This window comes from Amblyomma americanum, chromosome 1 (assembly GCF_052857255.1).
Source record: "Amblyomma americanum isolate KBUSLIRL-KWMA chromosome 1, ASM5285725v1, whole genome shotgun sequence".
NCBI classification, from domain to species: Eukaryota; Metazoa; Arthropoda; class Arachnida; order Ixodida; family Ixodidae; genus Amblyomma; species Amblyomma americanum.
Genome location: NC_135497.1, coordinates 187,217,290 through 187,780,228, shown reverse-complemented (window position 1 = coordinate 187,780,228; position 562,939 = coordinate 187,217,290). Strand labels below are relative to the sequence as shown.

At 46.2% G+C, this 562,939-nt stretch overlaps 9 protein-coding genes, 1 long non-coding RNA gene and 5 pseudogenes across 26 annotated transcripts; 8 read left to right on the top strand and 7 right to left on the bottom strand.

The window, feature by feature from the left end:
• Positions 1-4,546: 4,546 nt before the first annotated feature.
• LOC144114381 (cytochrome P450 3A29-like) lies at positions 4,547-19,682 on the bottom strand. 2 transcript variants are annotated; one of them, XM_077648074.1, is made up of 6 exons: positions 19,586-19,682; positions 12,603-12,677; positions 10,874-11,056; positions 7,702-7,891; positions 5,725-5,933; positions 4,547-5,635 (listed from the first exon to the last, which is right to left on the bottom strand). In XM_077648074.1, exons 3-6 carry the CDS (start codon positions 11,048-11,050, stop codon positions 4,700-4,702), a joined length of 1,512 nt encoding a protein of 503 aa, XP_077504200.1. In that variant the 5' UTR covers positions 11,051-11,056; positions 12,603-12,677; positions 19,586-19,682; the 3' UTR covers positions 4,547-4,699. The 2 variants fall into 2 exon arrangements, with proteins under 2 accessions (XP_077504200.1, XP_077504199.1); XM_077648073.1 differs by having other exon boundaries at positions 12,629-12,677; positions 19,586-19,681.
• Positions 19,683-87,638: 67,956 nt separating this feature from the next.
• On the top strand, positions 87,639-87,789 carry LOC144116544 (U1 spliceosomal RNA; annotated as a pseudogene).
• Positions 87,790-122,380: 34,591 nt separating this feature from the next.
• On the bottom strand, positions 122,381-126,109 carry LOC144114380 (uncharacterized). Its single transcript, XM_077648072.1, has 6 exons — positions 125,941-126,109; positions 125,598-125,854; positions 122,890-123,063; positions 122,738-122,824; positions 122,626-122,675; positions 122,381-122,479 (listed from the first exon to the last, which is right to left on the bottom strand). Exons 1-6 carry the CDS (start codon positions 125,981-125,983, stop codon positions 122,395-122,397), a joined length of 696 nt encoding a protein of 231 aa, XP_077504198.1. The 5' UTR covers positions 125,984-126,109; the 3' UTR covers positions 122,381-122,394.
• Positions 126,110-126,387: 278 nt separating this feature from the next.
• drosha (ribonuclease 3 drosha) lies at positions 126,388-314,365 on the top strand. 5 transcript variants are annotated; one of them, XM_077648049.1, is made up of 29 exons: positions 126,388-126,766; positions 128,782-129,038; positions 132,531-132,623; positions 141,747-141,807; positions 144,007-144,108; positions 149,362-149,721; positions 155,102-155,237; positions 161,289-161,445; positions 163,979-164,115; positions 169,846-170,013; positions 181,934-182,240; positions 183,173-183,309; positions 191,205-191,362; positions 193,310-193,438; positions 198,093-198,171; positions 203,745-203,852; positions 205,179-205,317; positions 206,449-206,669; positions 210,527-210,629; positions 227,215-227,330; positions 229,620-229,673; positions 239,086-239,189; positions 239,785-239,890; positions 240,636-240,768; positions 249,256-249,338; positions 257,885-257,991; positions 260,609-260,701; positions 267,008-267,060; positions 310,374-314,365. In XM_077648049.1, exons 1-29 carry the CDS (start codon positions 126,720-126,722, stop codon positions 310,604-310,606), a joined length of 3,981 nt encoding a protein of 1,326 aa, XP_077504175.1. In that variant the 5' UTR covers positions 126,388-126,719; the 3' UTR covers positions 310,607-314,365. The 5 variants fall into 5 exon arrangements, with proteins under 5 accessions (XP_077504175.1, XP_077504174.1, XP_077504176.1 ...); XM_077648048.1 differs by having other exon boundaries at positions 141,744-141,807; XM_077648050.1 differs by lacking the exon at positions 310,374-314,365 and adding an exon at positions 267,376-268,177 and having other exon boundaries at positions 141,744-141,807.
• LOC144116400 (uncharacterized) lies at positions 170,628-172,908 on the bottom strand (annotated as a pseudogene).
• Positions 183,317-188,973, top strand: LOC144114376 (uncharacterized). Its single transcript, XM_077648070.1, has 2 exons — positions 183,317-186,305; positions 186,856-188,973. Exons 1-2 carry the CDS (start codon positions 185,959-185,961, stop codon positions 187,175-187,177), a joined length of 669 nt encoding a protein of 222 aa, XP_077504196.1. The 5' UTR covers positions 183,317-185,958; the 3' UTR covers positions 187,178-188,973.
• Positions 221,792-223,090, bottom strand: LOC144116399 (uncharacterized). Its single transcript, XM_077651163.1, has one exon. The coding sequence runs from the start codon at positions 223,088-223,090 to the stop codon at positions 221,792-221,794; it is 1,299 nt and encodes a 432-aa protein (XP_077507289.1).
• On the bottom strand, positions 232,118-292,378 carry LOC144114378 (uncharacterized). 3 transcript variants are annotated; one of them, XR_013311024.1, is made up of 3 exons: positions 292,285-292,378; positions 287,672-288,103; positions 232,118-232,393 (listed from the first exon to the last, which is right to left on the bottom strand). It is a non-coding gene; the product is annotated as an uncharacterized LOC144114378 (long non-coding RNA). The 3 variants fall into 3 exon arrangements; XR_013311022.1 differs by lacking the exon at positions 232,118-232,393 and adding an exon at positions 269,736-269,964; XR_013311023.1 differs by lacking the exon at positions 232,118-232,393 and adding an exon at positions 278,330-278,518.
• Positions 314,366-320,763: 6,398 nt separating the features above from the next.
• Positions 320,764-389,712, top strand: LOC144114374 (uncharacterized). Of its 4 annotated transcripts, none has more exons than XM_077648066.1 (7): positions 320,764-320,977; positions 335,713-335,982; positions 338,248-338,427; positions 345,603-345,669; positions 357,453-357,617; positions 369,761-369,941; positions 378,651-389,712. In XM_077648066.1, exons 1-7 carry the CDS (start codon positions 320,902-320,904, stop codon positions 378,765-378,767), a joined length of 1,056 nt encoding a protein of 351 aa, XP_077504192.1. In that variant the 5' UTR covers positions 320,764-320,901; the 3' UTR covers positions 378,768-389,712. The 4 variants fall into 4 exon arrangements, with proteins under 4 accessions (XP_077504192.1, XP_077504194.1, XP_077504191.1 ...); XM_077648068.1 differs by having other exon boundaries at positions 320,771-320,977; positions 369,839-369,941; XM_077648065.1 differs by having other exon boundaries at positions 320,771-320,977; positions 338,233-338,427.
• Positions 389,713-390,951: 1,239 nt separating this feature from the next.
• Positions 390,952-440,350, top strand: LOC144114372 (EEIG family member 2). 7 transcript variants are annotated; one of them, XM_077648063.1, is made up of 8 exons: positions 390,952-392,482; positions 393,799-394,019; positions 403,454-403,574; positions 407,806-407,996; positions 411,989-412,152; positions 414,799-414,976; positions 423,623-423,704; positions 432,756-440,350. In XM_077648063.1, exons 2-8 carry the CDS (start codon positions 393,874-393,876, stop codon positions 432,954-432,956), a joined length of 1,083 nt encoding a protein of 360 aa, XP_077504189.1. In that variant the 5' UTR covers positions 390,952-392,482; positions 393,799-393,873; the 3' UTR covers positions 432,957-440,350. The 7 variants fall into 7 exon arrangements, with proteins under 7 accessions (XP_077504189.1, XP_077504185.1, XP_077504187.1 ...); XM_077648059.1 differs by having other exon boundaries at positions 423,623-423,722; XM_077648061.1 differs by lacking the exon at positions 390,952-392,482 and adding an exon at positions 393,033-393,167 and having other exon boundaries at positions 423,623-423,722; positions 432,762-440,350.
• LOC144114377 (uncharacterized) lies at positions 416,719-417,093 on the bottom strand. Its single transcript, XM_077648071.1, has one exon. It carries the CDS (start codon positions 417,091-417,093, stop codon positions 416,719-416,721), a length of 375 nt encoding a protein of 124 aa, XP_077504197.1.
• A 32,514-nt stretch (positions 440,351-472,864) lies between the features above and the next one.
• On the top strand, positions 472,865-475,856 carry LOC144115164 (uncharacterized; annotated as a pseudogene).
• Positions 475,857-480,271: 4,415 nt separating this feature from the next.
• Positions 480,272-481,309, top strand: LOC144115161 (uncharacterized; annotated as a pseudogene).
• Positions 481,310-536,706: 55,397 nt separating this feature from the next.
• Positions 536,707-538,075, bottom strand: LOC144114375 (uncharacterized). The gene is made up of 2 exons (XM_077648069.1): positions 537,778-538,075; positions 536,707-537,257 (listed from the first exon to the last, which is right to left on the bottom strand). Exons 1-2 carry the CDS (start codon positions 538,073-538,075, stop codon positions 536,707-536,709), a joined length of 849 nt encoding a protein of 282 aa, XP_077504195.1.
• Positions 538,076-546,937: 8,862 nt separating this feature from the next.
• On the top strand, positions 546,938-549,477 carry LOC144115153 (uncharacterized; annotated as a pseudogene).
• The last annotated feature ends 13,462 nt before the right edge of the window (positions 549,478-562,939 follow it).

The window sequence follows — 562,939 nt, the reverse complement described above, 5'->3', positions numbered from 1 at the left end:
CTCGGCCTGTGCCAACTGGCACTTGGGAGTCTTGACCATCAAGCTTGCTTCGCGCAGGCGGGTTAGCACTGCCCGCAAATGGGCCGTGTGCTCAGACCAGGATGCGTCGTCTAAATACGGCAAAGCGAATCCTTCCTGTCTCCGCAACACTTTGTTTATGAGGCTTGAAAAGCAGTACGGCGCGTTCTTCAACTCAAAACTTTAGGATGAAATGTTCCCACTGGTGAAATGAACACCGCATACCAATATACTAGCCTGCTCTGTAAGTAGAACCTGCCAGTAACCTTTGACCAGATCTAGGGTGGAGATAAACTGAATGTTACTAACTTTCTCGATGCGCTCCTCGATGATCGGCATCGGATAAATTTGATCCTTAGTGATGGTAGTCGACGCAAGGATGAGGGTCCTTGTCTGTCGCCGTTGCCATGGGTATGCCCAGGGGGGTTGACCCCGCATCGCCTTCACTGACTCAACGGCAGCCCGTGAGAAGGTCCGCTGCATCCACGCCAGTTTTCCCACACCACAAAGGCGAAACGTAACAGCGCCGACCATGGACGCGCGTGGACCCCACCCGCAACGGTGTGCCACGCTGTAGCTTTCATAAACTCGTAGAAAAGAACTTTAATGCATGTACAAGCATTACGCGTAAACAATGCACCCAGGAACTGTAATGTTTTCACACTGCCACACGTAAGCAGTCGTAAGTGACTCTGCCGAATTTTTGAAAAGTTGGGACACCTGATCAAGTCAAGCAGAGCTTGACGTGTTTTTATTGTGTTTATCGTTCTAACGTGTTTTATCGTTTTTACGTGTTTTAAAGTTGTTGTTTTTTTTACCTGTCACGGCCCTTTACACCGTCGGTTCTTATCGCGGTTATTTTCAGCTTTGCGCCCTCTTTCGTAACCACTTTACTGTGACGTGAATACTCTGATTCCCGGCGATCGCACAGCGTTCCGCATTTTACCACGGTCTATTTAAACGCTTTGTTCCAAAATAAAACTTTGGTTGTTAGTCAGCGCTCGTGTGCGTCTCTTTTTCCGGTATCCTTGATCCACGCATTGTTTCCTTTCGGTTAAATTTTAGACCGAAAGTTCCCCGAAAAGTGAAAATTTCCCCTACTAGAACTTCGCAGCCCTCGGCTACACGCGGACGCGAAATGACCGCGAACACTAACAGGCCCCGTAGACCGCAGGGGTGTCCTAGTGGTTGAGCATCCGCCTCGCATGCGGGAGGTGCGGGGTTCGATCCCCAGTGCCGCCGGGTACTCACCGGTGACACAATAGGCACAAGCATTCCCCACCTGGTACACTTCGCTTATCTGGGGTGAAATGCTTGGACAATGGGCCTCTGACCCCGCCTTGTGTAACGAAAAATACCTTGTAACATGGCGCTCTTTGGCCAAAGCTGCCCTTGCGCCATAAGTAATAATGTCACAAACATGCCCTTCCCTGGAACCTTCGTCTGTTTGTTCTGGGAAAGCTGGCGCACGGCATAAGGCACAGGCTGCGGGCACGGATGAAGATATCGCGTTTAACTGACACAGAAAACACGGAACATGCAGAGGACGGCGTACAGACGAAGCGCGTTTTGTCTGGCAGTTCTGCGCATGTTACGTGTTTTCTTATGCGCGATACCTCCGCTATGAAGCACCAGGTACTAGCCCCGCTCTTGCCTTATCGCTACACGGGATGGTCATGCGACCCCGTGTGGGGTCCACTCTGCTCTTCCGGTCATGCATGATCGGCTGCACGGACGCTTTTTTACGACTTCGACGACAAACATGTTTTGCTCGGGAACATTCGCTCTGTAGAATTGCATAGTGAGTAGTCGTCAACAAGACGGGAATTTCCGCACGTTATCTTTTTCGCTATTGTGCAGGTCTACTGACGGCGTCCTGAATTAAATGAAAATTTTATTAAGCATGAAATGCTTTTAGCTCCTGTCGTCGGTGCGCCGCGGGTGACTTTGGCGCAACAACGAAGGGAGAACCGAAGGGAGAACTTAAACGAACTTTGGAGAAACTTGCCGTCTGCCCCATGGTGCTTATTTGCTACGCTGCCGCCGGAGCAGCGCAACAGCGCCTTCCAAGTCTCGTGATGGGCGAAGGCAGCGCGCGGCGTGTAGGAGACTTGCATGTCCTGCAGCCCAAGCGGCGCACGCGCAGTCCTCGGGACGTATAACCGAAGCGAGAGCGCCGCGCGTGTAGCGTAATCCTCGCGCCCGCCAGCAAGTATATTCTGATGACGATGATGTCCATGTTGGCAACTCTATGGAATGCGAAGTCACGTTGTAGTATCCAGCCATAAAAAAAAGGAGGGGGGGGGGCGACAAAGCGCGCACAGACGTGGTCACTATAGTCGAATACAACTCATGAAGACAACGGCGAATGCTCCTCAAAGGAGGCCCTCCGGTCAACGGCGGCGACCGGTTCTCATAACATCGCGGTTAATCTCCTAACTGTTAATCCCTCATAACGTCGTGGTTAAATTATGTTTGTGGTTTAGATGAAAGTGGGACATGATACCTATGCCGTCTCCGAAAGGGGGCCGTATTCCGAGTTTGTGCCATAATAAAAAGCGTCGTAATCTGCCACAGCAGCCACACCTGATTGGTCGAAACGCTGGAAGCGGATGTGGGGGTTCGGGTGCAGCGAAAAGGGTCGAAGAAACCGGTTTCGTGACGACAAACACCTAGCAACACATGTAGCAGCAGATGCTCAAGGGTAGCCAACATGGCGGCGCGCTTGGAAGCGGAGCCTGTCACTTCGAAGCGAACTCGTCGATGTTACTGTGTTTTTCTGCACGTGAACTGCCTATAAAATGGGTACGGGGTTTTCGCTTCTCTTATCTTGCCTACAACAAATTGGATGATCGATAAATTTGGCTTGTTTTTTTATTTCGTTTTTTATTTGGTAGCTGCTAGGCTTAACGAGCACCGGTTATCGTGGCCTCCGCGGCGCTGCAGCAGCTGATCGCGGAGGCCACGTTGCTGTAGAAACTGTTTCCCTCATTCAAACCGGACGGCTGCACTATATATCACCCGAGTTATCTCGTCTGCGTACGTTGAATGATGCGACACTAATAATAATGTCCTGAAAAATGCTTGCGTTTACTGTGCGCAAACGTGCATTTTCTTGTCTAGAACTCTCAATAGCTGTCGAAGCCCCTGCACCATGATCGTGTGTAATGCATGGTAGCGTGAAACCGCTAATGTGCACGGATGGTCAGTCGCCAGCGAAGCGCTACTACACCGACCCATTTGACATGGCAGAGGTGGTTTTTAGGCGTCCCTTACGATTCTCGATAGCCGCGGCGGTGGTGTGGCTCTGCATTGAGCTCGCGAGTTAGCTTGCAAGTTAATTTCAGGCGTCAGTGTGGGCATGCGCGCGCTTCGTACCATGGCGAACCTATATGAAAACTTCGTCTGCAAAGAGAAACACAGCAAGAAGATTTCTTTAATCCATCCCATTTATTTTATTTGCCGCGGAAAAATTAAAAACCTGACAGCGGCATCTCGCGGTTCTTGCAGTGCCTGCATAAAAGGAATGAAAAACGTCTGATCATAGCACCAACTTAAGTTCAGCGATGTTGCAGACGGTAAGTCGTCACGGCGTCTTGGCTCAGCACAACACGGAGCGCGCATTGTGCAGCAAGTGAGTGCATGCCACAAGTTTTCCTGTACGTTCCCTTTTAACATCAAGCTCAATGTAAAACGCCGTGTTTTGGGAACAAGCTATAGCTGCCATTTATTTACCATCGGCGATCGACCGCTGTAGCAGCCGCCTTCTGTCACTGCAAAGCCATGCGTAGTTGAGTTCGATATCATCTTTAAGTAGACCTCCGGCCTTTACGATATAGAAAATAGTGCCTGAACTATTCTTTTTATTTGTTGAAGTCCAGTGGATAAATAAAGCAGCTTCGATATTACCCCTTTACTGTGGAATGTGATGTGAAACTAAACTTGTGGCTGAAATTTTCCTCTGTTGCATTGGTAGCGTTCCATTTGTGGGCAAAGAGCAATAACGACGCTGGACGTTTCGCTGTGGCAACCAAAACGCTGAGACATCCTGCCGCCGCTCACAGTCGCAACCGAACAGACATCCGCTTCCGGCGTTTCGACCAATCACGTGTGGCCGCTGCAGCAGATCATGACGCTTTTTGTTATGACACAAACTCGGAATACGGCCCCTGGTCTCCTGCTTGCACAATGTTCGCTGGCGCACTGTAATGTGTTAGCACTTGCACGGTGTTGGACAGCTTATCCCCTAGTGAAGTAGATTTCATTCAAGGGAGCAATTTATCATTGATTATCCGTGTAAGTGCAGCCATACAGCTACGAAGGAAAGCTGTTCAACTGTCCCAGAAACTTCGCAGTTAAGGAAAATTCGTCCTGGTCTATAGAGCTCTAATATAAGACCACTGCCTGTACGAGGTAGCCGTTCTACCAAGCTAACCAGGACAGCTAAAGCTGTTGGCAGGGCGAGGTCGAATTGATCAGCAACTCGAAGCGGGAACGGTGAATGTCCAATGAATTAAAGACAGCTTAACCAGTTTTTATTTTTGTCTAATCGCCCAAACCAAAGGACTGTTTAAATACAACGTATTCAGCGGTGAATTCTTTGCGATAGTTTTTGTCGATTCGCGATTCACGACGACCGATGGCGGGTTCGTTCACAATAGTCACGGGCGATGCTCATGGATTACGCCTCCCTTGGCGTAAACCTTAGGTGTACTCCGATTTCTGGGTTAAGCACCAGGTTCGGCACAATGACGCGCATGGGCTCTTGGGTCTGCTCACATATATCGAGCTTGTAGGCTCGCAGCACTTTCATGAAGGTGGTCTTCAGCGACAGCAGTGCTACCCGCTTGCCGATGCAAGTCTTCTGGCCGAGGCCGAAAGGAAAATAAGTGGCTATGTGGCGCTGGTTCGACCCTTCACCCAAAAACCTGTCCGGCCTAAATTCGTCGGGCTCTGGCCACAGCTGCGGATCGTGATGGATGTGCCAGGGCGGCGCCACGACGGTCACTCCTGCCGGAATGAAGCGACCGAGCACGGTGGTGTCCTGCGCGCACTGGCGCATCACCATGATGGGCACGGACGGGTAGAGGCGCAGGCTCTCCTTGACCACTGCGTCCAGTCGCTCGAGCTGATGCAGCTGGTCGAAGGAGAGCTCGGCCTCGCCTGGGAAGCGTGCTTCCACCTCTTCGAGGATCCGGGCCTGTTCCTCGGGGTGCTTGGCCACAAGATACATAGTGAACGCGAGCGCCGCTGACGTAGTGTCAAAGCCTGCCATCAGGAGAATGATGCAGTTCGAGATAATATAGCGGTCTTCGATCACTTTTCTGCCGTAAGCGTGCTCGCCGTCTTTGTCGCCGGTCTGGGCGTCCAAGATCATCTGCAGTATGTCGTTCGAACGGGGCCTTTGGCCTGCGCGACGGAGCCGGGCGGTGGTGTCCACGTCGTCCATCATTTTCTTCACGCAGCGCGAAAAGGTCGTCAGCGGGTACAGGTAGCGGAGAATGGCACGCACACCGGGAAACGCGAACGCACTCTCGAAGGCCACCTTGTCTGCATCTTGGAAGAGTCTCTGCATCCCAGACAACACGGGGTCGTCCGACTGTCTCTGGCAGTCAACCTAAAGAGCATTTTAGGGCCCTTATATAGTGTCGGCTCACGCACAGTTCGCAGCAAATGATGGTACAACGTGGGTTTTTATATGCTTACCTCCCAGGCGAGGGCCGTTTTCGTGATGATGTCTAGCGAAAGTCTCTGCGCTCTGTGGTAGACTTCGGCCACATCTCCTTTCCGGCACTGATCGTGAAGCTCGTTGAGGAACACGTCCGAGCACTTGCTTACAGTGTCGAAGATGAGCTTCACTTTGTTGGCCGTGAACCCCTGGTTCAGCACCGAGCGTACCTTTTTCCACGTCTCGCCTGTTGGAAGGAACACACCAAGTAGCTAAGCCCCTTTCCGTGCCAAGGTCGACACTGCAGTCGTAGTGATGTGTAAAGCCACATATTCACTACAGACTGACGACCATAGCAGGTGTCCTAGCTATCTTTAGCCAATGCTTATACACTGCATCATAATAGGTGCAGGCAACTAATACCATGTTTTAAGTTGCAACTTAAACCATTTTTTAATCTTTGGCTAATTATAGCTGTGACATCTGGTAGGAGCGCAAGATACACTGCTTATCGGGTTTACCACACATATGGAACTTTCGTATTATGAAACTTTTTTATCTTTGGTAGTGATAAGTTGCTTATTGCGCGCAGGCACTTGCTGCTTGTAAGGGCGGCATAAACAATTACGCTTTTTCAGCTTGATCGAAACCTAATCATGTGACTAATTAACTATTAGCATCCACATGAGCGCACCCTTTACATCGTTCATCTTGCGGCGAGAATCACCACATTCGTAGACGTAGAGTGTTTGTTTTAGTCTCTGTCCCATTCCTTTTTTTTTCCTAATACCTTCACGGTGCGGCAGCATCCTTAACGCGTGCTCCTTGCGTTCAATCCACCGCATGTTTGGGCACTGGCACATCCCGTCTATACGTGTAGCGTCCAAGAGGCTTTTCGAAGTGTTTGGCGGCGTCTTACGAACGTGTCTCCCACACGGTCACGAAGAAGGTCGCAGGAAGCGCAAGGCTCAGGGCGCGGGCCGGGATTGGTCACGTGGTCACGGGCGAGCGCGGGCCCTATCCGAAGACGACGAAGGTAACACGAGACACCCTTCCTTGCACATCGTGCTTCCTCTCGCCGGCGGTGCAAGGAAGAGCTACGCGTGATCGGTGGTGCGAGGCTTATGTCAACAGCTCTCGCTTTAAAGGCTACGCAGCTTTCTCAGAATTTTGTTTGTGAAAGAAAATTAAGCTGGGAGCTTTCCTCTGGAGCTGTTTTGCTGCGCTTATGTGGATTGTAATGAGTAGTGCGCTGTGCAACCGTGAGACCTCCAGGTCAGTGCGGTAGAAAAGAATATATATATATATATATATATATATATATATATATATATATATATATATATATATATATATATATATATATATATATATATATATATATATATATATATATATATATATATATATAAACTTTGCTCAAATATGACCAGAAACCGTGGGTCCGAGTCAGTCTTAAATGGCGCTGTATGGTTTATCACTCTTAATATCGCATGTTTGGTAAAGTTAATTGGTGGTTATCAGTGGTGATACAGTTGAAAGAGAAAATCATTCTGATAACCTCAAACTGGGTAATGTCGTTTCGAAATTCTTTTGAAACATGCGCCGCCTGCTTTTGTGACTGACGCCAAGAGGTTACGGTGTGTCGTCTGCTGCGCTGGGCGAAATATGCGGGAGGCCTCTTAATTGCCGCATATATACAGCTCTCCAGTATACCTTGGTATACTGGAGAACTGTTTTGACTTTGTTGCGTTTTGACTTTTTTTTTCTCCGTGTTTGTACCATATATGTAGTACGCGTGAAGACAGGCACTTGCCAAACAAACAGGCAACAAATAAACTAAATAAAATAAGAGATGTGTGCCGCTGCTTCAGCGTATGCACACCTCGAGTGCACCCGCAGCGGATAGAAAAGCATTTGCAGAATGATTGTGAAAGACATGCCTGCCTCTAAACTTGTCGTCTTCTGATCTCTTGCTAGGTGCAAGACATTGCATGGTTCAAGCTGAAACTTGCCTTTTATGAAAAGCAGGGAGCTAGCGAAAGGTTCGATGTCAAGGGAGTACATGGGCCTGTCCTGGAATGCGTGGCTGTCCTTGACGAAGCACTCCCTGATCATCTCAGTGTCCGTAATCACCATGTAGGGCTCCTTAGCCAGGTAGAAGCCGAACACTTTGCCGTACTTGTCGATCCACTCCTGCATGACCTGCAAGCGTTGCGCAGAGCTGAGAGCGTTAAAGGTGCGCTCTGGAAAAGGGAGGGGGTGGGGAGGTCTTACAAAAAAAAGGAGTTAATAGCTGCCACATTTGCAGCCATGCAGGCTCTTAGAAATTCGTTGAGTAAAGGTACTGCGAAAAATAATACAAAACACGGACGAGAAGGGCACAAGGACGGACGCCCTTGTGCCCTTCTCAACGATGTACGATCGACTCTCCCAACAGCATGCACTCTTAGAAACTGTAGATGCAAGTATGTGGGAGGATTTATGAGGAAAGGGCTATACAAGCGAGAAATTTTATATAGGAAAGTCATGCTGAACCCAATTTTTCGATGAAAAGGGGCAAGAAATTACATGGTCGAAATGGGTATGTCGTTTCTACGTCGAAAGACGACTCGTCATACTGTTTTTAGCGAAGTCATTGACGATAACTTGACACTGGATCGTTTTAAAGGAGTCCGCCACCTGCTTGCAAAATTCTGCGCAGGTTCATTTTCTTCGAAACTGAGAAAGCAACCAGTGCCAGTACGCACGCGTGCAACCAGTCAGCCACGCGACGGCAACAGAAGCAGTGCTCAAGTGTCGGAAAATTATATGATCGCGTTGGGCATTTCATGTTGTGCATTGGGTGTGTTTTTTTTTATAATGTATAGTTCGCATATATATAGCCCGCAAAGCGCAAACTTTCAACTTATAAACATGCATAGCCCGCGGGATGTATACCGAAAATTACTGTACTCACATTAATTGAAAAAAAACATGCTCTGCACTAAGCATTTCCCCAATCATAACGCGCCCGCTAGATAGCGGCACCTTTCTATCGCGGCAGCGGTTGTGGAGGTGGTCGTTCGATGGGTGTACTTGTAGGATACCTAACGTTGTAAAATTTTGCTGATCTGCGTCGTCCAATCCCGTTACAAAGATGTCATCAAAGTACATGGTGACATGGCGCATGTCTTGTAGCAAATTTTCCATTTCTCTCTGGAATATGGCCGGCGCTGAAGCTACTCCGAAAGGTAGTCTGGTGTACTGGAAGAGGCCCTGAGGCGTATTGATGGTCACTAGCTTCTGTGAGCTCGTGTCAAGTTCTAACTGCTGGTAAGCGTCTTTCAGGTCCAGCCTCGTAAACTTTTTGCCACCTGAAAGTTTCGCCCATAGGTCCTCGACTCGCGGCACAGGATATTTTTCCAGCACTATGGCACCGTTAACTGTGACCTTGAAGTCGCCACATATGCGCACGCGGCCGTCTTGCTTGAGTACAGGAACAATTGGGGATGCCCACTCAGACGTTCTGACGGGTGTAAATATTCGTCTGATCGGGCAAACCTCGCTCAATTCTATGCGCCAATATTCTTATTAGAAGTTAAGGTGAAAGACCCAAATGCGCGATAACTGCCTGGCGGGCAGCTTCATGTACCGCGCCATGACGGAAACTATAAAGTTAGAGAAAATTGGGAGATAGCTAAAATAAGGGTAGGTAAATGTGCGGACCTAGATAAACGGAGCACGCTATTCTCTTCTCAACGATATCGCTCATTTCGCAACTGAAATGTTGGAACACTGTGTACCTACACTGGCCGTGTGGCCGTGGCGTTCGGCGGCCGATCCAAAGGCCTCGGGATCGAACCCCGACTGCTGCGGCCACATTTCGCTGCAGGCGAAATACAGAAACACCCACGTGCTTCGCGATGTTAGGGTACGTTAAAGAACCCCAGTCGGTCGCAATTTTTAAGGGGGGAGAGAGAGACAAAGTAATTTAATGAAAGGAAAGGTGGAGAGGTCTGCGGTAAGGTCACCCTGGCCTGCTACCCAACACTGGGAAAGGGAAAGTAAAAGGAGAGTGAGGATGTGAACAATTATTAAGGAACCGTCCATTATATATGTGGCGTCCCGCATAGCCCACGTGCAGCTCCATGATACAGTTTGGCACGTTTCGTGAGACGCTCGCAGGGGGTCTCTTACTTTTGCTCACGATAATTCAATACTGTCAGTTTTGGTAGCTTAGTGAAGCTTCTGTTTCTTTTGTGTATCTGTTTCTGTATTTGTTTTTGAAGTATTACAAAGTCCAGATCCTCTATTCGTGGTGCCTTGTATTGTGGAGAATGGTATTTTCTCGTATATTAGCAATTGGGAGGCCCGGTATAGTTGTACTATACGGTGGTACTGGGATGTCGCAGTGACCAGAGCGAACACGAATGCACCATACTTTGGATGTCCGAGCTCTTTTCGCACGTGTGCACAAAATTTGGTCATCTGTCGTGCGACGCCCTATGCACCTGTAATCAAACTCCGTCATGCGCACTTGCGTTCACTCTTGCTGTGGATGACCCAGTGTTTAGCACGGAGGTGCAGCCGCTATCTTATTGCGGCGGTCGAATTCCGATGGAGGCGAAATTCTAGAGGCCCGTGTACTGTGCGATGTCAGTGCACGTAAAAGAACCCCAGATGGTCGGAATTGCCGGAGCCCCTCACTACGGCGTCCCTCATAGCCCGAGTCGCTTCGGGACGTTAAACCCCCATAAACCAATCCAAGCCAGCCTTTGTCACTAGTAAAGCCAGCGGTCCCAAGTAACTCTTTTTATTCCCGCACAGCTTCCTCGTCTACAAGTCCAGCATCTTCAACATGTACACCTGCCTTGCTCTAATATTCCCCTGGGCACTTTAACCTGGGTTATACAACCTTGGTCAAAAGTCTTCAGGCCAGAAGCTTTTCGCTTGACCCGCATATAATGGCGCTATCATGGCACCATTAAAGACCAAATGACCTTGAAATGCGAGGCGAAGGTTCCTTCTCGCGGGAGAGAAGCTTGCTGCTTGGCGTATATAGCGTGAATGCTCCGTGAAGCGGAGCATTCAAGGGTGATTCATTCCACTACAAGTGAACGCTGTGGCCTGAAAGCTTTTGACGGGGGTTGTTCATGAAAGATGCCGCCAGGGTACAATCTGCAAGGAAGCAAGCGGCCTGCACACCTGTATGCGGTTCCTCTGCAGCTGCTTCCAGCTGCCCCAGATGAGGTCCGGCTTGGGCCCCGGGTAGCCGAGCCGCGTGAACAGGCCCTGCTGCCTCCGGCGCGTCAGCCACGCCAGGGCTACGGCCACCACTGCCACCAGCACGGCGGCGTTCCACAGCTCCCAGGCGCTCGCCATGTCAGCCTGCGCCAAAAATCGTGCGTGAGTGGCCCGGCTACCTCTCCTGCAGCCTTCCCCTTAATCTCCAATTAACCCAGTCCTGCGCCAGCTGTGACCACCCTGTTCCCGCAAACTGTCTAATCTCATCCGCCCACCTGACTCTTTGCCGCCCCTGCTGTGCTTGCCTTCTAATGGCGAGCCACAATTATAATTACAATGAGGCACCTAACTTGTTAAGAAACTTGTTAACGTGTCTGAACTTTTCTGGTGTCTGCCACAGTGTACGATAGCATGTGAAAGAAGACGCCCTTTTAACAAAAAAAAAATTATTTTAATATGTAAGTTAAAGCTACATCGTGTGCCGCCTTGGAACACTAGGTGATTAATGAACAAGTTCAGGGCATGCTAGATGAGGGAATGGTTCAGGAGTCGTCCAGTTCTTGGGCAGTTCCAGTAATTATGCTTTGGAAGAAAAAGACTTTTTACCAGGTGTTCCAGCGAACACTTTCAAAAATATGCTTTTTGGGGTTAAAATATGGGTTTTGCGGCATAGTATTGCCAGTGTTGGCGGACATGGGAAAACCGATGAATCGCCTTAAGTAATAAGCTGCTGAACTAATTTTTATGGATTAATTTTTTAACTAATACAATTAGTCGCCTAGTTGCAACTAGAGATGTGTAGCCGGTCGTTGGTAATAGCCATATCAGTTAATAGAATTTCGAAAACACGATTACCCTCGCCGCTGTGGCTCGACAAAATTTGGCTTTTTCGACTAGTTACGTGCACATGGAGGGGTTGCTTTGCTTGCATGCTATCAAAAGCGCACGTATTTTCGCACGATGCAGCCAAATTTTGTCGAGCCACAGCGGCGAGGTCGTGTTTTCGAAATTCTAAGAACTGATATGGCTATTGCTAACGACCGGCTACAAATCTCTAATTTCAACCAGCTTCCTATCTGTGTAGTTAAAAAGTAAGTTATCAGAAATTAGTTAACCTGCTTACTACGTAAGACAATTCACCCGCTTTCTGGTGTCCGCCGACACTGGTTATATTGAGCCGCAAAATCTACATCTTTACCCCAGAAAGCCTATTTTTGAAATTTTTTGAAGTCTTCGCTGAAACACCTGGTATATACGCGGCGGCTTACTGCCGCCGTCTGAGTGACAGTCATCAGAAAGGACGTACTATCAGGGACGAAACTGCCCAGGACGCGCCGCCACTGGATCAAATACATCGCTTAGAGTCACTGGATAAGTTCCTATACCATTTCACGCGCTAAGGGGCGCTCCTCTGGAAGCGTCTGCTCATTGGATTGGTGCGAGCAGAAGCTCACAGAATGAGACGACAAGCTGGCGCGCTTCCCGGCGTATGTCGCCACTCTGATGAGGCGTGTACGATGGCAAGCTGCATTTATTTTTGCTGGAGAGTTGATTGTTCCGGGGACATTCTCAGACAAGCGCCCCTCCTAGCAGGAATGGACACGGTGATAAAAAAAAATATGCCTCCGTCGGCGATACGTTTTTTGCGAGCGCTCGCGCGTCCTTGGCACTTCTGTCCCCGATAGCATACCTGTGCTTTCCTTCTGCTTTTCTTACTTCTCTGGATATCAGGTTCAGGACACTGGCAGATTCGTGTGCATCCAGCCTACAAGGAAAAAGAAAAAAACGACATTTATAACGCCTGACGGACTTTTTCAAATTTGATGTTTTACGCTCCAGTCTTCGCAAGCGCCTGTAACGTTATACTTCAAAAGATTTATGGAGGTAGCTTGAAATGGCAGATTAGTATTTGGGCTGCCTGGATGATGTCATATTCGCGAAGACATTCTATGAGCATAACGAACACGTAGCCCTTGCCGGGCTGCTCGCACAATGCCGGCCCAATTAATGTTCATTTCGAAGTGGTGGCACTTTGGTGAGCGTCAAACGTTGATGCTTTGTCGCATTCATTTGTTTGAGTGTCAAAAAACGCATTCTGTCGCATTCATTTGAATTCTACAGAATGCGTTTTGAGTCGATTTTTCGAGATAAAAAGCAGGTTTTGAGAAGGAAAGGCGTGACTCGTCCTCTACTTTCTTCCTCGACGTTTTTGCACGTACCCTCAAAAAGTGGACTGGAGTCGACTTCTGCCGCATTCATTTGAATTCGACAGAATGCGTTTTGAGTCGATTTTTCGAGCTAAAAAGCAGGTTTTGAGAAGGAAAAGTGTGACTCGTCCTCTACTTTCTTCCTCGAGGTTTTTGCACGTACCCTCAAAAAGTGGACTGGAGTCGACTTCTGCCGCATTCATTTGAATTCGACAGAATGCGTTTTGAGTCGATTTTTCGAGCTAAAAAGCAGGTTTTGAGAAGGAAAAGTGTGACTCGTCCTCTACTTTCTTCCTCGAGGTTTTTGCACGTACCCTCAAAAAGTGGACTGGAGTCGACTTCTGTCGCATTCGTGTAAACGTTAGACCAACAGGGCATGAAGGTTGATCCTAGAAAAACTGCTGACATTGAGTCATTAAGCAGCCAAAGACAGTCAAAGAGCTCCGCCGCTTATGGGGCTACGCTCTTATTTCCGCCGTTTCATTTGTCGTTTTGCTGACATCGCCTGCCCGTTGACGTGCCTTCTCTACATTGATTTACATGGGCAAATGATTTTCATGAAATCCATGATTTCCATGGGCATGCTCTAGTGCAACAGATCTGTAGAGGTGGTCCTTGTTGGTATTTGAGCCAAATTTGAAAGTTCTGCGTGGACCCTGTAATTTAGAATTATATTTGCTTTAAATTGATGCTCTAAATTGACCACAATCTACATAGAAAAATGAGAAAAAAATCCAGATATTAGCAGTAAGGTTCATATAGCGAAGGGACTCTCCGTCCGCCATGTTACATCAGGCAGCCCTTGAACCACTGGCTGGAAGAACAAAGGCTGCCCGGCTGCGTTTTTTTTTTTCACTTTTTGTATTTTCAAAAACTAGGGATTCAGCCACAGGGCTACTTCGAAAGGGACACAACCAGACCTTCACGACATAAACATAGTCATATCATCAAGCCAATATTTGCCCGCACGAATTTCTACAAATATTCATTTTTCCCGAAAACAATATCCGACTAGAATTCTCTTCGTCATGATCCTCCTCTCCTTTCTTCAACCTTTTGAGAGCCCATATATCTGACTGTATGGTTAGAAATGATGATTATTTATTAACAGTGCATAGTGTGCTTCTTTGTCTATATGCTTGTGTTTGGGGCATGTACTCTCACAAAGTTTATTTGCTTTGTAACCTTGTTTATCTTTGTTATTATGTTTTCTTGTAAGTTGTAACTTCACCATTGGTGCTGATCCTAAGGCATAGTGCCTACTAACAAATTTATGTACCCTCTCCTGCTTATACCAATTCGGTCTGCAGTATTCTGTAAATAAATAAAATAACTCGCAACCGATTGGGGCGACACCTTATGGCCGATTCACACGACGGACTGTTCGCCCGCGGCCCGCGCATCATGTGTTCGTGCGTCACCAAACTGAGAGGCGTGCTGTCGGCCCACGGACTGGACAACCAAGGAAGTTCCAGTGCCTCTGCCCTCGCCGGAATTAGCGGCGGCCCGCGAAGATGCGCGCTCCAGCTCTGGCAACCACCGCTCTTGCCAGTATTTCGGCTGCCGCATTTCGCTGAGTGGCGTTGAGCTGGCGCGCTGTTTTGACAAGCTGCACTGCGTTCGCTACTATGACGAAGTGATCGACTCGGCTAGCAAGACTGCCCAGGCCATTGAGGAATTGGACAAAGGGCCGCACCTGCACCATTCAATCGCAGTCATGGGTCGGGAGGAAAAACCAGATTGACCAGCGTTGCCAAACGCTTTAAAATAATCTGGCAACAGTCGTACACCCAGCGCGTCGTCTGCTCTTTTGGTCCGTCGCATCTGATTGACGTCATCGGATTGCAGGCCAGTTTTTAGTGACGCACGAACACGTGATGCGTGGGCCGCGGGCGAATGGACCGTCGTGTGAATCGGCCATTACCGCGCCACGTCCCCGGCCAGCTTGAAGGCTCGCCCAGACAGTAACGTTGGCCCAGACTGCCCACTGACGTCGTCTGGGAGGGGGGGGGGGGGATGAGGCGCGGTGAGCTGCCGCGAGCATCAATTTAAAACAAATATATTTCTAAATTATAGGCTCCACGCAGAGCTTTCAAACTTGACTCGAATATCCGCAAACGGCGCGCCTTTTCAGATCGGTTGCACTATAGAGCATGCCCATCGAAATCATTTCAGGATTCCTTTAAATATAGACCCCGAGTGAAACACCTCCATTCGCCAATTGAAGTTCCTCCTGACGTCGCATCCTATATTCCAGCATTTTGACCCTTCTGCACCAACAAAAGTTCACACGGATGCTGATGCTATTCGCGTCGGTGGTGCTCTATGGTTGGTAGCTGTGACGAGAAAGAGCTTAACTGTTATTGGGTATGTGAGCGCAGCTATACCCGGTCACCAAATAAGAATGCCCTGAAGCGATCTTCTCCGTGCAACGATTTCGCGTCTGCTTTTACCGACACCTATTCGCGGTCCATCGCTCTCGCTGCTGGCTTATCAACATTCGAGATCCGTGCGGTCGCCTTGCGCGCTGGGCTGTTCATCTCCAAGAGCATGATTTCGCAGTTGTGCATGCATACCGAGTGATCCTTTTTAATCTTTACAACTTTAGAGAAAAATGACGCTGATGGTTAAGTGCATCCTGCCTTCACTGAGTGTGTGTTGGGCTCGACGGACACAAGATTACTAGGTAGTTGTCACGGTTATGCGTTTTGCGACTGTACGGTACGCGACCAGGTGCACACTGCGTCAGCGTGACAAATTCCCTGTATCCGTACTCTACATTGTTTGCTGTGACGCCCCCAAGCGGTCCGTTTGAGCAAGACCTTCCTGAGTCCATTTCTAAAGTCTCCAACTCAATCGTTGGATCGTCGTTTGAGCCGACTGCCTCACCTGTTTATAATGAAAAATAAACAAAAACGACTCCTCTTCCATCGGTTACCGCCTATACCAAGTGCCCTTTTCATACTCTGCTCTTTCATTTCACGACATTGAACCCAACGGGTCATAATTACTGTCAGAGGCCGTCAGTTCGCTGCTGATGTCTTTGAGGAGCGCGCGTTTGTGCACATGAGCTTTCTGACACTCAACGCCCTATCGCCCACAGACGAGCCGTAAGACTGGGCGCACCATACCGGTCTCTAACCAACATGCGTTCCATGTGTGTGGACTCGTATCGTAAGAACTGCAGGGCACCATAATGTCTTCCATCACATACGCCTTCAACACCGCGACACGTAAGACGACATAGTATAGTCCATTTTTTCCTCCTGTCCTGTTGAATGCCAAGAGCGCGCCTAAACACGCTGTATACGATGACCGTCGTGGGCTTATCACCTGTACCCTTATGTGGTTGCTGACTGACTACGCGACGTGACTTACGAGGTCAAATGTCTCACCGCAACTGATCTTAGCTGAACAAGAAAAAAAGAACGCATGCCCATTTGAAGCCCTGCCGTTCTTGCGAAACTGCATAGCTCGTCCCGTGCCCCAGGCAGGGACAGCGAAGGCTGCTCTGCCGCCTCCAAAGCAGGGAGCGCCGGCCCACGTAAGGGTCGGCATCCCACAGGACTTCCCCCCGTTGGGGGAGGTCTGAAACGCACACACCCGCGGCTTCTACGCGGTCCTCCAGCACCTCTCAATCATGAGGTGATGGACACAACTCCTCCCTCGCCCCCGCTGCAGCGGTGGCAAAGCTCTCTCGAGCTCTGTACCCGCTGGTAATAAAGTTTCACCACCACACCCTTCCTTCCGTTCCCGCGAACAAACACTACATACTTTACTTGGCGCAGTATGTTCTAAGCATGCGTTCCTTCAGCAGAAATTACGAATTTCGCGCGCTTTCTTCCGCATCACTGGGGAATTCTCTCTTTTAAAGTTGTTTCTCCTGTATCGTGGCGCTCACATTAAACCTATCATGGCTCAACGGCCGCCTGTCGAACTCAAGAAGAACTGATGATGATGAACACTATGATCCATAGCGCAGCAACAAAACAGGGGACAAACACAAGCGCTAAGTTTTGTTGCTGCGCTATGGATCATAACGCTTACCCACTAGCCCGAACCTTCACCTTGTTAAATGAGGAACACAGTGGTCACTGATTTGATGGAGCTGCTCCAAATGTCATTGAGAATTTCAGAGGGAGTTGAGATGCCTCGTCAGCAGCTTCTTTCTGGCTAATTAAAACTTGTAATTCTATACTTACAACTTGTAGAAATTGGCGGAAGAAATGCATTACGCACGAGTACGCTTGCGCAGGCTGATCCGGTATTACGGGTCCGGTATTACGTTCCTCTGCGCGGTGACGGCCGGCTACAGGTCAAATCATAAAGCAGTTTCACCACTTATCCACACACGCCCTCCTTCGGAGAGAGAGGGGCGCATCTATTCCAGCGCAACCGGGCATGAAGAGGAAAATTTTGTTCCGAGAGAAGGCAGGTTACTGGACGACCTTCACCCGATCAGCAACCAGGAAAGAAAGCAGCGTCGCCCGAAGTCGCTCTGCGTTCCATTGCGATCTCTAACCTATGTCGAGCTATTAAGTGTACTTAATAATTCTTAATTCCTTTTAATAGACACAACCGAGTCAAAACACGCCTCTTTAGGTGCAACTTTGGGCGTAAGTTTTCAGGCTACCACTATTGTTGCTGGCTCACTGAGGCTGGTGCTGCACTCCTAACGCTCCAGAACTTCAGAGGATGCGGAGAGCCTAGGCCCCGCCCCTACCCCTGGGGTTGCACCAGTGGTGCACCTTCGATCGAAGCAAAGGCACGCAAAGAAAGCGCTTGTTGGTTCAAGCGCCTTGTTTTTGTCAACTGCCTTTATCTACTGAGCATAGCCTTGTTTGCCCTGTCGCGTGGGAACTTTTTATTTGAAAAAAAAATAGCAGTGACCCTGGGCCAGTCAATCCGACGAAGAAGATGACAGAGGCACGTGCAAAAATTGTGTTCATTACCTTGTCAGCGCGCGCATCCGCGTCACTTTCTTCATCCCGGCTGTTGTATTCGTTTATCGCTAATTCTCTCGCGTCCTTATCGGTTGGCTCTGAAATCGCCGAGGTGGCAGCACACCGCGCGTGGAGAGCCTTCGAAAATCCACTGGGTGCTAGCCACGAAGGGCTTTGGCGTTGCCACTGCGACGCTAGACGTTCTTTCAGTCGGCACCTAATAATAATAATTGGTTTTTGGGGAAAGGAAATGGCGCAGTATCTGTCTCATATATCTTTGGACACCTGAACCGCGCCGTAAGGGAAGGGATAAAGGAGGGAGTGAAAGAAGAAAGGAAGAATAGGTGCCGTAGTGGAGGGCTCCGGAATAATTTCGACCACACGGGGATCTTTAACGTGCACTGACATCGCACAGCACACGGGCGCCTTAGCGTTTTTCCTCCATAAAAACGCAGCCGCCGCGGTCGGGTTCGAACCCGGGAACTCCGGATCAGTAGTCGAGCGCCCTAACCACTGAGCCACCGCGGCGGGGAACAGTCGGCACCTACCATTCGAATTATTTGCAGTATCGTGTTATCAGCGCTCAAACGACGCGAAGCGAGCGTTCGGAGCGACCTGCGGCTATAGTTTGTTCGCCAGTAGTGCACGGGAAAGCGATGCATGTCACCCTACGCCACACGTAAGTGAGCAGAAGTTCGTGGGCATCGTTATGATGCTGTTATGAGCTTCTACTCTATTTGCAACAATTGCACAGGCTGCAACTTACAGGTTTGAAGAGAATCACCGTTGATCGCAAACATCAAGCATGGTTTCTTAAAAATAGATAAAACATTTTTGGAGCGGGGTGTTGCAGTATGTTTATGTAAAATGTTTTAATGCTGATAGTGCGAGTTTTTGAATCACATAGTCTATTGGTGTAGGCAGGCTATTGGTGTAGAGGATAGTCATAGTCAACTTTTTTCCATTCACCCACCTCCCTCCTCCTTCCTGCGAAGCCTATGCACACGCGCGTTTAGCTGAAAAGAACGGCACTAGCTAGCTAAACTTAGCATCCGTTTGCTCTCCACAACGGCCTGAAATAACTGCGCGTAGCGTTTGTTTCCTCGATGATGCCGAGGGGTGGACGCGCGGCATGGCTCTCGCGAGACTCCCCGATACATTCACAGAAGGTCAGAAACATCGTCAAAAAATAAATCGCAAGCGCCCTCCTATAGGTTCAGCAATTCGCAATGTATCAGGAGAAGAATGATGCGCGTCAGCGAGTGTCGATTTGTTGGTGCGATTAAAACTGTCGAGGTCGAAGACCGAATCTACCTGCGCATCGCGTACCCCGACAACCTCCGCCAGAAGTCGTGGTCGCTTCGCCTCACGTTCAGCAGCTGGTACGAAGCACGTTTCACGTCAGCACTGATGACAATTAAAGCTCGCGGTTTGCACGCAGTTTGTCGTTCGCGGCGAGAGATCATGCAAGAGCTGCACAGCGCCGTTCGTAGCTGCCGTCGCGTGTAACGAAATTCACCCACCGTGGTGCGTGCAGTCGGCGAAGCGTTCACCAGACCGGCGCAGACTGTGCTCGGATCACGGGCGGCTGCAGGGCGCCGTCGCCGCGGGTTCGGGGGATAACCGGTATGCGCGACTGCGTTCACGGTGGCTGTGGCGATGCGCCACACAGGCGACGGCGCTGAGAAGCAGGAAAACAAACGTCGCGGCCTCAAGCCGCCTTATATAGAGCAACAAGGGCGCCTCTTTCGAGCTACGTACGGTCGTTGTGCATTCGGAAAAGGGTGGACTCTGCCGCGTACGGGGCCCAAGAATGAAAGAAAGACAAAAGAAAAAAAAAGCTGGCCGAGGTTTCATTGGCTTTTGACCGTGCAACAACACCCTGCCAAAAGGGTGCGCTCTTTCTATTGGAAAGCGAGTAATTAAGCGAGCACCAGATGGTCAGACAATTTTACGGCTCTTTTTCGCGACTAAGAGTTTGCCACCCGACTCCGCGTTTTCGGTTAATGTGTCAAGCAAGGCATATACGCCTTAAAACTCAAAGGTCGGTTACGACTTTGTAAAGCGAGATTAAGCAACAGCTGTGGAGGAATTTAATAATAATAATAATTGGTTTTTTGGGGAAAGGAAATGGCGCAGTATCTGTCTCATATATCATTGGACACCTGAACCGCGCCATAAGGGAAGGGGAAGGAGGGAGTGAAAGAAGAAAGGAAGAAAGAGGTGCCGTAGTGGAGGGCTCCGGGATAATTTCGACCACCTGGGGATCTTTAACGTGCACTGACATCGCACAGCACACGGGCGCCTTAGCGTTTTGCCTCCATAAAAACGCAGCCGCCGCGGTGGGTGACATCCAAATCCTTTATTCAGCATTTTTTTCTCTTACAAGCGGAAGGAAAAAAGATATTAGGACAGTACCAAAAATGTGCTATCCTTGTAGCTCGACGAGGTTCCTGCCCCTGACCTAATTGGCATGGGTTAGACAAACAAGCACTTGTGTACAAAACTGAATAGAATTTACGATAACATCATATTACACGCGCACATATACAGGTGGTCCAAATTTCCGCATGCCTTCACTACGGCGTCCCTCATAGCCTGAGTCGCTTTGGGAGGTTAAACCCCCATAAACCACAATAAATACACTGCATAAGTATGCACAGGTCACCGGAATCTAATTAAGAACAACAATAAAAACAAAAATAAAACGGCACAGAACATTGGAATGCACATTTTGTATGCAGTAGATCGTTATTCATTGTATAAATCATAGTAAAGATGGCGTATTTGCATGCTGTGTAATATATGAGATATTCTTTCCATATTTTCTTTGAGAGGTTATTTATGTCAGTGTTCTGCTCTACTAAGAGATTCAAGTACTTCAGCATATGCCACTGCATACTCTGTGTATAATCTATGATTTGTGCAAGAAAAGGGGATTGGCCAGAATTCTCGTTTGCTGACGGAATACATGGCTTCTAGATTTCTCTCAACATTACACAGCTTTATGAAAGTCCATTGTTACTTATGATACTTCCTTTATATTTCATAGTGAGGTTGAATTTGCGGAAGTGCTGCAAGGGAAGCACATTATAAGAAGGGAATTACTTTGTATGGGCGTCATAGGGGGCATTAGCTACGTGACGAATGGCTTTCTTCTGTAATAAGCGCAACTTGTTTATGTTCCTTTAGGTTGTATCACTCCAGATAAAGCTGCAATGAATAAATAAGGAGTAAAGTATAAGTTTAATTTTTACAAGAAGCATATATTTGCCTCAACCCACAAAGCAAGCCACTATAGTAATAAAATAATTGGTTTACTGCGCGAAAACTTGAAGAAGCACATACAGCATTTGGAAGCGAAGTCTCGTCTCTGTTTCTTCCTGTTGCCTTATATTTCAGCGCCAACCAACCAGCCTGACAAACACCAGTAGCTCTTGCCAACTTTCCCGCCACATGGTCCACGTGCGCGTTCCAACTTAAGTGTTGATCAAAGATTACCCCTAAGCTTTTAGCTTCTTTTACCAGTTTTATTTTCCTGAATCAACCTGGGCATTCAAATTCCGGCTAATATTCTTTCGCGATAGCGCAAATAATAGAGTTTTGTTTTGGTAGCATTGGTTTCCAAGCCGTTTGTTGTAGTCCACTGCAGTAATTTCATTAGTGTAATACTCGCGGGAACGCCTGTGGGAATGCCATTCAGTAATTACAACGCAATGCTTACGATAATTAAGATATGGTTTAAGAAGTACACCAAAAACTGCAAAGAAACTGTAACGCTCTAATTTGGTAGATAAGATGGTATGGTCGATTAGGTGAAATGCTTTTGAGAGATCAATAAGGGTACCTAAAGTAAGTGTATTGTCTTCGAAGCCCTTAAGTAAAAAATTCTGAGGGCACTTAAGTCTGCTTACGTGGAGGAATGCAAAAGCTTGTTTTTTGAGGAAATTAAAGGTTTCTGAGGAAATAAAAGCGCGCAGTAGCTCGGCGAATCTCGACATCTTGGTGGACACCTCAACCTCGCCTTAAAGCATGCAACTGAAGGTGCATATGTCATCGGTCCGAACCCCCGTCGCAAGCTAACCTCCAACTTCACATCTCGACATCTCGATGGACACCACGACCACACCTTAAGGGAAATATAGTCTCTGAAAGCATGAAATTGAAGGCGCATATGTCATTGGTCCGAACCCCTGTCGCAAGCTAGCCTCCAACTTGGCTAAAACATAAAGCTATATGCAAATATAAATACTATGACATCATCCAGAATGCTGTACGACGAACGGTTGCTCAAAATTTTGGTGAATGTATTCGGGAATACTGCCACCACATTGAGGTCAACCGGTGATGACATCTCTGGGATTTCGTCTGCTCCTGCGTTCTGTTTCTCAAACCAGCGTCGCGGCTTCGGAGGTTTTGTTCCGCTCGTCTCGGGTGTGACGTCATCACTCTCTAAATTTTGCTTCATCCTGTTACGCCATCGGTGGCCTAGGTCCAATCCCACCTAGACCGCGATTTTCTTCCTTTTCATGTTTTATTCTAATATCTCATGAGTTACGTGACTCAAGACGTCATATGACCGATGACGTCACAGGGAACCAACTTTCTGCGACATATTTTGCGGACACATGCGGCGTTAAAATATCATCTAAAGCTTTCGCATTGAAATTCTTTCTGGGTTAAGAGAGCTAACTCTGTAGGCCGACATTGACGAAACCCAGACTACTATTCTGAGAGCATCATATTCTTTTCACAAAACGACGTTATTCGCTTACATATGACCTTTTCTAATTCTTTGTAAAAAATAGACAGCACATATATCGAGTGTTCCCATGCGGGGTGCTTTCCTGCCTCCCACTTGACCCCCTCTTTTAAATTTGTTCAAGCTCGGCTGCACAGACGGTTTTGGACCACTACTTCAACGACGACACGCTTTGCCCAGGAACCTTCGCATTAACAGCTAGCGCTGTAGTGTATAGTCTGTGAACATGTGTTTATTTAGGTGGGGCGGCTCTTAGGCCTAAAAGGAAAAGGAGGATGGGAAGCATAGGTTTACGGACAGTGCAAAAGGATGTAGAAAAAAAGAAAGAAGGCTACACGTACAGCCTTGCGTATATATACACGCTCGCCTGTTTTTAACCAGACCAGGACATTAACTTGGATCGAAGGCCAGTTTACGCAGGGAATGATGACTTAGAGAGACGTGGTCATCTGGCATACTTTCGCCAAAAAGACAGGTTTTTGTTGACAGCAGCCACGGGTCAGAAAATTCGGCGCACATTTATTAACCCGAGCGTCATGCGAACACAAGCACGTATCCTCGAGCAGGCACTTCGACGAGCTCCCGTGCTGGCAGTTGTACGGAACGCACTCAGTTAACAAACGCCAAGCCGCGTCTAGTTGCCCGATACACCACAGCTTTCGCTCTCTAACGAGGTTCAACATTACTTAAACCACAGTGAATTTTTTCTTGTGAAAAAAATATACGACGGTAGCGAGAGTCGATCGGACAACCTCTTCATTTGAGCGATGCAGCGTTAGACCACTCGGCTACTGCGCTTTTTTTTTTTCATTGCCTGATGCGTCAAGAGACGCGCCAACCTGCTTGCATTTACACGCCGACACAGACTTTTTCAGTGCTGCCAAACCATCAGGCAGTACTAGGGGGGCTCTGGTTGAGCTTCGTAAACCTCCCGCATCTACCCGACGCTCTCAATGAAGTTTTCGCGCGTAAAGCGAAAATTTGCATCAGCGTACAGGACTGCCGTTGTCTTCCATACGCTGTGGGGGCTCAGGATAATCATATCGTACGGATCACCTTCGTTTTTAACCGGAAGGTAGCAAATGCCACGAGGAGTTGCTGTTAGTTCTTTTGTAAAAGTTTTATGGAGGATATTCCAGTGGAAAATGGCGTCCAAGTATTCGATGAAAGCATGTTCTGTCGTCTAAGGCCTTCTGCATAGAATGAATTCGGTTGACCAGGGGGACAAAGATGCCTTTCGCACCGAGACAGAGTGTACTGGGAGGGTATTTGTGTGGAGCCTAAAGAAAAACAAAAAAATTATCGACGGTTTTGCGGGCAAACATGACACTGAATATTAAAAAGCCCAGCCCCGTTCCATTTGAAGCAGCTGGCAAAAGGCAAATGGAGCTGTAGATTCTTCAAAAATAGTGTTTTTGTTGACGAAAGGGGCTCCATATTTTCTTCGTTTCCATAGACGCCCAATATTTTACCTTTCAATGGTGTTGGAGCAAACGTTAGGCGAGGCATCGAGACGCCTCGGCCTTTGACCTGTGTGTGAATCACTTAGGACATTAATCCTGTGGACAAATCTAGTTTGTTATGTGTGCGATTAGTTATATACCATAAAACGCGATCCATGTCATCGAAATGGCACAGGCCATAAGGCTTATCGATGCTGTAGATATACATAACGCCCAGTCTGGGAAATATATAGTGCCTGAACCTAATTTCTATTTGAAAAGTTTCTGAGCACTTTAGTAAAGTTTCTAGCATACGAATGTAATCTTGGATAACATACAGTGGAGCCCTTTTCACGTGAGATTAATAAGAAAATTTTTCTGAAACGTTTTTCATTTCGCATTATATATCTGAAATTTTGCCTTAAACCTTATATCAATGCATGGTTCGATCAGGCAGCCTGTTCATTCGTGCGCTACAGTGTTACACATTTCGAAGGAAAAAACACAGCGAAGAACGCAGGACGAAGAATTAGTGCACAACACAGGCGCTGTTGAGCGCCACCCAGCTAGCCCAACTTGCCAGCCTATGTACTGCAGCGTTAGACCACTGGCTTTTTTCAGTGTGAAAGCACTTTTCGCCTCATTACCTGGAAAATGCGGGTGCGTGGTGAGGCCTCTGAGGTTAGTCACGTGGTGTGAGAAATGGCGGGAAATAACCGAGGCTTTGAATGAGGTTTACCTTGGCCAACCTCGAGAAATAAATATTGCCGCGACTGGGTTTCGAACCTGCGGCGGCGCGAACAGAGCAGCTTCGCTGGCCACTGCACGAGGGCACTATGCAATTTTTTTTTCAACGCGGTAGTTACTAAACGAGGTTATGTATGTACAGAAAGGGCTATTACAGATTATCTACAAAACACTCGGCTAGTGGCTGTGACTGCAGTAGCTTGACAGAAAACAACACAACTAAAATGGCGGCAACCATATAGTACCCTCGGCAACAGCGGAAACCAGTCTCTTTCATCATAAATGTCCCTTCCCTGCGTTAGAGCATCATTCCGATAAAATGGCCTGTGGGTGAAACGAGAGGTTCAGCGTTGCGGTCTTAACATGCTCGGGCTGTGAAGCCCGATGAGGAAAGAACATGTCATAGGTTTCGTAATCAGGTTGAGTGGCCGTAAGGTAACTTACACTACATGTATAGGAATTTAAAACAAATTCTTTTCTTTTGCATTTGCGGCACATCCAAAAACAAAATCGCGTCCTTGCAGTTAATAAAGCAGTGTTCAGTGGTTTCGGCTACACTGCACATGCAGTTAACAAAATGTAGAAAAATGTTTTTCCTACGGAGCCAGGCGTTAACAGGCAGAGATTCGGTTTGTAATTTATAGAAAATCATTTTGGTGCAACGAGGAATCGACATTTTGCACACTCGCTTTAACACATCATGACCCTTGAGGCCAAAGTAAACAGAACGATATAGAATGGCTGCGGAAAGAGCACCACTATCAAGTCTTTGTAAGTCTTACGCGAAATAGAATATAAATACTCGTTAGAAATTCGAACTGCCAGAACCCCACAGATGCACAAACTGTCTGTATAAAACCTAGTAAACAGGGGCGCTGAGTAAAATTTGAAGAAGTTATTACTACGTTTGGAGACAGGGTCCTGAAATTAACTGCAAAAATGCTCTAATAATCGAATGAGAACGATCACGAAAAAAGAAAAAAAACGGGCAACCAACTGTCTCACAGTGCTGTGAACTGAACCACAGGCGCACAGGCACGACCTTTTGGAGAGATTCGCCTGAGCGCCAGAGACGATGCCAAATTGATACAGCTCTGTTAATGCTTGTTTGTAATCATGCGTAATGCATTATTATACATGGATTACTACCTGGTAATCTCCTACGACCGCTAAATATTTTCTAATCACATTTCTTTCTCGAGCTGTTTCGATTTCGCTTTCATCAGTCAGTCAGTCGGGCTACCGGGCCGGGGACGGTGCCGTTGGTCGGTCTCAGCCTCGGCCGCCACGCTGATGAGTTTTTTCTGCGTAGCGGGATCCTCGCTTCACAGCAAATCGTCCCAGGCTGTTTCATGATTGAACTCCGCAGACTCTGGGGAGCTTAGCTGCTGTGTGCCAGAGCACCTTAGTTCCACAGTATGTATTTACATATCCTGTCCTCTACCTTGTGCTGACTGTATATACCTAAGATTTCTGACGAAGAGTAGGTGTTAGTTTGTATCTTCCACCAGGCCATTGCTTCCTTTCGGGATAGCGATTTGTCAGGGGGTGGTAATTTCCTTTTGTTTTTCTAAGCCTAACCGTATGTTGAGTCCTTCCGTGATTTCGCGGTATGTGCTTCTCTTAGGTTTTTGCATGCTGGTTGCTCCATCGCTGCCCGGAGGTAAGCGGCTCGGGCAAGGATGTGCACTGCTTCGTGCCCTCTCACGTTTTGATGGGCCGGTGCCCATATTAATGTCCTGTGACGTCAACGTGTGCTTAAAGGTCACGTGAGAGATGAAAAACTGCAACATAATCGCTGCTTCCACACTCGGTGTCGTTCCGGCTCATGAGGAAGACTGGCTTCAGCACTGTAGTGAATTAGAATTATGAAGCAGCTATTACATGGACGTTTTTCCATGCCTCACGTGACACGCAAGCACTCTTTGACGTCACAGCCATCGTTCGGCTGTTGAAACCGAAAACGAAACAGCATGAACATTCGATGGGGTGATGTGAGGCCACGTGATGACATCTGATGGGGGTGTAGTAAGACCATGTGATACCACGCCATAGCCATGTGGTCGTGTGGGTATATATAGAAAGGCGGTCGTTAGCGTGTAGCGGAGCTGCCATGGACGAGCCTCAGATGCTTAGCAAGCGTCTTTGCTGTTCGCCGAATTCCAGGATTAGCGAAGTTAAGCCACTGCTAATTTTTTTTCGTGGTTAGCAATGCTAAACCGCCAGCAACTTTTTTCTTTTATTCTCTGACGTGACGAGACAGAAAAATTTGTTTGCTACTGCATTCTTTTACTACTCACAAAATTGTTTAGTAGTAGTAGTAGTAGTAGTAGTAGTAGTAGTAGTAGTAGTAGTAGTAGTAGTAGTAATAATAATAATATGTGGGGTTTAATGTTTCAAAGCTGCAAATGGAGGCCATGAGAAACGCCGTCGTGGAGGGATCTAGATTAATTTCGACCGCCTTCAGTTCTTTAACGCGCACTATAGCATCGCACATTACACGGAAGTTTTCGCAGTTCGCCTGGACTGTTTGCTTTACGTTTGAACGACGCCTAGCATTTAAATTTACTGCAAACGATTCAGCAACGTTTGGTGCAACCTGCACTACACCCAAAACTGCACCACGTGACCACGGAAGCAAGGCTTTACGGTATATGCTGAGGGCTGCGGTATCCAGAGTGGTCCAGATATATATATATATATATATATATATATATATATATATATATATATATATATATATATATATATATATATATATATATTGGCATGCTGTTAAGAGACGAGAACCGTAGTATTAAGATACATTCGCTGTGTGGAAACCATCTTATAATGTACTGATGTCGATAATAAACTTGATTTGATACTTCCTCCTTAAACTGCTGCAATGTATGGTAACCAGTCATGTTAAACTGCGCGATTTTGCGCGGAAATGAGTAGGCATATCGACTCGCGTGGACATCGAATCGCGTGTCCCTGTCCTTGCAGTGCTCGGAAGTGGGAAGTGGAATCTCGTCCATGGCCGCTGGTGTAGGTTGTTGTATGCAGTGGCTCCAGCATGCAGGGGTACAGGACTTTCAACTACTTAAGCTACTTACGGTTATTCAACGTTTCTGCATCGAATATTATGTTCACTCGTGATAGTTATTATTTAAAAAAAAACCTATGCCACATTGGTTGAGATACGCCTTCACAAAGTCGCCGGTTCGATGCCTGCATGGTCGCGGCGGACACACTTAAAATGCGGGGCGTGCTACTGAAGCGCCCGTGTAACAGATTTCGGTGCACTTGAAAAGTTGAGCTTAGAAGGTGAGAAATCAATCTGGAGTCCCTGTCGTTCCTCTCAAGTTACAGCTCACAACACTGTTTTGGGCTGCAAAAAAAAAAAAGCATTTTTTCCCCCAACATAACTTTACCGCGTTGCGTTACTGAGTTTAGCGTGGAAAAAGAGATTACCTGGGAGCAGTATCGCCAGATGTTTTGCCGGTCGGTGGAGCCGAAAAAATGCCGCAGTTGGCGTCATCGCCTGCAAAGCATGTGGCACTATTGGCCGCCGGAAGTACGAAATTGCTGCCGGATGAACTATATCTGGGTTCACGCATGATGATTTTTTTTCTTTTTTTTTTACGGATGCAGATTTTCACCTTAGCGGTACGTTCACCGCATGGCAACCGTTAGTTTTCCACGTAACCTTAACCAAAGATTAGATAGATAGAGAGAGAGAGAGATAAATGTGAACGGAAAGGCAGGGAGGTTTACTAGGCGATGCCCAGTATGCTACCCATGCACATGGGAAGGGAAACGGGGGGAGAGATTGAAAGGGGAGAGAGGAAAGGGAGGTGACCTTTTCACGTGTCTGCATGTCATCACTAACACGGTGCATGCAGGGCATACACTGAAAGTTTACAGCCTTGAACTCAATCCTGAGTCGTTCAAAAACTTCAAAAGCGCCTTCACAGCTGTCTCCTGAGCTGAAGGTTTAGTCCAAGGGCCCAGAATCTTGGCCTCTGTAAAGGCACGAAGATCTAAGCGGCGGAGCGTTGCAGCCAGTAGGACACGCGCGCTCACGGTCGAACCGAGGGCAGTCACAAAGTAAATATATACCGAGCCACAGTAGGTGGAGGAAAACTTAACCATGTTGTTGAATAGTGTATATGGTATTACAGAATATATTTAGGCTTTGTTGAGTAGAACAATTAAATAGACTAAATTACCTATTCAGCTTTTGCGCTCCTCGCGAAAATTCCAGTGCCCAAATTGCAGAGCATGCCAAACAACGTTTAATTCATTAATTTTAATTTTAATGTGTACTATGGACCTCCTTCACCCCGCGACGTCACGAAGATGCGGTGGCGCTGATGTTAGCAGCGACTTTCGCATGGTAGGCAAAACAGGTTCCGCTTGCCCGTGCCTACCGCAGCTGCCGCAGTTACCGGCGGCTGCTTCAAGCCTGTGCACTGCAGAAGCAGCATATATTGACCAGCTGCGTCACTGCTGGATCCGCGTAGCAGCATAAAAAATATTAAATTAGCCTCGATAGGTTTCTCGCGCATAAATGCCGCTTTCGGAAACTGGCTAACAGGCATTGCGCCACGTATAGTAAAGCGCGAAGTCTGGGAGTCGATAGGCACTGCCACTCAATGCATTTAATAGCATGCAAGTTACTGCGTTCATTCACCTTAACTTCAGGATAGTAGGCTGATAATTGCTCAAGGAAAAAAAAGACATATGTAGCTGCACACGTACTTATCACCTTGAGCCGGAGTGCACGGGGCGCCGACAGGTTCACTCGCCCCCAAGGAATGCGTTTTTTTGTTAATAGCACACCATGTTTAAATGGCGCGTTTTGTGACATTTAATAGTTACTTGAAACTGTTTCTTGATATGACGACGTAATTAATTCATTCGAGTAGAAAGAAGTCTGGTAAGTTATGCCAATCTTGCGCGGTCGCGTTGGTGTGCTTAGAATAGCGTACCTTAAGTGTGCTAAACGCCATATGCTTTTTCATTGCATCATGCATGTGTCATGATTCATGAGGTAATACATGATCGCGAAGCTTGTTTGGAAAGAAGCAGCCGCAGGCGTGCTACTAACAGACACGTGGCGAGATTGAGAGGGGACGCGGCATGAAAAGTGTTTTCGTTATTCATGCGTGCGATATGTAACTAAACTTGGTGAAAGTATGAAATTCCTACGCTAGTTTCAGTCATTCCTTTTATTTATAGCTATACCTGGTGCAGTTCTGGGTAATTATAATTAACACCGTCGTCAAGTCCCCCCAAAGTCTCAAATAATTGAGTAGATAGTGCGCAGATTTTTTATGCCAGCATGTGCATAAAGCCCTGTTCTGTATGATGACGCGATTAGTTCTTTTTCTATATGATCAGTACTTATGCATACATAGTTACATGAAAAAGTTTCTTACAAAAAATAACTAACACAATACTGCACGTGTAGGGAAAAAAATCGAGATTTATTACGCTCCTCAACGTCTCAGGAATAGTTTGCGACAAATGGAATCATTTGATTTTCATGCGAATTACGAAGGTGAGTGATCCAGTCGCAGAAAATGTGAGAGGTCAGAAAACGAACCTTAAAGTTTATTCCCTCGTTTATGGCATCTTCGCTTTCTCTTTGGTCAAAGAAATGCGGCACTGAAATCAAAGAAATTACCTGACAATTTTTGACGACCACACTTCTAAAAAGCGTAATTTATAAATTTGTACTCAATATTTTGCTATAATTTTTCGTCACGAAGCTAGACTTCAGGGCTAGGAAAGAAAATAATTCTAGAAATCAAAATTTTCACCAAATTGACCAGCTTAACAAGAGGACAAGTCGTCCTGGCTGGTGCGTGGTCATGCGGCTAAAAACAGCGCTAAGCGAGACAGGAGATCGGGGACACGACGCTGTCCCCACATTTCGCGCAGCGCGACACGTACGTATGTCAGCTAGCAGACGATGAACGCATGTCTGCTCCGACGAAACAACGCCAGCACATCCCCTCACTGCTGTCCCGAAGTAAAATCATTCCGGCTAGTGCAGAGTGTCAAAACTTGTTTTATTCAATGCCTAGCGCATAAATAAACGGCAGGAACGCTTTCTAGATGTTTACTACTAACCATATATACAATACACAGTGGCAAACTATTTCTCTTTATAGGCCGCACGTGGACAACGCGAGCTCATGTACTTCGACAAATTACTAAGTTGGAAGCATCGACCATTGCTATGATTCGCAGAAACTGGAAACGCGCCTACAAGCCTTGAAAACCCGCGCACAACACCTATCCGCGACGCCACTCACCGACCTTTTGCCTACCACGAGCTCGCTAGCGACTGCAGCGCCACCTCGTTTGTTTACAAACATGCAGGAGGTCCATAGATGAGTAGCTTGCTCCACGTTGACAAGAGAGACCATGAAATATTAAAAAAAGAAACCACGTGATAATTCGCTCGCGCGCCGCGAGAGCGCTGCCCACAAACGTGGAACTCGTGAACGTAGCCGCGCTTGATGGTGCTGCTAATGCATGGAGTTATTTCCGTCCTCCGGGTGCGAATGTGACAGGACAAAATAAGCTACATGAGCGTTGGCGGGAAAACTGAAAGCAACACCTGCCACCTGGTCGCTATAAATTAGAAAGGATAACGCTTAGGACAGGAACGAAGAAATAAAGACAGTATGAAGGCTCGTCCTGTATTTTTAAATTTCTTCGTCCCAATCCTAAGCGCTATTCTTTTTAATTAATAACGAACCACCAACAAGCCCGGCTTTCTTCCTTGGCACCTGGTCGCGTTCTGTGCGAAAAGCAGCGGGTGCGGTGATTCGTTGCAACGATATGCAGGCCGAAATACTATGCAGCGTTCCCAGTCGTCGGTCGGACCGCAGGGAAATGAACCAAAAGAGTAGAGAAACGCGTCGGAACGCAAAGACGACAAATGCGAGAGGCCAGACGTGAGATGCCGGATGACGGCTGGAGACGCTGCTTACTGCTTCGGCCTGCATATCGACATCCGCAAGTTTCAGGGGCTATGCTCCACTAATAATCGAATATGGCTGTCCGAGAGATGATCAGGTAGCCGTCCTAGCTAGTCATGTGCTGTGTGCGCTTCGGTGTCTTGTGTATTAAAATTTGCTTGAAGTTTGCTCGCCCTTGGTTGCGGCATGTCGCAAACTGGGACAACAGAGAGTACACAGTGTGCTGCCTTGCTAAAGGCGAAGAACCTCTCAATGCGGTCCATGGTGTGTGATGCGGCGTGAAAACATGTTCCATATATCGTCTGTCAGCGCACGAACCCTCTGTGTAGAGTTCGTCGAAACCTCTCCAAAATGTCCCGAAAATAACCCATCGGGACATTTGGGATTTCCCCAGGAGGTGCTTATTTTTCCCGAATAGATCTCCAAAAAACGTTCCCACAACCAGCAGTGTCCAAAAAGTTGTGCATCCCAGGGAAGGCTCCAAAAGGTTTCTTCGTAATTTCTCGGCTGTGGTTTGGCGCACTGAGCTTTTTTTTTTTTTTTACAGCATGCGTTATCGTACCGGTCATGTCTGCAATATTTCGCGCTCCGCCCGCAACTGCACCGCTAGTTTTCTGTTCGTAATATATGTGGTGTTCTGAAAGACAAGCAACCCGCATGTATGCGCTGTTTAATACGCAGTGTACTCTACGACATCGGGATGTATAAGGTGGCGACTTTCTTTTTCCCCAGTTCTGAGAAATCTGAAAAATGAACCAACAAGAAAACATAAGGCAGGCTGAAGGTTGAGACACCTTGGACAAACGATCTAAGGACTGTAAAAGCACGAATACGGAAGAGAAAATACACGCAAAGAGCAATTTGGGAGACCAAAAGAATAGACAGGATGGGCGTACACTATGCGATTGTAGGACACGGATTTTCTGCAGGTTAAAGCCTCACAATACGACAGAATCTCGCACGAGTCTCGGAGCAAGCTTCAGCGATATGTTATCAAAACATAAAAGAAAGGAAACTGATTTTAGCTCTGCTAGCTAGGCGAAAAAAAATGGCTAAAGCAATATACCTTGACGACGTTGCGGACGGAAAACCTGGGCTGAAACAGATGACTATGCCACAGCTGCATCCGTGAATTCCACACAGCCTTTTGTCCTGCTTCTCGTACCACATGCGAACGCTCACACATTCGCTCGTGTGCAAACAAGTGACGTTGAATTCAAATTCAAATTCGAATTATTGATTTATGCATGAAAATGGAATAAAAGTGTATAGCACTGTTTGGACCCGTAGCCGTAGGCTAGTTATGGGTCCAAAAAATAAAATTCTATAATGCAGACACTTCGCCACATACCCAATAAAAACTTGGAAGAGTGAAGACAGGGGTATATAAATAACACAAATGAGAAAAAGAAAGCATAACAAGGAACAGTCGCTTCAATTAAAAAAAGACATCGTGCATGTTCAATTACAATAATAAATGGGATGCGAACAGCAGATAGCTGTCCTTTAACATATTTAATGCATGCGCTGAAAGAATTTTTTAGCTGTAAGTGCAAAATTTTGAGCGTGTTTTATTTCTTGTGGAAGAGCATTTCATATCTGAACACCAATGAAAGAGAGCCGTCGTTCTCCGTAAACGTTGTGCGTGGGCGGTAGATTAAAGTTACCCATGCTACATTTCGGGTGGTACGCGATGATGTATGGAAGAGGGACATATGGGAGGGGTGGTTGTTTCTTGCGATACTGTTTACGACAGTTGCTGTTTTTAGGAGGCGTAGTGAATCGAAGGGTAATATCCGTAGGTCGTGGAATAATGGGTTGCTGGATTGATCCTGCTTAGAATGCGTTATGATTCGTAATGATCGTTTCTGCAATTTTCTGATTGGCTGGAGATAACTACTGTTGGTCCATCCCTATGATTCCAGACAGTATGAGAGATGACTGTGGATAAAGGAGAAATATAAAATACGTAATGTACTTTTGTCAGAAAAGTCACGTGCTTCAAGCAGTTTATAGCCCCCTGATGCCACCTTCGCCCCCACTGCTAATAAATGGTTTTGCCAGTGCAGGTGTTTATCAAAGATTACGCCAAGATATTTAAAACAAGGAGTATATTCTAGTAGGGAGTTGTCAATACTAATGCTTACAGAGTTAGCATCTACTTGTTCTCTACGGGAGTGAAATATAGTATATTTTGTTTTCTTGACATTTACAGTAAACATGTTGGCTGAAAACCATTTAGAGACGTTTGCCAAATCTGCGTTTGCTTTGGACTGTATTTCCTCGATGCTATTGCCTGTAATTATTATAGCGGTGTCATCTGCATACATCAGCATTTCTCCGATTTGTAATACACCCGGAAGGTCGGAAACGTATATAGAAAAAAGCATTGGTCCCAAAACGGACCCTTGGGGCACGCCTGTATGAATACGTTGTGGTGACGATGAGACATTATTTATGACAACCAACTGATGACGTTCATTGAAGTAACTAGAAACCAAGTCGAAAATCCTTTCCCTAAAACCGTAGTGCTTTAGCTTGTAGTTAAGGTTCGTTTCTTCTTCGGGCTCCACAATCGGTGCCCCACCGTCCGAGACGGTAGAACAGACGAGAATCCGGAAACACTTGACTGAAAGAAGGAAACTGAAACTTTATACAGGAATTTACAGATTTACAACAGAATAAACAGCAAGCACGATTCGCCTTCATAGAAATTCCGCCGCCGCGGCCGGGATCGAAACCGCGTCTTCCGAGTCAGCAGTTGAGCGCCGTAACTACTGAGCCACCGCGGCGGGACGGATTGCAAAAGTGTAAAGCTTGGACTGAAATGTTGGTCCTCGTAAAAGAAGCGGATTCATTGCGCGAGTAAATGTGGTAAATAGTTTGCTATTTGCTTTTTTTTGTCATTTCTAGATGATTGCGGTTAACTTCACAGGAACGGTTTGTTGTAAACTTCAGAACACACACCGGCCGCCGCGGTGGCTCAGCGGTTATGGTGTTCGGCTGCTGGCACGAAAGACGCGTGTTCGATCCCGGCCGCGGCGGTCGAATTTCGGTGGAGGTGAAATTTTACAGACCCGTGTACTGTGTGATGTCAGTGCACGTTAAAGAACCGCAGGTGGTCGAAATTTCCGGAGCCCTTCACTACGGCGTCCCTCATAGCCTGAGTCGCTTTGGGACGTTAAACCCCCATAAACCATAAACCAAAACTTTTAAAATCCAATTATCAGCTTTCTCAAAACACACGCACTGAGCGAAATTTTGAGAAATACAATTGCCAAACCTTCCTCACTCTTATTTTTCTCGAAACGAAAAGTAGATAGCAAGTAAATGTATTGTATGACATACGACAGCACTAGACGTCGTCAGGCTCTTTCAATAGCCTCTATTCCCCTCCCTCTTGCAACCAGTCGCCCCCGCACCGCGTAACAAGTGCGCCATAGAGTACCCAACACTCCTTCCTTCCTTCCTCGGCCGTGTAACTAGGGAAACGTCAACTTTCAGTAGACCTCTCCCTGCATACGTCACCGGCGCACGTGTCTCTGGTCTGGCTCGCAACGCATACGCCTTGTGACCGGCATGGGCAGCAGGTGCTCGTCACGTGCAAAGCCAGTTTAGAAAAAAAAGTTGGCGACTTTGCCCATCGGGCCTTTCCCCTTGGACGTCACGCTATTTATTCCAGGGATAGGTCTCACTAGTTTTATTTAGTGACTCTAGGTCTCACCCTGTTGTAAAGAAAGTGACGAAAGCTTTGGTTTACACAACAACCTGTTTCGGCATGAGGTAAAGCACAATTCCAGAAATGCAATTCTGTCATGATGTTTAGTTTCCGACAGGCCTCGTGAGACATCAGGGGAAAAAAAACCTGAGCGTTGCACGTGATCACGGATCATTGACCCTGTCTTACCCTGGTGTAAGCAACCTGAGGAAAGCACAATTCCTGTATCGTCACAAGTGAAAGCACACCAAACCTGTATCGTCACAAGTTAAAGCACAATTCCAGAAATACAATTGTGTGCCGAAGGTTAGTTTCCGGCAGGCGTCTTGTGACAAAAGGGAAAGAACGTGAGCGTGCCACGTGGTCCCGGATCCTTGACGCTGTCTTTATGCCGGCTTGCTCGCTGGCTTGCTATCTGGCTGGCATGCTATAAATACAGCACCGTCGGGATGCTGAACCACATTCGTCCGTACCCTGCAACTACAGCTTTTCTTTTCTTTGCTGGTCGTTGCTTGATTTACCAAAGTATGCGATAGTATTGTTCAGTGAAGTATAATTAGTTTTTCACGCGACCACAGGAATAAAAGCTGTTACAGGCAGAGTAACGTGCGAACTGGGAAAAGCTACAATGAAATAATACAAATTCGTTCGAGCACGGGCTATGAGGAACAGTGCACTACGCCTCTTCGAACTAATTCGACCTCCTGTGGTAAATAGCCCGGGCGTTGTTGCATTTCGCGTCCGATCAAATGTGGGCATAGCGGCTGGGTTCTGAGCCGGAATTACATCACTCGGCGCCGTGTGCAAGACTTTGCCCCCCCCCCCCCCCCCCATGTCTCTCTCTTCGACTGTATTTGTGGGACAGTTTCTCTTTGATTTTTATTGCCCGTCCTAACGCATGCATTGGGGGGGGGGGGGGGGGGCACTTCTAGTTTTCATCATTTTAACATTTTCAATGTAGTATTAATACTGGCGTCGGCAGGACACTTTATTTATTTTACTTTTACTTTGCCCTTTAACTTATGTTCCTTGACATCCTTTGACCTTGCTTATCGCGAACAATTTTTTACACGTTTTCATAGCGATTTGAGGATGAAGATGAATCGTAAAAGCAAGCTGCAAGCAAATCATCTTTTATGCTGGTAAAATGGAATAATTTATTCCTTAAAATGAATACAGCACATCCTCAAAAGAGAATCTCAAGCCAGTGGCGTCAGCGGATAGATATGACATCACGGCTAATCCTGTTAATTCGAGGTTAATCCTCTTGAACCTGGCGGCCCCCTGTGATGTCACTCTGGGAGGTGCGGGCCAATTAACTGCAATATCATGACAGTCGGCCGACGCAGCAGCGTAGGAAAATGCTACAGCCACCATATTTGCCATTTATATCTAACATTGTGAGCTGCTTCCTTGATGAGGTCCACATAAAAGCGCTTTTTCGTAGGACAGAAGTGGACAAGATTAAAGTAACCAATTTATTCCCAAAAAGGGAAAAAGTTGGTAGCTTGTAGTATATCTAAAAGGGAAGTTTCGCACCTCAAAAGCGAAGCCTAATCTCTGCAGTCGTATCCCACAGATAAGATCCTGGAAATACATCATGCACGCATATTACAGAAGTCTGAATGAAAGAACACCGAAAAGAAGTCGCCAATAGCTGTTGTAATAAAAATACGAATAGTGATCATGCGTGAAATTGTTCATTCATACTAATATATTTTGTAGGCTTTGAAACGAGCACATTTATTAAAATCAGTACATAAAAACAAAATGTTCTGAACCCAGGTTAGAACCTTATGTGCAAACTCCAGTCACCATAAGCTTTAAAAGAATAATCTCAGACACTTATATCCGTGAATACTTTTTGATACCGGCTGTTTTAATGCCGCTACGCTCTTTCAAACTAACAAGAATAGCTAAAATTCAAAACAGGAGCTCTCAAGGCATATTATATCGTGATCACATGCGCAAATAAACTGGTTCTAATAATAACACAGGGCTGACAATTTGCAAAGTTGCTCCACGACAAGCGTATATGAACACCCGCTAGTACTTTAGCTAGCTGCGTTAATGTTCATCGTAATAACGTTCTTTATTTAAAACTCCGGTCGAGACACTGGGTTCGAGCTCTCACATGTGTTCTTTTATACAACGCATCAGTCACCCGATAAAAAGGTGAGCATCAAAATGGACGCAAATTCATCAGTCCGAACCATTCCTGCAGCGTAGCTCGCTACAGGGTGCCATCTTTCATATTTTAGGCAATATCAGGTTTAAGATTAAAAGGCCTCAGGTAGCCTCTTGATTAAAGCTATGCCAGATCGTCGCACACCATTTTAAGCAGCATATATCAGGGTACATAAAACCGGGAAGCATTTTCGATATCTGTCCGTGTTACGGCGCTGTACAGTTTCAAAGTCTGAAAAAACGAGCAAAATTTGGCCCCCTTCCGTAGGCAGCATCGTATAATATTCAAACGCGCTGGGAAGCTCGTGTATCAACAGCACAGAACTGAAATTTGGGCACATTTCTCAGCTAAGTGTTTGTTATACAAATCCCTGAAGAATTTTTTGTAGGTGTTTTTGTTCGCGTTTTACGATCTTTTTTTGGTACCCCTTCCCATTCAGTTCCACGCCCTGCCGCCGCCACTGCCGGCAGATGGCGCTAGTAGTTGATGTCCCGGAAAGCTGGGCATTTACCAAAGGTATGAGATTGAGTCTCTGCTTTATATTCCCACTCGCCCTCCAAATTATAAGGGAAATCTGATTTGCCATATTTAACCAACCTCCAATTGCCTTCATCAGCACTTGTTCTTGAGGTTAGTATCACTGATCACTTCCTCGCATTCCTTCGCTTCCACAACAATCCACTCATTAGCATTCGGTTCTTTGTTGAGAACATTTTTTATCGTTTTAAGTTTATCCAATTAATATGTAACTCAGGTTGGACAAGTGTCAATTCATTAAATTATGCTCAGTTGGCTTTTACTGAATTCCGTAACATTATCACTAAATGTCTAGGTCTTTTTCTTTTTTTTTTCACCCGCGCAAAATCCTTGGCTAACGCAGAGCTTGCTTATTAGCCTACGCAAAAAAACAGAACACATATAAAAAGTAAAAAAACAGCCATTAAAGTAGTAGTGGTAGTAGTAAAAGACTTATTCGACCATAATTTATAGGCCGAGCATGTCGACCGCCTGGGCGACCAGAAGCCGCTGTTCTTCTTCCCCTTCAGCGCCAAGCCAGTCGAGCCAGGTGGTGATGGATAGAAAGGGTGCGGGGAAGGAACCCGACTGCTGAGCAGCCGGGCAATAGAAGAGGCAATGGGCCAGGTCCGCATAGATACAGGGGCAGTTGGGACAGGAAGGGTCCGATCGATAGCGATAGAGGAAGAGGCGGGACGGGGTGATAACTGCATTCATCTGAATGTGCCGAAGAAGGCGAGACTCCGGCACCGTGAGTGATGGATGAGGGGGAGGGTAAAGGCGTTTGTCGAGGCGGAGCTCAAGGTAGACCTCTTTTATGGTGCGGCGAAGGGTGAGTCTCCCACCGTCCTCCGAGGGCTTGGGCCAGGGGATCAACGGTGCCCGGAAAAGTGTGTCGTGGGCGAGCTGATGGGCCAGCTCATTGCCGTCAATCCCTGAATGCCCAGGGAGGAGGAAAACGATGGAAGGCTGCAGTGCGGAGACCGCTCGTTCGACCTCCTGTTGGAGAGAAGGGGTCAGGGTGCGTTTCTGTATGTGGTGTATAGCGGCTTGTGAGTCTGAATAGACTGTGTACTCTTGGAGAGAGGGAAGGAGGGCAAATGACTGGAGGGCATGCGCAATGGCGAGGACCTCGAGGGACAATGCGTCTGGAGGGTGTAGATACGGCCCGCTGGTGTGGGTTTCAGGAGCAGGGAGGTGTGGATGGTACAGGGCGTAGCCGCAGGAACCTCGAGGAGCCACGAAGGAGGCATCCGTGTAAGCTACACCCTGGGTATCAAAGAGAGGGGAATGGTGCTGTGCGGCCGCATGACGACGTCCGGCGTGCAGGACGGGGGACATGTTGGTCGGGAGGGGAAGGATACGAAGATTGGGAGCGGGGGTGGGAATAGGAGAGGTAAACGGAGAGATTGGAATGGGCGAGATACCCGCTTGAGTCAATAACCACTGACCCTGACGGGTAAGGGAAAGCCGGGCAAGCTGCGAGTCACGATGGAGACTGAGAAGAGAACGAAGAGGATGGAAGAGGCCTGTGGCAAAGAGCTTAGTGGTAGAGGTAGTGATAGGGAGGTTGAGAGCTGCCTTGTAGAGGCCCACAAGGGCAGTCTCGAGAGCGTTGAGTCTGAGTGAAGGAAGCGTAGGGTGCAAAGTACAAGACCTTGTTGAGGGCCAGCGCGTGGGCAACGCGGCACGCGTGAGCCTCGTGGAGACCTGAGCGTCGAGTGACCACGCGCCGCAGGAGGTGAGTTACAGAGTGGCAGGTGGTGACAGCGCGGTGGAGGGCTTGCACATTCTTAGCCGCATGCAAAGGGAAGCCAAGAACTTTGCACTGTGTGACGACAGGAATGGGAGAGCCAGAAAGGTGGAGAGAGACGAAGTGGTTGTGTGAGCGCTGGTAGGAGGAATGGTTGAGAAGGAGAAGCTCGGATTTCTCAGGAGCAGGAGAGAGGCCAGCGGTGGTGAGAAAGGAGTCGATGAGATCTAGGCCACGTTGCAGGGTGTCCTGTACGTGACCGGGAGAGCCAGATGAACACCAGAGAGTGATGTCATCGGCGTAAAATATATGATGCAGGTCGGGAATTTCAGCTAGCTGGGAGGCGAGAGGGGCCATAGCGAGATTGAAAAGGGTAGGAGAGAGAACAGCACCTTGAGGAGTGCCACGGGTGAGGTGGTGTGGGTTAGACAAGTGGGTATCTACTCGAAAGCGAGCCACACGTTTAGAGAGGAATGAGCGGATATAGGAGTACATGCGGGAGCCACAATCCAAAGAGGCGCGTTGAGAAAGGATGTGATCGTGGCAAACACCGTCAAAGGCCTTGCGAACATCGACAGTCACAAGTGCGTAAATTTGAGTGGGTGTAGGGGACAGGAACGTTTGCTGGAGAATCAGAAACGTCCTGTGCACAGACGCGGCGTCGGAAGCCAATGAGAGAATGGGGGAAGAACTCCCGTGCCTCAAGAAAATCAGAGAGGCGAGTCAGAGCCATTCGCTCAAGGGTCTTACCAACGCACGACGTCAGGGAGATTGGGCGGAGGTTAGAGAGAGAGGGAGGTTTGCCCGGCTTTGGAATCATAGAAATAAGGGAGGATGTCCAGGAGCTCGGCAAGCAGCCGCTCTCCCAGGCCTCATTGTAGGTTTGAAGGAGGAATTCTTTGGCGCAGTCAGGAAGGTTACGAAGTGTGGTGTATGTAATGGCATCCTCACCGGGAGCCGAGCGTGTAGCATTAGCAGCCAGAGCAGATTCGAGCTCCCGGAGAGTGAAGCATTGGTCCAGATCGGGATTAGGTCCACCTGAGTACACCGGGTAGGAGGGTGCCAGAGGGGGCGGGAGGTAGAGAGAGGCGAGTTGATCAAAAACTTCGGAGGGAGTCCCCTGAGTGAGGGCTTTAGCTAGAGTGGGAGCAAGGGCAGGCTTAGTGCCAAGGAGGGATTTAAAGAGAGACCATGCGGATCGCGAGTGCAATGCAGAATCAAGGCCATCACAAAGAGCACTCCAACGAGAGTGCTCGAGGGAGGCGCAGTGGGCGACGATCTCAGCCCGCAGAGCAGTGATCCGGGAGGAAAGTTGGGCATTGTGTGGTTGGGAGCGAAAGGAGCGTTGAAGACGTTTACGGCGACGCCATAAACGGATAAGGTGAGGATCTGAATCTTGGATTGGGTAACGAGCGCGAACGCGACGGCTACTGGACGTGAGCGCTGCAGAGATGCGCGACGTCCAGGCGTCGTAGGATTGAAAGGAGTCGGAGGCGAGATTAGTGCGAAAAGCATGCCAGTCAGTGTGAATAACCGGATGACAGCGAGGGATGCGGGAAAGAGAGGTGGTGATATGGATGAGAAAGTGGTCACTTAGAAGAGTGTCTCGGCTGTCACCTGCCAGTGAAAGGAAAGTGAACCCCGAGAGAAAGTGAGGTCGGGTGTCGTGGGGCGTTGTGAGGCAATGCCCGCTTGAGTAGGAGAGCCAGGGGTATTAAGAAGGGTGAGGTGGCGTTCCTGGGCCAGACAATGCAGGAGGCGGCCGGGTTTGAGGGTTTGTGGGTAGCCCCAGAGTGTGTGAGGGGCATTAAAGTCACCACCAAAGAGGAGATGGGAGGTAGAAGGAAGATAGTGAAGGAATTTGCCCAGAGCAGAGAATAAAGAGGAAGTGACAGGGGGGGTTGTAAAAAGACAAAAGGACGAGTGAGATGCGGGAAGAAGGGTAATAATAAGCCACACAAACTAAATATTTAAGGAGGGTGGAGGGGATGTCAATTTGCTCTACGAGCACGTCACTGCGTACATAAATAGACGCAAGTGGTGTGGCCGTAGTGGCATGGTAGGCGCGGTAGCCTGGGACATTGCGGGCCGTCCGGGTCTCCTGGAGAAGGAGAAAATGAGGCAGAGAGGGGCGGGTGAGTAGATACTGGTGGAGGGGGGGTCTTATTGTGGCAAAGATTTCGGCAGTTCCACTGCACAATTTCGAGGTCCTCGCCAAACGCCATTATGAGAGTGGAGAGGAACGCGATGGTACGCGTTCCTTCTTTTTTGCCGGGGGCAGTGACTCATGGACGGAGTGGAGCATAGATGTGAAAGATTCCAATTGCTTTGATTGTGCTTGGAGGGTGGTAAGAATCTGGAGAACCGAAGTTTCCAGCTGAACCAAGCGAGTGTGATGTGCCTGTGTGGTGGTTTCGACAAGGTCAGCCAAAGGGGCGACCTGGGCGCTGGAGGAGGGAGTGGGGAACGTGGCAAGATGCTCATTTAGCTTGCTAAGCTGGGAGGTAAGAGAGGAGGTGGTTGTCTGGAGGGTTTGAGTCAAGGCATGTATCTGCTGTTGTAGATCGTGGTAAATGCGCTGCTGCTCTCGCTGCTGGCGTTCCAGCATTGCGAGCCGGAGGTCGAAGGAGCGGCTCGCGTCAGTCAAGGATGGAGAGGGTGGTGTAGTGGAAGAGAGGGACGCTGGCACCGAGGATCCTTTAACTATGGCGGCGAAGGAGCCTGGTGGTGACGTGATCGGAGCTGATGGATATTCATGATTAGAGGAGGAGGAGGAGGGGGTGGTGGGTTGAGTGGCCCGGCGCAAAGCTAGGCGTCGGAGGTATGCAGCTTTAGCACACTCGCGTTGTTTAGCAAGGAGGAAGGGGCAAGTGGGGTCGAGGGAGGGGTGGGTGTTCACCTGGCAATGAACGCACCAGGGCTGGGCACACACATGAGCGGAAGGGTCAGCGGGGAGAGGAGCAGCACAGCGACGGCACTTTGCTGGAACGCTGTGCTGGGGGCATTGGTGGGCGCGGTGGCCTAGAGTGAGACAACGGGTGCAGGTGGGAGTCTTAGGTTTATGAGGACGGCACCGGAAGGCAACGCGTTTGAAATATACAAAGTGGGGGATGACGGTACCAGCGAACGTTATGAGCACTGATTGAGTGGATCCCATCATGCGAGCAGCGAGAATATCTGTTTTGAAAGATTCTAGATCATGCATGAGCTCATCGGGAGTGAAGTGGCCACCGGCGTTATGGATGACGCCGAGGCATGACATGGGAGGATGGGGGGAATAAGTTTTGATGCTGACAGGCTTACCGTGAAGGTGAAGGTGCGTGATAGAAAGTAGGAGGTGGGCGGTGAGAGGAGAATGAGTTTTTAAAAACACAGGGCTTTGGGCTGGCTTGGCCTGAAGGGTGATGTCTGCACTGGTCTTGGAGGAAAGTTGTGCAGTGGAGGTGACTGCGGCGAGCACGTCGTAGAGAGGCAGCTTGGGATTGAGGGTACCAGGAGGGAGTTGTATGCCAACAGTGATGAGCTCGGAGCGGGGTCGGGTGGCGGAAGCAGGCTTACGGCTGGCACCGATGGTGCTCCAGCCGATTTCCGGGGATGGAGTGTCGTCTACCGGGGACGCCGTGAAGTCCATGTCTGCCGACGAATCGTCAGCCTGAGGCGCAATCTGCGACGCTGGTGCCGGGCTGCAGGTCTTGGTGTCAGCGGGTAATGTGGCTGGTGTAGGCGCGGCGGCACCGGCGGCGTCGACGAACGCAGGCGGCTGCGACGCGTCTATGGGCTCAAAGGTGTTGGCGTCCCTTAGAGCGTGGAGTTGGCTAGCAGTGGACGCTGCGGCGACGACGAACGCTGCCGGCTGCGCCGCGGCCGTCGATCCGGAGCTCCCAGCGTCGCTCACAGTGTTGGTTTCGACAGGATTTTGCACGGTGGCGTGGGCGGTTGGAGTAGGCCCCGCGGTGGCATCAGTGGGTCTGGGCTGCAGGGGCTTCGTCAGACGCTGCATTGCAGAGGTGCAGGCGCGGCGCGTTAGGGTTAGCGAGGCGCCGCGCCGCTTCAGACTTTTGGCGGCGCTTGGAGGGCCAGCCCGGCAGCGGGCCGTGATGCCGATGGTATCCACGTGCTTCGGAAGCCTTCCGGAAACGATGGAGAGGAAATCCAGGGGCGGGCGAAGCCCTGGACAAGGCCAGGGGCAGGTGAAAGCGGAGCACGATAGGCAGCCAGCTAAACAGGGCGGCGCCACCTAGCGGAGTCCGCCATTAAATACTCGTCCTAAAGAGCGCTATAAACAATATAATAACACGTTAAACAAGCCATTCAACACCTCTGGAAATTACTAGTACGAAAACTAAGTCATAATCAGTGATTCGGATAGCAAAAAGCAATGGTCCCTGATGATTTTTTTCCTTAACATGAATTCAAGTAATGCTATAACTAATCTATCTCATGAAGAGTATATATTATCTGATCGTATTTAAATAGCTAATACATTCAGTTCTTTTTTTCGTAGTCCCCGCTCCAACCATCCTTATCGTCTCCCGATTTGCTAAGCCATTGTTCTCAATCATTCTTTGTTTATCCAACTTCGCGCGATGAAATAAGAAACCCGGTTATGAGTCTGAAACTTTTAGACAATATCCATGGAAGTCACGTGATAGCAATAACTGATATGCAGATGTGTTAACCTACGTAATAAACCTTATTTTCAAGACATATGTCTTCCCACAAGAGTTAAAAAGTCAGTTATTAAAAAAAGGCAACAAATGTTGACTACCGACCTATTTCAGTCCTCTTTTTTTTTCAGTAAAGAAATTGAAAAACTAGTTCATCTAAGGTTGTCAGACTACTCATAAAAGTTCGATGTTTTGTATTTTGTATTCTGAACAATTTGGATTATAAGCTTGGTTCGCTACTAACCTTGCATTGATATATTTTACTGACTGGTGCAAACTAGAAATTGACAAAGGCAACTTTGTTGGTTGAGTATTTTTTTTTACTTCTCAAAAGCATTTGACACAATTAACCATGAAATTCTTTTCTCTAAGCGCAGTTCATGTTACGATATTCTGGGGACACCGCTAAATCTATTAGGCAGCCATATATCTATGCAGGAAGAAATGTAAGCATCTCTGGTTTCTTCGCTGATGAAAAATTATTAACATTGATGTCCCTCAGGATTCAATTCTTGGTCCTCTTATATTTTTGATATCCATTAATGATCTCCCAAGCTGCCTCACTACTTCTGACTACATTTTGCATGCGGGTGATGCCATTCCATCATCATTAAATAAGTGTTTGGCTTCCCTAACTTATACGCTCAAGCATGATCTCAATAACGTTTCTTCATGGTGTACTAATTAACCCTTTCAAATCAAAATTTATGGTATTTAGCTCTAAGGCCATAACTGTAGGCAACAGTTGTCCGCTGTATATTAACCACCATCCTAATCATCCAACTGTGTGTTTCTGGTATCGTTTTAGATTGCTGTCTGCAATTCGACCGGCATATGCAGGCATTAGAAAGCTGAAAGCTCGTCGTTTATTTAACTTGCGTACATTAATCACTATATAATATGCATTCATTCATAGCCAGTTAAGTATGTGGAAATATTGAGGGGGTGGAGGAGACAGCCTACCTACCCCCCCCCCCCCCCCCCCCCCCCCCATACCCCCCTGCACTCCCACACCGCGGATGCAGCGTTTCCGCTCGCTAACCGCGGCGAGGTTCGTGCTCGAGAGAACAAAGGGAAGGGACGACAAGCGTTAACACTCATATTTTATTTATTAGACTTGCAATTAATACACAGAGCGGGCCAGCTAGCTACAAAAACATCAACGAGGCATTCCTCGGAAATAGAAGGTTAGGTAAGGACTTCCGACTTATCGGCTGTTGCAGGGGCGCGACTTCGGAGGTGTCGGCGGCAAACGTTTGTATGCGCCGACAATGGCGGCCGGGTTTTCCCGTGCGCGCCGCATTCTTGGGGCAAAGCCATCACCGAGCATTTGCTGGAGAAGGTGCCGAGAGCGCGCGTTTGCTGCGCTTTCTTCGCTGCCTGTAATCAGAAGTCCAGCGACAAGGCACGACGGATCTCCGTGCGCCTGCCGCGGAGGATGACGACAGCATGCGGCTGCAACCGCTCGTGACGCTGGCCGGATCCCGAAGAGATGGTAGAGACCCTCTCCGGTTCCGCAGAATTCACGTAACCTACGAGGTGGCGCTCCCGTCGCTGCTTTCGCTTTCCTTATGAGGGAGACTGTCCTCGCCCAGTCGGTGCTGTCCTGACGCACGATGGTGAAGATGGGCCGCGTCGATATGGAAGGGGGAAACAGGTTCTCCACAAGTTATTGCATCATAGGAACTGGCATACCGTTCCCATTTATTGTCTCTCCAACTTGTTCAGAATCACGATGTCAGATTTTCACATGGAATAATCGGCACTTCCCTGGATCCCCTTTAAATCATGAGCTTAACATTCTCAATATTAATGACCTCATTAAATTTAGTGTTGGGGTATTTGTTTATAGGGCAGTTAATTTTCGTAATATTTTGCAATTCATACTCATGAAAGACACTACTAACCCAACTGTTACGCGTTTTTCACGTCAGAATAAGTTTTTCCTCCAAAAGTTCTCACCAACTTCGGAATCCAAACAGTTGGATTTTAATTCATCAAAGTTGGAATTCATTACCCCATGATATTAATACAGCGCTATGTCTATCGTCATTTAAACGCCAACTTCATATGTTGATTTCTAACTCCTAATATGTGATGTTTTTTGTTTACTTGTTGCGTTGTGTTTTCTCTATCGGTTGCATCACTTTATGTTTAATGTGTATCTTTATTCAAATAAGTAATAATGTTTTCCTCATATGCCTAAACTTATTACTGTCGCGGTTGTTCTTGCTAACAATTTACTAACAATTGTCATTAGTTTATTCATTTTATTTCAAAAGGTTCTATTAAAACTCATTGCTCTGAGACCTCTTTCTGTATAAACAATCAGCGCATGTGTGTTTTACGCACTTCAAGGAAATAAACTTCTACACACTCGTAACCATCCTATGAGTTTTTTTTTGTATGTGTGTGTGGCTAAGGGGAGTGGGAGGGGATAGTAAAACTTCGTCAATTCGATGTCATTGGGACGGCGAAAAATGTTCGAATCAACCGGGTTTTTGATTTACCCAACCGCAGAAAAAAAAACTGAACCCAGACAAAAAATTCTGTGGCGGGAACACGCTACCTTTACTGGACGAACTTTGCGGCTCTGCTTGGAACTAGAGGAAAGGGGGGGGGGGGGGGTGAAAAGCTGACGTCTCCAGGTAGCCGTGCCGTGCAGCAAAGTGGAAGGCGAGATCAAGGCACAACTAATCGTGGCCATTGGAGGTAATCCAGCAGGTTAATTCAAGGTACATGGGGAAAGGGCCGGGGCAGTCACAAGCGACTCGGGCGAAAGAAAATGGTAGGGCTTTTAAGGCACTTAAACCGAGCAGACGGGCGAAAGCATGTTTAGCATGGCTGGCGGATGGTTTTCCTTTGCTGGGCCGTCGGCACGTCTGACGACTCAGACTAAGCTCTGATCGAGGTTAAGCTTATCTGATCTGTTCGCGCCGCAGATGAAAGTTAATGAGGTCTACGACGTGCAATGCACAGCACGAGAGTGTGTTGCACATGTCCAGCATTATTGGACAAAATTTTTAATATTCGAATATTGTAAGGTACTGTTATGGTAGTATTGAAGGTAATGGTTCGTTCTTCCGATGGGTAGCAAAATAGTTCCTGTAAAGTTTTTCCATCGCTCGCATCGAGCAGTTAAGACTGTCATAGAAAACCAATGGGGAACGTTTTTGACGATAGCAAACGTAATAAAAATGCAAGCCTGCCGACGGGAGAGCTGCGGTAATATTGATTGTTATAGTGAAATCTTTCAATATATGAAAACATTCTGTTCATAAACTCTTTCCTGTTGAAAAATGCTTCTGTCCAGAATTGTTGGGTATGGTTTAACATGAGGCGTGGTCGGCTGCAGCATAGTATAGTGTTCTCGTACAGTTGCCAGCGAAGCTGATCTGTTCGCCCCACCGCGGGTTCGAAACCCGGTCGGGGCAATATTTATTTATTTATTTATTTCACTTGGCACAAACCCACAAACATCGTAAGATCTTGCTCGGAGTTTACCCATCGGAATAGTGAAAGAGAGAGATAAAGAGGAAGAGGGAAGGCAGGGATGTTAACCAGAAGGGTGTTGCGGTTGGCTTCCCTACACTGACGAAGAGGGATGATTGGACTGAGGTGCGAAAGAGAGAAGGAGCGAGGAGGCCACAGTCGCAAATGGTCCCTCAAGCCAGTCGCTCCCAGGAAGCAATTAACAGTGCATTGTAGGCCTGGAGGACAGCCGACTGCTGTGGCCACTGTCCCAGGATCTTATCCTCAGTTAAACTGCGAGGATCGAGACGCTCCAGGGCCCAACGCAGCGTACGTCTTTCGGTCGCCAAAGCAGAGCACTCACGCAGGAGATGTACAACTGTCTTTTCGCAGCCGCATCTTTCACAAGCAGGGTTGTCGGCCATCCCGACCCGGAGCGTGTATTGCTTTGTAAATTCAACACCGAGCCGAAGACAGCAAGCTTCACGACGCGGTATATTGTGGGGAAGACGAAGGCACATTTCAGGATGCAATGCCCTGAGGCGACGGTGCGACGGTTGAAAAACTAGTCAGTGTTGCGTGCAGAAAGTGTGAGCTCCAGTGTCAACCTGCGTAGCTCACGCACTGCGTCAACTCTTGATATAGGAATACAGACATGAAGTCCGTCATTGTGGGCAGATCGGCCAGCCTCGTCCCCGTGGTTGTTTCTTTTGATACCTTTGCGTCCTGGCAGCCATTGAAAAGATGTCATGAACATTCGATAAGGCAGAGGGGTACACCTCGCGAATCTCTGCAACTGGTTGTTCATGTTACCTGTGGCGCAGAGAAGTTTGCAGGCATTGAAGGCTTGCTTTGGAATCAGTAAAAACACCATTCATGTGGAGGCTGTTAGCTGATGAACTCAACTGCAGCCCGAAAGGCAGCTAGCTCCGCACAAGTCGAGGAAGTGTGGTAGGTCGTCTTCAGCCTAATCAAGATGGACTTCGCCGGGATCATCACAAACCCCGCGGAACTGGTTGAGTTTACTGACCCGTCTGAGCAGACATGGATGTGGTGACTGGTTAGAATGCAAATGTCTCAACGTGATCTGTTTGAGAGCAGCCAGTGGTGCACCAGCTTTCTTCGTAATTCCAGGAATAGAAAGGTGCACCCGAAGTTTATTTAGACTCCATAAGGGCGAGTACGGTCTTGAGGCAGAGGTGAATTGCGATGGAAGATAGGCGCGACGAGCATCAATGACTTCGACGAATGCAGTATGTGGCCTAACTACCGGAAGAGTCGTGAGATGATGACAGGGAACCCGTGTGAGGTGCCGAATATGTGCTCTCATGGTGTCAACAGCAACGTATGTAGTAATTGGGTGTCACCGGGCGATGACAACAGTTGCTGCTGTAGAGGCAAATTTAGGCAGATACGGAGAACTTGCGCTTTCACACTTTGAAGAGTCCGGACGTTTGTGTTTCCAATGTTACTGAATACTGGAAAGGTGTACCGCAGTAGTCCAGGAATAATGAACGGTACAATTGTAGCATCGAGCGTACTAGCCGATACGCCCCAGAACTTTCCCCTGAGGAAGGAGAGGACATGGACAATTGCCATCAGTCTCTTTCTCATGTTGTGCAGATGAGGGCTCACCAGCTACGACGCAACTCAGATTTGAACTTTTTCTGTCGATAGATGGCAGCACTTAAGTACCACAAAAAGGAGGGAACTTCTATTACCCCTCCAGGTGTTTAAATTCTACCGTGACATCTTCTCGACCGCGACATGAAAGTATTCGTTCTTCCGCGAACAAAAAGTAGGGCCGAGACCTTTCTATGCATATCCTGCCAAAGCAGGGAGACGGAAGCACAAAAGAATAAACAACCGTCTCAAGGGGTGGTGGTCACAGAACGGACCTTTTTCCAGTAACCCACCACTCAGCTGCCACAAGTGATACCCCTGTCACACGGCCAGTTTCAATCACCCTCGAGTCGAGGGTCTTCGAGATTCTCAATCGCCATCGAACTCGCCGCTGCTACACGGCAAATCTCAATGGCCATTGAAATGGTTCTCGTGTCTTACGCCACAGATGAGTGGCGCCACAATCGCTACTTTGGATTTTGCAAAAATAACAAAAATAGTTGATAAATGTATACTAAATGCTGAAATACAGGCATACGCGAAAGTTGTTAAAAACCCTTTTAATTGCACGTACGCGACGTACATATGCCTACACTGCTGTAGCCACTTTAATACAAGACGAGCCAAAACCAAGCCAGTCCAACTGCGTCGGGGCGCTGCTTCGACAGGCTTAAGACCGGGGAAATCGCAATGATATCTGAAAAACAAGAGCTATTTTTCTCTTGAAACTTTATGCGAGAGTAAGAACGGGCAAATCGAAGGCGAATACAACAGCTTAGAACACGATATTGCTTTGAGGGATTAGCGACGAAGCTGTTATCGCTGTGAAGCGGGCGGGCAGGGTGCCGCCATGTTGTCAACGTTAAGTACGCAAGCAACGCAAAGACTGCAACGCAAAATGAATGCGCTTAATGCGCTTAAAACCAGTCTAATATAATTTTAAAATAATTTTACAGGCTGCTTACATTAAATTTTATGCGAATAATGTTTGTTCATGTTTTTTCACCGTGAATGTGTCGTGTACGAAAGTGCGCTTGGCGCCGCTCGGAGCAACGCTAGCAACCTTGGGCAGCGCTCGAAGGCCCTCGAAATCTCGATGGAGTTCTGCGCTACTCCGTTGACTCGATAGGCTATTGACTCGATCGCCATTGAAACTGCCCGTGTGGCAGCGCTCGATCGCCTTTGAGTCGATAGACTATCGGTTCGAGGGCCCTCGAAATGCCCGTGTGACAGGGGTATAAAAGTACGTTTTCCGGTTTGGGTCCCCCTAAGCTCCCTCGCATCTTTTCTGCGAAAATACATTTACAGTGATAGGGTGGGGTATACAGCCTGTAGTTAGAAGCAGTGTTGGTTTAGCCTAGCCAGAACAGATGAGTGTGAGCCATCTTTTGACACTCCTTGGGAACACCTCCCCTTCCGCACTTTGCCCGGCTATTCCGTATCCCTCCGTCGCCACATGCAATACAAGCCTGGTGACCGTGTACCAGTGTGGACGCCGATTCGACGAAGCGGCCTCTATGAAAAGCTTTTTACGCTCTCATTGTTTACGCTGGCAGTGTTTATTTTGAATTGCCTTTGCTGCTGTTGACCTTACTTTTTGTTTAAGCATCCGGCCGATGCTTCTTTGACAAAGGGAGTACCGCGAAACTGTTGTACTACTTGTTTGTTCGAGTTCAAAACCGTTGGCGCGCGGGAATATCACTTTGTTATGCGAGATGCGATCACCGTTATCTAGAAGGAATGCAGCCAGGCGCAAATATTTCGACTTTGTTCTGGGTTGTTGTAGTTGTTCTTAGCGCCTTATCTTGAAGGTTCCTCTTCGATGACCACCGAGCACGTTTGTTGCTATCGGAGTCGCCGAATTCTTCAGTTTATTTATGGGCGATAGTCACTTCAGTTACTAAATTTCTGCTGAAATACTTCCTTTCATGTCTCCTTCACTGCTTATAATTTCACCATGGAACAAATCAGACTTGGGTAAAAGGGTGAGATGTGTGGTTTGCAAAAGCACTGAGGTCGTACTGACGCTATTCGTGGTGACTTTGAACGCGAATTTCGTCATTGCACAAGCGACTACCAACTGTTATGGACAAAGTTGCTAGTAGTGGTTTATTGTTAAAAATAAAAAAATTACACTTTAATAGAAGATGGCCACTGCAGCCACGCCAACCGCGTGTGCTCTTTCTGAACACACAAAAGGCAGCGCACCTGAATTGTCATGACGTCAGGGGTTTGAAAGCGAAAATTCCACACCTACTATGGTTTCTGAAAAAGTCTCATTATGAGCTCTGCTTTTTTATGTTCTTTTATATATTTCATATATTATATACTTTTATGTATTATATATTTTATATATGTATTTATATAGCGCCCCTTCCGAGCGTTTTTATGATTGAAATGTGCGACTTTTGGAAGCGTAGTGCAGTAGGTGTGGCGCATACCGAGGCGTATCTAATTGGGAAAATAAAGACGGTTGGGGAACGCTTGACACATGCGAAACCGGTTCAGGAGCAAAACTGGATGATTTTGCCAGCCAGGCCATGAACGTTTGACATCACGTTATTTACAGCACAGAGATGTCTATTCTGGAGTAGGGGGCTCGGAAATCCGCGAGCTTCTTTGTGTAGATAAGGTGCCACCATGCTTACCAGCGTCCAGTGGAAAGCACCTGCACTGATAACGCGAACATTCTGGCAGAGATATGCCTGGTCGCGAGGAGAATTGGGGAAAAAGAGCGACGCTCGGACAAAGATTCGTTATGGGAATGTCACACTAGGCCAACAGTCGGCCGAATTGGTCTGCGAAAACCATGTCGTCGTGGTGTCTGGCTCTATGTCACACTGCGCCGGCGAAAACAGTCGGCGTCGGCGCCATGTCTCCCACAAGACGGCAGTTGGCCGATGGTCCGCCAACTCCCATGTCACACTAGCGAGACAGCGTGCGAGACCTCCCGCCGACTTGGCCCTTTCTCGTTCCCACTCTTCTTTTGTCATTTCCTTCTATGCGAAATTCATGGGCCGGGGCGCTTCATTTTAACTCTTTTAAAGAAATCCCACCATAGTAGCACAAACTCATTAACAGTCGTGATTATGAACCTAGGTTGAGTGCAGCCCAGTACTGAGCGGCACTTATTGCTGGGTTAGAAAAGCATGGCTCGAAAATTAACTCCAGTCGTTCGCGGGTAAACAGGATGGGAGAGATTATTTAAGGCTAAAATAATAGAAAGAAAAAAACTCTCGACCACGCGGATTCGAACTAGGAACCTCTGGAATGCGAAGCTACTGCTATACCCACGACGCCATGGAGAATCGAGCAATCCGCTTCTTCAGAGGTGCTGATAAGAACTTCGCAGTGTGGCACTTGCGAAAGAAGTAAAGCAGGCGACCCATGTGCGAAAACTCTGCCGGCGCGCTGCACCGGTCGCTGCTTGCGAATTGCAGCCGCACTGCAAGCAGGGACACACGGAGCAGCAAGCATCGCTGCGCCGCTCGACTCAAGCACTCGAGCTCAAAGCGTACGCTTTACCACCCGCAGCGGTCTGATTACTGGTTGGCTTGGTGTTGTAGTTCGCACCAGAAAAGACAGAATAGCCATATCATCACAAACACCGCCTGCTATACACGAGCAGCGACAAAGCATGCTTGCGCTAGTAGCGAGCTTTCGGCAACGGCACCGCCCGCGGTCCCGCCAGGCAACGAACTGCGCTTCTGCCTGGCGCGGCGGACGCCGCCTTCGCAAGTAGCCTGCGCTATAATATCTCTTAATATCGCTTGCTGTTAACAGTATAATCGCGCCATAAACTAAAATTATGGTCAATTTCCGCGACACCTTCGGCTGTGGAGCTAGCGGACCGCTGCGGGCAACAGGCGAGCCGGACCGCAACGGCGGGCCAGCGGCAGCTTGGGAGGCTATTGTGGCGAGAAATTTTGCTCGTATCAAAGTTGTTGCTTTTACCAGCCACTCGGTGTTGATCAACGATGCTCAGAATTGATACATTTGTCACAATTTTCTGTCTGAGCGTTTATTGCTTACGTCAAAAACAATCTTAAGCTGATTTTTATTACGGCGGCGGACGGGATCCAGGCTGGCCTGCCGGCGAGCAGGCTCGGTTTACCGCACGTTCGCACCAAAAAGACAAAACAGCCATGTTATCAGAAAGGCCGCCTGCTATATTCGAGCAACGACAGCATGCCTGCGCAACAGCCGCGCTTTCCGCAACGACGCCGTCTGCGGGAGCGCCAGGGAGACGAACTGTGCTGCTTCCCGGCTGCCATACTCGTCGCTAAGCCTAGCTGGTTTCGCATCGATGCCGCAGCTCAGGGCGCTTTGGAACTAGCCAGCGCCGTAATAAAGGAACTTCTCTAGTCGCCCATTTACTGTCAACCTGTCCCATAATAAAATAAAGTTATGCTCGATTTCCGCGACGGCTTCAGCAGCGGATCTAGCAGACGTCAGGCGAGCCGCACGAAGCATGCAGCAGCAGCAGCAGGCGGCGATGAAATTTGCTTGTATCTCAGTTACCAATTCAACCAGCACCTTGGCATTGGCCACCGATCCTCAGTAATGATACCTTTTTGGACATTCACCTATCCCAGAGCTTGTTATGAACGTAAACAAACAGTACTATAGAGAAATCGTGTTCGTGTCTCGTGAATGTTTTTGCTCGGCGACCGATCTCGCGACGACACGGTTGGCAGACTGGTTTTGTCGGCGTCGCGGGCGTCAAAGCATGTCACACTACGAAGACATCTGGTCGTCGGACGCGTTGGTGTCATTGTCGGCCAAGTGTGACAACTTGGTCTGCCACAGACAAGGTCTGCCGACCGGGTTGGCCGATCTTTGGTGTCTTTGTCGGGTCGGCGACGCTCGACCAAAGATTTGTTAGAGAACCGATGTTTCGATGCCGATCCGACACATTATGGTTTCCCTAGCTTGGAGCCAAAGCCGAACGTTGGCTTCGACCGTTTCTCATGACGTCGCAGTTGCAGTGCAGCAGGGGCTGAGATCCCTGGAAAAGGAAGGAGACGGTCCTTTCTCCCCTTGATGTGGGCTGTTGCACTGGCATACAAAGTTGTCCGCGAGTATAGCGTGAAATCGCAGGTGATTGGCAAGTGCCTCAGTGAAAGGAGTTTAATGGCTACGTTATGACAATCAGTCTACGCTATTAGCCCTGTTTACATGAACCCGATAGCGTCGGGTCGATTCGGGGGTACGGTTGAGCATAGTCAATCCAACTCAACCACTGCGTGTTTACACGAACTCGATTTTAGCGATTCGAGACCGGTCCAGCTGTAGCGACACGAAGCGTCGAGCAAGCATTAGTAGCCTCCAAGATTGAGACAAGCCATCGCTGTATCGGAGGTGCGACGGCGCACGTGGAAAGCAAGTTCGCATTTATCCCCTTCCCTGTCAATAACCCTATCCGCGGCGAGGCGCGCGCTGTGACGTCATGTGCCTCCTCGGAGTACTGCCACGGCGAAATCGCAAGTTCGCGGCCAGTAAAGCTTTCACTTTAAAAAGCACCATTCTAACTCAAAAAGCCTATTTTTAAAAATTGCGTGAAGTCTTAGGTGAAACACCCTGTATGTCACTACCGCCACATAGCTCAAAACGCGAATATTATTTTGATGATAGTTAGCGAAAACTAATACGTTTTGAATATGCTTGGGAATATTTATAATGTATTTTAAACATATTTTGTATTCATGAATGCACTAGAAATATGCCGGGAATAGGCTCCTGAAATTTTATGCTTGGTATTCGAAATATATTCTTAAAATTTTCCAAAAATACGTCACCTAAAACATGCTTCGAGCACGTTTCAAATGCGTGAAAAAATATGAATACAGTTTTAGCATCTTGTCAATACATTTGGTTTGGTTTAAGGGGGTTTAACTTCCCAAAGCGACTCAGTATATGAGAGATGCCGTAGTGAAGGGCTCCGGAAATTTCGGCCACCTGCGGTTCTTTAACGTGCACTGACATGGCACAGCGCACGGGCCTTATTTAGTGACTCTAGTGTGGCCTACTCTGCATTATCTATTCAAGGCAAAACTTGAGTTTCAGTCCGGTGTGCGTATATGACATTGAAGTGACCTTCGCACTTGGCGATCTCATAGCAACAGGCTGAAGAAGTTGGCGCGGGAAAAACGAGGACAAGAGAGACAAACAAAGACGAGCGCTTGTCTCGCTTGTCCTTGTTTTTCCGCGCCCACTTCTTCAGTATGAACATCAACCAGCTAGCCCAACTTCCTGCTCTCATAGCAACAGCTTTAAGTCAGATGACAAGCATATTTTGACTATGGCCAATGCGATGGTGTCTCCAAATTAGACCCGGCTCGTTTCCGAAATGCTGCCCATCCCGCCCCCGAAATTTGAGCTTTACTGATTTGGGCCAAAATCTATTTTCAGGCTAATTTCATTGTGCTCAATACGATGGCAGTCTCTAAATGTGACCCGGGCCAGCCCCGAAATTTGACCTCGGCCGATTTGCACCAACCATAACTGAGCGTCCAACCTTATTGAGCGTGCAACCATAAGTGAGCGTGCCCGACACGATGACGACCTCCAAATCTGGTCCGGGCCATTGCCAAAATGCTTTCGCTACCATGATTAAACCCCGCCTAACTTTCTTTTTCGCACTGCACAGTCGATTAATTAGTTTATATTGACTAGCTAGCTTTTTAAATATTAACTTCTTGTTGGCAGCAAGGTACCGTCCGAGTAATTTTTTTCTGCTCTAAAAGATAGCGCGAGGAATCCAAATACACAACAGTGGTGCTACTTGAGCGGAACAGATGCATATTCACTTATCGTATATCCCGCGCCCAGTGCAAACACAAAACTCATCGGAGACTCGTTTACCTGGAACGCCTCGTTTATTTCCAAATAAAATAAAACTCATCCACTCTCTGTTCCTTGGCAGCGGGCGCTTTTCGGGGCGCAAGACGCGTGCATATCCCGACGGAGAAAAGAAAAAAAAAGGGGGGGGGGGGGCGGGGATTCTTTTTTTTTTGCGCCCGCGCACCCACGCACCGGCGCATCGCCGCCGCCGAAGCCGCGATAGGGAAGCTGCGACGTTCGCCAGCGCCATCTCTCGCTCGCAGCAAGCAAGCCGTGGGTCACGTGATTAGAGCTCGAACCAGGTTGAGCAGTAGTTAAAGGGACTATGGGAGATTACGTAAAGCAGACAAGAGATAAACATTTCATCACTCGTCACTTCAACGCAAGAATGTTTAAGCTAGCATCAATAACACCATAGACGATTAAAAATTACGCTCCTCCTCTCTCCCCTCAGCTCGTACACGCGGCGCACCAGACAAAAATAAAGAAAACAACTCTGGGACTGGGCCCCGCCCACGAATACGTCATCCGCTGACGTTCCTTTGGCAACTTCCGGTTGTCGCTCCTAGCACCCCAGCAGCAGCGTCGGCGGCATGATTGCGGCGCGCGTCTGTTGTAGTTAGCAGTAATGGACCCGGACCTCGAGGCGCGACTGCTCGCTCTTACGGCCGCGGTGGGCATCGAGCCCTATGCGTTCACGCCGTACCGGCTGAACGCCAGCGATGATAGTAGCGACTCGGCGAACCACTGCGAGTGGCTCCGGAACTCCAGACAGAAGGTGGCGGCGGAGGAAAATTGAAACCATATGGCTCGCTTGCCCGAGAGGGTCGAGTGGCGGCACGAGCAGACGACTTTCACGGCTACCGGAAGTGTGCCCGTGACGGCGTGGCTGCCGTGGCTCCAGCAAATGAGAGCGTGTGGTGGCCTGGCGACGTCATAGGTACAGTAGTCTTTTTTTCGCGATTTTAGTTTCAAAATCGGTCACTGCGAGATCACCAACCGCCAGCGAATTTAAAAAAAAACACGGTTTTTAAAAATTCACAATAAATTGCCGGCTCAGTTCCGAAGACTCATACTTGGTGTGAATGCTTCTAAGCATTGAAAACATTTACAAGCGGCTTTTTATTCATTGCGTAGTCCCTTTAAACCGTCACTACGACTCTTCAGACCGCTGAATTGAGCCAAACATTACTGGCGACTATGAGGTTCTCTTTATTACACAGAACGCTAATAAGTGCACTAATATTCTAAAGAAACGCAGCACTTTTTTGCTCTACTTCGTGAGCGCTTGAGCGTAAGTTGCCAGAAATATCTCTGTATTTCACATGCTTCTTTTATCTCTAAATTAATATTTGCATATAATTGACCTTTATCGGAAAAGAGCCAACATTGCAAGGAGGGCTTACAGCATCGTATTCTTACGCCGTAATTGAAAGAGCAGCCGCGGATTACTAAAGCATAACAATAATAATAACATAATTGGTTTTTGGGGAAAGGAAATGGCGCAGTATCTGTCTCGTTGGACACGTGAACCGCGCGGTAAGGGAAGGGATAAAGGAGGGAGTGAAAGAAGAAAGGAAGAGAGAGGTGCCGCAGTGGAGTGCTCCGGAATAATTTCGACCACCTGGGGATCTTTAACGTGCACTGACATCGCGCAGCACACGGGCGCCTTAGCGTTTTGCCTCTAAAGCACGAAAATAGTAAATATTTGTGAAAAAAAAAGTTATGTGGATTAGCTCAGCTAATCCAGGTTATACAAAGCGAAAGATGTCGGCGTTCACTGTGTTCATTGCCGTTGGCGTTGACAATGTTCTAGATGGCGATAGATTTGAGCAAAGGAATGGCGCATAACTGGCTCCCTGGATATGCGGACGCCTCATTTGTGCTTTGATACATGTTGCGGTGGTGAGAGAGATCTGGCCTGAATTCATTAGCGCTGACAGCGTTGTGGCGGACATGCGGCACTGCAGCAATAGCTAGGTCGCAGCGTTCATTTGGTGATCAATCTCTCGCGATCAACCATTAAATGCACGCCACCTCCCAGGGTGGCAGTGTTCGGAACGCAATCAAAGCAGTCGTTTGCAGTTGGACACAGTTGACTTTCTTGCTCTCCTTCTGATGGGATGGCCGGTTTGGGCTGGTCGGTTCCTCGTCGCGAGCGGTGGATGGTGATGGCACGCTGGCCGGTGATCGATACACGGCGGTTACCAATACGAAGGGATTAGCGGTTTTCTTCCGCTCGTCTGGCGACACGTTGCTGGTTGGGGCAGCAATTAAAACTTCTTGGCAAACAAACTTAATTATTCAAGATGGGGTCGACATAAAAAGGCAGGTGAGCAAAAGTCAGTTTAAAAAGGGCTGTTTAAAAAAGGCTGTTAAAAACGGCCGAGCTTGAGACTCGGCGCGCTCGTCCCAAGTCATTGTTTCCAGCGGGTTCTTAACCCCTTCGATAATTGGGCGGAGCTTTCGTAAACTAGCTCTCGCCCAATTTTAACCAACAGCAGTGCAGTTGCACCCCGTATGTGCAAGTGGGCGGAGCCCAGGGCTCTCCGGTCCGAGCCCAGTGGACCCCGCACCTCCTTGAACGTGCAGGGCGCGTGATTCCGCGTGCGCAGCTCGCTGCGTGTGCATTCCATCGAGTGCCACGCATCGGATTTGCCGTCTCCGCTGACCGCAAAGGAATGTCTTCAGCGGCACAAGATCGTTGGCCCCCTGTCGGTCAGCAAGGGACGACTCCCGAAGAGACTCGACTCGAAGAGGGCTCTCGCACAGTTTCCGCCCTCGCCGTTAGATGACGTTCTACGTCACACTTGCGGTATTACAGGACGTGCTACGTCCACCGCTATGGACGAGGGTGGCGCTGGTGAACACTATCAAGGTTAGCTTACACGCAAAACATAAATACCCACGAAAGCAGCAGATTGGACAGCCGTCGCCGTAGCTCAGTTGGTAAGAGCACCGGACGCGATATTCGGAGGTCGCGGGTTCGGATCCCACCGGCGGCATGGTTGTTTTTTCTGCTGCTTTATAAGTCATTTTCTTTAAAAAAACTAAATGATTGGCACTAGATATTAGAAAAAAAGAAACATTCCCCTATGCACCTTGATTTCGGTGACTGTTGGCTTCCTTAATGTGTGTATATATATATATATATATATATATATATATATATATATATATATAGAGAGAGAGAGAGAGAGAGAGAGCCTGTCCTTTCCTTTATATATATATATATATATATATATATATATATATATATATATATATATATATATATATATATATAGAGAGAGAGAGAGAGAGAGAGAGAGAGAGAGAGAGACAGAGAGAGAGAGCTTGTCCTTTCTCAAGACTGAAGTTACAGCGATCTTCCTCCCCTTCTTAAGGAGTTGGAATTGTCACACATGTCCGCACATGAACAGAGAAACAAGCAATCGGATGCTGGAAAGAAGATGGGCACAAAAGAAAAATACTAGAAAAGGGAGAAAGAGAAATAAAGATGAAAACAAAAACGCGCTGTCGCCCCCTGTCCACCGAGAAGCCGCGGGGAGCGGGCAGAAAAAAGCAAAACGAGGAGCGGGAGGGAAGAATAGGCACCCCTCAAGGCAGAGCGGCGGCGAGTACAGAAACAGACGGTGGCGGATTCGCGGAACAGATAAGAATTATAGATGCATGTACTCGCGTGCCACTGGCCAAAACGAGTAAGCAAATAAACAGAATAAAACGCAGACAGGGCAGGAGAAGGCGCTAGTCCACCAAACAAGGCCTGAACCTCTAGCGGGATTATTCTTTTCTTGAGGCAGTACGACACCACTCTCGACTTGCAGGTGGTGACGGCAACCAGGTTGACCTGGGTTATGGCAGAATTGTGCATAGGTCGTTGACAGAAAAAAGAGCCCAATGTAGGAGAAATATCTTCTAAGAGGACCTTGGTGTGGGCTAGTTGGTTCATACTGCACAATGGACCATTGTCGGAAAAGCGAGCGCCGCCTGCCGTGCAAACAGGGAAGCTCCGCTGGCACTTTTGGTTGGAAAGGGGTTCTCGAGCAGGCATGTGCAATGGTAGATTTCAGCTGTTCACGTGCGCTTGTTTCCTTGTTTTAGCGTTGTTTCTTCGCCGGAAACGTGCGTTTGCTAACGAAAGAGGATGATAGAGGAGGAGAACACCCCATTTCCGTTTTGAGAAACGGGGTGAAGCGAGGAGTTTTCGAGTTGTGGCCTGAAAAATGACCATGTGCGGCTAAACCTGCAGTCTACTACCTCACCGGAACGCCGAATGACCAAATGAAAGTGCGCCTATGTGCGGGCGAGTGTAGCAGCATTATGAAATGCACTTTCCTAATGCGCACAGACATTTATGTTCACGCTTCCTTAATAGGACAGGAGTTTCTGCTAACTTCATGCAGCACCTTTTGCCGCAGGCCACTCTTAACTGATTATAGTAAACGACTCGTTGTACCATCTCAATCACGGCTCGTGCTGATACGATAGAGCATTACTTTGCATGCTAACAGGCCGCTGGAGCGTTAGAATGCGCGGATATAGGCGAGGTTGCGCTCTGATGCATGCTTCCGCTGTTGAGATAGCACAGCTTGACATTGTAACATTTATGGTGAATGTTCATACTATAGTATAAATAATTTGGCTGTCACCGAATACGCACGTGCGTCGATGAGAAAACTCTTCTAGAACGACTGAGCTGTGCGCACTTGGAAGCAAGCGCGAAATGTAGCAGGAACAGTCGTTTCGAAACGTGCTGGATGCGCGAATTACTGGCTCTATTAACGGCTTCGTCTTTTGCGCCTTGTATCTCGTCACGGCTTTTATTACGTCCAAGTATTGCTGTTGCAAAACGCGTGGTTAGTTCAGTTAGAAACGCGCAGTTACGTGGCAGTTACAGCTCACATCAGTCGCCGACTACAGCGCTGGAATGCACGGCCGGCTCATGTTTTCCAACCAAAAACCAGACCGCCTACAGAGGGCGCTAGCTGCGCCTTCACCGCGCATGCTCAGAAACTTTTCCGCAAATGGTCAATTCTGCCATAACCCTGGTCAACCTGGTTGCTGTCACCACCTGCAAGTCGAGAGTGCTGTCGTACTGCCTCAAGAGAAGAATAATCCCGCTAGAGGTTCAGGCCTTGTTTGGTGGACTGGCGCCTTCCTGGGGCCACGCACGACGCGTCGGCAAGATTATGAAGTCTGAGTAGCGCCTGTCCTGTGTTTCGTGTTTCTTCTACTCGTCCTAGTTCCGTTGCGCTTTGTCCGTCTGTGTCGTAGCAGTATGAACCAACTAGCCCACACCAAGGTCCTCTTAGGGCAGGAGACTTCCCTGGAGCCTCTTCGGCAGGAATAGTCAATGCGGAATCAGCGGCGCAGTTAGCTTAACTAGAGACACGTGCACTGTGCATGAAAGCGCAAACACACAAAATAAAAAAAAGGCGGCAAAACATCCGAGTTCCGGAAAGTGTCGTGTGGCGGGTAAATGTGAATGGCGGGAGCATTTAGGCAAGGGTTCTTCAGTTGCACCCCGCTCGGCAATGTGGTCGAACTGGGAAGATAGGGGTGGCGGGGGGGGGGGGGGGGGGGGGGGGGGGGGTAAATATGCGCTTTTTTTATCCCGCGCGCGCTGTCAAAAACGTGGGGAATTTCGAGAAAAATCCAGGGAAAATGTGTGCCCCCAACCGGGCATGACGTTATTAAAGTCACGTGACCATGACGTTACAAGCGTGACGTCACCTTTTTTGACCAATCAGCGTTTCCAACCTACCTACCCGCAAACGCTTATGCACGAAGACCCGCCTACAGGCCCCTGTGCGCCTCCGCCCGGCCGGACTGCTTCACTTCGATGCGCGGTCGCGACCAATGAGCTGGCGCTCTGCAGGGATCGGAGTTGCGCAACCCGCGCCGCTCGTAACACTAAGGCCATTTCTTTTACCTACACGAGCTACACTACTACCGTAGCCAGTGTAACATGGGTCCATTTTTTTTACCAGTGTAGAAAAAATGTAGCCCCGCTCACCTACACGAATGTATTTCTTTTACGCGTAGTGTAGCACGATAACTACACTTTCTACACTGCTTTCTTCGGAGGTGTACGCTTGCAGACGAAAAAAGAAGGTGCGCGTTTCAAACACACAACGCCATTTTGTGACTGTAAATGTAGCGAGCGGTTCGTCTGTGAACCTCGCAAGTCTGTGAAGTTCGTCTGCCTTGACGATGGAAGCGTTATGGCGGTGTACCCACGAGACGGACAGTGGCAACCCTACCTTCTACGAATACAAAAATTGCTTATACGTCTGGATGTGCGTATTTTAGTCTGCGACCCTCGTGAAAAAATGTATTTTGCGTACATGGTCATCCACGTATGCCTATGTTAGTCCGAAGCTCTCTACGCTTACAGTATCGTCTTTCACGTCTGTGTATTAACGAGGCGGCGCCTCAAAGCGGTCGCTCAGGCCGCTGGCTGAGAGCCGAGGAACAGCCATCGAAAGTCGCACCCCATATGCCGCAGAACGCCGGTTTCAACGCGTCGCAGACGCTGTTCCCCACAGAAGCATGGATGCTTTGTATTTCGCACGAGGAACACGTCGTCGACCTTTCATCCGACGATGAACTTAATGTGCAAGAAATTTAGCGACAGCTGCGTGCTCCATGCATCCGCAGAGCAAACGATACAAGTTTGAGTGTTACGCTCCATTTGAGGGGAAGCAAAAATGTTATTTGCATTTCTTTACCGTAATAAACGCCACGCAGAAACGCTTTGCAGTATATATTTCTTCATTTTATCTTATAATAAATTACGACGACTCAAAAACTCAGAGGTTGTCGTCTGCTCCCGAGGACGATGGCGTTCCATACCACGCTATTGGCTGACGCTCGTGCAGACGAGGGCAGCGCTTCACGTCATAGCTTTAGCCCCGCCCTCCACTCGCCTACACGAGCTTGCACGAAGTGTAGCTCAGTGTAGGCTAAAGAAATAGCCCTGCTAATCGCGGAGTGGCGATCAAAATATACGTGTCGATGAATGGATGGATGGATGGATGGATGGATGGATGGATGGATGGATGGATGGATGGATGGATGGATGGATGGATGGATGGATGGACGGACGGACGGACGGACGGACGGACGGACGGACGGACGGACGGACGGACGGACGGACGGACGGACGGACGGACGGATGGATGGATGGATGGACGGATGGATGGATGGATGGACGGACGGATGGATGGATGGATGGATGGATGGATGGATGGATGGATGGATGGATGGATGGATGGATGGATGGATGGATGGATGGATGGATGGATGAACGGACGGACGGACGGACGGATGGATGGATGGATGGATGGATGGATGGATGGATGGATGGATGGATGGATGGATGGATGGATGGATGGAACGCTGTGAACTTGCCAGCACCAGCATGCCTTCCAAAGACCCAAATAGTTGCGCCACACGTCTTCGTCGGGGATGAAGCTTTTCAGCTGAGGAAAGATTTCTTGCGTCCTTATCCCGGCAAGAACGTGGAGCCTACCAAGAGGGTATTCAACTACAGGCTCAGCAGAGCAAGGTATTGAATGACATTCTGTAAGCTGGGCATGCCTTTATCTGTTACAAGAAAACAAAATGCTCTCCTGAACTATAAACTACATAATTTCTGTCATTGTTTCCTAAGGAATATTTGTCTCAGTAACTAAATTTACTCCAGTATTTTGCATAGTACTTGAGGTACTTAGAGGAAAAAGAATTTGTCTCAAAGAGGAAGCAGATCGGTGAAGATAAAGGCCTTCACCAAGTCAGATATGCTACACCTGGCCTGTACAACTGGTGGCTGCAATATATAATGCTAGCTACTTTATTCAGTGAAATTTAGTAATGTTTGATACTGCTACCTGGAGCGCAATGACTATGCAAACCTCTATGGCAAGTTGACAGATGATTACCATGGATTTACCGTGTTTATTACAGACGCATTGTGGAAAACGCCTTTGGCATCCTGACTGCTCGGTGGAGAGTTCTTCTGGGCCCGTTGAACCTCCTGCCTCGTAATGCAGCATTTGCTGTTTTAGCATGCTGTGCTCTGCATAACTTTCTTTCCGCGACAAAGAACACACCATATTGTCCACCGGGCTATGCAAACGAAGAAGATGATCAGTGGAGGTCAAAAGGTGAATCCGGTGCCCTCCTCGACTTGGAACCCACACAGTCAAGGAACCATAAAACAGCTGCTGCTGAAACCAGAAACATTTTTGCACGATACCTTATGAAAGAAGGTGCTGTGCCATGGCAGTGGGCACACACTCGGCTTCCAACACCTCAGGTGTAGAAGGTTTTCACACATTTTGGATCTCATTATGCAACCGTGGCCACGCCTATCTTGTTCAATTCTATCATATTTATTTAGCAGGTGCTACCATCAATTTACTTATAACTTTCTTGGGAGCCTTTTGTGGGCACACACCGGGCTTCCAACACCTCAGAAGGTGTAGAAGGTTTTCACACATTTTGGATCTCATTATGCAACCGTGGCCACGCCTATCTTGTTCAATTCTATCATATTTATTTAGCAGGTGCTACCATCAATTTACTTATAACTTTCTTGGGAGCCTTTTGTGGGCACACACCGGGCTTCCAACACCTCAGAAGGTGTAGAAGGTTTTCACACATTTTGGATCTCATTATGCAACCGTGGCCACGCCTATCTTGTTCAATTCTATAATATTTATTTAGCAGGTGCTACCATCAATTTACTTATAACTTTCTTGGGAGCCTTTTGTATTATAATACTATTTGTTACTGTTTTCTTGAATTTTGTATGCTTGAAATACATTTCACTCTGGTGGCCACACATTTTATGCATTGTGCTGTGTGCCCTTTGATTACCTGTGTTCTTTGTATAAAATTTGTTTTGTATAGTAATATCTCTTAGAATTAAGTGTTCAGTGTGCCAGGAGGCGAGGCCTTGTCAGGTGTGTCTGAAGTGCCTTTTGCCTCATCTACCTTGGTAGAATGTTCCTCTTGTAATCTTTCTTGTTCATGATATGTACCCACCTTCTACTAAATATAAATACAGAACGCACCTACTGCCACACTTTCAGCTTCAAAAGGGTTCAGTGGTGTACCATATCAAACTGAAACGCAAGAAAATGATTCGCATTCACTCTTTGCTGCCTGCTATTCTGTCCGCTCTAACCCGTTGCACTCGGTTCGACGAAAAATTATTTTTTTTGAATGATACAAGCTACCTAAGCAGTTGGCGATGCATCATTTTCAGCAGCATGTAGTGGCATGAGGACAGAGCGTGAAGACATGAAGACAAAACCAGCGCTGAACTTCAACTTCAATTCGGAGAACTGCGAAAACAATGCATACATACTCCATGAAAAAACAAAATGCCTACCAGGGTTACAAAATTTTTCTTGAAGTCCTGGTGGTTGTTCTGTTTGTTTCAGCGGGTGTATATGCAGTGGCTTGGCAATTCTCCGAATTAAGTTGAAGTTCAATGCTTGTTCTGTCTTCGCGTCTTCATGCTCTGTGCTCGTGCTGCTATGTGCTACGGAAAATGTGTTATTTATTGAACTTCACTCCGTTTCATTAAATGTGTACTTCGAAATAAATTGCAGTAGTTGAAGTTCTATTTCTTGCTTGCGTTCTTTCGGGCAATTGCGCAGCTTGTGGGCCACAATTTGGCCATACAGAGAGGCCTGGTCTCTGTCATCCTTGATGAGTTGCTCGATTTTTTCCACGTCCTCTTGTAACCGTACCCTCTCATCATCCCGACGCTTCTTTTTTTTAGAGCGTTGCACTTGTAGAGGGGTGATTGCTGGGGTGGTCTGTGAGCAGCCGTAAGATGTGCTTGGCTTCGGGCGTTCAGTTCTACCAAGGACCCAGCTCTCCTGTGACGGTCCTGCCAGTGTGTATAGAAAAACAAAATAGAAGTGTAAAACTAAATCACTGCATAGCATTTTATATTATGCGACAGAGTTCAGGAGAGCAAAATGACTCTTCAGAAACTTGCTCTGCTAAGTTTCTCCATATGAACATGCATTCCAGACATGAGCAAAGATAAAGTTAGGCCTTGCTGACTGCACTATACATGCAATGGTATTTTCCTCTTCTTAAGACCAGCTTGTGGTGCTTAGATGGTCCTCGAGTGAATTTTATGTCTCTGTGTGGCTTTAGACTGCCTGGATCTGCTGTATGTATGGACCTTTGGGTGTTGTATATACCTTAGCAAATAGGCAGTAAGAAACTTGAATGCACGTTCTTACCGTCACAGTCGGTGAACATTCCATTCAGCACTGTCTCAGCAGTTTCAACACAGGCTGCTTCGTCCGACTGGTGGCTGTTGGAGAAGGTGCTGAAAAAAAAAGCATGTTATGTGAGGCTAATCAGCGCATGCTATTTTTCACACCTTAGCTTTGCGAGCATTCCTTCATGAATGTTTGGAAACAGCAGCTCCAGTACTGTGCAGTGTTTTGGTATCGTTTAGCCTGGTTATCATCCTCACAGTTTCACACAAGCATAGGTTCAATAACATGTGATTTTCGCACCACTTTTCAATGCCATTCAAGCCTAAAAGGAGAGATTGCACTCACTACAATGTAAAACCTCAAATTGATGAATATATTTTGCTTTATTATTGCAACTACTGTAACTTTGTATTTTTTAAACTCTTTTTACATCATCTGGTTGTTTTCATGTGAATCCCCCCCCCCCCCCACCCTTATGTAACACTCTCCTATGGGCCCCGATGAGAAAATAGATGGTTTTGAAAAGTTAACTGTAAGCATCAAGCGATGGAGACTTACCTGCCGATATCCACCTGGTCTTTGAAAAACATGAGCAGGTGGAAATACGGCCATCGCACCTTCTTCACAGCGTCCGCTCCCGAGCCACTCGTAGCGCCATCCTTCCAGGCGCGGTGTTTTTTTGTGAATGTGTCTCTCAGACTCTTCCACCGCGCCTGGACATTGGATCCTGCAAGTAGGGTTTAAGAATACGGCATTATTCACCTGAAAGGGTGAAGAGGGCTGAGAAAAAAAGCCTCAAGAGCTTGACCAGCCTTGACCCATGTACACATACAGCGGGCGAGAATTGCAGTTACAGATATTATAAGGCGACATCACACTGATTGAAAACAAGTACAAAGTGAGTAATACATTTCAAGAAAATGAAATGCATCCAAGCTCCTCGTGTAAATGCAGAAAATGATCGAAAAGCTCGTGGGTCAAAATAGTCACTACACCAACATTATTTTCATGTAACATGTTTATGTGGGTAGCCGATAAACAACCATTTGGTGGCCATAATTGGTCCTAGCAGTTTTCATATGCCATATTGGATTATGTCTGGTATCAGTGTTCCATTCGGTGTTCGATAAGCTAATGTTTCAAAACGTATGTGCTGAAAGAGCTGTTTATGGAAATGAGTCGAAAACTGTAGACAGAAGAAATCCTCATTATGCGTGCATCATTAGAATGCTTTTTTTTTGGTTTGGTCCCAGCAAAACAAAACAATACTCAGTATAGCTCTATTTCAAGCATATGAATTCTTTTTAGGTTGCTTGCAGTCGTGGAGTCCCATACAAGGTGACATTACGTTACATGAGAGAACAGCAATTTGTATGCAAGTTTTACAGATTAAACCCAGCTCCTCACCACAATGCAATCAAAAGTGCAAATGCTATCGTGAATATTTCTCGCACCACTTTCAACAATAGCTGTCTCACTAACATGCTGCTAGCTGACCTTCGCCTTATCATGTTACCGTCTGAAATATAATGAATTTAGTGCAAAGCTGGTGTACCAAATCGAATGCCAAGATGTTTGCGCGTAAACAACTACGTGCGGCCGACTAGTGCACCTATGAGCAGGTCTGTTCAGACAGCGCGCGATGCGCCATGGAAGAAAAACCTTTTTGTAGCTGCTTTCCCTGGTGCACGATTCTCGGGCTTCATCTCTCGCATGTATTTGCGGCTTCGATCGAATGTCAGAATTGTGTCTGAGAAGCGCGGTACCTCAGATTGCATTCGTTAGCTTAGAGGACCCCCGCTTCAGAATTCTAAACAAGCGTGCTTACCGGCGTATGTAAAAATATATATATATGTCATGGAAATAAGTGTCGCAGCGCCGTCGCGCGCAAGCATGTCGCTGTTGATTGACTGAACCGTCGAAGCTCTCTACAACATGCTTCCGCAGGGACCGCGGTGCTTGCTCTGCGCTCGCCGGCGAGCTAGGTTTCCGACCACTGCCAGCACGAAATTCGTTTCTAGAGAGCATAAAGAGCGTCGAAAAATTCATAGCAATGTAAACACACCTTCTGGGTCGCATCCTAGTTCGGTGACAACTTCGGCCCACGCCAAGGCTTTTTTTCGGGCCTCGAAGAGTCCCACAATATGGGATGCTTTCGAACTTCACTGATCAATTTGTCGTTATATTCGAGACGAGCTGCCCTGGAGGAAATGGCCATTTTGATTCAGGTTGATAGCACTCGTGCGCGAAGCACAACACATGCACACCGTGGTACAAAAGAGACCTCGCGGGCGAGAAGACGGAAGTGGCGGAGGCAGTCTGAGCGCCGATTGGCTGCTCCTGCTGGCCGCTTCCAGCGGCCGTCAGACGACGCGCGTCAAAAATCTGGCTTGTCCAGATCGACGGCGGCGGGCGCATTTTTGACGCCGGGTGTCGAGTGCGCACCGTTGGGCGAAAAACATGGACTTGCCGCCGTGAAAACGTTCTATGTATCTTCCAGGGTCACCTTGACAGAAACATATCTCCTCGTGGCGTCGTGTTCTAGCTGTTGTCCTTGGCCCTTTGTAGGCACCGGCAAGTGTCAGAGCGAGTAGGCCTAAGGCTCTTCGCGAGCTGCCTGTCGCTTTTGGCAAGACACAGTCGTACCGTGGCACAAGCACGCGCAAAACGGGTTCGCTTGATTTGTATTTAACCTCGCTAGAGCCGAGAGGTCTCGCTCAACTACAGAAAGCTGACTTTGTTCGAACGAACTTAGTATTTTTGGGCTGCGAAGCGAATTTATAATTTCGCGGAACCAGAGACGCTAACGCAGCTCAAGTGAGCTTCACCATGCCGGAAAGCGAACCGCGAATGTGCTTCGACCGAAGAGAGCCAGCTACGTTCAAATGAACCGAGTGTTTGGGCGGTGCCGGATAGGATTGTTTGGCACTTGCATTGCTCCGCATTTTACCAAATGGTGAGTTTGCGCGGTCTCCATTGTTTTTGATTCAAACTTTTGGAGATCCTAGGAGCGATATGCAGAGTTCAAGAGAAGCTGCCCCGGCCTGCTGTCCATTGTATGGGTTCCTGCCTGCTGCCTCGCGGCCGTGAACCATCGAGCTTCGGAGTCTCCGGCGAGCAGTTTGCAGCGGCTACGAGAGCGGGGGGGGGGGGGGGGGGGCAGCCCCCCTTACCTTCCAACAAAGGCGCTTTGGCGCGAACAACGCCCTCCCGACACGCTAATTTTGGATGCCTGCCGCGGGACAAGGACGGTGCCCGGTGACCTTGCTGCTCATCGTATCACCCCGGCACCCCGCCTGTACCAGCTGTCTTGCAGTCATCACCGCAACGCTCATGGCCCCTTCGTTGATGGCATCCATGGATCAGTTCAACCCTACGCCGACATTTAAAGGGGTTACGAAAGGGGCTCTAATAAAGTTTCAGCATGCCTGGGATATTGAAGCACGACGCTTCACTAATAGTGTCCAGCAAGAATTTTTGTAATGCGCTTTGTAGAAGCTGAGTTATCTGTAGTTAAAATTTGAATTTCAGCGTCTTCGCGCCTTTCCCTTTCCTCTCGTCACATTTTGCACGCTGGAAGGTAGCAACACCCCCTAGACTAGGTAGGCGCTCCTTCGCCGAACCCCCCTCTGGGAGCGGAGCTTCCCGGCCGCTTATTGGCCGCGGCCACCGTAGCTGCCCGACGTCTGAAAGAATCTCTCACCTTGTCTATGCAGATGCGGGGGTGCGAGTATGAAAAGGTCGCCGGGAAGGGCTCGCCAACTATGACGCGTGATTGTGGGTCGTCTGCTGCGTGTAGAAGAGTATTATTTGGCTCTGGTTTTCATGGCGACACAGTGCAGTGATTAAGTGAGTTAATGTGCTTTCCTCGGAAGGCGTTTCAGAGCCCCTTTAAGGAGGGAGAAATGTGGAAACCTGTTTTCCCCCGTCCATTTAGACACGGCCGACCATCTCCATCGGTGTGCGTCGGGACAGCCCCGGCTGGGCGAGGAGGGCAGTCTCCCTCATGGGGGAAAGATGGATGGATGGATGGATGGATACGGCTGAACCCTTTACATCGGGCGGTGGCTCAAGCCACCTAGCCATGTCTTGTGAAATTTTACTCCTGTCTTGCTTTTAGCCACCAATCAGATAACCTTCGCTTGGTTACTTCTAACCTCTTAAAATCCACTTTCCCTTCACTATCCCTAAACCCCAATGCCTTGGGTAAGTCAGCCCCGCTGCCTTCCACTGTAGGGTGAAGCCCTTTACAGAAAAGTATCAAGTGTTCAGCTGTTTCCTCCTCCTCTCCGCACGCAATGCACAAAGTGTCTATCTCCTGGTACCTGACTCTATACGTCTTAGTCCGCAAAACTCCAGTCCTGGCCTCAAACAACAAAGAACTTCCCCTACAATTATCATAGATATTTTCTTTGACAATTTCCTGTTTAAAGGTCCGGTATGTTACTAGTGCCGATTTCGTCAGCATCCCTGTTTTCCACAAAGCTCTCTCTGTTCCTTTAACCTTTTTCTTAACCGATAATTGCTGATTTGCCCCCTTACTGCTGTCCAGATATTTGCTTGTCAATTTTCTAGTTCGCTTTCTCCATTTGGTGTCAACATTCTTTATATACAGGTATCTGAAAATTTTCCTAGCCCACCGCTTTTCCTCCATCCTTCTCAATCGTTCCTCAAATGCTATCTTACTGCTAGCCTCTCTGCTCTCGAAAGACGCCCATCCCATATCACCCTGTACCCCCTGATTTGGTGTATTGCCATGTGCTCCCAAAACGGGAGCGCCACCTCGTAGGTTACGCGGAATTCTGCGGGACCAGACAGAGTTCCCTTCGGGATCCGGCCAGCGTCGTGACCGGTTGCAGCGGCACGCTCTCGTCACCTTCCGCGGCAGGCGCACGGGGATCCGTTTTGCCTTGCGGGTGGACTTCTGGTTCCAGGCAGCGAAGCGAGCGCAGCAAACGCGCGCTCTGATCGCCTTCCCCAGCAAATGCTACGGAATGGCTTTGCCCCAGGAATGCGGCGCGCACGGGAAAATCCGACCGCCATTGTCGGCGCATACAAATGTTAGCCGCCGATACCTCCGAAGTCGCGCCCCTGCCCAAGCCGGTAAGTCGGAAGTCCTTCTTACGTAGCCTTCTACTTCCGAGGAATGCCTCGTTGATGTTTTGTAGCTAGCTGGTAAGCTCTCTGTATTGCAACTGCAATAAATAGCATATGAGTGTTAACGCTATTGTCGTCCCTTCCCTTTGTCCCTCGAGCACAAATCCCATCCGCGGTTAGCGAGCGGGAACGCTGCATCCGCGGAGTGGGTGTGCGGGCGAGGCGGAAGGCTGTCCCCCGTCGTATTTCCACAATCTTTAAATTTCCATGATAGGGCGCAAAGTGGCCGAAAGAAGGAAAGCGATGGTGTGAAAGGTGCGGGTCGATGGCAGGTTTTTTTTATTATTCTGGTTAGGGGTCGTTTGAATGTGCCAAAATTCAAGTAAGAGGCTTTTTCGGTAATTTGCTACGGTCCCGAGGATGACGCTTTCCTCAAAGTTGATTCTATGGTCTGAGTCCTCGGAATGTTCGGCTCTCCAATTGTGCTCACTTGTGGAGTCGCGAACGTCGTTTTTGTGTTGCCGCATGGACAAGTTGCAGAATACTGAGCGCGCTCCAAATGAAAACCCTCGTTCGCAGACGAAATGTTCACAGTCTTGTTCGAAAAGAAAGTGGGAAGGTGCCTCTTTAGCTCTTCAAAAGGGGAGTTGTTGAAAGTACACAGGAGAAAAACCCGGAAATATTTCCAGTGAATATCACTTTACGGGGTCCAGTGATATTAAACACACGTACCGCGCCTTGCGAGAGAGATCACAGAATTGTCGCGTGGAGCTCTCCGACGGTGACGTCGCTGTCCATTGTTGTGATCGCGCTTCCTTCCTGCTGTGGAATTCGGCGAAGAGACGTGACTGCAGGGGTTCCAGAGGGAACGACAACATTAGCATCCCCACGTGTTCGAACAGGAATGCCGGAAGCAGCGACGATAGCGTTCCCATAGCAACGATAGTGTTCAACAGGAATGCCAGCGACGACCATAAGTGTATTCGTTCCGGTCACCAGTGCAGGATCTTTCGACAACCCATAACCGTATTCGTTCCGGTCACCAGTGCAGGATCTTTCGTCGACACCTGCGGGGAGACAGCCAGCATTCTTGTGTCATGCAGCTGCCCTCCGGACGCACGTGCGCGGCCACCTGGAAGCCGCGTGGACGACAACGTGACCGGGTCTTGTTCCCTTTCCCTCGACCGAGCTGCGAAGAAACATCAGGACCGCCCTGCCGTGGGTGGTACCATCAGTGCCATCGTGTGATTGGGCATCATTCTTCGAAGTGTATTCCCCAGCCAGGGATCTGGGGAATACGAAGAGTATTTAAGGAGCTGCTGGTTTGATGCCAAGAGAGCCCCCTTCTTGAGAGGTATCAGAGACTCTCGACTCCTAAGAATCTCTCTTTACTGAGAAGCCCTCTCAGTTGCCCGTACTTGTACATACTGTAAATAGTCCTTGTATAAAGTTTTCCAAGTTTTCGTCCTCCGATCGTCCTCGTACCTTCACCGGCCCAGTCACGCTACCTGAATCCCAATGGCAGTTGTGGGATGTCCACGTGAAGTTACCGGCTCCAACGGACCTCGGCAGCTACGGCACTGACAGGCGTCAGCTATACCTTAGCAGGGTGAGTGCCCAATGTTTTCCGTTCATTTTGCTAGACCGTACTAGCACAGGCAAGATGCCAGGTGCGGATTCCTGTTGTCTGGGAAATTGATTTAAGAAAACTGCTTGGTCCACTTCAACCTAGGGCTTTTGTTTTAGTGGGCTTGCTAACGCATGGTGGAAATCACGATGGAGAAGTTAAAAGTGCAGGACCTGCTCGAAATTTGCCAGGAGCTGGGGATTTCGCTACGTTCTGCGAAAAGAAAAATAGAAATTCTCGAGGTTATGCGGCAGGAGGAGGTGACTACTGAGGAGGTCGACGAGGCTTGGGAAACGATTGTTGGACGCAAAGAAGAGCAGAAAAGACAGGAGCTGTGCGAGCAGAAAGAAAAAGAAGAGCTTCGGTTGGCTCAAGAAAGACGGGAGGTCCGTGAGGCAGAGGAAAAAGCGAAAGAACATGCTCGAAAGATGAAGGAGCTCGAAATCGCGTCGAACGGAGGGAATATGGCGCGTCTTAGCCCTGTAGCTTCGGTAGAGGAGCAAGGGAGGAAGAGATTGCAGGATCTCGTCTCACCATACCGCGTGGGAGGCGATATTGCACTCTTTTGGTAAATTTCGAAACGCATGCGGGAAGGTTCACATCGACAAGAGCGCTTGGTCTGAGAAATTACTTCCTCTCCTTCCGTGCGAAGCGGCCGAAGTGGTGGCTCGCCTCTCACGGGAAGAGTGTGATGACTACAAGAAGGTAAAGAGCGCACTGCTTAGAAAGTACCGGCTTTCAGCTGAAGCCTTTAGGTAGCGATTCAGGCAGGCAAAGAAAGGCGCAGAGTCGCATACTGACTTCGCGTACCGGCTTAAAGTAAACTTAAACGAGTGGCTTAAGACCGCTGAGGTGCACGGAAGTCATGACAAGGTACTGGACTGCATCGCACTAGAGCAATACCATAGCGCGATTCCAGAAGATCTGAGGATATGGCTGCAAGATAGGCTAGCAGATATAGATCTAGACAAAGCAGCACAGCTCGCAGACGAGTATTACGTTCGCCGAAACCTCCAAAGCAAGGCAGGGTACGATAAAAGGTTAGGAAAGGGAGAAACCTATTTAAAGAGAATCCCCGAGCGAAGGGTGCCACCAGCACGCCGAGATCGCCAGAGGAAGCGGGATCAAAAGGAGGAGGTAGCGAAAACAAGATCGAGTCACCCAAATCTGCCGATTCACCGAAACCGCAGGCACCTGGAGCTCGCGCGTTTGAAGCGCGAAAGCCCATTGTCTGCTATAATTGCAACAAGGAGGGTCACATCTCAGTGAACTGCAAACAGCAAAAGATGGCGTTCGCGTGCATGCGAGCGTCGGAAGAAAACTTAAATTGCTGGAGCCATACATGCGGGACGTGGTTATAAATGGCAAGAAATTCAGGGCACTGCGGGATTCAGCGGCTACCATGGATGTTGCTCACCCGTCCTGTGTTTCCTCCACGGACTACACCGGCGAATGCGCCTGGATTAAGCAGGTCGCCGAAGAACAGAGTGCATGCTTGCCTATAGCGAAGGTGACCCTAGAGGGGACTTTTGTCAGGCTAGACACAGAAGCGGCAGTTAGCGCAAGCTTGCCGACACACTTGCCCTACCTGTTTTCGAACAAATCCGAGCAGCTGCTGAAAGAGAAAGGTCTCTCTTTCACCTCGGGCCTGGCTTGCATGGCGCTAACACGTTCTCGAGCGCCAGAGCTCGCAAAGAAACTCGACTGCGCTCCGATAAATGTGCAAGAACCGAAACACTCTCCCGACCAGCCGGGGGATCCTTGCAGAAAAACTGATTCGTCTAAACCGCATGAGCATGACCATGAAGGTGTTCCCGAACCAGCGGTAGCTCATGAAATGCAAGGAACTGCCGATTCCGTAGAGAATGGGGCAACAGGAACCAACGCGAAGGGTTCGACATTAACACCTGCTTCGACTTGTTGGAGGAGTTGACTAAGGTTGATGGGAAAGCACTTATTGCAGAGCAGAAAAACGACCCATCGTTAAGAGCTCTAAGCAATAAAGTGAGCGAGGGAGTCGCCAGAAAGAACATCAGCTTTCATGAGAAATCAGGCCTTCAGTACCGGAAATACTGCGACTCAAAGGGACGCGCATATGAGCAACTCCTGGTGCCTGAGAAGTACCGGCGGCAGCTTCTAGAGCTCGCACACGGAAATGCATGGGCGGGCCACCTGGGCATAAAGAAAACAAAAGCTATATTAGTCCTCTAATATTACTGGCCTCGCTGCTGGAAAGATGTGGAACAGCTTGTTAGATCTTGCGACACCTGCCAGCGGGTCGGCAAGTCGACGGATAAATGGAAAGCACCCATGACACTAGTTCCCATAATTACAGAGCCCTTTCGGCGTCTTGTAATAGATACGGTCGGCCCACTGCCAGCGTCCAACTCTGGCTGTCGCTACATTCTGACCTCACTGTGCGTGGCAACCAAATTTCCCAAGGCCATTCCCTTGAAGGAGCTAAGTTCCGCATGCGTTGTAGACGCCCTTTTGTCAATTTGCTCTCGCGTGGGGTTCCCTGCAAATATTCAAACCGATAACGGGAGCGTGTTCACAAGCTGCTTGACAACAACGTTCTTTGAACGGTGTGGGATTAAAATAATCCGCAGTTCCATTCACCACCCTCTGTCAAATCCAGTCGAGCGTATGCACTCAGTGCTAAAGCGGATACTTAGGTCTCTGTGTTTTGAGCATAAGGGAGATTGGGAAGGCTGCATTCCAGCAGCACTCTTTGCAATGAGATCCGTCCCCCACGAAAGCACAGGATTTAGCCCTGCTGAACTAGTCTACGGGCGTGACTTGAGGACCCCATTGCGCATGCTAAGGGAGTCATGGGAGGGTTACGGAGAGGTTCCCTGTGTAGTTGAATACGTCCTGAAACTGCTGGAAAGACTTGCGAAAACCAGAGATCTCGTGGAAGCAAATGTCAGAGCAGCGCAGCCACTGTCTGAAGTGTACTACGACAAATCTGTACGCAAGCGCACCTTTCAATCTGGTGACCAGGTGATGTTGCTGCGTCCATCAAAAAGGAACAAGCTTGGGGTGCAATGGGAAGGGCCAGCTAAGGTGGTGTCCAAGCTTTCGGACACCAACTATGAGGTCAAATTTAAGAACAAACACAATCGGATAGTCCACAGTAATTTGATGAAGCCTTATGTGCAGCGTCAGGCCATGGTTAACATGGCGCTGAACATGCCAGAGGAAGAAATCATCAGACACACCTTATGTCATACATGAGGACGAGCAGCAGCGAATGAGCTGCTAAATTCAATCAACAAAGAGCCACGTTTGTCGGAAAATCAACTAGGAGACATGAAAAACGTCGTCTGCGTTTCAAACAAGCCAGGAAAAACAACCCTCGTCGAACACGACATTCAGCTGTCCAGCGAACAGCCAATCAGGAGCAAACCGTATACTGTGTCTCTCCAAGACAAAAAGAAATCATTGAGACGGAGATCCGCCGTATGTGCGAACTTGGCGTCATAGTGCCCTGTGAAAGTGACTATACGTCACCAATCATTATTGTAGAGGTTCCAGGCAAGGATCCGAGACCTTGCGTGGACTACCGGAGACTGAATTCAATCACAGTGGACCAGACCTACCCCATTCCGAACATCGAGGAGAGGGTTGAAACAGTCGCTAAATCAGAATATATATCCACACTGGATTTAGTTCGTGGTTACTGGCAGGTGCCACTCACTGAGCGCGCCAGCAGGTACGCAGCATTCGTGTCCCCCGCGGGCACGTTTCGCCCTGTAATGTTGAGCTTCGGCTTGAAAAATGCTCCGTACTGTTTTTCAAAGTTAATGAACCAAGTGCAGCGGGGACTTGCAAACTTCGCTCTCCCCTACCTTGACGACGTGGCCGTTTTCTCATAAAACTGGGAGGAGCACATTGAACACCTGCATATTGTGTTGAGCCGATTGCTTGAGGCTGGCTTAACGGTAAGGGCGGGAAAATGCCACCTGGGGTGCGCCGAAGGGAACTATCCTGGGCACGTGGTTGGACGAGGCCAACGCAGACCTGCAGAACTTAAAGTGGCTGCCGTGGTGGAGTACCGTCGCCCAACCACAAAATCGGAACTCAGGGCTTTTCTTGGCCTAGCAGGCTATTATCAGCATTATGTAAAGGACTGCTCTGATTTAGCCAGCCCCCTGACCGACGCGCTGAGAAAAAGTGAGCCTGCCAATCTTTCTTGGAACCAAAAGAAAGAGAAGGCATTTCAGAGTCTGAAAACGGCCCTAAGCGAGCGCCCAATACTGGCTGCGCCAGATTTCTCGAAACCCTTTATCATACAATGTGATGCCAGCGACCGCGGGTTAGGCGCTATTCTTTGCCAGGAAAGCGATGGCAGGCGCACACGGCCTGTCCTTTACTTGAGCCGCAAGCTCAGCACGCGGGAAGAGGCGTATAGCATGTCTGAAAAAGAATGCGCATGCCTCGTTTGGGCGATAGACAAACTGGCATGCTACGTCTCCGGGTTCCGTTTCACAGTAGAAACGGACCATTTCCCTTTGACTTGGCTGCACAATATGTCGCCCAAAAATGGTCGTATACTGAGGTAGAGCCTCGCACTCCAGCACCACAGCTTCGAGGTTCGCTACAAGAAAGGCACGCTCCACACAAATGCCGACGGGCTAAGCCGAGCCTTTTAGCTAGTAAAGATTTTACAAAAGGGGATGTTCCCCAAATTTGTAGTTTTGGAGGTTTATTTCATATTCTCTTCCTAATGGAGAGCGCATATCTCCCACTTTCTTCGCAGTAATGTTGTTCATAATCAGGTAGCATACCTAGGAGTACGTATCCTTATTTCGGCCACGAATAAGTAAGAACGAGTGGTGTAACGTACCTTGACTCTAGGTATTGCGGCGGGCAAAATTGAACGCCACGTCGGCCAAATCAAGTCACCTATTCCCGTACCGCGTGCCCTCTAAGCACCAACCTGATTTAATTTAGCGATTTTTTTTTTCCTATCCAAGTGCGCCTCGAGCGGGAGCATACGCCTTGGACAGGTGCCCTGTCAATACTACTCGTCGGGAGACACCATGTGTTCATTCAGGCAAAATATTTGATCTCTTCAAGTTTTAGTTGAAGTTTTTTTGCTAAGTTCAGTTTTGGCCCTGAGTTTTGGTCTGGCGGTATGAGTGGGTTCTGAGGGCACGTGCTTTTGTCAGGTGTGGTTTGGCGTCTGTGATCCCTTTTGGCTAGCATTGCAGAGAATTTCCCAAAACTGCCATCTGACGAAGAGAAGCGATGCCGAGCTTCGGCACTGAAGGTCATCAGAAGACTCCCAAAGAGCATCTGGTTCCTGCCACGCCCAGTCAGCCGAGCTACGTGCGAGCAGTTCATCTTCCAGGCGCAATATCTGGCGGCGGGGGTGCTGTTGTGATCGCGCTTCCTTCCTACCGTGGAATTCGGCGAAGAGACGTGACTGCAGGACTGCCAGAGGGAACGACAACAATAGCGTCCCCACGTGTTCGAACAGGAATGCCGGAAGCAGCGACGATAGCGTCCCCATAGCAACGATAGTGTTCAACAGGAATGGCAGCGACGACCATAAGCGTACTCGTTCCGGTCACCAGTGCAGGATATTTCGACAACCCATAAGCGTATTCGTTCCGGTCACCAGTGCAGGATCTTTCGACACCTGCGGGGAGACAGCCAGCATTCCTGTGTCATGCAGCTGCCCTCCGGACGCACGTGCGCGGCCACCTGGAAGCCGCGTGGACGACAACGTGACCGGGTCTTGTTCCCTTTCCCTCGACCGAGCTGCGAAGAAACATCAGGACCGCCCTGCCGTGGGTTGTACCATCAGTGCCACCGTGTGATTGGACATCATTTTTCGAACTGTATTCCTCAGCTAGGGATCTGGGGAATACGGAGAGTATTTAAGGAGCTGCTGGTTTGATGCCAAGAGAGCCCCCTTCTTGAGAGGTATCAGAGACTCTCGACTTTTAAGAATCTCTTTTTACTGAGAAGCCCTCTCAGTTGCCCGTACTTGTACATACTGTAAATAGTCCTTGTATAAAGTTTTCCAAGTTTTCTTCCTCCGATCGTCCTCGTCTCTTCTCCGGCCCAGTCACGCTACCTGAATCCCAACTGGTGGCAGCGATGGATGCTGCTACCTGAGATCTAACACCATGTCACCCTGAGCGCGCCGTGGCGCCTTGCTTGCTACGCGTCTCCGGAACAGGGTGATTGCCTGTTTCGCTCGAGGAAGACCGCAATAAACGTGTCTTTTGAAGCTAGAGCATTACTTCGTTTGTGCGAAAACCAGGTCGTAGCCAGAAAGCCGTGGCAGAAATTCGTGGCAGACACGCCGCACGTGCGCGAGTGACGTCACCACTAGAGTCACTAAATAAAACTTTTATTTAGTGACTCTAGGCAAGACGACTTCCCCGATGAATGGAAACAGGTCTGGAGGCGCTCCTCCTCCTGCCTGGGGTACAATACTCCCTCACTCAGATAACAAAACAGACCAAGCTCAAGCAAAGATCTCCAGAGGGTGCTGGCTCAAGATGGGAGCGGCTGACCCCCTCCGCCGCATGGGTGAGATACCACTGTTGCGCATGACTTAATGTACATGAATACAGTGGCGTGTCACCTCTGCGAGATACACTAGGAAATACGATGCGCCCCTGTCATATGCATGTATTCATGTAAACATGGCTAGAGATTACACAAAAGGGGAAGTATACTCGCCGCCGCGGTGATTTGGCCTTCAGCTGAACCGCTCGTGTCTACACCATCAGGCGGGACAGCAAAGCGTGACCGGAGGCAGAAGTTCATTGCCGATTAAGTACGGGACCAACGCAGCGAAACGTACGAAGTGAGCTGCTGCAGCGAAACAACGTTCACCTCCCAAGTCCCCGTCAAAAACTCAAGAGACAAGCAGTGCTCTCGCTTTTACGCATCGTAAGAATTGCTTAGGTTTCCGCATAACTTTTGTAAACTAGGGGGCCTGTTTTCGGAGGCGAGCCTCGCCTCTCTCCTACCTGCAGATGTGTGCGAGCCGCACCGCTGCGCAAGCGTTGTGTGTCCGTGGTGAATTGGTGAAGCTTGGACCCTAGGTGTTTGGTGGACTGATCACTCCCTAGAAGGCACAATTTTTATTAACCTCCATGAAGTGCGGATAAGAAAAAAAACGGCAGAGGACGCAACCATGACAATGAGGCTAAACAATATACTCCACATGGGATTCGTGAAGGGATAATAAAGGAGAAGGGTCGCAGAGGAGAAAAGCTGTATAATAGGAAAACCAATTTATAGCAAGTATACAGCAATAATGTAAATAACAGTAACGTAGCAGTTCTAAAGTCCTTACGGGAGGCCCTCGCTGCTCTTGAGAGAGGGCGTAATATATGGTTGAAACAGAGATACAGCCCGATTTAAAGGCTTGATAATAGGATTAATTCTTGAGAAAGGGTAGCACAGCATAGAAACAAAAAGACAAAATAGGCAAAAATATTGAAACACCAAAAGCAATGTTTATCTATGTTCTAAAGGTTGCCCAAATTCGTCAGTGAACTCTTGAGCACTAAACCATAAAAATGGCTGTGGCTTAGCTCTGGTTAAACCTCGAGTGACGCGATAGCTACAGCTGGCCGAGTGGAACTCGCTCAGTAGAACTGCAAAGTCCGTCTTTCGCCGCTCTGTTTCGCTGGGCGTTCCTTCCTCTTCGTCCCTGGACGTGCATTCTCTCCCCCCCCCCCCCCCCCACCCCACTCGGTTTCGAACGGCGGCGGCGTGGCGGTCGTTTCTAGTCGGGGGCGCAAGGCCATTTCTCGACGACGGCGGCGGCGTGGAAAGCTAAATAATAATAATTGGTTTTTGGTGGAAAGGAAATGGCGCAGTATCTGTCTCATATATCGTTGGACACCTGAACCGCGCCGTAAGGGAAGGGATAAAGGAGGGAGTGAAAGAAGAGAGGAACAAATAGGTCCGTAGTGGAGGGCTCCGGAATAATTTCGACCACCTGGGGATCTTTAACGTGCACTGACATCGCACAGCACACGGGCGCCTTAGCGTTTTTCCTCCATAAAAACGCAGCCGCCGCGGTCGGGTTCGAACCCGGGAACTCCGGATCAGTAGTCGAGCGCCCTAACCACTGAGCCACCGCGGCGGGGCAAAAAACAAATTTAAAAAGCTATTTCGCTGCAGCCTTCTTTGGTAAACTGGTTGAAATTTTAGGGCTTTTCGTACTAAGGGGTCAGAAGGCAGAATACAGAGGGGTTGAAGGGTGAGAGAAATTCAGTGTTCTGTAAATATTTTGTTTTTTGATTAGAAAAAATTATTTACATATGTACAGATGTCAAGGTTACCGGATACATTGACATTCACAAGTAGACATGACGCTAAGCATGTAAGGAGAGCCAATTAAAGAGGTACCATAAGGATCTTTGAGCAACTGAGAGGAATTGCTTGTGAGAGATTTAAGACGGGATAGCGTGCCTATTCACAAAACAGTGAAACAGCAATAACCTGACACAGAAAAAAAAGAGACCTTAGCGCCAGTTGGTTCTAAAGACCAGAACAAGACGATCGTTGTTAACAGAAATGAATGGGCACGACCACTGCAGGAGGAACTCTTCCTCTCCCAAGAAAAAGAGTTCCTCTGACAAGAAACTGATCAGCTCCCTTCGAAGACGGCCAAGTATTGGCCACACAGCGCGGCGTCGAAAGCCACCAGCGACCGCGGTGCATCGATTGCACCATAAACTAAAAAATTAATGTGGATTAGCTCAACTAAAATCCAGGATATACAACGCGAAAGATGTCGGCGTTCACCGTGTTCATTGGCGTTGGGACTGACGATGTTCTAGACGACGATGGACTTCAGCAAATGAAGGGCGCATAACTGTCCCCTGGATATGCGGACGCTTCATTCGTGCTTTCATGCATGTGGCGGTTGTGAGAGAGAGATGTGGCCTGAATGCATTAGCCATGACAGCGTTGTGGCTTACAGGCGGCACTGCAGCGTTCATTTCGAGATCTGTCTCTCGCGATCAAGCATTAACTGCATGCCACCTTCCAGGGTGGCAGGGAGGGCGCTCCGCCTATCCAGTGTGGAAGGCAATACTAATAATTGGTTTTTGGGGAAAGGAAATGGCGCAGTACCTGTCTCATATATCGTTGGACGCCTAAACCGCGCCGTAAGGGAAGAGATAAAGGAGGGAGTGAAAGAAGAAAGGAAGAGGTGCCGTAGTGGAGGACTCCGGAATAATTTCGACCACCTCGGGATCTCAAACGTGCACTGACATCGCACAGCACACGGGCGCCTTAGCGTTTTTCCTCCACAAAAACGCCGCCGCCGCGGTCGGGTTCGAACCATGTGGAACGCAATCAAAGCAAGCTTTCTGACACATTTCTTATTGTGTAAATAGTTTGTATATATTACTTCTCCCCCTATCCTCTCTTCCTGTCCCCTCACCTCTTTCATTTCTCCATTCTGCCTGCTATCCTTTATTTCCGCTGCCCAAGTTCAGGTGCTTCAGTATCGATGGCAGATGCCGGGGCTAGCAAAAATCTTTTCCTTCCTTTTTACTATTATTTTAATAAAAACCACTACCACCACCAGTTGGACACCAACGCCGCGTACATGAAAGCGAGATTGAGGTGTCCACTGACCCACGGAGCCGGTTGTGCGCCTTTCCTTTCGTGAAAATGAATGGCCTTTGCAAAGTTGTCACCGCCAATGAGCTCTATGAACTCCGTGGGCTGACTTGTTTTGTTTTGTTTTTGAGGAAAGGAAATGGCACAGTAACCGTCTCACATATCTCGGTGGACACCCGAACCGCGCAGTAAAGGAAGGGATAAAGGATGGAGGGAAAGAACAAAGAGAAATAATAATAATAATAATAATAATAATTGGTTTTTGGGGAAAGGAAATGGCGCAGTATCTGTCTCATATATCTTTGGACACCTGAACCGCGCCGTAAGGGAAGGGATAAAGGAGGGAGTGAAAGAAGAAAGGAAGAATAGGTGCCGTAGTGGAGGGCTCCGGCATAATTTCGACCACCTGGGGATCTTTAACGTGCACTGACATCGCACAGCACACGGGCGCCTTAGCGTTTTTCCTCCATAAAAACGCAGCCGCCGCGGTCGGGTTCGAACCCGGGAACTCCGGATCAGTAGTCGAGCGCCCTAACCACTGAGCCACCGCGGCGGGGCAAAGAGAAAATTGGAAGTTGGATTTTCAGGAACGGCGCGGCGCTGAGCAGCGGCGGAACACCTGTGGCTCGGCGCTACTATAGTGGCACATGCGCAGTAGTCACTATGGAGCGAGAGAGAGAGAGAAATATCCGCGGCGAGGCGCGCGTTGTGACGTCATGTCCCTCCTCGGAGCACCGCCTCGGCGAAATCGCAAGTTCGCGGCCAGTAAAGCTTTCGCTCTAAATGGCCCGCAAAAATTAACAGGCGAGCAAAACGGCCGCAGGGGAAGCGGTCGCGGGAGACAAAGCTCGAAATGCCCTGTCCACGGAATCCCCGCATGAACCGCTCGCCAAAAGACACGCGCTACCACGCAGGTGACTGTATAGCGTAGCGATTAGATTCCGGAAGCGGGCAATTCGACAGGTACCCCACCGCTCTAGCTGATCACAAGTCTGCAGCACTGCCCAACCAAGTTTCCAAACAAAGTCGCGTAGATGGTCTGGGACACGCCGCGGCTACTGATCCGGAGTTCCCGGGTTCGAACCCGACCGCGACGGCTGCGTTTTTGTGGAGGCAAAACGCTAAGGCGCCCGTGTGCTGTGTGATGTCAGTGCACGTTAAAGATCCCCAGGTGGTCGAAATTATTCCGGAGCCCTCTACTACGGCACCTCTTCTTTCACTCCCTCCTTTATCCCTTTCCTTACAACGCGGTTCCGGATATATGAGAGATACTGCGCCATTTACTTTCCCCCAAAACCAATTATTATGCCCAACTAGGTGTCCAACGATATATGAAACATACTGCGCCATTTACTTTCCCCAAAAACCACCAATTATTAATAGATGGTCTGGGAGAGGTGTCGACGCTATGCGCGCCCATTGAACGCGGCGCATCGGTGAACGGCGAGCCGCCGGCACATTTGGCAGCAAAAGCGAGACCACACGGTCTACAACGATGTTGACATCAGGTGCTACTGCGCTTGCATGTCTGAAAAAGGCCACTGACGTAGCATAGAAAGCGGTGGGCCGCTCTAATTGAGGTCCGTGATTAACAGTGGCGGAGGGATTCAAAAAGCGCAAAGAAGGGCCCAAAAAGAACCGCACCAGGGTTCGCGCTGGAGACGCGTTCCCTGGCAGGATACGCAGAATGCACTTCAAAGCTAACAGCGAGGACGTGATGGACAAAGTTGGAAAGGCAAAACCTCCTCTCTCCCGTGGTTGTCCAAGAACAGCACGAGCCACAAGCTCGGTTCCGCCCGACCAAAAAAAAAACCTGTAATCTGCACCCGCTTTATGACGCGCAGGGGTGGTTTAACAATCTGGAAAAGGTACCAGAAGGCACCCAGCACGACCGACTGAACCAGGTAGCGCCTCTCAAGCAGAGGCGGGTCAAATGCCTGGGCCCTCCGCACACGAGCTGTAATGCCCTCTACGACCGATGACCACATACCATCCCATATTCCAGCACAGTCGTAGGTCACGCCTAAAATGCGCATCTGCGCGCACCACTGCAAAGCTATCGCACATGTAATACGTGTCTGAGGAGACCCAACAAAAAAGTAACGACTCTTCGAATAATCAAGAGCAGCCCCCGACAAGGAGGCGTACTCACGAAAAACGTTTAAAGCTTCGAGCAGACTGCGTTCATCAGCTAAGTAGAGTGGGATGTCATCTGCATAAGCGGTGACGCGTACTGCATGCCTCACTGTCTAGCAAAGCCAGAACTCTAATAATAAAGAGAGTGGTGATTGACTGCCAAGAGGAAAGGCTCTAATGCTAACACAAACAAAAGGGGGGAGAGCGGACAACCTTGACGGATGCCGCGGCCAACATCAATGCGGTACTTTCCCGGCCATCGAGGAGCAGAGCGCTTGAAATGTCTGTACATCTCTTTAATGAGAAGCACGAAAGGAGGTGGGAAACCGAAATCATCCAGCGTACCGTAAATATACTCATGCACTAAATAGTCGAACGCCTTCTCTTGATCGAGGGAAACAAGAAGACTCTGTGCGCGCCGCCGTATAGTATACTCTAGGATATCTTGCGTTACGGAAGATAAACTATGTATTTCACGACCGGGGATGGAGCAAACATGGTGGCAGAAAATGAGGGACGGGAGGAAAGCCCGTAGATAATAATAATTGTTTTTTTTTGGGGGGGGGAGGAAATGGCGCAGTATCTGTCTCATATATTGTTGGACACCTGAACCGCGCCGTAAGGGAAGGAATAAAGGAGGGAGTGAAAGAAGAAAGGAAGAAGAGGTGCCGTAGTGGAGGGCTCCGGATTAATTTCGACCACCTGGGGATCTTTAACGTGCACTGACATCGCACAGCACACGGGCGCCTTAGCATTTTTCCTCCATAAAAACGCAGCCGCCCCGTAGACGGCGAACGAGTAATTTTGCTAATGCTCTGTAATCTGAATTTAGTAGGGTGATAGGGTTCCAATCTGCCGTACATGTCGAGAAAGGAGACTTTTTAGGAATAGGGACAATGCAGCCTCTTTTAAATGAATCAGGCAAGACATGCCGAGTGAAGCAGATTTTTGACACATCTGAGAAAACGTGGCCTACAGTACGCCAGAATTGTAAATAGAACTCCACCGGAAAACCATCTGGCCCAGGCACTGAGCGTCGTTTCATGGAATCTAACGCCTCCTTGATTTCACCTGTTTTTGGCCGAGCCCTAAAGCCGTCATTAAGTTCAGCGGCAACCTGCGGCAAGCCTGCAAAAATGGGTGTGCGGAAACGTCATCGCGATCAACCAAAAGGAGCGACTGAGCAATATCCCGGAAATGGACGAAAAACGCTCTGAAATTCTTGCCAACTGGCTGGGCCACAGCCCTGGCGGAAGATGTAAAAGCAGGGGCACCTTGAGGACACAAGAGCTCCTGGCACGCTAACCGAAGCACCTCAGGATGAGCAGTTGGACAGCGTCGACAACGCCATGCCGCCGCTGTCAAAGAGGATGATCGTAAAAGACGCTGTAGACGCTCCGAAAGCTCCTCTCTCTCCATGCGCACATAAGGGACGATGGCGACGGGGTGCGCTGAGCTATACGCAGCTTCGCCGTCACTACACGCACCTCAGCTGAGACGCGAGCCCTAAGGGCTCGACTAGAAGCGGCGCAATGGTGACGCCACTGCTCCTTCAGACAGTCCCAGTCACCAGGCGCGGCCCCAAAAACCGAAAAATGCTAGGCCCGCGTTAGCCCTTCTCTCCGAAATTATTCCGAAGCCCTCCACTATGGCACCTCTTTCTTCATTTCTTCTTTCACTCCCTCCTTTATCCCTTCCCTTACGGCGCGGTTCAGGTGTCCGCCGATATGTGAGGCAGATACCGCGCCATTTCATTTCCTCAGAAATGAAATTTAAAAAAAAATAGACAGGTGGTGGTGGTGGTGGTAGTGGTTTTATTAAAAATAATAGTAAAAAGGAAGGAAAAGAAGACAGGTAGCTGCGAATTACATGGTCGCTGCCCCACGCGCAACTCGATTTCGTTGCAAGGTGCGAACACATCTAACACCTAATTTTTTTTCTTGTTGTTAAAATCATTTATTAGGTCAACTTCAGTTACTCCTTCCTGTCTGTGGTCCCTCCCTGTCCCGCTGTAGCTTTTTTAACAAAATTGTGCCTAATGCCGAAAAAGGAACTCCTTAAGAAGTGTATTGGCCACTGGTACTGAACAGAGGTATGAATCGCATGACATCCGATTTCAGTCAGTCTTCATTCAGTCCATAATTACCTGGTGCTGGGTCACCGGCGATCAGCAAGGTCGGGGCCCCGTGCCGAGGCCTGCGGAAGGCTGAAGCACGCCACTACTCCTAAATGGAGTAGATGGGGCACTAATTTTTGGTAGTCGGGGCTCGGCGTTCGCGCCAGCCCCCTTTATGAAATTCCAAAATAAGAATGGTACCACACATTGGTGCACTCCTCCCTTCCTTCACGGTGTGTCCATGGGTACGTGAGAAATAAAAAATTCAGGGGGAACTTTGTTGACCTAAAGAGCGGTGAGGCGAAAGCCTTTAGCGCGGTGTTGCTGCTTGTGTCTCTGATGTGTGCTTAAGATGTGAACGAAGTACACAATTGTTTGTGAATCTTAAATGCTGGTGGAGTGTGTTTGCCTTTCTGCAAACACACTCCAGCGTCCTAAACAAGGAGAACTACATATGCGTTGGCAGGAAGTAGCGTAGTCGTTAGCACGCAGCTTCAGGAAGTAGCGTAGTCGTTAGCACGCTCAGCTGCGGAACGGAAGGATGGTGGTTTCAATCCTATCGTGCACAAGGTTTTATAGCGAAAGCTTTACTGGCCGCGAACTTGCGATTTCACCGTGGCGGTGCTCCGAGGAGGCATGTGACGTTACAACGCGCGTCTCGCCGCGGAGCCGAACCGGTCTGGCCGGGCCGGCGGCGGCTGGCGCACTCGGCGCGAAATAGAGACATCCTCCAATACAAAAAACTTGGAGGACGCTTAAGCTTCGCCTTTAAGAGCAGGACTATGGTGGCTAGAAGGGAGAGGTGTCAGCATCGGCGCGCCGGAGGAGCGAGAATTCATCCAGACGCGGCGGCGCTGCTGTCGGCTCCGAGACGCTACCCGCGCGCGCCCGTAGCAGCCGCTTTCTGTCGCAGCTATTTCAGGATACCGCGCTGATTACAACAAAGGCTAGTTGGCACACTTTTCTGACGGCTCGAAGCAAATCGTGTTTAGGCACTGAAAACCATGTTTGAACTTGCTTCCCTGTATATTCGCTGCGTGCGCCGCTGGCACCCCGAAGCGCTGGAAGATGGCGAATCGAATGACTTGCCATGAGTTTGTCACCAGAACAACGTCCGTGCAGTTTAGATTTGATGCTGCAGTGTTATCCATGACGTCTCAATTCAAGTAGAAGCATTAGAAACCATACTTGAACGCTTTATTTTGATGACTTCATCGAAAAGCAAGGTGTAGCAAGACATTTATTTTGACACACACAATTAAACGTCAAAAACACCATCAAAAGAAAATGAACAGAAAATACGCATCAATGTAGGTGAGAACTGCAAGTTATACAAAAACTGAGCTAAAAAGTAAACAAGGCAAGTAAAAAGAAGTCAATATGCAATGCTAAAATAGGCATACACACATGGCATTGAGATTTGATTGGCAAACACAGATGCAGTCATAAACCAGCTTACAAAAATTGATTTCTACCTGTGTCAAACACAGTCAAATTGTGACATCAAATTTACTAATGTTACCTTTGTAACAATGCGAATAAGACATTACTAAAAAGTCACAACAGATGACACAATGTGGGTAATGTACAACACCGTGAAAAAAGAAAACCTTGTTGGCTGTGTTAACATTATGAAAGTTATGTAGTACGTCTCAACTTCAAGAACTTCATCTTTTCCCTCTATTTTTGGTTGCACGCATTTTCTCCAGCAACAAGAAAATGCATCCTTGTCAATGTGAAGAAGAAGTTGCCCCGCCGCGGTGGCTCAGTGGTTAGGGCGCTCGACTACTGATCCGGAGTTCCCGGGTTCGAACCCGACCGCGGCGGCTGCGTTTTTATGAAGGAAAAACGCTAAGGCGCCCGTGTGCTGTGCGATGTCAGTGCACGTTAAAGATCCCCAGGTGGTCGAAATTATTCCGGAGCCCTCCACTACGGACCTATTTGTTCCTCTCTTCTTTCACTCCCTCCTTTATCCCTTCCCTAACGGCGCGGTTCAGGTGTCCAACGATATATGAGACAGATACTGCGCCATTTCCTTTCCACCAAAAACCAATTATTATTATTATGTCAATGTGAAGAAGCGAAAGATTTGATTCGACACTTCCACTTTTTGCTGCTCACAGCCGACCATATTTAACCTCTTCACAGACAGGCAAGAGATGAGGTCCATGATGCTATCAGTTTTCAACTTGTTGAAACTGAAGCAGTAAGTAAAAGCATCCTCCATAGCTTTGACCAGGTCTGCTAGGGACTCAGACGGGTACAGGAGGCCACCCCTATTAATGTAACGTGCGAGGCACGACTCTGCCGGAAGCAAGCTCGAGTCCTCCGTGTGAAGCAACAGCCTGCTACATTCGCTGCACTTCGTCTTTTTCAACATCTTCCGGGCCACATAGCCACTGACGTAATAAGTGATCCACTGGAGGGGGACTGCGCTAAGCTGTAAAAACTGAGGCAATTCAGAGATATCAAAAATTGTTTCGGTGTAGGGTGGTCGTTAGAGCCAGACATTTGCCTCAGTATCCCGAAGAGGTTTTCAAGCGCGTCTTGGCTCAAACGAGAAGTCATCAAGTACTTAAACCCCAGGGTTTTCGTGACATAGAGCAGGATGGAAAGTGTGCTGGTAAGAGTAACACGGAGTCCTTCGGCTGTTGATTCGCTCAAGAACCCACCCTGCATAGGCAAAGTTTTTTCCCAGGTCGCTAAAAACTCCAGAAAGCGTTTGATGCTTGCTACTTCTTTACTGTCTGGTCTTAAACCTCGCTTTGAGTATCTCGATGTCATGGCATCGATGAGGTCTCTCATCATAGAGACAAATGCAGAAGTAGCCTTGGTACAGCCAGTGCCATAGCAGTGTTCCACTTGGCGGTTGTAGACATACAGGCCCCTTAAAACTTCATCACTGAAGAAGGTGAACGCCAAGTTGACCCGCATTTTTTTCGAAGCCATTAGGCTGACAAACAGCCATGGTGACGTGTGGCATTGCCCTGAGTGTCACTGAACTTGAAGTGTCGCATTTGCAGGCCTCCTTTACATATTCGTTGCCAACTCGACCATCTGGTGTTAACAGCCCTTTGGAGGTTACAGCGTTACGCACACATTTCACCAGGTGGGGGAAATCTGACAAAAAAATGCAAATACCGGCTTGGATCCACTGGGTGCTTTACTTTGCACACTGTCTTTTCGAGCTTCCCACTTACACCGAAAATTTTTCACATGCTGCGGTTCCACACAGCCCCGTCGCATGTCACAAAATCCACGAAGAGCCCCGATTTCTCGGCACAAATCACAGCGTCAACAATGATTTTGGCCAGAACATCTGCCTTTACATTGCTTCGTGCACCAAACGCACCGAGAATTTGTTTCCATGTGCCTGTGAATGGCTGAAAGAAAATTACAAGGCCATGGTCACATTGAGCACCTTCTTGCCCTGGTGAGGTGTACTTGCCGAGGTCAACGAACCCTTGGACATGCCCTTTGCTGTCTACAGTCAACTTTTCAGAGTTTCATTTCATCCACGAGTATGCCGCCGTGTGGGTGATACGGATCAATAGTGCGTGCTTTCTCTGCAACAGCCGTGAGCACTTCTTCATTAAAGCCAAAACCACTTCTATATTTACGGACATAAGTACGCAGGCACGAAGGGCTTGGCACAACCATGATCCTGAGCTTACGAATGTGGTCGTAAAGACGGGCGCTTTTCATATTCATCACAATGCATTCAAGGATCCACTCTTGCTGAAATACCATTCCATTGGTTTTTCTCCTTTTAGATGCTTCAAAGCATTCACGTACCTGCACTTGCTGCTTTTTTGGCAGGCTTTGCAACTTCGCTTCAAAACTAGAGCTGCTTATAGCTTCGTTGTCCTGCTTCATCTTTTCCATGGTCTCACTCAACTTTGCAATGCTGCGCTTTTGCCGTCGCAGCTGCGCATTTTTTCGCGTTAGCTTCTGTGTGAGGTTACCTCTTGCCTTTCTCGCTCTTGTACGCTTATAGTATGCCTGATTTATCAACAGCTTACGAAGGTATTTGCACTGCAAGCATCGACTTCTATTTTGCACTGTCCCACAACACGTGAGGCTGTGCAGCTTCCCTCCATGGAGTCTGTGCTTTGTTTTTATTTGCCCACTTTGCATTCCTGTTTCCATTTCAAACCCCTCGCAAGGAATCATGGCATCCATTTCGAACAGGAGGTCCTTAACATCACTAATGCTGTCGACATCCACTGTTTTTACAAGAACACCCTGTACATATGCCGAGCAATGAAAGGTTGAGGCATTACTTGAACACAAAAGTAACTTTTCAAAGCACAGAGTTCCACCACTTGAAGCACACACTGAGAACGCCACAACGTCCGTATCGTTTGGGATTACGTGTTTCGCCCAGTACTTACTTGGAAGGTCGTCTTGCGTCATACCCTCCAAGATATTGTAGCCGCCGCTACAGTTCGAACTTGACAGAACGTCGGTTTCAGCACTCAGCGGTTCGTCGTGAATGGAGTCAACCTTTCTTCGCTTTGAAGTTGCACCTCCATTGGACGACACCGTCTTTCTTTTTGGAGGCAGCTTTTTTGTGAGGTAAGCAGGCACATTTGGAAATATCGTGGGAATCGGATCGTCTGTCAGTGTAGGGCGATCACGAGGGATTTCCACAGACTCGCCGTTGACGACATGCTTGAAGCTACGGACGATGAATCTCTCGTCAAAATGAGCCTCGCACACAGCGCAGTTCTTCTCCAATGGCTTGTCAGCACGAGGAATTGCGCGCTCCCAGGCCCTGCGTCGTTCATCGTCGACGGGAACAGCGAAGAGAGACGCCTTCTTCCCTTGTTTGCGGGCCGAAACATACCCCGCTTTGCATCCAGGTGCGAAACAGTGTCTTTGTTGTTTGGACATCACTGTGGCATGGCCACGTCGGTGCGTAGCAATCCCAAACAATTTAAAACCAGCACCCCGCAGACGCTGCGGGAACACGTGCCTGTACCTGCCTGTAGGCGACGAAATGTGCGGCGACGGCGGCTGGCGGGTGCTCTCGACGGATCTCGGTAGCGACGTGCGCGCCGCCCCGCGGCGGCATGAAATACCAGCGCGCCTCCGAACACGGCGCGACCGCAACGATGCTGACACCTCTCCTTCTAGCCACCATAGCAGGACGCAACAGCGTGTTGCAGCATTGCCAAAGAATCCACGGAACGCCATCGTCCTTCGGTTCGACCCCTTGCCCGGACAATTTAAAGAAAGGAAACATATCTTGGTGGACACCCGAACCGCGCCGTAAGGGAAGGAAATTGAAATGAAAATTGGTTTTAAGGAAAGGAAATGACGCCTGTCTCAATTCTCGCTGGACACCCGTACCGCGCCGTAAGAAAAATTTAGGATCACCGAATACTTTTCTTTGTGAGTCCAGTAAAACTAACCCAGACAACCAAGTAAGACTTAGGTCCAAGTTTTAAATCTGTGGCATAGACCTCAGGTTTTTCCATGAAACACATAGGAGTCAGGGACGATTGACAGAAAAACAACAGCTCAGCAGATATGAATCAGCATGAGCACAAACTCTCGGTTAAAATTATGCACACATGAGAAGGCCTCTAACTGCCACATCCAAGTACACTTAACAGGTGGAAATACAACATGAAGAAAACAAAAAGAACTTGCTACAAACGATAAACGACACAACTGAGGCATTCTCCTAGCAAACGCCCGGGAGAATGCACGGCGCGTCAAGAAATGAAAAGCGCGGTCAGCGTGGTGTAAAGTAGAAGCCTCAAGGCAGAGCGGTGCCAGGAAACTAGGAGAAACGCGCAGTAACGCTGACAAAACAGAAAACAATTACCGCACCCATATGATATAAAAAAATAGAACAGAAGCGGAAAACGTGAAAAGAATAAAACGCTATTGGTTGCATGTCTTTCAGGTTAGTGCTTATGGTTCAGTATGCGCTTACACTCCTACTAAATCTGAAAGAGGCGAAAACCGGTTTATTTTACTGGTTTCCTTACCAGTACCCCCCGGTGATCAAAACGGCTGCTATGAATTATTTCAATATTTTTTATTGGGTTGCTTGCTGCTGCCAAGTGGAGATGTAGTTCTTCCCCAAGGGCCTACCACCCGCTCCGAGTCTTCACTCTTGCAGATGAAATCTTTAAACCTGCAACTATAAATTTTAGTCGGCTCTTGATCAAATGGAAGTCACGTCATGATACAGTTTTCCTTGACTCTCTGAGTTATAACAATCCTGCAAGAAACCGAAATATACTGAAAGCTGTAATAAATTGTTTTCCCTTTTCCCGCAGAATACATTCAGGCTGTCAGGGCTCAGACGCAACCGCGTCTTTATGAACTACGCTCGTTAGTCGCTAAATTATAGAACTTTAAAATAAAAAGAAATGTTATCCGTACGTCAGCAGTTCGTCTCGATAACATCATACGCGACAACTCATCCGCGAATCGCTCAACTCGAAAAGAAACGAATTAACTCCGCTTGCAGTCAACCACAGCTGCCTTGTTTTCAGCCTCGTTACAACTAGATTTTATGAACAAGAATGCAGCATATATAACTCTATCGCCCATAAGGAGCAGGGAATTAAGGTACGTTGTTAGGAGAGCGCGAGGGGTGATGGCGGCTCAAACCATCCACTTCTTCCTTTTCACCACTGCCAGCAGCGCACTATAAAAATGTAGCTGCTAATCATCCACGCTATAGATACGTTCTCACCTCAAGTCGTAGCCATGCCCGGTACGCGGATTTCTACAAATGCTTAGTTTGAGCTGTCCTTTGGGCTGTCTGAAATTATTCCATCGGCATGTGTATGTCCGAAAGCACTAATCCGGAGCTTCAGAGCCTAGAAAGATCGTCTCTTGCCGGTGTGTGTCCACCCCGTCTCGAGCATAGAAAAAAAAAAGGAAGAAAAGGAAATCACTAATATCCAGGAATGGGAGTCGAGCCCGCGGAGACGCGAACAAACGCCGCTGTGCAAGACTAGGTGGTTATCAACCACCGTATTTTTTTTCCAACGTGCTGCACGAGGTTATGTGTGTATAGAAAGGTGCTATATATAAATTATTTACTAAGCACTCAGCTAGTGGCTGCACAGCAGAAGCTTGACAAAAGGCAACCCAACTAAAACGGCAGCAAACATAGACACCGCCTCAAAAATCAGTCCGGTAGAAAGTCCGTTCTGTCATAAACGTCCTAAGTTTAGCCTGTGATGCTATAAGTGAGGGTATCGCCGTATCAAACTCCATCGCGCTCTTGCTCTGTAGATTGCAGAGCGTCGTCTTCGTCAGCTTCTATCCGCTCCGTCCCGCGGCACTGCCCGCTCATCGTCGTCTTCTGCGCAGCACAAATCCGGGCTTTCCCAGTGAGAGGGATGTAAACAATAAGGTGTTTGTCTGGGCTAGTCGATACATGGTACTAAATGAAGGCACAGCGCACGAAAGGCGGGACTGAGAAAGAGACAAACACAGCGCTGACTTACGACTGAAAGGCTTTATTGCTCTCACGCAATAAATAGGCGAAAAGGAGCCCAATCAACAGAAGAACAGCATCAGCGATGATTGCCAAAAAAAAACAACAAAAAAGCGCACAATCACAACCTACACAAGCGAACTTAACTGTTAAGATAGTCAATTTCTTTTTTTGTTAGCGCGACGGAAGGTTTGCTTACGCAGTTGTCAAGTGCCCGGTGAATTAAAAGAGCTTCCACGATTTCCCGCGTACGTTGGTCCTTATGTTTATACAGTAATTTAGTACGGCCGAAAAAAGAAGTGCATTTACAGGGTAGCCAATGTATAACCAAATTGCTTTTGGGGGGTGGTTTTAGGGAGCGTTTATGCTCACTTAGGCGATCATTGAGGCAGCGCCCTGTTTGGCCAATATAAAATCGCCCACAGGATAGCTCTATCTTATAGACAACATTTTTACGGCACTGCACATAGGGTGATTCGTGATATTTTCCGCAATCGACAGGGGGAGGTTCTTCACGGTTTACGGTTTTACACAAGCGCTGCAGTTTGTTCGGGGCAGAAAAGATCACTCTGACACCGGCTTTTGCTGCAATTCTTTTCAGGTTATGTGGGGAAGAAGACGACGCCGAGGCGTAGCAGTTATGCTTCGCATGGGCTCCGTATTCAACAGCCTTTTTTTCCCGGATTTACGCGCTTTTGGCCTGCATCTTCGCAACGAGGAGCCAGGAAACATCAAGCAGAACCTGCCGACACCTTTCGGAGCCCGTGAGTGCCTACAGTTTGCATTTTCGGGCTACGACAGTTGTATCGGAGCGGCCGCGCTAAGCCTTGCGCACCGGGGAGCTCCCTCAGAGAGCGCGCGCCGCCGAACATAGTATGGCAGACTTACTACAAGCGACGGCAGGTCCCAGCGGACTGAAACAAGCAACCGCTGATCCATCGGCTGTGCCGGACAACGGAAGCGCCATGGATTGCCAGGATTCAGGCGACTCACAAACCTTCGACAAACAAACCTTCGAGCGGAGACGGTCGGGCGGGGACGCTGAACGGTCTATACTCCAACTGGACGGTAAACCTCACTAAGAAGAATCAGCGACGGCTAGCGAGAGGTGAGACGATCGTGGTAGCGGGAACCGCGATATCACAACCCGCCACCAGTATGGACATTGCCACGTCAAAACAGCCGGCGCGTCGACGTCGCCTGCCACCGCTCCCCAAAAACGACTGGAAAATCATTATACGTCCCAAGAAAGGCTTGTCGGTTAAAAACTTCACCATTTTTCAAATTTCCAGAGCGATTACCGCAGCATGCGGGACAGCCGGTAAATGTGACGACACCACACTTTTGGTTCGCATTCATCCGGGATCAAATATAATCGTAGTGAGCACACCCTACGATGAAGCTGCTGATGCATGCAGTACGTCGAATTAACCAGCTCACTCTTGGCGGAGAAGCACATGACGTCAATGCCTATGTGGCAGCCCCAGACGACGTTACCCGCGGAGTTATTCATGGCGTAGAGCCTGGCACTACTTCGGAAGAGCTGATGGCTCATCTCCGTGTGCGCACACAAGGAGTGCAAATTCTACAGGCAAGAATGCTCGGAAAATCAAAGACGGCAGTACTGACATTCGACGGCCCTACAATCCCACGCTTCGTCATTTATTACGGCGGTGAAGAATAATGCCACCCAGAGAGGCCTACTCGACAAGTATGTTATGTGTGCCTCCGCACAGGTCATCGATCAGACGTGTGCCCAACTCCAAACGTCCGTGTGTGCCGTGCATGTCGTGAACACAATCCTGAACAAACCCACACGTGCGAAGTTAGGTGTGTGCTGTGTGCTGAAGCCCACCCTACCGGAACCAGGGAGTGCAAGGGCAAGCTGAAGCCTACTAGACCGTCATCGAGTAAGCCGCAAGACCAAGGCCAGGCGAGCAGGAAAGCAGCTGTTCGCTTCAGCCCAGCCGATGGCCCTGCAATCGGCAAAGGTTCTTGCAAGCGCTGGCTAAGCTCGGAGGAAGATTCCGGACGCCCCAGCAGAAGCCGGTCCCGATCCAGAACCCGCTCATTAATTCGGAGCAGCAACAACCTACCTTCGGACCCTCAGAACAATAACGCTACTTCCCAAGGAAAGGAGAAATCCAAACATATCAAGGTGGCGCAGCACGAGCCTTAGAACAAGAACGCTACTTCCCAAGGAAAGGAAAAGAACTCCAAACATATCAAGGTGGCGCAGCACGACAGCAGCAACAATACCAAGGTAGGCTGGAATCAGGTTGCTGCCTCCTCAGCTCAAACACATAGTAATACACAGTGCACTAGCTGTACCCATTTAGAACGCGTTAACCGAGAGTTCAGCTTCCAAATAGCCGCGCTTCATGAAAGACTCAAACGCTTAGAAAATGCCAATTCCGCATCTCCTATGAACCCGGACACGGTTCAGCCCTCAGCATGTGTCCAGCCGCCACTGCCGTCAACGTCCGATGCAAAAAGCGTCGCCACTCCCACTTTCCCTGAAAAATGCGGCGCCTCAGCTTCCCGTAGTCCGACGCGGAGCGTGGCCGCTGCCGCCCAACCTCTATCAGACACCCCTCAATATGTGCCCATGGCTAATTTTGGTACAATGCAAGAAATCCTTCAGAATATAGTTAACACAGCAAAAGCAAATGTTTACGCAGTTACAGCAATTCGGCTCTCAACTGCAACAGTTTGGCACCGCTCACGATGATCTCCGCAGCAGGACTGTATGTGAACTTGAACACGGACCGCGAAAGCGTTCAGCCACGCTTGAAAATACAAGAATGAAAGCCTACCGTCGCTCGACCGTCTCAGGCGACGTAAGCGATTCCGAATCAGTCCTTAGTCAGGATGGCGCAGCATAGAAATACCTACCATCAAGAAAGTTTAGAGATATGGCAGTGGAACTGTCGTAACCTCAACCGCAAAAAAGTTCCCTAAAATCCTTCATTCAAAACGCTACAATAACTCCGGACGTGATCTGTCTACAAGAAACAGGCACACAGCCTACCCTTACGGGATATTACACAGTTATAAATGACACATCTCCTAGGGTATGTTGGCCCCGTGAAAGAATGCTAGCCCTCTGCCTTGCAGCCACAGGAGTGACAGTGGAGGTCAACGCAGGTATTATGTTATTCGTATGATTTCTCTAGTATATTCTTCACCACGTCCAGTAATATTTTAACTGGCTTTTGATCTTTTATTCTCTAACGTTTTCTTTGCCTGTTTTTTTTTTCCAGCTTTCCTGTCAATATGTTTCTTTCGTGGTCCGTTAAGGGAAAATTCTGCAGGTAACGGTCGAAGTCTTGTACTTATCACAGCGGCAATTGCTCTCTCCACTAATGTTGACTCGCTGGAAGAAAAATGCAAATCGTGTGTGTCCAGTGATGGCTTGTGATAGGTAGTGATTTGTAGGAAATGTTCCTTGTATTTGCTTAGCGCTCGTAACCCACTGAAATGCAAATGTACTCTTTCCTTCGTTCTGCCAGATGTTATTTCATTTATGTCCAAGTTCCATTTGCAGTTGCTTTCTTACAAACTGCGTAGCTATCGGCAGCTTTTCCTTCTGTCCAGTATCTTGCGCTTCCTTCGCCAGGCGATCTTCTGTTCTATTGCCGGTATTTCCATTTCATCCCCTGACATAAGTTAAAATATTTGGTATCGCTGCAGTCTTTGCAGCTTTTTCTTGACTATCTGAAAATAGGGTTAGTGTTGCTCGGATTCTTTCTGGCTTTAGCTGCCGACAAGCTACCGGCAAAGATTTCAAGCTTTTAGCGTTAACTTTTAGACTAAATAAAATGTATTGCTTTATTTACGACTAGTCTTTCTGCTACAAAGTTAGTGGAATATTTTGGCAATTTTTATTGTTTTTGTGTAGAAAAACCTTCCTTCTAAAGTTTGGGTACCGCTCGCAATGAGTAGTTAGAACTGCCGTAGATAATCAATTGAGAATGTTTCTGACGATAGGGAAAAAAACTCAAGCCTGCCGATAGGATATCTAAGGATAAATTGATGGTTGTAGTGCTATTTTACGATATATGAAAAAATTGCATCCCATTAATAAACAATTTCCCGTTAAAAATTCGTTTTTCCGGAGTTTCTGGGTATGTCACAACTTTACTTTCGAAAGCGTTACATTGCATTCGCCATATGTGATACCAGCCAGATTAAGCGCATATAGACCAGGTACCCGGTAGGGATGTCTATTTCACTATGGCTATGATAATTAAGGGGTATCCAAAGAGGTTGCAAATCAGCTTTCGTTATTCTTGCACTCTCGACAGCCTCTACAAGAAACCAAATATTCCATGTGTGCGAATTCATCATGAAAAGGAGAATATGGTATTGATGAATATGGATGGTGAAAGTCCACAGTGGGACTGCTTGTTCTGGTGTAGCGTAGAGGATCTCAGCTTTATAGGATTTTTTAAAGGGGGCGAGATAAGTTTAAATGTTGTCGTGGAAGCCTAGCAGTAGTGGTGCACTGACTGCCAGAACGATACCCAAGACGCCCTTTCTGTGATAAAAAATTTTAGCTTTTGTGGCCGATACAACACTTGCATTGCGTCCTCTGCATTCACATTACAAGGAAATAAAACTGGAAGTTTGGTTTATGGTTTAAGAGGTTTAAAGTCCCAAAGCGACCCAGGCTATGAGCGATGCCGTAGGAAAGAGCTCCGGGAATTTCGACCCCCCGAGGTTCTTTAACGTGCACTGACATCGCGCGCACAGTACACGGGCCTCTAAAAATGGAAGTGTACCCGTGCCTACATATTGGCCTCAGCTAAGTTTCTATAATTGCCTAGTTTAGTTAGGGGGGGGGGGGGCAGAAAGATAAAACAAGTTAAAAGACAAGCGGAGATTAGACTCGCGCCACACTTAATGTGCTTTTTATCTTGTTCTTTTGCCGTTCTTTGCACGGTTTTTATCCCCATCTCTCATTTCTTTTCATCCTCATATTTTTTTTTTCGTGTTGTTATCCATATTTTCATGATGTTATGCGCTTTTCTCTTTCACTGTCATCTTTCATGCAGCTATGTATTCTAAAGTTGTGATGCATTGTTGTCAGCCCATGTGAATGCTCTTTTGCCATACCTCGGCGCGTGTTGATATCAAGTAGTAGTATAGTAGTAGCAGTGGTTTATTTAAACAGTTTTTTTTTCCAGCTCCAGCGAAGAGGGCAATCGCGTTTTCGAAATTGTAAAAACTGGTATGGCGGCTACTAACGACCGGCTACAGATCTCTAATTGCAATCAGGAGCCTAAATATATTATTTAAAAGTTAATTATTAGAAATTGTTTAACCAGCTTAGTAGCTAAGATGATTCACCGGTGTTCTGGTGTGCGCCAATGCTGGCATTACCGTGCCACGAATGCCGTATTTTTGCCTCAGAAGTCCTGTTTTGGAAATTATTTAAACTCTTCCCTGTAACACCCCGCATTGTTGTGATCGCGCTTACTTCCTGCTGTGGAATTCGGCGAAGAGACGTGACTGCAGCACTGCCAGAGGGAACGACAATAGCGCCCCATAGCAACGATAGTGCTCAACAGGAATGCCAGCGACGACCATAAGCGTATTCGTTCCGGTCCTCGCCCAGTGGTCCCCTTTAGTCACGCTGGATTTGAACAATTGCCCGAGTGCCGCACATGCGACAGAGCCTCCGCGTTCCGGTCATCAGTCAAGCTCTTTCGACACCTGCGGGGAGACAGCCTGCATTCCTGTGTCATGCAGCTGCACTCCCGATGCACGTGCGCGGCCACCTGGAAGCCGCCGGGACGACAACGTGACCGGGTCCTGTTCCCTTTCCCTCGACCGAGCTGCGAAGAAGCATCAGGACCGCCCTACCGTGGGTGGTACCTCAGTGCCATCGTGTGATTGGACATGATTCTTCGAACTGTATTCCCCAGCTAGGGATCTGGGGAATACGAGGAGTATTTAAGGAGCTGCTGGTTTGATGCCAGGGAGAGCCCCTTCTTGAGAGGTATCAGAGACTCCCGACTCCTAAGAAGCTCTCTTTACTGAGAAGCACTCTCAGTTGCCCGTACTTGTACATACTGTAGATAGTCCTTGTATAAAGTTTTCCCAGTTTTCTTCCTCCGATCGTCCTCGTCTTTTCTCCGGCCCAGTCACACTGCCTGAGATCCAACGACTGGTGGCAGCGGTGGGATGCTGCTACCTGAGATCCAATAACTGGTGGCAGCGGTGGGATGACGCTACCCCATCCCAACAGCACAGTGTATACCTACAAGCTTTGTCCGTAAAGTTCCGAGACTGAGTCCATTAAAAAAATGCGTTTAACATTGAAATCATTCGTGCAGCACCCGTTCGAATTAGTCTCCCTTGCAGTCTATACACAGCTTCCAACGATCCTTGAGGTGTTGGAAACAGTTGGAAAACGCTTCTTTTGGCAGGGCTGCCAGTTCCTTTGTCGCGGCGTCTTGAATGGCCTCCACGCTCCCCATTCAGCGACCTTTTGGGGCTCTCTTCACACGAAGAAACAGGAAACAATCGCATGGGGAGAGATCAGGCGAGTGTGGCGGATGGTGAAGTACAGTAATGCTGTGCTTGGCGAGAAATTTTGTCACGCTGAGAGCCCTGTGCGACCTTGCGTTATCGCGGAGAAAGCTCCATTGTCCAGATGCCCATAAGTCAGGGCGACAGCGTCGCAGTGCATCACGCATGTGTTGGAGCACGCGGATATAAAACTACTGATTCACCGTTTGCGCTTGTGGGACGAACTCGTGGCGTATGACACCTCTGGCATCGAAAAAAACTATCAGCATCGTCTTTATTTTGGTCTTCTGTCGGTACACCTTTCTCGACGCCGGAGAGCTTGTGGACCGCCATTTGGCGCTCTGCCTCTTTGTTTGAGGATCGTATTGAAAACACCATGTTTCGTCTTCAGCAATGATGCTGATGCTGTTGTGTCCATCAGGTAATGAACTGTGCGGCAGTTTCAGTTTCTCTTATTTTCAGTTCGGTTCTCTTTCTTTCAGTTCCGCTTCTTCAGAGTTTCAGTTTCAGTCACATGCATGCTGCTTGACACCACGCATACGTGACGCAGGAAAAGTAGAGGGTGGTGTCGTCGGAAACTTGGAGTCAACATGACATCGCTCGCTCCGGCGTGTCGTTCGATCTTGCATCTACAATATAACAACGTGCCGACGAGGTAAACCTTTACTATGAGTTTCACGGAATCTTACACCCCCTCGTACATTCCTGGAAACCCCGGGCCAGCCACCAATAATATGGAACCAGTGGAAGGCACTGTTTTCTACCTACTTAGAGGCGTCTGGCGCCTGAGTTTGCTGCATCCCGGCGCAAAGCTATGCTTCTGCATTTGCGTGGCGTCGTAGGTCAGCGTCGTTCCGGAACGCCTCCCGCCACGAGCGCAATTTTAAAACGAAGGAGCAGGGACCTCGATTGAGTGAAGTCACGAAAGGCGAAGATGTGTTTCAAACCGCGCTCAGCACTTGCGACCCCCTGTTCTCAGCAACGACAGAACGCCGTCCACTTACCTCGAAACACGTCACACTTTTGCAGACACTATGTTTGGTTTCCGACCACAGAAATCCGCACAAGACGTCCTTCTACAACTCCATCATGACATATTAGAGCCCAAAGAACTCCATCACAATTACAAGGTAGTCCTGGCCTTGGATTTGAAAGGAGCCTTTGATAATGTGAAACATGAAGTAATACTTAACCACCTGCAAGATACCAACTGTGGTCAGAATACATACCGATACATCTGCCAATTTCTCACGGGTCGTCAGGCCTACATTCGAATTCAAGACAAGGAACATGGACCCTATACCATCGGATCCCGGGGTACACCACAGGGTGCGGTTTTATCTCCCCTCCTCTTCAACCTCGCAATGAAAGACCTTCCCGCAAAATTAAGCTCTATGCCCGGCATCCAATATGCCCTATATGCGGATGATATCTCTATCTGGGCAACAGAAGGCAATCTCGGACACATGGAGGCCTGCCTACAACAGGCAGCAGTAGCAGTGGACACTTACGCTGCATACTGTGGTACAAATCAGAATTTGTCCTTATTCGATCCTCTCCTCGGGACGACACTTCAATTCACCTCACACTCCCTTCGAGTCCGATTAGAGAGGCCAAGGAGATCCGCATCTTCGGTCTCTTTATTCACCAACAACGCAGACCGGTCACAACACTGGCAAAACTCCGCATGTATGGTGATCAGGTGGGCCGTATGGTCCGCCGAGTCTCCAACAAGCGTGGGGGGGTTCCGAAGCAAAGATCCCTTGCAGCTGGCATATGCCTTTGTAACGAGTAGAATTCTCTACTCAACCCCCTACCTTCACATGCGCAAACACGACGAGAGCCAACTCGAGGTCATGCACCGCAAAGTCATCAAACGGGCTCTTGACCTTCCGATTACCACATCCAACCAGCGTTTGTTGGACCTGGGGGTGGTCAACACCTATCGGGAACTCCAAGATGCCCATCTCGTCAACCAATATACGCGCCTATCACAAACGCCATCCGGTCGCTGCATTCTTGACCGACTCCACATCCAACACACCATCACATTTGAGGAACGGGTACGAGCGCCGGAACCCTGGAGACGCGTCCTCAGGGTCCGACTCATTCCCCGCTACATGTCACTCTGACCACAATGGTCGTAGCCAGGCGCGTGCGGAAGCACTGGAGCGACATTATGGTCGACAACAACACGTGTACTACGTGGACATTGCCGGTCCCCACGTACCGTGGAGGGTGGTTCACCGCAGCAGTGGTCCACGACAACACCACAGTGGCAGGACTCACTTTCCGCGCCTACAGCACTACACACGCGGAGGAAATCGCGATTGCGCTCGCACTCTCCCTCCCACAAGTAAAACACATTATACCGACTCGAAGGAGGCCTGTCGGAGCTATGAGCTGGGTTGGATACCTCCTCTCGCCTGGCGCATCCTACAAAATTGCTGTCGGTCCAGCGCCCCTCCAAACTGTAAACTCATCTGGGCTCCCGGCCACCAGGGACTCCAGGGCAGTCAGCCGATCAGGCGGCCCGCGCGCTCTCTCCCCGGGCACTCACACATGCTCAGGAAGCCTACTACGGGCCTACCCAATCGCTAATTACATTAAAAGACATCACTACATACTATAAGGACAGTCATCGTCGCTTTCCGGAACCCTGTAAGGGTCTCCGGAGAGCAGACGAACGGCTTCATCTCAAAATTTTTACAAATACAATGCTGTGCCCGGCAGTATTGAAACACTCCAATTTAGAATTTGATGGTGGCTGCAGGATGTGCGGAGCGACGTTCTCGGACGTTTTCCATATGGTCTGGGCCTGCCCTTCCAATGCCCACCCTTCCCAATCCTTCATCTCCCACCCTTCTAGGGCGGAGGCGCTGCTCCGCTGCCATGACCTGCAGTCCCAACGGACCTTGGTCGCCAGGGCGCGAGCGGCGCTAGACGCCATTGGGGCTCCGGAATAGGAGCTCCACCTAGATTTGTGAGGACCTGGGCCATAGGGCCTAGGCCCGAATACCTCCTTGTAAATAATAAATGCTTACCACCACAACCATCGCGGTTCAAGATATGTTTACAGAACCCTGGTGAGCCTGTCCGAGGTTTATGTTGCTCAGTTACGCGAACTTGCGAAGAACTGCGGCTTCGACAATTCCTGCCCGCTCCCCGCGGCTGCTCGGTGGACAGGGGGCGACAGCGCGTTTTTCTTTTTCTCTTTATTTCTTTCTCCCTGTTTTAGTATTTTTCTTTTGTTCCCATCTTCTTTCCAGCATCCGATTGTTTGTTGCTCTGTTCATGTGGCGGACATGTGTGCCAATTCCAACTCTTAAGAAGGGGAGCAAAATCACTGTAACTTCAGTCTTGAGAAATGACAGGCTCTGTCCGAAACGTCGACTGAAAATAAATCTGTCTAAATGAAGCGTTTCTCAACTTTGCATATATATATATATATATATATATATATATATATATATATATATATATATATATATATATATATATATATATATATATATATATATATATATATATATATATATACACCCTTGATGTAGTGTCTCTGTATACTAACATACGGCATGATGATGGCATCCGAGCTCTGGTCGCATCCTATGGAAAACACCAAAGCGCTGATGCTCCTAGCCAAAGTACCATCGCTGCACTTACTAACCTGGTCCTCAAACTCAACCCTTTCGAATTCAACAACTCCTTTTACCTACAAACGAGTGGTACCGCTATGGGAACGAAATTGGCGCCAAACTATGCCAACATATGTATGCATAGCATTGAATCGGAGTTTATCCGTTGATTTGCTTGGGTATCGGGACCGTGGTCTTCACCGCATGACGATGAACTCTGCAGACGACGGAGGGAAGCCTTCAGGAGGGTTGGTAAACTTGAAGGTTTATTTACATATTTACAACAGAAGCAGGGAGACCAAAAGTCAGATGAAGTGCTGTGAAACCAGCCAAATTGCGGCTTAAATACAGTGGATATTCCCTAGGCACCTAGCTAGGGAAACCGGTGGCTGATCAAGCGTCCAATGGGAAGATACACTCTTCATAGTCTCCGCCCTAACCCCGTGACCGCTCCGCCCTCACAAACGCGTGCACAGGCGATAAGGAATCCTGGCGCCTTGAGGTCCTGGAATGTGGTTTCCAACGGGTTGACCATGTGCATAAGGTCGTTGGCTTTCTAGGCGGTGATCCCCTCCGTGGAAAGATGCGTCCTGACGGTCCCAGTGAATTCCAGAGGGTAAAATGAATCAGCCGTGTCCGCCCCCGCTTTGTCTGGCCGCGCAGGTGCAAGCGAGCGAGGAGGGTCCGGCGCCTTTGTTCGGGCCTTTCTGCCAGTCCACGTGAGGGCGCAGTTCGGGAGAAATGCCGCATTCCATACTCCGGACGAAGGGATTAGAGGCCTTTCGTCACAGCTAGCCGTCGCCAGGAGCCGTTCCTAATTCTCTTCTCAGGACGACAGCACATTTGGTCAAACATAGTTCGATGGCGCCTGCCGGGCTCGTCTGTTCCCGCTGTCGGGGCCTCCGATCACAACACCGCTCATACCCAACAAAAAGGGCTTTTTACAAACGCTTCCTAGGCGACATATGGTATGGACGAAAACCGAGGACCAACTCATCCAGTTTATTTCAGCATTTAACAATTAACATACATCCAAACCTCTGTTTCACACACACTTACTCCACCAGTCAAATTAATTTCTCGGACGTCTCAATTCGAATGGAGAAGGGTAGCTTAATCACCAGTGTCTATAGAAAGCCCAAGGACAGGCAACTGTACCTTCATTACAAGAGCTGCCACCCACGCCACTGCAAAACTTTAATTCTATATTCCCAAGCCATCAGATTCAAACGGATCTACTCACGACCAGGAGACTTCAAAGAAAATTCTAACCTATGCGGGAGGTTCTGAGGCACCAATGCTATCCGGCCTCTATTATTGATGATGCCATTAGGAAAGCAGAAGCAAAAAATCGTAACGAAATGTTTTGGGATCCCCCATCAGCAACCGCAAATGAACACCGCTTTAATCTCGTCTTAACCTTCTCAAACAACCTTCCTAATGTCAACAAAATTCTGAAAAAACATTTCAACATAATCGAACAAAACGATCGACTGTCAAAAATTTTTCCAACAGTTCTACGGGTTACCTACAGACTACCAAAAATCATACATAATTATGTAGTTCACTCTGTCAATAAGGGAAAGCGTGCGGGTTGCCTACCTTGCAGGAGTTTGCCAGCACATGCGGACAACAACACTAGCTCAAAGCACAAACTCTAACTTCAAACACTCCATCCGTGAAAACTTAACTTGAAATGTGACAGTAGTAACGTAGTATACATGCACGAGTGTGGCGATTGTCAGATGCAATACATTGGCCAAACCGAGAATTCCTTCCGAATTAGATTCAACAACCACCGCGCGAACACTAGATCTCTTCCTCTCCTCCCCCTGTCGAAACATCTTTCCCAGGATGGTCACGAGTTTCACAAACTAAAAGTTACGCTGCTACATAGCGGCTTCCAAAATACCCGTGAGCGTGAGAAACGAGAATCATACTTTATATATCAGTTTAATACTGTGCAGGCCGGTATAAATGAAAACCCTGGTACTCTCTCCACACTTCAGAGATCATAGTCCTAGCCCTACTGAAATTCACAGCACCCCGACTGCATCGCCTGAGGTCATGCCAATTTGCGTGCCTGCTTCCACATGCCGCCCTTCTCCTCCCCCTGCCATTCTTTCTTGCTCATGACCAGAGAAAACAGTGCTGACAGCAAAGCATATTGCATATTCCCCCCTCAACTTCTTATATATTTTATATATTTTATTTTTCTTTATTTCTTTTTTCCTTTGAAGATAGTAGAGCGTGATGCTCCATATAGGACAGTAACCCATTGCAATAACGTACACTTGGGCGATTTCGCGCCTTCGTTCCCCATTTGCTTTCTGTTACTCTCCTGTCTCTCAGTTTCTTTTCTCAGTTTCTCTCAGTTTCCTTCCTTTTTTTTTATAGGAAGGAGCCCTCTTTTTGTCTCCGCGACGAAACGCGGGGCGGAGGCGCCCTTGGGCACTTCGCGGCGCCCGGCTGCGGGATCGGGTTTCTGCGCGGCGTTTGGCCGGCCTCACCGCCACCGTAACTTACATTTTAACATTTAACATTTAACATTTTTTATAGGAAGGAGCCCTCTTTTTGTCTCCGCGACGAAACGCGGGGCGGAGGCGCCCTTGGGCACTTCGCGGCGCCCGGCTGCGGGATCGGGTTTCTGCGCGGCGTTTGGCCGGCCCGCACCGCCTCCGTAACTTACATTTTAACTGTTAACAGCCACACCCGTTGGGAACGCATCGCGCTCTTAGGCATATGCGCGCAGTGTTGTTTTCCGTTTCTTTGTTCTTTTCTTGTGTATGATATTTTCTTTCCTCGTGTTCGAACCTCTCGCTTCCGCCGAAGGAGGCTTCCCCCAATAATAATTCTTGTCGGCGCCCCATGCACCACCTTTTTTTCCTTGTGGACAACTCACCCCTCTCTGCCCCCACTGTCTTTAACCTCCCCTTTCTCCCCCCCCCCCCCCCCTTTTTTTTCTCGTCTGTTCCTTTGACCAACACCCTCTCAATGCTAAGGCCTCTCCACCGGCCGCGTGACGTCACGCCAAGGGACCGTGCAGGCCCCGCGCTCCGCGATTTCAGCGCGCCGCGCCCGTCTGCACTATTCGGGTACTGCCGTACGTAGCTGCCTTATAAGTGATTCCTTCATTTTCATTTTTGTCGTTGCTGCAGAAAAGAAATTCGCTAGTTTGTGCGCGCCTTAGGCTATCATTTTATCTGCTTTATATATTTTTTTTATTGCAGAACACCTTATTGTCAAGAAAGTTCGAGCTGCTAATACAGTTTTTTATAATAAACAATTTAGCATACGGCCGCCAATTTCGCATTATTGGTCATTATAATAAAAAATTGATTAGTTAATTTCAATTAATCATCTAATTATTAGGTTCTATCACGTACATGATGTCTGCCGTGCGGTAAAATCCATCCGCACAGACCGCACATGCGTATATCTAGTTGTTAAAGTAGAAGTTCGTGAACATTGAAAAAAAAAACACCGTCTACTGCGCATTGTGTTAGTTTTATTCTGTATTGTGTTTTGCTTAAAGCTTTCACACACAGCAATAATGACACTCACAATAATGTTGCGCTGTTGAGTATTTGTACAGCTAATCTGACCCTTACAATAAAAAACGACGAGACACCAGCAATGAAGTGTGCGCAAAGCATTTTTATTGCTTGGGAATAAAACTTACTTCTTCTTAAGCGTTGCTGCTTTCCGGGCTGCGGCCTTCTGCTGCGCATTGTCTTGTATGGCATCATTTCTTAGTTTGCAAAAGTTGTTTAGAACAACGTTGGTTGCAACGCGTACTACCAAGCGCAGGAGAGTTTGTGCAGTGTGGCCATTTTCACATGTCTCAATGTCGTGTTCGTCCAGGAGGGAAATCGTCTGTGAAATCACGACACCACGTTGATTTCTACAGGAGAGAAAATCTTCCGCGGTTGCTCCAAAAGACAACTTCTCTGCAACTAGTTTAGTCATCAGTACCATGTGAACTGTGCATGGCTGGGGAAACTTCAGCCCTCCTCTCGACAGGTTAGCTATCATGGCAGTATTTTCCGCTTCGATCTCTCGATTTTCAATCACCAATGTGCTGAAGCAAGCAGAACATGAAAGCTTCTTTAAAGCAGCATGAGCAGCGTATCCTGCAATGTAGACAATAGCATCCATGTCAGAGTGGGCGTGTGTAATATCGTCGTCGCTGACAGCCACAGAAAAGTTGCATGGGACAAGATCCTCACTTACGTCTTCAAACTCTGTTTCCTCGCGTGGAAATGTCAAAAGTTTTTGAAGACGAAGCTTCTTCTCACATTCGTAGAGCTGACGCACGGAAATGTGGTACTGTGATCCTGCCAGCTGGCGGTAACGGCCGAACCGGTCTTCTAGCGCATCCGTCTGAAATTTGCCCAGCAGTACGTACTTGAAGTGAAGTTCTTCTAAGCAGTAGCGCGAGAGTTCTACCAGAGAATAGCATGTCAGTCGCAAAGCACTGTGAGTCTCTTTCGTCAGCGAGCCACTGGTGATGTTTATTCTTGCCCAAGCGTCCAACCAGTCCACAACGCCGCTCAGGAAAGCTAACTGTGTGTCATCAACAGACCTTACAGGGTCTTGCATGCTGTCCCTTAGCCTCTGGCCTTTGCAAGGGGTCTTAACATTGACTATTTGCCACCATGTGAGGATAACGTCAATGAAAAGAGCAGTCGACTCAGCTTGAGGAATCTTGAACGCGGAACCATGTGTCCTGAGGGCATTTGAAACAAACTGATTAATGACGTCGAGAGCGAGCTTTACATTTTGCCGCTCCATTGAGGTTGGATTCACGGCTTTTGCGTTCAGTCTGTAAGCAGCCTTCACAAGCGACGTCTTCTCTGAAGAATAAAGCTGCCGCACAGCTGCGAAAGAAGCAGCTTTCATACGAGGAGGCCCTTCGGGCATTGCTCCACTCAAGTCCATTTCAGGGAAATAGAGGCATGTTCCAGGGTTTTTCTGGTTAATCCAATTGTTCCTAATGCACTTCAAGAGATGCACAGGATCGACCACGTAGAAAAGAGGGCGAGCGTTATCGGCTGGATGGGGATAGACAATGCTCACCTGAGGACTTGTAGCAAATAACGACATCATCTTGCGGTTCAGAGCATTGTTGTCCGTTATCACAGCGATAATTTTGAGCCCCATTTTCTCAACATTAATGATTATGTTCTTAGCATGCTCGTGCAAAATTTCTGCGCTCAGTTTGCTCACAGGTAATATGTGAATGACGTCCTTGTTTGCAGAAAGGAGTGATTGTACCATGAACACATGGGCTGTTGTTGCTGGTTCCGTTGAATGAACCGACGATCCTACTATTGTGCCCCCTTTGTAGTCGAAGTATGGTTTTATGTGGATCTCATCGATCATCAGGGTCACTGTCTTCTCGTGGTCTTTCATTGATTTGACTCGTTCTCGGATGTAGGAGAGACAGTGCGGTTGATTTTGCTCCACAAGAGGGTCAGCTTTGTAATTTGAGCAAACACGGCGCAGTGTGGAAGGATGGGGCAGAATGATTCTTGATGCAGCTCTTGTGAAGTGATATGCGTGAGGAGAAATTGAATTCAAAATACTGGCGAATACCAGCAGCTCTGCGCTATACACATGCTGTTTCGCGAGGAGAAGCTCTATCTGCTCAACCAGAAATTTCAGCAAAGAAGACTGTTCTTTCGTCGTATCACTGTCCTCAATGAGGTCTGCAAGCAGTGAACCGACAAACTGCAATACTTTAGTATGTTTCGACTCTTTCGTCACCTCAGGTATATTATGCAAGCCTATCTCGAGTTCTTCTAGCAGCAAGGACAGGCTGGAGGTGTCGCATACTTGAGCTGGCAGAATCCTGCCTGAAGGAAGCGACAGAAGCTTCACTCCATTCAAGAAAACAGAAAGTGACAGATCAGGGAGAACTACCAAGGCGCATTTCACATTAGGTGAAGGATCATTCTCGATGAGAAGGAACCTAACGCACTGCTCATCGACAGAAACGGTCCAGAATTTCGTGTTGCAGATTCCAGGCAACTTAGATTTGAACTCCTCGTAAGATGAAACTTTGTTTCTTTTCTGTTCAAGCTCATTAGACTGAAGTGACTTCCTCATAGCCTCCTGCAAAGCAGCGTTTTCCCTTCTTGCTTTTTTCGTCTCTGGCGATTCACTCCGTCCAGGCGTTGAGGACAAGTATTTTGGGCAGTTTGGAAAAACAGAAGGCGCAGCATCAATCTTCAACTGTAGCCTGTCACGCTTCACCTCTATTATTTTCCCTGTCAGTTCATCTTGGTGTGACAACGTCGTAATGAAGTCGCCTGCGTGGAAGTGCAGTTCACACACCTGCACGAGAAAATGAAGCAAGGCCATTCGCCATGACTCTCCATTGCCTAAAACACTAAGTAAAAAGAGTCTGAATAGTGAACAGCTTTTACATATTTACACAGCTTTTACACAAGCCTTATGCACATCCACAGAACTAAATGCTTCCTGGACAATTCATACATAAGTGTAAGAAGTGATATCATTGCCTACAAAGACAGCATGCCTTTCCGGGAGCGACAGCTCACAACTAAGATAATTACCAGCGCCTATTAAGCAATATTTCAGTCTTACCCTCGAATGCTCTGTAGGTGTGAAATCCTTCCGTGGAATGGCTCGCAACCAGGCTTTTCTTCGTACTTCGTCTCTTGGGAAGCAATAAACACGTACTTTGGGACCATTCTGGTAGTTCCCGCGGCACCCGGGAACACAGCACCGGCCCATGTTTCACGAAGTTGCACTCGCTACACGGCAGGCAATCAGTTTCCCATTCGTGCGCTAGCACAGGTACGCACGCCACACAAGAAACGGCCACACGAAACAGACACAGCCGTGCGAGGAGCGAACGGAAATGCACCCAACGCCAGGCTGAAAGACTCAAGCAGCAGCTAGACGCTCACTGCAAGACTGCGTTCGTGTCTGTGCTTGCCCGGGCAAGCGCGAGCACATCGAGGGAGACAACCGAGCGGAGCGGAGCCGCGCTTGGTGAGCAGCCTGACCGGACACTTGGCGTGACGTAGCGCGTGTGGAAAGGAGGGCCTGGAGAGGCCTGAAGAAAGTATTTAGAGGGTGTTGCTTTGACTACCCTCCTCCTTTCCCTCAGTCGAAGAGAGGAGTCTGGACCTTGGTGTTCCCAATTATCTTACCCTGATGATGAACAGTCCACCGTTCGAAACCGTTACTAAATAAAAGTTTCAAGTGTACTTCAACTCTCTTCTTATGATATCAGCAATCGAGGAAGTTTTTCATCGTAGCATATATATATATATATATATATATATATATATATATATATATATATATATATATATATATATAAACAACTCTCAAGGTTCGCTTACGCTAAACATAAATACCCACGAAAGCAGCAGATTGGACAGCCGTCGCCGTAGCTCAGTTGGTAAGAGCACCGGACGCGATATTCGGAGGTCGTGGGTTCGGATCCCACCGGCGGCATGGTTGTTTTTTTCTGCTGCTTGATAAGTAATTTTCTTTAAAAAAAACTAATTGATTGGCACTAGATATTAAAAAAATTGAAACATTCCCCTATGCACCTTCGTTTCGGTGACTGTTGGCACGAGCCCCTCACTTCATTTGCCTTATATATATATATATATATATATATATATATATATATATATATATATATATATATATATATATATATATATATATATATATATATATATATATATATATATATATATATATAGAAGTGATTTCTGGTAGCTGATTTGGTCAATATCATATACAATCACCAAAAATTGAAGAACCATAGCAGGATTTAATTCACGACGTTTCGGCTGGAAGACCAGCCTTTTTCGGGAGTTTCTGCTAACTTAACACACCTTTTGCCTGCGGGCACACTTAGCTGATTAGTAAACGACCCGTTGTACTATCTCAATCCCGGCTCGTGCTGATACGGCAGAGCGTTGCTTTGCGTGCTAACGGGCGCGAAGTTGCGGTCGGCCGTGCTCCCGCTGTCCAGGTAGCACATTGTAGCATTTATGGTGAATGCTCACACTAGTTTATATAATTCGGTTTTCCTGCGTCGGTGGCAAAACTCTTCTAGAACGACCGAGCAGTGTGTACTTGGCAGCAAGCGCGAAATAAAGTAGCAACACCCGTTTCGAAACGTGCTGGATGTGCGCATTACTGGTCCCATCAACGGGTTCGTCTTTTGCGCCTTGTGTATCTCGTCGCGGCCTTTATTACATACAAGTCCCGCTGTTGCAAAACGCGTGGTTAGCTTAGATAAAACGCGTTGCAGTTACATGTCAGTTACGTGACAGTTACAGCTCACATCAGTCGTCGCACTACAGCGCAGGAATGCACGGCCGGCTCATGTTTTCCAACCAAAAACCAAACCGCCTAGAGGGCGCAGCCTGCGCCTTCACCACAGATGCGCAGAAACTTTTCCGCAGATGGTCAATTTTAAAGCTTTTGCAAACAAAGAAGTTAGGGCGGTCATATTTGAGGCCCGCCCTAAGCTTCGATAACCAATGGAGGTAGCCACAGCCCCTGAAGGTTGAACCCAACTTCAAGCCCAGGGCTTGGCTAAAAAGAAAAAGAAACACATACAAAAAACATTCTGAAAACCCTCTCCCGGGGGGGGGGGGAGGAGTTCTCGTCCTTATTGCTTGATGCCGCACGTCGCCTCTCGAAGGATGAAAAGTTGTTTTTCAGCTAAATGGCGGGACCACTGATCCACTGGCTCGCCGCAGGAATGTCAGACGGCGGAGAACCGCGACGCTTCGGTGCCATCGAGAATGCCAAAAAAAGAAGAAAAAAAAGAGGCCCATCGCGGAAAGCGAGGTGGTCCGCATTCTGCCGCAGTGGGAATGCTGCCTAAGACCAAGCGCCGCCACGTGCTCGTTGTATGCGCCTCGCATGCTTTCTTGGCGCGCTTAACAAAGCCAGGTGTCTTCGGCCGTCACAGTGGTCAATCAGCCAGTTCCTCCTGCGCCTTTGCCACTGCTTGCGGGGGTAGGGGGGGGGGGGAGCGTAGACCGGAGGCCCGCAAGCCAAGGGAATAAAAAAAATGTACGCGTTGGTGAAGCGCGACCTTACACCTAGTTTTTTGTTGGCTGATGAAATTATGTTGGAAATGTGCGCATTCCAGGATAGGTTAGTTGTTAGTGTGATGCCTAGGTACTTAAATGTTAGCACAGATTCTATTGGTAGGTTGTCTATTGTGTAAGTAGAACGAAAAGGTCTAAGAGTTCAGGTGAATGACATGAGCTTACATTTGTTAGGGTTAAGAGTCATTAGCCACTGATCGCACCATTCTTGTACACTGTTAAGGTCAGTCTGAAGAGCGTTTTGGTCTGGGATGTTAGTTACTGTGCGATAAATGACGCAGTCGTCAGGAAACAAGCAGATTGAGGAAGACACATGCAAGGGTAAATCGTTAATATATATCAAAAAAAGAAGAGGACCCAGGACAGGTCGGGTCCTTGTGGGACACCCGAGGTTACGGGTAGGGGGCTAGACGACTGGCTGTTTATGAGCACAGATTGAGTACGATTAGTAAGAAATCGTTCTAACCATCTTAAGACATGAGGGTGTAAATTTAGGGGGAAAAGTAAATTCAAGATGGTTCTTTGTGTTTCTTCGGAGGGGCACAGGACCTCTCCAAACGTGCATTCGACGGTGCTGAAGGAGCAGACGATGATTGATGCCAGGTGATGGAGACAAAGAGAAAATATATTTACAGGACGTACATTGCCAAACTGCGTTACAAGTTGAGTCACACAGACAAACTGTAAATTAAAAGAAAAGATCTCACACAGAGAAACTCGACAAGACCTTACTCATCGACCCGAGGTTAGAGTCTAGTTAGAGGTTAGAGTCGGAACCTCTAGCTAAACTAGACAAGACTGCTCTCCAATGATTTTACATGCAATTTTAAAGCTTTTGCAAACAAAGAAGTTGGGGCGGTCATATTTCGAGGCCCGCCCTAAGCTTCGATAACCAATGGAGGTAGCCACAGCCCCTGAAGGTTGGACCCAACTTCGAGCCCAGGGCTTGGCTAAAAAGAAAAAGAAACACGTACTGAAAACATTCTGAAAACCCTCTCACCGGGGGGAGTTCTTGCCCTTATTGCTTGATGCTTTCCCCTTCCCTGCCGCACCGCGCTTCGTCTCTCGAAGGATGAAAAGTTTTCTTTCAGCTAATTGGCGGGACCACTAATCCACTGGCTCGCCGCAGGAATGTCAGACGGCGGAGACCCGCGAGGCTTCGGTGCCATCGAGAATGCAAAAAAAAAAAACCGGGGGGGGGGGGGGGGCATCGCGGAATGCGAGGCGGTTCGCGTATTTCCTCAGACGCGCAGTGTAGGGATGCTAATGCATGCAGCCCACATCTCTCTCTCGCCGCTGCCACGTAGCCAGTTATGCGCCCTTCCTTTCCTCAAAATCATCGGAGTCTAGAACGTTGTCAACACCAACGAACACAATGAACAGCGATGGCCAGAATCCAGAGCCGCTCTCGGGCGCGGCCATTTTCCACCGACTGGCGCGCCGCGATGCGGGCTTTTCACTGGGGACTGCGGGGCTGCGGCAGCTCCGCGGCCGCGCCTGCATACAGCCTTGAATTACTGCACTGCGGGCGCTAAAAGAACGTTGTTCAGCATACTTCCACAGCGTGGTTGTAATGCAGAAAGTCTTTACGTTATCAGAATGGTGAAATTGATGTGTTAATCGTGACATTTAGTTCGGCATTCACGTTAATTGTACCGGCTCTTAGCACGCGCTCGCGCTTATATCGCTACCACCTTGGTGCTCCATCACAGAGAAAACATTTGTGGTCAGTATCAAGCATTATGTGCACATCTAGCATGCAATTTCAATTCCCATGCGCTCTTAATCCTTCCTGCCAGCCATAAAACACCCACCACGTTTAAAGCTTTCTTGTCGCCAGCTACATGGTGCGACAGTTACATCAACAAATTATCGTTGTGAGCTCAACTGAGTCGCAGGGAAAACAATTTTGGTCATGGTGTATGCTATCTGCGCACAAAAACGTATTTTCTCTTAATTGATCAAAGATTGAACCAATCAATATCAGCAGAGAGGCCAGCTTTCACAAATTCTGCGGCCAGAAGTCGCGTTTATTTTATTCGGAAGCTCTCGGCGCGTGTGACAGCGTCGCGTAGCCACTCGGCCAAGATTGGTCATGGAATGTAATAAAATCGCGCATATATTGCTGTGATTCAGACAGCTACCAAAAGCAGAGAGATACTACGGTCAGCCCTTTACCCCGCCGATCCCTCTGAGATACACGCGGAAATAGCAACTTAAATTGGTAGCGGTCGTGCTTACATCCCCGTGCACGAAATGTGTTTAACAGGAACAATAGCAAGCTCAGCGCACGGATGTCGAAAACGTATTGGTGATCGAAAACACGCGCTTCGCTTGGACAACCGTCGGTCTGCAGGTGGCCGATCCCCGATCCGGTTACCGCTTGCACATCACTGCACCGTCGAGTCAAATCAATAAATATACATTCTGAAGCATAAAATTATCATAGATGGTATCGTACGTAAAAGACGGCAACAAACGACACACCGGAGCAGAAATGTGCTTGTAAGTACCTGTTTCCAGTCCGCACCCTACGTGGTCGACTACCCTCGGATGTGTGTGTAACAATGTGTGTCAGATAACTGCAGAACGGCCTGGAGAAATGTGATTAGTGATGCACAGCACACACCCACATACGTTAGGACATAGAGCGCATCACCGACGAACGCGAATAACACGTAAACACGCATTCTGCGCGCCGCCGGCGCGACCCGCCTGCAGGCCAACGTGCCGCGCGCGCCGACAGATGGCGGCTGGTGTAGAGAGTAGGAGCGCCGCGGCAGCCTGCGTGCGAGGGTAAAAGAGAAACAGGCGAACGCTCGGTTTCGGCGGCGGCAGCTGAGTGACGTCATACCTGACACGTAGTTTCTCCTCGGTTCAAGGTCAAACTCGCGCACATGGTGAAGAAGCTACAGAGGGGAGTAGTAAAGCTTTCGCTTTAAAAATGCTTTTGACTGCGCTAGCATATTCCAGTGCTCCCAACAGCATTTTGAACGCAGGAAACGAGCACCCTGACTCCGCCCAAGTGAGTGGCCGCCGCTCAATTTGACATGGTTCAAAATGGTAAAAATAAAAAGAAACTGAGGCTGCGTTGAAATACGGGACCTCGATGCTTTCCTTTCCTTTTTTTTTTTACGCGAAAGCGTAAGGAGCTTGTGAGGCAGAACAGCCGGCTTCGCGACAGTTGAAGGCTGCCGCGGCTGACCTTGGGTGCTGTCGTGTCGCGTCGCGCATGGTGAAAAATCCCAGGAACACCCACGGCGGAGGCCTCGCGCAGCTGCTCCGTCAACACGCGGAACTGCCCCCCCCCCCCCCCCCCCTCCTCGCACGCGGCTGCCGATAGCGGCCCGATAACGCTTTCGTGTTCTACTCTTGAAGGCGGAGATAAGCATCCTCCAATTCTTTTTATCTGTGCGATGGCTCAATAAGAACTCCGTCTGAATCGGCTGTCAGTGGCCTGCCCATCATTTATTGCATATCACAGCACGTGCTATCCATGTTGAGGAAGAATGTGCTCAAGCACTTTCAAGACTATGCTGAGATCGACATTGGCTGCTCACTTCAAGACAGTGAGCATGCATGCTTCATTCATTCAGAACGCGCTTGGCAGCGCTACAATACAGTAGCGAAAACGTGTAATCACGCGTTTTTCATATTTCGTGGGCTCTTTAACATGTTCACTGCTGCAGCAATTTGCAGAGCCCTAATCCCTGCCGTCGCGGCCCACCGGTGGGCCACCCTTAAATTTTTGGGGGTACAGAGATTCTCCATTTAGCTACCGGCGAGGCCAACTTCTTCAAACCTCAAACAGATGGCGATTGCGACCTAGCATGTGTGCTTTTTGCAGGGTCCTTTAAAAATCTGAGCTGCTTTGTGGCTTCATTCTGGGACTCTGTATTCGTGCCACACATCAGGAATACACAATGTGACCCACCGGTGACCCATGACGCAGCGAACGTGTTAAATGCTAGAAAAAAGGACCGCTAAGAAGATACATTGCTACAAAAACTGTTGTTTCGTGTCCCCCGCTAGAACCTAATGAAATGCATGTGACCCTAAAGCGAATATTAAAAATTGTGCATAATTAATCTTAGCTAATTACCATTTATGTGGAATTTAAACAATACTTGGAGGAGTGCCACATGACTGGAAACAGTATGTCGTTGGTTTCGCCCAGCTCCGGTGCGCCACTTTTTCTAAATCCTCGGTTCAAGTTACATGAAACACCTGTTGAAAGGCGAATACACCCCCTCCTGCAAGCTGTATGGTCACCCCAAGGCCCAAGCAGCACAGGTAATTGGCCCAACATTGGAACTGTATTGGCAAAGCTGGCCCTACAAATGACCAGGATGGGACCATCTTGTTGCAATATTGGGCCGATGACCTGTGCTGCTTGGGGGCTGGCACACTTGCCCGTATACGAGTGCCCTCGGGACATTCTGCAGGAGGGCCTGCAGCTGTCAAGCTCCGAACAGTGGGAGGCCGCTTTGCTTAGCTCCAACTTACATGTCCAACTGGGTCGTGGGCTGAGCCGTAGAGGTCGCCGAACGCCAAGGGCTCAAGGCCACACTACGAGGCTGCACCCCGCAGACTCCTGCCACATTTTTGTTGGAAATAAACGTTTGCTCTCTCTTTTGGTCTCTTGAAATCCGAATTAATGAGGTTTTAATGTCTATGCTTTTTTTTAGCTCCAGTCATGTCACTTCATGGATTTCATTATGTCACCAACTCTGCATGACAACATTACTGGTTGCACACTGTTGTGTTGTCAGTGAAGTAACATATATTTCCATGCATGTTGCATTTTTTTTATAGTGCTGAGTCGGTCGTTTTTTAAATTTCGGCAGCAAAAACCATGCATTATATTTAGAAAAATATCAGGACAACAATGTTTGAGTATTTATCTTTTCCCAAATTTTTCTTTTCATGCTGAGCGGATACTTACTTCAATATTCAAAATAAGTTTTCCTCTGATTCATGCTTGAAAACTTCAGTATTCACGTACCAACCGCCACGACGGCTCAGTGGTTATGGCGCTCGGCTGTTGACCCGAAAGACGCAGGTTCGATTACAGGGGCCGCGGTCGAATTTCGATGCAGGCGAAATTCTAGTGGCCCGTGTATTGTGTGATGTCAGCGCACGTTAAAGAACCCCAGGAGGTCGAAATTTCCTGAGCCCTTCACTACGGCGTCCCTCATAGCCAGAGTCACTTTGGATTGTTAGCCCCATAAACCATCAGTGGTCACGTACTCCTACTCGAAACGCTTCAACACTGGTTCCAGTAAGTGGCTAGTAACCAGTGCAGATGATTAGTTTTAGATGTCACGGACTAGAAGACGACAAAGTGGGCAGTGGCGCAACATGGAGCGCTCGCGCTAGGCCCGCCGCCATTAAATCATTCCAACGTTATCTGTCATGTAGTACTGTCTTCACCTGCTTGCCGTCACGTAACATTTGGTGTGAGGTGTGGAGTTCATCCCCATCCTGGTCCTGGAGCTCCAGCGCATGCGTGTGCCGTGGTCGTGAGTTCCTGTTCGCACCGCCCGGCTGTGCCCCAGCCCGCCCGACCAGAACCGACCACGCCATTTACCCCGGCCCCGTCCCCCACCCCGACCAGAAGACACCACAACTTGACGCCGCCGCCTCAACTCGAACTTATGATTCCACCGACCCGAGAAGCCGCCAACATATTCGAACACAGCCCCTGCCCATGCCGTTCGGTGTGTTCATGGGCCTCGGCCGTCGGCTCAAGGTGACCTAGCTACGGCCCGGAAGCTTCCTGGACCAGTGCTCATTCGATCATCTGCTCATCTCTTTCATCGTGACGGCAAGCCCTGCATCTTCTTCTCTTCTGTGTTCATCCCTCCTGTCACGCACATCGTCACGTCTTGCGTTTCATCTTCACTGCCGTTCTAGTTCGCGCGATCGCTCGGCAGCCCCGGGTAGCATCACGGACTAGAAGACGACAAAGTGGGCAGTGGCCTGGCATGGAGCGCTCGCGCTAGGCCCACCGCCATTAAATCATTCTATCGCCACCTGTCATGTAGTCCTGCCTTCACCTGCTTGCCGTCACGTAACAATATTGGTAGTTCATACTCTGTGAAGTGCCAGATGTCTACACTCATGAGGCTTTTGAGTTTGCGGAACCTGTTGTGTTTAGCATTTCTTTTTGTGTGCTTCTAGGGGGTGAAGCCAAAGACAACTGACACTTCCAAGGGTCAGAAGGAGTCTTCAAAACTAAAGCAAGCTTTGAAGGATCAAAGTGTGAAGGTGGCTTTAAAAATTTCTTTCGATTGTGGGGGTGATTTCGAGACACATTGTGATATCTGCTCGATTGCACTTGGGCATGTTCCTACTGCAAAGTATGTCGTAGTCTGATAAAACTCAAGAACAGAGGCCCTCCAATCGCTGTAGGTGTACGGTGCTTTTAGTAGGTGTAAGGCAGTTGACCATAATGCTGATGCCATTTGTTGGAGGGCTTCTTTGAAGAGGTACTTAAACTTAGTTTTTGACCTCTATCCGACTTTAGTGTCCACATTTGCTGTCAAAGCTACAAAAAAAATTTGACTGTGCACTGTAACATAAGCATCTTGTGAAATTTTATACTTTGTTGCCCTCTTTAGAGCATGTGGAACCATTAGGATTCAAAAACTTGATATGCCTGCGAGTTCCAATTTTTGGTACGTTTTTCATCTGGAGCGTTTTGTGAGATAACAGGCCTATTACGGAGGCTGTCGCCAAAGGAGTCTTTTGAAAAGAATACTTGTTTCATTGCAAGGAGTGAATCTTTTTGTGCCGAGATTCTTGGTCTTGTTCACGAGGAGGAAGGGTAATGTGAATGCAATCACTTGTCTGCATACTTGTCTATGCTCTGTAGTGCATAAACTACACCTGCTGTTGGCGTTTGGGTTAAAGATAAGTTTTTCTCAAGCACTTAGGAAGTGTGTTGCCCTATTGTTTTGCATCCCAATGGCCTCTAGATGCTGTGCACTCCATTTATTGGTATGCAGTTTGTGCTGTTATCACATGCAATAGGCATGGCACATTGCTGCTTCTGCCCATCACAGAACAGCGCCTTTGGCAGTGAACAGAGCACACAGGAAATGGCAGCCATTGGGATGTGAAACAGTAAGGCTGCACACACTACACGCTTGGAGACTGGTGCAGTGCAGAGCACACTGCTAGAGTGTATTAGGGACTCTAAAGCTGCAGTGTTCACTATTATTTTTATTTGATGGTGTTACCAAGACCATTTAATTGTTGAATTGATGCTGTGCTGTTAAGTCGACCTAAACAATTTCTTGTGATATGGTGGTACTCGCAGTTATTCTGTACATTTCCTCACACTAGAATAACCTCTTGCTTTATAGCAATGACAAAATATAGGGTAGCACCAAACACACTTGCACTAGTAGAATCAGCGTTTATAAGCAGCTGGTTTCCCAGACTTTTACCTGTGAAAATGGTAAGGTGTAGTCAAGAAGGACGTTCTGGCGGGCTAGTTGGTTCATGATGAACAGAAAGGGTATAAACTGCGCGAGTCCATTGGGATTATTCAATTTCAATTAGCACACATGGATCATGTTCCACATGCATACTTATTTGAAAGCACCAGTCAGTTTAATGGCTGCTTTTTTTTCCTGTGTGTGCGTGGATAGTACCTATGTCATGCATGTCGTTGAATTCTGAAGTACCAGTACAGTAGTGTGAAAAAAAAAATTTTTTGGTGCACGAACACATAAAACAGCTGCAGCAAAAGAAAAAGGCTGAATGAAAAGACCACATGGAGAGAACGCCGAAGACTGTCCTGGACAGGTTTCGGACCGAGTGATTCAAGAGTTGCAGTACATGTGCAGTTGGGGACATGTCTCTGGAAAATGTGCTCCGGAAACAAAGCTGATAATTTTTATTACCTGCTTCGTTTCCAAAGTATGCGGACCAGAGACTTTTGTCATTGTACAAATGAAATCAACATTATTTATTTACATTACAACTGGAGTTGCAAGCTTGTCTTTATTTTATCTTTTTTCGCCGTACCTTCGATATAAGCTCTTTGCTCACGACGTGTACACCTTCATGTCGTGCATGGTGTGTTTTCCTGCGAACAGCACAGTTTTTTTTGCATTAGCAAATATGGATGCACAAGCAACAATAGGCCTTCTGTTAAAGGTTTCAAGAAATATACAGGTCACTTACACATGTGGGCCATAATAGGCTTGAAATGAAAAAAAGTTGGCATCTTACCTATGCATGGTATTTCCTTGCCGTTTTGGCTTCACTCCCGTTTTCGCATTCTGAAAATTTTGAAAATGCGTATGCAGTATACTTACAATGCAGCTCAATTATAACAACTTACCACAATTCTTTCTTCTCTGTCCTTTATTTTCTGCTCTTTCCTTTCATGAATGAGCTCCTTGTAATTCACATACTTTTTCTTGGGCGGCTTAAGAAAGAACAAGTCTTCTGTATAAAGCATGTTTCCACAGGCGTGGAAGTAATCGCACCTACCTTGGCTCCAAGCTGCACAGCTAGGGCTATCTTAGCCGCTTCTTGCTTGGGCTTTTCCAAGCCCTTGATTCCAAACTTCAGGACATCATATCTGGCTTTCTTGAAGTCTATTTCATTGGCACTCTGTTGCACATCATTGGGAACATCCTTTTCCTCAGACAGACGCTTTTTTGTCTGAAAAACCACCGAAGCACAATATGCTCTTGGGACCCATTCACACTTGCGAGTCACAAAGGCTATGCCGCAGTTTTGGTTGAAAAGTGACTGTCGCAGGTCAATCGCGTGCTGCTCGATTTTCCTGCCTTGCGACTAGAAAACTGCTGAACCAATCGTCGAGCGAGCCAAGCATTCAACAACGCCGTCTGTACAGTGTTTTACCGCTCGTAGACACGCTGAATGACGAACCGCGCTGCTCCCTGGCTGTTCTAGTCGTCACTGAGCCTAGCCGGTTTTACATTGATGCTGCACCTGAGGGCGCTTCAGAGCTGGCCAGCGCTGTAATAAAGGTGCTACTTTTGTCACCATTTTATTGTGAACCCCAACTCTTAATAAAGTACAGATATGCTCGATTTGTGAGACTCCGTCGGCAGCGGAGCTAACAGATGCCAGGTGAGCCGCACTGTAAAATTGCTTGTATCGCTGTTATCCAACTCGGTATTGGCCAACAAACTTCAAAATTGATTAATTTCTAACATTCCTCTATCCCACGGCATGGTATGAACGCGAACAAGATATACTAGTGTATTTTTTTTACATATGTCGACTATCTTGCACCACACAACATCCAGGCAAGCATGCCTAACGCCCCATAAATCCCTCAATAAGTCAGAAGAGACACCCTTAAGAGAATACAAAGAAATGTGTGTCCAACACTAGCTAGGTTACACCAGTGGTATCCCACATTATACTGTCCGCAGTGCCCGCTAACCTATACCACATGGTGTGGGCATGTCAATTCAATCCCACAGCTGACCCCATTCCAAACCCATCGGAGAAGCAGTGAGAGGCCATTCTGTTCAGCGGTGACCCTGACCACCAGCACTGGCAGGCGGGGAGGACCAGTGGACTGCCGGACTAGGCGGTCCACCCACATGCTCTAAAAAAGTTTCTGCGCCAATGAAGATGTTTTCAATCGTTGTTGTTATCTTCATACAATGGCACGTGAACACACAGAGGATCGGTCAAGAATTGGGGTACACAGTTTTAATGCGAAGGCATTTCTTGGCTCGAGTGGCGTCACCGGAAGCTGTGGACGGAAGTTGCGGACAGAGCATGGCCAAAGTGCACTTTAGCATGGCCGCACGAACTGAACTGAAGTGCAGTCGTAGCGCCATCATGCGTCACCCACTTAAACCCCCCTCGCAATGTACCGCACTGGTCCAGCACATTTTCCCTTGCCCTCCCGCTCTCTTCGACGTCGGGCGCTTTTCGCACCCCCCCCCCCCCTCTCCTTCTCGCCTAGGGCAGACTATCGGTCTCTTTGCGAGCATTTCATGCCCTCAGCCGCTTCGCGGCATCATGACAGTCCCTGTATGGCAGACCTGCCATTTATGTCCCTCCTCAGCAGACCAATGTCCCTAAGGTGCGGTGATGTCGCGTCGCGCTAAGTTCCTTTTAAGATCACCAGCTTCAGTCCCTGCCACACTCAAGTCTTGCCCACCGAGTGCCTGAGTGCGCCCGCATCGTGTGTGCCGTGTTGCCCTTCTCGGACCTCGGACCCCTCTCCTTCCTTTCCTCACTACCCTTATTCCCAATCCCTCCTCCCGGGTGCTGTGCCATGTTCCCCTAGAGGGCAGCTAAATACCGCACCCGTAAAAAATTTAACGAAGATGACACATGTGCTGTGTGTGGTAAATATGAAGAAACAATAGAACACCTCATCCTAAAATGCGATGGTATCCATCCCGATGTCGATGGAGGCACAGTCACTCTTACCGAGGCCTTAGGGCTTAGAAATAACAATAGTCATGTAAATAAATCTGCGGTGGAAATTAGCAAAAAGCGATTGGAGGATTGGTGGTACAAAAGCAGAGAGGTGACGTAAGTTTTAAAGTGTAGGAAGACGTTTTTTTAAAGGAAATGGCGAATTGTATTAACAACTTACAGCAGAGTAAACAAAAATAAAGGAAAAAAAACTGAGCATAGTGGCAACAACCACTGCCCCGTTTCAAAGGGGATGCTCCTACCTTCCATCCATCCATCCATCCATCCATCCATCGTAACCCCAATCTTCCAACCAACCAAGCCACCAAGCACATGGCGTGCGCGTAGGCGAGATGGCGGACGGTTATGAGTAAGGAAGGACGCGACCAGAGAAATGATTTTGCATTACTGCACCTAAGCAGACTTAAGTGCACCCCTGGAATTTTTCAGATGAATTTTGACATGGACGAAAATAAAATGAATGCTGGGGAAGAGAGAAGCAAACAAAAAGAAACACCGAGTTAAAACGGGGAATGATAAACGCATGTAGGAGATGGTCACTGTGGGATTTGTAGCCGAGTGATAAAAAAAAAAATCGCGCGGCGCACATCAAAACCACCATGACTTCTTCCTCTTCGCTCGGGTCGTCGTAGTATACATTGCGAATAGCGGGGGACCAGAGTACTTTTAGAGGACCGAGCGCGAGCGCAGGATACTCGGCAAATCAGGCGAATCTCTCGAAAGCGCGCGAATATCATTCTCGAGAGTGTGAAAAAATAACAGACCTTACGTTTAGATGGGTCCTGGAAGAGCACTACAGACACAGAACCTTGCCGTGGTGGCTCAGGCTGTTCGTCGGCCCGTTCATCGCAAGCGTCCCCAAGATCCAGCTCAATTCGCATGCGATCTATCTTGGTAAGCTTCGGGGAGGCCGTGGAGCACGTTCTGCGTTTATCTCTGTCATGACATTTTGACTTTTTTGAAACAAGTTTCGAGGCATCTGTCTTGGCGGTCTTATCACTGTCGTCCAGAAAACTGTCACCTGAAACAACAACTGCATGAACACATCCATACTAAAGGAGATTTTAAATCAAGTTCTGCAGTAGCAGTGAGCAGGATGCGTCTCACCGTAAGCTTTCAGCTTAGATAGCACTCTACTTGACAACCCCATTGCAGTAAGTAGAGATGCAAACTCCACAACCACGCTACCAATCACCACATGGTCGGTTGCCCCTAGCCACCGCTAGCTGCACACGTGCAGCGATGGCGATACGGCGTGATCAGCTATCACCAAATTGAATAGTTCTATCATCTTTTAGTGGCAGTGATCACTTTAGTGATTGTGATCGCTAGTTGTTATGATCTAGTGATAGTGATATTTTTACTTAATGTCAGATCATTATCTTTATTCTTACCTTATCATAACTATTCTGATTATCTAGTAACAAGCAATAAACATCTTTAAATAAAATAAAGCATAGTTTTTGTGACAAAATTATTATTTCTTTTGCTTTTACCAGCTTTGGCGGCGTTTTCGTCTCCTTGTCGCATGCAGCTCACTCGATGCCAAGCCAAGAATGATAAAGAAGCCGCGGCATGGAGGCTTGTTTAGCGCGCTAGGGCAGTGTCCCCTTCCAGACACCACAAGGCATCTACCTTGGCTAGGGCGCTAGTGGTAGTACCAGTGGCCCGCGGTGCTTGCGTGGAGCAGTGACCATTCTCGCCTTTGTTAACCGCGTCTGGACATTTTGCTTGCGGCTGATTATTCTGGAATCCGTGTACGCGCTTCAAGCTTAAGCTGCGATGTTGGTAAAAAAATTCTTTAAAAAATTCTGCGAAGCAAATCGCTGTTGCTCGAATCTTGTGGGGACATTCCCGGCGTTTGTAATGTTAACTTCAAGGAACTCATGACCGAAGCAACTTGTATAGTTAAGACAGAAATGCACCCATCAAGGTAAGTCTCTCAATTTCTGACGACTCGAGTTGTTGCTTGGCGCCAAGACATTTTCCTAAAGTCATTGCAGCAACAGTTCTCGGAAGTCATGTATCTTTGCCGATAAACTACAAGCTTTCATGCTTGCTGGTTCAGGAGTTCGTTGTACTTTAATTTTCCACTGCGTTTACGTCTTTGGCCTCATGTCCGTAGCTACCATGGCTCGATCCTAAGTGTCGTAACCTTTCCTTGAATGACGGCGTGTCTACAGGGTGAGCTGTAATTAAATTACCTGATCTGTCAGCCAGCTCAGCTGGTTGGTGCTTGTTTCGTATTATTGTTAAACAGCGCGAAAAGCAGCGTATACATAAAATATGGAAGCGTGACACCATGCTCGTGCCGTACTTTATTATACCCTTTGTTTGATCGCGCAGTCTAACCATCATCATAAAGAGGATCGAAATTTTTTCGCAACTGTAATCTTGCTTATAATATGGGAAATTCAAGGCAGCACGGCTTCATGATGAGTGCATGCTGGACATGGCGCGGAGACGTTTATTGTGATGCTGTTTGTGGTGCTTTGGCTTCATCATGGCTTCATTAATTTTAGTCCTTGGAAATATTGAACATCGGCCTATGTTTTCTTTGAAATGCCTACAATGTTTAGCTTATGTTGTTCAGTTTCGTTCAGCTTATTACCTAAAGTTCCCAATAGGGGTCATTACATAAGGATCTCTTCTGACATTACACATACCCACAAGGAAGAATTGGCCAGGGTTTCGTGGTGAGTTCCAAAGAAAATGATTACAGTGATTTAAAGGTAAAGGGACGATTTATGCGTATTTGAGCAACATTGAAATAAAAGAGAAAGAATCGAAGAGTTGCTTGAGAGTAGTAAAAACAAAAACAGATAAAAGAATGACAGAATTTGAAACAATTTTGAGTACAGTTAATGAAGGAATCTGCCGGTTACAGTGATGAAGCCGTGAAATGTTTAGTGTGGTGTTGTTGGTTACTGTTTCTTTGTTTTCTGTGACACAGTTGTCCGTGGCACTGAAAAAGAAGATAAGGACAAAGGCAGGCCGGCTAGTATGTTAGGAATCTACTAAAATCATAGCTTCACTTTGTATTTTGCTGCTGCTGTGGCTGAGTGGTTATGGTGCTCGGCTGCTGACCCGAAAGGCACAGGAGCGATCCCTCTGCGGCCGTCACATTTTGGATGGAGGTGAAATACTAGAGGCCCATGTGCTATGCGATGTCAGTGCACGTTAAAAAACCCCAGGTGGTCGAAATTATCCGGAACCCTCCACTAAGGCATCCCTCATAGCCTTAGTCTCTTTGAGACATTAAACCCTATAAAACAAAATTTTATTATAATGAAATAAGGGCATGAAGAGCTTGTTCATAAAGAAATCATTCGAACTGCTTTCTTGTTGATAAAATATAAAAACCGCTGAAATAAGGTTGCAGGTATTAAAATTTAATTTTTGTTCTTTTAAATTTCTTTCTTCACGCCTATCCTTTAAGCTTGCATAAGTAATTAGCTGCAATCAAGGACAGTGCGTGAATGTTTTACCCGTCCAAATTGATGCCAATGCTGTGGTGAGGACACCGGAAAGCTGGCCTCCATTACACACCCTTGCGGTGGCCCTCGTCAAGACAAAGTTCGTGAGATAGATTTCAGACGATATATTTTCATCCAAGCATTGCTGTTTAGCTCTATCAGTACATATGCTGTGGTGTATGCTGTGCTGGAAATTATGGAGTGCAGCTTGTGTTGCTGTTGTGTGTGAATTGTGTGGCATATTGGTTAATTGCAGCAATTACTGGTCTGGGCAAAGAGAATTGTAAATGGCCTGTGTGCTGCATTATGAAAAGCCATGTCTTGATATTCGTTTTGCCGCTTTGTCTTCCTTTACTCTACAGTTTTTTAAAAATGGTGTTCAGTGAGCACAGTATTTGCTGCTTGGCTTAGATTAGTGCTTATGAGTTTTAGCAGTCTTTGCTCACATTTGTTTCTGAATGACTTGCTGCAGCCTCAACCTGGCTAATCAAGGAGCCCCTAGTGCCTTGGTTCGTGCAGCCCTGGCATCGTGCAGTCCTCAGCAGCAGCAACAGCAGCATCAACAGTTTGGCGCTCAGGCTGCAGCACTCTATCGTGCAGCCAATCCTGCCATGGCTACCATACCACACTGGGCAACGCCTATGACCACAGCACCATTCCCAGTGGCTCGCCCCAGCATTCCTCCACCCATTCCCTACAGAGCCATGGCCAGGACAGGCTTTGATGCAGGTATTAGTCAAGTTTTAAAAAAATTAAATGCAAGTGGGTAATTCAAGAAAACCCACACAGGTGCAGTCACCAGTCTGGCTAGCATGGCGGTCCGTGCAGTGGTGTCTGCCATGTGCAAGTGATGGTGAATTGCAACACCATGGTCCCAAGCACATGGTGGAAGCATGTGCCTGAATGAAGAGGGCCTAAATCATTTGTGTGGAAAAAAACTTAATCACATTGCCTTTTTCTCCTGCATCCAAAAAATCAATAAAATGTGGCATTTGCAGTGCAGTGAAATTACAGGGGACTAGTAAGTAACTACAGGGATGTAATAGATATCTTAAGCTCACTGTCCCTTGTAGCTCTTTATTTGCAGGAGACAAAGGCCACAGCATGAAAGTGTTCTCAAGAAGCTTTCGTAACGGCCAAAAGCAGGCTAGCTTGCTCTTGGGAGGCATTGCTATTGTCATGCGAAGTGGCATCGCAGCTTGTGAAGTTAAGCTTAAAACAAAATTGGAAGCTGTTGCCTGTTACCTATTATTTTTTTTAGTTTCAAAATGGTGATAGGAGGCCCCAGATATCTTGGAGCATAGCTAGAAGTAACTCTTCAAAGGTGAACTTTTAGAGCAGCTAATCGTATTTGCTAGTTGGGAATTAAGTGCTCACTTATGTTTTAGGGGGAGTGAACAAAGAAAAAAAGATCTTGCTTTGTGCAGTAATGCCTGTCTACTGAGTACAGGTGAACCTGCATACTGTTCCGCTAGCTCATAAAAACTGAGCTGTATAGATTTGTCATTTCATTTGCACTCTCTTGTCATCAATTTAAATGTAAAGGGTAGTTTCAAATAACTGCATGGAGATGATCATCTACTCGTAAGGTTGTCGTCCTCACCTCTAGTAATCCCTAGTAAATTATTGCACTGGGAACTCTGTACAGCTGACTTTGCACTGTTTGCAGCCTGCATGCTCACTGCAGCTCGGTTAGCTATTGCTCCAAGACAGTAAGACAGAACTGTAGAGCATGATGGACATGAGGTTGCAATGAGAGGAAGAAAAATAAACCATGAGTTGTTTTTGGCAATTGCTGAATGCAGGATAGCCTTTTAAACTTTAAAAAGGCCAGTGCTTAAGCTCATTATTTTCCTGCAAGACTGGAGCATCATGTGAATGTTTTCTGTCACCTATTAATACTTTTATCTTATAATAGAAAATCCGGCAACAGGTCCGCCATTTTAATGGGAACTGCTTTCTCTTCACACTTTTATTGACAGCCACTGGCATGCAAGCAAGTCTAGAGGAACAAGTGCATATATTTTGCAAGCATTTTATCAGATTCCCCAGTTCTTTATGTCTCGCGGAACCATTTTTAAGGAACAAAAGCACTGCTGAAAGACAAATACTTCTGATAATTGACAGCACAAACAAACCTTAAAATAATTAATTACATCTCATGAAATTAATTGAGTGATGTCTGCTAGTAAACAGCACCAAGGTCTGACCAAATACTATATTAGAAAATGCTTGCACATCTCTATGAATCCTGCGTGCAGGCCCTATTCAAATTATTTAACAAAATACGTGTAAAAGGAAAAACTCCTTACGCATGAAAAATGGCCATTACTGTTCTTTTCTTGAAAGCTGGACAGCTGCCAGCCTCTCCTAATAAGTATAGGCTCACAGCCCTTACGGCAAGATCATTTGAAAATGTTTTGAATGTCATACTAAGTCTGGTTTTCTAATCCCATCATCTTGTGGATGTGCACCAGTATGGGTTTGAAAAAAGCTTTATCTGCAGTTTATAGTCTGGTTTACTTTCGAAATTCAGTCCGACAAACTTTTACTTGGGGAAGGCCTTCGACGCCACCTGGAGGTTTGCCATCCAGGTATAAGTAGCATTCTTCAGGTAATAATGAAGTACACAAGAAACTGCACCTGGTAAAGCATGTCTTGTTCCATGCGGACACCAACAATGTTCTATCATAGTAATTTTATTACTCCCCATTAGACACGCACCTTACATGAGCAAGAAAAGCCTAGGTAGATGTGAAATATGCAGAGTAATGGGTGCAGTAAAGCATATTTTATTTTTATGCACAAAATTTGGGGACTCTGGAAGTAAGCGTTCCACACAATTTTATGACTCATTCCTTTTCATGTTAGCATGCTTCTAGGAGGGAGAAAATGCACTTATTTATTGTTTGTGTGTTTTTGTGTTCCTAAAAGAGCAAAAGTTGTAATTTATGATGTTTTGAACTGTATAGCTGCATGAACACAAAAGCAGACATATTTAATCTTGTGTTTGGGGCATGATAGCCTTAGACACTTGTGTGCCATAATACCCACCACAGCATGGCTGCTCAACTTCACCATCTATCCAGGTGTTCCTAACATAACCTGAAACCAAGCTTTTACATTCATGATGTAGTTAGCGCCAAAAACGAGGACCAAGGTGGGAGAAAGACACAACACAAGTGCTTTTTCGCAACTAAAAGTTTTAAGAAAAAATACATGATATATACCCATTTCGTGAAAGTAAATCAAAAGAAACATACATGATAACATCAAGAAAAGCGTAGGGCATGATACATCAGATGGGGATGCTGAGTAATATGATAAATGGTGCAAAAGCAGGAAACTTCGTTGTCACAATCACGGAAAACAAAAACCAAAAAACCATGAAAAACCGAAAATGGAGGGAAAGGATGGAAGAAATTAGTTCCACGTTGTGGTCCAGGAATGCCAGTTCTTTTGCTGTTAAAAAAATTGACAATGCATTTATGCATGTATTTCCCTGTCTTGAAATATAAAAAGCCTCAGTGACTTCGCACTGAAGTCGTTCTTTATGAGTTGATAAAATATTAGCTTGTGCATAAAGGGGATTACATTTTTCTTCCACACTGGCTTACATTCCGGCACACAACCCGGCTTGCAATCTTTACATCCCTGGCAGTGGTCCACCAAATGCGAGGACTTCAACTCAGAGAGCGATTTCTACTAATTCTGCACAGTGCTTCTATTAGCGCAGTCGTTGTGGTATATGATGTGTCTAATTGAAAGATAGTTTATTTCTGCGCCTTCTGGTAGACTTCATGTCACGACTTCAAGTCAAAGCTCTTGAAAAATAATTTTACACAAAAGTACTCTAGCGTTCATTTGGAACAGTGGCCTTATGCACTGTGTTTGTGACTTCATTGTGTCTAACTTAGCATTTTCACAGACCATTGTTTGCTGCATATAGGACCATCTGATGCTGTAGCTGTAAGCAGCCTTGTGAAGCATCCAAGGTACACAAATTTCAGCTTCATTTTGTAGCCTATGTGATTGTATCGAGTATCAGTATGAATCTGATTTGCAGTTTTTGCAGATTATGTGCTGAGTTGAGGCTGTGGTGATTGGCTATCATCTTCTTGAGGCATGACCTGCTTGTGTGCATTAGCCTTAAATGAAAACAGATTGTCTGTGACCAGCTGGACTTGTAAGCTGCCCTGAAATGGAATTTTACTTATGCAGGTATGCTGCATTCACAGGGGCAATTGCCACTGCAGGCACAGCCACAGTGGAACACATCCTGTTTACCCGTTCTTCCTATCTCCTCTTTATCAAGTAAGGGCCGTTTTTTGTCTCGGGAAATCGCCGTTGTGAGGGTGTAACCACTTATTTATGTTGCTTTTATGTGCAATGTAGTTCGCCTGCTCATCAGGCCAGCTGAAAAACGTGATTGGAGCCTACTGGTTTTTATTAGCGCAGTCTATTCTATTCGTAACCTGTTAGAACCACCAGAAACCAGCAGGAACCACCTGTTGCCGTGCCCGTGTAGGCTCTGTATAGGCACTTAACAATGCGATAGCCTCGTAACTGTGGTTTTTAACCCTGTAAAATATGATACTGCAGATTGGCGCAATGGACAAAGGAGCTTGCTTTAGATGCAGGAGTTACTTGCCAAGATATTTAACCTGGAAAAAGGTGACACTGCAGATTGGCTTTCTACTGCAGTAGATACAGGAGGTTGTCCTGGACACTGTGTTTGCTAACTTGAGTCCTGTGTCGTGCCCCAGATATTTTTTTTACATTCCTCTGATCTCTGTTTGGCTGATTTAGCTGCAGAACTTGGAGACAGTCCTTTATACTACTGTTGATGTAAAAAGAAACTAGAACCAAGCGGGTCTCGTAGTGGAAAGAGGGGTACTTTCTGCATAACGGTCACATTTTGTGTGCAAAAGATAGCTGTAAAGTATTACAATCGAGCCTGGATATATCGAACAAGAATATATCGAATTATTGCATATATTGAATAGTCAGAACATTCCCTTGAAAATGCCATGTAAAAATATAGCACTGTTGTGTTGCATTTATCGAACTGATGTTCAGTGGAGCATTCCCTGAGCCCCTGCAAGTGGTGCTTCTAATGTCACTGTTCGGTCACTTTTCGCGTGCGAAGACGGGTCGTCTGCACAGTGTTGAGCACCTGCTGGCAGCTCTAGTGCTTTGAAACCGAGTGACAAGGTGAATGTGGGATGTGCTTGAGGGTGGCCTTCAGTCTGATGTGTTCGTTTTCCCCACATCTTTGCAGTGAAGCCAACTTAATTGAAACCTAGCAGCGGCCCTCACCTGGCATGCTTCACTCGCTGCCGAAGGGTTTGCACAAACCATCTGTACCTTAATTTTAATGAGATCATTCTTATGGTGTACTGGTAACAAGAGTAGATGGTAGGCAGCGGTGGGCTCCAAATCATCCGCTAAAGCTTCAAAGCAAAGCAGGCTATGCCTAGCAACGCCTAGCGCGCGGTGCGCTGCTAGCACGCTGGCAGGCGCCATGCTGCGGCTGGAAACGCGTCACTAGCTTGGGTACAATGTACTCTTGCTTCCAGGTTGTAGACAAGCTTTTCTTTTGCCATTTTTTATGTATTGAATCATCAATATACCAAACTTTTTTGCGATCCCCTTCGAGTTCTGTATCCACAAGTTTCACAGAATGATGTGCCACCGCATGGCAAAAGGGGTCCCTATCTCTGATGATCAACAGTAGTGTCAGTGGCTGGTGGTGGCTTTTGGCAGTTCGTTTTTCTGTACTAACGTTCAATATTAATTCCGTGTGAAACGTTTACACTTGATCCAGCAGTCTGGATACTGTGAGAGCATCTTTGCCAGTGACAGGAATCGTAAGGCGGATGAAAGGGCTTCAGTTTTATGATTCAGTGCGCATAGATGCTGTGTAATCATGAGCGGATCGCCATCTGTGGTTATCTTGTGCGATGTTTTGAGAGTGGAAAGTGGTGCGTGTGTATTAAAATCTCTGTCCCATAGGTAACATATCGGCACGCCTCTTTTTTGGATCTTTTTTAGGGTAGACGATGCCATTTCATGCTTCAACTTGAAAGCCACCAAATATGTTATAGGAAAAATAAGGCACTTTTTTATTGAACAGAGTGTTTTAGTAAGCTGTTCACGTAGAGACTCAAATATGCTCATGACAAACGCTCCACTGATTTCTGATAGAAGGTGGAAGCAAATCAAATGCCTTTCAGATGCCCAGTGTCGAATGAACTTTATCTGGTAAAAGATGTCTGACCCCCATGTACTGCAGAATTTTCGCTAAGATTTTGTTTGGACATAATTCTTTCTTGTGTTGTTAATGAGAGGTTCTAGCATGAGATGATAGTTGTGAATGTGAAGCCTGCTCTTTCCGTGTTATGAAGTGCAGTAGTAGAGAACTTGTAACTAAACAAGATCATATGGATGAAATATCATGCAGGTTTGAAGCTCTAATGCAGCATAACAGTCTATTTTCAGTTTATGCTGAGGAAAACAGCATATCTGGTGGGTTTAAGATTTATGTCTTGTGTTCTATCAGTGTTTTAATTTAGCTTCAAATTATGCTTGGTTTCTATAGGTAAAAGTAAGTGATCAATTCTGTTTTATGAATAAGATATGTATTTCATCGAAGCTTGAAGTCTTTGTTCTTGGGACGCCAGCCTACATTTAGTTATGGTAAATGTGTGACTTTGACTTACTGTAGATTGAGTGTCATGTGCTGAAGCTGTGCCTTGAGTATGAAAACATCAGAGTGGAAGTCTCTTAATTTTGACCACCAGTGGTTCTTCAATGTGCACTGACTGATATCATACTGCACGCATGCGAGTTTGCCTTGTCCTTATGTGTGTGCAGTCCATGCAGCTAGAAATAGAACTTGCCACCCACACTTCAGAAGTACCAGAATGCCTAAAGCTACCGATCTAGGGCTGCAACTGAGGCAGAAAGCTGAACTAGTTGTTGTTTAGATAGGGAGGACATAGTAGTAGCGCTAAATAACAGGGACGAAAGGAGCGAACTAGCACTTATGTTGTCTTCTCTCCTTTCGTCCCTGTTATTTAGCGCTACTACTATGTCCTCTCTACCTGAATGTCAGTATCTATGCGTAGTCAACCTGCTGGATTTTATGATTGGTAGTGTATCTGGCATTAGGCATTGCATTGACATTCTTAGGCACTTTCTCTTTCATGCAGAAGCACAACACTTAAGTCATTATCAGCGAGTTCAATGTGCCTCAGAAAAAAAATAAAATTGGCCAACGATTGCACTTCTTGGTAATGTGATTTTTGAGCTTAGTCGCTGCAGTATATGGACTGTAGGCAACTGCATACCGAACACGCATCGCTGAACGGAGGCAGCTCTGGGTTTGGGCAGTGCACAGCGGTCTGCCGCCGCTGAGCTTCTCCTCGGGAGAACGGATGACGGCACATGCTACTCTGGCACCATCCCTTAGCGGATTACCACTCTGAAGCCTGTTTTCTGGCTGCCGTCGTAACCTCCTACTTCGCTTTCCTCCTCACACTCTCATCACTGTTGCCATACTTTTATCCTCTGCTGCGCTCTATGTTCGCTCTCTTTCATCCTCAATTGTGCTGCTGATTCACTCTGCCAGTTACACTGAGGCCGATGCTGATGGCAACAGACACCACTCAACCTACTAGCTGGGGCTCTAAAATTCTCATGCAGTTGACATTGAGCCAGATAACCCTTTACTAAACGAATGCAATGAAGCTGTGGGTTGTCTTGAGATCATCCAGTTGTTTGCCATATTGCATGGCTGGTGGCTCCCTCTATAGGCTGAAACTCACGAATATCTGGGTTTTACTGTATTTACATTACACTTCATGTCTGCCATTTGCAAAAGTGCTCTAGTAGCGCTGTGTAGTACTACACATCTGACACTTCTTGCAGGTATTCTTTAAAGTAGTTAGCCAAAGAAATCTGTAATACATGAAGCAACATTTGCACCAAGAATGTGCTGTGCCGAGCATTCTGTGAAGGACTAATTCTAGCAGTGTACTGTTTTGAGGCATAAGTCTTAAGGTTGCGTGAGTGGTGACCAAGCTGTACAAATGTGTGTTGTTGTGAAACGTGCTTTGTCTTGTTGAAAGAAGGCAAGCTCTTGCAGATATTGTACTTGCGCACCACAGTTAGCACTTGTGCGTCCTGTTGACATTTGTCCACAATGGTGTACTCATTGTAATGCATATTGGGCCACCAGTTTGCACCACAGAATGGCATCAGAAAAGTTGTTTCACTATTTGCAACGAATCATAGCATGTGTCACGAACCTTAAGAATAATGCTATTCAGGGTTTTAATGATGTTCAGGGATGAAATTTTTTGTCATTTAATATCTTTTTAGTGCCTGTCTAGTAGGGGCACAAATAATACAAAGCTAGCGTTCATATTCTTAATCTTGACCTTGGTTTGTATCTGCTCAGCACTTCTATTAAGTTAATATGTAGGCTTTGCTGACTGGAGCAGTAAAAAAAACACCACCTGATTTGTATTTTATTGGGCATAAATAGATGCTGCAAATTTGTAACCACAAAAATGGTGCTGTTTCCAGTGTTGTAGGCTTTACCGAAAAAAAGTAACTAAATTTGTTACTCGTTACGCTAAGAAAAAAGGAACGCGTTACCGCCATACGTTACCAAAAAAGAAAAGTAACGCGTTACCGTTACCGAAAAAAAAGTACCGCACGTTACTTTGCCGTTACTTCATGGCCATAAATTTTAATTAGTGCGTCTTCGCCTTATGAACTCACGATAACAATTTCATACAGCTCATATTTAACACAAAACTGCTAGCCCAAAGGACGATTGTATGTGAAATCCTGATTTAACGAGAATACTTTGCACAAATGTGCAGGAGTTTAGCAATGCTATAGTGGCCTAAAGTTGCCTGTAGATTTACAAGTGATAGATTCTAACTCTGTGGCACATGGTGAAGTCATTTTCTGAATGTGACATTAAGCACAAAATTACACTTCATGATCAATTCTAACTTCATAAAGAAAACACCACTGAACTCTCAATAAATTTCAGGTAACTCTGAAAAATAAGATGTTCCAAAATGCTTGGCATGCTTCCACTCTGTAGAGTTGTGTGAGTGAGTGTATCGGGAAGGGGAGGTAGGTGAAGGCAAGTGTGTGAATGTGTGTTCGTGCACGTGTTTTGTGCTTTATGGCTATTCCGTCTTTTTTTTTTTAGTTGGGTGCGTCGTGAACAGCAGGTGTTTTCTCGCATGCATGCGATCCGCAACAAAGGTCGTCGAGAGCATCTGTTTGTTTATTTGCAACATCAATTTAGGTGCTCTGCACTTTTTTTTTTCTAAAGAAAGGGGGCGGAGTGGGGGTCAACTGCAACAAAGGTAACTAGTAACGTGACACCTCACATTACCGAAAAATGTTAACGAAAGTACGTTACCCGTTACAGTTCTCAAAAAGTATTGAGTCCGTTTCATGTGTTAATGCGGTGTTAAAGGTGTTCTGGGACTGCTGCTTTTTTGTTCACCTTCTATGAGTGCTATCATTCTTGCACTGAATGTGAATTTTCCTTGCTATGCTCTAAAAGTCACAGCTATTGTCTAGTATGAAATTGTTTAGACAGTGAAAGAGCAATATGTCTCTCATTATTGTAGTTCATTTGCTTATTCTGTTCAGTCTATTTTGCAGGCGTGTTTTATTACTATAGTTATGTTAGATTCTTAAGGGAAGAATTTGTTTTTGTATGGTGTCAATGTATTGCATGCATACAGTGTGAGTAATGTTTTTATGAAGGTAATATATGAACATGATACACCACTTTATTGTGCATAGTTTGTCGTTTATACACATGGTGCTAATATTGCTAAAATAGGGTTACTGTGTTTGAAAATTGTTTTTTTTTGAGGAAAAGAAATGACACATTAAGTGTCTCACTTATCTCGGTGGACACCCAAACTGCCCCGTAAGGGAAGGGATAAAGGAGAGATTCAAAGAAGAAAGGAAGAAAGAGGTGCTGTAGTGGATGTCTCGGGAATAATTTGGACCACCTGGGGATCTTTAACGTGCACTGACATTAGCTTTCGCATTTTACTTCCGTCGAAACGTGGCCGCCACGGTCGTGTTCGAACCCGGGTAATCCGGCTCAGTAGACGAGTGCCTTAACCACTGAGCCACCGTGGCGGGTCACTGTGTTTTGGCAAAACAAAAATATGCAATTTGTTCACCAAGTTTTCAAATTTTCATTCCATCAGTAAAGGTAGTCATTGTCAAAGACAGTGAAATACACATTGAGGGCAGTGATGAAATTTCTTTAGAAGAGGATTTTTCCCAGTGAGTAAGATTTTCATATTTGCAAACAAGGAGAAATGGGATGGAGCCAGAAGGAAAGTATAGGAGGTAGGGAATCAACCTGATCTATATAGTTTTTGCCATGATGAAAGAGCGCTTTCTTATGTGGTATCCTCGGCCATTTTCTTTTCACTAGCTATTTTTCCAACAGCCTAGTAACATTGTATAATATGCCCCTGTTATAGTTTTGTTATAGTTATAGTTTTGTGCACTCTTTGACTTATGAGTGCAGTGAGTTCATGTTTTGGGTGTTTGCATGTTTATGCAGAATGCCCTGTAGATTGCATTTAAGCATCACCAAACACTGTGCAAAGATGTCCTTTCGCATTCGATTTTGGTTGTGTCATCAATTGTGGCATTTGTTGCACTTACAGCTTTTATGTGTAATCCATCATGTACGATTTCATGCATGCCTTCACTAGAGATGTATGCAGTGTCTTGCACATTTTTATTAGGTGCTCCTCCATAACTGTACTTCATTTCATTAGTTCATTGCAGCTCTCTGAATGCTAGAGAGTTCCTCAGCTAATTGGGAGAGTGCATCAAACATGTTCCTCTGTGCCTTGTCATCTGCTTGTGTTCTGCTCGTTGCGTATGCAGATATGGTTGGAAAAGAGTATAGGCAGACGCTGTTCCTAGCACTGAAGGAACATTAGGTAGTTAAGCGTATGCACACTTACATACACTAAGTACAAGCATTTTGTGTGATATTACGCATTTTGTCACATATGCAAACAGACGCAACAATAATTTTAGCCTAGTGGCGCCATCTGGTTTTCCTTCTTTAGGCTCAGGAGCGGCAGAATTCTCACTAGAATTAAAAATAAAGCAAATTTATCGCTCGTAGATTTTGCTGAGATTAGACAAAACGAAAGCCCGATGCCCCATTTATGACCCAAACCCAGTAACAACGGCGAATTCACTCTGAAGCGAGGGATCCTGCGTTGAAGTGTACTGCCATGTTCGAAGAGCTTTTTTGGTGTACGCAAGAGCTGCTCATATTCAACTTGGGAAATAGAGTACATTAAGGCTCAATTTGTAATAGTGTTTGGTGCATGTGTTCTTTAAACCACACTATCCCATATCCCATATACTGGCACTACATTCCATGGTGTCAGAACGTTGCCTGTATGCTGATTGCAGCTTTGGAAGTGCTACAAGAAGCTACTGAGGTGGTGTATATGTAATGGATTTTTTCCACAAAGCTCAAAGTAGTGACTCCAACTGACTGTCTAGAGCAGAGGTAGCCAAAACTCGGCTTGTGAGCTGCATGCGGATCCTCACGGGTCCAAGTACGGCTCGGGACTCTGTGGAATCTGTACCCCTCTTCCATTTCTGCCTCTAAAGACAGCTGAATTTCAAGGTACTTGTGTCACGAATGGGGCACCGTAATGCAGAGGCACAGTGAGCAATAGCTGCATGAGTGGGATCCACTGTTACCTCCAGCTTTGTTGCAAGAAATAAAATTCCCGCCCCCCTCGCCCCCTTTATATTGTGGCGGTTAAGTAAAAAGATTTTTTTATGGCACTTTGCATATGTCTGTCTGGCCACCCCTGGTCTACAGTAAAAGCTTGTTAATCCGGGAAAAAAGTTCGAATTATCCGATGTTCGAGTTAACGAATGGCCTCGAAAAAACTGACAAGAACCATTTGTATTACGATATATGTACCGTATTTAGGGCGACCTACATCGAGCGAACTTGCGCTGCGGATTTTGAGTGGCGCGGCAGAATGCCGAAAGCAGGCGGCTGCCGCCAGACCGCTGCCGCCAGGATCTAGAAACGGCATAATTCCATACGCTTAGTAAAATGCTGAAAAGAACAGCTGTGCATTTACAATTAAGCTATTATTTATTCAGTGACGACAAAGAGGACGAATTATTCTTTGTGACCCCTTTCGGAACCAAAATAGTTGACCTGTTTGAACCTCTCGCGTTTCCTGACGTAAACCGACGCGTAGTGGCTAAGCCTAGCAGCTTTCAAAATCCAGAAGCATTCTGAAAATCTGGCACGTTTCATCGCTAAAATTTTGTGCTGCGGGCATCTTCAGACAAAGCGAAAGCTTTGTGTGACTTTTGTTTGCCGTGAACATGAGACACAGTGTAGCGGCAACGACATGTTCATGTTGAAGCGAGAGGCCGCTTCGGCAGGCGCGGCCATGTTGTAGAAGCGCTGTTGCGCCCTGATTGGTCTGCGCTGATAGCCCACGTTGGCCGCTTCCGGCCAGCAGCTGACCGCCGGGCCACAGTGTTCTAGAAGGTTCTGGAACACTGTAGTTGGGCGATGCTAAAAGCCGGCGTCATGATCGCAGTTGACCGCGTGCTTCCGTTGGCGACTGTTGGGTTGAAACACTCGCAATGAAAAAAAAATTTCTCGCACTTAATTTGTAGTGCCTGTCCGAAGTCATAGCCTTTCATGGGCGTTGGCTGGGATCGCGCCGACAGTACTTGTCCGTATTTCTGAATTAATAGGGCTCGAATTAACGAGTATTTAGTTGCGAGTTTCGGAGGCTGCACGGAAATGAGGGTACGCAGCCGCCACCGCGGCCGCCAACCCGTACCCTCCGGCACCACCGGCCGCCGCGCCGGTGATGGCGCCATTTAGGCTTTGCCCACTTTTTCACGGTTTTATCTGGTTCTATCTTCTGTCCCCGGTTAGGACGTGCGCAGCCTCTTAACTATGCGGAGGTGCTTTTTTTTTTTTTTTTTGTCCACATGCTGTGTGCCGAGTCCCTCAGACGTGACAGCGTGTAGTTCGAATTATCCGTAGCGGAACCGACTCGCTTTCGAATTAACAGGATTTTTTATACACAGATCTCTATGGAGCTTGGCCGGACCAAGTAGTGTAATTCGAATTATCCGAAAATTTGAATTATCGAGGTTCGAATTAACGAGATTTCACTGTATGGTATGCTTCATCTTGCGTGTAGGTTTGGCCTTTAAATTCTTTTGCCCCAAAATTAACCTTAATTTATAATTATCAGGTTCATGAATCCTGATATTTATGAATTCTTTTGAAAGGAACACATTTCTGTTGTTGGATGATCTCCTTACCATGCTTCACTAACACTTCTTCAGCAGGTCAGTATCGCAGCTACCATGCTGCTGCTCTACAGCAGCTTACTTCTCAGGCTTACACAGGGTGAGTAGAGTCATTTCCTAGCATGCTGTACATCCTCTCAGTCTTAGGACTTGTCTTTTTTTGTAACGTCTACAGCCAGGATGTCCATATCTGCAAGTCGTGTTGAGGAGGAATTACATAACAAAGTTTCTCATGAATGTGGCAAAGCAATGCATGCTGCTCTTTTAGCTGGAAGTATTAGTGCGGCTGCAGTATGTGAAGGAACAGCTTCATTGTACTGGTGCATTTAAAATGTCGTTTAGACCGCAGCGGTGGCCAAGTGGTTGAGCATCCGCTTCGTATGTGGGAGGTGCGAGGTTCGATCCCCAGTGCCGCCTGGTACCCACCGGTGATATAATGGGTACAAGCTTTCCCCTGGTCTGATGCTGGGCTTATTTAGGGTGAAATGCTTGGGAAATTGGTCTTTGACCCCACCTTGAGAAAATGCAAAATACCTTGTGTCATGGCGCTGTTTGGCCATAGATTCCCTTGCGCCATAAAAATCCATAATCATCATCATCATCATCAAAATGTCATGTAGCTATGTGCATTTATTCACCTCAGTAAAGTGTTTGACATGCAATGTGATCACATTGTGATAACTTTTCTGCAGTGAAGTACTGTTGGGGACAAAAACCTTCAGAACTTGGGAACGATAACTAAAGCACATAACCATGTACCATGTGGAGGTGGTGGCCAAAACCGTGTGCTAATGTGTGAGGTACTGAAATGAGGCACTTCTTTGGAAACATTGCATCTGTGCAGCTAAATTTCTGTTCACGTGACCTGGAAACTCCTGTCCGTGATAGTGCCTGCAATGACAAAGAAATTTTAAATGGGTGTAAATGTATACTGTATGTACCAGTGCTAACTTCCATCTAGCAAGTTAATGCTGTTGCGTGTTGTAAATCACATGTATTTTCATGGCATACCTTGGACACATACCCATTCTTCTCACTTATGTCATGCCTCCGGGCCTTTAAGGCATCAATAAAAGGTGCCTTGTTTTATTTAAAGCTGTGCTCAGTAATGCCAAAATTGACATTCTTTTGGTGGTTTGTTTGTTACCTAGATGATATTCATCTTAAAACAAATAAATTATGCATTGTGTTCTGTTTGGACTCTGAATGGTACAATGCCTAAAAAGTCAGTCCCGTTACAACTTCTTGACAGAATGCTCCTAGTAGTCTTATTGTATTGTTGTTTCAAATACTTGATCTATCAGCAAACTGGCATCACTACCCTGATTGAAACTTTGCTCTGTGAATGGACTCTGAATGGTACAATGCCTAAAAAGTCAGTCCCGTTACAACTTCTTGACAGAATGCTCCTAGTAGTCTTAGTGTATTGTTGTTTCAAATACTTGATCTATCAGCAAACTGGCATCACTACCCTGATTGAAACTTTGCTCTGTGAATCGCTATTTTGGAACCTGTATTAAATTCGTGCTTACTAGTTAGAGCATAGCGTCATGATCATCACTTATACAGGCATTGCGTACCTCCATGCTGTGAAACTGATGCACCCAGTTGTTATGTAGAGTGAGCATGTAGGCATCAAAACAGAAAGCACGTGCAGGACAAGGAAATGAAAATTAGCGACATGAACAAGCACATCGTCAGACTACCTTAGCTGTGTCCTGTTGGTCTTGCGAGTGGGTCAGCAATTACTTGTGTAAATGTTATAGATCACAAAGTTTGTCATCTAAATTTGGTTTTAACTATTTTTCATGACACTGCTACATTTTAAAGGAACACTGAGGACAAGTCGGCTCATACTGATCAGGTGCTGTGTTTATATGACAGGGGTGCTGCTTTCACTGAAGAGGGATCTTTAATAAGCGAGAAAAGGCCCGGAGTAACTGGGACGTCAATGCTTTCTTTTGGGTGTGGATCTTTGAGGCTATGCCACGCTTCCATTCATTTCCAACTGGTGATTGTGGACTCCTTTTCTTTATCGACATCATGAGTTTGAATTGAATGGCCAAAAAATATATATGTGTATATTAAATTTTTAAATTTCTCTTTTCTTGTCGAAAAATACCTCTTTTGCTGCCAAACAAACAGGAACATAACCACAAAGAGGCAAGCAATGGTTTTTTTGTTGCCAAGAACAAAAATTGAATGGAGTTGTCCTCAGTGTTCCTTTAAGGACTTTTACTTTGTTTGTTGTTCTAATGAAGCAGCCCATTTGAAATAGTTTTATTGTGTACCTTTGCAGCACTTCCAGTCAGACTTATACGAGCTGGGTGCAGGAAGGTGTCTCTGATGTGAGAAATAGCAGTGTGGAAATAGGCCGGAGCTCCCATCACAGCAGGGACAGGTATGAATTTGCATTGCATTCCACTTTTATTATTCTGAGCTTGTTTTTTTTCTGTATTTTCTCCTTCTGTGAGGGTACCCCACATCAATTTTTCTTTATTTGTGGATGGTGCACTTAAGTATATATAGTACTGCTTTATTTTTCTCTGTTAATGTTTGCTTTGTTGGGTGTCTGTTGAACATCCATTGAATGCTCAATTTTGGTGTAGAATATCCAGATCATAACTGGCTCTTTTTCCGACTGTTCACCCTTTGTGGTCATCTGTCAGGCATTGCTCTACATTGAAAAAGTGCGCTTCCGGTCAGTGGTAGGGCATTGCCCGACATGACATTTTGCCTGTCATTTCTGCAATGAAAAGGGTGCACCTTCTGACGGGAATGGTTGTAGCCTATAGGTTAGCTCTTACTTTTTTCTCCCGAGAGGTGGGAGCATCATACTGATATAGAAATATATTTTGATCATGTGGCTTTGGAGGCCTTGATATGGTGGGAAATCACTGCGGCATGGCTTTCATTCCACCAGGCATGTTTTCGGAAAGTTGGCGAATGATTTTGTAGAAAGTGAAGATGACTTCCGTGATGAAGAAAACTACTTGCCTCCTTCAACATGACAGTTTACGTCAAGAGCAAGTTTGGACGGTGAAACTGAGAAGTATGATAGTGTAGCGCAACCTGCAGCGATGATGTATCGGCAAGTGGTGCCCAGGAACCGTTCACTGATGATTTTCCCAGTACCAGTCCTGTTCAGCTCACTGTGCCCAACCCTAGGTTACATGTTCTATCCACTGTCAGATTTACAGTCTGAGATGCTGTGTTTTCAGGTATGCAAAGTAAAAAAATCACTACAGCAGCTCAGCCTCTTCCCTAGCAGTCTGTGTGGAACACTTAGTTTGATGTACACTTCTCGAGTTCAAGGCGTTTATGGGTGTTCTCTTGAATGTGCCTTTGAACCCAAAGCTTGAGGTCAAAGATTACTTTTAACAGGACATCCTCATGAAAATGCCATTCTTTCCACCTGTGTTTTCTGCTTTTTCCATTCTGGATACTCCACACGTCACCATGTGTTGAGAGTTCTGATGGTCACACCACTCGTGGAAGTATATTGACACAAGCAAAGTATATTGACACAAAGGGCTGAAAGAACTTCTAGCGAGGTCAAAAAAGCTGTATGGATGAGAATACAGTTGTTTTCAAAGGTTATGTTTTATTCAAATGCTACAACCCCCAAAAGTCTACATATTGGGGCCTTCGCATTTTTGGGCTGGCCAACTGTGCAACAGGGTATGTGCCTGTATTTGAGACCTGTTATGGCAGTACCGCCACGGACAGTCTCCATTGGTTTTGTCAGCTCCTTTGTCAAGGTGTTTCTCATGGGCACAGTCATGCCAAGCAGGAAGAGCATGCCACAGGAACTCAAGAAAAGAAAAAAGAAGAAAGGTGATGTCTTAGCTTATCGCTTTAGGGACTCTTTCATGACTTTCGCCTGATACGATAAGCGTTCGGTGGCTGTGCTGAGCTTAGCTCACAGTGTGTCAACAGGGACAGGGACAGAGCAGAGAGGCAAAACTTCAACACTACACAAGATATTTTTCATTTGCAACTGTACTGCAAACATGGGGGCTGCTGACAGAGCTCATCATTATTGTTGAAGTTACAGGTTTCTGAAGAAATCGATGATGTGGTGGTGGAAGCTCTTCTGGTTGCTTGAAGTATCTACTATTGTAAGCAGCTTTCTTTGGAAGCTATAACAAGCTTCACTGGATGAGCCATCTCCAGTATCGCTGAAAATTTATAGCGCAGCCCTTGAGACATTAAAACAGGCCGCACATCCGGTTATGACCAGGGACAGAGGTGCAATGGTGCGTCGCACTTTATTTACAGACTTGAAGGCTGCAGCAGCAAGGATTGCATGGTCTACACTGATAGTCAGACAAACCGTAGCAGAAGGGAGACGGTATTTTATTGCAAGACATGCGAGAAGCAGCTTGGCCTTCACCAAGTAGAGTGCTTCGAGAAATACCACACTTTGAAGAATTTCCACTGAAGGCACAGCGAATAACCAAATCATGATGTGGCACTCGCATTCTTTATGAGAGGCTAGAAGGCCCAAAAAGTAATGCTGACCAAAGCCATCGTCATTAGGGAAACTGCGCCTGACCAGAAAGGGTTAAACCAGCTTCACTTCAGTGCTGCCTGCTCAGCTAATGGTAAAACAGACAGCCACTTTGGCCCGTGTACTGTGCGATTGTCGCGAATTGGTAGCGCATCCCCGACTTTCCGAAGGGGAACGCTATCGCGTGCAGGTTCGAACAAGAGAACAGAGAGATCAAACAAAACAAAACGAAGCTGTATTTATAATTTAAAGGAAAAAGGGCCAATAAGAAACGCACACGCCAGCAAGAAAGACACACACTCAACAAGCGTACAACACTACAGAATAAAAGGAAAGGGTTCACCAGGTACTGAGCGTCCCAAGTGAAGTGGGGATGCCTTGCAGGCAGGGCGAGCATGAGTCGATGTAGTACGACGCATCGAAGGAAGCAGCGGATGGGAGCCAGGTAGTAGTAGGAGCGGAGAGGAACACAGGGAGACGTCGGTGGTCTTAAAGCGTGCTTCGATACTGAAATTCTGTGCGAGTTGGCCCATTGCGCCCGCGTGGTTTCGAATTCGTACGGTTCTTGAACATCTTCCGCCACACAAACTTTTTTAAAAGCAGTCAGAGTTCGCGAAACTCATCTGTGCTGAGTCTTTCGTTTCAAATACGGAAAGAGGTAGCAGCGAAGCACGTGGGAAGCATACGGCTTCACGGAGACGGTGAGTGCGGAAGGAAATGGTGGTGCATCTTAAAGCGAGGTCAGCGTACCCGCAGCAAAACGCACCGCAAAACCTGACTTTTCTATCGTAAAACCGTAAATAACTGGCGTTTTGATGAGAGGCAAGACGCTCCTCTTTATACGCAAGCCACCGCAGAGTGCATATCGCTGAATACGATGCCGATTTTGGCTCTAGTTGCTAGGCCTAATGACGGAGGCCAATGTCGACGGAGCACTTGCTTCGGCCGTTTCTCGGTTCTTATTGTTTCGCCATCTTCGTGTTCTCGTTCTGGGTCCATAGTACTGCGCGCGCAATGCAGTTCCTGCAGCGGCGTGTTCGCTTTCTCGTTTAGACTTTGTCCCAACCCGTGCGTTCATCGGCGACATGCCGAGGGCAGAATAGCCAGGCTGAGCTCGTGAAAGTAGTCGCCGCCCATTGTCTGTGCACGTGTCGCGCGGCGAAATTTAGTCATTAGGAGCTTTAGAATGTGTGCAACACAACTGACCTCTTCCTCCAGCATAATGGCAATAAGTTCGAATTTTTTCGGTGAAATTTGATTTTCCGGACTACCTGATTTTTGGGTCGTTTTCGCTGTACCTAGAGGCTCCGAAAAATGTGTCGTCGACTGTATAGACACCTAATTTTTAGTTGAGCGTCCTTTTTGTAATGATGCATAAGGCATTGGTATGCATGGATTATCACATGGTATTCGTCTCCGAGTGGTAAATAATTTATAGTCAAATTTCTCTCTCATGCTGTTTTGGTTTCAACACCCAAACGATGGATGCGACGTCAAAGTTGCATATAGGTCACGTGAGGCATGAAAAAGCAGCAATGTAATCACTACTTCATCATTTTAAGTACCGTAAAAACCGGACTATAGGTCGGACCGGAATATAGGTCGACCCCCTAACTAACCAATTCTAAAAATGAAAAAGATCTTTTTTCAATGGGAAATGTACCGAAAGACATCCTTACTTTGAAACAAATGCGACTCGAGAGGTTGCACAATGGTGACAGTATTTAATTTCATTTAAATGGTGCTTGTATGTACACCCGGCAAATTTTTTAACAATATCGCGCACCAATCGGCCCGCGTGTTTGTTTCTGGCACAGGCAAGTACGGCGCCGTAGAGCAAAGCCCTCCTCTTCATGAATCGCCGCAACCAGGATGGCGAGCCTTTGAATTGCGCCCTCGTGAGTCTAGAGGCACGCGCGATCTCTGCCGCTTTCACGCGGATGCATTCGGCAGTCACAGGCAGCGATCTTGCTCGCAGCGCTCGATACACTACGGTCTGCCCACGAAATGATGTTTTCTCCTGGTTGCTGCAAGTTGTAATATGCAGCTTCTGCCTCCGCCAGTACTGAATGCTCTTTTTTCGGATACTCCAAATTCGCGCTGTGCCGCCAGGTTCCCGTGAGCTTCCCCGTATTCAATCGTGTTTTTCTTGGAGGCGACGGTAAATTGCCGTTAGCTTCCGCTTTGCGTCTACTGAAACGCAAAATGGTGGCACTGCTGCTGATGGTGATGGAGGCTGTTGACTTCAGCCACCCATTGTTGCAAGACTTCCGTATTTTTTCCGCCAATGACCGGTATATAAGACGGGGGTCGACTTTTCACCATGGTTTTTTGAAAAAAAGTTCGACCTATATTCCGGTTTTTACGGTAACAGCAATGTTAAAGCCAACCTGCTTCAAGAGTCAGAATGACAGCGAATGAAGAAGCAGAGATAACATTGCAATTTTTTCTTGCCTGACATGACCTATACAGAACTTGGTCTTCACAGAACTGTTGAAACCGAAGCTGGAACAGCATGAGAAAAAAAATTCAATTATAAATTATTTAGCGGCCGTAGGAGAGTACCACATGGTGGCCCATGTATAGTAATCTCTTATGCATCACTGCAAAGAAAAAAACATGCCACCAAAATTAGGTATCTACTATACTCCTTTTATGTCCTTTTAAGTGACCGGCTTCTGTGTAAGCTGCATAAAATTTATTCTGTGAAATGGTCTTCATTTCCATGGAATCAAATTAGGAAAAGTTAAACTCACAAAAAGTAGTTTAAAGATAAAGGATATGAAGTTGGTATGTTTGTGGCTCGATGTATTTTCTTATTTTTTTTTTAAATTTTTACTCGGAGAATAGGTTGCAACCATGCCAGAAAAACCTGCGGATGTAGTGCTCATAATGTGAGCAGGCAGGGCATTGCCCGTGATTCGAACCTTGAAAATAGTTTTTGATGCTATTGATTTTAAAAACATTGACTGCCACATTTTGTAGTAGTAACTTGAGTGAAGTACAAATGGAGAGTTGCCATCACTGGATCATGCAGTTGTCTGTGTAGTGCAGCAGCACTAATTACAGTCTTCATAACTATGTTCGGAGTGGGCTACTACTGATTCAATGGGCGGCATTGTGCTTTTACTATTCCACCAGGTCCCGGGAGAGGCGGAGAAGTCATAGTCGAGAGCGCCGGCGCCGAAGTTCCCCTTGCAGCCGGAGCGATGTTCGGCAGCGTTCACGGGATGAACCAAGGCAGCGTAATTCCCGCAGAAGCCAGTCGCATTCACCTCCCCCACATAGCCGTCGTCGTGACTCATCTCGCCTTAGCTCATCTCACTCCAGTGTGACTTCAAGTTCTCACTCCTCACGAAAACGAGAGCGACCTTCAGACAAGAGGGGTGACTGCCGGGAAAAGAGGCGGAGAAAGGATGAAGAGGAAGAGAAGGAGAAGAAGGGGCGAAGTAAAGTCAGGGGTAGCCCCAAGGAGACAGGAAGGGCATCTCCAGAAGAAGAGTGAGTTAATGGGTAGTGCAGATGCCTAATGCACTGCAGCTGCAGATGAGGGGTTCCATAAGAAGAGCTGTTTAGAGTTATTCATAATTTCTGCTCTGCTTTTTTTATATCACACTAAAATTTCACATCACTTCTAGTCAGCTTTTAGGGCATAAATTAACCAATGCTACATGCAGTTAGACTTCGAAAGCAAATGTTTGTTTTGTGCATTTTGACTTCATAATCTGGTTCAGGTAAAGAGGGTTTTTATTTGTCAGATTCAGCATTCGGCATTGCTTGAGTTGCTGACATGTGGGTAGGTATAGTAGTATAAAATGATAGTGCAGTGTTGATTGGTTCAGCAACACAGACTCTGACCTGGTATTAAGGCGATAGCCTTTATTGGCTCATACTCGCGGTGACCATCCGTCCGTTACATCGCCAACCTAGGTTATGTGACCTTGTGGTGTCACGTGATATTAAGGTCACATGACTTAAGATCACCGAAAGATCTATAATTTGCGGCATCTATAATAAGCACGACAAATTCAGATCAGTGCAATGAGTCACAAATGGCTTTCACCTTCCCGCATATCTATGTGCCTCCGACGAATTTTTGCACTTCTTTGGAGGGACATTCATAAAAAAAAATAAATTGTCAAAATGCCTGAAAATCTTCATGGCCATGCTGTCTTTCAGTTCAGCAAGCAGGATTTTGTAGATTCACTACTGTAAAAATATTGTTCAGTGTGGGGGCAATGCACATTCTGGCTCAAGTGACCTTCCATGGGACAGGCAATGAGTCAATAAGTCTAGGAACCTGTCAGTGCCAATATTACATTTGTTTTGGAATACAGCTGTGTTGCATGGATGGCAGCAACATCTTTATGAGGAAGGGAATAGCAGAGTTTGTGCGGGCAGAGCATTCGTTTACTTTTTAATGTCATGCTTCTTGGATGAACTGGGAAACATCTAAAGTTCTCCTGATGAGGAAGTGTCATTGTGCTGGGGATCCCCAAGAAGAACACGACGGACACACCCAAACTTTGCTCCCGGGTGCCTTCCTCAGGAATGATGATCTTAAATTGGCACCCATCTTTGGGCGTCTTTGCCATGAGGAACGAGGCTACTTGAGCTGTTCACACTTGTTTATCTCCAGTGCTGGGATTTTCATGCCATCTTCACAGAATGCTTTCTCTTGTCAGAGGAAGCATTCTGTGTGTTAGGAGTGTTCCCTGCCAAGAAGCAGAACATCAAGAAGTAAATTGGCTGTTTGTGGGTATGAAAGGTGTCTATAATCTCTTCTCCACGAAAGCCGCCGCTGTGGCTGAGTGGTTACGGCGCTCGGCTGCTGGCTAGAAAGACGCGGGTTCGATCCCCGTGTACTGTGCGATGTCAGTGCACGTTAAAGAACCCCAGGTGGTCGAAATATCCAGAGCCCTTCACTACGGCGTCCCTCATAGCCTGAGTCGCATTGGGACGTTAAACCCCCATAAACTAAAAACCATCCTCTCCACGAAGATCTTGCTACCATTAATAGCAGCTGTGGTTATTATGGTGCATTCAAGTTGCAAAACAAGTGTGGTTTGGCTGCTGATTGGTTCATGGATTTACTGGCCTTCTGCGTGTAATCAGCTGTTTAGTTCATGGTTAGAATTTTTGGTTTAAACTGAAAAAACAAAACAAAACAATATTCCTACTGTGAACTCAGTTTTCGGAATTCGGTTTTAATCGAAAAAGGTCAATATTTTTAGCATGCAAAACGTAGCTAGCTGGATGTTGAATGCGAATTACGCTCAGTCAAAAGTTGGAAATTAGCTAAGAAGGGAAGTCGATGGTATTGTTGGGTAAGCAGCACAGTTGTGCAGTTTGAGGGATTGCTCTGCTAGCTTACATGCCCCTGCAGGCAGGGAAACATCACCTCCTCGCCTTCATCTAGCTAAGCACTGTTCACTATCATCACCTACTTAGAGTAGTTAGTCGTTTATTGGGTGACACATTTACTAGGCATGTATATGAATTTCTTCCTCCTGTTTTCAAAAATATAATTAGTTTTGATATACCGTATTAGTTCTTATATTGTGGAATAACTCAAGCCTAGTTAGGTATTTTGTACGGGTTGTTAAAGGGACTATGCAACGAATAAAAAGTCACCTGTAAATGTTTTCAATGCTTAGAAATGATGCTAAAAAGCATTCACAGCAAGTATGAGTCTTCAGAACTGAGCCGCCAATTTATTATGAACTTTTAAAAACCGTGTTTTTTTAAAATACGCGGGCCGATTGGTGTGCTCGTAGTGACCGATTTTGGAACTAAAATCGTGGAAGAAAGACGTCACACTACCCGTGACGTCGCCAGGCCATCACACGCTCTCATTCGCTGGAGCCACGGCAGCCATGACGTCACAAGCACACTTCCGGTAGCCGTGAAAATCGTCTGCTCGTACCGCCGCGCGACCCTCTCGGGCAAGCGCCAGCCAGGACATTGCCTTCGCGCATATGGTTTCAATTTTCCTCTGCCGCCTCCTTCTGTCGGGAGTTCCGGAGCCACTTGCATGGCTCTTCGTGCGCACGCATAGGGCTCGATGCCCATCGCGGCCGTAAAAGCGAGCTGTCGCGCCTCGAGGTCCGGGTTTATTACTGCTAAATACCACAGATGACAAGCAAAGAAACCCGACGTGCGCCGCAATCCAGGAAGGCGAAGAGACTGGAGAGATGCCGCCACGCCGCTGACGCTGCTGCTGGGGGGCTAGGAGCGATAATCGGAAGTTGCAAAATAAATGTCAGCGGATGACGTATTCATGGGCGGGGCCCAGTACCAGCGCTGTTTTCTTTATTTTTTTCTGGTGCTCCTTGTGTACGAGTTGAGGGGGGAGAGGAGGAGCGTAATTTTTTATCGTCTATATCTTGGTTGTTATTGATGCTATCTCAAAAATTCGTGCACTGGGGTGACGAGTGATTGAATGCCTATCTCTCGTCTGCTTTACGTAATCTCAATTAATTTATTGCATAGTCCCTTTAATGCACTTTCCCTCAATATTTTTTAGTTGTGATTGAAATGGAGGTGTAGCCAAAGACCTGCCATGCAGAGCTATGCTATTTATATTGTTATTGAGATACATCATTATATAAAAATATTTAATGTCGAAGCTCTATAATTACCCAAATACTATAGTTAAGTGACATCGTTTTTCAGAAAATTTAATATGTTCGACTCAGCCATAAAAGATAGCATACATCCACAGTTCAGTTCTTTCTGAATTCAACAGTATAAGATTAATTGAAATTGCACCATAGAAGCATAACAAAAACTTCCGTAAAGCTAGCAGTGTTGGTGAAAAATGCGAAGCTGAAAAAATGGCATTTGAAGTGTGGGCGCCAATCATTCAGAGGGCATTATAGAGGCCTCGGAAAATGGCGAAATTCGGACGTTCCAAGAGGATTTCACAATAGTAATACCAGTATGTAGGGAAGGGCGCCAGCTTTGGAATAAGACCCAGATGGCGTCCATTGGGGACCAGGTTGCGGGAAGCAAAGGCGCGAAGTGCTGCTGCATTTTGCTCCAAACTCGCCATATCGGCGCTTCGGAGGTGTCAAATATATCCATTTTTTAGCAGTTTAAGGTTGAATAAGGTCTTGAAACCTCGTAGACAGGTACTTCAATGTATACTTAATCCGGATATGCCATTGAAATATCGAAATTTTTTCATTTTTTTTTTGTCATTTCAAGACCTGCGTCTCCCTTAAATAAGGTAATCAACTACATGTAATATACCAACACGAAACTGCGCCTGGGCGTCATTAAAAATTAAGTTCTGGCGACCGCTGTGAATGAGCAGCAGTTTGATCGCTGCCATCAACACGCAGACCATGTGATGTCGCGCCCTCGCACTCAACCCAAAGCGACAAACCAATGATAACATGTCAACCTAGATCTTAGAAGTAAACTTCCAGTTCTGTTTTTGTCTGCCGGCTGCCTCATTTCACTTGAGTTACTCTTTAAATGACAATAGCAATTTCTTCTACGAGCACAGCTCCAAGTACTACAATTTGCATGTTAAATTACCGGTAAATAAATTGTTCAGGATGGCATAAATATTGTGATAGACTTTAAGTGACATTTGACCAGACAGAATTGCTACATTAAATCACCAAAAAAAGTCTGTATTTAATTCATTGAAAATAATAGTCGCCAAAAAAAAAATCTTGCGTTCTGAAATTAAAACTGAAAAAGTCAGCCGAATTTTCAAAACATAAAAACTGAACAGTCCAACCTCTAGTTATAGGTGAACCTTTGTTCTGATTGTTTCCAAGGAAATAAAACCTGTAATTGTGTTCTTGGCACCAGAAGTGCTTGGTGAAAATGTTTGTCTAATTGACAGTCAGCTTTGGCCTTTAAACAGTAACCTGGCTGATTGAACTTGAAAACTGCTGATTGAAATCTGCCATTTGAAAGTGCTTATGGAGCACTGGTACAGCTGTTGAATATTAAAAGGACAGTAAGGCAACTAGCTAAAAAGTCTGATTAATCGAGGTGCCGTGGATGGAGATAGTGATGTTACGAACTGGTTTATTTATTTATTTATTTATTTATTTATTTATTTATTTATTTATTTATTTATTTATTTCCACAAACAAGCAGGCACAAGGTTGTGGTGGAAAACAAGGGGAAAAAGCTGCAGAGAAGACAGCTTGACTGGCCCCAAGTTCCGTTTTCAATGGCAGCAGCAGGGCAGGAGGGAAACTTGGAAAATAAAAACGAAAAAGAAGAATGAGAAACCAAAGGCAAAATTCATATAACAATTAAAAATATGCAGAAATGCATAAAAAATGTAGAAAGGAAAAAAGTACATAGTCACGAGCACAAAAACACTTCATACAGATTTCTAACTGACCATAATTAGTACATTCTTCTGAAAAACAAACAGCTTATGAATGTTTGTATTTGAAGTTGCCCCCCATACGAGACAGCAGTAACTAAGGTGACTGAGAAAAAGTGCATTATAAATGAGCAGTTTTACAGATTGAGGCAAGTACCTGAGGTAGTGACCAGCACCTAGCACCTGTGACAGTTTTTGCCAGCGAGGAAATGTAGACGGGAGTACCAAGACATGTCATGAGATCAAAGTGCACACCCAAACGTTTGATTGATCGTACAACTTCAATTGTACAGGTGTTAAGCGCATCTCCAGATAATGCAACATCCATATTTTTTTTTGGATGCAAGAGAGGCTTTGGTTTTTTCCGTGTTGATTATTAGACCGTGAGCATCTGAAACCAAAACTAATAATTAGAAAACATGGTCCAACTCCAGAAACAACAATTATCAATGCATATTGTTCTGCAGCTTAAAAATGCCTGATTGCTTCAACAATGGTCTGTCTCTTTCTCTTTGTGGTCAGTGAGCAGTCGGAGGATGAGATGTCTGCTAACCAGGAGCCTGAGCCAGATGATGCTGAGGAGGAAGATTATCTTCTAGAGTCGGCACGCTGGATTCGCAGCAGTCCTGCAGAATTGTACTACCAGCGGGACGAAAAGGTGAGCATTGTGATGAAGGCCAGTGCCTCAACCTGCCTGTTAGGCTTTGGCAGCAGGGAAGATTTTGGGTGAAAAAACTTCTGGACAATCCTGACTCGTGTATGGGTCAGGTCTTTCGCAATACTAGTACCATTAATGAATAGACTAGGGAAGGGAAGAGAGGGGCTCGTTGACATACATGATGGAAGCCAAGTCAAGTCAAGGAAACCAAGGAGCGTAGGGGATGTTTTTTTTTTCCTTTCTGTTCATCAATGGGATATGAATAGGGTAATTATTATTTATTTATTTTTAAAGGTAACTGATTAGAAAGCAGAAGAAAGAACTACCACAGGCTGCCAGTGACACCCAAACCCATGCCCACCCAGAAGACCACTGGGTGGGTGAAGAAGTGGTACTTCTATGTGGATTTATTGACAGTGTGGTTAAATCAGAATGCCTATATATGATGGACTTACGTGTATAAATAAAAGAAGCTTGAAAACATTAAACCTGTCGTCTCGGGCAGTTTGTCCCAGCACATCATATTTGTGAATTTAAAATTTTGAAAAGCTGAAAACAACTAAGTTGAATGACTTCTAGGTCTCGTCTAATTTGTTTTGATATTAATGCAAAATTTTGAAATTCATCTATGTGATCATTTGCTCCACACTTATAACTCATGAATATAACCTTTCTTAGCTTTGTCACTTCTTTTTATGCAATAATTCCTATGGCAATTCCTGAGTGCAGTAAAATTATCAACACACTTCATTAGCAATCTTTGCAGCAAGAAAATTGACATGATGTTCCCACTGTGTAACACTAGATTCAGTGACAGCTGTTGAAGCATTTTCGTTTTGCGATATATTGAGATAAAAATTGTAAAGCGATATGCATATATGTACAGTTATAGAGCACTCTTTTCAGTTTCCTACATACACTCTTTTTTCAGCTAGCACTCTCTTCCAGTCCACCCTTCCAGTCGCACAATGCCACCGCTGCTGAGGCTGTCTTTGTGTGGCACTTTTCGCAATCCATACTTTCCCACCTCCTTCCATAGCAACCACCCTCAGGATGGTTCCCATGGCAACCATTGAAGAACTGAGGATTGGGCGAGTTGGTGGTGATCCATAGCATTAAAAACTAGCGCTAAAAAACACAGACAGAGGACGAGACTAGACACTCAGAAGCGCCTTCTGTGTGTCTAGTCTCGTCCTCTGTCTGTGTTTTTTAGCGCTGGCTTTTAATACCATGGCAACCACCCTGTGGTTGCGCATTCCTTGATCTTACCATACCTTCCTCTTTCAATAGGTGGTTCCTCCAGCAGCCATCCTCCGTTTGCGCATTCCTTCGCTCTTGCCATACACTCATCCTTCGACGGTAACAACCTTCGGGTTATGCGTTCCTCTGCTATTTCTACACCCTCCTCCTTCCACAGCAACCACCCTCCATGTGGTTCCCTGCAGAAGCCTCCCTCCGGTTGCGCATCCCTCCACTTTTGCCATACTCTCTTCCTCCAGCAGCTTCTGTGCAAACAGGCTTTGGTCGCGCAACCCGCGGTGGTGGCTTAGTGATTATGGCGCTCGGCTGCTGGCCCGAAAGACGCGGGTTCGATCCCGGCCGCGGCAGTCGAATTTCGATGGAGGCGAAATTCTAAAGGTCCGTGTGCTGTGCGATGTCAGTGCACGTTAAAGAACCCCAGGTGGTCGAAATTTCCGGAGCCCTTCACTACGGCATCCCCAATAGCCTGAGTTGCTTTGGGATGTTAAACCCCCATAAACGAAACCAGGCTTTTTATCGCGCATTCTTCGGCTCTTGCCATAACCTCCTCCCCCCCTGTGATTCGTGTGGCAAGCGGGTTCTGGTGGCACATTCCTCGCTCTTGTGGTATTCTCCTCCTTCCACAGTAAGCACCCTTCAGATGGTTCCAGTGGCAGCCATCCTCTGGTTGCGCATTCCTCTGCTTTTGCCGTACCTTCCTCCTTCCGCAGTACCTGTGGCAAACAGGCTCCGCTCGCATATTCCTCTGCTCTTTCTCCTAGCGCTTGTCCTTGTTGTTCCCTCTTCGTCTTTACATGCTTTTTCCACCATGCACCTAAACCAACTCGCCCAACTTTCTATTCTAATCAATATACACTCTTCCTTCCACAGTAAGCTTCCTCTGGATTGTTCCAGTGCATGGCGAATGTGGTAACCACCCTCCAGCTACACATTCCTCCGCTCAGTATGCTTTCCGTAGTAACCACCCTCTGGGTGCTTCCCATGCACTGTGTGCATGGTAACCACCTTCCGGTTACACGTTGTACTCTCGACATACTCTCCTCCCGCAGTGTGATCCTGTGGCAAACAGGCTCCAGTTGCACATTCTTCCCCTCTCATCATATTTTCCTTTTTCCGCGGTAAGCACCCTCCGGATGGTTCCCGTGCACAGTGTACCTGGTACCCGCCCTCCGATACACATTCCTATTCACTCATAACCTCCTACTGCTTGAGCCGCTGCAGAGGCTCAGTGGTTATAGTGATCAGCTGTTGACCCGAAAGACGCGGGTTCGATCCCGGCTGCAGCGGTCGAATTTCGATGAAGGCGAAACTCTAGAGGCCCGTGTGCTGTGCAGTGTCAGTGCATCTTAAAAAACCCCAGGTAGTCGACATTTCCGGAGCCCTCCACTACGGTGTTCCCTATAGCCCGAGTCGCTTTGGGACGTTAAACTTCCATAAACCGTAAACCATACTCTCCTCCTTCTGCGGTAACCACCCTTTGGGTTACACATTCCTCTTCATTTGCTACATCCTTCTCTGGAGGACAAAAAGCTGGGTGAGTTGGTTAGAAATCATGCAAAAGATGCAAAGAATGCAAAAGATGTAGAGAGAGAGCGAGGCAAAACAAACACGGCTCCGTGTTTGTCTTGCCTCGCTCTTTGTCTTCGTCTTTTGCACTGTTACAGTATGAACAGTGCACAGCAACCACCCTCCTGGTGGTTCTGATGGTAGCCACCCTCCGGTGGCACATTCCTCCGCTTTTGCTTTAATCTCCTCTTTCCACTGTAAGCGCCCTCCGTATGGTTCCCATGCATGGTGTACGTGGTAACCACCCTTCGATTACACATTCCTACTCTTGACATTGTGGGGACCTGCCCTGCAGCCCCCTGAGTTTGCTTTCCCGCGAGGCACCGTGCAGCAGCAGTCACACCCCGAGGATGAACGCGTTCCCTTGTCAGTTACATTAACTGGCAAGAGAGGGCGCCAGCGTCGCTGCGCGGGAGACTGCTGAAGCCCGCCCGCGGGAGATGGGGTCTCTTCGGCTGGGATAATCTGCCTGAGCGGACGCGTCGCTTGGGGCTCCGCTCTTCGCCGGCGGGGCGAGGAAGCGATGGGGAGACAGGCTCCCGTACTCGTCCCGTCCGGCCTTCGGAGTATATATCCCTTGCCCTAGCGCGGGCGAACATTCGCTCGGAACCTTGCTGGTGAGTCGGACGACCTTGATTCATTAGCGTACCTTGTTGCTAGCTGGCGTTATTGTTGCTGTAGCAATAAATGCCTGTTTGTGTCAGCCAATGTGTCGTTCCTTTGTTCCCTCAGAGCAAGGCCCGCCGTGGTCGGCGAGCGCTCGGTAGCGTACGCGATCACGGGGTGGGGACCGGGCGGCTTTGAACCGTGTCTGCCGCGATTCAGTGGGGAGAACGTACTTACCTCCCCAATTCAACCCCCACAACATAACCACCCTCCCTACCCTCTGTAACCGCCCTCCCAGTGGTTCCCGCTGCAACCACCCTCCGGCTGCGCACTACTACTACTACTACTACTACTACCACTACTACTACAGTAGAACCTCATTGATACGTTCTCATTTTACAGTGAAAGCTCGTTAATTCGAAATTTTGGATAATGCGAAATAGTCATCGTGGTCCGGTCCACAGTTCATAGAAGTCTGTGCGCGTAACAGCTCGTTAATTCACTCAAAAATTGGAGGCGCCACCCATAATTCGAACTGCGCGCCGCCAAGCGCCGCTGTTGAAAACCATCGTTGGAAGCTTTCACGGCAGAACGATAGATGGCACAACCATCAAGGCGCCGCTAGGGTGCTGGAACAAGCACTAACCAGTCTTTCCTGCCGCTACTGCTTCGAGGAACGACGTTTTAGTGTTTTAGCCCTCGTTTTGCATGCCGCTTGCTGTGAGCTTGTGTCTGCGAGATGTGTTCGCGTGGGAAATACTGCGCCAAGACGGTGAAGGAGAAAGTGGCGATTTTACGCGAGGTGGACGAACGGAAGGCCAGCAAAGTGGAAATCGCGAAAAAGCACTGGATTCCACCAAGCACGTCACGCCGTCCACAATTGCAAACTGCTTCCACTACTGTGGCTTTGCTGCCGGAAGTATGGAAGAAAGTGGCGACGATGGGAGTCCAGAGCCTCTGCCTGCAGCTGTGCGTGCTGTGCTGCAGGACGTTAGTTTTGATGATTACGTTGAAGTAGACAGCGATGCAGCAGTGTGCGGTGCCCGAAGTGATGAGGACATTGTTGCTGAAATTGTTGGTGAGCAATCTGTCCCAGAAGAGGCAGAAGACGAGGACGACGACGAGGAGCAAAAGCCCGTGCGTCCGTCCGCGGCAGAAGTTATGGGAGCGCTGAATGTCGCGCGCCTTTTCTTCAGCTTTGAAGAGGGGGAAGAAGAATCCCTGCGTCGCATTCGCGCGCTAGAAGACCGAGTGACTACGGTAGCCCTCAGAGAGAAGAAGCAGAAGATGATAACAGATTGTTTTGCTAAATAAATGTTTTTCGTGCCCTCCGGGCATCAAACGCGTCCATTTTTGCTCACTTTCATTAGTTCGAATTTTGGTTAATTCGAACTGGCCTGGCAGCCCCGTGGAATTCGAATTAACGAGCTTTTACTGTATATGATTTCCCAGTTTGTACGGTCATAATCGCGCGGAGTAAAAATATCACTTAGAGTTACACTAGTTATATTCTGGTTATTACATACCCGGGTAACACACTTTCCCGGCTACTGGATTCAAATTTTCGATGAATTCTATTTCTATGGTACATTTTGCGGTCAACCGCACGTGTAGAAACATGAGTGGGGCAGCCCTGGGGGCACGTGATATGAAGAGCTGGATTGTAGCTGCACTCACCAGCCGTTGTCTTCCTTGCAGTGCCTAGGGGCAAACAGGCGAAACATGAAAAGAAAAAGAGTGCATTGACATACGAGAGAGCCACTTCAGTGGAGATTGGACTCGAGAAGAAGCATAGCGACTGCTTCACAACGCCTAGAGGCAAGGGGGCAAAGCAACTGAGAACTGCTATGTGCTCACATACGAGTGGGCCGTGTCAGAGGAACGCAGCATGAAGAGCAAAATTGGAATGCAGTGGAAATCAGCCTTCTCAACAATGTGCGGTGGTTTAAGTGGGTGAAGCATTCAAAAACTCGGAGATGCTGGCTTGCCATTGCTGTTGACGGACCGACTGTGTTGCGAAGTTTGATCTGCGCAAAACACAACAGAAATGCATACTTAATTCTGCAACCACTTAAAAAAAAGGAGGTTCATACCATGTGCCAAGAAATGCTAATGCCATTTTTATGAAGTAAAATTGTCAATAAATGCTTTTTTGCTTCTTTCAACAGTTATTCAATGTCGGGTGGTTTGGATCATAAGTCTTCCTATATAGTATGTTCTTTTGCGTATTTAAAAAAACAATGTCTTTGCCATGAAATCTATTGAATGGCTCTTTAATAGTTGTCGCTGTGTAAAGATAATATAGAATGAATTCCATTGCTTTATTTGCCCATCAGCCGCAATAGTGGCTCATGGTTATGGTGCTCGGCTCCTGACCTGAAAGGTGAGGATTCGATCCCAGCTGCGGTGGTCGCATTTCAGTGGAGGCGAAATGCTAGTGGTCCGTGTACTGTGCAGTGTCGGTGAAAGTTAAAGAACCCCAGGTGGTTGAAATTTCCGGTGCCCTTCATTACGGCAACCTTCATAGCCTGAGTCTCTTTGGGATGTTAAACCCCCATAAACCTTATTTGCCTGTCAAATCGACACAGTGCCAACCTTGTGGTGTTGTGATGGCCGCAGGTCTCTGGGCTTGTGACAGGAACAGCCAAGTTGCGTGCCCTGCAGGACAAGTTTCGACATGATCTGTTGGAGCGAGCAGCACGGGTGAAGAGCAAGCAGGAGCCCTACAACCCTCCTCCACGCAAGAGCAGGCTCTGCAACCCTAAGTCACATCCTAGTGAGTGAGCTCCTCATGCAGTGATTAAGTGTTAAAAGCATGTGTTCTGCATGAAAGGGGATGAGGTGCACATGCACTTTTTTTTTCATTGCTCAAATGTGCCCTTCAGCAAGAGTGAGCTATATATACATATGTAGACCTGTGTCAGCTAGAAATGCCAACAAAGCCCAGTGTTGGGGCCCATGGGTCCAGATTCTTATGTCTAGTGGTCGGCTAGGGTGGTAATCGTGGCTGCTAAGGTGTAGCTTACATGCCACCAGAAGTCTGGGGCAAGTTGTCAAGAAATGATCTACTGTCACCTCTTTAGTAGGAGCAGGGCAGAAGGGGCTAGCTGGTACTACCTGCCATCATTGTGTGCTGGTGGTGCTGTGTAAGGAAGCCAACCTAACCGGCTCTCTGTTTTTTGTGGCCTCTGGAATCGCCACGAGCTGCTTCGAAACAGCATGAGACCTTGTGAGAATGTCACTCCGTTTCTTTAGTAAGGCTCACTTAAGTTGCCGTCTCTTCACTGACCAAATTGTGCTGCTCTAGATTACATTTTTGAAGAAATTTTATATTATGAATGTCATCTATATTAAACTGTTTTACAATTTTTTACTTATTTTCTACGAGGTTCAACTTTATTTAACTTTGCAAAACAGAGACTGACAGAAACCAGTGCAGCATGTAACTCATTTAGTGGGTGACAGGGGCTGCCTGCAGCTGGCAGCAAAGCACAGCTCTCTTTTGAAGCGAAAGCTTCTCTACCTTACCTCGTAACGATTTTGCGGTGCTTGAGGTTTTGACCTTCAAGTGAGCCAGAGGTCAAACCCCTTATGGCGCAGTTCGGGTGTCCACCAATACATGTGAGACTGTTACTACGCCATTTCCTTTCCTTGAATCTGGTTCGGGTGTCCACCGATATATGTGAGACAGTTACTGCTCTATTTCCTTTCTTCAAACCCAATTTTAAAAACCAATCTTCAGTTTTCTTCGAAAGCGAAGGAAAAGCACATAACTGGCCCCCTGGGATGGTGGACACCTCAGTCGTGCTTTAAGATATGTGGGATGTTGGGTTGAGTTGGGGAGATAAATACGTTCTCCCCGCTTAATCGTGGCTGACACGGTTCAAAGCCGCCCCGACCCCACCCCGTGATCGCGTACGCTACCGAGCGCACGCCAACCACGGCGGGCCTTGCTCTGAGGGAACAAAGGAACGACACATTGGCTGACACAAACAGGCATTTATTGCTCTAGCAACAATAACGCCAGCTAGCAACAATGTACACTAATGAATCGAGGTCGTCAAACTCACTAGCATGGTTTCTAGCGAATGTTCGCCCGCACTAGGGCAAGGGATACTCCGCGGCCTGGACGGGACGAGATACGGAAGCCAGTCTTCCCGCCGCTTCCTCGCCCCTCCGGGGAAGAGCGGAGCCGCGAGCGGACGTGTCGCTCGCACCGACGATCCCAGCCGAAGAGCCTCATGCCCTCTCCTACGCGCGGGCGGGCTCCACGCAGTCTCTCGCGCAGCGACGCTGGCGCCCTCTCTTGCTAGTTAATGTAACTGACAAGGGAATGCATTCCTCCTTGAGGTGAGGCTGCTACTGCATGGTGCCTCGCGGGAAAGCAAACACAGAGGACTGCAGGGCAGTTCCCCACAGGGAGTAGTGGCAGATGTACACTGCATGCGTTGGCATTAACAATGTTGTTGCAGAACCGCGGCACTGAAGCTACAGATGGTGGGCGTTCTTTGTGTTCATTGGGGTTAGTGTTGACAACACTCTAGACTCAGATGATTTTGTGGAAAGGAAGGCGCATAACTGGTTCCTTGGGGCAGTGGACGCCTCAATCGTACTTTGAGGTATGTGGCGGTAGGGAGAGAGAGATGTGGGCTGCATGCATTAGTGCTGACAACGTTGTTGGCAGACAGGGGCCACTGCAGCAATAGGCTGCAGCATTCATTGGGTGACCAACCTGTCATGATCAAACATTAATTTAACAGCCACCTGGCAGGGTGGCTGCGTTGCCTATCCAGTGTGCGGAACACACTCAACGTTAAGAGGCCAATCCGTGTGTACTTACCCGATACACCACAGCCTTCGCTCTCTAACCAGGTTCAGCAGTAGTTGAACCTGGTTATAGAGAGTAGTTGAACCACAGCTAATTTTCTTCACTTTTCTTGCCCATCATGCTACTGGTGAAATTATATTGTTCATCTTTTCATGTATTTAATTCATTCTCAAGCTTTATCTGAGCCTCATCTGGAATGCTTTTAAAGTAGCTTTAGAATGTGTCACTGACAGGTACTACAGCCGATGCTGGCTGATTAAAAAAAGAGTAGAGTAGCACCAAAAAGTTTTTTGCTTGCTGTGTAGCTCTTTCATATGCAAAAGGTGTACTATATTTCTGCCAGCTTTGGTCATGCAAAGAGCAACTTAATATAGCAGTTTATGTGCTAAGCTTTTGGTAAGAACTGTGTTGCAGATGTGGGTTGATGCAGCAAGTTATAAAAAACCAAGGAGACCTCTACTACTCTGTGTTCTTTGTGCAGTTGCTAGTACCGGTACAAGCGATTCCTCAAGCAACGAGTCTGACTCAGATGACGACAATGCCATGGAGGAGTTGGAAGTCAAGAAGAAGCACCCGTACCGTTTGCACCAGGAACTGTGGTACAATGACCCTGGAGAGGTATGTGTATGTGCTGTGGAAACTCGTGCACCTGAGCTAGGTTGTGTGGTGGCTGTTAACTGTTTTTAGAGGGTATGCTGTATTTAGTTCACTATTTCATGTGTGCAACATAGAGTGGTTATTGCTATAGCGTCTGAAAATAAACAGGAACGCTCTGGTACGGTTTTAGAAAACAGCAGATATTGAAGACGACTTTGCAGTCCATAGTGTTAAGAGGGCTCACCAGCTGCGAGGCAACTCAGATTTGAACTTTTTATGTCGATAGATGGCAGCACTTAAGTACCACAAAAAGGAGGGAACTTCTGTCACCCCTCCAGGTGTGTAAATTCTACCGCGTCATCTCCTCGACCGCAACACAACACGCAAGTATTAGTTCTTCCGCAAACAAAAAGTAGGGCCGAGAACTTTCTGTGTATACAGTATCCTGCCAAAGCTGGGAGACGGATCGAAGGGGTGGTGGTCATAGAATGGACCTTTTTCCAGTAATCCTCCACTCAGCTGCCACAAGGAAATGTGCATTTTCCGGTTTGGGTCCCCCTAAGCTCCTTTGCATCTTTTCTGCGAAAATACATTTACAATGATATGGTGGGGTATACAGCCTGTAGTTAGAAGCAGTGTTGGTTTAGTCTAGCCAGACCAGATGAGTGTGAGTCATATTTTGACACTCCTTGGGAACACCTCCCCTTCCGCACTTTGCCCGGCTATTCCGTATTCCGCATATTCCTCTGTCGCCACAAGCAATACAAGCCTGGTGACCATGTACGAGTGTGGACGCCGATTCGACGACGCGGCCTCTGTGAAAAGCTTTTTGCGCTCTCATTGTTTACACTGCCAGTGTTTATTTTGCATTGTCTTTGCTGCTTTTGACCTTACTTTTTGTTTAAGCATCCTGCCGATGCTTCTTTGACAAAAGGAGTGCCGCGAAACTGTTGTACTGTACTTGTTTGTTCGAGTTCAAAACCGTTGGCGTGCGGGAATATCACTTTGTTATGCGAGATGCGATCAGCGTTATATAGAAGGAATGCAGCCAGGCGCAACTATTTCGACATCATTCTGGGTTGTTGTAGTTGAAGGTTCCTCTTGTTATCTTGAAGGTTCCTCTTCGATGACCACCGAGCATGTTTGTTGCTATCGGCGTCGCCGAATTGTTCAGTTTATTTATGAGCGATAGTCAGTTCAGTAACTAAATTACTGCTTAAAATACTTCGTTTCATGTCTCCTTCACTGCTTATAATTTCACCACGAAACAAATAAGACTTGGGTAAAAGGGTGAGATGTGTGGTTTGCAAAGCACTGAGATCGTCCTGTTGCTATTCGTGGTGACCTTGAACGCGAAATTAGTCATTGCACAAGCGACTACCAACTGTTCTGGACAAATTTGCTAGTAGTGGTTTATTGTTAAAAATAATAAAAATTGCAATTTAATAGAAGATGGCCACTTCAGCCACGCCAACCGCGTGTGCTCTTTCTGAACGCAAAAACGGTAGCGCACCTGAATTGTCATGAAGTCAGGGGTTTGAAAGCGAAAATTCCACACCTACTATGGTTTTCGAAAATGTCTCATTGTGAGCTCTGTTTTTTGTTCTTTTATATAATTTATATATTGTATGCTTTTATGTATTATATATTTTATATATGTTTTTATATGACGCCCCTTCCGAGCGTTTTTCTGATTGAAATGTGCAACTTTTGGAAGCGTAGTGCAGGAGATGCGACTAGGTGTAGCGCATACCGAGGCGTATCTAATTGGGAGAATAAAGACTGTTGGGGAACGCTTGACACATGCGAAACCGGTTCAGGGGCAAAACTGGATGATTTTGCCAGCCAGGCCATGAACGTTTGACATCACGTTATTTACACCACAGAGATGTCTATTCTGGAGCAGGGGGCTCGGAAATCCGCGAGCTCCTTTCTGCAGATGAGGTGCAGCCATGCTTACCCGCGTACAGCCGACAGCACCTGCACTGATAACGTGAACATTTTGGCAAAGATATGCGTGGTCAGGAGGAGAATTAGAGAGAAAAGAGCGACACTCGACCAAAGATTGATTAGAGAACCGATGTTTCGATGCCGATCCGACACATTCTGGTTTCACTAGCTTGGAGCCAAAGCCGAATGTTGGTTTCGACTGGCTTCGACTGGTTCTCATGACGTCGCAGTTGCAGTGCAGCAGGGGCTGAGCAGGAAAAGGAAGGAGACGGTCCTTTCTCCCCTTGATGTGGGCTGTTGCACTGGCATACATAGTTGTCCGCGAGTATAGCGTGAAATCGCAGGTGATTGGCAAGTGCCTAGGTACAGAAGCTAGGTACATCAATAAACAGTTCTATCGCATCCAAAAAAATGTTGGGAGCAGGTTCTTAAATTGAATGGCAGGTTTTCCCCTTTCGCACTTTTCTTTCTTGCAGCACCTGGTACATGAACAAGTATAGAGAAACGAGTAGACATCTTAGGTGAACATTACTCAAGTGTTTCCAGCTCTTCACACTACACGGAACAATTTTTAAGATACAAAAACACTGGAGAAACAAAGATTTCCTACAAGCGGCAGCACAGATGAACCATATAATAGTTTAATCACAGTTCATAAAATAAGCAGAGTTATATCTGCCGGCAAACAGACTGCACCCTGCCCTGACCAAATACATTATGAAATGCTGGCACATTTTTCTCAGCTTGAGATTTTTTAACAAAATATGGATGTCGGGAAAACTACCCGTAGTGTGGAAAAATGCCATTATTGTACCTCTCTTGAAAACCTGGAAAACCACCAACCTCCTCTAGCAGTTACAGGCCCATAGCCCTTACCAGCTCTCGCTAAATCGTTTGAAAGCATTGTGAACATAAGGCTGATGTTTGTTCTTGGACCTCGTGAACTTCTTGACATCCAGCAGTGTGTATTTAAAAAATCTTGTTCAACAATTGACCATCTCGCCCGCCTTGAAGATACTGTCAGAGAAGCATTCATACATAAACAACACTGTCTAGCAGTTTTCTTTGTTATGGAGGAAGGCTTATAATACCACCTGGAGGTTTGGATCCTCCGTCACCTAGCAGACCTAGGTATCTATGGAAGGATGCTGAACTGCTTTAAAGATTTTCTGTCTGACTGCTCGTTTCATGTAGGCCTGGGCTCCACCCTTTCCAAAAAATTTGTTCAGGAGAACGGGGTACCGCACGGGTGTATTTTAAGTACTACCTTGTTTATCGTGAAAATGAATTCCTAAGTAAAATAATTCCAAAGTCCATTATGTATTCTCTATATGTCGATGATCTTCAAATAGCATGCACATCCTCCAGCCTACAAACCTATGAGCCATGGATACAACTGACATTACACAGACTTGCAATTTGCACACACAGAAATGGGTTTAAGTTCTCCCCACAAAAAACAGTTGCTGTTCTTTTCTCATTCAAAATAGGTTTGCAGATTGATCACACCCTGCACTTAAATGAAATCATACTTCCAGTAAAACAGGAACATAAATTTTTGGGCATAACATTTGACAAAAAACTCACATTCCTGCCACAAATAAACATTGTCAGAAAGAAAGCTTCCTAGTCCCTGAATATACTCAAAGTACTGTCACAAAAACCCTTGGGATCTGATAGAACATGCCTTTACAAATCTACCGTTCTGTAGTACGCTCTACCCTGGACTATGGATACATTGTGTATGGGTCTGCGAGGTCATCATATCTAAAGCGACTGGACCCAGTGCATAACCTTGGTTTACGTCTCTCAACTGGTGCATACAGAACATCCCCTATAAATAGTCTCTATGTCGAAATCAATGAACCCTCTGTTATAGACAGAAGAACTATGGTGACATGCAAATATGTCCTGAAAATCCTTTCACTGCCGAAGCACCTCTGTTATCCCATAGTTACAAAACCCCAGCCAATCAGACCTCTCCATCTCTGCTTCGAGGATAGTTGTCAAACCTTAGAAATACTGGATACACTCCCTGATGTCACGTCAAGGCATGACCCACTGCCCCCATGGTACACCCTTTTCATTCTATGTGACTTCACATTAACACACTTTTGAAAAAAACACCACACAAACACATATTACACGAACACTTGGCACTACAAGAAAAATATGTTAACTACACCGAATTTTGCACTGACGGTTCAAACACAGCAGATTATGTCGGAAGCGCAGCAGTAAAAGGAAACCGGCAAAAAGTGGGCTGCCAAACTGCATCCATTTTTACTGCCGAATGTTATGCTATCTCTGTGGCTGTAAAGCAGAACATTAAATAACAGTATTGAAAACAGCATAATCTATACAGATTCACGGCATTACATTCCAGAAATGCAACCATGAGTGGTAAGCATAATACACAACATAGAAAAAGTCACAACACGGGCATATAATGAAATTCTGCTGGGTGCCAAGCCATATTGAAATAAATGGAAATAAAAGGGCCCACCTGTTTGCTGCAGAAGCTCGCAGTCGTGAAATCAAGAAAGTCAGCATGCCCCATAGAGACTGCATAAAATTAATACATAGTAATTTGAAAGCTAAGTGGCAGGAAACTTGGGATAATGAAATAAACAACAAGCTTCATTTTGTAAAGCCTGTCGGGGAATGGAAAACCTGCACGCACCAGGAATGTTTTTTAGCAGTAATTTTACTGTTTTTATACCAGTATAGCAGTGTCGTCTCCGCGTAGGACACATACATCTGACACATAATTTCTTACTGACGAAACAAGACAAACCTCTTTATGGAAGATGTGTAGACAAGCTCACACTAAACCATATTTTACTGTCATGCTCAAAACTCGTGAAACTAAGAAAAAAGTACTTTACTCAATTTTATAATGAACACATCCCTTTTCATACATTGCTGCTCTTAAATGACAATGCAATTGTCGAAATACCTTATGTTTTTAGAGAAGCTGGTTTTCTTGATAAACTGTAAATGCTAACCTAGCACCTCAGTTGTTTTTGGTCAAATGTCTTTTGGACCAGGACGAATTTTTCTTTAACTACGAAGTTTCTGAGAAAGCTATATAGCTTTCCTTTGTAGCCGTATGGCTGAGCTTAGGTGGATGCCAATGAGTAATTACTCCCTTATCACTTGTTTTTGATACACCTCAGCAACTTCCTCGTTCCTGAGAAGAAGGCTGAGGTGTCATTTCATTGGTTGGGAGCCTCAAGATCCTTGCCCAGCTAAAAATGTCCACTGTGGTCACCTGACCTTCTTTAAAGCTTTTACCATTAGCCATTTCTAAAATTTTTGTCCTTTATCTTCAGTAGGTGGTACGAAATAACTTTCGAGACCCTTTACTCCGCCTTTCTTTTACACTTCTTTAAAAAATCCTACACAAAACATTTTCTGTACCTTGTGTTTTACACATGATAGCCTTAGATGCTTATGCGTCACTAAACCCAACACAACTCAACACATTTTCACCGGAACAAAATGCCATATGGCATGATTTGGAGGGCACAGTATGGATGGAGAGGAGAGTTTGCAGTAAAAGTTTTGTTAAAAAAAATGCGAGCCTCAAGAAGTCACTGAAATTCCCCTTAAAAGGCCATTGTGTGTAAGGAGTGCTTACAAAAAATAGAAAAAAAAGAATTGGAAGACTTGAACCAAGAAAAAGTTGAACTCTGATAATTCAGAAGTTGAACCTAGTTACTATGTGCACTTGAGAACTCAGTCTTCTACTTAAATTCACACAGAGCACTCAAAGTACCCATGTCATTTTTGTTGCAGATGAATGATGGCCCTTTATGCCGATGCAGCCCTAAGGCTCAGCGGTCTGGAATTCGGCATGGAATATATCCAGGTGAAGAGCCACTGTCTTCTTGTGGACCCAACTCTAACAACATTGGACGCCTACACCATTACCGCATTGTGGTCACTCCACGCACAAACTTTACTGTAAGTAAAGCAGCAGATGATCTGCTACTGTGTCTTGTGTGTGTGGTGTGTCAAACTTAATCATAGAATACTACCTAAGTGTTAACTTTTGGAGCTCTTGTCTTAACACTTTGTTATCAAACTTTGCATATTAGCAGTGCTGTAGGTGTTACCGAAAAAAAGTAATTAAATATGTTACTCGTTACACTAAAAAAAAAGAACGCGTTACCGCCCTACGTTACCTAAAATCAAAGGTAACGCGTTACCATTACCGAAAAAAAGTATCGCACGTTACTTTGCCGTTACTCCATGGTCATAAATTTTAATCAAGGCGTCTTCGCTTCAAGAACTCAAGGCAGTTTTATAAAGCTCATATTTCACATAATTCTAAGTTCACAAAAGAAAACATTGCTGAACTGAACAAATTTACAGTAATTCTGTTGCACTTCTGCTAACAAAATATTCGCGCGAATTGTGTAGCAATTTGCGTGAATATTTTGCTTCAATGGCATAGTTCCGGAAAAAATATATTTGCGCACATATACATTTTTTTTTCACTTGAACCTGTATAATTATCGCAAAAATGCGAGTGTTTATGATAAGGTGTTCCAGGTCAGCCTCGCTCGCTCACGAACTCAATAACCAGAAACGTATTTTGAAAACAATATCGATAAACAGCGGCAACTTTCCAATAACAACAGCTGCATTTCAAAGCTGTCATCGGACAGCTTGCCTCGCTTCTTGGTGAATACGTCCGCATCTGCGCTAAATAGGCGCTCGACGGACGCACTGGATGGTACTCCTGTAATCACTTTCAAGAAGAGCTGGTGAACGCGTGGAAAGTTTTCCTTCAGCCCACTCAGCACAAAGCTACGCGGCACCAAAAGGTACCGAGACAGTTCTTCATCTTCACTTGACGACGATGTCAAGGAGTTCCCGAAGATGTCATCCTCTGTTGTACTGGAGCTGAGGCTGGTCACTGTCTGGATGCCCGCAAGCCGCCGAGAAAATCTTGGCAGCTCGCTTTTGACGGTCTCGAGGACAGCATTTCGCTTCGTTTCATTGTCAATCCAGGACAAATTGAACCTCGGCAGCAAGGTAGCCGCAACCAGCAGATTCTTCTGATTCATAACAGTGTTGAATCTGCGTCAGCAAAAACTCGCTTCAGCAAAGTTGCTTTTATCAACAAGGTGACTGGAAAGTTGTCGAATAGCTATAAACATTTGTAAATGGCCCCCCCTGTATCTTGCGATATCGTACACTACCTTCAGCAGATGAAGTTAAATTAAGTGATAATCCTCGACCGCACGAAATACGTTTGTTACAAACAAAAGAGCAATAAGGGGAAATGCAAACATATACAACATTTGAATATGCAAATCATGTTTGCATGATGTCCACAACATGAGCGCGCAACTCTTCTCACCGGCTTCAACTTTTAGATTTTGTCGCCAACAGATGTAGTGCGACTCGAAAAGGGGCTTCTAATCGCACGGCCAAGCAGACTAGCAGCACGCACCGGAGCGGAAGCGTCGTCTTCCTCGCTCTGTCACGAGCCAAGATGTGCCGCTCGGCCGCATGGCGGCGCCCGCAGAATGTGAGCAGTGTGGCAATATATAAGCAGTCCATTTTTTTCTTAATAAGCCTATGACGTGTGTTAAAAACTGACCTCTTGCGGATGCCATCCAAGACACACTGAGCTAGAGGCCCGCAGAAGTGCCGTCCAGAGATTTTCTCGTGCTTGATCTTTTTGATGACAACATCGAGCGTCGGAAGTAGGTAACCGCTGTAGTTGTTACCTTGCAGGACGTCCAAGGCACAGCACACGGGCTTCATGACCTGCAGTGTGTAAAAACCGGATGTTGAATTAGAAGCCGCGGGAATTATACCTGGGAGCTACATGCCTTGCAGTATTCCGCTATGAACTTGGGCTCGTCAGGTTTCTGCAGCCTGGGAATTCCAAGTCCTGCCCTTTTTCTAGCAAGGAATTGATAGCGTCCACAGCCCTTAATCTTGAATTCCATCTTGTAACAGCCGGGTGTGGCAAGTAGATCCCACAATGGGTCTTAATCAAGTGAGCTGCTTGCGCCGACTGTCCTTGCTTATTCCAGAGTTTCTGGCACTTGCTGAACACACTCTGTTTTATCCTAGCGTAATCCGCGTCAACAGAATCCGCCCTCGCTGCGTCAACACTTGCAATTAGGTTCATGGTGTGCGCTGAATACCGATGATGCGGTGGAAGCCGGTGTTTGCCTTCCTCCACGCTGTCGATGAGCGGACATAAATGTATGGGCTCGCAGTTCTGTTCGCCTTCATCGTCTCCTTCATCTTGACCGTAGAGCCTGTGCAGCGCAAGACAATGTTTAGCAATGTGTACCAGAACTCAGTAATTCACACAGGGGGAAAAATGCTTTAACTTACCTAAAAGCTTTCAAGAAGTTCGATCCACTGTCCGTGATCACCTTGGTTACCTTTCCGTGAAGCTCGAATTCACTGAACACCTCTTCAAGTGTAGCGGCCAGGCTTTCATAGTTTACACTCCCTTTCATTCGGCGACAAGCTAAGGCGGCAACCTTTCAGTCTAAAGTCTCCGGATCCAGCCATAGAGCTGTCACTCCAAGGTAACACCTGGAAACCATATTTTAATGAAACATTACACTATATAAGGTCGCAAAAATACATGATTTAGAAAGTGGGCTTGGTTTGGGCTAACACAGAGGGACAACTAATGCGCCAAATATACATTTCTTCATCATGGAAGTGATACTGAGTGCGAAGGGTTAGAAAGGGACACGATACCTGCCTTCCTTCTTCTATTTATATTTAAACCTTCGCGCTGAGTATTATTTACACGATGAGATGAACACCAACCAACCAGCACAACTCTTTATTCTACGCACTTGTTTCTAAACAATTATCAAGAGCTAAAAGATTCACCTGTGAAAGTGAGTCTAACAGTCCGCGGTGACAGCCACATGAAGGATAGTTTGAAATTTTGGGCGTAAATTTCCTTTCATCATTTCGAGGCGCGCATAGAGACGAGTCACGAGCATTGGACGTGTAAGAACTGTTCTTTCTGGGGCTGTTTCTTTGAGCAACTTCACAAATGATGGTTCCTCTACGACTGAAAAGGGCTGCGCTGCACTGATGACAAACTCTTCAACAAGCCCGTCAAGCCGCTCTTGAGTCACTGAGTGAATGAAGTTCAGTTTCCCTTGAGTCATCCGCTTGGGCGAATTTTGTTCCGGACTCAAATGTTCTTCGCACAGTCTCCTTTTTTTGCCAGCACCTCAAACTCGGGGAGGCTTTGCCTGTGCAGTTTCTATTAAAAAAAAATATAATAAGCAGACATCAGAAAGTTTGAAATACCAATAGAGGGGCAGGGGTGTTGCTAATCTGCCAATATCGCCAAAAATGCATCAGTACTGACACTCAACACCGGAAACAAGTAAAATTAAAAAGGTGGATTCAAAAGTCAAGCTTACCTTCACATGTTTTTTCAAGTTGGAGTTCGAGGACTTTCCGCAGCTCAACAGCTTCAGTTTTGGCAAACAAAGGAGGCACTTGAAAGTGAAGTTTTCATCTTTGCTATTCTCTAGAACAAAAAATTTACTCAGTGCAGGCCACGGCGAAGGGTGCAGAGTTGTTGCGGCCATCCTTCCAAGTTACACGAAGGCTGAGAAGGGCAGACGACGTAGCCCGAAGGCGCCTCTAATTTTTATACTCTTCCACACCTCTACGGTCTGTTTCCCTCCTCGCATGTGCCTGGCATTTTCCATTTCGAAAAGCGCGTTTCCTATTGTCCCTCAAGCCCCCCCTTGATTTCGGGAACCCGACTACAGGTCGAATTAAGCGTCAAGGCCTTCTGAAAGCACTGTCCTTAATGTTTGCAGCTCTCCGCCGCTAGAAACCAGATGCGAGGAAAGGGGCTAATGTTATTCTTCCGTGAGGAACACGGACAAGGCACAGGTGACAGCAATCCACTTGCAGCAATCCAGTTCTAAGAAAACGTGTGGGCCGCATGGTGGACTCCGCGGCTTTCATCAAGCTTTGAGCGGTGGCGGCTCTACCCTCCCCACCTGGTGTCAGCGCTACTCAAGAAATTCTGTGCCATTTTTCCCAGAATCGACCATTTGCGGAAACCTGTAACTCGTCTTCTCTGCCAGGCTTGTTTTCCAACCAAAAGGTCTCGAAACCAGTCGACACGCTTATAATGAAAACTCCAGATGGTCGCACTCCGCCTGCAACAGAGTCTAGATAGGAAAAGGACGAAGACCGGCCTTTGTTACAGAGCTGTCGGGAGTTGGCTGTTCCTTGTTCTGGATAGAGGAGCAGGAGGGGGGGCGGGGGGGGTGAATGGAGAAAGTTGGAGCGACAGTGTTGTTCAGCAAAAAATTTTTAGAAAGTTTAGTAGAGGTAGCTCACCAGTCACTACCCGCACAGGAACAAAGGCCCATTTCCTTCTTTTTCCTCTACTGCAGTGCTACAGCTGGTTGACTGCAATCCCCTTTTCTGCGCTGTGCCATTGTACTCTTTTGACAGCTCTCTCAGGGCCATCTTGAAGTAAACCGGCGACATTCCTGAGTTTACCCAGAAGGGAAACTTGACTCGCTTCACTTCAACAAAGAATGCGAGAGTGTCGTCTTGGAACGAGACCTTTTGGTTGGAGAACAAGCTTACGGAAAAACGTTCGTGCTTTTTTTTTAGTTGTGTGCATCGTCAAGCGCAGGTGTTTTCTGCCATAGATGCGAGCCGCAACAAGGGTCGTCGAGAGCAGCTTGACATCACTTTAGGTGTTTTTTTTTTCTAAAAAAGGAGTCGAAGGGGAGGACAACCAGAATAAAAAGTAACTAGTAACGTGACACCTCACGTTACCAAAAATTGTTAACGTAAGTATGTTACCCGTTAGTTTCGAAATGGTAACAAGTACGTTACTAAGTTACCAAAAAAAGTAACGCGTTACCGGTAACACCGTTACTTGTAACGCGTTACCGACAACACTGCTTATTAGCCCCCATTTGTATTTCAGATACAGTTAAACCTGGATATAATGAAATCAAGAAAAGTCTGCAATTTTTGGTTGCTTGCAAATTTTCATTACATCCAGTTTTCATGTGAAAACTGAAAAGGACTGTGCTGAAGGGAAGCCAGAATTACAAATAAATCTGCTTAAATGGCCTAACAAATGTTCACAGTAAACCCCTGTTGCTCGAAGTCGTAAACATTGAGAGACATTTCATGATCACATTGATAACGTGAGTGCAGCAGCAGCCGTCACCGTCCCTGCCTTGGCTCGCATTTTCCACTATGTGCAGGTTGGAGAGAGTCGCATTTTCCACTATGTGCAGGTTGGAGAGAGTTGGGAAGGTGGGGGAGCCGGAAGCACCTGCCTCCTTCTGCGTGCCCGTCTTCAGTAAAAAAAATAAAAAAAAATCAATATTTCAGTCTGCCGATCTCTTGGAAACTGTCTTGGAAATTCTCTTGGAAATTGGCTCTTCAGCTTCCCAGCCTCACATTGGCAGCGCTCTCAACCATCATCCCCACCACTCCTGTCGCACTTCTGCTATCAGCACTTTTTTTGTACCTCCTTTGAGCACGGAAATTGCAGGGCACAATGAGCACAGTGAGCTCAGATGAAAGCATGAAAATGCGCAGGCAATCACCACATAAATTTTGCAAGTGATAAATTTTGCTAGTGACTCTGACAGCAGGTTGTGACTAGTGCTATGATGCTATTCACTTGCTGCCCTTGGTGGCTGAGGTGGTTAGCTAGAACTGGTGCAATGGTGCAGGACTGTCTCTGCAGCTCTAACATTCGAATAGGCATTAGTTGACACTATTATGTTTTCTCTCATGGTTGTAAATGCCGCAATCTAATGCATATAATGCGTATAACATGCAACAGGCTTCTGGCAGAGCTGGACACTCATAAATGCACCAGCATTTTAGCCCTGAAGGGGAAGGATGGCATCATCATTTAACATTGTCAGTGGGCTGCAAGGCACAGTTCCTTTAGTAGCCTTCTTGAAATGTTCAGGCCTAGCATCCTTGTTTGCATAGGTGACCCAACCTCAAGTTGGAGTATATTTTGTTGGAACTTTACTTTGGATTGGCCAACACTTGCCAAAGTCATCGCTTCTTGTGAGCTGGCTGGGCTAATGGCCCACGATGCATGCGAACAGGCAGTGGGTGTGCAGGAAGGTGCCCCTGTGTCTATAGCGGCATTGGGTGCTTTATCCCTGGCATTATCACCAATTGGAGCTGGCAAGTCCTGTGTCATTATGAAGAGGCAGAAGCTAATGCGGTCGCCATATGCATCAGAATTCTACTGGTGACCTGTGATAAATAGTTGTCATGTCAGGAGTTGGTAAAGTCTGGCTATGCCACTGGCACCAAACTGCTGGAGGCTGGGTTAAGAACCACTCCGACCTGGAGCCGCATCAGAGAAACCTCCTCCACCCGAGTTAGATTGGGGGGAACTGGGGTTAGGTGCTCGGGAGTAACAAGGGCGTGGGTACACTAGCTGAGGGCGGCAGAGGATGTTATGTTGGTTAGGAGTGGATCTGTTCGGAGTGAGGTAGGAAAAAGTTAAGGTATGCCTGGTGCACGGAGAAGAACGTCAGCTATGATATTAGACACCTTTAGTTGGCCGTACGGAATGGGCTTATGTACGCAGGAGCGTTGCGGGCTGCAAGTACGCATGCGCAGAACGTTCCGTACCTCTGGGCCACTTGCATATGTATGCATGTATTGTGTCGTTGCGTGCGTGCGCTATGGGCACGTTACGGGATGTGTTTACAAGATGGTGGCGCCCAGCTTGCCCGCTTCGAATTAAGTACATGTTGCCGTTACATTCTTCGATGGGATAGCCCGCTCAAATGGTAGCAGTTCACTTTCATTTCGCACACTCTCACCCACACATAGAGGTATAGGCTATAACTAGCCCGTTTTTCAGATAATTTGGCGATTTTCAAGCTCTTAGGCCTAACTAGATGCACTGTGTTTTCCTCGTAGCAATGACACATGGCGAAGCACTTCTCTGGGTTTTATTCAGTTGTTACATTTTCTTCTATTTGCATTGTTTTTCTTCTTGGAACAAAAAAAAAAGACTCGCAATGCAGCCACCTTCGTTACCAGTAATTACGGATGAAAATTTCTGAAACCCAGCGTTGATGTGCTTCGATGTCTTGTCAGATGGCACTACTGCTTACACATGCCCCTGAGGGCCGCTACGACATGGCCAACTAAAAGTGTGTTTGCACTATTTACAGCATACACAACACAGTAAAAGATGCGTACGCCCAACTAAGAGTGTCTATTATGCATATCTGTGTTAACCTGAACACAGTGAACATAGTATAAGCGCTGGGTATAAGTGGCAAGTAGCATGTATGGATTGGGCAACCAAGAGTGTACCGTGGGCTTTCTTTACCTGCGTTGGGGCTTCTTCGGAATCTAAAAATATGGACTTTGTGATGTGGAAGGTCATCAAGTTAAGCTTTAATGGCATCTATTACTGCTTGCAGTTCCAAGGCAAGGGCAGATGGGGTGTCAGTGCAGTAGGCTTTGTGGCTGTTGAGGTGAAGGTACATTGGGCTTATGAAAGCAGTACGTTCTCCTGATGGGGTTAGGGCGTACACCTGTGTAAAGAATGCCACCTTCTGGTAATTTGCTAGGAGTTGCTGGTAAGGAAGGTGTGGTCAACTGTGCCGTCTTGCGGCGAGTAGGCTTATTTGTTGTGAGCTGTCAGTAGTCCCAAGGGGGCAGTTGAGGTTGGACCAAGGGATGAGGCAAAGCTTTCCATGTTCTGATTGTATCACGTTGGATGATGAAGTCTGTCGAAGGGTTTAGCTGAGCATGCTGCTAAGGCAGAGGGCTAGGAGTTGCTCGAGGTAGCGTGGTGCTGACCTACATGACTTCATGGTTGAGGACTTCTTTGAAGACCATTGTCTTTGGGTAAGGCATTGAAATTGAGCCTTATTAAGGAGCTGATATGGAAGATGGCCTGAAATAGACGTTGGCCGGTATCCGAGCGGGCACTGCCAGAGCGATGGGCTATGCGACGGATGAGGCCTAGTGTGTTGTTGCACTTTTGTGAACAGCTGGCAGCCAAGTCATGCCTCTTCCTGGGTTATGAACGTGAAGTCTCAAAACCTTGGTATGTTTCATTTCTGGAAGTGGTTGTTCCTGAGTTATGAACGTGAAGTCTCAAAACCTTGATATGTTCCATTTCTGGAAGTGATTGGTGGCCAGTGGTCACTATGAATTGAGTGACCTTGAAGATGTGGTGGCCAATTTTATTTCCCACGTTAACATAGCAGGTCTTAGACTGAGAGAGAAACCTGTGTTAGCGAGAAAATCATGAAGAAGATTAAGAGCAGTTTGTAGGGAGTCTTGCACCTGTGCGTAGCGGTTGCTGCACTATAGAGTGATGTTTACTGCGTAGGCTAGAACTTGAATATTAGGCAGGGAGGAGAGGAGGCCATACATAAGAGGTATAAGTGCAATAGTTGGAACTAAAACAGGAGCCCTGTGGGACCTTGCGATTTGAAGTGAAGCAGCCCGTGACAGCACCATTGCCATGGATGGCGAACGTTCGTTCTGAAAGAAATGTGTGAATGGCTTGACAAAGCTGCAAGGGCATGCCCAGTGATGGCAATGTCGAGAATGGCTGCATGGAGAATGTTTTTATAGTACTTCGAAATATCAATTGCAACCGCTGTATGAACAAGTCGGCTGTGAGGCGAGTAACGTATGACGTCTTTGGATTCGAAGCCTAGTCGGAATCCAGTTTTGGAAGGCAAATATTTTTGATGGTGGTTGAGCCACCTTGTTGAGAGTTGAGTGGCCAGAAGTTTTGCTTACAGTTTACAGATGGTTGGGATAAGTGAGATCCCGTATAGTGCTTAGAGGATAGTAGGAAATTTGTCAGGTTTTGGTACAGGAACTACCACGGAATCAAGGAAAAAACTTGGCGCAAAAAGGACAAGGACTAAGAAAGATAGGGACACAGAGTGCTAACTTCCGATAGTTGTTTATTGCACAAAGGAAGCGTGGTTTTTATACCGTTTTATCACAGTTGCACCATCAGTGCATTGCACTAGCAAAGCATATCACCCAGATATGCAAGCTCCTTTGGCAATAGCGCAACAGAAGGGCTACTTACCAGTGTTGTGGCATTACCGAAAAAAAAGGTAACTAAATACGTTACTCGTTATGCAAAAAAAAAAAAGTGCGTTACTGCCCTACATTAGCTACAAAAAAAGGTAGCACGTTACCGTTACCGAAATAAAGTACTGCACGTTACTGCGCTATTAATCCATGGCCATAAATTTTATTCAGTGCATCTTCGCTGCAAGAACTCACGGTAACAATTTTATAAAACTTTTATTTTACATAAAACTTCTAGCCCAAAAAACGATTTCAGCCAAAATCCTGATTTAACCAGAATACTTCGCACAAATGTGCACGAGCTTAGCAGTTTTATAGTGGCCTAAAGGAGGCGGATGTAACTTAAGTCTGCAGTGAAGCTCCGCCTACATTCAGTCACTGCAAACAGAATTCCACCATGATGAAAAAGTAGTCCGCTGCTTAAACGTTTCTCGTTACCTAAACAAGAAGCTTATCTTAAGAAAATAGTTATGAGGTTTAGAATTTTGCTACGTGAATTATTTGATATAGCCAAACACTTAATATTCGGCTACCGCAGTAATACAGGATGCAGAAGACGTATCTTACCGTATTTACCGTTGTATCTTACCGTATTTACACGATTGTAAGTCGACCCCCCCCCCCCCCCCCCCCCAATCATATTTTTTGAAAAAAAAAAAAAATTGGAGGTCGTTTACGCTTTGCCTTTAATAATAAAACGCGATAGCACTATCCTGTGGCCTCCGCTTATCGCTAGCCACTATTGGCTGCTGTGCGGGGTAGCGCCCGTGGGCACATTCCAAAACGAAAATGTATTATTCACTGGACTACTCGTCCACACTTGCGCCATCGTCCTCACTAGCACTGCCGCCGTTATCGCTGTTGCGGTCCCACAGCTCGTCGTTCTAACATCGTCGTGCAGCAAAATCCCGCACTTCGCAAACAGCCACATCAGAACATCGCGTGGAACAGCTGAAAATTTTGCCTCGCTGCAGCTGCCACATCTGTATCACCCGTTGCGAACGTCGAACTTACGGCCTGGCACGCAGTTCGTTTCTTCGGCGTAAAGAACGGCAGCCATCTTGAATGTAGCCGTGAACGAGCGCGGGCCACTTACCGGACCCGGAGCTCAAATGGCGAAGCACTACATTAAAAACTTGTGAAACGCGGCTGGCAGTAGTCAAATGTGTGAGAGCCAAAGAGAAACTACGTGTGAGCATCATTGGCTCTTCCGTCGGCTATGGACACTCCCAGCGCCGCTGCGGTTCCGAGTGGCGGTGCCGCCGTGATTGGAACAGTGGCCCTTCCATAAACTATCGATGCTTTCTTGAGCGCCGAGAGCAAACAAAAAAAAACTTGGACAATGCTTATTAAGAGTAGAACACGAATGCGTTATCGGGCCGCTGCCGCTTATCAGCAGACGCAATCTGTGGCCACATGTGGGCAGTGGGCTGGTGCCGGTTTGCTGCTTATCGACAGCCACCATCGGCCGCCTCGCAAGGGGGGGGAATGCCGGTTCTGCGCATTGACATAGCAGCTACTCAAGGCCAGCACCAAAAGCGTTGCGACGGAACCACTCAACAAAAATGCAACCACGCTGTAGCATGCCTGGTATCTCGTTTGTCTTGCCTGTATCCATGGTGCAATGCTTTGGTTTCAATTTTAAGTCGACCCCCCCCCCCCCCCCCCTTCCCACTCTGTGGCACATGGTGAAGCCATTTTCTGAATGTGACATTATAAAGACAAAATGATACTTCATCATCAATTCTATATTCACAAAGAAATCATCGCTTAACTCTCAGCAAATTTACAGTATAATTCTGAAAAATGTGATGTTCTAAAATGCTCAGCATGCTTCCACTCTTGTTGTGTGTATGGGTAGTTTGCGAAGGGGAGGTAGGTGAAGGCAAGTGTGTGAATGCATGTTCATGCACGAGCTTCATGCTTTATAGGTTTTCCTTTTCTTTTAGTTGGGTGCATCGTCAAGGTCAGGTGTTTTCTGGCATGCATGCGAGCCGCAACAAGGGTTGTCTTGAGCACCTGTACGTTTTGTTTATTTTTGACATCACTTTTGGCACTCTGCGGTTTTTTTTTCTCTAAAAAAGGTGGCGGATAGGGGGGACAATTGGATAAAACGTAACCAGTAACGTGACACCTCACATTACCGAAAGATATTAACGGAAGTACATTACCTGTTACGTACCTAAATGGTAACGAGTACGTTACTAAATTACCAAAAAAAGTAACACGTTACTGCCAACACTGCTACTTACACAGTCATTTTTCAAAAGTGCGGTCTCATTCCTTTTTGTAATAAATCATTGTTGGAAGTTAGCACTGTGTGCGTCCGTCTTTCTCACTCCTTGTCTTTTTTTGTGCTATGTTTTTTCCCTGTGTCATGAACCAACAAGTTTAAGCATCTACCCTTCTGTACCATGGAATGCTTCCATTCTGACTGCATATTGCTGGACGTCCAAACTTTGTTGAAGACAGTGAGGAGGGAAGTCAATGCCAGGTCTTCTAGATTATGGAACAGGTCATAAGGTACACTATCAATGCCAGTTACAGTATTGGGGTGGACATCTTCAGTGGCAGCTATGAGTTCAGTCATGGTAAACAGGCACATGATTCTGCCCATAGTCTCAAGTTAGTCCCCACGAAAACCCTTTTTCATTGTGTTCCCACTCATTTCTGTGTATAATTTCTTTGGCATATGTAACCTGGTGCACTCATCTTAATGCTAATGTTTTACTGCCTGCTCCTGCCTTCCCTCTGTTTTTTGCTTCCCCAGATGAAGTGCCCAACCACTATCAAGCATGATGGACATGATTTTCTGTTTGAGGGCTTCTCTCTCTTGTCACACTGGCCACTGCCTAAGCTGCCCACGTGCCGTGTGATCCGATTCAACATTGAGTATGCTGTACTCTACCTTGAGGAACAAATGCCGGAGAACTTTACTGTGGAAGGCCTTGAGCTTTTCACAAGCTACCTGTTCTCTGAGGTTCTTGAGATGCTAGACTTGGACTGGAAAGCGCATGGAGATAAAGATGGTTGCCCACGATTCCATTTTATGCCACGTTTTGCACGAAAACTGGAAGGTGAGTACCGATTGTACCTGATTAAGACTCGTTCACGTAGCATAGCCGAGGGCCTTCAAGTTGTCTGCCAGATGTATCAAGTGACTCAGGGAAAGCAGCGAAGTTACAATGAGTGTAGGTGCATTTTTGCAGACTACTTAATTTGCTGTAGATAATAACTGTGGCTTGGTTTTCACATGTATAAGCTGTAACGTTACTTACAACAGGTGCACAATATAGTGCATTATTTATTTCTTACTCGGCACTTTCCTGCATTGGATGTCGTGCACACATTGAACATTACGGGCCCTATTTTTTTGCTTTTGATATGTTACTTTCTTATTTTTAGTCGATGAACAACCCTTATTTATTAAAGAAGGAAATTTCTTAAACATTAGTGCTTTGTGGTGTCTTATCTTGCTTTGTTCTTGTTGTTTTGTACTGTAATCACAATAATTGTGAACAAACTTGCCCAACAATGCATCTTCAGGGATTGAATTTCAATCTGCTTAGAATAGTGCTCTCACATATAGAAGGCCTCGTACTGCTGCGCTTTTTCTCTCCAAGTTTTATGAATTTTGTGGTGATATATATTACGATGTAGCTGCATGCATGTACCATTAGAAAATAAGTTTCGTTAATTATATGGAATGCTGGAGTGTGGTAGTGGTTACAGAGAAAACTGTCAACTGCATTTTAGGCATGTGTACGCTCCTCTTCCTTTTTCTTTTTAGCCATTCGAAAATTAAAAGTAATGTCTTAATGTTCTTTTAACGACAGAACAACATTAATAAGGGAGGAGGTGGGGAGGGTAGAGGTGAAACTATCAATATGAGTGTCCATTTCCTGCTGGTGCTTCATGTCCTTTGTCTTTTTGGGAGCACTGGAGGTTTGCCTTACAAATGAAGCCAGTGACTATGGCTGCCTGTCTTTCTTCCTGTTGCACCCTGTAGATAATGGCAAGGAGTTGCTGTCACTGAATGTAGTGCTGCAGTACCTGCTGACCAACAACGTGCCCCTGGTGTCGGCTGCAGATCTGCCTCGCCTTTACAAGACATCTCAAAGCAAGTGGCAAGCTTATGCTGATCAGGTATCACTTCCTCTTGTGGCTTTTTTAAATAGTGTCTGTATTAATGGTGCAGTGCAGATATTATTCAGAAATGCTTTAACAAAACAGGTTTGTGAGATGACATTGAAAACATTGCAACTGCCTGCAAACAATTCTCTGAATGACTTAGTTCTTCATTGCTGCTATCACTTTCAAAGCATGCCCACTTGATAGCTAATGCAAATGGGGATTGGATTGGTGTGGATTGTTGGGTATAATGTCCCGAAGCGGCCCAAGGGCTATGAGGGATGCCATAGTGGAGGGCTCCAGATTAATTTACACCACCTGGTATTTTTTAACAAGCGATGACATCGCACAGCACATGGGCATTTTCGTTTTTCACCTGCATCGAAATATGGCTGCCATGCACGGATTGAACCTGCCACCTTGGGATCACCAGCTGAATGCCAAAGCCACGGAGCACGGGTCACTAATCCTTTTTCTTGAGGCTGTTCTCTTCAACCCTTTCCTCTTGCTGTATCTTTACAGCTGTTCGAGATCATTGGCTTTCTAGCTAGCCTTTGGTTTTTAAGATAAAAAGTCACAGATCACCAAATTAGGGGAGCATGAGGAAGCTGGGAAACGTTTGTGTTTCTTGAGACCAAAAACATTCAATTTGGATGGATACATTTTCTGGGGCTTTGTCACGACTGCAGTCACCAGAAGTTCACAAATCTAAATGCTTGTGTGCCACATGCTCGTCCTTATGCTTTAGCATGTTAGCATGGCTGTGTGTATGCACTGCTTTTACCCAGGAAATGTATTTCTCAAAGACTTTCTTTTTGGCCAACAATATTTGTATTGATTTTACATTTGCATTAGACTTATTTGTTGTAAGGTCCAGTGTTTCATTGCCAAGGTGCGCCCATGCCTTGTATTTGCTAGAGTTATTTTTCTTTTCTGACGCAGTTTTATCCCCTTCAGGCGCCAATTAAATCTGGTGAAAGGAAAAATCTTTTTTTGTATAAATTACGATCAGTAGACTAAGCAGAAGTGATGTGCAAAAAATTACGCAAAAAATATTCATATTTAAGCATAATTTCTTCGCTTCCACATTTATGGACATAGCGCCTTTAACCTGATACATGAAAGTAAACATTACTGCATTTGATTGCTTTTTCTAACTGATCGTTAGACATGATAAATGTTTAGCTGTGAGAATGTACGCTTCAGGCAGTTATTCTGTAGTTCATGACTTATAAAACAGATAAAAGCAGTCATTCTTTGACAACAGGCAGAGAAAAATTCGGTATTTTGAGTACCGTACACGGCTCTTAGATATGGATCCTTCACTACGGCACCGTTGTGTAATTAAAGTGTTCAGAAGTTGGGGCCAATGGTTGCTTCCATCATAAGTAATGCTTCATGTCCGGCCACATCGAGTGATCTCGAATGATCTGAGCACAGGACGAAAAGGGGGAGAGAGAGAGCATCTTGCGGCCTGTTTTACACATGGTTTTTGCAAAAATGAGAAATTTTTCTAGGTCGTTGTTTGCCCACTTTATGTCAGAGACCTGAAGCAAACTGTCCCCTTGCTCTACCAATGTGCTGATTGTTGTTTTGTAGCCTTGGAGCTGAGCGGCCAGCTCTGAACTGATTATGGTGTGAGGGTACGGGTTCCCCTTTTTCATCCTCCCTTGTGTAGTGCTGCCAATTTGTAATCTTTTCCGTCTCGGGTTTCATACAAAATGTAATGAATCTTGCTAAAAACCGCAGCGAAATTTTAAAAACGGTGGAGAAAAAATGTTCTGACCGCCACTGAAAATGATTGCTTCCTTCTGATACATGTGATCTACAATCTAGCACAGGTGGTCTCTGATTCCTTTTTGAATATTCATAGGTGGTCTAATACCCCTGTCACACGGGACTTCTTCACGGCCTTTGCCGTAAAGTTGTCTTATTGCACTAAAGGAGGAAAACCGAAAAGGAGCAGCGGCGCTGCTACACGGAAAATCCTAAGGAGCTAGAGTGCGGCCTCCGTGAATGCCAAAAGTCACCGCTGTGTGTGAAGTGACGCTAGTAACATTATGAAATTAAAGCAGACGGTAGCACTTCAGCTAAGAGGATAAGAGTGCTTTCGTTTATGCTGGAAAAAAGTAGTTATCACGATAATAAACAAGCGTTCTGACCGTGAGAAATGGGTATTTTGAAACAAAAGTCTCTTCTTTTTTCATCGTTCTCGGTCCGACCACGGTAGGCGCACTTTTCCGTTCGGCTCCTCGTTGTGTGTGAGAAGCGTGCTTTGTTGCTTATGTCCTTGTGCGTATTTCAAAGAAATTAGGTTGTGCCTGGTTAGTGTGTTGCCGTAATCATGAGCGACGAATCGCACAAGACGTTAGAAAGAAGTGTGAAATTGCTGTGAAGATTGCCGCTGTGGCATCATTACGCGCGGCGGCGGATGCGGCTAAGGCGCACGGTGATGCACTGGAAGAACAACTTCTCGCAAACATTGCCCATTGCAAAGCCGTCGCATTCCTTCTGCGAACTGTGCACCGCAGTAGGTGGGTGTATCCCCGCAACGAGCAATGGTTTGAGGATACTTTGCCGAACCTCGGAGACCAGCATTTTCGACAAGCGTTCCGTGTTGGCCTGGCTGCTTTTCGGTACCTTGTGGACCGGTGCCGGCCTGCAATGCAGCGTGAACATACAAATATGCGGGAGGCCATCAGGGTAGAAAAGAGAATCGGCATCGGCTTTTTCAAGCTCTGCTCAGCTGCCGAAGACCGGGTGGTAGCTATAGTCTTTGGTGTTGGGCAGTCAACTGTGAACACTATATGTAGGGAGTTTGCCGGGACTCTGGTGGATGTGATCAAACCGGAGTGGGTCCGAATGATGGCACCAAACGAAATGGATGAACATATTAGCGAGTTTTACGCTATGACAGGATTCCCGCAAGCAGTGGGGGCCTTGGATGGCTGCCATTTCCCGGTGTCTTCACCCCACTTGAATGCAATGGACTATAGGAACTACAAAGGCTGGCAAGTGTTTTCTTCTTGGTTTTCCCTTGGCTGGCATAACAGTGATGTGAAACAAGGTAGTTTTTATAATACGTGTGAATTTACCTTCATGGCTACTTACAATGCTGCAACATTCTTTCAACGTGTATTTAATTTCCATGGATCCAAAAAAATCCTTCGCAATCTAAAATCACCTTTACAGCCTGTCACCTCTATTATAATTCTGTTTTCAGTAACCATATGTATACAAGTTCGGCTTCATCCACACACAGCCATGTATACTGTTGTCCACATCTAAGGTGAAGATGTGTGCTAATTATATTAGATGCTCACAAACTATTGAGCAGGTGCAGGCAGGGCATGAAGCTGTCACTGCTCTCATGCATCTTGCACAGCCACAAGGATGTGAACATTACTCGCGTTCAATGTCCTGAAGCGCTTCTGTTTTCACCTTAGAAGTAGACGACCCGCTACAGCATTAGGCTTCTTCTGATCTACTGTTCTTAAATACGCGCTAAATATTTCCATCATGTAACCTTGTGCATACAAAATGTTCTTTTCTTTTGTGCAGGTACAGTGTCATCCTTCTGGCCCTTGTGGACCATAAATACCGGTTTCGATACGTTTCTGCAGGCAGCCCAGGACGGTGCCACGACTGCCATGTGTACAGTCAGTCAGATCTGGCTGAAACAGTTGAAGGGCCGCTATTCAAGACACCGGTCACGGTGATTAATGGCACTGCTGTGCCCCCGATTATCCTTTGTGACCAGGCGTTTGCCCTGACGGGGAATCTCATGAAACCCTTCCCGCATGATGGCATAAGGAAAAAAGACTGTTCAATTATCATCTGTCTAAAACCCGATGGATTGTTGAAAATGCCTTTGGGAGAATGAAAGCCCGTTTTTGATATACCATTAAAAGGATGGAGTGCGAGATCAGGCATGTGCCTGTGATTATTAGAGCCTGCTGTACTCTCAACAACATATGTGAACATTTTGGTGCCCGGCTACAGCAACAACGGTTGGATGAGGTTTGTCAGCATGGCAGAGCTTTTGAGCAACCTGCTCATACTACGCAGTTAGAAGTTGATAATGAGGCTAGTGTTCGGGCAGCTCTTTGCATTACTTTCAGTAGCTGCAGTAGAAGGGCACTGAACATGACGAAGAATGCTGCCCATGTTTTGTACCTCTAAGCAGCATACCTAATCCTAGGTAGCATTTGGTGCCAATGTGGGACTGCAGCAGGTCTAGTTTTGTGTCTTGCTACCTTCCACTGCAAACCTTCCTGAAGGAGTGGCTTTCTTGTACAAACAAAATCAGAAGAATGGGTTACCCCAGTCACATCAACTTCTTAACCTAGATGTCTGAACAGCCAGGTTAATTAACTGACTTCAGTGGGGTTTCCCACCCAGTTTCATTGGTGTGAGAAGCACTCCTTCAGGGTGATTCCTGACGTGGCATGATCTGGACATGGTTAACCTCATTCAAGACACACAAGCACTGATATGGATATGTGTCAATGTGTGTCTTGTGTGAACAAATGTCTTTGTATACAGTGTCAGTACTTTGACGATTAGTTATTGCTAGTGCAAGACAGTGCACATCAATTTTGCCTTGTTCTTTCGCCCTTGCCTTTTCTGAGGTACTTTTTGTCGCTTTGTTGTTAAACTTGCACAGCTGTCAGTACTGTATCGCAACACTGCCTTGTGCCTTTCACGCAGCCTGTGGCCCAATAGTAGCATGTACATGAATGCAAGCTGAGATTTATACATTTTATTTGTTCAAGAAGTCCTTCAGCACCTGAACGAGGTCTTCTTCGGCTTTTACTTGTCGCTCACGAAGCCGAAGCTCTTTTTCTCTATACTCCTTGAGATTCTGCCGCAGGAGACGCTGCTCCTCTAGCAGACATTGCTGGGTTTCTTGGGCTGCCGAAAGTGGTCGCTTCCGCTTCCGCTGCTGGCGGCTGGTACTAGCCACAACTGTGGCAGTGCTTGCTATGCCCCGCAAGTGTGGTTGAGGCTTTGGTGCAGGGTCTTCTGCAGCAGCAGATGTGCCAGCTGCCTCAGCCGTTGCTTCAAGCTCAAATGAGCTTTCATGTACGTCGCCAGTCTCCCATGGCGGAGATAATCTGCATGAAGAGCGTTTGAAGCAATGATGAAACATTAACAGGAGGTCAAGCACATGATCGCAAAGAAATTGAACAAATAACCCTCAAGCTGTGCTTTTTTTCAGGGCTCTGATAAGTGTTGTCCATGAAAACATATTTTTGTTTACAGTGGTAAACCATCTTTTTGTCTGCCGTCACAAGAGTGTTACAATTGAAATGAGCCTCTGTCAGTCTGTCCATTACACCTCAGTACAAAACATGGCTGTGATCACCTGCTGATATGCTTTAACTTGGCATTTAGCATGATTTACCAATCTTGCATTCATATGTTTGATACACCTTCATGTCATAATGTATGTAAAGGTGTTATCTTTTTGTCCGCCATTACAAGGGTGCTACAACTGAAATAAGCCTCTGTCCGTTACACCTCAGTAACAAACAGAGCTGTGATTACCTGCTGATATGTTTTAACTTGCCACTTAGCGTGATTTACAAATCTTGCATTATTCATATGTTTGGTACACCTTCATGTCATAACATATGTAAAGGTGTTGTCATCCAAAATAAACGATACAAAGCCTTCGATGAGCAACTTATGAACAGTGGTTTGTTGTGCAGTGCGGCTTCAGACTCCAACCAATAAAAATCTAGCTGGATTTCTGGCTTGAATAAAGGGCACCGAATTTTCCCACGAGCAGTTTTCTGCTCTGTATTAGCCTGGCATTCATATTTGTTCATATTTTTAAGCTTGAGAAGTCATCCTTGCAGATGGAGATTCGTATTCTTCCAAGAAAATTACCTCTTCGACTGTGCTGACAGGTTGGCAGCTACTCTCTTCCACCAGAGAGCGGTCATTTACTGGGAGGCTTCCCAAAGATCTGTGCAGCTCCCAGTAGAATGTCCAGCATATGGCACCTTGGCCAGTGTGCTTTCGTGACCACCTCCTGCAAGCAGAGTCCCATGAGCACTACGTTCCCAACACTCGGGTAGTCAAAAGTGTATCTCGTACAAATGCCCATTTTAACTGCTGCTACTGAATAAACAAGGCTACTGCAGCAAGTACGCATTTTCGCACACTGCATGCTGTGTGAAAAGCAAGCTGCCCCCAACCCAATGCAGCAGCCCCTCTCACATAATGTGAGTCATAACTATGCCTCACCTGTCGCATGTTTTGAAAGCTGCCGCGCGGTATATATAAATCCGCGGTATATATCCGCGGTATATATAAATCCGCGGTATATATAAAAGTAGCACTTAGCTATGTTCATTACTCACTGATATTCTGTTGTCAAGTTTTCTATTTTGGAGTGCACCTGCTCCTTTGTCTTTGCGATGCCTTGTTCGGCCAGTGAAGTAGCAATGGCCTCGTAAACGGGCCCGTTCCGTTTCTCACAGTGCAGTTCTTAGAGGTGGTCTTCCCAGAGACTGATAAGTGCCCAGGTTTCGCGCTCCGGCCAGTGGGCACGCGGTCCTCTCGTTTTTTTTTGCTGCACATTTCTGCGCGTCCAACTCGGCAGTTGCCTGAGTGGCCTCAATACTACCTGCCTCCATTAAAATTTTGTACAAAATTAAAATTAAATACGGTTAAAAACAAATCACTATAAATATATAAAGGAGTTCAACTATATGCGAGCGGGAAAACAGAAAACACAAGGAAACGAAAAACGTGCACACAACAAAGAGCAAACGAAGAAAAAACAGCAAAGCAAGAAGCGCAAGCACGTGTGTGTCGATGCGGCTGCTGAAAAGCATTTAAGTTCTTTCTTAGCAGTGTAGATGTCATAGCCTCCTCTACGCTTAAGTGCTCTGTAATGCCAAATTAACCATTAAATAAGATAAATTAGATATTTATTTACATTTTCAAAACTAAAAATTGCGTCAATTTTTTATTCTTTGAGCTCTCTAGCTGGCGCTGCCGTCTGGATTGCTCCTTTAAGCAATTTTAAGGCCGCTGACGGCCGCCTTTGCGGCTACAGACATTTTTCGCAAAGGTCTCGACGCTTTGCCCTGTAGATGCACGTCACGCACCTTTGGGGCAAAGGACCTTAATTCCTAATATCTTACGAGTGCCCGTGTGACAGGGGTATAAGACCCTCCTAGACCTTCCCTGACTTTAGCACTGGTCATAGCGCGCTGTGCTTGTCGGCAGCAGCTCAGCTAAGTGGCGGTTCTTCATTGCTCGGTCGGCCGCACTTCTTTGGAGGTGCTTCTCCATCGGCTATTTTCATGAAAAATGCTGCGCTCCGGAGTCGTCCAGCGTTCTCTTATTACAAGCATAGTTTTCAATACCCGTAAGCAGTGAGCCCATTTTGTACCATATGTCCACAAAAAAAAAAAAAACAGCGCGTTGCGGGGAGAAAACGCCACTTTGGTATTTTCGGCATTAAGGCACCATGTCCACATTTGTGAACGCGCCACTCTGAACGTCCACCGCAGCACTTATTCTTCGTCTATGACGATGAAAATTGGTGTGCCGTTTCTACATAAACCTATCGACACATTCCAAGCCCTAAATTCATGATCATTTGTAAAGATAGAATGCAAAAAGAAAATATTTAGTCGTCCCGTCAAAAAACGACGTGATGCACATATATTTTTTTTTTACAAACACATTTTGCTGTAGCTGCAAGAGATAGCGCCACAAACTTGATAGGAAGGGTCAAAATGGTAAGAGCACGGTATTCAAAGGTGAAAATTTGCCTTGCATACGAAAATAGAGGCTTAGGTCGCGTCCACATATGTGGACCCAGCGCCTGAAGGGGTTATGGTAGCAGATGATGCACTGAAAGCACTGTGTGTGCCTGTCCTTTGCAGGTGAAAGGCATGATTGTCGTGAACCCTGGCATGAAGCCCTGTGCCCTTCGTGTGGATCAACTGGACCGGGAGTTGTGCAATGCACAGGGGACCGTGTTTCCTGAGATTGTGCATTTTGGCATCCGACCACCACAACTCAGCTATGCAGGAAATCCCATGTGAGTATTCATCCTTACTTACAGTAAGGCCAGCAAGCACAGGGCTGTGAAAGTGGGTGCAGAGATGATTGCTTCCTTGTTATCGTTCTCTTTTTTTCACTCCTGCTACAAATGCTAAATTGGTTGTAAAAGGGAAAACCTTGATATAGGAAACTGTCGAAACATTTCAAGGTAATACCGTATAATCTCATGTAAGGTCCGCACCCATATATGGTCCACATCCCCTGTGTCCGACTAGATAATTGAGAAAAAAATAGACATAAGTTCTTTTTTAAATTCATGTGTGGGCTGCACCTTCAATATTCACACCTGAATTAAAAAAGAAAGTGCGGACCTTACACGAGTTTACACGGTATTTAAAATAAAAACATGAAGCCAGGTGCCGCATGTAGACGTAAGCCATTACCATTTGCATAAAAGCTTACATTTGTGTTTATCAATTCGTAGCCATTCTTCAGTGATGATGGTGTTGAATTATGGATGGCCTTGGAGCATTTTTCTTTATTATAATATAAATGCTACGCTAGTACTTGTGTTTATTATAGTTCATAGTAATATAATGCGACATTTTCTGCTTTGATGTCAGGCTAGAATGTCTTTTTTTGTATTTTTTGGTAAGCAGTTTTTGAAGGAAGCATATAGCAGTTCTGAGGCTAAATTGGGGAAATTTATGAGAAGGGTGCTGCATACGATAGCGCTATTTACTGTGCCTCTTCGCTCCTGTAGCCAAGTTGGCTATTGACAGCAGGTTTAGAAATTACTTTGATATACCGTATTTACACGATGAATGTAAGTCGACCCCCCATATCGCATTTCAGAGAAAAAAAAAAACTTGGAGGTCGTTTATGCTTGGTTTTTAATAATAGAACGCAATAGCATTACCCTGCGGCCACCGCTTATCGCCAGCCACTATCGGCTGCTGCGCACGGGCATGCCTGTAGGCACATTCCAAAACGAAAATGTATTACTAGTTACTGGACTGCTCATCATTAGTTGCTCCATCATCCTCACTAGCGCTGCATCATGACCGCTGCTGCGGGGCCAGAGCACGTCGTTCTAAAGTCATCGTGCAGCGAAATCCCGCACTTCTCAAACAGCCACATCAGAACATTGCGTGGAACAGCTGAAAATTTTGCCTCGCTGCAGCTGCCACATCTGTATCACCCGTTGCGAACGTCGAACTTAAGGCCTGGCACGCAGTTCGTTTCTTCGGCGTAAAGAATGGCAGCCAACTTGAATGTAGCTGTGAACGAGCGCCGGCCGCTTACCGGTCCCGGAGCACAAATGACGAAGCACTACATTAAAAACTTGTGAAACGCAGCCGGCAGTAGTCAAATCCGTCAGAGGCAGCGAGAAACTACGCATGAGCGGCGTCGGCTCTTCCGTCGGCTACCAACACTCCCCGGCGCTGCTGCCGTTCCGAGTGGCGGTGCTGCCGCTATTGGAACAGCGGCCCTTCCATCAACTATCGATGCTCCTTGACCACCGAGTGCTCATTTGAAAGTAAAAAAAAAAAAAAAAAACTTACAAGACCCCCATTAAGAGTAGAACGCGAATGTGTTCTACTCTTAATAGGGGGTGCCGGTTTGCTGCTTATCGACAGCCGCCATCCGCCACCGTGTGCGGGGAGGGGATGCCGGTTCTGCACGTTGACATAGCAGCTGCTCAAGGGCAGCACCAAGAGTGATGCGACGGAGCGGCGCAGCAAAAATGCAATCTCGCTGCAGCATGCCTGATATCTCGTTTGTCTCGCCTTTATTATGGTGCCGTGCTTTGGTTTTGATTGTAAGTCGACCCCCCCACTTCGGATTTTCAAAATTCGAAAAATAGGTCGGCTTACAATCATGTAAATACGGCATTAAAGACAATTGCCGAGACACACAAGATGGCTCAGAAGTTATTTATGGGGTATTAAAGTGCAAAACTGTTTTTCAATGCAAACTTCAGGTACCAGAAGGCATGGCGTGACTATGTCAAATTCCGGCACTTGCTGGCAAACAAGCCCAAGGTGCTCTATACAGATCGCCACAAGCTGCTTCAAAAAGAGGTCAAACTTCAAGAGATGAGGCTCAAGAGGTGAGGCCACTTGGGAATGGCATATGCAGTCGAATATGGTCAAATGGCTCTGCTCTCAAGGAGGCCTGATAGGCAGCTGTGGCATGTGCGCTTTCTTACGGAGGGTCTTAATTTTAGACATGCTTATACAAGAGTCCACATAATAATGAATACATAAGCATCATTTCAGTTGTTTTGGTAACTCCACCAAAAGACAATAAACATCAAAATATCAAGGTTCCATAGTCTAGATATTCAAACAAAACATATAACATTGTTATTAGTCAAATGTTTTTGGGGAATCCTCTTAGGTGGAGTGGAACGCTTGGGGTATTTCCCTAAAGATTGGGACAACAACATTCCCACTTCTAGTTGGTTGTTGATCAGTTCGCTCTCGTTCAACCATCTGCTAGCCATCCTGGTCAGCTTAGCTGCTAGAGCAACTGCTCTGGACAGGTAGTAGTCCAGGGTTCAGTCTCCGAACCAGGACAAATGTTTCTTCAACTATGAAGCTTCTTAGAAAGCTGTGTAAATTTTCTTTATAGCCATATGGCTGTGCTGTAGTAATCGCACCCTTATAACACCGCTATTAGAAGAAAGATCTTTATTTTGGAAGTTGTAAGGTACTATACAACTAGTCTGAAGTTTATTCCGCTGCTTGAGTTGTCTTGTTTTGAAGTGCAACACAGCATAGTGTCACCAAATTGCCCTGTTGCGTTGTGTTGTGTTATTGTGTTACTATGTTAGGCATCGCACATTTAAGCGACTGCAGAATTCCCATTCTTTAAATGCTCTGCACACTTTTTTTTTTTTTTTCAGAGTGTTAATAGGCAAACGCTTATGCTCACTCCAAAGTAGCAAATTAAGATATTGTAATTTGTGAACTAAATCACCAAATCAGACATTTCATTTTGTTCCCTAAAGCTTTGTAACCAGAAATTTTTTAGTAGGTTTTTTTTAGTGATTAAGAGAGAGAAAGGTAGAGGGAAAGGGAGTTGTTATTGTCGTTTGAATACTTGTTGGCTAAATGCAAAATAATTTATTCTTTGTGCAAGGATAAAATACTTGCATCTGTGTTGAAACAAGGTACATAGTCACACAAAAAAAAACTTGCTAAAATAAACTTTCCATTTCTCTACAAGAGTTAGCTGCTACGCTAGTTGGTTGTCAGACATAATAAAAAGATTTTAGCGCCAAGACGTACTGCACACAAGAAAGAAGACAACACGGGCACTTTCCATTTCTCACATTTACATGTTCACAGCTGCAAACTTGTTCTTTAGAAGTATGTTAGAATTGGCTAAACCGAATGTATTTGTTTCAGCAGATAGCATGAAAATGCTATAATCAGGGGTACAATTAATGCTGAAATAAATGTGGATTGTGTTACAGTACAACACTGTTAAGGTGCACTTGCTTAAGTGGAAGTTTCACTTAGGACTTGGAAATCTGACTCAGCTTCCATTAAACCTCATGCATTTGAGTCTGCTTATGATGTGGTGGCTTATTACGAATGTCTAGTTTAGGGCGTACCCATCATTGTGCACGAGGCTGAAGGGGTCTCTTGTAAGCAGTCACAAACTACAGCGTGCATTGCAAGGAAACTTACCCGTGCTCCTAACATGTAGATTGTAGTGACGTGTTGATACTGAGACAGCGCAGCATGCAACAAGCATGCTCGCGGCTGCTGGCATACCTGAATGGAGAGTACTGTCTCTTTCCATCGTTGGAGCCATCACCCCATTCGCAGACGCCGGTGGCCGTGTGGTCATAGCCCAAGCCACGTTATTGGCGTTGCCATACATCACATGTTTCCCAGGCCTAGTGCTTCCGAAGTGACATTCTTCCCCAGTGCATCTCACGTAAGGGCAAAGCTCCAACGTTGGCCACCATCAGCAATTCCACCCATGAAGGGGTTTCTGCAGAAGTTTTGCAGCCAGAAAGTGCTGTGGAAACTGTCACTTTTTGCAAGTTTATAAACACATGCAGTGCTGTTGGGACTCCTCCAGCATGGTCCAAAAGTAGCATTGTTGCCTCTATCACTGACGAAATGTCTTTCAATGCCAGCGACGCTTACAGAAAAGGTGAAGATAGTCCGGGCCCTACCATTGGGGAAACTATGTGCGCACCAGACGTGTTTAGCCTGTTCGCCCAAATGCGAGGTCAATAGGGCAGTTGGGACACGGTTTAATCCTTTGAGGGTTTTTGGCATATATATACAGTGGGGGTTTTATGTCCCGCAAGGGTCTTTGCCGTGCAGGAACGATTTCAACCCTCTGTTTCAAATTTCGCGCCATAATAACGATGCATGCTCACTGGAGGATGCTGCCACCTCCTAGTACTTACAAGAAGCATTTGAAATTTGATTGGGCTACCGTCTTGCAGAGATTAACAGAACTGATTTCTAGCTTCAGCGTGTTGCGTGACTTATAGGATTTGGAAGTTGTCACTTCAGAAATGAGAACATGTACAAATTTTTCTTTCCGTTTGTGAAATATGAACTTCAAAATTCTGTAACTCAACTTCTATGATAGCCAGGATGATAATTTTACCCTTATTGCATTACTTGATGTCAAGAAAAACCAATGGCATGCATTCTAGCAAGTTCCGTGCAACAAAATGTCTTGAAAGCTCTTGGCGAAAAGTTGTATAACATAATACTTAAGTGTGCAAGGACTTGCTTTACATAAAATTAAAGGACATCATCATGCAAAAATACATATTCTTTGGAGATTTCATAAATGTGACTTCAACAAAAGTTTTCTAAGACCCTCTTGGGTGTGCTGCCACTTCGTGCATAGTTTTTCTGTGGTCCTGTGTGGTGCGCCTTAACGAAGTTTCACTATACTTGCCAGAATTATGTTTTAATGAGGCTTTTAAATAAATTGCACATAAAGAGTAGTCTGTTTGTTGAAGTAGACTCTATCCTCCAAGACAAATGCAAAGAGACTGGATAAATTTATTGACAGCTTCAGGAGGTTAAGTGAAATGCTCTAGGCATTATGTACTATCTAAAGCTAACATTATGGTTCCTCAGAATTGTTGTGTTTAATGTTTTTTCTCAAATGTACAGACTTGTTAATGGACTCCAGAAACTATGTGGGTGATGTACTATTTACTAACATACGTTCTGATGTTGATGTGATGGCGTACTTTTTAGTGTCAAACAGAATGTGTGATGCTGGGGAAAAGCTCTCCTCTTTTGCCCGTGAATATATGTGTTGCTGTGTGTTTTGAGGGACCGCCTGAAAAAACAAGACCATAGAGACAAAGGGCTCTGCTGAAGCAATCCTTTCTTGCAAGAATTCTTTTAATCTGCATCTCTTATCAAGAGAACTACAAGGACAGAATATTCCTTCCCTTAGTCTGCAACTTTCCTCCTTAAATCATTCGGCAGTCACCTGGACTCTGCCCTGTAGACCATGTTTCATACTGTGATGCAGAAGTTGTCCACATCCGACTAGCTGGGGTTGGGAACATTCTCATGTATTTTGCCATATTGACTTTTTTCACCAGTATCTATTATTTGCAAGCTGCCGCTTTACAATGAACACTATGTGGGCAGCTGTGTGTGCATCCTGTGTAAGGTGAGGGAAGGGGCTTATTATGATAAGTTATTCAGACAGTTTGGGTAGGCAGAAAACTGCTGGCATGCCAGTGCTGTAGGCTGGCTCAAGAAGGAAGCACCTTTTCTGTTGGTTTAAATGGCATAAGTGATTGTCAAGTGGCTCGTCTGCAGGTGTAGTTGTAGTGCTAGCAATATGTTAGCCAGAACCTCCACTTGGTGGCTTTTCAGTTCACAGCAGAGTAAACTTTTTGGCGAAACCATGTCCTTGTATGTCTTGAAAACAGTGGCTTTCAGCAGCATGTGCTGACCAGCAGATGACATTCTCTAAGCCAGTGTTGAGGAGCTGTCTTGTGTAATGGGGTTTGTCTCTCATATCTCTATTCTATTTGTATTGGCAACGGCGGGCGAATAAATTTAACTTCCAGACTCATTTTGCCAGTGCTGCCGCGAGTGACCTTGTTCATCCATCAGACATCTCTTGAGGAGGAACGGGTTAAAACATGCAGTGTTGTTGCTGATTGGCTGAGGGTAGCAGTTTTAGTGAATTACTTCGAGCATGTGAACTGTCCATAAGGCCACCCGCCTGGCTGATTCTGTGCATTACAATATGCCACAATAATTTAATGATTAATTTAAAGGAAGTTCAGGCATAAGGGTGATGCCGTAACTGGATTGTTAACCTGAGCGCAATGGGGCCTTAGTTCTTGTATAGCAGTTACCATGTCCATTGAAGACTGTAGGGTCTCCTGTACACCATCACATGTCATGGCACAATTTAATTTCATTCTGTACAGTGTAGTCTTGTAAAAGTACTATTTATTTTGAGAGCTCATCAGGCATAAGCTGATTAAATTATTGCCTAAGGGTGGAGCATCACACAAATCAGGGACACATATTGATTAGGGTTCCACTTCATGTAACTCCATTTGCAAGGGCTCTGTTTGGCGAAAGGAAGTTCAAGTTATCACAGCATTGGATGTGGGGTTTAGAAGTGAGAAAATGTGGTCATGTACTGTTTCATCCTTTCAGTTTGTCCCGATCAAGCTGAGAGAGTGTAGTGATTGGTTGCCTAGATATGAAGCTTTTCTTTTATTGTGTCTTTATTAGCAACCTGAAGAGGGATGTCACTGTGGTAGTGAGCAGCAAGGGCTTCTTTCGGACAGGAATCATGTGTGATGTGGTTCAGGTATGACACTTTTTTTTATTCTACTTTGTTCTTTTTGCACTGTACCCATCATGATTTTTTTTAATGAACCAGTCATACATGGGAACAGAATCAGTACAGCGGTTATGGGCTTTATGCATTGTGCTGAAAACGTTTGCATTTATTCTTGGTTGCTGTTACAAACGAAAAATAAATCCAGAAAAGACCAGGGAGTGATAACTGGTGAAACTCTTCTAGTAAAGATTACAACAGAAGTTTTTGATCATCTGACTTCTTAAATGTATACATCTGTTACAAATAGATTTGTCATGTTGGTAGCAAAACGTTTCTTTTTTATTTTGTTTTGTATTTAGAATAACTCGGTGTTTTAGAATGCTTGTGTTTGTGTTCAAATGTCTGCCCGTCCTCCTCCTTCTTCTTTTGCATGTGTACAGTGGTGATGATCAAATAATGATAATACAGTAGAACCTCAGTAATTCAGTGTGGGTTAATTCTAAACCCCAGATAATTTCAAGAATTTTCATGGTCCCTAATTTCTTCCTTTATGTCTTTCTCTCAAACTCTCATACCGTATAATTCGAACCAGCAGTTTGCATCGGCTAGGTTAATTCGAAGTTCTGGGGTGCTGTGTGCTAACCTATAAATTTTCCGCCAACTTGGGAACACTCGAGTTCGACTGGTAACAGTGTTGCACTGCTTATATTAGGCGGACGAGCCTGCATCAAAGGGACACTGAGGACAATCTAAAGTTGGCCTGTATCGTGAAGGTGCCACGTTCCAATCACAAAGAGACCACTCTAACTGAAAACAGCACATTTATATGCTAGAAAAGACCAAGAAACAAAATGCAGATGTCACCACCCTCTGCCGATTTCGCATGTAAAATGCGCATGCCGACACCTATTTTTGGCAACGATCCCAGAGGCTACACTACTCTGCCATTCACTTAAAAATGGTGGCGCCCTATCCTTCTTGGTGAAGGTGTCAGGAGTTTGAATTGATAAGCGGGAAGCATTCTTAGAAACTGAATTGTCCTGTGTGCCCAATTTTTTAAATTTAAATTAAATTAAACGTTCGGCTCCCGCCTTTTTTCTTTAACGCAACGCTGAAGGGAGGAGGAGTCAACCAACATGTGGAGTGTCTTTCAGCCAGTCCCATGGCGGCTTGCCACTTCTGCCATCGGCGAAGTGATACGTAAATCAAAGAGTCCATGCGTATTTTTATTTCCATGGGCCTAATTTGCGGCTGTGTTGTCTGCGACTGAAACTATTTATTCCCAAAAACCTAAAAACAAAGCAAAGCTGCCACGGAACTGGCTGAAAGGCACTCCACGCGTTGGATGACTCCTCCTACCTGAAGAATTGAGTTAAAAAAAAAAAGCAGGAGCTGGGACATTTAATATAATTTAAATTAGTGAAATCGGCTGCACCGGACAATAATTTGGAGTTTCTAAGAATGCTCGGAACATGTAGATCGAGTTCTCGCGGTAAAAGACGAGTTCAGATTCCTCTTTAGTGCACCTTTAAGGGGGGACATGGCAAATAAAGGGCCAATTTGGTGAAAGTTTTTATTTCTCAATTTATTTTTTTCGTAACCGTAGGGTCTTCATCTGTCTTGTGATAAAAATTGTGAAATATGTAGTACAAATCTTGAAAATCATTTTTTTTATGTGTAGTTGTCGAAAATAGTAAGCGAATCAAGGTTCTGGTGGTCGGAGCGCATCGCAAATTTTGTGGGTGACTGATGAACGTGCACCACCATCTTATTATCACCATGAAGAGGAGAGACCAGGCGATCAGAACTGCCATTTGTTGCAGTGCTGCATTGCTCTGACGAAAAGGAAAATCATGCAAGGCGATAAATGAGGCAAACAAGGGAATAAACGTTAAGGTTGAATTTCTTAGCTTTCACTTTGTCCGTGGTTGCTTTCACTAATCTCTGGCATTTCATAATGAATGACAGTAGAATGATTGGTTTTTTATGTGTGAATCTCGAGATGTTGAGGAGTGCAATAAAGCTGTCTTTTTTTTCTATGTACACATGCAGTATTTTTTAAAGGTTATTTTTGTTCAAAACGTTTTCATGTAAATATGCACGCTGAAGTTAACTTTTATTTAAGTGAATACCAGGCATCTAAGAAAAGAACCGATAGCTTAGCAGGGCTTTTTAAACACGCTGACATAAAAAACTTTGGCACTTTCTCTTATTTTTTAATGCCCCATGGATGACTTTACGTTGAATTTCTTAGCTTTCACTTTGTCCGTGGTTGCTTTCACTAATCTCTGGCATTTCATAATGAATGACAGTAGAATGATTGGTTTTTTATGTGTGAATCTCGAGATGTTGAGGAGTGCAATAAAGCTGTCTTTTTTTTCTATGTACACATGCAGTATTTTTTAAAGGTTATTTTTGTTCAAAACGTTTTCATGTAAATATGCACGCTGAAGTTAACTTTTATTTAAGTGAATACCAGGCATCTAAGAAAAGAACCGATAGCTTAGCAGGGCTTTTTAAACACGCTGACATAAAAAACTTTGGCACTTTCTCTTATTTTTTAATGCCCCATGGATGACTTTACGGTTAATTGTAATTCCTCAACAAGTATGCCAGCTATCTTAAAATAGAAAGCACTTTTGAAATCACAATTAAAAGTTACATATATGTTCCAAACTTAGTTACGTTTTATACGTAAATAACGAAAATAGTTTTGATCCCCGCATCCCGCCTGAGCATGATTGTGCTTGACATCCCTTCTCTGTGCTTCCTCAGACCATGTTGCACGTGCGGATCTTGGCACTGCATTTAGCTCAGCAGGGCAAGTCCATCCCACGCAGTCTTGCCTATTGTCATGTTCAGTTTATTGCCCTTCGTGGGAGGGTTCATGTGCAGGTCGTGACAACTGCATGAACCATACATATATTTTATGTGGACAGACAGCAACGCCAATTTGTTGACTCGTACTTTATGCATTTTGCTTTTGCTCCCGCACATTGCTGGCTTCCTTCATGTTTTTGAACTTTGCGCCCAGTGTCTCCCCTCATGATGCCACACTTCCCCTCCTGAATCCAAAACCTTTGCTGCATTTGTCTAGTTTTGTACTCACTAAGATGGATGGAACTTGTGTGCCATTTGCACCATTTCTTCCTGCATCAAGTTTTCATTACCGTGCTACACCACAGCGCATGAATTGCACTAAAACGATGGTTGATGCTGGCCTGTACCAATCCAGAAATGTAGTGCCAGAAGAAGGAAAGCTTCAGCAACATACTTGTGTTTTTCTATGAGCCTTTTTGGTTTGTCTTTATCTGCTGATATCCTGTTTCAGAAGGCATGGTGACACCTCTTGTCTACAATATCTTTATTTGTACGCTCACTTTTTTTTTGTCTGATAACAAGCATATACAGGGATAACATATGCGTATGATAACTAGCACCTTCAGCAAATCATCAGTAAGGAGAAATATCAAAAGTGTCTTTGTAGCAGTGCTTGAATTGAAACAAAAATGCAGCCTGCCACAGCTCTACTTTCAGCATAACCTGCAGAGAAACACTAACTGAAAAAATGCAGGAGATTGTGGGTTGTTTCCTATCAGCTGGCTTGACACTGAGCAGCTGATAAGAGGTAGTTGTTTAAGTTAATTTGTGTGGTTTCATTGTTTTTGTGCATGGCTATCAGCAGAGACCACTGGCAGCTTTCTAAGCATGTGGTAAGAGCAGAATACTATAGTTAGTAATAGTTAGTAGCTAGCTTTTTCAGTTTTCTTTAATAGGCTTGCAACACCAGGAGTGATGCTCTGCCTACCAACCGAGTAAAAAAAGACGAACACCTGGAAACACAGTTGTGACCAATTTGTATTGGATACTGATTGGTTCCAGCTCTGTTTTCAAGTATTCCAATTGGTCATTTGCATATGGGAAAGAAGCTTATAGTCCAAAGCTGGTTTCCTTTGCAACAGCTGTGCTTTTTGCAGCTTCACCCTTCTAAATATCGTTTTAAAAGCATGTAAAATGTTTATTTAATGGGACCTACATATAAATTATTTAAGTGCTTTATGGAGAACTGGTGGGAGATAATAATTTTGAGTGCATACAGTCGAACCTGGTTGTAACGAACAGCATGATTTTCCAGAATTTGTTCGTTATATAAAATATTTCGCTGTATCCAAACCCGGTTGTAACGAATTTCAGTATCCAGTTCGTTATACAGGATATTATGAAGTCCAGCAAAAATGCGCCAACGAAAGTAATGCCACGTCACTCACCACGCAAATCTGCTCTGTAAACAATTTATTGCACAGCAATCTGCACCTATTTCCAGTAGGCAGTGATCTTGGTTTGCACAGAGCGCCTAGTAACGTCAGCGTGAATTACATTCTCAACGCGTGATAAAATGTCTATCAATTCAAGTCCGCTTCCTTGTATATCGGCACAGTAGTGGCGCAGCACGTCTGCTGCAGTAAGTGCTTCATGAAAAGTAGGGCGAGGGCGATCATCTTCCAACGCCGGACGCCAGCACATCAGCAACGATTTCTGCATCCAGTGGGCTTGCCGCCACCGCTACCTCGTCATCAACCATCGCAAAATCTTCGAGGCAGACATCTTGGGCCACAGTGTCAGGAACGCACGAGAGTTCTTCCCAAAGAGCGGCAGTGTCACCATCGTCTTCAGCTGCACTTGCGGCTTCCGAAGCCTCCTGGCACAGTCCAGCATGCTGAAAACAGTTCACGCGTTTTCACAGTTCACGCGACAAGCGTTTTCTTTTCTCTGCGCTTGACGCGGCAAAGAATATCCACTTTGGCGCAAAGCGGCAGGGCTTGCCGCTGCTTCGTATCCGTCTTCGAAGTAGACCAAAGGCAGGAGGTACGGGGACGCACCAATGGTCGGAATCGATAGCACCAGCACACTACGACGCATAAAGAGCAACCAAACGAATTGAAAGACTAAACGTCAACAAAGAAGACATGGAGGGTAAAAAAGAGGAGGAGAGTGGTAGGCAAGATGCGCAGTCAAAGTCACATTACCCTTTCTCTTTTCTACTGGCTAGTTTTTTGTGACGTTGTTCTGTCCGGTGTCACGATAGGCCTGGAGGTGCACGCAACGTGGTGAGCAGTTTCCGAATAGGAGCGCTGCACAGCAACGGGGTGAAGCCGGCAAAGGCACTGGGGGCTGTTCGACTGGTTCGTTGCTTCCCCCTCCACTCTCTGCGTGCTCTATTAGTAGTCATTTTTTTTTTCTTTCCCAACGCGCCCCGCAGCACAGGGGAAGGGAGCAGGCAGCGGAGCGGGCGCATTGAGGAACCCCTCGAGCCGGCGCGTGGCGCCCGTGGGTGATCGTCGACCGTGCGCTCATGTTCGCTATATACAATGTACAGTTCTTTATAGAAAGTGCATTCACATGAATAATGCTAAGACAGCTTCAAGTGTTCGCTATAAAGCATAATTCGCTCTACCCGGGTTCGTTATAACCGGGTTTGACTGTAGTAATGAAGACTACTGTTTGTATGTTAAAGTTGTTTAAGAAAGTATGTCTAGAGCAGTTATGCTTTTATTCATGTTCAGTACCATCTAAAGATCTTCATTTCTTTTGTCACACAGCATGCTCTGCTGCTTCCAGTTCTTGTGTGCCACCTGCGTTTCCACAAGTCTCTGGACTTTCTAGAGAGCATCATTCAGACCGAGTTTAAGGATCGGTACCTTCTTCAGGTGAGGAGCTTTGAATAAAAAATTGCCAGGTTTTTGTGCTCTGCTGTGTAACAAGCTAAACTCGACAAAAGCAATGCGCCTTGGTATTCAAAAGCTTCATGCTCAGGTGGTGGCAGTGGCAGCTCTGCATTGCCGGCTGTAGACTGCCCAGGCACTGTCAAAGCCTCCTACTATAGTCTTGCCATCGCAGAAGCTCTTGTCCACTGTGTTTTCCTGATGTCTATTGCCACAGACTTCTTTATGCTTGTTCTGACCTCTTCTTCTTATTTCATCTTTGTGGTCAACTTAAATAGCGGTGCTCGTAGTTCATCCAGTCAGAGATGCCAAATGGTCGCATGTTCTGTGAGTAGGGAGCACACGTGGACGGAGATGCATGTTCGTGGTGACTGTCACGGCACACGGTCATGTGACCACATGGTGAATATTCGGTGATGTGAGGCTCCTCCACAATTGGGCTCCTTATAACAGGTTTCACTGTGAAAAGGGAAGGTATGAGAAAAGGAAGAGGTGCATGGAAAGAAATGTCAACGTTTAGGTTTATTTTCTCTGCTTTAGTTTTACAAGTTTATATTTTGTATTATAAACATGTAAATATTATCCGCAGCCCCAGACTTTTTGTTTGACAGTATTCTGGGGTGAATGTTAATATGTGCATGTGTGTGTGTATGTTAGAGCTCATCTCTGCAATTGTGTGTGGACCACACCACTGACACAGCGAAATCTGCATGGTCAAACGGGGGTGTGCTTAGTTGTTTGTTTGCATGTAGGCTCAGCACTGGAGCATGTGTAAGTGATATGCCTCGGTGTGCGTGCAAGGCGTGGACTGTGTGCGCTACACATCAAATCTATGAGAGACTAGTGCCAGCCAATGTGTGCGTGGACATTTCTGTTGTCCGGATCACCTCATGCAATTCGTTTTATTATGACATCACCATCCATTCGAACTCTGCCTCTCCTTTTCTTTCCCTTGTCCTTTCCCCTGTGTGGAGCAGTTGGCTAGGGTCACATTACTGCTAACCAACTTCTCCATCTTTTCTTTCATTAAACTTTACTTCCTCTCTCCTGCGGTGAAGAAGTGACGGTAGTAGCTATACCACCTGCTTCTTCACTATGTGAAAGTTCCCTTCTCTGGCCATCTCAGTAACATTGTTTTGTTGTTAAATCAATGTGGGAGTTCTTTGGTAACAATGTGCTGAAGTTTTTAGTTAGCTGTCAATATAAAAGAATGAGTAACTGCGTGCACATAAGCTTGCTGCAGGCTGAAGACCAGTTTTCACTGTGAACTGTGTGCTGGCCATTTGTTTAGCTAGTTTGCTTTTTTACCAGCTGGCACTCACTCACCCATCCTACCGGGAGAACTTTGGCACCAACCCAGACCATGCACGCAACTCACTGACCAACTGTGGCATCAGGCAGCCAGAGTATGGGGATCGACGTATACACTACCTCAACACAAGAAAAAGAGGTATGTTTTTGATATCAAGGACCTCTTTTAAATCTTTCGCTGACACTTGTGAATCCCTTGGTAAAACTTAAAATGGAGAGCAGAGGAAACTTCGTGTCCTTCATATGAACTAAGCTAGTAGCTGTCTTCAAGCATTTGTCTTAAGTGTCTTTAACTGACTTACTTAAAGGGACTATGCAATGAATTAATTGAGATTACGTAAAGCAGACGACAGATAGGCATTTCATCACTCGTCACCCCAGTGCAAGATTTTTTGAGCTAACATCAATAACAACAAAGATATAGACAATTAAAAATTACACTCCTTCTCTCCCCCCTCAACTTGTACACGCGGGGCACCAGACAAAAATAAAGAAAACAGCTCTGGGACTGGGCCCCGCCAATGAATACGTCATCCGCTGACGTTCCTTTTGCAACTTCCGGTTGCCGCTTCTAGCACCCCAGCAACAGCATCGGCGGCATGATGGCGGCGCGCGTCGGGTTTCTGTGCTTGTCGTCTGTTGTAGTTAGCAGTAATGGACCCGGACCTCGAGACGCGACTGCTCCCTCTTACGGCCGTGATGGCCATCGAGCCCTATGCGTTCACACCGTACTGGCTGAACACCAGCGACGACAGTAGCGACTCGGCGAGCCACTGCGAGTGGCTCTGGAACTCCCGGAATTCCCGACAGAAGGAGGCGGCAGAGGAAAATTGAAACCATGTGCGCGAAGGCAATGCCCTGGCTCGCGCTTGCCCGAGAGGGTCGCGCGGCGGCACGAGCAGACGATTTTCACGGCTACCGGAAGTGTGCCCGTGACGTCGTGGCTGCCGTGGCTCCAGCGAATGACAGTGTGTGGTAGCCTGGTGACGTCATGGGTATAGTGACGTCTTTTTTCACGTTTTTAGTTTCAGAATCGGTCACTACGAGCACACCAATCGGCCCGCGAATTTCAAAAAACACGGTTTTTAAATATTCATAACAAGTTGCCAGCTCAGTTCCCGAAGACTCATACTTGGTGTGAATGCTTCCTAGCATCATTTCTAAGCATTGAAAACATTTACAAGTGACTTTTTATTCATTGCATAGTCCCTTTAAAGTAATTGTCTTTGAGAGCATCTTTGTACTCACTCTCATGTATCCTCCATTGCAGGCATCAACACATTGATCAACATCATGTCACGCTTTGGGCGCCAAGAGGAGACAGCATCAAGCATCAGCCATAATGAGAGACTGGAGTTCCTGGGTGATGCAGTCGTGGAGTTTCTCTCCAGTATACACCTCTTTTTCATGTTCCCTGACCTTGAAGAGGGTGGACTGGCCACCTATCGAGCAGCCATTGTCCAAAACCAGCACCTAGCTGTCCTCGCCAAGGTGAGCTAGGAGGACTTAATATCTGCTTTGAGTTTGTGGAGCAAGTACTTTTGTGCTAGAATTGTTCGGGAACCTCTATAAACTTTCTTGGCATATTCTGAGCGAAACTAAATAAATGTCAGGTGACCTCTGAGCCAGATAAAACTTTGCAACATGTCCAGCCAAATTGCTTATTGTTGTGAAATAAGCTTGCTGCTGAAGCAGCACTTTTTCAACTAACATTTCTTTTCCTTTTCTAAATTTAGTTATTAGAACCGTCGTTTCAGTGTTGCAGGTGATGTCATTTATAGCTTCTCATCAATGTTTGGTTTGACGAAAAAGAACAGCACGGGCACAGGGTGATGAAGGTGGACAACACAGGTGCTGTCTGGTCTGAAGACTGCACTGCTCTCTCCACCTTCTTAAACAGTTATTTTTTCCTTGCTTGCATGCATATGTGTCAGTGTTGTAGGCGTTACCGAAAAAAAGTAACTAAATACGTTACTCGTTACGCTAAGAAAAAAGGAACGCGTTACCGCCATACGTTACCAACAAAGAAAAGTAACGCGTCACCGTTACCAAAAAAAAGTACTGCACGTTACTTTGCCGTAACTTCATGGCCATAAATTTTAATTAGTGCGTATTCACCTTATAAACTCACGATAACAATTCCATACAGCTCATATTTCACACAAAACTGCTAGCCCAAAGGACGATTTTACGCGAAATCCTGATTTAACGAGAATACTTTGCACAAATGTGCAGGAGTTTAACAATGCTATAGTGGCATAAAGTTGCCTGTAGATTTACAAGTGATAGATTCTAACTCTGTGACACATGGTGAAGCCTTTTTCTGAATGTGACATTAAACACAAAATGACGCTACATCATCAATTCTAACTTCATAAAGGAAACACCGCTGAACTCTCAATAAATTTCAGGTAACTGAAAAATATGATGTTCCAAAATGCTCGGCATGCTTCCACTCCGTAGACACTTGTGTGTGTGAGTGGTTCGGGAAGAGGAGGTAGGTGAAAGCAAGTGTGTGAATGCGTGTTTGTGCACGTGTTTCGTGCTTTATGGCTATTCAGTCTTTTTTCTTAGTTGGGTGCGTCGTCAACAGCAGGTGTTTTCTGGCATGCATGCGAGCCGCAACAAAGGTCGTCGAGAGCATCTGTTTGTTTATTTGCAACATCAATTTAGGTGCTGTACGCTTTTTTTTTTTCTAAAAAAAGGGGGCGGAGTGGGGGACAACTGGAACAAAAGTAACTAGTAACGTGACACCTCACATTACCGAAAAATGATAGCGAAAGTACGTTACCCGTTACAGTTCCGAAATGGTATCTAGTACGTTACTAAGTTACCGTTACAAGTAACTGCGTTACCGGTAACGCAGTTACTTGTAACGCGTTACCGCCAACACTGATATGTGTGCACTGTAGGCTTTGTTTGGTTTGAACTGCTTGTGCTCCAGGTTTTTGCATAAACAGTGAGGGGCTTCAGTTATCGGAAAAGCATGCACAACTTGAAATTGCCCTTCTGTCTATGTAGCTGTTTGTATAAACCTCATTTTAACTTTCTTCTGAAGCTTAATTGTAACCATTGTGAACACAGGGTGGCCATAAATATTTCACAGGGAACATTTTTAAATCCAGTTTTCTTGCCGATAATTGTCTTTTTCTGTCGGGCATATGTCAGCATAACCAAAGCCTTTGATAACGTAAAACATGACGCAGTACTCACTGGACTTCAAGAAATCAGAGGAAACATACAACTACATCAAAGCCTTTCTATAAAACAGAGAGATAATCATGAAATTCCAGGACATTGAATTCCCTACAACCAAACTAGGGAGCAAGGGCACCCCTCAGGGCTCCGTCCTATCCCTGTTTTTGTTCATCATAGCAATGAGAGCACTTCCCCCATTATTAAATCGAATTCAAGACCTAAAGTTCAGCATGTACGCTGATGACATAAATCTTTGGATCAATAAGGGCAGCGACGTTGAGATAGAACAGAAGTTGCAAACTGCCGCAGACGTGGTGGCTAAATACATGGCAGACAGAGGTCTGTCCTGCTCCCCGGAAAAATTGGAATTTTTAATCTACCACCCGAGAAAAAAGAGACATAGACATAAAAATTATGGTAGAAAACACTCTCGTCCCGACAGTAGACGAAATAAGAATCCTGGGAATGTTCATTCAAGGCAATGGACACAACACAAACACCATTACGAAATTAGAAAACTGCGCGGCACAAGTCACGGGCATATTCAGAAGAGCCTTGCTCAGAGGCCACGGCCTAGAGCGCAGCCTCCTAAAAATGACCCAAGCTTACATCATTAGTTGCATTTGCTACGCCACACCCTTTCTAAACATTAAGAAAATGGAGCACGACAAAATCGACGTCGTAATAGGAAATGCGTGAAGCGAGCACTAGGACTCCCCATATCCACTTCAACAAAAAAGCTGGAAGCCTCAGTTTCACTTTACTATACCCGGATTTCTACTGTATCCAGGTTCACTATAGCGGGGTTCTACTGTTGTAGCATTGGGGGCTTGTTTGTAGAGGTCAGGTGCTTATGTGAACACTTCTAAACTGCGGAAATTTTTAATGTACAGTAAAACCTCGTTGATACTTTCCCGGTTCATACGATTTCCCGGTTCGTGCGCTCAAATTCGCGGACATCAAAAATGTCCCATAGAGTTACACTATATTTTTCCCGGTTAATATGTTCCCGGAAAACACGATTTCCTGGCAACTACGTTTAAAATTTCGACAAATTGTGGTCGCATAATACGTTTATTGACCAATCGCACATGTGCAAACAAACAAGTGGGCCGAACGAGGGGGGCACGCGACGTTTTTTGTGGCATCCACCCGCTGTGGTGGCTTCTCTGCAGTATGTCAATGCAACGAGGCGAAGCACCACCGCCACCATCACCATGAACAAAAAAAAATAATAAAAACGGCGCGCTAGCATTCGTGACGGCCGTTGCTGCGGGGACACGATATGAAGAGGAGAAACGCTGAGGTTATTTCGCGGTGCATAAGGGAAAGGAGGCGAATCTTCTACGAACTACAGCAATGCGCTTATATACGAACGGGCTGGGTCTGGGAAACGCAGCTATACACTGCGACAATCAGCCGCCGCGGTGGCTTTCTCACAATACTTGGGAGCAAAGGGGCGAAGCATCCGAAAATGACAATGAAGAAATTCTGGTTACTTTTGTCACTGCCGTCAACGGACCGGATGCATTACGAATTTCCTTCCACACTAAAGACAGCGTTCAGCGCGAACGCGGACTGAATTCAGCGAGCACTGGAATAGGATCTGTTCAGCTGTTGGGCCAAGAAATGCCCATCGACATTTTTATAGGGTGACTTAGGCAATAAATGTCTTTCAACCTCGTTCAACATTTACATTTCTCAAAATCAGGCGGTTTGGATCATACGTTTTCCCGCAGTTAAAAAAAAAAGAGGTGTCAACGAGGTTTTACTTCATGTGTACTATTGGGGACAAAAGTCTCCTGGACATGCGAGCTGCAACTGAAGTCCATGGGTATCTTATTAAATAATGTCCCCGGCTCACAATAGTGGAGGTGAAAGTTCAACTGAGTGCTATAATGTAGGGCAGTGAAATGAGTTGACAGCTGAAAAATGTCATACCTATCTGACAAGATCGCTTTTTGGCCTTGCGTATCCTGGAGGCTGCTGTCCTCTAAAAGTACATAGCAGACCTGTGTTAATAAGTTTACTCTTTGTTTGCCATTTGTAGTTTATGCATCCTGAAGAAGAGGCTTCTTGAAACCACATATCTTGTATATTTTTTTTCCCCTTTGTCACCATTTTATATACGGTTCTTTAAACCTTTTCAGAAACTGGAGCTGGAGAAATACATGCTGTATGCACATGGTTCTGACCTCTGTCATGATTTGGAGCTGCGACATGCCATGGCCAACTGCTTTGAGGCACTCATGGGTGAGAGCCATCTCCATGTAGAGTACTAGGGAAAAAAACTGTGGGCTCCCTTTTGGATAAATTTTGTTAAGCTGAATTTTCTGATAAAGGGAACTGTCTGGGGACCTTTGATTCTTGTCTTACAGATACGGTATGAAAGAAATCTGGTTCACATTAACTTTTTAACTTTTGCACATTGACCTTGCCTTTCATGTATGTTCCACAGCACTAACTGGCCAATTGGCTTTCATGAATGTATTCCACTGTACAAAAAAAAAAAGCAGTGCAACTACCACAGCCTAAAAGGAGGCTGAAAGTGCATAATGATAATATTCATGCTTAACAACTACTGTGATGATTTGGGAGTGATTTTAGACATATAGAAACTTTTTCTGAGTACGAAGGTAGTAAACTATCTTAAACAAACATTGAGCGGATGTCCCCTAATGTGACAAAGTAGCTGTTACTCCCAGGAAACTTTCTAAAACACACGACTGGCAGGTAGATGGCAAATGCGAGGTTGAAAATATTTACTTGAATAGATTCCTCAGTTTGCAAATATAGTTTTTTTTTTTTTTCTGAGTGCCTAAATGATAGGGAACTACTACTCCTTTATACTTGTCTTATTCCTAGGCCTGTACTGTGACTTTTTTGTTTATGATAATTGATCCTCAGTAGCATAGACCAATTTGATAAATGGTGTTGAGGCATGGTCTTTTCAAAAAGTATGTTGTTTGCAGATAAGTCTGTGCAGAGCCTTAGAAGCAATAAAACTGGAAAAGATACTCCACAGTGCACTTTAAATAATTGACTACAGCATAGTTTTACAGCATAACTTGTTCTTAGCTTGTTCCTCAAAAATGGGGTGTCGGTAGCGCCATCTACATAGCCTGCCTTAGGGCACCCACCGGTAAAATTGCATCTCCCATCTATTAGCTCAGCACCTCCACTCCTACACAGCACACCCCACCCCTCCCAGCATCTCCCACATACAAGACGACTGTGCTAACCTTGCTCTGTGGTCTAGTGATTACAGCTGAGGGAACCTCCCTCTTTAGGTGGTTCGCAAGCCATAGTATCACCAGGCACCAGAAGCACTAGGGACAACACTGTTTATTACAGGCTAATAAAAAAACACTAAAATGTAAAACAGAACCTGTGCATCTGTACTGCAATTCAAGCATAGTACAGTGCTCGCACTAGCGCAGCACCATGATAGCATCCGAGCTCCTCAACACTACATGGAGGGGCTGTTACAGCAGCAGTTCTAGCAACATATGCTATGCTCCGCTAGCCGCAGTACAAGAAACACTGCTGATGGCGCAGCTACATCCGCACACTCGTGCTACAACCATCAAAGATTACACGGCTGCTCTGGCAATAACACAATTCAATGCTAGGACACCAAAATAAAACTGAGATGCTATCTACTCCAATAAAGCACACGAAGATACTCGAGCTTCAATGATACACAAATGACAGGGCTGCTTGTGTCACATCCACTCATGCCGGATGCAGTTGTTACGCTGCCGGTAGACCACCGTGCTGAATCCAAGGAGAAGGCTGCTCCTGCAGAACATGATCCATGAACACCTCGCCAAAGGCTGGTCCGCCGGACCACAAAGTGCACGACCAGTGCTTCCACGCTGGTCTACCTGGTGCACTGCTCACTTGGCCGTTATCTAGCCACTGGCGAGAACATGCGCATTCTCACTGCACTACCGGCAAAGAACTTGACAGACATATGCAATGGTGCTGTACGCACAGGCACCCGCTCGCACCCACTTGATGATGGTGACATGTTTATGGCTTACAGGGGTTTAAAGTTCCGCAGTGACTTGGGCTATGAGGGATGCCATAGTGAAGGGCTCCGAAAAGTTCGATCAGCTGGGATTCTTTAACGTGCTCTGACATCGCATTGTACTTGGGCCTCTAGAATTTCGCCTCCATTGAAATTCGACCACCGCGGCCAGGATCGAACCCATGTTTTTTGGGCCAGCAGCTGAGCACCATAACCAATGAGCCATTACGGCGACTGATAATGATGTGTGCTTGGCCCGCTCAGTCTTGTGCGTCAAGCCATAAAGACGGCGGTGGGTCCCACACAGCATTAGCTGTTCAGCCCACCGCTGGGCACCCATGAATAAAACTGCACCTTCAGGCACCCACCAGTAAATATGCACCCCCAACATACGAGCCCAGCACTTCCCACCCGCCACCTCCTGCACCTCCCAGCACTTCCCGAATACAAGATGGATGCTCTAACCACTGCACCACGGCTGCAGTAGCCTAGTGGCTAGCGCATTTCTTTATAATCACAAGCCAGCTAACGCTGCATCATTTTCGTTAAAAACTCATAACTGTCCTGTGGTTTTTTTCACCAAGAGTTCCCCGGCTTCTGGGGCTGTGACGTCAGAAGAGGATATACAAAACCACTGTCTAGTGCTCTGTCGTCTGCTGCAAGTGGACGCGACTTATGGCAGTTCTGTGGCTCTGTATATATGTCTGAAATAAGCTTTTCATCTACATTGTCCTGAGCACAAGAAAAACTACGAAACTAAAATGTCTGTTCTTAAATTTCACTGTGACACATTCTTTCTTTTTGAACGCACCACTTCCAAATGAAATGTGTGTGTGTTCAGTTATCAAAGTTTTGCTAATTTTTAAAATTTAGATGACAAATTATGGTATAAGATAACACCATGAAATATTGTGACCTTTTCTTTTTTACAGACTGCCTGAAATTGCGGGCTTAATTTATATGTGGAGCTGACCTCATTTGCACGGTCTTAGATAGTTCCTGCTGTGCCAAGGGTACTACGTGCCTCATGCCGGTGCCTGGTCCTGGCAGGATACATAGAGTTCCATGGGTCAAAAAAAAAAATAAATATGGAGGGCACTTAAGACCATGAAAGCAGTCTCAGCGAGAGTTCTATTGCAAGGTTCATTAAAGATTCCTTCCTTTCTAATGGCACACCTACTCATTAGCGTGCAGTCGTAAAGCAACATATACACTAGGTTCACCTTTATTCGCCAAGAAGCAATGTGATTCTGCGGGCTGAGTTCTGTGCTCGCCTCACAATCTGAAGGTCCTTGGTTCAGTTCCCTGCACCCTCCGAAGAAATTTTATTTTTCCTTGCTGTCGACGTCACTATCTTATGGTCTACTGCTGACGTCATGCGAGACGGTGATGACATCACTGGGGGGGTTTTCGGACCATTGGTGCTGGTCAACGTCGCCGGGTTTCACTGCCAGTGAGCCATATAATCCTTTCACATTAAAGTTAGTGGCCGATCGGTGGGCTAATCCGACGGAATGCACAGCATTAAACTTTCATTCCCCCTTTTTCCCCTTTGTGTGACACGACGCATCACACATTTCTTTACAATCACCTTTATTGCACACACTTAGTCTTTGTAGTCCTTTACACTTGACTGCCTTTCACACTCAGTCTTCTATTCCATGTCAATCTTCAGCATCTATCGGCACTTGGTTCTAGAGGTGGCTCGCACACAACCACTTCAGTGGATGAGCGGCATCCATTGCGCGCACGCCACTCTGCTATCTCCGCTCCTCTTCTCAGCTCACTTCCCTCCTCACCCTCCACTTTTTATGGTAGCTACTCACTGTTTTTTCCGTGGCAACCACCCTCTGGTTATGCATTTTTCCCCTGTCAGGACTTCCTCTGTTCACAGTAGCCACCCTCTGGGGTCTTCCCGTGCCAGCTACTACCTTCCAGCCTCTCTCTCATCTCCCCTACAGGATACTGTAACACCTTGTTAATTTGAAGTTACTGCGGCTGCGAAAAACATTCGAACTAACTGGGTTTTTTAATTAAACGAGCACAGCACAATGGGACCCAGACAAAAAATGTCATTGCGGGAATGCACTTCCTATATTGGACAAACTTTGCGATTAGTACCATTTACTGCTGCACAGAAGTCCACCCCCCAACTTACTGCCCCTGCTGGCCAAAAAGGAAAAAGTAACTCGAAATACCAATTGACACATGCTTGCGCCCTCCCTTCTTCTTTCCTCCTACTGCTGCACATTTTTTGTAGTTTCCCGCGGGATGGAATCACTGTGCACACGCAACTCAAAGCAATAAATGCTTAACAATGCGATCACAAGGATGAAGCCAGTGGAGCTCAGGAGTGAAAAAAACGGCACTCCATCCTGCCTTCCATACTTGCGTGCGACCCGACTGACTATAGCAGCAAACTGAACTGCGAATGGTCCTGTAGTTTTGGATTCCAGCGCTATGCATGCCCTGGATATTATCATAAGTTTGCTCTTGCTCTTCCTATCACTCATCCGAGGAAGCGACTGCCAGCACGAACGAACTCTGTAAATTGCTGTTGCGGTACCGATTTGCTTTCAAACTAACGACTTTTATTTACCTCGTGCCTACCCCCCAAATATCGCATGGTTGTTTTGCTGAAGAAAGGTCAACTTAAACGCGATGGTAGTAAAACAATTAGAGATGCCGGTAACCTAACCCTGTGACCCCGACACTCCATTGAAAGAAACAGCGCAGGACAGCGTTGGGCACAAGCCAATGTTGGGCGCAGCCAACCCTTCGCGGGCACGAACCAAGAAGGGTCGCGTCGCAGGTGCGCACTTCGGTGGTCCGCAAGCCATGACTGGACCTTGTGCTTGAAGTATCGGGGGCTGTGGGGTGTTTCAACATGTCATGCATCGGCATCGCTCTGCGGTGCCGCCTTGCGGCTCAGAGGGGCTGTCACTTCACTGGTTTGTGGTGAAATCGGGATCGGCTGGGATTCCTGTGTAGCACCCCAGATTTTTTAATTATCTGGGCTGGTGCAGGCTGCCACTTTAAATTATCCGACCAAATTTGCATTGCAATTTATGGGACTGTAGCAATTCTTTGAATTATCCGGGATTTCGAACTAACCGAATTCAAATTATTGAGGTTTCATTTAATTGGTAATATGCGGTACTTAAACAAATTTCAGGGAGTTTTGAGAAAATGTTCGCTTGAGTTAGCAGAACTGAAATATGGTTTATTTTGATGCACCAAAGTAAATATCAAGTGTTCCAGTACTTTAAAAACCCATGTTTAATACGAGGTTTTTTTCCAGATTTTAGCATGTCAAATTTCCACTTCGCATTATATGCGGATCCAGACAATTTTCGGCCAAAATCCACAGTTAGACCGGTTTTGTTATTATCGAGCGCTGTTACCACTATGCTATGCTGCCATGCTTCTAGCAAGAGGAGGCGCTATCTAACAGTGGTGTAAGTTGGGTAGTTCCGATTTCGATGCCCAGGAAAACTGCACCTTCTTTGGTATCGGGACTGCAAAAGCAGTCTTTTGCTGCTTTTAAAAGGCAAGTAATCATAGCTGCCAAAAGCATCGGTATTGCATCAAGTGCTCCTATATGGTCTGGATGTGATAGGGAGAGCCTGCAGTTACTGCCGCCGGACACAGGACTCTGCAACCACGCTGTGCAGTTGGATGGCAGACGCTTGGGCCAGCATTGCCGAGGAGCTCACCGGTTGTAATTTCAGAAATGTGGGATATCAAATGCGCTCGACGGTACGGAATACATGCTTCTGTGGAAAGGTCTCTGTGACAAGGGCCTTTCGGGAGATGGTACACCCTACAATGATGATCACTAAAGCACCAACTATGGACACTTCCGAACCGTGCGCGCCTGCTTGCCCACGCGTATGCCGGAAATGGTCTGTGCTTGCTTGTGGCACAGGACACGAGTAGGCACGAGCGCGGCACCCAGGTCTGTATCTACCAGATATATGGCGCCCGCGCTACACGCGTCATATCTGGCGTGCCGGCGTACACGAATAATCGGAGTAAGTTCAGCTTTCATGATTTCCGGAACGTCTTCGAGCTGAGTGCCTTACTCGCATTATATGCATATTAAAACTTTTTTCCCATTTTTCATAACACCAAATTACACCCTGTAATGTACACAGGTTCGTATTATCTGCGGGTTTTTATGATACTCCTTTCTTACTATCGCTCCCCCCTTTCTTTCCTCTCAGTCACGATTATTTTCCCCCCTCTCTCTCTTGTTGTACGATGTTGTTGCATCCAGATGTTGACGTGGAGTGGTAGAGGGCGGGTCTCGTGAGTGACCCAGGGGACGTACATCGCGACTGGTGAGTTTGAGACAGGCGTGCAGGTCTTCTGACGTTGGCACTTGGAAAGGCTTTCCTCAAAAGGGTATTTATTACAATATTTACAAAACTGATTTACATCTGCCGAAAGATTTCGGCCTCTCCGCTTTAACTAAAAAAGACAAAACTCCAAACTCTCGCGACTCCGGACCACCGTCGGCCACCACACGGCCAACCCGCCCGGCCGCCGCTCAAGGAACTCGCTTCAACTCCGCGACCCCGGGACCACCACCGGCCGCACACGACCGATCTGTCCGGCTGCCACCAACCAACCTCCCAAGCTCTCCTTAGCGCGCGCACATCTCCTTGTCCTCCCGCCAAAACTACACCCTCAGCCAATAGGTGACTTTCCCGCCACATTTCGGACTCAACATATCGCAACACAAAATAAAAGCACACAATATAAAACACATGCCTTGCAATGCAAAAGAAAAGCACAAAATATCGAACACACGGCTCGCTGCAAGCTGCCGTGGCTAACTAGAAAAGTGCCACAACGAGGGGAGAGAAACCACTTACGACACATGCGTCCTATTAGCCGCTCTGGCCTAGGGTGCCCGGATGCCCGCTCGCATCCGGCGCTGGCCCATCGAGCAAGCTGCCGTGGCTAACTAGAAACATGCCACAACGAGGGGAGAGAAACCATTTACGACACATGCGTCCTGTTAGCCGCTCTGGCCTAGGGTGCCCGGATGCCCGCTCGCATCGGGCGCTGGCCCATCGAGCAAGCTGCCGTGGCTAACCAGAAACATGCCACAACGAGCGGAGAGAAACCCTTTACGACACATGCGTCTGATCAGACCATTCCTCCTCGCTCAGGCCGAGGCTCCCGAAACTCGCGCGCGACGCCGCCCTGAGAGCCTCTCCCTTTTGTCGGCGCGTTCCCCTGCTCCCCTTCGGCGGCCCTCCTCACGCCTTACCACGACGTACGCCAGCTGAGTCGTGACACCTCCCCATCAGCTCCTCCATTCTTTCCCCCTATTTTTTTTTTTGCCAGTTCGAAAAAAAAAAAAAAAGCTTTCCCCCTAGGCTGGCTCAGGACGCCGCACCTCTCTCGGTTGCGAGAACACACTAAATCTTCCCCTCGAGATACACTCCGAAAAGGAATACAGGCATGCAAGTACATGAAAGCAAGATACACTGCTACACACCACACCGTACGCCACAGGATCGCATATTTAAAGTGAAGGAAGAGTATACACGAAGCATGCATAAAAATAAACAGAAAAGCAACAACAATCCACCGAGGCGAGCCTCGAACATCGCTGCTCTCATGCTCGCAAGCTCAAGGGTTCATTCTGCTTGACCAGTTCATTGTAGTCCTTCACTGTTAACAAGCAGTCAATTTCGCTTGCCAACTCCTCTGTCACTGCGCACAAGATGGCAACGTGTGGGCTCCCCTGATCGATTCTTAGCGGCACATGCGCGAGCTCAGCCTCAATGTGATGTCCGAAGGCTCCCTTCAATGCTACTTTGCCTCGTGAATCTACCCTTTCCTCCGGCAGCAGTGACCTCCTGACCACCGTGATATCCATGCCCGAATCCAATCGCGCCAAGATGTCTGATTCGCCCGAGCACAGAGGAACATCACCTACATGTGTCCCCGCCAACTGAGTGCTCGCTTTTGGCTCCTGACCCTGGCAGTGAATTTCAGCGCTGTGAGGGGTTACTTCTATCACTCTGGCGGTAATCTTCCTAGCCTCTGTCTCTAGGCATTCTCGGGCCATATGCCCTAAACGGCTACAACGGTAGCAAAGAGGTGACGCAGCCTTCTCTCCTCTTTCCTGCTCCCATTCCCTGCCGGCAGAATGCCCCTCCGTGGCACCGTTACGAACACTTAAACCTCTGTTTCCTATTGTTTCTTCAGTTTCTTGACACTCCCTAGCCATGTGACCTGGTCGGCCACAACGTTAACACTGGCGCATCGTCGTATGTGCTTTAAATGGCACATTCTTCACCTCTATCTGTTCTTGCCCGTGGAGTGGCGATGCCCCAGCCATCTCCTCTCTTCTGCATCCTTCACCACTGGCCATACCCATGCGCGGAATGCTAGCTCCCGATGGTTTCGCCCGACTGCTCTCCACAGCCTCGACTACTTCTGTAAGTCCGTCTATTTTTAGCCAGCTTTTGTTCTCCTGAAGTGCTATCTGTCGCAGCGCATCATTGGGCAGGACCTCTTTCAGTTTATCCACCACTACCAGCTCCATCAGCTCCTCCGTTTCGGTCACTCTTCTACTGCTGATATAATATGAGTAGTAACTGCGAAGCCGGTAGCTGAACTGGCGCCACGATTCCTGCGGTCCTTTCTTAGCCGTGTCAAACATTCTTTTATATTCTGCCGGGCTTAGTCTCAGTTCCCTCAAAATTACTTCCTTTAGCTGTTTGTATTCAAGTATTTATTTTGTCCCATTTTGCATCGCCATTTCGCATGCGGTCAGTGAGGTAAGGAATCAGGGTGATGGATTGCACGCTCTCCGGTACACTGAAGGAGTGGAACAGCATCTCCATGGAGTCAAACCACCCCGGAATAATTGACTCCTCTTTCGGCATTCGGGGCGGTACACTGCTCAGCATTGTGGAGTATTGTACTGCTTCTTTCCCTGCGTAATTTCTCTGTCTCGAATTCAATTTTGGCCCTCTCTAGCCACATTTTCTCAATTTCCATTTCGATTTGCATAGTGAATCCAGGTTCGCCCTTTTGCCTGCTTGCCTCGCTCACTTCCCCCAGTCGTGCTATCATCCATCTCTGGCGACAGTAGCTTACTCTTTCCCCTCGTGAGCATAAAGCAACAAAAGCTGAGAGCAGCGTTAATCGCTCACAGTTTTCTTTCGTCGCCTTGTCTTCAAAGATTGTCAATCAGGCCAAGTTCCAGAGTTCTCTCACAATGAACTTCATTCTAACATGCCACCAGTCCTGGTACGAATCGCCGCCACACTCTCAAGTCCCGTTGCAATTAAGTCCGTCGTCCCTTGCTCTGTTCGGGTCCACGATTGTTCTCCACACCTACATCAGTGTCGAAGCTGCGATGATCGGTGAAGATCCGTCTGCTGTCTCTTGTTCTTGTGCTGGCGTTCATCTTTCTTAATGTCCGTTTTTCCACTCTTCTTTGCCACCCAAGGGCAAACGTTGCTGGTGAGCTGTCTAGCTCGACGTCTTCTCAACTTCCGTTGCCTCTGTCTTCCTCATTCCCGTCGCAAAGCAGCGGTCCCCTGATCCTGTCGACTGCGCCAGTCACGAATTATTTTTCCCTCTCTCTCTTGTGTAGAGGGCGGGTCTCGTGATTGACCCGTGGGACGTACTTCGGGACTGGTGAGTTTGAGACAGGCGTGCAGGTCTTCTGATGTTGGCACTTGGAAAGGCTTTCCTCAAAAGGTTATTTATTACAATATTTACAAAACTGATTTACATCTGCCGAAAGATTTCGGCCTCTCCGCTTTAACTAAAAAAGACAAAACTCCAAACTCTCGCGACACCGGACCACCGTTGGCCACCACACGGCCAACCTGCCCGGCCGCCGCTCAAGGAACTCGCTTCTCCAACTCCGCGACCCCGGGACCACCACCGGCCGCACACGACCGATCTGTCCGGCTGCCACCAACCAACCTCCCACGCTCTCCTTAGCGCGCACACATCTCCTTGTCCTCCCGCCAAAACTACACCCTCAGCCAATAGGTGACTTTCCCGCCACATTTCGGACGCAACATATCACAACACAAAATAAAAGCACACAATATAAAACACACGCTTTGCAACGCAAAAGAAAAGCACAAAATATCGAACACACGGCTCGCTGCAAGCTGCCGTGGCTAACTAGAAAAGTGCCACAACGAGGGGAGAGAAACCACTTACGACACATGCGTCCTGTTAGCCGCTCTGGCCTAGGGTGCCCGGATGCCCGCTCGCATCCGGCGCTGGCCCATCGAGCAAGCTGCCGTGGCTAACTAGAAACATGCCACAACGAGGGGAGAGAAACCATTTACGACACATGCGTCCTGTTAGCCGCTCTGGCCTAGGGTGCCCGGATGCCCGCTCGCATCGGGCGCTGGCCCATCGAGCAAGCTGCCGTGGCTAACCAGAAACATGCCACAACGAGCGGAGAGAAACCCTTTACGACACATGCGCCTGATCAGACCATTCCTCCTCGCTCAGGCCAAGGCTCCCGAAACTCACGCGCGACGCCGCCCTGAGAGCCTCTCCCTTTTGTCAACACGTTCCCCTGCTCCCCTTCGGCGGCCCTCCTCACGCCTTACCACGACGTACGCCAGCTGCGTCATGACACTCTCCCCGTCTTTTTATTCCTACTAGTCGCAGCTCAGGTGCTTCAGGTTTCGATGGCAGATGCCGCGGCTAGCAACATCTTTTCCTTTCATTGTTATTTTGTTAATAAATAGCCACTAACATGCGGTATTCCTAGAGGCACCTATATCACAGTACTTAAACTCTGCACATGCAATCTGTATCTGCATATTTGATTACATGCAGTAATTTTCTGCTGAACATTACTATGCAGTAGAGTTACCGCTGTATACTGTGCAAGTTCTTTTATGTTTATGGCACCTTTTCTGCTAAACATTTTAAATGAGTGCAAAGAGTTTCACCTTCTCTAGGAACATTAATTAGTGCCTTTCTTGATGAAGTTCTCATAATGTTACAACTGCGACTAATGCAAGTTTGCCAGCCAACACATGCAGCTACTGTTCAGGCCACAAGCCAGGGGCATAGTCGCACAACTGTAACGCAGATATGGTTTCTTGTTGTTCCACAGTGAAAAAAAATTGAAGTTCCACAGTTTTGCAAGCTAAGGAGCTCGGAGTTGTGTCCAGTTTCATTAATCAAAATTGCTGCAAGTGTCATTAAATGATGCATTCTAGGCTTATGAAAATAGTGTTTTTTTTTTTTAGACCAATTTTGAATGCAGCAGTAATTTCCTTGTAATAGTTTTAAATCAAATATTTTGACTACTTCTGGCACAGAAAAGAGGTTGAATGGCGCAATAGGAATTTTCAAAAAATCTGTTTTCTTAGCACACAGGGCCATGAAATGAAAAAAAAAAAAAGAATGAGTTCATTGAAGCATTGCTGCACTTGTATCGAAGGCATGACACGCTGAATGCCAGGGGGCAAAAGACAGATCTGCGAGAAGGGGGTGGAGATCGGCGAGGGGGCGGCGACCGGGAGGTGCGAGATGAAGCTGACACTGGCGATTGAGAGCGTCGAAGGTAGTCCTGTATATCGCGGGGATGTTCACCGTGACGGGGGCGTGGATCAGTCCGGTTGAAACCTCGAAGGCTGAGTTCGCGGTACAGGCAGTAGCGGTATAAGTGGTCAGGTTCACCGCAGTGGAAACACAGCGGCCTCCGGTCTGCAGTCCTCCAGATGTCGGTTTTTCTGCGGCCCAGTGGTTCCAGGTCCAGGCGTGCATCAGACGGGGGCACGAACTCGTGGCGTCGAGAGCCGGAATCGGCAGCGGCCTGGTACTGACGATGTACGGGAGGTGGACGACGGGCGGCGGCAGCGTAGCTCAGAGATAGTTGGTCGGCTGCAGCTACAATGGGTACGTCTTCGGACGCCAGCGCGTGTCGCAGTTTCTCCTGAACAGCCGTCGCGATGGAGACAGATGCAGGCTGGTCAGGAGCTGGGAACAGCCTTTTCAGCTCCTCTCGGACGACGTCACGGATAATTTCGTGAACATCGGCCAGGCCACCATCGCTCAGGCCGGACGAAGCAAGACTTGAGACAACAGGAAGGGCGCTTAGTCGCTGAAAGTGACTGGCTCTTGTTGCCAATGCGTGCTCGATGTTGGTAGCTTCGGCGACGAATTCGGCTACTCTGGTAGGAGGATTGCAGACGAGGCCTCCAAAGATGTCATTCCGGATACCCCTCATCAAGGCCCGCACCTTCTCTTCAGTAGCCCAAGGATCAGCGCAGGCACTCAGACGCAGTACGTCTTCGATGAAACTTCTCACGCTCTCGGTGGGAGCCTGGACACGAGTGTGGAGCAGATCTTCAGCATGCTGTTGCCGATGCTGGTTTGCAAATGTGCGTACCAGTTCGCTCTTGCGTATCTCCCATGACGTTAGCGACGCCTCGTGGTTCTCGAACCAGTATTTCACTGTGGCATCTAAGGAGAAATACAGGTTCTGCAGATATTGGTCGGGTGTCCACCCATTATGTCGAGCTACCCGTTCATAGTGCTGGACCCAGTCTTCAACATCATGAAGTCCATCGCCACGTAACGGAGTGACAGATCTTGGGGTGACAGGCACGTAGACGATCCTCGGCGCAATCGCGGGGTCGGTTCGTTGTAACTGGGACGGCATGGTGGCGTTGGTCGTCCTAGATGTCCTCGATCCCGCGGGCAAGAGTCCGAATTCCGGCGCTTGGCCTTGCTGCCGTTGGCTAGCGCGAGTCTCTCTTTCTCCCGAGGGCTCCAGGAAAACCTGACGGCCGGGACTTAGTACCGGGCTCGAATTGCGAGGCGGGGTGTGTGGCATGAGACACGTACCCAGCAGCTCCACCAAATGTCACGGCTTGCTTGACGTAGAGGCCGGCGGCGAGCACAGCTGGCGATAGTCGGAGCACAAGAGCACACGATCCAGAACACAAATCCGCCAGCAGCAGCGTCGTCTTCGGCACGCGGCAATCGCACTTCAACTTTCTCTTCGCTACAATATTAGTTTCCTTTGCAGGGTCGAAAATCGATAGCAGTGGTTGTTTGGTCATGATGTCGCATAGCTGGTTCCACTCTTTGGCTTGGTTCGCCGTCCATTCAAACATTGTGCCTTGCTTTAGTAAGCTTCGCAGTAGTGCTGTCCCGTGTGCCAGCGACAGCAAAAATTTGCCGAAGTAGTTTGCTACTCCAAGCATTTCCACCGATTGCTTGTCCTTCGGTTTGGGCATTTGCATCATGCATTGTATCAGGGAGGGACTCGGCCTTACACCCTCACTGCTGATTACGTCGCCAAGGAATTCTATCTGTTTCGCGGCAATTTCGCATTGGGTCACGTTGAAAGTCAAACCTGCTCGTTCTGCCGCTTCTAGCGCTGATCTCAGTCGTTTGTTGTGCTCATGTGTTGATGTGGCCCAGACTAATAAGTCGTCCACATGTACTCTTACACCAGGCAGACCATCGAAGATTTCATTTAGAATCTTTTGAAAAACTTCTGGCTCTGAAGAAATTCCAAAGGGTAGCCTCAGGAAACGATACCGCCCGAAAGGTGTTGCAAACGTGCATATTTTTAAGGTTTCCTTATCCAATGCTATCTGGTGGAAGCCAGATGTTGCATCTAGGCGCGTTAAAACCGTTGCTCCGACCAGTTCAGCTTCTATGTCTTCTCGCATTAGCATCTGGTAGTGCTCTCTTTTGATACATTCATTAATCTTCCTAGGGTCCATGCATACCCGGTGCCTTTCATCCTTTTTACGTGCTATTACAAGAGGGCTTACCCAGTCTGTGAGCTTTCCCACCTTGTCAGTGATTCCGCCCTGTTCCATGCACTGCAGTTCCTCATGCAATGGCTCCCGAAGGGATAGTGGCACCCTTAGTGCTGGCTGTACAACCGGCGCAGCGTCATTGCGGAGAACCATATGGTAGCGACGCTTAACGTAACTTGTACCGCTGAATAGGTGACGTAATTCATCTACTATTTTTTCTGTGGCATCCTGTGACACGCTGTGCACTTGCCAGGAAAGAAACTGGAGGCATTTGCACACTTCAAGTCCTAGTATTGCTTGCCCTTTCCGCACGATGAAAAATTTCAGGACGGCTTTGCGACCGTTTAGCTTCACTTCCAATGTAAGTGTACCAAAATGTTCAATTTCGCTTCCGCCGAAGGAACGCAAAGTCGCGCAGCTTGGCTTTAGTGGTGGCTTTGACTGCATTTTGTTGAAGACACTGAGGGGTAGAATATTGACTTGCGAACTGGTATCAACTTTCAGGCTCACCGACCAGTTGCCAATGTTTGCTTGAACAAGCCAGTCGCGCTCCCTGACCTTGCTGCGCAAAGCCACATCCAGTACATTGAATTCCTCCTCGGCACCTATGAGCTCGCTGATTTGTTGCCTTGCTTTACAACAGACGGCAAAGTGGTTTGTTCCCTGACAGTTGTGACACGTACGCCCAAAGGCAGGACAGCTCTGCGGTACGTGTGTCCGTGCACACCTTTGGCAGTCGTAGGACTGTTGCTCTCAACAAGGGGCAGAGTGCATCTTCTGAACTTTGTCCACTTGCTTATGGTCTCATTCCCACATTTCTTGACGAGCTTATGTTGCTTCAGCGGCCTTGCAGATCTGTTATCCCTTCCGGAGGGTCAGTTTGTGATCTTTTAATAACTTTTCGCGTATTTTATCGTCATTTGTGCAAAAAACAATTTGGTCCCTGACCATTGAATCGAGTAACCATTCAATGTTACAGAGCCGTGCTTGATTCTTCAAATGCCGCAAAAAGTGCTCGAATGGTTCACCTGGTTCCTGCACACGCCTCCTGGTCAAGTAGCGCTCGTATACTTCATTGCTTTGCACCTCGCAGTACACGTCAAACTTCTTGACTACCGTGGAGTAGTCCTTGCTGCTTTCGCCTTCAGAGAAAGTGGAAGTGTTAAATACCTCAATGGTTTCTTCACCTGCTGTCAACAGTAGCGCAGTTTTCGTTGCCACTGGTCGTGGCTTTTTGGCGGGTTCTGTCGCCGTCAGGACCAGCTCGAACTTCTGCTTAAACAACTGCATTTTCTTTGCGATGTCCCCTTTGGGTCAAAGTGCATCCGGTGGTTGTAGCAAATCCATCCCGCTGCTTGCTTCTTTGGTCTGTGCAGATGTTCCAAGAAGTGGGCGTCAACATCAGCCATTTCTGACACCATGTATCGAAGTCATGACACGCTGAATGCCAGGGGGCAAAAGACCCAGCTTTATTGAGCAGCATGTATTTAAAACGGCAGTAGGGCGAGAGGGCAAGCGCAGTGTTTCAGTTCATAACCTTATCAGTTGCCCGTTTAAGCCGGCATTGCGCACACTGCCCATCGCGTATACGATACAGCACTCATTGAAGCTATGTCAACCATTTGCAAAAATGGCGATCTGGAATTAGAGGAGTGGATCTACACACAATGCTGAGCTATTTGTGGGGTCAGAGGTAAGTTCAGCTGAGCCAAGAGTGTTATTAGCCTCGTACTTGTGCCACTTCCCGCCATTATTCTTGGAGCTCCACATATCAAAACAAAAGAAGCGATCGATTGCGTATGCAAATCGGTTCCGCTAATGGAAATTTTAACTGCGCACCATATTCCTGGCTTCTTCACGCTAGCGGCTGCTTTCCTGCACAAGAGCAGTACTGGACAAGAAGTAGCTAGCGTGAAAGCACATTCCGGTTCTTGTGGCTATATCCAGAGGCTGTGTAACATTGGCATGCGTTCCATCGGAATCTGAACCTGCAAGACTGTTTGTTGGCAGTTCAATTTACCACCTAGCCAGCTGGGCCACGTGAGTGGAAGGCATGGAAGTTGCGCTGTTTTATTGTCTTTGATCGTCACTTACCTCCTGTGATTACGTCATTGTGCTGTCTTTGCTTTTAGCTGTGTGCACTCAGAGACGTCATCCTGCAAGAAGTACTTTAAACCGAACTACACAAAGCAGGCTTTGCAGAAACGTTAGTTCTTTGCAACATACTTTTAGGTTTCGCATACCGATCATTTGGATCAAACCGAATATCAAATACTTTGCTATTCGACAGAGTATTCGAAATTGCCGGCTAATCGCACAGGCCTAATGGATTCTGGTCCAGAAGCAATACTTTAGTACTTTCCAAAATGTTCGCTGACCAGAAAGTTGCAGTGCACTGAAATTCATTCAACTGCAGTTCATTTGTATTGAATACAGTGGCGTCTTGGCAGGGGATTTTGGAGAACTTCATTTATCTGAAAAGTTTGTTCAAGGGGCATTCATACAATTTCGTGGCGTACAAGTTCCTGCCAGATGCCCTATAGCAACATTTACCTGGTCCTTTATTCTCAAAACACTTTTTTTCTCCTTGTATTTGATTCGTGCTCATTTGACAGTACTAATATTGGGGTGTAGACTTGCATTGTCTAAACTGGGGCCGTATTCCAAATCTGTGTTATAATCTGCTGCAGTGGCCACACCTGATTGGTCGAAATGGAGGAAGCGGATGTCGGTTCGGTTGCGACTGTGAGCGGTGGCAGGATGACACTCTGTTATGGTCACCACAGCGCATGGTCCGCTACGTTTTGACGTCACCGGTCTGGTTTCTTCTAGTCTTTTCGCTGCATGCGAACCACCACATCCGCTTTCGGTGTTTCAACCAATCAGGCGTGGTCGCTGCGCCAGATTATGATGCTTTTTATTATGACACAGACTCGGAATGTTGCTGCCTTCTGTGACCTGAAAGGCATTTTAGTGTGTGTATGTTTTTTTTTTCTCTGTGCCTTTGTAGGTGCTCTTTTTTTAGACAGCGGTATCAAAGTGGCTGATCGTGTCTTCTCTACAACGCTTTTCTCGGAGCCTGACCTTTTAGATGTCTGGGTCAACTATCCACCGCATCCTTTGCAGGTGAGATTCATATATGTTGTATTTGTTGTATGTACAAGGGGTGCCACATCAAGGTCATGATGCTCATGTGTTCACTCTCAGAGTGTCTGTATGATGCGGTGCCACTTTCTGCTCCACATTACACAAATAGCTTGAGTTAGCAAGTGAAGTTTTCTGTCATTTAGTCTTTTGCAACTGCTATCACATTTTTTAGTGAATGTATGTGCATCATTTAAAAGAGGGACAATATGGGTAGCATGTAATAAGTACTGAACACTGCCTGCCTCTTCTCTAGTTTTGAAGGCGAATAGGAGGCCATCTGCCATGTTCAAGCTTTATAACATGTGTTGGCCGTTTCCTTCCAGAAAAACAATGCAGAAGGTGATCACAAACTTAAAAAACAATAAAATTGTAATTTCACTATCAGGCTGCTTTCTGATTGCAGCGCATTGTGTTTACTGTTCACTATTGTTAGTTCCAATTAATTCGAGCTGTGTTGATGTCCCCATGTAGTTTGAAGTAACGAGTTTTTACTGTAGTACTTTTTCAAAACCTAATCGAATGCTAATCAAGTGGTGATAGAGCCGAATTGAATATAGATAGAATATTGTTACAAATATTCACTACTTGTGTGAATAGTCGTACTAAACGAATAATCGTGCAAATAGCAAAGCGCTGGTGGTGGCCGTGTGGTACGATGCTGTTCCTTATTGGAGTTATAGCTATAGCTGTCAAAAGATGCAACAGTCACTTCCACAGGGAGTAAGCAACATGAAGTCAGTATATTAACTCTGTGACCGTCATTTCGAATGTACCAGAAAATTACCTTTTGCTGCTGATGACGATAACGAACTGTCTAGTGCCAAATCTCAGTAGATGAAAGGGCATGAACTATAAGTCGTGCCCTTCGAGATGAAGAATCGAAGCAGGGTTTGCTAAACCTGCCTGAGCCTTGCTGCTTCACTCAGTCTTGAAGGCCATGTATAAGCAATATGGACATTGCCATACTAATGGATCGCATAACAGCCATTTTTGAAACAGTTATCGTATAAAACTACGGTATACTTAGCTCAAAATTCGTGCCAGTGATTAAATGACTATTCGAAACCTTGTGAACATATTCGATGCATTTTGAATAATTTTTAACATGCACTTTTTCAGCAAACTGAATTGGATAATACTCTATTTGCTATTCAAAAATTTCAACACCCTTAGGTATATTGTATGAAGCATGTATGTTGTATACAGTGGTCTTTGAAATTGAAAATAATTGGCACAGACTTCCAGGTAGGTTCAGAGGAAATGAGAATGAGTGCTATACATCTTAGATCTGCACCTAAGGCTGCACTGATTGTACCAATACGGTGTGTTTTTTCTGATGCCTGTACATGCTAATGAAAGAAGCCAGCAGTCATTGAAACCAACAGAAGCGCAGGGGATATTTTTTCGTTGGTAAATTATTATCTGTTAAATATTTCTGTTAAATTATCTTCTTTCTAAAAATGATCACAGTACTTATTTCCCACTTTGATCAATACCACCATTAAAATAAAAATTGCCTTATGCTTTTCTTGATTTCAGTGATTGTTGACTTCTTTCATAAATATATATCATAATGAGCCCCTCATTTCCATACCCTTGTGTGCTCACGACTGTATGTGTTGTACACTGAGCATAAATGGTTGCTTTGAGTATGTGATGTGCAAATGATTTGGCAATAAACATAGTTCTTCTGAGGAGCATATAACAAACTAGTCACCTAAATTGAAGTACAAGATTATATGTGAACATACCTGTATAAATAATTAATTCGTCTGATGCACTTTATAGGAAGTCAGCCAAAACTTATAGTACTGCCAAAGATTACCAGGCTAAAATTACAAAAAATTAGCCAGAAGTTTTTAGTTGAAACCGTACTCTCAGTAACGAAATGTACGCTGACTTTGTTCTTTGCTTTCAGCCTTTAATTAAGAGATCAGAATCAGAACCTTTGCAGAGATTGTCACAGGTATTCTGCACTACTAAACTGCAAGACCAGCATTATGTTGTTGCTACCATAAACTTTGTGTGCCTTGCTGCAAGGTGTAAATTTTTCTATCAAGGCACTTTCTATGTTTGCCCTAATTCCGATAAGACTGAATGGCACTCTGTCGTTTTAATTTCTTTTGTTCTTTCCATTGAAAAAAGTGTTCGACGCAGAGCTTGCATTCTTTGAAGGTGTCATCAGTCTTCAAAAGCATGGTGGCATGACTTAGTATATTTTGGCGGTGCATAACATCTATGATGTGTTCTGTGCTGTTGCGATTCTAGGACCAAGTGCCAGAAGGTGACAGAAAATGGATTGACTCTGTTCCACTGCTTAAGGTGGGTTATTCCATAATTGTGTACAGCACAGTGCTGGACTATGTATGCATGCTCAAATGCATGCAGGATTGTTGAATTGCAGCAACCTGCAGGTTCTTCTTTTGTATGGAAGGAAAAGGGAATTGAGGCCAAGTATCGAAGTTAATAGGCTAGAATGCAAGTCTTAGACCGCTGCCTCACTTCACTTCCTCTTTACGTGGTAGCCCACAAGAGAGGATGTACTGTAGCAATTTTGAAAGTAGTCGAAATTTCTCTTAATTTGTTCATTTTGAATGGTACAGAATTGGAATGGTGTTTTCGAAGAATAGATGGAATGAGGATAAAATGAAGGCAGTTGTTTTTCTTGCTGTGTTATGCAAAGCTCCTATATCATGCCAAGTAATGGAACTAATTTAAAACATATTATTCAGCGTTTGGTGTACAGTCGAGCCCACTTATAATGAACATGGCTGTTATGCGGATTGCATTTGAGGTAAGTAGACTTTCCATGTGCAGCCGGAGATTAAAAAGTGGCATTTATTTCTTTAAAACGTCCTTATGTGCTTATGCTTTTTCAAAGCAGATCCTATCGTGGCACATTCCAAGCTTTCTAGTGCAATCATGAACTCCTCCCTTTTTGCCTAGACTGCAGCAGTGGCCAAGTGGTTGAGCATCCGCCTCACATACGGGAGGTGCGGGGTTCGATCCTCAGTGCCACCGGGTACCCACTAGTGATACAATGGGTACAAGCTTTCCCCTGGTCTGGTGCTCAGCTTATTTAGGGTGAAATGCTTGGGGAAATGGGTCTTCGACCCTACCTTCCGAAGTCGAAAATACCTTGTATCATGGCACTCTTTGGCCATAGATGTCCTTGCGCCATAAAAATCCATGATCATCATAGATCATCATGCCCTGCAATGGCAGGTGCTGCCATCGGTGGAGCTTGTGAGACCCAAATTGCTCTACCCGAGCAACCTCTTGCGACCAATCATTAATTGAAACTGCCACCTGCTACGGTGGGCAGTTTGCATGGTGGGTAGGTTATAAATATACACCTGGCAGGTTGCCCACAAGCCGGTCAGCAGGTAGGCAGCCTGACACAAAGAGGCTTCAGACAGACAGGTAGACAAACACACACACAATGGCTAAATGCTGAGAATGCCCAATGTAAGGGTTATCACACTAAAAGAAAAGTCATGCATATTGCTAAAGCAGTGTGGCTTGTGAGACTTACCGATGATAAAAGGACAGTTGCCGATTGCTGCCGATTGCTGCCGATTGCTGTTTGTGCATCGAAGGATTATATTTTGATGGCAGCACTGCCGTTGTTCGTATAAGCTAGCATTTGTTACAGCTGCAGCCATTATTACAGGAAGAATTTACAGTCTTGTGTATAATAAAAGTACTGCCTTTGGCAAAAATATAGACTACTGTGCCTTTGTACCGAACAAGTGCGTTGCTATGCTGTGTGGTGGCATTCCTGTTGCTGGAGCACGCTTGTTTTAGAGCTCTAGAGGGTCAGAGCGACTCTCTCTTTTGTGCGCCACAGGAACACTTCGTTGTACTAGCCATGCAACAGTGTGACTGCAAATGCAGCATTTGCATTATCAGTTCATTTGTGGCAGCGCTCCGTAGGGGCACTTATAGCAGTGTCACTGGGAAAGCATTCTGACAACACTGCGTATTCTGCAGATGCCAAAGCTGTTCTGGCTGCCCAAGGTTAAGCAATGACCAAGGTTTCACTTTACCTTGGGTTGTGTTTAAAGAAACAAAAGTGACTGAAAACTGTCCTCACATGTTCTTCCATTTGCTGCCATTTGCCAGTCAGTTTCTCTTTTCCATGGCCTGGTGCTCAACTTTTATGGGATGAAATGCTTGAAAATGGGTCTTTAACCCCACCATGTTGTGGAAATATGGGGAACAGCCTTCCGCACCGCACTCCCACACCGCAGATGCAGCGCTTCCGCTCACTAACCACGGAGGGGTTCATGCTCGAGGGAACGACAAAACGTAAACACTCATATGCTATTTATTACACTTGTAAATAATACACAGAGTGGGCCAGCTAGCTAAAGAACATCGAGACATTCCTCGGAACTAGAAGGCTACGTAAGAAGGGCTTCTGACTTACCGGCGGGGGCAGGGGCGCGACTTCAGAGGTATCGGCGGCGAACATTTGCATGCGCCGACAATGGCGGTCAGGTTTTCCCGTGCACGCCGCAATCTTGGGGCAAAGCCATCCCCGAGCATTTGCTGGGAAAGGTACCGAAAGCGCGCGTTTGCTGCGCTCACTTTGCTGCCTGGAACCCGAGGTCCAGTGACAAGGCACGACTGATCTCTGTGCGCCTGCCGCGTAAGGCGACCAGAGCGTGCGGCTCCAACTGCTCACGACACTGGCCGAATCCCGAAGGGACCCTCGCCGGCTCCACGGAATTTCGCGTAGCCTTCGAGGTGGCGCTCCCGTCGCTGCTTCCGGTTCCCTCCTGAGGGAGACTTCCCTCCTCGCCCAGCCATTGCTGTCCTGGCGCACAATGGTGAAGATGGGCCGCGTTGAAACAGAGGTGGGAACAGGTTCTCCACATCCCTCCCTCCTTAAATGTTGGCCTACGGTTGAACTCATCCGTGGATGCCATCGACGAAGTGTCCATGAGCGTTATGGTGACGACTGCAAGACAGCTCGTACAGGAGAGGGGCCGAGGTCATCCGACGAGCAGCTAGGTCAGCGGGCACCCGTCCTTGTCCTGCGGTAGGCACCCAAAATTAGTGTGCTAGGAGGGTGTTGTTCGCACTGATGCGCCTTTGTTGGAATGTAGGGGGGGAGGGGCTTTGGAAAACCATTGCATTCAGTGAGAAAAGGCTTAATATCGTAGTTTAACAATGCTCACATGACAAAGCTTACTGAACGCTCCTTACTGGAGTTGTGACTTCACCAGCCAATTATCAGAGCAGCAAGGCTCAAAGTCAAAGCACTGCTGCTGGCGTAACGCTATCAGACCAAGCTGAACTGATACAAGAGCAGCAATCACAAGCGGGACCATCCCTTCCACGGTCTCTCGTGACACATGAAGACAAAACGTCAGGTGTGGAATGCCAGGCCAAACGCAGCATTCACAATGACACGTGCTCTGCATAGCCTTCACGTGTCTGTTTTGCTGTACTGCAAGCCCCGTGATGGGCCCAGGCGCGGTTGCGAACTGAAGGTGTGAACATGAAACCGTGTCGTTAGATGCTTCAGCACGTGTGGCTTTGAGTTAGATATTTCTGTCATACATTTTCTTTTTGCTCTCTGTGGTCTAAGATACACAGGTTATGAATTCTGACTGACGAAAATTGAGAATGATCAAAGCAGTCGCCGCAAAACAACCACAGCTGCCACACGTCGCATCTTCACCCTATCTGCTATCCTCCGAAAGTCGGGTCACTTCCGTATGCACCGCGTCTCTTATCGCAGTGGTCAAGACGAGATGATCACAGCCATTCAGGTTTACAGCCAGTTGTTGACTAAATCATAGCTGTACGTAATGATGTGCCACCTGGTGCTGCACTTCGTTTTCCAACCTGCAAGCAGACAGCCACTCCGCGGCAGATCTCAGTAGGCTAGACCTTTGCTGGCAGTCGATCCCATGGAGAAAAGCGAATCAACTAGTGTCACAAATGCAAGACACTGCCATTTAAAAACGTCGCACTGTTTCTCTGGAGTTTAGATGAACAAGAAATTCTAAATTTTGTGAACATTTAAGATGTTTCAGTAGTTCTAATGCTGAAAGTTTGGTACAAATTGAATACTGAGCGCTACTCGCAAACTGTTCAAAATTTAGAATATTCACACACTGCTAGTTTCCAGCTTAATTCATTTGTCTTAAAATTCTCAGTACTTTATTGCTTCTTCAAAGGATCTCAGTGGATTACCCATTGAAACTGAATGTGTTGACATTGTTAATACACGACTGAGAATAATGGGAAAAAATTCATTGGCCACTTAACATTGATGAGCAATGAAGGAGGTAAGAGAATTGGAGGTAAAGCTGTCCATCTAGCAAATCCAGCTTTGTAAACTGGGAATGTCGCGAGGCAACTTGGAGCGTTAGTTTCTCCTTCAGCATGTCTTGCTGAATGCTAAATTCTACTGTCACCTTTCAAGCAAAGTGTTTCATTGACTGCTGCACATTTTTTTTTCATATATTGCACAGTCATTCTCATCATTTGGCTTGCACACTGCTCACAGTTTGCACAGGTGGATTGCAAAAAAGAAAAGTGTTCGCTTATGGTTGAGTGCACAAAAACACAGCCAATGTTAATGAATGCTGCTGTGAAGCTAAATAAGCAGCAGAAGATGGGTTCACAAACTTTTTGATTGGGAACAAACAAAGTGCAGAAAAATACTGTAAAAAAAGAGTTGTGGGGGGGGAGGCTGGTGTAGAGCAGAAAGCAAAGCTGTGCTGTTTTTCTTTTTTTTTTTTATCAGTGAGAACAGTTTTTGACCACCTTTGTTTCTTTAAGCTCAGGCCACAGTAAAGTGAAACGATCTTCTAAGTGGCTACAAAAACTTAGTGTGCAGAATGTGTAGAATTTTCGGAGTGCCTGCCCAGAGTGACTCAACAACAGTGTGTAGTTTGGCTAGTGGATGCAGATGCGAGATTATGATGAGAAAACAACTTATTCACATAGTACACAAAATGAGGCTACACAAGACAAGGTATTGTAACCTAAGCCAAGCACCATCACAGAGCAATGCCGAAAACAAAACGGTAATACAGGTGCTGCAGCCGGTGTCATGTGACCAGCACGATTTGGTTTTTCTGCAGCACCCAAGAGTAAGAAAGGCAGTCATCTCACCCTTTACAACCTTGGGGCAAGCATGGTACTGTGCCCTGAAAGGTACCACATGGTCCCATGCCCACAAATGACACTGGTACGATGCATCTTTGCCAGTGGTGCAACAATTTCCAGCTACATTTACAGTACAGTAGACTCCCATTAAAGGGACTATGCAACGAATAAAAAGTCACTTGTAAATGTTTTCAATGCTTAGAAATGATGCTAAGAAGCATTCACACAAAGTATGAGTCTTCGGAAATGAGCCGGCAATTTATTATGAACTATTGAAAACCGTTTTTTCAAAATTCGCGGGCCGATTGGTGTACTCGTAGTGACCGATTTTGGAACTAAAATCGTGGAACAAAGACGTCACTGTACCATGACGTCGCCAGGCCACCACACGCTCTCATTCGCTGGAGCCACGGCAGCCACGACGTCACAGGCACACTTCCGGTAGCCGTGAAAACGGTCTGCTCGTGCCGCCGCGCGACCCTCTCGGGCAAGCGAGCCAGGGCATTGCCTTCGCGCATATGGTTTCAATTTTCCCCTGCCGCCTCCTTCTGTCAGGAGCTCCGGAGCCACTCGCACGGCTCTTCGTGCGCATGCATAGAGCTCGATGCCCATCGCGGCCGTAAAAGCGAGCAGTTGCACCTCGAAGTCCGGGTTTATTACTGCTAATTACCACAGATTACAAGCAAAGAAACCCGGCGCGCGCCGAAATCCAGGAAGGAGAAGAGACCAGAGAGATGCCGCCACGCCGCCGACGCTGATGCTGGGGGGCTAGGAGCGACAACCGGAAGTTACAAAGCGAACGTCATCTGATGACGTATTCATGGGCGCGGCCCAGTCCCAGAGCTGTTTTCTTTACTTTTTTCTGGTGCTCCTCGTATACGAGTTGAGGGGGGCGGAGGAGGAGTGCAATTTTTAAGCGTCTATATCTTCGCTGTTATTGATGCTAGCTCAAAAATTCTTGCACTGGGGTGACGAGTGATCGAATGCCTATCTCTTGTCTGCTTTACGTAATCTCAATTAATTTATTGCATAGTCCCTTTAAGACAAACTCGGTTAACATGAATTCTCAGATAAGATGAACAGTGTGAGAACATTTGGTTGGTTTCCTATAGGACTGAATGTAAAAAAAAAAATCTTTATAAGATGAACTGTTTTGTTTGAGTCTCTTTCGGTTAAGATGAACTTTCGTAGCGATGGGCCCCTCAGATAGCTCTGGCAAATGAGGCCTTGGACTAAGGGCTCCACCCTCTGGCAACCTCCCTCCTTACCTTCACTCGCAATAAATAATTTTTTTTTATCTCACTCTTGTAGCAGTCGCAAACCACGGCGACGCCGCGCAACGGCACTGATGGGGCCGTCTGTGCGGCACTGTCAAGGATACAAAAAATATATATATAAAATGCTCCTACGCAATAAAGTGTGGCCCCACAAGATGGCTTGGCTTCTGCGCACCTCTGCGCAAAACTGTGGGGAAGCTTCCTTGCCGATGTAGAAAAGGCAGGGTACCATTTTGTCTGCACTGACGCAGAGCTCTGACATGGTTAGATTTAGGCATCGCTGGTGTCCACGTGTCGTGTGTTGCCTCCCACCGACTAAAAGGCACGTTGTGCACAAAGTGCATCTGCTTGTTGATTTGGAGGTAAAGAGCTCTGGGATTGCATTTCCAAGTGACGCAGCATCGCAGTACGCATTATTGTGGCACAGAAATGGCCAGATATCAGTACCATGCTTTATCTGCGGTATATGGAAAGGCGCATGTTGTGCCTGCTTGTGGAATTCGTAACTGCAATGCAGTAGAAGGAGCACAATAAGATGGAGATGCACGGCTGCCCTACTGGACACCTTCAAAGTGCTTCGAACAGGATTAAAAGCAAAATTCAGAAATGCGCGTTGCACATACACACAACACACGCACGTATGCACAGCAGCCACTGTGGAGTAAAGTGAGAAAAAAAGATAACTAGACCAATGCTTTAGTAACGCAACATGACCTTGTTTCTTGCTCACAGTTAGTTTACTTCGTGCATTCCATCCATGCACTCTGTTTGCAGTTATCGTCTCTCTGAAAGGCTATTTTATTCGGTGTTGACACATGTACGAACGCACGTTTGTAGCATGCTCACTTCTTTTTAAGATGAACTTTGGATAAGCCGGGACAAATATTCTGGTCTCTTCAAGTTCATCTTAAGTTCACTGTATTCTACAAGGCTTAAATGAGCTCAGATTGACATTGCCCGTGACATCGTTTTGTGATGCCATTAAAATTCAGATGAGCAGGGTATAAGGGGTTGAGGTGACATGTAAGCAATGAAAGGCATTTCACAAGGCAGAAGATCATTTTTGTATTCTAATCTTTTTTTTAAGAGCGTTAGCTCTTACTCGTCACGTTTCGAGATTTCGTGGGGTCTGTTACCACCCTGAGATTACAGCGCCATTTGTGGCAGCAACTAAAAACAGCATATCGCACATGGACTCTTCTAGCGCCATTTACAATAGCGTTGTAGAAGCAACAACCTGCCACGTGCCAATGATGACGTCCCGGTGCAATATGGTGGAACCATTACCCCCTGAACAGCTTTCAGGCCTGCGCATCACGCGACGTCACTGCGCGCCGGCTGAGGGCCGCGAGCAATTGCTGCGCTCGCCTCACAGGAACTGATGCCACAGACAGGCTCGTCGACCACCAGGTCCGCACGATTTTTTAGGGCAAAGACAAATAATTAAGATTACGGACAGAATTATATATATTTATTTATCACAGCAGACTCTGTCTGTATGCATATTTACAGATATTTATGACTACACATCGTTCGCGGCCAAAATACATGACAGACAGAAAACAAAACTGCGCTGTAATGTAGACGGATGTTGCCTTTTATACTGCGTGCTATAAAATCGTAAAGTGACAGCCGAAACAAGTTGTTGCACCGATAAGAGATACACACAATTGCAATACCAATCTGTATATTAAAGTAGGCCCTGTTGCACGGTACGAGTTTCAGATGAATGAGAAGAAGCAGAACATAGCACATTGCAATGCCAAGAGGTAGAAACCGAAAACCATACTCGCATCTTAACTGTAGGTTAGAAGAAAATATTATTGCATCCATTTTTCAGAGTAGGTGGCCGCCCTTCAATGGCATAAAACACAACATATTACTTTGTAGAGTTGAAGACATGCAAAGAAACTACAGTAAATTAAACACACTGGTGACTAAACTGCGGACTAGGCTATAATAAATAAATGACACAAAGAACCACTTATTTCACTGCTGCAGGTACAGGAATGCACAAGGAATCCACTGCACAAACTGCATTGCATAATAATATAGACACTAATACAATAAATCCAAGACGGCGGCCATTAAAATTGGTTGTGCCCTCCCATCCCTTTCCACCGCACTCCCAAAAAATATCCTTCTAGGGAGGAAAACTGTCCCCTTACGGGACCACTATATGTGCATACATTCGTTCCGCTATATATACTCCGACAACAAGGGGCACCTATCCGGGGACAGTTGTGTACAGAGTTTGGTAGGCAAATAAAACCCTATGGGTTGTGCTATAGAAATAAAACCACAATTAAATAATAGGTAAACATTGTATACCTTAACAAGGTGATGGTTCGGGCTAGTGGGTATACGTTCTGATCCATAGCGCAGCAACAAAACAGGGGACAAGCACAAGCGCTAACTTCCACTACAGCTTTATTTGGTGCACACAGAATTTATACAAGAAGTAAAGAATGATACCAGTCAGATTAGACAAGATACTTTGTGAACAAAGCTTAAAAATCACATGCAATACATTTCATCCGAGGCTAAAAATGCCATATCTTTCTTTGTCAGCGAAAATGACGGACTGCTGACGCAGCTTTCAGGTCCAGCTCTTTCGATTGCGGCAGCCTCGATAATTTCCCTTGTTAATCTATCAGCATTTCTGCCTATCACCTTGCATTCTTTAAAACCAGGCTTGCATTTATGAACACGACAGTGCCGTGCCAAATTGCTGGAACCGCCATACCTAACTTCCCTATGGTGCTCGCTTAACCGCTCATTAAGACATCTGCCCCATCGGCAGTCAGGCGCTTGTGCTTGTCCCCTGTTTTGTTGCTGCGCTATGGATCATAAAACATTGTATACATGCAGTTGCTAATTGAAGCGTTATCGTATCGCGCCGCAAGCCGAATTCTAGGCCCACCTTGACCCCCGAAACGAAGCAAGTTCCGTTTGGGACGTATCTTGAGGGTGTGTAACTGGACAACGGGCGCGTTCTTCTTCGCTTTCTTCGTCTAGTAAACCAAACAGCTAATGCTCGTTACTTCAACATCTTCCAGATGGTGGCGACCCTTTTTTTTACGTCCTATTACAATAAAAAATATGGCCTTTGTGGCTGTGTGCTTGGTTCTGACACATGTACTGAGCTTAATCTTTAGGCACTGAATTATTGTGCAGAATATAGTTTAATGCTGCAGATGGTGCCCTCCAAGGGATACAACCAAGCTGTATTGTGTAGACCCAGCATACTATGCTGGTGCATACATATCTTGCAACAATTTGTGTTGCTGTAGGGAGAAATGGATTATTCTGTTATTATTTTGCAGAAACTGAATGAGTTTGAGATGCTGACTGGCATTGAATTCACCCACATCCGTCTGCTGGCTAAAGCCTTCACCCATCGCAGCATTGGATTCAACAACCTTACCCTGTAAGTAGCCCATCTATTCATGCAAGAAGGCTGTGCTTCTTTGACAATAGATTAGACAAAGCTCGAAAGTCTGCACGCACTAGAACTTCCTTACTCTCCTTTAGTATTTTTAGCACGGGTACTTTTCTGATGACGTAGATCTGAAGATAGTAGTAAATAATTTATTGCTCATCTAACTGGCATTGGTGGGAGTGTGTGATAGACACACTATTGCTCTCCTTTGATGCAGTTTACATGCAGTAACCCATGCAGTGCAAAGCCTCACATTTAAATTGATCCCTTTAGTTTGAAATCTCTTTTAATCACAGATTTGCAGTCCCTTTATTATTTGAATGAATTTGTTTGTTCTGTATTCATTGGTTCTCAAATGGAATATGCATCTGAGCAGTGGTCTTGTCATGTTTTTTTCAGCCTACTCTGTGTTTTTATTTGACCATTTAAAGTCTGCTATCACATTGCTGCAATATAAGGCATGTGATAGCATTGTGAATAACCAGAAATTAATAATAATAAGTGTTGAGTACTGCTCTATCTCAAATAAAGATAAATTTACTTTTTTGTTTTGAATTTTTCCTAAATTTTTCATCTCCCACAGGGGTTCAAACCAGAGGCTTGAGTTTCTGGGTGACACTGTCCTGCAGTTGGTGGCATCCGAATATCTCTACAAATACTTCCCGGAGCATCATGAAGGCCATCTATCGGTGAGTTCTACCGCACTCTGGATGTAGAAGTGCAGGCATGGGGCAATCCCAGGAATGCTCAATATAGGTTGCCAGTGTATTCTGACGTGTCACAGTATTGATGTATTGATTCAAGGATGCCTGTAATGCATCTTGCACTTTTCAGTGAGGCATTTCCTGATTGAGGGGTGATGCTGTAAATAATTGTAAAACTTATCACGCCTTTATGATGCAAATCAGGTGAAAATTGATGGCCACCATCATATCTGCACTGGTTTGTTGATTATGTGGCATAAAATTTAGTGAGAACACATTGCTTTCTGTAAGTTCACAGTGTGGGAGAAGTAAATCCTGAATTGATTAATTTTCTCTGCGTTTATATGCAACCAAAGCTGCTTGTGATACTTTTACAGTACTGCTGTATGAAATGATAAAGTGGTCGTCTCCAAGGCTTTATCCAGGATTATAATTCTGTGGGTGTCCCAGAAGCCAGGAGCATGTGCTTTTTTAAGAGAATGATCGTTGCTGTTTTTGTCAGTAAAAGCAGTTCTGAAATGTATTGTGTATAACAATACATTTTAAAATCTTCGAAATGGAAGAGCTGTAATTACAGACACCGTGCACTGAATTAATAGTATAATCTGCTGGACACCTCAGTCTTCCTCCCTCTTAGGAGGGTTTTGTGATCCCACTCACTGATCAGCATTCTTCGGGAACTAATGGCCTTGTAAGGCCTCTCTTCATGGCCTCATTGTGTGTTTTGCAGCTTCTTCGGAGCTCCCTGGTGAATAACCGGACGCAAGCAGTAGTGTGTGATGATCTGGGCATGGTGGAATACACCATATACCCATATCCAAAGGCTGAGCTCAAGACCAAAGATCGTGCTGACATCCTTGAAGGTGAGAGTTACTAGTCGGTGCACTTCTTTCAGCTGGAAGAGTGACCATTCACAAGCCATTACTATTGTATTGTACAGAAGCTCAGTGATCCTTGGGAAAGTGGATATGCTTGTGGCACCCGTTTTGTGGTTGTTGAGAAACCATAAATCGACGGACCCCTGCTTTATTATTTACGTTCAGAAACATGTTATTTTTATGTTATGAGTGCGGTCTCTTTTGAGCAGTCAAGTGCTCCCCATGTGAAAAGCGGCACGTGTCGTGCATGCCTTCACCGATGTGCGCCATGAAAGCCGCGGCGTTTTGTAGCTGGCTACCAATTTCTTGTCTGCTATTCATCGGCTCGATAATTAAACTCAAATTATCACAAGGTGGCACTAGAGTAACTTTCAAGCACGAAAGGAGGAGGGAAAAGTCCTGAATGAGACTACTTTCCCGCTGCATCTGTGCATTTGTAAGTCGAACATACATTCGCTTCGGCTAGTAGAACCCTTTTGCAGGAACGAATGCTGCTTGCAAAACCCTACGCGACTCGTATGCTTTCACTGCCCGCACCGATGAATAGTCGCCGCCGTCTAAATGAATGCTTGAAAATAATCATACATCATTTAGCGTTTACTGTGCGCGGCCTTGTGGTAGAGCATCCGCCTTGCATTCGGGAGGTGCTGGGTTCGATCCCCAGTGCCGCCGGGTACCCACCGGTTTTTAATGGGTACAAGATTTCCCCCGGCCTGGTGCTCGGCTCTTCTGGGTGAGATGCTTGGGAAAAGGGTCTTGACCACAGTTACCGCAGCCGTGGCCTAGTGGCTTGGGCGCCCGTCTCGGCTGCAGGAGGTGGTCGGTTCGAAACCCACCGCCGGACACCCTCCGGTAAAAATGGGTACAAGCGACCCCCAGCCTGGCGCCCGGCTTTCTTTAGGGGTGTTCGCTTGGGAGAAGCTCCGTAAACACCGCTGCGCCCCTCGCGGGCTAAGCCCCAGTTTCGAACGACCTCGCAGCCTGCTAAAGGTGGTACTCCGGTCAACGTGTGATCAGCAAAGCAACAGCGTACGCATTTGGCCCAGGAATGCGACGATTACAACTGCAGCCCCACGCTGGGGTTGCTTACATAGCTGCGCGCAAGCAGTACTGCTCGTTTGCATGGCATAAAACACAAGGTGGGCTCTCCTTATCCTAAATATTACGTAGTATTGCTCACAAATTGTAGTTCTACTCATTTACACACTATGATAACGCTGCAATCATTAAGCGCCGCTGATGCTATATCGCCTGCTTGGGAAACGCTTCACGTAGGACCGACGCTTCCCGCTTAATTGTATCTGCTTCCTCTTATGTCAACAATATTTGATTTTAAATTGCTTTAGCTAAAGATATGTTTGGACATTACTTGAATTAATGAAAACAACCAGATTTGTTGTCCACGGTCGAGGCCGACGGCTGCTGCCGGCTGCCTTCAGCACATGCTGTGAAGACAGAGTCACATATCAGCACTTCCTCCTTATTGTACTCGCACCCTGTGATGTAGGCAGTCGTCGCTTTGAGGGCACTGTAGCCAAAACTACGCTCGACAGCTATTTTCAGGCGCTAAAACTTGCGAATTCGCTCTCCGCAATCGCCGAAATCGCACACACGAATCCTGTGTACTCGCTAGGCCTCGTCACGAAAGGGACCAGCGGTCCACTGTCGACCGAAATTGAAGAATCTGGCAAGAGTTCCCCGCTGATTAGTAAGAAAGTGTGAAGATATGAAATGCAGCCGCTCGCTTTTTCGCTTTTTTCAATATGGATAAGGTACCCAAGCGCAGTTCTTCGAGCCGTCTATTCACCGGGCGTGAAGGTTTCGCTCGCCCGCACAAACCCAGGCGACGGCGGCGAGCGACGAGCGGCACCGTCGTGCAGCGTTTTCTGCCCGTGTCGCTTGTCTCGCCAATAGGTTCTATGAGCAGGCACCGATTGAAAACACATCTTCACTGGTGCACGCACATCGCTTATGTCACCATGGCTAGCATCAATAATGGCGAGCATCAATAAGCTCCAAAAATTTTCAAGTTCTGAAGTTTATAGAATGTCATACCAACTAGCCCCCCACCACATTCTGCCAGTTCCCACTAAATTCACTCTTTACAGTGGCATCATGTTACATGTGCCAAGATAGTGTGTGATAGTGTTTGCGTTTTCGGTTTTTTAGCATGTTTTTCCGCGGGAAGAAGATACATATATAAGCCTTTTTCCTTGAATAAAAAATCAGTTGATAGATGCGCTCGTGTCGTGCCTTCTTGTTCTCTGTCTTCGTTTCTTTGCGCAGTTAAACATGAATGGTGAGTGGACATGAGTAGTGAGTGGAAGTGAGAGGATTGAGTGGTGGATGAATGCAACGGTAAAGTTTCCTGTGCGTGTCTCAATGACAGTATCTGTTTAGCTTTTTTTTTGCTGTTGTTGACAGCTGAGGAGAGAAAATATTCACTGCTTACGGCGCATGAGGACAAGGAAACAGAGAAGCATGCTGGTGTCTTTGGACGACTGAAGCAGAGGGTTCCGCTGGCGCGGGAACACCAGACTTATTGTGTTTGTCTTCTTAGTTTAGTGTTTGCTTGGACGCAGGCCCTTTGATGGAATTTCGCAGTGCTACCGGTAGAATTATGGACTTCTCTTGTCACGCAACCTACAAGGCTTGAGCTCGTGTGCAGAGTTACAGTGTTTGCTGCTGAAACAACAACTGTCTGCTTATCGGCACAAATTAGCCTCAGGTGGGATCCCGACTACTGCAGTGAATGCTTAGGATTTTCAGTGTCCGGTTGTCTGCACTACACTGGCTGTAATTGTTTGAATGAAACCGGCCTGGAGCCGGCAGGGTTTTTCATTGCCTGCTGAGGAAACTGACCTACTTGGCTCGTCCCGCGAACTAGACAGCTTCGGCTCAAGCCCAGCAACAACGCGAGAACTAAGCATGCTTGTTGGCAACGCCAGAGGTTCTGGTTTCTATCATGAGTTTTAAGCAGCCTGCAACACAAATAAAGCATGCGATTTTTATTTTTTGTATGCATAGCTTGGGACATGGTGATGCTTTAACGTCCAAGATGATTGCCAAAATGGTGACGTTGAATATTTTAATTTGCTCCAGAAATGCTCATTTCATGCCGATGGTGGCGAAACGAGGTGGCATTTTCGGTAATCTATATTTGGTTTTAAAAAAATTGGGTGCTTTCTTTTTGACTGTTTGGGCGTACAGCTCAAACTTTCTTTTTTTGTTTCTTTCTTTGATCTTTCCTTAGACATAGTCCAAGAGGGGGCAGAGGCTGAAGGCAACAGAGCACCTGAGAAGGGCTCTGGCCCCCTTGCGCATTACACATGAAACAGAAATAGCATGACAAAGTTCAGTCATGCCTAGACAGTCAGTCAGTCAGGTCCTAGGACGACTGTCCTAGGACGACTGTCCTAGGACCAGGCAATGGGAATGAATACAAAAAGAGACTAGTTTAGTTATTGGCAGACTAGCAGTTATCATAAACATTTTTACTTTCTATGCAATAGGATGCTAGGTACAAAATAAAACAAGTATTGACTGGTACACCAGGAATGTAGCATCTACAATGTTCAACCAATGCAGCGTTAAACTAATTCTGAATCAGCAGTTCCTACACCATCAGGCGCAACCATAGTATTCATCGCAAAGCCAAGATCGGGTCACAGTTTGTAGGAAATGATGAGCAATGCAAGAGAGAACATAGGTTACACTTTTTGGAACAGTTGCTGTAATGAGAATTTAATACTGCTATTCACAAGAAACTTCCTACAGTATTTCTTAAAAGTATGTACACCTTTATTAAAGTCTATCTACATATCTTTTTTGTTCAAAGCATTACTTATTCGAAAAGGTAATTCTTGCCCTGCGTAGTTCTAACTTGCGGCATTTTTTTATTTTGGGTTTCGAATGTAGTATGAACTTGAACTGTGTGCTGGGGAAATATGCAGCATGTATTTATGGATCCTTTGTCATAATTTACACCTACATTTACCTACATATACGAAGATGTACACCTGGTCAGCCTTCAACATATTATATTTGACAAATAATGGTTGTGTTCTCAAAGACTGCTTATTTCCTTTATAATCGCCTTTCAGTATGCATAATATTTGCTTTTGTAATGCACTAAGTTTGCACTATAATTAGAGCTTGTTGCCATTCCCTCAATAAGGATACCATAGCTTATTCAGGAGTTCCAGCAAGCGTCCTTCAAATGTAATACTAACCGAGTTGCAGTCATGTTTATTTTAAAAATTTAAGTTCTTCGTATTATTTATATTTAGACTCAAGTGGTTTCTGTGAAGTCATTTAGATAACTGTATTAAATAACCAATAACAGAGTTCTCTAGACAGTGCGCTTTTTCTTCAGTAAAAAATACATTAGTATCACCTGCATACGTTGTAATTTGTGGGATCCAGATATTGTTGTAATGTCGTCTGTGTAAATAAGAAAAAGGAGGGGTCCCAAATTAGAGCGTTGGGGAACACCATGTTGCACTTCTAGTTTGATGGAAGACCATTTATTAACATGTACATATTGATAATGTTTCTCAAGATAACTTCTAATCAATTTTAGTGCCACTCCTCTAAGGCCACATATTTCCAGTTTTAACAATATTATGTTGAACAGTGTCGTAGGCTTTCCTTAAATCTAGAGTAAGCAGTTGTTTTCAATATTTTCAATTATCTTATCCTTCATGCCAGTGAGCGCAAGCTCTGCCAATTCATTTGCTTGAAAACCGTATGGAACTTGTGTTTTCACTCAGTGCTTCTTAAAAAAGCCACGTAACCGGTGATGTTCAAATACCTTTGAAAACACTTTCAGAACTGAAATTTGGCTGTAATTACTAATGTCGGTTTTATCACTGCCTTCATAAATAGGTGCAATTTTGCAATCTTTAATTCATCTAGGAAATCCACTAAGAAGCATTTGATTTATTATGTCTAATAATGTAGGACTTACTAAGTATAACACGTGTTTATTAGGCAAGACTTTTAACTGGTCTGATATCACCACAGGCAACACGGTTTTTTATATTTCTGATAATTTTTCAATTTTCAAGGTGTTGTCGGAGCTAGCACAGTGGACCCTGGCAAGCTGTTTACATTCATGCTGTCATCTGTACTGTCATATCCTCTTGAGTAAACACCCACTTTGACAAAGCGCCTATTCACTGCACTTACTAGATCGTTCCTAGTTAGAAGCACATTGTCATTATGGATTTCTGTCGCACTGCAGCCAGCCTAATTTCTTGTTAATATGTTATTCAGCGTGTCCCATGTCTTTCTTTTTCTGTCATTTTGAATTTCTCGGAATTTATTTTGGAAATACTTTGGAGTTAAGTTTGTTTCGTTTTAAATTCACTCAGTAAACATGGGTCTCTGTTTTTAATACTCTTCAAACTTTCAATTTTTCTCTCTTATTCTGATATACAGCTCCCTAGCGTCTTACGGCTTCCTAATTCGTTTGTGTTTCTTGCGACTTTCTCGGAGCGGAAAAGCAAATCGTAACAAATCTGAAATTTCTTCAAAAACATTTGGTAAGCTAGTGTGGCGCTACACTGCTTGAATACATCATCCCAGTTCTCTTGTTCTATAAAGCTATGAAACCTCGTCAAGGCCTCATCAGTTATTACGCGATACAAACTTTTTTCTACAGGAGAAACACATTCCTTGTTGAAGGGAAAACTCAATCAAAACAAAGGTAAATGATCATTGATGTCATATGCGAGAACGCCGGCTTTAACATTCCTGTCATTCATGTTCCAGATGCACACATCAAGACACGTGACATTAGCTGCTGTGACTCTGGTTGGCAGTGATATCAGATTAGAAAAGGCATAGGAATTCAAGATGTCACGAAAGTCACTAGCGTATGGGCTGTCTGATATGGTATAAATATTGACGTCACCGAGAAGCATGAATGATTTCGTAACAGCCATTAAAGAGTGAAGTTGCGTTATCTATAAATTTGATAAATTCCGCTGATTTACCTCCAGGCAGTATGCAGATTGCATGGACAGTAATTTTTGGAAATTTGATAAACAGGCTTTCAGTACCTTGATTACATCTGGTCAGGTCGCGCAACACTTCATACTGTACATTTTTTAAAATAAAATTTGCTATGCTGCGGCACGTTTTTCGACTACGAAGGCTTACACACTTGTAACCAGGCAAGTGTAGGCGCGGTCCCTTTGCATTATTGAAAATTTAATGTTAGAGACTGAAGAAGTATTTCAAAATTGTCCACTTAGTTTTTTTTGCTCCTCATGTATAGCCAAAAACTATCCTGTACTTACACTGTTTTTTGGTTAAATGATTCACAATCATATTACTGACAGGGATTTTCCCTCTAGAGCATCACACGAACTTCCATCCTGCAGATTTTTTTCTTGTGAATTGCAGCCCCCAGAAGCTTTTGTTCAAAATAGTCAAGTGTTCATTCATGTATACCAGACAAGTCTGTCTGCCTTAGTCGAGGTCTTCTGTAGTTATCCTTTGTTTTTTGCTTTTTTTGAGGATTGCCCTTCGCATGGTGTGCTGGACGAAACGAACCACTATGGTTTTCTCTGGTTTTCTCTTCCGAGTTGTATACAGGGGCACGATGGCAGACATCGATGTCAGTGTCAGTGATTGGCTCGTCCAAGTGGGCTCTAATTTTTTTAATGATATCATTTGCATCTCCTTCTGTGGTAACACCCTTGATGTCCAGGTTGTTAGGCCATTTATGTTGTTCCAGTTCGACTTTATCGTTCAGTCTGTCACTCTCGGCTGTTAATTCTTTGTTTCTTTTCGCTAACTCCTGAAATTCTTTTCGTAGTTCTTTCAACTCTTTCTTAATATCATTTACGCCATCACATGTGTTGCTGCAGAATTTAACATTCTCTTTTAGAGCTGTTAAGTCCGCTTGAAGTTTGTGCTTCAAATCATCAAGGGTCTTAAAAAGTCTTTGGCATCCTTACTCATATCGAGACTGAAACTTTAAAATAGGGACAAGTACCGTAGAAATACAAAGAAACCGATCTCGCAGTACGCTCTATACTTGAGAAAAAAAAATAAGGGCAGCACACATCTCACACTAAGTGCTCGGCAGTGGTGCACAGATAGATTTTTGTTTTCTCGGACTAGTGTAAATAGGCGCACCTGCAAAATGACAGAGAAAGATTAGGTCCGGATTCACTGTGCACTGCCGCAGGGGTGCGTCTGCAGCTTGTAGGGGTTGGTGAGTGGCGACACCACGGGTTCCCAAGCATCTGCAGGGACATCCCCGCAGGGACATCCCCGCAGGGGGATGATGGTGAACAGTGCATCACCACGGACAAAGGAGGGAAAAGATTTTTGCTAGCCTCGGCATCTGCCATTCGTACTGAAGCACCTGAGCTGGGGCAGTGGAAATAAAGGATAGCAGGCAGAAAGGAGAAATGAAATGAAAAAGATGAGTGAGGGGACAGGAAGAGAAGTTAGGGGGAGAGGTAATATACACAAACTATTTCCACAATAAGAAATGTGTACAGGTTGTGCGCGTGATTAGCTTATGATGGAGTAATAAGAACACTCGTGCACAGCACTATGTTGACTACAACTGGAGTGGGGCGTCCAGTTGTTAGTTGTCCAAGGTAGCACTCGCGGCATTCAGTCTTTGCGTGTAACTACCTGGCGGAGAACAGACGAGACGTCAAACCCGTCTGTTCGAGGAATGCACAGGGGTTCACCAAGGGTGTGCGCACTGCCCTGCAGCCACAATAGCATCTTGAGGGAGTCTGGTAGTATGCCTAGCACCCAATAGGCCACAAGCATATCGCGACGAGCATCGGCGAACGCGGCACAGCGGAGGAGCAGGTGCTCCAGTGTTTCCACTGTACCGCATCCGTCACACAGATTACTCATCGTGATTCTATGACGCCGCCGTCATTCCCCGGGCCACACGTAGCCAATGCGTGCACGGAGGATCATTGCATGTTGTCACAGCGTAAGTGCGCGGCATCCGGTGATGCTGTCAATGCGCTCATCTCCTGCAATGCGTGGGTCGGGATTCTGCTTTCGGAGATGGTCCTGGATAACCGCATGCACATCCTCCAGTGCAAGGGGCATATTGCTGGGAGCTAGTTGATGTGCGGCGGTTGTGACGTCGTCAGCTTCCTTGTTGCCGGCGATGGCGCAGTGACCGGGCACCCACTGTGCACGCACGGCGCATCCGCTCTGCGCGACGCACTCGATGCGCGAGCGAATGTCGCGCACTAATGGGGTACCGCGGCCATTGGATTGCAGGCGGCTGAGGGCGGCATGGGTGTCGCAGTCCAAAATTGCTTTATCAGCATGTTTTAACTTCCACCTTAGCCACTGAAACATTTTGATTATGAGTGTAATATTGTTGCTATGAAAATCGCACAACTTACTTTGAGTTATGCTTTTTGTTGTTGTGGTTGCTATGATTGGTGTTACTTAGTCTTTCTTTTTCATCTCCAGCCTTCCTGGGAGCACTGTTTGTTGACAAGGGCCTGGAGTACTGCAACGCATTTTGCCAGGTGTGCTTCTTTCCACGACTGCAGGTAAGCTAAAGATATCAGTATATTATCATACAGCTGAGCACCTTTTCGACCAGGAGAGTTATGTGAGCTATACTTACTATGCAGTCATTGAGCTTCCCTTTTTATGCTTATGGGGACTGTAAGTCATGCATTTTCTAATGACATTTGCATGGTTTTATAATGAGGGTAACTTGCTATGTTAGGAACTTGGACTGTTTTTGTGGCTTCCTTTTTAAAAAATAAGCAAATTTGAGTAAAAGCTCAAATTTAACACTTACCTTATAGGTAGTATACTTGGGTTGGTGTCTGGTGAAGCTTTTAAAATTTAAATTCGCTCAGATAGTTCACACAAGAACAGCGGTGATTCTAAGATGACATTATGCTATGTCATTTTCTCTTTTAATGTCTGTTGTGAGCATACATAAAGTTATTCCTCAAGGCCTTAGAATCTAGTGTTGTCGTTACAGAGTTACGCAGGACCTTGTTTTTGGTTGGAGCATTAAAGGTACCACTGTTCAGGTACAGATGCCCACAGTTTTTGAAGCATGGAAGCCACGAAGAAGCTTAATTTTTGGGCAGCCTAAGCATGCAGCGACGAACTGACAGTGTGCTCTACACTTCAACCTGCACAGTGGAACCCTCAGTGTCAGGATGCAGCTGCAAGTGGCAAGAAAGTTTTGCTTTTTCAGTGTGCTAGCACTAGAAGCTGCGCTAGCGAAAAAGCCGTCCTGTCCGCGGTTGAAGCTTCGGAGTAACTCGGGTAAGCTTGAAGTGTTGTTGCGCCAGCTGCAGCCAAGGGGAGAAAGCTTGGGTAAGCTCAGAGGAGGGTCGTGCTAGCTGCAGCCAATGGAAGGAAGCCATCATGCCAGCTGCAGCTGGCGTGATGAAGAAGATGAAGAGCGAGAAACATGGTAGCATGCATGTGCAGATTCGAGAAAGAGGCGAAGGATGAAGTTTCCGAAGAAATGAGCAGTACAGCAGATGGTGAATCGGCAAATTCCAAAGCCGAACAGCGTGCACGAGCTGAACAGCACTGCAAAAGAGAGTGCCAACATGAGTCAACCGGCTCAGTGGTTATAGCGAGGCGGCAAGCTGAAGCAGAGTGACAGAGACAGTATAACATTGCTTAACGGGATGCGCACACGAATAAAGAGCGAGAAACGTGAAGAAGACCGAGAAAGAAGAGGCTAATGAAGTTGGTGGAGGAGCGTCCAGTTGAGGGGCATGTACAAGTGGCTTCAGAGACTATCGAACGGAGGGAACGGCTACTCTTATCGCAACGAGCAGCTCAGGCTACTTATTGCGAGAGGAAAGCCGAGAAATGACTAAGAATATTTTTCAAGCTTATAAAGAGCTGGACAAAGATAAGCAAAGCTAAACAAGTGCGAACATGCCAGCGCACCCAAGTCACGTTTAGCTTAACCTGGTAAATTGGGTGCAGTATTTTTTTTTTTTTCCACGTTATGAAAACCTTTATGGGCACGAATGCAATGAAAGATTAATAATTCTAAGTTGATTTATTCAAAATTGTGATTAACTCCAAGATTTATAGTGGTCTTGGAATATGCTACGCCAATTTTACTGTCCAATTTAAGTAGCCAATGCACTGCTGGCCAGATAAATCATTTACTTTGGTTGTGGCCTCTTAGGGTCCCAGCATGGATGAATGCCATACTGATGCTGTGCTACTACTCAGAGCAACTCTGAGTAATACTTGGTCAGTAACTTGGGAATCATAACTGATGTTTCTGTTTCCAGTTCGCTCGCCTATGCTGAAGTGCCTCACAGTTCTTGCTGTTCTGGGTGCTTTGGGCTTTTCTAAGCTATTTTTTCTCATCATTTTTTTCTGCTATGAGGTGCTGCTCAAGCGCTCACATGTACGCATTTTATTTACAGTTGAGCCCACTTATAACGAACCTGATGGTCATGCAAATTCTGTTCGTTATAGCTGATATTTGTATTAAGTGCAATCGCAATATAGCAGCCAAAAATATTAAGGTGATCGAAAGTGGCGCCTATTTCTTGAAAAAACTAAGTTATGCGCGTCTGCTTGTTCAAAGCAGACCATATCGCGGCTACTTCTAGGCTCTGACGGCGGTCATGTTCTTTGCGTCCACGGTAGCTGGTGGCAGGTCGGCCACATTAATCAAATTCCTAGCGGTAGAGGAGTGCTTGTACTTGGCGTTTAATAGCTTCATCAGAGCAGGCGGCTTTGCGACGCTGCGGTCCGCTGGAACATAAACATCCGAGGAAACATTTGCCCAGCCATGCATCAGTGACATGTTGCCACAAATCTACTTGCATCAGACAGCATGTGCAGCGTGTTTCTCCTGAGCTTCATATTTTTACGTGACGGCCAGCCGAAGAATGAGATGAGATGACTGATGGCAATGAGATGGTTTAATGGACGCTGGCCTAGCGCGCACACTCTGTCTCGGGCCACTGCCAACTTCGTCACACTACCTGGGGCCACCGAGCGATCGTCCCGATCGGTGGCAAAGAGACGCGTGCCCGTGTGCTGCGGGATGTCACTGCACGCTAAAGATCCCCTGTTGGTCGAAATTATTCCGGAGCCTTCCACTACGGCACCTCTTTCTTCCTTTCTTCTTAGTCCCTCATTTATCCCTTCCCTTATGGCTCGGTTCAGGTGTCTGCCGAGATGCGGGACAGATACTATGCCATTTCATTTCCCCCAGAAACCAATTATTTTTACTCTAGCTGCTCTAAAGATGCATCAAAACAGGCAAGCATAACGTCGTGGTGTTGTGTCTGACAAAACTGCACAAGCACAATCGCAGTATTTAACGACCATGCTAGTCGTTCCTGCATTTCCCACTGTTTCTATGAGCGTCGGTCCTGCGTGCTCTTTCTGAAGAGGTTGTTGCTAACTGTACAAATTGCTGACTGCAGTCATTGGCGTCGGCCGCTCGTAAGAATGGCCTCTAAGACCTGTGAGGGTCTCGGAGGCCACGGTGAACAGATGGAAGAAAGAGCAACGGCACTCTGTGAATGTTTCGCACTTTCAGCTGAGGGGCTGAGGTGCAAGTGGACGGGCCACTCATGTAGTATTTGACGTCACTTCTTAAGCACCGGCACGGAGGCAGTGCGGCTCAGCCGAAGACACCATAATAAGTTGAAAGCATCAAGCATTGCTGTGATTTGCAGAAACTGAAAGGGTGCCTAGAAGCCTTGAAAACCCGCGCTCAACACTTCTCCACGACGGCACTCCCTGGCCTTTTGCCTACCACGAGCCTGCTGGCGAATGCAGCACCACCTCGTTTGTTTGCAAACATGCAGGTCTATAGCAGTAGTTAATCGATCATTGAACGTTGACGCCAGCTTTGCTGCATGCAAAGATGGCAGCTTCGAAGCACTGCACGATTTAACATTTCATGCTTCTTTTTCTTCATTTTGCTTCCTGTTCAAGTCATTCAAAAACCCACCTAATGTTAATTGTTTCCCTAGTTCGAGTGGCTTCAAATGAAGGACTACTGTGTAATGCTGGTAGGCTGGCAACCATGCTTGATGGCTGTTAGTAGCATAATTTTAAACAAGTGTGAATGAAAGTTTCAGTAAACCTTCCCATTCTTTCAGATTTTATTTATTTAACTTAGACTGGGTAGCATAGGTACGCTTAAGTTTACGATGTGAAAAGGCCGCCCTTCTATAGGTTAATCCCGGCATGGGCATCATCAATGTTGAAAAAATGGTAGACGTCGCCACGCCCTGAATACTTCAATTCAAAGCTGGGAGGCAATATTTTTTCATGTTACGGTCTACACTGTGTAAAATTTGGTGTGTTCACATATAATTGTGTCCACCTACATAATGGTTTTGTGCATTGTCATCCTCTTTAGGGCAGTGGGTGGGTGGTGGTGGTAGTGTAAATATACAAGAGGGATTAGCCTTAGAGAGGCCTGTCGGCAGTTGCTCCACTTATGTGACTGATTTAAAAGATTGCGTCTCTACCACTGACCCATAAGACCAGTATCCTCTAAAAACTCCAGTAGTGATCGTGGCACTAATCGTCGCTCAGTTCGAGAGCCCTCAGGGTACATGATGCATGAGACGTTGTCCATGGGAACGTTCAGTCTCCTTAGGTTTTCCAGGAGTGTCTCACGCTCGGCACAAAACCGCAAGCACAATTAAACGAAATGGTTCACATCACCCATAACATCACAGTGTACACACGTAGGAGTTTGTGCGCACTCGATACAAGAGAGTGGCTCTGTCACAGGACAAGCCTCACATTAAGTAAGGGAGGTGCAAAAGTGGCTGAAGCACAGAAAAGTATTGCACGACTAGCTGCCTAGTGAAGTTCTCGTCCTTTGGGCAGTTTCTAAAGATGGATGAGACCAGGCTTCTTGAGCAAGAAGGTCTGCCGCCATGTTACCAGCGACTCCAATGCGAGATGGTAACCACTGGAAGCAAACTTGAAATCCTTTCAGCTGGAGCTTCCTGAGCCAAGTGAGAACACACAAGCTAAATTTATCATCGGGTGTCTCTCATCGCAGGCGCTGTAGTGCAGACTTTGCGCTAGACAGAATGACGACTCTCTGTGGTCTACAGAAAAAGAGACGTTTAAGCGACCTTGCAATGCCCAATGATTTAGCCGAAGTGGACAACACTACCCTTTCTAAGCGCCCAGCCCAAGATATTATTTCAAGGTCAGGCATCAAAAATGTGGCTAAGCAGGACTGTTCATGTCTGCTCATAAGTCCATCAGTGTAAACTTGTAGGTGTCCATTGTAGACACTGTTCAGATGTTCCAGAACCAAGGATCTTACTTCTGCCGGAGGTAGTGATCGCTTTGTGCGTAAGCCTGATATGTCGAGGCAGCAGTGGATCTCGTCATAAAACCATGGCGGGTTCTGCTGACACCTGCGTGTCGTGGGTCACCAACTCACTGTGCTTAGGGTGCAAAGGGCTGCAGAGAAGTGACTTTGAGTCCTAGCTCGTAGTAGATGAAGCAGCACCTGACCTGGCCGGGTCTCTCCGAGGCGAACAATTATGTAAAAGAAGATTTTTGGAGGCCTGCAGACGTCACGGTAGGCAATGGGCTTCTTCTAAGACCTTGCTCGAAAAAGCCTGGCATGGAACTTCCAGCTAAGTCTTTAGGCCTTTCCTCTTGGTGTCCTCAAAGCACTTACACTGGCTGTCTGATGGCGGCAGAAAAGGCAGACAGTAAAGAATTCTGATGGTGCCATTAGCTGAGTGCAGCTTTAACATTGTTGAAGGGCCATTGCCCACGCCGCACCTGCAAAGCGTTTCAGTACGTTTAGCCTTGGAAGCAAGGAGGAAACAGTGCTGTCCACTGCTCTCTTCCGCGTCAGACATGAGTCAAGGATGACGCCCAGGAACCTTGCGTGGCATGGCTGACGAATTTGGGTTCCTTGCATTTGTAGGCTTAAGCACTTGCAGCGACGTCTTTCGCTTCGAAACAGCACAAGAACAACATCTCTGTTGACAGAGAGAGACCTAATGAGGCCAAATCGGTCTGTATTGCAGAAAGAGCCCGCTACGCTATCACTGCTGGACGCTTATGCTGGTAACCGGATACCCACACACAGGTGTTGTCAGCATAAATGGACATTCGCAGGGGTGTACAGCCACATGGCAGAGCGCTGGCAGAGCTGCCGTGGCAATGTTAAACAGCAACGTCGATAACACACTTCTTTGTGGCACTCCTCAAGACAGTGTCCTTCCGCTGCTGAATGTCTTTCCAAGCGGGCTTGCATCCTACGGTCGCAGAGAAATTTTTGAACAAAGCTTAGAATGCACCCTGTCGCCTTCATGCGATGTAGCTGAGTGAGAATGCCTTGTCGTAGGACATAGTCATAAGCTTTCAGCATGTCCAGGAATAAGGCAAGGGTTGAGAGGCCATTGCTGTTGTTGTGCTCAATGTGGCTGACCAAATCCAAAATGCTCTCCTGCGCGCTGAGAGGGGAACGAAGCCCAGTCATACATATTGGCAAGAAACATCTTGTTTCAGCCCACGAGGACAGCTGGTTGTAAATCAGTCAGTCCTATAACTTTGAGATGCACGAGGTGAGCGACACTGGTCACGAAGAGAGATCCGCTGCGTCTCTCTGGGGTTTCAAAACAGCCATCACCGATGCTGTCAACCAGGCTGGTGGAATGTCTGCTGTTTCCCAAATTTCGTTTCAAGAAATTGAGCAGATCGCATAGTCTTTCCTCTGGAAGGTTTCGAAGAATTTGGTTGGACACTGCTTCAGAACCCATTGCGCATTGTCTTCACAATCCCACAAGGGCAGTCTGCAACTCTGTCATTATGAAAAGAGTATCCATGGCAGACAGGGTCAAGTCCACGCAAATGGCAGCAGCGGAATGATCGTCCTTGAGTGTAAGCATCGGCAAATTCTTCGACAATATATGTAAGACTTCGGTTTAAAGGGCCAGTGAAAGGGGTGTTTGAGCTTGGCTTTAAAATGCTTGCACTGCGTAGAGTACAGGCCACCAAGCGTCCATGTCACGTACGAGACCTCAAAAGTGAGCGGGAAATTTACAATACATTTTTGAAAATTCCCGCTTTCGCACCTCGCGGTGACGCGCGGTGCCAGGCTTTCGTGCGAAAACCTGGCATACAACGTCACATCATGCAAGTGACGTCAGCAGCTAGGGGTTATCATTGGTTCACAGCGCCAAATTCTTTCAGGCGTCACGCACTACCGCGGCCGCGACCACTCCGCTCACGCCGCAGCTGGCATAGGTATGGGAGGGGCCGAATGCGTTGGGCCGGCGGAGGAGCGCCGCCGTTTTGGCGTGCGAGAAGAGCGGGAAAAGCGCGAAGACGCGGAAGTTCAAATTTTGTCTGCATACAACTCAGCTTCCACAAAACGCATTAAAAAAATTCTTGCTGGAGGATAATTATGAAGTGGCATCTTTTAACTAAGACATATCGCAACTTTATTGAGAGCCCCTTTCTGGGTCCCTTTAAATGTAACGCCATGGTCTGAAAGGCGTTAAACTGACAAGATTTTCCGAAGTGCTTCCCAGCTGACCAAATTTGTGAAATTGGCGTGAATGCACTTAGTTTAGCACAAGAAGTCCACTAAACTCGGCTACCCCTCTTTCTGGCCAGGCTGGATACCCAACCTCATTTGCACACGCTGCGGTCACTCAGTGGTTGCTGCACTCGGCTATTGAGCTGGAGGACCCAGGTTCAATCCCAGTTCCAGCATCTGCATTTTAATGGAGGCAAAACACATAAGCCCGAAGCCCTCCACTACGGTGTCCCTCATAGCCTGAGTAGCTTTACCGTAACATCTGACATCTAGGCAACATACCTTGTTTATTTTTTTTATCTGAGTGCTCCTTCTGATTCTGCTAAGGGCATGGAAGCAGAAGAGCCACATCACGTCTTTTGATTGCCATCTTTTAGCACAGCTGCTGCCACTTTCAAAATGAAATTTGAGGCTTTGTGCTGTGCAACAGTGAGCTCATGGCTGTGGGGAGAAATCTCATTTTTCCTATGTTACAATCAAGCTGGAACAAATCTCTCCTCAGCCACTACATAACATAATGCCCTTATTATCACCTTAAGCCTCTTTCAAACATTCTACAGCAAAAGCTGTTATAGCTTTGGTTTAGCCCTATAGACCTGCATTCTACGATGGAATATATGGTATCAGCCAGAATAAAAGCTTTAATTGATTAGTGAATTACTTTTATTTAACTTAAATAATTGAAATAAGTGGTCACCACCTGTGTCAGGAGGCAGATGGCAAAGTGGAGAGAGGGAAATCTCCTTCTGCACATTTAGGGGAGGGAAGGGAAAGTGCAAGAAGTAAGGAGAGAGGGTGGGAGGCGGCGGTGACCTAGTTGCATGGCACGTTATGGCGAGAGCGGAGGAATGCGTTACCAGAAGGTGGTTGCCATGAAAAGAACCCAGAGGATGGCTACCATGGAAGGAGGCGGTTATGACGAGGGTGTAGAAATGCACAGCCTGAGGGGTGGTTCCAGAGCAGAATGCAAGGCTATATGGTTAAATCAATGCTATAACAGCTTTCGCTGATTCGTGCGCTAAGCTGGTAAGCATAGCTCTAGAAATTTTTTCCACAAAAGTGAAAAAGAAAAATTTGTTTTGTGTAGTGATCTGCATATAGTTGCAATGGAAACCTCAGAAACAGTCACAAATGCATATGAATATGTTTTAAAGCAATAGTGTTAGGCTGGTTGGTCACAACCAGCCTGTGCCGCCACAGCTTCATTGCCGCCTTATTTACTGCAGAACCTCTAGCTCTAGCAGCTGCTTTTGTTCCTCTATCAAACTTCACAGGAAACTTCATGACCAGTCATAAGATGTTGAGGGATCCTGGTCTAAGTACAACCTGTACTGTCTTGAAGTAATCGCATTGAAGCAGTGTGCCTCAAGACACATTTTACTGTTGTGTGAGAATGACTTAAGTTCAATGCAATGCATTGCTGATGGTTTGCTTAAGTGGCTTAGTAGCAAACATGTGCGTGCAGTATAATGGCATTTGGTTATGGGCACAAATGCACATCAAAGGATGTCACCTGTAAGTTTCACTGCTTTTTTTTTCCAGGACTTTATCTTGAACCAGGACTGGAATGACCCTAAAAGCAAGCTCCAGCAGTGTTGTCTCACACTGCGCTCTATGGATGGTGGAGAGCCAGACATACCTGTTTACAAGTAAGCAAGCTCATTGTTAATTTTTCTAAAATTAATGCGAAAGCATTAAAACCCCCCATTTCAGGAAAACTGTCTGGCATTCGGGGTTCTTTGAAGCCTCTGAGAGCCACCGGCCACAGTTGGCAGGTGGAAACGTGGAGAGAGGGAAGACCCCTCTACTTGTAGAAGAGAGGAGGGAGAGACTGGAAGGTAGCTGCTATGGGAAGTACCCAGAAAGAGGCTACTGTGGATGGAGTAGATCGTGACGCTGGTGGAGGAATGCAAAACGTGAGGGTGGTTGCCATGGGAACAATCCTGCAGGTGGCTACCGTTAAAGGTTGAGGGTGAAGAGGAAAGTGAGCTGAAAAAGAGGAGCAGAGATAGCAGAGCAGCACGCACACTCTGGATACCACTCTTCCGTTGAAGTGATTGTGTGCGAGCCACCTCCAGGAGTGAGTGTCGATGGTTGCTGGAGATCAGACATGGAATAGAAGTGTGCAAGGGAGTCTGGTTTTAAGAAGTACAAAGAAGACTAAATGTGCATTAACGGGGGATGCAAAGTAATGTGTGTGATGTTTCGTGTCATGTCTAATGCTATGCATTTTCGTTAGATCGGCCCACTGATCGCCTGTATATTTTTATCAAGAATGGAAAGAGTAAATGAGCACCAGAAGTTGCATAGCAAAACAGAGTTAAATAAGTTTCGAGAATCAGTGCTTTCACAGCACAGCACAGCCTACACACACTGATTGGCTGAAGCACTGCAAGTGACTATAGGGGTAGACATGGCTTACAAGAGAAATTGCTGGCAGGCTTTTTGTCAGTGGAGGTGATGTGTATGTTGCTGTCTGTACATGACATTTTTGCTTATTTGTTTCTTCGTTTAAATACATCAGATTAGTCATAATTGTGGCTTGCTTAGAGGTGAATTAAAATTGTGATAATTGTGAAGTAGCCGCCATGGCTGTTATGAAAGGATAAACTTGCTTGCTTTCTGCGGATAAGTGGCAGCATTTGTTAAAAGTCAGGTTTAAAACGTCACGCCCAGCTCTTTGATGGTTCTTTATCTTCTCAGTGCAAAGTAAATAGTAATACAGTCGACACTTTTTCAGAAAAACTTGAAGCGACCGTAAAAACTTGAGTTCGGATTGTCATAGGTGTCCCCAAAAAGAACATGTGAGCATGCCACGTGTGTCCAAGTAAGGTAAAACATTGTTAATTCGAAGTCACTGGAACTGCAAGAAACAGAATTAACTGGGAACAGCAAAGAATGAGACCCATGCAGAATATTTTGTTGTGGGGATGCGCTACTTTTATTGTACTAACTTTGCAATTACCATATATTGCTGCGTATAAGTCGACGCATACCCCCTCCCCTCTCTTTCTTCCCAGTGCCACGCACTATTTTGTAGTTTCCTGCGGGATAGCATCCCAGCATGCAACTCAAAGAAATGAACGCGTCATCTGCGTGACTTGGATTTGTCTGCTACATGAGTAGAATGCAGTAATCTTACTGCATACACACATGAATTCTCATTTAGCTTTTTTAATTTTGAGTGATGACTTGTTCCAGTGTTGTGTGCAGTTTTCATTGATGTTCATTGCTGTCTGTTCAAAATTAAAAAAAATTGGAGGGAACACTTAAGCTCTGCCTTTAGGGTATGATTCGATAGCGTAAAGGGTTAACTCCCATATATGCAAAAGGTCATTCTCTACTTTATATCCATAGATCCCAGGAAGTCCTCATACTCTTCCTGGCGCAGTGGTGCAGCGATTAAGCAATGCGCTACTGCCTTGTGATGGCAGGTGCTTCCAGTGATGGGCTTTGTGCGGCCTAGGTTGCTGTTCCCTTGCAGCCAATCATTAATTTAACTGCCACCTGTTACAGTGGGCAGGTTGTGATGACGCCACGAGGTCACGTGACCTAGGTGGCCCACCAGCCTCCTAGGTTGCTGTCTGGGGACGAGCTGCCAGAGCTATGACCGTGTCATTTTTAAGGCGAAAGCCTTTCTTGGCTCATGGGTGGCGTGGACGGAAGTTGTAGACAGAAGTTGTAGACAGAAGTTGTAGACAGAAGTTGTAGACAGAAGTTGTAGACAGAAGTTGTAGACAGAAGTTGTAGACAGAAGTTGTGGACGGAAGACCTTTGCCAGTCTCCTATATCTCCGTGGACACAGACACATGAACAGCATGTAAGGGAAGCAAAATGAAATGAAAATTGGTTTTAAGGAAAGAGATGATGCCTGTCTCACATATCTCGGTGGACACCCGTACTGTGCTGTACGGGAAGGAATATTTCTGCGCCTACAACTACTGCTACTAAGACGAACGAGCTGTATAGGCTGTGACGTAAAATGAAAAATGAAGGGAGGAAGAGGACAGGGAAAGGCTTTCTCATTTGCACTCTTAAGCAGACCCAAGCGCAGTCCTGTAATTTTTAGCTCACAATGCAGACACCAGATTTTCTCGTGAACGGGCCTATAATACTATCGCGTTAAAAGGGAAAAAATAGGAGTTGCTTTAATGTTGAGTACATTTGATCGTATTTTGAGTGTAGAAAAGTGAGCATTATAAACAGTGTTCTTTGACTTGTGTTTTTGACTTCGTGGTTATGTTACCTTGCTTATCTCACTTTCAGAGTAATCGAATGCAAAGGTCCAACCAACACCAGGGTCTACACAGTGGCTGTCTATTTTCGAGTGAAACGGCTCGCCACAGGGTCTGGTCACAGGCAAGTATTTTATATTTTCATGCCTGTCTTTGTTTAAACTTGCTCGTCACTGACAACATTAGCAAATAAATAGGTGTAAAAGTTCTGAGGAGTGCTTTGCTGTGATTTCATAGTAGTCTGTTCATACCAGAATTAACGTAGCAGTACACCTGAATCCTGCTGTCTGTGAAGAGTTCTACTACAATGAAGTTTCCAGTATGACAAAGTATTTCTGATTCCCTGCCACCTAGCCATATGTTCGCTCCAGCTATTACCCCCTGCCCCCCCAATATAGTGGTGAACAATTTTCTGAGTGGGACTCTATGTCAAAAAAACTATTGCAAAGTAGCTAAATGTGAGGAATTGTTTTCCAGCGCAGGGAACATGACATCGCCTTTTCTTTTTATTTTTGCACAGTCAAATACACCTGCAGAGCTTGGCATCATTGTTTGGTTTCATCAGAAATGACCGCTGAAGTGGTTATGCACTTTAAATGGTTATGCTGACATTCCCTGTGGGTTAGCACATGATGATTACATCATTCATAATTAAACATGCTCATATCACTGCCACATGTCCTCTGCCATGCAAACCTGAGTATTTAGTAGCTTTACTTTAAGGAGCTCTTTTAAAATCAAGTTTTAATCATTGTTAATGCACAGAGAGGACGCAGTAAAACACAGTAAAGAGCTATGGTTTAGGCCCCTAGTTTAGTGAAAATTCGCGGTTTTGCGAAAAATTGTGGATCAAAGCTTATTTCATGGAATTTTCTGTTGGCTGAAAAATTCTCAGATGTTGTTACAGACTTCATTGGGAATGACGAAATGATAGGAAAATGACTAATTTACCTTATTTGTGTAAATACAACACGCAGGGGAGTTTGAGACGTCAGGAAAATTTTTAAAAGTATATAATTAGGATTATAATAAAAACTGTTTCGGCCAACCATAGCGGAAGGAGGGTCCGCTGCTGGTCAGGTTTCTACCAGAAAAAAGGTTGGGGTTTGCAAGCATGCCTGGACTTCGTCCAGAATTGCCAGTCCTAGCTGCAGAATGGCAAGTTTACCTGAAAACTGCTCTAGAACTGAAATCCTGTGACACAGACCTCGCTCTGTTTCTTTCTAAGCAAGACAAAAAAAGTGAAGATTTCGATGTCCTTTCTTTCTGGGCCGGAATGGAAGAAGTGACCTCAGTACTCTTTCATTGTTGCCGCTATATAGATTTTGTATCAAACCAGTGCCATTTCAGTGAAGATTACGCTGAGTTACAACAGCCACCTTCAGTTATAGACGATGAACCTCTGCAGCATGCGAGGCGTGTGCTCAAACGATAAACTTTCATGTTTCTTTCATGCGTCTTATGCATCCTGGCGACTTTCACAGATTCCTGATTCTGCATCCACAGAATTTTGAATTTTCCACCACAGAAAGTTAGAGGCCTAATCTATACTGAAGTCATGAATAAAAATGGTGGCCATCTCTGAAGCGAGAGTCACACATTTAAAACAAAATGCATTGCGGCCCTGACTGTCTTCGTCAATACCAACAGCAATTTATATTTAACTCCTTATCTCGTCTCAGTTGTAAGTGTAAACAAAAAACAGACGATCCGCAGTGGATCGTTTGAATGTGTTGGCATTTTTTGTTGCTGCAGATTATATTGTAGCTAATGCCAATACATGCAGAGTTCGTTATTCTCAACTGTACATTCATAGATCGCTGTGAGTCCTCATACCGCCCCTGGCGCAGTGGTGCAGCGGTTAAGTGCTGTGCCATTGCCCCGGCAGGTGGCTGTTTCAAACACTGCCACTTGTGATGCTTGTGAGACCCAGGTTGGTCTTCCCGAGCAACCTCTCACGACCAATCATTAATTTAACTGCCACTTGCCACAGCGGGCAGTTTTCTCACAATCTGGTTAGCAGGTTGTGGTGACATCACAACGTTCCCACTTGCAAAGACCCTTCTAACTCTGACGCATTAATTAATTACTGGTCCCGAGAGGTTGCTCGGAATGCAGACTCGGTCTAAAGTTCGTTATATCCAAGGTGGCCACGTGTGACGGGGGTCGCCACTTCCGCTTGCACAGACCCTTCTAATGCCAACACATGGTCCTCAGCTCAACACCCCATTTCATTTCATTTTATTTATGTCCTTTCCTTAAAGACTCCTTGTGGAGGTACTTCGTTTTCACCACTGTAGTTTTCACTGACGTTTTGTGCGCTTTGTGGTGGTGTAGTTATCCAGCTACGCACGCATTTCTTTTGAGATCCGAAGAATCCAAAAGCACTTGACTTGAAGTGAGCTGAGCATAGTGTCTGGTGCCTGCTAGGCCTGAAGTCCGTTTGCCCCATAGCTGAAAGCCATTTACGCAACAAGCAGTGTTTGCTCGGTGGGAACCTGTGCTACCTGTACATTGAAAGGTGAAAGAAGGGAACAAAGTTTTTTGTGAATTGGGAACTGAACAGTCTGCTACTGTAACTACTTTGCACATTTCTCGTCAGAGTCGAGACACTCATCTTTTAAAAGTGCAAAATATTTCAACAAGCGCAACTCGTGTTAACCGTATTCATCTAAGATTGCATACGCCTCATTTAGAAGACTGGCAGCGGCCGCGCATTGCATAGAGGAAGGACTTCTACTTCTTGAATTAATTCACGCTAATACTTGCATATGATACTTGTCAGCATGAACACAGTCGTCACTTACTTTTAGTAGGACAGGTTTCTGCTTCCTTATTCATTTTTTTTCTGGCAAAATCTGTAAGCACAGCGCCAGGACAAGGCGAGAGCCTGAACATAGCGCATGCAAACTAGTTTCTCATAGAAAAGCGAGGGCTCGGGCAAGTTTCTCATGGCACAAACATGGCCTATGCACGTACATAGGGCGTGAACCCGCAATAGCGGACTACACCAATGAAACGTTTGTTTTTCACAATGCGAAAACGGAATCTTCTCAAGTGTAAAATTTTAAGCACTAACAATTTTTTTGCAAGAATATTTGCTCCAAATAGTGTGTCTGTTAAACGAAAAAAATTATTTTCCACAGTTAGCTATATTTGTCGGCATCAAAAAAAAGCCCTTTCTCACCGTGGGCAAATTCACCGCTTGTTTACGCCTATCTGCTTTTCTGCTCATTTATTGCAACGTACAGTAAGCATATTTTATTACAGGACATACTGATTGTAAAACAGCGTTTCCTTGCACGCCGTCGTGGTGGCTCAGCGTTTATGGCGCTCAGCTGCTGACCCGAAAGACGCGGGTTCGAACCCAGTCGCGGCGGTTGAATTTCGATGTAGGCGAAATTCTAGAGGCCTGTGTACTGTGCGATCGATGTCAGTGCACGTTAAAGAACCCCTGGTGGTCAAAATTTCCGGAGCCCTTCACTACGGCGTCCCCCATAGCCTGAGTCGCATTGGGACGTTAAACCACCCATAAACCATAAGCTTCCTTGCATTATGTAATTTTTAAAAAATTATATTTCTGCAATCATTGTTATGTTTTAGGGTCAAGCCAAGTATGACACACTTTCTTCTCGGCATTCCCATGGTGGGTAAAGTGCTCTTTAAGAAACTCACATAGACGATGGCGCCAGCTTTCTCTCTAGGTAATATTTAGGAGCTGTATGGCACCAGCACAAAGGAAATGGGCAGGCGACGGAACCTCGCCAGCCACACTGATTTAATTGCAGAAAAGCTCCCCCATCCTAGTAAAAGAGAAAATAAGTGAAAATCCCAGTAATTGAGGTTATTCAGGGAGTTCGCTTGGGGATGAAGGGCGCACTCCCGAGAGTTGTGCTTCTGAAAGCGCAGTAGACTGCTGCTCGGGCAGCAGTGTGCAACCCGTACGTCCGTTTTTGGCTAGCAAAGCCTGCACTGTCTTAGACGAAGCGGAGCCAGTGACGTCGGGTCACATGGTGCTGTGTCCACACCCGGGTGAAACCGATTTCGTATGTTGTCTGAATGGGCGTGTACGCTTGCTATTTCCCGAGTTCAGCATGCAAGACTCTTGCATGCAACACCGGCGCGACATCGATGTCAGTGTTCGGCGGGCTAGTCGGCCGATCCCGTCACTGATGCACTAATCTGTCACTAGACACTATGACCATGCCAGCACAACTAACGACCTTAAATGGGGCAGCCAGCTTTCTCTTCGTCTCATCTCGCCTATAACAAAATGTATGAGCGATAAATTTGCTTTATTTTGTATTTAGAGTGACGATTCTGCCGCTTGTATTCCTAAAGAGAAGCGTCCCATTTTAACAACCAGATAGCATCTAGGCTGAGCTTATTGTTGCGGCTCCATTTGCATACGCTAAACTGAAAGTTCGAATGTGACAAATGGTGTAGCGTCCTGTAACATGCTTGCATTCAGTGTACGTAAGCGTGCTTACCCTTATGGTACATAGGCAGCGTCGGTTTATACTCCTTTCGAACCATATCTGTGTATGCCGCGAGCAGACGACATGCAGACGACTAGGCGTGGAGGAACACATTTGATGCACTCTCCCGATTTTCTGAGGAGGTCTCTGCTTTCGGCAGTGCTGCAAGTTAGTTATGAGAGGGAGTATACACGTTACTGCCCACTACACGGCCGGCAAAGAACACTGGCAGGTTTGTTGACTCGCCTGCATGGCACTGAGGAAGCTCTAGGCAGAAGTGGTCTACAGAACAAGTTTATTGCCGAATAGTTTTAATACTTACAAGTGTTATGCAGCTGTTACATCTTATGGGTGAAAGCTCCCAGAAATGCCACCATACTGCATGCATTTGCCTGGTCACGGGCAACAAAGAAGACAGATTAGACATGGGTGCTGTGAGTGCCCATCCTAGCATGGAAGTGGAAGGGCTGTCCCTTACCAGGATGGAGGAATGCATCGCACAGCTGGTAGGGCCAGCACTTTCAGCACTGTCCTTACATGGAGTGTGGGGCTGAAGGCAGGTACATTACGCAAGCAATGAAAGCTGGTACGGGAAGTCTCTGTCCAAGGTGGGAGACCCAGCCGCATGGGAACAGGAAAATAGGTCTCAAGGGAAGGCCATACGGCGTTTTGGCTGTTGTGCCTTATTTTTTTCGTCATCTCCATCTTACCATTTCAGGCTCCTCTCTGTGGTGTGCACTATGCACTTTCCACCACAGCATGTTTTTTTTTTCCTGTCTCAACAAAGCTTGGTTGTGTGCTCATTGGTAGCATGATGACAGCAGTGCAGTAATGCAGCTATTGAGCGCCAGTGCACGAAAGTGGCTGCCATTTTTTAGGCCCCTAACTTTCTGCGGTGGAAAATTCTAAATTCCACGGAGGCACAATCAAGAACCTGCGAAATTTTCATTTGAAGATTACAATGCATGAAAGAAAAATACAAGTATATTTCTTGAGCACATGTGTTACATGCTGTAGGTGTGCGTCTTCTAAAATTGAAGGTGGTTGCTGCAACTCAGCATCAAGTAATGATTCGTGCAATTTTCATTGAGAGAATTGCACTGGTTTTGGATTTCATTATAACTGTAATAATACTTTCAAAAATTTTCTTGAGGTCTCAAACTCCCCCTAATTGTTGTATTCTTGCGAATAAGATAAATTAATCATTTTCCCATTGTGTCATTCCTACTGATGTCTGTAACAACAATTATATCAAAAAGTGAGAATTTCGCTGCCAACTCAAAATTCCATGAAAAATGCTTAAATCCGCAAATTTTTACAGAATCACGGAAAACTAGAGGCTTTACCGATGCTGTCACCTGTATTCAGAATGATGTGACTGTGTTTAAGTGTACGTAATGCAGAAAATTACTGCTTGCTTCTCCAAGCCACTTCGCAGTTAAGAAGTTCAGATGATTGTTTCATCTAATTTGGTTTTGGATTTCTGTCTGCTCTGAGAAAATCGTTTAGCGAAATCTGTTGCGCTTAAAGTGGTATAATCTTACTGAAGTACACACTGTGCCTGCTAATAAGGGGTAAAAATGGTGCTGTGGCATCAATCTTGAAATGGCAAAAGCTCTAGAGCTGACTGATTTCTGAAAATAAATGTTGCTTGTGCACGAGCTACTCTAATCTGTCACTGTTCTGGCCTAATTTCGCTACATATTTTTTGTGTATCCCACAAATTTTACTTTAGCAGGGTTCAGCTGCAGTAGCACAAGTAAGAAATTAATAAATATTAAGCATTGACTTTTTATTGTGGCAGTCGATTCTATTTTTAATGCACGTTGTCACTCGTATATATTCATTACAATTTTCTTAAAGCGTGTTGCGCGTTGCAGGTGGACATGGCATGTTTGCCTGCATTTATCTTTTAGCATTTACTATATTGCCACTTGTTCTCTATTGTTCAGCATCCAACAAGCGGAGATGGCTGCTGCATCAAAAGCATTGGAAGCATCCAAAGGTATCTGCACCCTGAGTTTCATTTCTTTGCCCAAATTTTTTTGCACTATATATTTACATCTGGGCCACTGAGCCGCACTCATATTTGCTGACACATTGCTGTAGCACTTATGTACCACAGTGTCATCAGCTTTTCTAGCTCACAGCTGGGCCTCACTTTTTGCAACATTTCTTAGCTACAGTTGCCAACCGATTTTTCGGACTCGACGGGACCAGAAAAATGGTTTGAATAATCTGACAGTAAAAAAAAATCTCCCAGCTTCAAAAATCACTCACTACGCTGTTTCATGCATGCCGCAACACCACACTTCACCAGCACCAGACCGCAACGTGGCCACGGGTCATGCTTTGAACGCGCCGCGATGCATGCACCGCGCAAAGTGAGAGCAGACTGTTTCCCAGGGCAGCGGTGATCCTGAAGACACAGAGAGGGAACTCATCGTAAGAAGCAAGATGAAGTGAGCGTTTCTCTCTGCACCCCTGCCCTCCACGTCCCCCATCTGTCCTGTACCACATGTGGCGGCATCGAAGCCGTTCTTTTCTTTCTAGGCCACACTGATGGCAATGATGAGCATGCAAATTTCACTCAGGCGGCAACAGTGCGGATCAGATAGCCAAGCCTACATAAGCCAGTCCATCCAATTGCTTCTATTTACCTTCAAGAGTGCGCCTTTTAATGTAGCTAAGGGCCGGTTGCTTGTGACAGCGATGCCCACTTGCGTCTATGCTGGGTCAAAAAATTGACTTTTGGTCGAAAGAATGATCTCCACAGCATTACTGGAGTCTATTTTAGTCCGAAAAATTGAACTTTTGGACTCCACAGGGTCCGAAGCATCGGTTGTAAATGCGTACACATTCCTATGAGGTGCCTGACGGTTCCTTAGTAAAGTTGAAAATGTTAAGCAAGTCCAAATTATTGAGTCTGAAAAACCAGTTAGCTGCTGTATTGGATGGCTTAGCTGTGGAACATGTTTTACTGCGTCAGTATTTTCGTTAAAGGATCAGTTAGTACTGAATTTTAGGACCATATTTTTTTGCAGAAGTTGAAAGCTTCTTACTCTTGTGGTGCATGCCTGGATATTGAGCTAATAAACTGAGCACAACAAATTTTAAAACATAATTTTTGACTTGGGATTGTTTCTTTCTGTTTGGTAAACGGTGTCTGCAAACTCTGATGCAAAGGGCAGAACAGTGATTGCTTGCCACCAGGGCAGTGAGGAGCAGGGCAATAACTGAAAGAAGTAACTATTGTCATAAAGGTATAATCTGCAGATGGTACAGCTTTAAAGTTATACCTTTGAAACACTAAGGCGATACAACAGTCCTGGTGGCCAGCAGCACTGCTTATGTTGGAAACACTGATTGGAGTGCTATGCTGGCATTGTGGCAGTGTTGCTTGTGGGATCTATATTTTCGAAAACATTTTAAAGTATCAACAAAGCAGCAGTAAACCATACAAGATGTCAGCAATCAGTGCAGAGCAAGCTACCTAAAGCTACCCCCCTTATGTAATACCCAATCCCTGGGACCTTTCAGGTAAGGTAATAAAATGAAATGAATTTAATTGTAATGAAAGTTAACTGCATGTGCGGCAACCTGCCCACCAGTGAAGTGACAGCTTGAACACAGTGCATGACCACTCTTGATGCTAGCCTCACTTTCTCTAGCAAGTTAAAATATAGATTCCTGACCAAACCCCCAGTTATACACTTGTTTATGCCACCATATGCAAGATCTACCATAAGACAGTTTTTTCTTTTACTCACCTCTGACTGTAGACTGACCCTTTAGCTCTTTCCTAGTCATGGTAAAAACGAGTGTTTGCTGTGAGTCTTGAGTATCCTTTTGTTTTTTTTAAGAAACATTACACTCATTGCATTAGACCGCACCTAAAAATGAAGTAAATGAATCTGATTTGAAAAGTGGAAAGTATTGTGCAGAGACTGAATATTTACTGCAAAATTTGATTTGCAAAAAAAAAAAAACAAAATTTTAGTGAAGATCAGAAAAATTTGGTAAAGTTAAGCCTATATCTCAAAATAAAAGGTGCACACAAAAAAATCAATGTTTGTCATTATAGCAATACGAGGTGCTGCAAAAGATAAAGTTGTTGCTCCCTAAGTCTTTAAGCAATAAAAATTCGAGTCGACCCTTATGACCGACATGGCATGCGGTAAAGCAGTTCCGTGACTTGGTAAAGCACAAGTACACTTGACAAGTCTTACAGAAGACGTTTGTTGTGTGCTCTGTTTTTGTGTTTACATAGCACTTATTGCAATTTCGCCACTTGTCCATTTTTGCTGGCTTGTGAGTGATACCTGCGGGTGTGGGAGGTAATTATTGGTGTGTCGTGAAGTTCAAGGAGTTGGTGCACAAGCGCTAACCTAATGGCCTGGAGTCATCATCAGAGTTGCTGCTGCACAAGTCAGAAACATCCATTGATGACGCGGCAGAATCATGAGATGCACTACAATACTGCACATGCGAGGGACCTACGTGGGAAGCCATGGCTGTCAGAATCACGACGCAGCACTGGTTTCACGGCTTCATTAAAAATCACACCTTGCTACCAGAGCTCAGACTTGACAAAGTCTTGAATTTTAGTCACTAATAAGTCTACAAAATGGCGCGACGTGCCCAGCACCACTGCAGCACAGTTAAATAAAAATGCCCACATCCATTGATCAGTGGTGATCTACATTCTGTGGACATGGTTGGAAAGGAGTTAATACCATCTTTGTTATTACAGCAGGAGCTGTTTCTAGGAGAGTGTCCATTGGGCACTCACGCAAAGCTCATAACAAATTCGGCGGAGTTGGTGAACGGGTTACATAGCGAGTTCCTCCACACACAGCGAGGTGCCGATGGCAGCTTCTGCAAGAGCGAGGGTATGGCCTTGTGGAATCTACAAGAGGAGGGTAGTTCACAGTGTCAGTTCAACTCGCGGCATGGCCAACGGTGGGTCTCGCGGTGCAACAGTTCAGCGCGCTCGGATCCGAGAAGCCATACAAAGCGCTCGCATTAAAGACTTTTAGCATAGTGCGTACTGCGTGCCACGTGCTGCCAACGCGCACGCGCCGATTGGTCTCGACATGGTAAGCGGTAGTGGTAGCATTAATTATAGTGTTATGCACTTGCTAATAGTCTCTATTAATCCAGAGTTGCGGATTGCGGAACGAGAGTACTGTCAACGGTAACAGATGCAAGGGTTGGTCAAAAGTTCCCAGGTCACAGTGTTGGCTTTTGAACCAAGTAGTAGGGTATTTCCGACACCCCCAAGCTCAAACTCTCTGTAAGGTGAGGAGGAGTCTAATCTAACCTCTCAGTACCTTGATAGTTTCATAAGCGCCTCAAGTGCCCAACTATACTTCTCAGAAGCAGACCCTATGACCTGAAGACTTTTGACCAACCCTGTATGTGCACGGCGGGTGGCACAGCAACAAGAATGTCTCAAATGAAAGCATGAGGAACAGGCTGCTACCATAGAGCTCCCTCCAAATTTCGCTATTTACACAACATATCGTCAAGATAACTAATTTTCTTTTTTTTTACTTTTCCTGCACCAGAAAAGTTTTTGCTCAAAAGTGGCCAAAAAGACTTCTTTTCGAAAGACCAGTTTATTTCATTAATAATAAGATCAATAACTTCTTGAACAATGCCCAGTTGCATTCTAGTGCACTCAGAACTCTTGCCAGAATACTCCACTGGGCTAGGAAGCATTTCTGGATATCAGTATGACACCACTGTTACCTGATGTGAGTACATTTACTTTCACATATGTGAATACATATATATAGTCATTGTCTTCAGCTTCACTCAAAGAGTAAACCTTCATTATCACTGCTCGAACTGCAAGTGTCAGCTGCTATAGCTTTCTTATATTGCATGTTGGCTGTAGTAGTACATGTGCCACAGAATGTGATGCCGTGTTCACAGTCTGGGAGAGGGTGCTACAGCGTCTTTAAAAATTTTTCTCCTGAAATACAGTTGAGCCCACTTAAAACTGCCGCAGATATAACAAACGCTTGCTTATTACGAACGAGCATGGTGCTACCGTCAAAATCTGCATTAAGGCAATGGCAACTCATCTCGGATACCACAGCGAACAACTGTGGCCGTGTCACTCGATTATAGTGAACAAGGATGCACTGTAAACTCGCCCCAGTGACTTAAAAGCCCGCGCTTCCAGCTTGGCATGGACACAGAAGAGTGTCTTGGTCACTGTGACACCGCACTGGAAAGAATGTGTCGACCCAGGAAAGCAAGAAAAAAATCACTGGCAGTTTACCATTGCTAAACACGAAATATTATGCGAAAGCACGGTTTTTAGTAGGTGAACACCACTACCACGTACTTCATAGCGCGACGGACCTAGGGAGCCAGTTATGCGCCTTTCTTTTTCTCAACATCAATAGTCTCAACCTCAAGCTGGTTTTGATAAAAGGAAAGGCGCATAGCTACCTCAATTTGTAGGTGGATGCCACCACCTAATCACAGGGCGACTGAGGTGTCCACTGACCCAGTTACATTTGCTACTCAGAGGCTTCACACAGACACCGCTGAAACTCGGGCAGTATGGCTAGAAGTGCTATCGTGCTAAAAAGTGGCATTGAAACAGCAGGTAACCGCTGGCCAAGCATACGCCGATGACCTATAAGGTCATTCATTGCCTGCGTGTGCACCAGCTAAGAGAAGCATTCCAAATGGAAGGAGACCTTGGGCACGAGACAGTGGCAGTGTCGGAAGTGAAGCTAATATGCATGGTCGTGGACCAACTAACGGCAGCGATTTGAAGATTTGAATGCCTTGCTGGCCATGCTGGTCACATGGTGTGCGTCGGCTTCACCTTTTGTGCTGCTACCATGTGCAGGCTAAGTCAGATAGCAGACAGTGCAGCTGATATATTCTTTTCGCGTGTGCGCTAGGCTACTTCCATCACTGCATGGGCCCAGGAACAGCAGATGACGCTGTCGAAGACACCATATTCAGACGCATTTGATTTGTGGCAAGGCGTCGTAGGTGATGCATAGTTAGCTGGATGTTGTGTCGGATGGCTACGCTAGTGCGGTGACAACATGGCAGAGCCGTGCTCTGTTGAAGCAGTTGTGCGCAAAGGACAAGCACTCCCCATGCTGTTAAGAATCTGATTAATGTGGCCGTCCTGCAGCCACCAACTGCCATGGATGGTTCAGTCTGGCTGAGGAGTACATGAATGCTCTAGGTAGTTTAACGAAATAGATGTGCGTAATGCAGTTTTTAGGAGTAAATGCCACTTTTGGCAGACTGTATTTTTGGCTGTAACGTAAGGAGTCCACTAACTACGAACATCGGATGCAACGAATACAACCCACATGATCGCCAGTTTTGGTAAAAGTGGGCTTGACTATATTTTAATAATCCAGCATTGCGCTCTAATTTTCCAACATTGTGTTGCTATCTGTGATCAGTGCATGAAACTAGTGCTGTACAAATATTGAGATTTTCGAATACGAATGTGAAGAAAAATAGCTTCAAATATCAAATCGAATATCTGTGCGGTTAAAAAAAATATTTCAGAAAATGATAAACAAGCAGATATTGTTGCTCTTATATTTTTCAAAATAGCGTTGGTCTTTGCAACTGAAACAAGCAAAACCAAACTGCCTCAGCACCATATAAAGAAAACATGATGTGCACAAAAAAGTATACTGCTTGATTAGACAGCGTAACAGTATCCAACCTGTAATGTAGTCATGCAAAATGAAATCCATAACATGACGACTGGGAACAAAAAATAACATGATGGTTAGCAAAACCTCATTGATTCGGAGTTCAAGGTACCAAAAGAAATGACCGGGTTATCCGAAGGTCGATTTATACATGTAAAAAAGAAACTGCCGAAAATCCTGTAAAGCCTGAAGGCGACTCCATCGCGCAAACACCTGTCTTCCTGTAGCCCTCAGCTGTGAACCGAAATCTCCGATGCAAAGCAAGTTTCTCCTCCTCATAATCCAGAGAGTCCTCGGAAGACAGTCGCCCAAAGAGCCTGAGAGCTTCCCCGCCGAGGCACAGGCTCAAGGCCATGGCCTACTTCTCCTTCGGCCAACCGTGCTCGGTGGCGACATGCTCAAAACGATTCAAATACGCGTCCAAATCATCCCGTTCCTCATTAAACACTGGTATCAGGTTATGCGGGCTAATTTAAAAAGCAGTTGCTGCACCACGCTCTGCATTTTCAGCATTAGGATTAAGAGGAGGATTTTCTACGCTTTTTGTAAGTTTAACTCGCAGCTGCAAGTTCTGGGCATGTCGCTCCACGTTCTGGTAAGCCCATGATGATCGCCCACTTTTAGCATGCTGGAAGAACAACCTGAACGTAAACGAGGAGGGAATGCAAATAGGTGTCGGAACGCCGAGACTCCTTCTAAAAAGGAAAATTAAATAGCCAGCGACGCACCAGTCGGCCTCCGAAAGCGGCGCAAAGCTGAGATCAGCCTACCGGTGAATGCACAGGCCGACAGTTGCAATCGCCGCAGGAGAACGGCGAAGCTCAGAAACCGAAACTATGGAGCCAGGCTATTTTTTGGCCTAGCAACAGGTGCCCTCCGAATATTGTAATGCCTGTCATTACGCCCATTTAAGAGGTGCGCGGGTAATAATCCACCATAAAATAGGCGGGATTTTTACACGATTGCTTGCCCTGTTGTGATACTTCGATCGACTCGCCCCTTTGGGAGCATCACGCAAAATTCCGCAAGTAGGCTTTCCCGCATACCACTGTTGACAAAAATGAGATGGTAGAGGTCACGCTTAGAGGGTTTTGAAGGTGACAGGACCAATGCCATGGGTGTGGGCATTAAGTATGCAACGTATTACAGACAGATAAAAAGAAGCACGCTTTTGCATTGCAATCTTGTGATTGTTCGAAGTGAGTCATCGGCCAACTTGTTCGCAGCACGTGTGATATGTGGCAAAGCCCACTTGTGGAATTTCGCACGAGGGCAAGCCTAGCGGCATTGGAATGCAATCGGTCCACATGTTAAACGATGGAGAAGAAAGGAAACAGGACTTTTGTATTGTTTGCCTGGAACTTTAAACTCGATTGTCGGATAATTTGCTCAGATATTGTGGTTTTGGCACTGTCGAATATATGAAAGTAGGCGTGGTATTCAATTGCTGCTGAGTATTCAAGAATTTTCAAATAGTATTCAGAAATTCTCGAATATCAATTTCTCGAATACGAACTGAATATCAGACATATTTGATTTGAAACTGATAGGACAAGTTCTCTTCATAGACGTGAGATACCCGACATGGTTATAACAAATGGCACCTTTTTGTCCAAAGTCTTGGAAATAAAAGTTTTGTCTATTAGACGCAGTATCATCTGAACAGCCATCCATGGCTGCTCGCAAAAGTTGTTCACAACCATGAGCGAAGGTGCCAACAGTGATCAGACCTAGCCGTGCGTGAAGCAGAGTTTAACGCGACAACCTGAACACCAACTGAACACCAGCAGCAGCTACTTGCCGAGTTATTAGTTTTGTAGAGCAGCAGTAACAAAAAAAGAGGAAGTGCACGCACCATCAAGGGGAAGATGGTGAAGATGATGAGATTAAAGTGGAAGCATTCTAAGGAACTGCTGAGTATCCCCTTTGATCAGTCTTAGTATCAAGGCACAAGCCTAATTGTCGCATTCTTTTTTTTGTTTTTTGGGGTATGAATACAAGGAGTAGTTAATAACAAATGCTTTTTGCAGAACACAGCTATGAAAAGAAACAGGTACAGGGTGTCGCACACACATTTTACTTTACTCGTTATGAGCAAAATTTATCATGCCAGGCATTAAATGAAGGAGAAGGAATGGGAATCATCTCCCGTAGATACAGTGATGGAAGTGCTGCTCCAATTGCACCAAACTGTGCCACTAATGGTTTGCTGTTCTATCTCTCGCCAAGGCATTATTTCAACAACAGATTGCACCAGACCTGCACCAGAAGCATGGCTAAATTAAAAAAATGTTTAAATTTGGCCAACATTACCACCCATTTCTTTGACAGATTGTCGCACAGCTGAAAATGAGAACGAAAGCGCACCATTGCACCCAGCCTTTATACTGCACTCGCACATGTATAGCCGTGCGAGTCGGATGTGTCTTTGCAAGCTGAATGTCAACTTCTGCAAATGTTTGCGGTTGTTTGCATTCGCACCTGTATGTCCTCAGTTCGTGATTCACATTTGGTGTCGAAAGTTTGGTGTACACACATGGCGGCCACTTTAGCCGTGTGTTGCCATAATCAACTAGCGGCGCAATCTTATATTTGTGAGCGGTAGTTGGCCGCTGCACATGTTCGAGAATGTAGGCTGTCACACCCATAGTAGCGTCACACCCATAGTGGCGTCACACCCACAGTGGCGTTACGAGGGGGTGCACAGGGGGAGGGGTGCACCTGCAGCAGAGGAGGGGGAGCGCAGTGAAGTTGATAGTGATGCTGTGCTTGTTGAGGATCCTTATGAATGATCTGGGTGTTTCAGTTGCAAATCTCTTATCCTTCTATGGCTAATTGTCTAAGAACACGTTAGCTGTCGAAATAACTTCCCTATGGAGGCACCTCGAAGCAACAGGCTTAGCCTCAAGAAAGCCAAGCATTGATCCGCATTGTACTTTGTGACATTTATTACTCAGTGAAAGTTCATTGTCTTGCACAACCTTTTCACCTGACCTACAAATATTTCGGAGGGTACATCTTTATATGGCATCATGAGAGGGAGGAGGGGGGTTCTGTTTTAAAACCTACCGTAAAAACCGGACTATAGGTCGGACCGGAATATAGGTCGACCCCCTAACTAACCAATTCTAAAAATGAAAAAGATCTTTTTTCAATGGGAAAAGTACCGAAAGACATCCTTACTTGGAAACAAATGCGACTCGAGAGGTTGGACAATGGTGACAGTTTTTAATTTCACTTAAATGCTGCTTGTATGTACACCCGGTATTTTTTTAACAATATCGCGCACCAATCGGCCCGCGTGTTTGTTTCTGGCACAGGCAAGTACGGCGCCGTAGAGCAAAGCCCTCCTCTTCATGAATCGCCGCAACCAGGATGGCGAGCCTTTGAATTGCGCCCTCGTGAGTCTAGAGGCACGCGCGATCTCTGCCGCTTTCACGCGGATGCATTCGGCAGTCACAGGCAGCGATCTTGCTCGCAGCGCAACGTTTCCTTCCTATTCTCGATACACTACGGTCTGCCCACGAAATGTTTTCTTCTGGTTGCTGCAAGTTGTAATACGCAGCTTCTGCCTCCGCCAGTACTGAATGCTCTTTTCGGATACTCCAAATTCGCGCTGTACCGCCAGCTTCCCGTGAGCTTCCTCGTACTCAATCGTGTTTTTCTTGAAATTGACGGTAAATTGCCGTTAGCTTCCGCTTTGCATCTACTAAAACGCAAAATGGCAGCACTGCTGCTGATGGCGATGGTGATGGAGGCTGTTGACTTCAGCCACCCATTGTTGCAAGACTTCCATATTTTTCTGCCAATGACCGGTATATAAGACGGGGGTCGACTTTTCACCATGGTTTTTTGAAAAAAAGTTCGGCCTATATTCCGGTTTTTACGGTATCAAGAACTGCTTTCCATCTAGAATGGGATTGGGCCATCTATTTTATCAGAATTTGCATATCTGTTGAAAGCGAACTGGCAAAGAAAAATTTTTCATTTCCTTTTTTTTTTCTTGCTCCTGGCACACTCCGGGTGAGTGAATACATTCACCAGTTGCCTCCATAGTTTGTGCATCCAGTTTTCCTTGTCAGGAATACGAGAGGTGTTCAATAAGTTGCCTACCTCAATACGAAAACAAAATTTTCGGAGCAAATTGAACTTACTACATGTCAATGTTATTCTCTTCACATCAACACACTAATTCCGCTATTCTTTCGATGGCTTCTTTCACAACAGAAGAAGACTTCCTGCTACTGCAGGAAGCATGTTACCGCTTTTTACTGCATTATCTTCTAAACGCAGAAATTTGTTCAGGTTATGAAAGACAACATAATCCCAGGGACCCAGGTCTGAACTGGAGGGTGAATGCTTAAGCTTCATGAAGCCAGAGTCCCAGATAGCAGCTTGTGAGCTACGAGACACATTGTCTTTAAGCAACAGCACACTTGTCGACAACTTCCCATGGCGTTTCACTTTGACTGCTCACATGATGCCTCCATATTGAACAATAAGTCTCTCCTGCCATCACCTTGTGTGGCATGAATTCTAGTCATGAAATGCCTCCTGTATCCTAATAATAGTTGACATTTCCATAGCTTCATTGGAGTGGGTGACCTTGTGGCATCATTGCATTGGCTCTAGTTTTGACTCTGAATTGTGGTGACGGACCTGTGTTTTAACACCCATAAACGAGAATACAAGTCTCCTGGATTTTTCAGGCGTAGCCTTTCTTGGCTCTGAGTGGCGTGGACGGAAGTTTGTGGACAGAAGTTGTCCACGCGAACTGTCAATCAACAGTTGATAAGCAGCATAAGCGAAAAAATAAAATAAATAACAAGAATGAATACAGTAATAATAATAATAAAAATAAAAATGAAGCATTAAAAATAGAAATATGAAAGCCTTCAATAAGCAGCATGACGTCAAATCCAACCCTTAGATGCTCCATCGCGCGTACACCGGCAGCACTCTGACTCAGCGCGCTGCACAGTGACAACAAGCATAGTTTCTTTTTCGTGCCGGAAGCCCACCCTGCTGGATTTGCTGATACAAAATGCACCGTGTCATGCCGGTGCCGGATGGGTCGCGTGGACAGTCTCTTCTCTCCTTTTCAACAGACAGGTGTTTTACTGCGCATGCGCCTTGGGGCTGTGGCGCATCACTAACATTGCACTAACCTGACGATTGATTGATATGACTGCTACCGCCCTGTCGTGCACTGAGGACGTTGGAGTCTGAAGCGCTGGCCAGCAGCGAAGTGTTTTGCCAGTAAACGAGTACTTACATATAGAGAGATGTGCGGCCATGCTCTGCGGACATCAAAATCGGCGTGACTGAATTTCGGGCGACTAAGTGTGATGCACCGACCACGAGGAGGCTTAATGAGATCCCACTGTAGAAGGAGTTTAAAAGTTAAACGTCGAGTGCTGCTTTCTTGAGTAGCAGTCGTAAATAGATGCAAGGAGCTGAACAATGTTTCTCGCTTTCCTTCCTTGGTTTGGTTTGATGTCGTGTAAATCGAGAACCAAATAAATTGATTATTTTTTGTGGTAATTTTAGGTGGGCTTTGAATTAACGAGGTTGCACTGTATTTCAACAAAATGGGGCGCAGCTGTTCATTGGAGTCCGTGCATTATTCCAACGATCTGGACCTGTCCTTCATATGAAGTACAGAGATGGTTGTGCTGATCAAGATGATTCTTCACCACATCGTGCGTGGCCTCATGGGAGAAATGAATTGGCTTCGTTTGGAGTGTCTAGCTGCAAGGAAAGAGGATTTGTAGAGACACTGAAACCGCTATTGTAAATTAGACGAGCAAGTGAAAGAAGTTATTCTGACTTCGAGAACAGACCTTCTGTATCAAAGCTGCTGGTTGCTTGCTTTCCGAACTGCGCCTTGATAACACTGTGCTGGAGGACTAAGTTTATGCACCCTAGAGCTATTCAAGAGGATGGACGTGAAGCACCGCAATGGCAGACAGCCTAAGAAGGCCTCTCTTCCCTCTGCTCTCTTCTTAGGCCGTGTGCCGTTGCACTGCTTCACGCCATCATGCAAAACCAATTCGCCCAACAGTTCGTGCACTTAAGAGGTGAGGAGACTGAGAAACTGATCACAACAGATACCTGTAATGGTTGCACCCCATCAAGCCTTGATGGACAAGTTTTCACTTCTGTGAACTGAATCATAGCACCGTTACCGATATAAACAACTCGATGCTGCCTGCTAACATGTTTTTACCTTCATTGGGAGGAACGGATCTTCAAGTACCGTTTGGTAGCAGTGTTTGTCAAAGCTGTACTTGGCAATGCTGACATTGAAAAAGGCGCTGGTGAAAGTCATGACATGCATCTCATGATCGTGGCAACCTCGATCTAGAAAGTTTGATTAAGGCTGTCAACAGTTCACAAGTGTTATCCTGTATGGTTGAGTGTGGTATCCAAACCAGCAACCGACAAGATTATGCTTGATAAAGACTGTTAGCAGCCCAGAGTATCCCAAGAAAGCCTTCAAACAAAAATACGGTCAGCGAAAAAGATGCTGCAGACAACTGAACTCATTGCGAAGGCAATGAAAGCAAAAAAATAATAATAATAATAAAAAAATTGAGCCCATCGAAAGTGGTTCAGCCATACTAAAAAAGGGGCTAGCAGATTTTTTGACTGTTTTTCACAAGCTCACTTATTTAGCAATATCAGTGCTCGTTAAACATTTCCAGGTGGTTGAAATTATTCCGGAGTCCTCCACTACAGTAGCTCTTTTTCTCTTTTTTCTTTAACTCCCATCTTCCTCCCTTCCCTTATGCGCGGTTGTGCCCATCCAGATATGAGACAATTACTGTGCCATTTGCTTTCCTCAAAAACCTGTTTTCTAATTTTTCTAGGAAAGAGCTAGTCCGGCTCAACAAAAATGTGGATAAGAGTATGTAGTAGGAATATTTTTGAGCACTTTTGATTGCTCTCATGAAGTTGCACTCCAAATTGCTCTCCCAAATGTATTTATTTTTCGGTTTGTTTGCATCCACATAAAAAAAAACGTGACAGAATGTCAATTCTTTGTGACCATTTTTTAGACCAAAAGCGTTAATCTGTTTGACCCTCCCATGTTTTCTGACATCAGACGCAGCATACTCGCTAAGCCTAGCAGCTCTGTAAATACTACATTCTAGCAATGTTGGTATATACGTAAGCAGTCTGAAAATTTGGCGCGTTTTATCGCTAAAATTTTGTGGCGTGGGCACCTTCTCACAAAGCGAAAGCTTCATGTGCCTTTCGTTGATAGGCCGGCGCACTCACTAATGAGTGCACTTATGTCGCCTCACTCACACTCGCATTTGTGAGTGCGAGTGCGATGAGTGGATGTGAGCGCGAAGGGGTATAAGTGTGAGTAGAGATGAGTGATGAGTGGATGCGGGCCTATGTAAGTGGCTGTGAAAGGACGTGAATGGCAGGTGAACGTGACAGCGAAGTTTGAAACTTGTGTTTCATGACAACGGTTGACAACTGAGAGAAGCAAATATTCACTCCCAAGCGTGCTTGAGGCAGCATAAAACATCATGCCAGTGCCTTTGGATGCCTGAAGCACACGATTCTGCTGACATGGGAATAGCAACCTTTCATTGTTGTTTGCCTTACTAGTTCACCGTTGGCATGGGCGCAGGCTCTTTGCTAATGCAGTGAGCTTCTACAGGTTGTGTCAGATCCTTAGATGAAATTTCATATTGCCACTGCTAGAAATGTAGATGTCTCTTGTGACGCCTTCTACACGCCTCATATACGCAGAGTTCTAATGCTTGCTGCTGAAACAATGACTGCCCGCTTCTCGGCAATAACTAGCGTAAGGAGGGATCTTGAGCACTGCAGTGGATGCATAGGTTTTTTTGTGCCTGGGTGTGTGCAATGTTGTACAGCTCTGCTCTGGTCGTAATTTTCTGATTGGACTGGACCCAGAACTGGCAGAGCCTTCCATTGCTGATGCAAAAGAGCCTGACTTACTTGGCCCGGCTCTTTAACCGCACAAGCTCGGTTGAAGCCCGGAAACAACGCGAAAACGAAGCGCGCTTTTAAGTACCGCCAGAGGTTTTTGTTTCTGTCATGTACTTGAAGGATCCCTGCATCGCAAATCAAGCATGTGGTTTTCATTGTTTGTATGCTTAGCATCAGACATGATGATGCCTTGACGTCAAGGAGACAGCGAAGTAGTAATATTTGATGTTCTAATCTTGCTCTAGAAATGCTTGTTTCATGCCGATGGTGACGAAACGTTGCAGAGATTTTCGGCAGTGCATATACAAGGTTTGGCTTGGCTTATGGGGTTTTAACGTCCCAAAGCGACTCAGGCTATGAGAGACGCCGCAGTGAAGGGCTCCAGAAATTTCGACCACCTGGGGTTCTTTAACGTGCACTGACATCGCACAGTACACTGACCTCTAGAATTTCGCCTGCATCGAAATTCGACCGCCGCGACCGGGATCAAACCCGCGTCTTTCGGGCCAGCAGCAAAGCGCCACAACTACTCAGCCACCGCGGCGGCGGATATACAAGGTGGCAACTAAATTGGCCGCACTCTTTTCAATTGGTTGAACGTACAGCTCGGACTGAATTCTTCTGTACTTGGGAAAGGGACTAAAATATAATATCTCTCAGTATTTTTACATTTTCGCTTATGAAAAGACTACAAAAGAAAAGCAGTAAAAGCAAATAAAGGCTAATAAGAATAAAGCTAGAGGCGACAGTTTTTGCTTCACTTAAGAGTATCCTGCACGTAGGTGTTGCTATTAACGATACCGAGAAGGCAGCAAAGAAAAACTGTCTGATGGACATGATAGCGAAAAATGTGACGAAAAGAGAACAGGAGAGTAAGGGTGAGGGGGGCACAGGAAAACTTTTCATAATTAGTAGGTCTTAGGGTGCCAGCATGTTGGACACTGGACTGCACATAGAACAGGAAAGAGTTGAGGATCAAGCTCTCCCATGCTCTTCCCCAGAGTACAAAAAATCCATTTTTTTTTTTTTTGAGTCATGAAAAGGCTCCCATATGCGTCATCTACATGAAAAGCAGGCTGCCCTGCCAAGTCAACAACTGCATACAAGCTTCCGCTGCATGTGTCAAAGGCGTTCCCGATTTGTGGCGCACAATATTTGGCACTGGGCGAGTGAAATGAGCGTGTGAAATGCGATTCTGTTTTATTTTGGTGTTTTCAATATCTTAGGTGGAATAACTGCTGTTTGTGCACTCCGATTTCAGCAATTCTACCCCCATTGATATCCGGACAAAATGAGGGATCCTTTGAACTGGATGCTACGATTTCCTCTAAGAACTTCTGCATAGGGTTTTTTCCCAGTAATGTCTTACCATTTCAGAAGGTCATGCACTGCAAAATGGCTCACAAGTTAGCTGCATACACATTCTTCCACGAACGACGTTTCCTCAACCAACAACGCAGCGCTTACATCATCATTATCATAAGCTGACTACGCTCACTGCAGGACAAAAGCCTCTCCCATAACTCAATTAACCCTGTCGTGTGCCAGCTGTGGCCATCCTATCCCTGCAGATTTCTTAATCTCATCTGCCCGTCTAACTTTCTGCTTTCCCCTGCTACAAAAGGACGTCTTGCTGGGCAAGTTGGTAGCTGTACATCTTTTTGGTTACAGGCGCGAAAACGGACACAACACAAAGTACAACACAGACACAAGGCGCTCCGTCCCCTCTTTCTACCTTGTGTTGTGTCTGTTTTCGTGCCTGTAACCAAAAAGATGTTCCCCTGCGACGCTTCCCTGCCTTTTGAATCCAGTCTGTTATCCTTAAGGGCCATCGGTTATCTTGCTTACACATTATATGCCCTGTCCAAGCCCATTTGTTCCTCTTGATTTCTACTAGGTGGTCATTAGCCCATGTTTGACCCCTGACTCACTCTGCCCACTTCCTGTCTCAACGTTATACCTATCATGTTTCTTTCCATAGCACTTCCTATGCCTGCGCAGATTCGCTCATGGTCTCTGCACACACCGGCCTCAAGTGAGAACACTGCGCTGGTTTCTCAAGCCTCCTTCATACAGGGATTATGTGCAGCACAGACAACATACTACACAGCAGGCGTGTCCACACATCGGTCACGCATACCTACTCTGGCTAGACGAAGCCAGCCCTGCTCTTAACTATGCTCCAAAGTAAGCAAGAGCTGTTGTAAAAGGACGGATAACGGCCACTCTCCTTCGGATCCTTTTTCCGCAAAGAAAATCTGTATTTGGGGCTTATTGCAGCCATTTCCCTTTTCATGAGGAACTCACTCAAGCTTTTCAAAAACACTCTTGACTTCCCATGCCGTGGAAAGTATTCATAGTCGCCACCTTCCTCCAGTATGTTCACGCATACTTGAAGAGAACAGGCACACCATTGTCAAGGCAAACTCATTAATGTTACCTAGACACCGTTCAAAAATATGTCTAAGCATCTTAGCTGACGTTAAACAGTCACTCTGTGTATTAGCAGTAAGCACGGAATCACGCGTGTGTAACACTGGCTCGGGCCATGGAAGATGCGTGATAAGTGACTGCTTCGTTCAAGCTACAAAACTGTGAAAATCGGCCAGACTGCTAGAGCCCCAGCCGCTCACCACCACATCTGTGCGACCCAGGCTATGTTAGGGGCGAGTGAACGTTAATGTAGTGAGTAGACATGAGCGTAAGTGAATAGTTGTGAGTGGACGTACGTGTGAGTGCAAGCGGTTGTAAGTGTGAGTGGTCATGAGTGAGTTCGAGCGAGTGGTTGTGTGGGGACGTGAATGCGAGTGGTCATGAGTGTCGGTTTGATTTAGCCGCCTCTCATATTAAGGATGAAAACATACGAAAAACACCCAAATAAAACACATGAAATGACTAGAAATAAATGGGAACGATGCGCCACTGTCGGTCAGTCTGACAGGCATTAAAGCCACCAACTAGTTGGAGAAAACTAAATCAGTTTTTTTTTTGTCACAAAGCACAGAACATTGCAGTGAACAGCCATCAGTTAATTAGCTGCTCTTTGGGAGGTTCAGCAATAACAAACACGATGTTAGGAAACAAAATGCATAAACTACAGATCATTTATATTTTTCTCAGCAATGTACACTGCAAAGTTAAAAAGCTCGAATTGCACAACTAAAAATTGGTGATATACACTAAAAGCAAATGTAAAAAGCAAAGGAAGCCACTAGCAACAGCATGAAATTGACAAAATAATGTTCTGCCCAAGCATAAAATTGTCTCTTCATAATCAGGATGAAAACATACGAAAAACATCCAAATCAAACACATGAAATGACTACAAATAAATGGGAACGATGCATCACTGTCGGTCAGTCTGACAGGCATTAAAGGGACACTGAGGAGAACCCTATAGAAATTTTTTTGTTAGCAAAATCTGATAGTTTGGCATTTCATGGCTTTGTTGCCGCTTGTCCGGGAGCGAAAGATGCATTTATTTTAAAGAAATTTAGATTCGAAGTTGAAAAGTTTTTCCCACCGCTCCGATTCAAACTCGAGAACTCTTATGACGTCACAGGACAGAGTGACGTGAAACGTGACGTAAACGAAGACTCCGTGATTTCTGGCGGCTAGCGGTGCAGTCTAGCAGCTGCCGAAATGAAAGCTACCGCCACCGCACGTTGAAGGCATCTATCAGGGGTCGCTACCGTCGCTTCGTTTACGTTTGCACCGGCGTCATGCCAGAGTTACGATGGATCCCATTCCCGAACCCGACGACGCAGTTCTCGCAAACACTACGGCCAGCATTTCAGCGACCTCAGCCCCACAGAGCGTGCGATGCTTTTGAGGGAGCACGGTTAGGTTAGGCGCTGGCGGGTCGTTTCCCCCTTCCTCAGTGAGAAGCCGTTCCAAACTAAATATCATAGCCCCAGTGCGGGGAGTCGCGAGGGGCCAGGACAAGGTCGGCGCCTTGCGCCCATCGGAGGCTGGCCGGGGCTTTGGTGTCAACGGATTAAGATTCCTTGAACGGCGCGGTTGCACGGCGCAGCAGGCGGCGTCGAGGTCTCCCATGGTTGCAAGGGCCAAGTTATTTACTTATTTTTTGCCACAAAAAACGGATGGGTGCTCACGGGCGCTCGCGTTTAATGTCCGCGGCTTGAAACTAAAGCCGGCGCACAACGCTTCAATGGCTTCCGCTAGATCCAACGGGTCCACTGGATCGGGCTCTCTCGCCCACTTGCACGTAACTTCAGATATGTACTGTGAATGGATTAAATTAGCCGAGCTCGAAAAGAACAGCTCCGCCCAACTGCCGAAGCTATTGAATTACGTCACAATGCGCACCTCGTCGCGGAACCGAATCAGTCTGGCCGGGCCGGCGGCGGCTGGCGCACTCGGCACAAAATAGGCATGTTCCAAGTCTCCCCGCCAGTGCGGCCAGAGTGCGCCGAAGCCGCCGAACGCGTCGGCGGTCAAGCGCAGTTGGAGTATAGAGGGTCTCGCTTTGGCCGTGACGTGACGTCGTCGTGCAGCGTGCGCGCGTGCTACGCCGGAGCATAAACGCGCCTTAACAAAGCCTGCGCTTAACCGCTAACCAGCGTATTCGGTGGCGGCATCTATTGGTGCCACTGAAACCCCCCGCCCACTCACTGAATAAAAAAAAAGAAATCCTGTGCCGAGGTTCGGAATCGAACCAGGGCCTTACGCGTTTGAGGCGGAGGTGCTACCACTTCGCCATGACGGCTCAATTTACAATTATCAATAAAGGCGTATCTAGTGAATGCACTCTTCTGATGCAGAAATCTCCGCGCTTTCGCTAGGTATATCCTGGCTTAACAGAACTAGGCCATCAGCAATTTTTCTGAACTGCCTTGTACCTTGTCTCCGGTCCCTAATAAACGATTTCCGTTAAGTAGTTTGAAGTTGACTGGCACAGCCGGGAATGTTTCGCCAGGCGAGCGTGCGAATACACAAGTGCTGCCTTTTACGATCACCGACCATCGTGCCATCATAGTTTTTCATCGACCATGGCGATCATCTGGCAAGCCTTAACAGGCTCCTTCAAAGGTTAACTAGCACTTGGAGTTCCTCTGCTGTTCGGCGCTTGTAAATTGAGGCGCGTCAAAAACAAAACCACGCGGCACGCAAAGCTCACAGACGCGAAGCGCCATAACAAATCGAAACTCTCCTGGCCGCCTGTGGCACCGCCAAGCATCGGTTTTCTTTGCTTCCAACATTCAGATTGTCTTTTTGTCTGCCTTCCTTGTGTGATAAAAGTGCACTATTGGCTTTAAAACCAAAACTTACTTCAATATTGAACCGCGCAACCTACCTTTGTCAGCCTTAGAGATTCGCGCCCCATGTAGGAAGGAAAATTCCTCTAAAGTGGCGTCTCTTGTCCTATGGCGTCACCACGCTGGTACTTGCGAGATTGGCCTGTGGCGGCGATACCTGTATTTTGGTTATTGCTATTTTCTACCTTACAAGAGCTTTGTTTTCAGTAAGAGCGGCGTTTTAGTGATCAGGGGCTGGTATTCTATCAATACAAGCCAACTTCAATTTCTCCTCAGTGTCCCTTTAAAACCACCAACTAGTTGCTGAGAACTAAATCAGGTTTTTTTTTTTTTTACAAAGCACAGCACACTGCAGTGAACAGCCGTCAGTTAATTGGCTGCTCTTTGAGAGGTTCAGCAATAACAATACACGACGTTAGGAAACAAAATGCGTAAACTACAGATCATTTATATTTTTCTCAAAAATGTACACTGCAAAGTTAAAATGCTCGACTTGCACAACTAAAAATTGGAGATATGTATTAGAAGCAAATGCAAGTACGCCTCCTCCTCGCCTATTTATCCTGTCACGTCGAAAGAAATTGAAATCTGGAAACACGGAAAGTATCTCGGAGTTTCCTATGGACGAATTTAGCCATGTTTCAGTTAGTACAATTATGTTGCTCTCCGTCGTGTATACGAGACTGGCGAGGGTGTCAAGTTAAGGTGGAAGGCTGCAGATGTTAGTGTAAAGAATGGTCAAGGGGCGGAGCTTAGACTTTTCAGAAGGGCCATTGAGTAGCTATGGAGTGCGGGGAACGACTTTGTCTGTAACATGGTCATAAGTGTATGTGGTGGTACCGATGATGAGCTTATTATACCGGAGTTTGTATTTTTCGGTTCGCGATTTTCCAAATGGAAGTAGCTGCTTCCTTGCAAAGAGAGTAGTTTTAGAGTAGTCCTCAGAAACACTATAGTCACTGTCCTTTAGTTTGCTAGCATAAGAAAGAATTTTCTTTTGTTTTATAGTGAGCAAAATTAACAATAATCGGTCTGTTTTTGTTAGCATCAAACTTTCCCAGTCTGTGAACTCTTTCAATGTCTGTTGGGTTGATTGTGACGTCTAGTTTTTCTTTGCATACCTCAGTGACAAACTTTTCAGATCCAGCCCAGGTTTCTTGGTTAGTGTCTTTTAAGCCAAAAAACAATAAATTGGATCGGCGTGCCCTGTCTTCGGAATCGGCCAGCTTAGACATAATGTTCGATATTTCACCCGCATTCTGCTCCGCAAGCTCCCGAACTTCGCTTATATCATCCTTTATGGCGCCAAATGATGCGCAATCTTCTTCAGTTTCGTTAGTTTGCTTCTTATTTCACCTAGCGCTTTTTCATTTTGGGTTAACGTGCTGCGAATTGTTTTCATTTCAGCCAACAAAGATGCTTGTCCAGATCGAAGTTCATTTAAAGCTTCCATTATGGAGGAAGAATCTTGCGGAGCAGCACCGCGGGTGTTGGGACCGGGGTTTACTTCAACATCACTCGCCAAAATCAACAGTTGACGGATGACATCGAGGCATTTAAAGGCAGTCGCGACACAACACTGAGGGCTCGGCAGCACTAGCAATGCCGCATAATGGGTACGCCGCGCAAATAATGAGTATTCGTAACTTACCTGCACAACAAAGTGGCGACGCAGGTGAGCGTACGTGGACATCGTTGCAGCGCTGCCGAGCCCATTAAGCGCGGTAGGCGTTGGTGCTGCCCTTAAGTAGTGTGGACGCTGCGGTGACGTAGACATGCTGGCTATCATCGTTGGGGGGAGGGTGGGTGCGTAGAGTGGCACATGCGGTGTACTCGGACAGGAACCAAAGCTGGCGTTTGTGCAGCATTCCAAGTTAGGCCTGCTTGAGGGAGGGCATAGATGGCACTGGGTCGACTCGAGCGATCCGGTTGACTGGGGTCCGGCCGGGATGCAGAACCAGGTGTGGGTGCTCCATGGATGATATGGCGATGGTACAGGCAGGAGGGTGTTGCCGATGGCCCAGCTCGCGTCAGCACACTCACCAGCCAGCGGGCTGATAGGCACGAGCGCAAGCGCCAGCACCTGCACGAAAAGAGGCGATGCAAGTGAGCGTACGTGGACATCGTTGCAGTGCTGCCGAGGCCATTAAGGTGATGGATACAACACCCACTCCGCCTCCATTATAACGGCAGAACAGCTCTCTTAAGCGGAAATGCAGAGATGATCTTACGGTTAATCACATTTTATTTTCATGTGTGCAACTGGAAACACCAAGAAAAAAGTATTTTACTCAATTTTATAATGAATGCATTCCTTTTCATCCAGCACTGCTCTTAGACGATAATACCATTGTTAACATACATTCCGTTTTTAGCTCTATAAAAGAAGCAGGGGTACTTGAAAAACTGTAAACCTTGAACCACTGGTTTGCTTTAGTACATGATACACCTCAGCCACTTTCTCATTCCTGTGAAGAAGGCTGAGGCTTTTCATTTCATTGGTAGGGAACCTCAGGATCCTTGCCCAGCCAAGGATAGCTGCTGAGGCTACCTGACCTTATCTGCGGCTTTTACCATTAGCTATTTCCAGATTTTTTTTCTTCTCTGTTATTACAAGGCAGTTCAATATATTTAGGCCATCTACACCGTCAACAATTTTTCATATTCCTAAACATTCTGCATACAACCAATTATACCTTGAGCTTGGCGCATGATGGCCTCAGCTGCCTATGTGCCATATAACCCAACACAAACAAACAAACACGCATTAGGGCAACCAACTAGTTGGTGAAATCAGTTTTTTTTTTTTTTGTCACAAAGCACAGTACAAAGCACAGCCATCAGTTAACTAGCTGCTCTTTGGAAGGTGCAGCAAAAACAATACACGATGTTAGGAAACAAAATGCATAAACTACAGATCATTTATATTTTACTCAACAATGTACACTGCAAAGTTAAAATGCTTGACTTGCAAAACTAAAATTGCAGATATGTATTAAACGCAAATACAAAAAGCAAATGAAGGCACCAGCAACAGCATGACATTGACAAAATAATGTTCTGCCCAAGCTTAAAATTGTCCCCTCATAATAAGGATGAAAACACACGAAATATGTATTAAAAGCAAAGGAAGCCACTAGCAACAGCATGAAAATAACAAAATTAAGTTGTTTTGCCCAAGCTTAAAATTGTCCCTTCATAGTAAGGATGGAAACATATGAAAAACACCCAAATCAAACACATGAAATGACTATAAATAAATGGGAACGATGCATCACTGTTGGTCAGCCTGACAGGCATTAAAGCCACCAACTAGTTGGTGAGAACTAAATCAGTTTGTTTTTTTTTTTGTCACAAAGCACAGCACATTGCAGTGAACAGCCGTCAGTTAATTGGCTGCTCTTTAGGAGGTTCAGCCATAACAATACACTATGTTAGGAAACAAAATGCATAAACTACAGATCATTTATATTTTACTCAACAATGTACACTGCAAAGTTAAAATGCTTGACTTGCACAACTAAAATTGCAGATATGTATTAGAAGCAAATACAAAAAGCAAAGGAAGGCACTAGCAACAGCATGAAATTGACAAAATAATGTTCTGCCCAAGCTTAAAATTGTCCCCTCATAATAAGGATGAAAACACACGAAATATGTATTAAAAGCAAAGGAAGCCACTAGCAACAGCATGAAAATAACAAAATTAAGTTGTTTTGCCCAAGCTTAAAATTGTCCCTTCATAGTAAGGATGGAAACATGAAAAACACCCAAATCAAACACATGAAATGACTATAAATAAATGGGAACGATGCATCACTGTTGGTCAGCCTGACAGGCATTAAAGCCACCAACTAGTTGGTGAGAACTAAATCAGTTTGTTTTTTTTTGTCACAAAGCACAGCACATTGTAGTGAACAGCCGTCAGTTAATTGGCTGCTCTTTGGGAGGTTCAGCCATAACAATACACTGTTAGGAAACAAAATGCGTAAACTACAGATCATTTATATTTTTCTCAACAATGTACACTGCAAAGTTAAAATGCTTGACTTGCACAACTAAAATTGTAGATATGCATTAAATGCAAATACAAAAAGCAAAGGAAGCCACTAGCAACAGCATGAAAATGACAAAATAATGTTCTGCCAAAGCTTAAAATTGTCCCTTCATAGTAAGGATAAAAACATACCAAAAACACCCAAATCAAACACATGAAATGACTAGAAATAAATGGGAACCATGCACCACTGTCGGTCAGTCTGACAAGCATTAAAGCCACCAACTAGTTGGTGAGAACTAAATCAGTTTTTTTTTTTTGTCGCAAAGCACAGCACATTGCGGTGAACAGCCATCAGTTAATTAGCTGCTCTTTGGGAGGTTTAGCAATAACAATGCACGATGTTACCATACATCCCAAACTTGAAACACTAAGAAAAAAGTATTTTACTCAATTTTATAATGAATGCATTCCTTTTCATCCAGCACTGCTCTTAGATGATAATGCCATTGTTAACATACCTTCCGTTTGTAGCTTTTTAAAGGAAGCAGGAGTACTTGAAAAACTAAATTTTGAATGGTTCGCTTTATGCATGGTAAACCTCAGCCACTTTCTCATTCCTGAGAAGAAGGCTGAGGTTCTTTGTTTGATTGGTCAGAAGCCACAGGATCCTTGCCCAGCCAAGGATAGCCGCTGAGGCTACCTTACCTTCTCTATGGCTTTTACCATTAGCTATTTCCAGATTTCTTCTTCTCTGTTTTTTACCAGGCAGTTGAATATTTTTAGGCCATCTATACCATCGACGGTTTTTCATATTCCTAAACGTTCTACAGAAAACCATTTCTATACCTTGAGCTTGGCGCATGTAGGCCTTAGCTACCTATGTGCCATAAACAACACAACATGAAAAAAGCAAAGGAAGCCACCAGCAATAGCATGAAAATGACAAAATAATAATGCTGTTCTCCCAAGCTTAAAATTGTCCCTTCATAACAAGGATGAAAACATGCGAAAAACACCCAGATCAAACACATGAAATGCTAGAATTAAATGGGAATGATGCACCACTGTCGGTCAGTCTCACAGGCATTAAAGCCACCAACTAGTTGGTGAGAACCAAATCAGTTTTTTTTTTTTTTTGACACCCAACAAGAAAGCCTTTGCAGGGGCATCGCAAATAATTACTCTCACATGCACAGTGAACAACTTCCCAGCAAAGGTCAGTCCATTTGACAAAACAGTTTGGAGTTCAGCAATGAACTCTGTGAGGTACTCGTCAACTGAACCCGGCTTTGAATTCCCATGGTAACAGCCAATTAGGAAAACACTACTGCCAGGTATATCAAGCGTTCTTCCAAGGACTGGCCAAAACTGGCTGCGTGAGCTCTTAGTAAGTGGCAGCCCATCAACATAAAACAAAATGCCGATTTGAGACTGCACTGACATGTCTACATGTGACAGCACAGCACGCAGACATTCGACAATGCCAAAGTGACAGTAAGATCCTGGTGGCACGCTTCTGACGTTCACTGTACGAGGTGTAGACAATAATGCCCCTGCGTCACTTGAAAAGCCGGAATAGCATGGGTGCTGCCTCATTTCCTTCAACAACGAAGAAAGCGCGGCATGAGTTACCCTATGGGTGCTAGCCCACTGCCTCAGGAAATGCCTCATACGGTCTTCTGAATCATTAGCCTCATGGTATCCTGCATGCTTTGCAGAGGAGCTCTCATTGACACATACCCTCTCATACTGAAGCTCGGCTTCGTCTGAGATGGTCGTGTCGCTTCCGAGAGCATCACGTAGCTCATCGGACCGCCTACTGGACTCGCTGTCGGAAATGGAAGCAGCGCGCACTGTTCCAATTACATCACGGTCATTACCAGATTGAGCAACACGAGCTTTTTGCATGCTGCCAGCGCTGCCGGCACCGGCCATGCCGCGCGCGTCAGGACGGAAATCGCATACATCGGAGTGCCTGTCAAGTGTTACCTGTTCAGATGAAATGATTGCCCCTTCACCAAAAAGTTCAACTTGAACAGTGCTTCCACCAGCTAAGCTCACGCTGCGTTCGCATACACTTTCAGTTGAACAAACGGACATGCTAGAGTCATTACCGTTGGAACTGCGCTCTCCAGCAATGAGACCGGAAGCCTCATCGTTCAGTCGGCACAATTTCTGTCATCGCGATAGCTCTTCAAACGTTTTCTTGCGTCGTTGCATGCTGAACAATAAGCTTCGGGCCAACTGACAGTTACGGTTCATACCTTTGCGACCAGGATGATGAAACAAAAGGAGGCAATGACAATCCGAAACTTCTCGACCACGCTGCACGGCCCCGCTGGGTACTACCGCTCTTAAGATGGCGCGACTTTCTGCGCTTTCCGCGCCAAATCAGACCGCAGAAAATACATATAAATTTGAATTCGGCTTTTAAAAACATATTTAATAAAAATACACATGTTGAAATAAAAAACATTTTAAATTTATTATTTCAGCTTTATCACGTCGCGTTATTAAACAATGCGGTCCTAATGTTGCAAATGTTGCAAAGTTCGGCAAACCCTTTCGGCCATGGAGGAATTTTGGATTGGAAAACGTTTATTATCGGCTTGAGTTATAAATAGAATTGTTGATCTTATTAGGAAGGAAAAATTATTTTGGCCTTCCGTCTTCCCACCTCTCCTATTCTCTCTTGCCCGCATGTTCCTTCCTCCATGCCTGCCGGTCTTGCGCATCGCGTGCGCGCTTGCATCGAACGCCGGCCATGACAATTACTACACAGTCGTTTCGGCTTCCTCAGGCTTTTTGTATCGCACTTGGAAACAAAATGGCCCGTGGCAATAGAATATTCCCGCCGTACTGCAGTGCATTGTGAATTGCGGTTTCACTTTCCTAGGCCGCCGCGGTGGCTGAGTGGTTATGGCGCTCGGCTGCTGGCCCGAAAGACGCGGGTTCGATCCCGGCCGCGGCGGTCGAATTTCGAAGGAGGCGAAATTCTAGAGGCCCGTATACTGTGCGATGTCAGTGCACGTTAAAGAACCCCAGGTGGTCGAAATTTCCGGAGACCTTCACTACGGCGTCCCTCATAGCCTGAGTCGCTTTGGGACGTTAAACCCTCATAAACCATAAACGATACTCTGATTCAAAGCCATGAGACGCGTGTCACTGACAGAACCGTGTTTGATGAGCCACGGGCATTGACTTCGCCCTAAGAAAGAAGTAAAAAAAAAAAGCGGTAGGATTTTAGCGGAGTTCAACCCAGTAGACGTGAAAAAGCATGTGTTTAGCCTGGTTTGTTTATGGTTTTGCTTTGTGTTTAGCTTGTGTTCAGTTTAACACGAGGCGTGATCGGCTGCGGCGATAGCATAGTGTTCTCGTGCAGTGGCCAGCGAAGCTGAACTCAAGGTCACCCTCAAGGTCACGGCTTTACACAAGATTCTTGGCTGGAACCGTTTTAAGTAGTGTTTTCGCACTAAAAGAAAAGCTGTAAACAAAGCCTTCGTTTTGATAACCTTTAAAACCAACGCCTACTTCAGATATTAAGTCCATGAGCTATAAGAGCAGAAACTTCGCGAAACCTTTTTTTTTTTCTCGCCAGATTGGTTAGGTATGGAAGAAGCACAAATATATAAACCAAGCAAGAACAGTGCCTTGTAAAAGGGGCAGAAAACACGTGAATAGTACTATTTAAATTAATTTTGCTGTCAAAATAAAATTCTAGAAATGAGTGGAAAACATACTCGCTAAAACTGATTGTATTCATCTACGCATACACTGCTATTGCTTCACCTGCTAACCAAAGCATTTTATCATGCACTCTGAGCGTCACAAAAAGAATACAGGAAAAAAAAGCTGACGCGAAAAGAATAAAAATAAATTAGTTCTTTAAACTTTCATCGTGTTGAGCTTTCTGTAGAGGAAATATTTCCAGGTCTGAGCAAAATAATGTGGTGCACTGAATTCGTCTATATTTTTGGGATCTGAAGAAAGAAGGGGGACTCTAGTTCCCTCCTGTTTAGGTGTCAGCGTATTGCAGTGTAGGTGTATAGTGCCTAGAAATATACTGGCTAGTGTGCGCAGCGCGCGCGTTTCTAACGGGAGGGCGAGGCCCCCGCCGCGATGACTGCGCGGAGAGGCCGCAAGGAGCGCTGCCGGTCGAGTGGGTGCGCCTGTCGTCTGCTGTCGCGCCGATGCCGCAGCCTCGCGCGATTGCTTAGGACGTGTGAAATCAATGTTTGACAGGCATCATTTCTTAGATTGTGAAGCTGGAAGACGCTAAACGTGAGCAAAAACGTCCTGAGATGTTAAAGGCTAAGAGGTAATGCAAAGAGAGGACGTGTTTTGTTCCGCTGTGTCGAAGCGGTTATCGGTCTAACGAAGAAAAGGTGTCTGTTCACTGCACCGGCGGACCCAGCACGGCTTGCTGAATGGGAAAATAAGATCATGAGGGCAGACAGAAGGCTGACACCGAAGGCTGTCGTGTGCGAAAAACATTTTGAGAACGAATGTATCGAAAGATCTTTTAAGATTACGGTGAACAGCGTCATGAACGAACCCGCCCGAGAGAAGCCACGCCTGAAGCCCGATGCTGTCCCTACAGTATTTGAAAATTATCCAGCTCATCTTGTGCCTAAAAAGACGGTGAAAAGGAAGGTGCGAAACATTTGCGACCAACGACCGGCACCTAAACAACGGAAGCGAAATGTCGAGCTGGTGGATCCCGAGTTGTGTTCTGCAGTCGACGGCGATGATACGTGGGTTAATTGGCTCTCATTGCGTCTCTCGTGGAGGCGCATCGGAGGAACTCCAGAAGCCTTCCGATTCCGAGCATACAGACATTGCTACAGGACCGGTGTGTGATAGTGAAGCGATACTGCAGATAAATTCCTAGAAAAGTTTTTACATTACCTAGACGCATGGCAGCGGCATGCAAAACCAGCTAGCGAAGCGATACTGCAGATGAAAAATTCCTAGAAAATTTGTTACATTACCTAGACGCATGGCAGCGGTATGCAGAACCAGCTGGGGGCGGATTTCTTACTGAAAACACGGCTTGTGGACTAAGGGTTACAATAAGAAATGCATTAGACTTGCTATCTTACCTTAGCTCCACTGTAGGATACAACCACTTCTTCACATCGCGTTTGAGTCAGGACAAACTGTAAAACGTTTTCGGCATTATAAGGCAGTCATCCGGTTGTAACGACCACCCTACCGTGTCAAAGTTTCTGGTGACTGCTAACTTAATGCCGTTTTATAACCTGGAAAAACCACTGAGAGGTACGAACTGCTCACCAGATGTTTTCAAAGCACTCTTGAGTGAAGCACCTGTATCACAGTCTAGCACCAAGGCAGCGCCACTTTTGAACATTATTGATGATTTATTTGACTATGGAAATGTTGATGAAGTCGAGCAGGCAATTAATAGTGTTCTGTTCAGAAATGACCATGCCGGGTACGTAGAAAGGAAAAGTAACGCTGCCTTGATCTACTATGCTGCTGGATATGTGGCGAGGAAGACAATCGGAAAAAACGCATGCCCGCAGTGTGCATCTTGCCTTTGTGTGACACCAAATTCGCAAACATGGATGAGAGCACGGCTCATTTTGACAACGGTGGGCTTGTTTACCCTAGTTCCGCCCTGTCCACTGCAGTCAAGCTAATCGAGGGCGAATTCACCGCCTTCTTCAGCAGAAATATTCTCCATGAAGAGACTATAGGCTAGATTTCGCCAAGTGCTTACGTTCATTCTCACTGCCGCAGCTTGGCTGCTCTAGCCATGAGAAGGAAAATGTGTCCGAAGTGGTCAAGTTTTGCCTTGTTAGTGTTCAGATTTTTTGTTAAGGACCTGAACAAGGAAAGAGAAGGTCAAAGGCAGCGACAAAAACTTAAGTTGCGCCACTGTCAGTGGCGTGAAGTATGAATAATTCTACTTTGTCGTCTTTATGTAGCCCTTGATTTGTTATATAATAATGTACACTGTTGTGTGAATAAATTACGTACTTTACGTTTCATGTGTGCAGTAAATGGAGGCGACCAGATTTTTGTTTTCATATTTTTATGTTTTCAGATATCCGTAGATCTCATGCACGTAATTACCAGTGGCTCGACTCGATCCGACGGAGTGCTTAAACAGTGGTATAAAATACAACTTTTTAGAAGCTTGTTTATTCTGGATGGAAATGAGAAACAGGTAAATTGCTGGCATGCTTTGGGCATGTCAGTCTTTACGTGCGGCATCGAGCTTCAGTTCTCAACATCTCGCTATCTGGTAAGCGGGCTAGTTGAATTATAAGGAAGCTGTTGAGGTCGGTGGAGTTATTATAAATCGTGGTCGTAATATTCTGGGTTAGGCTCTTCATGAGAAAGAAATAAGAAAATGCTTGTTTTTAATGTTCTGCATTGTGAAGCAGAGCTGTTCCAAGATTTTTAACGGAAATATTATTACCTTAACGTATGTCACTATAGTAGTTTTTTTAAAGCAATGCAAGTTTTGTGCATTTCTTAAATGCTCTGATTGGGGAAGTTTATATTAAGTTCATTATTCGCCTTCAACAAAATCAGCCCTTTAAAGTCATTTCCAAATATCAGCGTGTATTTTATATTAATCGAGGGTGGCGCTTTAAATTTCACTGCCATAATGTTCTCGATTTCAACGTTTTAATTTCCAGTGCAATGAACATATCGCACGTTCCTTCAGCTAGTGTGCAGTTTATTGCTTAATCTTATTGTTATTCTTTATATTCACTTCAGTATGATGAAATGAAGGCTATGTGGTAAGGGGCTTAAGACTTTCTGAAATAATTTCGCTCTCGAGAGCTTAGTAAATAAAAAAAAACGGTTGCATGGTTAGTATCGCGTTTTTTTGCGGGCGAAAGCAAACTGCTGGAATACGTCAACAAATTTATCTATATTTGGTACTGCAAAATGTGTGCACTGTGAACGAGCTCGCGTAGTTCTTATATTAACGAAATATTTTTTTAAAGGAGCGCTCTAAATACAAAAAAAAAGTTTGCTTCGCGCTCCTCCGAGCGCGCGTATCACGGCGCGAATTCAGCGCAGATGCACCCACCCGCACAACAGCGCACCAAGCGGGCGCCGCCGGAAATCATCGAAATCGGGACCTTCGCCTAGCCCGCGCTTGCCACACTAGCCAGTACATTTCTAGGCACTATAGTAGGTGCCTTGCTCCTATTGGTCGGTCGTGGCCGGCGGCCTTTTTACCTTTTGCGTCATGGGTGACTGCAGATTACGTCATGGATGTGGCAGAAGTGGTGACGTTGCACACCGAATTATGCAGGCGCTAACTGGCAGTTTTTTGTGAAAGCCTCGAGGCGGTCAATTTGACCGTTGCGTTTTTGACAGAAAATGGCGGCGGTGTACGCGAAGAGTGAGGCGGCTGTGCCGGCGCGAGCAACGGCGAAGGAGAGCGCATGAAGACACGTTTGACTATGTTTGACTTGTCGGACAAGCTGTTTCGACGCCTTTTTCGACTGGAAAAGCTGACTGTGGAGTGGCTGTGCGACGAAGTCGCCAATGAACTGGGAGGTTTGCGTGCGAGCGCGCTGTCGGTGCGGCGTCAGGTGCGGTGTGCATACGGTTATTTGCTACCGGAGGCTTTCAAGCTGCCGTTGGTAACGAGGCTCACATCGGCATCGCACAACCGATGGTAACCAAATGCGCGCGGCAGGTGTTGGAGGAAATCTGCAAAGTTAGCGCGCAGAAGGGGTGGGTTCCCGTGGTCACCTCTGTGCCACATAAATAAAACTCGCTTATTCTGGTAAAGCACTTTATTTTTCCTAGCAAATCGCACTTCGTGGTCGTATTCTGTTTCGCAAAGGAAAAGAAACAGGCAGCCTCGCATCACATACTGCAACACCTCACCTTTTGGCATTTTTGTCATCGATCGAAAGAGCCGAACAACACAGACTTAACAAGTTGTCTTCGTCGATTTCGTACCAAGCGCTTCTTGCAAGTTCGCTCGGTAGTCACGTAGCCTTCACTGCATTCGTTGAAATTTTTCTGCGCACTTAGGTCAACCGCACAGTAGCTTGATTTCAGACGCCGCGTAACAAACAATAAGAAGTACTTGCAACTGGGCTTGTTGGTGCATATTCGTGAAAGACATAAGAGCGCAAACTGGCAACACGGACGAGGAAGGGAACAGGACGAGCACGAGCGCTCGTCCTGTCCCCTTCCTCGTCCGTGTTGCCAGTTTGCGCTCTTATGTCTTTTACGAACAAACAATAACACGGCGTGGAATCGGCTGCTTTCGTGCAAACGGACTTGACGTTTTACCGCCGTCAGCGCATCTCCGCGGCAGCAAAAGTTACCCACCAGCCAATTTATTAGCACAACTTCGAACGCTTTTTCTTTTGCGTAATATTTTCCAACTTTAAACACAATGTTTTGGTAAAATAAAATATTAGTTACTTTTATAGCTGCGTATTTCTTAAGTCTTTTTACAAAAATTTAGCAGACGGCCCCTCGTCCTGAAAAAAAAAATGCTGACGAGGCACCGTCTTGCTGTAATTGGCTGATTCCTCATTGCGTCAAGCGGTGACGTCCTTTCGTTTCGTCATTTTGACGTCACATCACTGTCAATAACTTTTGACAGAATTTGTTGCAGTTACGTAATACGGCCTCATATGTCTTTGCTAAGATGTCTTCTAGACAAACATAAAACAACGTCTTGTAGATGTATTTGGTAGCTCAGGATATGTATGACCAATATAGACGTTTCAAGACGTCTACAATATATTCGGTACTCAGTAAGTCCCTGGGTACAGTGAACTGTACCCTGGGTCAGTGGACACCTCAGTCTCGCTTTCTTGTACGTGGCGTTGGTGTCCAACTGCAAAAACCTGCTTTGACTGCGTTCCGCACACTGGATAGACAGCGCGCCCACCCATGGCCTGCGTCCACCCTGCCCTGGCAGGTGGCAGTTAATGGTTGATCGCGAGAGGTTGGTCACCCAGTGAGCGCTTCGGCCTGTTGCTGCAGTGCCGCGTGTACGCCACAACGTTGTCAACGCTAATGCATGCAGCCTACATCTCTAACCACTGCCACGTACCTCATAGTGCGATTGAGACGTCCGCTGACCCAGGGAGCCAGATATGCGCCCTTCCTTTCCTCAAAATCATCGGCGCCCAGAACGTTGTCAACGCCAATGAACACAATGAACGCCGACAGCTTTCGCTTTTTATATCATTTTGTGGTTTTTGAGGAAAGGAAATGGCGCAGCAACTGTGTCACATATCTCGGTGGACACCCGAACCGCGCCGTAAGTGAGGGGTTAAAGAAGGAATGGAAAGAGGAAATAATAATAATAATAATAATAATAATAATAATAATAATAATTGGTTTTTGGGGAAAGGAAATGGCGCAGTATCTGTCTCATACATCGTTGGACACCTGAACCGCGCCGTAAGGGAAGGGATAAAGGAGGGAGTGAAAGAAGAAAGGAAGAAGAGGTGCCGTAGTGGAGGGCTCCGGAATAATTTCGACCACATGGGGATCTTTAACGTGCACTGACATCGCACAGCACACGGGCGCCTTAGCGTTTTTCCTCCATAAAAACGCAGCCGCCGCGGTCGGGTTCGAACCCGGGAACTCCGGATCAGTAGTCGAGCGCCCTAACCACTGAGCCACCGCGGCGGGGCGGAAATAATAATAGTAATTGGTTTTGGGGGGAAGGAAATGGCGCAGTATCTGTCTCATATATCGTTGGACACCTGAACCGCGCCGTAAGGGAAGGGATAAAGGAGGGAGTGAAATAAGGAAGGAAGTGAGAGGTGCCGTAGTGGAGGGCTCCGGAATAATTTCGACCACCTGGGGATCTTTAACGTGCACTGGCATCGCACAGCACACGGGCGCCTTAGCGTTTTGCCTCCATAAAAACGCAGCCTCCGCGGTCGGGTTCGAACCCGGGAACTCCGGATCAGTAGTCGAGCGCCCTAACCACTGAGCCACCGCGGCGGGGCGGAAATAATAGTAATTGGTTTTGGGGGGAAGGAAATGGCGCAGTATCTGTCTCATATATCGTTGGACACCTGAACCGCGCCGTAAGGGAAGGGATAAAGGAGGGAGTGAAATAAGGAAGGAAGTGAGAGGTGCCGTAGTGGAGGGCTCCGGAATAATTTCGACCACCTGGGGATCTTTAACGTGCACTGGCATCGCACAGCACACGGGCGCCTTAGCGTTTTGCCTCCATAAAAACGCAGCCTCCGCGGTCGGGTTCGAACCCGGGAACTCCGGATCAGTAGCCGAGCGCCCTAACCACTGAGTCACCGCGGCGGGTCAAGAGGAAATTGAAAATTGAATTTTGAGGAAAGGCGTGGCGCAGCGGTGGAACATCTGTGGTTCGGTGCAATTAGTGGAACATGCGCAGTAGTGATTAGGAACGCTTACCCGAAATGCGCCGCTTACTAGCCTAGTGTAGCTTTCGCTACAAAAAAAAAAGTTTGCTCGAGGCCAAACAGGGATAAGGATAGTAGGGCGAGGCTAGCTGTAACTCGCCATGGAAGCCTCACAAGCGAAGCTCCACAGGGAGCTACGTTCTCATAAGACGTCACTGTTGTGGGGTGATGCTTTTCCCGCATTGTCTAAAGCCCCTCGCACTCCCACACGAATTACGTGCCGCAAATTTAGGGTCACTTCTCAGCCACACGCCTTGCACTTCACTCACTGGTGGTGGTGACTGCGGGTTGGCGGGGTCGTTTTGTTGCCGCCCCACTCAACCCGACTATGCATGTCATCTGTCACGGTGTAGCCGGCTTTTTCCTTGTTGGTAAAAACCTGAGCTCCCTGGGACAGCCCTCTATGCAAAGGGTCTGCAGTGCTCTGTAGTTTAGACCGGGACGCAGGCTCCTCGTGTTCTTTCTCTTCTTTCTCCTTCTTGTTCAGCCGCCGCGGTGGCACAGTGGTTATGGCGCTCGGCTGCTGACTCGAAAGACGTGGGTTCGATCCCGGCCGCGGCGGTTGAATTTCTATGAAGGTGAAATTCTAGAGGCCCGTGTACTGTGCGATGCCAGTGCACGTTAAAGAACCCCAGGCGGTCGAAGTTTCCGGAGACCTTCACTATGGCGTCCCCATAGCCTGAGTCGCTTTAAACCAAACCAAACCTTTTTGTTCACGATGGCATCTTGATGTAACTATGTTTTCATGTTTTCTGCCTTGATTCTTAGTTCCCTTAAAGGGACACTGAGTAGAACCCTACAAAAATTTTTTTGTTAGCAAAATCTGATAGTTCGGAATTTCATGGGTTTGTTGCCACTTGTCAGGAAGCGAAAGATGCATTTATTTCAAAGAAATTTAGATTCGAAGTATAAAAGTTTTTCCCGCCGCTCCGATTCAAACTCGAGAACTCTTATGACGTCACAGGACGGAGTGACGTGAAACGTGACGTAAACGAAGACTCCGTGATTTCTGGTTCCTAGCGGTGCAGTGTAGCAGCTGCCGAAATGAACGCTACCGCCGCCGCACGTTGAAGGCATCTATCGGGGGTCTATACCGTCGCTTCGTTTACGTTTGCACCGGCGTCTTGCCAGCGTTACGATGGATCCCGTTCCCGAACCCGACGACGTAGTTCTCGCAAAAACTACGGCCAGCATTTCAGCGACCTCAGCCCCACAAAGCGTGCGATGCTTTTGAGGGAGCACGGTTAGGTTAGGCGCTGGCGGGTCGTTTCCCCCTTCCTCAGTGAGCAGCCGTTGCAAACTAAATATCATAACCCCGGTGCGGGGAGTCGCAAGGGGCCAGGACAAGGTCGGCGCCTTGCGCACATCGGAGGCTGGCCGGGGCTTTGGTGCCAACGGATTGTGATTCCTTGAACGGCGCGATTGCACAGCGCAGCAGGCGGCGTGGAGGTCTCCCACGGTTGCAAGGGTCAAGTTATTTATTTATTGCCACAAAAAACGGATGGGCGCTCAAGGGCGCTCGCGTTTAAAGTCCGCGACTTGAATCTAAAGCCGGCGCACGACGCTTCAAAGGCTTCCGCTAGATCCAACGGGTCCACTGGATCGGGCTCTCTCGCCCACTTGCACGTAACTTCAGATATGTACTGTGAATGGATTAAATTAGCCGAGCTCGAAAAGAACAGCTCCGCCCAACTGCCGAAGCTATTGAATTACGTCACAATGCGCACCTCGTCGCGGAACCGAATCAGTCTGGCCGGGCCGGCGGCGGCTGGCGCACTCGGCGCGAAATAGGCATGTTCCAAGTCTCCCCGCCAGTGCGGCCAGAGTGCGCCGAAGCCGCCGAACGCGTCGGCGGTCAAGCGCAGTTGGAGTATAGAGGGTCTCGCTTTGGCCGTGACGTGACGTCGTCGTGCAGCGCGCGCTACGCCGGAGCATAAACGCGCCTTAACAAAGCCTGCGCTTAACCGCTAACCAACGTATTCGGTGGCGGCATCTATCTATTGGTGCCACTGAAACCCCCCGTCCACTCACTGAATAAAAAAAATAAATCCTGTGCCGAGGTTCGGAATCGAACAAGGGCCTTACGCGTTTGAGGCGGAGGCGCTACCACTCCGCCGCGACGGCTCAATTTACAATTATCAATAAAGGCGTATCTAGTGAATGCACTCTTCTGATGCAGAAATCTCCGCACTTTCACTAGGTATATCCTGGCTTATCAGAGCTAGGCCATCAGCAATTTTTCTGAACTGCCTTGTACCTTGTCTCCCGTCCCTGATAAACGATTTCCGTTAAGTAGTTTGAAGTTGACTGGCACAGCCGGGAATATTTCGCCAGGCGAGCGTGCGAATACACAAGTGCTGCCTTTTACGATCACCGACCATCGTGCCATCATAGTTTTTCATCGACCGTGGCGATCATCTGGCAAGCCTTAACAGGCTCCTTCAAAGGTTAACTAGCACTTGGAGTTCCTCTGCTGTTCGGCGCTTGTAAATCGAGGCGCGTCAAAAACAAAACCACGCTGCACGCAAAGCTCATAGACGCGAAGCGCCATAACAAATCGAAACTCTCCTTGCCGCCTGTGGCACCGCCAAGCATCGGTTTTCTTTGCTTCCAACATTCCGGCTGTCTTTTTGTCTACCTTCCTTGTGTGATAAAAGTGCACTATTGGCTTTAAAACCAAAACTTACTTCAATATTGAACCGCGCAACCTACCATTGTCAGCGTCAGAGATTCGCGCCCCATGTAGGAAGGAAAATTCCTCCAAGGTGGCGTCTCTTGTCCTATGGCGTCACCACGCTTGTACTTGCGAGATTGGCCTGTGGCGGCGATACCTGTATTTTGGTTATTGCTATTTTCTACCTTACAAGAGCTTTGTTTTCAGTAAGAGCGGCGTTTTTGGGATCAGGGGCTGGTATTCTATCGATACAAGCCAACTTCAATTTCTCCTCAGTGTCCCTTTAATTCGATATTTGTCAGTGGTTGCTATGTCTTATCGCTTACACCACGAAGGTGCAACTTTTATATATTTTCGTTGTTTTTATTTTTGCTTTCGTGTGCTAAATGTACTAACATGGCATTACTCCTCTTTGTTCTCACTTTTAGCATTTGTATAATGAAGATATAGTGCATATGTACTGCCTCGTCAATTCAAATTGCTTATGTTCACGCCTATTCGAACTGTTTCGCTTTAATGTATATCGTGTCCCTTTCCTGCAAAGGCTAAAATGGGAGGCTGGCAGTATGTTCAAATAAATAAAGAAATCGTGGAAGGTTGAAGACAGGAGGTCTTTTTCGGCGAGTTGCTTCAGGTGCCGTCGCTCCTCTTCAGGGCTGTGCTGTAGAAGGCTCGGCTGAACTTGTGGGTTGGGAGCGGTGATTGCGTTGTGCCTCGTTCGCCAGTCCGTGTGCCCGCTCGTTGCCTGGATTACCGGCGTAACGGCGCCTATACTTGATGCCTCTTTGATATGGTGCGCTGTGGTGTCGCGCCTGGATTGCCCCTTAAGGTCCCCAAGTACTGCTGTACTCTGTATGTATGTTAATGTCTTTTACACGCATTGGTGCGTGGCCGTCATCGATTATCTTCCGTGCTAGTCGGGTGCCTTCACAGACGGCCCGAAGCTCTACTTCTGTCGTCGTTGTTTCCTATCCTAGGTGTAACACGTGCGTTTGGGCTCGGTATTCTCTCATTAGGCTGCGGTCTCCACGGGCCGTCCACGAACACCCGGCCGGAGCGTCCCATTGCATTCGCTTATGTTTGCTGTACCACGTGCGACTACGGCGCTGATGTGGGTGCTTTTGCTTGTCCGTCTTCCGCGGCTTCGTCTCGGTGACAAGCTCATCTTGACAGGGAGGGTATGCTCTTCCTTGTACACATGTGGTATCGGTCTGCTTAAGTAGCCCTTGGCGGGTGAGAGTGCGCCGGGCTTCTGCTCCTTGGACTCGACCATTGATAATCATATCTAATGTGGGCAGGCCATCGAATAGCGATGACTCCTCTGCACGCGTGTGACTGGTAGGCCACTGAACACACGCAGGGCAGCCCTATACATTGCTTCGAGCTACGCTGTATGCTTCCTTGTAAGGGCGAAGCACATGGCGCCATATGCAGCTGTCGTCACCAGATCTACTTGCACCACGGTACGTGCTGCTTCTGTTGTGGCACCTCTGAACTTATTAGCGATCCTCGTGATGAGCCGCAGGAGTTGCTGCCACTTCAGTTTGAGCTGTTGGAGCCATTCTGCCGCCCCTCCCTTCTCACTCGCGGGAATTCCAAGAACACGGACCCACCCTTCCTCCAGGCATTTCATCTCCTTGCCTCCAATGTTGAGTAGTAGTAAGTGTTTAATCAAAAATATAATAAAAAGGAAGTTAAAAGATTTTTGCTCACCCCGGCATCTGCCATCACTGTCGGCGGCACCTGAGCTGGGGCAGCGGAAATAAAGGATAGAAGGCAGTATGAAGAAGGGAAATGAAAGAGGTGAGGGGACAGCAAGAAAGGACATAGGGAGGGGTCATATATACACTATTTACAGAGTCAAAATAAAGTTGTCCAGGTCGTGCGCGTGTACAGAAAATGATAAAATAAAAATAAAAAAACGCGCACAACACTGCACACAACTTCCTCCAGCGCAAGGGGGAGATCTCGTGACGGTAGCTGGTGTGCGGCGGTCGCGAGTTCGTCGGCCTCCTCGTTGCCGGTGATGCCGCAGTGGCCGGGCACCCACTGTAAGCGCACAGCGCATCCTTGCTGCGCTAAGCACGAGACGCTTGCGCGGATGTCGCGCACTACTGGGGTACCACGGCCGTTGCACTGCAGGCGGGTGAGGGCGGCGCGGGAGTCGCACAGCAGAGCACTCCTGGGTGGCGAAGGGACGATGGAGAGCAGCAGGTCCAATCCCAGCTGGATCCCCATCAGCTCCGCCGTGGTGGAGGAGCCCAGGAAGGTGGTGTGTGTCTGGCTGTGCAGCCGCAGGGCGGGTATGGTAGCCGCCGCTGCGATGGAGAGGCTGTCGCGGACCACTGAGCCGTCGGTGTACATGAGGAGATGGTTCTGAAGCTCCTCGTGTAGGACGGCTCTGGTCAGCTGCTGCACAGCGCACAGGGGTGTGCTCCGCTTTCCCGCGATGCCGGCCATTTCTCGCTGTATCTCCGAGGCAGTAGGCCAGGGCGGGCAGGGGCCGTAGGGGGGGGGGGGGGGGGGGCGGCTTCTGTGAGGCGCTCGTATTCCTGCAGCGCCGCACCCACCATGTTGAGCTGCACTTTGGATTTTTCAGCCGCTGTCCCCTTGATCATAATGCATTGCGTCTCATCCACGGATACTTGAATGCGTGTGGTGGCGAGCTCTTCCTCGAATGCATCTAGGGCCTTTTGCAGCTGAGCGGCAGCCTGGCGGGTGGTGCGGTGTTCCCCTGCTTCAACCCAGATGGTGGCGTCCTCTGCACGAGCAGTGAAGTGTACCCCTTGAGCCTGGGCGAGACGACGGGCTAGTCGTTTGATGACTATATTGAACGAGAGCTGCGAGAGGATCACTCCTTGCGGCACTCCTACTGTGTTGTGAAAGATCTTTGCGTTCGCGCGACCTGAACGAACTTCAAAGGTGCGATCATTTAGAAAGCTGCGGACGAAGTTTTGAACTCGTTTCCCCGGGTAGGCCTCTTTTAGAGCGTCAGTGACGGCTTTGTGGGTTGCAGTATCGAAGCCTTTTTTGGGTCCACAGCGACTAGGATGCTGGGCCTTTTTATGTATTTAGAATTGATTATTCGTCTCAGTAGGTACAGGCTGTCATGTGTTCCGATATTAGGGCAAAGCCCTGTTTGAAACGGGTGGAGGAAATTCCTTTCTCCCCCAGGTGATGGTTCAGACGGGCCGCCGCCATTCGCTCGGTCAGTTTGCGCAGCGTCGACATGAGAGATATAGGCCAGAGGTTGGCCGTTGTGTTGGGGTCCTTGCCAGACTTGGGAATTGTCATGAGTATTGCGTGCTTCAGCTCCGCTGGTATTACACCATGGTATCCCATGTTCATGTAGAGAAGCTCATCTTTCTGCATTGGCCCAAGGTTACGGGGTTACGGAGCATGGTCCAGGTTACTCCATCTTTCCCCAGGGTACTACCTGGGGCACTGTTGACACGGACCCGTTTCAGCGTGTTGACCAGCTCGGCTAGTCGACGGGCTCATGCTCGTAAATGATGGAGGTGGGGTCTTGTATCGGCTGGGGAAAGTGTTGGCGGCCTCTGGAGCTTGTTTGAGGAGGATAGCTTGCACCATGCCCTGGATCTCCTGTTGTCCAATCAATGTTTGAAAAGCACTCCATAGTGCCTTACAAACAATGCCACGCCTTCCAAAAGGTCGCACCTCAGAGTTGTCGAGACAGTGACTGGTTATAATTTTTAGTTGATGCTGTATTGTTTTCGGATTCTTCATTTTGAGAATTCCATCTCCTATCGGTACAGGCGCCACGGGAATTGAAATGCCACCATTCTTTTGAAATCAATTCAAAGGCAAGCTTTCGGCCAGCAGGCTGGCAAACCAGGCTGCCGAGCCTCCTCCCGGAGGGGTGAAAGACATGCCTACACACAGCGCGCCGACAACCTTATATCACCCGAGTCAGCAGGCTACCCTGAACCCTAGCCAAAACGCCACGAACGCGGAATGGCCTCACCGAAAGAAACGCCCAGCACCACCAGGAAATGAAGCAGGCAGGCGGTGATGAAGACAGCTGTTTCAGTGCAAAGAGGCAATGGCACGGCGCAGAAGAGGAAAGATTTCGTTCTAGAGAAGTTGTTCGTGGCAGTCTGCCATCCTCCATGGGCTGCTTTCTTCTTCTTCTCGCAGGTAGTGAAACCTGTCTGTGTCAATCAAGTCTTCGTTTTTGTCTGCTGCCTGCTCGAACACTTCCCAAAACGTTTGCCAGTCCGAGTGCCGCCGGGTGAATTTGATGATGATGATGTCCTCAGGCCCAATTCAATTTTCGGCAGCTTCACTTGTCTTCATCGGCCTGGTCATGGGTGGCCGGCATGGTCATTTGGATTGCAGTGCCACTGCCCACCGAATCCACGGCAGCCTGCGTTGTTGATGAACCACTGTCGATTCGAAGTTGCAGTCCAGCAAGGCAGGATATAACATGGTCTCGATACTCGTACACTTGCTGGTATGCAGTTTCAGCATCTTCTTTCGGTACCAATGGTTCAACTACTTCGTTGACATGCTCTAGCTGTTGCTGCAGCTTACTGAGCCGAGTGTGGAACGATACAGCTTCTGTAGTCATGAGTGACACTTGTCGCTCCTCGGCTTCGTTGATAAGTTTTGCACTTTGCGAGCGCAATACAAATACAAAAGGCGCTCTATTCTCTTCTACAGTTCGTTCAGCCAATCAGTTTACCGGATTGATGACATCGTTATTCGTCGTTGCCGATATGTACACGAAGTGGATGCGTTGAGCATGAGCGTTAGAGCGATGCAGCGGTGATCTCACAAAATCCACAGCAGAAGTCCCGGGTTTCGGCACCAAACTTTTGTACATGAGAGAGTACTTGCTCAACTACGCGTTCGTTACTTCCGGTCACAAAGCAACTCCGGTAAAACTTAACAACTTATTTAATTGGCCTAATAGTAAAAGAAGAAAACTTTACAGAGAGATTGGAAGCACGGCCTTTCCGTTGAGTGTCTCGCACAACCACTGTCCCTCGATGCCGGGCCAAGACCTTTCTCTCCCTTCCGCTGCCGTTCCCGCCTTCTCCCAACCTCGGACAGCAAGAGTTCCTGGAAAACTGCGACAGGCAACCGAGCTGCCCGACCTCGCAGCCCGCCTCCCGGTTCAGGGTCATTCAGGGACGGCCACGGGATCCCCATTCAGGCGCCTACTGCTTGATCTGCTCGCGCACACTTACGCACACATGTGCAAAATGTTCCCTCTTATTATCTTTCAATCTCTTCAGGTTGCCCCAACCTAATTATATATATATAGTCTTGAGAAAGGACAGGCTTTGTCCGAAACGTCGACTCAAAATAAATCTATGGCTAAATGAAGCGTTTTCAACTTTTAATATATATATATATATATATATATATATATATATATGTGTGTGTGTGTGTGTGTGTGTGTGTGTGTGTGTGTGTGTGTGTGTGTGTGTGTGTGTGTGTGTGTGTGTGTGTGTGTGTGTGTGTGTGTGTTGAGCGGTGGCCGAGGAAATCACGTGCCATACAGCGCCGGTTTTTTACTTCTTTTCGTCCCCGACAAGCTTCATGACAGCATTTCGTGAACTCTTTCGAAATGTTGAATTGAATTATTTGAAATTTTTAATTGAACAAAATAATAATATTCTACTAATTGTATACATTATTAGTCTGCAAAACAAAGCTTTCTTGTTCCATATAGCATAATAGCATATGTTTATTATTTTGGAGCAACAGGTATTTGAACCGAATGTTTCATTTGGACCTTTGTGGAAGCAGCATTTGGAGGCGCGTCTTCGTTTAATTTCTCAGTGTACAACCTACTTCGAGGTTGAACACTCTCAATAACACACTAATGTTTTCGTCTTCACAGCACGTAAGCAGCCTTAAGTGCCCTCGGAAATTTTTTTTGCCTGATGGCGTTTGCTCGAGATGGTGGAACGGACGTTTGAAATTTTCTAATCAGACCGGCATTTTTAAAAAATTGAAAGTGACGGCGGTAGACATTGCTCAATGTGTTTCACTAAATTCTTTTTTTAAATAAAGATGGCCAGCTGATATGAAGTAGTTCTTTGCATGCCGTCATGGTGAGAGTCGCATCTGTCAGCGCCTGTCTCAAGTACTGTTAAAACATTCACCAGGTCAGAACAAGAGAAAGACCCCGAAGAAAGCTTAGAGCATTTGCGCACTGCCGACTCTGAGATGTCCTGGACTGCGCTTCAAAGGAGTATAGACACCCAACTTTTTGGTGCGTTATTTCTGCTTTGTAATGATGTGTAAGGCATTATTATACATGGATTACCACTTGGCATTCTCCTGCGGCAGCTAAATAATTTATAATCGAATTTTTCTGCCAGGCAGTTTCTGTTTTAACAGCCGAATGATGACTGTGATGTCAACATGTGCTCATAGGTCACGTAAGACATGAAAAAATTGCAATATAATCACTGCTTCTACATTCTTTGTCATTCCATCTCTTGAGGCATGCTGACTTGAGCATTGTAGTATATTAAAATGATGCCACACGTGACTTTTATAAGCACACGTTGATGTCACAGTCATCGTTCAACTGTTGACACCGAAACAGCATGACCAAAAAATTCAATTAGAAATTATTTAGTGGTCATAGGCAAATACCATATGGTGATTCATGCATAATATTGTCTTCCCTATCATTGTAGAGAATAAAACATGCCACCAAAATTAAGTGTCTATACTTCTTTAACATCTCTGTCGCAATCACAGATTGGCTCCATGCCAGAAAAGCAGACGATTGAAGTTAAATTAAACACAATAACATGTAGTCGGGGAATGTCCTTTGATTGTTGGTAGATTGTAATTATGACAGTGCTGCTGTTTTTTGAGCATCTGACTCTGCTGAGCTATGCCATAAAAAGGAAGAGGCCTCCTCGCTCCCGTAGCTTCCCCGTGTTGTGTGTGCTGCTCGTATCTTTCGATGCTGACTAAGAAGTCCCGGGGCGAATCTCGGGCGGGGACACTCGTGAAGTGGGTGTCACCACCCCCCTGTCCCCCCTGTGATTTACGCCACTGTACAGCACAAAAAGACAATGGACAGGAAGTGTTGGTGACACAAATGCACCATCCCCACTTTTTGTTGTCTGTTTTCTCTGCAAACCATGAGGAACTTTGCTTTGCCATGACACAAACACCAGTGGGCCCTTTGCAGAAACTTTATGAATGTATGTTGTTGAAAATAGTTTGGGTTAACACTAAGTGTGTCGTGTTTTTTTTTTTTCTGCAGAACTCTTCCCCCAGCTGAGCCATCAGAGAAGAGTCCTTGAAAGAAGTCTCAAGCAACGAGCTCCTAGCAAGGAAGGTGAACGCAGTGTATTGACAACCAAGAAATCACGAGAAGAATCTACGATGGATTCACGAAGCAGGCACAGTTCATCACGACCTCATGGGAGCCTGGACAGGAGAAGAACAGGTGGTGAAAGCCGGAAAAGGTCAAGATCAAAGAGCAAGGAGGCTTAGAACTGATGATAGTGCACCAAAGCAGTCTCAGTGATTCATCAGTTGTTTAACAAAACAAAGAATCAGGATGTCTGCCAACTGGGGAAACCGTGAAAAACGGGAATTCTCAGGGAATTTGGATAATATGAAACAACTCGGGGAAAACTCAGGGGATTTGTGCTTATATCAGGTAAAATTAGCTGGAGTTCTACATAAAAGGAACTGAAGTCTCGATAATGCTGCCTCGTATAAACAATGTGGACTGGCATTGCACGGATTGCCCAGTGCAGCATTATACGCGTCCTCTTTTCAGCGGCTGCTGGCCTCCAACGTTGTGCTGTCAAGTGGAGCATCCTAGCATGGCGACAAAAAGCTTTGCGGTGCCAGCGGCGCTGCTTCCAATTTCGAAGCAGACACTTCCCGGCGCTTTCCCGGTGCTGTGGCCGACGGCAGAGCGCGCGCTTCCTGTGGTTCGCATGTGCGCTGTTCGACGGCCAGCGGCCCCCCTCTCCTTGTTTTCCTGTGTTTCCAAGTGGACAGCTCACCAGGCCTAATTCCAAAATGGGTCAGGTAGCCCAGGATTTCGAAGACCTAGTTGGGGGACAGCCAGATCCCAGGGTGGCTAATGGCCATCCAACACACCCGCTTCCATCTTCCGTCTATTGTCTATGGCCTCGCACCTTTCTTCAAGGAGAACCCCATGTCGGAAGTAATCCAAGCCTTCCACCTCGTCGTGGCATTTGACGAATCGTCAAACGAAGTTGCACAAAAAGAGCAAATGGACGTGTTGGTTCGCTTTTGGTCGAATGCAGAGCAGAGCGGGAAAACATGCTACTTGACGTCATGCATTCCGGGGCACACGCGGGTGGAAGAATTGGTGTCCGCTTTTAAAAACTTCCACAGATGGACTCTCCCGATCAAAAAATTCTTCAGATCTCAATGGATGGGCCAAATGTAAATATAAAATTTCTCCGTGAGATCAAACAAGAAATTTGTGAATCCAGCGGTGGCCGTCGTATTCTCGAAGTTGGTAGCTGTGGCCTTCATGTGGTGAACGGTGCTTTCAAAACCGGACACGCGACAACAGGTTGGCAACTCGTGGAATTTCTTCGTGCTTTGTACAACTTATTCAAACGTGTACCTGCCCGACGCACTGAATACGCACGCATAACTGGGAGCAACATTTACCCTATGAAGTTTTGCCACTGTCCGGTGGCTTGAAAATGTTCGTGTAATTCCAAGAGCTACCGAGATTCTGCCGTACCTAAAAGTGTACGTCTAGTTGTGTCTAAACGAGAACAACCGACCGACCAGCTCCAGTTACTGCATGGTCAAAACAGCCATTCGCGATCCTCTGCTGTCTGCAAAGCTAACCTTTATGCTTGGCATCGCGGAGGAACTGCAGCCCTTCCTAGCTCAGTTCCAGACCGATTCGCCTATGCTTCCATTTCTTGGCGCAGCATTGGAGAACCTTCTACGATCACTAATGAATAGAATAATAAAGAAATAATGGCGGCGGACAGTCCTTTGAAGTTGATCAAGGTGGACATGGACCTTACTGCGAACGTAGTTTCGACGCCCGAGGTTGACTTTGTGGGGTTGGATTGGGGAGATAAATAGTTTCTCCCCGCTTAATCGCGGCTGACACAGTTCAAAACCGCCAGACCCCACCCCATGATGGCGTACGCTACCGAGCGCGCGCCAACCACGGCGGGCCTTGCTCTGAAGGAACAAAGGAACGACACATTGGCTGACACAAACAGGCATTTATTGCTACAGCAACAATAACGCCAGCTAACAACAAGATATGCTAATGAATCGAGGTCGTCCAACTCACCAGCAAGGTTGCGAGCGAATGTCCGCCCACACTAGGGCAAGGGATACTCCGAAGGCCAGACGGGACAAGATACGGGAGCGAATCTCCCCGTCGCTTCTTCGCCCCGTTGGCGAAGAGCGGAGCCACGAGCGGACGTGTCGCTCGCGCCGACGATCCCAGCCGAAGCCCCCCATGCCCTCACCCGCGCGTGGGCTGCAAGCAGTCTCGCGCTGCGATGCTGGCGCCCTATCTTGCTAGTTAATGTAACTGACAAGGGAATGTGTTCCTCCTCGAGGCGAGGCTGCTGCTGCACGGTGCCTCACGGGAAAGCAAACACAGGGGACTGCAGGGCACGTCCCCACAGCCTTGGGTTTGCTACGAAGAATGCGCTCCGAATGGGCCTTCGGTTATCCTAGGGTTCAGAAGGGACTGCGCCACTTTCGTGAAGAACTGCGCCAAAAAGACCGCGGAGAGGTCGCCGTTGAGGTTCAAGCTGGCGAGGCGATCGTCATCTCTGGATCCCGCGTGTGCGCTGATTCCCGATCTCAGGGAACGGCGTCTAAGGGATGCACTTGAAGTTCTAACGGAGCACTAGTGGAGTACAGGAACAGAAGCTGACTGGGCGATGCGGTCCTACAAGCATGTATGCTCCTTAGCCTCGACGCAAGCGGCATTGAAAAATTTCAATAGGAGCACGCATCGGCTGGGTGCCCTTTGGGCAGGCATCTGTGGTTCAAACAAAGAACTGTTCACATTTGTGAAGGTGATTGTCTCTTTCGCGTGGAAATGCTTCTGTCGAGCGGGGATTTTCTATTAACAAGGAATGCCTTGTTGAAAATTAGAAGGAGCAATCTTTGGTCACCCAGCGAATCGTGTATGAGGCCGTAATGTCGGCAGGAGGAGTTGTCAACATTCAGCTAAGAGCATGCTGCGGGTGATGAAGGTTCGAGCCACGTTGGCCGTGACACCACCTTTAGCACGGACTAAGCTCTTCCGACACTGGGGCTTCGTTCGCACCTCGCCGTTCGCCTGCGAGGGGCGCAGCGTGGTTTACGGAGCTTCTCCCAAGCGGACACCCCTAAAGAAAGCCGGGCGCCAGGCCGGGGGACGCTTGTACCCATTTTTACCGGTGGGTGTCCGGCGGTGGGTTTCGAACCGACCACTTCCCGCAGCCGAGACGGGCGCCCAAACCACTAGGCCACGGCTCCAATCGCTCCAATTGCTCCAATGCTCCAATTGGGCGAACGCACGGTGGAAAGAAGAGCTGGAGAGGACGAGAGCAGAAAGTTCCGGTGCAGTGAGGAAGGAACGGGAAAGAAAGCATGCCGCCGCTTCTGTGAAAGAGCTTGAGCTGAAAAAACAAAGTGTTGGCTGACGCCGAGATGCAAGTGTCCCTTATCCAAACAAAAATAAACTCTCCAAAGCAGTGAAACAACACTGAAGCATTGTGCACGAACTTGAGGTTGACTTTCCAGTGTTACTTTAAGATTTGTCGCTCTTTCACTTCTACGAACTAAGGTTTCTATAATCTGCAGTTCGTCTGAATAGACCAATAAAACGGAGAGTTGAGCGAATTGGTACATACTGCTGGGAATAACAGCGCCGAGACGAGGGACAAAGAAAGAAGACAACAGGACCAGCGCTGTCCTGTTGTCTTCTTCTTTCTTTGTCCCTTGTCTCAGCGCTGTTATTCCCAGCTGAATAGACTTGCTGAGAGAGAATCGCACTTGCGGCACTAAAGTTCAGGAGCCACACTATTGCGGTTGCTATCAGTAGATAGAAATATCTCACATTTGAAAATATTTGTTTCCGTAGACGTCTTCCTTTTAGGTAATATTTGAAAATGTTCAATTCGATTCGCAATATGTTTTAGCATTTTTTCGAATATATTTGATTTGTTGTGCATTTTGCTAATCTCTCCCCTTGTTTTTAAATGAAATAAACACTACTCCTTACTATTCAAATAGGAATAAATCGTTATCATTTTTTAACATGCTTACTGGAGAGTGATACCATCAGGCGGCTTTCTGTCAGCTTGTTTTTGCATGAAACAAAGTACTGTGTCACTCAGTGAATTTTACAAATGCACTCAGGGAAAACCTGGAAAACTCGGGGAATTTGGAAACATCAACTTGGTAGACACCCTGAGCATGTACTTTTTGCTTTGACAAAACAATCGTGTGCAACCAATTTGAAAAGCAAGCTTGTACTTGTTGCTCATCCTTGCTGTAGAAGCGAGCTCCTACACCAAGCACAGTTGCTAGTGGGGCTAAAAATTTAGAAGTTACTCCGCTGAGGATTACACACACAATGCAAAGTATCTTTGGTCAACGGTATCTTGAGTGACACTATGAAACTCAGAATTTCATATAATAGAATTATGATGAATAAAGATATTATATGTTTGTCCTCAATGAAACAAACCAAACCTGCCACAAAAGCCAGCCATTTTCACTTGCTGCCATCCTGCAAGACGCGTAAGTGCACCGGTTTAAAGCAGCATTCGTAAGCAATTCAGCATTCTTTGTTTTTGTTTTTCAAGAAAGCAAGGCATTTTTGACAGTAATATGAAACATGAATTCAAAGGAAATCTGTTTCTCTTTCAGTGATTTATAAGGATGCAAAATCCTGTAAACTGCTGTCAAAAAGAACAGTTGACATCAAAACACCTATTTTGCTGCCATTTGTGCTCTGAGCACTGGAAGATGTTTCATCTTCAAAAATCAAGAGCATCCTTGTGACATTCACACTGGATATAAGGAAAGCTAGCGGATTGACTGTGCAACCTGAAAGGAGTGCCAGCTCAGAACATGCATTTGAGGGAACAGTATTAGTTGAACAATTTCCCTTGTGTCATAGAACCAATATTGCAAGAGCTCTGGTGCAAAACATGGTTGGTAGGGAATAGGTGGCAGGCTGTGAGGAAAGACATAACTGTCTCAACTAAAGTGTATACCTAAATCATGGCATGAGGGTTAGGATAGGATAGGATAAACTTTACTGCTCTAGTTTCTATACACTTCAGAGTGCAGAGGTTGTCTTCATCTTGCGACGTCTTCGCCCTCTTCAGCGAGTGGAGCCCCTATTCCAGGGCCCCATTGGATCTGGCGGCTTTCACAGCATGTTGTACCAGCCTTCGTTGGAAGGCTGGATTGTGGCTGGAAAGCGCTTCCTCCCACTGCTCACGACACGGTTCTTTCTGATTATGGAAACTATAATTGTCCTTGCACTCCCACGTTGTGTGATACACCGTGGGTCTGCCTCCACACTCGGGGCATGTGTCCCTGTACTGCGTTGGATACATCTTATTTAATATGAAAAGATTAGCTAGGGTTTCTGTTTGGAGCCTCCTCCATATGACCGCCTCTTCCTGAGTGAGGCTAGAGTGCTGTTCCGGATATCTTTTCCTTACCCCCCTGTAGTAATTGGTGATTTCTGAGAAGGTGGGCATTACGTTTTCTGAGGCCCCCACTGGCCTGAGTCGATGAGAGGCTCGGTTCGTGTAAGCTCGAGCGGTCTCATTGGCCCTGAGGTTGCCCCATACTTCCGCATGTCCGGGTACCCAGAAAATAACATGCCTCGCCTGGTCCTTTTTTGGAGCCACTTGTGCTCCTGTCTTGCACATTTACTTATCCTTTCTTAATTTCAAATGGTTCCTGCACGCCTCTTCCGGGTCCGTTAGGATGGTTAAAGATTTTCCGATCCGGTTGCCTTCGGCGATCGCTAGAGCAGCTGCAAGTTCTTCGCCCTCATCAACCGTGCCGTTTTTAATGGATGCGCTAGCAAATTCTGTGCCCTCCCAGTTGAGTGCTACCGCTGCCATTCTCACGTCTCTTCCTCTATATCTGGATGCGTCCACATATACTGTATTTTCTTTGACCGCCAGTTTCTCTTCGATGTATTTTGCTCTCACCTTTCTCCTAGCCAGGTGGAGGTTTGGGTCCATGTTTTTGGGGAGCGAGCAGACTTTGGTAGTGGCTCTGATGTTGTTGGGGATGTCTGCTTCCTTTTCTAGTATTTTTTCTAAGTTGTATCCCAACTTTTCTAGGATTCTTCTGCCGCTTCTTGTTTGCACCAGCCTTTCCTTTTGCATCTCTAGCCGTGCCTCTTCCAGCTCTTCGAATGTATTGTGAATGCCGAGTGCTAGTAACTTCTCGTTTGCTTTACGCATCGGCAGATGAAGGGCCGTTTTATACGCCTTCCAAATGATTGCGTTGATTTGGCCCCTTTCTCCCTGGGTTGTTTGGAAGTATGGGAGGGAGTAGGTCACCCTACTTATGATCAAACTTCTTACGAGTTTAAGAGTGTCACTTTCTTTTATGCCACGTCTTCTCTGCGATACTCTGGTTATCATACTTGCGTCGCAGCCAGCTTAAGCCGGTTGATTTCGAATCCGCATCTCCTGTTTGTTTGGATCCACATTCCGAGGATTCTGACCTGTTCCCTCTCCGGAATGTGGCTTCCTTCGAGCAGGATTTCTACCACCTTCGAGTTTTTCTTCCCTCTCTGGATTTTGAGGATCTCCAGCTTTTCAGTGGAGCACGCCAGTCCTCTTTCTTTCACATACTTTTCCACACACGTCGCCACTTCTTGTAAACTTCTCTCTTCTTGTCCTAGCGTTCCCTGGTTGGCCCATATCGTGATGTCATCCGCATAGATTGCGAAGCCGATGTCCTCGATGTTTTCGAGTCTTCTTGCTAGTTCTATCATCGCTACGTTGAAGGGTACCGGTGATATGACCGAGCCTTGCGGCGTGCCCTTGTTGGGAGTGTTGATTTTTTCTCTGAGCTCCCCGATTCCCACCATGGCTCTCCTGTTGCTTAGGAAGGCCCTGGTGTAATTGTGGATCTTCTTTCCGCGGTTGGCGTTGAGTCCCTCCATGATGGCGGCGTGGCCTACATTATCAAAAGCGCCTTTGATGTCTAGGGCCATGATAATGTTTTCGCCATTGTACGGGACTTGCGTTAGGACTTCTTCTTTGATCTGAAGGAGGACGTCCTGCGTGGACAGCTTTGCCTGGAAACCGAACATCCTGTCCAGGTAGTGCCCCTTCTCTTCTAGGTGTTGCTGTAGTTGACGGGTGACTATTCGCTCAAAAAGTTTTCCCAGGCACGACGTTAGCGATATTGGCCTGAGGTTTTCTATTTGGAGCTTCTTTCTGGGTTCGGAAATCATCACCACTGGGGCGTGTTTCCACTCCTCTGGTACCGTTCCTTTCTCCCAGTGCTCGTTGATGAATTGGGTGAGTTGGTCGACCGCTTCATCGCTGAGGTTTCTTATCATGGAGTTTTTGATTCTGTGTGCACCAGCCACGGTGTTGCGCGTCACCGCCTTGGCCGCTGTATAGACCTCTTCTCTTGTCATTTGCCTGTCCAGGTGCAGGTTGTCTTCACCTTGGTATTCCTTGTCGTAGGGGTCCAGTTTTTCGGTGCCGTATACCTTTTCCTCTATCTTTTTAAGGAGCTCGTTGTCGTCACCCTCGAAGGTGTGGATGATCCTCTGGATTGCCTTGTTGCCCTCCGACCTGGTTTTGGTCGGGTCGAGCAGGGTCTTGATTATTCTCCACGTTTTGGCGGTACTGAGTGTGCCGTTCAGTTGGTCGCTGAAGTTGTCCGAGCTTCGCCTCGCGAGGAGGTTGGCATAACTCTCGCCTTCCTTCTGTAGCTGGGCAACATTATTTTTCTTTGCTCACACTAATATATGTAGTTCGCAGATCCTCTTCCTTAGCTTCTTATTGTGTCTCTGTGTCTTCCATTTCCTTGTTAGCCCTCTCCTGGCCTCCCACAGATGGAGTAGGTGGGAGTCGACTTCCGGTGCTTCTTCTGTTCCTTTGACCTCTTGGGTATATCTGGCCTGGATCTCCTGTAGCTGCTCGCTCCACTCCTTGATCGAGCCGATGTCACCCTTTAGGTCTTTGCATGCTTGCCTAAATTTGTGCCAGTTCACGATCTTTGTGATTCCATTTGCCCTTCTCATCTTCTGCGCCTCTATCGTGGTTCTGAGTATATAGTGGTCGCTTCCTAAGTTTTCCAGGAGGTTCTCCCATTCCGCGCCACGCGTGTTTTTGACGAAACTTAGATCTGGACAGGTGTCCGGGCTCACGCTGTTGCCGATCCTCGTGGGCTGGCTCCCGTCCGTCAACAGTGTACATCCCGTGCTTTCCGCTGCATCGTCGATGTGCTTTCCCTTCTTGCTGTCTTTCTTGTATCCCCATCTCTGGCCATAGGCATTGAAGTCGCTTAGGATTACTAGGGCGTTGCTCTTTGCCAGTCTGCTCGCTCCCACAAAAAGCTTGGAGAAGTATCCATCCCTTTGTTTTGGCGGGCTATAAACGTTAACGACAAAGATGCTCTTCCGTTTCTTTTTGGGAATTATTTCAATTGTTACGTGCTCTAGTTTGGTATCTGGGATTTCATCGTGTTCTATGGCGGTAATTCTCTTACTAATTAGGGTAGCTGTGCGTCCTCTCTCCTGGCAATCATAGCCCCTCAAGGTTGGGGTTATGTTGGTCTCTTGTAGAGCTATTATGTCGGGTTGGAATTATTATTATATAGGGTTGGAATGCTGCTTAGCGAGAGAGGAAGAAGTGCAGGTAGGTTCAACGCGTGGTCTAGAGCATACGTGTGTGGGCCCAGCTGGCTTCTGCAAGATGCAGAATGTTGTCTTGCATAAGAGGAGCAAATGGTGAGTGTCGTATGCTCAAGGCAATTCCACTTTTACAGTCCCACATTTCAGGCTTATGATTTCCATTTGGTGGCAGAATGACTTGCCAGTATACTGAAATTCCCTTGCAATATTTATTTCTATATTACATCCATGTCATGCTAGCACTGTTGAAAGAAACCGGTTATTGTCAACTCTGATGCTTCTTCCCACCTCGCTTTCTGATCTCAAACCTGGATGTACATGAAATGTGTCCTTCAGTAGATTAAACTCTTTGAAATGCCACAGTCAGTGGGTGTAAGGTTGACTAACTGAGTAAGGTGGGGAATTGTAAAAGTAGTTGTATCCTGACCCTATCCTTTTGCCCTTTGTTTAAAGATATGGTGCAGTAAGATGTTTGGATTGAAGTATTTCCAGAAGTGAACCAGCAAGTGCTGGTATTTCTAGGATAGACTCCCGGCAAAATGAGAGTTAGAATTTCCTGAATTTCTGAGTTTTTCAGATTTATCCAGACACACAACCATGACTATTAGTGACAGACTTATGGCTCCTTCTTGTTTGCCGTGTTGGATGTCTTTGCTGGATGATATTGAAAATGGGGCCGCCGCGGTGGCTCAGTGGTTATGGCGCTCGGCTGCTGACCTGAAAGACGCGGATGCGATCCCAGCCGTGGCGGTCGAATTTTGATGGAGGTGGCCCGTGTCCTGTGCGATGTCAGTGCATATTAAAGAACCCCAGGTGGTCGAAATTTCCCTCTTAGCCCGAGTTGCTTTGGGGCATTAAAACCCCATAAACGATATTGAAAATGAGGTTGCAACAGTCAGAATAAGAAGCAAGGATATGTAGGCTAATTTTCTAATATTTCATACCAGCTTTGGCTGTAATAATATAATAGCCTGTACATGGTAGTCGCAAACTAATGTGCCCATATGTGTTGCACCATTACCATGCAATCTCCTGTACGATATGAACTGCGTGGGTATACCTCTGAATTATCATTTGGCACTACAGGCCTACGTTCCTACATTAATGCTACACAGTTATATGCACATTTTCCAAGCTATTCATTCCCTTTAGTTCAATTTCTGACAATCATTGGAGCTGTACCTTATGAGCAAAGCAACTAGCCAATGGATCTCAGGTTGTGTTTGTATGACCCCAGTACTGTGAATAGATGTCTTAAGTTGAAGTTAAAGAAGTCACCTCATTGGCAACCAGGAATAGGACAAAAATGCAGTCATTTGCATAATCTCTTTATTGCTGCCTGCATCACTGAACTTTGCTGGAAGCTGTGTGGTGCTCTGTCGTAGTCTCCATCGTGTCGCTTGCAAGTCATTCACTGTTTAATTATTAGCTTACACGTTTTGGCTACACATAATTATTTTCAGTCGACTGCAGGCCAGCAGTCTGGATTAGGAACTTGTGAAGTGCTGAGTTCACTATGATAAGAAAAAAAATTATACTTGCGGTTGAATGTGAACGTTACAAACGCGCCTGTTACATGGTTTCGTGCATACCTCTGCTCTAACCACCCACCAAGTTCTGAAGATATTTTGCTCGTCTTTGTGCACCCGGATAAGCACGCGCTTTATTCTATCGCAGCTGGATTACTGTCACGCTTATTTAACTTATTTATCCGCCTACGAGCGCGCCGAGCGCTCCGAGCTACAGATGCTAAAAATAAAATCTCCGCCGTTCTTCGCTCGGCGCTCGTGTCGCCGATTGGTGCGGTGCTTATCCAAGATGGCGGGCGTGCGGATTTAGGTGGCGGATATGTATGAGACGTTAGTTTAGACGTTTCTATGCCATCCCGTTTACGATCGAAACGTCGCTGGATATGAAAAGACACACACCTTGGATCGCACTCCTCCTACTCTGTGTGATAGCCGAAGTCCGCTCGAGAAACTATCGGGGTAAGTGCGAAAGTTCGCGCCCGTGTTCTCGCTAACGCACCTCTTGTGTGTGTATCGCCATTTTGCACTTGATTCGGAACAGATGTCACACTCTTGAAGAGAGGCAGCGCGCATGAATCCTCATGTTTTGTTGACATGCAGCTACAGAATGATGTTGCTTGCGCGGGCGTCATGTTGTATAGGGATGTTGAACTTGACAGATCGGCGCGTATTCCACTGATGGCACCCCATGGCCGTCGATCATAGACCGTGCATTTTGTCTGGCATATAACGCTATGTTTTGTGACAGCGATCACCAGATAGATCACTTGTGCACTGTGCCTGATTTCACGGTCGCCGAAGCATAGCTGTTGAGGCACTGCCGCGCTACGCTGCGTTCGCTATTTGGCGGTGCAAGCATCGTTCGCAGGGCAGGTGCTGTTTTTCTCGTGGGAAGAAGCGTGAGCTAACTTTAGGGAAGTAGCGAGCTTTGTACATTTTCCTTTTGCCGCTTTGCGTTTTGCACCGCCGCTCGCAATCACATTTCACTGCGGTATGGACATGCCTGGGTCACCAGGGCGTATTTTCTTGGTATTTTTCTGCAGGTAATTGACACAATTAATTGATACTATGGTTTAAATGCTGTTGATTGCGCTCAAACATTCACAGCTTAGAGGTTTGTTTGTTAACTGTGCTTATTTTTTGCTGCATTATAAATTTGAGTTGCCAGTAGTGTGCGTGGACGATTGTGTTCGGAGCATATGTGGCCACCTTCGTTGCAGTATGTTTGCGTTGTATGCAGCAGAACACAATTAATCGAGACTACTGCTGGTAAAGTGAGTGGCTGTACAGTGGTGCGTAATACTTCTATGACAAAAGTTCTCAACTGCAATTTTGCGTTGCAGTTGTTTCAGGAGCACAAAAAAAAAAAAACGCGTTATGTGCAGAATGCAGTTTGTCGCGCACGTCAAGCTTTTATTGTTATGCATAATTTTAGCGACCGTTTTGCAAACCTTAAAGCTTCAGTTTTCTTGTTTGTTTTTTTTTGTTGTCAGAGAAGGAGTTAAGCCATGTCTGTGCTGTTATTTGGAAAAGTCGACGTTCAGCAGAAAGTATTGAGTATCCTGAATGAAGGACAATTTATGAATAACTTCTCGAACTAGTTCTTAAATGGACTTTGCTTGCTGAAGAAGCTAATATGAACATTATTGCATTGGTATGTTGATTCAAATTAGCTTTAATGGCAAACTTCTTAATGTTGTAAGTGTGGCTCAGAACTTTGGAGAAGGAAATTGCCTTTTTGGATTAATTTCAGGATGAGGTTGTGCTGTACAAACTGTTCATGTTTTGTGTTGCCCTTTAGATCAGCCACACAAAAGATACTGTGTAATAGATTGCTGTGTATGAGACTGTCTGTGTTTACCATGATTTTTAATTCCTGAAGTCAAGCATTGTATACCTCTTGTGCTGAAGTGTTACAAGAGGGTATTTTTCAACATGCCCTTCTGTGGAAAGTTGCTCCGTGTTAAAAACAGTGACCATATCTAAGCAGTAGTGAGCATACGCTATAGTTGGATACAACTCAAGAACAAAGCGACAAATACTCCTCATAGGAGGCTGTGCAACCAATGGCTCTGACCAATTTTCATGACACTGGTTAATCCAGTGAATCCGTGGTTAATCTCCTTTTATCTGCCACCCCCTTGATGTCACCCTAGCAGGTGCAAAGGGATTATTAACCACTATGTCAGGAGGATTGACTGACACCATTGGCTTGAGGGCCTCCTTTGACGGGCATTTGCCACTTCATTCTTGAGCTGTATCCGACTACAGTAGTATTTTTCCCTGCAGAAGTACAATTTAAATTCTGTGCATTGCTGGTGCATTAGATACAGTGTAAACATACAGAAAGCAGCCCTGTTTATAGGCTGTACAAAGGATTAGTCTGGTTTCAGATTACACATCTGAGGCTACTGCTGTGGTTCCTTGCAAAGCCGGTGTGTGCAACTGTCAAAGCTTTTATTGTAGTTTCCTTGTGCCATATTAGATGAAGTGATTTGGTATCCTTCTGTGAAATACACCATTGAGGTATAGGGTGTAATGTGCCATAATCTTAAGATTATGTCACGTTACATGGCAAATATTTAGCCCCTTTTGAAGTAGGAGGTTCCAAAAATTTTGTTTATTCCTATCTGTTTTCAGAAGCTAGTGAAAATCTAGCTGCTGAAGACAGTTGTGCAGAGCACCATTATGTGTGCTGAGTTGGTGTTCCTTTAAAAAAAGCATATGAGTGGATATATACCTTGACCTTGATGTTTGAATGAGCAAGGCTGTACCATGGATGGCATTGATACCCAGCAACTTGCTGTCTAATTGCCATAAGTCCTGTCACTTAGGATGCTTGTGCACAGCCTGCTTTTTTTTGTTCATCTAGTTGTGCAGAGGCACAAAGTTGTCAGAATTTTGGATGCATCATGAAATTTTTGTCATGCTTTACTTATACTGGAGAAAAATGTGGCTTACAGTTCATTTTTAAGGTTCCCTGTTAAAAGTTCAAATCAGTACAGTAAATCTATTATGAAAATTGGTCAGAGCTTTGTGTGATATGTGGCAGACATTGCATTGCATTATATAACTCTGCCTTCTTTTTTTTTGCCTAAATTAACTTGTTACAGTGCAAGAAGTTGTTCTCCTAACTGCTCCTGAATCATATATCCTTTTGGCAATCGAGTGAACTTGAATTTTTGGAAAGCTGTCTTGAAAGATTTGCTGCAGCATTATGCCCACAGCTTACTGTGTTGCCACTAAAGAGGTATGAAAGAAAGTGATATTTGTGTAGGCACCTATCGGACTTGCTGAAACATTGGCACTTGCTACACTTAGCTGCAGAGAGCTCCTTATTGCTTTAAAGAATTTCTTTAATAAAATTCTTTCTAGTCTATTCTGTGATAGCTATAAACATTGCATCCATGGGTGCTGTTACACAAGGAATGCGAAAAGGGGAAGCATTTTTTCCCGTTTCAAAAATTTTGCACTAATATTGAGCATTCTCACATTGCTGCTTGAAAAATTAAATGTGCTCTTGTTTTTAATGGCATGTCACACTGGCTTGATTTTTGCTATTGGAGCATGTTAGAGCACTGTTATTTACCTATATTTTGGGCAGCTGTAATGTGTGAACACGTGCCAAAAAATTAGTACAGATGTATGATTTTGTTGTAAATATTCAGATGGCTAACCAGGCAAACAAATTCTGCTAAGGTCCACTGCACTAGTTCCACCTCGTTGTTTCGGAAAGGGCAGAAACGGTATTAAAGTATATCTTGAATGCGAGTACATTCCTTTATTTAAATGACCTGGACATTTCAAGAACTGTCTTGCAGCAGAGTCAAATTGTTCAGTACAAAAATTAACTTTTGCTGGAGTTACAACACCTCTAATTCATCTTTATTTTAAGTTTTGATGACAGAAGCAACTGTTTATTTGTAAATTATGTTTACAAGCTGGTTACCACTTATGTCAGCTGGGTTTACTTCAACATGATGCTGGACCTGAAAAGAATCATGTTAATGCTCCACAAGGAAATTAAGAAAAATAAAAATTCTAAAAACAGTCATTAGGCATAGAAACAATGGGGCCACTCAAGTCACCTTAAAGGGGTGCTTGAGGGGAGTACATAAACTTGCTCAATCTCTGCATAATGTTGCCATGAGCACCTGAGCCAAATCATACACTTCTCCACGCAGCAGAGAACCCACAGTCCATGCAAAAGTCAGCGAGCCCTTTCCAGCAACTTTTTCATACTCGTGCCATCATGCTACTGCTTATGTTGGTTAAGAGATGGCTGTTTGTCGGGTTCTTTCAGATGTCGCGCAGCTACTGTGGCCAGCCAGCAATGTCGCTCTGGTCTGTTAGGCAGCTCTGGCCTCTGGGAGAATTCCACATGCGTTGGTAGCCAGTGGTGAGGTTGGCGGTGGTGCACTGACCCTTCAGAGTGCAAAAAGTAATGAGTGAAAATGCTGAAATTCAAATTTTTGACTGCAGATAACTCAGCTTCTAAGAAATGCATTAAAAATAAATTCTTTCTGGAAGATATTTGTAAAGGGGCATCCTTAACATCCCAGGCATACTGTAACTTTATTGAGAGCCCCTGCCAGAGCCCCTTTTCAAGTGGAATGTGATAGCATTAGATCTCACATTTATTGCAGCTTCTGTTTCAACTTCCGTGTGTGTTTGCGTCAGTTTCTTTGCATTTGTCGGTTCATCAAACGCCATTTTCGGACTGCTAGCAATGCATCCGCTTTGCCGTGATGGTGCCGATATTTGCATATATCGTATTGTTTTCTGATTTTTCATTTCAGTTCTCTATCTACGGGGTAATCCCAAAAGTAAGGTCTCCAAAGCGCTGGGGCTGATGGAAAACTATTAGCGCAACTGTTAACGCTACTCCTCCTTTCCCAAACAAGCTATCGATTGCCTGTTGGGCCGGCCGCTCTAGGCTCAACAGCCGTTTGTGTAAGGGAGTTCCTGCTTGTCAGGTGTGAAGTTCGTGCATTTATTCGTTTTTTTGAACACAAGAGGCCTTCAACCTGTTGAAATTCATCACCAAATGATGGAGGTGTATGGAAACACGTGCATGGGTGTAAAAAACGTCTGCAAGTGGTGTAGGGCGTTTACAGCTGGTTGCACTGAAAGTCACGACGAAGAAAGAAGCAGGCGACCTTCAATTTCCGAGACAGTCGTGAAGGTTAAGAAATGCTTCGACAAGATTGGAGGATCACTCTTGAGGGTCTCTGCATTTTTGTTCTCGAAATGTCTCCAAGTACCATCCATAGGATTTGGAACTCCATTGTATTCCATTGTTACTGCTAAGGAAACCTGGGCATTCCACTTCTGACTTGAGACTAAACAAGAATCACGTGAGTGGCAACATTCCTCTTCGCCTAAGCTGTGAAAAAAATTCAAGCGTACGCAGTCTGCCGGCACAGTCATGGCAACTTTGTTTTGGAACCGAAAGCCTGTATTGTTGGTCAACTTCCCGGCTCCTGGGACACGAGAAATGCTGACAGGTATTCACATCCCATGAGCTGAAACAACTGAGATGGGCGGTTCAGAATCAGAGAAGAGGAATGTTGAGTAAGGGTGTGAGACTCCTCCGCATCAATGCCCCCCCCTCCCCTCCCACGTCGCCCGTCAAACTGTCACTCTCCAGCAGCAATTTGGCAGTTTGGATGGGAAATCGTCGCCCACCCATCCTATAGTCCGGACTTGGCACCCAGTGACTACCACTTGTTTCCAAAGTTGAACATCTGGCCGGAAGGCTCTTCAGCGACAATGACGGAGTGAAAACTGAGGTCCAACGCTACCTTAATGACATAGCAGTGAGCTGGTATGACAAGGGCATACAAAAACTGCTCCAGTACCTGCAAAAATGCATAGACCGAAATGGCGATTATGTGGAAAAATAGAAGAATGTACAGCCCTTAAACCAATGTATCACTTGATAAAAATATACACGTCTGGCTATTTTTAAACAAATTGGAGATCTTATTTTTGAGATGTCCCTTGGAAGTTGCTGTCTAGAATCTAGGTTGCTCACTACCCGGTGGCAGGTTGTGATGACATGACTTCATGTGACCTCTCTCAGCCAATAAGCGAATTTTGTGACACTGAACATCGGGGGGGGGGGGGGGGGGGGGGTTTGGTGTAATGACAACACTAATACTATTGCGTTAGTAAAGCAGTTTTGACTTATTTGATAACATGATGAGAAAACAGCACATTGACACAGGAGACAAAATGTGCTCTCTTCATGTGTTCTGTATCAATGCTCTGTTTCTTCCTCGAGTTCTTTAATATGCATCAAATAGTCCAATTAATACTGTTGTTAATGGCTGGGCACCCACCTGTTTTCTCAAATTGGGTATAAGCTATACCCCAGCCTGGTGCTCTGCTTGTTAGGATTGCATGGCTTAGCAAAGGAACTTGCTCCATTTAATCCCATCACTGTGGGCTTGATTTATGTAACTGATTTCTGTTTGATTTTTGCAGCATTTAACACTATATTTCATCCTGCTGAAAACATCAATTAATAATGTGAAGCAATCCTAATTCATGCTCTGGAAAAGAAAATATTTTCAAATACACGCAAGGCATTTGTAATATTTCGTCAAGCAAAACTGTCTTGCATTTTGTTAAATTATTTGATTTGATGATTACCTGTTTATTTCAACTTATTAGCATGAAGTATCACCATTCTTAAGAATTAACAAATATCTTAATATTCTCACAACCTGGCATGTAACCTGGGTTTGAGAGGGGCTCTACGTTGTTCATGCATACAAGTGTGACTCCTCTTTTAAGAGCCCCTGAAACGGTTTTTGTTTAGATCAGTCTATGTGGTTTGGGCATGAAAGGTGCTACTGAATTGTTTTTTCGTGAGAATTTCTACTATATGTGCGGCATTAAACTGCTATGCATAATTAAAGTACCCCTGAAATGGTTTCCACCGAGGGCAACAAAAACGAGGCTGTTAGGTATTGAATTACCCAACATCATCCCTAACAAATTTTTCATCTAGCCTATGTAGCGCCAGAAATATCAGCGATTAAAAACTACGCCCCTCTTTTTCTCTCTGAACTTCTGAACTTTCCGTGGAGTGAGCCTGAAAAATGATCAAGATTATAGGATGGGACTACGCTGAGCCCACTTGGCTCCGTTGTTTTACCTTTTTTTAGGGTGGTGGGGGGAAGAGGCTACGTGCTGTCCTGCTGCAGCTTGACAATAAAGGAGAGATTGAAAGGGTGTGATGTGCTGGTGTTTTCAGCCGGCCATGCCCCCCTCTTTCTTCATTTACTAACATCCTTTGTGGTTCTGTCAAGCGAATGACAGCCCCCTCATTATTAATGTCATGCAGGCCATATCTCGTTGCATGGCAGGCTTTATGCTTTTTTTCACTCGTGCTTGTGCGCTGCGATCGACACGAGCATGGCGACTTTGTCTAGGAAGCGGAAGTTCCTTTCCGAGGAGCTGAGTGATGAAACCATAATTGAGGGTGTTCGCCACAGCGACGCATCATCGGATGATGACAGCGCCGCAGAGGAGTTAGCACCACCATCTGCACTAAAAGTGATGGAAGCATCTGATGTGCTCTGCAGATTTATTGGTGCTCACGATGACGACGTCACGATGCAACTGCTCACCGAGTGCGGAAGTCACGCCACGGCACTCGTGGGAAAAAAAAGAGAAGCAGAAGAAGCGGGCCGACTTCTTCGGAAATAAATGATTTTTTGGGACTATGTTGTCCAACCTGACAGTGTTTTTGGGCTGATTTCGCCACAACGAAATTTTTCGCACACCCCGTGAATTTCGTTGTAGCGGGGTTCGACTGTATTCACATCCCATGAGCTGATAGCTGATAGTACATAGCTATACTCACTCGGTTGACAGCTGCTCAATGTGTCTTTCAACGTAGCACAAGCTGCAGTAATTTCTTTTTTTTTTTTTTGCAGCCATTCATGCAGCATGGCAGTGCATAAGGTACATTGAGCCGCCTTGGTGGCTCAGTAGTTTATGGCGCTCAGCTGCTAAACCTAAAGATGTGGGTTTGATCCCGGCCGCGGCAGTCGCATTTTCTATAGAGGTGAAATGCTAGAGGCTCGTGTACTGTGCGATGCCAGTGCACATTATAAGAACCCCAGGGGGTCGAATTATCTGGAGCCCTCCACTATAGCATCCCTCATGGCCTGAGTTGTTTTGGGATTTTAAACCCCATAAACCCTAAAAACCATAAGGCGCGTCAACTGTGCCCCTTAGCACTGTAAAGCATGAAGACCGAGAGAAAAAAAAAGATCTTTCAGGAATTTCCACTTTCGGACTGCCTTTTGCTGGTGTCCTTGTCTCAAAATACTGGAAAGATATAGTATGGGCGGTCGAGGTTTTGCTCACATCGCTAACCATATTAATGCAATAAAAATACGTGGGCCTCATTGCCTGTATATATTTCCACACTATCCATTGTCCGGACAGCACGTTTCCATATTGACGAGGCATAACTACATTGAAAAGTTTGGTCCCGTCACAAACTGTCCATAATTTAAATCATCCATATGAACAGGAGACATGAACTGCCACTAGGGTAGGACCTGTCATTAGGACTGCTCGAGTGATGTCGATAATTCTTGCAATTTTTACTCAGCTAAACACTGAAGTTCTTTTAAACTTCATTTTATTTACATTTTGTTCCAATTTAAAACGGGCGTGAATTTTAAAACGCAGTTTACAAGAACTTCAGTGTTTGGCTGAGTCTAAAAATTGCAAGAATTATCGACGTCACTTGAGCAGACCTAATGACAGGTCCTACCCTAGTGGCAGTAAATTATAGGGCTCTCGTAGGGCTGTCATACTTTACTCAAATGCTCACAACAACCTCTTCTGCAGATTTAGCCCCCTTAATACATGAATTTTTATATTCAGTCAAGAAAATTGCACTGAGCTATGATTTTGTAAAGATCCATACCAACCTTAGTTTTAAAAAAAACTGTGATTGCGACATTTTATTAAAATATTGTCACATATCATAAGTAGTACACAGTATAGTTAGGGGTACTTCTTGTGAACATATGGAACTGCATTTAAGCGGTCATAAGTGCACAAGAATTTCAATGCTAAATCACAGAATGGTAATTTCTTGAAATAAAGATATTTTTTGAGGGTTCCAGCTAGAGTAACCCCCTAAAATGCGTGACTGTAACACTTGTGGTTTCTCAACACCCCTGCATTTGTTACAGTGTGCTCTCAATGGAACATTGAAGGTGATGGGTTGTCTTGAAAGAATACCATTGGTCTTTTAATTAAAAAATATTAATCGCACAAATACTGAAGACGGGCCTGCAGTGCATTGTTAGGCAAAGGGCTATATGCTATATGATGGGCTATATGTCTATGTAAGCTGCCCTCTAAATTTGTCAGTGGTGCCAACAGGGCTATGCTGTTGATAGCCTTGATAAGCACTCAAATTGCTGAGTTTAATTGTGCACCTTGCTTTTGTTTTATCTGGTATCGCTGCTCAACATTATTTTGGAATAGGCTGGTGGGATGGTGTGATGCCTTGCCACACCATGTTTTTCCTGTGTGAATTTGATATTGTCTTTGTCATGCAATGACTCTGCACATTTTCTCGCTGTTTTAACCACATTTCTTTTGGACTGCTGTGAATACTTTTTTTCTCATTTTATGGGCTGCTTTTTTTGCCTTAAGAGCTAGTTACTTCAAGAACAGCTTCATTATTGTGTTCTGCCTTCCTTATACATCATTCCTATCTTATCTCTCTTGTCTACCTCCTTTTCTGTTTCTTTTACCGACTTCAGGTGATCATCTTGATCGTCCTCACTCAGTATACTAGCGTTGATTCTATAACCATCTGCTAAAATGGGTGTTTGGCTTTACTCTTGGTTCCGCACTAAATGTGCTAGATTCCTGTGACCACGTTAATTCTGAAGTGTAATTAATCAAGAAGGGCGTGTAATCTTCTGAACACAAGAAAGTGAAATTCTTTTCTGCCGCTGAAATTATGAAACAACATAGAGTGACAAAATTATCCATAACTGCATGCTGTGTCATGTGTGCTATGCAAGTAAAGACCTCTCTCACAATGCAGCCTGAAGGATTACTGCACCAAAGATGCTGTAACAGAACACCTAAGAAATATTTTATGATCTAATAATTTTTTCTATAATGCTACCATCAGTTAGGATGAAGGAAATTGTTTCTTTACCTCTTAAATTTGCACCAGAAATGCATAACACTACTACCTTCACGTGCATTTGGAAAGAAAACCACTGTATAAATCCTCCTGGGGGTAGGATTTCTGCAGGCATGGCTTGTAGACAATGTGCACCATGATACTATATAAGCAAGACTTCGTTTGTAACCATTTACAATTACTTGGGACAAGAAAAGTGCTGGTAATCATATTATATGATATGCTATGCGGTAAGGGGTTAATGCTAAAAAATTACTGTCAAAGTTATTTCAAGGTCCTTTTAATTCCACACTCTGTGAGGCGCCGCGGTGGCTCAGTGGTTGTGGTGCTTCGGCTGCGGACTCGAAAGATGCGGCTTCTATCCCAGCCAGGGCCGTCGCATTTCAGTGGAGGCAAAATGTTAGAGGCCTGTGTGCTGTGCGAAGTCAGAACACGTTAAAAGAACCCCAGTGGTCGAAATTATCCGGAGCCCTCCACCACAGCGTCTCTGATAGCCTCAGTCGCTTTGAGACGTTAAACCTCATAAAACCAAATCAAACCAAACCATTCTGTATGCCCAGTCTGGAAGGAGTTTTTTTACTGACCTTGCATATTGTGAACTTTTGGTGCCAGTTGTACCTTGCTTTTTGTCTGACATTTGATCTTGGGGCTGTAAATGCTAGCCAAAGTAAGGCTTAGTCATCAGGAACAGCAGTAACATCTTTGAAACTCGGCCACCGCAGCGGCTCAGTGGTTATGGTGCTTGGCTGGTGACCCGAAATATGCTTGTTTGATCCTGGCCGTGGTGGTCGCATTTCGATAGAGGCGAAATGCCAGAGTCTCGTGTAATGTGTGACGTCAGTGCACGTTTAAGAACCCCAGGTGGTTGAAACTTCCAGAGGCCTCCAATACTGCGTCCCTCATTGCTTGAGTCTCTTTGGGACATTAAACCCCATAAAACAAAACAAACATCATTGAAACTAATGTCTCTTATCAGTGAGCCATTGCCTGTAGGCTAGGACTTGCATTAGTATATTGCCTTGACAAAAATAGTAGACTAGTATTAGCTAGCTGTAGTTGACAACCAATAGAGAGTAAAATATTTGACACTTTTTCAAGTGAGTTCATTTCATTCATAGATGCATAAGTGTACGGGGGCATTCATTAATTTGAAAAAAAAACACGAACTCAGTCTTTGTAATGTTTCTATTTACCGCTGCCCACTTCAATGTGCCCTTTTGCTGTCAAACATTTGACATCTGTTAAATGTGCCCACAGTCAGAATTCCCTTTTAGTTCTCATTGGGACAGGGGAAGTTTTCCAGAGTAAAAGCAAAAAAGCTTTGCATGAATTCTTCGTATACAACTACCACACATCATGTGACTGCTGAAAGATTTAAAGTTGTGATTTATTTTACATATCATAATTTTATTATTTACCTTAAGTCTGGAGCTCTATCGTTGCTCTTGAAGAAAAAATTAGCCCTCACCAACATGTTTAGTGTTATGGGTTTAGTTCGTGGGGTCCGCTGCCCTTTTATAGCCTTGCACAGAATGTTGCATGGTGCTCACAAGCTGGTGAGCCTGGTTTCATTGCCGTCTAGGTGCAAGCAGGTGTACTTGAGTGCAACTTTTTATGACCAGCAGAGAGCGTCGTGAGCGTGCTTATCATGGCAGCGACACTTTTGTGAGGGCCTCTATGCATTCTAAAGTGGGTTTCGTGGTTGATGTAAGCTTCATCTTTTAACTCGTATTATATAGTGTAGTCTTTATACTTTTGGTGAAATTCAAAACCTAGTCTGGCTTTTAAATTATGGATTCACTGTGGTTATTTCTGGTTAAGTGCAGTGAGAAGATTATTCCCAGACATTTAACATTTTTCTGCGGCATTCATGCTTTCTTTGCAGGCAGAATTAAAGCATTGTTTTGAAAAGTTGAGATTCAGTTTTTACTTGTATGATGTAGCTAGGGTCAGCTTCTATACTTAATCTCAGTAGTTCTTTGCAGCACTATCAAAGCTGCGGTTAGTGCAGAGGCGGTGTTCTGATGCTGCAGAATGTAGTGCTAGTATTAAAATGCGCATGTGGGATAGCATACGCTAAAAAAATAGCGTGTTTCGTGGGCGGCATGTGCCAAACGCTATTTCAAATCTAGCTTTACCATACGCTCACATTATTTCCTGAGTTTAGTATGCATGGCCCTTCGTACTCTAAAATGTTGTTTAAAAAATCGTGGCACTCTTCGAAGCAGAACTTCTCACTGCGAACTGCTTTCGTCGTTGTTACTGCCGTTTTCAGTACGTTCACTGGCCATAAATGAGGCACCAGGCTTTCGATTCATCTCATTTTGTGTATAACAGAATGTGTTAGAGATAAATTGGCTTTATTTTTTTATTTAGAGTGACGATTCTGGTGCTTTTAGGGCTAAAGTAGAACGTTGGTAAATGGTTCCCGTTCTGACTACCGGATAGCATCACTAGGCAGATCTTACCATTGCGTCTCCTTTTGCATATGCTGAACTAAACATGCAAATGTGACAAATGGTGTAACATCCCATAAAATGCTTGCGTTTAGTGTGTAAACATGCATAAGCTTATGGTACCTAAACAGCATTCATTTAAACTCTTTGCAAACCATATCTGTGTACACCGTGAGCGGACAACAACGCACAGAGGAAGACGTTTAAAGCACTTTCCTGATTGGCTGTTGAGGTCTCTACCTTCCATAGTGCTGCGAGGAACATATGAGATGGGAGTATAGAGCAGCCACGACCTCTTTGTCTGGATTATTTCCTGGTGGTGTGTCATTTCAGTTCATTTCACTTAAGTGAACTAAAAATTGCAAAGGCTGCACTGGCCTTTTGATGTATCTAAAGTAGTAGCAGTTGGTTGGTATTCAGAGCTATTTAATGCAGCATTCTAAAAAAAAAGGTTGTCAAATTATTTGCAAACAAGTCCACCGTCAGTACCATTATATTAGTCACGCCATGCATGCCCACTAGCGCCACTCGTTTATGAAGCTTTAGACATTAGCTCTTTCTGTGTTGTGGGTGGTGATTTTTTTAGATATTTTAGTTGTGGAAAAGTGTTCCTAAATAGAGCTGCACCTTAAGTATCAGTTTTGTGCTGTTTGATGCCAGTGCTGCCTTAACATGTAATCAGTTGAGCACTGCCTGTGCATGATGCCTGCCCCACATTCCCACAGCTTTAGCTACATAGTACTGTGGGAAAGTCCTGCATGGAATCTGGGCGTACTTAAATAGAGCACATCTATCCGATGCTCTGTTCCCGACACTCCACACTAGCTGATGACGCGAGACTAGGGTTGAGAATGCAGACATTGTGTGGCCGCATTGGTGTGCACTAGTGTCTGCGTTCTTGCAGAAGTTGCAGCCAAACCAAAAGGTAATTACATTGAACAGCTTCTCGTTCCGTAGAATTATTCATGAATGAGACTTTGTCACTGACAAAGTTTGTCTGGTTTGTTTGATTGGGTAATTTGTAGTCATGGGCACATAGTGAGTTTAGGGATCTCGGCGAATAATGATATTCAGCAAATAATTCTGAATTGAATAGTTTAAATACTTTGTCTTCACTTTTCGAATAGCCACGTATGCAGAGGAAAAATATATGGTTCTACAAGACATATTAAATTAAATTGCACTGACCAGTTTGACAATTGCAATTGCAGTGTTGATTGTAAAATTTATTCATTAACTAGCAAATTTCATATTGAGACAGTTACGAACACTACTCATGCTTATGTAAGTGCTACCACTTCATAATAAAGATTAGAAGATGCTCACTAATGCTGAATTTTTATTAGGATTTTGCACATCTTATACCAAGGACTGGTTCTCACAAATGTGTGTATATATATATATATACGGTTTTGTAACGAGAGACAAGTTGCTCAATGTATTCTGCAAGAAGTAGCTCTTGCCTGTTGCTCAGTAGATTGCCTGCTGTCGAAAAAAAAATCTAATTCTTGTTTAAGTGGCAGGAATCAGTAAATACTCTTGGGCAGCATTTACTAAAGTAGGGTACAAGTGGCTAACAGAAACCTATCACCAGACTAGTCTGTTTTCTGGCCAAGGTATCGGGGATGACTAAGGTAGTTGGCAACCTGTTCAGCAGCATCTCGATGCACAACCTTCTGATGTGCACTGGAGCTTAGGCCAGAGAAAACACACTGCAGAGTACTAGTTGCACCCTGCGCTTAGCCTGTAGATATAAAATGTTCTTAATAATGTTTTTCTGCTGGTGCAAGCTCTCCCGCTGCGGCTGTGAGGAAAGCTTCTGAGCTACCCTGCTCCTTTTCTGTGCTGTAGCAAACACCTTAAAATGTAAATCTAGCACCAAGGCAGGTTCTGGCACATAACACATTTTGATGTCACTGAACCTTGTTCCAGTACTGTGTGAAAGGCTGCTTGCAAAATCTGCTGCTTCTTTCCCCTCCTGTTTGTTCTTGGAGTATCATTGCATACAGTGCAAAAGGGGAGCCACTTGTGGGAGTGGGAAGATTATATTGGAGTTTTTAGCACCAAACGCTACAGAGATGACGCTGATATTAATGCCAACAGGGATGAACGTCATGATGGATGAGCACCAACTTATACTTTCAATGCCATTCACATCACTTGCTTTGCAGTGGAACCAACTTGGGTGTTTCAAGTCTTTGGTGCTCAGCTGTTGACCCGAAAGATGCGGGTTCGATCCCGGCCATGGCGGTCGCATTTTGATGGAGGCAAAATGCCAGAGGCCCGTGGGCTGTGTGATGCAAGTGCTTGTTAAGGAACCCCAGGGGATCGAAATTATCCGGAGGCCTCTACTACGGTGTCTCTGATAGTCTGAGTTGCTTTGGGAGATTAAACCCCATAAACCAAGCTTCTTGTATTTACCATGGTGTGCGCCATTGAATAGCTGTTCAGAAATGAAATTATGCACGCAGCTGGCAGAACATTTGAGATGGGGCATAGCTGTTGTGTAGGGAGACTGATTGTTTTCTTCTTTTCAGGACCATTATGGCCTTTAAGGTCTGGTGCACTGCTGGAACGAAACCAGCGCCTACGGCCCAGCTGGACAAGCGAGGGCGGCTGGAGCGAGCCAGAAGAACGACTGGCAGAGGAAGAGCAATCCAGTCTCAAAGGATCACATCTGCTAAGTGACCGTGAAGCACCTCAGCTGAGGCAGCGCTTTCTCTCTGAAAATGCAGTCAGTGCCGAAGCTGCTGGAAGTGATGTCTCTGGTTTGGAGAGCCTCGTTGACCAGTCTGCTGTTGAAGCAGGTGAAAACTCCTTCTGCACTTTTGTCTTATGCAGTAGCTGTTGTGCTTTTGCTTGTCAGCGTGCAGGCTTGAATTTTAACCATACCATTGTGGCTGCCTCAAATTTTAGCTGCCGCTGCTACATATGCGAGCTGATAGCTGCCATGCTGCTGCAAGAAACTCCTTGGGATCGGTCAGGCTTTTGAGATGATATTGCTCACTGCGGAAGAATTTTGCTCAGTACGCTACATGAGTTGAGAAATTGACGGCTTAATAATCAGATTTTATGTTCTTTTATATCTCCGGTTCTCTTTTTTTCCCTTGACTTGGCCACCTGGGAGCAGTGCCCCACTCACTAAGGTATCTGGTTGCCTTTGCCAATCAAGAGGAGTTTACTTTGTGCTCTGTTAGCTGTGGCTACACATGATGCAGGACCATGCCTCTTGATTGTGATATTCATGAGAATGTACCTTGCCCACTGAATGTGGTAATCTACCTTGCGGAAACCTTCAAAGCCCCTTTTAAGCAACGCTTAAGAAATTTACTGCATCATCCACTTAACTCTGTAATCTGAAGTTTGGAATCTCCTGACCATATTTACTGATTTAGGGATGTTTACCACATTTATTTGAATATATATACATCAGGTTTTTTCCTAAAAATAATTTGTGAAACTAAGGTGTTGGAATTGTAATAATAAGGGTGGCCTGTAATTGTAATCAGAAAGCCTCTGTTGTCATCATGAATAATGGCAACCTAGCAGGTCACCTTCCCTTCTCCCAATTTAAGTTGCAAAACTGTGATCTCAGTCATTGCTGTCTCCTTCCATCATCCAGGCTCCTTTCTTTTGGTGAATGTTATACTTGTTGACAACCTTGTGTAGCGATGCAGAAGCTGCAAGCACGAGGCAATGGCTTACTCAAGTGTACTGTTCTCACGTGCTTATGAGTGAAGTATCTATTGATGATTTGTCATGTTTGCGTTAAGATGCTATCTGTACGTTCCAGTTTCAGTCATCCATGGAATGCACACCAAAACAGGAACTTGTTTTTGGCTTTTACTCATTTCCTCATGAAATAAGAAGCTGATGTATATTCATATATACACTTAATATAACAGATCATGTAACATTCCTTTTTGCGCATGATAGCCACAGTTGCTTATGCACCATAAAACCCCATATAACTAACTAATTCATGTGTGTTTTTTAATTTTTCAAGATAGATGGCTTCAATAAGGTGACTCACGTTTCCCTAGCTCTTAATGCAACTGTTGACACCACTATAGAAGTACCAGTGGATTATGTTTTTGACAGAAGCCATATTTATGACATGGCTTGGTCATATTGGCTTGGCTAATGGCTGGGTGCACTGCAACATTTTGAGACTGGCACATTTCGGTCCAGCATTATTAGTACGTAACCTCATCTCCCTATGCTTGACCTTGATGTTCTGGACGCCTTTTTGTTTCAGCCTAACACTAATGTACCCTTCTGTTGTGCTATTATGTTTTTCAATTTGCGGAGTATAGTGGCTTGGAAATGAAGTGCCACTCGTTTCACAGAGACACTCGATAACACTGCACTTGGTTGCATTGCTCAACATCAATAACCACTGATGTGCTGTTAACATCCATTAACTACTATACTGTGCTGCAGGATTCAATTTTGATCTCGGCTGCCGCAATGATTCAGTGGTTATGATGCCTGAAGTTTGGATGTGCCTTTTAAAATATATTTTAGGACACGGTAATGTACCATGTACTGCCAAATTGGCACTTGCACGTTGTGGTACAGTTAAGCTCACTTATCACAAACCTGACAGTCGCACAGATTGTATTCATTGTGTCTGAAATTCCTGGTGTTTGGGCTTCCCACATTACATTCAAAATTACAAGTTCAGGCAAAAGTAGCATTTATTTTTTTAAAAACTTCGTTATGCATGTCCGCTCCTATCACGGCACTTTCCAAGCTCTCCAGCACAGTCATGTCCTCCTCTCTTTTGAGTCAGATAAAAATTAAAGTACCATAATGAAAAGGTTAATGTTTTGTGAGGCAGTGCCTGGCAGCTGGCTTAAGCTCAGGTTTTCTGTTGTTGGGCCACACTTGTTAGGTAGCCAGACCAGTCACATCTGCTAAGGTATTATATGTATCATTCTTAGGTTGAAACTTAGCACTAGGTGCACAGAATTTGCAGTTTTCATGCTGCTGATTTTTTCTTTCTCTGTGGGCTTTTGTTGCAGTCTGAGCTTGCTTGCTTCTGGTTTGTGCAGAGTCCCGCTTTGCAGGTGTCTCAAGCAGCAGGGAAGGAGCTGATAAAGGGGTCAGCCAGGCAGCAGCCAATTCATCAGAGGAGGCTGTGGTGGCTTCCGGACCTCAAGCAGGAGCGCTGAGAGCAGGGCCTAATGATGGTCTCCACCAGGTCACAAGGAAATCGGCCTCCGTTATCTCGGATATTTATTTCGTAGGTAAGTTATTGCAAGTGCAGGATGGTACAGTAAGACGTGCTTGCTGATTTGTAGTGCAGAAAGGCCAGGAAAAATTCTGACTGGGATAAGATGTACCAGAGGTGCAAATATTGCTTTCTGGGTGTGGAAGAGAGCATAGCCAACAGAGCCTGTTGGCATCCTGGCTTGTGTTGCAAAGTACTGCTAGGTGATTTAGTGTTGCAGAATTTTTTTTTTAGGGATTGTTCCTTTACTGTTTGCTGTGGCAGACATCTCGTACAACTAGTTCAAATCGTTACTAACAGCAGTTTTGCAATGGAACTGATTTTAAAGCTTTAAACAAGGGCAGATTCATGGGTGACTCTTGGAGGGAGAAGTTTGGGCGGGGGGGTGTCCAATTTGTGCAGTGCATTTCTGGGGCTTTCTTAAATTACTGTAAAATCTCGTGTATGGCCTGCACCCCCTGTTTTGAACAAGATAATTGAGGGAAAAAAATAGTTATATGTTTTGTTTGTTTTTTAATTCGTGTTTAGATAGCACCTTCAAAATTCACAGCTGAATTTTGAAAGAAAGAAGTACGGCCCTTACATGAGTTTATACGGTATGTTATTGTGGATGTTAAATAAACAAAATGAGTAAGGACGGCAAAAAAAAAAATGCTGAAAACAAATTGGGAACAGTATTTTGGTGCTAGCATTACTGAGAACTCCAAAAATGTTCAGTAGCATTTAAGAGTATGGTAGTCCTTGAAACATGGCTTTATGCGTAGTGCCTTGTCTCACACATAAAACATGTTTCTGCTCACCACTTGGGGTATTGAGTTGTGTCTGCACGCACCTTCGCTGCATGTGGCTGCCTTGAGCAGAGGTCTGGAAACGCAGTAAACCAGAAGCGCAATAATGCTGCATGCACGTCTGTAATAAACAAACTAAGAATAGTGCCAATAATGGTGGATATCAACATTTGCTGGCCTCTGCAGAGAGTGTCAGTAAAGACAAAAATCAACTTTCGTGCAGCTCAGTTGCGATTACGTGGAGAAACTGAAACCAGGAAAGCATGTCACCACAAACCACGCGGCATACTGAAGATCGAAGTCAGTTTTCTTCTTCTCTTTAAGATAGTAGCATAATAAATTTTCTAACACTTCTCGTAAGTCCTAGGAGCTGGCTGCACCTCCCAGTGAGCAAGTATGGGCAGTATGGTGCGAAATTTCACACGCAAGGTCGGAACCGTTCCCATATGACAAGAAACCTGCTGGATGGAAATATGCCACCTTACACGTGCGGCAAAAACCCTCAAAGGGCTACAACTTTCTTAGGGATACCAGACCGAGGCTGCCTTCCACATGTGCTGAGACAGCTTATTGCTCGTACTAGTGCCAATAACATTATTTTGTGTTCTTTTATGGTTAGCCTTGCATACAGGCACATAAAGAGTGCACTATGGTTGCTAGCTTTGCGGCATCCTTTAAATCTCTGAAAGTCGATCTTTTTCAAAACTTGATTTGCAGGCATCCCAGCCAAAATATTGAGATGTCAGTTTTGCTTGTGTGATTCCTAATTTGTTTTCCGATTGTGCTTTTCTAACATAGAGCATGGCAGCAGCATTAGGTCTTGCCTGTTGCTTCTTATCCCATGACAAACATGATTGATGTTGGCAGCGAAGCAGTTACCTTTTGTAGCATGGTTGCTTTCTTGGTGTATTAGACATGAAGGAACTATAAGTCATTTGAGTGCAGTAGTTATAAAAGGAGGCAAATTCAAGGGCAGGAAAATTTCTGATGTTTGGTTTTGAAATAAAGTAAGATTTTAATGATATGTTATTTCTTTGGAATGTGATGAAAAAAACGTGATATTCAGGAAAACGCAAGATCCAAATAGGTGAATTCTGAAAAATCAAACTGTAGAATGAGATACAGTCAAGCCCGCTTATAACGAACATGAGTGTCACGCGGCGTCCATTCGTTATGTCCCGAAGTTCGTAGTAAGTGGACCACAGCTTTAAAGACAGTTGCTTGTCAAAACAAAATTATTTTGCGAAAAAGTCCGTGATGACGCCTGTTTTTGCAGCGCAGATGCGATGATGGAGGTTTCCAGTTTATTTTAAGCAGAAGTGTGCTCTCGCTGAGGCCCTTGGCATAGACAGGTTGTCTGCGGCTCTCTATGTAGCTCATTGCTACAGGAGCGCTTATGGGTGCTGGCTCCGAAGTTTTATCTTCATCTGATTCCTCCGCGTCACTCTCGTCCCGCACTTCAGAAACGATGCCCTTGTCCGTGCACGGTTCCATGGTGTCAACATCATCATCGACAGAAATAATATCAATCCAATCAATGTCATGACCCCCCATGTCGAGTCGACAACGTGTTGCTACAAATCGCCGCCGGGTTGGTCATCTTCCGAAGGATCAGGCTCGGCATCAACGAAGCCGGCCTTGCGGAAGCAGTTCCGCTCGCCAGTGGCCGTCACCTCCGCCCAGGCCGCCTTCATCATCTCTACCGCTGAATACAATGGAAATGGGCACGGTGTTCCTGTCCGCCATTCCGAATTACAACCAAGGCCCGAGATTTGAACAAAGCCAACGAAACGTCCGCACCACAACAACAGTGGCAAAAGCGTGCGATGGGGTAGACGTGCAGCGTCCACAGGCGGCAATCAAGCTAAAGATACAAGCGCACAGCGCCAACGGAGAGACCAATGAGGGGAGTCCGTGAGCGTCAGTGCAGCCACCTCTTGGCTCCCACGGAAGGCCTGCTTCACAGAGCGTGGCCTCCGCGATTGGCACCGCCGGCGTCGTGGTTGATCGCGGAGACCATGTGCGGATTTGGAAGAGAGTGAGGAGAAAGGAGTGGAGTTGCGAGGGGGAGGGGGGGGGGGGGGGATCTTGGAAGGCGCGTCGGCGGGGAAAGGGTAGCTCGCTTAAGAGCAGCACGAAACAGGGCAGGCAGTTCACCTGCGATGAGGCTCGGGAAAACATACCGCGCGCTGGGTGCACGAAGGGGTTGGAGGCAGGTTATCTCACATTGCAGCGCCATGTTTATGCTGTCCGTTCGCTGTAACCGATCAGCAGGGCTTAATGACGTTCGTTATATGTGTGATTTTGTGCCAGTGAAATAATGTATATTTTGACGGTCGCGCAGGTCTCGTTCGTTATAAGCGAAAGTTCGTCTCAAGTGGGGCCGTTATATGTGGGCTGGACTGTACTCTGTCATTTGTTGACAATAAAAATGTTGGTCACCATCTGCTGACACATTTCCTGTACCATTTTTTGGACTAAGTGCAGAAAGGAGGAGGACGTCAAGGGCTCGAAAAAGATTACTGACCAATTAGCTTACTCTTTGTTGTTTACAAGGTATTTACTAATGTAATCACTGATCTAATTAAAACAACCATAGACATAAGTCAGCTGAAAGACCACGCTGGCTTTCAGAGACGCTTCTTAATAGACCATATTCACACCATCAATAAGGTACCATATATACTCACGTAATGAACCCACTCCTTTTCCAGAAAAGTTGACAACAGTTTGGGGTGTGGGGAGGAGGGTTCATTACGCGGGAAAAATACTTTTTAACAGATTTTTTTGAAAGGGTCGAGATTTCATATCATACCTCTGTTCGTCCTTCTGTCATCAACAAATGCGCACGGTACAGACGCTTTCATGCCGCTGGTGCTTAGCATCATTCACTTTGACGCAATCCAGCAATTTTGTGGTAGCCGGCGGCGCCGGCCAATCGTGGCGAGATAATGCAAGCATGCTGGACACCCACCCTGAAGGTCAGGCGTGCGTTTTTTACGCGAGGTTACGCTACAAGGTTTTACGCTACAAAAAGACTAAGGCGGAAAAAGAAAGAGTAAATTCTAGCCTACAAAAGTGGGGGTGGGGGTTCATTACGCAAGTATATATGGTATATGGGGGTTAACGTCCAAGAGCGACTCGGGCTATAAGGGACGCTGTAGTGAAGGGCTTGAAAAATTTCGACCACCTGGGGTTCTTTTAACGTGCACCGACATCGCTCAGTACACGGGCCTCTAGAATTTCGTCTCCATAGAAATTCGACTGCCGTGGGTGGGATCGGACCCACGTCTTTCGGGTCAGTAGCCATAACCACTGAGCCACGGCGGCGGCCCATCAATAAGGGATAGAGGAATATGTGGAATATAACCCACTTTTGTATATAACCTTCATATTTTATGAGAATGCATTTGAGTCAGTAGAAACCTCAGCGGTCATGCAGGCATTGCGTAACCAGATTGTAGAAGAGGCATATGTAGAGGTACTGGAAAATGTCCATAGCGGTTGCACAGCGAGCAAAGTCCTTTACAGGTAAATTGATAAAATGCCATTCAGGAAGGTTGTCAAGCAAGGAGACATGATCCTATCAGTATTATTCAGCGCGTGTACACCGGAGGTATTCATAGGACTGGATTGGGAAAAGCAGGGGATAAAAGTTAATGGAGAATTCCTTAGCAGTCTCCAATTTTTTTATGACATTGCATAGCTATGTAACTTGGGGGCTTATTTAAAAGTGTTTTCGAAAACCTAGACAGGCAAAGCAGAATGGTGGATCTAAAAATTGATATGAAAAAATCTAAAATAATATTCAACAGTCTTGGATGGTAACAACAGTTTACAATAAGTAGTGAAGCATTGGAAATAGTAAGGGAATACTACATCTACTGAAGGTCGGTGGTGAGAAATAGTAAGGGAATACTACATTTACTGAAGGTCGGTGGTGACCGCAGATCCGGACCTCAAGAGTGAAATGAATAGGAGAATAAGAACGTGGTGGAGTGCATTTCGGCAGGCACTCTCACGTGATGAATAGCAGTTTACCAGTGTCCCTTGACAAATGCTCGTAGTATAATACATTAAGTGACCAAACGCATGAGTAAACCAAAGCTGGGTGCACACAACTTGCAGAGCTGCAATGCAGCTACAGTCTATTGCCATGGTAGCTTCTCTGCAGTGTGTAGGTGTAAAGGGGAGAATCTAATAATTAACGGTTGTAACATCAGTGTGCCGTTGCAGCGGGGATGTGATACGAAGAGGAGAAATGCAGCTGTTTCTTTGCAGGGCCTGAGGGCTAGAGGGCAAAACATTTGAGAACTACAACAATGTGCTTACAAAAGACAAGGCCGGGCCTGAGAGGCGCAGCATGAAGAGCAAGAACAATGCAACAGTCAGCCACTGCAGTGGCTTCCTCACTGCATTGGTGCAAGGAGGCAAAGTATTAAAAAAAAACGTGAAATAGATCTAGGCTGCTTTCGCCATTGCCGTTGGTGGAGCGGATGTGAAGTTTCGTCTGCACCAAGGACAACGAAAATGCGGACTGAATTCTTCGAGTGCCAGAAAAGGAGCTGCTCGAAATGCAAATCGACATTTGTATGAATTGAAAGTGTCAGTTCAAAAGCTTACCTCATTCAGCAGTTATATTTTTCGTAATTAGGAGGTTTGAATCATACGTTTCCCCGCGTAGTGCATCTTTTTCCCTGCATTTTTCAAAAAACATATCAACAGGGTTTTGCTGTATGCCAATGACAACACTAAAACGAGACAAGTCTCTGTCGGATCCCAAGTCACAATGGTAATGAGAAAGCTTGCGCATAGCCACACGAGCTCCAACAGCAAAATCAAGCAAGTGAGCGTGCCCCAAAGGAATTGCATGAAGTTAGTGCATAGTAAAATGAAATGTAAATGGCAGTCCATGTGGAATAAGGAAGTAATTAAGAAGCTCCACTTTGTGAAACCCTTTTAGGAGAATGTAGTGCATACTGTGACACCAAGATCACTTTATTGAAGCGACTTTATGCCACCTTTGCATTGGACACACACACCTTACAAAAAACTTCATACTAATGTAACATGAAAAAAACCCCATGTCAAGCATGCAGAGACGAGCTTGCTGTAAGCTGTGTCCTTTCTTCATGCACAAAACTTTATAACTAAGAGCAAAAGCATTGGATGCAATTTTACTTCCAGTGTATTTCTTTAGACCTCAGATTACTTCTAAGGCAGAACGAAGTTTTAGATCCTTGATGTGTCATTAGATTCCTAGAAGAAGAAAATGTTTTAAATAAATTTGGGAATTTCCAGTCATATAGCATAGTCATATAGCTTGTGTTGGGCGTATAAAACGTAGCAACAAAACTATGAAATGGTACATGACGACTCTATTTCAGATTGATGCACCGAAAGCGAAAAATGCTGACTTTGGTAATTTTCATCCTGTAGTGACAAAGAAAATTATTTCACTGGCAGTTTCTTTGTGATATGGTTGAGCGTCTGTAAAAAATTTCGCATTAAAAATTTTATGCAATATACAAAAAAAAAAGGTTAAATATTTGTGCTTTTAGGCCTATAAGTTTGAATAACGAATTGCGCGTTGCAACAGAAAATTTTATTTGCCAGTAACAAGATTTTACGAAAATTTTGTAAAGACACGCTTGTTTCTAAAAAGAAAAAAAAAATGTTATAATTTTCCAAGATGTGCAAAATGTTTGGTATTTGGTACTCTGTTGGCCACTATCTGGGGAAAACATCGAAGTTGTATCTTGAATAGTATTCTGGCTACAAAACAATAACTGAAAATCTTATTGTTAGGCACTGGCGCACGCATCTGTGTTCTAAGTTGGTTTCCATTGTTGCCGATGTCAGAACTGAATCCCAGTGAGAAGGTAGAATCTTCAAATTCACTGTTGCTCAGGTCGTCATTAAAATCGATCGCAGAGTCCTCAGATTTGCGACGATTGGGAGCGCGCGTTGCGCTTGTGGAAGAAGCCAAGGGACTTTAGCCATCACATATTTGGAGCGCATTTAAAAAAAGGGTGCCTTGCGGGGAAAAAAAACACGTAGAAAACGAAACTTCAGTTGCTGAACTACAAGCCAGATGATGCAACGTGTTCATAAGCAACGCGGAAGTCTTTGAAGTCGATCGGTGAAATGGTCATTACTAGGCAGTGAGTTTTCGTAGCGCATTAAAAGAAATGCAGCCTTGCAGGGAAAAAAGAAAACTATGTCGAGAACAAAACTCCAGTATTCAGACATGTGGCATGCCTGTAAGCAACTCGGAAGGTTCCGAAGCTAGTGCGTGAAGTCATCATTAGCACTAACAATGCTCATTGAGTGCGATAGAGAACAGGCGAACTGAAACTGCATTTTTTTTTTACAATTTTATTCCCCCTCTTATTTTTTTCAGCACTGGTAGCAGGTTGCAGTGCAGTGGCTGTATTTGGAGTGGTTGCAGCTGGTTACTGTTTCTACAAGTGAGTATATTTTTCAAGTATATGAAGGTTCGAACCTCCCCTATTACTTATATTACATGTAGGGTGCACAGATATTCTTAATTTTGAATACGAATCAAATCTGTTTGATGCAGTCAAGCCCGCTTATAATGAACATGAGTGTCACGCGGCGTGCATTCGTTATATCCCGAAGTTCGTAGTAAGTGGACCACAGCTTTAAAGACAGTTGCTTGTCAAAGAACAAAATTATTTCTTTGCGAAAAAGTCCGTGATGGACGTCTGTTTTTGCAGTGGAGGTCCGGTGAGAAAGGTTTCCAGTTTATTTAAACAGAAACGTTCTATCGCCGAGGCCCTTGGCATAGACAAGTTGTCTGGGGCACTCTATGTAGCTCCATGTAGCTCTATGTAGCTACAGTGCGCTTATAGGTGCTGGCTCTGAAGTTTCATCTTCATCTGATTCCTCAACGTCACTCTCGTCCCGCACTTCAGAAACGATGCCCTCCTCTGTGCACGGTTCCGATGTGTCGGCGTCGTCATCGACAGAATATCAATCCAGCCAATGTCATGACCCCCCCATGTCGAGTCGACGACGCACTGCCACAAATCGCAGCCTTGGTGGTCATCTTCCGAAGCATCAGGCTTTCTCCCCCGCACCCTCCGACCTGCATGTAAACACAAGCATGTTGATAGTCCGCAGGTTCCCATCGATAGGCCAAGAGTTTGGCCGGATAGTTTCGTTTTCGGAGCTTCATCGCCAGCCAAAACGCACACCGTTAGTACGATGATTGCCTTGTTGCTGATCTTTTTTTTTGTTTATTTGTCGAAGGCATCTTGCCACTCCGGCGCCGGTGTGCGCTTCCCTCGCTTTCATCCGCATGGTATTCCCGTTCTTCTAGCGCGCAGAAACTCAGTGCTCATCACATGCTGTTCATTGTTTGTGCGATGAAGCCTTCTCACATGCGACGCCACATGTGAAGAAGCTCCAGCTCTACCGTTTTGGACACTGAAAGAGGCCGCGGAGAACTTTACCATTGTGGAGCAGCTTCTGCCGCTCCCAATAGCGTGCACGAATTAAAACATTTGATGGAACTGCCAAAAATCGCTGTTGTCGGGCAGTTTTCGTCTTAAAAGGGGACAGACAATTGTCCAGGTTCCCACAAAATAAATTTCACTTTCACGCGAATGGTTTTTGGCAGTTTTGTGGGGACTAAAAGAACGACAATTCGGGCTAGATGGTACATACTATCCTTTGACTAATTCCTTTCAGTAATTCGAGATTCGGTTAATTCAGATGATTTTTTGCACTCCCTTGAAGTCTGAATAAATGAGGTTTTATTATATATCAGTTGTTGGTGATGACATGGCTCTGAGGATGCTGTCTGGTAATTAATTGGCTACTTACTAAACACAGTGTTGGTTTACAAAAGAAACACTCACAAATACCATATATACTCGTGTAAGGGCCGCACTTTCTTTTCTGCGATTTTGACAGGGTGCGGCTCTTACACGTGTCAGGCCTATATCTGTCCGCAGAAACATTGCACTGTTGCTGTGACTGTTCGAAATAATAATGTAAACACTGTTAAATGACCGCACATACTTTATTCAAGGTAATTCCTCATCGCTTTCGATCTGGCAGCTACTTGAAGAGCTCGACTCATGGGCGCCTTCCCGTACGTAGTAGTCTTCGGTGCTGTCCATCTGGTATGGTATTCCAGTCACCTTGAAGCTTTTCACATTTGTGTCGAACAACACCGAACACCATGCGCTTAAAATCCACAAACGAATTGCTGCAGTGAAGCTCTCTAAGCATTCTTGTGAAGGTCCGCTGCCATCCACTCCGAGTAACATCAGCGGACACCGCTCGCGAGGAGCAACCGACCAGCCCAATCCGGCCATCCCATCAAAGAAGGATTCGGAAAGTTCAGCTTTAAGTGGCGGAATGACAGAAACATCCAGCGGCTACAGGATGCTTATCACTCCTTCAGAAATGACAGCAAAATTCGTTCGAGTTTCGGCGAGCCGGTACTTGACACGGTCTGTGAGATGGCTTTGTCAAGGACGAGCAAAGCCCTCCGTTGCAACAGGCCTCTTGGTCGGTTCACCCTGAAGCCATATTTGCAATGTCAGTTGTTTCAAAGGGCATTCCCTACTCGTGGGGCAACACAGCAGCATGCATTTATAAAAAGATGTTTCCTGACACCGATGTGGCAAAGAATTTCACCTGTGGACTGGCAATGCATTCCTATGTCATCTCAGATGGTCTGGGGCCTCACTTAAAATCAAAAATTGTGACAGAGTTGTGTCGTGCAAATTTTTTTTTCTTTAATAATCGATGAAGGACCAAAACCGGAGCAGTGTGTGCAGCAGTTAGATGTGGTGGTCAGATATTTCTCCGAGAGTGTGCAACAGGTTGTAGTTGAACACTTGAACTCTTTTAACCTCGGCCATGCCAGTGGAGATATACCGTATTTACGCGCATAATTTGCGCCCTCGCATAATTTGCGCACCCTTAACTTACCACCCCGGTTTATAAAAAGAATTTTTTACTCGCATATTTTACGCATCGTGCTGCGCTAGACCCCCATCATGCATGCGGGCTCTACCTTATGGCTCTACCCAGTAGCATTCGGCTATTCCGTGTGTTTGTTCGGAAGGCTTTTTGAATCTTTTGCGCACTGGGCGTTCACGGTGGTGTCAGGGGCCGCTGTTACAATCGCGGTGGCACCAGCGTCATCGCCACTCGGAACGGCCAGCAGCGCTTCCAGGGAGGATCGGCAGCTGATTGAAGAGCCAACACCGCTGTTTGTTTGGCTGATGCATGTGACTTGACTGCCGGCTACGCTTTTCTTGGTGGCTCTGACGGCTTGTGTTTGGCTGTTCGGTCGTGTCTTGCGATGGGATATCACAACTATACGGCAAGTTTCAAACTGCTTGTCAGTGCCTTATCACGGCGCGGAGCTGCGAAGCCAGCGAGAAAAACCGTGTGCACACAAGTTTGCCCATAGACGACAATCGTTGTGTCGGAAAACTTGTGCGCACGTGGCTATTCTCGCTGGCTTCTCAGCTCTGCGCCGTGATAAGCGCCGACAAGCAGTTTGGTCGACGCTCGTACGGTACTGTTAAAGAATTGTGTGGTGTGATAATTGATTTATTGATTATTGATTCGCGGTTGCTTTACCGGACGAAGTTGCGAAAGCAAACCTACGAAATCCGGAACTGCCGAACAATTGGCTGGGCCGCAAGCGATGACGCTGTTTTAGCGTCTTATTCAGCTTCGTGCATGCACCTTCATGCCATCCCGCAAGTGGGGGGGGGAGGGGGTGCGCGCCCTTTCATTTAGAGTGAACTTTTTTTCGGGGGCCGGCCGGCGTAGGGTGCGGGTCTCCGGGTGCTGACGTATACGCAGCAACATACACTATACCTATATTGCACGTTATGACCTTTGTGGAGTTTTTTAAGTCGCGCTCGCGAAATCCTCGCGTAATTTGCGCACCCCCTTCTTAGAGCCCTAATTTCTGAATAAAAAGTGCGCAAATTATGCACATAAATACGGTAATTGTAGACTGCATAGAGGGTGCTCTAATGGAGCTACCAAAGCAAGGACTACTTTGTTTCTTCACTGTTAGTGACGGCCCCAATGTCATGAAGAGTGTGAAGTCAAAACTTAAACAAAAGATTAACCGAAATCTAGTTGATGTTGGGGAATGCAATCTGCACAAAGTGCACAATGCATTTTCAAAGGGCTTTGATTCGTTTTGCTCTGATGTCGAGAAACTTGTGAGGGATGTCTACTATTACTTTAAGCATCCTGTGCATGCTGAGGGCCTGAAGGAACACAAAGAAATATTGGCAATAGTGCCAGACATGTCTCTTACCGCTGGCTGACATTACAGGACTCTCTAGCCCGTGTGCAAGAACAGTTCACTTTCCTGAAATTCTTTTTTTTTTTTTAAGAGAACAACACTGGTAGACAGCGACCAGATGCCCAGACCCAACACAACAGACTTGCCACAGCTTTTAGCAGCAAGACCCTTTGCGCAAAGGCGCTGTTTCTAAAAATTGCTGCAGAACTCTTTAGCGGGTTCCAGAACTTTTTTCAAAGGCAGGAGCCACTCCTACATATCCTTTATGATGAGATTCTGACATTAATGCACTGAGTTTTGAGCCAAGTTTTGCGAAGGGATGTGTTTTGTAACAAGAGTGCAGAAAACCTGACCAAACACAACCTCGACAGTGCATCCATCCCTCTGGAAGGCGCGGCCGGAAATTGTCTTCGACACAGAGAAAGCAATGGGAAGCTGGGACCCCGCAGAGAAAACAATGTTCCACCCTGGAGCTCCCCAATCTTACCTTGCTTGTTCAAAGGCAGTGCTTCAGAGGCTCCCTCTTACTAACAAAGTGATCATGCATGCAAGGTTTCTTGCCTTACAGTATGAAGATTCTGAGCAAGAGGTGCGGTCCTTGCGCTATATTGCGGGTCAGCTGCCTCAAGTTTTACTGATGATCAGGTGTTGTCGGTCGTTGATGAATGGCACTTGCTGAAGTTTGATGATGACAAAGGCTGCCTGCACTTGGAAGAAAGGGTGGATGACTACTGGGCGAGGATATTTCGCTTGAAGACAATAACAGGTGAACAGAGATATCCCCTGCTTTCAAAACTCACAAAAGCACTTATTTCTTTACCCCACGGCAATGCCGACCTAGAATGAGGCTTCAGCGAAAACAAGCACCTCCTAGATGGACGGAGCTCTCTAAACATTGCTAGTATTAATGGAATGCTCCATGTTAAAAGTTTCCTTCAGCGCTATGATGGTGACACAAGCAAGGTGCCTCTCAGCCTTGACCTTTTGAGGAGTGTGAAGTAGTCTCGTGTGAAATACGCACAAAAGGATGAGTGTCGAAGAAAACACAGGCAAACGAAAGGCAACGGAAGATGCTACCTCATGGCAGCCTACTCTTGAAGCACGAAAAAGAAAATTGGAAGACCAAGTGGTGAGCAGCAAGACATTGTTCACTAGTGCCAAGGAAATGATCAACTCAGGCATCAAGCAAAAAGACTTGAATAAGGTGGAAAGTGGCCGCATTCTATTAACAAAAGGAAGTGCAAACCTTGAGCAGGCACTTAATGAACTGAAGGAACTGGAGAAGCTAATGTCCAGGGAGGCAAAGCATTGATGTCATGTTAATCGCATCTGTACTAGACATAGGTATGTACTCTGCTCGTGAGGTTATACATAGCCGTGCAAAAGCGGTTTGGTGTTGTCAAGTATCTTGTCATAGTCTAGTCTAGTCTGATGTTATTTGTGTATGCACTTCTAGTCTAGTCAGGTCCCGCTTGTCTTCAAGTACAAATAAAGTTGCAGTATTTATACCAACCTTTTCTTGTATGTTTTGTGTTCTCTTGCTTGGTTCTATAATATTCTAGGCTTTGGATCAACCTGCTTTGCAGGTTTGTACAAAATGACATCAGCCGTGTGGGTTTCTGCAGAATTCATTGGACACATTTGCAGGACTTTGCCCACTGAAGCTAAAACATTTGCACCTAACATAGTTTTATGCAAGGAACCTGAAAAAAAAAAAAAAATGAACCTCCTTTGTGCTATGGTTTGTAGCTTCGTTGCATTGCTGGAGTTAATTTTAAATAACTGCTCTAATATTGACATCTCCATTTTTTTGTTCCAAAAGTAAGCTTTCTTTTCTGTTAATAGTGCTGGTGCTCTCCAAAATAGAGATTTTTTTCCCTGTCATCTGCTCCAAATCTGGACTTTGGTGCTCCAAAATGGAGTTTTCTTTCCAAGTAACGTGCTCCAGATTTGGATTTTTCTGCTCCATAAATTGCTCCAATGTCTACTTCAGCTCTTGCACCCCTGCTTTTTGTTCACCAAAGGCAACATGCAGCGCATGGTATGCATGCGTCGCTAGGGTCTGGTTATGCTGGATTGCTGCACCGCATGCAGCCTGGCTTGAAATAGTTCTGCCTTCCCTACCCACACCCACACACAAGAACGCTTCCCCCTAGTTTAAAGCGAAAGTGTGGGAAAGCTACCTTGCAGGGTACGTTTTCTTGCAAAGAAGCGCTCTTTCATTTTTTTTTTTCTATAGCTTTCCTCAAGAGTGCTTCGTGGACCCTCCCAGAGTACCACTGTGGAGAGCCGCCGTACGTCGTAGCAAGTCATCTTAACTGTAGGACACGTGAAATGGCTCATCTTAGCTGATTTTTTTTACATTGATTCTATGGGAAACCAACGAAATGTTTTCACATTGTTCATCTTAACAGGAGTCTCCTGTATATGCTAATTACATACGACCTGAGCAAGAATACTGTCCATCACATGGCATCTAATGCTCTACATAAGTTGTCAAATTTAATATAAATTGTTGTGTTAAATTATAAACAATGATTAAGATGAACTCTTGGATAAAATAACAATTTAAAACAATTTGGTTCATTTCCCACAGAGCTCAATATAAAAAAAATCCGCTGACGACAAACTGTTTCGGATGTGCTTTGGTGAAGACAACTTTGACAGGAATCACGGACCATAGCAACCCTGTGCAATGGTGCTCACGGGGCATCCGCATAGCTCTGTCGAGGAAAGAACTACTGAAACAGACCTTTGCACTAAAGTGCAGGGAAGCTGCCTTTCAGGAGTGAGCTTTGTTAGGGAGGAAGCTTTTTGCCAGTGCAGAAAAGGGAGGACACCTCCTCGCCTGAATGCGCTCAGCGCAGAGATCTGACATGGCCAGATCGCACCGCCGCATACTCATCACATGCAGCGCGTTGCCTCGGGCAGACAAAAAGGCACATATGCACAGAGAATGCCCGCTCTTTGCCTTGAGGCTTAAAATTTTGTTGCCAAATTTTCAACTGAGATAGCATCTCAACACATGTAGCACAGCCCAGAGATGGCCAGATATCAGCACTGTGTGTGCACTACCTGCAGCGGACAAAAAGGCGCGTAGTACACCCTACGCTTGCAGAGTTGATAGGTGTGTTGTGGACGGCGTGAGAGAGAAACGCAACTACCGAGCTGGGCACCTTTAATGTGTTTGGTGCCGAAGGGAAAGCAAGAATCAGAAAACAAGAGCAAAATATCGGTAGCTATGGAGAAGGGAAAAGAGACGGTGAAATAGAAAGCTAGACCAATGACATTGATGCTCTATTTGCAATTACCCTCTTGCTGAAAGGCCATTATAGTCGCTGTTTTCATTAGGACACACATAGCATACTCTCATATCTTGTTCTGGGGCACTTCTGTTAACCCATATTTAGTTAAACCTGGAAAGTTGAAAAAAGTCCGGGATTTTTCGTTACATGCAGCTTTCACGAGAAGGCCTGAAAAGACAATGCAGAATGGAAACCAAAATAATAAATAAATGAGGTGAAATCACCGTGAAAATGTTCACATAAAACCCCATAGCACGAATGCTGCAGCAGCTGCTGCCACCTTTGCCACGGCTCGTGCAATGCTGCTATGAGTGGGGTGGGGAGAGGGGAGAGGCGAGGGCATCGCGGCTGAGCTAGAGGAGAGCACGCGCAATTGCGCCGCCGCTGTAGACCGGCCACGAGGGCACATGCTTTTTCCCGCATATTCCCTCTCTCGGTCTGCCCGCCGCTGTTGCCCCAAGAAACTGACTCTTTGCCTTGCGTCGCTAGCGTTATTCACCGTCCCTGCTCCCGACGCACAAGAGCTATCGGCACCGGAATCACACGAGTAACCACACGGCGGAGATGAGCGCGCACTGCTTGTGCCATTTCATTTTTGCTATGCCCTATCATTTTTCGCTGTTTCTGAGCATGAACTGTTGTAGTGCCATGTGCTAGCGCGTTCCAAGAGCGAAAGCAACAGAAGTGCGCTGACGGCGCTGGAGCACTATGCATTGTCTCACCTGCGGTCGCCCATTGACGTTCCTCTCAGATCAGTTTGTGCTTTATCGTCATGAAACTCTTCTGTCAAATTTTATAACTCAGCACAAGCTAATGGATAGTCTGCTTAGCGAGTTCGTTATATCCAGAGGTGGGCATCCTCGTGAGGGCTCGCCCCCATGAGGACATCCTCTCCTCATGTGGATTTCACTCGATGAGGTGAGGGTGAGGGAGGATGGGCATATGAAAATTCGTGAGGACGAGGATGATAAAGGAAAGCCATGGTGAGGTGAGGGTGAGGGAGGGAAGACATGATGAGGTGAGGGCGAGGGTAGGAAGATACGGTGATGAGGTGAGGGTGAGGGAGGGCAAAATGCACTGTCTGGGAGAGGGGGTGGCCGGAACCGTACTCCGGGCTAACGTTTTTTTGTCTGTGCAACCTGTTGTGAATTATGTACTGTTTTAAAGCGCTAGTTCTTAGGGTAACAGTTCCCGGGGAAGACGTAGTTTGTGCAGTCTGGAGGATGGATGGTTTGGTTTATGGGGTTTAACGTCCCAAAGCGACTCAGGCTGTGAGGGCCGCCGTAGTGAAGGTCTCCAGAAATTTTGGCCACCTGGGGTTCTTTCACGTGAGACCGCTTTTTTTCAGCATAGCACTGTCAGCGGTGTAGTACGTTGTGGTGATGGAGAAGGCGTGTGGCTCCCTGCTTTTCTCGTTCGCCTTGTGTACCTGGACACATGCGTGTAATGTAAGGGCTGTGCGGTGGCCCTGAGACCTTAAAGGTCTCCAGAAATTCAGACCATCTGGGGTTCTTTAACGTGCACTGCCATTGGGCAGCACATGGGCCTCTAGAACTTCGCCTCCCATCAAAATTTGACCGCCGCAGCCGGGATCGAACCCGCGTCTTTCGGGTCAGCAGCCGAGTACCATAACCACTGAGCCACTGCGGCGGTTAGGAGTATGGATGAAGAACTTCTATTAGGCAGGTGAGTTTGGACCCTTTAAGGTCTCATGGCCACCGCACAGCCCTCACATTACACGCATGTGTCCAGATACACAAGGCGAACGAGAAAAGCAGGGAGCCACATGCCTTCTCCGTCACCACAACGTGCTACACCGCTGACAGTGCTATGCTGAAAAAAAGCGGTCTCCTAACTCAAAAAGCCTATTTTTTAAAACTGTGTAAAGTCTTCGGTGAAACTCCCTGTTTAGTGCTCTAACAAGTGGTCACTGGACGGGCCATGCGGGTGGCCGCCGGTCCAATGGCAACCATCGTGCCGCAGTCAACATTTTCATTAGCAGCCCCGAGTATGTCAGATTATCAGAATGTAGGGCAAAACATGTAGAGATGATATCTAGTAAGGCTGTTGAATTCCCAAGTCCTGAGCCTTGTTTCCCAGAATGAAGTCTGATTTCAGCTCAGTGAGGTTTCAAAGAACTGGCTGCAGCCCAAAATAATCTTCTACAAAATTACTCTGTCAATTCAAAGCCTGTTGGCGGTGTTGGTGTGGAATTTTTTAATTCGCAGAGTGAGTAATTTAGTACAGTCATATCTTCTTTCTATTTTCTATTTTCGCTGGAATTGCGGTATAGGAAATCGGTGCCGCACTGTATTGGGCAAAGGCAACCTCTGTAGTCATGGCAACCACAAGAATCGTTCACTCCAGACTCGGGGAGTTAGATTCAGCCCAAATGCTGTATTTTAGTGAGCCGTTTGATTTTCAAGTGGCCTGAATAATGTTTTGTTTTCAGCGACAGCGTAAAAGCCTCACTGCAGCGGAAAGTCGGCATCGCACTGGGGGATGCCATTTAAGAAATAAAAAACGTCATAGCTGGGGGAGTGGGATCCGAACCCGCGGCGGCGCTAAAAAATCATTTCCGCTAGCCACTACTCCGAACCACTAAGTCATCGCGACAGGTTTTTTTTTAAGCATGGCATTATTACATTGAAAATATATATTATTTACATTGACTAAATTATTTACAAAGCTTTTAAGAAATGCCATGAAACAGATTGCAAAAAGACAGAGCAACAGAGCGCTAGACGCCAGGTAATGCTGAGCACATCACCAAGAGGGAGTGCCACTTCGGTTTAAAGTCGGTCGGTTGATACAGTGCCTTCAGATGAACAATCAGTTGGGACAGTTGGGAGAAACTTAACATTCTGTCTGTAGGAACTGTTGTTGTTATTGTCCTCAAGAACAACAATTGCCAAGCTCTTGAGCTGTGCTTGCAATGTCTTCGTCACGTACCCGCATTCACATTTAAACTGCCAGTCTCTCGCGCTGTAGTTTTAAAACGTAGTCTTCATCATTTTCCATCCGTACACGTGGAAGCGTCATCAGACGAGCATGCAGCAAACTGCACGAAATGGCGGGAGATTAGAAGCAGTGAAATTCAGAAGACCGAGTGCTATTGCAATGTCATCGGGTAAAGGTAATTAAGAGACCTCCAAACTTTCCTTGTTATGAGTCTATTGTATGCTTAGCACTTATAGTAATTGTCGTGGTAAATACTAATGCATTGTTCTATAAATACTCTTGGTGTACATTAGTTTTTGTACGCAGACACAACACGCTGACTCGTTTTAGCAGTGCATAAAGATAACAATAAAATGTTACAGGTGCAGGGCACATGTACTACATACAGTGCGTGTCAGAAGTAAAGGCAGAGTGATATTTCAGGGCTCAACTCATAACTGTCTTGGTTTTCTCTCCCGTATCGGTTCAAACAAAATACACACACGTGCACGCACACACACACACACATGAGTATAAGCATCTAGCCTTTAATCCAATAGTGCCTTGAGGGCTTGTCTTATATGTTTATTACTCAGTAATATCACCAGAACTTTCCGACTACAAAAAATAACTCTCAAGTTTTAAAACAACTGTTAGTGAAGGTGAGGGAGGGCCGACGAAGTGAGGGCGAGGGAGGCCCAGCAAAATTTTCAAAGTGAGGTTGAGGGAGGTCCGGATAGCTTTTCAAAACGAGGATGAAGGAGGGCCATGGATTCAAAAGTGAGGGTGAGGTAGAAAAGAAAAAAATGAGGGCATTTGCCCACCTCTGGTTACATCACGGTCAACCGCCGCTACACATTCGTTACATGGTCTCAAATACACGTGCTTCCAATGGGGGTGTCGCTGGGGAATTAAAACTTCGTTACATCGAGGAATTTGCTATATGGAGGTTCGTTACATTTAGGTTTAACTGTATGCCGAAACCTTAAAAATTTGACAAAAATTAAAATATTTTTTTATGTAAAACGTTTTTTTCACTTCAGAACCATCCTTTTGTTGGTTGAAATTTTTTTCACCGACTTTTGAACCATCCTACAATGTAGGGCACGAGGCAGATTCGCAACCTGTTACGCATAGTTAAGCTTAAAACATAAGACATTGACTTGCGTGCGGTGGTTTCCTTATGACAGTGTGCAAAATTTTTTCTTTTTCTCTCTCTTTTTTTTGTAGAATTACAATGTAGTTGATGGGTCAAATTTCAAAAATGCCATCCAGAGAAGACTGGGAAATCTCTCTGAATGTATACAGGACACAAAACTGAATGCAAACAAGCACAACCTTTGCACAGGAAGAGTTTAGGCCCTCTTGAAACTACACTAGTGGGCGCAAGCTTTTACACAATAAACTTTTAGAGTTACTGCACAAAAATGTGGTATCCTACATGTGGGATGCTAGGCATATACGGGTTAAGATGAACTTTGATAAGACAAGCACCTTTCCATGGGTCCCTTCAAATGCATCTTAAAGAGATTCTATTGAATTGCAATAAATAAAACACCACAGCAAAGCTCGAAACCTATTTCTGCACCATTTTGAGCGTCAGAAAGTAGGCCGCATCTTAAAAACATCGCCAAGTTACAGCTTCATATTGCCTCTTGTACTTAAGCATTTGCATCTTTTATGCCATTTGTAGGGTCCAGAAGAATGCACGTGCAGCTGCTGACGTGGACTATCCAGCGTATGGGGTGACAGGGCCGAACAAGGAGGGGGCTTCCCCTACAGCTGACCGCAAGCTGGCCCAAAGTGCCCAGATGTACCATTTCCAGCACCAGAAGCAGCAGATGATTGCTGTGGAAAAGTGAGTATTTCCTGCTTCTGGCATGGGCACCTAACTGCCACTGTTTGACAAGTGGATCACACTATGCAGTTTTTTCCTTGACTGACGTGGCGCTACATTAACTTGTCTCTCTACCTGCCCTAAACAGTTCCTTTGTTATTGTGCATGCTTTCCTTCATTGGTCGCACGATGAACACCCTTCTTTCATGTTTCTGCTTTTAGTTCTTGCCCCTCATTGTGTCTAAGCACAGCAAGCTGCAACAAGGCATGAGCTCTTTGCAGGCTGCTTTTGTTTGGTTTGGCTTTTCTCTGTCTCCTTAAATGATCGTGCTTGCTCTGTGGTGGTCATTGAATTTTTAGTGGTTGTTACCAGCTGCTGTCTTTTGTCATGCTGTTTTTGCTTGCATCCCTGCTCTCCGTATGGCTTCTTTTTTTGTTGTGAAAATAATTCCAATTATATTCGTACCTTGGTTCCGAATATATATGCGAGTTGTGTTTTTAAACAGATGATGTGAAGAAAAAATCTCGTTATTTTCGTGTAAATACGGTAATAGAGGCCCTGGATTGTGGCTCGCCAATGCAACCAGGGCTTTGCAGAAGAGGGCATGTGCCGTGCTCTGAGTGCAGCTGTGTGCACCAAAATTCACAAGCGCACCTCGAATTGACGTTCCACCTCAACTCGCGGGTCTGTGGAGATTCATGAGCACCACTCGTCATTTCCTACAATGAGACGCTTCTCGAGAAATCTCTCTCCACCACACATTCCTTGAGGAAGTTTGAGTTTCATATGGGAATGAGATTAAAGTGAAAAGTTGGCCTGGAAACCAGAGTTGTGTGAATATTCGAACCTCCTAAACATTCAGAAATTATTAATTTCTTGTTCATGTAAAATCAAGGTGAAACATCGCAACATTTACAGACAGCAGTACAATTAAGCTTGGATGTAACAAACCTCGATAAAGCGAATTCTTCGACATTACGAAGTTTCCCAATTCTCCAACAGGGCTGCCACGGTGGCTCAGTGGTTACGGTGCTCGGCTGCTGACCCGAAGGACGCTGGTTCGATCCCGGCCGCAGCGGTCGCATTTCGATGGAGGCGAAATTTTAGAGGCCCGTGTACTGTGCGATGTCAGTGCTTGTTAAAGAACCCCAGGTGTTCGAAATTTCCACAGCCCTCCACTACTGCATTCCTAGCCTGAGTCACTTTGGGACATTAAACCCCATAAACCAATCATTTCCCCAACATCGCCCCATTGAAGCACATGTCTTTGAGACCTCGACGTAACGAAGGTGTTGCGGTGGTTGACCTTGATATAACGAACTGTCTACGCCATCTAGCTGTTAGCTAGTGTTGAGTTACTCGAAATTTGGCAAACTCTGGACCTTAAAGCACGAACTGACAGAGGAACGCCGATCGCAACAAGTGACCGCTCTTGACACAGCGTGCTGTGCTCCGGCGCTTTCTGTTTCGGAACGTCATACTAAGTAGAATTACAACAGTTCATGCTCGAAAGCAGCGAAAAATAGTAAAGCATAGTAAAAAGAAAGAAACGGCACGAGTAGCGCACGGCCATTGCCGCTGCTCTGTTGCTCGCGTGATTCCGCCACTGATAGCTCTCGCGTGTCGGGAGTGGGGACGTCGAAGAGAACCGGCAACGCAAGGTGAGGAGTCCGTTTCCTGGGCCAAGAGCGAGGGGAAGACTGAGAGAGGGAACATGCAGGTAGAAGCACATACTTCCACGGTCAGTCTATGGCGGTGGCGCGGCCGCATGTGTTCTCCTCTAGCTCGGTCGCAGTGCCTCCACGCCACTCGTAGCGGTGTTACGCGAGCCGTGGTGGAGCTGGTGGTGGCTGCTGCCGTAGTTGCACTATCAGTGCGATCACAAAATGTTTCTCTGAGTTTGTAACTTCGAGTAACATTGTCTTCTGTAAACATTTTAAAGGTGATTTCACCTACATTCATTTATTACTTTGGTTTCTGTTCTGCAGTGCCCTTTCGGCTCTTCTCGCAAGAACTGCATATAACGAAAACCTGGATGTAACGAAAAATTTCTTACTTTTTTAATTTCGTTATAACCAGGTTTAACTGTACCTTGTACTTGTTACACGGATTAGCTTGATCTTTCCTGATAGAATCAACTGCCTGCACACGGTGAAAGTCCGCCCGTGGTAACGCTAGGCCTTACATAAAATCAGTGAGCCAACAGCCATTGAAAGCCACTGCGTGCTTACGGGTCAAAAAACTAAGTGCAGCACCGCACAGCACATCATTGCATCATGGTACAATCCAGTCGACATGGCTGTGAATCTGACTGGCAGGGATCCTCTCGTTTTTAGATCGCTACAATAAGTGGCGTGGCATGTATGGAAGTGCTTGGCCGAACCGGCTGTGGAGGATAGTAGACGGGTGTAATTGTTTCGCAGTGATTGCTTTGATTGTTGTAAACGTTCATCAATCAGAATCTAGAAACTGCATATCTTTGGCCACAGAGTACAAGAAACAAGTGCATGACAGGTGCACTGGGCTTGAAGTTAGCCCGTGCAACCGCACTGCGTACGGTGCAGCGAGTCAGCTGGGGCATCTGAAGGCGTGGTTTCATTTTCACGCCTTTGCGGTTCATGACAGCATTTGGGCCTATCATGAGGCTTGCAGTCCGGTGAAACTAACAGCGCGAGGGCTAAGTGGGCTACAGGTCATAGTGAATGCAGCGTTCGGGGTGTTATTTTATAGCTGGTGCCTTGCTAGTCCTTCATGACAGCATTTATTAGTAAGCACCTTTGTTGTGTGAGCAATAATTCAAACTGCAGTCTTAGACTTATTAAACAAGATCAGTCCTATTGATTGCCCATGAATTTTTTTCACTGGATGCAATTGATGTCGAAAGCATGAAGTCTGTCCTGCTTGGGCCAGAACGTTTACCTGCAGTATATCCAAGTAAATAAAATAAAATAATTGTAAATAAAGTAGGGGTGTGCAAATATTGAAATTTTCAAATATCGAATCGAATATATGTTCAGTACAAAAAAAATTTCAGAAAATGATTAACAAGCAAATGTTGTTGCCCTTCTTTTTTCAAAATACTTTATGGTCTTTGCAACTGAAATAAACAAAACTAGACTGCCTCTGTACCGTATAAAAAACATGATGTGCACAGAAATGTATACTACTTGATTAGACAGCATAACAGTATCCAAACAGTAATGAGGTCATGCAAAACAAAATCCATAAAATGACAAAACTGGCAACAAAAAATAACATGATGACTTGTAAAGCCTCATTAATTAGGAGTTCAAGGTACAGGAAGAAATGCCCGGTTCATCCGAAGGCCTCGGTTTATAAAATTAGCCCCCCACACCCCCTCAAAAAAAAAAAAACTGCTGAAAATGCGAAGATGCAGTAAGGCTCTATGAGGCGGCTCCATCGTGCTAACACCTGTAAACCCGTAACGAGCCTCCTGTTTTGGAGTGCTGGAAGGACAACACAAATGCAAGCAAGGGGCCAGGGAACACAGACTGGCGGCGTCGGAACAGCGGGACGGTTTCTAAAAAGAAAAAAGAAATAACCTGCGACGCGCCAGTCGGCGTCCAAATGCCACGCGGAGCTTGGATTGGACTACCAGCGAATGCGCAGGCCAACAGTTGCGGTTGCCGCGGGGCAGTGGCGAAGCTCAGAAACCGAAACTACATGGCCAGGCTATTTTTTTGACCTAGCGACAGGGGCCTTCCGATCGTCACGCCTGCCGTTATGCCCACTAAAGAGGTGCGCAAGTTACAATGCACTATGCAATAGGCGGGATTTTTACAGGATCGCTTGCCCTATTGTGACATCTCTACGTGCCCCTTCAGGAGGCTCCCGCGACATTCCGCAAGTAGGCTTTCCCGCATAGCGTAGTTTACAAAATAGGATGGCGGAGCTCGCGCTCGGAGAGTTCTGAAGGTGACAGGACGCATTCTTCGGATATGGGCATTAAATATGTAAGGTATTATGGAAGGATTAAAAAAAAAAAAGCACGATTTCGCGTTGCGATTGTTCGAAGCGGGCCGTTGGCCATCTTGTTCGCAGCACGTGTGATATGTGGGAAAGCCAACTTGCGGAATTTCGCACGAGGTCAAGCCTAGCGGCGTCGGAATGCGATCCGTCCGCGTGATAAACGACGATGAAGGAAGGGAATAGGAGCCCTGTATTGTTTTCCTGGAATTTTTAACACGATCATCGGCTAATTTTCTCAGATATTGTGGTTTTGCCACGGTCGAATTTATGAAAGTCTGCGCAGTATACGATCGCTGGCGAATATTCGAAAATTCTCGAATTTCAATTTCTCGAATACGAATCGAATATCAAACATATTCGATTCGTATTCGAAATTTAGAATATTCGCACACCCCTAAAATAAAGTATTAGTCTAGAAGATAAAATTGAATGCTGTTACAGATATAGCAGATTCTGCTGATGATGAATGAAAACATAGTTTGTTAGCAGTATCTTTGTTTCTTGTCATAGCTTCATTTTGTGGAAAGCGTACAGTTCGAACTACCTGCACTGATATTCAAAATTATTTGAAAATATTTGATTCTGAACATTTATTCATATTTTTATTATGTTATTTATTATTATTATTTATTATTTTATTTATTATAATATTATTTTCTTATTCATATTCGTTTTACGCCCAAAAATTTGATATTCAAACAGCTGTACTCAAAACTTGGATGTTGCTACATGTAGCACACACATTTTGTCACGTCGAGCCTCCTGAACAGCCTTCACAAGCAACTTCAACGTTCATAGCCTAGTAAAGCATGTTTTGCGAGCTCCATAGACAATGCAGCAGCTGTGAAAAACTGCTGGAAATGTGTTTGCAACTGGCAACAATCGCTGCCGGTGAGATCGAGTGTATATGGGCTATGACATAGGGCATTAGGGAAGGGTGTGAAACCTGGTGGCTTCTATTCAGGATTGGTGTGAAAATTCTTTCACTCTTGGGAGCAAGCAGCAAATGGTGATGCCTGGTTCCAGACAGTGCATTACAACGCATGGACCTGAAATAACGAATTGGCCTCTCCAGAAGCATATGCCGCTTGTGGTTTGAAAGCAAGTTGGGAGCCGTAATTGTCAGCGCTCTTGAAAAGCCATGCCTGTTCGCCGATCATTTATATCCCTTCCTTGGAGCAAGTCAACCCATGTGCTCTCCTGGCAGTGCTGGTCAAGCCGTTACAGTGATGACTTTTAATGTTCCCACACCGTAGGAGCATAGTGTGATTGATGATCAGTTACAGCATTGGAGGCAGCGACTGACAACAGGTATCCATGCTCGGCATCAGCTCGGTCTACGGGTAGAACCAAGTCAACACACTGAGCAAACAATGTGACGTTTGCCGTGTTTACATGAAAACTCGTCGTTGAGGAGCCCTCAAGGTGCCATCGGTGCTACTTTGAGTTTCTCAAGCTTTTCCTCCACTTGAGGAGCGATTCTAGTGGCGATTGGTTTCTGAAACTCAAAACGGACCTTTAGGGCCATTTGGAGTAGAATTTTGAGTCAAGGCATGTTAATGAATTCAAGGATTCGTGTGCCCAACTTCAGTTGCGTCTGACCAGAGAGCTAGTGTTCTCTGTGTCACTATGCCAAAGAAAATTGTAGGTTTCAAAATCTAAAAACTGTTATCGCTGTTACTATTGGCTGGTTGCCAAGGTTACCAGGGGGCTTAAATTTATTGGGCAGAATGCTAGGTATTACAGAAAAACCTCAATAATTCGAAATCTCGGATAATTCGAAGCATCTCTGCGGTCCCGTAATTTCTAATGTGAATGCAACACGACCTTTCTTGCGCCACACCCGCGACAGATTGGCTGCACCCAACTCCATTCTGCGGCTTTCTTTTTTTGTTGTGTGGGGGTTGAAGGGTTAGGCTATTGGCACCTCTGATTGCTTTAGTATCGTCCTGTGTGAGTTGACCTTTCTTCGGGAAAACAACCATTCAATACTTGGGGGTTGCCCTGAAGAAGTTTTGGACGAGCGGTGGGTAGTTTGTGCCCCGTGGCGAGGTCCGTTTATGGCAAGACACGTGGGGCTCCAGACATAAAAAAAAAATGTTAATTCGTGTGCAAATCAGTTTCAACAAAGAAAATTTGAGTTGCGCATCGTTTCCTGATTTGTTCGCGATTCCTGAGGCGAGTGATAGGTAGCGCAAGAGCGAACCTCCAGTAATCTCCGAGGCGTGCATCACGCCGGAATCCGAAACTACAGAGCTGTAGTCGTTCGGTAGTCAACGCTGTAGTCATTTGGGCCACACAGGATGGAGCGCCGTTTTTTTGCTCTTGATCTCCATTGGCTTCATACTGCTGTTCTTGTGATCGCATTGCTTGGTGATTATTGCTTTGAGTTGCGTGCGCACGGCAATTTTTATCTTGCTGGAAACCCCACAAAACAGTGCGGTGGTGGTACGATGTAGAAGTAGGAAGGGGGGGGGGGGGGGGGGGGGGTTGCATCAACTTATGTTTGGAGTCAACTTTGGGGGTGGGCAGCAAGAGCTATGAGTTGGTAGACTTTCGCGGCAGTGTGTAGTAATTGTAAAATTCGTTGAATACAGGGAGCACGTTGCCGCCACGAAATTTTTTGCCGTCGTCCCATTTTTATACTGTGCTCGAATAATTCGAAAATTTTTTGCAGTCCCAGTGACTTCAAATTAACGAGGTTTTACTGTAGATTAGACCTACTTTCTGATATCTGCCAGAGCTGACACTACTGTGCTGAAGAAGTTTAGTACAGGGTTGGTCAAAAGTTCCCAGGCCACAGGGTCTGCTTTTCAATGGCTATCCTGCCACTTATGATTGCCAATAAAACTATCAACATTCTCAAAGGTGAGAATGATGCTTCTTCTATCTTCTATAGAGATTTTGGTCTTCGCTGGTGCTGTGACCGCCTGACTATACCACTTGAAAGCAGACCCTGTGTTCTGGGAACTCTTGACCAACCCTGTACCATCTTTTTACCTTCGATGGAGGTGAAATGCGAAACCACTTGTGCTATACAGTCACTCCACGTGTTAACTCTTTAAGGAACTTTGTATACAAATGTGTACATGGGAGACTAATTGCTTTTTCTCAGTGCGTGCTCTACTTAGCTCTGATTTTCTTTGTTTTGGGCGCATTTAGCATTCTTCATGTTTCAAATAGGGTGTTTGTTTTTTGTGCCAGGTTGCGAAAATAGCAAGTAATATTTGTCCTGAACAGCACTGTAGCACATGCTTTGCCATTTTCTTGCAGACAGATTTTGCTACCAGTATGAAGGGCAGTTTTTCTTTCTGAATTCCTAGCATCATGTGCACCTTCAAAAAGGAAATGATTGAATGTTCCCTAGGATGGTATTATCACATGTATGTAGATTAAAAAAAATCACACTCAGGCTTACGAATGGTGGGAGAGATTTTCAGTACAGAAAGACTCGTTAATTTTAACTTAAGGAGGATGTTCAGAAACTTAATACAGCTAAACCTGGATGCAACAAATTGAAAAAAGTCCGGGATTTTTTCGTTACATGCAGTTTTTCGCGAGAGACTCGAAAGGGACAATGCAGAATGGAAACTAAGAAATAAATGTAGGTGAAATCACCTTGTAGACGTGTATGGAAACTCTTCTTACCCAAAGTCCATAAACGTGGAGAAACATTTCGCGATCGCACTGATAGCACGACTGCAGCAGCAGCCATAGTTTCTAAATACAGTAAAACCTCATTATTCCGGATTGCAAGGTACCGGCAAAAAATGTCCAAGTTAACCGAATTCTGGATTATCGAATTTACCATGAAAACAACAAAACAATGTACTGGGCATACACATACCTTTTTTTTCATGAAAAACAGCATTATTTTTGTTTGCTTCTTCGTTGGAATTTGCGTGATAATTTTTTGCAGTCCCATCAAGTGTGGTGCGCACACTCCGGAGCCCTCCACGATGCATCCCTTGTAGCCCATGTGGCACTGCCGGGACGTTAAACCCCACGATTCAATTATTCGTCTAGACAAACAGCCATCATCAGTGCCTATCTTGTGTCTGTGTCACTAGCAGGAACAGTTTGGCACATGTGCATTGTCCAAGTATTTGGGTTCCTTGTGCACGGAGTGCATGCAGAGTGCCAGAAAGCATGCATGGTCACCCTTCAGTGCTCTTCAGTCACGCGGCAAACAGTGCAATAATCAACGCCTGCAACTCCTTCGCGTTCTGTCGGGCTGTCATCATGAGAAGTTTAGACGTGATGTTCTGTGTGCATGTGAGCGTAAGTTGAACCCAGGGGGCCCTTTTCAGAAGCCAATCACCCGGACTACATGCCGTGCATGTCATTGTGCAAAAAAGACAAAACAGCTGCTGCCAGACGCTTCAGCGTTCATAGCAAGCCACTAAGCGCAGCGTTTTAAACAGCACCGGACTCTGGGTAGTAGTGCATACAATGCATAGTTTTTTTCTCTATTATCACTTTCATGAGCTTGAACAAGTGTCTTTTCAACACGGTTCTAGAGAAAGATTAAGCATCACTGAGCTCGGCATAATCACACAGTGTTAGTTCCTGAATTTTCTCGTTGCAGGTCAATCAGAGCCCATTGAGAACGGCAAATAGCACACCTAAAGCCACTGCTATCAACCAGAATAAGGGCGCGCACTTAAATACATATTTTAAAACAAGCAGAATGAATCAGAATGTTCGGCTGCGCAGAGCGATTGTAAATTTCTTTGAAAGCTTGAGGAAAACGTCTATATATACGCTTGTGCAGTTCTCCCCAAACCTAGAGAAGAACAAAAAGAGCATTCTTGCAGACATTACCGGTGAAGTGAGACCTCAATTCCGCCTCAAATGTCAATTTCATCAAGCAAAATAATACATTTAAGTTCGCTGCACACTCAGCAAAGTTCCAAAGAACAGAGAGGTCACATTTGCCTTATTCAATGTAACTGTATGTCTCAAGTGCCAGTCATGTTCCGCTTTCTCCATCTGGCGCACAGGCTGAAAAAGTGCATAAGTACCCTCCGGGGCGTCAGTCAGAATGTTTCTAACCACAGGCGACGTGCTCGCTTTGATTTATTCGCATACGCGGGTTGGTTGCGATGGCAGCATTGCTTGGCTTAGGTAGGCATGCTGCATTTTTGCCTGCACCCCACATCGCTGCTGACTGCAGTGCCACCTTTGTTTACAAACATGACACTTGTCTATAGTTGTACCAAGCAAGGGCCCACTACACCATGTGCCCGTTCTGGATTTTCATGCCAGAACCTAATAAGTGCCCATCCCCATATAATTCGGTAGTAAGTTCAAATTTTAGGTGGGTGCTTTGTGCAGTATTTTACGGTAGCTTCTTTGCATCTGGGCGCTGCAGAGAAGCCACCATGGCGAGGGACTGCCGCTTGCACCCTGTCGTGTTTCATGTCGTGTGCCCCCAGGTTCTGCCCACTCGTATGTTTGCACAGGTGCCGTTGGTAGCTGAACGTACTATACAACCAGAATTTGTCAAATTTTAAATGTAGCAGCTAGGAAACAGTGTTATCCAGGGACATATTAACCAGATGAAAAATGTGCAATTGCATGGAACATTTTTATTGCCCTCAGTTTTGAGCACATGAACCGAGGACATATCAGCTAGGTTCAGCTGTGTTTGAAGCCAAAGCTTGCAAGTTTACTGTTCACATTACCATCAGCATGCTTTAAGGGATGCATATCAAATATAATGTATGGCAAAAGAGTATGGGAATGGGGTGTTCTTGCATAGCTCAACTCTTTGGTGTGACCTGCTTCCACAAGACATCGGCTCTACGCATGTGCATGGGGCTCTTCAAGGCTACAGATCACATTCCCTTCACTTTATTTTCCTTAAAGACCCCTTTTGGAGTGGTCAGTAAGAAGTGGGGTTACAAAATTCAGGTGTTTACAGCAGTCGTAAATGTTGATTGCCAGGTTATGGTTACGAAATTCAGGTGTTTGCAGCAGTCGTAAATGTTGATTGCCAGGTTATGGCAGAAATATGGTGGGGAAGGCCGTTCCAGTCATTTGCTGTATGACAAAAAATAAGTTGGTAAAGACAATAGTAGGGCACATGGATGCAAACTTGAAGAAGGTGACCCACACGGTGGGATCAGCGTGGTGAGGGTGAGCAGATCTATGGTTCTTGTCTGAGTGGTGAATAAAAGAACTTGTAAAACAAGACAAGACTGGCAGTGCAACAGCGAGTAGAAATGACAACATCAATGAAAGTCATTTATGCTGAAGTACATCTTTGATCTCTTTGGTCAAGAGTAGCCCCTTTTAACTTGGAAACAAGGTGAATGAGAAATACAGACAGGATAAAATGGACTGTTAAAATATGGACTGAGGTTAAACATAGCAACTTGATTCAGTTGAACATCATTATTACAAACAGGTAAAAAAAATCATATAATATTTAGATGTAGCCAAAATTTGTAATATAAAGTTTTGTGTAAATGCACGCTAGAGCTGCACAACTTAGTGCGTAAAGGGTTCCAGCTTGGGCAACCACTACTAAAGAGCAGGGAGGGGCCTTTTTTGAAGTTTTATTGCTTTTTTGAAGGTGCTCACAGCAGTTTTGTACACCTAAAAACAGAAAACAAAATGACTAAGGATGGCTAACCTGTACAGCACTGCCAGCACACAGCGGCGACAGAGAAAATGCCAGCTAGGGTGGTGTCTCTGCATTACTGTAGTGTTGTGTGGAAATACTTGACTGAAATGAAAGGTACCGCTGTTTTTAAGTCTCTGTCAGCTCCACACAAGTTGAGCAAGGCTTTCCTTCCTCTATGCTGCAAGGCTACAACCATCTACACCTCTGCTTCCAGGGCGTCGTCGGTGGGTGAATGAGGCACAAACACTTAACTGTCATGTGCGGGATAAAGGCGCAGACCATGGCCTGGACATATGCTACATCATCATCATCAGCCACTTGTAGTGCAACAATGCCTTCTACCTGCCATTGGAGCAGGCACTACCTGACATTGAGGAATTCAGTTTATCTGCTTTATGTCCAACCAACCGTGTTCAGCATATAAAGTGAAAATGGCTTATGTTTTTCAAAAGGATTTTGGGAATTTGATGTAGCCATTAATTTGACATATTGAGGTGACTGTACCATACTAGGTACTACACCACCACTTTTCTTTCTCTACCTTCACTCATTTCAATGCTGGAGTGATGGCAGGGAGTTTTAGGCAAGACATTCAGGGAATCGCTGGTGAAATGGCAAAATTTTCAATAGTTAGAGGTACTGTGAACCCTGATATGAAATCATTAATCTGTAGATTGCATTTGAGCAACATGAATTAAGCAGATCATTTAAAAAAACAGGGTTGTGGTCAGCAGAAAAATACTGGAAATTTTGCCACACACTTTTCATACTACAAGTGATGAGAATTTTGCAATAGTTTCATTGACTGTGCATCACATATTGTTAATAACACTCGAAATGCTGTAAAACAGGGTACCTCGTGGTGTTTTTTTTTTTTTAAGAGTGTAGTATGAAATATGGAATGTAAAGCACAAAAACACTGTATATATTATTGTCATGAGTGGCCAGCCGAGTCATGGTGCACAAATTTGTGCTATCATGAATTCAATCACTTGGTGTGAAATAAAATTTGTTCATTCAGTTAGTAGTCTGTCAGAAAAAAAATAAAAATTCTGAAGAGAACAGACAAAGCAATATTTATGACACGTGCAAGTATTGGAGAGCACTGAAGAAATGAACTGTTTGGGAGTTAATTTACTACCCTTTGAATGTGGCAGACTTGCTGACCTATATGTGTAGCGTGACATGTATTGTCAGCTGCCAACATGTGTGCCTTTTTTGGAAGATTAAGGCAACTAATTATATAGAAACTATCCATGCAGAACAGTTTGTTTTAGCTGCAGTCATTGACTGAGGGGCATAAGCACTTGATTGTCAAGTTAGCCAATTGACTTTATTTTGCTTTTATAGCAGTCATATATATTTCTGACCATCAGGAAAAAAATGGTCACTCTTCCTCAGTTTTTGGGCATCTTGTTTGACTGTTAACTTACAGACGTCTGCTTTGTTTTTAAGCAGTTTGACCGGCTTCCCAAGTTTTTTCTTTCTTTTTCGGACTGACCATAGCCATTTTTATGGTACTGACCTTCCCCTCCCCTTCAGATGCATGACGATGATGCCCTTGGGTGTGTTACCCACGGGACTATTCAGCTCATCAGTCTGGTTGGGTGGTGTTCCCAGGAACCACACCAACCGGCACACCTCGGCATCGGACGTGGACACTGAAGAAGAAGAGAATGAGGAAGGTGATTACACAGTCTATGAGTGCCCTGGCATGGCTTCGGTAAGCACTGTTTATGTACTGAAGATATATTGGCAGCATGAAAGGAGTGGGAGAACTGAACTTCTTTACACAACTTGGCATGCACTTTGGTTGCTCTTTTTGTCTCCTTTTCTTTGTCATATTTCCTTGTGGGACGTGCAAGCATCACATGCTTATTGTACGTTTGCACATCACTTTAACTCTTTCGCTGCCGCGAAGAAATGACCGCTATTGAGTGTTTTAAAATAAAAATTATTTCTTCAAGAAGTGTTACATGCTCTGTGCATTATAATGCATTAGACTGTAGCTTATTAGTTACACTTTTGAACGAAAAAAAAAAAAAAGCCAGAGTTGCGTGTTCAACACTTTTCAAAAAATTGTTGGTTAAATATAAACGAAATATAAACAAAAATAAAAGCAAAACAAAAATAGGCCCCTGCACTGAGCCAGAAATTTATTACAAAAAATATACATAATGCTGCACAAGATGGCATCAGTGCACATCGTGCACCATAATCATAAAGGGCACCTGTTGACTGTAGAAAGCCTTGAGGTACTTTTTACGCTGCCACAGTGTTGCAATGAGAGCGCACTGTGTGCTGTGGGAAGAGCGGGTAGAGGAGTGCCCTCGTGCTGTCAGTGACTACAACACTTGGAGAGTGTTATTGCACATACAATCAAACCCGATTACATCAAACTCTGTTGGATTGAATTATCCTTTATATCAAATAGTTTCCAAGCGCCGTGAAGATACAATGTGAATTTGTAGGAGAATGTACAGCTACATCATACAAAAATTTGCCATAACAGCCAATAGATTGAACTTCGGGCAGCACCGATCGACTCAAAAAGCTGGTTTTCCCTAAACACATCAGGGATACTTCCTCGAACGTCCGATTGAACTTCGGACAACTTCGGTTGTCTGAAGAACCTGGCTTTCCCTCGGCATAACTTCAGAGGTTAGCTTTCCCGCATGGACCTGCGAGTGCTGTGGTGTTATGTAGTGCACGCAGACAAATGATGATGTGGATTTTCCATGACAGGCGGCAGGCACGTAGCCAGCCAACCAGAACGTGCGTTTTTATCGTTTTGCACCAGTTGTGCCCACTTTGTCACACAGTTCGCACATACTGTGCATTGTGCTGCAATCAGCAATTTCACATGGTTTTCGTTGTCTCTGTGTGCATTCAATGGCGACCTTGGAACAGCAGACCCTCCTCATTTTCATGTCAATTGGTAAATTTTAGTTAATTAGCTAGCTAATTTGCCCATTTTTACAATTACTGATGTCCGCCTCAGCTGAGAGTTTCCTCCTGTAGAGGCTTTCTTTTTTTCTCTCGAGAAGCCTATTTTTAAGAATTTTTGAAAGTGTTCACTAAAACACTCGGTATGAAAGGTCAGGAGAAGCTATACTCCGTTTCATACATCAGGTGCAACGCTGTCAAAGCTAGCGCTCTTGTTTGTGCTGCCTGCATCCTCGACCAAAAAGTAGTGCGGTCCTTGTGGTGAGCAAAACATATTAAAGGCTTTGCCTGCAGGCTTAATATAATATGTGACACATTTGTCATAAGCTTGATTAAATGCACTCTTACTGCTGACTACAAGCTGTCGCTTTCTCGTGCCTTAGACCACTCGGCGACAGAACAAGCGTGGAGTAACACGCCTCCCTTTATTTTTCCGTATGGACTACTTCTGTACCTTTCACAGCGTTGCACCTTATGTAGGAAACAGAGTATGGAAGGGGTATAGTGTGTCATTTGGTGTGACTGGATTTTAGAAAAAATGCTGAGAACAGAAAGGGCCCTGATTGCTTCCATGCAAGATGCTGGAAGTGCTTGTAATTTGCAAGGAAATAAAAATTGGTTTTTGAGGAAAGGAAATAGTGCAGAAACTGTCTTGCATCATGGTTACTGCCTGGCATCTTCCTGGACACCCGAACCACGTCATAAGGGAAGGGATAGAGGGAGTGAAAAAAGAAAGTAAGAAAGAGGTGCCGTAGTTGAGGACTCCAGAATAATTTCGACCACCTGGGGATCTTTGACATGCACTGACATCGCACAGCACACGGGCACCTTTTGCGTTTCACCTCTATCGAAACGTTGCCTCCCTGGCTGGGTTCGAACCTGGGAACTCCAGCGCAGTAGCCGGGCGCCCTAACCACTCAGCCACCACGGTGGATAATTTGCAAGGAATTTTTTGTATCTTGTAATTAGCTTTAAACTTGGTAAATTCATCTCACGGTAAAGAATGGTTGATCCTGTTGAAGATAAATGAGTGAGAGACTGTGTCAGAAGTTTTCTTCATGTTGAAAGTAGAGGTGTGCAAATAGTGCTTTTTCGGAACCAAATCGAGTACAAATAATGCAGCTTTGCTGCTGAAGCAAATACAGATAGCGTAGTTAAAAACCAAATCAAATGCGAATCGAATAATGATTGGACCAAATCAGGATTGATTGAATATTTTTACAAATGTTCAGTACATATGCATATATCCATACAAAATAAAAATCTGTGTGACACCGTTAAGCACTAGCGGCGGCCCTGCAGTATGGCGCTATAACTTATGTAGTTATAGCTATAGCTATCAAAAGGTACAACACTGATCTCCACAAGGGGCTACATAACACGACGTTTGTATACTATCTCAATGACTGCCATGTCATATGTATGGAACAATTACCTTTTGCTACTGTTGTTGACAGAGAATAAAGAGTTCCACATGCTGATATATGAGAGGGTCAAGAGCTATGTATGAGTCATGGATTTGAAGATCGGACATCAAAGCAGGGTTTGCTAGGCACTGCCGCATCGCAGTCTTGAAGGTCATACTTCAACATATAAATTCCACCACATGAATTCATTGCGTCACGGCACTGAACCCCCCTTCCCACGCAGGCCGATCGCAGCAGCATGCTGTGGAGCATCAGAGAGGGCCCTATTTTTTTAAAAAGTTGTAAAAAAACTATGTCAGCCATATTCGAACTTCGTGTCAATTATTTGAGAACTGCTCGAAAACCTAAGGACATATTCAAATCATTCTGTATAATTTTGAAAATGCACGATTTGATCGAAAAGGATATTTGATTCGCTATTCTAAAGTTTCAAATATTCGCACGCCTCTAGTTAATAGGGAATCCGGCTCTTTGAAAAAAAATTTCATTAAAGGGGTCAGGACATCTAATTTTGAGGCTATAGTAAGCTTGTTATGGGCTTCCTCTGTATGTAAGGTCACCCACGGCAAAGTATTGGACGCAACAACCGCTTAAAATATATTTTAATTGAGCTCCGAAGAGTCCCTAAGTGCTCTTTCTCACAATCAAGGCCCATCGCTAGCGCTATAGGTGGTGACGTAGAGCCCTGGGAACAACATCAGTGAATAGCAGTGACATCACAACACAGTAACACGACGCGCGACATCGGCGAGGCGCTGCTTCGGTGACTCAGCGGATGGTGTGCAGATCGACATATATGCCGTCGCTGACGCATCAGCCGGCACCTCATATCGACGACCAAGTGAAACCTCCACGTCGATGAGAAGATGACTCTCTTGTTTGCACCTTCTAATAAGCGAAACGAGCAACTACATTTCATATGTTCACCCTTTGGCTCACCTGCAATACGAATAGGCCTAGCGAGTCCGCCGGGTTCGTATCGGCGATATCGGCGATATTGGAGAGCGTGTTCACAAGTTTTAGCGAATACAAATGGTCATTGAGCTTATTTTTGACAACAGTGACCTGAAATAGAGGATTGTTTCTGTCGTAGGATGCAAATACATCAAGCGGGAAGCGCCGCTGCTAGGCGGTGTGACCCAGTCTGTCAGTCAATGATGCAGGTGCCTGCGGCGGCAGCTACAGTCGTCGGTGTCGCTTGAGGGCAACAAATTAAGCCATTTTGTTTATCTCAAATGGGTGCCGAACATACTTTTAGATAAACCAATTTAAATTCGAGTACTGGACACATCGGAAAAAGCAAAAAAGCAGTTACAACGAGTCTAAAACGCCGGTCCTATGCATTGTGAACAACCTGGCTATGAAGCATTCCTCAGGCTGGTGCTCACATTCTTCAGCGATTCTTGCAAAGTCATCGCACTGCGCAAACAAGTAAACCTGCAACCGGCGCAAAAGAGATGAGCTTGCTTAACCCAAGTGGAACGCAGCTTGCAATTCATGCCGCTAAACGCGCAATTGCTGCCTGTATACAGATGCATATACGTAAACAAAAGTAGCGCCGAGATGCAGCAGTCATTATAGGCACATTCCTGGAGGATTTACGTACCCATGCGGTAAATGCCGAGTCCTGTACAATTGTCTGGAAGCATTCATTTAGCGAATACATGGACTGTTTGCTAAACTAGCAGTAGATATTGTAATCAGCAGGCACGGGACCCTGAGCAGTCTCGCAGCGCAGCTGCGCGGGCGGCGCGAAGTGAAGACAGACGGGTATTGGTCGGTAGGAAACGTGAGGCATCGTGACGTTGTAATGTGACCAGGGTCAGCTGCGGGCCACCGACACAGACGTCCGCCAAGCATCGGCGCCGGGGTGGCAAAGTGAAATACAACGCTGAAACGACCTTGGAACACGCGGTATGGCGATTGAGATCGGCCGAAGCGAGCCGCTTGGTTTCCAGACTCAGTGTCGTTTCTCACTCGCGTAATTGGCTTTTCTCAGCATGTCGCAGTACCGATCAAGTTTGTCAGCACATGATTTTGAAAGGCGCTGCTATGCACAGCATGTGTACGAGAGCAGGCGATGCAGCAATACGTGCGTTCCAACTTTTGGGGCTCATGTGACCAGGGTTGCTGGTCTTCTCTGACGCGACGTCACAGCACACCCTGGCGCTCAGAAACCGAAACCAAAATAGCTCAGTATAAACAATGCAATAAAAAATTATTTACCGCACATATATGAATTGCGCAGCGTGTATCACGCGTCCTAGGGCAATACGCAACGTTTGAAACAAAGAACACGCCAACCAAAAATTTGGTGTCTCCGCCCCTTTAATGAAGTCACAATTACACAGTCTTCAGGGAACATGTATTTTCATGTGCTTATTCTACCGTATTTACTCTCGCGATTTGTGCCCGCACATAATTTGCACACCCCCAACAGCGACGCTGCTGGGTTGTGGCAAAAAACACAGGCTGAATGTACAGAAGGTGTAGTATACCAAATTTCGTTAAGTTCTGAAAAAACGTATGTTGGGCAAAATGGGAGATGCGTGAACGAGAGGTTACGAGAGCATGCCAGGAACGTCAAAAATGCATGTGAGGGAAAAGATTTTGAAGGTTTGCTTGCAATTCATTGTCTCACTTGCCAGGATTGTTCACCTGCTCTTGGTAGCACCTCTGTAACCAGAAAGAGCAAAGAATGTATCACAAGAGAAATCACAGAACCTGAACAGATACCGTATTTGCGCCCATAATTTTCGCACTTTTTACTCAGAAACTAGGGCTCCAAGAAGGGGGGTGCGCAAATTACGCGGGGATTTCGCGAGCGCGACTTAAGAAACTCCACAAAGGTCATAACGCGCAATATAGGTATAGTGTATGTTGCTGCTTATACATCAGCACCCGGACCCGCACACCACGCTGCCCCCCTCCCCCCCAAAAGTTCACTCTAAATGAAAAACCGCCTCCCCTTTGCGGGATGGCATGAAGGTGCATGCACGAAGCTCAATAAGACGCTAAAACAGCGTCATCGCTTGCGGCCCAGCCAATTGTTCGGTAGTTCCGGAATCCGTAAGGTTGCTTTCGTAACTTCGTCCGGGAAAGCAACCGCAAATCAATAAATCGATTTTCACACCACACACAAAATGTACACCCAGGCTATTCTCTAACAGTACCGCGCGAATGTCGACTAAACTGCTTGTCAGCGGCATATCACGGCACGCAGCAGCGAAGCCAGCAAGTAAAGCCACGTGCGCACAAGTTTGCCGACACAACGATTGTCGTCTATGGGCAGACTTGTGCACACGCGGTTTTTCTCGCTGGCTTCACAGCTCCGCGCCGTGATAAGGCGCTGACAAGCAGTTTGAAACTTGCCGTATAGTTGTGATATCCCATCGCAAGACACGACCGAACAACCAAACACAAGCTGTCAGAGCCACCAAGAAAAGCGTAGCCGGCAGTCAAGTCACATGCATCAGCCAAACAAACAGCGGTGTTGGCTCTTCAATCAGCTGCGTATCCTCCCTGGAAGCGCTGCTGGCCGTTCCGAGTGGCGATGCCGCTGGTGCCACCGCGATTGTAACAGTGGCCTCCGACGCCACCATGAATGCCCAGTGCACAAAAGATTCAAAAATGCCCTCCGAACAAGCATGTGGAATAGCCGAATGCTACTGTGTAGAGCCATAGGGTACAGCCCGCGTGCATGATGGGGGTCTAGCGCAGCACGGTGGGTAAAATATGTGAGTCCAAAATTCTTTTTGTAAACCGGGGTGGTAAGTTAAGGGTGCGCAAATTATGCGCGTAAATATGGTATGTAGTCTAGGGGAGCGCTGTGTCAGCACTGCCTCTATTACCTTTTCCCAAAAAGAGCTGACCTATTTGTACATGCGTGAACGATAGCCACGGCTGTACAGAATGTTTATAAGAGTGAATTCTTTCACAATAAAAGCTGTTGTAAGTTCACCGCCAATCCTTGTCGTCTCGTCTTTGTCCACATCTTTTTGCGGTACTTTTTCTGAAAAATATGTACCAACACAGCCAACTCTCCGCATTAACCATACTTCTTCCATTGTGCGGTTGGTGCTTGCGCGGCTGAGTTCGCCCTCCCACGTATTGTTGCATCGTTTCACGCCTATGGTTATCATTTTGCGTGTATTTTCCTGCTGTGGGATGCGTAAGGAGTGAATTTGTTCCGTGGTCGTATGCACACGCATCCAACGCGCTTAATCGCCCACTCGGCACCGTGCCAATCGTTCCACACCGCAGCGTGAATTGCTGTGAGTTAGCGGCTGCCTCGTTCCGCCGCCTATCCTCTCCAGTGTACGCGCAGCACATGGCCGGGAACTTGTTTGTTGCAATGTAATGCCATCAAGAAAGCGCAAAGCGCTCTCCTTGGAAGAGAAACAATATCCTCCGCACTGTGGATGCAAACCCGACACGGAAGTGGGTTTGCATCGCAAAAGAACTGGGACTCACACCGTCCACCCTGAGTTTTATTGTTTCGAAAAAAAAAAAATGAGATTGAAGCAAACGCCCGGACCTTCGACATCATAAGTAAGCAAGCCCGCAGTACGGGGCACGTGCAGCTTGATGGGGCTGTGTACAAATGGTTTAAGCAAGCCAGAGCTGCAGGTGGAAATCTTGACGGCACTATTTTGCGTGAAAAAGCCCTGGAGACGACCAACAAGCTCTGGATCGACTATTTCAGTGCGTCGATCGGTTGGATCGACTGCTTTAAGAGAAGACACGGAATTTGCTACCGAACTGTGAAAGGGGAGGCCGCAAGCATGGACACAGCTACCGTAGGCAACTGGAAAGAGTACGTGGCATGCATCATCGACGGCTACGAACCTAGGGATATTTTCAGTGCCGATGAAGCGGGCTTATTTTTTAAGGTTCAGCCAATGAAGACTCTGAGCTTTAAAGGCGAGGCTTGCCACGGCGGCAAATGCAGCAAAGAACGTCTGACTTGTTGCTGTGTTGCAACTCGGATGGCTCCGAGATGATGAAGCCGTGGGTCATCGGAAAATTTCGAAACCCACGTTGCCTGAAAAATATCCGGTGCCTGCCCTGCCGCTACAAGAACAATAGTAAGGCCTGGATGGCGTGCTCAATTTTTGAAGAGTTCCTGTCTTACATGGACTCAAAGATTGGCTGTCAGGGCTGAAAAGTTGTCCTTTTTTTTAGTTTTTAGACAACTGCTCCGCGCATCCTAAGGACACTACGTCGCTGTAGAACGTCAGGGTGGTGTACCTTCTGGCCAACACGACGAGCCATCTTCAACCCCTGGATGCTGGCATCATAAAAAACGTGAAGCATTTCTACAGAAAGTGCATCATGAAGCGATCCCTGGCCTGTGTGGACAGCGAGCAGCAGCCAACTGCCATTACGATCCTGGATGCCATGCACTATTTGGCCACAGCATGGAGCATTGGCACTGCCTCTACGGTCAAAAACTGTTTCACGAAGTGTTTTGGCGACACAGACTGCGCAGCAGAACCGGGAACTGTAGGCCATCCTGGAACCACCGAGGACTGCAAACTCGACATGGCCATGGAAGCGGTTGACGCGAACAGGATCGCGTTTCTGTGGATGATGCCGTTGCAACCTCCGAGATTATGTCCATTGACCAGATTGTGGCCGAGTGTGACGCGCACAACAGTGATGACGAAGAGGATGAGCTGCTGCTGGAACCAGAATTAACCTTTACATTGGCTCTAGTGGCATTGGACATTATCAGAAGGTATGTTTGCAAGAGTCACACGGTACTGAAAGTTTTGGAAAAGCGAGCTGTGCTCACCGGCCGCAAGAAAATGTTACAGACAACGATGCACGATTTTTTCAAGCGCTAGCATGGCAATAAATGTGTTCAGTTGCCCACTACTGTGATTTTTCAATTTGTCCTACTTCCCGGCTTTTTTGTTTCCCGGCTCTTACACTTTTTTTTTTACGGTTCCGTGGAAGACGTATCAGCGGGTTCTGCTGTATTGCCTCTGAATTTTTTTTTGTCCCAAATTTGCTTCCTCTTTTTTCTGCCTCTTCAAAATGTTTTCTTCTTGCAGGGCGGTGAGTTGGAAGTCAAGAACCCTCTGTTTCAAGACGACCATCCAATTGTATTGGCCACTCCAGAAGATTTGGGCAAGACAGGGGATGATGAGAGAAAGAGGCGGTCACCCTGAGGAGGAAAGCCGCCACAAACACCGTGACCCTACTGTGCTGCTGAACCATCAGAGAGCATCTGTAGGTCAGATACCTGAAACGGTGGGAATCCTGGAGTTAAAAGAGGCTCTCTGTTCCTATACTGTTTCTCCCCCAAAGAATTTTATTTTTTGTTTACTTCTGTTAAAAATGTTAAAATAATTGTTATAAGTGTTAAGAAACGAAAGTGGGTTGGCCAGCATTGTTACTTTCCACCTCTATATGCTAGGGCATACGTGCTGCATCTTCACAGGGCCATCACACAGCTACAATAACTGCATGTTTTCATCATGGCAAGCGCTTTTTAATTTAGTCAGCACACCAGTACTGTTATTTGCAGCCTCGTGCATATGCAGGGTAGCCACCTCTTCACCCTTGGTACTAATTATTATTATTATTATTAATAGGTGTTGGATATCCAGAAAAATTCGAGCTTTGGTAGTTTTAATTTCCATTTGATTGGTCTGTTCCAGAGGATGGGCTATAATTAACATTACCTCAGCACCACGTAGTAACTGTGCTCTGCGCTTTATGTACAGTATTTCTCAGTGTAAGCCACGGACTGAAAGATAAGAGTAAATAATTGGATTACTTCACAGTTATGAGACTGAAGCAGTATTGTTGGTGGATGTGTAGAGCAAGTGCAGTTTCTGAAGTTATAGTTGTAGCCTGAATGGTTGTTGCATTTTCTGAAGGAAGTTCATGAAACCTCCAAAATTGTGGCGCTGCTGGATTGCACGATGCGCACACATGGCAACAGCAGCTGTAGCTGTGTGGACTTCGGCACACCACATCAATAGCCAGTAAGGCAGCGCTACCAGGTGTCGTATTTCCAAAACACACAGTCCTTTTGCAGATGTTTTGCATTTCACATACTATTCTGAAGAGGGAGAACACATGGACACTAAAGCTAGCGTTATGAAAGTAATGCCCTTTTTTATTTGTTTTGATGTTCAGTATCCATATAACTAAGGTTTCAGCATATATCTCTTGCAGTTAACACATGCACTGTGTAACTTGAAATTGGGTCATGCCATGTGCACGCACTGTGCTGTGGCAAATATTCATACTTTATTGTAGGGCAAAAGTGGTGTCCTTGAGGAAAATGAATGGCAGGGGAAACTTTGGTTTTGCATTTTATTCTGTTAAGTGTACCCAGCCGACCCCCTGCACACAAGAATTTGCCTCTTACCTTTAAAAGCATAATTGGTAATATGTTTGCTTAAGTAGGCAGTAGCTGGTACTGCTGACATATATGTGGAACGGCTTCATAGTTCTCGACCGTCAGGATTATGAGTACTTTTTTATTGTCTATGCCCTGCATTAAGCTGATTGACGTTTAAGCTGTGAAACTTCTTTATGCAGTCAAGAGCCTTTTGTGGATGCGAAAACAGTTGTCACCAAAAATTATTCAAGGCCACAGGCAGAGTGATGACAAAAAAAAAAGGTAATCAAATTTTGCAGAGTCTGTTCATGGAAGCCTTCCAGTAATACGTGAACATCTGGCAGGGCTTGATACACATATACAGTAAAACCTTGCTAATTCGAAGCCATTGGGACTGCAAAAAATATTCTAATTAACTGGGTTTTCTAATTAACCAGCACAGGAAAAAAATTGGGACCCAGGAGAAAATTTTTGTTGCTGGAATGTGCTGCTGCATAAAAGTCTAAACCCCAACTCATAGCTCTTGCTGGTGAAAAAAGGAGTTGACTGCAAATATAAGTCAACGCATACATCCTCCCCTACCCTCTGCACCTCCCCACACTTTGTCCCATCGCCTCACTTTTGTTTCATAGTTTCCCGCGGGATGACATTGGGCTGTGCGCAACTCAAAGCAACAAATGCGTAACGATGCAATTACAAGGACAGTAGCCTGAAGCCAATGGAGATCAAAAGCGGAAAAATGGCCCTGCACCCTGCCTTCCACACTCAAGTGTGGCCCTACTGGCTAGTGGCAAACCAAAATGCAAACAGTCCTATAGTTTGGATTCCGGCTCTACGCAGGTAGGTCTCAGAGCTTGTGGGAAGTTCGCTCTCGTACTGGCTACTGCTCATCAGAGGAAGCAACTGCCCGCGCAACTAAGCCGGATAAACGGCAGGCAATTGGGATTTTCTTTACCGGAACCAATTTACAAATGAATTAACGACTTTTTTTTTTATGTCTGGAGCCCCATGTGTCCTGCCGGGAACGGGTGCCGGCATGGGGCGCGTACTAGCTTGTCAACTAATACGCAACAGTACTTAAACTACGTAATCAGAGAAGCCGTTAACCTAACCCCCTTAACACACTACCCAAAGAAATGGCACAGGCCGACGTTGCACCCATACAACCCATCACTGGCACCGAGCAAGAATGACTGCAGCGCAAGTGCAGGCGCGTGTTTCGGTGGTTTGCAAGCCGTATCATGAAATGGTTTTTGTGCTGCAAGTACTGGGGATGGGGCGCTTCGCAAATCAAGCATCGGCATCACTCTGCGGCGCTGCCTCTAGACTCCAAAGGGCCGTCAGTTCACCCACCTGAGGCGAAATCGGGATTTTTGTATTACTACATAGCACCTCAGATCTTCGAATTATCCAGGACTTCGAATTAACCGAGTTTTTAATCATCGAGGTTTTACTTTATATAAAAGTCACATAAAGGAAAAAAAAAATCCTTCGAATTTTAAGTTTGGCTTTTTATCCAATTATTGTGCAAAGGGTGTGTCATATCAAACACACAACTGTATTAGACGTGTTTTCTTGTCAACATTCCTTGATTTTAGATAAAAGATTAAAGGCTTTGAAATTTCAGATTAAAGTAATAAGGACTTTATTGATAATTTTTTCAACCAATGACCGGTGAGTCATCCAGTGAGGCTGTAGAGTTGTGCCATAAATCTTCAGTAGTCTCAGTTTTCAATAGTTTTCAACCTCTCAGCGGTTGAAGAAAGTAGAAACTCGCCAGTGGGTAAAGGTGCACTCAAGGGAAATGGCAGGTGACCCGTGTGTCAAGGCACACTTGGGTTGAGGCAGCAAATATAGCTACTGCAATGTATGTGTTAAAAGTTTATTAATTTTAATAAAGTAATTTGGTAAGTTTGAAATAAAAGAACTCCTTCCAGGTGTAGGTAACTGCCAGCAGTACTGATTCAGTTTCACATACCCATAATGTTTACCACTTCGTTGAAATCTTGGCTCGCACTTTAGGAGGCCACGGTACATGTATACTTGCACACACACACGCACTTTTTTCTTTTTTCACAGTAGCAAGTTGTGTTGCATTGGATACATGAACTGTGCAGTTTGTTCCCATGCCTGTTTGAATTTTTGTCCCAAGTTTAACATATTTCAATGTTGTAGTTCTGTAACGTTATAAGGAAAATTTTATGTTCTGTTGTCACATTATGGAGAGATCTGAAAAGGAAGAGAAACTCTTGGTATGGTGATTTTTTAAAGCTGTTTTCTCTAGGGAATCAAGTCATGTCATTCATACTGTTGAAATTTTTGCAAAGCACTTTCTTAATTTTATTGGAGTGTTTTAAACCTTGACGAAAATGCCTGTGCTACCATAAAAGGTCATAACCTTGCGGGTCACCACAATCTTGGCTCAGACATAGGGCCTGAAAGTAGAAAGCTGTGTTAGTGCCAAGGATACTTGCTGAATTTTTCATTGGTGATGTTTTATGTGCCGATTTCTCACATAGCCTCCCCAGCTGTCATAATTTCACAGTAAACCAGCCACTTCGGTGCTTTTCATTGATTGCTGTTCATTTCTCTGTGGTACAGTGAGCTGCAAATGTACCATTAACATTTCTCGGGTTTTTAGGCGTGCAGAGTTTGTTGAGAAGGAATTTTTGATCATGAAAGAGATTGCTTCCTAAGGGCTCACTCACATGAATTCCAAAGAGCAACAAGTTTTAAGAGTGTAGTTCATACACCTACCTACTAATCTCATCAGAATGTAATTCTGTCTCCTGAAGCAAAAGGTTAAACAGAATGGTAATTGTAGCTATCACGGCATTTTTTTTTGTGTGTGTAGCACAGTGGAGGCACAGTAGTAACTTTTTTTTCTTAACTGCTTATAACAACACACAAAGCAAGCAAAAAACATAGAATGCAGCTATTCCACAATCTTGTAACGAAACAGGTATTGGAGTGAATGTCTGCTATGATTCCCCAGGGAAGAATGGCTGCCAGGAGAGGTCATCATGCTCTGGCTTTCTGCCAGCAAAAATGTGAAAGCTACGTATACTCCGTCTCATACATAGCATGCAATGCTGTCAAAGTTAGCGTGCCTCTTTGTGCTAGCTACGTCTGCGCCCAAAAAGTATTTTGTCACTGTCCAAAGTACAGACAAGCATCTATCATTGTGGCAAGGCTGAAGTAGCACAACTGGCAACACCCTGCGTTTCGTTTTACCTCATGCCATGCTTTCGTCCTGCCCCTTACCGAGGCCTCAAAAAGTAAGCGTGATGTGCAGCTTACCAATACATGACTGGCACACCTATTCGCTCTGACTCCATCCATGCCCAAAAAGTAATTCACCGTCAGTGAAAATTATAAGCGGAGTGTTCAATAACTGAATGCCTAACTGCTTTGTCCATGATTTGCAATGTCGAGCATGTCTTTTTATACCACTCTATGTTTTCGTCAAAACCCTCTCCAAGGCTTCGAGAAGTATGAGTGATGTGCGGCAGCGTGATATGCATTTGCGGGCACATTATTTGCATACCCTCCAGAACATTACACGCTAAGTGTGAAGCGGAGTACAGTTGCAGTATTTTCAGGTGACGGCTACTGGTTTTAGAGCTGCTTTCACATCTTGACGTTTCATTGTGAGAGATTAATTATTTCAGTACTCTTCTAGTCATGTAAGAATTGTTCCTGCAAAGGGTGTTTAAAAGCTTTACTTTAGCATTTTGTCTGGTTGAAGAACAGCGCGTCTATTTTATTTATTCTTGATATTTCACCTTGTTGATGCTTGGTTTTGTACACAGGTAAACCTTGTGAAATTGTAAAGGCCCTGGTATTTCTTTGCTATAACCTTTGGTGATATCAGCCACACGTCATATACCATAGTGGCTGCATTGGTAGCATGTGAATGGAAGCTAACATCATTACACATCTGACAGTCAGATAAATTCACTATAATATTGTAGTAGCCCTCACTTCTTTTGCTAAGTTTTAAAAAAAAGGTAATAGTTTATTTTACAGAGCAAAAGTTGCACTTTGCCTGACATGTAGAATGGCGGAGTTGAACTGCTTCATAGAATGAATGCCAAACAGTGTTTCACACAATTTAATGGTTTAACACATCGTGCAAAATGACTGCTGGCATTTGCTTTGAGAGGAAAATGGTTTCCTATGCCTGTGTCTTCTGACAGATTTGTCATTTCCAACAAATGGCCTTCACTATGTCATCCATTTGTTGCCAGAGTTGTGTGGCAAAACTTAATAGTATTTACTGAAAATGGCACTTGCAACCAAGTGTGTTTTGGGAACTCATTTAGGGCAAAGCCTCGGCAGGACAGGGATATTTAGAATGAATTGAAAGTCGGAGAAAATCACACGTGAAATTCAAAGCGCCTCTAGCATTTTGTGCCTTGTTAATATGGGCATTTCACAATAATTTCTTTAGAATTGCTGTAACCTTTTTGGGTGAATTTTAGAAAGTGGGACCACATAAAAAGCAACACAAAGATGACCACAAGTACAAAAGACAAAGACTTGCTTGTCTATGTCCTTCCTACTTGTGGTCATCTTTGCATCACTTTCCTGGCTGGTAACGATAATGAACCCAACCCATTTATCAAGTTCTTTTAGAAAGTTGAAACGTAATTAATTTTTTACAATGAAACATTTGACTATTATCATGCATACATTTTTTTTTACATGGCACTCTTCACATTGTCAGTGCCATCATTCACAAGTGACATTAGATTTTGCTTTGTGAGAGCAACACAAACTAAACATCATTGCCATGGACGAATGCCATTTGTTAATGACACGCAATTCATTGTGTGACCAGTGCAAGGTTTGTGTGTTTGGGATCTTTCAAGGGGATTTATGTTTGCTTTGTTATATCCGTTAATCATTATGGAATTTTCTGTGAAATTGGAAAGTTATTGAAGCATAATCTGGTCTGCAGTATTTGCAAGGCATTGTTGCTGCATTTTCCTGCACATTGTTGCAGCAGGTAATGTTCACAACCACTTCAATTTGTATTTGCACTTGGCTTTTATTAGTTATTTTTAAACCAAAAGGCATTTTTTTAGTCAACAGATTGAGGTAGCAATTTACAGTCAGTGTGTAAGTATTTTGCTTGTTATCTGGCTATTTATGCGAGCGGTGTATATGAGGGCCTTGAAACTTTTTATGTTTAAGGAACCTTGCCTTTTTTAGGTTTCATGCCTACACTTTGTATTTATCTTTTTTATTAGGAGCTCATAAAGCTGGAAAACTGTTATGATATTCCTTTTTGCATTATTTTTTAGTGTTCCTTTTGTTGCGCTATGTTATCTTACTGTGATGCTTGAGAAAGTTTCTAGAAACTTGCTCATCCATGGCTTCCGTCTCTCTCTGCTCTTTCTTATTTTCCTCTGAATAGTTCCAGGGAGAATGTTACTGGGTATATGTTCTGCATGCTCAGCTTAGCTTTCACTGAGAGATGTTGCGTTTCCGAGAGTGATCTGTCACTATGCTTTCAGCCAAACTTTGTTTCACTTGTTGCTCAAAACATGTAGCAGTTTTTACAAATTTTGAAAGTGGCCACGAATGCTTTTAGTGGCGAAATTAGGTTGGCGCTACCATGACCTTGAAAGCCAGAATTCATATGCCCTAGGCATCATACCTCACTAAAATTATTGACGTCAGAGATGGCTTGAAGTTAAACCTTTGGCCAAACCTAAATACTATATTCTAACCTAACCTTTTTATCTCTCTCTCTTTGATTGATACTACCAGCCCCCTATAAGGGGTACATTGTTAGGTGATGTAAAAGCAGTGAATAAGTAGCCTCATCTGAAAGGAACAGTCCTTGAGCCCTTTCTGTCATGATGCTATATGTCTGTTTCACGACAGGTTTAGGAGCTGGCTGTGGCTTAGGATAAAAGAATCCCTGTGCTAAAGTTTACATTGTGCTTGTGCTTCATTTTTTAAAACTGAAAATTACACTATTTCTTTATTTAGGAGCACAGTTTATTTCAACTTCTATAAAAATTTCCAGGATCCAGCTGTGGATACTTTATAGTAATGCAAGGGCACGTTTAAGCTGCTGACCATGCCATGAGAGCTGCAGTGTTGTAATAGGAAGCCAGTGTGGTGCTGCCTGTGCATGCAAGCACATTCCTCCTTCAAGAACAAAAATATGTTTGTGAAGGCTTTAAAGTAGTCTTTAAACCTGAATCTGAAAGTAGCACACTGTAGTCCCACAGATTCGGTGTAATTTGAGTACAAGTGCAGTCGTGTAAGCTGGCATCCACTGCATGCTTGATAATGAACACATCAACAGATTAACTGGCTCACAAGTCAACACTTACAAGTGAGCCTTGCCAACCATGCAATCAGACTTTGTGCCGCACACTAGTCCAGTTTTCACTTCAGGAGAGATTTTATGAGTGCCCATGAATCATGCAGCTTGTGTTGGCTGACAGCTGCTGCACTCACCTAGTCACACCTTTGGATTCTCAACGCCTTTCAGCAGGTTGTTGTCATGCAATCTTTTGCCACCTTCTTTTCCCACTTGTGCGTAATTGCAGTGTTCACTGGAGTGGACCGTCTTCTATTGTGCAAGTGTACATTTTTGTGTCGGAGGCTGGCTGTAGTGGATCTGAAACCTGAAAATCCCACCAATCTTACAATATGGTGCAACCAAGCTATTTTTCTTGTAGCACATTTTAGCTTGCATTTTCTTTGATCGCCAAGATTTTCACAAGCAGTTCCAGAAATCAATTTTGTTCCATGTCTTGCGTGTGCTTCCAAGACCTCAATTTTTTGCTTGGTCTAAATTATCAACTGCCATGTTCTTTAAGCCTTGGCTTAGAGATCAGTTCTCAAAAGGGACTGCTGTACTTTCGAGTGTCCCTGGCCCAAAGCCACACAATTGCAGTCCTTTTATGGTATGCAGGTCCACTGTGAGCAGGCTCTGTCCACTAGTCATATTTTTTCAGTATCAGCTGAAATTGTGAGTGGAAAAAAGTATATATATATATGTTACGAATATACGTGTATAAAAATATGCATGTATAGATGTTTATGAATTTTGTGCATGTGCCACCCCAAGTCCCCAGTGTATGCAAAAGTACGAGAAGAGGTTTTTGGCAGTTTGATGTAAACATTTTATTTTGGGGTCTACTTGTGCTTTCATTTCTGGTAATTCCAATATTATTTCTCCCTTTTGAGTTGAGTAACCATACTTTCTTGAGCTTAAATATTTAGTATCTTTCGTAAATTGACATCTTTGAATCATCGTTTGTGACGGTTTAGCCCCCCAGCGCCCTTTCGTTGCAATGGGGCATTGCACAAATATTGTTCTGCAATGCGTGTAGTTGGGAGGCTTGGTTTTAGTTGCTGTGTATTTGGGCTAAATATTTTCCTGCAGCACTAATGCATGCATACCTGTCGGAAATGCTCTGAAAATGTCTGACCACCACTACTTCAGCTAACCTTGTAAAAACATTGCAAAGCTGATTGTCTTGCTGAAAGTCAAGAATCCTGCAGGGAAAAAGAAAATGCATCAGCTGCTGTGGTCTTCTTGTGGGCCCTTTGGTTAGGTTTCAAGATGTTGCCACTGTAGCAAAGAAGAAGAATGTGTAATCTGCTTTTAAGCAGAAAATCTTGTAATTTTGGCCATGTGGCTGCAAGGTTTTTTCCGTTCTCGTTTGGTGACACTTGTACAGCACGAGTACAACTGCTTGTGAGTACCAACAACTTGAGCATCAGCTTAACGCTGTGGTTACTATCTTGCGAACCTTGGAGGCTGTTGGATTAGTGAGCTGTGATTCACATCTGTCAGCAAGCTTCTTGATAGCTCTGATGGAATGCAGCCATTGTCTTACTTTGTGTTATTTAGATTGTGCTGCCGCGTCGCATCTTCAATACTTTTGGATAAAAAACGAGCAAGTCTTCTTCCTGGCAAATTAAGCAAATAAGGTTTGTGACGTATTGCTATGATCTACCTACTTATAATGCTTGATTGTGACTCACTTCTGCCTTATGAGGAAACACATTCTTTACAGCTTATACACAGCATTGCCTTTGTGTGCTTTCGCATAAGATCTGGGCAGGGCATCTGTGTGCATAAGGAACGCTAGGTGATTGTGAGCCTGTGACATGCATTGCTCTGCGATTGAGCACTTGTGTGATAGCTACTAAAATTGCAAGAAGACAGCATACATTATAGACACAAGAGATGCTATTCACATTGCAATGGTCATTCTGATGTAATTTTCTTTTTTTTTTTTGTTTTGGCACCTAAATGCAAAACACTGATCTCAGATACGAAGATTTTCATTATGTGTTTTTCCCTTCACAAAATGCGCAAGTCATTAGTAAGCATTGATCATCATGTGGAATTTTCCTTTGCTCAAACGATGGCTGTGACATCACAAGTGGGTTTGAGGTCATGTGACACATAAAAAAACTTTAATATAATGTTTGTTCACTATCATTGCAGCTCCTGGGGTAGGCTAGAGCAAGAGGAAGAGCCAATTAATGAAGCAGCAATTAATTATATTGCACTTTTTGCATGTCTCACATAATCTCAAACATTTGTGAAGTCACAACCACCATTCACTTGCATCGAGTGGAACCTGAAACTACATGGGGACAAAAAATGCAATTTAAGTTATTTACCAGTTCAGGTGAATTCCACATAGTGGTCCGTACTCACTGATGTCTTGCACATCATTGCAAAGAGAGAACATACAACGGAAATTTGATGTCTCCATATTTTAAGGCCAATACCATCTTGTTGCTGCCATTCCTGAGGCTGCTGTGAATTAAAAAAAAAAATAATTACACATAGGCTTGTCTGTTTTCACATAAATTTGTACTTCCGTAACTATTTGCCGAATGACCCCCCCCCCCCCCCCCCCCCAGTTTTTTCACTTAACCGCACATAAAAAAAACCCACCTGATGTTCAGGGCTGGCGTTCACCATGTCCACTTTACCTTACTGTGATAGGCTGGCGCCGCCAGCTATCACAAAATGATCAGACCGCACCGCAATATACTAAACACCTTTTGAAGCGAACGATTCTAAACACCACACCTACACAAACTGTGGCAGCCATATAGTATCAAATTTTCGACTCTTACAATTTTTTTTTTCCCTCTGCTTATGACCCCCCAAATTGACATCAACTTTTGTGAAAAAAGGTGAGTTCGTTACGTGAGTAGATACGGTAATATTTTGTAGACAGTGCTATGCAGTCACTTTCAGCTAAGAAGAGAGAGATGTGTTCATTTGAAAGTCTGGCTTGCTTTTTATCCGAACTTTCAAGATGCCCTGTGCAGATCTTTGCAGCTTTTCAGGTACACTTTTTTGCGCATAATTAATTAAGAGGACTTTGAGAAGAAAAAAAAATTACTGGTAAAATTTTTCTACTTTGTGTGCTAGCTGTGCTGAGCACAAAATCATTAGAAGCTTGCTAACGCTAGTGTTGTCCCCTTCTGCACATATACTACCCACCGTGGTGGGTGCTTTAAGGCCCACTGTATAGCATTCCAGTGTGCAAGGCCAATGCATATCACATTGTGAACAGTTGGCACTGTTGTTGGGGTCACCTCCCCGCTTTTCTTTACCTTGTGAATTCTTACTGTGGCATATATATATGTATGTATACACACACACACACACACACACACACACACAGAAGACTAGTATTATCCTTGTGTCTTGATCTGTGCATATGGTCTTAAGCATGAAATAAAAGCTCTGCAATCTCGCTTAGTTTCCCAATAGTTTTGTATGCTCCAAGAGCATTTTTTTCTTTCAGATTTCAGCAGACAAAACCAATATGCAGGTAGGTACTGGTCAGTAATGAAATGCTTCTCATTATCGCTCAAAGTCTGACACCTTGTGGTGTGCTAGAAGGTCCAGTTGTGACGTGTATCCTCTGGAGCCCTCTGTCAAAATTGCAGAGCTGCTGCTGTGGAATTTTGTTGTGCCACAGTAGTCGCAAAAGCAAGAGTGCAGTCCAAATGTGAAAACGGTATTAAGAATAGTGTGTCAGTCCAATATAACCAAGTGTGTTAAGCCTTCAAATAAAACTGGCCAGCTTAGTGTCCACTTGTACTAGACTAGATTTAGGTTTCCGACTATAATGTCGAACTAAATATGAGGCTGCGTTCCACAAGAATGCATCCAGTGAAGGAGCAACTGGGTATATACCTTTGTGGGAGTAATTAGTCGTTAGCATCCACCTGAGCACAGCCATGCGGTTGCAAAGGAAAACTATACAGCTTTCTCACGGAGCTTTACAGTCTAATAAAAATTGGCCCATGTTCAGGGCTAGAAACCAGGAATACTGTCAATCAATCAGTCAATCAAGTGACTGCCTCACTTTACCAACTTTCCACAAAGTTTCTAAGAAAGCCAATAGCTGTATGACTTGCATTGTGGTTGATGCCTCTTGATTGGATTGGTTTATAGGGTTCAACGTCTCAAAGCGACTCGGGCTATGAGGTACACCATAGTGGAGGGCTTTGGATAATTTCGACCACCTGGAGTTCTTTAGCATGCACTGCCATCGTACAGTTGGCACAGTACATGGGCCACTAGAATGTCACCTCCATCGAATTACGACCTCCATGGCCAGGATCAAACCAGAGTCTTTTGAGTCGGCAGCCAAGTACCATAACCATTAAGCCACCACAGCAGCTTGGCCCCTTGATTGAAAGTATTCTACAAACAGGAGGGGGGATCCCTGTAAACACAAGAATGGCTTCATACAACTGAACATGGAGCAGCCCAGCGTTAGTCCTTTGTTACAAAAGACTTAAGGTGAAGCCTTTATTAAAATTGGCCTCCAACCTGTAGCGTGCAATAACCTCAACCTCGAAAATAGCCTTTGCTTCACGAGCTGTTTAGTGTGGCTCTTTAGCACCTTTTGAAGTCTTAACGGGGTACAGACTCAAAATTTCAAACGCAAACAAACTATATGATTTATTTTATGAGCATGAGGAGATGGCAAGTTCTAGTCACAGGCGTGAGTGGAACATAATTTAATGAGTTCTTGAATTCCGAGAAGTCGCTCGGCATTTCCACCCACATCGAGTGATGTTAAGGTGCAGCTGCCCCAATTATTGTGACGTTGCCAAACCCTGTGGTTGTTCACGAGAATAACCAGTGCTTGCGAGCAACGCTGACGACGCGAGGAATGTGCCAGTCCAGGTTGGCGGGCCGACCGTGACGTCAAAGTACACTTCGGCGTTGCCGCAGACTGACCAAAACTGCCAGTACAAAATCAATTGTAACTGATTATTCCGCTGCGCACTAGTCTTCCGAGCTCATTTTTCATAATCACGAGGCCCGTAAGGCCTCTTTCAAGGCGAAAAAAAAAAAAAACGGGACACCCAAAAATTTACTCCTTTAAGCTTTGGAAGAGCGAGGATAGGAGTATTTGGAGTAAAACCAAAGCATTTCCATAACTTGGGGAAATGGGCTGTGTGAATATTTTACATTCTAAAAACAACGGTTACTGCTCTGCATTGCTGCATGAATGATTCAGTGGCCCTGCGCTTGCCAGGATGAAGCAGCATGCTATGGCACAAAGTGTTGGATCACCAGCGATGCTGCAATTCAGTACTGCTTGCATGATCTGGAATATTGTGTCCCTGACAGCACGCTGTGACTAACAGCCACAAATAAAATGCATATGCACAATTTGTTGCAAAATGCATGGCAACTGACTGCTGAAGCAGGGCACGTGCTCTTTGCTTACAGCTAACGAAACGTTCTCGGGGGGGCCAATATATTATACCTGCAACAGTTGTATGAGTTGACACATGCAACGCAAAACAGTTGTTCACCGAGTCGACTCGCAAGATCCCACACAATCGAGAGCCGCACTTGCCCGCACCACTATAGTGTTTTCACTAGCATTTCCGCTATACGTTTCGGTTCTCTAGGTAATTTACAACTTCCGCGGTTTCGCATGATCCAAAACCGAAAAAGAAGTCGACAGCAGCTTCGTGACGTAGGAGCGGTAGGTAGCTAGGCCACAAGCGAAGCGGCACCGAGTCTCAAAAGCACGGATAACGGATTAACCCAGTTACGCGGACCACGTCGCGCCGTGCTGTACGGAACGACAGGCTTCCTTAACCTCGCGAGGCATCTCGCTTTCAACGAACGCATGTGCAGTGAGTGTGGATTCGAAACGCCGAGGAGGGAGAGCATAAGTAGTACGTGACCAGTAATGAGTAAAAAAAAGAGGGCAAAAACGCGGTTATCTCCTTTCTCTGGGGCAAGGGTCTTGTTCACTTCTGCGCCGTGGACTGAGGAGCTGTGACTGCGGCAGTGGCAGTGCTAGTGGGAGCAGCGGTGGCTTCTGTGACCGGCTGCTGAAACAGTTGCACGCGTTTCCTGGTGTAGTGTTGCCAGTGTAGGAGCTGCTGATCTTCGAATAACTTTGCGCACTGTGCGTTGGATACCTCCCGTTTGAAGTGCTCGTACTGGTGCAACTCGAGGAAGTACAGGCACATCGGGTACTTCAGGTATGTACCTTGAAAATTCCGGCTTCTTCCAGTACTGCAGATATTTGAGGTAATTCACAAACGCTTTCTTCTTGCGGCAGCCTCGCTGTGCGAGGAGGTTGAGGTAGTTTGGGTTTGCCAGGCACTGAAGAAACTCGAGTTCTATCTGGAAGCGTAGCTACGCTTCTGCTGCTCGTCACTTTCACGTTCATTTTTTTTTTACTGTTTTGTCCCCAGTTCACGGATAGACACAGAAACATGGAAAAATGACGACGCGGTGCCAAAAGTGCCTTGCAGCAGTTAACGCATTTGAGCATCTATGGAGGAGACAGAAAGCAGCGTGGACGGGAGCTCTACAAGGGCCTCGCCATCTTGCATTAGAACCGCAGAGTCGCATGGCCACATCATTTGTCAAAAGAGAAACGGAAGTCGCTCCGATAAACGCAATTCGCCCAACGCACAAAGGAAAAAAGTGCGTCTTAACGTTTGGGAAGTGCTTAGAACTGTAACTCTGACAATATGCGTTCATTTTTTCAGCGAATGAGAAAGCGAGAATCCGCTCACTGCGCTGCAGTGGCTGTAGTGAGAGGTAGCTAGAGAGAGGTGGGCGAGAGCGCGTCAGACATGTTGCAAGAGTAATCGATACTGTTGTGCATGTTTCCTTGATGTTGGGGTTACTCGTTCGGACTGCTACGGAAATTCCTCGGTGAGTTGAGCACCATGTGTCGCGGTCCGTACGGTGCTGCAGAATTCGCCTTGCTGTTCGCACTTCCTGACTTGCTGTCTGGGGCGAAGCTGCTTTGCGTTGCAAAGGAAACACGTCGAACATAGAATCTGAGCGTAACCCACGGCGCCCATAGTGAGAGTCCGTTTTGGATGCTCCCATTTAGGTGCTTGCAAACGAAGGCAAATGCCGAATCGTTCTCTTGTTTACATTCGTCACTCTGGTACTGGCGTCGCTTGGCCGCTGAAACCGCTGGATGCCACTGATAGCGATCTTCCAAGACTACTTCCAGCGGCGCCGTCCCCCTGACAGGGCTTTGAACATGCTCTGAATGACTGGACGCGTTCCACTTGGTACCAGTCCAGCACAATTGACAAACTATAGCGTGTTGTGCAAGTTGTATGTTAGCTATCGTTCTTGCAGCTCCGATTGTTGCTTGCTGTCCACGGGTTCGCCTGATTAGGATCCGTCGCGTTACTTATCGCGGCGCTTTGAAATCGTCTGTGGTGCGAAGTTATTCGGCGCACAACGTTCGTTGCACGTATCGAATGACGACGACGGCTACGCGTGTTTCGCCCGATGCTCTATTGGGTGCGTGTGTGTACTGTCGCAGTGTCGCCGGGGTCATGTGAAGCTGCCATGGTCTTCTGTGGCTGCCGGCTGATTCCGAACACCCGCACTACGAATCATGACCTTCATGCTGAAGAAGAAAAAGTACAAGTTTCAGGTTGACATTCGCATCGAAGAGCTAACCGCCGTGCCATTCGTCAATGCGATCCTTTTCGCTAAGATCCGTCTGCTTGACGGGGGAAACTTCTCGGAGACGTCGTCGAGGTAGGTGTTCACGGGTTGTTTCTTATATTCTTACCGCGCCTAGACGGAACTAATTGCCGCGTAGGTGTAAGGGGGATGGAATCGAGCGTGTGAAATGCTTCCATGCCCCCACCCCCTTTCTTTTTTAAAATCTGTCTGACTGTGAGGATTGGGACCATTCTTGCCCCAACATTCGATGTGTGTTTAGGTGTGCTGGCGAAGTTATTTTCGCCTTAGACGCGCGGTACCATATTAGCCATTGCGCATGTTATTTCGTCTAGCTGCCTCTGCTGATTGCTAAGAGTGCGAAGAACTCTGAACTTACGATAAGGATTCCTGACCCGCCCGCCCTGGGGAAACGCCGCGCTTTAATGCTTGATTTTGGTCGTCGTGTATTGCCCGTTAATAATTCTCGCCCATTGTGCCCCCTTGTTATGGAATAATTAACTGAGGTTAGCAGAGAAGCGGGAGAACTGCATTGAGCTGTGAAAGCGTCTAGCCTTTTGTAGTTATTTACGTCGGCCCTGATGTGTCGCGGTTTGCAGGTGCATCTGCTGTCATATACACGCGTGAAAAGTCTTGTTAATGTGAACGATCTCGTCTGCATAAACGCAACCTCCGTGCCGTAAGTTGTATGCATTACAGCGTATGCCATGCTCAGTTTATTGCTTTCAGGATTAAATGTATGCCATCTGGATGCTTTCTTTCCCATTTGAGTTGAAAATAAACTGTCTGAGGCAATTTAACAGGCAGCTGTTAGTCTTGTTCATGTGTTAATGATTTCATGTTATTCCAAAACTTCAGTGAAAGTAAAGCAGTTATCCTCTATTTCAACTGTGGAATAACACTGTCATTACATTTATATGTTGCCAGCAGCCACAGATTGAATTGCATTAAATTGCGCACAATTTGGAAGACACGAAGAATGAAAGAAATAAAAGCTTCTCTGAAACATAGGCCTTGTACTTTGCAGTTGTGCAGTTCTCTGCTAGCAAAATTATATTCATTAGTGTTAGCACTTATGTTCTTGTTGGAAGGGTGGAAACCACTATGAGATAGTCAGTATTGCAGCTGTATGGGAAAAGGAAATGTTTCAACCCCAGGTGGTCAAAGTTAATCTGGTGTGCTCTACTTCGATGTTTCTGATAGTCCACATGCAACTTCAGGACTTTTAAGTCCTACATATCATACTCTATACCTATGAACATGTGTTGTTTTCAGCTGGCAGTTTTTGCCATCTTACTGCTGTGTGGTTGTCATACTTAGGTTGCAGAAACAATGTGCACATTAGGGACACTAAATGTAAGGCTCAGGATGAATTCATAGTACACATATAACAGCCAATGCTAAAGCTGCATAAATTCTAAAAAGACTTCCTCCTGTAGAAAGGAATTCAATGTAAATTTGCATAGGGAGGATTGCTTTTAATTTCCAAAGACATTTGGCATGTTGGGGCATAATTAACAAAGTAAGACATTATGTATGTGAGAAGGGGTTGTCTGTTTTGAAAAACAGTGCAAGAGGTAAGGTGCACCTCTGTCTTAAGGGAACAGTGTGCATATTTTATGTAAATGGAGCTCTCGAGTTTTTCTACACGAGGTTCTGTATCATCTGTGATGTTATTTCTTTTGGCATGCCAGCTTGGCTCTCTGGCATATGAAGATACCACATAGGCTCACTTTTAAAACCTTGGAGGTACCTGGGGCTCCTTCGCTTACATTACCATGTCGGTGTGATTACTGTCGTGCGCTATCCATGCAAGCTCCTCTGTAGGAAACAATAATAAGCCTGTGTGAAGGCCAGAAGCTGTACTTTCTGGATTTGAGGCAGCCCAAGTTTTTTTTTTTTTTTCATCTTGAATTTGGTGACCCAGAAATGCTACATCTGATAACTCACCCGCCTGAAAAGTGGAACACCGATACCGCACTTGCTTCCTGATCATCCCCCCCCCCCCCCCCCCCCCTTTTCCTCTGCCACAGTCCTTCTTGCTATTGAGGCAACTGTTGCTGCTTTGAAGATCAGTATCAAAGTGCGACCGTTTTTCAGTCTGTGAGCCTACCTAGCTCACGCTCGTTGCGATGTGCCTGATTGAACTTGCAAACTTTGACCCCGCACTTTCATTTATTGCTGTCTCTATCACTAATGGATTCAGCATTCTTGGCGTGTGGTGTGTGAAAGGAATATCAATGCACAGCCTAGTGCCTTTGTGTTTACTGGCGAGTCAAGTTTGGTGGAGGTGTTACATTTTTTTTGGATTGGCATCTTTTTGTTTGTACACCCAGCAGCAAAAGTTTATGGAGCATGACGTCAGTTTAAAAAAATTAATTTCTTTGCGTCTAGGGTGCATTGCTTGACACTTGGTACAGCACTGTGTATTCTCATATGCAGACTCAGCCTGCATGTACATATTTCAGGCTGCATTTAAGGGCGACAGTAAAATGAATTTTTTTCGCTAATATTGAGTTGTATCAAATTTTTACTGCAGGTGTATGGGTAGAAGCGTTGTGAAAGTAAACAAAGGAGCGCATGGCCTCTGCGCTTCATGAAGTGCTGGCACCGAGAGCCGATGAGCAGCCGGCCATGCTTACTGAGCATTCGTCCTTGTCGCAAATTCTCTCCAGCTCTTGGTAGCAGCGCTTCGCGAAGCGGGGTGGCCACGCACTCCAGTGTGCCCTTTCATATTGCTTCTACTTGTACATACTCAGCTGCTGCTCTGGAGAGTCTTATGCTATGTTATTTTTTTGCTGAGGTTTCAGTTTGTTGAGATCTGTGTTGTAGACAAGTGGTTTCATGTTTTGTTTTTTAACAATCACACTTGCTTTTTCACTGAACAGTGTGAAAGTCTGGCCTAGGTGGTGCAAGTTTGCACCTCACTGTGTCAATGCTGTGTGTAGTATGTAACTGCTCTGCACAATTCAGCATACATTGGTTTGGGCTAGTAACGATTCCTGCTTTCCATACATTTAATGGGTTCTCTGTTGGACGTGTTGGCTAAGTTTTGTTGCCTTGGCCAAGTGCTTTTTGTAACCTTTTAATATTCACAGTCAAGTGAGAGATATTGTTTGAGGAGTTCCTCAGTGTATGTTGGTCATCAGTCTTAGTTTATTAACGTTCAGGAAATTGTTGCCTGGAACAGCTTGGTGAAGTTTTGGCGACTAGTTTTCTTACAATCACCTGCAGCATTGCATCTAACAAAAAATTGTGTATGAGTGCTTTTCGTTTTGTTTATATTTGTGTCCTTTGAAGTCGGATTGACTTAGTCATGTGGTTTGTTACTCTGCAAAAGGTTTTATTAATACTGAAGTAAAACATGCTGTTGGGATTGTTGGCTCACAGGATCGGCAAATATAAAGCTACGCTTTGTGTGTGCGTCTTTGTGTTCTCCTCCCATTCAGTCTTCGTGCAGTTTTATACTTGCTGACCGTTTGTTCCATAGATGTGCTTACTACAGGCTGAAAGGGAGATTGAGCTGAAACTGACTGACCCATGTGTAATGTGTGGTCAACCCTGTGAAAGCAGATATTGTGCTGTCAGTACTTTCAAGTACCTCATTCTTCATGTCTTTTTTTCTGCTTTGTAACTGTACTGTTCTCCTTGCTTTATAGTTCTGATTTATACAGTAAAGTCAAGGTTCATGTGAGATTTACGCTCACTGACCAAGTCAAAGTGAAGCGCAACATTTCAGAACCTATATTGGTTCCGTAACATCATTCACCTTAACCTAGTCAATCACTATAAGTCTTATTTTCCATCTCTAATGCCTGCCCAGATGAATTTTCATTGAACCCTTGACTACCTGGTGTTATAAGTCTGATGAGCTAAACAATTTGGAAAATTATGCACCTGCTATTGTTCGTGGAGTTCTTATCAGGCATCTTGTATAGTTAAGGCACTGTCTGTTAAGGCATCCCACTACCTCTGTGTTTTCCTTTTTTAAGCTCTTTACTTAGAACCTGGGGCAGTTACTTAAAGGCTGCTGCAGGCCCTTAAAATGCCTGCCACTATTCTGCTATGTGCTTTCACTGGCAATGTCTCAAGAGATAGTATGGGGTATAAAGTTTTGCTCTTGCTCACTAATATTTCAATGGCTTATCAGGTTGAGAATGTAGATCGTTCGCCCGCAAGTGTTGAAGCTTGTGAATATATGTGGGGCTGACCTTTCATTGCTTTCCTTTTTTCTGCCAGCCTACAAAGCATGCATTTTTTCATGCCACTGATATAGTTCTTTAGTCTTTAGGTTTCGTTTTAAATCAAAAGTACATGTGGTTTGAAAGTTGGTTGCAAGTTGTGAGTTCACAATTACATAAATTGTGCACAGCACATAATGCATATACTGTTAATGAACTCAAATAGTAGTTTTTAAGGTGGACATTCTGTGTTTTACTGTAGCTCTGGTATGGTCGGTGCAAATTTTCTTTTGTTTGTTTTTGCAAAAATGGATGCTTTCAAATGTTTAACATGTTGTTTTGATTACATAATGAGTTTTATGATAGGAATGAGTCAAAAGCGGTATAATTAAGACCCTGAAACCAGTGTTCAGCCACAATGGAGAGAAATGAGGTGTGAGGGTGGCAGTTTTTTGTGCATTAATGTCATGTTCCTCAATAAAAATAGAAAATTTCAGCATTTTTCCTCTTTTAGATAATTTGCACCTCAATGGAGTATGTCTACATGTTACATTGAAGGAAACTGTAGCTGAAAGTAAGAAATTACTTGCGTTCAGGACTTCATTACATCCTTCATTCAAGCCATGGGCATTTTTTATTTGCTTGATCTTTCTTTGTTGTTTAAGCTTTTTGCCTGCTTTCTGTAGCCGTAAGCATATTTGAAAGTTTGCACTTGCAAAGCATAGTTTGCTTTAAATGTGTCCCATTTTCAGCTTGTTTTGTTCTTTAAATTAGTTGAAGTGCCCTTAAATCTAGTCTTACTGCCATTTATCCAACAAACTAACTTTGACTTTCAATTGGCTAAAGAAGCCTCTGTTAAGCAAGCCAAATGCAATTCCAGCATGTGCTACACTGCTGCAGAAACTTATTGAAACATAATCTTGTTTTGTGTTTAGAACATAAATTTCTGTTTTTGTCATTGTTCTTCATTGGGAAGATTTAAAGTGCACTGAAATCAACTATGCATGTTATGGACCTTGGAAGAATGCCATAGAGCATTTCCTGCAGGTGCTTCAGTCGTTTCTGTAATTCCACTTTATTCTCCTCTTTCGTCTTGTCATATTTTTCTGCCCGTAATATACTTATTTTTCCTTTAGTTGTGGCCTGGTTATTACCAATCTATCCTGGCTTACGTACTTGTTATGTGAGGGACACATAATTTGACTTTTGGACTTGCTTAGAGTGATATTTGTATCACATTAAAAATGAGTTCGACTGGAGCAGTTCTGAAAGTGTAGTTGTACAGTTATGCGGAGCCCACAGATAGACCTTTTGTGTCATCCTTTGACATTGGCATGAGGGAAACAATAAGTGTAAGAGCAGGTGCAGGTGACATCTCTGCAGGCACTATATGCCATACACAGATGTTGCGTGGAGCCGGATATTGCCCACTTTCATACTTGTGTCGTCACGCAACAGTTAGCGCGCTCTATCGTCCATTGTTCCACAGGAAAGATGGTTCTGCTCTCCCTCTTTCTCCCAGCTGCTGCCATAATGGGCTTTCAGTGGGGTAGTGCGTGTTGGCCTGGGCGTGGACTTCCTGCATCCTCTTTCCTTCTCACTGGTTCCTGCTGCCTTCATTCCTTCCGCAACCTGTTTGTACAGCTGTGCATTCTGCCGACAAGTAGTAGAAAATGCAGCAGCTTTTTGCTACTTCTGCTTTTAGGCTGCCATAACTTATTCATTGTACTTGAGAACTTGTGAAGGTGAAATGTGAAGGGTGCTTTCTCTCTGTATTAAGCTTTCTATGTGAGCGTTTTACTATCCCATGATGTTTTTCTCATTGTTTCTTGCATCATGCCTTCCTTTTCTGGTGTACAATACATCTTGGCTTGTGAGATCATGCTTACTAGCTTTGTGTCTGTACACTCAGTGGGATTGTTTCCTTGAACACTTTGTCCGCATTCTTCAACTTTCCACGCCCACTTTCTACATTCCTGTTGCTGACAAAGATGTTGCACCATCTTTGTGTGCACTTGTGCACACTTGTGGATCTATGCCTGTACATAACACAGGCTGTCCATGTCAGTAGGTTCAAATACATATACACTGGCACGTCGTACAGGCTCAAGCAGTACAAAAGGGAGCATCATAATAGCTTGTAACCAACAATAATTCCCCTTATATAAGTTAGTAGCCTACTACTATGTTTTTTTTTAGTTTCATCAACTCTAAATTGGGTGTAGAAGCAGAAACAGATTTGCTTCTTTGATGCAAACTGTGTGTTTATTTTGTTGGTGCTGGTGAGGACATATGTGAACAGAGAATGCTATTCTGTTAAAAGTGCACTTACGGTATATTGTATCTCCATGCAAAATCGAAACAGTGATTACTACCAGAATGCCAATGCCATCCGTCCTAATTGTTAATAGGCAACTAGTAAATTGGGTTAGAAGGTCACTGTAAATTTTTTTTTTTTGTTCACATCTGAGCCTAAGCATAATGGTACTCATGCACTTTTTGTGGGGATCATCCCATGAAAGCTGGAGGATCTTTGTTGCAGTCACTCAGTTGGTTTATTGGTCGTAATTAAGGAGCATTGTAACAGCTTACTTTATTTTAAAGTTCCTGTAATGGAACTGGCTCTGGGAAACCAGGTTGCTTCTATAAACGATCAACGAAAACTAGATAGCCTGTTTTAGAAGTTAACTGACATTACCTTATACTAGTTCAAGAGTAATTTTTTAATGTGTCCCGGATCTTAAGGATACCCACACACTATTCAGTGTAATGCTAGTGCTGGCAGTTGAAGACACTCGTCTCCTAGGACGAGCGTGTGAAATAGACTGCAAAGATACTAAAGAAAGAAAGATACTAACTTTAAACTGCATGGTGCACATCACATTGTCCAGTGTACTTCTCAAAACATAATCGGTATCACCCGTATTAGCTGCCGCAGGTACTGAAAGTTTGCTTAAAAATTGCTTGCTGAACGCAATTTTCTCTTGCCTTAGGTAAAAAAAATTGGCAGTGATGGCATTCTCCCAAGATAAGGTCTCGCATGCAATAATTGCTGCAAGAATCTAACCATGGCAACAGAAAACAGCGTTATATATCTGCTGGCTTATTGCTTAATTAGATGGTTGATTGTGATGCATTCAATATTTTTGTGCAAGTTTCAGATTTTTCCAGTCAGAGGTATTTTTTCCTTTGTAAGCTATACGTATCGTTTTTTTTCTTTATGGCATTAAATAGAGAACTCTATTAGCCACACTATGATGCACTACATTAAAGCAAAATATTAAATTTATGGGTGAAAAAAAATTTTAAGCACACCACCGTGAAATTGCCCGTTTTCCTGCAGTAAGGAAAGAGTTAACACAGGCTTGGTACAAATGCAGCTCACCTCTTGGTTTACTTAAAACGCATGAGCAGGCATCCGTTAAAAGTGTTGATTTATGTGCATAGGTATTTTAGTGCCTTTTTTCTGCAAGCTCAGCCAGTGGCCTGGAATGCTTAGAATTCATAACATTGGAGAGGATGCTATCTAGTCTGCTGCCCATCTTGCTGCTCACACACATTGCTCTATGTTTATTATTCTTGCGTGCCTGGAGCTGGGAGTGGGCTTGCCCTTTTTGGCTGCAGCTTTCTGTCCATCGTCTTCCTTAGTCCTCTGAGAGATATATTTTTGGACTGTTCCCATGCTGCTTTTTTATTCATTTTGTTCTTTATTGCTTTTATTGCGTATTTTATTTTTTGCTAACGTTAGCAAAACTGAACATGGTTGAGCTTAATGATGTCTTTTTCTGTTGTTGTTTATTGACAAGCATATCTGTCTTCATTAACATGTAATAGGTTGTACACAAAGTGATTGTGCAGGAAGGTTTTCCTTCTTCACAGTAAGAGCTTTTAACAATAAAAGAGACATGTGGAACATCAATACATACACAATTTGGTTTTCTACTTCATGAGACATTTAGGGACAATCAAAATTATCGAACAAATTGGTTGTTTGAAAAGCATAAATGCAAATTACATCTCATTTGCTGGATTGCTTTGAGATGGCCATTCATTTTTACCTTTAACCGAACCACTTCAGTACACTTTCTTGCAGGCAAAAGTAAATAGAGGATATAAAAAATATGTGGCCTAAAAATAAACTACAAACTTTATTAGTGGCAGGTTGTGAATCAGAAATGCAGAGAGCACAAAACACAACAGAACAGGTGGGACTGATGCTAGTGAAGACTGGACAGGATAGGCATGTCCCACCTCTTCTGTCCTGTGTTCTGGGGTTTTTGTATGCATTCCCAATTCAAAAGAGGTCAGTTGTGAACAAAGTAATTAGTTACTTTGAACTTTTTGTTTTCACTAAGGTGCTTCATTGAGAACCAGTGTTACAGGTGTTATTTTGCAAATGATTGGTGCTTCATGAAATGCTGTTTGGTTCTGTTATACAAGCATGATATTGGTATTTCATGCCAACAACCCATTATGCTGTTCAGGCCAGCACTGGTACTACTCATACAATGAGTTTACTTACCTGCTCATTTTAGTGTTTTATACCTGTTCATTAATTGTTACATCTTCATCGTTAAAATGTTCAATGAACGTAAAAGAGGCTTGAGGACTGTTTTTTTGGTCTTTGTACATATATGGGCACTAGTGAGCTGAATGAAGTTTGCACACTTTTTCTGTTTTTGCCAATCGTTTAGGAGTAGTTTCGTTTAACAATGTAGTGTAACAGGGTACTGTGTAAGTGCAATTACCATGAAGTTTCTATGTTTGCTGTGGCCACAGCTTAAGAATTCTTCTCAGGTTTAGTATGAGTACAACCTGCTGAAACCGGGCTCTTGGTGTATGCAGACTGCTTCGGATCTGGTAATGAAATGAGACTTCGCAAGTTGTTGATAATTTGGATGCAGTTTTTTTTTTTGTTGTTCCTGCAGTTACAACTCATTGGTATGATTTTATTTGTAGAAAAATTGTACTAAAAATTTTTATTCATTTGAGTTGCCGAGCTTAAAATGAATGAATACTTAGAAGTTTAATGGGAAATGCTATAACCAAAAAGCCCAGCATTTCCTGAAGCCTTAGTGCTTAAGAAATTACTTCAGTGGTATGAAGAAGGAAGTGCATTTTGTTTCCGGCAAACTATAGCAGGTTCAATGAAGACTGCCATACAAAATCCAGGTGAATTTCGAATTATTGCAATGAGATAGTGGTGACTTTGCTGAAACATTATGACGTTTGACTAATGAGTGCCTTACTAATCTTGCAAACACCATTGTAAAAAACACGAATGCATTTGTCATAATTCACTGGAGCTTTATTTTCTCATTTCAACAGGGAGGAAGTGTGCAATCATTGCGTGAAATGGGACTCCAAGTTCGTCTTCACCTGCAAGATGAGCGCCAATGCCAACACTGGGGAACTGGATCCATGTATCTGCCGAATCTCGATCAGGAAAGTGCGTGAACACACCACTGACATTTTCCCAGATTTCTGGTTTTCTCTCTCTCTCTCGTCCCCCCCCCCATTTTTTAGTCATACAGCTGGTCTTAAAGTTGCTATGAAGTTCCTTTTTGTCCTTCGTAGTAAAATGTTTGTCCTCATTTTCTAGTTATCAGCAGAGGTGTTTAGGGCAGTAACTCTATAGTATGCAGAGTAGCATGGAAGAAGACTAACCACTGCTGAGTCTTCCAATTTCACTTAATACTTTGTCATATCCCTAGCAGCATCGATGACAGCCCCCATTCTGGCCGACAGAGGCCTGTAAAGTGAATCAGTGAATGGTGTATTCATTATTGAGGTGTTCCATTTGGAGAATATGATGGACCAGAGGAGGTTTGCTGATAAGCCGTGTAGTGGGTGATGTGCTGAGGCACTCAAATGCTGCCGCACCGTGAGGCCACACACTCCCATGTTCCCTCTTAATGTGGAACACCCTACAAGGAATGCCCAGAACGCCCGTTTTCGGAAAGTGGTCTTATGCAGATTAACAAAATGTTACTTCCCATGTATGTGTGTGCGATTTCGCCAGCATTACACTGCTGCCATGTCCGTACCTACCAGTCTACAAAAACAGTGTTAGTGTCTGACGCTTTAAGCTGGTTGGGATCGAATTCCACGGGTAGAAAAGCAAACTGTGCACTGCACTCACAAGTGTTTTTGCATCCTGTGTTAAAGTTAGGTGACCAACACTAGCATTGTTATATGCTGGGATAGAAATAAAAGAAAGCTTCAGGAAGTGAAGAAATATATGGTAAATTCTTCTCTGTCGTAACACCCACCATCATGCCAGTGTGAAAGTAAAAAAGGTGATTGCCAAATTCGACTGGGCTGTGTGCTTCCTCAGCCTTCCTGCACATCTTACGTGACACCATCGCATTCTAATCTTTCTGGGCCACTGAAGGAAATGCTCTGCAGATCCAGATTTGAGAAGGACGAGAGTATCATTTGTTCTGTGAAGACATGGTTACTCAAAAAAAAAAATCTCGTACAAAGATGTCATGCATGCCTCTGTTTCATGCTGGGGTAAAGCTGTAGAAGTGGGTGAAGATTACATAGAAAAATAACATAAATCCTGGAAATATGTAGTTGAACATTGTGCAAATTTAATTTTGAATAAAGGAGTGCTTGAAAAAAAAAAAATTGAAGGGCATTACTTTCTGGGCACCCTTCATATTTATGTGCTGTCATGAACAAGTTAATATGAAATTAACAAGGAACAACCAAAAGCTGCCGGTGACACCATGCTGCATAAGAATATCAGCTGATAGCAAAAAACTCCAGCATGATATTGTCAACAGGTTCTCATGGATCAGCATAATGGGTGTTAAGTGAGTGGAGGGGCTATGCATTTGTTTGTCCTTGTATCATTCCTACGATCTGTCCATGAGCACTTTGTACTGTTGCAAAACTACTTATTGTGGTTTGCTTCTCTCACTTAGTTTCACAAATTTGTAGTCAAGTGCATTATTACTGCAGGGTCATTCCACTTGACAGCGTATACAGTAGCACTCTTGTGTTAGTGTGAATTTTGTTGACTTGTGTACCATGGCTGCACGAAGCCACTGAAAGTTCTTGGTCATTGCTCCATCATTTCAGATTAGCTTGTCCTCGACTGCACATATACGATATGATGAGGGTTGCAACTAAGTTTTGCCAAGCTTTAAAAGACGACGTTGCATTGTATGAAAACATGAATAGCGCAGAGTTGTGGGCACTAATCTTGACCAGGTCTGCATATTTAAATGCACCGGATCTGCTCATTAACAAAGATACTAGCTAATTTCTCTGCAGTGAACATTAGCACAAAATTTCTAATGTAAAAGTTGAAGAAAATGTTCAGAAATACCCATTTCAGTGGTTTTCTTCAAAGTAACTTTTGTGTGGGTCTTTTTTTCGTGATAAAGGTCACCAGGTTTAAAAATTGTCACGCGACTAAGTACTCTCGCGACATGAGGTTCGCAGCCTTGAGCTCACCATGTTCGAAAGAACTCTGTTACTTCAAAACCTTACTGAACACAGTCCACCAGTTACAGCTATGGCTGTGCGATGATTGCTGGGCACTTTTTTTTTGCTAGGGTTATGGTGCTGCGGTATAGGCACCACCACTTCAGACGGCAAAAAATTACAGTAGAACCCCCCTATAGTAAAATAGCTTGGACCAGCAAAAATCTTTACTATTTCAGGGTCTTTACTATATGAGTTGTTGGTGATGGCATGACTCTGACTATGCTCTCTGGCTGCTTACTAACCAGAAGTTTTGTTTTATAAAACAAACACTCATAAATACCTTTACCTTAAATCATTCTCTTATCGCCCCTTTATGTGATAATTATTTATCAGTTATCACATTCACACAAATACAACACTTGCTACAAAAAAAAAGCAAGCTTGATTCCATGTGAAAACCAAAGTGTTCCATGATCACGGCATCTTTTGTGTCTTTAACGTCGTTTAAGAAGGAGTAGTTAGAAACGCGTGCTATAATGGGAAGCGTGGCAAAACCGCCTACGCAGCTCCTCTGCACCTCATCTTGCCGCTGCTTCCCTGTGCTTCACGCTACCGTACTAGGAACGCTCACCCTGTTCTTCCCTTTTGTACTCCTCACTGCATTTTTACTGGCTTTCCTTTATTAGTGGCCCGCGCCGCCTTCTTTCTACATTCATAGCCAGCTTTACTTTTTCTGTGCGTGCTGCGCGCTTTGCCTCACCACCTCAAGGTTCTCAAAAAGTCTGCTTCTCTTCGCAGCGTTCGAGCTTGGTGGCAAACTGACCTCAATGAGCGCATTCGGTACCTATATGCTTCGCGAACCTCGACTTCGCGCGCGCCACGATGTCATCATTCCGCGGGAAGTACATCGCCACGTCTGGACGCTCTTTACTATAGCCGTTTCTTCGAAAAAAATCTATACTATAATCAGAAAAATAATGTACAGTTGTCTATGGGAGGTGAAATGGGACCGCAACTTCACTTTACTATATCCGAGTTTTTACTATAGCGAGTTTCTTGTATCTGTGCTATACCGTGAAATGGTGACAGCGTGGTCATGCTCCTGCTTGCGCTCTCATGATTCTAACAAAGTGATGTGCCCATGCTCATCGCAGAACTATCTTTGTGACTAGTAGCCCCTTTGTTCTTTACACCTTTGTGTAACCAAGTTATTTTAATCGAGGTGCATTTGATGGTATTAACATCATGACAAGGGGGCACATAGTCATGTGACAATTTTTAAATCTCACAATATTTATTTTAGGCTCGGAAAAAGACAAACAATAAAGTTACTTAGAATGAAAACTGCTGAAATGGGCAGTTCTCAACATGTTCTACATCTTTTACATTGAAAATTTTGTGGTTAAGGCCTCTGCAGAAAAGTAACTAGTTTATCTTTGTTAATGAGCAACTCCAGTGCATTAAAAAAATTATGCTGACCTGGTCACGACAAATGCCTACAACCCTGCACTAGTCATATATTGAAACAGCAGATTATTGTATTTTAAAGCTCGTCTCAACTTAGCTGGAACACCCTGGATATTTCTGCTCAGTAAGCCTGAGCACTAGACCATAAACAGAATTTATTGTACACACTCAGAATTCAAACTGACTTGATATGCAGCATCACAACAGAACTGTGAACTACTTAAGCCAAGGGAGAAAAGTTAACATTGCCTGCAGTTCTACTTGTAATTTCCAGCTTTGGCAGCAGCACTTTTATGAAGAAAAACGCTGAGGCAGTGTACATTAATCTGTGGCTGCCCATTCTAGCATCTCGCTTTGCTTGCGTGTTGCATAAATGCACTTATTATGCTATGTTGTGCCCTGCATTCTATTTTGAGTAGGAATTTATTCATTTGTATTGGTAACTACTGTGGGACACACACAGTTTAGTGCACGATAAATAAAATTCAAAGAGAAGATGCACGAACAGGTTTATAGTTGAATGGTGTCTACAAGTTTGTGTTTTTCTAAACTGCAGCTATATTTAAACACTTTGTCCTTTTGAGCCATATATTCTGCCCTTCTGTCTTCATTTTTCTTTCTGCAAAGCTGTGCCAGACAGAAATAATATTTTTCATTGGAGCTCAAATGCATTTCAGTTTTTGTTTGCTGTTCTTGTTTCCTTTTTGAGAAATTCTAGTTGTTCCACTGAATCAGAGTAGTGATCACCTGTTGTCTCTTGTGCTTGATAATAGGAGGTCAAGGGAGGCCGGTCCTTCCAGAAGCTGGGCTTCGCAGACCTCAACCTGGTAGAGTTCGCAGGTGCAGGACTCTGCTCACGGCGCTACTTGCTCGAGGGCTACGATGCTAAGCACCGCCAGGACAACTCCATCCTCCAGTTGTCGCTCAGCATGACACTTCTCTCTGGGGACCCCTGCTTCAAGGCGTATGTGCAAGATGTTAATAATTTACCTTCTCACTCCCATTCTCACTCCCAACTTTGAGGTGTGACACAAAAATTACATTAAAAAAATTGCAGGGAACTTTTCAACATACAAGGCACTTGAAACAAACGGGGAGCTTACAACTCAATAAAAACTTGACTCCTAAGAAGCTACGAGGTGTGGCACAATTCAGCAATTCAAGTGCTAGACCATGGAAGGGTAATTAGACCTGGGCGAACAGTCCCGGTCAGCAACGGTGCGATGGCAGTGTCGAGTGCTTCTAACAGACTTCAGAATTAAATATTGGGACGGTTCAAATACTTGAGCGTCTAGTAGTAGATTTTTTTTTTTTGGCTCAAAGCCTTAACCGCTAATGCTTTCCTTACTGTGCCTGTTCAAATCGTTCCGTTCAGTTTGAAGGATGGCACAAAATGCCCTCATTCTGAGCAGTCTGGGCCACTTCTGAACAAGTAACACCATTCAGTATGTTGTAAAAACTGTACATCAGTTTCGGAACCTCTTTTTTTGTCAGCCACATTTGTGAGTATTTTTAAGGGGCCAGAGCACTTAATTTTAAGCACCCAATTTTTTTCGGCACTGCAGAAGCCTTGCTGTCTAAGGTGCTTGATTTTGCAAAAGTTTTGATAAAAATGTTGTAGATGATGTTTACAGAGAATTTTTTTATCAGTGTGTGTGCCTGTTTTTATGTAGGTCGGTACTGGAAACAATGATCAGCGAAAGTGACGGCGATTGTACGTTGGAAGAAGTGATTTACGAAAGAATAATTGAAATCTCATCCCCAGACATTAATTAGGCACTTTTCTTATATACAGAGTAGCATCCATTTCAGTTTCCACACCCAATGCTATTAAGGCACAGTCACTCACAGCTCGTTAACGAGTTTTAGTGGACCGCGGTTGCCACTTTATCCAAGAAATGCAAAACACAGTGGCGTCATCTAGTGGCAAAAGCTAAAAACACATCTTCGACGATCCGAAGGGTGCTTTGTTTTGTAGCGAGAGCTACACTGGGCTACCAGTCGAGCATTTTGCAGTGGCTGGGAGAGGCCAGTTGTGCGCATGCGCCGTTACCATGGGAACCGAAGAGGAACAGCAGGTGTGACATGCGCTTCGCCGTCGGAGCGGGCGTCGCATGCGCAGAGTTGCGTATAAAAGGCGAAGATGTAATGGGCAGCTGTATCACAACGTTTGACGTGGATGCAGAGAAGGAGAGTCCAGCCGCTGCTAAACGGCGGTAAAGACAAGAGAAGATTAACTCCTCCGATCCTGAGGTTGTCGGCTGGCACTTGGCTACTCAACAAAGAGAGAATGAGCGTAAGAAGGCGAAGAGAGCAGCGGAGACGCCTGAACTGAGGGAGGAACGGCTTGCCAAATGGAGATGACAGACTGCCGAGCGTAATAGACGGCGCATAGCCGCAGAGATGGAGCCTTATGTCTCTCATTGCTAAACATACAGTGGCCACAACAAGCTCAGCCAGGGAAACGTGCCTCTCGCTACGTATATCCTGGCATAGCCGAGCTAAGCTGCTGCCAAATTTTTTCCAATGAAGGGGGCACTGGAGAGAGCATAAACTTTAATTAAACATGAGGAACACTCCTGATAGAAAAAAAAATAAACGCTGTGCATTTAACACAAACTGGTGATGATGTACCGAGATGTGGTCACGGGGTGTACCACACTAATAATGGCAGGGTTTCACAGCAAGATGGCACTTATGTGATTTCCAATGCCAAATTGAAATTTGAAATCCTCATTTTTTTTTCTCGATATTGCAGTGCTTAATTCTCACAATATGACGCTCTATCTTTTCATTTCTACCATAAACCCATGGCACATTTTGGTTCAGTGGGCAGTTCCTTTAGACTGCACAAAAGCTGTCTGCACGGAACCATCACACAAGCATGGCACCAAGGTGGCGTCTTCTTTTCACACTGACAGTGCACAGTAGTGACGGTGTTCTCGCGATTTCGCAGTATCGACACATAGGCACAAACGAGAGCTTTGTGCGAAATGATGCCGTTCATGACGTTAGAGATTATTGCTTCTCTCAGCCTGGACTGTCGACAGGTTCCCATCTGTAACTTTCGTTTCCGGTGTTGCTGAAAAGATTTACTGCTTTCAGGGCCTCTGAACGTCTCAGGCATTTTCTAAACAATTCTGTGCCACCAGCACTGTAGCAGACACTGTTATCTTCTGACTGCATGTTTAATGGCTCTCCAATTTTGTCAGTCAGATTTTTTCTTTCGTAAGCAACTATGTTCAGTTTTTTTCCTTAGCCGCATTATTAAGTGCTGTAATAAAGAAAAATTTTTAATGTACAAAAAAAAGAGTTGAGGTACTTTTAAAGAAACTCTGAGCTCAAGACAGTCTGAACTGAAGATTTCACCCACAGTAATTGAAGGGCAGATTTGAGCAAAACTGGACATTTTGTGAATAAAATAAATAGAATAAACATCAGATAATGTGGTGACTCATCATATTTTCTTTGCACTCTGGGTGATGACACTAGAACCCAAAGGAAAGTTGGTTTGCTTTAATTGTTTGCAAGAAACTGCAATACTCAAAGCATCTGAAAGCTAGATGTTTTATGGCTTTACAGGTGTGTTTTGAACGATTTTTGATGAATAATACACCTGTCACACAAGCACTTTCAAAGGCTATTGAGTCGAATGCCTTCGAGATTCTCAGTGTTGGACTCAAAAGGGTGTGCTTCTGCTGCATAGCAAACTCGATCACTGTCAAGGGTTCCCATCATCTTGCAACAAGGTATTATGGAGCCACCGTCACCACCATTAATTTTGCAGGCGTGCTAGCGATCAGCCAACAAGTTTAACCTGAAAAGGTTGAGAACAAAATATTTACTCGTTTTAGTGATATTAATCACTCTTGAAATAAACGTTGTTGTCTTAGACAAGCTGTAGTAGCATTCATGCACTTTTGAGGAAGCTAGTATTTGCTGTTTTGTCACTGGCAACAATGGTTCTTTGTGTGCTGCAATGTTTTGTTGCCTGGGCTGTCATATTTTTGCAAAATAAGTTGTATATTTTGAAGTTTCATATTTTTCAAAAATGATTGTGCACTGATTTTATTCCCCTGTGTGTTGCTGCGAGCGCTCCGTATTTGAGAGTGCACGCTGCCACCGCTCGAAGGCCCTTGAAATCTCGATAGAGTTCTGTGCTACTCCATTGACACGATAGACTATTGGCTCGATGGGTATTGAAACTGCCCATGTAGCAGCGCTGGATGGCTTTTGAGTTGATAGGCTATCGGTTCAAAGGCCTTAGAAATGCCTGTGTGACAGGGTTATAAGGTGAACATTCAAAGCACGTAATCTCTTGCAAAAGTTTCCAGGCCAAAGCACTTGCGACCGGTGCAGGCACGGAGCTGTGTAGTGACTGTGGTAGATGTAATGCCATGTAAATAAAGACGTCAAGGAAAGCTCCTCACTTACAAGGTTGCATCAACAAGTTAATGCAGCTGCATAGCCAAGAGGTGTATGTGAATTGAGTTCAGCAATCAACAAGTTCGATGGCCTGAGAACCTTTGCATTGGATAGTATGTGGCACATTGTAAGCCAAGAATGCAACAATTGAGGCCCTGCTTGAGGCTGGCCAATGTCTTGTCTCGTACGGGAGGCAGCAGGTTGGACATGGTGGCTTGTTGTCTTCTGGAGAATCATCAGAACCTACTGTTGCGGCCATATAGCTATACTTGGCTAAGACCACAGTGCTGGGAACAGAGTCTGAGCTGAAAAGAAGAAAAGCATGGGGCTGTTACAAAATTTAGTGCTGTCTAAACGTGCCAGCGAGAGCGCTACTGGTAGCTATGCAATCTTTGGAAGCATATGTGCATGTGTATGTATCTTCTCAGTGGAAAAATTTAGCGCACCATTTATCGATTTCTGATTTGGACTGGGCTGTTGGTGGCACACGAAACAGACACGAGCACTGTTTGTGTACTTGTGGTCATGCAGTCCCACGCTGCCTTGCCCTGCACCTAGTGAACAGCAGCCCAGTGAATTGCACGTGGTGGCACCCAAGGTGGATGACCACAGTGGCAGCAGCATTGCCAGCAGCAGCAGTGGCTTTGGCAGCCTGCCCCGCAAGCAGCGGCCAACCATTGGCAGCACATCTGCAGGTAGGTTACTCTCTTGGCTGTTTTGTTTTGCTTTACCGTATAGTTCCCATGTGTTACAATCCAGCTTTCCATGTTTAGCTGTTCTTTCTTTGTTAATGTTGGTGAAAAAGCAAAGAAAAATTGGAAGTTGAAAATAATGGTTTGTGTGCCCTCCTCTTCAGTGATGCGTGATGCTCTCTCCTTCGAAATGCTAGCATGACTCAGAGGCGTAGTAGCAAGTGTTGCTACACTGCAGTTGCAACACCTTATACTCTGCGACTACATACATAGCCGAAACACACCCTTTTTGTCTACTCGGCGGAATATACTAATGCCTAGTTGCTGTTAATAACCTTCTCCTAAAATGCAGTGTTCTGGTAACACGTTATTTGAGGCATATTTTTAACATTACTGCACATTTTGGCCGCCGCAGGGTGGGGGCTCAGTGGCTATGGTGCTCGGCTGCTGGCCCGAAAGAAGCGGATTCGATCCCAGCTGCGGCGGCCGAATATCAGTGGAGGCGAAATTCTAGAGGCCCATGTACTGTGTGATGTCGGTGCACGTTAAGGAACCCCTGATGGTCGAAATTTCTGGAGCCTTTCACTACGGCGTCCCTCATAGCTCGAGTCGCCTTGGGACGTTAAACCCCCACAAACTAACTAAACATTACTGCACATTTTCAATATTAGAGTCACGCAAAAACACATTTATTGATTACAGCATTCTTTCGGGTGTAAGTCTAGTTGCACAACGCTTTCATAAATAGTGGCTACAGTATCGACAGAGTGGAGCAACTACGCAGTAATGTACGTGGCGGTCACCCTCATCATAATCATCAGCGTGACTACACCCACTGCAGGTCAGATTTCACCCTACGGCCCAACTATTGACAGAGTGACACTGTTGCAAGCACTCCAACCATGTACCATTCTTTTTGCTGCCACAAAAAGTTGTTACAGTGTGTATAGCATGATGGCACATCCTTGTGTATTGTTAGTTATTTTTTTTTTTTTTCAACTTATCCGAAAGCTTATATTACCGTATTTACACGATTTTAAGTTGACTGAAATGTAAGTCGACCCCTCCCCATATCGCATCTCAGAAGAAAAAAAAAAAAAACTTCGAGGTCGCTTAAGCTTGGCCTTTAACAGTAGAACGTGATGGCATTATCCGGCCACTGCCACATATCGTCAGCTGCGCGCACGAGCTGGCGCGTACAGGGGCACGGGCGTGCCCATGGGCACGTTCCAAAACTGAAATGTATTAGTTACTGTACTACTTGTCTACACTTGCGCCATCGTCCTCACTAGCACTGCCGTCGTGATAGCTGCTGCGGTCCCACAGTACGTCATTTAACTTCGTTGTGTAGCGAAATCCCGCAGTTCACAAACAGCCGCACCACGGCATCGTTTGGAACAGCTGAAAATTTTGCCTTACTGCAGCAGCCACGCCTGTATCGCCCATTGTGAACGTCAAACTTGCGGCCCGGCGCGCACTTGTTTATTTCTTCGACGTAAAGAATGACAGCCATCTTGAATGTAGCCGTGAACAAGCACTGGATGCTTACCGGACCTGGAGCACAAATGACGATTGACGAATCACTAATTAAAAACTTGGACCCAAAGGCTGACTACGCGTCAGCGGCGTCGGATTTTCCGACAGCTACCGACACTCCCCGGCACCGCTGCCGTGCCGCCGTGATTGGAACAGCTGCCCTTCCATCCCATCAACTATTGACACTACCTTGAGCGCCGAGTGTGCAGTTGAAAGTAAACAGAAAAAACTTGGAGGGCGCTTAAGCTTCCCCTTTAAGAGTAGAACACGATAGCATTATCGGGCACCACCGCATATCAGCAGCTGCGATCTGCAGCCATGTGCGTGTGTGTTTGAGGGGGGGGGGGTGCCGGTTCTGCGCGTTGAATAGCAGCTGCTCAAGGCCAGCACCAAGAGCGATGCGACGGAGCCACGCAGCAGAAATGAAACCATGCTGTAGCATGCCTGATATCTCCTTTATCTCGCCTTTGCCTTTATTTATGGTGCGATGCTTTGGTTCCGATTTTTTATGCCGACCCCCCTCACTCGGATTTTCAAATTAGAAAAAAAAGGTCGACTTACAATCGTGTTAATACAGTAATGACAAAAGGCTTTTGTGTCATGAAAAGCAGATAAGGAGAAAGAGGTGAGACAAGCAATTATTTTGTTCGAGCGTGTACCATGTATCTAAACACGAAAGGCGTAATGCAAGAGGCACGGCATGTTAAAGAACTCCACAGGGTCGAAGTTATCTGGAACCTTCCACTTTTTTATGCTGGGGAAATACTGTCAGCCAGTATGAGCCATCTGGCATAGTATCACATCATGCCTGCATTTGATGAAAGTAGCCAGTCTGCTTTCAACTTCATTCACTGGTTTATGAAAGCACTGGTGGATGGTACTATGAAGCTGCCTGCACTGCTGCTTGTTTTGAACGTAGGTGGCAGCTTCTGTGATTTGGTAGCAAATAAAATATTTAATGTGGATCGTAGTTATGAAGGCCATAAAGAAGGTAAAATGAAACCACCATATGGTAATTACTGCTGTCCTGCATATACATGGCTGCATCTATATTAGCTACATAGTATGTCATCTGACCATTAGGGTGCTGTCTGTTTTTCTTCATGTTTGAAGCAGAAGGGGGCAACGGTGGCATGGGGTGCCCGGAGCCAGGTGAGCCTCGCCGGGAGGAGGACTTTGAGCAGTGCCACTCGCGCAATTCAAGCTACCACAGCCAACACTCCCGTGGCTCAGGCTATGGCAGTCTCCAGTCGCACTCTCGCCATGGTAGCTCCGAGTCTGGGCATGTCAGGTGGGTTTTCTTTCCTCTTGCGTGAGTAATGGGGAAAACGAATCTGGTTAACTGAGCATGGGGCTACAGAACATCTTATGGTTGATTAGATTGAGTGTGAAAAACGGTTTTTTGAGGGGGTGCTGTACGTTAAAGGAGTGGATTAGATTGAGTGTAAAAATGGTTTTGATGGGGTACTGTAGGATAAAGGATGTGCTCTAAGGTCACGAAATGACCTCAACAGTGGTATTGGGCTGTAAGAAAGAAATTGACCTCAGCTTTGGTATGCCGTATGACCAGTGTTGTAGGCATTACCGAAAAAAAGTAACTAAATGCATTACTCTTTACGCAAAAAAAGAAAAGGAACGTGTTACGTTAGCTACAAAAAAATGTAACACATCACTGTTACCGTTACCAAAAATAACTACCATGCGTTACTTTGCGATTACTCCAGGGCTATAAATTTTAATCAGCATCTTCACTCCCAGAACTCAACGTTAACAATTTTTGTAAAGCTCATATTTCACATAAATCTTCTAGCCCAAAGAACAATTTTACCAGAAATCCTTAACAAGAATAATTTGCACAAATATGCATTAACATAGCAATGTTATAGTGGCCTAAAGTTGCCTATAGAGTTACATGTGATGGCTTCTAACTCTCTGGCACATGGTGCAGCCATTTTCTCAGTGTGACATTAATCAAAAAATGGCACTTCATTATCAATTCTAATTTCACAAAGAAAGCATAGCTGAACTGTTAACAAATTTACAGTAGTTCTGAAAAATGTGATGTTCGAAAATGCTCGGCATGCTTCCACTTTGTAGAGAGTTGTGTGTGTGAGTAGTTTGGGAAGGGTAGGTAGGTGAAGGCAAGTGTGTGAATGCATGTTCATGCACGTGTTTTGTGCTGTATGGGTATTGTTTTGGAAGGGGAAGGGGGGGGGGGGGGGGGGGGGGGGCACATCGGCAAGGGTGGGTGTTTTCTGTGGCACGCAACCAGGGTCGTCGAGAGCACCTGTACATTTTCTTTATTTGCAACATCACTTTAGGTCCTCTTCGCTTTTTTTTTTTTTCTTTCTAAAAAGGGGCTGGGGGGGAGAACTGGAATAAAAGTAACTAGTAACGTGACACCTAACGTTACCAAAAAATGTTAACATAAGTATGTTATCCGTTATATTTCCAAAATGGTAACGAGTACATTACTAAGCTACCAAAAAAAGTAGCACGCTACCGGTAACGCCGTTACTTGTAACACGTTACCGCCAACACTGCCCATGACACCATAGGAAAATGCTCAGGTTTAAAAAAAAAAAAGAGCAATAGTAAGAGTAGTTAGTGTGACATTTCACAGGAGTCTGTTCCAGTTTTCTTCCTAGGCTGTAGAATCGGCATCCAGCAAGTGCTAAATATACCTTTGACAAAACAGTGTAAAGATATTACTACTTGTGTTCTTTCTTTCTCCAAGGTGGCGTTTCATTTGCCTTCTGCCCATCATCAAAAAAACTACAGTCGAACCTCAATATATCGAACAGCGCGGTGGTATCGCAAAATAGTTCGATATAGCCAGAATTCGATATATGAAGTCACGTAGAAAACGCTTGAAAAACTAGTACAAATCAATCAATGAACCAATCGTGGCACAATAGATGCTCACTTGAGGCTTCAAACAAATAATTTGTTTCGTTGGCTAAAAGTACTGTAGCAGCGTAACCTGCTTCATATTGGCAACCGCGTGCTTAACCACGGCGTCCTCAACATAGTCTATAAACGGTCCACAAGCGATAGTCCGATGCCTTCTATTGCGCCGCAGTAGCGCCGTACAAGGGCCAAAGCAGCTACAGCCTCAGTTGCAGTCGGGAGCGGGGCAACATCAGCACTTGCGGGATCAACCTCGGCAGCGTCTTTGTTTGGCCACTCAGCAGTAACTTCCGCCGCGATCACCACGTCTGTCAACTCCGTCACTTTTCCGGTGCTGTCATCACCGCCAACGAAGTCGTCAATACATATGCTCTCTGGCTCAGCACCAACAAAGCGCTCCAGCTGGCTCCAGGTTTCTTCGAGCTGGCATTTTTCCTCTGTGCCGTCCAACTCCAGCCTCCTCGGAAGCTTCTTCAATGCGGCTCTCGAAACCTGCATGCCGAAAGCAGTGAACTATTGTGGACTGCTTGACGCTGTCCCACGAGGCTTTCAGCATTTGAGTCTATCTGTTGGTCTATCTTTAGCTCTTGGCCCATCCGCAGCTTGAGAAGCAAAATGTTGATCAGCCGACGCTTATAAATGGACTTGAAAGCCCGAATAATGCCCTGGTCCAATGGCTGCAGCTTCGATGTCGTGTTCGGTGGCAAAAAAATTAATTTCAATATTGCTCAGCTGGACATCGGTGTGGTGTGCTGTGCAATTGTCAAAGATGAGCCAAACCTTCCGGCCTTGATGCGCCAGCTCAGAGTCCGATACCTTCAACCATTTTTGGAATATATCCCGAGTCATCCACGATTTCTTGTTCCAGCCATATGTAACCGGAACACTGGGGCAGTTGTGCATGCACCTCGGGATATGGAACTTGCCTGTGACAAGTGGCAGCAGCTTCATGCTTCCGTCCATATTGGCAGCCAACAGAACTGTGATACGAGCCTTGCCTTGCTTGCTGCCGTGGCACTTGTCTCCGCGGGTGTCGAGTGTTTGTCGTGGAAGTATTTGCCAGAACAGGCCCTTTTCGTCAGCATTAAATATCAGATAGGGCTCATACTTGGCGAGAACCTGAGGCCACTCTTTTTCAAGCCACTTCTTCATCTCGCCTTCATTGCCATCCTCACTTTCCCCCAAGACTGTCTTCCCGACAGTGTGAAAGCGGGCCTTGAAACGTTGCAGCCAACCACTGCTGGCATTGAAGTTCTCGGCGTCAAGAATGAACACAAAGTTCTTGGCCTTCTGTTGTAGCATCGGTCCCGGTAAAGGAATATTCCGGGCCCTTACGTCGATGAACCATTTGTACAGCGCCTTCTCAACGTCTTCAAAGGCAGCTTTGCACACCCGCCGCGCGCCTGAGTACTGGTTTTGTTCTGCCTTGGCCTTTATGTCACTCTTGTTTTTCAGTAGAGTGCTCAAAGTGCTCCTTGGTATGTTGAAAGCTTCGGTGACGCTTGACTTCTTTTCGCCATTTTCAATGCGCTGGATTACTTCCAATTTCGCAGCAAATGTCAGGGACGTCTGCTTCTTCGCGTTTGCAGCCATCACACCAACCACGTCATGACAGGCCTAAGTTTAAGCCACACATGATAATGACTGGCGTAGCACAAGCGGCGGCACCGAGATGCATGTGTCGTTGACGTTGTCAAACTAGCCAAGCTGGCCAAGCCGCCGCTACGTTCAAATGGCACCCTTGGCGCGATCGATGTGTGCACCTATCGTGCGCAGCAGTCGGGAACGCCCATTGCGCTGCCGCTATCTTCGAGGGTGTTCTGGGAAAGCTTGCCTCCTGTCAACAGAGCGCACGTGGTCTGGTGTGGCGGAGTTCGATATATCCATATTACATCCGGCCCTGTTCGAAATAAAAAATTAAAAATGCATGCGATTTTCTACGTGATATTGAAAGTGTTCGATATACACACTAATTCGATATATCTGTGTTCAATATGTCGAGGTTTGACTGTCTCCTTCCAAAGCCTGAAATGTGCACGAGAAATGTTTAGAAACGGCAGAGGCATAGTAGTGACAGCATATGCCATAGATAATAGCGAAATTTCAAGCTCATGAAGATCCTAAATGGTAATGGAGGAAAACTTGGCAGAGTGCCAAGACGTTGTGCAGATTAAGCTAAGGCTTAAACATTTGCATTACACTCCCGTCACACCGTCCAGTGTGTTTTTTTAACATCACATAAAGAGCGCACGCCTAACCTTCAGGCCAGTGTTCAGCATGTTTGCGTTACCTCGCCATGATTGGCCGGCGCCGCCGGCTACCACACTCATCTGCTACTGACACGCAGCACGTATGGACAGAATATCGTTCCTTAGAGGTGTAACATCAGGTACATGTCCACTCTCATGCAGTGCGATTCCCTTTCTCCTGCTTTTGCCGCAAAACTAGCTGCCGTTGAACCTCGTTATAACTAAATTGAAGGTGCTCGGTGATAACTTTGTTATAGGCATAGCTTCGTTATAGCCTGTATTGACTAAGTTTCCAGAGGGAATTGTCATTCCTTCGTTATACAAGGTTCAACAGTATTTGGGAAACGTACAAGAAGAAAATCATGCATACCTCGGCCACACTTGCAGTGGCAACATAGAGCTCTGGCGGGCAGCACACCTAATGTTCCAGTGGCTGCTCCTAAGGGACTGGAATGAAATGGGAAACTTCATTCATCAGCTCATTAGAAGCTTATTATTCCTAGGCTTTCAGTGACGCCCCTATAGACAGTGTGCGACGTGTGATTCTGCAGAAGGTGATCCACATTTATGTAAGGAGACCCGTAGCTACAGCTGGTGAGCCAGCGGAGTGGCCTGTTGACACTGCTGGCCAGGTTGGGGGCCGAATGAGTTCCTTTCTGCCCAAGCAAGGGCGCACTGCAAGCTTCATCTTCGTCATCAGCACCGCTTTTGATACCAGTGCCGCTACAGGTGCTGCTCCCCTAGCGCGATGAAGTTTTAAAAAAAAAAGGAAGATAGTAATGTACAAGGCCTGTGGAGGGCCTGGAAATTTGGTAGAGTACAAAATGTCCGGGGAAAGTCCAAATTCGGAGGTCTGGGTGGGGATGCCGGCAGTGTGTTAAGGTCTCGGGCGCGCGGACAGATCTGAATGGCGTAGGCCGAGCAATGGCCAAGGGGCAGTATGGCGAAATCAGAATGTGGGTGTCCTAGTTTGGACGGGTGAACGGCGCGCTGCTCACTTGGAAAATAGCGCACTGGGAGGTGACCCAGAAAGAATCACTGCTGAAAGCTGAAGTGTCTGGGTGGCAGGGGAATTTGGGAGACGGCAAGTAGACACTGTCGAGCGCGAAAGTTGCAGGTGAAAGGGGCAACACTGAGCTGGACTGAGGCTGTGAGTCATGAGAGGCAGAGCACAGATGGCAACATGGAAGCGTCTGGGCTTGCAGGAGGCCAGAGCGTCAAACTGCACGACTGCTGCCACTGAGGTGTCCCAAGTGCAGGGAAGGTTCAGAGGGCAAAAGCTCACTGGGTGTCGAGTTCACAAGGGGACCACGCAATTCACAAGGGGACCACGCAAGGGGACCGGAATGCACAACACAGCTGGTCGGGACAACTGAGCTCAACACAGCAACCGTGGAGTCTGCCAGGCACCGGTGCTCACCAGTGGCATGATCGGGGCCTGGGTATTCGGAGGCGTGGGATGAAACAGAGGAGTCCGAGACAATGAGGTAGCGCGCAGGTCGTGGGGCTTCCCTGGAGGCATTCATAGAAGAGGTGCTTGAAGGTCGGGTGGAGCAAGCCAGGGTGAGACCGTGGTGTAGGAGGAGCAGCCGCTTAAAAAGGTTAGCAAGGACCGACCCTTGCACACGTGGCACTTGCTGAACCGTGGGTGGGGGTGATGGTGGAGAGACCAGTGTGCGGAGCGGCTCCGTTTTAGTAGTTGGCAGAGGGAAAGCCGAAGCAGCTCTGAGGGGGCATTTGGCCATAAGTGGTGATACGAGTGGCGCCGCAGGTTCTGTGCCTGGAACAGGAGCGCAGGGAGGCAGCGGGAGCTCCAAGCCAAAGTATGCTCGGTATCAGGCCCTTCTTGAAGTCGGCATAAACGTTTGGTCCAGGAGGCAGCAACTTAAGTTTTGCCAGGAGGCTGGATGGGAGTTCACGACTGGCGTGCTGATAGCGGAGAAGATGGCTGGACACAGTTTTGATGTGAAAGTGCAAATCTAGCAGCTCAAGCCACAAGACTGGGTGCCTGGCATATAGAACATAGGCAGGCCGAACAGCCGAAGAAGGAGGGAGCATTGATACGGCTGGAGGAGCTTACCGGGTACGATGGGAGGCGCATACATGGTGGCGGGTTTTGTCTGTATGTCAGGCACCGGTGGAAAGGAAGCAGCCGAAAGCCAGGCGCAAACAGCGGGCATGCTGTGGCAGGGCCAAGCAGAGGGCGGGACTGGCTGGAATGCAGAGCACTTATGGCACTTATCTTTAAAGGGTAGCGCCGTGTGTCACCACAGTGACACAAAGAGGAAAAATACACCCGGTGGCAGTCACTAAATTTGCTGATCTGGCCCGTACAATTATATAAGTTATGTTGCACAGTCAGTGGTGCGCACATTAGTGAAAGGCGAAGAAAAAATAAAACTGCCTGGAGGGAAGTTTGCCATGATAAATATATCAGACCCGTGAGCGGGGTGCAACGAAAACACACGCCAAAACATGAGAAAATCACAAAACCGAGGTTATGTGGTTGCGTGCCAGTCCCATGTTTTCCTGCAGTCTGCACTTATTTTATGTAGCGTTTGCCGATTTTACACTTTTCTGTGCAAAATCGAAACATTTTAATAAGTATATCACCCATCCATTGCAGGGGGTATGATTCTTTAGCAGAAAATCCTCTCTAAACTTAGAAGCGAACCGCAGCTTGTACGGTTTATCTACACTTGTGGAGCAATGGTGCCTCCACCTGTAGGTCATTCTCGCAGCGAATTACTGGCGGCAAAATCTTTCTGCATAAAAATGGCGGACGATGTGGTACCCAGCGTACTGTTTACTGAATTATGGCACAAAAAAAACGACTTATTTGTGACAAGAAGGATGCTAAATTTGACTGAAACGATGAAATCACTCCTAGGTTCAGTACACTCAAAAAAAGCTAAGAGTTCGCTGTGTACACAATATTGTACAAAGTGTCTGAAAGGGTTAAAGGGCACGAGGCATCAAATTTTGAGGCTATAAAAAGCTTGTCATGGGCTTCCTCTGTATATGTAAGGTCACCCACGGCCAAGTATTGGATGTGACCAATGCCTAAAATATATTTTAATTCAGCTTCAAAGAATTTTAAAGTGTTCTTTGTCACGATCGAGACCCATTGCTTGTGCGACAGTTGGCAACGGTTAACTATGGGAACGATGATATTAGTGACATCACAGCACAGTAACGTGACATACTATGAATGGTGACGTGCGACATTGTCCAGGCGCTGCTTCGGCAACTCTGCGATCGGTGTGCTGATCGGCAAATATGCTGTTGCTGACGCACCAGCCGGCACCAGAATCGGCGGCCAAGCGAAACCTTCACGTTGATGAGACGATGACTATAGTTGCTCTTGCATTCACTTCTTCATGCTATGAATAAGCGAACCGAACAAATAAATTTCATATGTTCACCCTTTGACTCACCAGTGGTATGAATAGGCCTAGTGAGTCCGGGGGGTTCGTGTCAGCGATGTCGGCGATTGTGCAGATGAGTTCACAAGTTTTAGCGAATACAAATGGTCATCGAGCATAGTTATGACAATAGTGACCTGAAATCAAGGATTGTTTACATCTTAGGACGCAGATACATTGAGCGAGAAGCGTCACGGCTGTCTGCCAACCAATTCTGTAGGTGCCCGTGGTGACTGCTAGCATTCGTCGGCGTCGCTTGGGGACAAGAAATTAAGCCATTTTAATTATCGCAAATAGGCACCGAACATACTTCTAGATAATCCAATTTAAAGTCAAGTACTCGACATTTCTGAAAAAGCAGTTACAACAAGCAAGAAACGCCTGACCTATGCCGTCAACAACCTGCCTACGAAGTGTTCCCCAGGCTGGCGCTCGCATTCTTTGGCGATTCTTGCAGAGTTATCACACTGCGTAAACAAGAAAACTTACAACCGCTGCAAAAGGGAAGAGGTTATTTGACCTCAGTAGAACGCAGCTTGCAGTTCATGCCGAACAAAACGCTCATTTGCTGCCTGTATACAGATGTAGCTAGATATATAAACAAAAGTGGCGCTGAAATGCAGTTGTCATCATGGGTACATTCCTAGGGGAGTTATGTACACATGGAGTGTTTGCTAAACAAGCAGCAGATATCGTAATCAGCTGCCACGGGACACTGAGCAGTCTTGCAGCACTGCTGCACAGATGAGCTAAGTGAAGACAGCGACAGGTATTGTTCGGTACGAAGATTGAGGCATCGTATCGCGGTAGTGGGACCAGGGAGCCGACTGATGCGCTGTCAGCTACGGGCCACCGGCACAGACGTCCGCCAAGCAGCGTAGTATGGCAAAGCAAAATACAACGCAGAAAGCACGTTGGCATACATGGTATGCAGACTGAGATCGGAAGCAAGCCACTTGGTTTCAACACCCGGTGTCGTCCCTCGCTCATTTGGCTTTCCTCAGCATATCGCAATGAGTCTGCCAGCAGTTTGAAAGGCACTGGTATGCTCAGCATGGTGTATGAGAGCAGACAATGCAGCAATTCGTGCATCACAACTTCTGGGGCCGATGTGACCAGGGTTGCTGCTCTTCCCTGGTCGTGACTTCGTAGCACGCCCCAGCACTCAGAAACCAAAATCGCTGAGTATAAATAATGCAATAATAATAAATTTACCACGCATATACGAATTGCGAAGCACATATCACGCTTCCTGGGGCAGTACACAACATTTGAAACTAAGAACATGCCAATCAAAAGTTTGGTGTCTCCACCGTTTTTACAACAGATGGCACATGTGCATTGCTTTTACAGGAACCTGAGCTCTGGTTCAAGCTATAGTGACACATTCCCAGGATCCCTGAAACCTCCTGATCGGAAGCGTCCCATCAGCAAGGTACAGAACTTGCTCTACGTGAGTGTCTGCTCTTGCTTCATCTTCTTCTATTTTCGCCTCTTTGTGTTTTGTGCATTGTTGCATTACATTGTTGTCCTTTGTTTTCTGCCTTTGTATGACTTCTGGTGTTTCAGTGACCTCTTTGTCCTCTGCCTTTCATCTTTAAGCTGCATGGCTGTGTAGGTGTGGTTACACTTGATCAATTTTGTTGGGCAAGCTGTTTGCAACAACATTTTGTGGACTGCCTTTGCCCTTGTGACATTGTACCAATGGCCATGTTGGCAGCTAGAGTCACCTGAAGGTGATCTATTGATTTTCTTGTCACATTACAGTGACATAGTGCCTCGTTCCTTATGCTAATAATGATTTCAGGCTTCAACTTGCCCTTCCCACATCCACGTTGACAGGCTACCTCAGCTGTAGATTTTTATACATGTAGTCTACCTTAGATATTACTGAATTATTGTATGTATTGAACTCTCGAAATTGTAGGGTTTAAAAAGCGGGTAAATACATTCTCCTCTCTTAACCAACCGCTGCTGACAGTCCAAGCTACTGGACCCCACCCCGTGATTGCGCGCACTAACAGGCACACCCGACCACGGCGGGCCTTGCTTTGAGGGAACAAAGGAACGACACTTACCTACACAAACAAGACATTTATTGCTGCAATAACAATAACGCCAGCTAATGTCAAAATGTGCTATGGAATCGACGTAGTTCGACTCAACAGCAAGGTTACAAGCGAATGTTCACCCCACGCTAGGGCAGGGGAGAAATTCCGAGGCCGGACGGGACAAGCTGGCAAGAACATGTTCCCACGAGGCCCCGCCTCGCTGGTGGGGAGCAGAGCACCGCGCCGAAATGTCTGCACGTGACGAGTTCCAAAGCCCAAGAGCGAGCTGCCAACCCCGCAGCGCTCAGCAATCATGCTGTTTGTGGCACTTGAGTCGCTGCATCACAGGCGCGCCCTCTCTTGTTAGTTAAAGTAACTAGGGAGGACGCATTGCTGGGAACCAAACCAAAGGGGACAAAGTAGGGCAAATCCCCGCAATATATCCCTGAAAATCCTATGCAAAACACCAATGACACCTCTAACAGCACTCCCACAGTCAATTTTCATGTGGAAAGCTTTGCTGCTGCACAGCCACTGAGAGGAAGAAATGCAGCCATGCTGCCCTTCTGACCATGGACACACCTGTTGGTAGCACTAGATGCACCAAGAGGGCATCGGGCCATGGCATCAGGGGAATGTTGGGTGCCATTGGGTCAGTAGGCAACAGAAAAAATAACGGAAAGCTGAACTGGTTTTGGTGTGCGGGCAGTTCGTGTGGTGTGTTGGAACCATAGACACAAAGAGAAGATTACACATTTTATGGCGAGCGGTGGGTAGTTCTAAAGGACTAACCATTGCATCTAGGATGCACAGCAGGCTTTAGGCCTTGAGACACCCAGAAAGCAGCACACTAGTATGGCAGCAGGCAGCACACTGCTACAGGAAGTGGACCACCAGCGCTGGTGCACTCTATTGCTGCTTCTAGGTTGCAGATAAGCTTGCCTATTTTATTTCATTTTTACTCCCTTAAAGGTCCCTTTTTCAGAAGCAATATATAAGGGTGGCTGGTTTATATTTCTCCACAATTGAATATTGGTTGAGAGAATGTGAACATCACACAAAATTGCCAACATTACCATCCGCATCTCAGGAAAGCATACATAGCTTTGTATAAGGAGGCGCAGTTTGTTGTTTTCAGGCAAAAACTGCTGTCTATTTACCTTAAGTGTTGCTATGCGTTCACACCAGCTGCAGATTTACTTATTTATGCTATGCAGTAGCACTTTAAGAAGCACCAGTGAGGGTAATTGGCTGTCTTTGGCCTGCTCAGCATTGGTCATTGATACTGTGTTGCATCAGTGCTTCCCGCTCGCATGTGTATTCTGCAACATGAAAAATACTGTTGGATGTTAAATCGCTGTTGCCAGAACTACAGTACTGGGTCATTCCACGCCAAAGGAACCAGAGTTTACGCTCAACCCCCTGCGATCTTCTTCATAAAATTTGTGGCTCTTAATAACCCTTAATAACTTTGGGCGAAAAAATTTCCTGGTCATGTGACAGCGCTTTGAATTTCTCAGACAAATGTAAAAGTTGGCCTTACTAAAAAATTTACAGAAATCTAATATTTTACTTTTGTGCTCAAAAAGCTTTTATAGATAGTGTATATGCAGTGCAGTTTTTTATCGCATAGCAAGGGATTTCCAGCGCAGTTTTTGCCTTAATTCATTTCTTCACTGCATGGAGCATCCTTTTTTTTTTTTTGCTGTCTTTTAAGAACTGTTCGGCGGCATTCGTGAGTGACATATTTTTTGGCTGCTCTGTATAACATATACTATCTTATTAAATGGTTTAAACTATGTTACAATGCGATATATTTCAGAAAAATATGTCGAACTTAGAAAAAAGTGTGTTCTGCCGCATTTTCGACCATAAATTTTGTACAGAGGTGTTCCTGGTAAAAATATGAAATGTGACCCGATCGATAGCTAGTTTCGCTGTAATTTTGCTCAGCGATTTTTGCCTGAGCTTTTTGTTTTAAGCGAGAAAAAAGTTTCGTTCAGCGCCACACCTCGAGCCATGGTTGCCATATACTGCCACTGCACTGCTTGGTATGCTTTCGCCAGTTCACAAGAGTCCTATGCTGGCTGGGAAGCGCTCTGCAGCAAAGAATAAAGAAATAAGAGTGCTCCAGGGGTGCTTGTGTCAACAACGAAGCCTGTGTGTGGTGTGGGCCGGCTGAAAAAAATAAAAATTGGTCCACTTTGCTATGACCAGATTGCACTGTTAAAGAAAAAAAAAAGAATCCTAATCGGAGGTTCGCAGTGCCTATGCCTGTGAAAGGCACGCATGCATTACACCATTTAAAACTGTCATTCCTCACTACTGTTCTTGCTGGTACCACATCTTCCTCAGCTACAGAGGAGTTTTCAGCTATAAAGCAAGTTTAATCACCGCAGCTCTATTCTTATCAAAGAAACTGGAACCAGCCGCTTTGAGAACCGCAAAAGCACTGAGACAGTTGCTGTTCTGCCCTTGGTTCCGATTCAATCAGAGTGCCGCACGAAGCGTCGAGGGGTGGAAACGCGGCGACATTCTTTACCTTTATTAGTTCATGCGAAACAAGAAAGCTCAGAATAAATATTCTGGAAAATGTTATATCAACTCATGTTATTCAAAGCATTGCATGCTCCATATTTACTAGGGCAACACTGGAACAAAGCACCTGACTGTGTTGATTGCTCCACTGTATAGGGCAAAATGAATTTATAACAGCCAGAGCAGTGACTAAGTGGTTATGGTGCTCGGCTGCTTACCCAAAAGACACAGATTCGATCCCGGCTGTGGTGGTGACATTTCGATGGACGCGGAATGCTAGAGGCCCGTGTACTGTGCGATGTCAGTACACATTTAAGAACCCCAGTTGGTCGAAATTCTCCTGAGGCCTTCACTATGGCGTCCCTCATAGCCTGAGCCACCTTGGGACATTAAACCCCACAAAAACCAAAACTTTATTAGGTGAACAACTGCCGTTACAAAATTTGGGAGCAAAGCGAATTGTGTCAGCTCCGGCTAAAACATGGGTGAGAGCAGGAGAAAGCAGAGCACAGATGTGGCGAGACGCCTGCTTCCTGAGGTAATCATATTCGCTCTTCCCAATGCCCCCTCGAGTCATTTGATGCTGCTCTCGCATACCATGCTGCTGCTCTCGCATGCTGCTCTCAACGCCACGGTCGTCTTCTGCACTGCAGTGGCAATAGAAGCAACCATGGCTCGAGGTGTGGCACTGAACTTCAAAGTTTTTTTCTGGATTAAAACAGAAGAGGCTCTGATACAATTCGATGAGCAAAATTGCAATGAAACTGCTATCAATCGGGCTGCATTTCATACTTTTGCTAGGAATGCCTCTGTACGAAGTTGATGGCCCTAAACGTGGCTCAACACACGTTTTTCTAAGTTCGACTTTTTTTTTTCTTTCTGAAATTTTTCTGCTGTAATATAGTGTTGTAATATATGAGTCTGCCACTCATCTGCGTCAGTGTGATGTTAGCCCTGTGCAGCCATGCCTCATGCAACTTGTCTGGCTGTTCTGTTGTGCACTCCAACTGCCATATTCATGGTACAAGAGGTTTGAAGTGCTGCTTAAGGCTGCTGATTGTTACAGTCAAACCCATTTCTAACAAACAGCATGATTCAACATGATTTGTTCTATATATGGAATAATTCAGTACACCCCAACCCGCTTATAACGAGCTTCAGTAAACTTCAGTGCCAAATTCATTGTACACGGGGTTGTGAACAGTGGAGTTTAGACTCTGAAAGCGACACGGTAACTGCGCTGTGCCCACGGTACGAAGGGCCCGGAACAAGAAGGCGAAGATGGCAAAACGATAAGAACCAACAAATGACTGAAGCAAGCGCTCCGTCGGTATTGGCCTTTGTAATTGGGCCTAGCTACTAGAGCCAGAATCGGCATCATGACTGCCGATATGCGCTCTGCAGTGGCTTGCACATAATTAAGGCCCTTCGTTTTAAAAGGACAGTGACGAGAACTCGTATCAATTTTTTTTTTGTTAGCAACATGTGATAGTTCGGCATTTCATGGCTTTGTTTCCACTTGTCCGAGAGCGAAAGATGCATTTATTTCAAAGAGATTTGGATTTTTCCTGCTGCTCCGATTCAAACTCGGGGCACTCTTATGACTTCACGGTGTCCTCTTATGATGTCATAGGACGGAGTGACGTGAAATGTGACGTAAACGCAGACACCGTGATTTCTGGCGACTAGCGGTGCGGTCTAGCAGCAACCGAAATGAAAGCTACCGCCGCCGCACGTTGAAGGCATCTATCAGGGGTCACTACCGTCACTTCGTTTACGTTTGCACTGGCATCTTGCCAGCGTTACGATGGATCCCGTTCCCGAACCCGACGACGAAGTTCTCGCAAAAACTCCGGCCTGCATTTCGCGACCTCAGCCCCACAGAGAGTGCGATGCTTTTAAGGCAGCATGGTTAGGTTAGGCGCCGGCGGGTCGTTTCCTTCTTCCATCGTGAGCAGCCGTTGATAAATAAATATCGTAAACCCAGTGCTGGAAGTTGCAAGGTGCGAGGACAAGGTCGGCGCGTCGCTTTCATCGGAGGCTGGCCAGGGCTTTGGGGCCAATGGATTGTGATTCCTTGAACGGCGTTGCTGGCATCGAGGGTGTTTCCCACGGTTGCAAGAGCCAGGTTATTTATTTTTTTGCCACAAAAAAATGGATGGGTGCTCAAAGGCGCTTGGATTTAAAGTTGGCAGCTTGAAAGTAAAGCCGGCGCACGACGCTTCAATGGGTTCCGCGTATTTCCGGAGGTACGGGGTCCACTGGATCGGGCTGTCTCGCCCACTTGCATGTACCTTCAGATGTGTACTGTGAATAGACTAAATTAGCCGAGAGCTAGAACAGCTCCGCCCAACTGCCGAAGCTATTGAACGGAGCTGCAAACAAATGAGTTGGAAGAGAGCTGACTCGCGGTCTCTGCAGGTTCCACATCACTTTTTCTTAACTGCCTTGTATCCTGTCTTTCGTCCCTAATAAACGATTTCCGTTAAGTAGTTCGAAGTTTACTGGCACAACCGGGAACGTTTCGCCAGGCAGGCGTACGAAGACACAAGTGCTCTTTGTACTGCTAACTGCCTTGTACGATCACCGACCATCGTGCCATCATAGTTTTTCATTGACCGTGGCAATCATCTGACCAACCTTAACAGGCTCCTTCAAAGGCTAACTAGCACTTGAATTCCTCTGCTGTTCGGCGCTTGTAAATCGAGGCACGTCAAAAGCAAAACCACGGGGCATGCAAAGCTCATAGACGCGAAGCACCATAACAAATCGAAGCTCTCCTGGTGGCCTGTGGCGCCGCCAAGCGTCGGTTTTCTTTGCTTGCAACATTCAGGTTGTCTTTTGTCTGTCTTCCTTGTGTGATAAAAGTGCACTATCGGTTTCAAAACAAAACTTACTGCAATATTGAACCACGCAATCTTCCTTTGTCAGCCTCAGAGATTCGTGGCTTCCGAGTAGAAAGGAAAATTCCTCCAAGGTGGCATCTCTTGTCCTATGACGTGATCACGCTTGTACTTGCGAGATTGGCCTGTGGTGGCGATACCTGTATTTTGGTTCTTGCTATTTTCTACCTTACAAGAGCTTTGTTTTCAGTAAGAGTGGCGTTTTTGTGATCAGGAGTTTGTATTCTATCGATACAAGCCAACTTCAATTTCTCCTCGGTGTCCCTTTAAGGTAAAGCCCTATTTTTCCTGGTTCTTGCAGCCCAAACATTTTTCTTAAAAAATTGGGTTAAAGCCAATTTCTCCCCCAAAAATGGGCCTTCTGGACTATGTTTGGTTTACAGTCCACAAAGCTGAAGAAACAAGTTATTTGTGGATATCTAGTGGGTATTCCAGAGGGGTGACTTCTGTTCACTGGGGATCTTAAACCTCATTTCACCATTGTTTTACATGAGGCGGATGAATTTGGGGATAAGTTCAAAAAGGGTGATTTAGAAGTGAGAGGCCAAAACATGGCTACCAACAAGACGTCTTATAAGAGTCACTTTATTAGGTGCTACCCACGCTATTGACACACTGATCCAAGGACCTATTGCGTCCAAAATGGTCGCTGTGATGTTAGATGCAGACATTCCCCGTAGGAAATTAGTAACAAACGCACCAAAGTATGAAAATGAAAATTGGTTTTTGGGGAAAGGAAATGGCACAGTATCTGACAGTATCTGTCTCGCATATTGGTGGACACCTGAATGGCGCTGTAAGGGAAGGGATAGAGAAAGGAGTGAAAGAAGAAAGGAAGAAAGAGGCGCGTAGTGAAGGGCTCGGGAATAATTTCGACCACCTGGGGATCTTTAACGCGCACTGACATCGCACAGCGCACGCGCGCCTTTGCGTTTCGCCTTCATCGAAATGCACCGAAGTATTACGAAAAAAATTTTAATTGGTAAAAAAAATTTTGTGGAACCCTTGATTTCCATGTGGTTTATGAAATAATAAGCAAAAAATACGGCATTTTATGTGAGCAACGAAACAAACTGCTGTAGTTATCTCTTTCGTGTTGCAAAAAATGGCCCAAAAAAACTATGGAATTTTTTTTCTGAGTTACCCAAAAAATATCGTGCAATTTTTACCTCCCGAATTTCCGAAAAAATAATCTGAAAACAAAGTGCCTTACATATAATGAGAGGCGTGTTGCCTTCAAAACTCCAATTGTTGACGGTTTACGCTAGAAAAGTCAGGGTTGTGGTGTGTTTTGCTTTGGGTAAGCTCACCTCGCTTTGAACTGCACCATCATTTTCTTCCACTCTCGCCGTCTCCATGGAGCTGTATGCCTCCCACACATTTCACTGCTACTTCTTCCCTTGTTGCGGACGAAAGACTCTGCATAGATGAATTCCGCAAACTGTGACTACTGTGCAAATTTGTGCAATGGACAACGTCCAAGAACGGTATAAATTCGAAATCACACAGGCGCAGTGTGCCTACTCAAGGAGAATATCAGCCCCGCCATTTAAAGGGCTCCCTTTTAGCTTAAATTTCGTGAAGTTTTTTATTGATTTTTCGGCCTCTCTTGCAGTTCGAATGAACAAGGTTCCACTGTGCATATCATATAGCGTCTTGGATATTGGCAGGAAGTGCGAATGAGGTCCAAAAAATCTAACAGTCAGTTACAGTGCATCCGAAATTTCCGGCGCTCTTGCACATTGCTTCTATGGGTCATGTTCCGGTGCTGCAAAAAAGTCCCAAATTTCGATCGGAAACTATATTCCATGCACACTGCACACCATCCCAAACTCATCAATACAAAATACACCACACCGTGCCCAGATCGGCTGGATGCCATGCGTGTGCTGTGCTTGTCACTCCTTTTTAACTGACAGCTGCCCTTCTGTGTTAGCGCCTGAAGAGCTACTATACACCACTAGCTTTACATATCCAACCTTGGCCATCGCCCTCACATGCGCGAGGAACATATTGTGTGAAAGCGCCAATGAACTGCGAAGAGCTTTACCAATAACCGAGTTACACTAAGAGAAGATGCGTGGCCATATTCTGTGGACGCTGAAGCCGACATGACCGAATTTCGGGTGACCATGAGAACAACAAACGAGCTGCTGCCGTAGGAGTTAATTGTTAAACTTCAACCGCAGGTTTGTTTGGTGCACTGGTAACGATGCTAACGTACTGCAAGTGGTTGAACAATGCTTCTGCATTGCTTTTTCATTTTGCTTTGATTTCCCATAATTAGAAAACTTGCTTAATTTGTATATCTTATGCAGTCCAACAGGCTTTGAATTAATTATGTTCTTCTGTACCAGTTATTGTAGGCATGTGTAATACAGTCTCCTTTTTTCATGCAGCTTGCTCTCAGTGCTAATCATGGATGGGTTATTATGAAGTTCAGTCAAAACCTGGGTTACCATACCTGGAAGGCTGTGAGACACCGTCATGAAAAGAAAACAGTAAGGGGAAAGCAGCAGGGTACTTCCAAATTGCTATCTAGGGCCATGATTGGCTGGTGTCGTTAACAAGCTTTTGCTTAGACCAGCGGGAGCCGGGATACTCATTGGGGCTTTGTTTCAAGATACTTTGCTCTATTCCGCACTTCTCCACAATACCAGCACCCAGCTGGCCAGAGTGGCATTTCCATTCCCAACTCATTGCTTCATTTTAGTGTGTGGAGAAATAAGCTTATTTGAATGTGGGAAAATTCCTCGTTGCATTTCTAGAAGAACACTTTGAAAAAAATGTCATGCATTTATCAGTTGGGGGTTTTTTCTTGTCAACATTTTACTTCAGTTTTCGCAGTCAGAACTGTTTCTTCTGATCTGAAACTCCTCTAGTGCATGCTAAACATACTGTCAGATCAGAGAGCAAACACTGTTTGATAGCACATTTTTTGTGTAAATATGAGTGATTTACGTTTTTCTTTTCACTTCTTCTGCTGTGTTGTAGAAACAGATTACTGAGGAACATCGCATGGACTCGACACGTGTCAATGCTGACCAGCTCATTGAGGATCTCATCCGCGACACCAACCTCGAGGCAGAGCCAGCAGAGGGCCAGGGGCTGCAGCTTTTCATTGGAAAGGATGGCGTGCCAGCTCTTAAGACTGGCACCGCAAGCAACCTCAAAGCCGCCACCTCATGCGATTGAGCTCTTTGCACAGCTGCCTTCTCCTCCTCCTGCGATGCCCTTGCAAGTTGTTTCTCTGGTTGTCTTTCATTATTTGTTTCCCTCTCATGGGCCTTTTTCTGCACTATTTTTCTTTGCAGTCGGGCTGCTATGTCCCCGGTATTCCTTCAGAATGTGTCTGGGAAACTTTCTTGATGTCGTCCTTTCGGTGTAGTTTTTTCGCGCTGTTTTTTTTCTCTTGTCTGCAGCTTTTAATGTAACTGCTTATTCCACTCTGGAAGGGAATTTGAAATTTGATTCCCAGAATTCAGGCCGGTGATGCATAATAGCAACCAGTGCAGAAAGTGCAGCATGGAGGAAGCGTTCTTCTGCTTCAGTGCAGAAGCCCTAGTATGTCAGCATTTAACATTACTCCCCGTTTCTGGCATTGTTGTAAATGAGGTGTCTTTGTCTCTAGCACTTTCATGGGCTTCATTCATTCCACATGAAACATGCATTCATTTAAAGCTATTCGTGTTCACTGAAATACACAGCTGGCATATCTCTGCGCTTCTGAAATATTAAAATTTAACAAATTTTTTGCTGCCAGTAAAGGTAGAAAAAATATTTAAATTGCATTAGTGATATTCTTTCTATCCTGGCAAAAGCAATCATGATGTTTTTCAGCAGGTGAAAGATTCAAGCCTAACTTTTCAGCTTGAAATTGCTGAATGCTATGCATGTTGGTCACTGGCTTAAGGAATACTTGGGACCTTTGAGAACATTTCAGGTTGACTCTAGTTTTATGCCTTGCAATGTGCAGTTTAGTTCGAGTAAACCTTTTCTGTCTGAAAGTCTATACATGATAAAAATCCGGACAGGTCAGCGTTTGGGAAATTCACTGTCATGCTGAAAGTGGGCAACATATTAGCTGCATTTGGTCCAGTTTGTGTACTAGAGCCTCTGGGTACACTTTGTTGTTTTCATTTTTGTATTTTGCTTAAATTTACTAACCTAAGTAGTTTTGTTGCTCAGTATTGTCAAATGTTTCTGGGGAAACTAAATAGTATAGTTTTATTACTCGACAGACTTCTTAGGTATTCAGTGGTCCTCTTTCTGCTTCCTTCTTTGTTGGTTTCTTCGTTCAAAAAATATCTTGTCATTGTCATTTTTTTGTGTACTTGCAAAAGCCAGCTGGGCCTTGCAACTTTGTTTTGCAATGCCACTTATCAATACTTCTTTATTTTTTACACATTCTTGTTAATCTCCTCAGCACAAGTTATTTGATGACCGGAAAGGTTAGAGGCATGCATTGTGCTGTTGCTTTTTCAGGCATATAAACAACAGCTTCGTAATTTGAAGTGCTTCTTATATTCCAGTGCAGATTTCACCCTCTAAATATTTCCTGATGTGCCCCTGAAATCTCTCTCTACACTTTTCCATTTCTGCTTTCCTTTTTCTTTTAGGTTCAGTAGGATTTGGCATCAGGTTGGTTTACATTTTGCAATGGTTAAGGCAGCAGTGAGCTACAGATGCCTGATCATTTTTCAGAGCATGTGGGAAAGCAAGTGCACAGGTTGCATCATTGCCTCTCAGTGCTTTCTTACCCTGCAGTTGTCACTTTCCAGTCCCTCTTTTTTTGTGTCTGTGTGTTTCTTCAGTTACTGCATTTTTTTACAACATTGTTGAAGAGTTGGATATATATTGTCCATCAATTTTTGCAGCAGATAACTCTAATATAAAACAGAAGAAAAATGATGTTGAATGAAAGTGTTTGAACGCATGGACCAAGTGTATGTTTTAACTGAATGAATGTTCATTTTTTGTTTGTGTGCATGTGTGAATGCAAGTTTGGAATGCTTACTGAATGTGTGTTTAGTTTCCCCAACATGCCCTCACATTGGATATGCTAGTGTACTTCTGCATTTCTGGCACTTGTGACCAGGATGCAGGTGTATACAGTTTCAGCTTGAATTACAGTCTTCAGTGTTTTTCTGTGTCACTTCTGTATTTGCACGGTTGTGAATATTGACCGTGGAATGAATGTGTTTTCTTTTTAATATGGGAATCATTAACTGTTCTTTTGTCAGTTTTTTTTTTTTTTTTGAGACCAAGTGTGAGTCTAGATGTAGTTTAGGAAGTGTGCTGTAGAGCAGTTTTTGAATGTAACAAAATGTTAAAACTGTATGATAGAATGTACCCAGTGTCCTTGGGTAAAGTTTTTTATTTTTGAATGTGTCATTTTTATTGTGCTTGTGGGCTTCTCTCTATCCAAGACATATTTATGATATCTTTGTTCTGGGTATCACATATTAGCACTTCTGTCTGGTTGAATGTTGATTTTCATGCTTTAAATGTTGGCTTATATTTGTATCCTAGTTGGGGAGTGGCTTCCTTGGTCATGTTTTATGCTTCTTTGGTCATGTTTTATCTCACGCACATCTGTTTTGTGTAACTGTTGCTGTGCTGGTTGTTCAGTCAAAATTTATAACCCAGAAATACCAGCCTGGAGAAAATTTTGTTATATTTTAAATAAACTGAGGTTGATGTTGCATATTTTTCCTTGGTATTATGGGACAAAACGTTGTACTTTAGCTTGGACACTTGCACTGGCATGCTTTTCAATACCAGCTCCCTCCTTGCTAGGCTGAGCCACATTTCAGGAGTGTCGCACAAAATTATGTGAATAGACATTGATTGAGTGAACATTGGACTTGTGGATCTCATGATAGACTGAAGGAACATCTAATTTGCGGTAGCTTTGCTATATTTTTTTTATTGCAGTGGATGTCAAAGCTACCTCTTCATTCTCGCTGTTGAACCAGCTCCAATAAAAGCCATTCTTTTTACTTTGATTCGGTTTGCGCCAGCCAGTAACAGTATACAAAATAGTATTGCCTGCCTTCAAGCTATGTATCTTGTTTAACCAAGTTTAGATCAATCAGTTCCTTATTTTTCGTGCATGTGTGCATGCTCAAGAACCACAAATAAGTTGTCTTCTGAGAAGTGGAATGAATGTGCTACCCATGAAACTGGGCTCAAGTATAATAACTGCTTCCGTATTGTGTGTGTGTGTTTACCTGCACCAAGAATACATGCTTTCTCTTTGTAGATTGAGGGTAGAAGTGCAAGGAACTGTGCTGTCATTGAGTGAATGTGGCCTTTTTTTTTTGCATTTCGCTTTAGCCCTGTCAGGTGCCATTATTATTTCAAATCAAAACAAAACGTTTTTCGGCCTAAATACCATATCTAGGTTTCAAAAAGCTATCTCGTCAGTTTTGCAATGGAAAACACCAGTGATTAATTTTTTACAGGCAAATAGATAATTTCTCACACTCAGAAAATTAGAAACTCCAATAGTAAAACACCAGGAGTTATAGGATTGACACAGTAAGGATCGTGGAATCATTTTATGTTTCGAAGGTGCGCGTGATGCAAAAAAATAAGACATTAGTACTGGTAGCAAAACCTGTATGCCAGAAAATGGTGGAAAACATGCTATCTGGCTCACTGTTTCATGAAATATTTTTTGCTGCATTTGCTTGTTGGCATAAAAAAAGCATCCTGTTTGCATACTAAAGGCTGCTAAATTAGCCTGAAGTAAAGAAATTGGTGCTGGCTGAGCACACACTAAGAAAAAGCTGAGAGTTTGCAATGTACACTATTGTGTACAAAGGTTAAATAAAAATGTGCAGTGAGTAGAAAGGCTTCAGTTTGCTTTATTTCACAACTTTTCAAACTAGACTGAGTTAGTGCTCCAATTTTAATTGATTTTTGTAAGCCTTTGTTCACCAATATCATATTGAATTGCATTAATTCTTGTTTTAGCAAGTGTCTTTAGAGCAAAGTAAAATGGTCATCCCAACAAGCAATTAAATTTCTCATTTTTTAGCTTAAGCTTCGTATTCTTACTACTGCACTGTTGCTTGTGGGGAATTTGCAAATGTTTTCTGAAATAGCTGAATGCAGTTAGCAGGCTCGATTAACAGCCCCTAATACAAGCAAGCAAGGCTGTGTGCAAGGAAGGCCGCCCCATCCCCATAAGCTTCATGGCACTGACTTCAGAAAGGTAATGTAATGTGGCCATTTATCTGAGAAAAGAAAAATGGTGTGGCAAGGAAGTTGGCAGAAACTGGTCGTGTTCAAATACCCCAAGCTAGAATGTACACCAGTGTACAGCACAATTCCTGACATTTCTTCTCATTGTGGTTTGTAACTGTATCCTTCATATTCAGTGTAAAGCATACTTTGAATGGTGTTCGAGTTATACACTATTCTGTGCATGATAAACCATTAGGAGCTCTGATTATTCATAATAGCTGTGCTAAAATGGAAGCATAGAGCCGGCCTTTTGCTTCCGTTTTGCCTTTCTTCCTTTCCCCACTCCTTCCTTTATGTGTGGGTTTTCTTCAGCATGAATGCATGGGACTTCAGCGTTTTGCTGTGGCATGCCTGTCGTGTGTAGACCACACAGTTGTCAGACAGGCACATGCAATGCTCAGCCCTCATTTGTTTGTCAATGCCATCAGATAAGCTGCAGACGAACCTGTATTACAGTGTGGGCAGCCATCTTTGTAGTGGCATGTCTTTTTCAACTGAGCGATAGGTGTTCACATGCTAGCGGCTCATTCTCAGGCCAATGGTCCCAACTTCGGAGCGGCAGAGTGAAATTCCTTGCAAGGGCTGTCTGAAGCTCACAATATTGGGTGAGCTTCAAAAATAAAACTAAAAAAAACTAACGTGACACTGTCTTATTCATGAGGCAGTGCTTGTGACTGAAAGATGTTAGATTGGCTGTCATTAAACAATGACCGATCGAATACCTGCTGATGCACTGCACCTAATACAATCCAGCTTTCTAAACCATGTAAAGGTAATGTTGCAGCTAATTTATTCTTTCATACCAACTGTTATTTGGCTGTAACAGTTATTACCATCTGGTGCTGGCAGGTCACTCATACTTCACTCGGTGCACTTCATTATTGTAATGGAACTGCATGCTTTAACTGCTTGTGGCATTGTGTTTTATGTTTCAAGAGACAGGAGCACTGCAGTACGCTGATAATATTTGTTAAATCAGTTCTTTGTGTGCATGCAACGTCTACAAAGTAATATATGTGAATAGTGAAGTTCGTACATGAAGTACATGAGTGTGCCAAGTGAGTGCCTATTGTCAATGTTTTTAGGTGCCATTTGCCCTCTGATTAGGAAGTGAGTTGTGCAGCTCCGAAGATGGGCAGTAGCCCTTCCTGTGTTAAACTGACTGCCAGCTGAGAACCTGCAGTTTCTAGTCATTACCATTGTCCCTGTGTGCTGTAGAAGCATGGTTTGCCAAAACAATGCTCTGTTGTTTTCTCTTCCCATGCGCAATTGGGTAAAATGGTTTTAAGTACTTTGACCACATTGTAGTACGAAATTATTTTTCTGCAACTAGCTGTTATGCATGATGGTGCAAAGTCTTTGTCCATGCTGGATGCTTTTGTTCCATTTCGGTGATCTAATACCAATATTTTTAAATTTTAGTGACTGATAGCCACTTATATGTTATCTGTGCAGCTCAGATTTGGATCAGTTCCGAATTGGCGTCATTAATGAATGTACCAGTGACTTTTGAATAGCGTGCTGGAGTCAGTCACAAAAATTATGCCAGGACTCCTCTGTCTTTGGTATCATGTGCTACTTCCTGAATCATTTGTGAATGTCAGGTGGGTTAATAGGGAAACAAAAACATAGATCTGCTGTGTCATCGGAATATCCAGTTTCATTATAGCTATCAAAAGTAAAGATTTTTTTGCCCTCCTTAAGAACATCTGAAGTGCTTGAGTGTAGTACCATACCTTTTTATTATTTTACGACTACCTTTGAAAGTACTAAATGTTTCAGCTAATGAACTTGCAAGTGCTGGTTATTTATGAGTTTACATTCAGCTATGCAACCGTTCATGTATATTATGAAATGTTGCAAATTTTCCTGGAGCAGTTGTAATGTTTCTACATTAATTCTGGCCTTTTTTTTTTTTTTCTAGGAATTGAGGGTTGGGTTAGGGTTGGAGGTGGGTATAATCTTTAGCTCTAGGCAGTGCACCATTATGAAAGGAATTCTATTTCTATACATCAGAATCATTATGAAATTTGCCTCCAAGACAAATTTAGGGTGCGTTTTCCATTAAAAAGTACTGTTGCAGTGCAAAGAGAATTTGACTTTAGTGTGTTCATAAACAGAGCAAAGGTGGAGTTATTTAATTTAAATTTGCTTTCTTTTCATTTTTTCTGTTATCTTTGTTGCGGTTTTTGCTGCTTGAGTTTTTGTTTTTCGTGCACATGCATGCCAAAAAACTGAAAACTTTGGCATGCTGTGTTGAGCATGGATGCTTATGCTGAGGCAAAGCGTTCACATAAATTTGGTGTTTCCTTTGGCATTTTGTGTTGTATGATTGGGCAAAACTTGTTGCATGCTTAATATACAGAAGGGCCGCAGAAACATTTTTTGGTAAGCTGAAATGTGCAACTTCGGTGTTTGTTTACAAATTAGTTTCTAATTTTCAGAAAAAACTGTACCAAGGTTTCTAGAGACAAACAAGCAGGGCTATGTGGCAAACTGCCACTTCCAGTTTTTAGCCCAAAACTTTGGCACTGACTACAGGCTGCTCCAAATAGAGCAATAATAATTTTTAGTGCTGATTGCCTTGCTAGGTGTAGTGGAACTTTGGTTTAACATGGTAACTCTCCTCCATTTTTTTTTTCAGCTCCGCCATTCATTGTCTCCCGCAGCACCATGAGAACGTTTTATTGTTTGCAGTTGGCAGCAGGTTTGGCGCACTTTAATTGTCCTGCTAATGGCCTTGGATTCCCATCTAGCCAGCCTTGAAAGGTTCAAGATTATCTAGTGAGCAGTTCACTACTTGACTTGTAACCAACATTAGCCTAACAGGTGCCACTGGAATAAGTAGTGAACAGGTGACACTGAAGTGAAGTTCGGATGAAAAGCTAATCAGCAGATGTCTTTTTGCAGTATTAACAAATGGTGTGGTGAAAATTTTGATTTGAAATCCTGTTGTGGGCACTTCGTATTCATCTGAAATTAAGCGTGAGGGAAGGTTGTGCTCTATTTAGCTGTAAGGTAGAATGGTTGAGCGTGCATTTTTCAAGTTTGCCACATCAATAACATGGTGCCAAAAGTGGATGTGCGGGGGAAAAGAACTATTTTTTTTACCAGCTGTTAATACTGCAGTCTTTTGTACTGCTTCAATAAAAACATTTAAAGTACAGCATTTTTTCTCAAATGAAGCCACCCCACCCATTTTTGTTGTACCGATTTTCAAAAGTTATGCTTTATACAAAAGAAAAAAAAAATGTGTCGAGCTGAGAGGTTCATCGGTTGTAAGGATGTTGCACGTTTTGACTAACTGAATAAAATTGAGTATTACTGTGAAAAAATTGTGCCTTGTGATTGTTGGGGAGAAACTTTAGAGCAGTACTCGTGGAGTTACGATTGCTTTATAAAAAAAAAAAACTGCCTGTTGGGCTAAATTTACAGCCCTACATGGCGGCGAATGCCTCTTAAAGGAGGTCCCTCAGCCAGTGTATAGTTGACCGTTGTTAATTGTGTTGCGGTTAAACTCGAGATTGAAATCGCGGGTGGCTGGCGGGTGCCACGGTCAAATGGAATTAAAAGACTGCAAACACCCTATTTTAGTTGTGTGTTTTAATGCAAAAGCATTACTAGCCCCATTTCGAGAAAACCCGGTGGCATGCATGTGTGTGTGTTTGTAGTTTAGTATAGTTCGATCTTGTTTCAAGCGCTGACTCCGTGTTTCTGCGTCTGACTTCGTCTTCGACGCGGAACTCATGCACTTTCTGACGACTGCAAGGTGAGGAATGCTTTTTTTTTTTTTTTTTGCCCAACCACTCTGCATTGCAAGCAGTTTAGGCTGACCACGCCAGCCCGGGTACCTTGAATTACGCAGTGTGTGATGACGCGCGCACGCTTCGTGGCTTGCCGGCTCTTCTGGCGCATTTCGTGGCACTCCTGCTGTGGCGAGGTGAGGAACGTTTCGTTTTTGCCAAACTGCGCTGCATTTCAAGCAGTTTCGCTGGGCACGCTGGCCGGCGCAATATGGCGCAGTTGTGAAAGGCACGCCTACGCTGCTCGCGCCATGGCGCGAGTATACGCGCGAGCACGCCAGCGAAGGGCGCGCCCATGCCTTGGCCCTTGTGCGCTTTGCTAGCGGTACAGTGAACTAGATGTATACTTCTAGTTCACTGTACCTAGCAGTTAGTTTCGCATGGTTGTGTATTGAGTTTTACGGGGGCCCGAAATCTTTTATGGCCCCCAACAATACACGACTTCTTTCGAGTGATATTCGTGATGGCTGGGTAAAATGTGGTCGACTTTAAAAAAAAAGTGGGCAGGCGTGTTGAATACTATAGCGTTCTCGCGTAGTTCGGGAGCGTAATTTTAATTTTCAAGACTGCCAAGAAAAAAAGTAACGCATGAAAAGCTTTTAAAAACTAGAAACTTGTGGTCGAAGACGTCATCTGCTCTGGTGAAAACGCGCATTGCACCCGCGTAGTGACAATACGGGAGTGCGCTTTTCAAAACGCGACCGGAAAAAAAATGAGCTGGTGCGCTGAAAACTTTCTACGCTTCTGGAGACGCATTGCACCCGCGCATTTGTTCTCAGTGCTCCTAACGCACTGTGAGCGACTGGTTCACTGTAGACTGTTTGAATTGGGAGCCCGTGTTGTAGCCGGCACGGTGCCAAATACTTGTCGGACAAAACGCACAGTTTGCGTGGAATGAGACCTATAGCTTTTAGGGGGCCTAGAGCAACGTCGGGGAATGGAGGAATGCTTGCAAATCATTTGGGGATATCTTGTAGTCTTGTGTGTGGTGCATCAATGTTACGCATGCTAAGTTACGGGAAGCCTGATTTCCCTATAGTTCGTAATTTCGCCGCTTTCGCGCGTTGCGCCTGTTCGCACAGTTTTTGTATAAGGTTTATCAGAATGACACATGCTCGTTGTATTTTTCAGCTGGCGATGCCCACCAGGAGCGACAGCCACTGCTGTGAGCCGTAACAATGGACGCACAAGAAGCGCGGAACGAGCTTAGTTATGCGCCAGGTGGCGACTGTATCGGCTTGTTTTTGCGCTTATACGGAGCAATGATAAATGTTCATTTCACACAGCACCTGGTGTCTGTTCTGGATTCGCACTGCTTGACGAAGGCCGTGGCGCAGCTGCGTTGATGGCCGTTCAAGAGCGCTTGGAATGTAATTTTGCTTTTTTCTGGTCCGAAGGTAGATAATAGGAGACCGTACTGAACTGAAATAATGCTCCGTAAGGGCTGTGGCAGGCTGCAGCGCATGCTACTATGCAAAGTGCGGTCGCCTGAAACCGAAACGGGAAGTCGCCCGGCCGCTTGGTGCCCTACCCGGGTAGTCGCTGACACTTGGTGCTCAGCTGCGTTGGTAAGCCACGGCCGGTCTCGAGAGGAGCGCGCGAGCGCCCCCCTCGAGATAGGGCGAGGCCAGAGCGGAGGCGAGCGGGCATCAATCGATGCACGCGCCCCCCTCCGCCGCTCGGTTGGGGACATCCTTTGAAAGGGTCAATGCCATGGTTGCAGTGTTCTAGAAGGCTGTATCCATGGTTAATACCGCCTCGGCGAGGGCGCGCGCCATAATTGTGCTCATTCCCTGTCCCGCCTGCGTCAGTTGCAAGTGTGGCGGCCTGTTTCCCGTCGATTGCAATTTTTCTTGGCCGCAAGACGGGGAAGACATGCCGGGGTGTTGCGTGCCTGCGTGCACAAATCCCTCCCCAAATGGCTGGAGAATGTTTGCATTTCCGAGAGATCCGAAAAGAAGTCTGTGTACTGTAAAGGTGAAACGTGACGAGTGGCAGGCGGCCAACACTTCACGCCTGTGCATTGTTTCGTTTCCTGGCTACGTGTACTGCTTTAAATTAATACCCAACGTGTGGGCTGAGAACGGCGTTAGAGTTTTCGGAGGCATTCATTTCGCGCATGATACTTGGTATCATGCCGCGGAATCGTGTATCCTGTCTAAAATGCTTAGCCAACGTACACTTCAGGACGCGCAATTGCGCGCTTATGTATCGGATATTTAGTGTAAAGTGACTGAGTGAACGTAACACATGAAATACATGCGTGCGTTGCATTGGCGCCCGGACCTTTGTGCCCTAGCCCTCTGCCGCTCGAAATCTGTGCCTAAAGCAGCAGAAGACTCTGTTACTGATAAATAGATGTGAAAGCGAACCCATCGGTGATCGTTACGCCGTAGCTTTCATGCGGGGCTCTGTAGAAAATAGGTGAAGGCACGATGGCTGCGCGACAGAAAGGTCCCATTGGTTGAGTACCAATATAATGGCATCGAAATATTCCAAGTTGTTGATTTTTATTGCCTGTGTGGTGATTAGCAGTTCTAATACTAAGACCAGTAATTGTTTTATACACCATTTGCAAAATTCCGTGAGCCGACATTCCTGTACAGCAAATGTCCATCATGGCGGCCTGGACTAGAAGTTTGGTGCAGCTCTTTAACCTAATATTTTAAGCCACATACCACTTTGCTAATGAAACTATACATGTACGTGCTGTCGAAAAAGGGAGCTAAAGCTCGCGTCGAAGCTTTCTGAAGCACATGTTTCCTCAGGATATTTCACAAACATGAAAGTGGTATTTGCTGTGCAGTTTTTCAGAGACCACCGCTGCAGTCCGGTACTTGCTGAAATAAAAATACTGAAGCAAGAAGCCGAAACCACAGCATGGTTTTTAGAGCTTGTGTCGAAGTGGTATACTCTGATGTCATTGCGTCAAGCCTCCGTTTCTCTTAGTCTTCAAGACATGGAGAAGCATTATGAAGCGGTCTGTACTCTCAAGCTGGCCATCAGTACTTTTCAAGGCATGCCTTTTAATCACCACTACTGCTGTACATCAACACTCTTTCTTTGTACATCAACACATCCTTTCGAGCTCTGAGGGTTACACTTTATCACTGGCAGAATACTACAAGATTGCCTGGAAAACCTCTCTGCTGTGTGGAAATATCGGGGGGAACAAGCCTTCCGCCCCGCCCGCACTCCCACTCCGCGGATGCAGCGTTCCCGCTCGCTAACCGCGGAGGGGGTTCGTGCTCGAGGGACAAAGGGAAGGGACGACACAACGTGAACACTCATATGCTATTTATTACAGTTGCAATTAATACACAGAGCGGGCCAGCTAGCTACAAAACATCGAGGCATTCCTCGAAATATAAGGCTACGTAAGGACTTCCGACTTACCGGCTGGGGCAGGGGCGCGACTTCGGAGGTATCGGCGGCGAACGTTTGTATGCGCCGACAATGGCGGCCGGGTTTTCCCGTGCGCGCCGCATTCTCGCGGCAAAGCCGTTCCCTAGCATTTGCTGGGGAAGGCGACCAGAGCGCGCTTTTGCTGCGCTCGCTTCGCTGCCTGGAACCAGAAGTCCAGCGGCAAGGCACAACGGATCCTCCGTGCGCCTGCCGCGGAAGGTGACGAGAGCTTGCGGCTCCAACCGCTCGTAACGCTGGCCGGATCTCGTAGAGACTCTGTCCGGTCCCGCAGAATTCCGCGTAACCTACGAGGTGGCGCTCCCGTCGCCGTTCCCTTTCCCCCATGAGGGAGACTTCCCTCCTCGCCCAACCGGTGCTGTCCGTCCCGACAGCCGACGATGAAGATGGGCCGCATCTACAGGTATTCTAGTTCACTATAGCCGCATCGAAATGGAGGTGGGAAACAGGTTTCCACAGTTGTTCGCCTGAAGAAGCCGGTTCCAGATGCTTTGGACATGAAGTGTACTCTCAAACTTGTGTGCTTTAGCCAATTTTTGCATACGCCGAAGACAACCAGCTATGTTCTCGATGATTCAGAGTATCTGGTCGATCTTCCAACACATGCCAAGCGCGAGCTAGCTAGGTGAGCCAAACCCATATCAAATAAAAAGACTCCCTGATACTCTTCATTGAAGAGCTAACATCTACAGAATATAGCATCCCGTTTCACATTGCTGGATTCCTCGTGAAAGGCGTTATCAAAAAGATAAACAGTTGCTAACAGTGGAAAGCTGCTCTGCTAGGTTCGACAGACAGTCGGCACTCGTACCTGCAAGGCTAAAGGAATACAACGGGAACGGCGCAAACCTACAATACTCCAGGGCTCAAGTAATGAGTATGCTAAAGTCGTGCGAGGAACTTTTCAAGGGGATCACGGAATGTACCGAAAGCCTTCTTACTGTACAATCATCTTTACATGTTGTAGCGTTTTTGAGTAAAATGGTAAAGTTCAATGTGAGGCCTCGCCAAGTACACAATGCAACCGTTCAGAAGCTTCTCATCTCCACCTATGCTCGAATGAGGTTACTCATTCCTGCGTCAGCTTGAAAAAAAAAAATCAACGGCTGCGGAGGTAAAGCGTGTGCTGAAGTCAGCTTACAGTGACACCATAATTTTGATTGTGCATAAAGCTTGTGTGTACTTTATATAAGCCCCGCCGCGGTGGCTCAATGGTTAGGGCACTCGACTACTGATCCGGAGTTCCCGGGTTCGAACCCGACCGCGGCGGCTGCGTTTTTATGGAGGAAAAACGGTAAGGCGCCCGTGTGCTGTGCGATGTCAGTGCACGTTAAAGATCCCCAGGTGGTCGAAATTATTCCAGAGCCCTCCACTAGGGAACCTATTATCCTTTCTTTCACTCCCTCCTTTATCCCTTCCCTTACGGCGCGGTTCAGGTGTCCAACGGTATATGAGACAGATACTGCGCCATTTCCTTTCCCCAAAAAAACCAATTATTATTATTACTTTGTATAACTTTTTTCTAGAGCATTTGCATATTGTTGTAATAAATTAAGTGGTGTCGCAAAGCTCTTTTGATTGCTACACTATACTTTCTGTGCATTCTTTCGGTGGTTCCACATAAGTGGTGTGCTGTAATGAAAAAATATTCCGTCAACGCGACGTGAACATTTTGCTGAAGCAAACTTAGGGCTGGAATTGTTCGTTTGATTGGGGTTTTTTAACGGCTGCGCATCCAGCATACTTTTTTGGCAGGGTAAGAAAATGCTGCTCAACGCCGTCCCACTGCAGTGCCTTATTAATTAAGGCGCTCGACTACAAAACCAGTGTACCCAGATTCGAACCCGACTGCGGCGGCATCGTTTCGATGGAGGGAAATTGGTTAATAATTGGTTTTTTGGGGAAAGGGAATGGCGCAGTATCTGTCTCATATATATCGTTGGACCCGGGTTCGAACCCGACCGCGGCGGTTGCGTTTTTATGGAGGCAAAACGCTAAGGCGCCCGTGTGCTGTGCGATGTCAGTGCACGTTAAACATCCCCAGGTGGTCGAAATTATTCCGGAGCCCTCCACTACGGCACCTCTTTCTTTATTTCTTCTTTCACTCCCTCCTTTATATACCTTCCCTTACGGCGCGATTCAGGTGTCCGCCGATATATGAGACAGATTTGCGCCATTTCCTTTCCTCAAAAACCAATTATTATTATTATTATTGGCGGCCGCCATTGTCAGCAAAAATGCAGAGTTTATTTCCCATTATGCCTCAATGTCAGCAAACACGCAGAGTTTATTTCCCATTATGCCTTAAATTTATGCACCTTATTTATATTTATTCTTACACTTTAATGCAATGCATGAAGTGCATGCTGCCTATGGCATCAAAAATGATTTTGTTGCAGCCAGACTAAAATAAAATAACTAGAGTGCCAACTCAGCCTTCACACCTTGTAGCGCTGACCGCGAAGGCATAAGATAACGTATGCGCAATGAACTGGTCTATCAGCGGTTCCTGAGTTGAATATAGGCAGACATTAAGGGTGGACGGTGGTTGTTATTACCTCCGAATGTTTTAAGTAATAAACTACAACGGACGGATGGATGGAAACAACATTTATTTGAAGAAAAAAAAAGAAAGAAAAATCTTCCATGGTGGTCTCCTACTGGGCCAGGAGTCCACGGGCTTGTGCCTCACGTAAGGCCCGATCCACCAGCCATTTCTGGCCGCTGGGCTGAGCGGTCCGTAAAGCAGCCTCCCAGGAAGAATGAGTGGGATTGGGGATGGGGGTACTGCCTGTGGGGAAGAACATTCCCAAAGGTCACTAAGAGGATCTGGGCACACCACAGGTATTACAATGAGGAGGAAAGGTGGGGTGAAAGCATGAGAGACGGTAGGGTGAAACAAAGCAGCCCGTCTGTAATCCGCTTTTTTCATGTTCCTGTGCTGCCACCTCACGTACAGCGCTGGAAGCTCATTGGAAGGGTACTGTGCGCCCAACCCGGCCGGAGTGAGTGCCGCTGCGGAGCACGTTTTGTAGGAATCTGTCAACGATTGCGTGTCCTGGGCAGCACCTGGTGCCTGGAGGATTTCTAGGATTGACTGGTGGCTGTGTGCGAAGTCCGAGGCAGGCTGCTGAGCCCACTGAAGAGCAAATTCTTCAGTATCTCCGGTCATCCGGCATGCGATGCGAACGCCAGCTGAGCAAGGGCCGCCGCTTCAAAGATGAAGGGTACATTCGGAACATAATGTTCAATGAAATATCCGCGATCAGTGAAAATGGCGCGGTTCAGCTGTCCGCCGATATGTGAGACAGATACTGCGCCATTTCCTTTCCCTAAAACCAATTATTATTATTATCAGTTACGCCGCCGCTAGAGGCGCGACGACCCTACCGATGGCTCCATACCTGCATCGGCGGCGGCGCGCTGTAGCACTCTGGTTCATGGTGAGTGCAGCACCGAAATCAAAGAAAACAAAATGCAGATGCTTAAGCTGCGTATCTTCAACGCAGTCCACATGTGGACACGTTCTTCATCACAAACTTCGCTCGATGAAAACATTTAAAATGAGAAATCACTCTCCCATTCTTCAGAACTATGTCGAGCATTTGTGCTTTTAAATCCATAAGGAAATACTCTGATCACTTTCCCTCGTATGTCTCACGGTCCGTGATTAAATGACAAGTTAATGCTAAGGGGAAGAGAATGAAAACTCAGAGTACGAAAGTTTTGCGCTCGTCCCATAAAAATGTACTATATCGCGGAGAATATTCACTACGACGTGTGAACCGTAAATCCGATAGCGCCGTAGCTGGTGGCTTGAGACGATGCTTGTAGAGTTTAAAGTCAGACTGGAGTGCACTAACGTTGTGCTGTCAAATAAATTGATTGCTGGGAGATATTACGCCGATATCGCTTTTCGCACGTCCTGAATGCACTTATTTTCACCCTCATATACGTCACAACTTCCTTAAATGAGAGGCCTGTATCGATAGGTCAAAATAATACTACTAACGTGCGCCCAAGTGTCAAGAAGCACTGTAATGCATTGTTCTCTGCTCGAAGCCGATGGCACGCGGCCTTTCCGCTTTTGTTGTCAAACGAGAGGCCACCAGATTTCTCTGGAATGACTGATTCCGCGCGCAAGTCTCTCCATGTTCAAAATTGTCGTTAGCACATTAGACGTCTAATGCTTCAAGCTCCTTGTCACCGTTAAATTTTGCAAAGCGAGAGCGACCGTCCTTTTGATCTCAGCTGACTAAGCACATGTTTTATCGCTGAGCGCCGAACTCCTTTCTGTTTGAAACACGTCGAGTTCGCCCATGGAATGAACAGTTTTCTAGTTGACGCAAGCTTTGTTGTCGTCATTCCGCCTTGACTAACGTTACTTGAACGTAATTACAGAAGCAGCCAGTACAAGCTTGCGTATGCTGCCAGAGATATTGCGTGTACTGAGTACTGCAATTTCAGAAATTATGTGTGCCCAATGAGTGACTTCAGCTACCATAAAGAGCGTCATTTTTTGTTGTCCGCTTACATTAAACGCGCGCCATGTCCTGAAGCTGCCCAAAAATATTTGGTTTAAATATCTTTGTAAAAGATCTCAGAATGTGCAGTTGAATGTCCAATCCCCCTTATGCTCTTAAATTCAGGGACTTTTATTAACTACTATAAGCATCGCAAATCTCAATTTTTAGTTCCTTGCATTGTAAGCTAAGCCAGATGGCACAACGCGCATTGCTATGAGATTTATTAGTGGAGCTCCGTAGGTTGCGGAAAAGTTCTTTTTGTGGTGCTGCTTCGTTACCTTAATGAGGTGAGGAAAGTTCATGCTCTCGGGAGGTTTATCGAAAGCGATCACAAGGCTGCAGAAATGCAGGAGAATAATGCAAAGCTGGTAGTCATCGCCTCTCAGTAAGTCTGTCCGCTCATGAAAGCCGAATTTATTGAGAGGGAGTGCATTTTCGAACGAATTTTGCTTTGCTGGCAGTTCGTGCTTGCACTTACTGTCAACACGTGGCTTAATTTTTGCGTTGTCATCGGATGGGACGGACGGTCGTGAGACGCCACCAAACTTCAAAAGGCTGTTCCAAAAGGCTGAAGACGACCCGTGATGAACGGTGGAATGCGACCAAAGGACTTCAGCAGCGGACTCAAGAAACCGAAGAAGAGCGTGCCATTAGCTAGAGAATAGGCGTAAGAATGACGCGACCCCTTCAATCCTTGCATAGCCTCGGTACTGAAATCAAACATGGACCTACAGGTCATACTGGACGTTTATGCCTGTGCTTCATACGTTGTGGAATATGTGAACAAGGCCAACCGGGGAGTTTCACACTTGCTTTCGCTACATATATCCCGGCATAGCCGAGCTAAGTCACTGCCATTTTCATTTGGGGTACGACGAGGGAGGTTGAGCGCAAATTTGTGGGATTGTCTAGAGAATCCAGGTCGTCTCTTTCTCTGGCTGTGAGGGTGACGTATGGTGTAGAGTAGATGACTCTGCTAAGAACGAAGGCTTGGATTATTTTCCTGGTCTCGGCTTCTTTAAATCCTTCTCGCCCATTTGCGATACATCTGGTGAGGAGGGAGATTTGGTTTCCGGTGTTTCTCAGTTGCTTAATTAGTGTGTCGTATTTAAAGCGAAAGCTTTACTGGCCGCGAACTTGCGATTTCGCCGTGGCGGTGCTCCGAGGAGGCACATGACGTCATAACGCGCGCCTCGCCGCGGAGCCGAACCGGTCTGGCCGGGCCGGTGGCGGCTGGCGCACTCGGCGCGAAATAGAGACGTGCTCCAAGTCTCCGCCAGTGCGATCAGAATGCGCAGAAGCCGCCGAGCGCGTCGGCGGTCAAGCGCAGTTGGAGTATAGAGGGTCTCGCTTTGGCCGACGTGACGTCGCCGTACAGCGCGCGCGCGCGTTACGCCGGATTATAAACGCGCCTTAACAGATCCTCGCTTAACCGCTAACCAACGTATTCGGTGGCGGCATCTATGGGAGCCACTGAAGCCCCCCCAGTACACTCACTGAATAATAGTAAAGCAAACCTGTGCCGAGGCTCGGAATCGAGCCAGGGCCTTTGGCGTTTGAGGCGGAGACGATACCAGTCCGCCACGATGACGCAAGCCTTAACCATGAATAAAGGCGCATCTAGTGAATGCACTCTTCCCATGCAGAAGTCTCTTCGCTTTCACTACGTATATCCTGGCCTAACAGAGCTAGGCCAACAGAATTTTTTTTTTGTTTGACTGTATCAGCATTCCCAAGATTCTTAGTGTTTCCACTTCTGGGATGGCTGCCCCTTCCGCGTAGATTTTGATCTCAGGCGCTTTATTCTTTCTTTGACGCTTTGGGTGTAGGATGAGGACTTCAGATTGTTGGGGGAACACGCAAGTTCCGCGGCTTGTGCCTCCTCTACTACTGCATCTGCCGCTTGTTGTAGCGTATCTTGTATCGTGCCGATACTCCCCTTGGTGGTCCAAAGGGGGATATCGTCCGCGTACAAAGAATGTTCTAGGTCTTGGATTTTGGCAAGTTCGTATGACATTTTTATGAGGGTTATATTGAATAAGATGGGGGAGAGGACCGATCCTTGCGGCGTTCCTCTGTCTCATAACTGAAGGTGTCGGATTTGAATGTGTCAATTTGAATTTTAGCCGTTCTATCGGAGAGAAAGTCCTTGATACAGTTAAACGTTATTTCGCCAACATTCAACGATGAAAGAGAATCTAGGCTTGCTTTGTGTTTGACGTTATCAAATGCTTTGGGTAAATCTAGAGCTAGGATTGTCCTGGTACTCCTTTCTTGCTCCTGAGATAGGTCTTCGTTTGCTAGTCTGAGCATCGTATCCTGTGCTGATAAATGTGGTCTAAAGCCGACCGTAGTGTTTGGATATAAATTCTCTTTGTGCATATGGGACTGCAGTCTGTCTAGTATGACGTGCTCTATCAGTTTTCCTATGCAAGAAGTAAGCGAAATAGGTCTGATGTTTTCGAGCGCTAGCTTTTTGGTCGGTTTTGGGATGAATTTAACGATCGATGGCATGTTTCCAAGACGCTGGGAGTTTTCTCTCCCTCCAACACTCGTTCACAAAATCCGTGAGGACTGTGATGGAAGCGTCGTCTAGGTTTCTGGGTGTCTTAAGTTACTGTTAATGCCGTCCTCTCCCGGGGCGGATATGCTCAGCAAACGTGGAGAAGGTGGAATCCAAACATCCCACGGATGTTTCATTTCAGAAACATTCCTTTCACAGAAGCAGTGCCATCTACATCGTTAGTTTTGCACTATACTATTGCAATATACAGCCACCTTCCCTATATCCGATATATTTCCTCGTTATATCAGTTAAGAAATTTTTAAACGTGTGCATCACAACATGACGAATCGTTTGACACCATCCGGAACCCGCAGCGACAAACGGTTCGGCCGTAACGGCCGTCTGAAGGTCCTTGGAATGCACGGTTTGGGGGCGGAAAGGTCGTCGTTGCGAATTCCGCACATATTTTGAGCTTAATCGAAATTATTAATTTTATCCTCAGGAACATGCCAAGTCATTTGACACCACTTCAAACATTCTGCGTCAGACGGGTGGCCCCCAAATTTTATGAAAATTATGGTCCCGGGGAAGGGGGGTGTCCCACATCGATGGTCGCTATACTGGCGCATATATAACGGATCGAAAGTATAGATATCAATTGTGGAGTTATGCGCACACTGTTGCTATGTGATATAGTGTGGTCAAGTGGTTGCTGTTTTGGTCAATTTGACCTTCATTGCAGACAGACGCGTCCTCGACAAACGTAAGTAGTAAGAGCTAACGCTGTTTTTTTTTCTTTAAATAAACGTGAATAGTGTCTGCCCGACTATTCGGGGCATCTTTTAAAACGAAGTACGCGCGAATTGCGCTTATGGCTGTGGTGTGTTACCTTAGTTATATTCATGGTTATTGTGGGGTGGCCCTTCGAGCCGTCAAGCACAAGGCTCTCTTTGAAACGCACGGAAACTAATTATCGCATTATTTTATTTTTAGCAGGAATATATTAGGTATATGTGGGAAGCAATTAGCTGCGGTCCAGAACGTTTTGAACACTGCACAAGGCCTACTTGACAGAAATTTTGCAAACCGTAAAAAGGTTGTTTTTGTAGCGATAGATACATTACGATAGCATTTCGAGCCTTCAGCATGGCTGGTCACGTGGTGCGGAGCAGCAGCCGGCGGCGCGGCGCCGTGGCTGATCACGTGGTTGGTCACGTGACCAAGTTCCACTCTGCCAGCTGTAGCTATCGCGTCACTCGAGGTTTAACCGGAGCTAAACCACCGTCAATTTTTTTCATTCTACACCCCTGGATTATGTTACCCGCAAAACATTACGTTCCAGTTTCAAGCAGTTAAGGTTCCAACGGCACGTAAAAATCAGTCTTCAATATCGAAACTGGAAAAAAGGGAGCCATTACCACCCGCCGGAAGTGACGCATGTTTGAGACGGGAGTCCGGACAGGTTCGGAGCGGCTGCGCGATGCGGCTCGCGCAAAGCGCTGGTACCGGTAGCGTGTGCAGCACTTTGTTCAATGAGTATTGGTTATATTGTGAGCACAGTGCGTGACCCTCGTCTTCATCTGTGAATATTCATCATCATCTCGCATCTTCGTCTTTTGAGGAGTGGCCGCCATATTTGCCAGCGGGAATAAAGAGCTCGCTTGGTCCACAGTCTCACAAGTGGTGGAGGCTGCTCTAGATCCCGCGTCCTCTCCGTCGCCACACTGCAGCTCCGTTCCGGTCGTCACCTGGTCGGACCATCTCCGAAGATGGAAACCGTCGACCCACAACGCCGCGACGCTTCCGCAGGCCTTGCCGGTGCCTCAGCAGGTGTGCTGCCCCTACCTGCTGATCCCTCCGCCCGCAAACCTGACTCCAACGCCCCCGCTGCTCCTATGTCACCTGGGCACCCGACATGGACCGTCACGACCCTTCAGCGCGAGCCTCCTACATTTGCGGGTCTCCGTGGTGATGACGTAGAGGACTGGCTCGATCAGTACAATCAGGTCAGTGCCTACAATCGCTAGGACTCTGCCATGAAGCTTCTCCACGTGCCATTCTATTTAACCGCCGTGGCTAAGACTTGGTTCGTCAACCATAAAGATACCATCCCGGACTGGACCCACTTTACATCGCAGCTTCGGCAAATTTTTGGCACTGTTGGTGCCAGCCCGGCCATCTACAAACAAAAGTTAGATGCGCGTGCCCAGCTGCCCGGCGAATCTTACACGTCTTACATTGAAGATGTCTTGAGCCTGTGTCGACGTGTCAACAGTGCCATGTCCGAGTACGATCGGGTCCGTCACATTCTTAAAGGCATCGGCTCCTTTGCTTTTACCACGCTGGCTGGCCAAAACCCTACCTCAGTCAACGATATCCGCACCACATGTCACCGTCTTGACGACCTCCAATCCCTCCGCTTGCAAGACGCCTGGGACCCCCGCCTTCCAACTGATGTGGACTTGCGCTCTCTCATCCGCTCCATCATCCGCGAGGAGCTGCACGGCTCCACCTTACCGCCGCTGGATTCCCATCAGCACCGGCCTCCGACCTCGTCATTGCGTGATCTAATCAAGGACGAGCTCGCTTCCGTCACTCGTCCCGCGGCGTCCGAACCATCTGTGCCTCTTTGTGCGCCCACGTATGCCCAGGTCGCTGCGTCTCCTGCTCCTCCCGTCTATGCCTCACATTCGCCGCCCGTACAGCCGACTGTCGCCTCTTTATCCCAGCGGCCCGCAATGTACCCAGCGGTTTGGCGGCCGCCTTCGCCTCGCCCTATCTGCTACTACTGCGGAATTCGTGGACATGTTGCCCGCGTTTGTCGTCGGCGTCAGCGCGACGAGCGTAACCAGTTTGGTACCGTTCGCAACGACGAAACCTACTCATCGCGTGGTTACCGCCCTACTTTTGCCTCCAATACTCCTCATCACGACGACACATACTCATCGTTTCCTTACCGGCCAACGTTACACCCCAACGATCCTCCCCGCTTCTTCTCTCCATCGACCTCTCCCGACCGCTCGCCGATTGTCCGCTCGTCGCGCCCCCGCTCCCCGTCACCGTTCCGGCGCTCTTCATCGCCTCTACGTCCAGCCTCTCAGGCACCTGGTCGCAATACGGAAAACTAAATTGTGCAGTTTCCGGAGGTAAAGCTGCACCACTCGCCCACCCTTCAATTCCTCCTACGCTGCCGTCGAACTTGTCAGCTGTTAATGTTGAAGGCAGAATTGTAGACGCATTGATTGACACCGGCGCCGCTGTTTCCGTCATCAGTTCTGCTTTGTGTTCCCATCTTCGTAAAGTGCGCACTCCTTACTGCGGTCCTTCTCTCCGTGCTGCTAATGAAGAATCCATGCATCCTTCCGGTCTGTGTACAGCACGCGTCCTTATCAACGGCATTCTGCACCACATCGAGTTCGCTGTACTTCCATCCTGTGCTCACCCTCTCATCCTCGGCTGGGATTTCCTCCACTCCGCGCAAGCTGTCATTACATGTTGCCCACCTACTCTGGAAGTTGCTGACTCCGACCCTTCTGACGCTCCTGCAATTCCATCTCATCACTTGATCAACACCGCGGACCATGTGCTTTATCCCGGCTCCGCAGATGTCATCTCAGTTGCTTCTGCTTACGTACATGCTGGGGACGTTTTCGCCACAGCCGTGCCCCGTCTTCTCTCCAGGGGCATTCTCCTCGCCGCATCCCTTCTTCGCTTCGTCAATGGGACTGCCCTTCTGGCTGCGCTCAATACTACGTCGGAGCCCATTCTTCTGCGCGCTGGTACTAAAGTGGCTTCTGTGTCTACCATTCAACCTGTCACCGTTCTTTCCTCGCCACCATCCAGCTTCGCCATTTCGTCCCATCCTTCTTCTCCGGCAGCTATTTCCGCTACTATCAGCGACGATCTCACGCCTGCTCAAAAAGCAGAATTGCTTGCCCTCTTGAACAAACATGCCGCTTCTTTCGATACCCAGTCGAAAATTTTGGGCCAAACATCGGCGGCTACGCATCGTAACCACACTGACGGTTCGCGCATCATTCGCCGCCGCCCGTATCGTGTGTCTTCTAGTGAACGAAAAATTATTCAAGATAATGTCACCGACATGCTCAAGTGCCGCATCATACGACCTTCTTCAAGTCATTGGTCTTCACCAGTCGTGCTGGTACAAAAGAAGGATAATTCCGTACGCTTTTGTGTCGACTATCGCGCCCTCAATAAGATCACTCGAAAGGATGTTTATCCACTTCCTCGGATTGACGACGCCCTCGACTGTCTCCAAGGTGCTCAATTTTTCTCTAGTCTTGACCTCCGATCCGGCTACTGGCAAATCCCCATGCATGAAGAGGACAAAGAGAAGACAGCTTTCGCCACGCCAGATGGCTTATATGAATTTAACGTTATGCCGTTCGGCTTGTGCAATGCTCTGGCCACGTTCGAGCGCATGATTGACACCGTACTCCGCGGGCTGAAATGGAAAACTTGCCTCTGCTACCTGGACGACATCGTAATTTTCTCCTCGACTTTTTCTGAGCACCTCGCCCGCCTCGATGAAGTTCTAAGTACTCTTTCCGCGGCCGGACTTCAGTTAAACACAAAAAAGTGTTGCTTTGCTTCCACTTCTATCAAAGTTCTCGGACACGTCGTTAGTCGCAGAGGCATAAAACCAGATCCTGATAAAGTTGCTGCAGTACTGCATTTTCCCCGCCCCACACGGATTAAAGACCCGCGCAGTTTTCTAGGACTTGCCTCATACTTTCGTCGTTTCATCCGAGGTTTTGCATCCATCGCCGCACCTTTGCATCAGCTTCTTGGAGTCAGCACGCCTTTCGTTTGGTCTGAGGCCTGCGAGGCTGCCTTTACTTATCTAAAGCAGACTCTCACATCTGATCCGATACTGGCTCATTTTGATGACAGCGCTTCAACGATTTTGCACACTGACGCCAGTGGACACGGCATTGGTGCCGTTCTTCTGCAGCGCCAGCAATCTTCGACTGAGCGCGTGATTGCTTACGCAAGTCGTACCCTGACTGCAGCGGAGCAGAACTACACGATCACTGAACAAGAGTGTCTTGCAGTTGTCTGGGCCGTTCAGAAATGTTGCCCCTATTTGTATGGTCGCCAATTCACCATTGTAACTGACAATCATGCGCTGTGCTGGTTGTCGTCACAGAATAACTTGTCTGGGCGCCTCGGCCGCTGGATTCTCCGCCTCCAGAAGTATGATTTCACAGTCACCTACAAATCGGGAAAAAAAAACACAAAGACGCCGATGCGCTCTCTCGTTGCCCCCTCGCCTCCGCAGAACCTCTGTGCTCTCCTCCTGTTGCTTCATCACTCCCAACTACTAATTCCATCGCTACCCACGCCTCGACGGCCGCAGCCATTGATCTGGTGCCCGCTCCCGCTCTAGGCGATCTCGCTTCAGCACAGCGGGCCGACCCTTACTGCCGGACTCTCATTGAACGCCTGAGTGGTGCTATGCGGCCTCCAAATGCCCGCCTCCGACGCCAACTCAACTGTTTCAAGCTGGTGGACGGCACCCTTCTTTGGCACAATCATAGCCCCCTGGGTCACGCCTGGGTGCCTGTCATTCCCCATACTCTTCGCCGTGAGGTTTTGCAGGCGCTTCATGACGAACCCGTGGCCGGCCACTTAAGATTCCAGAAAACATATGACCGTATAAAGCGCCGTTTCTTTTGGCCTGGTCTCTCCACCTCTGTCGCCAAATATATTGCATCTTGCATCCCTTGCCAACGCCGCAAACGCTCCACGTCTCCTCCTGCTGGCCTTCTACAACCTCTTCCCTGTCCTTTCTCACCCTTCGAAGTCGTTGGTATCGACCTGTACGGTCCCTTGCCACTAACCTCATCGGGCAACCGCTGGATCGTCACAGCCGTCGACCACTTAACACTGTACGCAGAAACAGCCCCCGTTCCGTCTGGCTCTGCCTCCGAAATCGCCCATTTCTTTCTCAACGCCATTCTTCTGCGCCATGGAGCCCCACGTGTCCTTATCAGTGACCGCGGCAAGTCATTCCTCTCCAGCATCCTTGCCGAAGTTCTTCATGCTTCCCGGACCGCCCACAAAACAACTTCAGCCTATCACCCCCAGACCAATGGGCTCACCGAACGGTTTCACCGCACCCTGTCAGATATGCTGTCTATGTACATTCACCCCGCCCACACCAACTGGGACGCCATGCTCCCCTTTTTAACCTTTGCCTACAGTACTGCCGTGCAACGAACAACCAGTTTTTCCCCGTGTTTTCTTGTGTTCGGTCGCCCCCCTACCTTCACTCTCGAAGCATCTTTCTTCTCTGCCCCCACAACCTCTTCCGGCCTTTCCTATGACGAATTTACTTCCCGTCTTGCCTACTGTCCACCACTGCCCGCCTGAACACTGACGGCTGCCAAGCCTCCCGGAAAACAACCTATGACTTCAAACACCGTGGAGTGCGTTTCTTCCCTGGTGATGAAGTGTTGCTGTGGACTCTTGTGCGTACCCCCGGATTGTGCGAAAAATTTCTCAGCCGCTTTATTGGTCCGTACACTGTACTCGAACAAACGTCCCCCGTGAACTATCGCGTTGCTCCTGTCCATCCTGCCCATGACCGGCGTTGTCGCGGTGAAGAGATTGTTCATGTGTCGCGCTTAAAGCCCTTCACCCGTCGCCCTACTTCCCTCTAACGTGCGCCCGGGATGGTCGCTTTCGCCCATAGGGGGAGAAAGAGTGAGCACAGTGCGTGACCCTCGTCTTCATCTGTGAATATTCATCATCATCTCGCATCTTCGTCTTTTGAGGAGTGGCCGCCATATGTGCCAGCGGGAATAAGGAGCTCGCTTGGTCCACAGTCTCACAATATATAAAAATATGTAATAAATCACATAACACACATATTACATAGGATGAAACGCCCCAGAAAAGGATTTAAACGTGTTTTATTTGTTGTGGTAGGCTAGAAAACTCCTCGCGCTACCTCAGCGAAGATGATCGCACCGCGATATTTGCCTGGCAGTATTCGATTTTGTGCAAAGTTCGGACACATATTCAAATGGAGGCCAAGTAGAAAAAGCGCTTGTATAACATTAATAATAATAATAATAATAATAATAATAATAATAATAATAATAATTAGTGGTTTGGGGGGAAAGGAAATGGCGCAGTATCTGTCTCGTATATCGATGGACACCTGAACCGCGCCGTAACGGAATGGATAAAGGAGGGAGTGAAAGAAGAAAGGAAGAGGTGCCGTAGTGGAGGGCTCCGGAATAAGTTCGACCACATGGGGAGCTTTAACGTGCACTGCACATCGCACAGCACACGGGCACCTTAGCGTTTTTCCTCCACAAAAACGCAGTCGCCGCGGTCGGCGCTTGTATTATCAAATCGGCATTTTTGAGCGGGCACGCGTGGAAACACAGCACATGTGCGCTGTGCTGTGCATGCAATATGGTTTTTACCTTCTTCGAAAATGAGAGGCAAATTCACGTTAAAACCTGGACTACAGACAGTTGACACCAGCTTTCTAAATCGGGTGTAAAGGGGAGTAGCCGAAAGTAGTAGTAGTAGTAGTAGTAGTAGTAGTAGTAGTAGTAGTAGTAGTAGTAGTAGCAGTAGCAGTAGTAGTAGTAGTAGTAGTAGTAGTAGTAGTAGTAGTAGTAGTGGTGGTGGTGGTGGTTCATTAAAAAAAGTGAAGGAAAAGAATGTTGCTGGCCGCGGCAATTGCTATCTAATACCTTAAGCATCGGAGCTGCAGCCGGCGGCGGTGAAAGGGAAAGGGAGAGGATAGCGAGGAGAAGTATAGAAGGGAGCGCTAGCGAGAGCTTTGTACACTATTTACGAAATAAGCCGAAAGGGCACAATGGTGCTCTGCGCATTCCTCGCACTCCTTACCGCAGCCACGCACTAAGTCGATATGATGCCAGCAGTTAATTTTTCTCGGAGACCATCGACCTTCACGGCGAAAACAACAGAAACGCGCCAGAAAAAGGGCCTACAAGGGACTCTCACTCACTTGAGAACGCCTGAAACCGGCGAGCTGGCGATGCCTGTTTCAGCGCCTCCTCTATTTTTGCTGCCCCTCTCAATTGTGCGCCATTTCCGCTCTGGCTTGTTAGTTTTCTAACACACCGCTAGGGGACTGCGTCGTTTGCTATAGAGATTTTTGAACGCTTCTAACTAAAATACTAGATGCTTCCCAGCACTATTAAAAATTATTGTTCATAACATGCACATCATATCGAGCGCAAAATTAGCCGAAGTAAACTTTCAGTAAGCCACCTTACCTCTGGTAAGGTGGCTAGATTGGGAAGGTGTGAAGACCGCGGCGCTTTCTGTCGGCCGCGCGTGGTGGTGGTAGTGGTTTTATTAAAAATAATAGTAAAAAGGAAGGAAAAGATTTTTGCTAGCCCCGGCATCTGCCATCGATACTGAAGCACCTGAGCTGGGGCAGCGGAAATAAAGGACAGCAGGCAGAATGGAGAAATGAAATGAAAGAGGTGAGGGGATAGGAATAGAGGACAGGGGGAGAAGTAATATGTACAAACTATTTACACAATAAGAAATATGTCCAGGTTGTGCGCGTGATTAGTTCATTTTAGAGGAATTAAATCACACACGCGCACAGCACTGTGTAGGTTACAACTGGAGTGGGGCGTCCAGTTATTAATCGTTCAAGGTAGAACTCGCGGAGCGTTCGGTCACTGCGTGTAACAACTACCTGACGGAGAACAGACGGGACGTCAAGCCCGTGTGTTCGAGGAATGCACAGAGGCTCACCAAAGTTCGCTCACGAGTGCGCGCACTGCCCTGCGGCCACAATAGCGTCTTGATGCAGTCTGGTAGTATGCCCTGCGCCCTATAGGCCGCGAGCATATCGCGACGAGCATCGGCGAACGCGGAGCAGCGAAGGAGCAGATGTTCAAGTGTTTCCACTGCACCGCATCCGTCACACACATCACTCGTCGCGATTCCGTGACGCACCCGTCGTTCCCCGGGCCACGCGCAGCCAATGCGCGCGCGGAGGATCATTGCACGTTGTGACCGTGTAAGTGCGCGACAGCCGGTAACACTGTCGATGCGCTCACCTCCGCGATGCGTGGGTCGGGGTGGTGCTTTCGGAGATGGTCGTGAATGGCCGCACGCACGTCCTCCAGCGCAAGGGGCAGATCGCTGGCAGGTAGTTGGTGTGCAGCGGTCGCGAGGTCGTCAGCTTCTTCGTTGCCGGCGTTGCCGCAGTGACCGGGCACCCACTGTGCACGCACGGCACAACCCCCTCTGCGCGAGGCGCTCGATGCGCGAGGGAATTTCCCGCACTAGTGGGGTACCGCGGCCGTTAGATTGCAGGCGGCTGAAGGGCGGCGCGGGAGTCGCACAGCAGAGCACTCCTGGGCGGCGGAGGGCCGAGGGTGTGAGCAGCAGGTCCAGCCCGAGCCGGATCCCCATCAACTCCGCCGTGGTGGAGGAGCCCAGGAAGGCTGCGTGTTGCTGGCTGTGCAGTCGCAGGGCGGGGATGGTGGCCGCCCCGCAGCAAGGGAGCAGCTGTCGCGGGCCACTGAGCCGTCGGTGTACACGAGGAGATGGTCCTGGAGCTCCTCGTGTATGACGGCTCTGGCCAGCTGCTGCACAGCGCAGAGAGGAGTGCTCCGCTTTCCCGCGATGCCGACGATCTCTCGCTGTACCTCCGAGGAAGCAGGCCAGGGCGCGCAGGAGCCGTAGGGGGGAGGGCCTTGGGTCAATTGCTCATGGCCCCTCTGCGCACCGATGCCGACAGGAGGAATGTGGCGCTGCTAGTAGCGGCGCGGTAAGCTCAGCCGCGTCGGCCTTGCGCACCCCGTAGCAGTTAGTCAGTTCAGTTCGTTTCGTCGCCTGTATTGGAGTGTCTGTAGCAGCGTTTTCTCATCCGAGGGCGAGATGCCTTCGACAACAAAAAAGAAGACGGAGCGTTTGTGCTTTGCGCCTGGGTGCGGAATGGGATACAGAAAAACAAAAAAAAACTGTTCCGTGCCCCTGCCTGCCAGGGAATGTTTGCCAAGTGGTCTCGAGCGATCCCAAGTGCCGACAAGGCCGTCAGTATCAGGTTACAGTATTGTCACCATCCTTGAAAACGAACTTGCACATGCGTTCAGCCGAACGCGCTTGCATATCGAAGTTGCGGAAGAGGTATTCTACAGTAAATTAGTGATATGTGCCAAAAATTAGTCGTTTTGAGCATTCTGTTGCGCTGACAGCATAGCTGCACGTTTTTATTGTCTCAGAAGGATTATTTTTTTTTCCTTCAGGGCATAAATCAGGAGGATAGTGAGAAGAAACGGAAAACACTTAAGCTTTGTGTGTTGTAGATCAAATTCTGAAAAATTTTCCCCCTCACTTGCTAATAAACGATTTCATTGCCAGACGTGCTGCTTCATTGCTAACATGAGCGTCAAGATGGCATACATGCTACAGGTTCGCAAGCGGCAACAAAAACCGGTTTGTGCGTTGGGGCGCCTGGTTTGTGCTTTGGGGCGCCTTCATCCTACCCGCCGCGGTGGCTACTAGTGGTTAGAGCGCTCGGCTGCTGATCCCGGGTTCGAACCCGACCACGGCGGCTGCGTTTTTATGGAGGAAAAACACTAAGGCACCCGTGTGCTGTGCGATGTCAGTGCACGTTAAAGATCCCCAGGCGGTCGAAATTATTCCGGAGCCCTCCACTACGGCATCTCTTTCTTCCTGTCTTCTCTTAGTCCCTCCTTACGGCGCGGTTCAGGTGTCCACCGATATATATGTCAGACAGATACTGCGATATTTCCTTTCCCTAAAACCGAGTTTTCAGTTTCGCCCTCAGCGAATGCGACTGCAGTTTTGAGGTCCTGCAGCACGCATTACATCCTGCTCTTCTCGCCGTACGTACGTGTAGCGGCTGCGTTTCGGTGGCGGCGCAACGCAGAGAGTCAGTGCACGTTGAAACCCAGGTCGTTTAAATTATTCCGACCCGCCGCGGTGGCTCAGTGGTTAGGGCGCTCGGCTACTTATCCGGAGTTCCCGGGTTCGAACCCGACCGCGGCGGCTGCGTTTTTATGTAGGCAAAACGCTAAGGTGCCCGTGTGCTGTGCGATGTCAGTGCACGTTAAAGATCCCCAGGTGGTCGAAATTATTCCGGGGCCCTCCACTACGGCACCTCTTTATTTCTTCTTTCACTCCCTCCTTTATACCTTCCCTTACGGCGCGATTCAGGTGTCCGCCGATATATGAGACAAATATTGCGCCATTTCCTTTCCTCAAAAACCAATTATTATTATTATTATTGGCGGCCGCCATTGTCAGCAAGAATGCAGAGTTTATTTCCCATTATGCCTTAAAGTCAGCAAACATGCAGAGTTTATTTCCAATTATGCCTTAAATTTATGCACCTTATTTATATTTATTCTTGCACTTTTATGCAATGCATGAAGTGCATGCTGCCTATGGCATCAAAAATGATTTTGTTGCAGCCAGACTAAAATAAAATAACTAGAATGCCAACTCAGCCTTCACACCTTGTAGCGCTGACCGCGAAGGCATAAGATAACGGATGCGCAATGAACTGATTTATCAGCGGTTCCTGAAATGAATCTAGGCAGACATTAAAGGCGGACGGTGGTTGTTATTACGTCCGAATGTTTTAAGTAATAAACTACAACGGAAGGATGGATGGAAACAACATTTATTTGAAGAAAAAAAAGAAAGAAAAAATCATCTAGGGTGGTCTCCTACTGGGCCAGGAGTCCACGGGCTTGTGCCTCACATAAGGCCCGATCCACCAGCCATTTCTGGCCGCTAGGCTGAGCGGTCCGTAAAGCAGCCTCCAAGGAAGAATGAGTGGGATTGGGGATGGGGGTACTGCCTGTGGGGAAGAACATTCCCAAAGGTCACTAAGTGGATCTGGGCTCACCACAGGTATTACAATGAGGAGGAAAGGTGGGGTGAAAGCATGAGAGACGGTAGGGTGAAACAAAGCAGCCCGTCTGTAATCCGCCTTTTTCATGTTCCTGTGCTGCCACCTCACGTACAGCGCTGGAAGTTCATTGGGAGGGTACTGTGCGCCCAACCCGGCCGGAGTGAGTGCCGCTGCGGAGCACGTTTTGCAGGAATCTGTCAACGATTGCGTGTCCTGGGCAGCACCTGGTGCCTGGAGGATTTCTAGGATTGACTGGTGGCTGTGTGCGAAGTCCGAGGCAGGCTGCTGAGCCCACTGAAGAGCAAATTCTTCAGTATCTCCGGTCATCCGGCATGCGATGCGAACGCCAGCTGAGCAAGGGCCGCCGCTTCAAAGATGAAGGCTACATTCGGAACATAATGTTCAATGAAATATCCGCGATCAGTGAAAATGGCGTTTTCCGCTGTATATGCCTGCCATCCATGAAAGGTGGATACTACATCGTGCACGCCGTAGCACAGAAAACAAGTGGGGACAACAGTTTTCACAATCCCGCCGCGGTGGCTGAGTGGTTATGGTGCTCGGCTGCTGGCCCGAAAGACGCGGGTTCGATCCCTGCCGCGGCGGCAGAATTTTGATGGAGGCAAAATTCTAGAGGCCCGTGTACTATGCGATGTCAGTGCACGTTAAAGAATCCCAGGTGGTCGAAATCTCCGGAGCCCATCACTACTGCGTCCGTCATAGCCTGAGTCGCTTTGGGACGTTAGACCCCACTAAACCAAACCAACTTTTCACAAGCAATCGTTGTGCTCAAGTGCTTCAGAATAGCTACACGAGCGATAAAAGCACAAGCGTACTCGCAACATGGCAGCTCTGCTAGCATTTTACTTTATTTTCCTACAGCACACCGCTGCATAGGTTAAACAAGCATGCGCGTCCATAATGACGTGCGCGAGAAGCGCACATTGAGTCATTCCGACGAAACCACGCAGAACTTTTCATCATGGATATGATGCGAACACACGCATAACGCACCTTCTGCTTCTGCCTCTTAATACATGGCACATACCCACATGGGGGTATTGGCCAAGATGTAGTGGCATAAACAAGTAAATTTCCTTAGGAGATTACGACAAAATTGTAGCACCATGCGTGAATGCTCTCGTAGCTTCTTTTTCGTTGTCCGCTCCACCGCGCGTTGAAAGCGGCTCACAGCACTTGCCCATTTGGCCTTCTTGCTTGAGAAAGCAAAAAGCATCGGAATGAAGTCTGGGTGCCGCGGTGACATTCGAGGCCTTCCTGCCCATCAATAAAACATTTCGTGATGGACTGCACACGCATTTAACTGTGCACAGTACCTCGTCCGCACCTGTCACAAAGTGATTCCCGCACAGTCTTGACGGTGCCCAATGGCGGCCACGATCGCCGAGCCGGCGAACGGCTTTTATCCACGCTTCGCGTCGAAGGCGGTCCCGGGAAGCGTTCGGAAAGCGAAAAAATCCGAGTTTGCTTCCCTTTACATATTGGGCAATGCAGTCGTATGCAACACATGTCGTAGGCATTGTCAAATGCGTCGCACTGAACGCCCGACGGCTGCAGCAACGCACCCCGCGTAGGAAGCCGGTTTGTTTACACTTCCACGGCCGGTCTCGAGTGGCGCGCGACCCTTCCAATATGTTTCGCGACACCGCCGCCAGGGGATGGGTGCATTCGCAGTCGCGTCGTGAAAAAAGCGGATTGTCGCCATGTGGCGCTGGATAAGGGAGACAAAGTACCGTGCGGTGGTGGTAATTTCATGCGGCTCAGTTTGTAGAATGCGGTGATTTGATGATATGTGTTAAGGACCGATGGGGCCTCTTGCTCAGGGTTGGGTGCCTGATCGTCCGGGGTCCGGGAGGAGAGTTCTCGGGCCAGCGCATGAACGCGCTCGGGTCGAGGCATGCCCAGGGATCCACGACGGAGTAACCGTTCGGTCGAGAGAGGTGGCTGTGGCAAGAATACGTTGTGCGGCCGGCGTCGCCACGCCCTTTAGGTAGTGGTGGTATGCGGCCTGGGAATCTGTGCAAATTTCGGTTATGTTTTTGTCAATGATGGAGTGGGCCAGCGCAAGTGCTGTGGCGGCTTCTTCCGCCTCTGCAGGAGAATTATTCCGGATAGTGGCGGTGCCCCCCCTTCCCCCCCTCCACCCCCCAGTGCGGTCTTCATAGGCTGCGACTGCCGTGAAGAATCCTACTTTAGAATTTTCTGCCACGTCGACATAAAGGATATCGGAGTGGTTGCTGTATGTTTTGGTGTAACAGTTAGCTCGAGCCTGCCGCCTACCCTGATGGAGGCTAACTTTCATATTGCGCGGTAGAACCTTCTGATATATGTGATCCTGCGTGCGCAGAGAAATAATGTAAGGTGTAGGACTTGTTGGGGTGGGAATGAGTGGATTGAGACGGAGCTGTCGCAGTAGGCGTTGTCCTGTTTCCGTGCGACTCAGGCGGACTAATTGGTTGGCGCGTTGAGCCTCTATAAATTCGATCATGGTATTGTGGGTACCAGTGGCCAGGAGGCGTTTCGTGCTAACCGTCTGTGGAAGACGTAGGGTGGAGGTGACAGCCGTGCGTACTAGGATGTCTGCCTGTTGTGTTTGGCGCTGAGTGAGTATGTGGTATGGGAGGCGGTATGCAATGCGGCTGATGATTAATGCATTGGTCATATTGAGGGTCTCGCGTTCGGACAGCTCATGATTGCGTACTGCCACCCGCTTGATTAGTGCAGCCACCTGTTTAGTCTGTCTTTGCAAGAGCTGAAGGGTGGCGGTAGCATCGAGTTTGTTGTTAATGAGAAGGCCGAGAATCTTCACCTGAGACACAATGGGCACTAGATTCCCTTACATGTGCAGTTCAATGGGGGGTCACTGGGCAGGGGTTTCAGTTGCATGAGTTCTGATTTATTTGGAGAGCAACGGAGGCCTGTGTTGGATAACTGGGTGGTGGTGATGTCTATGGCAGATTGCAGGATATCCTGGGCTGTTCCAATAGATCCTCCCGTTGTCCAGAGGGTTATATCATCGGCGTATATGGCTGTGTGGAGCCCTGGGATAGCAGCAAGGGCCTTTGCCAGTGGCGCTAGGGCAAAGTTAAACAGTAAAGGTGATAGGACCGCCCGTTGTGGTGTTCCCCGGTTAGGCAGGGGGAATGGCTGGGAGGCGACATCCCCAAGATAGAGTTTTGCCGTGCGTCCCTGAAGGAAGGCCCGAAGATAATGCCATATGCGGTGCCACAGCCGGTGGTGGCTAATGTTGTCAGGATATGGCCATGGCTTAGTGTATCGAATGCCTTATGAATATCCAGGGCCAGTACTGCTCGCGTAGCGGCTGTACGGCGCTTAGTGTAAAAGAGAGACTCTTTAAGGGCGAGAAGTACGTCTTGCGCCGAGATGTTTGGACGGAAGCCAAATTGAACGTTGGAGAGAAAGCATGTTGTTTCTAGGAACGGTTGCAGGCGATTGAGAATGACATGCTCGAAGAGCTTGCCGACACAGCTCATTAAGGAGATGGGGCGCAAATTTTGAAGGGTGAAGGGTTTGCCCGGTTTGGGTATAAATCGCATGCTGGCATGAGTCCAGGCTTACGGGAGCGTCTCAGCGTGCTAGTTGTTATTAAATATCTCCGTGAGTTCCTGAAGCGAGACCGTCCAGATTGAGTAGTGCCTTGTACGTTATGCCATACGGCCCAGGCGCCGTAGAGCGGTGAATACTAAAGAGTGCTCGGCGGACTTCGGTTAAGGTAATGTCGGCATCAAGTTCCGGGTTAAGTGGAGGTAGATTGGGTGGATGTGCTGACTGAAGGGATGGCGGTATATAAGTGTTCCGTAGTTGGGCAATTACGCCTGTGTCCTTTTGAAGATCTAGTTGTATAGACGTTGTGTGCTTGCTTGTGTCTCAGATTTAGTGGTTTCTGGATATAAGAGAGCGTGTAGGGGTGACCACGTGCGTTTAGTGCTTAATGTACCCTTGAGGTCGTTACAAAAGGTTGCCCAGTTCGCGCGGGCTAGGTTGTTCGCGTATTCTTCTGCCTCACGAGTGAGAGCGGCTATGCTGAGTCTCAATTTACGATTGTGTCGCTGGTGACGCCAGCGCTTGGGAAGTCCCTGTCGGGCCTCCCATAGATGAGCCAGATGCGGATCAACCTGCGGTGCCGCAGGGGTGTTTTTAATGCGTTTGCTGTTCGCCTGGATAGCCTCCACCAGACGGTCTGTCCAGTCGGTGACAGCACGGGGTTCGGTAGAATCAGCTGCCAAGTATGAGCGCAATTTATCCCAGTCAGTGAGGAGCTGTGAACGAGGGCTGAAAATCTTGGCATCGTAAGCAATAGTAGTGGAGACTGGAAAGTGGTCACTACCAAGGCTTTCTTGGAGCACCATGTGAGATTTAACGATTATGTTCGGTGTGGCCCATGTGAGATCGGGTGTGGTGTCGCGGGTGATACTCTTGCCAATGCGAGTGGGTGCGGTGGGGTTTGTGATCAGGCCAAGGTTGTAATCGGCCATTGCGGTAGAAATGACGTTACCTTCGTGGGTACCCGAGGTGTATCCCCAGTGTGTGTGGCGTGCATTAAAATCACCCACCACAAGGAGCTTTGAGGAACGAAAGGAGCCCAGGATGCCCGGAATAACTCTGCCTTTATCTTTGGGATTGCTGTATATGTTAAGAATAGTGAGGCCATATGTGTGCTCGGGTGAGCTGAGCTCTATCGCGGTATACTGAGTGTCCGTGCTTTCTGGCGTGTTTGTCGGTGTGCGGTCTAGCACCGGCATGGATGCGAGTGTCAAGATTGCCGTACGTGGCGTAAGGACTGCCGTGCGATAACTGCGGATATGAATGCGATTTGTTTCCGTCACTTGCAGAGAGGTGACATGGGGGGGGGGGGGGGGATTAGGGGACTGGCGTCGCCGCCATCTTTTTTGCGTGCTATTTTTATGTGCCATGTTGCTGGTCTGGAGATACTGGATCAGGACAGGCAGCGTGTTGAACTGCGCGCAGTTTGCGAGGCAATTCCTCATGAGGTACAAGTTCGAAAAGCTTACTGATGCCGGCTTAATGTTTTTCCAAGCGTGTGTTGATCATAGCTTCTATCCTGTCCGTCATGGACTGTATCAGCTGTGCCTGGACTTCTATGAGCTGTTGGTGCATCGCTCCGTGTTGTTCAGCAGCTATAGTGTTTATTATGATAGTGATTTGTGAACGAAATTCAGCGGAACGTATGTCTTGCTTTGCCGCCTCTTGAGGCGGAATAGGAATCCCTTACCTTACGGCGCGGTTCAGGTGTCGAACGATATATGAGACAGATACCGCGCGCCATTTCCTTTCCCCCAAAACCAATTATTATTATTATTATTTAAATTATTCTGAAACCTTCCGCTTCGGCATTAACAGCGTCCCTCACATCCTGCGCAGCGTCTCGAAATGCAAATTCGGCTTGTGAAGCAGCACATTTCATGAGAATAATGATGCGAGTTGATGAAACACTATTTTATGATAAAGATCCATTCCTTGACACTAGTGGAAAACGCGCGATAAGCAAAACGGGCTCATTTTCGCTCCAGTGGCAAAAGTTAGCCTACGCGATGCGCTCATTTTGGCTGCGCGCCTTACCGCGCCTATGCCGTTCGCGCCGCCGCACGGCATCGATGCGCTGCGGGGCCATGTTTCCCCGGTCGGTTTTCACACCTTTCCAATCTAGCCACCTTACTTTCGGTAAAGTAGGCCTTTTTAATGTCTTGAGCGTGTGAACAGAATTTTGGCATTTGTGATTTTAGGTTCTTTTTGTTAAAGGGGCTGTGAAGGGGGCGCTAATAAAGTTGCGGCATGCTTGGGATATTGAAGTGCGCCGCTTCATGAATAGTGTCCAGCAAGAATTTTTAAATGCGCTTTGTAGAAGCTGAATGAATGAATGAATGAATGAATGAACTTTATTTCCGACATCGTGGGGTCTCGCGGTCGGGGCGCAGCAATTAGGAGGGGATGCCTCCCAGCCGGCTCTCAGCACCGGAGACCGCGGAGAGAGTCTTGCAGTAAGCTGTCTCCGCTTGTCGGATGATCAGTCATTGCTGATCCGGGTCGTGGCTCTGGATCAGCTCTTCCCAGGTGGCAAGGTCTGGGATGCTTTCTGACTTAGCTCCAGGAGAATACTGACATTCCCAAATTAAGTGATTTTGCGAAGCCCTTCTGCGGCAGCTACTGCAGAGCTCAGGCTCCCCAGTGTCTTCATCATGTAGCATGGAGTAAGGAAAGAATCTGTTGACCTGAAGCCTCCTCCAGGCCCTGCACTCCTTTGGATTGAGTGACCGATCCGGAAATGAGAGAGTGTTCTCCTATCCAGTCTGGGTGCTTCTGTTATTTCTTTATACGTTATGAGAGGGTCTTTATTCCCACTCAAGGGCACTTCCAGAGCAGCTCGGATGTATAGTTCTCGAGCGAGGCTGTGAGCAGCCTCATTCCCCAGAATGCCCTCATGAGCAGGAACCCATATGAGCGAGACCTCTCTGCTTGAGGGGTATCTTCTTAGTAATTTGGAGGCTTGACTGGAGACCACCCCCTTACAAAAGTTGTGAACAGCTACCTTGCTGTCAGACAAGATGATCTTGGCTTCGGTACTGACGCACGCTAGGGCAATAGCAGCCTCCTCTGCCACTAACGCATTCCGAGTGTTAATTGATGCGGCAGTCACTTTATCCCCATTCCCATCAACGGCGACAATGTAGCGCGAGACTCTTGTCTGCCCCACCTTCTCCATGAGCTTGCCCACGCAAGATGTCAGAGAGATGGGTCGCATATTGCCCAGATCAAGACTTTTGCCTGACTTCGGGATAAGTACTAATTTAGAGGCTTTCCATTGCTCCGGTAAGTCCTCCCCGTCCCAAATCTTGTTCATTAGCTCAGTTAGAAAAGAGATAGAATTATCATCCAAGTTCTTCAGAGTGGTGTTGGTGACTCCATCAGGACCTGGAGCCGATTTCTTTTTCAGGTCCTGTAACGCTGCCCGCACCTCTGCAACCTCGAACGAAGAATCAGTGCTTCTATTTTCCCCGCCTTCATATTCCGGTAGTGGAGAGCCCGGGTCTTGACAAACATAGGTTTCGCGAATCTTATCTAGCAGTTCCTCATTACTTCCTTTATAATTATGCTTGATTTTAGTTTGATTTAGCCTGGTCGCCCTCTTGGATTTTGTTGGACTAATTATATACCTGAGAATGGCCCAGGTTTTAGATAGACTCATATTAGATCCAAGTTCATCACACATCTCCATCCAGTTCTTTTCGCACAGATCAGCGGCATGCTTTTCTATGCTTTTGGTTAGCCTCGCAATTTCTCTCCTAATATTGCGATTCTATCGTTGGCTTTTCAGTTCCCTTTCTAGATCCGCTTTCTTTCTCAGGAGATTGGCTATGTTGACTGTCCAGTCGGGGCACCGCTAGGGTGTCTTGAACAGTATCTGTTGCTTCCTTTAGGTCTTTACTAAGCGCCCTCTGCCATGCCATGAGACTAGGCCAAGCTTTAACTTCCAGGGATTGCCTAATTTCTCGGAATTTATCCCAGTCAGTGATTTTTTTCTGCTGATTTTGGGAGCTCTTCGGTTGAAGACAACAGTGATCTCCACCACATAATGATCACTCCCGAAGTTCTCTCCAGTGTTCCTCCATTCCAGATTGCTACATCTATGTACTAAGGTAAGATCTGGTGACGTGTCATTACTGATGCTGTTCCCAGATCTAGTGGGAGCTGTCGGGTCTGTTAAGATAGACATCCCATTTATTAGAATGGCCTCTAGGAGTCTTTTTCCTTTGGTGCAGTGAGTGTTATAGCCCCATTCCGGATGCCTTGCATTAAAATCCCCGCATACGAGGAGCTTGCTTTTTCCCGCAATTTTAAGTGCCTTTTTGAACAGGGGGGTGACAGATGCCTCCCTCTACCTAGGGGAGCTATAGATGTTGAGTACAAAAAGGTTTTCCCTTTCGTGGTTGCCGGAGTGGATTTCGATTAGGACCGCCTTTATCTCCCCGTCCATGGGATGCTGCGTGACAGCAGTATTGTGCTCGACCAGAGTGACAACTCTGGCTTTCACCCCTTTCGAACTCGGGAAGCATCTGTAGCCTTTGAGACCAGCCTTTTGCGTGCTGGTCTCCTGGAGAGCAATCACTAATGGGGGAGCTGCATATGTAGTAAGGATTTGTTGCAAGATCCTCCTCTTGCCCGGGTATCCCCTACAGTTCCACTGCCAGACGACGCAGCCGGCAGCTTTCCTGCTCTTATTTCTGTTCGCCATTGTGTCTACCCCTAGCGGCTCCAATGACACCCTCCTCGTGAAGCGTGCGCATGAGCCAGCCTAGGCTTCCCTCAATACTGAGTATTTTAGTTTGCAAATTTTCTTGCCTTTCTTCGTTCTTATCTACCGATTCCTTCAGGGCCCTAATGTCTGCCCCGAGTCTGCCCGAGTCTGCTGAGCCTATCATTTTAGCCCTCCTCTTACTAGGAGGGCCTTGCTCTCTGCTGTAGAAGCTGAGTTATCTATAGTTAAAATTTTAATTTCAGCGTTTTCGCGCATTTCCCTCTCCTCTCGTTACTACTTGCACGCTGGAAGGTATAGGCGCCCCTTCGCCGACCCCCCTCTGCAGCCATGGGAGCGAAGCTTCCCGACCCGCCGGAGCTAAGCGGCTTATTGGCCTCGGCCACGGTAGCTGCCTGACGTCTGAAAGAATCTAACCAATGGCCACCTCTCACCTTGTCTACGCAGATGCGTGGGACAGAGGAGGGTGCGAGCACGAAAAAGTCGCCGGGAAGGGCTCGCCAACTTTGACGCGTGATTGTGGGTCGTCTGCTGCGTGTAGAATAGAATTTTTTGGCTCTGGTTTTCATGGCAACACAGTGCAGTGATTGAGTTGATGTGCTCTCCTCGGAAGGCGTTTCAGAGCCCTTTAAGGTTTTTGTTTACAAAAAAACATCAGACCAAAGGCAAAGGGAGCAAGAGCGACTCAAACTGCCAAGACTATGTCATTGTATGTATCTCCTCTCTTAGACAGGTTTTTAATTTATTTATTGAGGTAACACCACCCCAGACCCTCATTAGGAGGACATTACATAGAGGGAGGGAGGGAACAGCAGTGTTAACATATACACATAAATGCGATGTAGTCTGGTAGAATTGCTGAACAAACAAGACAGCAGAATATAAACACCAGAACCAAAAGCAAATATAAGCATATCTTGAGAACGAAAAATAAATACCGCTGAGGATCTGTCCGTGCCCCTCACAGAGTGTGCGTGCTGAGTGCTGATAGTTGCTTTTTCTGGTGTTCGACATTGTTATTGCGCTACTCAAGGTAACACAGACAAGAACGACACTACAGACAGGGCGCAAACCATATGCTTGCTATTCCTTGAACCGAGCGTTGAAGCGCAGATAAACCCTGATGTAGTCTTGGTAGATACGCACTTGTCTCCAGGTCTCTCCTCGTAAAAGTTTGCAAAGGCGTCTCGACATTGTCGCCGCATCGCCAGCGACATGATTTTAGTCCCTGCTGTTCTTTCTTTCACGCTCCCTGCGCCGCGCGGGCCGGTTGGTTGCAGCGGCGTGGTCGCGTTTGTCGTCTCTCGTCGTTGTTTTGCGGCAACCTTGTTTCCGTGTGCGATGTGCAGTGGATACTAAAATGCCGAACAAGTGTTGTGTTTTCTTTCAAGTGTTTTCTTTCCCAAAAGACCACTTTCAAGAAGTGGTTACGCACCATTCCAAGGAAGGACTTCGTGCCCACTTCGTACATTAAGTTAAGTAATGTTTATGGTACTGTTATGTGCTCCTGGTTGCTTTTACTTAATAAGCACGTTTATTGTGATGCTTCTGAAGTCCAGATGGATTGATTGTGGCAACATTTCTTTGCTGCAAACACGCTTATAGACAAAGGGGCTAGCATTAGGCTATTTTAATAGTGGATTGTGAGATGTTTACGAAACGTTTGTACGTTTGTGCAGGTTTGCGCCGATCATTTCGAAGCTTCATGCATCGAGACGACGACATCGTACACGGATCCAAGAACAGGAAATGTCCTTGCAGTTCGATTGCCAGTACCGCGGTTGCGCCATGGATCGGTGCCTACCGTATTTCCCAACTGCCCTTCGTACCTTTCAGCACCAGACAACAGCAAGAGAGAAGCACCTGATGCTAAGAGGGGCCGACTAGAAGCTTCCCAAGTCGCCCGTGTGGTCAAAGGATCACTGGCGTCATATGAAGCGGAGCAGGAGAGAGACCAATTTTCGTCACTCGAACAACTAAAGGCGCACCTGCAAGTGGCCTCAGTGTCAGTGCAGTGGACTGAGATTCATAAAGAAAAGTGTACGATGTTTTTGAACATCACCAACGATCGTGAACCTTGGTTGAAGAAGTCATTGGCAGTGTTCGAAAACCTCCAAGTCTCAGCCTGCTACCAAGGATCCGCGATCAAGAATCTTGGTAGCGCTGTTGTACCAGACTCGGTTTGCAAAGTAAGCTCCTTGTTGGAAATTTTGAACAACCTGTGCATGCTGTCTGACGAGTATGGCGAGCGTTGTAGTTCTCGCCACCTGTCGCTTGCAGTAAATTCTCTTCTAGACAAATTGGAAGCAAGCATTAATGAAAACAAGAAAGGGACTGTGAAATTTTTAAAGGAACAGCTAACACTGCTCTCTGCAGAGCGTATTCAGTACAGCACACAGGTAAAGGTGTTTGCATGCATTCTCCACACAATATTGCCGCATGCCTACAAGTATTTGAGAAAAACAAGCACACTAGCCTTACCGCACCCGAGCACTATTAGGAAAGTGTGCTCATCTGTACAAATGTGCCCAGAAATTGATTCTTGTGACGCAGTTTTTCTTCGGTATGTTTCCCAGAGATTTACACATCTGCGGCCACATGAAAAGACAGTGACGTTGATGCTTGACGAAATTCATATCAAGCCTTGTTTTGATTATAAGGGGGGCAGCATATGTGGTGCTGCAGTGAATTCCAGCGAGGCAGCCACATCTGTGCACGTGTTTATGATACTAAGTCTGCTGAGCTCATTCAATGACGTAGCACACATTCTTCCGGTAAATATCATACAGGGCGACCAACTTCATGCCATACTGAAGAAGGTGATCATACGCTTAGAAGAGATTGGGTACAGGGTCATAGCCGTTGTTTGTGACAATAACTCTCTAAACAGAAAGGTAATGAAGATGTTTCTGCCAAAGCCAATGCTTCGTCATGTTTATCCACATCCGTCAGATCCAGATCAGCCATTATTTTAGGTGGTCGATGCTGTATATCTTTTGAAGTGTATCAGAAACAATTGGCAGAATCAGAAAAATGCGGGGACTTGCTTTTTCTACCCCCGCTTTGAGCTTTCAAACAATGATGTTCGTCCTGAATGCAAAATGGCTGCCTCATTTAAGAATTTGAGAGATTTACATAAAGAGGAGTCATCTCTAATGATAAAGTCTGGGTATGGCTTGACATCCAAGACACTTAATCCGAGCAACTTGGAACGGCAAAATGTGAAGCTGGTACTGCCGGTTTTTAATCCGCACGTAGCCACAGCCCTGGCAGCTCGCAGTGGTGAAGCTCATTTTCAACATGCGGCAGCAACGGCAGATTTAATCAAAATCATTCTTCTCTGGTGGATTATTGTCAACGTAAAAACGCCAAATAAAGGCTTCCATCATCGTACTGTTTGCGAAGAACCCATGTCTTGGAGTACAGATGACCCAAAAGTAGCTTTTTTCTAAATGGTTTCATTACCTGGCTTGATGTTCGGGAATTTTATGGGCATGACACTGGGGTCCTTACCCAGGACACATTGAGTGCCCTAAGGCTATCTGCTCAATCCTTACTGGCATTGGCAAAGTACTGCATAAGTGGACTTCATTTTAAGTATGTCTTACTAGGGAAAGTTCAAACGGATCCTCTCGAGAGTCGTTTTGGACAGTACCGGCAAATGGTTGGTGGGCAGTACCATATATCTGTTCGACAGCTTTGTGAGACAGAGGGCAGAATTCGCCTTCAAAATGCTCTGCCAAAGATGAGCACTGATGACTTCAGAAACATCGAAGAGATAAACAGTGTCAGAGATGTAGGAACCTCCTTTAGTGTTCAAGTTGCAGACGCTGACCTTGATGCACTCAGAGAACGTATGCCAGTTATTGGTTATGTTGGCGGGTATTGTGCACATGCTACAATAAAAGTTTTAAAGTGTGAAAGTTGCCGAGGACACTTGGTTGTTACCGGAAGTGAGAAAGAAATGGAAGAAGACACCCATTCCTTAATCGCACAACTCGACCGAGGTGGACTCGTTTCCCTCTGCCCTTTTGATTACAATAGCCATGTACACGGAGGTTGTAGTTACAAAGCTTGCGACGCAAAGTGCCTGCACACAATTTCTCCATGGGCCCAACCAAAGGAATGTCGTACGGAAACTGACGCTAAACTCTCTACCGAGGCTTGAGGACATAGATGCATGTGAAAATGGGCATGCCTACGAGCTCCTTGTCACACTTGTTGCAAACTGTGCAGCAAACATAATGCTTAACAACTTATGCAAACAAAGGAATGATCAACTTCATATTATAAAAGAACAGAAGGCAAAAACAGAACAGCCCAAATCTTTCTTGAAAAGTAATTTTCCATAACTTATACACCGCACATTTAATTACTTTTAATTGCACTGCAGGTATTTTATTGCAGTTTCCTCATGTGATTTTTTGGCGAATTCACGAATTGAACCTGCTGCAACAATATGGTCTAATAATAATTCACTGCAAGTGGTCGTCGCAAACACAAATTGGACAGCAACTGGGCAGTCTGAGGCTATAACCCTTGCTATGAATTGGGGCAACTGTAGCGGTGCACCAGTGGGATGGTAGATCATCTAATTGTACTCATAACTGGGGAGAAAAAAATATGACTCAAGAACGCGCATACATTCCTAAAGAGGCATTCGGCAGCTCATCCCACCCTGCAGGTTCCTTAAAGTCGACTGTGACGAGAACATCCGCACCGTCGTGTATGAGCCTTCTTTTGTTTGCGTCATGCATGCTTTCTAGCCCAGAGTTTAAATGACAGTTCTTTGTTTTTAATCTGAAATTTGAAAGTATTTTGGCAATTAAGTGCAATGTTGTTTTTTTACTGAGCTGAACCTCAGACAGTGCCTGCTGTGGTAGATGAATGACTTGTCACACCTTTTGTCTGTATGTGGTCTTCATGTGCCGTGTCTATTATTGTACTATACTGTTGCAGTGTCTATTATGTATTACTGTATTAGTGGCTATATTATTGTGCAATGCAGTTTGTGCAGTGGATTCCTTGTGCATTCCTGTACCTGCAGCAGTGAAATAAGTGGTTCTTTGTGTCACTTATTTGTTATAGCCTAGTCCACACTTTAGTCACAAGTGTGTTTAATGTACTGTGGTTTCTTTGCATGTCTACGACTCTACAAAGTAATATGTTGTGTTTTATGCCATTGAAGGGCGGCCACCTTTCTGAAAAATGGATTAAATAATATTTTCTTCTAACCTACAGCTAAGATGCGAGTATGGTTTTCGTTTTCTACCTCTTGGCATTGCAATGTGCTATGTTCTGCTTCCTCTCATTCATCTGAAACTCGTACCGTGCCACAGGGCCTACTTTAATATACAGATTGGTATTGCAACTGTGTGTATCTCTTATCGGTGCAACAACTTGTTTCGGCTGTCAGTTTACGATTTTATAGCACGCAGTATAAAAGGCAACATCCGTCTACATTACAGTGCAATATCGTTTTCTGTCTGTCATGCATTTTGGCCGCGACCGATGTGTAGTCGTAAATATCTGTAAATATGCATACAAACAGAGTCTGCTGTGATAAATATGTATAATTCTGTCCGTAATCTTAATTATTTGTCTTTGCCCTGATAAATCGCGCGGACCTGGCGGTCGACGAGCCTGTCTGTGGCATCAGTTCCCGCGAGGCGAGCGCGCGGCAATCGCTCGCGGCCCTCAGCCGGCGCGCAGTGACGTCGTTGACGTCGCGTCACGTGACGCGCAGGCCTGAAAGCTGTTCGGGGGGTAATGCCTGGATGCCCGCTCGCCTCCGCTTTCAAGGTGGGGGCACCCTTTGTACTACCCCGCGCCGCCGTTTCCCCCTCGCAGCGGCATGTTGAGTCTCACACGTCAGTTACGTGCAGTGCGCTATGCGTCTGGCACGGTTTCTGTGCAGTCGCGTGGCGACTATAATAATGCTACTGATCTGGAAATAGACAGTACATACTTGTTTCACTTGTGGCAGTAGTGTTTTGGCAGTTTTGGGAGTATTTTATGCATGATGCATTCGCTCTGACTACACGACAAACGAAGAGTTATGACGGACTGCTGTGTTTTTAATTCAACGGCTGCACTTTAAAAGGACAAAAGTTATTTGGTTTTCCTTGATAGGATAATATGGACTATATTAGGGTCACCGAATTCCATATAATTATGCTGCCTTTGTTGTTTTGAACGTAAAGACTGTTCCCAAGGCCCTAAGTTTCCCTTGTATACAAGCAGCGCGGAGCATGCATGTCCTGCCAAATATAATATTTTTGCGTAGTCAAGATTCACTTTCCAGCGTTTTCTGAAATGCCTTTGTCTTGTTGCTGCACCGTATGTGAAAAATTCCACGTAATAATGTCAAATTTCTCTTCCAAGTAATCTGTCACCTCACTGGTCTGGAGTAGAAAGCTCACACGTCTGAAGCCATATGGTCATATTTTATGAACTGCTTTCCTTAGTGGCTTGTACCGCAACAAAACAATGAAAATGGTTGAGTTTCTCTTTGGATGGTGTTGACTACACGTAGACTGATGATGCGATGCGATGACACCTTCCTAATTCGTAGTGATTAAGTCGCTTTATTCGAAGACAAATTTTACTAAACAATTTCTTTTTCCTTCAAAACCGTGAAGAAATATCATCAAACGCGACTGAAGCAAAAAGAGGCCTCACAAAATCAGCCCGTGATAACTATTTATTTTCAATATCATTGTCCCTGCCAGTGTAAACTAAGAAAGAGGAGCCGGAGCAACAAAGGAAAAAATTGAAAATTGGTTTTTGAGGAAAGGAAATGGCGCAGTAATTGTCTCACATATCTGCCGTAAGCGAAGGGAGGAAGGTGGGAGTAAAAGAAGAGAGAAAGAGGTGCCGTAGTGGAGGCCTCCCCAATAATTTAGATCCCCTGGGGACGTTTAACATTCACTGACATCGCACAGCACACGGGCGCTTTTGCGTTTCGCCCATCCCTGCTGTTACTGTCATCGAAAGAGGCAAAAAAAAAAAGTAATCTGTAGGATATGGTTGCCTAGAAACACGCGTGACGAATTTTACTGACGTGGCTGCGTGAGGGTAATGAAAAGAGCCTTTTCCCCCAGTTGTTGTTTCTTTAAAAGTGATACGAAAAGGAAGGAAAATAAACCGTTACTGGAGAAAAAAGCCGCCTTGCGTTCGCGACACGCAGCCACGGCTTCTTTGCTTACTGACGCACAGAAGATACGTTTGGCGCCAGGATATTCGTAGTGAGCTGGCGCAAAGAAGGAGAGGGGAGAGCCTTCCTGCCTTCGTGGCATTAAGATAAAACAAACAATAAACTGAACAAAAAGCTGCGACGAGAGCTTCACATACTCACTTACCCGCAAGAGCGCATAAATAATACGGCTGCCTTATTGTGAAACGCCTTTGTGATCAGGTTGTGAAGAAGCCAAAGCCACTCGGCAACTTTTGATGTGGCCTGGCAGGTTTTAGCACTCGCCTTTCAGCTTTCTTGGCCTACGTCATCAGTGCAAGCGCTTGTGGTCTGGTGGTCAAAACATGCGACTTTTGAGAGCGTCGTGCAGAACGTGTGATATGTACCGAGGCGGCTGTAATAGGGAGAAGGCGACGGAGAACGCACAGAACTTGCAAAACCGAGGCGAAGCGATGTGGATTTTAGTTGTATACAGCGTGCAACGCCGACCCGGTGAATAGTCTTTAACGTGCACAGCTTACTTACCCCTCTCTGATTAGCCATCCTCAAGGAGCCACTGCAGGAGCCTCGCCGTGTTATAATGTGAGGAAAATTGTCAACACGTGTAGGGTGGTACATTACGTCACTGGGTATTCCCGACAAAATACTTGCTCCTTCGGGCGCCGGCCGCGGCTTGCGCGGTTTTCCGTCTGGTCTGCACACCTTATTTTGCGCCACGAGCAGCTAAGCCGCGTTGCGTTAAGCAAATTAAAGCTTGCACGACAAAGCAACAAACGAATGAGCCGCATGTGGATTTGTTGTGCTCGTCCAACCGCCTGAAACTATCTCGGTAGCCACTTTTATTAGGCAGGCCGCCGAGGTGGCTGAGTGGTTATGGCGCTCGGCTGCTGGCCCGAAAGACGCGGGCTCGATCCGGGCCGCGGCGGTCAAATTTCGATGGAGGCGAAATTCCCTCATAGCCTGAGTCGCTTTGGGACGTTAAACACCCATAAATCAAATCAACTTTTATTAGACAGTTTTAGCTGTGCGTACGCAAAGCGCTACGGCGCTGCGTGCGTTATGCTGTCCGCTCCGAAGTATAGCTTTAGCTGGCCGTGCCGTAGCGTCCCTCAAACGAACGCGTAAACAGTAGCGCCATCTAGTGATAAGACGTCAAAGCACATCAATGCTCGGTTGAAGAAAATTTCATCCGCGATTACTGATAACTAGGGTGAGCGCATTGGGAGCCTTTTTTTTTTGTTCCAAGAAGAAAAACTATGCAAAGCGAAGAAAATTTAAGAACTTACTAAAAGCTAGAAAACTGCTTCGCCAGGTGTCGTTGCCCGCGCTGTAGAGATACAGCGCGGGCTTAGGCAAGGATGTCCTCTGTCTCCTTTGTTGTTCATGTTGTACCTGCAAGGGTTGGAGACCAAGCTAGAGAGGAGTGGACTAGGCTTCAACCTTTCTTTTTTCAAGCAAGGAGAATGGATTAAACAGTCATTACCGGGACTAATTTACGCAGATGATGTACTCCTAAGGGCTGACAACAAGGAAGATTTGCAGAAGTTGATAGACATATGTGGTAAAGAGGGAGATAGATTAGGTTTCAAGTTTAGTAAGGAAAAATCTGCAGTCATGGCATTTAATGAAGAGGGCGGCGAGCATAGAATACAGGAGTTCGTGCTAAAAGTAGTGAATGAGTACAAATATCTTGGGGTGTGGATAAATAACGGTGCGGAGTATCTGACAGAGCATGAACATTATGTAATGAATAAAGCTAGTAGGAATGCTGCTGTCATGAAAAATAGGGCAGTGTGGAATTACAATAGGTATGAAGTGGTAAGAGGGATCTGGAAAGGGGTGATGGTCCCTAACCTGACTTTTGGTAGTGCGGCCCTATGCATGAGACCAGACGTTCAAGCAAGATTAGAAATTAAACAACGTGGCGTTGGGAGGCTAGCTTTGGGAGCACATGGCAATACACCAAATCAGGGGGTACAGCGTGATATGGGATGGGCGTCGTTCGAGAGCAGAGAGGCTAGCAGTAAGGTAGCATTTGAGGAGCGATTGATAAAATTGGGGGAAAAGCAGTGGGCTAAAAATGTTTTCAGATACCTGTATAAAAGGAATGTTGACACGAAATGGAGAAAGCGAACTAGAAAATTGACAAGCAAATATCTGGACAGCAGTAAGGGGGCAAATCAGCAATTATCGGTTAAGAAAAAGGTTAAAGAAACAGGGAGAGCTCTGTGGAAAACAAGGATGCTGACGAAATAGGCACTAGGAACATACAGGATCTTTAAGCAGGAAATTGCCAAAGAAAATATCTATGATAATTGTAGGGGAAGCTCTTTGTTGTTTGAGGCCAGGACTGAAGTTTTGCGGACTAAGACATATAGAGTCAGGTACCACGAGATAGACACGTTGTGCATTGCGTGCGGAGAGGAGGAGGAAACGGCTGAACACTTGTTACTTTGCTGTAAAGGGCTTCACCCTACAATGGAAAGCAGCGGGGCTGATTTACCCAAGGCATGGGGGTTTAAGGTCAGTGAAGGGAAAGTAGATTTTAAGCGGGTAGAAGTAACCAAGCGAATGTTATATGATTGGTGGCTAAAAGCAAGACAAGAGTAAAATCTCATAAGTCATGGCTAGGTGGCTTGAGCCACCGCCCGATTTAAAGGGTTCAGCCGGATCCATCCATCCATCCATCCACTAGGGTGCCTCGATGGGCCAGCGCCGATTTCAGGGTGAAGACACCGCTCCCGGCGGGGGCATGTTGGGTCTCACTCTCCCGTTCAGTTGCATTGAGCGCAATGCGGCGGCACGCCGTTTCGAAGAGAAAACTGCAGCTGCCGCGAGTAATTCAGGAAATTTGGTGTTCTACCTTGACAGAGTGGTACCAGAGATAGTTTAAACAGTGCATCAGAGGGAGTTACTCTAAAGTACGCTATCTTTCGCAGCTGACCTGCCGATAAAATCGGCGTCTTAAGAACAGTCGGTGCACTCATGCGTGTTGGTTCTCTTCTGTAGCGTTTATTCTGCGCAGTGTTCCTTCATAACAACTTTCTTACAACTTGCGTAGCATATTGCAGTGCATACTTTTGACCGGAATACTCTCCATTTCAATTACATTTCCAACAATCAGGATTACTTATTTCGAGCTGCAGTTGCATACTGGCCAAAGACTGCCATTCAGGCAGCTTTTCGTTCGCCATGAAATCAATGCGAGAAGGTGCGTTTCATGGCTGCTAATTTAAATAATTATGAAGATGCAAAGATAAGTAGTGCATTATCCCTCCGTCCCAAGCAGAAATTGTTCTGGAAAACAAGCGTTTCTTATGCCTTACCTCTCATACTTTGGGGTTTACTGTTGTTCACGCAGTCTGGTTTGACCAGCGATTGGCAATTTTTTCGGCGCGCGCTGTCACGAGAAAAGCCAAATAACCGGGTCATTTAATAGTGCGGGCAGAACACCCGGGAACACAACAGACCCTCATAACTTGGTCTCTGACTGTTACATCACGCACACTACGAGCTCACTTGAAGCAAAGGGGTGTGGCCCGTTTTCGCCTCGGTTTTGCAAGTTCTGTGCGTTCTCCGTCGCCTTCTCCCGATTACAGCCGCCTCGGTACATATCATACGTTCCGCACGACGCTGTCAAAAGTCGCATGCTTTGACAACCAGACCACGAGCGCTTGCACTGATGACATAGGCCAAGAAAGCTGAAAGGCGAGTGCTAAAACCTGCCAGGCCACATCAAAAGTTGCCGAGTGGCTTTGGCTTCTTCACAACCTGATCACAAAGGCGTTTCGCAATAAGGCAGCCGTATTATTTATGCGCTCTTGCGGGTAAGTGAGTATGTGAAGCTCTCGTCGCAGCTTTTTGTTCAGTTTATTGTTTGTTTTATCTTAATGTCACGAAGGCAGGAAGGCTCTCCCCTCCCCTTCTTTGCGCCAGCTCACTACGAATATCCTGGCGCCAAACGTATCTTCTGTGCGTCAGTAAGCAAATAAGCCGTGGCTGCGTGACGCAAACGCAAGGCGTCTTTTTTCTCCAGTAACGGTTTATTTTCCTTCCTTTTCGTATCACTTTTAAAGAAACAGCAACTGGGGAAAAAGGCTCTTTCCCATACAAAAAAGTCCTATGGGCGTCTATGGAAAAAGCTATGTCCGTCTATGGCCTTTTATGAACGTCTATAAGAACCCACAGAGGTGCTTATTGCCAGCTATTGAAAAATCTATGCCACTAAATCTATAGCTTTGGAACAATACAGTCGTATTAAGCTCTCTATAGAAAAATATATCAGCCTGTATGGACCTCCTGCATGTTTGTAAACAAACGAGGTGGCGCTGCAGTCGCTAGCGAGCTCGTGGTAGGCAAAAGGTCGGGGAGTGGCGTCGCGGATAGGTGTTGTGCGCAGGTTTTCAAGGCTTGTAGGCGCGTTTCCAGTTTCTGCGAATCATAGCAATGGTCGATGCTTCCAACTTAGTAATTTGTCGAAGTACACGAGCTCGCGTTGTCCACGTGCGGCCTATAAAGAGAAATAGTTTGCCACTGTGTATTGTATATATGGTTAGTAGTAATCATGTAGAAAGCGTTCCTGCCGTTTATTTATGCGCTAGGCATTGAATAAAACAAGTTTTGACACTCTGCACTAGCCGGAATGATTTTATTTCGGGACAGTAGTGAGGGGAAGTGCTGGCGTTGTTTCGTCGGAGCAGACATGCGCTCATCGTCTGCTGACATGCGTACGTGTCGCGCTGCGCGAAAAGTGGGGACAGCGTCGTGTCCCCGATCTCCTGTCTCGCTTAGCGCTGTTTTTAGCATGACCACGCACCAGCCAGGCTGAATTGTCCTCTTGTTAAGCTGGTCGATTTGGTGAAAATTTTTGATTTCTAGAATTATTTTCTTTCCTAGCCCTGAAGTCTAGTTTCGTGACGAAAAATTATAGCAAAATATTGAGTACAAATTTATAAATTACGCTTTTTAGAAGTGTGGTCGTCAAAAATTGTGAGGTAATTTCTTTGATTTCAGCGCCGCACTTTGACCAAAGCGAAAGCGAAGATGCCATAAACGAGGGAATATACTTTAAGGTTCGTTTTCTTTTACCCTCCCTGCGTTTCCTTTTCATTCTCTCTCTCTCTCTCTTCTGAGCTCTCACATTTTCTGCGACTGGATCACAGTGCACCTTCGTAATTTGCATAAAAATCAAATGATTCCATTTGTCGCATACTATTCCTGAGACGTTGAGGAGCGTAATAAATCTCTCGATTTTTTTCCCTACACGTGCAGTATTGTGTTAGTTATTTTTTGTAAGAAACGTTTTCATGTAACTATGCATGCATAAGTACTGATCATATAGAAAAAGAACTAATCGCGTCATCATACAGAACAGGGCTTTATGCACATGCTGGCATAAAAAAAACTGCGCACTATCTACTCAATTATTTGAGACCTAGCTTGGGGGGACTTGACGACGGTGTTAATTATAATTACCCAGAACTGCACCAGGTATAGCTATCAATAAAAGGAATGACTGAAACTAGCGTAGGAATTTCATATTTGCACCAAGTTTAGTTACATATCGCACGCATGAATAACGAAAACACTTTTCATGCCGCGTCCCCTCTCAATCTCGCCACGTGTCTGTTAGTAGCACGCCTGCGGCTGCTTCTTTCCAAACAAGCTTCTGATCATGTATTACTTCATGAAACATGACACATGCATAATGCAATGAAAAAGCATATGGCGTTTAGCACACTTAAGGTACGCTATTCTAAGCACACCAACGCGACCGCGCAAGATTGACACAACTTACCAGACTTCTTTCTACTCGAATGAAATAATTACGTCGTCATATCAAGAAACAGTTTCAAGTAACTATTAAATGTCACAAAAGGCGCCATTTAACCATGGTGTGCTATTAACAAAAAAAAAACGCATTTCTTGGGGGCGAGTGAACTGTCGGCGCCCCGTGCACTCCGGCTCAAGGTGATAAGTACGTGTGCAGCTACATATGTCTTTCTTTCCTTGAGCAATTATCAGCCTACTATCCTGAAGTTCAGGTGAATGAACGCAGTAACTTGCATGCTATTAAGTGCATTGAGTGGCAGTGACTATCGACTCCCAGGAAAAATAACTAACACAATACTGCACGTGTAGGGAAAAAAGTCGTGAGATTTATTACGCTCCTCAACGTCTCAGGAATAGTTTGCGACAAATGGAATCATTTGATTTTCATGCGAATTACCGTGGCCCAATGCCTGTTAGCCAGTTTCCGAATGCGGCATTTATGCGCGAGAAACATATCGAGGCTAATTTAATATTTTTTATGCTACTACGCGGATCCAGCAGTGACGCAGCTGGTCAATACATGCTGCTTCTGCAATGCACAGGCTTGTAGCAGCCGCCGGTAGCTGCGGCAGCTGCGGTAGGCACGGGCAAGCGGAACCTGTTTTGCCTACCATGCGAAAGTCGCAGCTAACATCAGCGCCACCGCATCTTCGTGACGTCGCGGGGTGAAGGAGGTCCATAGACAGCTATAGACAGAAATAGGATAGGTCTATAGCTATTTGGGCCAAAATTCTATAGCCGGCCATAGGACATTTTTGTATGGGTTTTCATTGCCCTCACGCAGCCACGTCAGTAAAATTCGTCACGCGTGTTTCTAGGCAACCATATCCTACAGATTACTTTTTTTTCCTCTTTCGATGACAGTAACAGCAGGGATGGGCGAAACGCAAAAGCGCCCGTGTGCTGTGCGATGTCAGTGAATGTTAAACGTCCCCAGGGGATCTAAGTTATTGGGGAGGCCTCCACTACGGCACCTCTTTCTCTCTTCTTTTACTCCCACCTTCCTCCCTTCGCTTACGGCAGATATGTGAGACAATTACTGCGCCATTTCCTTTCCTCAAAAACCAATTTTCAATTTTTTCCTTTGTTGCTCCGGCTCCTCTTTCTTAGTTTACACTGGCAGGGACAATGATATTGAAAATAAATAGTTATCACGGGCTGATTTTGTGAGGCCTCTTTTTGCTTCAGTCGCTTTTGATGATATTTCTTCACGGTTTTGAAGGAAAAAGAAATTGTTTAATAAAATTTGTCTTCGAATAAAGCGACTTAATCACTACGAATTAGGAAGGTGTCATCGCATCGCATCATCAGTCTACGTGTAGTCAACACCATCCAAAGGGAAACTCAACCATTTTCATTGTTTTGTTGCGGTACAAGCCACTAAGGAAAGCAGTTCATAAAATATGACCATATGGCTTCAGACGTGTGAGCTTTCTACTCCAGACCAGTGAGGTGACAGATTACTTGGAAGAGAAATTTGACATTATTACGTGGAATTTTTCACATACGGTGCAGCAACAAGACAAAGGCATTTCAGAAAACGCTGGAAAGTGAATCTTGACTACGCAAAAATATTATATTTGGCAGGACATGCATGCTCCGCGCTGCTTGTATACAAGGGAAACTTAGGGCCTTGGGAACAGTCTTTACGTTCAAAACAACAAAGGCAGCATAATTATATGGAATTCGGTGACCCTAATATAGTCCATATTATCCTATCAAGGAAAACCAAATAACTTTTGTCCTTTTAAAGTGCAGCCGTTGAATTAAAAACACAGCAGTCCGTCATAACTCTTCGTTTGTCGTGTAGTCAGAGCGAATGCATCATGCATAAAATACTCCCAAAACTGCCAAAACACTACTGCCACAAGTGAAACAAGTATGTACTGTCTATTTCCAGATCAGTAGCATTATTATAGTCGCCACGCGACTGCACAGAAACCGTGCCAGACGCATAGCGCACTGCACGTAACTGACGTGTGAGACTCAACATGCCGCTGCGAGGGGGAAACGGCGGCGCGGGGTAGTACAAAGGGTGCCCCCACCTTGAAAGCGGAGGCGAGCGGGCATCCAGGCATTACCCCCCGAACAGCTTTCAGGCCTGCGCGTCACGTGACGCGACGTCAACGACGTCACTGCGCGCCGGCTGAGGGCCGCGAGCGATTGCCGCGCGCTCGCCTCGCGGGAACTGATGCCACAGACAGGCTCGTCGACCGCCAGGTCCGCGCGATTTATCAGGGCAAAGACAAATAATTAAGATTACGGACAGAATTATACATATTTATCACAGCAGACTCTGTTTGTATGCATATTTACAGATATTTACGACTACACATCGGTCGCGGCCAAAATGCATGACAGACAGAAAACGATATTGCACTGTAATGTAGACGGATGTTGCCTTTTATACTGCGTGCTATAAAATCGTAAACTGACAGCCGAAACAAGTTGTTGCACCGATAAGAGATACACACAGTTGCAATACCAATCTGTATATTAAAGTAGGCCATGTGGCACGGTACGAGTTTCAGATGAATGAGAGGAAGCAGAACATAGCACATTGCAATGCCAAGAGGTAGAAAACGAAAACCATACTCGCATCTTAGCTGTAGGTTAGAAGAAAATATTATTTAATCCATTTTTCAGAAAGGTGGCCGCCCTTCAATGGCATAAAACACAACATATTACTTTGTAGAGTCGTAGACATGCAAAGAAACCACAGTACATTAAACACACTTGTGACTAAAGTGTGGACTAGGCTATAACAAATAAGTGACACAAAGAACCACTTATTTCACTGCTGCAGGTACAGGAATGCACAAGGAATCCACTGCACAAACTGCATTGCACAATAATATAGCCACTAATACAGTAATACATAATAGACACTGCAACAGTAGTACAATAATAGACACGGCACATGAAGACCACATACAGACAAAAGGTGTGACAAGTCATTCATCTACCACAGCAGGCACTGTCTGAGGTTCAGCTCAGTAAAAAAACAACATTGCACTTAATTGCCAAAATACTTTCAAATTTCAGATTAAAAACAAAGAACTGTCATTTAAACTCTGGGATAGAAAGCATGCATGACGCAAACAAAAGAAGGCTCATACACGACGGTGCGGACGTTCTCGTCAAAGTCGACTTTAAGGAACCTGCAGGGTGGGATGAGCTGCCGAATGCCTCTTTAGGAATGTCATTTTTTTTCTACCCAGTTATGAGTACAATTAGATGATCTACCATCCCACTGGTGCACCGCTACAGTTGCCCCAATTCATAGCAAGGGTTATTGCCTCAGACTGCCCAGTTGCTGTCCAATTTGTGTTTGCGACGACCACTTGCAGTGAATTATTATTAGACCATATTGTTGCAGCAGGTTCAATTCATGAATTCGCCAAAAAATCGCATGAGGAAACTGCAATAAAATACCTGCAGTGCAATTTAAAGTAATTAAATGTGCGGTGTATAAGTTATGGAAAATTACTTTTCAAGAAAGATTTGGGCTGTTCTGTTTTTGCCTTCTGTTCTTTTATAATATGAAGTTGATCATTCCTTTGTTTGCATAAGTTGTTAAGCATTATGTTTGCTGCACAGTTTGCAACAAGTGTGACAAGGAGCTCGTAGGCATGCCCATTTTCACATGCATCTATGTCCTCAAGCCTCGGTAGAGAGTTGAGCGTCAGTTTCCGTACGACATTCCTTTGGATGGGCCCATGGAGAAATTGTGTGCAGGCACTTTGCGTCGCAAGCTTTGTAACTACAACCTCCGTGTACATGGCTATTGTAATCAAAAGGGCAGAGGGAAACGAGTCCACCTCGGTCGAGTTGTGCGATTAAGGAATGGGTGTCTTCTTACATTTCCGTCTCACTTCCGGTAACAACCAAGTGTCCTCGGCAACTTTCACACTTTAAAACTTTCATTGTAGCATGTGCACAATACCCGCCAACATAACCAATAACTGGCATACGTTCTCTGAGTGCATCAAGGTCAGCGTCTGCAACTTGAACACTAAAGGAGGTTCCTACATCTCTGACACTGTTTATCTCTTCGATGTTTCTGAAGTCATCAGTGCTCATCTTTGGCAGAGCATTTTGAAGGCGAATTCTGCCCTCTGTCTCACAAAGCTGTCGAACATCTAGATATATGGTACTGCCCACCAACCATTTGCCGGTACTGTCCAAAACGACTCTCGAGAGGATCCGTTTGAACTTTCCCTAGTAGGACATACTTAAAATGAGGTCCACTTATGCAGTACTTTGCCAATGCCAGTAAGGATTGAGCAGACAGCCTTAGGGCACTCAATGTGTCCTGGGTAAGGACCCCAGTGTCATGCCCATAAAATTCCCGAACATCAAGCCAGGTAATGAAACCATTTAGAAAAAAGCTACTTTTGGGTCATCTGTACTCCAAGACATGGGTTCTTCGCAAACAGTACGATGATGGAAGCCTTTATTTGGCGTTTTTACGTTGACAATAATCCACCAGCGAAGAATGATTTTGATTAAATCTGCCGTTGCTGCCGCATGTTGAAAATGAGCTTCACCACTGCGAGCTGCCAGGGCTGTGGCTACGTGCGGATTAAAACCCGGCAGTACCAGCTTCACATTTTGCCGTTCCAAGTTGCTCGGATTAAGTGTCTTGGATGTCAAGCCATACCCAGACTTTATCATTAGAGATGACTCCTCTTTATGTAACTATCTCAAATTCTTAAATGAGGCAGCCATTTTGCATTCAGGACGAACATCATTGTTTGAAAGCTCAAAGCGGGGGTAGAAAAAGCAAGTCCCCGCATTTTTCTGATTCAGCCAATTGTTTCTGATACACTTCAAAAGATATACAGCATCGACCACCTAAAATAATGGCTGATCTGGATCTGACGGATGTGGATAAACATGACGAAGCATTGGCTTTGGCAGAAACATCTTCATTACCTTTCTGTTTAGAGAGTTATTGTCACAAACAACGGCTATGACCCTGTACCCAATCTCTTCTAAGCGTATGATCACCTTCTTCAGTATGGCATGAAGTTGGTCGCCCTGTATGATATTTACCGGAAGAATGTGTGCTACGTCATTGAATGAGCTCAGCAGACTTAGTATCATAAACACGTGCACAGATGTGGCTGCCTCGCTGGAATTCACTGCAGCACCACATATGCTGCCCCCCTTATAATCAAAACAAGGCTTGATATGAATTTCGTCAAGCATCAACGTCACTGTCTTTTCATGTGGCCGCAGATGTGTAAATCTCTGGGAAACATACCGAAGAAAAACTGCGTCACAAGAATCAATTTCTGGGCACATTTGTACAGATGAGCACACTTTCCTAATAGTGCTCGGGTGCGGTAAGGCTAGTGTGCTTGTTTTTCTCAAATACTTGTAGGCATGCGGCAATATTGTGTGGAGAATGCATGCAAACACCTTTACCTGTGTGCTGTACTGAATACGCTCTGCAGAGAGCAGTGTTAGCTGTTCCTTTAAAAATTTCACAGTCCCTTTCTTGTTTTCATTAATGCTTGCTTCCAATTTGTCTAGAAGAGAATTTACTGCAAGCGACAGGTGGCGAGAACTACAACGCTCGCCATACTCGTCAGACAGCATGCACAGGTTGTTCAAAATTTCCAACAAGGAGCTTACTTTGCAAACCGAGTCTGGTACAACAGCGCTACCAAGATTCTTGATCGCGGATCCTTGGTAGCAGGCTGAGACTTGGAGGTTTTCGAACACTGCCAATGACTTCTTCAACCAAGGTTCACGATCGTTGGTGATGTTCAAAAACATCGTACACTTTTCTTTATGAATCTCAGTCCACTGCACTAACACTGAGGCCACTTGCAGGTGCGCCTTTAGTTGTTCGAGTGACGAAAATTGGTCTCTCTCCTGCTCCGCTTCATATGACGCCAGTGATCCTTTGACCACACGGGCGACTTGGGAAGCTTCTAGTCGGCCCCTCTTAGCATCAGGTGCTTCTCTCTTGCTGTTGTCTGGTGCTGAAAGGTACGAAGGGCAGTTGGGAAATACGGTAGGCACCGATCCACGGCGCAACCGCGGTACTGGCAATCGAACTGCAAGGACATTTCCTGTTCTTGGATCCGTGTACGATGTCGTCGTCTCGATGCATGAAGCTTCGAAATGATCGGCGCAAACCTGCACAAACGTACAAACGTTTCGTAAACATCTCACAATCCACTATTAAAATAGCCTAATGCTAGCCCCTTTGTCTATAAGCGTGTTTGCAGCAAAGAAATGTTGCCACAATCAATCCATCTGGACTTCAGAAGCATCACAATAAACGTGCTTATTAAGTAAAAGCAACCAGGAGCACATAACAGTACCATAAACATTACTTAACTTAATGTATGAAGTGGGCACGAAGTCCTTCCTTGGAATGGTGCGTAACCACTTCTTGAAAGTGGTCTTTTGGGAAAGAAAACACTTGAAAGAAAACACAACACTTGTTCGGCATTTTAGTATCCACTGCACATCGCACACGGAAACAAGGTTGCCGCAAAACAACGACGAGAGACGACAAACGCGACCACGCCGCTGCAACCAACCGGCCCGCGCGGCGCAGGGAGCGTGAAAGAAAGAACAGCAGGGACTAAAATCATGTCGCTGGCGATGCGGCGACAATGTCGAGACGCCTTTGCAAACTTTTACGAGGAGAGACCTGGAGACAAGTGCGTATCTACCAAGACTACATCAGGGTTTATCTGCGCTTCAACGCTCGGTTCAAGGAATAGCAAGCATATGGTTTGCGCCCTGTCTGTAGTGTCGTTCTTGTCTGTGTTACCTTGAGTAGCGCAATAACAATGTCGAACACCAGAAAAAGCAACTATCAGCACTCAGCACGCACACTCTGTGAGGGGCACGGACAGATCCTCAGCGGTATTTATTTTTCGTTCTCAAGATATGCTTATATTTGCTTTTGGTTCTGGTGTTTATATTCTGCTGTCTTGTTTGTTCAGCAATTCTACCAGACTACATCGCATTTATGTGTATATGTTAACACTGCTGTTCCCTCCCTCCCTCTATGTAATGTCCTCCTAATGAGGGTCTGGGGTGGTGTTACCTCAATAAATAAATTAAAAACCTGTCTAAGAGAGGAGATACATACAATGACATAGTCTTGGCAGTTTGAGTCGCTCTTGCTCCCTTTGCCTTTGGTCTGATGTTTTTTTGTAAACAAAAACCTTAAAGGGCTCTGAAACGCCTTCCGAGGAGAGCACATCAACTCAATCACTGCACTGTGTTGCCATGAAAACCAGAGCCAAAAAATTCTATTCTACACGCAGCAGACGACCCACAATCACGCGTCAAAGTTGGCGAGCCCTTCCCGGCGACTTTTTCGTGCTCGCACCCTCCTCTGTCCCACGCATCTGCGTAGACAAGGTGAGAGGTGGCCATTGGTTAGATTCTTTCAGACGTCAGGCAGCTACCGTGGCCGAGGCCAATAAGCCGCTTAGCTCCGGCGGGTCGGGAAGCTTCGCTCCCATGGCTGCAGAGGGGGGTCGGCGAAGGGGCGCCTATACCTTCCAGCGTGCAAGTAGTAACGAGAGGAGAGGGAAATGCGCGAAAACGCTGAAATTAAAATTTTAACTATAGATAACTCAGCTTCTACAGCAGAGAGCAAGGCCCTCCTAGTAAGAGGAGGGCTAAAATGATAGGCTCAGCAGACTCGGGCAGACTCGGGGCAGACATTAGGGCCCTGAAGGAATCGGTAGATAAGAACGAAGAAAGGCAAGAAAATTTGCAAACTAAAATACTCAGTATTGAGGGAAGCCTAGGCTGGCTCATGCGCACGCTTCACGAGGAGGGTGTCATTGGAGCCGCTAGGGGTAGACACAATGGCGAACAGAAATAAGAGCGGGAAAGCTGCCGGCTGCGTCGTCTGGCAGTGGAACTGTAGGGGATACCCGGGCAAGAGGAGGATCTTGCAACAAATCCTTACTACATATGCAGCTCCCCCATTAGTGATTGCTCTCCAGGAGACCAGCACGCAAAAGGCTGGTCTCAAAGGCTACAGATGCTTCCCGAGTTCGAAAGGGGTGAAAGCCAGAGTTGTCACTCTGGTCGAGCACAATACTGCTGTCACGCAGCATCCCATGGACGGGGAGATAAAGGCGGTCCTAATCGAAATCCACTCCGGCAACCACGAAAGGGAAAACCTTTTTGTACTCAACATCTATAGCTCCCCTAGGTAGAGGGAGGCATCTGTCACCCCCCTGTTCAAAAAGGCACTTAAAATTGCGGGAAAAAGCAAGCTCCTCGTATGCGGGGATTTTAATGCAAGGCATCCGGAATGGGGCTATAACACTCACTGCACCAAAGGAAAAAGACTCCTAGAGGCCATTCTAATAAATGGGATGTCTATCTTAACAGACCCGACAGCTCCCACTAGATCTGGGAACAGCATCAGTAATGACACGTCACCAGATCTTACCTTAGTACATAGATGTAGCAATCTGGAATGGAGGAACACTGGAGAGAACTTCGGGAGTGATCATTATGTGGTGGAGATCACTGTTGTCTTCAACCGAAGAGCTCCCAAAATCAGCAGAAAAAAATCACTGACTGGGATAAATTCCGAGAAATTAGGCAATCCCTGGAAGTTAAAGCTTGGCCTAGTCTCATGGCATGGCAGAGGGCGCTTAGTAAAGACCTAAAGGAAGCAACAGATACTGTTCAAGACACCCTAGCGGTGCCCCGACTGGACAGTCAACATAGCCAATCTCCTGAGAAAGAAAGCGGATCTAGAAAGGGAACTGAAAAGCCAACGATGGAATCGCAATATTAGGAGAGAAATTGCGAGGCTAACCAAAAGCATAGAAAAGCATGCCGCTGATCTGTGCGAAAAGAACTGGATGGAGATGTGTGATGAACTTGGATCTAATATGAGTCTATCTAAAACCTGGGCCATTCTCAGGTATATAATTAGTCCAACAAAATCCAAGAGGGCGACCAGGCTAAATCAAACTAAAATCAAGCATAATTATAAAGGAAGTAATGAGGAACTGCTAGATAAGATTCGCGAAACCTATGTTTGTCAAGACCCGGGCTCTCCACTACCGGAATATGAAGGCGGGGAAAATAGAAGCACTGATTCTTCGTTCGAGGTTGCAGAGGTGCGGGCAGCGTTACAGGACCTGAAAAAGAAATCGGCTCCAGGTCCTGATGGAGTCACCAACACCACTCTGAAGAACTTGGATGATAATTCTATCTCTTTTCTAACTGAGCTAATGAACAAGATTTGGGACGGGGAGGACTTACCGGAGCAATGGAAAGCCTCTAAATTAGTACTTATCCCGAAGTCAGGCAAAAGTCTTGATCTGGGCAATATGCGACCCATCTCTCTGACATCTTGCGTGGGCAAGCTCATGGAGAAGGTGGGGCAGACAAGAGTCTCGCGCTACATTGTCGCCGTTGATGGGAATGGGGATAAAGTGACTGCCGCATCAATTAACACTCGGAATGCGTTAGTGGCAGAGGAGGCTGCTATTGCCCTAGCGTGCGTCAGTACCGAAGCCAAGATCATCTTGTCTGACAGCAAGGTAGCTGTTCACAACTTTTGTAAGGGGGTGGTCTCCAGTCAAGCCTCCAAATTACTAAGAAGATACCCCTCAAGCAGAGAGGTCTCGCTCATATGGGTTCCTGCTCATGAGGGCATTCTGGGGAATGAGGCTGCTCACAGCCTCGCTCGAGAACTATACATCCGAGCTGCTCTGGAAGTGCCCTTGAGTGGGAATAAAGACCCTCTCATAACGTATAAAGTAATAACAGAAGCACCCAGACTGGATAGGAGAACACTCTCTCATTTCCGGATCGGTCACTCAATCCAAAGGAGTGCAGGGCCTGGAGGAGGCTTCAGGTCAACAGATTCTTTCCTTACTCCATGCTACATGATGAAGACACTGGGGAGCCTGAGCTCTGCAGTAGCTGCCGCAGAAGGGCTTCGCAAAATCACTTAATTTGGGAATGTCAGTATTCTCCTGGAGCTAAGTCAGAAAGCATCCCAGACCTTGCCACCTGGGAAGAGCTGATCCAGAGCCACGACCCGGATCAGCAATGACTGATCATCCGACAAGCGGAGACAGCTTACTGCAAGACTCTCTCCGCGGTCTCCGGTGCTGAGAGCCGGCTGGGAGGCATCCCCTCCTAATTGCTGCGCCCCGACCGCGAGACCCCACGATGTCGGAAATAAAGTTCATTCATTCATTCATTCAGCTTCTACAAAGCGCATTTAAAAATTCTTGCTGGACACTATTCATGAAGCGGCGCACTTCAATATCCCAAGCATGCCGCAACTTTATTAGCGCCCCCTTCACAGCCCCTTTAACAAAAAGAACCTAAAATCACAAATGCCAAAATTCTGTTCACACGCTCAAGACATTAAAAAGGCCTACTTTACCGAAAGTAAGGTGGCTAGATTGGAAAGGTGTGAAAACCGACCGGGGAAACATGGCCCCGCAGCGCATCGATGCCGTGCGGCGGCGCGAACGGCATAGGCGCGGTAAGGCGCGCAGCCAAAATGAGCGCATCGCGTAGGCTAACTTTTGCCACTGGAGCGAAAATGAGCCCGTTTTGCTTATCGCGCGTTTTCCACTAGTGTCAAGGAATGGATCTTTATCATAAAATAGTGTTTCATCAACTCGCATCATTATTCTCATGAAATGTGCTGCTTCACAAGCCGAATTTGCATTTCGAGACGCTGCGCAGGATGTGAGGGACGCTGTTAATGCCGAAGCGGAAGGTTTCAGAATAATTTAAATAATAATAATAATAATTGGTTTTGGGGGAAAGGAAATGGCGCGCGGTATCTGTCTCATATATCGTTCGACACCTGAACCGCGCCGTAAGGTAAGGGATTCCTATTCCACCTCAAGAGGCGGCAAAGCAAGACATACGTTCCGCTGAATTTCGTTCACAAATCATTAGCATAATAAACACTATAGCTGCTGAACAACACGGAGCGATGCACCAACAGCTCATAGAAGTCCAGGCACAGCTGATACAGTCCATGACGGACAGGATAGAAGCTATGATCAACACACGCTTGGAAAAACATGAAAGCACGGACACTCAGTATACCGCGATAGAGCTCAGCTCACCCGAGCACACATATGGCCTCACTATTCTTAACATATACAGCAATCCCAAAGATAAAGGCAGAGTTATTCCGGGCATCCTGGGCTCCTTTCGTTCCTCAAAGCTGCTTGTGGTGGGTGATTTTAATGCACGCCACACGCACTGGGGATACACCTCGGATACCCACGAAGGTAACGTCATTTCTACCGCAATGGCTGATTACAAACTTGGCCTGATCACAAACCCCACCGTACCCACTCGCTTTGGCACAAGTGTCACCCGCGACACCACACCCGATCTCACATGGGCCACACCGAACATAATCGTTAAATCTCACATGGTGCTCCAAGAAAGCCTTGGTATTGACCACTTTCCAGTCTCCACTACTATTGCTTACGATGCCAAGATTTTCAGCCCTCGTTCACAGCTCCTCACTGACTGGGATAAATTGCGCTCATACTTGGCAGCTGATTCTACCGAACCCCGTGCTGTCACCGACTGGACAGACCGTCTGGTGGAGGCTATCCAGGCGAACAGCAAACGCATTAAAAACACCCCTGCGGCACCGCAGGTTGATCCGCATCTGGCTCATCTATGGGAGGCCCGACAGGGACTTCCCAAGCGCTGGCGTCACCAGCGACACAATCGTAAATTGAGACTCCGCATAGCCGCTCTCACTCGTGAGGCAGAAGAATACGCGAACAACATAGCCCGCGCAAACTGGGCAACCTTTTGTAACGACCTCAAGGGTACATTAAGCACTAAACGCACGTGGTCCCCCCTACGCGCTCTCTTATATCCAGAAACCACTAAATCTGAGACACAAGCAAGCACACAACGTCTAATACAAATAGAGCTTCAAAAGGGCACAGACGTAATTGCCCAACTACGGGACACTTATATACCGCCATCCCTTCAGTCAGCACATCCACCCAATCTACCTTCACTTAACCCGGAACTTGATGCCGACATTACCTTAACCGAAGTCCGCCGAGCACTCTTTAGTATTCACCGCTCTACGGCGCCGGGGCCGGATGGCATAACGTACAAGGCACTACTCAATCTGGACGGTCTCGCTTCAGGAACTCACGGATATATTTAATAACAACTGGCACGCTGAGACGCTCCCGTAAGCCTGGACTCATCCCAGCATGCGATTTATACCCAAGCCGGGCAAACCCTCACCCTTCAAAATTTGCGCCCCATCTCCTTAATGAGCTGTGTCGGCAAGCTCTTCGAGCATGTCATTCTCAATCGCCTGCAACCGTTCCTAGAAACAACAGGCTTTCTCTCCAACGTTCAATTTGGCTTCTGTCCTAACATCTCGGCGCAAGACGTGCTTCTCGCCCTTAAAGAGTCTCTCTTTTACACTAAGCGCCGTACAGTAGCTACGCGAGCCGTACTGGCCCTGGATATTCATAAGGCATTCGATACACTAAGCCATGGCCATATCCTGACAACATTAGCCCCCACCGGCTGTGGCACCCGCATATGGCAATATGTTCGGGCCTTCCTTCAGGGACGCACGGCAAAACTCTATCTTGGGGATGTCGCCTCCCAGCCTTTCCCCCTGCCTAACCGGGGAACCCCACAAGGGGCGGTCCTATCACCTTTACTTTTTAACATTGCCCTAGCGCCACTGGCAAAGGCCCTTGCTGCTATCCCAGGGCTCCACACAGCCATATACGCCGATGATATAACCCTCTGGACAACGGGAGGATCTATTGGAACAGCCCAGGATATCCTGCAATCTGCCATAGACATCACCACCACCCAGTTATCCAACACAGGCCTCCGTTGCTCTCCAAATAAATCAGAACTCATGCAACTGAAACCCCTGCCCAGTGACCCCCCATTGAACTGCACATGTAAGGGAATCCAGTGCCCATTGTGTCTCAGGTGAAGATTCTCGGCCTTCTCATTAACAACACACTCGATGCTACCGCCACCCTTAAGCTCTTGCAAAGACAGACTAAACAGGTGGCTGCACTAATCAAGCGGGTGGCAGTACGCAATCATGAGCTGTCTGAACGCGAGACCCTCAATATGACCAATGCATTAATCATCAGCCGCATTGCATACCGCCTCCCATACCACATACTCACTCAGCGCCAAACACAACAGGCAGACATTCTAATACGCACGGCTGTCACCTCCACCCTACGTCTTCCATGGACGGCTAGCACGAAACGCCTCCTGGCCACTGGTACCCACAATACCATGATCGAATTAATAGAGGCTCAACGCACCAACCAATTAGTCCGCCTGAGTCGCACGGAAACATGACAACGCCTACTGCGACAGCTCCGTCTCAATCCACTCATTCCCACCCCAACAAGTCCTACACCTTACATATTTCTCTGCGCACGCAGGATCACATATATCAGAAGGTTCTAACGCGCAATATGAAAGCTAGCCTCCATCAGGGTAGGCGGCAGGCTCGAGCTAACTGTTACACCAAAACATACAGCAACCGCTCCGATATCCTTTATGTCGACGTGGCAGAAAATTCTAAAGTAGGATTCTTCACGGCAGTCGCAGCCTATGAAGACCGCACTGGGGGGGGGGGGGGGGGCACTGCCACTATCCGAAATAATTCTCCTGCAGAGGCGGAAGGAGCCGCCATCGCACTTGCGCTGGCCCACTCCATCATTGACAAAAACATAACCGAAATTTGCACAGATTCCCAGGCCGCATACCACCACTACATAAAGGGCGTGGCGACGCCGGCCGCACAACGTATTCTTGCCACAGCCACCTCTCTCGACCGAACGGTTACTCCGTCGTGGATCCCTGGGCATGCCTCGACCCGAGCGCGTTCATGCGCTGGCCCGAGAACTCTCCTCCCGGACCCCGGACGATCAGGCACCCAACCCTGAGCAAGAGGCCCCATCGGTCCTTAACACATATCATCAAATCACCGCATTCTACAAACTGAGCCGCATAAAATTACCACCACCGCACGGTACTTTGTCTCCCTTATCCAGCGCCACATGGCGACAATCCGCTTTTTTCACGACGCGACTGCGAATGCACCCATCCCCTGGCGGCGGTGTCGCGAAACATATTCGAAGGGTCGCGCGCCACTCGAGACCGGCCGTGGAAGTGTAAACAAACCGGCTTCCTACGCGGGGTGCGTTGCTGCAGCCGTCGGGCGTTCAGTGCGACGCATTTGACAATGCCTACGACATGTGTTGCATACGACTGCATTGCCCAATATGTAAAGGGAAGCAAACTCGGATTTTTTCGCTTTCCGAACGCTTCCCGGGACCGCCTTCGACGCGAAGCGTGGATAAAAGCCGTTCGCCGGCTCGGCGATCGTGGCCGCCATTGGGCACCGTCAAGACTGTGCGGGAATCACTTTGTGACAGGTGCGGACGAGGTACTGTGCACAGTTAAATGCGTGTGCAGTCCATCACGAAATGTTTTATTGATGGGCAGGAAGGCCTCGAATGTCACCGCGGCACCCAGACTTCATTCCGATGCTTTTTGCTTTCTCAAGCAAGAAGGCCAAATGGGCAAGTGCTGTGAGCCGCTTTCAACGCGCGGTGGAGCGGACAACGAAAAAGAAGCTACGAGAGCATTCACGCATGGTGCTACAATTTTGTCGTAATCTCCTAAGGAAATTTACTTGTTTATGCCACTACATCTTGGCCAATACCCCCATGTGGGTATGTGCCATGTATTAAGAAGCAGAAGGTGCGTTATGCGTGTGTTCGCATCATATCCATGATGAAAAGTTCTGCGTGGTTTCGTCAGAATGACTCAATGTGCGCTTCTCGCGCACGTCATTATGGACGCGCATGCTTGTTTAACCTATGCAGCGGTGTGCTGTAGGAAAATAAAGTAAAATGCTAGCAGAGCTGCCATGTTGCGAGTACGCTTGTGCTTTTATCGCTCGTGTAGCTATTCTGAAGCACTTGAGCACAACGATTGCTTGTGAAAAGTTGGTTTGGTTTAGTGGGGTTTAACGTCCCAAAGCGACTCAGGCTATGACGGACGCCGTAGTGATGGGCTGCGGAGATTTCGACCACCTGGGATTCTTTAACGTGCACTGACATCGCACAGTACACGGGCCTCTAGAATTTTGCCTCCATCAAAATTCTGCCGCCGCGGCCGGGATCGAACCCGCGTCTTTCGGGCCAGCAGCCGAGCGCCATAACCACTCAGCCACCGCGGCGGGATTGTGAAAACTGTTGTCCCCAGTTGTTTTCTGTGCTACGGCGTGCACGATGTAGTATCCACCTTTCATGGATGGCAGGCATATACAGCGGAAAACGCCATTTTCACTGATCGCGGATATTTCATTGAACATTATGTTCCGAATGTAGCCTTCATCTTTGAAGCGGCGGCCCTTGCTCAGCTGGCGTTCGCATCGCATGCCGGATGGCCGGAGATACTGAAGAATTTGCTCTTCAGTGGGCTCAGCAGCCTGCCTCGGACTTCGCACACAGCCACCAGTAAATCCTAGAAATCCTCCAGGCACCAGGTGCTGCCCAGGACACGCAATCGTTGACAGATTCCTGCAAAACGTGCTGCGCAGCGGCACTCACTCCGGCCGGGTTGGGCGCACAGTACCCTTCCAATGAGCTTCCAGCGCTGTACGTGAGGTGGCAGCACAGGAACATGAAAAAAGCGGATTACAGACGGGCTGCTTTGTTTCACCCTACCGTCTCTCATGCTTTCACCCCACCTTTCCTCCTCATTGTAATACCTGTGGTGTGCCCAGATCCTCTTAGTGACCTTTGGGAATGTTCTTCCCCACAGGCAGTACCCCCCTCCCCAATCCCACTCATTCTTCCTGGGAGGCTGCTTTACGGACCGCTCAGCCCAGCGGCCAGAAATGGCTGGTGGATCGGGCCTTATGTGAGGCACAAGCCCGTGGACTCCTGGCCCAGTAGGAGACCACCCTAGATGATTTTTTCTTTCTTTTTTTTCTTCAAATAAATGTTGTTTCCATCCATCCTTCCGTTGTAGTTTATTACTTAAAACATTCGGACGTAATAACAACCACCGTCCACCTTTAATGTCTGCCTAGATTCATTTCAGGAACCGCTGATAAATCAGTTCATTGCGCATCCGTTATCTTATGCCTTCGCGGTCAGCGCTACAAGGTGTGAAGGCTGAGTTGGCACTCTAGTTATTTTATTTTAGTCTGGCTGCAACAAAATCATTTTTGATGCCATAGGCAGCATGCACTTCATGCATTGCATTAAAGTGTAAGAATAAGTATAAATAAGGTGCATAAATTTAAGGCATAATGCGAAATAAACTCTGCATGTTTGCTGACATTAAGGCATAATGGGAAATAAACTCTGCATTCTTGCTGACAATGGCGGCCGCCAATAATAATAATAATAATAATAATAATAATAATAATAATAATAATAATAATTGGTTTTTGAGGAAAGGAAATGGCGCAATATCTGTCTCGTATATCGGCGGACACCTGAATCGCGCCGTAAGGGAAGGTATATAAAGGAGGGAGTGAAAGAAGAAATAAAGAAAGAGGTGCCGTAGTGGAGGGCTCCGGAATAATTTCGACCACCTGGGGATCTTTAACGTGCACTGACATCGCACAGCACATGGGCACCTTAGCGTTTTGCCTCCATAAAAACGCAGCCGCCGCGGTCGGATTCGAACCCGGGAACTCCGGATAAGTAGCCGAGCGCCCTAACCACTGAGCCACCGCGGCGGGTCGGAATAATTTAAACGACCTGGGTTTCAACGTGCACTGACTCTCTGCGTTGCGCCGCCACCGAAACGCAGCCACTACACGTACGTACGGCGAGAAGAGCAGGATGTAATGCGTGATGCAGGACCTCAAAACTGCAGTCGCATTCGCTGAAGGCGAAACTGAAAACTCGGTTTTAGGGAAAGGAAATATCGCAGTATCTGTCTCACATATATATCGGTGGACACCTGAACCGCGCCGTAAGGAGGGACTAAGAGAAGAAAGGAAGAAAGAGGTGCCGTAGTGGAGGGCTCCGGAATAATTTCGACCACCTGGAGATCTTTAACGTGCACTGACATCGCACAGCACACGGGTTCCTTAGCGTTTTTGCTCCATAAAAACGCAGCCGCCGTGGTCGGGTTCGAACCCGGGATCAGCAGCCGAGCGCTCTAACCACTAGTATCCACCGCGGCGGGTAGGATGAAGGCGCCCCAAAGCACAAACCAGGTGCCCCAACGCACAAACCGGTTTTTGTTGCCGCTTGCGAACCTGTAGCACGTATGCCATCTTGACGCTCATGTTAGCAATGAAGCAGCACATCTGGCAATGAAATCGTTTATTAGCAAGTAAGGGGGAAAATTTTTCAGAATTTGATCTACAACACACAAAGCTTGAGTGTTTTCCGTTTCTTCTCACTATCCTCCTGATTTATGCCCTTAAGGAAAAAATAATAATCCTTGTGAGACAATAAAAACGTACAGCTATGCTGTCAGCGCAACAGAATGCTCAAAACGACTAATTTTTGGCACATATCACTAATTGACTGTAGAATACCTCTTCCGCAGCTTCGATATGCAAGCGCGTTCGGCAGAACGCATGTGCAAGTTCGTTTTCAAGGATGATGACAATACTGTAACCTGATACTGACGGCCTTGTCGGCACTTGGGATCGCTCGAGACCACTTGGCAAACATTCCCTGGCAGGCAGGGGCACGGAACAGAGAGTTTTCTTTTGTTTTTCTGTATCCCATTCCGCACCCAGGCGCAAAGCACAAACGCTCCGTCTTCTTTTTTGTTGTCGAAGGCATCTCGCCCTCGGATGAGAAAACGCTGCTACAGACACTCCAATACAGGCGACGAAACGAACTGAACTGACTAACTGCTACGGGGTGCGCAAGGCCGACGCGGCTGAGCTTACCGCGCCACTACTAGCAGCGCCACATTCCTCCTGGCGGCATCGGTGCGCAGAGGGGCCACGCACGGCCAACGGAAAGCGCCACGGTCTTCACACCTTCCCAATCTAGCCACCTTACCAGAGTAAGGTGGCTTACCGAAAGTTTACTTCGGCTAATTTTGCGCTCGATATGATGTGCATGTTATGAACAATAATTTTTAATAGTGCTGTGAAGCATCTTTAGAAGCGTTCAAAAACCTCTATAGCAGACGACGCAGTCCCCTAGCGGTGTGTTAGAAAACTAACAAGCCAGACCGCAAAATGGCGCACAATTGAGAGGGGCAGCAAAAATAGAGGAGGCGCTGGAACAGGCATCGCCAGCTCGCCGGTTTCAGGCGTTCTCAAGTGAGTGAGAGTCCCTTGTAGGCCCTTTTTCTGGCGCGTTTCTGTTGTTTTCGCCGTGAAGGTCGATGGTCTCCGAGAAAAAATAACTGCTGGCATCATATCGACTTAGTGCGTGGCTGCGGAAAGGAGTGCGAGGAATGGGCAAAGCACCATTGTGCCCTTTCGGCTTATTTCGTAAATAGTGTACAAAGCTCTCGCTATCGCTCCCTTCTTTACTTCTCCTCGCTATCCTCTCCCTTTCCCTTTCACCGCCGCCGGCTGCAGCTCCGATGCTTAAGGTATTAGACAGCAATTGCCGCGGCCAGCAACATTCTTTTCCTTCACTTTTTTTTAATGAACCACCACCACCACTGCTACTACTACTACTACTACTACTACTACTACTACTACTACTACTACTACTACTACTACTACTACTACTACTGCTGCTGCTGCTACTACTATTACTTTCGGCTACTCCCCTTTACACCCGATTTAGAAAGCTGGTGTCAACTGTCTGTACTCCAGGCTTTAACGTGAATTTGCCTCTCATTTTTGAAGAAGGTAAAAACCATATTGCATGCACAGCACAGCGCACATGTGCTGTGTTTCCACGCGTGCCCGCTCAAAAATGCCGACTTGATAATAGAAGCGCCGACCGCGGCGGCTGCGTTTTTGTGGAGGAAAAACGCTAAGGCGCCCGTGTGCTGTGCGATGTGCAGTGCACGTTAAAGATCCCCAGGTGGTCGTACTTATTCCGGAGCCCTCCACTACGGCGCCTCTTTCTTCCTTTCTTCTCTCAGTCCCTCCTTTATCCCTTCACTTACGGCGCGGTTCGGGTGTCCACAGAGATATGTGAGACAGTTACTACGCAATTTTCTTTCCTCAAATACCAATTATTATTATTATTGGCGGCCGCCATTGTCAGCAAGAATGCAGTTTATTTCCCATTATGCCTTAAATTTATGCACCTCATTTATATTTATTCTTACAGTTTGATGCAATGCATGAAGTGCGCTGCTGCCTATGGCACCAAAATGATTTTGTTGCAGCCAGACTAAAATAAAATAACTAGAGTGCCAACTCAGCCTTCAAACCTTGTAGCGCTGACTGCGAAGGCATAAGATAACGTATCTGCAATGAACAGATTTATCAGCGGTTCCTGAGTTGAATATAGGCAGACATTAAAGGTAACCAATTATTATTATTATACAAGCGCTTTTTCTACTTGGCCTCCATTTGAATATGTGTCCGAACTTTGCACAAAATCGAATACTGCCAGGCAAATATCGCGGTGCGATCATCTTCGCTGAGGTAGCGCGAGGAGTTTTCTAGCCTACCTTCAGTGGTTCCCATAGATGCCGCCACCGAATACGTTGGTTAGCGGTTAAGCGCAGGATCTGTTAAGGCGCGTTTATAATCCGGCGTAACGCGCGTGCGCGCTGCACGGCGACGTCACGTCGGCCAAAGCGAGACCCTCTATACTCCATCTGCGCTTGAACGCCGACGCGCTCGGCGGCTTCTGCGCATTCTGACCGCACTGGCGGAGACTTGGAGCACGTCTCTATTTCGCGCCGAGTGCGCCAGCCGCCGCCGGCCCGGACAGGCCGGTTCGGCTTCGCGGCGAGGCGCGCGTTATGACGTCATGTGCGTCCTCGGAGCACTGTCATGGCGAAATCGCAAGTTCGCGACCAGTAAAGCTTTCGCTTTGAAAACAACACACCAATTAAGCAACTGAGAAACCCCGGAAACCAAATCTTCCTCCTCATCAGTTGTATCGCAAATAGGCGAGAAAGAGTTAAAGAAGCCGAGACCAGGAAACTAATCCAAGCCTTCGTTCTTAGCAGAGTCATCTACTCTACACCATACGTCACCCTCACAGCCAGAGAAAGAGACGACCTGGATTCTCTAATTAGACAATCCCACAAAACTGCGCTCAACCTCCCTCGTCGTACCCCAAATGAAAATGGCAGTGGCTTAGCTCGGCTATGCCGGGATATATGTAGCGAAAGCAAGTGTGAAACTCCCCGGTTGGCCTTGTTCACATATTCCACAACGTATGAAGCACAGGCATAAACGTCCAGTATGACCGGTAGGTCGATGTTTGATTTCAACACCGAGGGTATGCAAGGAGTGAAGGGGTCGCGTCACTCTTACGCCTATTCTCTAGGCTGACGGCAAGTTGTTCTTCGGTTTCTTAAGCCCGCCGCTGAAGTTTCTTGGCCGCATTCCATCGTTCATCACGGGCCGTCTTCAGTGAAGCAGGACTCGGGTCTCTCCTCCGGCTGCTGTCGCTACTGCTTCCGGTCGAGACACCGGACGTTAAACGTGCCTGTCTCGCGGCGGCATATTCACGGCGGCGTTTAGTCAGTCGTTCGGCGCGCTGTTCGTCTGTTCCCTGGGCGATTCGTTTCCTCTTCATCTCGTTCCGCTGTCGATTCCAGGCCTCCTCCAGCTTGTCAGAATTGTCGCCGTCCATACTGTCGCCTCAGCTGTGGTTGCGGCGCACGCCAGCTCTCCTTTTCAATCCTGTGACATCTTATCACGAATGCGACGCAGCTGTCGAAGCGAGCGGATGCGAGCGCAACAACGAGGAACGCGGTGTCACGTCCTACCAAACGGCGGCGACGGCGAGCGGCACGGTGTGACGTCATGCCAGATGGCGCGGCGAGCGCGCGAAGCACAGTAACCTTCCGCGGCGAGGCGCGCGTTGTGACTTCACGTGCCTCGATGGAGTACCGCGACGGCGAAATCGCGAGTTTGCGGTCAATAAAGCTTTCGCTTTAAGAACTACTACAGTTAGGAATTCATAACACCTTAGCGGAAATGATGGAAGCACACCTCACCGCACAATACGAAAGACTATCAGGCACTGAAACGGGACGTTTCATCTTAAGAAGGCAGGAGTACAATATGAAGGTATCAGTGCACACACCTTGCAAATTCCACGACACGTGCACGAACACTTAATAGTTCATCCTCTGCCCAAAAACATGCATCCACACTACGATGCGGACAGAAGAAAGGCTAGGGCACAAAAACTTCACGAAAGATTTTCAGTTCATAAATACACGGCACATGTGGACGTGGCAGAACATGCGGACAGAGACGCCTTTTCCCTGGCAGTTGTCGATCATCGAGGTTCTCCCCTCGGATCGGCGACAATCGATAAAACAAAATTTCCGGAGGCCGAAGAAGCTGCCATAGCTTGAGCCATTATGTCCACCACTGCCAAATACATCATCAGTGACTCTAAAACAGCAATTCAAAATTTTGCCAAAGGAAGGGCCCACTCCGCAGCCATCAAAATATTACAAAAAATCTCCAATACCTGCCAGATCACATTGATCTGGGTACCATTCGGGCCATCCTTAAAAGGAGGCGGCGCACCGATTTTTTGCCCGAGGATTCGTAGTTAACCGGGAGGTGCGCTACCCCGAGCTCAGGTCGGACAAGGAGCGAGTGACGACCTACAAAGAAATTACTACCCAATTCAAGAAAGAAAGACAAATATTCCCAGAACCACATAGATCTCTAGGTAAGACACGAGTCAGTGGGCGGCAGCTCCAAACAGACACTTTCTTTAATCCGTACATGTACTCATTATGGTTCCCATAGCAGTTTTGCCCCGTCTGTTCTCTCTGTTGACACCATAAGGCAGACACACTACACATCCTATACTCATGTAATCAAGACAAGCCGTCGAACAGTCTGCGGCTCTCTACCCAATCGCAGTGGGAGGCCGCGCTGCTCAGCTCGGACCCGGAGGTTCAACTCCGAGTCACGGAGCGGGCCGGAGAGGTCGCTCGGCCACTTGGAGTCCGGCCTAGAATAGGAGCCCACCGCGGGGAGGGGCACGTCACCCCAACCCGTGCCTAAGACCTCTTCTTTGATAAAGTTTACCTCCTCCTCCTGAGCACACCGATGTAAACACCCCCGGCTAAACGCTCTTCGTAAGGGTGTTCTCCACTGAAGGTCTTTACCGCAGACCGGGCATGTGAAGGAGCAGAAAAAAAGAAGCTATGTTAGCCCCCGGTGGTGGGACCGTAGGCAGCTGTTGACTGGAAGAGGCGCTAGCGGCAAGTATGAAGCTCGGAGCAAACGAGGTCTTGAACGCGCAACGAGGGTCAGGGCCTGTCTGCATTCACGAAACTCCCCTCAAGTATGAGCGCCGGCCGCGTGGCTGGTCGTCGCCTTAGTTGTCATCTCGCTGGCTATCGTCACTGTGGTCTGCGAACGGGCCAGTCATGAAGCCCACCCTCGCTATCGCCTCGTATAGGTTCCTGTGGCCGACCGGCACACGGGTGCCGTTAGGCTAAGAATTAATCTTACATACGATCAAGCACGCACAAGCCCAGAATCTCGACAAACCAGAATGCCAGGTGCCTGCTGCACGTGCGCAGCACGCACCCGGCTGGTTCAGTGCGTGCTGCCGGTTTAGCCGGAAAACACGCGTCCTCTGTGTCGGAAATCGTGGATGGCATAAAAATTCACTTGCAGCGTCGGGAGATTCCGCACTTGCTTCCCAAACGAGGACGAGTTGCTAGGAGGAGAACGTTTATGGCGTGAATGTTCCGTTAAAGGTGGATCATAAAGAGTGAGTTAGTATACTTCGCTGCCGCTGAAGAAAAATAAAACTTTCAGCGGCGACATTCCTCTGAGTCATGCCAAAATACGCTCCCGTTGAGGCTATAAGGCGGCATGCCCACCGTGAGAACAGCGCGGACGTGTGCTCCTATCGGCTGCGCGCTGCACTCGCCCCGCCGTGCTAGCGCCTGAACAGGTGACGCACTAAAGAGAATTTTGAGCTCTCAGTCAGCGAATAAAGTGAAAGCAACGCCTGCACTTTCGACGACATATCCCAGACCCCTAGGTGCACCTTCCCTGCCGCAGCAGGGCAGCGCCATATAAACAGAAGGGCAACAAAAATTGAGAAGGAAAAAAAAAGAGAAGAAAAGAATGTATTATAATCTGACCCTCGACGGGAATCCAGAAACTACAACCGCGCACCCCGCTTCCATACCCCTTTCCATTATTCTTCTCGAGCTGAGCCCCAACGTAAACCACATTTCGTTTTTTTTTTTTTCAAGGCGCAAACCAGAGGTGTGTGTATGTGTTGGGGGGGAGGAAGCTGGCCGGCAGCTATAACCAGAAGCCGACGGTAAAACCACATAACGATTACCGAGGTATGAAAGAGGAAACAAAAAGAGGAAAGTTTAAACTGAATGCAGAGCATTTCCGTCGTTTATGGATATCCCCTGCAGCAGCCGCACGAGCCGGCAGCACAACGCTCCTTCTTTGTCGTTCTTCGAGAAACGCGAGGTGAAGGGGTTCGGAAGGGTTGGGAGGAGAGTGAAAGGGCCCCCTTTGTTCGCTGAAAGCTGGCACGGTGCCGTCGCTTAAGCGCCACCGACGAAAAGGCGTCTGTTTCCCCCGCTCGGCGGCGCCGTTACGCAAGCATGCACTGCCTATGCTCACCGTCGAGTTGATCTGAACCCGAGTGTGATGTCTAGCGTGCGGACGTCTAAACATTCGGCGGGGGGCAACGCCGGGCTCAGCATTACCGGCGGCCATGGGGTTCACGTGCGCATAGCGTACGTGTCCCGTGTTGCTGGCGCCCAATCTGGCGGGGTGCGCATTCAACCCGGTTGAAAGGACCGAGTTGGTAGCCCGTTACGAACCGCAGTCCGGCGAACCAGGGGGAGAGTAAAACAAAGACGAAACGATACTAGCGCCGCTGTCGCCTTGTCTCCTCTTCACTGCGCGCCTTTTTCATCGCGCGGTTATTAGCCGTTAAACGCGGATGACGTTGCGCAGTGGCACAACTGCAAGTACTTGTGTGTCCGTATAGGTGAATCTAAATGACCTTGAACTGCTCTTTCTCGCCGTTCCACATGTTTCTCGGCGTCAGGATTATTGCGCATGCTTTGCTGGAGATGCACGCTTACCTTTGAACGCGCTGGCAATGTCGAAAACAGAGAGAAGATGATGACAGATTCGATAGAAGTGTAAAAAAAAGCGAAGGTTAGATATACCGTTTATAACAATCGCCGGCGTTTCTTTTCGCACTGAGATTTTTTTCCCTTGAAACGGAAGAAAAATCTTGAGCAGCTAGGGAATCACGTTTAAAACGCCTTAAGCGACTTCGGATTCCTGAGTTGATGAAAGCATCTCGTTAACGAGAAATGTTACTTTTATTCACTCAGAAAAAGATGTTGGCGCTGCAGATAAGCATACCGTAAGTACCTGATTAGAACATCAGCCTCCCCGCATTACACAATATTTCTCCGTTACCAAGATACGCCCCTGGCATTGTCCGAGGTCATGGCCCTAAAAGCTTGGTGAGCATAGCTTTCGCTCGACATACAAAGGGCTGGGGCACTCTGGAACCGAAAGCAGGATGCCCTTTGTTTAGTGGCCTGGCGGATACTCGGGGAGACATAGCACATATAGCTGGCTTGGTGCGGTATGCTTAGAATGTTTCTTACAGACATGTATACTGTGTCGCAAGAGACGCAGAATGGTGTCGGTGTTCCTTTTGCGCGGAATGTTTAACGGACACTGAAGCGGATGAACCAACTTTGAGCAAAATATATTCTTCTCTGCTTTCTACGATTTATTCCTACCGGCATGGCTCTCTCGAGACTCCGCTACACACAGCGTAATGGACGACGATGCGAGAATGCGATTTGAGTGCAATTCTCGGGGGTGAGCTTTGTCAACTTAGAGTTTCTGCTTCATTTCCTTTGATATCACACCGTCTTGGGACCCCCTCCAGACGCCACTTTGCGTTTTATGTCAGATGCTGTTCTGTAGGATCTTTTGGCGCATCGTTTCATATTTGCACGCTCATTTTCTCTTCTCTCTTGAAACGCGGTGGATGGTTCGAGGGCTGCAAGCCCTACTTGGGGATCTGTTATTATCACATATTCGTCTTCGTGTCTGAAGGAGAGGCAGTGAATGCGGCAAGATCGATAGCTGAGAACACTGCCGTACGATACGCTGCCGAAGGCTGGTGTTCCAGCGTACTTTTCTTACGTTTCTGATGAAATCAGTAAATGTCGGGACGTTCTTGTGCGACAGTGGTCTATTTAAACGCGCTACTGTTACTTTTTCAAAACGTCGGATTCTCATGAAATCGCACGTTCACTTCTCTTTTTTTCTACAGAGGAAGAAAGTGCAGCTACGATCGTAGACCCGATTTTTACAACACGTCTCTTAAATATGGTCCTTGCCTGCACCATTCGAAATGAATAATGGACGCAAAGGAGGCGCAACTGATGCAGAGCCATAACGCGATCAACCGACTGCTTGCATGGTGTTCAGGTTTCCTCCGCCGTTTTCGCGAAGAAGTTTTTCGCGCATGTCATTTGGATGAAAGTGGCAGGTGTGGAGGTGCTTACGGGGGTGCGCACGGCTTTGAGCGAAGGCGACGCGCTCCTATAGTGTTGTGTTTCGTTTGTTCCCAAATGGCGCATCCGCGCCGTACGGCAACTGCAGGACGCGAACACGGCACGTTGGAATGCCTCTATGCTCCGGCTGACGATCGACACCGGTGCATTTCAAAACACCAGCTCATTGAACTCTTTTGAACAAGTGCAGAGCGCTCGCGGTATTCCGACCCGCGGCGGTGGCTCGGTGGCTATGGCGCCTGCGGCTCTTCAGCCCGAGGTGGCGGGATCGAATCTCGGCAGCGACGGCTACTTTTGTTGGAGGCGGGACGCAATGTCGCCCATGTGCTGCGCAATGTCAATGTACGTTAAAGAACCTCAGGAGGATGAAATTAATCCGGAGCCTTCCATTATACGGCATCTCTCAAAGCCCACAGTTAGGAGCTGCGCTCTGTCTCAATAAAATCGGCTTTCATGAGCGAACAGACTTATCTGGGAGGCGATGACTACTCTGCAGGTTTGCATTATTCCCCTGCATTTCTTAAAACGCGTGATCGCTTTCGATAAACCTCCCGAGAGCATGAACTTTCTTCACGTCATTCAAGAAACGAAGTAGCACTCCAAAAAAAGTTTTACGCAACCTAACGGAGCTCCACTAATAAACCTCATAGCAATGCGCTATGAACCAGCTGGCTTAGCTTAAATGTAAGGAACTAAAAATTAATATTTGTGATGCTGTTAATAAAAGTCCCTGAATTGAAGAGAATAGAGGGCATTTGATATTCAACTGCACAATCTGAGATCTTTTACAAGGATATTTAAACCAAATATTTTTAGGCAGCTTCAGGACACGCCGCAGGTTGAATATACATGGAGGTGAAACGCAAAGGCGCCCGTGTGCTGTGCGATGTCAGTGCACGTTAAAGATCCCCAGGTGGTCAAAATTATTTTGGAGCCCTCCACTACGGCACCTCTTTCTTCTTTTCTTCTCTTATTCCCTCCTTTATCCCTTCCCCTTCCTTTACAGTGCGCCCCGCCGCGGTGGCTCAGTGGTTAGGACGCTCGACTACTTATCCGGAGTTCCCGGGTTCGAACCCAACCGCGGCGGCTGCGTTTTTATGGAGGCAAAACGCTAAGGCGCCCGTGTGCTGTGCGATGTCAGTGCACGTTAAAGATCCCCAGGTGGTCGAAATTATTCCGGAGCCCTCCACTACGGCACCTCTCTCTTCCTTTCTCCTTTCACTCCCTCCTTTACCCTTCCCCTACGGCGCGGTTCAGGTGTCCAACGATATATGAGACAGATACTGCGCCATTTCCTTTCCCCCCAAAACCAACCAACCAACCAACCTTACAGCGCGGTTCAGGTGTCCTCCGATATGTGAGACAGATACTGCGCCATTTCCTTTCCCCAAAAACCAATTTTTAAGAGCGTTAGCTCTTACTCATCACGTTTTGAGATTTCGCGGGGTCTGCTACCACCCTTCATCACCACGCGATTTGTGGCTGCAACTACAAAGCGCATCTCGCATTGAGACTTGTAGCGCCATCTACAATAGCATTATAGAAACAACCACCTGCCGCGTGCCAATGATGACGTCAAGGTCCTATACGGTGGATAGATGTGGGACTATGTGAGTGTGACGTGCGGGGACGAAATGGTGGCATAGTTTCGGTTTTGGAATCCAAGATAGCGGTCATGCATAGTTTCGGTTTTGGAATCCAAGATGGCGGCCATGACTAGTGAACGTGAGATCTAAAACAGATTGAGTCTGTGCGCGAAGATAAGTGGTCGATCCTGAATTTAAGCACGTAAGGTCGTGATCAGAAACCCAGTCCCAAAGGCGCTTGCCGCATAGATTAGTCCTGAAACCCCACGACACATGGTGAGAATTGAAGGCGCCAGCCACGAGAACTGGGTTTTTACAGTTAGCGAGTAACAATTCATGAGGTCTAATATCCTGTGCTCCAGAGGAGAAAGAACAATTTGCTATGGAAAATGGAGAGCACCCAGGAAGTACAAAGTCTAATGCCAAAATCTCACAGTCCGGCGACATTTGTTGAAAAGATACATTATCCGTGTGGCAAAATTTTGAAGAGACTAAAGTTAGTAAACCACCTCCTCTTGACTGGTGATCTAGGCGAAATTAGCGGTAATTTTTAAAATGAAAATGTTTGTCGGTTGAAAGCCAGGTGTTTTGCAGAATTATGACATCCGGATTAAGCTGGGTATAAATGCAGAGTAAATCTGTGGAAGCTGAAAGAATAGAGCGACAGTTCCACTGTAGAACTCGCAACGATGCTATAGCTGCGAAAGCCTAGCAGCCGCAAATGCCTGTCCCAGAATGGTATTCTTGGGCTTGGTGCCAAGCTGTTGCTTCTTTGATTTGGGCTGGGTACGGGGAGAAGACGACGAATGAGACATGGGGGACTCGCTGCGCTTGAGAACCCGCGCATCAGGCTCCATCATCTCGGAATCATAGATGATACCATCATCACTCGAAGTACCCGAGGTAAGTACCGCGGAAGGGGCTGTAGTACGTTCCTGGGGCTGAGATGCTTCAGGAATTGCAGACCGGGTAAGAGTAGAGGGAATTGCTGTCGAGAGAGGGGCCAAACCAGCCTGCACAGCATGTGTAAGCTGAGTCGCTATAACGTTTGTAAGGCACTCCGATACACTTGCGGCAATCTTTTCTACCATTTTAGACATTGAGCCGCCGCGGTGGCTAAGTAGTTGTGGCGCTCGGCTGCCGGCCCGAAAAATGCGGGTTCGATCCCGGCCGCGGCGGTCGAATTTCGATGGAGGCGAAGTTCTAGAGGCCTGTGTGCTGTGCGATGTCAGTACACGTAAAAGAACCCCAGGTGGTCGAAATTTCCGGAGCCCTTCACTACGACGTCCCTCATAGCCTGAGTCGCTTTGGGACGTTAAACCCCCCTAAACCATAAACCATAAACCATTTTAGACATTGAAGCCTCCACAGCAGCCGCAATTGCCTGGGACAGCGTCGAGTCTAACATGACTCATTGACGAGCGGTCACACCTGCCTAACCGTGGGCACGTTCTTTCAACTGTGTAATAGCTTCACGGCGCGAACAGCGTTTTCTGTCAATTATCTCTAGAATTTGGATTTCCTGCGCTCGGGGGGGACAATTTGAGTAGTTTGCATTGTGGGCCCCACCGCAAAGGCAACACTTCTCGTTCTGCTCAGTGCAGGTGCTCGATGCATGACGATCTCCACAGTTGCAACACCGCAAGTTGGATTTGCAACCGCCGCCGCTATGGCCATAGCGCCAGCAGTTGTTGCACTGCAGGGCCTAGATGACAAAGGGTCTACCCGAAAAATTAGAGGCCATGCCTTGATTTCAGAGGAGAAGGAAGTTCCGACAAAGGTGGCAATCACAGATTCGGTAGGCACCCGCATGTTGTTCACATCCCGGCTACAGCGGCGCACAGCAACAACACCTGTAGCAGGCAGAAGCTCAAGAGTCTCTGCTGGAGACAGAGAAGAGTCCACGCCTCGAACGATACATTTCGTGCAAGCCAGATGTGAAGGGATAAATGAACTTACTCGAAGCGAGGCAAAGGATGAGGCCTTTAAGTACATCTCTGACACAGTCCTGGTCTGGCGATCTACACAGAATCCCGCCGCGTCCAAACTGGCGTACCTCGGAGATTGACTCATAATGAGAAGTGGCTGACTGGAGAGCAGCCCGAATAGCTCCAGGGTTGGTCATCTTTATTGCACCGCCATCCTGAGGCACCAGCGAAACAGGGTTACTGCCGACGCCGCTGCGCAAAAAAGCTTCCAAAGGCAGGAGATCAGGGGATAGAGAAGCCGACCAGGGGGAGCTCCCCTGGCCGGGAGACTGGGTAGACATAGCCCGGGCTTACCGCCTTACCGCGTGCTTAAAGCCGACAAAACGAGAAGCCACCAGAAACTTAGCCGATCGTTCCCAGCAGAGCAGAGCAGCCAGAGCCTCGAGCAGCCAGACTTGTTCCAGCTGCAGCTAGAATAGTTGTTCCCTCACACGAGAAGCTGATACCCCTGAAATAATACATAGATATCTGGGGCACAGGATCTTTGTCAAGATGCCAAAGCAGTCACCCATACGTTAGACCAGGCTGACCACCCGGAGATTGCGGACAGCCGGCTTCTTCACCTATGGGAGGCAAAGAGAGGACTCTAGAACCGACTCAAACGACAGCGGTGGAACCGCAATCTGCGCAGAAGAATAGCTAGGCTAAACAAGGAGATCGAGGATCATGCAGCTAAACTTACTCAACAAAACTGGGATGACATATGCAACCAAATGGATCGCAATATGGGAGTCTCTAAGACTTGGCACTTGCTCCGTCATCTACTTGACCCTACAGGTAGCAGAAACACCCAGAGGCAGAACCTGCAGAAGCTTGTGCATGAGTATGCAGGCCCACCAGAGGACCTTTTCCTTGAACTTAAAGATAGATATATTGGCAATGCTCCTATCCAAGCCTTCCCAGATTATGCTGGTCCGGAAAACACGCAGCTCGACTCCCCCTTTACTGTGGATGAGGTTAGGGCAGAGATTGCCAGGCTAAACTGCAAATCCGCCACTGGCCCCGATGCAGTATCCAACAAGATCCTCCGCAACCTGGATGAAGTGTCGCTACAATCACTAACTGAGTATATGCAGAAATGTTGGTCGGAGGGCTCCATCCCACAAATATGGAAAACGGCAGAGATCATTCTCATCCCAAAGCCAGGGAAGGCACTCAGCCTTGAGAACCTCAGGCCGATTTCGCTCACGTCTTGTGTAGGTAAACTCATGGAGCACGTAGTTCATACCCGCCTCAACCGGTTTATGGAGGAGAACGAGCTGTACCCTCCAACCATGATTGGATTTCGACCAAAACTTTCTACGCAGGATGTAATGCTTCACCTCAAACATCAGATTATTGAGGCAAAAACGCGGGACACCAGAATAATTCTTGGACTTGACCTGGAAAAGGCCTTTGACAATGTCAGACATGATGCGATCTTGGAGAACCTTCATGAACTCGGGGTGGGAGCCCGCACCTTCAACTATATCCGCGACTTTCTCTCAGGTAGAAAGGCGCATTTTCAAGTAGGAGGTCTCCACTCGCATGACTTCCCCCTCGGCAACAAGGGCACCCCGCAGGGATCGGTCCTATCACCATTTCTCTTCAACGTTGCAATGTTGAAACTTCCACACCAATTAGCGCAGGTTCTGCAACTCCACCACAGCCTCTATGCTGACGATATCACCTTGTGGACCGCCGAGGGCAATGATGCCGAAATCGAGGAGAGACTACAGCATGCAATAGATATCGTGGGGAACTATGTAGACCCTAGGGGGCTGCGGTGCTCTCCAGCCAAACCTGAATTTCTCATATTCCGCAACATCAGATCCCTTGCGCAAACCCCACCGGCCATCGAACTCAGTATTCGCGGAGTCCCCATTCCTCGAGTGCCCAAAATTAAAATCTTGGGCCTAATTCCACAAGAACACGGCTTCAATGGTGACGTAATTCGGAAGCTTCAGGGAACCTCGCAGCAAATTATGCGACTCATTCGCCGCATTAGTAACCGCCACTCGGGCTTGAAGGAAAGCAATACTCTCCGTTTAGTACAAGCCTTTGTGATAAGCCGCATAGCTTACGTATGCCCTTACCTACATCTCAAGTCAGCTGAAAAAGAAAAAGTGGAGGCCATAATCAGAAAATGCGTCAAACAGGCAGTTGGGCTACCCATGCACACAGCGACTGAGAAAGTGTTAGGTCTCGGTCTTCATAACACCCTAAGCGAGATTATTGAAGCGGTAACCGTCTCGCAGTACGAACGACTATCGGCCACACCAACTGGCAGACACATTCTGTCCACACTAGGCATAACATACGAACGACAAGGCGGACCCACAACTGACCTCCCCAAACATATACGCCAGCTTCTGGTCATTCCTCCACTACATCGGAACATGCACCCAGATTTCCACGCTGAACGTCGTACAGAGAGAGCCAAATCATTAGGCAAACGCTTTCTTAATGATACCTCTGTGGTATATGTAGATGCGGCAGATTCTTCGGCTGACAAGATGGTAGCTGTGGTCACCACGGAACGTGGTACACTCATAACTGGGGGCACTATACGCACTCAGCACACACATGTTGGAGAAGAAACAGCCATTGCTCTAGCCATTGTGGGATCCTCGGCAGAAACCATTGTCAGCGACTCAAAATTGGCTATATGTAACTACACGTTTGGAAGGATCTCCCCACAAGCAGCACGGATTCTGCTAAATTATCAGCCCACGCGGCGCATTCGCCTAATCTGGACGCCTGCTCATGCTTCCCTTGCTGGTAATGAGGCGGCTCATAACCTAGCTCGAGAACTGTCCCGCCGAGCTGGGTCGTGCAGCCCACCCGCCCTATACTCTGGCAAGGACAGGTTGTTTTCTTACAGAGAAATCCTGCAGCACTACAGGCTTGCAAGACTCAGATTCCCCCCCAGCAGATAAAACGCTCTCCAAGCAACAGGCCAAAGCCTGGCGTAAACTTCAAACTAACACCTATCCAAATCCCCAATTGTGTAGCTTCTATTCGGAAGGACTCTACTCAAACAAATGCAAAAATTGTGATGCGAAAGCCGATCTAAATCATATGATCTGGAACTGCCCGCAGTTCCTACCCGCGAGTCACTTCATTACCGACTCTGCTCATTGGGAGGCTCTATTGCTCAGCCCCGACCCGGGGATACAGATCAAGCTCCTCCAGCTGGCTGAAGACGCCGCCGCTGCCCAAGGGATAGCGGCCGCCGTTTAAGCGGGGGGCGACTTCGTGTCGCTCCTCTATATCCGCTGGAAATAAAGTTTCACAACCAACCAACCAACCTGAAGCTCTCGTAGCTACCGCTCTAAAATAGAACACTGAGGCAGTGTTGGCGGAGAATTTAGCGCAGTGTGGTGCCTTTTTTTTTGCTATATGGCCTGTAATACTTCAGAAGCACTTGTCCTAGTCCTTTTTGTGCACCCTACATGTGCACTTTTAGCAGAAGCCTTTCAGATACTTCTCCATACAGGCGTCCATGGTAAATATAGATCGACTACAGCATCGAGAAGGATTTTATTTGTCTTGCTTGAGTCACTGCGCTCAACAAAGCTTGGAACGCACATTGTGAACAGTCGCATTCTCTAGGTGGATTATGGTATAAATTAGACTCACTGTACAGTACTATGACACAAGGCCTAATTATCATTACTACCGGATGAAATCCTCATCAGGCGGACCGATTTTCTAGCCTATCTGACCTAAGCGGTATATTTAGCTATTTTAAACCTTAATCAATTAAGAAAAAACATTGGTGCATCTAATTTTTATAGTGATTTTTATAGTGATAGAGATTTTTATAGGGATTTTTTAGGAGCTGCTGAAGTTTTAGTAGCAAAGTGGGCTGCTTAATTGGCTCATGCTTATAATATCAACGTAAAGCAGCACAGAGGCAATGAACGTTAAGTTACCGCACAAGGAGCGCCCCGTTTGTCCCTTCGCTCCGTGTCATCCCAGCGCTGTTTTATTTTCATCGTACGCTGAAGCTTCATCAATAAGGCACCGAGTTGGCGCAGAAGAGGCAAAATGCGTGAAAGCTAGTCGGAAGCAGCCACCATGCACGGCAAGTCTGAAGGCGAAGGCGGCAATGCCGGCGACTGTGGCGCCCTCCTATTACGCGACAGCGTATACAGCTAGCTCGTTCGGTCGAAAAGCCGGTCGGCGGAGAAGTGTAGTCGGCACCGCGTGTCGGAAATAATCGGGGGCTGCGTAAAAAAAAAATCGCATCGTGGTAACTTGTGGTTCTGGTAATTGATGATTGAGTGGTGTGTGATAGGCAATGACGAGTTTTTTTTTTTTTTTTGCCTTACAGTGGCGGTTGCGAGAACTAACGGCTCTGCAGTCGAGTCTTGCTCTCTATCGGGCACGTCGTCTGCTACACGCGGCGCGGAAGAATGGAGCGGCCGGCACACCGTTTTTGCGAGCGTTGCACTCTACATGGCTGCTGTAAAATAATTACATTGCGGCAGCTTTTGCTTTGAAACTCGCACTACCTTGGAGAGCGCGTTTCCGTGAGGCGAAATTAACTTGTTAATATCGTGAAGCCGTCGACTTGCTCATCATATGCTGCAGCACTGTATCTTGCTTTGCTCAACGCCTTGTGTTTTGTATCGTGTACTTCAGTGCATAGTTCCTATAATGTAAACAGATCAGGCAAAGTTTAACGGCATTGGCGCACTCTTACCTTAGAAGGGAACGTATACGGTGAATGTCACGTTTGCTGCGGTTCTGCGGTGCTGCGCAGATTGCCTGCAAAATCTGATTAGCCGTACCAGTCTATGCATTGAGTGCTTGAAGTCCGGCAGCTCGCGTGAAACGGGATAGCGAACACAGAATAGAAGCAAACCGCCTCCGCCATCGTCTAATCAGAAGCGCTTTTCTTAGTGTACTTCTTTTGACATGTCTAGCGTAGAATGTACCTCAGCACTCCCCCACATACCAACGTAAAAACGTTTTACTGCAGTCTTTTCTAAGGGCCGCGCGGGTGTTGTTTAATGAAGTGACTGATAGAGAAATCAGTGTGAAGGGACGTACGCACAGCGAATGGAAATAACAGAGCAAGCAGGTATACTCTCTTGAACAAAAAAACATTTCGATTCCACGTATGAGATCACACGAAGTTGTAATTCCATTTACGTTATGCATGCCCCTGAGAAATGCCACCTGATCCCCTCCTTGAAAAAAAAAAGAAAAGAAACGACACTTTTACTGATTGCACGGGAAATTACATTGAATGCAAACTAGCACTTGACTGCAATGTTAGACACACGATATTGAAGGTATATCTAAGCGTTGTTAGGAATTACTTTAAGAGGAGTTAATTGCGCGAACGAAAAGAATTCACCAACGCAACAAGGGAAAACGAGCAAAAATGCAGTATTGTCAGTAACACTGGTGGCATATACACAAACTAAATGAAATGAGCGACCAACTTCGGGAACCTCATCAACGTAGACAAAAATTGCAAGAATGGACAGCAAAGCAGATGACAACGCTGCTTCCTCTTTGGTGAATAACTGAGCACGCAGCAGGATCAAAAAATTTATTACATCATTATTTACATATAAACATCGCAAAGTGCATAAATGTATGTATTATACCATGACTGCACATGGTGTAGTAAAGCAGTACTCCTGGTCATTATATTATGTTCGCCTGCAAGTGTACAGCGTCTGCATATCATTGAAGCAATATTTGTAATTGCCATAAGCAAGGCAATCTATACACATAAGGCCCTCTACATGCCGTTCTATATGCTCTTTTAGAGCTTATCTTTCAACTGCGATATTTCTTCCTTCTTTTTCTTGTTAGCTGCCGCAGCTGGCAGCGGGGCTTTTCTATGACGCCGCGTCTTAATTTAGTTGTTGAATATGTCTTTTCACTGCTTGCCGAGTTTGTGTGCGTTAAACAATGAGGACGAACTTGTCACGACGTTAACACACAGCAGCTCTTGTGATGTCTCCTCTCTCCGCATAATCTTTCAGTAGTGGCTCCCTCGCATAGTTTCATTTCAGTACTCAGCGTCACCGACACTGTCAGCGTGGTATGAGAGCGTTTTGTGCAGCTTTCTGTACGCGTTCATTGTGTATGATTGCCGTCCATCAATCACAACTGGTCTTCTCAACATAGCATATCCCCCTGCATTAGACGGCGAGTGTAAAATATCCCTCATCTTTCGTCTGTTTCCTCATCACGAAAATACTCAAATTTTCACTGCATGCGTTGTCGTTGATGTCGCGGACTCCAGATAATCAAGATTAAAATACATTAGTGCAGCGCAGCTGTTCGGTTCGTGCTGCACTGATACGCTCTCGGAATCCTGCAAGTTCTCTTCCGGCACTACTGTCGCCACGCACAGGGCAGCGCGGTCCATTCTCTTCAGCATAATGCGTTTCAGCTTTGAAATATGCGCCGGCAATGAAGGAAACAGCCTCAGGAGAGTGCCTGGTACCAACATCTATTTCCCACTGTCCAAAAGTACTGTCTTATCTTGAACAATGACGAGAGTGCTTTAGCAGGTATTCTTCAAAAAGCAGATCACGAAGTTTGCATTTCGAAGTCAGTTTTCGATCTTTTCTATGAAGAGCACGCTCCCATATTTTAAACTTGACCGGGTCTTTCGGCTGCCCAAAGAAATGACGGCCCTCCGAGTCATCGTTTCCATAGCCGCAGTTGCACGTCGGTGCAAAGGAGGTCGGCATGGAAAGGCCTGATTTCACGGAATACAAAAAAAAATTGCGGGACGCTTAAGCTAACGCGATATCGTGTTGCAGGGCTGCCAGGGAGTCCACGGAACGCCATCACCGGCCGTTCGGCGCGACGCCTTGCCCGTTGGACAAGTCGCTTGAGTCGAGGCCTCTCAAAACAGCCCATCCGCCGCCCGAAGAGATCGCGAACGGGATGCAGTGACGCTGCTTCCTGAATTGGCCGTTGTGCGTCTTCGTTCTGATCGTGAGTTTAGAGGAAAAGAAAGGCGCAGTAACTGTATCACATATCTGTCCACACCTCAACTACGCCGTGAGAGGAGGGAGGAAGTTTGTAGTTAAAGAGAAAAGACAGAAAGAGAGGCAGTAATGGGGGTCTGCGTCTCCGTTGGAGTCGCATTCGTTGACCACAGCAGTATACAGACGCGTACATCACAGGCGCTCGGGCGGTGCGGATTCCACATGATACCGCAATGGTTGACACCCGCACAAAACATGACGCACACAGGTCCGGTCGCCGCTGCCTGCCCGTCTGAAGCCCGAAGAGATCGCGAAAGGTTGCACCCACGCTGCCGCCGGCAGGGGCGAAACCGTTGTGTTATCAACGGGCTCCGCGTTCGAACCAGTTGACGTTTTATAAGGTTTCGTCTGCCGGTCCTCCAGATTCAAATCTACAACCCTTGTGCGATGTCAGTGTATGTTAAAGAACCGTAGGTCGCCGAAATTACCGAAGCCCTCCGCTACAGCGTCCCTCATATAGCCTGAGTCGCGGGAACGTAGAACTCCATAAAGCCAAACTAAAGCCGAACACGGTAAGCACCACCTGTCGTACCTCAGCGCAAGCTATTCGCATTTACTTTCATCTCTACAACATAAATGGCGCAGCGTTGCCATAGCTCATTGCAGCCAATTGAAATGCTTTATACCTATATAGAGTAATACACAATTGTTATCAGATCCAGTTTCAAAATTCGCATACTCATAATTACTCATGCACGTTTTAGTACACAAAGACACTTCATGAAGTCAAAGACCACAGCGCATTCACTAGGTCCACTTTTATTCAGTTCGAACCAACGAGCCGTTCTGAACTGGTTCTTGAAATGCTTCTAGCTGGAAACAGCGCATCGGCCGTTGGCCAAGGTCTTCCGACACCTGGAGTTGCCACGGACTCGTACAAAGTTGTCCTCCCTCGACGTCCTACCAGTACTGTTGTCCTCAACACCGTATTTCTGCATGCTGACCTCAAGAGTCGCCCAGTGGGCATGGGAGAGCGGCTACCATGCGGTCGCTAAGTTCTCCATTCTGCTTTCTTGTGCAGCTTGCTGTCTACGGCTTCCCGCTCTCACCGACTGACACGAGTTATGCATCGATATCTGCTTGGGAATTTGGCCTGGATCTGCGACTACCAACAGCTGACAACGGGCCTTATCTGAGCACAGTAGACGTCATCACCTTCACGTCCGAGTCTCGTGGAATATCGACGCATCCGTCAGCGGCAGCACTGCGCCGCCCCTATTTAGGCAACTGGCATCTACGAGGCGCTTCCAGTGGGCATGGGAGAGCGGCTACCATGCGGTCGCTAAGTTCTCCATTCTGCTTTCTTGTGCAGGTTAGTCAACCTGAATCGCTATTTTGCAAACGTACAAGCAATGTATGTTTGCTGCTCTTCCCTTGCCCACAAGTGCTTGCTGCAACCTTGAATGATTGTGTATCCACTGCAATGTTGCTGTTACTTTCCGGCTATGTAGAACTAAATCCTGGTCCTAACAAGGATGTGGACCGTCAGCATGGTGAAGTTATGGCCGCGATAGCTGCTTTATCGTCCAAGTTTGATACACGACATGAAGAAATGATGAATGCCATTGCTGAACTCAAGGTTAACCAGGAAGCGCTGTCCGACACTGTTTCAGACCTTTCTAATAGGATGACTGCTATGGAAGCCGCGGTTGAGTGTCTCGAAAACATGCCTTCTAGTATCGATCTTACTGCAGCAGTCCAAGAGGCTGTTTCAAATGAGAGCGTTGCGCTCGCATCCAGACTGGACGAGCTGGATGGAGGACCAGTCAAGACGCGACAACTTAATATTCTATGGCATCTCTGACAATTCGTCAGAAACGTGGGCACAATCGGAAGCCCAGATCCAACACAAATGTCTCAATCTGAATTCCTCAGAAGTCGCGATTCACAGAGCTCATAGGTTAGGCAGCTTTGGAAATGACAAAACACGACCTGTTATTGCTAAGTTTGCGTCCTATAAAACTCGAGAATATATACTTTCACAAAAATCAAAGTTTAAAGAAGAAGGCGTTTCTATCGGCGAAGATTTTTGTAAAGCTACCCGTAAATCGCGGAAAGCCCTTAATGATTTCGGCAAGGCTAGCGGCCAATTCTATTCCTTACGCCACAACAAATAGATCATAGGTAAAAAATGCTACGCTTATTGTGCAGCTACTGACGAAGTATGTGAAATCGGACCAGCCAGAAGTGCAATTACCCCAAAAAGAGACATCACACCACCAGGTTCACCCACCACACATTCAAGCTCAGCATAGCTATCTCATGATCAAACGCAAACAGACTGCATATCGCTTCTTTTCACTAATGTCCGAAGTGTCATCAACAAACGTACATCACTATCGTCACATATCGATGCATGCTCGGCTAATATTGTTGTGCTCACCGAAACTTGGCTCTCAGCAAAAATAAAGAACAGCGAAATACTAGACTGCGAAAAAACATATAAGTTTTACAGATACGACCGCGATTTCCGATAAGGCGGAGGTGTACTGATTGCCGTGAGCTCTGCTATCAATTCCTTTGCTATCTCTACTGATTCTCCACTAGAAATCGTTTGCATCCATGTTAGCTTTCCAACGGGTGACCTTATCTTTTGCGCTTGTTATAGATCCCCATCCTCAGCTACTACTTTTTGCGTCGACCTTCATGATGCCCTGAATAAATTAATTGTTCGGCACCCGAAATCACACTTATTCCTACTGGGTGATTTTAACTTCCCAAACATAGTGTGGCGAAACTGTATTCCCTCCCTTAAGCAGCCATCCTCCGAGTGCACTAATTTTTTAGACACCTGCGCCGATTTTAATCTAACCCAGCTAATTAACAAACCCACACGTACCACCAGCACATCGTCTAATATTTTAGACCTCTGTTTTACTACACCTCCAGATTTGGTCTCTCCGCCAACGTACCTGGAAGGAATGAGTGACCACTCACTGCTTCCCTTCACAATTAGGAAGAATGTTCGTCCTAAGAGAATAATTAAGACCATATGTGATTACAATGCCGCCGATACCACGTCCATCACATCTGAACTAGAATCATTCTTTGCCGACTACACTCAAAACTTTTCCGAACTTACTATTGAAGAAAACTGGTCATTGTACAAAGATAAACTGATAAAATTAATAGATAGATACGTACCTAAAATTAGGATTGTCTCAAATACTACCTCTCCGTGGTTTACAAAAACCCTACGCCGCTTATGCAACAAAAAGGAGCGTATTTTTCGTCGCGCTAAAGCATCTAACCTTCCTGAACGCTGGACAGCATATCATCGCATTCATGCTGAATATTTAATAGCTGTTAAAGATACAAAACAGAACTTTTTTGACAACACCCTCCCATCACTTCCGCAATATAATCCGCGTAAAATCTTGAATATTGTTGGGGGCAATGAAGATAAGGTAATTGAACTAACCCGTTCTGACAATATTTCCACTCCTCCGAACCAGTGTTGTTCCGTTTTAAATGATGCGTTTGCTTCCGTTTTCCAGAAAAGTGCTAATATTGTACCGTCTGTAACTACTTTCTCTTATTTGCCAATGGACCCTATCAGTATTGACTGGGTCGGCGTGCAAAAGTTGGTTGGAAACTTGAAAATGTCTTCTTCACCCGGTGACAATGCAATCAGCTCTAAAATGCTAAAACTCACTGAACCCTACTCTTCTATTATGCTTTCAATGCTTTTTTCCCAGTCACTCTGTTCCTCAGTACTTCCAGGCGATTGGAGGGTTGGCAAGGTTGTTCCAGTACCAAAATCAGGTAACACTCATTCTCCCAATAACTATCGTCCTGTATCACTCACAAGTATACCATGTAAAATTTTGGAGCATATCATATACTCTCATCTGATTGATTTCCTTGAGTCTAATTCCTTCTTTTCAGCAGAACAACACGGTTTCAGGAAGACATTTTCATGTGAAACACAGCTTGTATGTTTTACTAATGACCTTTTTGCTTACACTGACTTGAACATAGATGTAGACTGTGTGTTTTTGGACTTCGCGAAAGCTTTTGATACTGTTCCCCACGATCTCCCAATTCTTAAGCTTAGCATGCTTAACATTGACCCTAACGTACTGAACTGGATTAAAAGCTTCTTATCGAATCGAACTCAATATGTCTCTGCTAACGGCTGTTCCTCCTCTCACACCTCTGTGACATCCGGTGTACCACAAGGGTCGGTACTGGGACCTCTTCTCTTCCTAATTTACATTAACGATATTCCTGAATGCATCTCTCATTCTTCTATCAGGCTTTTCGCAGACGACTGTGTCATCTATCACAAAATATCTAACCAAACTGATTCTATTTATTTTCAGTATGATCTCACAAGCGTATTTAACTGGTGTGATAAGTGGTGCATGCGACTAAACGTTAATAAATGTAAAACGATGCATGTGTCACGTCGCACTAACATCACTGATAACAAGCGTACTTATGTTCTTCACGACATTCCCCTTGAATCAGTTAACTCCTATAAATACCTAGGCGTTCATATCTCACGTAACTTATCATGGCATAGACACGTCGAACATGTCGCAAATAACGCCAACAGGACTCTTGGATACTTGCGCCGAAATTTCTCTACCGCGCCTCTGCCGATAAAACTAACCCTTTATAAAACATTAGTACGACCAAAGTTAGAATATGCATCTGCAGTTTGGGATCCTAATATAATCACACTGTTAAACACACTAGAATCCATTCAAAATCGTGCAGCGCGTCTTATCTTATCTAACTATTCCCGTTACGCCAGCATTGCTTCTATGAAAAACACACTTGCCTTACCAGACCTTTCTTTGCGCCGAAAGTGTTTTCGACTGTGTCTTTTCCACAGACTGTATCACCATAACACTCTGTTAAAGGATCATCTTTTTTCGAGCCCTTCATACATTTCATCCCGTTCCGATCAGATATTTAAAGTCGGTGTTCCATTTTCGAGAACAAAATTGTATTATGGTTCTTTTATTCCTAAAACCAGCGTTGACTGGAACGACCTTCCTCCCTCCATCGCTGCCATTACCGATGTTGAGAACTTCAAGAAAACTGTTTTCTGCCATCATATAACTTGTTTTGTGTAACTATGCACTGTATTTTTTGTTTTGTTGTACCACTCCTTTCTGTAATGCCTTCGGGCCCTGAAAGTATGTGAAATAAATAAATAAATATCGTGCTTCCGACTTCCCAGACGCGCTCGCGCAGATTCTGGTCCTCCGTGAGCTTCTGTTTATTGGCAGGTACTAAATGATCCACGTTTGGATGGTTACCTGCGATAACAGTTCCTCAAAGCAGAAGCTCATTTACAAAGCAGAGTTCCACGTCAAAGGCCTAAAATGTATCGTGTTTGACCCGGAAACCAAAAACGTGAAGCACCTGGCTCCTGCGCTATAAGAGCACCAGAGGATTGTGGAAGCTTTGGAGCCTTTTGAATCTGTACAAACTATCGAGCGTGAGAAGTGGCGGGGCCCCGGAATGGAGCACATCAAAACAGCCAACTGTGAAATCTCGCTCACGCTCAAGGACGTAGTGTCAGCAAGTACAATTCCTCATACGCTCAACGTTTTCGGGGTACAAGCTTTAGTTATATCCCAGACAGGCCTCCGCTGTGTCTTCGTTGTAACCGTGTGGCCCATGTACGGCATCAGTGTCGTACACCTCGGTGCACCCAATGCCGTCGCTTTGGGCACACAGTAGACGACTGTGTCGTGAGTTATACTGACTGGTTATTCCAAGGCAACTGGACACATGGGGATGAGATGGTGTCAGAACACATTAAGAATGTGTCGGATGATGTGGAAGCGTCGGGAGAACTGAGCCATGAGCTCCCAACATACGTGGTACCAAAGGTTTATGCACCAAATAACGGCAAGGGACCACCTGCAAGTACGGAAAAACGAGAATTCTCGTCTTCAGACCCAAAGCCACGAGACACGGGTTTGCCTGGGCCTGCTACTTGAGTCCTGTGCTTGCTGCTCAGGAGCCATCTGTCACCAAGCGATGACGAGAGCTGAACACCCCTTCTGTAAAGTCAGTGGAGGCGCTACAGCCATGTGAAAGTGCGACGTGCCTTCTTCACCGGTGATGCCCCTTCGTCGCCGGAGTGCAGCAGCGTGTCTAGTGTGTTGGGTGCTCCGTCGGCTGTCAGCGTGGTTGCGAGCGAAGCGGCCCACTCGACTTCATGGGCCGAAGCCTTGGCTGTCTCGGAAAAGGCGATGGAAAACAGCGCATTTTTGAAGCGTCCTGTAGGTGATGAGGTGTGTGTCGGTGGCGATGAGCAGAAGGCATCCGGCGAGGTGGCATTGGGAAGGGTAACCTCAAAACGAAGGGCGATGTCCGCCCTACAGGCCGCCGATTTGCTGGCCGGCCGCCCTAGTACAGGGGATGGCCTTCAATAAGACAAGCACCAAAAATGGCGGGTGTCACCGCATTTCAGGTCGCTACACTTAGAGGTTAACGTAACCGTTAGGGGTTTGCGTAACCGTCGAAGGTAACATCAGTTACGGCATCTTTAAAAGAAATGGGGTGGGAGTGTGGCAACCATTCAGGACAACAAGCTGTCCTATGATGAGGAATCTGAAGCTACTCTCTAGCATTTTTTGCCAGAATTCAATGTAATCGTTAGTCACTAGAGAGGCTTATCAGGAGGCTGCATGCTATTCCTGGCCAATATGCTGGGGACTACTGCCGTGTCATATCGCACAGATGATGACGGGCGACTTATTTGCTGTGACCTCGCAATTTCGGGTGTATAGTGAAGATTTATTTGTTTACGCCCCTGTAAGGCAGCACGATAGAAGACTATTTTTTTCTGTCATTAGTCGACGATTTGTGCACGGATCGTAAAATTATGCTGTTTGGTGATTTCAATTGTGTTTGTAGGCATGAAGACCGAGCATTGTTGAGTATTATGACCCTAGTGCTGCTTTACGTACTGATTTGGCATACGAATACAACCTGGCGGATGTTGGGCAAGGTAAGGGTCATATAATTCATTTTACTAATTTTCAGTGCTCCTCTAGTGCTCGGCTTGACAGGATTTAAGTTTCAGCAGACATGTCAGCCAGCGTTTTTCGTTACTGGGTGTGGCCCATACTCTTCAGTAATCACTGCATGGTGTCTCTTGAGACAGGGAGGTATAGTCGGCGCATACTCCATCCTCGATGGGAGCTGTGGAAGTTGAATAGCTGTCTGCTCTCAGATGGAATCTTCAAATATGCTGTATCTACTTACTTGAAGGACACATGGTCACGCGGTGATGTCTCAGTTTGGCAAAAATTGGAGTTATTTAAACACGACACAAAAACTTGGCTATTGAAGCCTCGGCAGAATCGCGCTTTTGAAGAGACATCACCTTCGAGAGCTCGGCCGTACTTTCGTTAAGCTACATGAGCTAGAGAGAATTAGCACAGGTGCCTATGAAGAAGATATCACTAGCGTAAAAGCAGAGCTTGAGCAGTTTGAAACCGAAAGATACAAGGGGGACTCGATAAGGCCTAGGTCCCGTAGGTTTCTGGATGAGCAGCTATCTCGTCGGGCCCTGAGTGATGAAAGGCAGACTGCTCTTGCTAAAGAAATATTGGAAATTCAGTATGGAGGTTGCACATACAACGATGGTCCTAGTATTATTGAAGCTTTCTTTGACTATTATGGGAAGCTGTTTGGGGGTTGTGCGGGCATAAATGTGAGATCAGATTACAGTCGCTTATTCGAAGCCTTTCCTCGACTTGACGATGAGCAGCGTGCTGTTGTAGAGGGAACTATCACTTTGGACGAAATTAAATCTGCCCTTTCTGACCTCACAGCTCGGAAATCTCCTGGGCCAGATGGTATTACTAGCGAATTCTATAAAACATTTTCCGCTTGCCTAGCACCTGTTTTGATTGAGGTTTTCCAGGCTTCTTATGATGTTGGTTTTTTGCCCCCCCCCCCCCCCGCACTTTTTATTCTTGGCATACTATATTAATTCCAGAAAGCACAGATACAAATCGGTTGAAAACAGTTGAGGGATATCGTCCAATTTCCCTCTGTAATGTAGATCTTAAACTTTTTGCAAAGGTTCTTTGCAATCGCCTGCAGCTAGTTGTCGCTGATTTAATAGGCTCGCATCAGACATGCGGTATCAGAGGCTGCAGCATCCAAACCCATATTCATATTGCACTTTCAGTATTGGAGACAGCATCAGATGACACCGGACAAGCAGCTCTAATTCAGATTGACTTTGCCAAGGCATCTGATAAAGTTCTTCACGATTTCTTTTTTGTGGTCTTAGAACGTGCAAATATTGGATATGTTTTGCTTGGGGGCATAAGACTGCTATAAGGAATCCTATACAAGGCTAACTGTTAACCAAGAGCTAACTAAACCTATACAACTGAAATTATCTGTTCGCCAAGGCTGTCCCTGATCGCCTTTGTTGTTTGCCCTATTTCTTGAACCCCTATGCCTTAGCATTATTAACAGCGCAACTATCCATGGTTTCTCCCTGGCACAATATGAAATTAATTTTTTAGTTATGCTGATGATGTCATCTTCTTTTGTTCTGACAAAAATAGTGTACTTGAGGCATTGCATTTGACTGAACAGTTCTATGAGGTATCAGGTGCGCCTCTTAATTTAGATAAATCCAAGGGATTTTGGTTGGGCCATTGGTGTGCAAGGCCAAGCCATTTTGGTGGCATAAGCTGGGACTGCGGGACCCTTCAGTACCTGGGGGCTGCCCTTCTCCACATTCGCAACACTGTAGCCTACTGGGATTCGCAGAGAATCTCCATGAGGCGACAATCCCAGGCTTGGATGGGTAGGGACCTGTCAGTGTTTGCTCGGGCTCAAGTCAGCAACATTTCCTTGCCTATGTGCAGCAGGTTCTCCACTGTGCGCGGAAGGAAGCGCAGGTGATGCACAGAATATTTGCTACCTTCGTATGGCGCTCCCAACGGGAACCCATGCGTCGCGATAACCTATTTCTTTCTTAGAGCCTGGTTGAATAGTCCTTGTTTACGTATTCGTGCATCAGCTTGTTTCGCGTTTTTTTTTCTTTTTCAAATCGGCAAACCACCCCTTTTTTAGTAGCTGTGCTTATCCGGCATCATAGTGGTCATTTGCCTTTCCTATTCGCACCAACTGGACACACTCGTGAGGGGCCTTTATGGGGATTCCTTAAGGAAGTTGCTGACACCTTCAAATTCTTCACTGTGAGCTTTTCTTTAGACTACCTGTATGGCCTCTCCAGAAGGCAAATGACTCAGGCTCAGAGTATTTGTTTCCTGTACGGTTGTATCGGCAACCTTTTCTGGAGTTCCTTGACACCATTGTTTTAAAACGCGTTAGGCGAATGTGCATTTCTTGTGTTGCAAAAACGTTCTTCGTTAAACTGCACACATCGACGCTGCCTGTGAAGGCATGGCTTCATGCTTAGGAGATGTTTGTGCCATGGACGGTGAATTGCCGCCTGTGCAATACAACAGAGATCATTGACCATTGTTTTATTCTGTGCAATGATGCTATGTTCTTCTGGGATATACTACTACGAACAATAAAGAAGGACATTGACATCACACCCTACAGCATCCGTTTTTTTTGCCTGTGGAGAAAAACTGTGTTGCGCCATCTGATCTATTTATGTTGCTGGGACTACTTAGTCTCTGGAGGAGCCGCATGATGGACCGCCACTCCGAATCGCCACGGTCGTCGAAATCTGTTTCGTGAACAATGCGCTTTGGGGCGGGGATTATATGCTGCCCTGCAAGAGCCGCCTAGCTGGCTCCCATATCTGGATGCATATGTGTGCCTCCCAGAATTTCGATGTTTGTGAAGGTGGGGACGTGCAAGGATATGGTGGCCTAGTGTTTTGTGGCATAGGCATGCTTAGATTTAGTTTTTAGAAACAAAATTGCTTTTATTTGGAGATTCCAGTGTTTCGTGTTACAACGCCGATGACAACGCCGACACCGGCTCACTGTCGCGTTAAAAATGAAACCGAGAAGCAGACGACGCGCAGCGGTTAACCAGAGCGCAGCAGCGGCCACGGCATGGGCCGCAGGGGCCGCGGCCAGCGAGCAGCGGTGAAGGAGCAAGTTCCAGTGAAGCAAGACTCGACCGCAGCTCGATCCGTGCGACCGTCCGGGCCATCGTGTGCCAAACCATATCCCGTAGGCGCACTCGAGCAGACAGGAGTGTGATCACGTGACATGACGTCACTTCTGCGGGATATTTACACCGTTGTAAAGTGGTTCCGAGGGTACATGCGAGCCGCCTCTACGCTTCGTTGGGTCCTGGATACTTGCCTCTGAATGCTTAAATTGCACCGATTCCAGGGACCTATGCAAGCCGCGCAGCTGGGTGCTCGATATGCGCCGTCCAACGGTCTTCAAACCAGTGCGACCTACGCGGTGGCGATGTCGCGAAGCGTTTATTTGGAGCCGTTTGTAGCTTTTGCAAGCGCCGTTTCCAATTCTAGAGAGGATCGCCATGGACAGCGATGAGTGACAGCTACTCACGGTGAATTTCCTCTGCGTGCATAAGCTGCGCAGCACAGTGACAAGTGTCCGCGCAGTAAAAGATCGGAGCGACTGCTTTTCCGCCAAGGCAACGAAATGTACACCTGTGAAAGCTCACTACGCACGCCATGTTTTCCTAATGCTGAAATGAATTTGGCGCTGTGCTGCTAGTCACCTTCGTTGCGATCGTTGCCTGCATCGACATCGCGATGCATACCATCACATTTGAGTATGAGGTGTTCCATTGTTTCTACAGATTTACCACACCCAGCACATGTGTCATCTTCTTCATTAAGTTTCTTTTTGTAGCTGCGCGTTCTAAGACATCCTGACCTATAGCTTCAAAGAGTAGAGCACTGCCTCTTGAGTTATCATAAAACGTTTCCTTCCTGATCTGCCTCTTCCATTATCGACATAGTTCTACACTATGCTTCTTTCCCATTGAATCTATCCAAGTTTTACCTTCCGCGTTTTTGACCTCTCGTTTAATGCTCTTTCTTTCTCTGTCCTCGTGTCTGGCATACTTACTGGTTAGTTCCCATGTTCTTTTCCGCCAATGTGAGTCAACGCTCTTTCTGTATAGGCATTTAAATACCTTGGTTGCCCTCCTGTTATTCTCCAATTTCCTCACGCTTTCTTCGTGTAGTATTTTACTCTGAGCTTCCCGTGCTTCGAACGATACCCAGCTCATATCCCCCTGTACTACATCGTTTGTGGTTTTGCCGCGGGCACCTAGCGCTAATCTTCCAACAGCTCTCTGATTTACTTCTAACCTCGACTGAACTTCTGCCCTTAAGCACAGAACCGCATTCTCGAAAGTAAGCCCCGGCACCATTATTCATTTCCAAATACCTCTCAGTATTTCATACCTGTTGTACTCCCACAATGTCCTATATCTTTCATTATCCCGACGTCTCTTCGACCTTTTGCTATGAGAGAGTGTTCGTGCTTTTCCGTGTACATCTGCCCTTCGTTTACCCATACCCCGAGATATTTGCATTCGACCACTCGGGGTATTTCATGGCCTTGTATTGTAAGCTCCTGATCAGTTGTATCGTTGAAAATCATCACATCGGACTTAGTTGCGCTAAAACTGAAACCTAGACTGTCTCCAATTCGTTTCCACAGCAATTAACCAGAGTTTGCAAATCTTCCTGGCTATCTGCTAACAGTACAATATCATCCGCATACATTAAACCCGGTAGTCGTTGCTCAACAACCTTTCCGCCTAATCTGTATACAGATTATAACCTAGGTTGCTTCCTTGTAGCCTTCTTCCATACTTATCATATAAAGCATGAACAGCAATGGTGATAGAGGACAACTTTGCCTCAATCCTTTGTGTACCTCGACAGTTGTCGTACTCCTCATTCCTTCCCATGTTATTTCAACTTTATTTTCTTGATATATTTCCTGTATAAAATCAATTACCTCATGACCGATACCTTCATCTTTTAATATGTTCCACGGGAGTTCCCTGTTCACGTTGTCGTATGCACCGCTTATGTCCAGGAAGGCTAAATACAGAGGTCTGTTTTCCGCCTTAGCTATTTTTATGCACTGGGTAAGCACGATCAGGCTATCATCTAAACGCCTACCCCTTCTGAACCCGTTCTGAAGTTCTCCGAGTATTCTATTACTTTCTACCCATTACTGCATTTTTAATTTCACCGCTTGCATCGCCAACCTGAATATAACTGATGTTATGGTAATGGATTGGAAGGATTTTATGTTCGTCTTATCGCCTTTCCCTTTATAAATCAAGTTAACTTTACTCTGCTTCCAGCTGTGCGGAATTTGATTATTTGTTATGACTGCCTCCAATGCTTTTATCAGCGTTTCCTTGCCTCTTGGCGAAGTTCATTAATTAACTTGATTTTAGTTTCGTCTATCCCTGCGGACGTGCATTTTGGAATATTTGCTTCCGACTTTTTCCAGTTAAGGTTGGTCAGTTCTAAGCTGTTTTCTATTGTGCTATCCAGTGTCCTCCTAACTTCGCTAAGCCCTATCACATCCCATTTAATTCCGGCTAGTTCCTCGAACAGCACTGCTAGGCTAGCCTCACTAGCTAAAGTTCTAGCGTTAAACGTTGCCAGGTTCAGAAGAAGACCATTAACGAGTTAGCCGTAAGAGGGAAAGCACAGGAGTTTAGGATAGCGCTGCAAAACAGATACTCGGCTTTAACTGAGGAAGATGATCTTGATGTTCATTCAATGCACGATAACCTGACATCAATAATTACGGAGTGCGCAGTAGAAGTAGGCGGTAGGACAGTTCGAAAAGATACCGGGAAGCTATCTCAGGTGACGAAAGATCTGATTAAGAAGCGCCAAAACATGAAGGCATCTAACACTACCGATAGAATAGAACTAACGGAGCTATCAAAGTTAATAAATAAGCGCAAGGTAGCCGACATAAGGAAGTTTAATATGGAGAGAATCGAGCATGCTATAAAGAACGGAGGTAGCCTAAAAACAGTGAAGAGGAAACTAGGCATAGGTAAAAACCAGATGTATGCATTAAGAGACAAGCAGGGCAATGTCATTAGCAATATGGATAAGATAGTTAACGTAGCCGAAGAGTTCTACACAGACCTGTACAGTAGCCAATGTAATCAGAGCGCTAATGAGAAAGACAGCAGTGCACAGCAATGCGTCATCCCGCCAGTAACGAAAGATGAAGTAAAGAAAGCCTTAGAAGCAATGAAAAGGGGAAAATCAGCTGGGGAGGATCAGGTAACAGCAGATCTGTTGAAGGATGGAGGGCTGATGATGATGATGATGATGATGATGATGATGATGATGATGATGATGATGATCCAGTGTTGCTCCCTCATTTGGGGCGATTACCCTATCGTCTTTCCTAAATGACTCAGCTATAACTGACGCAATGTAGTTCACAGCGTCATCTCCCTCTAAACATTTTCCCTCGGCATCGTGAATGTGTTCCTGCTTTCTGTGATTCTCTTTACCCAGCCAGCTTATACGGTTCAAGAATTTTCTTGACCCCCCTTTAGTTGCATCGCGAACTTCAGCCAGCCAGCGATCAGAGAACTGCTTTATTTTAGCCTGGACGAGGACCTGCACTTGTTTCTTTTGTCGATAAGGTTCCCATTTTTGGCCTATTTCCTTTTCAGACAACTGCGCCCTCTTTGCTTCTCTGTGTTCCCGGGCTTCGAACGATGTCCAGCCCATATATCCTCGTTTGTGGTTTTCCCCTAGGGACCTAGTGCTAATCTTCCAACAGCTCTCTGATTTACTTCTAATCTCGTCTGAATTTCTGCCCTTAAGCGCAGAACCGCATTCCCAAAAGTAAGCCTCGGCACCATTACTTCTTTTATTTTTGTACTAATGAGTAGTTCTAACTGATTGTAATCCCACTTTTCCATGGGATGTTTCTCTATTGCTTCCTCTATGCCGGCCGCTATTAGCGCTATTTGTTCGTCATTTAATTTTGCGTACTCTTTTGGACTTCCCTGCATTTCTCTTTTGAGCAGGGCCCCCAACTGTAGACCAATACGCTTATGATCACTTCCGAGGCTGTATTTCTCCTCTTCGTCTATTTCCATTATTGCGAGCTTGCTATACACTCTAAGAACTGCTAACCTCTTTGATAGAGTATACCGGCCACTGTACTCTCTATACCAGCATTCTACGCCTCCAAATTGCCTACGGAGTGAAACGCCTCCTTCGGCAAAGAGTACAACTGCCACTGCACTCTCAACTCTACGGCCAGATGGAGTTGGGCGATGTTAATTTTTTTTTTTGCTTTTGCAATGCAGCGGAGCTATATAGCCACCTACGACCCGTATCTCATGAAAACTAGTCCGCCCTTGATTCCGCTTAACGTAAATGAAGAGCTCTCCTTTTGAGCTGCAGAAAAGGAGCGATATGCCTGAGCAGAGGTTCTAAATAAGTGCCATTCAACGAAAGTATGCTTTTACGTAAATGCATATCAGAAGTGACTGTCTTGTAACTGTCGCCATTTATCCGAAACATAGTGCAATCGCTAAGTATTTTACACGCTCCGGAGACGCCATTCTTATTTTGGTACATCTGTTTCAAAACAGCGACCTACCGGGGCTGAAGCGCTTCGCAGAAAAGAGCGATGCTTCAGTTCAAGGAAAACAGTTCTGTCACATCCCGTAAACCTTCTTGATTCGGCGCGAAACATCACTCTAAATAGTTGCTATTGCAGTGCTGATGCGGTGCGAATGCTCGACCAGCGCTCAAGTGAAGTTTGACATCGTTTTTAATGCAAAGAATTATGCAACAGCACCGCAGTTATCTTGTTCACGAATGGCGAGGCTTCAACATACCGTGCACCATGAAATTGCTTCCGAGTAAAGATTATCCGTGGCGCGCAGCTGCTGTCGGGACTGTTTCATCATTTACTGAGCTGTGACAACTACTGCGGCTCCGATCTGTGAAGTTAAACAACAGAAGTTCACGAAAGATACGAAAGAAGCGCCACAAAACTCATAATGAAAACATTTACATGTGTTCAAAACCTACAACTCTCGTCTCAGTGATAGTGAAGAGGTAGCGCACCCGGCTCACAACCCAGTTTCTCGGTTCGGTTCCTCCCTCCTGCGCAGTTTTTTTTTTCCCCGGGTAGTATCGTAATAAAGGAGTATATCTACTCCTGCAGAGCGCGTACTCTTGGAAAGAGTGCGGCGACTCTGGAAAAAGGAGTGGAATATGGGACGAGCGTATACTCTATCGAAAGGCGTTTCCATGGCACTCCTGTTCTTATAGTGAACATCCCCTGCGACATTAAGCAGTAGTCAATGGTCGTTTGCCTATTACGGGATTCCTACGTGATTTAACCCTCTCACTGAGTTTCTCTGTTTACAATAACTAGGTTGTGTCGCTGACAGAAGTCTAGCATCAACTTCCCGTTACAATCTGTGTATCCATCCAGATCCTCGATGTCGCCATTCATGTCACCCAGCAGAATAATATCGGCACCTTCTCCAAACTGCTTTGTATCGTCATTGAGACACTTAACTAGGTCCTTATTTTGTGGGTTTCTCAGTGGGCACGGGCCACTAACCGCCGTGGGCTCGGGCTTCGCGCGAGCCAAGAGCCCCGATCAGCCGTCACCACACGCCACCTGGGGCACCGCTGCGGTGCACTCAACCTCTGCAGAGAGGAGAGCGACTCGCCGCGAAGACGCAGGCCTTCAAGTTCACGAAGGAGACGTTTATTCACGCTGTTCTCCAGCGGTACACAGACTCAACAATCACCGGTCCTGACTGACTGACTGAAAAACTTTATTTTCAAAATATATACAGGGAGCTAGTGGAGCAGTCCTTAAGGGTCCGTTCCTTACAAATGCTAGGTAGGCTGCTCATTACAGCAGCCCATTGGCGGTAGCTGCTGCTCGGGCACGCCCGACCAGGGCCTTTTGGCTCGCCAGGTCAGAGCAGCCGAGCAGGGCCGCCTCCCAGTCCTCCCGGGTAGGACAGGGGATATGGGGAAGATGCGGAGTTGATTGGCATGCCCACACCATGTGGTAAATGTCCGAAGACTTTTCCCTGCAGTGCGGGCACTCCCCTGTGCACGCAGGGTCGAAATGTTTGATGACTGCCGGGCACAGAAGTGTTTTAGTATAAAGGCGAAGGAGTAAGTGTTCCTCCGCCTTCGTGAGGCCCTTGCAGGGCTTAGGAAAGATTGCGTGGCCGAAATGGTAATACTTGATGATTTCCTTGAAGGCAAAAGCTGGATTAGGGTCGGAGTCCGCATCGGGGGGAGGCGAGGGTGATGCCCGGAGAGTGAGCGCGCGGGCAGCGGCGTCGGCCGTTTCGTTGCCCTTGAGACCCGTGTGCGCGGGAGTCCATACTATTGTGCGGGACGCGGGAACCCCGAGATAATTACTATGTTGAAGAATTCTGTATGCAAAATCAATCAATCAATCATGTTTATTTAACATCATGACGATGTTGGGTGCGCCGACAAAAAGCCATTGGGATGGCTTGACGAGGCCGAAGCACCCCACAAGGGCATTGCAGTGATACAGAACATGGTAGCACTTCCAGGGATAAAAAAAAGAAAATGAACAAAAGTAACATATTTGGCATTAGCTGCACATCAATTCGGACTCCTTATTTAGTTGATGTGGGAGAGTGTAGCTCAACATTTGATAACCATAATTTGTTCGCATCCTAGGCACATACCAATTGGGTGTCGCACGTGTAGTGTACTTTGGCTCATTGCATTGTAATCCTGACAGATTTAGCATATTGCAATTATTGTGATTAACACCGGTTTTATACCGTTGTAGAAGTAAAACTTCGTACAGCTGTGGCAAACGGATGATTCGAAGTTCATTGAAAAACGGTTCGGTGTGTTCTAGTCGAGGAGCATTCATAATATTTCGAACAGCTTTCTTTTGAAGAAGATACAAGCGGTTAATATTTGTAATAGGGAATAAAACCCCTTTCGATGTTCCTGCAGGCCCCTCGCGAGTCGGTAATGATGACCCGCGAGTCCTGATCGGCGCCGGCGAGCGCGATTGCCACCTCTTCCGCATGAGTAATGTCTTGAGCTTTGGACGTAAGGCTGTTCACTGCGGTGTTTTGGTGGACGACTGCGGCTGTGTACCAACCCCCATGATGTGGGCCGGTGGCGTCCACGTAAAATACTCCGCGTTTGTTTCCATAGTAGCGTGCCAAGGCTTCCGCCCGCGCGAGGCGCCGGCCACTATGGTCGTCTCGTGTCATGTTGGCCGGAAGAGGGCGTACGTGCAGGGCGTATCTCCAGATTTCGGGGATGCGCACGCGCTCTTCCGTTAGTGTTAGATGGTGGATGTGAAGTCGGGCAAGCAGGCGGCGACCCGACGGCGTCTTTGAGAGTCTTGTGTAGTGGTTTGTCAAGTGTGCTTCTCGGAGCTCCATGAAGGTGTTGACCATCCCCAGGCCCAGGAGGCGCTGGTTGGACGTGGTGACCGGGAGGTCGAGAGCACGCTTGTAAGTCTTACGGAGAACCACCTCAAGGGCTTTCTCGTCACATTTGCGAATATGGAGGTAAGGAGTCGAGTACAAGGCTCGACTGGTTACGAATGCGTGCGCCAGCCGCAAGACATCTTTGCACCGTAACCCCCCGCGGTTATTGGAAACCCGGCGGGTCATGCGTCCCACCTGGTCCCTCACCTTGCGCAATTTGACTAGTGTTGTGTCGACACGGCGGTGTTTATTGATAAAGAGACCCAGTACTCTGATCTCCCGGGGGCACGTGAGGAGCAAGGCTCCGCTGCGCGCATGGAGCGACAACGCGGGATGCCGGCGACAGTCGCGCGAAGGCAACGACGGGAAGCCCGGATTCCCACAGTTTTCTTGTCTGCATTTGTCCCCTGTCCCTAAATAAACTACTCCTAGCCATGTCCTTTTGCCGGCAATTGCACCTGATACGCAGACATATTCTTTGCAAGTTGACTTTATTCTTTGCCAATTTGTTCCTTGATGTATCAGCATACCCACTCCTCCCTTCCTCTCCGTTGTTGTTCTGTTGCTCCCTTCCCAGCGCTCCATTTTGAGTGCCCGCACAGCATCTCCAGAGACTCGTTTTGTGTCTGCACCTCGCCTCCTCCTGCATTCAGACACATTGTGTGCACTGCGTGCATGTGCGTCTTGTGACTTCCATCAGCGCGAGCTCCACTGTGTGTGCCCGCAGTATCTCGTGCCCGTCTACCGCGCCGCATTGTGCCGTCCTCCTGCCGCCGTTTCCGCATCCGGACCCGTACTCTATTCTATCTATTTAATACCCCTCCCCCACACCCGTGCAGTGCAGCGAAGTTGTTCTCCGAAAGAGACATTTGCACGCCCTGCACACAAATTTTTCCCACCAAACAGAACCACTTTTCCCACCAGAACAGAACCAAACAGGGCGATTCACATGCAGGCGAATTGGCGAACAGAGCGAAAAGCGGCACGGCGCTGCGAAGCGGTTCGCGAGCTTTCGTTTCACATGCATCGCAGCTGCGCGTTTCCCACCACTGCGAAAACCAATGTTGCTGGCAAAAGATGCCCGCTTGCAACCGGTTTTGGTGGCCTGCAAACACAAAAAAGCGTAATATGAAAGCATTATTGGGTCATTTCTTTTCACAGTTTATTTGAGAGCCGCATTGACGAGATCCTGTCATCATGAAGTTCAAGGCAGTTTTGACACACACAACCGTCGGCTGAAAGCAGCATGAAGATTACCCGACAAGACTGCCATCCAGTGTCGCAGAAGGGATTCTGCGAGCACTTAGAGGCAGAAAATATGTCACAACCATGTGCACATCAGAAAAAAGGAAGCTGTACGAGGTCACTCCTTACATTAATGGCGTTTCCCACAGTCTCAAAAAGGTAGGCGCAAGAGCTGGTGTAAAAGTGCTCATGTCAGCACCCAACAAGTGAAGAAGCCTGTGCGCCAAAGTTAACAGCGAGCAAAGAAAAAAATCAATGCAAGAAAAAGTACCGGAAAAGACATGTGAAACGTGTGAAAAGGGGGTTTATGAAATACCTCTGTCATGCGGACTCACCTACATTGGTCAAACAGGGGGCTGTTTGAATAAACGGCTTCGAGTGCACAAAAAATACCTAAAGGGCTCCATCAACATTAAATTAGCAAAACAATGCAGAGAGCATGAACGTGTTCCGCAGCTTATCAACACAATGGTCATCCCGTCATATTTTGATCAACGGACCAGGGAGATTAAAGAAGCCTTCAACATCCAACAAAAAAGCGACGTATGCGTCTGCATACCTTCAATAACGTTCGTGACAGAGAAATTGATTATCTGCGTGCGATGTCTTAATATTTTACCACGCGTACATCTTATGCGTTTTTCATGCTTCTTTCTTTTCCTTCTTATACGAGCGAGATGAATATATATTCGACGAACGTGAATTAAAAATCTGGTTGTTATTCAGTGTCGTGTCCCGCCTCTCTGTTTGTCTCGTGCTGCGCTGCTCCCGTCACAATATCGTGCACCAACCAGCCCAAATTTTCACCTTGTCCACATTTCATGTAAACAGGTAAGTCTGAATGGCCTAGCCAGCAAGCATCCACGCGAGTGGACAGATGCATTACACCACCTGTAATGAAAGCATGTGCCTGAAATTTGGCACATATGTGCGCTTAAATACCTGAAGTCTGCACGAAAAAGAAGAAATAATTTTATTGAGCCAGAGCCGAGCAATCGAGCAATAACCTTTTGGGGCTTTCCCTGGGACGCACAACTTTTTGGACACGGCTAGTTGTGGGGACGTTTTTAGGATGTCTTCGGGAAAAATGAGCACCTCCTGCGAAGATTCCAAATGTCCTGTCGGGCTATTTATGGGCGATTTTGAGGAGGTTTTGTGTTTGTTGGGGAGTGACCTGGGGCGCCTGTCCTGTTGTGTTCATGTGCCTCTTTTGTCCTTGTTCTTTTCGCGCCGTCCTGACATCATCTAGGACCTGGGTCCGTCGGACGTATATTTTAATAGACACTTGGTAGTTGAAAGGAAGCGTGTTATGCGGCATATCTTGTCGTAGGTTTTATAGCATCTTCGAAAAACAGCACTGGTGCGCACCGGTGCGAAGTGTTAGCTTCGATAAATTGCACCGGTGCGCACCGGACATCTTCCATAAATGGGTGCACCGTCTGGGCATTTTTTGTTCGAACAGGCAACACCCTCTGGACTAGCTAAGGCCTCTCAATATCCTCCTCTCTTTTGTGGCTACGTCATCACACTTCGACGGACCAGCTCTCGGCGCTTTCGAGGAGCGCCCGTCGTGCCCCCACTTTCTCCAACCGGTCTCCGTGATTACCGTGATCTTAGTGCAACAACGCGTGCGCGGAGAAGTACCAGCCGAAGTATAGAATTTAAGGAAACATTTTGATGCTATTAATACTGCTTTGCTGCAAAAATAAAAATGTTAGTTTGTAAAAATTTATACTTTTTGTTTAACCGCTTATTTTGGAAGGTAATCTTGTTTTTTGTACGTGGTTTGTTATACTTTTTCGTTTTTGCACAGATTGCTCGACTGGAAAACGCATTCGCACTGCGGTAAACATCAATGGTTCGTTTATTTCGTGAATGTAGTTGCACATTATCACATTTTTGCGTTTATTTTTTGTTCGTGCAGCGTGTGTCACGAAACTCAACGCTGTTTCAGAGTTAGCACCGGTACGGTAACGACGTCGGTAACGACGAGGAAGTACGTCGGTGCCGGGAGGTGTGTCGAACGAGCCGGCTGCGGGGCAGTGGCTAAGTACCTGGCGGTGTTGCTCTAGCTTGCTAAATTTCTCCTTTTTGTCTGTGCCTGTTTGCTCCTGTTCTTGGGTGATTGGGTGCGGGACGAAAGCTTAATGTCTACTTCTTCTCCTGGCCAGGGGTTTTCCCCTTGGTCGGCATCTCTTCCTAAAGACCAGCTCCCAATCGATCTCTTTTTCCGCAGCGGTGTTTCAAGCATTCCAGTCGCATTAGTGCCTTCCGATGGAGGCGCTATCCGACTGAACAACCCGGAGGCCGTGCAGGCGGCCCTTAGGTCAACATCGCAGCATTTCATGCACATTACCGACGTCCGGCAGTTCGGCAGGGGTGGCATTTTGTGCAGGTCGCCGGATAAAGCCTGTATTGAAGACCTGCTGAAGTGTACGTCATTCGCCAACCACCCGGTGAGCGCATTCATTCCGCCTCATCTAGCATGTTCCAAGGGCTTGGTCCGAGGGGTCGACTCTCGATTGAGCCCTGCGGAAACGCTTGAGAACCTCTCGCCTGCGGGAGTGATTGCTGTCCATCGATGCAGCAGGATGGTTGACGGAGAAAAAATTCCTACGGAGTCCGTAATTGCCACATTTGCAGGAATATTTTGCCCGTCAGAGATTAAGGTGTGGCCATTGGTTTTTCGAGTAGATGCCTTTAACTCTCGGCCCCTTCAGTGTCAAAACTGCTGGCGATTTGGCCACAGCGGCAAAGCCTGCAAATCGGCCTTACGCTGCTGTGCCTGTGGGGAACGTCATTGCAGAGAGGAATGTCCTGAACAGCAAGAGAAATGTTGTTTGTGTAGCGGTGCTCACTCTGCTGATTCGCCTGACTGTCCTGCACGAGCACAAGAAGTTCAGGTGCTCGAGCTTATAGACAAGCGCAGATGCACGCGGAGAGAGGCCTTTGCCGCAGTCAAGGAGAGAACCTCAGCCTACTCTAGTGTGGCCGCCAAATGTCCACCCATAATGGATTCTAGTTGGTCCCAGGCTATTACAGCGGCAGTTGAGAAAGCTGTGGCAAATGCAATGGATCGCATTTTGGAAACCGTGTCCACGTGCATTTCGCAGGTCATAGCTGCTCAGATGACCAATCTTCTGCAGGCGTCCACCGCTCCGCTCTTGTCTTCTTTGGCTTCGGAAGCTACCCCTCCTTCTGTAATTATCGACTCCGCTCCACAGGGCCAAAAACAATGTGAGCAACAAAAGACCTCTCAGGCCTCTCCTTCGCATAGCGTTATGGACGCATCCTCTATGGATTGTATGGATATGGAGTCTGATCTCCGCGCCCAGAAACGAAGTGGGTCTCCTCTGAATATTGCAGGTCCATCTTGCCCCCAGTCAAAGACAAAGAAAAGTAACGCAAGTCATAAGGCTAAGACCAGTATTCTAGAAAAGTCAGTCGCGGCTGCGGCACTTCCGCCAAGATAGGGATCTTAAGTGTACTCCAGTGGAATTGTCGATCTATATTCTCAGCTTCAACAGATTTAAATTGCCTATGCACTCAGCTTCTACCGGATTTAGTTGCTTTACAGGAAACATGGCTAACTTCAAATTTCAATTATCATCTCAAGGATTACCATCCGTTCCGGCTTGACCGGTCATCACGAGGGGGAGGGTTGTTAGTGCTCATATCTACAAAGTTTTGCCACAGGGCATGCATTTCTTTTCAATATGCGGACAATGAATGTGAAATCCTTGCGGTTGACCTTAGTGTCCCAGGTCAACAGCCCTTTACGGTAGCTAATGCATATTTCCCTTCTGGTGTGCGTGACACTCGGCCCCTTGACTCACTCATGTCTAGTAGCCGATCTCAGGTTCTTTTACTTGGCGACTTCAATTCGCACCATGTGACTTGGGGGTTTAAAACAGACAGCTTTGGTTCTAGACTATTTGATTGGGCTTCTGGCAATAACTTAATCTGCAACAATTCCGGATTGCCTACGTTTGTCCGCAGTCAATGCCGCTCTGCCTTGGATTTAACTTTTTCCTCCCCAGGAGTCTCTGTTATGTCTTGGGCGCCTGTTGACTGTGCAACAAATAGTGATCATCTACCGATTAGTTTCAAGTTTGCGTGTAAATTAACTCTTCCTGAGCGACATCAGCGCACGTTAATAAATTACAATTGCTTTAAAGACACGCTAAAATCAGCCCTCCAAATCACTTCAGACACTCGCGCTCAGAGAAGTGCCGAAAGCAAGGCTGCACATCTATGCTCGGTACTGGACCATGCAAGGCAAAAGTCTGAATTTTTGCTTAAGAGCACAAAGGGTGCAATCGCGAACAATTGGTGGAATGCTGAGTGCACGCGTGAATATAGACGACGAAAAGCAGCTTGGAAGAAACTTCTCATCAATCAATGCCCAAAAAATTGGCTAGATTATAAGTATGTTGCAGCAACATTTAAACGCACTGTCGCCCGTGCAAAGGAGGAGTATAATACAAATCATTATGATTTCCTTTCCCAATCAGGAAATAAACGAGCTTTATTTAATTTCCTGAGGCGCAACAAGGTGATTCCTCCGGCTGCCAACATTGAATCCTTTGTTCAGTCCCCTGCTGACATCGCAAAGGCCTTAGGGGATATTGCGTGTGGCCTAGAGCTTCGCTTTACATCTGTTTTACCTTCTCCTTCTATATTCACATGCACCTCAAGTGATTTCACTGAGGTCTCTATGCCTGAGCTGTCGCAAATTGTTCTGCGCTTATCCCCAGCGGCTCCTGGCCCCGATAGGGTCACTTCATCTATGATCAAAATATTGTTCAATGAATCTCCTGCAGACCTGTTGGCTCTAATTAACCATTCTATTAAAGGTCCTTGGATACCGCATGAGTGGCGTCTTGCTGAAATAGTTCCATTGCTTAAAAAGCAAGGGGAGGGCTTAACTTTAGACAATATACGCCCTATTTCGTTAACATCGAACCTTGTGAAATTGGTGGAAAGGGTCCTTCTCAGCCGTGTCATGTCATTCATTTCAGAAAATGCTGTATTGAATCCATGCCAAATTGGTTTCAGGCCGGGTTGTTCAATTTGATGTGCTCATACTGACCTTGAGAGTCGTATTAAATTAGCTCGCAATAGAAAAAAGTTTGCTGCGCTTGTCACCTTGGATGTCAGTAAAGCATACGACAGCGTGGAGCACTCGACTCTATTACTAAGATTATAGGAACTCAACTTCCCAAGCTATTTTGTAGCCTGGATATCTGTTTTTTTGAAAAATAGAGAATTTTACTGCTGCCAAAATGGTGTTTCCTCAAGGAGATTTCCACAGACCAGAGGTGTTCCGCAAGGATCAGTTCTCTCACCTGTTCTTTTTAACATTTTTCTAAGCTCAATTCCATGCATTCAAAATGTGAAAACTTATGTGTACGCCGACGATATTGCATTTTTTGCATCAGCAAGTGACATTCACACTCTTTATCAAACCCTACAAAATTACCTCAATGTTCTTGACAACTGTCTAGGAAGAATTCATCTGTCCCTTAATGTGAAGAAATGCGCATTGTTAGTATTTCCAGTTTCTGTTCCAGTAAATATCTGCCTGGTCTATAGAAATAACATAATACCTCAAGTTCAGACGGTGAAGTATCTCGGTGTAATATACGACTCTACTCTCTCCTGGCGGCCCCACATTGAGCAAGTTTCTGCAAAAGGAGTTCGGGCCATTGGCATCCTGCGCAGGCTTTGTAGTGCTAGGTCAGGCATGAGAAGGCATACGCTTCTGATGATTTATAAAATGTACGTCCGCCCAATTTTGGAGTTCGGGTGTGTTTTATTCTCAGGAGCTCCTGCCTATAAACTTCGCCCTCTTGTGCTTTTGGAGCGTGAGGCGTTGCGCCTTTGTCTGGGGCTTCCAAAATATGTCGCCAATGCTGTTCTGCACCTTGAGGCGCGAATGCCTTCGTTATCAGCTAGGTTTCGCCTTTTAACAGTTCAAACATTTTTAAAATTGTGCGACTCACCTCTTCACGCTTCCAGTATAATCTTTCTTAGTCAACCTTCCGTCTTTTTTAGTGCTGTCTGGTCTCGATTTCATACCCCGCAGATATGTTACGTGCAGTCCCTCCTTGATCGCATAAATATTCATTTCACAGATGTCCGCCAAATATTTAACAACTCCTCATCTGTCCAGATTGAATTCGATGATATTTTCCCATCGAATGCAAAGCTGCAGCCCTTCCCACTTTTTCAGGGTCTATTGCAGGACCACCTAAGGTCCTTTCCCTCTCATGTTCTTATTGCTACTGATGCCTCGCAGGATCGCGAAAAGGCAGGTGTGGGAATTTTTTCGCCTTCACTGGATTGGTCTTTTTCTCTCCGTCTTCCTGACTTCACTCCAATTTTTCTAGCTGAATTATTAGCAGTAATCTTAGCCTTACGAAAATTAGAATCTACAGTTTCCCATGTCATGGTTATGACAGACTCTCTGTCCATTTGCTCTTCCTTATCCTCACCCACTGACTCTCGGCCGTTACGCCTCTTTAAGTTCCTGATTCCGCTCCATCTAAATTCGGTAAGGTTGCTTTGGGTACCCGGTCACATGGGCTTTCACTTAAATGAGGTTGCAGATTCCTTAGCAAGAGCCTCTCTCAGCGGCCCAATTGTTGCTGTCCTGCCATCATGTGCATATACAGCTGCGGTGAGGTTTCGCAGCTACACAATATTTCAGGAATTTGCTGCCTCGGCTCTTACATCATCTCCCGAATATCAGCATCTTCTGCATCCTTGGAGTAGCAAAGACTGGCGCTCACGCATACTAGAGGTCTCTTTCACGCGCTTGCGTTGCCGGGTTCCCCTTCTAAATTTCTACCTTCACAGATCTGGCCTGGCAGCTTCCCCACTGAGCCCTTTTTGTGCCGAACCTGAGACAATAGATCACTTCCTGCTGTTCTGCCGCCGCTTTTCTCATTTGAGGAAGAGTATTTTGCAGATTCCATTTCATCAACTGGGCTTGCCTGTGTCTTCCGCGGTTGTTCTTTCCATTGGCGCTTCTTTGCTTGGCCGAAGCGACAGGAGTGTGCGCTCTGCTGTGCAAAATTTTCTTCAAGAAACGCAGCGACTCCCATTCTAATTTCTTTTTCCCGCCCTCAATCAGTACGACATTGCAACATTACAGGCATTGTGTACTATTATGCACATTAAGCAATTGTCCCGTCTTTGATCTCCAAGTTAACTGGACCCCTTTCCTTCCCTTTTCCAATCTCTCAGACTACATACTATTACCACTCCTTTTCCCGTCAAAACTTTCCTGTATCCAGTAATTAACCGCCTGTGTCTTGGCCACTCCCCCGTAGTGGGTATGTGCCAGCAACGTCTGAGGCCTTCCTTCCTTCCAGTGTGCCGGCTGTGATAATGCCTGGGCATTGCTACGTACCGCGATGCCGCGGGAACTATGATGGTGGTGAGCGTGTGCGAGTCTTAATTCACCTTCCCTTCGGATCAAGCAAGAACAGCTCAATGGATTAGAGCTACCCACCGTGCGGATTTCACTCCAGGAAAGCGGTCGGTGGTAAGCAAACATTCCTTTAACTGTCGTCGTTACTCCTCCCTCAGTTGCATTGAAAACGCTGCGGACAGCATATTGCGAGATAATTCCGTAGTGCTGCCTCTTTTGAAACGGGTAAATCTGTAAAGTCGTAGCGAAATAGTATTGCTGACATTCAGTTCACACGACATTTGTAGAAATTTCTCTCGTACTGTCATGCACCTGTCTGATTTTTAAACTTCAGGTTCTAGAGCTTTTACTGTCTTTGTTTTATCTTATCCCAGGTCTTGCGAGCGCCACTTTAAACCGTCCGACATGGTAAATAGAACAAGCTACACGGATACAAAGACCGGAAAAGTAATTGAAGTGGCGCTGAAGCTCGTACGGTTACGATCTGATGCTGTTCCAAGCATACTTCCAGACTGCCCGGCATATCTTTCTGCCCCAAATGCAAGCACGTCTCGAGAGGCCCCAGATGAAAAGAGGACGCGCCGAGAGGCAGCTGCATTACAAGATGTCATCAACTTGTCTATTGAAGCACACCAGGCGGAAGAGGACGGAAACAAAATTGACAACTTTCAGGCGCTGTTGAAATGCATACCATGTATCAGGGTCTCCAAATTTTGGACGGTGGTTTCCCAGCATAACTTTATACTCTTCCTCAATCTGACTGTCGATGGTGCCCCAGCAATCATAAAGTCAGTTAAAGTCACCGCGGACCTCTCTCTAAAGCTGTATTTTCATGATGTCGAGGTCACCAAACTTGATGGCGTGGAGATCATTCCAAAAACTGTGAATGATATTCGGTGCTTAACAGGTCTGTTGGATGCCGTTGAGAGCTCTGATAAGGCTCCTGCCTTCCGCAAACCTGAAGACAAGACAGGTGGCATATTGAAGCTCATGCTATCTCTTTTTGAAGACGCAACAAATCAATAAATGGAAGACGAAGATCGGCAAGATGCTTTGACACTTTTAATCGAACAAGTCTTTCTCATTTTAAGCAAGTCACCCCACTACTCTTCAGAGCTGTTGGTATTTTCCAGCCTTCTATTTACCATCTCTCCTCATGCTTATAGGTACTTGCGTAACTACGGAGGTCTCACATCGCCGCATGAGTGCACGATCAGGCGTGTATGCAATGCATATGTTATATATTCAGCAGCTGAGCAGCAGGATGCTTCTTTCCTGCTTTATGCGAAGAAGATCGCGAGTGCAATGAAGAATCATGAGAAGTCAGTGGTTCTCATGATGGATGAGATCCATCTACAGGCGTAGTTTGATTATAAGGGTGGCACGATTGTCGGCACTGCCAGCAACACTTCAAATGCAGCAAAGACAGCTCATGTCTTTACGATTCAAATCCTCCTGTCATCACAAAGAAGTGTTCACATTTTGCCAGTTGAACAAATCAATCATGCTCAACAGCTGAACACTGTGCTCCACAGCATCATAAATGAGCTTGAAAAGGTTGAGCTTCGCATCATTCCAGTCATCACAGATAACAACTATCAACCGCAAAACAATGTCTCTATTTGGATTGTCATCAAAAGTCAGCAGCTCCTATCCTCACCCATCAGATCCCACTCGTCCTCTTTTTTTCGTTATTGACCCTGTTCACTTGTTGAAATGTATCCGGAACAATTGGATCAACCAAAAGAACCATAGAACATGCATGTTTTTTTCTTCACTTATGAGTTTGAACTCCAACCCAAAAATTATCACTGCTTCGTTCAAGACCCTCCGTGATCTTTACCTAAGAAGAAGACCACCTTACAAAGGCTGCTCCAACACTGTCAGTAAAGGCTCTCAATCCATCTAATATGGAAAGGCAAAATGTGAAGCTTGCACTGAAAGTGTTCAACCTATCAACCATAGCTGCTCTAGAAACATGCGGTCAACGCTATGCACTGCAGCATGCAGCTGGTACAGCGGAATTTTAAATGTTGTCGAAACCTGGTGGACGATTGTTAATGTGAAGTCGCCCAGCAAAGAACGCCGGCTTCGTGATGACCTGCAGACTCCCATTGCAGAAAATCTGTGTCCACAAGTTGAATTCCTTCAAACCGTCGTGCAGTGGCTTGACCTCTGGGAGAGTTTGAAGTTTGACAATGGAATTCTCACTCGTGAGACCCACAGTGCCTTGCGTCTCACTATGGAAGCCTTGGTCAAGATAATAAACTATTGCATTGAAGACCTTGGATTTGACTACGTACTTCTGGGGAAGTTCCAGGCAGACCGCTTGGAGGAAAGATTTGGCCAGTATAGGCAGCTTTCCGGGTCGCAGTACCATGTGTCCATCAGACAAGTGTTCGAATCCGAACGCAAGCTTCGCCTACAAAAAGCCGTGGCGCTTCCAGACATAGATTCAGGGGCATCTGCTGTCAGCATTGATGAGGTGATTCTATAGAGGTTCAACATTCAAGTAAATGACAAAGACTCCGAAATGAAGGCACAAAATGTGCCAGCTATAACGTACGTGGCCGGATACTGCGCCCATGCAGCACTTAAAAAACTTGCATGCACTGCTTTCCGGTAAAATTTGGTAGAAGATGAAGACATCATAATTGAGAATGCTGAAATTATAGAAAACATGAATCGCGGAGGGCCCAAGCTCCCCCAACCTCCAGTTGTTAATGCTGTAATGACTGCTAAAAATCGTCCTGGACAAGCTGCGAAGTGAAAAGTATGCTGTGCATTTCCATTCTCTAGCGAAGCAAAGGCAAGCCCTTTTCACACTGGCTACCAACCTGATAGAAAACGGTGACAGTTTCGACGAATGTGAAAGCGGTCATAGTCCTCACTTGGTCATGCATCACATTCTTAGCACTGCAACAAACATTCTGTTGAAAAACTGTTGTAAAAATAGCCACGACAGTCTTGTGCAAGCAAAAGTTGCTCAAAAACGGAAGCTCTGACTCCTTGTGTTGCGCACCTCTGAAAGTTTTCTGAATGTTTGTACTCTGTAATAAACATATCCGTGAAAGACATGAGAGCTCAAAATGGCAACACGGACGAGTAAGGAACAGGACGAGCGCTGCACTTTAAAGAGGATTTATTCAAGGAAGAGTGTTTATATATTGTCAACTGTGATTAAGAGCATGGATAAGAGCAGATGCTATATAAACGGTCTTCCTTGAATAAATCCTGTTGAAAGTGCAGTGCTCGTCCTGTTCCCTTACTCGTCCGTGTTGCCATTTTGCGCTCTCATGTCTTTCACGAATACGCACCAACAAGCCCAGTTGCAAGTACTTCTTAATAAACATATCCTTTTTATGTAACACAGCTTGCTTCAATTTTATCAAATCGAAAGGCATCTGCTCAGTCGCTCAGTTCAGATGCCATGCATGGAGCTGTAAGCTGTTCTGAGAGCCATACCTTATGGCAGTGTTTTTTTTGCGTGTGTTTGTGGAGGGAGGGTGAGCATTTGTTTGGAAGAAAAAGGTTACAAATAGTAGTCAGATTCCTGGCGAACAGTCGGCGCTAAGTGATATACAACTCGGTTCAATTTTTGCCCGAAAATAATTTCCAAGTCCGCGTCATGCAACGAGCTATTAACAAAAATAAAGATAAATGTGAACACAGCGGAATATCAATGCCCCGCAGGAAAAAAAAAATATGTGGACTTTCAGGCAATATTAGGCGATAGTAAAAGATACTGAATAGCCAACATATATTCATAATCCGGAAACCACTAACTTTCAGTTTTTAAACATATTCACCGCGGACTGTGTACCCGAAATGACATCATACATATATGTCAGCATTAAATCATGGGGCCAAAATCTTCAAAGGACGATTTCACGTAGCGCTGCAGTTACACAACAACGAACGAGCGTGCAGCACCGTCCCTTCATGAAGAACACGAACTCCGGCGCCCGTCGTAGTGTGATGACGTCACGAAGGAGCAGAGAGGCCTTGCCTAGTCTAGAGGGTGTTGGCCCAGGGCACACCGACAAGAATTCGTCGGTGCGCAGGGGAACAATCCCAGCAGACGTTGCAGCAGACAAGCAGATGACAAATGGCATCCACACTACAGTGCCTAGAATATACTGGATAGTGTGCCGACCGAGAGCGCCCCACAGTGGGAAGGAGTGGCGCATTTTCCAATGACTGCCAACAGTCGTCGAGAGGGGGCGCTGCTCACTGTGAGTGTGCGTCGCTAGCAGCCGCTCTTGTTGTCCGCTGTGTATCGCATCGCTGTAGAAGCTAATGGCTCTAGGTCTGCATAACACCTTTGAGGAGCTAAGGGAGGCCCAACTCGTAGCTCAGCTCAAGAGGCTAAAAAACACCAAAACAGGGACAGAGCTGCCCTAAAGAAGAGGCTACGAGGGTGCACTGTCAGAGATAAAAAGATCAAAACGAATACCTGATGAACTGCGGCAAACAATTAGGGTAGCACCAATTCCCAAAAATATGGATCCGAACCTGCACAAAGAGCGACGGGAGGCTAGGGCACAGTATGTGCAACCGAACCTAGCCAACAATGAAAACATTACGTACACGGATGCGGCTGCATACGGAAGAATTAGACAACAGAAATAGAGCGGTTGCAACGGCAATTAATCATGAGCTCAAAGAAATAGCCAGCGCATCTATCAGGGATGGAACTATTGAGGAGGCCGAAGAGGCTGCATTGCCCTAGCGGCGGCAGAGGGCTACCGTGCTCAAAGGTCCCTAATAATTATAATAGACTCGCAAACAGCGTGCAGAAACTACATGAATGGTAAAATAAGCGGGGGGGGGGGGGGGGCAGCGCTCCACATCCTAAAGACAGCCAAATTAACGCCGAAGGAAAAACAATTGCAACACATAATAATGTGGGTACCGGGACACACAGGCATCGCGGGGAGTGCCGAGGCGGATAGGAGAGCTCGAGAGCTTACAAACCGAGCCTCCAACCAAACCAGCCTCGAGCAGCCTAACGCGGAACCAGTGCCCTTAGGATACTCAGAAATTCTGAATTACTATAAGGGGGTCAGGATTAGATATCCCTCACCTCACAAAAATCTCCACCAGCAGGAACCGGTCTATTGGAGACAGCTACAAACGGGAACTTTCCCGAATCTAAACATGCTAAGCAAGATCCACCCAGGGCTATATAGCAGCAAATGTCCGTGGTGCGAGGACAAAAGCCACGTTAATTAATATAACGTGGTGTGAAAAGAGAACAAATCCGGCTGCAATAAACAGAATCCGGAGTGCGGAGCAGTGGGAGAGGATGCTTTCCAGCGATGATCCGGCGGTCCAGACAGGACTGGTTCGGAAAGCCTACCTGGCGGCAAGACTCAGTGGGACCCTGGACTAGGGGCTCCAACCCTGCCACAGGAGCCACAGACCACATCAAAAGATGTGAAGAGTGGCTCTACACCGAGACCCACCCATATATTTCTATGAACAAAGTTATTACTACTACTGTAGTCCCGGTCCTGCAGTATCGCCGCTGTTGTGTACGCGTGTGCGAATTTTTCGCGGTGCATATCAGTTGTCTGCTGCGTGTCGTTTGCTCGGTGTGTGGATATTGTGACGGTGATTCGCCACGAATGTCGACGGTGAAGCGGCCTTGTAAAGAACGAACATGCTTCGTACCAATGTGCCGGAGTGGATATCGTTCAAGCACCGAAAGCGTCTCTTTGTTCACGGCGCCGACGGACCCTGCACGACTTGTGGAGTGGGAGAAGAACATCTAGGCGGGTAAACAGGAGGCTGTCATCAACGGTAGTAGTGTGTGAAAAACACTTCGAGAGGAGCTTCATATAACGCACATTCAAGATCACCGTGAATGGCATCGCGAACGAGATTCCCTGGGATAAACCTCGCCTAAAGCCGGACGCGGTACCAACAGTATTTGATGCCTATCCAAAGCATCTTGTGCCTCACAACTCAGTGAAAAGGAAGACAAGGAATTTGTGCGAGCAAGAGGCGCCTCCAAAACGACCGAAGAAGCAACAGCAACAACAGCATGATGATGGGCAGCCACGCGACTTAGCTGAAGAGACTGTCGAGGCTCAAGTAGGCACTGTAGCTCAAGAGACAATGTCAGCTTCGCAGCTTCCAAGCGTCAGTGGAGCTACAGCGACTTCATTTCTGACATCGAGCTCCAGCGAGGATCGTCACCCATTCGATGGCATCTTCATTCCGGCGAGGTGGATGAAAATACCTGCATTGCCAGCTGATACTTTGGCCTTCGCTTGCTGTGATGTGGAAGAGAATAACTTCATGAACCTTTTCATTGAAAAAATGGTGAGGTTTGGAAAACATTTGCCTGAGCGGGGCTCCGTCGTAGCCACGGTATATCTACGAGGAAAAGAGAGGTGCAAGCAGGTGCTAAAAACCCGCAATGAGGCGCAGTTGCTTATGGATGAAACTGAGAAGGCAGTCATTTGCAGTGGTGTAGGCACGAAGCCCGTGTCAGGCAAATACAGGTGTTACAGGGTTAATGTTTTTTGCAGACAAGTGTTTGTCGGTTACAAACGACCAAGTGGAGAGCTGTGTTCAGTGCAGCTACCAAAGGAGACTTTTGCAAAGCAAATTTTCCAGAGACAAGAAGACGGACAGAATCAATAAAAAATCTAAGCGCAACATTTCCCGTTCACTTATAAGGACACAAAAAAAGCTTGCTACTTCACAGAGGCAAGTTGCGCAGATGAAAGCAGCAAATGAAGTGCTCACCGAGCAGGCCTTAGAGGCAAAGATTATGTCTCTTCCCAAGAAGCAGCAGCTGGCAGTAAAGAACTGTTTTCTTGCTGCGAGAAGAAAGTCTGTGAAAGGGATGCTATATGAGGATGAATGGATTGTTCAGTGCCTCATGAAGCGAATGAGGAGCCCGAAGCTTTATGAGTACCTCAGTTGGGAAAACATTATGGTTCTCCCTGGACGAACCTGCTTGCAAAGGTACTTGCAAAGGTTCAAATGAGGCTTTGGCTTAAATCCAAAGGTCTTCAATGCATTCAAAGAGAAGACGAAAGCCATGGATGTCTACAGCCGGCATTGAGGTCTAGTTGTAGGTGAGCTGAAACTGTCGGCACACCTCAACTTGAAATCAGCTGGCGAGTTTCAATACTGTCTCAGAGCCATCTTTGTCTTTGTACTTCGTCATAGCTTACAACAGTGTGTGGTAAAATTATTATCCTAGATTAGAAATCGAGAAGGCATGAACATGTGATAAAAAATTTCTAGACCGTCTTGTTGTCATTGCTTCATTTTTTGTTTGGTGTCCGTATTCAGCACAGGTTTAATGTGCCTGTCATGTTTTTTTCTCAGGTAGCATTGAAGGCTTTGTGAACTTCGCCAATCATACACCTGACGAGCAAAAAGGCGTGCTAGCAGACCACGGAATGGTTGTACACTTCCAGCCATTCACTGGTAAGTGATTTTCTGCCTGTTAGTATTTTAGATTTCCTCATATCCCAACTGGTTCCTTATCGCGTAATGTTACACTTGTATTTTCCAGGAAACTAGACACGAATCCTTGGAGTATCTGCTTCAAGGGGCAATGTTGAAGCGGTCATATTGTCCAAGATTATTGTGGGGACTACCATTCTTGCCGAACAAGCTGGCTTATTTGTTGACACAGTAACTTGTGATGGTGCCAGCTGGAATAGGAACATGTGGCGGCTCTTCAGAATAGAAGGTAAGAGCTTTATGTCCCTTAATTGGATTGGATGTATTCAAAATAAACAAAGATGTGCTTGCTAACATTCATGCCTAAACATTTTGCTAATTGTTGTCATCTATTTTTTGTTCATTAGGTTCTTCCTGCGCCATCAGAAACAGCACGAAGCATCCCGTGGAACCTAAGAGACGGCTGTTTTTTGTGTCAGATTTCCCTCATTTAATTAAGAACACGAGGAATGGGTTTATTGCCAAAGGTTACCTTACTCCTGCCGGGCATGTACATTCCAGAATTATTGAGGCTGCATGGCAAGCAGACCGCGAGAATGTCACACTCAAAGCAATGCACAAAATTACAAATTCACACATAAAACCCAATGCTTTCGAAAAATGAGAGTGGACCTGGCTTTCCAGATGTTTGGTGACGAGGTAATTACCCAGCAAACAACTTACCTCCCCAGGTGCGCCCAGAAAGGATGGAATGTCCCAGTCCCAGTACATTTATCGAACATTTCCAGGCTGTAGAGGCAGGACACAGAAACACAAGCAAAAGAGCAGTGCGCCCACTAATGGCCTAGAAACGTTTTTTCGAGGGTGTTAAGCAGAAACAAAAAAAATCATAGCATTTTGGTCCCAGAAAAGTAACTGGGAGAACGTTTTTGGGACCAATGCTTTTCTACAAAAAATACAAATTGACTCCTAGCTCCCTTTTCTCTCTCCCTCGCGCCAAAAGCTACGGGGAGAGAAGGTTTTGCGCTTGCACTCGCCGTTTTGAGAGATCAAGCAGTTTTGTTCGAACAGCCGAAGGAAGCGCAGTTCACCCCGCATCTCTCTCGTGGGCCGTCGGCTCCATCCTACCGGCAGGCAGGCGACGGCGGTCTGCCTTTTCATCGCACCGCCGGGAGCAGCGGTCACCAACGTGCCCGTCTTCTATAGTGTTTCCAACTTCAGCACGGTGCGGCGGTCCCTGCAGGCATCTCCAACTACCAGCAGTCCTCGTTGCGCCGCTGTCTAGCAGAGGCGCAGTAATTTCCTCCCGTCGCTCGCCCGGCTTCCTCGCTGGACGGAAGCCATCTTGCGCACACGTATTCGCGCATCCCCTAGCCGCTCGCGCGCAAGCCCTGGCGCGTGGCAGCTCTTGCTCTCATCACTGGGCTGTCGTGAATGTCGTAGCTACGGATTCATGGCAGCTTTCCCGCGCACCTCGGCGTGCCCACGTAATTCCTTTTGGAACTGGTCCAGCGGCGCGCGGCGCATCGCAAATCCTTTGCGCAACTTACGGCCCTACACCATAATGGCGCTCTTACAGGCGTCGTTTGCAGCAGCGGATTTCAAGGCAATAGGCGACTCCTAGCGCGCACTCTGCATCCCTCAGCGCCTCCGATGTCTGTGGCGTGTTGTTGGTGGCAGCGTGGCCGTCCACTGCGGTCATAGGCGGGAGAGATCTTCGGAGGCCCACCAGACTCTTGCTGCGAGTGCCCATGGATTAACCTGCTCTACCTACATTGCCGTCCTGTCGCAGCGGTATAGTTTGTGTTGTGTTCGCGTCGCTGACTCCCAACCCACCCCCACCGGTTTACTTGTGCCTTGATCACCCTGATCTCGCCTCCCACGCTGTATTGTGCCGCACGCGCGGTCTGCTGTACCATGGGTGCGGCGCGCCAGGGCTCCTACCTCAAGACTTCCCCCCTTTCCATCCGGCTCCAAGCAGTCTTATCTCCACACTTATACCCCTGTCACACGGGCACTTTCGATCCTCATTGAGTCAATGCTCATCGAACTCAATGCAGATCGACGGTTGTCACACGGCCACTTTCAAGCGCAATCGAGCTCGATCCTGCTTGACTCGATGCCGATTCCTCAAGAGTGCTTGAGGTTCCAAGCACAATCGAGAACTCTCGCTCTCATGAAGCTATAAAAATAAACACAAGTTAACAAAACCAAACCACAATTGTTGTTGTTGTGATCGATTAAAATGTAATACAGAACATTTTTCAGGTACTACGCCTGCTTATATGCAAACATTTGAAAGTAATCTCGACACCACGCTCCAAGCTTCGCCGTCAGTGTAAACAAAGATGGCGTCCTCCTGCTCGTCGGAGCGGAAACTGTGGAGCGAGCGCGAGACAGCCGCTCTCATCGACTGCTGACAGTACCGCCTAAATGATTTGCGGCGCCAGAAGAGAAACGCCGCAGTCTATGCAGAAATCGCGGATGCGTTGCGGGCCCTTGGGTTGCATCGCACAGCAGCAGAGGTGCGCCACAAAAACCTGGCGCAGATACGCAATGTACAGATTTGGCTACGGATTTGGCTGCCGCTGCCCCCGACTGCACAGTGTTGCCGGACATCGCCATGTTATGGCTGTCGGCGGAACATTTGGCGCCACCTAACACACATGAGGGAAATTTCTCAATGAGCATTGAAAATGCCCGTGTAGCAACGGATGTTTCGAGCGTGCTCGAAAATCTCGATGCAGATCGAGCTCAATGAGGATCGAAAGTGCCCGTGTGACAGGGGTATTAGTCACAAGAAAATAAAACGGGGGTGTAACGAGGATGTAACGCGTATGTTTGAGCGTTCGTTGTGCCGTGAGTAGGCGCAGGACAGAAAGAAGGCTATGTTGAATATATATATATATATATATATATATATATATATATATATATATATATATATATATATATATATATATATATATATATATATATATATATATATATATATATATAGTTGAAGCATTTTATTTCATCCCCGGGTTTACGTTGGCAACGTCGTCAAGGTATGTTGGCTTATGCTCGTTTTTTATTTTCGCCTCGTAGAATTATTTTTTTTTCCTGTTTTGATAACACGCTCAAGCTTACTCCAAGGCTCGTGCGAGAGGCAAAGCGAGAGGGAGGTTTCACCCTGCAGAATATCCGCGACCTGAAACCACGTATCTGTATCGTACGCCCATATCGTCTTTTCTTTTGGCACCCAGGTTGCTCTTTACATGCGTTTGCTTTTGCGTGTGCATATATGCTTTTGTACCCTTTAGAATGTTTGCTTAAGGTGCATCAACTTTCAGCCTGTATTATGTTTTTATTGCTGCATTCTTTCAGATTTCTCAGAGCTAGAGAAAAATTTGGCCATTATTATATGCTGGTGCCGTAGTGCTACGTACATTGTGTGTTAAATGGTGCATACATATGCGTCTCCTGTTTGTATTTATTTAAATGCAAAGAGCACATCTAATAAACTGAAATTACATCTGTATTGCGCTGCTATTTCCTGTTATATGTGCGGGATCGGGCAACTTTTTTCGAATTTATATTTCCTTTGTGTGTAAAATTCTAGCACATTTCATGTCCTTGTGGCGGGAGCAGCGCAGCACGAAACAAAGAAGAGAGAGGCGGGAATCGACGCTGACTATCTACCAGATATTTAATGCACGTTCGTCGAATATATACATCTCGCTCGTGCAATGAGGAAAGGACAAGCATGACAAACGCATCAGATGTACACGTGGTAAAATATTAGGGAAACGCACGCAGATAATCAATTTCGCTGTCACGAAACGCTATCGAAAGTATGCTGACGCTTACGCTTACGTCGCTCTTTCGTCGGATGTTGAAGGCTTCTTCAATCTCCCTGGTCAGTTGATCAAAATATGACGTGATGACCATTGTGTTGCTGAGCTGCAGGTCACATTCATGCTCTCTGCAATGTTTTGCTAATTCACTGCTGATGGCGCCCTTTAGGGATCTTTTGTGCTCTCGAAGCCGTTCATTCAAACAGCGCCCTCTTTGACCAATGTAGGTGCGTCCGCATGACAGAGGTATTTTATAAACCCCCTTTTCACACATTTCACATGTTTTTCCGGTGCTTTTTCTTGCATTGATTTTTCTTTGCTTGCTGTTGACTTTGGCGCACAGGGTTCTTAATTTGTTTGGTGCTGACATGAGCATTTTTACACCAGCTCTTGCGCCTACCTTTTTGAGACTGTGGGAAACGCCATTACTGTAAGGAATGACCTCGTACGGCTTGCTTTCTTCTGATGTGGTTGTGACATATTTTTCTGCCTCTAAGTGCTTGCAGAATCCCTTCTGCGACACTGGATAGCAGTCTCGTCGGGTAACCGTGCTTTCAGCCGACTGTTCTGGGCCTCAAAACTGCCTTGAACTTCATGATGACAGGATCTCGCCAATGCGGCTCTCATTGCTGCTTTTGCTAAGGACTAGAAGAACTAGGACTAGAAATAACAAGTGAACTCCTAGAAAACAACGTTATGCGATTTCTTGACTTGGCGCTAGCCTTTCTAAGCCGCCGCGGTGGCAGAGTGGTTACGACGCTCGGCTGCTGGCCCAAAAGACGCGGGCTCTTTCCCGGCCGCGGCGGTCTAATTTCGATGGAGGCGAAATTCTAGAGGCCCGTGTACTGTGCGATGTCAGTGCACGTTAAAGAACTCCAGGAGGTTGAAATTTCCGGAGCCCTTCACTACGGCGTCTCTCATAGCCTGAGTCGCTTTGCGACGTTAAACCTCCATAAACCAAACTAAACCAAGCTAGCCTTTCTAGGCGCTCACATATGCTGGAGGTGCGGACGACGAAGCTAGAAGGGACTGCTCCCCTACACATCTGCGCACACCAAGATCATCAAGTGGGGGTAGGAAAAAAAACAGCAATGAGAGCCACATTGACGAGATCCTGTCATCATGAAGTTCAAAGCAGTTTTGACACTCAGAACCTTCGGCTGAAAGCAGCAGGTTAACCGACGAGGCTGCTATCCACTGTCGCAGGAGGGATTCTGCAAGCACTTAGAAGCAGAAAATATATCACAACCATGCACATCAAAATAAAGGAAGCCGTAGGCGGTCATTCCTTACATTAATGGCATTTCCCACGGTCTCAAAAAGGCAGAAGCAAGAGCTGGTGTAAAAGTGCTCATGTCAGCACCCAACAAATGAAGAAGCCTGTGCGCCAAAGTCAACAGAGAGCAAAGAAAAAATCAAAGCAAGAAAAAACACCGAAAAAAACATGTGAAATGTGTGAAAAGCGTGGTTTATGAAATACCTCTGTCATGCGGACTCATTTACATTGGTCAAACAGGGCGCTGTATGAATAAACGGCTTCGAGTGCACAAAAAATCCCTAAAGGGCGCCATCAGCATTAAATTAGCAAAACAATGCAGAGAGCATGAACGTGTTCCGCAGCTTATCAACACAATGGTCATCCCGTCATATTTTGATCAACGGACCAGGGAGATTAAAGAAGCCTTCAACATCCAACAAAAGAGCGACGTATGCGTCTGCATACCTTCAATAACGTTCGTGACAGAGAAATTGATTATCTGCGTGCGATGTCTTAATATTTTACCACGTGTACATCTTATGCGTTTTTCATGCTTCTTTCTTTTCCTTCTTATACAAGCGAGATTAATATATATTCGACGAACGTGCATTTTAAATCTGGTTGTTATTCAGTGTCATATCCCGCCTCTCTCTTTGTCTCGTGCTGCGCTGCTCCCGTCACAATATCGTGCACCAACCAGCCCAAATTTTCACCTTGTCCACATTTCATGTAAACAAATAAGTCTGAATGGCCTAGCCAGCAAGCATTCACGCGAGTGGACAGATGTATTACACCACCTGTAATGTAAGCATGTGCCTGAAATTTGGCACATATGTGCGCTTAAATGCCTAAAGTCTGCACGTAAAAAAAAGAAATAATTTTATTGAGCCAGAGCCGAGCAATCGAGCATTAACCTCTTGGGGCTGTCCCCGGGACGCACAACTTTTTGGACACGGCTAGTTGTGGGGACGTGTTTTGGATGTCTTCGGGAAAAATGAGGACCTCCTGGGGAGATTTTAAATGTCCTGATGGGATATTTTTGGGAGATTTTGAGGAGGTTTTGTGTTTGTTGGTTAAGGGCCTCTTTGTTTACAGAAAACATATAGAGGCTACATACTGCAATGTACAAGCAACTGAGGATTTCATTAAGAAATTCAATCGCCTTATCCGAATAATGACTTCAAGGACAAGTGAGAAAGGACTAAGGCCTGGTAGTGCAAATGCTCAGTTCCTGCAAGATTTCTTGGAGTACCTAAACAAATGGGAAGATCATGCGAAACCAGCAGGAGGTGGAGTTTTAACAGGGAACACAGCTGATGGATTAAGAGTCACGCCTAAGAGCACCATAGACTTGCTGTCCTACTTGAGTTCTACTGTAGGGTTCAGGTATATGATGACGTCTCGTCTCAGTCAGGATAGACTTGAAAACATTATTATTATTATTATAATACGACAGTCGTAGGGAAGTAATGACCATCCCACTGTGTCGCAGTTCCTTGTAAGTGTTAACTTTTTTTAATTTATAACTTGGCAAAGCCACCGAGAGGAGGAAACTGCTCAGCGGATGCGATAAGTACTCTACTGAGTCCTGCTGACACTCGCAAGACTGCTCAGAAGCAGCCCCTTTCTGATGCTGTAGATGATTTACTTGAGGATGGGCGGATTGATGATGCCGAAGGCATCACAGAGGCTAGTATTGAAACTGATCACACAGGTTACTCTGAAAAAAAGAGCAACAGTGCATTAATCTACTATGTTGCTGGGTACGTAACAAGAAAAGAAATTGCCAGAAATGATTGTCCTGTCTGTGCAGAGTGCATGTGTGTCACGCAGAATGAAGCTGCGGAAAATTCAGACTCCTATTTCACATTGCATTTCGACAATGGTGGCCTCGTGTATCCTAGCCACCAACTGTACGACGTAGTGAAACTCCTTGAAGATGCCTTTACAGCGTTCTGTAGCAAAAACCAGCTGCATGAGGAAAGCTTGCTTGAATTTGCAAGCAGTCTGCCAACTATGACGCTGCCTCCAATTGGGTGCTCTGACCACGGAAAGAAAAACTTGGGAGACATTATAAGGTTCTATGTCCTGCTTAGGTTCAGGTTTTTTGTAAAATACAATAACAAAGACCGCGATGCACAGAGACAGCGTATGAAGCTTTTCAAATTAAGTCACTGTCAGTAGATCTACCCATTGGGGATTTTTTTCTGCATTACCAACTCTGGCCATATGTGTCTTCAGTTTGGCAGTTTGTTTACTTTGAAGCAAATATTGTGTCTTCATTGGCAGGTTTTGTCATGCTGGAATAAATGTAGTTTCTTGCACTTGTCTTTTTTATTGCTTAAGCAGGCATGCTAAACCTAAGCGTCTACCTTCACTGTAAACAACACTCAAGAACTTTGTCTAGGTAATGAATCAAATCAAAAGAGAACACAAGAAAACGTCACTTTTGTGCTTGTGTTGAAAAAGAAGCCTCCAACGAAGACACCGAGCTGTGTGAACGTATTCTACATGGGCTCTCGCTTCACAGCCAACTTTTGGCGGAAATACTGCATTCTCTGAGCTGCCGTTTTTGGGAAATCTTCGGAGCATTGCCCCGTACCCGCGAACAGCAGTTCTGGCAAATCAACGCCCTTTTCTGTGTGTACACGCTGCCATGCCCTCAGGGCCCTGGGCCCTGCGCTCGCTTGTTCGAGCCAGCCGGCCGCTCACACGACCTCAACTATGAACTACACCGTCGTGGGGGATGACATTTCGCCCGCGGAGCTGGCGTCCGGAGAATGGGAAACCGTTCTTCGCCTACAAGACCGCACCCGGCGCCTGCAGCAAGACGCCGCCAACGATGACTCCGGCGTTCCTGCCAAGAAGAAACGGAAGCCGCCCGCTATCAAAAGGCGAGTGCCGCTACCGCAACTCCCAAAGAGCGACTACAAAATAGTCTGCCGTCCGCGAGGCTGGAACTTAAACGACTTTGCGCCACGCCAACTCGAACTCGCCATGTGCGCGGCAGCCAAGGTTCCTCTTCAGGCCGCACTAACTGAAGACACCATGCGTGTTAATTCTAATAACCACACGCTCACTCTAAGCGCCCCGGCACGCCAGCGAGCTGCAATGTACTCCGAAGTCAAAGCGTTCCAGCTTGGAGATCACACCTATGAAGTGGCGACGTATGTTGCAGCGCCAGACGACTCAGTCAGAGGTGTCATTTATCAAGCCTACGACGGAAGCTCGCCGGAGGAAGTCCGACAAGGCTTTATTAATCGCAACCCGGGTGTCGTGATCCTCGACGCTCGTCAGCTGGGTCGTTCAAAAACGATCCAGATAACATTCCAAGGGAACAAAGTTCCGAGCCAGATCTACTATTGGGGATCCGTATTCCATGTGCACCCTTACCTGGAACAAGTCGAAACCTGCTACAACTGCAGGAGAGT

Excerpts from the sequence above, each read along its gene's own strand:
- LOC144114381 (XM_077648074.1), bottom strand. The coding sequence starts at position 11,050 with ATGGCGAGCGCCTGGGAGCTGTGGAACGCCGCCGTGCTGGTGGCAGTG. Across the intron at positions 7,892-10,873 it reads TGCAGAGGAACCGCATACAG|GTCATGCAGGAGTGGATCGA; the intron begins GTGTGCAGGCCG and ends CAACGCTTGCAG. Across the intron at positions 5,636-5,724 it reads AAACGGCCCTCGCCTGGGAG|GTTGACTGCCAGAGACAGTC; the intron begins GTAAGCATATAA and ends AATGCTCTTTAG.
- LOC144114380 (XM_077648072.1), bottom strand. The coding sequence starts at position 125,983 with ATGGGGTTGTCAAGTAGAGTGCTATCTAAGCTGAAAGCTTACG. Across the intron at positions 123,064-125,597 it reads AGGACCCATCTAAACGTAAG|ACAAAAAAGCGTCTGTCTGA; the intron begins GTCTGTTATTTT and ends GTGGTTTTTCAG. Across the intron at positions 122,480-122,625 it reads CAAGGAAATACCATGCATAG|GAAAACACACCATGCACGAC; the intron begins GTAAGATGCCAA and ends TGCTGTTCGCAG.
- drosha (XM_077648048.1), top strand. The coding sequence starts at position 126,720 with ATGACCGAAGCAACTTGTATAGTTAAGACAGAAATGCACCCATCAAG. Across the intron at positions 193,439-198,092 it reads CAAGAGATGAGGCTCAAGAG|CAACCTGAAGAGGGATGTCA; the intron begins GTGAGGCCACTT and ends TGTCTTTATTAG. Across the intron at positions 205,318-206,448 it reads CCTCAACACAAGAAAAAGAG|GCATCAACACATTGATCAAC; the intron begins GTATGTTTTTGA and ends CCTCCATTGCAG.
- LOC144114376 (XM_077648070.1), top strand. The coding sequence starts at position 185,959 with ATGCAGCGTGAACATACAAATATGCGGGAGGCCATCAGGGTAGAAAAG. Across the intron at positions 186,306-186,855 it reads TATAGGAACTACAAAGGCTG|GTACAGTGTCATCCTTCTGG; the intron begins GCAAGTGTTTTC and ends TCTTTTGTGCAG.
- LOC144116399 (XM_077651163.1), bottom strand. The coding sequence starts at position 223,090 with ATGCCGTCCCAGTTACAACGAACCGACCCCGCGATTGCGCCGAGGATC.
- LOC144114374 (XM_077648065.1), top strand. The coding sequence starts at position 320,902 with ATGAAAAGACACACACCTTGGATCGCACTCCTCCTACTCTGTGTGATA. Across the intron at positions 357,618-369,760 it reads CAGATGATTGCTGTGGAAAA|ATGCATGACGATGATGCCCT; the intron begins GTGAGTATTTCC and ends CCTCCCCTTCAG. Across the intron at positions 369,942-378,650 it reads AGTGCCCTGGCATGGCTTCG|GGCGGTGAGTTGGAAGTCAA; the intron begins GTAAGCACTGTT and ends TTCTTCTTGCAG.
- LOC144114372 (XM_077648059.1), top strand. The coding sequence starts at position 393,874 with ATGACCTTCATGCTGAAGAAGAAAAAGTACAAGTTTCAGGTTGACATT. Across the intron at positions 403,575-407,805 it reads GCCGAATCTCGATCAGGAAA|GAGGTCAAGGGAGGCCGGTC; the intron begins GTGCGTGAACAC and ends GCTTGATAATAG. Across the intron at positions 412,153-414,798 it reads CATTGGCAGCACATCTGCAG|CAGAAGGGGGCAACGGTGGC; the intron begins GTAGGTTACTCT and ends TCATGTTTGAAG.
- LOC144114377 (XM_077648071.1), bottom strand. The coding sequence starts at position 417,093 with ATGCAGGTTTCGAGAGCCGCATTGAAGAAGCTTCCGAGGAGGCTGGAG.
- LOC144114375 (XM_077648069.1), bottom strand. The coding sequence starts at position 538,075 with ATGACACGAGACGACCATAGTGGCCGGCGCCTCGCGCGGGCGGAAGCC. Across the intron at positions 537,258-537,777 it reads CGAAAGGGGTTTTATTCCCT|ATTTTGCATACAGAATTCTT; the intron begins ATTACAAATATT and ends ATTGATTGATTG.